This window comes from Pleurodeles waltl, chromosome 7, assembly GCF_031143425.1.
Source record: "Pleurodeles waltl isolate 20211129_DDA chromosome 7, aPleWal1.hap1.20221129, whole genome shotgun sequence".
NCBI lineage: Eukaryota > Metazoa > Chordata > Amphibia > Caudata > Salamandridae > Pleurodeles > Pleurodeles waltl.
The window spans coordinates 170,057,124-170,633,839 of record NC_090446.1 but is presented as its reverse complement, the minus strand read 5'-3'; the positions used below and the strand labels follow the sequence as shown (position 1 = coordinate 170,633,839).

At 43.2% G+C, this 576,716-nt stretch overlaps 1 protein-coding gene across 4 annotated transcripts; it reads left to right on the top strand.

The window, feature by feature from the left end:
- The first annotated feature begins 305,710 nt into the window (after window positions 1-305,710).
- EYA2 (EYA transcriptional coactivator and phosphatase 2) lies at window positions 305,711-575,988 on the top strand. Of its 4 annotated transcripts, none has more exons than XM_069243467.1 (16): window positions 305,711-306,226; window positions 427,895-428,013; window positions 439,730-439,778; window positions 442,780-442,922; window positions 453,767-453,883; window positions 494,378-494,445; window positions 495,375-495,552; window positions 498,448-498,590; window positions 502,239-502,322; window positions 531,778-531,867; window positions 548,979-549,037; window positions 553,738-553,898; window positions 556,805-556,919; window positions 558,315-558,436; window positions 567,869-567,969; window positions 575,088-575,988. In XM_069243467.1, the coding sequence occupies exons 2-16, from the start codon at window positions 427,905-427,907 to the stop codon at window positions 575,166-575,168; spliced, it is 1,620 nt and encodes a 539-aa protein (XP_069099568.1). In that variant the 5' UTR covers window positions 305,711-306,226; window positions 427,895-427,904; the 3' UTR covers window positions 575,169-575,988. The 4 variants fall into 4 exon arrangements, with proteins under 4 accessions (XP_069099568.1, XP_069099566.1, XP_069099569.1 ...); XM_069243465.1 differs by lacking the exon at window positions 305,711-306,226 and adding an exon at window positions 398,872-399,134; XM_069243468.1 differs by lacking the exon at window positions 305,711-306,226 and adding an exon at window positions 399,022-399,123 and having other exon boundaries at window positions 575,088-575,308.
- Window positions 575,989-576,716: the final 728 nt, after the last annotated feature.

Genomic DNA, 576,716 nt, shown 5'->3' with positions numbered 1-576,716 from the left:
CCTTGTAAATTTTTAAAGAAGCAACATACGGTTAGTCCAGCGTTTTCAATTGCTTTGGGGGGGCATTCCTTAGGGATGCATTAATTACGACAGCTACAGATCTATTGAATTTTCATATTTTCATCCCTTTTGAACCAAGAGTCCCGGAAAAGTAGAAGCATTTTCACCACATTTACATTTTCTATGGCGCCTCAGAACAGTCTATGGCCCAGATTTATGTTAAAGTGGCGCGGTGCTGCGCCAAATAAAGCAGTGCTGTGCTGCACCACTTTAGAAACGCAGAGGTACGCCGTATTTAGAGAAATAAGGCACACCTATTTTTCCCCCAGCGCAGGTGCTGAATTAAGCTGCCTGGCGCCAATGCAGGGATCCAGGGTGTCTGCATTGAAGGGATGGACTGTTTATGTGCAGGAAGGTGCTCCTTCCTGCACATAAACAATCTATAATGGCGATTTGGCACTTCTATGGTGCTGCAAAATGCAGCACACGTAGAAGTACCAAAGCGTCATTCAGAATGACTGTTTATGTGCAGGAAGGTGTCCTTTCCTTCACGTAACCAATCACCCATGGCATTTTGCTCCTTCTATGTGTGCTGCAGAATGCAGCACAAATAGAAAAAGTAAAATACGAGGAGGCATAAAAGCATTCCTCTTAGTTTTGCCATATTATTGCCACCCCTGGGGTGGCGTTAGTTTTTGGCGCTGCCTCAGGTTTATGACAACTTGAAAATCTGAAGAAACATCAAAAGTAATGGGTATTGTGGTGGAACGCACACAGCAGCACCCATTGCACTCCCCTCTGATGCAGAAAACTGCGTCAGAGGGGCCATATTTACAAGGAGGCATAACACCATGAAAAAGGCGCTACACCTCCTTGTAAATATGAAGCAGTGCTTTACGCCACCAGAACATCACAACAAGTGATGCTGCGGTGGCGCTAGGGGCTCTTAAAGAAGCCACTATGTTCTTATCTGTTATTGCATGAGTAGGGTGCCCCATAAAATGGTGCTATGATAAAGGTAAACACTGTCTATTTCTTAATGTTTCTTTCTGTGCAGCAATAACCTAACTAGGGGTGCTGCAACCTTAGAAGGATCCTAGGGAGTGACTCGGCATATACAACTGTGTGAGTAGTAAAGCACTGAGTAAAGTGGCATGACAAGAAAACGAATTCACCATCATGCCAGCAAAAGGTTCCTGAAAGAGAGTCCCAAAATGGACAATGCCTGAGATACCGTCCCTGGGACTACCTGGGTATATTAATGGTCTTCCTTAAGCGAAAAAAATGGCAAGGAGTGGAACTCGCTGCCCAAGAAATGCCTAGAGTACGGCAGTAGGCAAGTTTGCCCAAGGAACGACTTATGCAGGGCCTGCACCCCGGCATTATGCATTCCTTGCGCAGAGGTGGGCCTTGCCCAGGGAAAGTGTTATAATCAGGGACACTAAAATTATGCCGTTCTGCGGCCACGACATTTTCTGCATGATAATGGATTTGCTGCATTTTCCACATGATCCATCATCTACTGCATAATTTGCAGATTTTAAGAAAAAAATCTTTCCAGCGAAAACGAAACAAAAGATACTGAAAAACCCAGCGACAAGTGTTGATGCACAGTGGAAAGTCCTTTGCAAAGGTTGACTGGTCATCCTTTGGTTGCTTATTACTGTATTTTTGGTTAACTGGTTCCAATTAAGTTAAACCTTTGCCTAAGCGGAGTTAATATGTAAAAATGACAAAATAATGAAGTAATGCTACCAGCAAAATGTGCGGCATTACAACACATAAATTGCATTTTCACCTTACATAATGTATTCAGCTCTGCCACATAATGTGGTCCTCCCCTGCAACATAATTCCAGTGGCCCTGGCTATAACGACGTTTGTGGTGCGTGGAACCAATGTAAATACAAGTGGTATTCAATATTAGGGATACTGCAAAAAAAACCACTAGGCTGTGGGTATATCAGACGAAAAGTCAACAAAACCTCACCATGGTGATGGGCGTAACTCAAAGTATGGAACGGTATCGTGGAGGACAGCCCGAAGTATTTCTTCATAAGGGATATATATTCAAGCTGCCATTTACATTTACACGCACGGCCGTTCCGTTTACAAAACACACTAACTTATTCATTAAATGTACTATAACATTTTCATTTTGTACATATTTATTAAACAAAAATGATGACTGAAAAAATATCGAATTTCTGAATGATATGTATGCTGTATGACATAAAACATCCAGTGCTAACAACGCTGTTTTGGGACACTTAGCAACAATGTTTGGTCATGTTCACAGTGTCCCACCTACATTGTAAAACGTTTTCCGATAATTATGTATAATGAGTTACAAATGGCACCACTAATTATGACAGGAGTTTTCTATTCTGCATTTTGTATAAAGAATATGTGTAAATAAAAATGAAATCGAAAATTCTGTGAATAGGTTCTTTTGTGCCGAGTAAATGGAAAACTCGTGGCTGGAAATAGTAAATTGGAAACGTATGCCTGATAAATATCAGGATCGCTTTCTCTCAGAATCCCCCTCCCACTTTCTGTGCAAGTCCATTCCCCGTTGGCCTTCTTTTGTTTCATAGAAAATTACTGGGAGCTCAAAATGAGAAACAAACGTCATCTGGGTATGTTGGAATACACTGACGTCCTTCCTAAATCTAGGTAGACAGTAACAATCAGGGACACCTAAAAACAACTATTTAAATATACATACGAGCATGTGGCTAGGACCGTATGAATGGGACACTGCGAAGCATTGACACGTTCTGTGATGATGTAAGGGCGCGAGACTGAAGAGTGGATGGTTTTTAAACTTGTGGAACCTTTGGGGTGGCCTCTTAAACTAACTTTAGACTTTTGTATGTAATGTAATGCAACTCAATCACTGTTGTCACTTGTCCGCACCACCAGAAACTCACTAACCTCGTGTGTTCTTCCCCTGGCAGACTGAAATGCGTAGAGCCATGTTGTTCAGCTTAAACAAATTCTCCTGTCTTTACAGCCCCTCCAAATTCCTGGTGTCTTACTTAAACCACACACCACTGCTCTTTGGTGTTAGCCAGACTCCAAGGCCCTGATACATTAATTTCTTGGGGGTAACACCCAATGCAGAGACTGCACACAAAGTAATGCCTGTCTGTTAGCGAGAAGGAAAGAAGTATCCCCTGCAAGGACATTCCCTGCCACTGCTCCACTGATGTGTCAGACCAGGTGGTCCCCGTGGAGTGGGTCTCTGCGTACCCCAACTCCTAAAGATGCAACAGGTTGACAGGTCCGCTCTTATTCCCATCAGTCTCTAGAACACCTATTCTTGGCTTTTCTTGTTTGCATGTGAAGGACCTCATGTAAGTGCAGCACTGTCACTGTGAAAACGTGTATATATATATATATATATATACATATATATATATATACATATGCACACACACACACATACGTACATATGTTATGGACATAAACCTCACAGGACCCTTCCTCAGCTGTGACTACACAAAATGGTGGCGGGGAGCACAGCGTAATGCCAGGGGGCTTTTGTTGGTAAGCGGTTGTGAACATTCTACTCTCAGATTCTATTCCTTTAAAAAATGAATAGGAGTTGAGGGAAGAGGAAGACAAGAAAAGTTGATACTTTAAGGCCAGCATTCCAGACACCATTATATTCATCATTCATTAGTTGTTCTGTGAAATGGGTCCAGAAGATACCGCATGTTGCTCTTCGTGGAACAGTGGTAAACACCAGAGTGAGTGTAAGCTCACCCCCCATACAGAGGAAGCAAAGGTACCTCAAACTGCATAGCGCAACCGATATATCAGAAGGTTTTCTTTTTTTATGCGCTATAAATATTTCCATATGGCTTGTAATTTATGAAACGCAGATCTGCACCATAGAGCAGTGAGTATACGATGCCATGTCTTTGTTGCTGTGAGTTGTTGAAAGACAGTGATGATTTGTATTCCCATATCTGCTTTGTCCCCTGGGGTTTCCAGAGAAGGACCATGAAGCGCAGGGATTATGAAATAGCCATGCGATATGTTTCGTTTCTTTTTCATTAGGGGGGGATTCCTTCAGCAGAACATGCAAAAACCCATTTTCTGATATACTATCTGATAATCTCCTAATATAGTCTACCTTGCCTTTAATCGTCAATTATTTCACCATGAAAGGTCTCCTGCCTTTGTGTCTGAGGGTCTAGTGATCACACAGGTGATGTGCTCCAAAAGGTGGTAAATCAGCTGCTCTTTTTTCCCCTGATCAGTTTCAAACATGAAAGCTTCAACAAGGGGGAGAGAACAATAGCTCTACTTTCACAGGTACATAAATGCACTTTCATCTACCTCAGTGCCCCAGGCGCCCTAGTTTTCTAGCTAATATTTCTGAAGGAAGAGAGGAGGGAGGCCAAGTTCTGAAGAGCGTATTTTGGCATCTTATGCAAGTTTTGTCAGTGGATGAATTACTCCCCAGGGCTTGATGGGTTGTATGTGACCTGCAAACAGAAACCTAATTTCAGTAGAATGTGTGCCCATGGGCCTTATTTACTAAAAGGCTTCGGCACTTAAGAGTGGAAAGTGTTTACTAAACAGGACACTAGTGTTTAGAACAGGGAACTAATACCGAGATCATATCAAACCAAAGATTGGGTAGCCTCTGACATACACGTGGTTACGGTGAATTTAATATGTCTAACACACTTTCTCTGTCATTTACTTCAAATTTAAAAAAAGTGTCACTTGGTTTTATAATATGTCTAGCTGACAACTGAAAGAAAAAACATCTACATGTTTGTGATTTTTCTTTTCTGCTAATTCATTACACTTCATTTCTAGGCCTGAGAGAAACATCAATTAGGTTAAATTATCGGAGTTTCTCAAAATTACACATTAGGTGACTTTGAGCATATTTTGTACCCAAACGCACATCTTGGGTTAAAAAAATCTGATGAGTTACTACAAGATTGTTTCGAATGAAAATGTCTTGTCACAACACAAGAACTATGTAAGTGCCAATCAACACACGCATCGCATGATGTTATTTTAACTTCTTCAAATTTTCAATGATAAGCAGTTCATTCTATTAAAGTGGAAGTGGCAAGTCAGAATATGCGTTATTGCATGAAGAGGTGAAAAAGGGACAGCCAATAAAAACATGACATACTAGACAAGGAATTTGCAGATTAGCCAACACTTGCATTTCCATATACAGTACCTGGCGTGATGACATAGCCATCAGCCCAACAAAATAGCGTGCATTGCATGATGGAGTCCCTTGTTTGCAACTGAGGGTCTGACGCATACTCGAACTTCACACAATCAATAGTAGATTCTTTCTTACGTTACCTGAATATTGGAGGCAGTGATACCATTTGTGGCACTAATATAATTCAGAAAAATCACTAAATAAACAAATAAACAACTTTTTTTTTTAAAAACCACTTACGTCCTCCAGCATGCCACTCCTCTGTCCCTCGAGGCTCCAGGCTGCAGGCACAGGCTCCCAGCCTGCCCTGCGGCCAATCCCAACACTGCTCAGAGCAGCGACAGGATTGGCTGGGAGCGCCCAGGCAGGGCGCTCCTAGGCAGACTGGGAGCCTGTGCAGGCTCTCACCAGCCCGGCAACTGTGCCGGCCAAACACACATGCACTCTAAGGGGAGAGCTCTGTGAACTCCCCTCAAGTGCTCATCACCCCCAATGCCCTGCCCCTTTTCAAGAAGACGATAATAAACACAATTTATTAACATTTTTTAGAAAAGGTGGGGGTACGACTCTCCTACAACCTAATAGAGGAGCCAAAAAAGATGCATTTTAAGCTTTCATTCCCCCAGCTCAGAACAAAAAGGAGGTAAGACTCACACTCTCAGGTATTATTGAAACAAGCATAAAATCTAACAATACGGTATGATCTATATTATTTAGGACAGATGGCACCACAGACATATATAGCAGGTAGCGAACCCCTCTTTCTGCCTCCTGCTGACCCATTTCACTGTACAAACTACAGAACTGGCATCTATCCACTTGTGTGTTGGCACTTTGCCTAACTGACACAGGTGGGTATCACAGAGGCATATTTGTGACCTCCACTTTAACTCTAAATGTAATTCTGAATGTGCCCTCCACCAGCTTCATCAAAACAGAGAAGGATTTCTGATGCCGAAGCATTGTGCCCATTTTAAAAGGTGCACCAGCACACCTGGCAGCATATCAAACACTCCATGCTGCCATTCACAGAGTGATTGTATCCCTTAGCATGTGGTTCTGGTCCCATAAGTGGTAGTCTTGGAGTCCCTCTATGATCACCCACCCACACAGGTGCAACCAAACAATAGTTACGAGTGACAATTGACTTACTACAGGCCTTAGGCAGGAGTATTGAGGACTCTTAGAAGATCTTTGTGGGCCTAAAGAATAATTCTAACCCAGGACTATTCAGCAGCTCTTATGGAGTAGGCATGTCAAGTGTCAATGTGCACTTGACTTCACGAGTGGTTCACACAACATACTTCCGTGCTCAATAGCTCAAATGCTTAAAATGTGTACATATATGTATAGCTACAGAGATCAAGGGAGGAGCCATAAAATTAAAACACCTCCCACTTTTATCCATACCTCAAATGAGATCGGGTGCCATTGGGTGAGCAGGCCAAACAAACCCTATCCACTCTAGATGAGGTCCGTCGTCCTGAGTTCCATCTATCTCTCCATTGTTAGGACTTTCATGCATCCATCCATCTATCTTTTTATGCTTCCATAAATCAATTCATCCTTTCTCCATTCCATCGATCTATCCACCCTTTTATCATTACAGTCTTCCTTTAACCCCTTCAATTCCAGGGCTTTTCCCCTCCTGTGCCGAGCCTTTTTTTGGGGCAGTTCGCGCTTAGGCCCTCATAACTTGTTCTCCACCGAAGCTACCCATGCCAAATGTGTGTCCTTTTTTTCCAGCATCCTAGGGAATCTAGAGGTACCCAGACTTTGTGGGTTCCCCTGAAGGAGACCAAGAAATTAGCCAAAATACACCGAAAATTTAATTTAAAAAAAAAAAAATGGGAAAAAAGGCTGCAGAAGAAGGCTCGTGGTGTTTTCCTGAAAATAGCATCAGCAAAGGGTTTGTGGTGGTAAAATCACCATCTTCCCAGCTTTCAGGAACAGGCAGACTTGAATGAGAAAACCCAATTTTTCAACACAATTGTGACATTTTACTGTGACATGCCCCATTTTTACTATTTTTTGTGCTTTCCGCCTCCTTCCAGTTAGTGACAGAAATGGGTAAGAAACCAATGCTACAACCCAGAAAGCTAATTATTTCTGAAAAGTAGACGTAATTCTGTATTTAGCAAGGGGTCATTTTTGTAGATCCTACAAGTGTTTCCTACAGAAAATAACAGCTGAATTAAAAGAATATTGAAATTGAGGTGAAAAAAACAGCAATTTTTCTCCACGTTTTATTCTGTAACTTTTTCCTGCAATGTCAGATTTTTGAAAGCAATATACTGTTACATCAGCTGGACTCTTCTGGTAGCAGGGATATATAGGGCTTGCAGGTTCATCAAGAACCCTATGTACCCAGAGCCAATAAATGAGCTGCACCTTGCCATTGGTTTTCATTCTATACCAGGTATACAGCAATTCATTTGCTGAAATATAAAAATTGAAAAATAGGTATCAAGAAAACCTTTGTATTTCCAAAATGGCCACAGGATAAGGTGTTGAGAAGCAGTGGTTATTTGCACATCTCTGAATTTCGGGGTGCCCATACTAGCATGTGAATTACAGGGCATTTCTCAAATAGACGTCTTTTTTACACACTGTCTTGCATTTGGAAGGAAAAAATGTAGAGAAGGACAAGGGGCAATAACACTTGTTTTGTTATTTTGTGTTCCCCTAGTCTCCCGATAAAAGTGGTACCTCACTTGTGTGGGGAGGCCTTGTGCCCGCGGCAGGAAATGCCCCAAAACACAACGTGGACACATCACATTTTCACAAAGAAAAAAGAGCTGTTTTTGGCAAAGTGCCTAGCTGTGGATTTTGGCCTCTAGCTCAGCCGGCACCTAGGGAAACCTAGCAAACCTGTGCAGTTTTGAAAACTAGACACCTAGGGGAATCCATGATGGGGTGACTTGTGGGACTCTGACCAGGTTCTGTTACCCAGAATCCTTTGCAAACCCCAAAATTTGGCCAAAAAACACCTTTTCCTCTCATTTCGGTGACAGAAAGTTCTGGAATAAGAGAGGAGCCACAAATGTCCTTCCATCCAGGGTTCCCTTAAGTCTCCCGATAAAAATGGTACCTCACTTGTGGGGGTGGGCCTAGCGCCCGGGACAGGAAATGCCCCAAAACACAACATGGACACATCACAGTTTCACAAAGAAAACAGAGCTGTTTTTTGCAAAGTGACTAGCTGTGGATTTTGTCCTCTAGCTCAGCCGGCACCTATGGAAACCTAGCAAACCTTCACAGTTTGAAAACTAGACACTTAGGGGAATCCAAGATGGGGTGACTTGTGGGGCTCTAACCAGGTTCTGTTACCCAGAATCCTTTGCAAACCTCAACATTTGGCAAACCAAAAACTTTTTCCTTGCATTTCGGTGACACAAAGTTCTGGAATCAGAGAGGAGCCACAAATTTCCTTCCACCCAGCGTTCCCTCAAGTCCCCTGATAAAAATGGTACCTCACTTGTGGGGGTAGGCATAGCGCCCGCGGCCGGAAATGCCCCGAAACACAACGTGGATACATCATATTTTCACAAAGAAAACAGAGCTGTTTTTTGCAAAGTGCCTAGCTGTGGATTTTGGCCTCTAGCTCAGCTGGCACCTAGGAAAACCTAGCAAACCTGCACAGTTTTAGAAACTAGACACCTAGGGGAATCCAAGATGGGGTGACTTGTGGGGCTCTGACCAGGTTCTGTTACCCAGAATCCTTTGCAAACCTCAAAATGTGGCCAAAAAAACACTTTTCCTCTCATTTTGGTGACAGAAAATTCTGGAATCAGAGAGGAGCCACAAATTTCCTTCCACCTAGTGTTCCCCCAAGTCTCCCGATAAAAATGGTACCTCACTTGTGGTGGTAGGCCTAGCGCCTGGGACAGGAAATGCCCCAAAACACAACGTGGACACATCACATTTTCACAAAAAAAACAGAGCTGTTTTTTGCAAAGTGCCTAGCTGTGGATTTTGGCCTCTAGCTCAGCCGGCACCTGGGGAAACCTAGCAAACCTGTGCAGTTTTGAAAACTAGACACCTAGGGGAATCCAAGATGGGATGACTTGTGGGGCTCTGACCAGGTTCTGTTACCCAGAATCCTTTGCAAACCTCAACATTTGGCCAACCAAAAACTTTTTCCTTGCATTTCGGTGACAGAAAGTTCTGGAATCAGAGAGGAGCCACAAATTTCCTTCCACCCAGCGTTCCCTCAAGTCCCCTGATAATAATGGTACCTCACTTGTGGGGGTAGGCATAGCGCCCGCGACCGGAAATGCCCCGAAACACAACGTGGACACATCACATTTTCACAAAGAAAACAGAGCTGTTTTTTGCAAAGTGCCTAGCTGTGGATTTTGTCCTCTAGCTCAGCCGGCACCTATGGAAACCTAGCAAACCTGCACAGTTTGAAAACTAGACACTTAGGGGAATCCAAGATGGGGTGACTTGTGGGGCTCTAACCAGGTTCTGTTACCCAGAATCCTTTGCAAACCTCAACATTTGGCCAACCAAAAACTTTTTCCTTGCATTTCGGTGACACAAAGTTCTGGAATCAGAGAGGAGCCACAAATTTCCTTCCACCCAGCGTTCCCTCAAGTCCCCTGATAAAAATGGTACCTCACTTGTGGGGGTAGGCATAGCGCCCGCGACCGGAAATGCCCCGAAACACAACGTGGATACATCATATTTTCACAAAGAAAACAGAGCTGTTTTTTGCAAAGTGCCTAGCTGTGGATTTTGGCCTCTAGCTCAGCTGGCACCTAGGGAAACCTAGCAAACCTGCACAGTTTTAGAAACTAGACACCTAGGGGAATCCAAGATGGGGTGACTTGTGGGGCTCTGACCAGGTTCTGTTACCCAGAATCCTTTGCAAACCTCAAAATGTGGCCCAAAAAACACTTTTCCTCTCATTTTGGTGACAGAAAATTCTGGAATCAGAGAGGAGCCACAAATTTCCTTCCACCTAGTGTTCCCCCAAGTCTCCCGATAAAAATGGTACCTCACTTGTGGGGGTAGGCCTAGCGCCTGGGACAGGAAATGCCCCAAAACACAACATGGACACATCACATTTTCACAAAGAAAACAGAGCTGTTTTTTGCAAAGTGCCTAGCTGTGGATTTTGGCCTCTAGCTCAGCCGGCACCTGGGGAAACCTAGCAAACCTGTGCAGTTTTGAAAACTAGACACCTAGGGGAATCCATGATGGGGTGACTTGTGGGACTCTGACCAGGTTTTGTTACCCAGAATCCTTTGCAAACCCCAAAATTTGGCCAAAAAACACCTTTTCCTCTCATTTCGGTGACAGAAAGTTCTGGAATAAGAGAGGAGCCACAAATGTCCTTCCATCCAGGGTTCCCCCAAGTCTCCCGATAAAAATGGTACCTCACTTGTGGGGGTGGGCCTAGCGCCCGGGACAGGAAATGCCCCAAAACACAACATGGACACATCACATTTTCACAAAGAAAACAGAGCTGTTTTTTGCAAAGTGCCTAGCTGTGGATTTTGTCCTCTAGCTCAGCCGGCACCTATGGAAACCTAGCAAACCTGCACAGTTTGAAAACTAGACACTTAGGGGAATCCAAGATGGGGTGACTTGTGGGGCTCTAACCAGGTTCTGTTACCCAGAATCCTTTGCAAACCTCAACATTTGGCCAACCAAAAACTTTTTCCTTGCATTTCAGTGACACAAAGTTCTGGAATCAGAGAGGAGCCACAAATTTCCTTCCACCCAGCGTTCCCTCAAGTCCCCTGATAAAAATGGTACCTCACTTGTGGGGGTAGGCATAGCGCCCGCGACCGGAAATGCCCCGAAACACAACGTGGATACATCATATTTTCACAAAGAAAACAGAGCTGTTTTTTGCAAAGTGCCTAGCTGTGGATTTTGGCCTCTAGCTCAGCTGGCACCTAGGGAAACCTAGCAAACCTGCACAGTTTTAGAAACTAGACACCTAGGGGAATCCAAGATGGGGTGACTTGTGGGGCTCTGACCAGAATCCTTTGCAAACCTCAAAATGTGGCCAAAAAAACACTTTTCCTCTCATTTTGGTGACAGAAAATTCTGGAATCAGAGAGGAGCCACAAATTTCCTTCCACCTAGTGTTCCCCCAATCCTCCCGATAAAAATAGTACCTCACTTGTGGGGGTAGGCCTAGCGCCTGGGACAGGAAATGCCCCAAAACACAACGTGGACACATCACATTTTCACAAAGAAAACAGAGCTGTTTTTTGCAAAGTGCCTAGCTGTGGATTTTGGCCTCTAGCTCAGCCGGCACCTGGGGAAACCTAGCAAACCTGTGCAGTTTTGAAAACTAGACACCTAGGGGAATCCAAGATGGGATGACTTGTGGGGCTCTGACCAGTTTCTGTTACCCAGAATCCTTTGCAAACCTCAACATTTGGCCAACCAAAAACTTTTTCCTTGCATTTCGGTGACAGAAAGTTCTGGAATCAGAGAGGAGCCACAAATTTCCTTCCACCCAGCGTTCCCTCAAGTCCCCTGATAATAATGGTACCTCACTTGTGGGGGTAGGCATAGCGCCCGCGACCGGAAATGCCCCGAAACACAACGTGGACACATCACATTTTCACAAAGAAAACAGAGCTGTTTTTTGCAAAGTGCCTAGCTGTGGATTTTGGCCTCTAGCTCAGCCGGCACCTATGGAAACCTAGCAAACCTGCACAGTTTGAAAACTAGACACTTAGGGGAATCCAAGATGGGGTGACTTGTGGGGCTCTAACCAGGTTCTGTTACCCAGAATCCTTTGCAAACCTCAACATTTGGCCAACCAAAAACTTTTTCCTTGCATTTCGGTGACACAAAGTTCTGGAATCAGAGAGGAGCCACAAATTTCCTTCCACCCAGCGTTCCCTCAAGTCCCCTGATAAAAATGGTACCTCACTTGTGGGGGTAGGCATAGCGCCCGCGACCGGAAATGCCCCGAAACACAACGTGGATACATCATATTTTCACAAAGAAAACAGAGCTGTTTTTTGCAAAGTGCCTAGCTGTGGATTTTGGCCTCTAGCTCAGCTGGCACCTAGGGAAACCTAGCAAACCTGCACAGTTTTAGAAACTAGACACCTAGGGGAATCCAAGATGGGGTGACTTGTGGGGCTCTGACCAGGTTCTGTTACCCAGAATCCTTTGCAAACCTCAAAATGTGGCCAAAAAAACACTTTTCCTCTCATTTTGGTGACAGAAAATTCTGGAATCAGAGAGGAGCCACAAATTTCCTTCCACCTAGTGTTCCCCCAATCCTCCCGATAAAAATAGTACCTCACTTGTGGGGGTAGGCCTAGCGCCTGGGACAGGAAATGGCCCAAAACACAACGTGGACACATCACATTTTCACAAAGAAAACAGAGCTGTTTTTTGCAAAGTGCCTAGCTGTGGATTTTGGCCTCTAGCTCAGCCGGCACCTGGGGAAACCTAGCAAACCTGTGCAGTTTTGAAAACTAGACACCTAGGGGAATCCAAGATGGGATGACTTGTGGGGCTCTGACCAGGTTCTGTTACCCAGAATCCTTTGCAAACCTCAACATTTGGCCAACCAAAAACTTTTTCCTTGCATTTCGGTGACAGAAAGTTCTGGAATAAGAGAGGAGCCACAAATGTCTTTCCATCCAGGGTTCCCCCAAGTCTCCCGATAAAAATGGTACCTCACTTGTGGGGGTGGGCCTAGCGCCCGGGACAGGAAATGCCCCAAAACACAACATGGACACATCACATTTTCACAAAGAAAACAGAGCTGTTTTTTGCAAAGTGCCTAGCTGTGGATTTTGTCCTCTAGCTCAGCCGGCACCTATGGAAACCTAGCAAACCTGCACAGTTTGAAAACTAGACACTTAGGGGAATCCAAGATGGGGTGACTTGTGGGGCTCTAACCAGGTTCTGTTACCCAGAATCCTTTGCAAACCTCAACATTTGGCCAACCAAAAACTTTTTCCTTGCATTTCGGTGACACAAAGTTCTGGAATCAGAGAGGAGCCACAAATTTCCTTCCACCCAGCGTTCCCTCAAGTCCCCTGATAAAAATGGTACCTCACTTGTGGGGGTAGGCATAGCGCCCGCGACCGGAAATGCCCCGAAACACAACGTGGATACATCATATTTTCACAAGGAAAACAGAGCTGTTTTTTGCAAAGTGCCTAGCTGTGGATTTTGGCCTCTAGCTCAGCTGGCACCTAGGGAAACCTAGCAAACCTGCACAGTTTTAGAAACTAGACACCTAGGGGGATCCAACATGGGGTGACTTGTGGGGCTCTGACCAGGTTCTGTTACCCAGAATCCTTTGCAAACCTCAAAATGTGGCCAAAAAAACACTTTTCCTCTCATTTTGGTGACAGAAAATTCTGGAATCAGAGAGGAGCCACAAATTTCCTTCCACCTAGTGTTCCCCCAAGTCTCCCGATAAAAATAGTACCTCACTTGTGGGGGTAGGCCTAGCGCCTGGGACAGGAAATGCCCCAAAACACAACGTGGACACATCACATTTTCACAAAGAAAACAGAGCTGTTTTTTGCAAAGTGCCTAGCTGTGGATTTTGGCCTCTAGCTCAGCCGGCACCTGGGGAAACCTAGCAAACCTGTGCAGTTTTGAAAACTAGACACCTAGGGGAATCCAAGATGGGATGACTTGTGGGGCTCTGACCAGGTTCTGTTACCCAGAATCCTTTGCAAACCTCAACATTTGGCCAACCAAAAACTTTTTCCTTGCATTTCGGTGACAGAAAGTTCTGGAATCAGAGAGGAGCCACAAATTTCCTTCCACCCAGCGTTCCCTCAAGTCCCCTGATAATAATGGTACCTCACTTGTGGGGGTAGGCATAGCGCCCGCGACTGGAAATGCCCCGAAACACAACGTGGACACATCATATTTTCACAAAGAAAACAGAGCTGTTTTTTGCAAAGTGCCTAGCTGTGGATTTTGGCCTCTAGCTCAGCCGGCACCTATGGAAACCTAGCAAAACTGCACAGTTTGAAAACTAGACACTTAGTGGAATCCAAGATGGGGTGACTTGTGGGGCTCTAACCAGGTTCTGTTACCCAGAATCCTTTGCAAACCTCAACATTTGGCCAACCAAAAACTTTTTCCTTGCATTTCGGTGACACAAAGTTCTGGAATCAGAGAGGAGCCACAAATTTCCTTCCACCCAGCGTTCCCTCAAGTCCCCTGATAAAAATGGTACCTCACTTGTGGGGGTAGGCATAGCGCCCGCGACCGGAAATGCCCCGAAACACAACGTGGATACATCATATTTTCACAAAGAAAACAGAGCTGTTTTTTGCAAAGTGCCTAGCTGTGGATTTTGGCCTCTAGCTCAGCTGGCACCTAGGGAAACCTAGCAAACCTGCACTGTTTTAGAAACTAGACACCTAGGGGAATCCAAGATGGGGTGACTTGTGGGGCTCTGACCAGGTTCTGTTACCCAGAATCCTTTGCAACCCTCAAAATGTGGCCAAAAAAACACTTTTCCTCTCATTTTGGTGACAGAAAATTCTGGAATCAGAGAGGAGCCACAAATTTCCTTCCACCTAGTGTTCCCCCAAGTCTCCCGATAAAAATAGTACCTCACTTGTGGGGGTAGGCCTAGCGCCTGGGACAGGAAATGCCCCAAAACACAACGTGGACACATCACATTTTCACAAAGAAAACAGAGCTGTTTTTTGCAAAGTGCCTAGCTGTGGATTTTGGCCTCTAGCTCAGCCGGCACCTGGGGAAACCTAGCAAACCTGTGCAGTTTTGAAAACTAGACACCTAGGGGAATCCAAGATGGGATGACTTGTGGGGCTCTGACCAGGTTCTGTTACCCAGAATCCTTTGCAAACCTCAACATTTGGCCAACCAAAAACTTTTTCCTTGCATTTCGGTGACAGAAAGTTCTGGAATCAGAGAGGAGCCACAAATTTCCTTCCACCCAGCGTTCCCTCAAGTCCCCTGATAATAATGGTACCTCACTTGTGGGGGTAGGCATAGCGCCCGCGACCGGAAATGCCCCGAAACACAACGTGGACACATCATATTTTCACAAAGAAAACAGAGCTGTTTTTTGCAAAGTGCCTAGCTGTGGATTTTGGCCTCTAGCTCAGCTGGCACCTAGGGAAACCTAGCAAACCTGCACAGTTTTAGAAACTAGACACCTAGGGGAATCCAAGATGGGGTGACTTGTGGGGCTCTGACCAGGTTCTGGTACCCAGAATCCTTTGCAAACCTCAAAATGTGGCCAAAAAAACACCTTTCCTCTCATTTTGGTGACAGAAAATTCTGGAATCAGAGAGGAGCCACAAATTTCCTTCCACCTAGTGTTCCCCCAAATCTCCCAATAAAAATGGTACCTCACTTGTGGGGGTAGGCCTAGCGCCTGGGACAGGAAATGCCCCAAAACACAACGTGGACACATCACATTTTCACAAAGAAAACAGAGCTGTTTTTTGCAAAGTGCCTAGCTGTGGATTTTGGCCTCTAGCTCAGCCGGCACCTGGGGAAACCTAGCAAACCTGTGCAGTTTTGAAAACTAGACACCTAGGGGAATCCAAGATGGGATGACTTGTGGGGCTCTGACCAGGTTCTGTTACCCAGAATCCTTTGCAAACCTCAATATTTGGCCAAAAAACACTTTTTCCTCTCATTTCAGTGACAGAAACTTCTGGAATCAGAGAGGAGCCACAAATTTCCTTCCATCCCCCAAGTCTCCTGATAAAAATGGTACCTCACTTGTGTGGGTAGGCCTACTGCCCGCTAAAGGAAATGCCCCAAAACACTATCTGGACACATCAAAATTATCAAATACAAAACTAGCTGTTTTTGTGGGGGGGCCCCTGCGTTTTTGGTCCTGGGCTCAGCAGCCATCTAGGGAAACCTACCAAACCCAGACATTTCCAAAAACTAGACACCCGAGGGAGTCCAGGGTGGTGTGACTTGCATGGATCCCCCAATGTTTTCTTACCTAGAATCCTCAGCAAACCTCAAATGTAGCTAAAAAATCACATTTTTCCCACATTTCTGTGTGGGATCACCGCATTGGGACAAATTTCATCCCAACGTTCCCCTCAGTCTCCCCGTAAAAATGATACCTCATTTGTGTAGGTGGGCCAAGTGTTTGTGACAGGGAAGAGCCAAAAACATGTCAAAATTGAGGGGGAACCAAAGCAGGTCCAAAAGGGAAGTTTGAAAAAAAACATTTTTAGGCTGACAAGTGCAGCAGAATTTTTATCGGCATAGATGAGACAATGCTGGGTGGTAGGAATTTTGTGGATTCCTGCAGATTCCGGAAGGTTCTATCACAAAAATATGGGGAAAATGTGTGATTTCCAGCAAAGTTGGAGGTTAGCAGGGCATTATGGGTAAGAAAATGGTGTGGGGTGCATGTGAAACACACCACCCTGGAATCACCCAGATGTTTAGTTTTCAGATGTGTCTAGGTCTTGTGGATTTTTCTACATGGCAGCGTCCCAAAGTCCATAAAGTGCAGCCCTCACCATTTCAAGTGGGACGATTTTGAGAGTTAGCCAATCTCTCATGGCCCAAATGTAAAATCAAAACCCAAAATAATCAATTGTCTTCTTGCTTTCTGTGGGATAAGATGTTTTAGTGTGCGGGGGAGAGCTGAAAGACTGTTACCCCCTTCAGTTGGGATGGGGGCATAACCAGGCCCATACTGGTTGGTAGCCACCACCCCACTATTTTTGTTTTATTCCCTGGCACCTAGTAGACTTTCTGCCCCGGGGTGTGGAACAGGGGTAATTTGCCCCATCTTCCCACTGGTGGGCAGAACAACTTTGGCCCCATTTATTTGGGGTGGGGGTATGGCCATACCCCCACCCTCTTATTTTGGAGAAAAAAAACTTCCCTAGTCTCTGGTGGGCTTTCTGCCCCCCCTTGGGGGCAGATGGGCCTTCCAAAAATAGGCCAATCTGCCCACAAGTGGGGCAGATATGGCCAACAGTAAAATGCCCCCATGGGGAGCGACCCTTACCGAAGGAGCTGCCCCCTAAAGAAAACACACACATACACACACACCAATCCCTGGTGCCTAAGTGGTTTCTGCTCCCCCGGGGGCAGATCGGCCTAATAGAAATACGCCGATCTGCCCCCAAGGGGAGCAGAAATGGCCAAAAATAAATTCCCCCCCCAGTGGAGCGACACTTGCCCAGAGGTTTCTGCCCCCTTTGGGGGCAGATCGGCCTAATAGAAATAGGCCGATCTGCCCCCAAGGGCAAAATTTCCCCCCCCCCAGTGGAGCGACCCTTGCCTAAGGGGTTCGCTCCCCTTGTGTGAAATTGGAGGCAAAAAAAAAATCCCCGGTGCCTAGTGGTTTCTGCCCCCAGGGGGGGCAGAAATAGTCTAAATAAAATGTGCCCCCCAGGAGAGCGACCCTTGCCTAAGGGGTCGCTCCCCACCTCTAAAAAATAAAAAAAAATAAAAATGATTCCTGGCGCCTAGAGGTTTTTGCCCACCCCAGGGGCAGATTGGCCTAATAACAATAGGTCGATCTGCCACCGTGGCGGCAGAAATGGCCTAAAATAAATTCCCCTCCCCCAGGGAGCGACCTTTGCCTAAGGGGTCATTCCCCTTCCGTGAATTCGCCATAAAAAAAACCTCCCTGGTGTCTAGTGGTTTCTGCCTTCATAAAAATAGGCTGATCAGCCACCAAGAGGGGCAGAAATGGCCTATATATAATTTGCCCCCTAGGGGAGCGACCCTTGCCTAAGGGGTCGCTCCCCAACTCTGAAAAAACAAAAAAAAAATTTTTTTTTATCCCTGGCACCTAGTGGTTTCTGCCCCCCCACCCCGGGGGCAGATCGGCCTAATAACAATAGGCTGATCTGCCCCCGGGGGGGGCAAAAATGGTCTAAAATAAAATCCCCCCCCCCGGGGAGCAACCCTTGCCTAAGGAGTCGCTCCTCTTCCGTGAATTTGCCATAAAAAAACTCCTTGGTGTCTAGTGGTCTCTGCCCCCCTTGGGGGCAGACTGGCCTCATACAAATAGGCCGATCCACCCCCAAGGAGGGCAGAAATGGCCTACATATAATTTGCCCCCTGGGGGAGCGACCCTTGCCTAAGGGGTCGCTCCCCACCTCTGAAGATACAAAAAACAAAAAAAGAAAAAAAGTGATCCCTGGCGCCTAGTGGTTTCTGCCCCCCGGGGGCAGTTCGGCCTCATAACAATAGGCCGATCTTGCCCCGGGGGGCAGAAAAGGCCTTGAAAAAAATTGCCCCACTGAGGAGCGACCCTTGCCCAGTTTCTCTTGGAAAATGAATCCCTGGTGTCTAGTGGGCATTTCAGAAGCCGGATAGCTTCACGATCTGGCTTCTGAAACGCTCTGAGAGACTTCAAAGGGAAAGAAATTCCTTTCCTTCCCTTTGAAGCCTCTCAGGCCCCCATCACATGATCGGAAGAGAAATGCTGACTGTTTCTCTTCCCATCGCGCTGGAAGCTGAGCTTCCATCGCAATGGGGAAGTGGCCTCTGATGAGGTCAGTGCGCAAATGCGCGCTGATGTCATCAGACGTCACTGGGGGTTGGGGGGTTGGGGTTGGAATGGGAAGGGCTTCCCTTCCATCCCTGCCTGGGGGGGGGTGGGAGGGAAGCCCACAGAGGGAGCGCTAGCGCTCCCTCTGAGCTCACTGCCAAGGACGTAATGGCTACATCCTCGGCACAGGAGCACTGTTCCGGTGGACGTAACCATTACGTCCCCGGCACAGAAGGGGTTAATCCTTCCACTCACACTTCCAGCCATTTAAATATTGTTTTACCCAACCATCCATTCTTTATCATCCATCCACCATTTCATCCTCATTTTATCAATCCACCAATCCATCCTTTCACACATCCAGCCAGCACTTCATTCATCCAGACAACCATTCATCCAGCCTTTCACCATTCCAGCCACCTTCTTTGACATACCCATGCAAATGTTGTTTACCCTTCCATCCATCAATCCTTTGGATCTATTTTGACCTTCCTTCTTGTCACAATTCCTACTTTATTTTCATGTGTCCTTTTTTCATTCTTCCTTCCACCCCTGTCTATCTAGCTCTCTATCTGGCTTTTTCTCTTTATTTGTTTGCTGTGATTAACCCTTCACCCCTGACCTCTTTTTTTGTTTTCAATTGCTTTTGAACATTAATCTGATAAATTACCATGGCCCTCATTATGACATTGGTGGTAAAACCCATTTACTGCCATGCTGACTGCCGCCAACATACCGGCGCCGCCGCGGATGTCCGTTCACCATATTATGACACATACACATCAATTCATCAATATTCAGCCAGACACACAAATCCGCCACACCAAAGGTCAGTAAAAAACTGGCGGTATCAAAACCCACACCGTTATGCCAACAGAACAACGCCCACCACATTATGACCCACAAATCACCACAGCGGACATTCAATGGTGGTACATACCGCCGCGCTCAAAATACACACACTTGAAAAAAACAACACCACATTGGTCAATTTAAATAACACACACCTGATACCCATACATACACCACACACCCACACCACTATAAAACACACACCCACATTAGCCACATCCCTTTACAAACAAAAACCACTGGCACGAGATAGACACCACGACTACAGACAAAACCAGAGCCACACACCACCTACACCTATACACCACCCATGCACCCCATCATCACACACCCAACACATCACTCTACACACCCTCACCTACACAACTCACACAACACCCATGACACCACAAAGGCACCCAAGATTCTCAGAGGAGGAGCTAAGGGTCATGGTGGAGGAAATCATGCGGGTAGAGCCTCAGCTATTTGGAGCACAGGTTCAGAAGCTATCCATTGCTAGGAAGATGGAGGTATGGTGGAGGATTGTGGACAGGGTCTACGCCATGGGACAGCACCCAAAAACAAAGGACGACATCAGGAAGAGGTGGAACGACCTACGGGGGAAGGTACGTTCCATTGCAGCAAGACACCAACTCGCTGTACAGAGGAGTGGCGGTAGACCCCCACCTCCTCCCCCACAACTAACAACATGGGAGGAGCAAGTCTTGGCAATCATGCATCCTGAGGGCCTGGCCGGAGTAGCAGGAGGACTGGACTCCAGTAAGTCAACTCTATACTACAACACCCCCTACCTGCATGCCATCACATACTCCCACCCTCACCCTCACTCCCATCACTCCACCACCTCACACCCCCCACCATCACATCTCACTCATCTCAATGCCAAGGCCTGCATGCCATACCAATGCATGGGCACCACTCAAAGACCTGCATGGACACCCATCACTAAAGCATGCACACTAGAGAGAACTAATCATCACACCATACACAAATGTACACAAGTGAAAGATGCCAGGGCAAATACAAACAAAGAGGGCAAGCCACTGATGTACAATATGTCACAACCAGAAACAATGACACTGCATTTACATTCCCACAGGTACCCCAGCCAATGTCAGCGGCAAAGAGGTGCCAGAACTATCCAGTCCCCCCACAGAAGAGACTCACAGTGATGACAACAAATCTGGTTGCCTGTATCTGGATGACCAACCCGGCCCATCAGGGACCTCTGGACAGCCGGTCACCCAGGCCCAGTCACACACCACCACAGAGCCTCCCCCATCTGGAAACACCACCACAGCACCCACCCAGTATACCCATACCTCTCTCCCCAGGACAAGTCAATCAGCAGTGTGTCCACCACTACAGTGACCCTAGGGCACACCTCATACCCAAGACAATCAGGGACCTGGGGTCAGTGGCAGTGAGCACACGGTTCAGGAGACAGAGGAACAGGACAACAGGGAAACTGGGAGGACTGCTGTGCGCCAGGGGGAGAACAGGCCCAGGGAACTGACACTCCAGGAGGCACTTGCAGAGATCCTGGGAGCATACCACCATTCCTTGGATATGCTGGGCCAGATCCTGTACAACTGTGCAGGAGAACAGGCGGCTGCAGGAAGGACAGTACCAGGGGATCAGGGAGGTCTTGCAGGCCATCAAAACCACCCTGGCCTCCATAGCAGGGGTGCTGGCAGACATGGCCAACAGCGGGCCCCTGCCACTAGCCAGACATCTGAACTGCCTACCACCTCTGCTGCCGCTAGTGGACAGGAGGTCCCACCACAGGACCAACAGGCCACCAGCAACCCTCCCCCTGCAGAAGGTGAACCACCCAGCAAACGTTCCCTGCGATCGAGGCAGAAGCCAGAGACTATTGCCAAGACCCCTGCCAGGAAATGAGACTCTTCTCATTGTCACCCTTGTGTTCCACTCTGTCACCCTGCCTACATTGAACTGCCATTGCTCCCCTTCCTATGTCCCCTTGGACAATACACCTGTGCTACAAATAGACTGGAACAATACCCTGGACTTTCCTCCATCATCACCCCATCCCATTGCACTTGCCCCTCTTCTTCTTAGCACTAAAATAAACACACTTTGAAAAAATACAAGTATGGAGTATGTCAAATGTTTTAAGTATGTATTCGTTTAACGAGGTTCAAACATTGCATTTCGACTGTACAGTAATGTTGACATAAAGACCTGTAGTTGGTTGCAGTGATCATACCAAGAGCGATAGTGGGGCACCAACATCTGCAAAATGAGTTGCCATAGAGTACAGTGAGTGGGCATAGAAGTGGGAATTAACAGCATGCCAGTGCCATAGATAATTCAAAAAATGACAATGAAACGTGAAGTAACACTTTCTTACCTGTGTGGCATTGGAAATATTGTCGAATCACTACAGTTCTGTTGTCCTCATCCTCTGCCTCCTCATCCTAATTGTCCACAGGGTCCACTGCTGCCACACGGCCATCTCCAGCCTCCTCCTCCTGCATAAAAGGCGCATGGCGTCTCAAGGCAAGGTTGTGCAACATGTAGCATGCCACGATTGCCTGGCAGACCTTCTTGGGTGAGTAGCATAGGGAGCCACCTATTAGATGGAGGCACCGGAACCTGGACTTCAGGAGGCCAAAGGTACGTTCGATAAAGCTTCTTGTTCGCCCATGTGCCTTATTGTAACGTTCTTCTGCCCTTGTCCTGGCATTCCTCACAGGGATCAGTAGCCATGATAGGTTGGGGTAACCAGAGTCACCTGCAAATATCGAGGGTCAACATTTAGCCACACACTATCCTATATGGCCCACACCATACTCATACACCAACATCTACTGGGTGTTACCTAGGGCTCACCTAATAGCCACACCCGATGCCTCTGTAGTTGGGCCATCATATTTGGGATGCTGCTATTCCTCAGGATAAAGGCATCATGCACAGACCCTGGATACTTAGGCCCATATTTATACTTTTTTAGAGCCGTATTTGCGTCATTTTTTGATGCAATAGCGGCGCAAACTTAAAAAATACAAATATATATTGAAAGTTTGCGCTGCTTTTGCGTAAAAAAAATGACACAAATGCGGCGCTTAAAAAGTATAAATATGAGCCTTAACATTGACATGGGAGATTTACTGGTCCACTAAGTACACCATCTGCACATTCATGGAGTGAAAACTCTTTCGATTTCCGCACACCTGTTCATTTTGACGGGGGCGACAAATGCAGTATGTGTTCCATCGATTACCCCAGTGATGTTGGGGATATGTCCAATTGCATAGAAGTCAGTCTTCACTGTGGCCAAATCTTCAACCTGGGGGAAACAATGTAGCTGCACATGTGTTTAATCAGGGCAGACAACACTCTTGTCAGCACTATTGAGAACATTGGTTGTGACATTCCTGCTGCCAAGCCCAATGTCACTTGGAACGAACCAGTTACCAAGAAATGGAGCACAGATAGGACTTGCACAAGAGGGGGAGATCCCAGTGGGGGATGGATAGCAGATATCAGGTCAGGCTCTAGTTGGGCACACAGCCTCATGATTGTGGCCCTGTTAAGTCTACAGGTGAGGATAATGTGCCCGTCCTCCATTGTTGCCAAGTCTCCTATTCATCTGCAGTGGTTGTAGTCTAAGGGACAAAAGAGTGAGGTGCCGGTCACAAACTGTACATTGGAGACACAACAGTACATTGCATGATGTTAACAAGTAATGGGTAAAGTGGGATTTGTCCTATATGTCTTATTTTTTACTGTGACACGGTTAATACAAGGACCTGCCACCCCCCCCCGAAATGGCATTCACCTGTCCTGTGTGGAGGGACAGGTGGAAGTGAGGTAATTCCGCTGACATTCTGCCCTGTTGCGGGAGGCAGTCGTGAACCACCGTGCAACTCCTCATTGGATAAATATTGGGCACTATGGGGTACAGTGGCCAATGGTGATGTACGCCGGCAGTGACGGTATGCGCCGCCGCGGAGTGACCGCCATTTCCTATCTGATCACTCACTTGCTACCTAACCTTCAACAGGAGAGGACCTACACTGCATGTGCTGCTGTGACCTGTGTCTGGAACCTACCACGGCTCGTGTGACTGGGGAAAAGGCCCCTGCCTTCACCTCAGCGGAGTTGGAGCGACTGGTGAATGGGGTCCTACCCCAGTACGGACTGCTGTATGGGCCTCCAGACCAACAGGTGAGTGCACTGTGAGCACGATGCAAGTGGCATGAATGCATGGAGTGAGGTGTGTGAAGGCCTCGTGGAGGGTGGGTGGGTGGAAGGCCCCTGGGCTTGTGTGCTGGGCCCTGTGTGTGCAAATGGCAATGGGGTATGGTATGGTGGGCCATAAGTATAACAAGCAGGATGATCTGACTGATACCATTTCCTGTGTGTATTTCTCTACAGGTCAGCACCCATCAAAAGAAGGGTATATGGCATGCCATTGCACAGCAGGTGCGGACCTTGGGGGTCTATGGGAGGTGGAGCACCCACTATCGGAAACGGTGGGAGGACCTGAGACGCTGGGCACGGAAGATGGCGAAGGCCCAGCTGGGGATGGCCTCCCAACAAGGAAAGGGTGCCTGTTGAACCTTGACCCCCTGATGGCCTGCATACTGGTGGTGGCCTATCTGGATGGTCGCTTGAGGGCATCACAGCAGCCACAAGGGGTTGAGTACAGTGCCCATCATCACTACTTACACATGGTAGGGGGGACCCGGGTAGGGGATGTGTGTCAGTGGGAGCCCCAGGCCAGGCCTGACATTGCAGAGTAGGTCCCATGGTGTGCAGGGTTCTGAAATGATAATCCTGCTACCCACCTTGTAGGCATCCACAACTGGTCAGGGCTGTGTGGGTCCAAGGTGTGCTGATTTTGGTGGTATGTGCCCCTCCCCATGCCTTGTGGGCTAGCATTATCACAGGTAATGCATTGCATAGTGCGTAAGGCTGTTCCCTGTGTGTGAGGGTGGTGTGTATGCCAACGGTGGTGTTGGTGCAGCCACTGACCAAGTGTATCCTTTGTCTCTTCCCCCCCCCCCTGTTTTTGTTTTGTCATCCTGTCCTTATGTGCATTAGCATCATCTGGAGGAGGGAGCTGCATCCCACAGGACCCAGGAGGAAGAGTTGACCAACGCTGAGGGCACCAGTGGGACGGAGGGCGGTAGGAGCACCACGGCAGAGACTGGAGGGGATAGTTCGGACACAGATACCTCCTCTGATGGAAGCTCCCTGGTGGTGGCGGACACTTCTGTGCCCACCCCAGCTACAGGTACATCTGCCTCTCCCCATGCCAGCACCGCCCTCCCAGCAGCCCCTCATCGAGTTTCCCATGCCCGTTCACCCAGGAGGGTGGGCATCTCCTTTGTTCCAGGCACCTCAGGCGCTGTCTCAGTTAGCCTTGCTGCCCTGAGTGAGGAGGCTATTGACCATCTCTGTTGGGAAGTCAAGCATTCTGAATGCCATCCAGGGGCTGGTAGCCCAAATGCAACAGACAAATGCATTTCTGGAGGGCATTCACACTGGCTTGGCAGCCCAACAGAGATCAATCCAGGCTCTGGCCTCCTCTCTGATGGCAGCCATTGTCCCTGTTTCTACCGTCCCCCATCCAACTTCCTCTTCCCAATCCCATTCCCCTCAACCCCAACCTATGCCAGTATACAGGCAGACAAGCATGCACACCGGACAACGCACAAGAGTGGCACAGGCAAACATAAGCACCACACACCATCCCACAGTCACTCACACAAAACCATCCAGATACAGACATACCAACATCCACTGCCTCCACTGTGTCCCCCTCCTCCTCCTCCTCCACCTTCCTCCCAGTTGCGTCTACACTCACACCTGCATGCACTACATCCGCATCCACTACCAGCATCACCACCACACCTAGCAGAACACACACCTCACTTGCAGACACCTCTACAACAGCCATGCACACGTCCCCCATGTCCTCTCCCACTGTGTCTGTCCCCCATCATCCCAAGGTACACAAACGCAAGTACTCAGACACCCAACAGCCATTCACCTCACAACAGCATCCAGCCCATGCACCTGCAACCAAACACAGCAGACAGACACCTCCTACAACCACTCCCTCTTCCTCCACGCCCAAACCTTCTCCCTCTTCCCGCCCCAGCGTCCCTAAGAAGCTTTTCCTCTCCAACACTGACCTCTTCCCTACCCCTCCCCCCCTGTCCTTCACGTCTGGCCAGGGTGCCAAAAACCCAGGCAAGCACCTCAGCCACACAGTTCACGGGACCAGTAGTCTCCACACCCACTTGTGGTGGGAAAGGATCCAGGGCACCAGCCAGCCTCAAAGAAAGTGTGCCTGCCCAAGCTGCTGCCCGGAAGGGCAAGGCGCCAGCCCAAGGTGCTGGCCAGAAGGGCAAGGAGCCTGCCCCAGCTGCTGCCCGGAAGGGCAAGGAGCCTACCCCAAGTGCTGCCAGGGAGGGCAGGGGCCCTGCACCAGCAGTCAGGAAGGACAAGGGGACAGGTGCATTGACTCAGACAGAGCCCCCACCACCAACCATGGTTGTGCAGCTGTCCGAGGCTGCAGGGGATGGGCTGTAGCCTCCCCTTACCACCACAAGCAGCAGCACCACTACCACCACTGAGCAGCCGTCACTGCGGTGGACGGTATGTAGTCCTGCCTGCATGGGCTTCTGTGCGGCCTGCACCCTGCAAAGCCAGTGGGTATGATACCCACCTGAGAGACTGTGACCTTGCACTCCCCAGAATTAACAGCACAGGGCACGATGCCCCCTCCAGAACAAGTGGGTAAGCCACCCACCTACCCCAGCCTCCACAAGATCAAGGGTACAGGGCACAATGCCCCCTCCAGAACCAGTGGGTAGGCCACCCACCTACCCCAGCCTCCCCAGGTTCAAGAGAACAGGGCACAATGCCCCCTCCAGAACCAGTGGGTAAGCCACCCACCTACCTCTGCATCCCCAGGGTCAACAGCACAGGGCACGAAGCCCCCTCCAGAACCAGTGGGTAAGCCACCCACCTATCCCCTCCTCCCCAGTATCAAGAGCACAGGGTACGATGTCCCCTCCAGAACCAGTGGGTAAGCCACCCACCTACCCCAGCCTCCCCAGGATCAAGAGCACAGGGCACGAAGCCCCCTCCAGAACGAGTGGGTAAGCCACCCACCAACCCCAGCCTCCCCAGGATCAAGAGCACAGGGCACGATGCCCCCTCCAGAACCAGTGGGTAAGCCACCCACCTACCCCAGCATCCCCAGGATCAAGAGCACAGGGCACGATGCCCCCTCCAGAACCAGTGGGTAAAACACCCACCAACCCCAGCATCCACAGGATCAAGCATGTGGGCAAGTCACCTACTTGAGAGACTGTGGCCTTGCACTCCCCAGGACCAAGCACAGGGTATGTTGTCCCCTGAAGAACCAGTGGTTTTGTTCCATCTGCCGGCTGAGGTGCCCCCCCCTTCCCCGTCCCCCTGAGGTGCCTGCCTATTTTCCACCTGATGCCCTTGCAGTGTTCTCTCCGTGTTGGTGCAGGTGACAAGTTGGGCCTTGGACTTTGGCCTCTGGCCCTGTGGCCTACACACAATGAGGAGTGGGCAGTGTCCCTTGAATTGTACATATGTATATACTATGAGGTTGACTTTTCGTATTTCTACTGTGTTGTCATTATTACAGTCACTTTAATATATTCCTGTTCTCCTTCCATTATTCCTCAGGGGTATAGGGTAAATATGTTTTATTACTGCAGCTGAGTGTGTGTATGGTGTTGGTGGTGGGAGGGTGTGGTGCGTGTGTGTGTCACTCTCTTTTTCCTCCCCCCCTCTCTTGTGTGCTAGGTGGCTGTACTCACCGTGGTCGTCTTCACCGGCGTTGGTGTTCGTGGTGGAGCAGGAAGTACAATATCATAGGAAATATTTGAAGTTCAGGCTCCATGGCGGCGTGGTTGTTCCCTGTGTCTCCAATGGTGAGTCCTTTAACTTCTGAGCTCAGTTTCCGCCAGGCTTTTGATTTCTTTGGTACCACCCCAGGAAAGGTGGCGGATTGATGTGTCTTAATATGGTGGGCAGAACATTGACTTCCGCCTGGCTGTAGGCGGCTACCGCCGTGGTGGCTGTTGTATTCGCCCTGCCGGTCGGTGTGGGAAAGTGGCTGTCTATCTGGGTTCTCACCGCCATGGTCATAATTTGGCGGTAGTTACCGCCAGCCTGTTGACGGAATTACCATCACTTTATCACCAACCGCCAGGGTTGTAATGAGGGCCTATGTGTCAACACCACTCCTGGTTCAGCTGCGAAAGCAGGGTGGGGTTGCGTCACAACATCAATTTGAAGGATGTTTCCAGAAGAATGTTTTTCTGCAAACAAAATACATTTTCCCCTTAAGCCAGTCCTTTTGTACGTATCTCATGTGACTGGTTTAGTGTTCAATTTTTACAAGAGATATCATACATTTCTTTCATATCATTGGGCATAACTTTGCCTTATTTTCCTGAAACGGTGTGAGAAAAAACACATTTCTGCACGCCCACATTTCTATATACCTAGCTTCCATGTCTATTGTACAACTAGAAACAATAATTTGCATCCCAATAGCTCGCATTGAGATACATGCCTCAGATTCCCTGAAGGTCATTCACAAGTCTACAGCCTTTCAATTATTAGATCTGTCCCTTTCAATCCATTCACCCTCATGGGCCACCTTAATACTGAGTCAACAATATTGATAAGGCAGAATATCTAGTACTGAATATTGAAAGTAAAATACTGACAGTTACGTAAGTCTAGATTTTTTATACCTAACTCTACATTTATAGATACCTACAAGATACATATATCTTTAAGGGTCATAGTTGTGGTGTCAGGAATAATAAATGTCATTCCCTATATGTATTTACCATTTGATATTTTGGCGGTCATTCTGACCGCGGCGGTCGGCGGTCGCCGCCCGCCAAGCGGTTCCTGCCAAAAGACCGCTCCGCAGTCAAAAGACCGCGGCGGCCATTCCGGCTTTCCCGCTGGGCCGGCGGACGACCGCCAGAAGACCGGGAAAGCCCCTTCAACAATGAAGCCGGCTCCGAATGGAGCCGGCGGAGTTGAAGGGGTGCGACGGGTGCAGTGGCACCCGTCGCGATTTTCAGTGTCTGCAAAGCAGACACTGAAAATCTTTATGGGGCCCTGTTAGGGGGCCCCACGACGCCCATTCCCGCCATCCTGTTCCTGGCGGTAATTACCAGCGGGAAACCGGCGGGAAACCGGCGGGAAATCGCCGGCTCCCCTTTTCTGACCGCAGCTTTACCGCCGCGGTCAGAATTGCCCAGGAAGCACCGCCAGCCTGTTGGCGGTGCTTCCGCTGCCCTGGGTCGGAATGACCCCCTTTGTCCCTTGATATTCTCTCTTCAATGTTAGATCGTATATCACAATATTGTTGGTGTCAATATTCAGTAGTATAGTTCTTCCCACCTAACCCTCCTCCCAATATTCCAAAGATGCTCCTCAAGGGCGTCTCCATAAAACACACCTGGGGATGTAATACAAATGTGGGGCCCACTATTCCAGTTAGCGTTCCGGACGCACCATCAAATTTATCTGCCTGGTGTAAAAAGGGATAGTGTGCCCTATTGCCGATAATGTCTGCCCACAGGCAGCACAAACATGCAGCTGCCTTGAGGGCTAAAACTGTCATAATTGATTACTTGTATTGATTGGATATATGCTGTACTGTGATGCATTACACACTACATTAACCTTTACGCAGATGGATGGTCATGCAATGAACCAGAAATATATATACGTGATAATTGGTAGAAATAGCAAAATTTGGAATGCCATACATTGCGCTCTCCTCGTCATATCCCCTGTGCCTCTTTTTTAATATTTCAAATTAATTAAGTTTACAGTCAGTCACTTGATAAAAGCTTTTACATGGGACTGGGGTACAAGCACTTTGTGAACACATAAAACACCTTTATGAATTAACTACAAATCTCAAAGTAGAGAAAACAGAAACAAGAAAACAAAATAGGAAACAAAGGTGTTTGTAAACATGAAAGTAGAACTATTGTAATTACCTGTGATCATGGTCCAGGAAGGACTGAAACGCGTTGGGCATTTATTTCTGTATTCTTAAAGTTTTCATGGGTTAAAATATCGAAGGAGCTGAGCCTAGAAACACTGTGACTCCTTTTTTGATGGTTGTGAGGAGCAACGCTATGCAAACCTCTGTAGTTATAGTTAGGGTGACCAGAGATGTGGATTTTTTGGGATTTTTGTCCCTTAATAACTTTGCAAGTGGTGCACCATTAGCCCCTGAAATGCTTTCCTTTTATTCACTTTGGCTTTCATATGTAGCACAATCCTACTAAAATTAGCAAGGACGCTAAAAAATTAAACTAGACTGCATATGTAAAGTTTCAGAATTACTACATGAACAACTAAAAGATACATTTATGGTTACATGATTATGTAAACCAATAAACAAATACAAACACATACAATGGATAAAACTTCCTAGCTGTAATATTGGATTGTAGTACCCTTACATCACTCATGGTGTCACATGGGCAATGCAAAACTTAAGTTAGATTTACAAAGGAATGCAAGGCCACCATGCGTACCTATGCATTTATTGGTAAATCTGGAGAAACGCAAAGAGGCAAAATTCTCTGCTTTTGTTCCTCTGCACAGCATAATCTATAATTTTGCTAAATTTCACATACACTCATATGCCACCCCACTGTAGCCACTTCACTATATTCTATTCCACTTTATGCCTCTCCACTGTATGACTGTATTCTATGCAACTCCACTCTACGCATTACGCTGTACGCAATGCCACTGTATGCCACTCCATTCTACATCACGCCATTTTACGCCACTCAACTAGATGCTACTCCACTATAAGAGATTCCACTCTAAGCCATTCTCCTGCATGCCACTCCACTCTACTCTATTCCACTGAATGCCAAGGTCTACACCCCTCTGGTGTATAGCACTCCTCTCGGTATTTAGAAAGAATATCCCAAACACAAATCTCATGTGACAAAATATTGTGTCAAAAATGTTGAGGACAAAGAACCAGGGAAGGCAATTTTCCACAGGTAAGTAAAGTTTTACCATGTATAACTCCACATATAAGTACCTTAACTATATGTATACATTTTCAAGGTATATGGATGTGGAGTTAAGAACAGTAACTCTATAGTTGCCTATTGGCACTTATCTTCTCAATATTTTGGTCCTCCATGTTTTTGAGATGATATTCTGTCCACAAAATATTTGTGTTTTTGATATTTTGTCAATGATCCCTCCATTCTATGCCACTTCATTCTACATTGTTCGATTGGACCCCACTTCAATGTACGCCACTCCACTGTATGCTATCACACTCTACCCAATGCCAATGTAAGCCACTCCAGTCTTCACCACTCCATTATACGACACTCCACTGAATGCCACTCCACTATACACTATTACACTCTACACCACAACCACTGTGTAAAACTCCGCTCTACGCCACTTAACTCCATGCAATTAAACTGTACACAACTCCACTCTATGCCAGTTCACACTATGCTTTTATACTGTTTGCAGCTCCACTCTACACCTCTTTAGTGTAAGCCACTCCACTGTATCCTACTCCGCTATATGCTACTCCAGTATATGCTATTACACTCTACCCAATTACATGGTATGACACTCCAGTGTGTGCCACCCACTTTATGCTACTACATGCCACTCCAGTGTATGCTACTCCACTTTACCCCATTCCATTCTGCGCTATTCCATTGGATGCCACTTCAATGTTCACACCTCCACTGTATGCAACTACACTGTACCCCTTTCCAGTGTACGTAAATCCAGTATACAACACTTCAGTGTATGGCACTGCAAGGAATGCTACTCCACTGTACGCTGTTCCATTCTACGTCACTCTAGTGTACACCACTCCACTCTACACTATTCCACTACTCCACTCTAAGTAACTCCATTCTACTCTATTCCATTAGACACCACTCCTCTCTACTCCACTCCACTCTACGTCAATATACTATATGCTACTTCACTTGATCCCACTCCACTGTACACTACTCCAGTCTACCCCACTGATCTTTATGCCACTGCACTCTATGCTATTCTACTCTATGCTAATCCTGTCTACTCTAATCTATTCTATACCACTCCTCTGAACTCCACCCTACCCTATTCCACTGTACCCCACTCCATTCTAGTTTACTACACTGTATGCAACTTCAATCTTTCTCTACTGTAGGGTGTTCCACTCTACCTCACTCCACTGTACCCCACACTACTGTATGCTATGACACTCTACCCCACAATACACCACTCCAATCTAAACCACTTCACTGTACGCCACTCCACTGTATGCTACTATACTATATGTGATTACATTTTAAACCACTGCACTATACACTACTACTTTATATGCTATTACACTTTACACCGCTCCCCTGCCTGCCACTCCAGTCAATGCTTCTCCACTCTACACTATTCCACTTCATACCACTCCACGCCACTCTAGTGTACTCTCCTCCACTTTATACAGCTCCACCCTACAAAACTCTACTACACTCTATGCCACTCTACAAGACTCTACTCCACTCTGTCCTTGTACACTCCACTGCCCGAATTTGCACTCAACTCAATACCTATGCACTCTAATGTACAACACTCTACTCCACTCTACGACAGTTTCCAACACTGTATGACACAGCACTCCACTCTACTGTTTAAGATGCCATTCCAATTTATAACAGTTTCTTCGACTCTACGGTATGCCATTCTATACCACTTCACTCTTCTACACACCTCTGTACAGTATTCCATTCTATGCTACTCTACTGTATGCTACTCTCCTTAACAGTAATCCACTCTACCCACCACAGTGTAAGCCACTCCAATCTATGCTGCTCCTTTGTAAGACACTCTCCTCTGTACTATATATCTCCACTCTATAAAAGTCTGCCATACCTCATGGCATTCTATGACATTATACTCCAATTTATCTCCGTACACTCCACTGTCCAACTCTAAACTCCACTCCAAGCTTTTACACTCCAATGTACAAGACTCTATCCCACTATACAACACTTTTCTATATGACACAGCACTCCACGTTACTATATGAGATCCCACTCCAATTTATAACAGCATACGACCTATGTTACACCAGTACACTCCACTCCATGACACTCTACTGTAAGACACATTAATACACTCTATTGTACCTTACTCCGCACTCTGTTACACCACTCCACCAGACTCCACACCACTGTACAAGACTTCACCTCACTCTGCGCTACTATACAACAATCCACTCTTCACAGCTCCACTGTTTCACACACTTCTGTACTCCACTCTACAGCACTATACTACACTGTATGCCACTCTGACACTTTACGTCTGTCTATACCCCTTACTCCACTGTACAAAATTGTACTATACTGTATGCCACTGTACAATGCTACTCCACCATGCTCTCGTCCACTATACAACGCTGTATGCAACTATTTGTGTGTCATTGCAACTCATTTGACTCCACTTTACTCTGACACAATACTCCGGTCTACTCCACTACTCCTCTTTACACCACTCCACTCTTCACCAACTCAATGCCATTGTACTCTATAACACTTCATGCCAATCCACTGTACCACACTCCACATCACTGTATTGTACACTGCTCCACTCCACACAAAATATTGGACTGTATGCCGCTCTACTCTACTGTAGACTACATCACTTTCCTGTACTGTACGACACTCCACTCTACTGTACAGCACTGTACTCCAATTTATTACAATTTACTGAACTCTATGCTGCACCGCTCCACTTTACTACAATTTATGACACTATAGTCTACAACACACCACTGCATCTGACACTTTCCTGAACTCTACATTACCCTAGTCGGTGTACTCCACTCCACTATACTCTACTACATTTTAGCTCAGTCTACGCAACCGTTCCATACTCTGCTTTATGCCTTTCCACTGTTCAACACTCTACTCCACTATACTACACTCTGTGCCACTCTATGACACTCTGCTCCACTCTATGCCCATCTACTCTATCCCACTGTACTACACTATATAACACCCGATGACATGCCACACAATTTCTCTCTACAATATGCCACTCCACTATATGACACAGCACTCCACTATACAACACTCTCCTTCACTGTACTCTATGACACTGCACTTGACAATACTCTACTCAATAACACTCTACTTCATCCAATTATACTCTAAAACACTCTGCTCCACTCTATGACAGTCTACAACACCCTACTCTACTGCCCGACATGCTATTCCACTGTACAACTCGCTGCTCCCTTCTATGATACTTGACTCCACTATATGAGACAGCATGGCACTACTCCAAATTACACTTTACTACACTGTTTGATACATCACTGCACTCTGTTCTGCTCCACTCAATCCCAATTTACAATACTCCAGTATATGGCAGTTGGCTTTACAACACTCTCCTTCACTGTACCGTATGACACTCCACATAACAACTCTCTACTAGCGACACTGGACTCTACAATTTGAAACACATTTTCATTAAAAAAAAAATGAAAACCTTAGAAAGTTAAGGAAAAAAAAGGTTACAGCTTAGTTATAGTTAGGGAAATTTACTTTCCCTATACTCACCAAGTTTAAACTACACAAACTTTAAAAATTCGAAAGTTATAATTTTCATTTACAATTTATCCATCACATTTGAATTATTATATGTAGCGGATCTCATTACGCACTCTTTTCAGCTCGCTAACCACACAACACTAGCTATAACTTGCCACTCCACCATGGTGTTGGATTTCATTGCAACGTTGTTGTGAGTGAGGACATTATGGGGCTCATTCTGAGCCCGGCGGGCGGCGGGAGCCGCCCGCCTGGAGGGAGCCGCCAAATGACTGCACCGCGGTCAAAAGACCGCGGCGGCCATTCAGACATTTCCTCTGGGCCGGCGGGCGCTCTCCAAAAGAGCGCCCGCCGGCCCAGAGGAAATGCCCCTGCAACGAGGACGCCGGCTCAGAATTGAGCCGGCGTAGTTGCAGGGGTGCGACGGGTGCAGTTTGCACCCGTCGCGTATTTCAGTGTCTGCATAGCAGACACTGAAATACTTTGCGGGGCCCTCTTACGGGGGCCCCTGCATGGCCCATGCCATTGGCATGGGCACTGCAGGGGCCCCCAGGGGCCCCGCAGCACCCCCTACCGCCATCCTGTTCATGGCGGGAGACCCGCCATGAACAGGATGGCGGTAGGGGGTGTCAGAATCCCCATGGCGGCGGAGCGTGCTCCGCCGCCATGGAGGATTCACCCGAGCAGCGGGAAGTCGGCGGGAGACCGCCGACTTTCCGCTTCTGACCGCGGCTGAACCGCTGCGGTCAGAATGCTCGTGGGAGCACCGCCAGCCTGTTGGCGGTGCTCCCGTGGTCGGTGGCCCTGGTGGCCACCAGCCGCCAGGGTCAGAATGACCCCCTATATGATATTGTTTCTCATATATATATATATATATATATATATATATATATATATATATATTTATATGTTTATGTCAAAACAAATCCCTTTCAGGGGTAGAGTGACGCATAAATTATGCAAAAAAGTATAGAGAACTCTGGGTAGTTCCCAAATTTAGGTGGAGAGCAGCTCTAGTAAGGAGCGCCCTGTAACACCAGCGACACTCTAAATTTGCTCACCTCAAATGTCTGTTTATCTAGCAAAGTTTTTAAGCATAGGATCAGCACAGTGCTATCCATGCTGAGCTAAATAGGGACAAAGGCCCTCATTCCAACCCTGGCGGTCGGTGTTAAAGCGGCGGCTAACCCGCCAACAGGCTGGCGGTTAAAAAAATGGAATTCTGACCCTGGCGGAAACCGCCAACAGAGACCGCCACTTTAACACTCCGACCGCCACGGCGGGACAAACAAACAGCGCGGTGGTCACCGCCAACAGACAGGCGGGAGACAATGTACCGCCCACCCTATCACAACCCACCAATCCGCCACCTTTTCAAGGGCGGTAGCCCTGCCGATAAAAACACGGCGGAAACAGACCTTTCAAACCGAAAACGCTCACCTCCATACACCCCACGAGGAATCTGGACAGCATGGAACCCGAATTACACATCCTACCAGCTATTGTATTCCTGCTCCTCTACCAGGAGCAAGAACGCCGGCGCAGAAGACAACGTTGAGTACTGCACCTACGACACAGGGGAGGGGGGAGGAGAAAATATTACGGGGACACACATACGCGACACACCCACCCCCACCCACTACAACACACACATCAATGCATAGCAATACATCATTGTTACAATCCCCAAACCCCACCGAAAGAATGCAAAGACAAAAGGAATAGATCATAAACAGTCGAATATATTGGATTATTGCCTTATAAAAATATCACACATTTAAAACTAATATATACATAAATATTAAAAGTCCGATTATTCTAGCTGTCATTGTCCGTGGACCACTGGGCCCAAATCACATGGGCAAGGCCCACACAAGATACCTGGCCTAAACGGAGAGAACACTGCAGGGGCATCAGATAGAAAAACTACAGGCACCTCAGGGGGAAGGGAAGGGGGGGCACCTCAGCCACATGAGTACACGACGCCAGATCCACGAGGGGCCTCCATGGCCACTGTCCCATCCTGGGGAGTGCAAAGCCACAGTCTCACAAGTCTCTACAGTGGGTGGGTTGCCCACTGTTCCATCCTGGGGAGTGCAAAGCCACAGTCTCACAAGTCTCTACAGTGGGTGGATTGCCCACTGTCCAATCCTGGGGAGTGCAAAGCCACAGTCTCTCAAGTCTCTACAGTGGGTGGCTTGCCCACTGTCCAATCCTGGGGAGTGCAAAGCCACAGTCTCTCAAGTGGATAACAGTCTCCACTGGTACTGGAGGGGGACTAGTGCCCAGAGTGCTTCGTGCAGCCCTGCCCGACACAGATGCGGGCCTGCCCCTTCCGCCAATGGGCCAGCGGTGCTTGAGATGAAGGGCCCAGTTCAGCGGTGCTTGAGACGGCGGTGCCCAGTTCAGCGGTGTTTGCGACGGCGGTTCCCTGTTCAGCGGTGCTTGAGATGAAGGGCCCTGTTCAGCAGTGCTTGAGACGGCGGTGCTCAGCGGAGCGGTGCTTGAGATGAAGGGCCCAGTTCAGCGGTGCTTGAGACGGCGGTGCCCTGTTCAGTGGTGCTTGAGACGGCGGTGCCCAGTTCAGCGGTGCTTGAGATGAAGGGCCCAGTTCAGCTGGGCTTGAGACGGCGGTGCCCAGCGGAGCGGTGCTTGAGATGAAGGGCCCAATTCAGCGGTGCTTGAGATGAAGGGCCCAGTTCAGCGGTGCTTGAGACGGCGGTGCCCAGCGGAGCGGTGTTTGAGATGAAGGGCCCAGCGGAGCGGTGCTTGAGATGAAGGGCCTAATTCAGCGGTGCTTGAGACGGCGGTGCCCTGTTCAGCGGTGCTTGAGACGGCGGTGCCCTGTTCAGCGGTGCTTGAGACGGCGGTGCCCTGTTCAGCGATGCTTGAGACGGCGTTGCCCTGTTCAGCGGTGCTTGAGACGGCGGTGCCCTGTTCAGCTGTGCTTGAGACGGCGGTGCCCAGCGGAGCGGTGCTTGAGATGAAGGGCCCAGCGGAGCGGTGCTTGAGATGAAGGGCCCAATTCAGCGGTGCTTGAGACGGCGGTGCCCTGTTCAGCGGTGCTTGAGACGGCGGTGCCCAGTTCAGCGGTGTTTGAGACGGCGGTGCCCTGTTCAGCGGTGCTTGAGATGAAGGGCCCTGTTCAGCGGTGCTTGAGACGGCGGTGCCCAGCGGAGCGGTGCTTGAGATGAAGGGCCCAGTTGAGTGGTGCTTGAGACGGCGGTGCCCTGTTCAGCGGTGCTTGAGACGGCGGTGCCCAGTTCAGCGGTGCTTGAGATGAAGGGCCCAGTTCAGCGGTGCTTGAGACGGCGGTGCCCAGCGGAGCGGTGCTTGAGATGAAGGGCCCAGCGGAGCGGTGCTTGAGATGAAGGGCCCAATTCAGTGGTGCTTGAGACGGCGGTGCCCTGTTCAGCGGTGCTTGAGACGGCGGTGCCCTGTCCAGCGGTGCTTGAGACGGCGGTGCCCTGTTCAGCGGTGCTTGAGACGGCGGTGCCCTGTTCAGCGGTGCTTGAGACGGCGGTGCCCAGTGGAGCGGTGCTTGAGATGAAGGGCCCAGCGGAGCGGTGCTTGAGATGAAGGGCCAATTCAGCGGTGCTTGAGACGGCGGTGCCCTGTTCAGCAGTGCTTGAGACGGCGGTGCCCAGTTCAGCGGTGTTTGAGACGGCGGTGCCCTGTTCAGCGGTGCTTGAGATGAAGGGCCCTGTTCAGCGGTGCTTGAGGCGGCGGTGCCCAGCGAAGCGGTGCTTGAGATGAAGGGCCCAGTTCAGCGGTGCTTGAGACGGCGGTGCCCTGTTCAGCAGTGCTTGAGACGGCGGTGCCCAGTTCAGCGGTGCTTGAGACGGCGGTGCCCTGTTTAGCGGTGCTTGAGACGGCGGTGCCCAGCGGAGCGGTGCTTGAGATGAAGGGCCCCGTGGAGCGGTGCTTGAGACGGCAGTGCCCTGTTCAGCGGTGCTTGAGACGGCGGTGCCCAATTCAGTGGTGCTTGAGACGGCGGTGCCCTGTTCAGCGGTGCATGAGACGGCGGTGCCCAGTTCAGCGGTGTTTGATTGAAAGGGCCCAGTTCAGCGGTGCTTGTTTGAAAGGGCCCAGTTCAGCGGTTCCGGCCCAGGCATGGGTGTCACTCGCCACCTGGCATGTGGCTGGCAGGGCCTTCCTGCCCATCTGTTCGTTGGCTTGCGGGGCCCTCCTGGGCTGCCGTACCGGGCCTCTGGGTGTCCTCCTGCACACCTGGGAGGGGGCTGGTGGGGCACTCCTGGGCAGCTGGCCTGCTGCCGGACTTGTCGGGCGTGCTGCCCTTCCCACCCTTCCCTGGTCATCTGTGGCCCTTAGACCCCTTTGGCGGTGTGCCAGGTGGCACCCCACTTCCAGACGGAGCCAGGGTAGGGATTTTGGTCCCTGGTGTCCGTGGCCTCTCGCGCCGGGCACTGCTCACTTTTGGGTGCTTTTCCGGGGGTGGGCTGGGCGTGCCTTGGCTCCTCGCCGGAGTTGTTGCCCTTGAGGGTGGGGGACTCCACAGTCCTTGGACAACAGTCCTGATAGGTCCTGGTTTGGTGGTGGCTGAGGTGCTGATAGCAGTCTTATGAGATGGACGGGGTGGGGGAGTTGTTGGAAAGAGGTTAAGGTTGGCAAGGAAAAGCAATTTGGAAAGAGAGTGACGGGTAGGTGTGTGGGTATGGGAGTGGAGGAAGAGGATGTGGTTGTAGGAGTGTGAAGTATGGTGTCTTTGGGTGCAGGTGCTTGGGCTGGAGGCTGTCGTGAGGTGGATGGCTGTTGGGTGGGTGGCTGCTTGCGTTTGTGTGGTTTGGAAGGGAACTATAACTTGTGCCCCTCAATGCACTACTTATGAGCTCACATTTTACATCACTCATGACATGTTCTATGACATGATTTATGACATCATCCACGCTTCATTTGTATATATTGTTCTATAAAGGGGTATAGCATTAAAACTATGAAACTAAGCACAAAATAGCAAAGAGGAATATGAGGCATCATTAATGATATCACAGAAACAACTCCCTTAGGTGTAGACATCATGGGTTATCTGCCACATTGTCTCTATACCATACACTTCTTGGGTAGCATAGTTCACATTAACAATCAACCACAGATATGTGTGAAACCCTCATTACATACACTGTTTTATCTGTATATATCTATTCAATTTCCTAAAAATACTGAACATCTGTTCCAAAATGAATGCCCTGCTATGGAGAGCTTTTATCTGTATTGAACCCTGACAGTCACTGAACCTACATTGACAAATGAAGTTGACATGAGTAGAAAAGTTGGTACTGTACACAGTATTCACTCCAGGGGCGTAGCTTCGTCATTAAGATTGGGAGGCGGGGGTGAGGTTCAACTTTTCCAACAATTAGGCTGACATATAATGTTAAAATATATTATATGACAAGCAGGGTGCATGAAAGGGGTCTAAGTGGCAGTGGAAAGGGAGAGGGATTCCGATTGGTAAGGGTAATAAATGAGAGAAAACATAATATTTTGTGAAATAACCAAACAAATTTAAGTCTTTCCAAATGGAGAGAAGGAAAGAGTATGTGCATGCATTTTTGTCTATGTGTGTAAAACGTCCTGGTGAAATCTGACAGATGCCTCACCATACCGGACTGAAAACAATAGTACCCAAATATTTATCACAAAATGCATTTATTGGGAAGGGGGGTGTAACACCCCAAACACCCTGCCCTGAAGCAATGCCCCTTATGTACTCTATCAACAGAGTTTACTCTGTACCACCTTGATTACAGACAGTAAAACTCTTGTGAGAAATACACTACACAGTATTAAAAAAGTATTGACTCAGAATAGTGTAGATCCTATGCAATACTTGTTGAGGAAGACATTATTTGCTTAAAATAAGGAATGCCTTAAGGTGCTAAAGATTATACTATCTGCAACCTTTATACTGTGGTGAAAACTTTACAGATACACCATCTTCAGAATGCAAAACAAGCACATGTGCATGGCGTAATACCTGGTGAAGACAATTTTCTTTTACGCAGAAAGTGAGACGATTCTGTCTCATACCTCAAAGCTGCTTACAACACTTAGCAAGTTGCATGTAGAATCTTTGCCCAGTTGCAAACGTTATCTACAGACCCTAAAAACTTCTGTGGAACATGTTGTAGGAGGCTGGCCTGGTTTGTAGTGGGTACTTTGGGTACTTACACCTTAAACCAGGTCCAGTTATCCCTTGTTAGTGAATGTGGTAGTGTTCTAGCAGCTTAGGCTGATAGAGGAAGCTATAGCAAAGCAGCTTACGCTGAACTAGGAGACGCGCAAAGCTCATGCAATACCACTTATAGTTATACAGTACTTATACACGAGTAAATACAATACTCAGCGTTACCAAAAACTAAGGTATTTATTTGGGTGACACAGTACCAAAAATATATTAGAGACAATTCTCCTTCTGGAGGTACATTTTATACATAATACATACACTAGACACCAAAATTAGACGAGTAAATAGTCATAGAACAATGCAAACAGTAGGAAATCCTATAGCATGCAATGGGAGAAAATAGGTCTAGGGGCAACACAAACCATATACTAAGAAAGTGGAATGTGAATCACAAATTCCCCCGTAGACAAGTGTGTGTGCAGAATCACTGGGAGAGTAAGAATACAGTAAAGGTAAGTAAATTACCCCACCCTAGAGCCCAAGAAAGCTGGAGTAAAGTACTGCAAGTTTCCTTAGGACACACTACACCTCGTTTTGCGGATTTTGCAGCAGCCAACCAAGTCTACAAAGAACAACTGCTGGATTATTGGACCTGAAGATCTGCAAAGGAAGTGGACCAAGTCCAGAAGTTGAATAAAGTTCCAGGAAGGACAGGAGCCCCTGCCATCCCAGAAGAGGGTGCAAAAGAAGAGTCCACCATTAGTTGGAGACTGCAGAAATGCACCGTAGGAAGATTCCAGCGGGTTCCTGCATAATGCAAAAGATGTCCCACAGTGTGAAAATCGTTGCAGATGAGATTTCATGTTGGAAGGCACCAACAAGCCTTGGCTACGACAAAAGTGAGTTTTTTGTCAAAATAGCACTGGGTGGGCCCAGGAGGGACCTGGGGGCCTCAACTCTGTGTAAGGAGGAAGAGGGGGCTCTCAGAACTTAAGAGAGCCCTCGGGATGCCAGCCAGCACCCCCAGAAGCCACAGCATCTGTGTTCAAAGGAGTTGCATTATGCAGTTGATGCAGCCAACAAAAGAAGGTCCTACTCCGCCGGAGAACAACTCAGTGAGTTGAGCATCACAGGGAGGAGTGCTGGGGATCTGGACCAGGCTGTGCACGAAGGAATTTTGCAAAGGGTGCACAGAGGCCTCAGGAGGTGAAGAAGACACAGTACACAGGGGTACCATCGTTCTCAGGGAAGTCAAGGTCTTACCTCCTCCAAATTGCGTCAGCAGGACCTCAGGACAGTCTATGTCAAGGATGTCTACCCTCTGTGTCCTTAGAAGCATGCTCGTCATTGTGAGAGGAGTCCCAGGGTACCGGTTGTAGTCTTGGAAGGTGCCTGCTTGGAGCAGGGGAGTGACTCTGTCACTCCACTGGAGATTTCTTCAGTCCTTCAGGTGCAGGATTAAGACAGGGAGTCCCCAGAGTATGCACACCATGGGAAATTGTTGCAGTTGCTGACTTGGAGCTGAGGTTGCTGAAGAAAAGTGTCTCTTGTGGACACTTTGTTGCAGTTACAGCATTTCTTGGAGCAGGCTGCAGTTGATCCGAGGTCAGAAGAGTCTGAAGTTGTTGCAGAGGATTCCTGAAGGAAACTTGCATGCAGAATCTGAAGAGAACCCACAGGAGAGACCCTTAATAGCCCTAAAAGGGGGATTGGCTACCTTATCAGGAATGGACCTATCAGGAGGGGTCTCTGATGTCACCTGCTGGCACTGGCGACTCAGAGCCCTCCAGAGTGCCTCCACACCTTGCAAAGCAAGATGGCTGAAGTCTGGGACACACTAGAGGGGCTCTGGGCACCACCCATGGGGTGGTGATGGACAGGGGAGTGGTCACTCCCCTTTCCTTTGTCTAGTTTCCCGCCAGAGCAGGGGAGAAGGGGTCCCTGAACTGGTGTAGACTGGTTTATGCAAGGAGGGCACAATCTGTGACTTTCAAAACATTTCCAGAGGCTGGGGGAGGCTACCCTTTCCCAGCCTGTTACACCTATTTCCAAAGGGAGAGGGTGTAACACCCTGCTCTCAGAGGAAATGCTTTGTTCTGACTTCCTGGGACTGGGCTGCCCAGACCCCAGGAGGGCAGAACCCTATCTGTGAGGTGGCAGCAGTTGTAGCTGCAGTGCAAGCCTCAGAGAGCTGGTTTGGCAGTACTGTGGGTCCATGGCGGAGCCCCCAGGATGCATGGAATTGGCTCCCAAATAACAGATTTGGAATAAGGGGACAATTCCATGATCAGAGGCATGTTACATGGCCACATTCGGAGTTACCATTGTGAAGCTACATATAGGTATTGACCGATATGTAGTGCACGCGTGTAATGGTGTCCCCGCACTCACAAAGTCTGGGGAAATGGCACTGAACTATTTGGGGGCACCTTTGCTAGTGCAAGGGTGCCCTCACACTTAGTAACTTTGCACCTAACCTTCAGCAAGTGAAGGTTAGACATATAGGTGACTTATAAGTTACTTAAGTGCAGTGAAAATGGCTGTGAAATAGTGTGTGCACTATTTCACGCATGCTGCAATGGCTGTCCTGTGTAAGGGTTTGTCTGAGCTCCCTATGGGTGGCAAAAGAAATGCTGCAGCCCACATGGATCTCCTGGAACCCCAATGCCCTAGGTACCATATACTAGGGGCTTATAAGGGGGGGTCCAGTGTGCCAATTGAAATTGGTAACTGGAGTCACCGCCCTACAGTGACAAATGTAAAAGCAGAGAGAGCATAAGCACTGAGGTTCTGATTAGCAGTGCCTCAGTGACACAGTTAGGCACTACACAGGCATACACATTAGGCCATAAACTATGAGCACTGGGGTCCTGGCTAGCAGGATCCCAGTGACACAGTAAAAACACACTGGCACATACTCACGAACAGGCCAAAAGTGGTAACCATGCTAGAAAGAGGCTACTTTCTCACACATGTTGAACACAAGCTGTCAACTGTCACCTGCAAACATTTATAACATGTTCAATCCCTGAATACAACTATGATGTATAAGAAGCACACATGTTTTGTAAAATTTTACACCCATAGCTGGACAAAGGGTGTACAAAATTAGATGAGGAAGTTCTATGGTAGTTATGCACCACTATTTAAACTATAAATCAAACTAACACACTTGCTGGATGATGTCATCAGTGATGTTAGCAGTGATGTCATCAAAGATATCATTTGAGATGTCATCAGTCATGGGTCATTTCATGAATGATGTAATATGTAATGTCATAAGCAGTGCATGGCAGGTGCAAGTCATGGTTAGAGATGCTAAGTATAACTGATGGATTTCAGTTTTTTTAGTTCAAAACGAAAATGTTATCAATGACGTATTCTCCTGACTATAACGTTACTTTAATCTCTGTTTTTTCTCAGTGAATTTCTAAATATTTTTTAAACAAAAACAGATCTTTTTATCAAACCTAAATATAACATTATTTTATTCTTTGGTTTTTTTTCAGTGAATTTCTATTTTTAAATTTTTTTTTTTTTTTAGCAAAAACAGATATTTCTAACACACAACTATAACATTACTTTAACCTTTGCTTTTTTCAGTGAATTTCTAAGGCTTTTTTAAAAATAAAAACAGACCTTTTTATCACACCCAACTATAATGTTACTTTAACATTTTGTTTTGTATGGTGCATACTCTATACTACAGCTATATAGAGGACAATGAGTCTATGTCTCCAGGAGTCCTTTGTATATGTAATTTTGGCAAAATGATTGTTCCTCAATCGTCTTAATACAGAAATCAGTGATAAAATGAATCCTCATATAGAGAAGCGCACAATACTACAGACAAATAGTTGAATCTCCAAGGGTATTTCCTCTTAATTATATGAAGTAAGTGCTTCTTTGTTTGGTATATATGTCATCATATTCCTGTGCATCAATGATGTGCTGTCAAAATCAGCAGAAAATGCACTCAGGTAACTTTGGTAAGCTGAGAAGTCCATCAGCCTAGAAAATGGTGGGAACACCGTAGCATGCTACTAATGTGGAAGGGGCGGGCCAAACGGGATGAGCTTGTAAGTGTTTTTGTGCATTTCCATTCTCAGCTGTAATTAAAAGGTAGGACCAAAGACTCTGCTCTCGGACGTGAAGACAACAAGAAAGCACACTTGTCTTGGACAGTCACTACAAAATCTATTGTGCTCCAATAACTTAACAATGCATTCACCTCCATCAAGGATTTCAGATCGTTTTTCAATGGGGAGTTGTGGGGAAAAAAAACTAGATTGTTTTGGCCAAGCACAAGAATTTAGGATGCATTGTCCTTTACAGCAGTGAAGTTTCAGCTAGGGTGCCTGCTATGCTTATTTTAGTCTCTGGGAGGGAGCCGTGTGCTCCCTTTCTCATATTAAAAAAAAAACAGGCTCTGTAGGATTGGGTACCTGGACTGGATATGGCTCAGGGAGGGTGACCATGCTCCCCATCCCGACATTAAAAAAATTGGGCTCCAGGGGATGGGGTCTTCAGGGCCAAACAGGGCTTAGATCCCTCCCCTTATTTAAACAATGCTGCCCTGGGCCTCTATTTTTATTTTACAGTGATGCCACGGGCGTCACAATGGATTATGGCAAAAACTGTTTTTTTAAATAAAAACTTTTGGTCTCATGGTGGGTTCTGCTGGGTACTCCCCATGGTGTCAAACAAGCGGGGCCTACCCCCGTACATACTTATTTTCATTGAAGTTCAGGACAGGGGACTTAGCCTGAGCCCTCTATTGGCTGCCAATCAGAGTGCTTGCTGCCACAGGAGTCTGACTCCCACGGGAGAAGGTGGCCCAAGGGAAAAAAAAGTTCCTTGGGCCAATCAGAATGCTCTATTTTTTTTTATTGTGTTTGTTCCTCAAACCCAACTGTCCAGATATACAAATATTTTTTAACCTTAACATCTCAAAAACCACTGAACAGATTCACACCAAATTGCTAAAAGAAGAATCTGCACACTGAGACCTAGCTTCCTGCTAAATATGGGATAGTTCCATTCAGCTTTTTTTGTGATACCACTTCTCAAACAAATCCATGGAAAATGCATGGGGATTTTTGGTCCCTCTTTTTTTCTTAGCCCTCATTTGACGGATCAGCCTGAAATTTTCCATAGCACAAACTAGGTAAAAAAAAGAGTATGTTTTGAAAAGTTTAATGGAGATTCATCAAAAGGTGCCAAAGTTATTAGGAACACATAAAACCTAACTATAACAACATAGTGGCGACCACCACTGGGTAGTATATATATATATATATATATATATATATATATGTATATATAGATGTGTACATATATATAGATAGATATATATATATATATATATATATATATATATATATATATATATATAACCTAGTGATGGTTACAGTTAGGACCTAGGGCCTGATTTAGATCTTGACAGACAAGTTACTTTGTGACAGATATCCCGTCCGGCGAAACATACATTTCAGTAGAGGGGATATACCTCTGCATTGTAATGGAGTAACTCATCCACCAAGATCTAAATCAGGCCCCTAGTTTCCATAGGAAAATAGTTTTTTGTTTTGCCACTAAATGTGGTGCCATTTGACGAATCTTCACAAAGTTTCCAAAACTAGTACAACAGTGAATTCAGCTGCTGTGTTGAAAGTTTAGGGGTGATTCGTCATGCAGGGGCCAAGAAAAAGGGGTGCTCCCAAAATGCTTTTTGCCTATTCAATTTCCATAGGGATTTTTAGACACGACTACAGTGTGAACCGCTGGTCGGAATAACACCAAATTTGAAAGAAAAATAGCTCTCGGTCCAGAAAGAGCCCTTTTGTTATTTGGTGTAAATCCGCTCAGTCGTTTTTGAGATATTAAAGCACAAAGAAATATGTATATCTGGACAAAGCCAAAGCACAGATCTCATGGTGAGATCTGATTGACCATCAGCACTTCAACCAGGAAGTGCTAGCAGCCATCTTTGGACCAATACACATGATTGCACCCAACTGAAATGCATTGTAGTGAATGGCAGGTTTTGAGGGTCACAAAAAAGAGAACATATAAGGGGGGATAACAGATTTTAGATACAATATAAATCATTTTTGGTGGTGTGTTCTAAGGTGATTTTATCATGTGAAAAAACCTTCTGCTGGGATTTCATGAATCATGTTTGAGAGAAAAGTATTTTCCCATGATGTTCACCTTGAGGTTAAGGAAGGTGCTCCAGAAGCTAACATGAGAGCATATTTTCTGTAAATTCACACTATCTTTCTCAAACATTTGAGAATGAAGTCTGACATTCTCATTAAAATATGTACTTCCAACAGGAGCAGCCTGTCATTAGATTCCCTTGTGTTCTATTGCAGCCTTCCAGAGTGTTCTAAAGAACAACTAAAGAGCTAACAGTCTTACTTATGACAAAAGTGTGGCACACTTCAAGCCATCTTGATTGAATCAAACTAGTAAAACCTAAAATGTTCAATTTAGAAAGGCACAAAATTAGGGGTTTCATTTTGTCATAGGAATTACAGTTAATGTTGTAGAAAGAAAAATTGGGACACATTTTAAGTGATTTCTCAAATATCTTCCTTTTCTATTTCATTAAAACATTCTAACATGCAGACCGAACCATGCACTTTCAACACCAGCAGCAGACTGCCAATTAACACCCTGGTGATCAGCAGCTTTACTACAATGTTCTAATGAGCAACCAGAGTACTAACATTCTGAATTCATGCCAATAGGTTGGCACATCTGAACGCCATTTTGATGGAATCGAAGTGGAAAACTGAAAGCATTTTCAACTGAGGATACTGCAATAAATGAGAAAATTGTGGCACTTCCTAACAAATAGGTCTCCCGAGATGCCCTCCAGAGAAACAAGAGACCAAAAGTAGCACAAATATCATGCAAATTTAGCCTATGTATGGCCCTATGACAGAAGTGTGCAAAACACTTATTTTTCAGTTTTTTTTCTAGTCTTATGTAGCACAGACTTGACCTGAAGGTACTGGAATGCTTTACATAAGTATCACAAGGACACATTCATTTTGGTTTTAGGTATGGGCAGATTAAGTGATTTGCTCAGAATCACAGGATGTCAAGCTGACCCTGAAACTTAAACCTGGTGCCCGAGTTGCAAAGTCTGCAGCTCTGGTAGGAAGGCCACATCATCTCCCCTAAGTGTAACATAATCAAGTGATCAACTGGATAAAAAACATAAAGATGCCAAAAAATGTAATTAAAAAATGCTATGTTGCAATTTGCGAACTCAGAAAATATGTCCTCATTTTAGTTTTTTAGAGCACTACCATAATGTCGATGGGAATAAGACCCTCACATTTTTATAATTTCTAAAGGAAATACTTTAGGTATTAGATGACGTCATATAGAATGTTAGCAATCTAGTTGTTCATTAGAATACTGTGTGGAGGCAGAGGTCAGTGGCATGGACTCAGATACCTGAGGGCATGAAGTAGGGTACAGAGTCAACCCGGTAACCAGTCTGGGCAGGCAGGAGGGGCAGTGGCAGCACAATGGTCCATGGAGGGCAGGAGAAAGGGAGGCAGGAGCAACACACTAACCATGCAGGACAGGCAAGAGAGGCTGTGCCAATTTAACAGACGATTGAGGGCAGTAGGAAGAGGCAGTGGCTGTACAACAATACATGCCAACAGACCCAATTCAGGCAGGAAACTCCTGGTGTTTTTAAGCCCAAAAAGGCTTTATTTTATAAGTCTCCTGCCTGAAATCTCCTTTTTTCAGTGTACGTCAATAGGGAAAATCAATTTTCTTTTCAAAATCTTTCTCCTACCAAGTTCAAAATGTTGGCAAGTATGGTACATTGGTTAAAGAAGGGCGGGAGGAATGGGGTAGGGACATGGACTTGGATAACAGAGGGCAGGGGCACAAAATTGACCTTACAGGGCAGGCTTCACAGGTTACAGCAGCACAATACACCACACAGGGCAATCAAGATGGCAGTGCAGCACAACAGGCCATGGAAAGCAATAGGGTGCAGACAGCAGAGACCAGAGGGGAAAGCGGCAAGGGCAGCAAGCTGACCATACCGGACAGACAGGAGAGACAGTAGCAGCATAACAAACCATGAAGGGTAAGATGGAGGGGGAAGGGGCAGAACAATGGATCAGACAAGGCAGGAGGGAGAGGATAGGGGCCTGAACATGGAAAACAGAGGGCAGGGGCAAGGGAGCAGGGCAGGAGCAGCACAATGACCTTGTAGGGCAGGTGGGATGGGCACTGGAAGCACAACACACCATGGAGGGCAACAGTGAGACTATGATGGCATATACACACACAAAGGAAGGAAGGAGGGAGGGGTTCAGGGATAGCAAGATGATCACACAGGGTAGGTGGGAGGCAGAGAGCATTATAGCCATCATTAGCGTGCTATAATGTTACATTATGACATTCCACTGTAGCTTTTCAACAGAGTACAGCTGTAATGTGGTTTAGAAAAGCACTAAATTGGTCATTTAGAGTTTGTTACCATTCATTATTTATGTTACAGCCACCAGTAACCATGCTATAGCTAATTTAGATTTCAATGGGTAACAACATACACATGGTGGGCCTGAATCACAAAGGTAAACTTCTGATTGTTTTTACCTCCGACCGCCAAACTCGCGGGGGAGGACACAGCAGTCATACCAGCGGCCTCCAACCAGCTCATATTACTATGTTCCCACTGGGCTGACCAACAGGAACAGTGCTACAATATTGGTCTCAGCTCCCTTAAGAGAGCCGAGGCCCACCCCATAGTACCACAGCATCCTCTGCTTTGCAGACAGTGTCATTCCAAGGGTGCTGGGCAGGGGGGACCTTGCACTGCCCATCTCAATCCCTCAGCACTGTGTTTCAGCCAGCCTTTCCATGACAGGGTCCACGCCATTGGAAGGCCGCCAGAAACAGGAGTCAAGATCAGCACCGTTGCACTGAGCTCAGCGCCTCCATGGCTGACCACAAGTCTGACCACCTTCAGCCCGTCGGGAAGCTTGTTCCCAGTGGTGACGGCAGTCCCCTGGCAGACGGACCGCCAGGGTCACAATGTGGCGGTCGGACTGCCTGGAGTGAAGAGGTCCAACCGTCACTGTGAGTCTGGCAGTCCTTGGAACACCAGATTTATAACGAGGGCCTTACTCTCTTCATCCATGCGGGTGTCACCTTAGTACAGGCCTCTATGCCTTTAAGTAAAAAAGAAAGGTGTGGAATTAGGTGTATTTCTATAATGCAATAACATGATTTTAACTTCCCCTTTACAATCCATCTCACCGGCCAACTGCACACACCTTCAAAACTCTGATGAAACATTCCACAAGACCATTGGCCCTAGAATGGTAAATGGCAATTCTATAATGCTTTATTTCCTCACTTTCTAAAAATTGCTGATAATCTTTCGCCACAAATTAGAGACTGTTATTCAAATTAATCTATTCAAGACACCCCTATCGCTTAAAAATTTCTTTGTAAAAACGAATTAAATTAGACACGCTTGCTTCCTTCATGAAACCCATCTCAGGCCACCTGGAGTAATAGTCCACAAGTGATATGGTATCTTCCCATCCAAGCCTTTACAAATGAATTGCCCGCTTATGTCAATTCCCTCACTTTGTCACGCTCTCTCAGGAAATTCTGTGGACTCAATGGTGTTTCGGTGACAGTATGGGACTTATCAAGGTACGCACAAGCTATGCAATTATGCACATTCCGCTCAATCTTTCTGTCCATGCCTGGACACCAAAAATCCACACAAGCTCTTCTTTTCATGACTGACATAACGCTGTGCCCTTTATGCAAAAAGGGCATAGACTGCTGGGCACTACTAATCTAGCACGTATCTTTATTATTCCTTCCACAACAGATAACCCTGAGCACACAGTCTTGTAATCACATAACTCTGATCTGCCAACATTCAATTAACTCTAAGAGTTAGACAAATATGACATAAATTTTTGCAAAGTATCATCCCCAGCCAGAGCTCTGTCCGAAAGAGCACCTCTACAAGAATGTTCCACATGTGTCACTAACCAGTCATCATCTAATTCCACACACTCATCATCAAGTATGGATATACGAGAAAAACAGTCCTCATTCACATTTTTTAATCCAGTCATAACAGTGCTCTTGTGGTTGATTCTACCAATTGGCAAATCTTGGGGTCGCCCTTCCTGCACCCTTGCTGGAAAATCAATCAAATCAACGGCTTGTGGTCTGTGTGCAATTCAAATTCAGTACCCCACATGTAGACCTTAAAATGGTGCACTTCCACCAACATGCCAATAGCTCTTTCTCAGTTGTGAAATACGTACCCTCAGCTCCCTTCAACATTTGTGACACAAGCGCCAAAACCGTCTCCTGCCATTGTTCTTCCTCTGCATTAGCACAGCCCCAAGGCATATATATGCATCCACCACTATTATGGTTTTGTCCAAGAGATAAAATGGTTTCAAAACCACAGCCCCTATAATAGACTTTTTGATACTTTCAAATGCAGACTGGCACTCATCAGTCCACTGACATTGGGCACCCTTCTTCAAAATGTGCAAAACAGGTACACCTTCTCTGCAAAAATATCTACAAACTTGGAGTAGTATTCCATTAACCCAAGGAAATAATACAGTTCTTTGTCTACAGGTGAAGGAGCTTTTTCAATGGCTTCCACTTGTTTTACCTTGGTACTTAATTCCATCTGTAGGAATGTCCCAAATATTCCACCTCAGTTGCAGCAAACTTAAACTTCTCAATATTGACTGTCAACCCTGCACTTTTGAATGTATCCAAAATGCTGTCTAGTACTTGATCATGCTTTCCCACAGCCAAACCCCACACCAATATATTAACCTGGAAAAACAATACGTTAGCAAGTCCCTTACACATGTTTTGCTTTACCCTTTGGAAAATTGCTGTTGCACATGGCAACCCAAAAGCATTCACATACATTGAAAGGATCCTTCAGGTGTGATAAGATGTTTTGAATCAGGATGTAGCTTCACCTGATCGTACATGCTAGACTAATCCAAAGATGAAAACTATTTGGCCGCTTTTATGTTCATAAGCATCTCATTAACGCGTGGCACAGGATGACAGTCAACCCAGATGCATTCATTTTGGTCTCTTAGGTCCACACACATTCTCAGTTTTACATAAGACTCGTGGACTAAAACAGAGCAGCTAAGCCATTCTGTTGATTTCATTGGCTCAGTTATGCCAGAACTACATAACCGATCAAGCTCCTCTTTTAATTGTTCACACAAAGCCAAAGGGACATTTCTCACCTTGTGTACTATGGGGCAACACCTTTCTTTCTGAATGATCCAATGCTCAAACTTTTCCAAACATCCCAGTTGCTTAGCAGACAAACTAGGATACTTGCTGCTACACTTTTAGCACCATTTGTCTGGGTGGTTGGTATTTAAAAGTATACCTGAAGCCTTCTGGTGTCACCAACTAAGCAATATTTTTCCCTTCTCCATCACATATACTTTGCCATGTGCCGATCTACCCCAAATAGATCTGACTGTTAAGGTGTAGGTAGAGCACAAATCAGGCCACATTGAAACATCATATGCATTATTTTTTACAGATAAATTTGGGAGCGCTGTACACTTCTTTTATCTCACCAACCATACACTCTGGATTGACTATAATACTCTCGCTCATAACCAGTAACTCCACCTCACCGTTGACGGTAAGAGTGTCATCATCATTGCACATCATTCACAGCATTGCCATCTTGTTTACTTTGCCCTTCAGACGTGCACACACTTGAATATTGGCCTATCTTTTTTGCATTTTAAGCATTTAGCCTTAATGAAATGACAAGAATTGGCTTCAGCTCTATGTTTTCACTCCCTCACCAACAGAATATATATTTTTCTCTCAGAAATTAAGCCTTGGTGGATGCTGAGGAGCTATCATAACACTAACCTTCATGCCAACATTTTCATCCAACAGCCATGATGGCCTCCAAATACTCATCTCTTGTTACTTTATCAGCATCTGACACATCCTTCTCATTCTCATCTTGACTCACTGTAACTGGCCAAATCTTCAAGACTTTCCTCCCCTCAGTTCCTAGATAATGTTTTAATAAGGCTAACTTGTGCTTTGCTACAAATAAGTCTCCACCTCTGGCATCTAAATAAGTTTTGAACGACTCTCTCCAGTCTTCCCAATGCATGATAGGAAGAACTGGATTCTGCAAAAACTTGGGTTGAGCCACCACAAATTGCACATCCATTTTTCAACAATTTTAAAAGAAACACAAACGCACTAAAACATGTACACAGTCCCAACATTATGCATTTCAAAACAATTGCCTAAAATAAATAAAGTGATTGCAGGTGGTGGGTGCAAGCAATCATTTTTGGGGACCCCACTTTGACCCAAAGAAAGAGAGCAAAGGTCAATATATTTGGACAGTAGGATTAGGAGAAAAATAGACAAACTGTGACAAAAGGATAAATCAGGGGTGAAAAAAAACTTGCAATCAGAGATTTTGTAAACCCATGAGTAATATGGGCAATGGTCCAGGGCCTCAGCCTCATAAGGGGCCTAAGTAAAGGTGACCCTGTGGTGTGAAAGTTAGCAATGTGAATAAAGCTTCATAAATTCCTCACCCCGACCTCCCTCCCATAGCCGCCATCAGCAAAATGTTACTTGGAGTGAGCACATTTACATGCAATATTCTTTTTATTAAAAAACAAAACCTTATCTTTGATTTACAGCATTCTATTTACACAAAAATAAATTTGCTGTATTGCACACTAATATGATATACTTCTAAAAGTTTTTTGAGGTTGGTTTAGTTCTCAGCTGCACCGTAGAACATATGTGTTGCCTTTAAAGGCTTTTTAAAACTGTTTGGTACTGCACTGCATTCCGAATTATTATTTTTAATATGTTTTTATTGTTTTTTCATCACAACAAATGGAGGAGTATGGTATATCGTGCCCCCAACATGCACAGTTTTCTCATTAATAATTTTATTGCAATTGTTGCCGTGATATTATCAATTATGTCATAGAAGATGTCATGACTGATGTAATATGGGGAGGGGATTTAGCAGTGCATGGTTATGGCTTAAGTTATAGTTTTTTGAGATAATTATAACTGCTGAATTTCTATAGTTTTGGGTGTGTAAAATCTAAACCTAGCTATAACGTCCCTGTAACCTTTGTTTTTTCTGTGTTTTTTTTTATGTAAAGTTATATTTAATTACCATATATTAATCCAACCACCGCCATGCACAGCCTAAGGGCATGAGCTGAGGAGTGTTGGGTGCAAAGGCTTGCCTGCCCTGCTCTGTCAAATCTGTTAACAGCTAAATTTCCCGAATTTTTTAAATCTACTCGACTTTATGCAATTGAGTGCCTTAAAGTGAATGGCTAAAACATTTGATGATGGTGCTTCAGCCAAGTAAAAAAGTGATGGGTGGGATGCCTAAAGTGATCTCAACTGCTGGTAATTACTCTTGGTAGCATCCCAGTCCTTTTTTTAACCTCCATGCAACCTCAGAATGGACCGGACCATGTGCAAGTCAGGTTTTATCTAGCTTTAATAGGAACAGTCAAGCCAGAGCAGCCAATCAGGTCCTCCCTAAACCATAACACAAGCAACCAAGGACTGATTTAGCCCTAGATAGCTATACCTTGGTTCCAGTGACATATTTGGGGACCCTCCTCTGGGCATACCTTTTTGCACTGGGGGCCTGTTTCACAAAGAAAATAAATTGCACGTTGAAACACTCACGGTGCAAAATATACGTATACAGGGGCGTACTTCACAACTGGATATGTGCTTGTATTTCACCGATCAGTCCTTTGCCTCTCCCCCTTGTCCTAACATTATTGACTTGTAAGCCAGAGTACAACACATAGGCCTCACTCAGGCAGGCACATGGCGGTCGTCTTTGCAGGACTGGGGCTGTTCCCAGAAAATAGTCACATACACTCTTGGAAACAAAATTCTGAAACAGCGGTTATAAATGGAGACTTCCTGGATCGATACCATGCCACACTGTGTGATTTTATGCAAATGAGTTTTTCTACAAGTGAGTCATTCCCTCGACTTGTGTTTGAGATGTTTTGGGACTGCTCACGATTATGTTGTGCAACATACACCGCTTTTGCTTGTACTCGTCTTTTCGCCTTTAATTTAACAAGGTGACCTTTGCCGTGAACAGAAGCGGATCTGAGATGAACAGGAAAGGATGAAAAGTATATCTATTACAGGCGTGTAATTGTTCAGACATGTACGTGAAAGGCGATAGAAAAAAAGGAGGAGCCCCAGGCCCAACCATGCTCCGCATTTCTCTCCCTACTTTTAACACTAGCGTAGGATTGAAGACAGGAAGCATGTGATGTACTGTTTTTCTTTTTCATACAGATGCATTTAAACTATCAAGGATAGACCTCTGGCTTCTCCTGGAGACTGGCGTCAGCTGCTCAGACTGCTGGCTCCCTGGCTAAGCTCGCGACATGCTGTAGCTCCCCGGGTTAATGCGTCTGCCACCGTGATCTGCGTGTAACCGGCAAGTCAGAGGTTTAAATCCCAGCTGGTCAGCCCAACATTTCTTCTTTCCAGGGTCGATGAAATGAGTACTTTAGTAACATCTGTTTTTAGGCACTAAGTGCTTCGTATAAACAAACTGCCTATTCGTATTGATCCCACAGGCCGGACTCTCCAGGCTGGGTTATTGGCTCCGTGCAAAAAATAAAAGCCTCTGATTTCCTAAATGGCCTTTTGTAGCTTAAACGGGTCAGAGTGCGACGGCTGCTGTGCACAGATCATCGCACTGTTATGGTCTTCTAGGAGGTGGACACATGAGGGCATTCATCGGTTGGGCAAAATTATCAAGAATATTGGAGGTCCATAAGTAAAACGAATAAAGATTTTTGTTTAAAGCATCCACTGACGACATTCCTAAGAAAGTATTTGCAAGGCGCATAGGTCTAGCTTACATTTTGAGTCCTGACAAAAACATTAAACAAAACCTTCATTGAAAAAACAGAAAAGGACAGATACTGCATCTATGACATACCTGATTTCGAATGAGCCGGTTGATTGTGACCAGTGCGTAGATTTCTGTTTACGCAGGGGTCGGAATTACGAGTTTGGTTGTATGGAAAAAATGTGATCATTCTTGGAAGCGTTAAATACCTCAGTTACATTTCGGCAGGTCAAACCTGCAAAATGTAACAGGGGAAAAGCCTTAGGTCATTCGGTGTTTATCGCAGCGTGCAGATTTTGAAATGTGTAACACCAAAATCTTCATATTATTCCCTAATAACAGGTTTATTTATCGCAACCTATATATGATGTATCCCATGGTATCATTGTTGATCAGGTGCATAAATACCACCTTAACATATAATCAAGCCCAAAGACTTTAATCTGTGATGAATCAGTGTAACTCTGGGACATAAAACGGTACCTCATACACTGCAAAACAAACACTCGACGGGTAGAAATTATTCACCAAAAAGTCAATAGCACGAAGCGAGAAAAGAATACTCCTTTAGGTGGAGTCAAAGCCCATTCATTCCATGTACATTTAGAGCATAAATAACGGCAGGTCGTCAGACAGCTGCACAAAAAGCCAGGCCTAAAAAACTGCTTCTTTCTTAGAACTGTAAGGAATGCAGGTGCAGAATACGACGGAAAAATATCATTTACCTGTATTATCTTGATTATTTTTGCACCATTTCCTTCTTTTGCACTAAGCGATCTGGAATATTATGCAAAAACACTCTCTGCGACCATTTCTTTTTATTTTTATCTCAAATAACGTTTTGTTTTTCTCACACGTGTCATCAGGTAATAACCACAAAAAATTACTAATGGAAAAAAAATACACTTCGCATGAAGCACTTGATTGAAAAACTGTGAGAAAACGCCGTTCCCACTATTTTTTACCCTTTAGGGCATTCGCACCGAGGTAGTACATTTGTTTATGGTCTCTGACCAGGACGGGCTGGGATACTGAGAGGCCAAAGGATGCTTGAAGCTAACAGATAGGATGCTCTACAGATGTTACTTCACACTGTCAGTAGGCCCGTGCAAAATGTTCATAATGCCTGCAAAATTAGTCAAATTTGCAAAATTCACATCATTCAAAATGTGTGAATATCAGCTAACTTCATGGGTGCGTAATTTTGCACAATTTATGAGTGCGGGAGACCTTTTCTACTTGGGCCACTCCCCTTTTCTATAACTGGCATGACTTTTGGATTCAAGGCATAGAAGATGATGTGAAGAAAAATTCACAAAATTTGTTGACATTTCTCAACTGCGAAGAGGAGGTATGTGCAGGTGACTGTGAGAGGCCAGTGTTTATTTACAAAAAAACCGGAAGGGATGAGTAGAGCGAAAAAGGAGCTCTGCAAAAAATTCAGATTCAGAAACACATTAAACATTAGCAATACTGTTGGATCCAGGCCCTCACTGCAGGGTTACCCTCAGTCTTTTTGCCTTCACCTCTCCATTTTCTGGACCCTTTTTCTTGGCTTTTAGTGCTCTGTGCACTTTACCACTGCTAACCATTGCTAAAGTGTGTATGCTCTCTCCTTTAAATACAGTAGAATTGACATACACCTGATTAGCTCATTTAGTTTACTTATAAGTCCCTAGAAAAGAGATACTACATGTAGCCAGGGCTTGTAAATCAAATGATACTAGGGGGCCTGCAGCACTTATTGTGCCACTCCCTTAAGCAGCCCTTTTACACATCTTTCAGATGTGCCACTTCTGCTGTTGTGCACAGTTTTAAACTGCCATTTTGACCTGAGAAAATAAACCTCTTTGTCTGGCCTAAACCTCTCTTTTTAAAACATATAAGTCACCTCTGTGATAGGCCCTGCACAGCTCCTTTAGCAGGGTATCTTGTATTTTAAAAGTTGGAAGTGTATTTTTAAGTTTTCCATGTTCTGGTAGTGACAAACTCTCAAATTCATTTTTCACTATTGTAGAACCTCCATCCCATAGGATAACATTGGGTTACCTTATTACAATTTTTAAGTGATGTCTTTTGTTTGGGAGCAGGAATTTGTCATTTAAAACCCTCTTTAATGGTAAAGGTGGATTATGTCACAATTCTGAAACTGCTAAATTTAGAAAGTTGGCATTTTCTTGCCCTAACCATTTGGTGTGTACAGCCTATTTCCTGGTCCACATGACTAGCTGTAGTAGGCAGTCGGCCTTTGGGTATTCCTCCCTAACAAACACACAATAGAGGCGGACACCGGGAAGTTGGAAGGGTGCGGGAGCTCCCGTCATGCTCCACGCCTAGGACCTAAGGAGCAATGCAATGGCGGCAGGACGCGCTGCCGGATCAGCCTCACTGCGCTGAGAAAGAGAAAGGGAGCAGCATTGCCCTCCGCCCCCCCTCGCTGCTGCCAGACAACGCACGGAGGCTAGAGGGAATCGTGCCGAGCATTGGCAGCAAACTTAAAAAGAAAAATCGGAATCGAGCGCCCGACGAACAGCATGAAGTGGCGCTGGAGAACAGATTCCCCCCTCCACCCCCTTGATACAGGAGCCGTCGGTAGGTCCGTTTTGGGCTCTTGACACGCCAGGCCCAGCAGACGCCGGCATAAGAAAGGCAAAAAAAAAAAAGGACATAGTGGAGCAGCTAACTCCTATCAACTCGCGGCTTCTTCTGCAGCAAATTTCTTTCTCCCTACAGCCATCAAGGAGGTGGTGAGGAAGCGAAAGAAGGTGTTTTTGGCAAATACTATCTTCAGTTGATCAGCTATGTGTTAAGGGGAGGTATTGGTAGCTCAAAAAAAAAAAGATCTGCGTCAACACGTGCCATGTGCCGTGTGCCGTGGGGTTGGAGTTGGAGATGGAATGGAGTCTTATTTAATATGGGAGGCACGTTGAAAGCGGTTGATTAACTTTGGTTCTGCATTGACTTAAGGCTTAAAAATTGAAGGTAAAATCTCCAGTAACGGGGGGGGGGTTTGTAAGGGTTCACCAGTGACTTCTAGCCAACTACATCTATAATCTACCACAGAGGTGAGGAGGCAGTGGCTTATATTAAGTGGATGCAGTGGTGGTCCTCCTGTGTCCTTCTGCCCCTCTGATTCATGCTCTTCTTCCGACCTCCATCTACCCTCGCCTCTTGGCCTCGGTTCTGTGCTATCAAATTTGTCTTCACTGCGTTGGTCGCCTCTACAATGAAATGCATGATGCGAGATACAGGGTCTAAATCTCGGACAATGGGCAAATTCCAGAAAGGACTCAAATCTAAGACCCTGACCCCAGCTTCAGGAAGGCTTAGGCATAGCTCCAGCCAACAAGATCCGGCAGGCCCTTTAAGGGAATCTTCACCGACTTTGAATCATTCACCTTCCTCTTCAGGTCCCACTTTCATGCCAGAGCTCAATATTGGAGAGTTTTTGGAGCCGTCTGTTGAGTGCTTAGTACGATCCAAGGAACCAATTCTTCAATCATACTCTCAGTCCTCCTCTACCTTTCCGACAGATGCAGCCACTGAGTCTTCTTCTGCATCACTTATTTCAGCAACATCAGGCAATCTTTCTCCAAACCGTCTTTCATCTCCTCCCCAACTCAATGCAGAACAATTTGAGAAACCTGCATATCCCTTATTCGTAACCCCCAATAGTAATTTGAAAGATGTACTGATATCAAGTATGAGGGGGACAAAAGAAGGAGGGGTGGAGAGGAGAACTCTCCCAAGTGGAGGAATCCAATCAAACATTGGCAAACCCTCTGTCGTGGCTCTAAATTCTGGGCCAGAAGGACTAAGCGCAGAAGCCTCCGCAGTATCGGGAGTCAATTTCAATATAAATACTGAATCGCAACCCCTTGGCTTCTCTCCTAACACCCTATCTCTAGCCTATATGGTAAGTGGGACTAAGGATTCTTCAACGATGGAGGAGTTAATGGGACAGATCTTGGTGGAACTTCGTGCTATAAAACTCTCCCAGTAAGAGGCTCGTAGAGAGACAAAAGAACAGCTTACTCAACTGAACACTCATCTAACTCTTCTCTCCTCTCTAGCCTCACAGGTGGAACAAACGGTCTCAGAATTGGAGGATGCATGGACTCGAAGAGAATCGAAAACATCTCGGATTCAATCCAAACTGGAAGATCTTCAGTTAAAACTGGATGAAGCAGAGAACAGGTCCCGCGTTCCAATCTCAGATTCACAGGGGTCTCAGAAGGGATGGAAGCAGCCTTGTCGGTGGCTAACATTGTCTCGGAATTCATCTATAAAACTGTTTTCCCGGAGAGGGAGAAAATGGGAGGGGATCTCACTACCATGGGGGCTCACAGGGTACCCTTCACCCGTCCAGTCAATTCCAAGTACCCACACACCATTCTGATCAACTTTGGAGATTTTCGAATCAAGGAGCAAATTCTCTCACAAGCCAGGAAGGTGAGGGAGTTTAAGATAGATGATCAGTTTACGTATCATATTTTTTCAGACATGTCAGCGGCAGCTGCACGTCAGCGCCGTGAATTTGTTGGATTGATAGACAGTTTCAAAAGTCTGGGGGAGCTGGCCGGGATTGTGCAAATTGCTAAACTTAAAGTTCTACATAAGGGCCAGACGAACATTTTTCAGAATGTCCAGGAGGCAACTAACTTCTTGGAACTCTTAAAAAAGCAAGGAGGGGATATGACTAAAGAGGATGGTAACTAGGGAAGGAGGCATGAATTTACATTAGCCACATGACATTGCATACAATTGTCTTTTGTGCAAGTGGTACTGTTATGGAGAAAATTTTTTTTTTGCTGTTTGGTGGGAATATTATCTAGTAGAAGTCAATAAGCGACGTCGAGGTGATTGACTACTGTTCGGAAAAGTGCAGTCACTCTGCTCTTTTAGTAGCAGGTCTCCAAGGTGCCATGACATTGCACCCCAAAATTGGGTTCAGAGGGGCAGGTGAAGGGGTGGGAGTTGGATTATTGATCCGTGGGTTCATGACGGGTAGGACCCACCAGGGTGGGGGGGTTTGGGCAGGAGGGGGAGTCAGGACAGGGCAAGGGCACGATTGGGGAGGTTTGAGGGGGGATACGGGGTTGGGGGGTGGTGCACAGGGTGGAGTTAGATCAAAAAGAAAAGGCAAGTGGAAAAGAAACAGTTACATTTGTTTTCCGAGGTCAAGGAATAGGGGAGTCAGAACTAAAAATCCAGGTGGTGATCAACCAACTTCGATATTTATGTAAAGAGCAAACACAAGACAAAAGTTTAGTCAAATTAGCAGTACTAGTACAATGGGGCATGGCAGCGAGGGCTGGTACACTGAGAAAAGATGGGATCTAAGGTAAGAGTAGTTTCCTGTAATTTAAATGGGGCCAACAACAATGCGAAATTTTGAGCTGTACTTAATTGGCTGGAATCAGCACAGGCGCAAGTGGTCCTTTTACAAAAAACACATCTGAAGGCAAATGCTCAGATACCTAGACTTCCGGCATGTATTACTCATTCCCTTTATGCATCAGCAGATGCTGTGGTACGGGGTGGCAGTTTTGTTCTCTAGAACATTTGCAGGGAAAATAAATAATGTCGTATGCGATCCTCAGGCGAGATGGATTATAGTCACGGCCATATTGTCAGGCAAAGAGGTTCACTTTGTAAGCTACTATGGCCCAATAGAAGATGATATTAAGCCAATGCAGACACTGTATACACACCTTTCTCTTCTACAAGGCTATCTTATAATAGGAGGGGACTTTAATACTATACCAAACACCTTGTGGGACACATCATGGAAGAATAAAGTGCAGAATAAACCGAAAACCTCTCAGTTGCTCGCAAAACTGATGTTAGATCTAGCTTTAGTAGATGTATGGCGAGCCGACCACCGCTATGCTAAAGAATTTACATGTTATTCCAAAAGATTCAATATGGCATCAAGAATTGATTATATCCTAGTTTCATTCGCATTAGAATGGCAGCAGACGGGGATACTCGCAAACTCTTTTTCGGATCATTCTGTTCCTTGGGTTGAGCTTAATGATTTTAAGGACCCTTGTAACCAGCAGCATCGCTCGCAATGGCGTCTAGATAGATCACTTCTGTCAGACAAAGACTGGGTAGCTAACCTTAAAACATCAGTTACAACATTTTTAGCAATAAATAAAGGGTCTGCCCCTCTTTTTTATATTTGGGGGCCACTAAAGCCTTCATACAGGGTAGGCAATCTCCTTTCAGGCATACTTAGGTAAAACTGCCTGCGAAAGAAGTACAATACTGCAAAATGAGCTAAAACAGGCATTAAAAAGAAATCAATTATTCTCTAACCCAGAGACAGCATTAAGTTTGGCAAGGGCTCAAGCCAAATTAAGGGATTTTTTTCTGTCAAGGGAGATACTAAATAGACACACTAGTTTTCAACAACAATATGAAGAAAGCGAGCAGGCAGGTAGATTCCTTGCCTAGTCAATAAAGAAGCAATCTAGTAGTAACATGATAAAAGCTATTTTTGATGAACAGCAGGCCAGAATGGTCACACACCCCAAAGAGATCGAAAGAGTATTTCTTTCACACTATCGTAAATTATATACAGAAAAGTACAATAGATAACTCACAAATTAAACAATACTTGGATACAGTCGCTTTACCAAGATTAGACCCAGCAGCAGAGTATATTAATATCACCAAATACAATTCAAGAAGTTATAAAAATAATAAGGGGAACTCCCAATGGTAAAGCTCCAGGCGAAGACGGCCTTCCAGCAGAAATGTATAAAATTCTAGAAGAACAAATTGTTGAAATATTAGTAGACTTATTTAATGCAATACTAGGAGGAGAGGAAATTCCTTCCGAATTTTCGAGAGCAATAGTGGTTAGCTTTATCAAAAAAGAAAAGCCACCAGAGTATCCTGGTTCATATCATCCAATAAGCCTATTAAACCAGGACTATAATTTATTTACCAAAATTTTGGCAGTTCGCACAGCTCAGGTGGCGCAAGCATTGGTACATGAGGACCAGTGTGGATTCATACCAGGTAGGCTATTGTCCACTAATACAAATTTTTTAGTACAGGCAATAAACTATAACATAGTTCCCATCCAGTGGCAATCATAATGCTTAGTGCTGAAAAGGCATTCGATTCAGTTAAATGGCAAGTGTTATTCTCGGTGCTCGCAAAGTTTGGCTTTCCAGCAAAATTTATTCCAACAAAATGGATACTCCATACCGGGGCCCAAGCCAAAGTTTCAGTCAATACTCAAATAGCAGGGTCAGTACAAATTTCACGTGGTACGCAACAGGGCTGCTCCCCTTCTCCAGTGTTGTTTGCACTCTTAGAGAGCCTCTGGCTGCTCCGATTCGACAAGACTCGTACATTCAGGCGCCATTGCCTTTGGCCCCCAAAGTGAAGCTATTTGCGGATGATATGATCTTGTATCTTCGACCAGATCAGTACAATATCGATAGAATGTTCGAAAAATCAAGGCCTTTTCAGAGCTAGGGGGGTATAAAATCAACCAATCTAAATCAGAGGCCTTGTTGTATAACGTTGAGACATCGATCCTGCCGAAAGATATCCAGGTTGTATCTCCTTCGTCTCACCCCATTAGATATTTAGGTATCTACGTGTCCGCGAGCCCGGCTGATCTGTTCCAGTTGAATCATATGAGTGTTCTCAAAAAGATTCAAGGACTACTTTTTAAGTGGCAAGAAACTATGATGACCATTATAGGAAGCACTAGTTAAAATGATGATCCTGCCCCTATTACTTTTTGTGTTTTCAAGTGTAATCCTGAGAGTACCTAAAAGGTTTTTTGAGAAGTTAGATGCAATAATCAGACAATTCATATGGAATCATAACAAACCTCGCCTTCGGCTGGCTGACAGTGGAAGATGGGGGACTAGCTTTTCACAATATTACAACCTATTATGAAGCAGTTCTGTTGGATTGGGCGTCAAGAGCAGCACAAAAACCAAAACAAAATTTCTATCTTAATCAGATGATGGCAGAAACCAATATTCATCTTATACACTTCCTAAAATTCCCTCACCTACCAAAAAGGGCTAGATATAAATTACCAAGTATGATTCAGTTCGTCATATTATTACAGATATGGTCTAAGTTCCAAATTGACAAGACTTATTTGGCACTGCGAGTAAGGGACGTCTGGATTTTAGGAGTAGAAATAAGTCAGAGAAACCTTCAGCAATGGGAAGGGTTTGGCTTTAAGACTTTAGCGGATTTCTACCTAGCTGATCACTTTAAAACTTGGGTGCAGAGTGTAATGTGCGCAAGCGATATTCCAGAACTCTTAAAATTCTCATATTGCCAAATGCAGCATGCCCTACACGCAACAAGACAACCACTGAATAGCGTTAATGAAGCCATTGCTTAGGTATCGGCAAATGGTATAAACTACTTCAGGACGCAGGGTCAATTACGGCAACTTCCGAACATTTGATCTGAATAGCAAATATGACAGGATGTAAGACAGAGGTACAACACTTGAGAAAGCATAACGAGATGTCATATAAAGCACTTAGAGGGGCAAGTTCTAAGAGGATCGCTTTTTTCACTAAATGGTTGCTTTATTATACTCCCGCTAGGTTATGAGAAATGCACCCAGAGACATCAGGTCCATGTCCACGTTGTCAAACATTTCAGGGTGATTGGCTACATATGTGCTTCTCATGTCCATTTCTGGCAAATTACTGGGAGTAGATCTTCTAGAGGTTGAGCTCTTGGATTGCCTATGAAATAGCCCCTAGCCTAGTGGTGGCACTTTGGGGCATTACCAAAATCACAAATCTTCCCACTTCTTCCAGGCAAATGATATTTGTGGATACTATAATAGCTTTATCACTTATTCATCAGGTGTGGAAATCTCCAGTTTCTCCGACCTACACACTATGGGAAGCAAAAATGGAGTCTACTAGGGTTAAAGAAAAGCTGTATGCCCAACGGATAGGAGCAATGCAAAGATATCAAGGGATATGGGCAAAAATGAATATTCGTCGGTAGATCATGTGGGAAGCGGGCAGACCAGGGAGTAGGTCTGAGAATTTATTCATGAACATTGTGCTCTAAAGCTCTGTTGTAAAGTTGGATTAATTTATGCAATGTTGATACCACCAAAAAAACAAAAAAACACAATAGAGGGTCTGAGTGTTGGCAGAATGAGCCATCCTGACAGAATGAGAGGGGTGGAGGTGTCATCTGTCACATTTTCATTTCAAAGACACTGCTGCCTCAGCTCACACACAAAGGACTTCACTATTGTGCCTGCAGACAAACTGGGACCAGGGTAGGCAGGCAAGAAATTCCACACCCTTCTGCAGGAGAAAGACTACTTAAGTTTATTTCACTTCAAAGTGGGCAGAAGGTATAAAAAGGGTCCCCCAACCACACTCCTCAGTACACTCCTGGACCTGTGGATATCACAGGAGAAGGACTGCCCTGCTGCCAGAGGAATGCCATGCTGCTTGCAACCCTGCCCTGATGTCTGAGAAGAAAGACTGGACCTGCATTCTTCATCCCAGGATAAAATGACTCCAAAGGTCAGCTGACTGACCTCCTGTTCTGAGCTACAAGGACACAACAAGCTCCAGAGGTCTTCCTGCAATTGTCCAGCTGACTTGCTGCACTGCACCTGTAATTGAAACTGCTAGAGCCCTGCTCTCCTCTGCTCGAGTGAGTTCCTGATCCCCAGAATGGGCCTCTCAGTTCTTGGGCCATTGGTGTGGCTTCAGTTGTGCTGGTGCTACTCCTAGAAGAAAAGGAGAATTTATGAAGTTTTGGGTTCTTTGCAACCATGAAGACGCTGATTTGAGTAAAGATCTTACCACTCGGCCAGCCACCAATGTAAAGCTGCAGTGAACCAGACTTTTCACTCTACCGTGACCTGTGGAAAAGACCAGCAATGTAAGACCTACACTTCGCACTGCTGGATTGACAGCCCGAGGTGACTGCAAACACAAAGCTCCAACAATGACCATCTGCGACATCCAACAGCATCTTCTCGCTACAGCAACAATCATCCGCAATGCACAGCCTGCACTTTGCTCTACAGTGACTACCATCAGCAATGCTTTCCATGATCCTCGCGTCCCCCTCCACCATTAACGAAAATCTTCATGCTGGACTTTAGAAGGTAACTTTTTCAGCGGGACTAACCTGGCCCTTATGCCCTGCCCATGCCCCATCGTGGTTGTCCTGAGCTTGCAACTTTCACCCTGTCTCACATGACCAGATAACTCTGAGTGGCGCTTTGTGCTTTTAGGTGCTATACTTACCATAAAATTTTGAATTGCATATCTCCAATTCTACTGATTGGAATTTTGTTGTTTTGGGGTCAAATAATTTATTAAACTTGATTCTATTTTTTAAATTGATGTGGTATTTTTCCTATGCTGTATTCTTACTTCATTACTTTTTCTGTACTGCATAAATAGTTTAGACATTGCCCCTATGTTAAGCCTGACCTCGTTTGTGCCAAGGTACCAGAGGGCTAAGCACAGGTTAATTTAGTGATGTTTGTGGTTCACCCTGTAAGTATTGTGGCTGTTGCTTTACAAGGGCTCACATTCCCCTCTATCAACAACCCAATTTCTCAGAAACTTCTGATAGGGAACAATGGCAACAACTTCAAAGAAGAGTCCCTAAACCAGCAAAAGACTGTCCTTACACCTGCAGGAGCCTGGCGCCAAAGCCTTGAATGCAGCTAGACCATTCATCATGTGCCAGATTTAGATAATTATCTGTGTGTCTCTGAATGCAGCCTTCATGTTGGAGGAATTATTGGATAACGACAGAGGGCCCGATTTAGAGTTTGGACGATGGGTAACTTCCATCACAACTGAAACAGATAGCCTACCCACCTTATTAGAAGTACCATAATATATATTGAACATGCAATGAAGGCATTCAAGATATCATTTCGGTATTTCTGAAGGAGCAACCTGTCCACCAACATCCAAATCAGGTACTCAATCATGAATGCCATTCTGCACAGAGGAGTCAGAAGTGTGCATAACATACAAGACACATTCACATCTCTGCAAACAACATACATTTTGCCCACATGTATGAGTCATGAAAATTTGTCTGTTGGAATTTCTGTTTGTACAAGAACAAATAAGGTTGAATCAACTTAGCTGAGTTTTCTGTTATATGGGATTTCTACAGCATCCTAATGTGTTGTATGTACATTGTGATGATTGTATCTCGGAACAATGAGTTCTTCAACCACGCATGCCTGAACAACGAGGTCAGAACAACGACCTTGTTGTTATCACTAATGCCTTTACCACAAATGCCTTAACAACGTTTTTAGTTGTAAAGGCACTCCTGGTAAAGGCATTACTGATTGGCATGCATGGTTCCAGCATGCGCCCCCCTGGCCCCCCCCCTAAAAATTACTGCAATCCCCCCACCCCCACAACCACCCCAACTCCCACCCCCAAAATTACCACAACCCCAATCCCAACCCCCTCCCCTAAAACCTAAAGCACCCCAACCCCCCCACCCCACCCCTAAAACCTAAACCCTGATCCCCCTCCCCGCCAATAAACCTCCATAACCCCGAGGCCCCACCCCACCCCCAACAATCCAACCCCAGTCCCAGCCCAACTTACCTCCTCCTTGATCGCGCCGACTCACTTCTTCTGTGCCTTAAACACACATGTACGTGGTTCACACATGTGTGGTTAAGGCCCTGAACAAGGAAATCGTGGAAAACAAAAGCGTTGTTTCGCTTTCATTTTCCACAACTTTGTTGTTCAGGACTCGTTGTTCGGGATTCTTCCCCACTGTGATTTATGTGATATATGTGTTTTTGGACACTGACCTATAGACATGCAACAGAAACACAGACGATTATATGATTACAAATAAATACCAAATAAAACTGTTAGAGACCATTAGACAATAATAACCAATTTCAAGCTACCCTTGCAATTAACTGGATTTATTCAATAGAAGTACGTCAGATGTTCACATACACAAATGACAATAACTGGCCCCACTAAAAACTATCTGTAACTATTAACTTGCCCTTTTTGGGCGGGATCTACTGTAAAGGCTGATTTGCGTAGCTAACATCATATCCAAAAACAAACAAGAGATCTTTCACTGTAGATTCGGGAAGAATCTGAAATGTTTGAATATTGAAACAAAGCTTGCTTCTTTGTGGAAAAACGCATTGGAAAAGCCCATAGTTTTCGCGTTTGAGACAATTTGGCTTTGCCAATGGTTTTTAGCCATGCCGCACAGCAAAATAAAAAAAAGGTTGACGTAGACAGATTAATAATTTTGTTGGTGTCCACACCAACCACGCACGTGCCTACAAAATATTCTTGTTGGTTGGGAGCAACACGGGGATGGGATCACCAAGGTGGGGGCGTGGGTTGGGCAGAAGTAACACAGGGATCGGGACTGAAGCAACAAGGTTGGGGCGCTGGTACAGGGCTGAAGCAAATGGGAATGGGAGTTGGTGGAAACAACAAGGAAAACAATGGCGTGGGGAGCAAGAAGGTGACAGAGAGCCGTATATTTGGGTGGCGTTGAGGGCTGAAATGCTGAAACTACGTTAGAGCAACCTAGGAAGTTTTCAGGTGTATTGCTGCCTGTCAGCCTATGCTTTGTTTGGCTGACCCTTCACTCTCAACATCCTAACTGGTGGGAAGGAGAAGTGACATTGAGTAAGCATGGTGGTAGCAAATGCAAATATTTTGCCATTCTGCAGTGCACTGAAGTATGGCATTATTTTCTCGTTGGTATTACCTCTCCTCAGTAATTTACATTGGACCCAGTTTTATCTAAACCTGTTGCCATAGTTTTATGACCTTGCATTAAAGGAGATTTAGGGGGTCAATCTGACCTTGGCGGTCCATGACCGCCATGGCGGAGTGCGGCGGAAGTACCGCCAAGAGGCTGGTGGTGCTTCCTTGGCGATTCTGACCGCGGCGGTAAAGCCGCGGTCGGAAAAGGGGAGCCAGCGGTTTCCCGCCGGTTTCCCGCTGGCCCAGGGAACCCGCCATGGCGGCGCTGCTTGCAGCACCGCCATGGGGATTCCGACCCCCTTCCCGCCAGCCTGTTTCTGGCAGTGTCCACTGCCGGAACCAGGATGGCGGGAACGGGTGCCGTGGGGTCCCTGGGGGCCCCTGCACTGCCCATGCCACTGGCATGGGCAGTGCAGGGGCCCCCTAACAGGGCCCCACAAAGGTTTTCACTGTCTGCTGTGCAGACAGTGAAAACCGCGACGGGTGCCACTGCACCCGTTGCACCCCTTCAACTCCGCCGGCTCCATTCCGAGCCGGCTTCATTGTTGAAGGGGCTGTCCCGCTGGGCCGGCCGGCGGTCTTCCGGCGGTCGCCCGCCGGCCCAGCGGGAAAGCCGGAATGGCCGCCGCGGTCTTTTGACCTCGGTCTTTCGGCGGGAACCGCTTGGCGGGCGGCGACCGCCGACCGCCGCGGTCAGAATGACCGCCTTAGTTCTTTTTGAAATGGTCAGAGATTTCACAGACCTTGAACAATGATTCCACAGTCTTGGGAGTACAGTAACTCCCTTTAGAAAATTGTGTGATTAAATCATTTGACAAGCTTCAAACGTGGTTTTGCAGTTGTGGAGGACCCCATTTCTGAGTGTAGAACAAACGCACTCAAAAAGATTTCTGGATTGGGCCAGTTGCATGGGCATAATAAAACGTGAGGGTCCCCTGGCAAATATGCAAAAGCTCCCCCCCTCCACTCACATCAGTAGGGGATGAGGGGGAGCCCTCCAATACAGGTAAGCCTGGGGGGCCCCTGCACCACAGGGACTGCGTGGGCCTCTGTTGCACCTTTGGCCAGTTGTACAAACTAAAAGACACCAACAATCAGAGCCAACTGGGGAACCAAAAGCAGCCCTAGCATAAATATTCAAACTTTCCCCACACACGTTGTCTCCTCGCTCAATATCTGTCTTTCTATCCACCTTTTCTCTGACTCTCCTTCTCTCCTCTCTCGTCTGCCTCTCTGATTGTTTTCTCTCTAAGTTCCCCTTCCTCCAACTCTTTTTTGAATCCTCCTCTACCTGCAGCCTATTCAGGGGAACTGGGAAATGTGATAGAGAGACCAAGAAGGGCCCTGGGCTTTCAAAACCTGGCCTCCAAAGGTTTCAGCCCACCAGGGAAATGCCCAGTGGAACAAAAGGCCTGTCCAGACCTGCCTACACGTATTGTACAAATACATACAGAAACCAACAGAAAGAATATAAAAAGTTAAAAGTTAAAATTAGAGTGAATTTGTACTTTTAAGGCCTGAAGAAATAGCTCTATTTCACGCTATTATAAGCACAACAAGGAAAGTGGTACCATTTTGGGTTTTCTCAATGCAAGTGTTAATAGCAGTCAAAACTCGAAATCATGTGCTGCAAATTGTTAATGTAATGTTATGGAAGAAAAATATGAATTGTCAGTGGAGACAAATGAAAGCAGGAAGAATGTCTGAATATGATTGAAGTAACCCGAGGTAAAGTAGTGCATGCAATATTAATTACCTGCTCATCTCCTGGGAGCTGTCCCCTCAGAGCAGGGTTGGGTCACAAACAGCAAGGTTAGCAGAAAGCTTCTCATACTGAGATTCTGTGAAGAGTTATAAATAATATACATTTCTGCCTACGCCTGCTTCCTAATTCAATGATTTTAATTGATTGCCTCAGAAAAAACATCCATTATTTCTGCTAAAGGATCAGTGGTTTAATATCCCGAAACTGTACCACTTTTAAGCGCCCAGTAATGAACATATTGAACATGTTATGCAAAATCAGTGATATCAAGAGGAGAACTTTATACCGAAATTGAGGGCTATTTATCCCTAAATCATAAAATACAAGATAGGATGCTTTATGGAAAGTAATAGAGGAAATAAAGACAGAACGGACCAGAATCTACCATCCCTCTATGCAGTTCCCTGCAGTAACTTGCTGTGACTCTGATCAGTGATAAACTGTTTCCTACAAGAGCCTAGGCTGGTGACTGGCCATTGGTGGGGACTTCAGCTTGCTTACACCTGCATAACGGTGTTCCCATGCAAATACGACAAATCACCCATTAGCCCTTGGTACAAGTGCAGAGTTGAAGTTACAAACCTAGCTGTGACAGAGCAAGCCCCGTCTATTTTAAACCAATCGTTTGTAGGGGAGGTTTTGGGGACCCTTTTTACCCACAGTGAGGGGCCTACAGAGGGCCCTTTCCAAAGAAGGGACACCAGAAAGTTCTCCTTTATCAAGCCAGACATTCCTGCTTAGCCTTTCTGTTGAGCGCTAGAAGGAAATAGTAAGGTATTTGGGAAAATATACCTTTTCCCTACACAAACTGACGGAGAGGTGTTTTTACCCCTAAGATGACGGATTTGCAAATCACCTTGGTGGTGGTAATACTTACATAACGAGGGCTGCCTGGGATTTAAGACGCAACACACATGGGGAAAAATCTCTGGAATGTTTAAAACTAACGAAAAAGGAATTATGCATAAACAATAACATTTCAGAACTCTTTGATAGGGCTCATTCTAGTTGTTTAAACAATTATAAAAAAATAGTTGCAATGTTTGAAAACTGCTTAAAACCCTCTCTCAGTAGAACTAAGGATGCAGGGGCGTCATTCAACAAGCCGAATACTGAATAAACCTGCGTGGACGATACGCTTACTCAACTTAGAAAACCCTTCTAAGCATTTCAATAATATACTATTTTTGGAACAGCCTTAGAGCGTACTCAGCGAGTAATTGTCGAAACTGACATCCGCTTGTAAGGCGTGCCTTTGGTAGACATTCTTTGGTTGCAATACAACAAAAACCAGACGCATCGAAACAGTGGCAAGTGGTAACCCAATATGCCCCATAGCATCTCTTCAATGTCAACACGCTGCAAACCCGAAGAGTCTACTGTGGGAAAAACGTTGTAGGTGTTTTATCTTCACTCTTCTTGGAGAGTTCTAGCAAATAGTTTAAAGTGACAGCGCTTTTGCAAGGTTTTATTATGTCCTACTGCTATTCTTTCTTGCATGCCCTTTCTGGCTGATACTTTGCTGACATCTTAACCTGATTAATTTCAGAAATAGTAGAAACAGGGTTCCCTTTGAGTAACTGCACTATTTACACAGTCTTGCTCTGAAATGTTGATACTTGTTAAAAGGGATTGGCAATTTCATGGACATTGCCACCAGCAGATAAGGAACACCATGCGCACTGTTCTTGCAGATTGCATCAACACCAGCGCTAACAGCAGCAAGAAAATCTTAGCCATCATCAAAGATTTCACTGCACCTCCTTCCGCCTCCAGCAACATCACTCAATTGCGAGACCTTTGCAAGAAGCTTTCAGAATTCTGTCACAAAATTATCTCCCTATACAGCAGCTTTGACACTCAACCGAAGCCCGCCTCCATTGCACTGCAACTTCCCATCAATGTCGAAGAATGAATCCACACCTTGTGGCCACCAAATCCACCGTTTAAATCGCTGCTGCCATGAAGACCATCTACTCAGGCATCTCATCTAATTCTTTCCCCCACCACACTTTCAACAGAGGACTCCTATCGATCAGCAAAGCAATAGCCCCCATCTTCAATGCCTCCATCTACTCAGCCACATTCCCTGACACCTGGAAACTTGCCACCATCATGACCCTGCTCAAAAAATGATCCACTGACTCAAGCTTTCCAACTACAGAACCATCTCCCTCCTATGATATCTAGCAAATATCTTAGAGAAAAGAATCCAACAATGCCTCACCCACCACCTTAGCAACCACCAGCTCATCCTCAACCTCCCTCGCCACGAACACATCTCCAAAAAGTTCGTCTTCAAAATCCTAATCCACGCTCACAAAGCCCTCCATGACACCGGACCAGCCTACCTCAACGACTGACTCAACTTCCACATCCCGACATGCCAGCTCCACTCCGCCTACCTCGCCTCGCAACAGTCCCTCGCATCCAACGCACCACATCCAGAGGCAGGTCCTTCTCCCACCTTGCCGTCAAAACCTGTAGCTCCCTCCCCACCAACCTACGCAAGACCCGGGACCTCCTGTCCTTCAGAAAACACCTCAAGACATGGCACTTCGAGCAGTAGCCCTCCCCCCCGCCCCAGCGCATTGAGACCCTACCGGGTGAGTAGTGCGCTCAACAAATTTATTGATTGATTGATGCCACGCAGTTCATATTCAGGCCCAACCACAGTAAGAAACAGCACTCATCATCACAACAGATGACAGTCTCATCATCCTTGATTGATGAGATATGGCAGCCCTCATTCTTCTAGACCTCTTTGAAGCATTTGACGCTATCTCACACCCCATCCTCATCAAGCATCTGCACAAGCCTGGCATCCAAGGTCCTGCTCCCCACTGGATCTGCTCCCTCTTAACAGATAGAACACAAGCTGTCAGCCTGGCACCTTACTCTTCAGAAGCTCGCAAACTGATCTGTGAAATGCCTCAAGGTTCATTGCTCAGTCCCACTTTCTTCAACTCATACATGATCCCTCTAGCTAATGTCATCCAGGCACATAACATCAACATCTTCTCCTACACCAATGCATGGAACTCTTACTCCCCCTCAAGGACAAGTCATACAATACAAGAATCAAGTCCATCACCTGCATGACCACAGTTGCTAACTGGATGAAAGCCAGCTGTCTCAAACTCAACTTTGCCAGGACACAAGTAGTGATCTTTGGCAAGGACACCTCACAATGGGACTCCAACTGGTAGCTGGTCAAACCCAGACTCACATCCAGCATCCATGCCAGGAACTTTGGAATAATCATCACCAGGAAATTGGACATTACTGCACAATTCAACACTGTCATTGCGTCATGCTTCCACACCCTGAGGATCCTGAGGAATATTTTCAAATTGGTCCCAAGTAACACTAGAAAAACTGTCACTCATGCTCTAGTCACCAGCATGTTGGACTATGGGAACACTCTCCACGCTGGGATCACCAAGCAACTAGTAGAAGACTACAAACCATTGAGAACAGGGCAGTCAGGCTCATCCTCAACCTCCCACACAGAACTCACATCACACCTCAGAGACCTCTACTAGCTCCTTATACACAAGAGTGCTCATTTCAAATCCCTCGTGCACACATTTAAGGAACTACACAACTTAGGCCCCACCTAACTGAATGGTCGTGTCTCCTTCCGCCAACCACCCTGACACCTCCTTTCCACAGAATTACTCACACACATCCCATGCATACACAGAAGCAGATCAGGAAGTTGGGTGTTCTCTTGCATCACTTCTAAAGCATTGAATGGCCACCCACTCCACATATGAGTCTTCCTGTCCTCTCTTCTTAGATTCAGAAAGAAGCGAAAGATCTGCCTTTTAAATTAACCAGCCTACCATAGGCAGAGTTAGGCACACACACACTTGCTCAGAGCCAGCATACCCCCATGGGTGACAGTACGCTTTACAAACACTCAAAATAATAATCAACTAAAAATCTCTATGCTGGCCTATGATCCAAAAGGTTAAACAGGACCCGTTAGATTGTTTTTTTACATCCAGCAATGAAGAAATCATTTGAGAAACAACCCTTTTAGTAGGAAACATGGTTTACTCTCAATTTACATTCTCACAATAATAAAGGTTGATTTGATTTACTGCGTGTGTCGTATAAAAGTACACAATAACCGACTCACTCAGTTTTTCAGCCTAATGTTTTGTCCAACATGTCATCAGAAAATTATGTAGAAGACTTGTTTTTTTATTGGATAAATGCACTAAAATCTCTAGCCATGCAAGCTCCAGTACACTTTACTACAATATTTATTGTATATGTGTAACTCATAGCTACTAATATCTACGTAAATTTAAATTCCCTGCATTCCAGGGGATTTCAAAATTAAAATTATGCAACGTTTGTTAAGGCAGAAATATTTCCAAAATGTGTAAAGTTGTGAAGTTCACAGCATACGAAAAAACGTTATCTAAGGAGGTAAAATCTCACGCTTATAAGTTGCATATAAATATTTTCTGCAAACAAGGCCTTTTAAAAAAAAAGAATTTCCATGGGAGAAAGTATTTTGCAGATATTTCTACTCCCTAAAACACACACAATTAAAGATATCTGCTTTTAACCTTTTGCCAGGTTTGCAATGTTGGTAAAATTGTTTATTTTTTAAACACATTCTAAATGTGATAAAAAAACACTTTCACACCTTTTCAACACCTTTATGAAAGCCTTTTTCATTTAGCATATTTATTTTTACTGGAAATACAGACCCAACACGTTGTTGCAAAGCTCTGAGATGGACACTTGCAAAAAATATTAGTTCTGGTTTTAGGGCAGTGCGAATGGTGCCACTACACCGGGCGCCAAGCTCAATGGGGGCACCTTTTGGCATGCAAAGGTGAGATAAGACTAGTGTAGGATGTTGGCTCTGTATGCACTATTTCAAAGTAAGGAATAGTATGCACAGAGTCCAAGGGTTCCCCTTAGAGGTAAGATAGTGGCAAAAAGAGATAATACTAATGCTCTATTTTGTGGTAGTGTGGTCGAGCAGTAGGCTTATCCAAGGAGTAGTGTTAAGCATTTGTTGTACATACACACAGGCAATAAATGAGGAACACACACTCAGAGACAAATCCAGCCAATAGGTTTTGTTATAGAAAAATATATTTTCTTAGTTTATTTTAAGAACCACAGGTTCAAATTCTACATGTAATATATCAATTGAAAGGTATTGCAGGTAAGTACTTTAGGAACTTTGAATCATTTCATTAGCATGTATACTTTTTACATAAAACACAATAAGCTGTTTTAAAAGTGGACACAGTGCAATTTTCACAGTTCCTGGGGGAGGTAAGTTTTTGTTAGTTTTGTCAGGTAAGTAAATCACTTACAAGTCTCAGGTTTGGGTCCAAGGTAGCCCACCGTTGGGGGTTTAGAGCAACCCCAAAGTTATCACACCAGCAGCTCAGGGCCGGTCAGGTGCAAAGGTCAAAGAGGTGCCCAAAACACATAGGCTTCAATGGAGAGAAGGGGGTGCCCCGGTTCCAGTCTGCCAGCAGGTAAATACCCGCGTCTTCGGAGGGCAGACCAGGGGGGTTTTGTAGGGCACCGGGGGGGACACAAGTCAGAACAAAAAGTACACCCTCAGCAGCGTGGGGCCGGCCGGGTGCAGTGTGCAAACACGCGTCGGGTTTTCAATGAGGTTCAAAGAGAGATCAAGGGATCTCTTCAGGGTCGCAGGCAGGCAAGGGGGGGGCTCCTCGGGGTAGCCACCACCTGGGCAAGGGAGAGGGCCTCCTGGGGGTCGCTCCTGCACAGGAGTTCCGTTCCTTTAGGTGCTGGGGGCTGCGGGTGCAGGGTCTTTTCCAGCCGTCGGGAAATGGAGTTCAGACAGTCGCGGTCAGGGGGAGCCTGGGGATTCCCTCTGCAGGCGTCGCTGTGGGGGTTCAGGGGGGACAACTTTGGTTACTCACAGTCGTAGAGTCGCCGGAGGGTCCTCCCTGAAGCGTTGTTTCTCCACCAGTCGAGTCGGGGTCGCCGGGTGCAGTGTTGCAAGTCTCACACTTCTTGCGGGGAGTTGCAGGGGTCTTTAAATCTGCTACTTGAAACAAAGTTGCAGTTCTTTTGGAGCAGGGCCGCTGTCCTCTGGAGTTTCTTGTCTTTCTCGAAGTCGGGCAGTCCTCAGAGGATTCAGAGGTCGCTGGTCCCTTGGAAAGCGTCGCTGGAGCAGGTTTCTTTGGAAGGCAGGAGACAGGCCGGTAGGACTGGGGCCAAAGCAGTTGGTGTCTTCTGTTCTTCCTCTGCAAGGGTTTTTCAGCTCAGCAGTCTTCTTCTTCAGGTAAGTTGCAGGAATCTAAATTCTTAGGTTCAGGGGAGCCCTTCAATACTAAATTTATGGGCGTTTTTAGGTCTGGGGGGTTAGTAGCCAATGGCTACTAGCCCTGAGGGTGGGTACACCCTCTTTGTGCCTCCTCCCAAGGGGAGGGGGTCACATCCCTAATCCTATTGGGGGGATCCTCCATCTGCAAGATGGAGGATTTCTAAAAGTTGGAGTCACTTCAGCTCAGGACACCTTAGGGGCTGTCCTGACTGGCCAGTGACTCCTCCTTGTTTTTCTCATTATTTCTCCTGGACTTGCCGCCAAAAGTGGGGGCTGTGTCCAGGGGGCGGGCATCTCCACTAGCTGGAGTGCCCTGGGGCATTGTAACACGAAGCTTGAGCCTTTGAAGCTCACTGCTAGGTGTTACAGTTCCTGCAGGGGGGAGGTGTGAAGCACCTCCACCCAGAGCAGGCTTTGTTTCTGTCCTCAGAGAGCACAAAGGCTCTCACCGCATGAGGTCAGACACTCGTCTCTCAGCAGCAGGCTGGCACAGACCAGTCAGTCCTGTACTGAACAATTGGGTAAAATACAGGGGGTATCTCTAAGATGCCCTCTGTGTGCATTTTTTAATAAATCCAACACTGGCATCAGTGTGGGTTTATTATTCTGAGAAGTTTGATACTAAACTTCCCAGTATTCAGTGTAGCCATTATGGAGCTGTGGAGTTCGTTTTTGACAGACTCCCAGCCCATATACTCTTATGGCTACCCTGCACTTACAATGTCTAAGGTTTTGCTTAGACACTGTAGGGGCATAGTGCTCATGCACATATGCCCTCACCTGTGGTATAGTGCACCCTGCCTTAGGGCTGTAAGGCCTGCTAGAGGGGTGACTTACCTATGCCACAGGCAGTGTGAGGTTGGCATGGCACCCTGAGGAGAGTGCCATGTCGACTTAGTCATTTTCTCCCCACCAGCACACACAAGCTGGTAAGCAGTGTGTCTGTGCTGAGTGAGGGGTCCCTAGGGTGGCATAAGACATGCTGCAGCCCTTAGAGATCTTCCCTGGCATCAGGGCCCTTGGTACCAGTTACAAGGGACTTACCTAGGTGCCAGGGTTGTGCCAATTGTGGAAACAATGGTACATTTTAGGTGAAAGAACACTGGTGCTGGGGCCTGGTTAGCAGGGTCCCAGCACACTTCTCAGTCAAGTCAGCATCAGTATCAGGCAAAAAGTGGGGGGTAACTGCAACAGGGAGCCATTTCTTTACACAAGCCCCCCCCAGCCCACAGGCCAGGAGACTCAGCCAAAGCTGGGAGAGTCTTCCTAGTCTGTCAGGCGAGGAAGAGTAGAGGAAATAGGCTGGTTTGTTGCAGGGCCTACTCTGCCTTACATCCTCCTGTTCAGGTCATTCCCTCTGGGGAACTGACCCACTTCCACAGTGATAGGACCTAGTCTGAACTGCCTCTTGTCTGTGCTTTTTATGTCTTCACTCATTCTCTCTATTTTGGGGTTAGAGGTATCCACCTCTGCTAATCTTATCTTAGCCAGGGTCACCCCTAGCTTACCCAAAGAGGTTACCCAGAGCTGGAGTAACCCCACCATGACCAACAGGGTCAGGGGGCCTAACTTGCTATTTGGCATGGGGTCAGACCACCATGCCAAGGATAGTGCAGCCATAAAGGCTAACACCCAGCAGAGGCCACTGACAGCTGTCAGTGCCCAGAACCACACCTTTAGTTCTTCACCTACAAGGGAAGGGGCTAAGTTACAGGCTTCTTTGGGTTCAGGGTGCCTGTCTGCTGTATTAGAGTGGGGGGTTACCACATCTTGTAGTAAACACCCTTCTTCCACTCTTTCTTCTGTTAGCTGAGGAGCCACCCACTCAGGCTTAACAGTTGCTTGACTAGCCAGGACTTCTTGTGGGTCAGGATGGACTTTACCAGTGCCACTTTTGGAGTTCTCCCCTACTGGAGCAGAATCTCCTTGGCTTGCCGGAACCTTGGCTAAAGGTTGGCCACCCTTCCTACACTGTTTTCTTTTCTTTTTCTTCTGGGACCTACTTGCATTTACTGCAGAGGCAGGAACTCCAGAATCCTTGGGAGAGGACTGGCACTGGACCAGCTCCTCTTTTGGGCTCTGACTAACCTCTGGGTAGTCATTTCCAAGGAGACAATCAAGGGGGAGGTCTGTACTGACTACCACCCTTCTCCAGCTAAAAGTCCCACCCACTTCTATGGGCACAAAAGCCACAGGCCTATCAGTGACCCTGTCTGTGCTAACTCTTACTCTGGCAGTCTCACCTGGGATGTACTGGTTTGAGAACACCAGCCTGTCATGCACAATGGTGTGACTGGCGCAAGTGTCTCTCAGGGCAGTGGCTGGGATTCCATTCACCAGTAGGTGGTGGAAGTGTTTACTTCCCTCTGGAATCTCCAACTCACCTGTTGGGCCCTTTTTCCAGTTGAAGGCTATGAAGACCTCCTCATCTGAGGAGTCATCCCCAATGGCTACACTGGTCACCCCTGGGATTTTGCTAGGGGGGTTGTTTTTGGGACAAGAAGTGCCCTTGGTGTGGTGCCCTGTCTGTCTACAGTTATGGCACCATGCCTTAGTGGCATCCCAGTTCTTACCCTGGTACCCACCTTTGTTTTGGGTTGTGTCTCGGGGCCCACCCACCTGGTCTGGTTTTTGGGGGCCTACAGAGGACTCTTTTTCTTTGTTTCTAGTGTCACCCACTTTCTCCTGAGGAGGTTTTGTAACCCCTTTCTTTTGGTCACCCCCAGTGGAAGTTTTGGTTACCCTAGTCTTGACCCAATGGTCCGCCTTCTTTCCCAATTTTTGGGGAGAAATTGGTCCTAGGTCTACCAGATACTGATGCAACTTTTCATTGAAGCAGTTACTTAAAATGTGTTCTTTCATAAACAAATTATAAAGCCCAACATAGTCATGCACTTCATTTCCAGTTACCCAACCATCCAGTGTTTTCACTGAGTAGTCTACAAAATCAACCCAGGTCTGGCTCGAGGATTTTTGAGCCCCCCTGAATCTAATTCTATACTCCTCAGTGGAGAATCCAAAGCCCTCAATCAGGGTTCCCTTCATGAGGTCATAAGATTCTGCATCATTTCCAGAGAGTGTGAGGAGTCTATCCCTACACTTTCCAGTGAACATTTCCCAAAGGAGAGCACCCCAGTGAGATTTGCTTACTTTTCTGGTTACACAAGCCCTCTCAAAAGCTGTGAACCATTTGGTGATGTCATCACCATCTTCATATTTAGTTACAATCCCTTTAGGGATTTTCAACATGTCAGGAGAATCTCTGACCCTATTTATGTTGCTGCCACCATTGATGGGTCCTAGGCCCATCTCTTGTCTTTCCCTTTCTATGGCTAGGATCTGTCTTTCCAAAGCCAATCTTTTGGCCATCCTGGCTAACTGGATGTCCTCTTCACTGGAGTTATCCTCAGTGATTTCAGAGAGGTTGGTCCCTCCTGTGAGGGAGCCAGCATCTCTGACTATTATGCTTGGAGTCAGGGCTTGAGAGGCCCTGTCCTCCCTAGATAGGACTGGTAGGGGGGAATCACCCTCAAAGTCACTATCATCATCCTCTGAGTTGCCATCCTCAGAGGGGTTGGCTCTTTCAAACTCTGCCAAAAGCTCCTGGAGCTGTAGTTTGGAAGGTCTGGGGCCCATTACTATTTTCTTTAGTGTACAGAGTGACCTTAGCTCCCTCATCTTAAGATGGAGGTAAGGTGTGGTGTCGAGTTCCACCACATTCATCTCTGCACTAGACATTATTCTTCTAAAAGTTGGAATACTTTTAAAGAATCTAAAACTAGTTCTAGGTTCTAATTCAAACTTTTACCAAACTTTTAAACTCTAAAAGGAAATGCTAACAGGGACTAACACAAGGCCCTAGCAGGACTTTTAAGAATTTAGAAAAATTTCAAATTGCAAAAATCAATTTCTAATGACAATTTTTGGAATTTGTCGTGTGATCAGGTATTGGCTGAGTAGTCCAGCAAATGCAAAGTCTTGTACCCCACCGCTGATCCACCAAGGTAGGATGTTGGCTCTGTATGCACTATTTCAAAGTAAGGAATAGTATGCACAGAGTCCAAGGGTTCCCCTTAGAGGTAAGATAGTGGCAAAAAGAGATAATACTAATGCTCTATTTTGTGGTAGTGTGGTCGAGCAGTAGGCTTATCCAAGGAGTAGTGTTAAGCATTTGTTGTACATACACACAGGCAATAAATGAGGAACACACACTCAGAGACAAATCCAGCCAATAGGTTTTGTTATAGAAAAATATCTTTTCTTAGTTTATTTTAAGAACCACAGGTTCAAATTCTACATGTAATATCTCATTTGAAAGGTATTGCAGGTAAGTACTTTAGGAACTTTGAATCATTTCATTAGCATGTATACTTTTTACATAAAACACAATAAGCTGTTTTATAAATGGACACAGTGCAATTTTCACAGTTCCTGGGGGAGGTAAGTTTGTGTTAGTTTTGTCAGGTAAGTAAATCACTTACAAGTCTCAGGTTTGGGTCCAAGGTAGCCCACCGTTGGGGGTTTAGAGCAACCCCAAAGTTATCACACCAGCAGCTCAGGGTCGGTCAGGTGCAAAGGTCAAAGAGGTGCCCAAAACACATAGGCTTCAATGGAGAGAAGGGGGTGCCCTGGTTCCAGTCTGCCAGCAGGTAAGTACCCGCGTCTTCGGAGGGCAGACCAGGGGGGTTTTGTAGGGCACCGGGGGGGACACATGTCAGCACAAAAAGTACACCCTCAGCAGCGCGGGGGCGGCCGGGTACAGTGTGCAAACACGCGTCGGGTTTTCAATGAGGTTCAATGAGAGATCAAGGGATCTCTTCAGCGTCGCAGGCAGGCAAGGGGGGGGCTCCTCGGGGTAGCCACCACCTGGGCAAGGGAGAGGGCCTCCTGGGGGTCACTCCTGCACAGGAGTTCCGTTTCTTTAGGTGCTGGGGGCTGCGGGTGCAGAGTCTTTTCCAGCCGTCGGGAAAGGGAGTTCAGACAGTCGCGGTCAGGGGGAGACTGGGGATTCCCTCTGCAGGCATTGCTGTGGGGGCTCAGGGGGGACAACTTTGGTTACTCACAGTCGTAGAGTCGCCGGAGGGTCCTCCCTGAAGCGTTGTTTCTCCACCAGTCGAGTCGGGGTCGCCGGGTGCAGTGTTGCAAGTCTCACGCTTCTTGCGGGGAGTTGCAGGGGTCTTTAAATCTGCTACTTGAAACAAAGTTGCAGTTCTTTTGGAGCAGGGCCGCTGTCCTCGGGAGTTTCTTGTCTTTCTCGAAGTCGGGCAGTCCTCAGAGGATTCAGAGGTCGCTGCTCCCTTGGAAAGCGTCGCTGGAGCAGGTTTCTTTGGAAGGCAGGAGACAGGCCGGTAGGACTGGGGCCAAAGCAGTTGGTGTCTTCTGTTCTTCCTCTGCAGGGGTTTTTCAGCTCAGCAGTCTTCTTCTTCAGGTAAGTTGCAGGAATCTAAATTCTTAGGTTCAGGGGAGCCGTTAAATACTAAATTTAAGGGCGTGTTTAGGTCTGGGGGGTTAGTAGCCAATGGCTACTAGCCCTGAGGGTGGGTACACCCTCTTTGTGCCTCCTCCCAAGGGGAGGGGGTCACATCCCTTGTTTTTCTCATTATTTCTCCTGGACTTGCCGCCAAAAGTGGGGGCTGTGTCCAGGGGGCGGGCATCTCCACTAGCTGGAGTTCCCTGGGGCATTGTAACACAAAGCTTGAGCCTCGTCTCTCAGCAGCAGGCTGGCACAGACCAGTCAGTCCTGCACTGAACAATTGGGTAAAATACAGGGGGTATCTCTAAGATGCCCTCTGTGTGCATTTTTTAATAAATCCAACACTGGCATCAGTGTGGGTTTATTATTCTGAGAAGTTTGATACTAAACTTCCCAGTATTCAGTGTAGCCATTATGGAGCTGTGGAGTTCGTTTTTGACAGACTCCCAGTCCATATACTCTTATGGCTACCCTGCACTTACAATGTCTAAGGTTTTGCTTAGACACTGTAGGGGCATAGTGCTCATGCACCTATGCCCTCACCTGTGGTATAGTGCACCCTGCCTTAGGGCTGTAAGGCCTGCTAGAGGGGTGACTTACCTATGCCACAGGCAGTGTGAGGTTGGCATGGCACCCTGAGGGGAGTGCCATGTCGACTTAGTCATTTTCTCCCCACCAGCACACACATGCTGGTAAGCAGTGTGTCTGTGCTGAGTGAGGGGTCCCTAGGGTGGCATAAGACATGCTGCAGCCCTTAGAGATCTTCCCTGGCATCAGGGCCCTTGGTACCAGTTACAAGGGACTTACCTAGGTGCCAGGGTTGTGCCAATTGTGGAAACAATGGTACATTTTAGGTGAAAGAACACTGGTGCTGGGGCCTGGTTAGCAGGGTCCCAGCACACTTCTGAGTCAAGTCAGCATCAGTATCAGGCAAAAAGTGGGGGGTAACTGCAACAGGGAGCCATTTCTTTACAACTAGCCTGTCCCAACCTTTGCATACCCAGGATTTTCACAGGGCAACAGCAGCAACTCAATAAATCTGGTGGTTAGTGCTGTTGATGGAGAGATCTGTGCTTTGTCTAGTCACAGTTTGGGCTCATGATGAAACAGCAGAGTGTTAGTTTTCCCACTGTTAGGCACAACATGTAACACACAGGTCACATACTTGTATTTTATGAGGCTAGCTCAGTGGGTTACTTCTTTTTTCACATAGAACCTTTTGTTACTTGGAGTTCATAACTTGCAATCTTTCTAAAATTGCACAGTAAGCTGTGACCTGGCAGCATCAAGGAGCTGCATGCACCTGCAAGGCATAGACATAAAACCCTATAGTTTATTTCCTCAATCTTTTCTTATTGCAAGATTGATAAAACAAAAGGGTTCTTTGGAGTAGTAATCCATTTTTCTTAGTTTATACACACCCCAAATCATTGTGTTGTGTTTCAAATCCTGAGTTTATGAAGCAGATTTAGTGATATTTTTCAACTGGTGTGAGCAACAAAGATGAGGCAAGCCTGTTGCAAAGCTTTATTTTGGGATTCACCCTCCAGCGTAAATCGTAATTTGCATTAGAAAGTAGCCCTAAAACAATGCAATGTAGCACTATACCTCGCCTCAAGGGGGAAGTAATATGGGTGGTACATGGAAGTTCCCATGCATCCACTCATGGATTTTGATGCTAATCGCTATCTACTAATTTTGTTACAAAGGAATTTTCATCAAACAATACTCCTCCAAAAGGCATCCAAGAGCTTGCAGAAAAGATTTCTTTCCTCCGAAACCTTCACAACTTGTGTGTTCCACTCTACAGTACACATGCAAAGTGGTAAAATGTTAAACTTCGTCAAAGCATAGAATTTTGTGCTGGAAGGGTACCCTTCCAGAAGAAACCCTAAGCTTGACATCACGCACACATTGGCACGCCCCGGGTTCATTTGCCCCAGCACTAGCATAGAGAGAGCAAGAGAACCAAGCGTAGAAGACAAGGTCCTGCTGCGCTCTCTTGGTTTCACGCAGTACGGTGCAGCAACTTTGGTTACTGCACTGCATGATATCTTCCCTTTTGTTTGTCCAGGCGAAGCACTTTTAACATATAGGCCCTCATTCCAACTACCGCCGCCCGCCAGACGGGAACCGCCAATCGGCCGCCATGCGGCCAAAAGACCGCTGCCGGCATTCCGACATTCCCACTGGGCCGGCGGGAATGGGGGCCGCAACACAGGAGCCGGCTCCGAATGGAGCCGGCGGTGTTGCGGCGGTGCGACGGGTGCAGTTGCACCCGTCGCGCTTTTCACTGTCTGCTAGGCAGACAGTGAAAAGCTTCATGGGGCCCTGTTAGGGGGCCCCTGCACTGCCCATGCCACCCCTTACCGCCAGCCTCTTCCTGGCAGTGAAAACCGTCAGAAACAGGCTGGTGGTAAGGGGGTCAGAATCCCCACGGCAGCGCTGCTTGCAGCGCTGCCCTGGCGGATTCGCCCAGCCGGGGCTAAAACGGCGGGAAACTGCCGGCCCCGGTTTTCTGACTGCGGCTTTACCGCCGCGGTCAGAATGGGCTTGGAAGCACGGCCAGCCTGTTGGCGGTGCATCCGTGCCAGGGTCAGAATGACCCCCATAATGCCTTCCAGTATAGAGGACACGTGACTGCTACACCTTGTTTCCGACATTGTCTTAAGTAACATTCCCTACTTATTGATTTACACACTAGTGTGATTCATTGTCTCTGTATCATGTTTGTGATATAATGTGCACCCTACATTGGGATCAGTAGAGCTATAAAATACATAAATGTGAAAAAGGGGCTAAGGAGAGATGAGGGGTAGTAGATGAGGAGCTCCGTAAAGAAGGTGGTGATGGGGGAACCAACAAAAATTGTGGCACTGAGTGCCAGCCCTGGCAAACATGGCGGAACAATGACAGCCCCAAACATTGCTTTGTGCCTGATGTATGATCGCCATTCACAAATTGGGGAGGCACAAGTTGCACATTGACCTGTTTACGAAAGAGGATGCCTTTAGTGATACGACCTATGATACATGGTAAATGTAAATTACTTAGTCAGGTTGCTTTTAGTGACGTGAATACTGGGATGGTGGTGTGCAAGAAACAGAATATCATCCCTGCATTTCTTTCCCAAACTGAAACATTTTTCTTTTTTTTAAAACAGCCTGAGTCCATTAAAAAGAAAGGTGATGGTTAAAAAAATGTTTCCGGATTCGGAAGCCATCCGGTGGATCCAGAAGTGGTTCAATGACTTCTTCCCTGAAGCCATCTGACGCGATTTCCTGTAGGAAGTTGTCCCACGAGACAGCGTCCCTTTTGAGAATCAGTGACGAATCCCACTAATGTGGTGGTAACATTTCACTGGTTGTGACCAGAAATGAGGTTACAAACCATAGACACATTCGTTTACAACCCACAAAGAGGATGTAAACGCTTCTTTTCATGCTCCTACCTGTTTTGATTCATAAAGGGTCTCAAAGCCACTTTACAAGTTGGTAAGACTTTTCAGATCCATAAAAAGGGTTCCATATCTTGTGAAAAATGCCTCATGGTCACAAAGCCTGAATCACAGGCTCTGCAACTGCACACAAATCTTTATCACCCGAGGCCCTATAAATATCCAGAGCATAAAAATGCAAAAATGAGCAAATATATTGAAATCATTCAAAAAGACTTGGAAGGTTGAAGTACCAGGTCGTCAAGGCATACGATTAATTATTTCTACCTTGACAGGCACATATGAGTCTAAACGAATCGGCCTCTGTTGCTGCTTCTACATGATGCGCTCTATCTGGCTCCTCCCCCACCAGCTTCATGCTGCTGTGACTGAGTGACACTGGAAGGAATAACCTTTGCATGAACCCGCTGCGTGCCTGAAGCCTGGTAATAGAATTCAAACCTGAAATGTCAAGCAAGTACCACATATGTCCCAGCAATGCTCTGACCTCTGCCACCTGCTTAGTATCTCCCCCTGCTGTCTACTTCTTCCCCTTCTATGTCTGAATCCACCTATTTTACTATTATATTACCTGTGTGATTTTCTAACATACAGGTGGGTGCGGAATAAATCAAGAATTATTCAAGTACATCAGATAGGGATTAGATTAGCGAATAATCAGAGTGATAATTCTTGTAGGCATTAGTATAAAATCTATAAAGATGAGTGTACCTTGGTGCTTACGTTTTTTTCTGGTCAAACCATTACAGGGTTCACTGCATAAAATTGGGCAAAAAAATAATTGTGAGGTCGTTTATTTAACTAGTAGGGGATTCGAAAATAAAGCGTGGCATCAGTGTTGAATGTTCAATGTTGTTTTTCTCTTAATTGATTCAAGAACCAGCCATGACAGGACCACGTGGGTGTGTTTCAGGACTTTCTGAAACTGACTCTACGAGATTCCTCGCCGGGATGTTTATTGCTCGATCACTGACCTAAGAAAGGGAAATAAGAGAGGATAAAAGGCTGTACTCGTCAAATGTGGATTTAAATTGTGTTTTACTCCGTGTATTTGTAAATACAATGTTCTATAATAAGGGCTACCCGAACTATAGGGCAGGAGAGGGACAAATTATGCATCAGAGATGAGTAGACCATGCAGCAGGAAAAGGCAAATTATGCGGCATAATGCAGCGCATTTTGTAATATCATTACTTCATTATTTCAAGGTTTTTAACCTTGGTAACACTGTCTGCTCACTAGCTCATTAGTACCCGTTGAACACACAAATATAGCAATAAGCAACAGAAAAGTGACCAGTCAGCCTTTATAAAGGGCCTTCAACTTCGCACCAACACGTGTTGATGCGTTTTTAGTAACTTTTGAACTGTTTGACCTAGAAACAATTTGATTTTCTAGAAATCAGCTGATTATGGAGCAGGTAATGGAGTATGTTGCAAATGCAGTAAATCTATAATTAAGGGCCTCATTCTGACTTTGGCGATCTGACCGTTGTACAGCCAAAGCCGAGGGGTGAGGCTGCCTTCATGCTGACAGTCTCACCCCAATCGTATTACGATATTTCCACCGGGCTGACTGGCGGCAACATCATATTACGACATTTGCACTGCTCAGCCTGGCAGAAATAGAGCGACAGCGCCAAGGTCAATGAAGCAGCACATCAGCTCCCAAAGAATGTGCACTGTCTGCATAGTATACAGTGCACATTCCGAGGGTGCTGGCAGGTGGGCCCCTGCACTGCCCGTGCCATGGGCCCCCCAGTGGTCCCCAGCACTGGCTTGCTGCCAAAGGTTGGCGAAAAGTGGAGTTGTGATCAGCACGTGGTTATACGGATATGGGTCTCTTGCTCACTATGCCACTGGATTCAAACGAGCATGGCTGATGAGGGGTGATACTCTGAAACCAGTCCCACAATGCTAGTTTCAAGTCCAGGAAGGACCTGGCCTGGCAGTTCGGGCTGGACTGCTCCCATGGGGAGCGTGGATGGCATGGTGAGCAAAAGAAGGATGAATTAAACCCAGATCTGTGACAGGGGGTGAGTGTTTGAAAAGTTTCAGCACTATGTCCATCATCTTTTTGTGTTGCTGACATCTCCCTAAGTGGCCAGGGTATGCACAGACACGAGTCCCTTTCTCACTGTGCCACTAGATTCAAGATAGCCTTGCTGAACAAAAACAGTCCCAGGATACTTGTATCTGGTCCATGGAGGACCTGACCTGTCAGTTCAAGCTGGATTCCCTTGGGGAGCATGGTCAAGATTGCTGTGCATAAGATTGGGTCCAAACTGGGGTGGCATGGTAAGCAAAAGAACAATGGATTAAACCATGATCTGTGACTGGGGGGTGAGAGTTTGAAAAGTTTCAGCCCTTCGCCCATCATCCTTTTTGTGTTGCTACTCTTAGAAAGTCGGCATTTTCCTGCTCTTAGCCCTGTGTGCATGTATCATGTCTCTGATCACTTTTCTGGGGTGGGTGACAAGTGTACTTTGTGTGTTCCCCCTAGACAGTCACACACAATGTAAGCTTAGGTGTGACCTGATGGTCCCTGATGGGCCATCTGAACAGGCTGGGAGGGAGGAGCTCACCACAACCTCACACTCACACCTGAACAGGCTCTAAGTGTGAACCCCCTGCAGTTGACCTGGAGCCAAGACAGGAATCGAGTACCTCTGTGCAGTTCGAAGACTTCTTTCAAGTCTTGCCCACTTCATAGAGACCACTGAGAATAACACTGGATCTCAGACTCTACCACTTCAGTTCACTTCTGGATCTGTGTATACCCTGCAGGAAAGAAAGGCTGCTGTGTCCTACAAGGACTGCCCCTCTGCTGGACTGCTGCTCTGGAAGAACTGCTCCCTGGCTGTGCTGACCTGATGCCAACCCAAAACCCTGAGTGACTCCAAAGGCCAGCTGACTGGTCTTCTAATGTGAAGTCTCAGGGACATCAAATGTTTGCAACCAACCAACTAGGGCTATTCCAGGTGAGCCTGACCTGCAAGTAGTACCACCCCAGTTTTGGGCCCTTGGGGGTAGATCCTCAGGTGTTGCTCCAGAAGATCCACCGCACCTCCGTCGTTGCATGGAGAAAACTGGAGCATCTCTACCGTTGCATGGATAAAACTGGTGCACCGCTTTTGCAACCAGCATTGCATTTCCTTCACTGCAAGGCTCCTGCTTTCCCGTCAACGACAGCATCAATGACAAACTCAACATTGTAGCCGCTGCGCTCATCGGGATCAGTGCACTGTCTCAGTGTTGATGCAGCCAGCTCCTGCAACTAAACTGTGCCTCATCTCAGCTCTGATGTATCGCCACTGCTGTGTGGGGAACCTGAAAGCATTTCCTCAACTGCATGGAAATTCAACATCTTCTCAATGGCGTGGTTTGGAACCACTACAATGATCCCGCACTAGGATTTTTAGGTACTTTGAATCAGTGGGCTAACTAGATCCCTGTAACTAGCCTGCTCTCCATTGCGGTTGGTCTGAGCTTTTGCCTTTGTCCCAGTCCGGTGCAACCAGGTAGCCCTGGTCGGCACTTTTTGCTTCTAAGCACTTTTCTACAGTTTATTCTTTTGAAATTTATAACTGAAGTTCTACCTTTTGGAATTTTGTAATTTTGGTATTTTTCTTATTACATTCAGTTCAATTTTTTCAGCCAGGTGTGGTATATTTTTGCGTGGTGTTCTCACAGTTTCACTGTTTGAAGTGTTGCACAAATACTTTACACTTTGCCTCTTAAATTAAGGCTGACTGCTCTGTGGCAACATGCCAGACGGTGAGCAGAGGTTAATATAGGGTCTGTTTGTGTCTTCCCTGTCTAGGATTGTGGTTCATGCTTGAACAGGGTGCATGCCTCTGTCAACCAGAACTCCAATTTATAACAACTGACATTCCCTTTGAATGTAAACCCTACTATACTTATTAAAGCACCTACATGTCTGTCTGCATCAAGTCTTAGCACTTCTGGATTTCTTGACATGCCCATGGTGGTGTGTGAAGAAACGCTTCATAGAAAAGTCACTCGTTGGAACATTTAGGGGGTTATTACAACTTTGGAGGAGGTGTTAATCCGTCCCAAAAGTGACGGTAAAGTGAAGGATATACCACCAGCCGTATTACGAGTTCCATAGGATATAATGGACTCGTAATACGGCTGGTGGTATATCCGTCACTTTACCATCACTTTTGGGACGGATTAACACCTCCTCCAAAGTTGTAATAACCCCCTTAGTTTGAACTTAACAATATGTAAAATGCAATAGGAACTGAGGTGACAAAGATTTAAAAGTCACAGGTTGAGCAGAGTGGCACACTTTCACACATGGACTGGAATATCAAGTGAATGATGGACCATTGATTTTCTTCCTTCATATAAATTGTATTTTCAGTTTTTGAAGTGCAGTTGTTTAGGAATGATTTTCAACTTTTAAATGGTTTTGCGGAACCTCAATTTATTTTTTCAATGTGTGTATCTCTGTGATTTAAACTTAAGTTGGTACCTGAAAATAATTTCAAAATGCTACTTGACCATACAATTGTGATCAAAATGATAGCAGTTAAAAACAATAAGGTATCCTAGGACGGATATCGAAGGTGAGTGGCTGGGTTTTTTATATACAATATTGAAGCTTAAAACAGTGTTTATTCAAATATTTTTCTATATAATACTGTTTACAAGTATTGTATTAATGGTTTTCTTGGTTATTAATATTTATCTATATGTATATAAATGTAGTTAATGTTATAATTGTTTAAAAACTAACATTTCTAAGGTTTAATGTGAGATTGGGTGAGTAGTGTTTTATTAAAAATATATTATGCATAACGTGTACACAAACATAATATTAAATATATTTTGTAAATGTTAATTTTTTAGTTTATGGTGATTATTGAAGGATTGGATAGGTAGTGTTTTATGCTAATTAAACATTTATTTTGAAAGTAATAACTCCTTAGTAAAGTAATTAATTTCATTTGTAGTTCATATATTGGTTCAATAAAACATACATTTCTTTTCATAAAGTTTGACGTTCCTATATTAAAAGGTCACATTCCTAAAAAATAAGAAAAATGTGTTTTCATTCTATGGGCTATTGGTGGTGATGCTTATTTGTTTGATTAATAGTTTACATACATATACAGGATTTTAATTAGTAATAAATGTTTAAGGTTAGTATTGTAAATGTGCATTTATTTTATTTTATAAAAACATTTTATGATTCAGTGTTTTAGTTATATATATTGTTCAAAATGCTAAACGTTACAAATAAACTGTCATTTTTATATAAACATAAATAAAATGTGTGAAAATATTAATTAAAAATAGATAGTTCAATATACTTCAATATTTTTAATTTATAAAGAACACTATTTTTTAATTCCCATAGCAGATGGTAATTGTAAAATTTAGATGAATGTTTTGTAACTTACTACATTAAGACATTGAACAGATACACTATTGTAACTTCAGTCATACAAACATTGGGAAAACTGTATATTTTTTGGGGGAGGTTACGATTTACTCTAGTAACTCCATTTCAACAACAATTGGGGTTAGGAAATATATTTGGGGGTTCTCAATTATTATTCTAAATTATGTCTACCAAAAAGGGGGAATTAAAACTGTTAAGGGTTGGGGTGGCCCCATAGTCTACGCTTTTCCCTCTCCCACTTGGACTACCTACGTAACTGGATGCCATACAAAACCTATAGAAGTGACGCCACTAGCCCCGCCCTAGATGAAAAGGAAATCAATTGAGGAGGAGACAGATCTTGTACTTACCTTTGATGTTAATTATTATGAGGAACTAATGGTCTGCCACAGTACACCTTCAGTAAAATTGGCAGAGCAACCAAATTGCATGAGTTCACAGACTATGTCAATGCGTTAGAAGTAGAGTATGGCATTATGGAGGGGCCTCAAGAAAAAGAGGCAGGGTAAGAAGAAGCGAATGAGGGAGAACTTCTCTAAGGGGCAAATGGCAAAACGTTTTCCTGGAGGCAGACTTACCTCTCTGTTTTTTATCACCCTTGAAGAGCATGTCCTCAAGATCATGCATCCTGATCTGGTCTGTGGCCTGCCTGTTCCAAGGAAGATCAGTATAAGGTCAGGTAAGAATTCAACATCCTTCTCTGACAACGAGTTCTTGTACCAACACTTATGCCACTCTATCATTCCCCCTACCTTTACATAAATCAGACACCACCCATACATATATCTATCTAAACAACAAATTTCACTTACTAACAACACACTACATTTAAATTACTTAACTGACATCTAAACAACCAACTTGAAACACTGTTAGTAAATATTCTGTCCTCCTCTCTCTCCTCACACTTCTCCTAAGATAATTTAACCTCAAAATGAGGAGCAAAGCAAAAAAGCTGTTCATTGACATGGTGAAACATTTTTGTCTGGGTCTTGCTTTCTTATGTGAGCAGGCTGTATTTGATGGTTGATGTCCTAGTGAGTTTTCCTTGTTAATGGCTGTGGGGGTTTCGGATGTTCAGCCCCCCTCAGCTCCCCTGGCAGAAGATATCTCATAGCTAAAATCAATCTGTTTTTATTTTTTAACTTTAAAAGTGTGTCAACCACAAATATTTTGTGATTTATTTTCATTTTTTCCAGTGTGGTGATAATGGTATTGCTTGCCTTCTTTGATTTCTATGACAGTGTGTGGCAGTACCAGTCATAGGCCATGTGTAGTGGTTGATTTATTCAAAAACCTGATTGGAGTGTATGTGAGCCTGCTTTGTCAGTATTACTACTGTAGTAGATTTAGGTGCAACTTTTGTGAATAACAACTGTCTTACTCTTTTGCAAGTGTATTTTAATGTTTTCACACCCCTCCCTAAAGCCATGCTTAACAATCCATACACAGTACCAATTTAGTAGCAAATATTTACAATTTCCAGTCTTTTCCCCTTGTCCCTCCCACATTTACTACTAAAATATATACCTCCCTGTGTCAAGATCTTTGTTCTCATGCCAGATTGCTCCAAACATAAGAGAAAGTAGAGGTGGAGGTGGAAATATCAGGTTGAAGATTTGGTATGGATCATTGGATGTTCAAAGTTTTTTGCAACTGTAGTAGAGGCATTATGTTTTTTCATTTATTATAGATGGAAAAATGTGAAAGATGTTGCTTTTTTCTTAGGAAGAAGAGCTTAAAATAAGGCTAGATAACTATTTTGTTGCTTGCTGATCATGGATTTTAAATGCCAGGCTAAACGTTGTTGGGTATGATTTAAATCTACCATCCATGAGGAAAATGTATCTAGGTTAGAATGTTTTAGCTATAGAAAAAGTATTACATTTCTATCAATATTAAGATTGTCATATAGAATAAATTCTTCTTTTAGATGTTTCTCTAATGTAGGGTGGTGTGTATAGATATAGCAAGGGGTTTTATTTATATATATATATATCTATATATATATATATATATCTATATTATATATATATATATATATATATATAATATATAGATATATATAGCTATAGATATAGATAGATATAGATATAGATATATAGATATATCTATATATATACATATATATATATATATACATATATATATATATATATATATATATATATATATATATATATAAAACCCCTTGCTAGTGCCCACAATTTTTGACGTAAAAACATATTTTTATCAAAATGTAAACTGCTATACCGTATTTGCATGTATCTGCATGTGAAACTTACACAAACAAACCTCAATGCATTGTGCTACATAATTATATAAGGTAAACTGAAAATTCTCAAATGTCTCACGTGCATCATTATGAGTCATGTGAGAATTTTCAGTTTACTTTATATAATTATATATGCCCACTGGGGTGGTAGAGCAATTTGATTAGATGTTCAGATTTTTCACCCATTGATAGGATGTGGCACAGCATATTGAGGATTTTTATGTGGAAGATTCACAGACGAAAATATGTAAAACGTTATAGCAACATGTGTTTTTACGAAAATAGGGGTTTTCTATATATAAGATTGTTGTCACTATCAATGGGTTTGAAAGTGTGAAGCACATACCACACTTCAAAATAGCAGGTACAATAGCCTCAGTGTAGCATTGGTTTAGATATTTGTCTGTTGTTTGTGTTTTTTTTTGTATGGGCTTGTATCTTTCACTGTCACCGTTAATATGAACAAGGCTACGGCTGAAACGCATTGGTGTGGAAACCTGTAATCCTGTATTAAACAGTATTTTGGCAGTACCACGGAGTTTGGATTCTTCTTTACGCAAAGAGGTTTGCGTATATGTATTTTTTTAGTTGAGGTGTAGAATTACTTTCAGCTTTCCTTGTCCTGCTTTTTTAAATGTGGGAAAGAAGGTAAGTACCAAATAATTTGAGGATGCCTCATTTAAGTCTTGCCTGATATTCCTCATTTCATTTTAAGCTAGGTTGGCCCGATGGTTGTGCTCTTAAATATTTTTCACATTGTCATTTATTTTCTGGTACTACCATAGTTACAATAGAGTAACATTTTATAAACTTCCAAAGATTGTGTTACTTTGTTCTTTACTTTGTTCTGGTGTAACCCACCCATATATGGTAATAACAGGTTGCCTTTGTGGGATGTTTTGTATGTAGCTTTGTTAGACATACTGTAGAGTGATGTAAGTATAAAAATAGTTGTACATTTATCTGTTTTAAATAAATGAGAAAGAGCCATTTTTTACAGACATGCATTTCTTTTGTTTGCATCTTCTTTGCCTTGCTCAGATATGAAATGTGCATTCTTCTTAGACAGTGTTATGAAATTTTCACTGTTTCTTTACAAACGAATTGGGCTTATTTTTCTGGAGTCTGCATTGGAATTTAATAAGCGAGTGTAACTAAAGATTTAACTGTGTTTTATTAAGTTTATTGTGTGGCTTTTATTGTTGTCATGAAAATATACTTGACACTCATTTAATATATAATTCACTCACTTTTTCTGAGATGTTGATGCCTTACGTGGTTAGAGTGATGGAGCTGTGCAGCTGTCTGATTATTTTGCATCTCTTTTAATTATACCCAAGTGTCCTTTGTTGCTTTTTTTATTGGTTGTCTGTTTTACTTTTGAATGTGATTGGTCATTATTTAAGTATTTATTTTATTTTGTGGTCTGACCTCATTAGGTAGAAACTAGATTTAAGTTAATATATATTCAGATGCTTGTTGTTAATTTATATAATACATTTATAATAAAAAGGTATTTTTTTTGCAGAATCTAATAATTACTTGATAAACAATACACTGTCAATATCTTGGCAATTTGAAAATTATTTACTGTTTATCCGTTATTTTTTTAAATTCTATTTTTTGTAATTGGTGTTCTTCGCATGAAATTTTGTACGTAAATATTTTTGGAGTCAATTTCATTGTATTTCATGAAGGACGTTTAGAAAGTTTATATTTTTGCAGCTGGTGTTTTGGCAACAATATATTTGTGGCACAGTGTTTTCCTGACCAATGCAGTTACATACAAAAATAAAAGAACATTCTTGTCACATAACATTGAAGAATTTGCTGAAATGCTTTATTGTAAATGGTAATATGCCACATTGCCCAATTTATGTGACCTATTTCAAAATAATTGATTATCTTTCTCTAAGGTTTTGAATCTCATTAACAATACTGGTGGAGATGAGAAAACGAATTTGGAGTATGATTATTGATGAAAGGAAGAAAAATCAATCAGATGATGTATTAAGCAATATTAGCTACAGATATGTTATCAGCTCAAGAAGATGAAATTGGGTATGGAGTTATTGTTAGGCATCTAACACTGAGCTTGTTCTATGAACTGGTGAGGTAGCTAGATGTGAGAACTGTAGAGAAGGTACAAGGGTGTACTAGATGAAAGAGTAAATGTACAAGTCAGAGACAGCGGGGGGAAGCACCCCTTACAATGCAGGTCAAACCACGCTGTGCTTTAACATCGCGGTCCAAACCACAAATGTGTTGGTACAGTGCATTCCTTTACCACGCAAGTCATTACAACAAATTGCCTTAAGGAAAGTGTTGTTGGACTGAGGTTGGACTTGAAGTCCAACACTTTCCAAATGTTTCCAGACTGGAGTTGGAATAATAAAATACTATTTCAAAGTCCAGTGATTTCCCTGGCAAGTTGTGCATTGACTTACGTGGAAAATTAATGCATTGAAAAAACACATTTGTGGTTCAGACTGTATTGTTAAGGCATGCATGGTAAATGCATGCATAGATCCAACATAAAACTGGACAGAGCATGTGATAAGAAAAAGGTTGTGATTGGTAAAAGAAAAGTATAGTATGTACTGGAAGTTGATAGAGAAGTAGTAGCATGACATAGGAGAAAGAACACTGACAGCCAGCAGTAGATGGAATGAGGTGTTTGGGTTGTTTATGCAATGCTTTGAAGTCATAATACAAGGTCATTAGTATGCAAATTTAAGAATTAGTGCAAAGATTAAGGGCCATATGTACGAACACTTTTTCCCATAGACACAGAATGGGTAAAAACCTTTACTACATCTGGCCCCAACTGATTAGCAGCAACAGAAAACCCATCACTGGCCAACCTCCGGCTGCCCTTGGCCTTCCACCATCCACAAGTTGTTGAACTTAGGGCTTGCACTGACCCCTTGCCACAGATCATCCTCCCCATCACACACGGCCTTCAGATAGACATCAACCCTGCTCTTCTATTTTTAGTTGCTTTCTCAATTCCAAGGGACTTTCACAGGAGCAAGGATGAAACACTAATTCCTACTGGAGTCCCACAGAAGTACAAGGGCCTCTGCAGGCTCCTGCTGGATAACAGCAGCCCAAAAAGAAAAGAAAAGAAAATGTTTGTTTTAAATTGACCCTGGGAGGTTCTTCTTAGACCAACATGAAAGGTCCATTGGGTTAGGGTACCCCTAACCTTCCCCCTGATGCCTTATTTTCATTTTCATTTTCAGAATACGAGGACTGAGTCCTACAATAATGGTGGTGGCATAATTTATTGTTATGTTGCAGCCAGCCAATCAGAGGACAAGCTCCCACGGGTCTCGCTGGAGCCTCTCACTCCAGCTGGATTGAGGCAGCCAAAGAGAAAAAAAAGCACCATCAGACATTCGGAAGGCTCTATGTTTTGAAGTTGTGTTTCCACAGGACTCCCATGAGACACTTGCAGACCCAACTGTCCAGACATACATATATTTTGAGCCTTCATATTTCAAAAGCTACAGATTTGACTTACACCAAATCACAAAAGCAAGCTTTCAGTGTAAAGATCTAGATTTCTGTCAAAGTTGGTGTAATTCCATTCAGCTAATTTTGTGAACTGCTGTTTAAAAAAATCCCTATGGAAATTACATGTCGCAATTGTGTTTTAGGACTCCTCTTTTTTTGGCTGTCGCTTCTCTAATCATCATGAAACTTTTCAGGAAGGAGGTGAGGTGGATAAACTTTTTTTAAAAAGTTTCAGGGAGATTCGTCAAACAGCGGCAAAGTTATTTACAATCTAAAAAATCAATGTCCTATGATTAAGAGGTAATGGCTATAACTACACAATGGCAATATACATTCACGCTTGATGGACCTGCACAAAATGTACGATGAATGACCCAAAGTGGAAAGTTTGGTGCAGATTCATTGAATGGCAGAAGAGTTAATCAGAAAACAAAAAAATGACTTTAACATGAAAGCTCTGACATAACCATAACTATACTGGTTCTGTGTAGTAATAGTAATTGGAGTTCTTTTACAAAATGAAACAGTATAAAAACCCATATTTCATAGAGACTCATGAAAAATGGCTAATATTTCTCATGTCCCTGTGAAATATGCAGCTTTCATCACTAGATTGACAGCCGCAAACTCATCAGAGCTTTAACATTGTTAGGTCCCCATTGCATGTGGACTCCTAATACTACTGCGGGTGAAAAAATAACTTTTCTCTCAAGACACAGGAGTATATGGGTAATTGGATTACCATGTGTAGTAATGGCCAATTGATTTTCCAGGACAAATCATTCAGTTCAAACTTGGAGTACTTTTTCACCCACAAAATGTCTGGATTTACAGGTACACATGTAGAAGCAGGTTCATTATTACCCATTTCCTCATGCTATGACAGTCCAGGGACTTATTGTGAGTTTGTTTATAATCTCCCAGTAGTACTGTAACTTGGTGTTATACCTACCTCTGTATTGACAAATCACAGTGCAGTATTAGCATCCCACAAATACTGTTGGACTTTGGCCACTTGTAATGAGGGTCTTAGTATTTTTACTTATATATTTGGTTTTCGCTTTCAAATTATTAACTGTCTTTTAAAGGTAGTTCTCCGATCAGTATAAAGTTGCTAAGCTATTCTAGTTACTGGTTAGTTAGCTACGTCTAGTGACCCCACTGTGGGGATATGTGTTTGCCTTCATGGTGACAGCTGTCAATCCCAAACAGTCCACTTATCCTTTCACTATTCTGCAATCCATAAAAGAGAATTCTTTCTCAGATATCAAGTTTTAAAAAGTGTGCTACCAAAATATTTCAGCTTTATTATCAACTATCAAAATATCACAATGGTAAGTCTATAGCAGCAGGTGCAGATTTACTGTTCCTAACTCTACATCTACGTAACTTGAAGATACATATTGTTATGGTACTTATGTGATGTTAGGTACAGTTAAACCATACTTACCTACATATATCTACCCTCAGGCTATTTTAATCGTCAATTTTTAGGGTACGTTATTGTGGTTGCCAAATATTTAAATTATATTCTGATAGTAAGCCATTAAGGGAGTACCTTAAAGTTGGTAATAATTATCATTTGTTCTCTGTCAGTAGAACCAGCAGTTTTCTTCTAGGTGAACTGCCTGCTTTTAGGCGCATTCTACACAAACATTGTAAACTTCATCACCTCATTCATACAATGAGAAGCTTTCTTTCTTAACCCAATTTTTGTACCATTTATTTTTGTTTATTTATTTATGTTTCTTTTAATTAACCATTCTTTGTAGCACAACAGAGCAGCAAACCATTCTTTGTAGCACACCAGATCAGCGAACCATTCTTTGTAGCACACTAGACCAGCGAACCATTCTTTGTAACACACTAGACCAGCGTTGTCTGCATGATATACAGTTAAACATCCAATGAAGAAGATCCATTAGCTTTTCAGGACTGAAATATCTTTCTACTTAGGACTGCAAGTGAACTCTGTTTCTACTCACTGTTAACATAATCTTCCCTAAAGTCATTATCCCATAAAGGGTTTTTCTCAGCCTCAGTCTCATCTGGTACGGGAGCCTTTTGTGTGGCCTTGAGTTATGGGAAGCCGTTCATATCAAATTTACAGCTCCCTATATAGGACACCTCCTGGAATGCATAGCGTGTTGCAAAATGAATATGACACACACCAGAATTAATGTACTATGTGTCAAAATAAATATGATACCTGGCAGATTGAATCAGACTTGAACCAAAACAAATATGAAATCAGGCAAAGTGAATATGCTACTTAGTGATTATTATAAATAACTCATACTCAGAATTGAATAAGAGATATACTGAAATATATATCAATCATACTGAAATAAATATGGCCCTCACAGTAAATAATAAAGCAATCACTGAAACACATACAATATGTGTCAAAAGGAATGAGACATTTCTTGAAAGGACTGACAAATGCCAAGAGGAATATGACACACATTGGAATGTATATGACAGCTTGAAATTAATATAAGGTACTGAAATGAAAATTAATTATTCTGTATGGAATATAATGTGCAATGAACATTACATTTATAAAAAAAATTAATATGGTTTGCATTGAAAGTAATGATACACATTGACATGATTATAATATGTGGTACAATTGGTATGAGTCATGTTAAAATCAATATCATGCGTTAATATGAATGAGACATCTATTGAAAGGAATATGACACATGCTAAGATGAATATGACATGAAATTAATATGAACCCTTTTGAAATTAATTTAACATGCCTTAAACTGAATATGACCAATGCTGACATTAAAATGAAACTAGTCCAAATGAATGTTATGCTTTGAAATCAATATGATACACAGCAACATGAATATTGCATATATTGAAATGTATTTGACCTATGTTGAAATGGATATGACCCATATTAAAATTATAATGTCAGGTGTTAAGATGAATATTACATCCACTGACACAAATATGCTATTCATTTAAACAGTATGACACATGTTAAGATTTATATGAACCATTTTCAAATGAATATGATATCTGATGTAGTTGATTTGACCCATATCAAAATTAATATGACATTCATTAAAATTAATATGAGAGTTATTGAAATGGATATGAAACTATATGAGATAATTATAGCATACTTTGAAATGAATAAAGCACATATCGAAATAAACACAAGCCATGTGTAAATTAAAATGCTCACTGTTTAAATATGGCTTGCCTTGAATCGATGTTGATTTGCTTTAAAATTAACAATACATATTGAACTTAATATTACATATTCTCAAACGATATGGTATGAACACAAATTAATTAACTAAAATAAATATATGTTTTCGACTATGTGCTGCATTTAGTTTTTGCCGGCTTTTGGACCCTGAGTACTTTACCACTGCTGACCAGTGCTAAAGTGCAAGTGCTCTCTGTCTAAATTGACCTGATGATTGGTTTATCCATGATTGGCATAGTTGTTTTAACCGTAAGTCCCTAGTATAGTGCAACATGTGTGCTCAGGACCTGGTAATCAAATGCTACTATTGGCCTTGCAGCACTGATTGTGCCACCCACATGAGTAGCCCTGTCAACATGTTTCAGACCTGCTACTGCAGTGTCTGTGCCTGCAGTTGTAAACTGCTATTTCAACCTGGCAAGTGCACCCACTTGTCAGGCCCAAAGCTTCCCTTTTACTACATGTAAGGTACCCCTAAGGTAGGCCCAAGGCAGCCCCATGGGCAGGGTGCAGTGTATTTAAAAGGTAGGACATATACTGGGGTATTTTACATATCCTGATAATGAAATACTGCTGAAGGAATGTACCATCTTCCTTGGCATGTTACCCCCATTTGTACCTGTATGTCAGTATGTTTTTGCCTGTCTCACTGGGATCCTGCTGGTCAGGACCCCAGTGCTCATAGTTTATGGCCTAATGTGTGTGTCTATATAGTGCTTGACTGTGTCACTGAGGCTCTGCTAACCAGAACCTCTGTGCTTATGCTCTCTCTGCTTTTACATTTGTCACTGTAGGCTAGTGACTTCATTTACCAATTTCAATTGGCACACTGGACCCCCCTAATAAGTCCCTAGTATATAGTACCTAGATAGCCAGGGCATTGGGGTTCCAGGAGATCCATATGGGCTGAAGCATTTCTTTTGCCACCCATAGGGAGCTCAGACAAACTCTTGAACAGGCCTGCCATTCACTGCACTTAAGTAACTTATAAGTCACCAATATGTCTCACCCTCACTTGCTGAAGGTTAGGTGCAAAGTTACTAAGTGTGAGGGAACCCTTGCAATAGCAAAGATTCCCCCACATAGTTCAGGGCCATTTCCCGGGACTTTGTGAGTGCGGGGACGCCATTACACAGGTGCACTACATATAGGTCAATACCTATATGCAGCTTCACAATGGTAACTCCAAATATGGCCATGTAACATGTCTAAGATCATGGAATTGTCCCTCCATTCCAAATCTGGTATTGGGGAGCCAATTCCATGCATCCTGGGGGTTCCAGCATTGCCAAACCAGCTCTCTGAGACTTGCCCTGCAGCCACAGCTGCTGCCATCTCACAGACAGGGTTCTGCCCTCCTGGGGTCTGAGCAGCTCAGTCCCAGGAAGGCAGAACAAAGCATTTCCTCTGAGAGCATGGTTTTACACCCTCTCCCTTTTGAAATAGATGTTACAGGCTGTGGAGGGGTAGCCTCCCCAAGCCTCTGGAAAAGCCTTGAAGGGCACAGATGGTGCCCTCCTTGCATAAACCAGTCTACATCGGTTCAGGGACCCCTTGTCCCCTGCTCTGGTGCGAAACTGAACAAAGGAAAAGGAGTGACCACTACCCTGTCCATCAACACCCCAGAGCTGGTGCCCAGAGCTCCTCGAGTGTGTCCCAGACTTCAGCCATCTTGCTTTGCAAGGTGTGGGGGCACTCTGGAGGGCTCTGAGTATCCAGTGCCAGCAGGTGACATCAGAGACCCCTCCTGATACCTGATGAGGTAGTCAATCCCCCTCTAAGGGCTATTTATGGTTTCTCCTCTTGGTTCTCTTCAGATTCTGCTTGCAAGTGTTCTTCGTCAATCCTATGCAACTAGTACTGCACCCTCTGACCTCGGATCAACCGCAGCCTGCTCCAGGAACTGCTGTAACAGCAACAAAGTATCCACAAGGGATACTTTTCTTCTGCAACTTCAGCTCCAGCCAGCAACTGCAACAATTTCCACGGTGTGCACGCTCTGGGCAACTTCCTGTCTTCATCCTGCACAAGGACTGAAGAAATCTCCCGTGGGATGACAGAGTCACTCCCCTGCTCACGCAAGCACCTTCCAAGACGCCAACCGGTACTCTTGGACTCCTCTCACAGCGACGAGCGTGCTCCTAAGGACACCGAGGGTGGACCCCATCGACATAGGCTGTCCTGAGGTCCTGCTGATGCAATTTGGAGGAGGTAAGACCTTGCCTTCCCTGAGAGTGATGGTACCCCTGTGTACTGCGTCTTCCTTATCTCCTGAGGCCTCTGTGCACTATTTGCAGAATTCCTTCATGCACAGCCTGGCACAGGTCCCCAGCACTCCATCCTGTGATGCTCAACTCGCTGAGTTGTTCTCTTTGTAGGTTAGAAACATATGTTTAAAGGAGTGTTTTGTGGTACAAGTACATACCACCGAAACCTACTCTGAAGTGACATGAGTCTGCATTTGCTAGGCCACATGTCCACACATACACAGGGAAGATACTTTCCGTGCCTACCATGCCAGCCCTTTCATTGTCACTCAAGTGTGAGGGTGAAGTCTGTACTATGATAGTTGCCTGTAGGGACTGTATGCATTGAGTCAGTGTTGCAGAATGTAAATGTGTTTGTCCAGTCAGGCCTAACGAGTTTACCCTTCAGAAACCACATTGCTGTGTGGTGTTTCATTGTGGCACACATCACAGTACATGTTGCTGGGGCATCGAATACCTGATGTCTTTAGGCTTGCTTAGTCATTGTAGGCCTTGAGCAGGGTAGTGGGTTAGTCTGCAGATGAATCCAAAAGTGTGTAGTCATGTCCCTGTACTTATTGGCATGTGCTTCACACTTGGGGTGTGTTGACAAATTCCCCATTTTATGCTTGGTGTTTCTGACGTGTGTGACACAACCATTTGAGCAAAAACTTGTGTTTGTAATCGCTTGATTTGTCTCTTGCATCCATATAGGTAAACACCCATCGAAAGAAGGAGATTTGGAGAGCCATCGACCAGGATGTGCAGACCAGGCGTTTCATAGCCGGCAAAGTGCCCACTGTTGCAAGAGGTGGAAGGACTTGAGGTGCTGGGCCAGAAGATCTCAGAGATTCAGATAGGGCTGTCCTCCCAACGTGAGCGGGCACACCTCGAAGCATGATCCTCCTAGGGGCCCGCATTCTGGCATTAGCAGACCCGGGCCTTGATGGGCATTTGCAGGGAGCACAGCAACCACAATGAGTACAGGACATATTACTGCCTGTCACACAGCCAAGTTAATGTGTTAGGTTAGACATCTCCTCCTGATGACTGGGTATGGACCATGTGTGACACACAAGATGAGTAACTGTTTGTGTAGATATGTAATTTGGTGCATATTGATGTGCCTTGCCTAGTAGCCCCGGGACCTAGATCACAACTGAGTACAATCCACAAAACAATTGCTCTACAAAGACAACACATTGCTTTGTACAGTGATCAATCAAGGAAGGTTTGTTGTTGTGTGGGTCTAAATTCTACGTAACAGACCACTACTCCTCAGTGTTACAGTCCAAAGAAAAAGAAGTGATGGATCACTGTCCTCAGCCATGTGTCTGGTTAAGTGAGTAAATGGGCATATGCTCCCAAGAGGCCACTTGTTTTCAGTATGTGATGAGTACTGTGCCTCACTACTGCCTGACATGTGAAGGTGGCATCACACATGTGACAGAGCATACATTGTTCTTTGGGTATAGCTACAGATCAAAACTTCCCCTTGGTAAGTGGGGAATATCCATTGACATGATTTATGTCTCTGTTTCACTGTTGCCAAAATTCATGTTAGCATATGTCCCATTCTCTTTTGACAAAATGTGTACACTGCTGTTTCATGCTTCGTCTACCTGTGTTCACAGGAAGATTTCTGTATTCCCTCACATATAGTTGCATGCCAACGTGTCTTTGGAATTGGACATATGTAATGGGGCTACATTTTATGTGGTGCCACAGACAGGAGTGTGTCACCATTGATTGTTGCCTCCCACATACTCTCACCCGTCATTGCATGTCATTTGGCATGTACAACTTCAGTAGCAATGAGAGATCCGACATGTAGGGCTAGAGTTTTTACATACAATGCCCATTTCCATGCCATTGATGTGGCATCAAGGGACAAAGTGCACTGCACATGTTAAATGGGAAAGATGTGTTGCCTCACTGTTGGCACACATCATGGAGTGACTTACAGTTTTGTTGGAATCACATGTGGTTGGGTAGAACCATTCATCCACTGACATCTGGGTTTGCAGGACCAAAATGGAGACAGTGATGTAGCTTCCCATTGGGCAACATGTCCAGGGCCTTCTACAAGTTCTTGTAAATCCCTGGGCCTCTCCAATATGCAAAGAACGAATGGCTTCTACTGATGCAATCAAAGTTTGTCATTGCAAGGGGTGCCATATAGTAGTGGTGATTTTCTTTTCTGGGGGCTAGCTGTTTCATTGTGTTATGTATTTTAGCAACATATCTCCCTGTCAATTTGCACATTTTGACTACAGTGTACATTTCCATGCCAAATATGTAGTATATCTGATCAACATTAGTACTACCTCTATGACTCAATTAGGACAATTTACACATGGTGAAGTGTGCATTGTTGACATGTTTCCAGTGTGACGTGAGCATTTTCATGTCACCTTCTTCAGGATACTGTACTGCTGTCAGCAACATGGCAGGATTTGGAGCATCATTTCTTATTGTTGTGTTATTGAGTATGTGACAAATAGATGTTTGCATGACCTTGTGTGGGATCTGTTGGAATGAACTTGGCGATGGCCTACTATTGTAAGACAACAGGTAACAGGTATGCTCCATGAGGCCACGCATTGAAGGTGATATGGTCTTCTACTTGTTCAATGGTTATTATGATTGCACAACTTCACCAATGCAATTGGAGATCTGAGACCTGATTTTTCTGTGGGCAACTGTTGACAGTTCATATGACATACATGCATATGTATGATTCATGTAGGAGCCACCTTGAAGTAGTTTGTTGCTGGGGCCTACTTGACATCATGGTACTGTTTGTAAATCGCAGCTTTTGTTCAGGTGTGATCAGGAACATGTGGAGACCCTTTTCCTCTTTGTATTTGGAGCATCAACCCAGGCAAGTGAAGGAGACAGGGCGAAACCAAGTGGGGAAGCATCTGGCCACGGTACCTCCAGTCATGACACCACAGACACGGAGGGACCCAGTGGCCTGGAAGATGAGGGGAGTGCCAACGACGACACAGGATCAACCTCGTCATCTTTAGATTCTACCTCCAGTGGCCACTCCCTAGTGGTGGGGGACCCATCAAGACCTGTTCCTGTACCATCCTTGTCTGCTACCCCCAGTACTAGCACCACCCTTCCTCTTTGCTCCCCACCCAGTTGGCCATGCCCACTCACCTAAGAGGGTGGGGGTCTCCTTTGCCCTAGGTACCTCAGTGCCAGCCCCTGTTACTCCTGCTGCCCTGAGTGAGAAGGCTATTGACCTCCTGAGGAGTATCAGGAGGTCAATAGCCTTCTGTGGGGATGACTGCCATTGTGAATACCATCCAGGAGTTGGAAAGCCAACTTCAGACAAATGGTTTCCTCAAAGACATTCATAGCGACATGTCAATCAATCAGTCAATCAATCAGGAATTTGTAAAGCACACTACTCACCCGTGAGGGTCTCAAGGCACTGAGGAGGGGGGAGGAGAAAGGGGGAGTATTCCTACTGCTCAAACAGCCAGGTCTTGAGAAGTTTCCTGAAGGTAAGGAGGTCTTTGGTCTGGCGCAGGTGGGTTGGAAGAGTGTTCCAGGTTTTGGGCGCAAGGTGCGAGAATGATCTACCGCTGGCTGTAGTTCTGTGGATGCATGGGAGGCTGCTTTCGAGGGCGAGGTCGGCGGAGCGGAGATGCCGGGTCGGGGTGTAGAAGGAGAGCCGTCTGTTGAGGTATTCTGGTTGGCTGTTGTGCAGTGCTTTGTGAGCGTGGGTGAGAAGTTTGAAGGTGATTCTTTTGTTGACTGGGAGCCAGTGCAGGTTTCTGAGGTGGTCTGTGATGTGGCAGTGGTGGGGGATGTCCAAGATGAGGCGTGCAGAGGCGTTCTGGATGCAGTGCAGCCTCTTCTGGAGTTTGGCCGTGGTTCCTGTGTAGAGGGCATTGCCGTAGTCCAGTTTGCTGCTTATGAGGGCTTGGGTGGCTGTTCTTCTGGTTTCAGTGGGTATCCATTTGTAGATCTTTCGGAGCATGTGGAGGGTGTTGAAGCAGGAGGAGGAGATGGCATTGACTTGTTGGGTCATGGATAATGGGGAGTCCAAGATGAATCCTAGGTTGCGTGCTTTGTCGGTGGGAGTCGGAGCGGCCCCGAGAGTGGCAGGCCACCAGGAGTCATCCCATGCAGAGGGGGTGAAGCCGAAGATGAGAACTTCTGTCTTGTCGGAATTGAGTTTGAGGCATCCATTCGGCGATGGCCTTCATTCCTTCATGGAGGTTGGTCTTGGCAGAGTCTTTGGTGAGGGATAGGATCAGCTGGGTGTCGTCGGCATATGAGATGATGTTGAGGTTGTGGGATTGGATGATGTTAGCAAGCAGGGCCATGTAGATGTTGAAGAGGGTCGGGCTGAGGGACGAACCCTGGGGTACGGCGCAGATGATTTTGGTGGCCTTCGAGCGGAATGGGGGAGGCGGACTCCCTGGGTTCTGCCGGTAAGAAAGGAGGTGACCCAGTCCAGGGCTCTGTCACAGATTCCTGCATTGCTGAGGCGTGAGTGTAGGGTGTGGTGGCAGATGGTGTCGAACGCGGCAGAGAGGTCCAGGAGGATGAGGGCCGCAGTTTCACCTTTGTCCAGTATGGCTCTGATGTCGTCGGGGGTGGTGATGAGGGCGATTTCGGTACTGTGGTTGCTGCGGAATCCGGATTGGGAAGGGTCCAGGGTGCAGTTTTCCTCGAGGAAGCGGCTTAAGTTCACACATAAGCTTTATTCGGCCAACAGACCATCAAAGCAACACAATACAGTACGATATAAATATAAGTAAACATCATAATATCATAGAAAAATTTAAAAGAAGTAAAATCCATGTTTGCCCGACTAGCAACAATTTCAAATCATTGTAAATTAAAAATACGTATGCGCCATGCCATTACTAAAAACTTACTTACTGCATAAATTGTCAAATTTGAATTATGGCTTTTTAAAATCCTCAAAGCTAAAAAGCATTTCCTTAAGTTCAATTCCCGACAGATTTTGTGAATCCATTTAAACCTTGGGGTTGTGTAAGCGGGACAGAAAAACATAAAATGTTCTACTGTTTCGGAAGAAGTGCCACATACAGGACAAATATCAGAGCTTAACTTAGGTCCCCATCTGCTCGTCAAGGCCTTCAGAGGTAAGGTTCCGAATTGAAATCTGGCATACAAGCTTTTGCCTAGTAAGTCAGGTATTATATCTAAATATATTTCGAACTCTGGGTACCATTTAAAGTCAATAAACAAATTAGTTAAATGGCCATTCGATTTTTGAGAAATGTAATTATTGCGTATGTGGGACCAGTAAGCTCCTTTCAGTACTTTTACATGGGACTTCATGAGTTGCTGGGGATTCTCCCAAAAGCTCCTCAATCCCAGCGTGCAAAACCAGCCGGATACATATTTGATCCATGGGATTGACGTAGAATTAGGGCTTTTTAACAATTCTAATAGAGAAAACTTATATATGGCCAGTTCGGGAACTACCCAAAGCCTCACCCAATATACTAGAGGCCGTAAGATAATTAAATCAGCTATTCGTTTAAACCCTAGGTCTAAAAATAGGGGGGTTAATGGGGTACTAATAGGGCAAGCACACAAAGCCCGTGCAAAGCTATTCTCAGTTTTGGTTATCCTACTACTATCTGCCATGCCCCAAATCTCTGCGCCGTAAACAGCAGCACCCTGTGCCTTAGCCACATAAATCTTTACTGCTGGAGACCCAACTTTAGCGATCGTATTCCTATAGAGGCGCAATATGGATGCTGCCCGATGTTGCAAAAGCCCAGCACTCTTGCCAACTTGTTCCTCCCAAAGGAGTGAATCTGTAAGTCTCACACCCAAGTAGTCAATGGAGCTAACCTTGTCCAAAATAGCTCCATCTAACCTAATAGTACATTTCTTACGAGTGCCAGAGTGAAGCACCATCAATTTCGTTTTCTTCAAGTTCAGCTCTAAACCAAAATTCCAGCAGAATGATTTAAATCTGTCCACAAGAATTTGCAACCCCATAGGGGTTTTTGAAATCAATAGAGAGTCATCCGCAAAAAGGAGAATTGGGATTTTCTGATTTACTAGTGTGGGAGCATCATTCTGGCATGTCATTAGTTCTTCGACCACCTCGTTGATGAATAAAGAAAACAGAAGTGGTGCAAGCACACATCCCTGACGGACACCTCTTTTAATGGGAAATTTTTTAGTCAATTCACCTTGATTGCCCCATCTTACTTGCGCGTATGTGCCTTCGTGCATGCGTTTTAATAGATGGATAATATCGGGTGGTGCCCCTATTTTGTGTAACACTCCCCAAAGCTTATCTCTTGGGACCAAATCAAAAGCAGAACGTAGGTCAACAAAAATAACGTATAGAGTTTGCTTTGCCAAGACTACATATTTCCAGTGTAGCACAGTCAACCTAAAAGCCTGGTCAACCGTGCTAACTCTAGAGCGGAACCCTGCCTGGAGCGGTGAAAGGATCTGCTGCTCCGACACCCAGTTCGATAGTCTAACTAGCAACTGTTTGGCAAAGATTTTTTGTAAATTGACGATTAAACTGACCGGTCTGTAATTGATTGGAAGATTTACATTACCCTTTTGATAAATTGGGATAATTTCTGCACCCTTCCACGTCTCAGGGATCTGTCCTCCTTTTGTGATTTTATTTGACAGTAGATTAATATACCAGGTCCATATAGATGACTCTGATTTATAAAGGTCGCCTGGAATTTTATCGGGACCTGGGGCTTTACCTGACTTTAAAGAGTTGATAGCCTCTGCAGTTTCTTCTAAGGAGAAACAAATATAACTCTCAGAGTTATATGGATTCCCATCAGGTGGAGAAGTGGCAAGGTTAGCATTTTGTAAAATTAGAGGGTCTAATCCCACTTTATCACAGTCAACAGCCCCAGTGGAGATAGTTCCTTCATACAAGAGAGAGAAGTGCTCCACCCAGGTTCTGGGTTGAATGTGGTTCCTTAGATTAGACCTACCCCCTCTCTCGTGCTTCGTCAGCAGTTCCCAGAAAAGCGTATTGTTGTTTGCTTTTGTAGCATCTAACAAATCCTGCCAAATAACATCTTCCCAGGTTTTCTTTGATTGTAAAATTGTCTTTTTATACATACATCTTGCTTGTTTTTTCGCCCCCGTGAACCCAGCCTTTATGGCTTTTCTTAGCTCGGTTTTAGCCCTCATACATGCATCATTGAACCATCTACTGTTAGATGAACCCCTGTGTTTCCGGCTTACCAAGGCTGCCTTTTTGTAAAAAACACTTTGAAGTTTGACCATCATATCTTCGTGGATATCAAGAAGTGGGATAGCTTCCGGCTCAAGGTCTTCGTAAGCTGACAGATTATCTAAGAACACTTGATAAATCTTACGTAGCAGATAGGGGTTTGACATGACTTTGGGCCACCTCACCTTCGTATTAGCATTATTTAAAATAGGGGGAGGGACTATTGATGTTTGCGTATTCGAGGTTCTACCAAAGATATTCCCAGAAAGGGTAAGCAGCAGTGGGAAGTGATCACTCTCACATCTTGAATCTACCCTCATGTCAATCAACAGTGGCCAAAGACGCACATCCACCAAAAAAAATTAGAACATTGGAAGTTGCCAGCTCCATTGAAAACAATGGAGTGCTGCGGGCTTTTACTGGCCGGTAAAAGCCCGCAGCTAAAAGCCCGCAGCTGCCAACATTCCAATGGGCTTTGTTCACAGCAGCAGCTGTGAACAAAGCCTCACGGAGCCCGAGGGGATTCTAATCCCCTCGGGCTCCGTGAGCAATTTGTTTTTTTTAAGAGAACATTCTGCCCTGAGTGGCAGAATGTTCTAATAGCCTTAGAACCCGCCGTAGCGGGCTCTACCGGCTATTAAAGGCCCTTTCCCTTGTAAAATGCCCTCGCCTTCGGTTCGGGCATTTAACTCGGGAGCGGGCCTTTAATAGCCGGTAGAGCCCGCTACGGCGGGTTCTAAGGCTATAATCAATTACACTGGCCACAGAACCTCGTAGAAATCTCGGTGCAAGGTTTAAATCAGAAGGAGTTCGACCATTGCAGGCCCTTAGGCCAAACTTTAAGCATAATGTAGCGAGCTGTGCTGCGACACGAGAGTGTGGAGGATAACTATCACCGTCCAATTGTGCAATCCCCCATAATTCGTCCTCTTCCACAGTTAAGTCACTAAGAAATGCCGAGGGTTCAAAAGTGCAATTTACATCCCCTGCGATAATTAAATAGGAATTAGTTTGTATCGTGTCTAAAAAGTCAGAGAGTAGAGTTAAAATATGTGATTCTGTACCACGTGCAACAGAACGGGCATAAACATTGATAAGAGTTATGTTAAAATTTTGATGAAAAGAAATTTGTAAGCCCATCAAGTCGGGACAATCAAATTCTAAAACCTTATAGTCACATTGGAGCTTTGAATTTAAAAGAATTAAAAGTCCCCCTTTCGCTTGACCAGGTGCTTTCTCTGATGGCTGTGCAGGGATATTAAAGGAGAGAAACCCATCCATACTTGATTGGCCCTCAACCCAGGTTTCTTGGAAAAGACACACATCTTGTGACTTGATGTAGGCAACCCAGTCCACATCATCCAGTTTCCTAGCAAGGCAGCAAGATTCCAAGTCATAAGCGGCTTAGTTGTCTGTTGACAGCATTCTCTATGAATTTTGCCAGGAAGTGGAGCAGGGCGATAGGCCGGGAGTTCTTGAGGTCCTTTCGGTCCACCTTGGATTTTTTGAGGAGGGCGTTGATCTCGGCATTTTTCCAGCTCTCCGGGAAGGTGGCAGATTTGAAGGAGCTGTTGATGATCTTCCGTAGTTGGGGTGCAATGACAGGGCTTGCTTTGTTGAGGATGTGGTGAGTGCAGGGGTCATATGGAGAGCCGGAGTGGATGGTGTTCATGATTTCGATGGTGTCTGGCCTACAGAAATCTTTTCAGGCTCTGGCCTCCTCAATGATGACAGCAATCTATCCCCAATCCTCCCTCCCACATCCTCTCTCTTCCCTATCCAAATTCCCTATTCCCCTTCTTGTCCTAAGCACACAGACACATCCGCATGCACCAACCTCAACACACACAAGCAGCACACAGCAACACAAACTCTACCAGGCACACTGGCATGCAGGCACTCAGCATTCACCCACAGACACCACATCAGCTACCATTTCAACAGACACTCTCAATGACCCACACACCACATCCACCATTCCCACAGACACCACCACAACACCCAGTGACACATCCATCACACCCACCATACACCCAGACAACACCTGTGAGAAAGTAGCCTCATTGTAGCATGGTTACCCCCACTTTTGGCTTGTTTGTGAGTGTATGTCAGTGTGTTTTTACTGTCTCACTGGGATCCTACTAGCCAGGACCCCAGTGCTCATAGTTTGTGGCCTACTGTGTGTGTTGTCATTAGTGCTTAACTGTGTCACTAAAGTTCTACTAACCAGAACTTCAGTGCTTATGCTCTTTCTGCTTCCAAATTAGTCACTATAGTTTAGTGACTTCATACGCCAATTTCTATTGGCACACTGGATCCCCCCTTATAAGTCCCGAGTATATGGTACCTAGGTACCCAGGGCATTGGGGTTCCAGGAGATCCTTATGGTCAGCAGCATTTATTTTGCCACCCATAAGGAGCTCAGACAAACCATTTCACAGGACTGCCATTGCAGCCTGAATAAAATAGTGCACACGCTATTTCACAGCCATTTTCACTGCACATAAGTAATTTATCAGTCACCTATAAGTCTAACCTTCATTTACTGAAGGCTAGGTGCAAAATTACTAAGTGTGAGGGCACCCTTGCACTAGCTAAATCCCCAGACTTCGTGAGTGCGGGGCCACCATTACACACTTGCACTACATATAGGTCAATACCTATATGTAGCTTCACAATGGTAACTCTGAATATGGCCATGTAAGGTGTCTAGGATCATGGAATTGTCCCCCCATTCCAAATCTGGTATTGGTGGGCCAATCCCATGCATCCTGTGGGCTCCATCATGGACCCCCAGTACTGCCAAACCAGCTCTCTGAGACTTGCACTGCAGCTACACCTGCTGCCACCTCACAGACAGGGTTCCGCCCTCCTGGGGTCTGAGAAGCCCAGTCCCAGGAAGGCAGAACAGAGCATTTCCTTTGGGAGGAGGGTGTTACGCCCTCTTCCTTTGGAAATAGGTGTTATAAGTTTGGGAGGGGTAGCCTTACAGAGCCTCTGGAAATGCTTTACAGGGCACAGATGGTGCCCTCCTTGCATATGCCAGTCTACACCAGTTCAGGGACCCCCAGTCCCTGCTCTGGCACGAAACTGGACAATGGGAAGGGGAATGACCACTCCCCTGTCAATCACCACTCCAGGGGTGGTGCCCAGAGCTCCTGCATTGTGTCCCTTTCATTAGCCATCTTGTTTTCCAAGGTGTGGGGACACTCTGGAGATCTCTGAGTGGCCAGTGCCAACAGCTGACATCAGAGACCCCTCCTGATAGGTGCACACCGGGGTAGGTAGCCAATCCCCCTCTCAGGGCTACTTAGGGTCTCTCCTGTGGGTTCCTCTTCAGATTTCGCTTGCAAGCTTCCACCAGAAATCCTCTGCAACTCCAGCTTCATCCTCTGACCTCGGATCAACCTCAGACCGCTCCAGGAACTGCTATAACTGCAACAAAGTATCCAGAAAGGCTACTGCGACTCTACAACTTCAGCTCCAGCCAGCAACTGCAACAGTTTCCATGGTGTGCACACTCTGGGGACTCCCTGTCTTCACCCTGCACCAGAAGGACCGAAGAACTCTCCTGTGGAGTGACAGAGTCACTTCCCTGCTCCAGCAGGCACCTTCTAAGATGACAACAGGTTCTCTGGGACTCCTCTCCTGATGACGAGCATGCTCCTTAGAACACAGGTGGTGGACCCCTTCGACACAGACTGTCCTAAGGTCCAGCTGTCCAAATTTGGAGGAGGTAAGAGCTTGCCTTCCCCGTTTGTGACCGTACCCCTGTGCACCACGTCATCTTCACCTCCTGAGGCCTCTGTGCACTATTTGCAAGAATCCTTCATGCACAGCCTGGCCCAGGTCCCCAGCACTCTATCCAGTGATGCTCAACTCACTGAGTTGTTCTCCGGTGGCATGGGACCTTCTTTTGTAGTGCTGCACCAACCAGAATTTGCACCTTATTTGTCCCCATGTCCTGGGACCTCTGTGGGTGCTGCCTGGTCATCTGTGGGCTCCCTCCAGTGTTGGGAGCTCCCTCTGCCTCCTCAGTCTGAGTTGAGGCCCCCAGGTGCCTTCTGGGTCCAGGCAGCACCATTTTGACACAATCCGTGACATTGCTTGAACCAATGCTTGTTGGACTAATCCAGCGCTACAACTCACCTGCATCCAACATCTCCATGTGGGACATCCTTTGCATCATGCAGGAACCCTCAGCCATCTTCTTTGGTGCTTTTCTGCAGACTTCTTCAAACCTGAGAATCCTCTTTTGCACCATCTTCTAGGTTGGCAGGGGCTCCTGTCCTTCCTGGAATCTTCTGCGACTTCTGGACTTGGTCTCCTCTCTTTACAGGTCTTCAGGTCCAGGAATCCACCATTTGTTTCTTGCAGTCTTGCTTGGTTCCTGCAATAACTCTATTCACGTCTTTTAGTGTGTCCTAAAGAAATTTGCAGTACTTTACTCCTACTTTCCTGGGCTCTGGGGTGGGGTATTTTACCAACCTTTGAGGTTTTCTTACACTCCCAGTGCCCCTCTACACACTACACTTGCCTAGGGGGGAATTAGTGATTCGCATTCCACTTTCTTAGTATATGGTTTGTTTTGCCCCAAGGCCTATTTCTTCCTATTGCATTCTATGGTATTTTCTATTGTTTGCACTAACCTATGACTATTTACTTACCTGATGTTGGTGTCCAGTGTATAGATTGTGTATAATGCTTACCTCCAGAAGGAGTATTGCCTCTAAGATAATTTTGGTCTTGTGTCACTAAAATAAAGTACAGTTATTTTTGGTAACACTGAGTATTGTCTTTTATTGTGTATAAGTACTGTGTAACTATAAGTGGTATTGCAGGAGTTTTGCATGTCTCCTAGTTCAGCCTAAGCTGCTCTGCTATAGCTACCTCTATCAGCCTAAGCTGCTAGAACACTACTACATTTCACCAATAAGGGATAACTGGACCTGGTATAAGGTGTAAGTACCTAAGGTATCTGCTACAAGCCAGGCCAGCCTCCTACAACAGCTCACAACCCACAGCCCCACACACCTCAGTCACCATACCCCCAGACACCACCACAACACCCACAGACACATCCACCACATTTGCTGTAGTTTTTTAATATCTGACTTTATGGGAGGTGTTGGTCACCCAAGACAAGGGTAGATGTTCACTGTATGGACATGTGGGTGTTGATCCAATTGGGGTGTCATTGCATTGTGTTATGTTTGCTAGGGTAAGTATTTCATCTTGTGTTGGCCAATGTCAGCATGTATGGTGTAGATTTGTCCCTTGATATAGATTGCACTTTCGTCTCATGTGCGGGAGCTAGAGTTTTGTTTGTCCACACATGGAGGGTGTTAAATTGTGGTAGCTTCCTTTGGATTGGACTGACCATGTGTCCACTTTGATGTGTGCACCTTACAGCTACATCATCTTGATGTCTGGACCATGCTGTTGCCGTTGTATGTACTTTCTTGACTTGCACTTACACATTTGGCAGCTAGGCATATCACTTGGCTCAAATATTGTTTGTCCCTGAGATACATGAAGGGTCAGTTCCTATGCAAATGCTGTTTTAGGGGTATGTGCAAAGTGAAATGTGTCCATGAATGTTCCTGATGTCGCCATCACTATTATGTAGGTATTGTTTGCATTGTGAGCTTTGGATATTTGTTTCACAACCTATTGTGCATCCCATTGACCTTCCTTTGTGTTGCAATGTGGGTGCTGTGTGGGTCCATCGATGAGCAGCACCTGCGGCAGGACGTGTGTGTGATGGGCTCCATGGCGGCACAGGTCATGTAACACTGCCTGCAGGTGAGTTGCTTCCTTTATGCTTTCCGTTTCCACCTGCTGGGATGTGGTGGTTGGACTGCCACAGTCACGATGGCGGTAGGCAACATCATGTTTCCATCCGAAACACCAGCTTCGTCTGCCTTTTTGGCCTGCCTCGCCACCGCGGTGGTCTGCGCTGCCTGGTGGTGCTGGCAGGACTGCGACAGTCTTTCCTTATGGGACTGCCAGCATCGTAATACTGTGGTCTAACTGCCAAGCAGATGGCGGTCACACCACCGCCATGGTGGTGCACAAACCGCCAAACTCGTAATGTGACCCGTTGAGAATATGTAACATTAATTTCAATATGTAATATTAATTTTAAAGCAAATCCACATAAGTTCAGAGCAAGCCATATTCATTTAAACAGGAGTCATATTCATTTAAACATGGCTTGTGTTAATTTCAATATTTGCCTAATTAATTTCAAAGCATGTTACATTTATCTCACAGTTTCATTTTCATTTCAAAAAGTGTGATATTCATGTTACAGAATGTCATATAACTTTTGATGTGGGCCATATTAATTTTATCAGGTGTCATATTCATTTCAAAGTGGCTCATATTCATCTTAACATGTGTCATATTCCTTTCTATGAATGTCATTCATTTCAATGGATGTCATATTCACCTTAACACCTGTCATAATAATTTTAACACGGGTCATATACATTTCAACATAGGTCATATTAATTTCAAAATATGCAGTATTTAATTTGCTGTGTATCATATCAATTTCAAAGCACAACATATTCATTTTGACAGGTTTCATTTTAATTTCAGCATTGGTCATATTCAGTTTAAGACATGTTGAATTCATTTCGGTGGAGCTCATATTTGTTTCAATGCATGTCATCTTAGCATGTGTCATATTTCTTTCACTGGATGCTTCATTCATATTAACACATCTTAATTTTAACATGAATCATATCCATTGCAACATATACAGTAATCATGACATTGTATATCATATCACTTTCAATGCAAGCCATATTCATTGTGATAAATGTCATGATCATTTTAACGTTACTCGTATTAATTTTAAAACATGTCAAATTTATTTCAATGAGGGTCATATTCATTTCAACGTAGGTCATATTCATTTTAACATGTGTTATATTCTTTTCAATCAATGTTAAGTTTATTTCAATGGATGTCATATTCATATTAACACTTGTCATATTAATTTTAAGATGCAACTTATCAATTTTAACATATATCATATTAATTTGAATATGTATCATATTAGTTTGGATATGTATCATATTAATTTCAAGGCGTGCCATATTCATTTTAACAAATCTCATGTGAATTTCAGTTTCAATGTGCATTGTTTTCTTTTCAGAATATAATATATTCATTTCAATACTATATATTATTTTCAATCGGCCAAATAAATTTTAATGTATGTCATATTTCTCTTGGCATAAGTCAATCATTTCAAGAAATGCCTCATTCTTTTGGGTAAATATTGTATTCATTTCAGTAATTGCTTTATTGTTTACAGTGAGGGCCATATTAATTTCAGTATGATTTATATATATATCAGTATATTTCTTATTCAATTTGGTGTGTGTGTTATTCATATTAATCACTAAGTAGCATATTCATTCTGCCAGGTTTCATATTTGTTTTGGTTCAATTCAGATTCACTCTGCCAGGTATCATAAATATTTTGACACATAGCACATTCATTCTGGTGTGTGTCATATTCATTTTGCAGCACGCTATGCATTTCGGGAGGTGTCCAATATGGGAAGCTGTAATTTTGACATGAACGGCTTCCCATATTGAGTCTTCTCTGTGCATTCTGTGTGCTAATCTACAGTAGCTCATGATGTTCACCCTGTTGATGCTTTGGCACCGTTTCTTATCACCAATTACTTTAGCAACAGTTCGGTTTTAAGTACTACAAAGGGCACACGTGCCAAACAAGCACATTTTTATCATTCATGATAAATCGAATTGCCAGAGGTTTCCCAAAATGAGAAACGTTTTAACTCAATGTAACGCACATAATGTTTTACCTGAAGCATGACTAAAGGCGTAGTTTAGGCAGCAGAATAAAATGTAAAATGAGTAAACAGGATATTCTTCTGTAATAAAAACAACTGGAGAGCTGCTTTGTAATTTGATTGCTTACATGGTCACAGGCTTTACACATCTGTGACAATTTCCTTCAACTTTTCAGTTTATTACTTGCTCGTTAAATTCACATTGAGTCCTTAAAACAAAAATGTTTAAAACAGATGTGGTTGTTAAAATTACACTATGAATTTTATGGCCTGAGGTTTTATGACACTCAAAGAAAGTTTAACCACCAGGGTAAGAAAAAGTACTTTGAACATAGGAATAATAGAAAAGATGTAAATTATGGTTGCAGCAACTCTAGGGGAAAGTTTGTAAATAGCACGTACCTTCCAAAGAGCATTTTTTCCGTCAATTTCTTTTTCATGATTTACCGTCTCAAAGTTATCGTCAGTTTTGAAAAATTATGATTTGTAGCAGGTTCTCCTTACCATGGGGCATTTTATGTTAGAAGCATCCGACAGCATGTAAATTCCTATTTACATGCTCTGCACCCAGGTGTGCAATTATATAGTCTTCCCTGTGCAGTAGAGATCAGGCACACAGGCTATGTATGGGGAACAGACAACCCCGTCATGAACACATAGGGACTTTGGGACAGTTTCACTGTGCCAATATCATTTAGGTCAGTGGAGGAGAGTGGAGTCCCAAAACCTTTGCAATCTTGGCTTGATGGTACTTTTAGCATGTAAGATGTCATGGATCCATCCCTTACCCCTGAGAAAGTTCTCAGGTCTGCTCTTCAAAGGCTGGAGGCTGTTGTGCAAACATATATCACAACCACAGTCACATTATCATCACTTGTAGATCACTGCAACCCATGACATCTAAGCAACATATAAATTACTGATGATTGTCAGACTAGATGTTTTTTTACAATGTTTCTAAAAAAACTGAAATGTTCCCTATCAGTTAGAATGTTGCAGAGACTGGTGTCTAAAAGCTGAAGGATTCCCCAGAGTCCCAATCCTGATAACTTATTGTGAAGCACCAACAAAAAAGTTAAGCATAGTTTTAATTTAAACTCAATAAGTCAAGATCCAATTTTACTTGCTAACAGTTGGAGAGGTGTTACATTGTTTCGGAATATTGGCAACAGCTCTTGCAGTTGGGATCTGAAGCAACTGAGACCTTGGAATTAATTTGTCGGATGTGCCAGTGAACCAATATTTACAACGCCAGCACAATAAGTGGTGCATGGAATTCCTGAATTGATTCCAGCAACTCTTCTAATTACTCTGGCTCCATTTCATTCCATTGCTCCTTAGCTCGTCTGTGCTGTTACAGACAGGAACTAGCCATTCACAAGTCACTCTTAGTATTGTCTTAAAATGCTTAAAATGGAAGGGACAGTCCAAATTGGTAGGTCACTTTCCCTCTAAATAACGTTAACTTAACCCACTTAGAACCAACAAAGAATTGTATCTCTTTAGTTTTCCGTCAATAAGGGATTTATTCTAGCAGAAGCTTCATGTAATATTTGAATGTTCAATGGGTTAGAAGACCCAGGAATTGTCCAACATCTAAAACTCTCTTGGATGCCATAATCCGGCAGGCATGAAGGAGTTCACCATGCCCCCCTCATTTGGTAGACTTTACCATTCTTCAAAGCAAGCCACTGATTAAGACTTTGCTAAAGCCTACTAGATATTCCCAAAAAATAATTGCTTCTTACCTTAGCATTATGGCAACATTATTTCCCTTCCTAGCGCTCCATATCTGTTAACACAGCGACTTCCAGCACTTTACAAAAACCATACATAAAGTGATTCACAGTTGATGTCATATGTAACTTGAACTATTAAATTACAGTAACGTTTAAGCACCCATTCAGCAGTGCGGAATATTGTGCATATGTTTAATGATCAGCGATATAGAATGCACTGCACACATATCCTGGGTAAATTACATATGCCCTACCCTTTGGAATTATCTCTCCCTCAGCAGGCGACTTTATATCTCACACCTTTCGGTAGAACTGAAGACTCTCCGTTTGTGCAGTTACCCCTCTCCACCTTCTACAGGCTCATGCAGGACATGCATCTAATCTGCAAGATTATTTGGTGGTGTTAATTCTCTCAATCCTAGGCCGTCTACTATGCTACTATGACCCTGCGAGACAACTTTTCATTTTTATATGTGCGAAAATCAAGCTAGCATGTGTCACAGGTCCACCTTTGTAGGCTCAACTTGCATCAGTAGCACATAATTCTAGGTTCAAGGTCTATGCTATATAAATTCTCCAATATATTTTGATATGTTTTTGCCAAATCACTCGTGCCTACTGTCTTCTTATTTCCTCTACAACCTACTGGAGAAGTAGTAAGTGGCCTGGATGGGGGAACCTACATATGCAGCTGAGTCTGAAGATGTAGTGGACTAATCCGGCCATTACAGAGATATGTTCTTGCCCTCATCTTTAAATTTAAACAACAGAAGGTGATAAATGTAACACTTGGTAAAGTCTCAGCCACCGGCAATTGCTTAGGCTGCTTTCCAGTCCATTGTTTTCTTGTCGACTATGAACAACAGTGCGTGACTGGCCTATAGGACAATCAGGCAGTGCTTGATGAGCTGGTCTGATAGGGAAGGGCTGGTTCTTTTGGGCTGCTTTGGGGCCTTTTTCATGGTCTGGTGGGCAAACATTAACTGCAAGAAGCACAAATGCACACAGTCTCTGCTTCCTTGCAAAACACCTATACATGTGCCTTAATAATTTCAAAACTGCCCCAATTTGCATATGTTGGTCACTTTTCTAGCTATTTGATTCACTAATGGTGCCAGTTTTATTTTGGTGCTGGTCCTTTTTTTCCCCTGTCCAACTCTAACAACAATCTACTCTGCTAAAAACAACCCAAAAGGCTGATCGAGTTCCCAAATGTGATCACAAACAGCCCCAGACCTGTTTCGGCTTTCTTAGGCTCCATCACAGAAGGGCAGCTTTGCTCCTAAGACACAGTGAACATAAGATTCACATCTGAGCATACCATTCGCTTATAGGGCATTACACTTAAGAAGAAGTAATGGGATGAAAATTCCCAGTTGCTCGCAATCATTCGAGCTTTATTACAGTCTATCAAGTTCTTTGTCCACTGTTCCACTCTAGGCTTGGAGCAACCATGTGCAAATCAGTCTTGGTCCTGCTCTTGTGGGAATAGTCCACTCCGAACTGCCAGACCACATCCATTCCAATGGGAACACAGGCCCCCCAGATCTGTTTCAGCCTTGTTGACCCTCACTGTCACACTTTCAGATCCTGATGTGCCCATTCATACTTCTCGTGTCGGTAAAACAGCAATATTGAGTTAGGCAATGATTAAAAAAAAAAATACTATCATTAGTGCCAATAGTGACATTATTAAACTTTACAGATCTGCCTGTTAGGTTTGCAGGTGCATGTCAGATTTTTTTTTTTTAAATACAAAATGAGAATGTCATGATACACTTTTTAAACGTATTCTTCCTTGGTGCCTACGTGAGTAGGTTTGTTTATATAAATTATTTTTTTGACAGCACCGACGGGAAGCCAGCAGATCCCTCAGTCAACATAGATGTTGACAATGTATCTTTAGTAATGTGATTAAATATCTGCTGGTGCAAGACAGGCATATTTCACCTGAGACAACAAAGAACCTGTCACGGTCATGAATTCCAGTCACTGTCAGGGAGCACTATATTGTAAGATTTAATCCTGAAGTAATTTGTCCTATAGTCCGAGCCATTATTATTTGATGAATTTCGCACTACACAACAGCTCTGTCAAAGGTTGGTTGAAACCGGACAAGGCATGGCAAATTTAGACAAAAAGAAGCCTTTTAGCTCCACACAAGCACACGCCTGAGCAAGTTGGCATGTGCACCTTCATAATTACAAATTAAATACAACCCCTGCGATGACAATATACATAACTTTGAATTAAATGTACAAATGCAGAGTGAATAAAAGCCAAATTGCATGATCAGACATTGTGATGTGGTGCCTTGGGCAGTAATGGAGCAGACAGGCTTTTGCAATACTTTGTAAAATTGGTGATGAATGGTGAGTAGATCGCGAATGATGAATGGGTACTGATTAGAAGATGATTGGTTTACAGGAGGTGAAGGGTGAACACATGGTGAATGGGCGAGGAAGGGTGAATAAAGAGTTGAGTGGATGGATGATGGCTAGTTAATAGATAGCAAATGGTGAACAGATTGTGCATGAGTGATGAACAGTGACAGGTGGTGAATGCTGAGCAGATGATCATTGGTGTATTGATGATGAATGGCGAAAGTAGGGCAAATGAATTATGAATCAGAGGATGGTAAATAGGAAGAGAATAGTGAATGATATGTGGTGAATTAATGGTGAATGCTTAATGAAAAATGTAGAATAGTTGCTGAGTGGAGGATGAATTATGATTAATGAAAGGACTGCCAAAGCTGATTCAGTGGTGAAGAGTTTACAGAAAATAGGTATTTGTAAAAAATGGGGCTGTTGGTTGAAAGTCCCTGTCAGGGTGAACCACAAAATGTCCTAAATTAACCTTCTTAATCCTCTTAATCCTCTTCAGAGGAACCTTCTTAATCCTCTGGGAGCCTGGCACAAAAGCAGTCAGGCTTTACTTAGAGGCAATGTGCAAAGTATGGGGTACACAAACAGCAATAAAGTGAAAATATAACGCAAGAAAACTCTTGAACCAATTTAGAAAAATAGAGTAAAAGTTAATACATTATTTGACACCAACACTACAAAAATCCAATCAGTAGAACCAGAATGATGTATTTTTAAAGTTTTAATAAGATCTAGCCCCTAAAAGGTCAAAGCACCAACCACGGACAGCTAGTCGTGCGAGGCCAGGTCATAGTTGAGAAATATGGTTGACTGAGATGGAGCATGAGTCAGATACAAAAAGTGGATTTTGCTAGTCAGCACTTACCTTTGGATTTAGAAGAAATTTGGAACAAAAGGTTTTGATAAGATAAAGTTCAAGGGGGCAAGCTTCAGGTGGTGTCCGAGGAGGAGTCAATGTCAGGGAGCCACTGGACAAAGTAGCAGTGAAGATTTATAAGTTCTCTTTCTTGGAAGTCGTAAATCTTTAGTGGGATGAGCCTGGAGGCAGTAGCAGTTAAGAATTCGGGAGTCTGCATACCCCTTCACTGAGGGACCACGGAACAGGATTTTCTGCTGTGGAGAAGAATGTAGCATAGCCGACCAATAATGCACCTTGGGCAGATAGATGAGCAGGTAGGTCTCAGTCTTAACGTTGGTTCTCAGAGGAGTTTTTAGCCAAACTATTTTTAAGTACCAGGTTTAGGATTTTGGCTATCAGGGCACTTTGGCACCTCCACCAAGGGTCCAGACCTGGATGGGCATCTTTTGGGGTGGTAAGACTCATGGGCTATGGCTGGGTCCAGGTATGGGTTCAAGATGATGGATTCTTTCTGTCACTGAGGCTCTGAACTGGAGGCCAGCAAACTAGCCCTTGGAGTCACACTGGTAGTCCTGAGTTCAGGTGATGAATCAGGGCTCAAGCAGCAGGGCAGGCCTCTAAGGACTCAAGGAAGGCTCCAGGCAGCAAAACAGTCCTCCAAGTGCAGCAAAGCAGTCTTGTTGAGTACACTGCATGCCACAGCAGCATGCAGACCACATAGAGTCCATCCACAGGTTCAGTAAGTGAACTGAATAGTGGGTCTGAGGGTCCCGTTTTTACAATTGGTGTCTTCTGTGAAGTAGGAGACGTTTCTAGAGCAATCCCTCTGAAGTGCTTGAAGTTGCCTTACTCCCTTGCCCTGGCCCTGGGCTGGCTGCATGAACAATGCAGGGGTGACAAATCCTTTGGGTGAAGGAATAGCACAACCTACTCAGTTTTAAATTGGGCTGGGCCCAGCTCTGCCACCATCGTGCAAGTATATGGTTCATTCAGGCACATGTAAGCCCTCTATTGTGTGGCAACTGCACCCTGTCATGGGACCCCGAGGAGGCTACTTGCAAAATAGTTTAAGGCAGGAAAATGTAAACTTTCTAAAAACATTTTCACTATAGATGATTTTTAATTACAGTTTCTCAGACACCAAGCATGAAAAGCTTACCTGCTCTCAACCAAAAGGTGACACTTATTTAATGTAATAAGGCAAACCATTGTTATCCTATGGCACAGATAGGCCTCACAGTAGTGGGAAAGGACATATAAAACAAATGTACAAATCCCACTTTTTAATTACAATGCACCCTGCCCCGTGGGCTACCTAGGGCCTACTTTAGTGGTGGCTTATATGCAATAAAAGTGGAGATTAAGGGGGTCATTCTGACCCTGGCGGTAAAATCCGCCACGGCCAACGACCGCGGGAGCACCGCCAACAGGCTGGCGGTGCTCCCATGGGCATTCTGACCGCGGCGGTACAGCCGCGGTTAGAAATGGAAAACCGGCGGTGTACCGCCTGTTTCCCGCTGCCCTGGGGAATCCTTCATGGCGGCGCAGCTTGCTGCGCCGCCATGGGGATTCCGAACCCCATACCGCCATCCTGTTCCTGGCGGTTTTGGCCGCCGGGAACAGAATGGCAGTATGGGGTGTCGTGGGGCCCCGTAACAGGGCCCCACAAAGATTTTCAGTCTTTGACACTGAAAATCGCGACGGGTGCAACTGCACCCATCGCACCCCTTCCACTCCGCCGGCTCCATTCGGAGCCGGCATCCTCATGGAAGGGTGTTTCCCGCTGGGCTGGCGGGCGGCCGGGTCAGAATGACCCCCTAAGTATTATAATGTCAAGTCAAATTGGCCGGTTAAATGTACATTCAGGCTGAAATGGCAGTCTTGGGACAGGTTTTAGGTGGCTTCTTAAGTGGATGACACAATAAGTGCTGTTGGCCAATTCTTAATTTATGCTTACTGAGATTGGATATTGCAAATTCAAATTAAAAGTATAGTTTTTTTCAAGACCACGTTTTTTGAACTTCAGACATTGCTTTATGCCTGTGAGTGGAGTGCTGCACATATTATTATCGTGTTGGCCACTAGTAGCATTTAATTTTTGGGCTCTGGGTAGAGAGTATTCCACTCTATAAGGGACTTAAAGTAAATTAACGGTAAACATCCTTTATGCCGAATTTTTTATAACGAAGTCCTGGTTAACGAAAGCGGAACAACGCTTTCTTTAACCACGACTTCGTTATTTTGAGCCTTAACCACGCATGTCCTGAACAACGAACATGCATGATTAAGGTACAAACAAGAGAGTCGGCTGAGGAGGACGACGCAGATGACAAGGTGACGACTCAGGTAAGTGGGGGTTTTTAGGTTTTGGGGAGGGGTTGGGGGGGTTCGGCGTTTTTGGTTTAGGGGAGGGGGTCGGGGGTTTTAGGTTTTGGGGTGGGGTCGTGGGGGGGTGGGGCGTTTTTGGTTTTGGGGAGTGGGTGGGGGGGTCAGGGGGTTTTAGGTTTTAGGGTGGGGTTGGGGGGGTGGGGCGTTTTTGGTTTTGGGGAGTGGGTGGGGGGGTCAGGGGGTTTTAGGTTTTGGGGTGGGGTTGGGGGGGTGGGGCGTTTTTGGTTTTGGGGAGTGGGTGGGGGGTCAGGGGGTTTTAGGTTTTAGGGTGGGGTTGGGGGGTGTGGCGTTTTTGGTTTTGGGGAGTGGGTGGGGGGTCAGGGGGTTTTAGGTTTTGGGGTGGGGTTGGGGGGGTGGGGTGAGGGATGTCGGGTGAATGGTGCCTATTGCTAATGATTTTATCAGGAATGCCTTTACAACGAAATATCGTTGTTAAGGCATTCGTGGTAAAATCATTAGTAGTAAAGACGAGGTCGGTGTTCCGACCTCGTTGTTAAGGTTAGTAGTAGTTTAAGATTCGGTGTTCCGTCATATAACCAAATTAACTATACCGATCAGGTGTAAGCCAATTTTACCACTTTAAAGGTGCGAGCACAAGCAAATAACACTGGTTAGCAGTGGTAAAGTTCACTGAGGCCTAAGGAAAACAAAAATGAATTCAGCAAAAAATAGGAGGGGTGAAAGCAAAACATTTGGAGGCAGCCCACCCTAAGGCTCACAGCTCTAATAGTATTAAATAGTAAATTAATAGTGAAGACAAAGGGGTGGAGAATGATGGGTGGGTGGGTGGATGGCGAATGAATGCATGATGAATGATGACAGAGTGGGTAGATTGATGATGACCAGATACACGTTTCTGAGTGGGTCGATGAATGGATAAATGGATGGATAAACAGACAGAGCGATGGATGGATTTGTTCTGGGTAAAGTGGGCAAAGTGCAAACTCCTAGAAAGTGAAATTGCCTCAGACAATCTTTTAGTTGGTGAATCGGTCCAGGGAAACATGTTTTCCAGAACTACCTTCACACACCAACTATACCTTGGCCTTAATAAAGGCTAAAGCTCATTACTAACTAACACAGTTCCCCTGGATGACTCTGAGCACAGTTGATGCACAAATCTACATAGCTTATGTTTCAGAACTGTACTGCCAAGTATATGCCTCATGTTTTCTAATAAAGAAGATTTTGGCTTTGCATCTTAGTTCCAAGATTACCACTGGGAACTCTCAGGTACATACTGATCTGGCCCTTAACCGTGCCGCCATACGTAAAGTCCCACTCATAGTGAAGTTGATGATGCCTCTGTGTTTTGTGTGAAATTGAGACCTGTCTGCTAGTTCATCTGAGTACAACTGTAGCATTACTTTTAGTTATTATGGGGGCTTGATTTTAATTTTGACCTGTGAGGAGGTTTGGAGGGCATGGTTCTGTCTTTGCTTACTTTCTTTGTTTCTTTTTTAACACAGTTTCCCCCCTTTTCTATATGTGGAGTGTGAACAAGCCCAGGAACTACCACTCTTTGCTTCTAATGTCAAATCTGTACTTGGAGCAATAGTTAAACAAATAATGCACTCAGGACTGACATCTGCTGGTTATAAGTCAGAATCATAGCAGCACTGACTTTGATGTACACCTTTCCAAAGTCAACAAATTGAGTTCATTAGATCATGTAGAAGTAACACATTTTATTTACATTTCAACGAATTATTAAGTTGGCTGCAGATGCGCTATTTAAAGAACAAACTATTTATATGTCTCATAAAACAGATTCTGAAAGAATCTTCTGGATCTGAGAGTGCTTTACAAATAACTGTATTATAGCATATTTGTAGTTAATTATTAGAAGGTTTACATAGTATGACAGGGCCCCATTGGATGGCATAGTGCTTTACATAAGAACAGTTTCATACTAAGTGGTATAATATAACATGTTACATTTTCTAAAGTATTATGTTATGTTATGTGGATTTGCAGAGCGAGGCTAATCACCCGTTAGGGTATCCAGGCACTGAGGGGGGCAGACCTGAGGAGGATGAGGAGATCATGTCGGTTTTGTCTTGAAGAGCCATGTCTTGAAGTTCCTTTGGAAGTCCACGAGGGAGGGGAGGTTCTCAGGTGGTCCTGGAGGTCATTCCAACTCTTAGCTGTGAGGTATGATAAGGAGTGTCCTCCGCTTCTGGTCTTCTTGATGTGAGGGAGGTGTGCTCTTGCCTTGGATGCAGATCAAAGGTATCTGGCGGGTTGATAGAAGTTGAGGAGTTGGTTGATTTCCACAGAACTGGTGTTGTGGAGAGCTTTGTAGACGTGGGTGAGTACTTTAAGCTTACATCTTTCCTGGACTGGAAATCAGTGGAGATTGTTGAGGTGTGGAGAGATGTGGTTATTTCACAGGATGTTTAGGTTGAGTCTCGTGGCGGTGTTCTGAGTGGTTTGGAGTCGGCGTGGAACATGGGCTGGGATTCTAAAGTAGAGCGTGTTTCCATAGTCGAATCTACTTGTGAAAAGAGCCTTGGTAACTGTTCCTCTGATGTTAAGTGGGAAACACTTCAAAATCCTAAGTACCATTCACAGGATGTGGAAGCATAATGAGCCGATGGTGTTGATCTTTCTGCTGTTGGAGAGGCTGTTGCCTGAGTTTCTTGGCAGGGTCCACAGGGATAGTGGTGGGTCCAAGTTCAGAGGGCTACCAAGAGGCATCCCAGGGGGAGTGGATATTTGCCGAAGGTAAGGACTTTGGTTTTGTCTGTGTTGAGCAGTGGTGTCAGCATCCAAAATGTTGCAGGTGGAGTCGCAATGGGTGCAGAAGAAAGGTCCTTCCGTGGTGCTTGAGGATGTACAGCAGAAGCAGGTTTGGGGGTGTGTGTTGTTGTGGTTGCAGAGGGTGGTGCAGAAGTATTTGTGGCATTCGTTGGCTCCTGTGGTGGCTGCAGCATTGAGCTGGATGGTCATGGAGACAGGGTTCCTGACACTGGGTGTGGTCCATGCACAGAGAGGCTTGCCTTTGGCCTGGCCACTTCACACATCCACTGCGCATTAAGTAGGTCCTGATGTGGGCAGGGGTTCTGCTGGTGGGAAGAACGATGAGAGGGAAAGCCCAGGTGGGAAATCCAGGGCAGCAATGGAACAAGCTGAAGCTACAGGTCACAGGCAAGTGGCCGGCTGGAAAGCCAGATGCCTACTAGTGCAGTTGCTCTGCATCTGCATTAAGTATGTCCTGGGCTGGACTGGGCTTCTAATGTCAGGAAGAACAGTGAGCAGGAAAACATGAGTGGGAAAATCCAGGTGAGAAAACCCAGTCAGCAGCAGTGTCATTTGGTCAGATGGTGACAACTGGATCAGACTGGTTGGAAGAAGAAGGAACTGGAGACCACAGGCAAGTGGCAGGCACTGGATGTATGTGATTCTATGGCCACATCGCTTTCCGCAGTGCAATGGATTTATTGTTCGGGACACACAATGCATGATCTGCAGCATAAATTGCAGATTAAAAATGTGTTTTGATCTCAAACTGATCTAAAGTTACAAAACAGCACCAGATGTGGTGCTGGAAAGTTGTGGTCCCTTTACTAAGGTAGTATTAAACTAGTACTAATTGGATGTAGCATTTGCACAGAGATAGTATTAGTGTGTTTTAAAATGGCAAACAGGCATTTTAATTAATTTATATATTAGAAGGCATTGACCAAGTTAAGTGATCATCTAAGGCCAGGTCTCAAAAACTAGACCTAATCACTTCATCTTTATGAGTTGTATTATGACACATTTACTGCCATGAAGAAGTCCAAAGTCTCCTACTGATGAAACAATAAGCTTACCAAATTGTAATTATTTCCTATGGTGAAAGGAACTGTTAGGAATATCACCTTAAAAAGGACTTGAGAATAATTCAAGCTCAAATCCAAGATGTTTTTGTTTCTACAATACTGTATTATGTCACAAACTATTTGTTAGTATTGAGTGCAACCCACCTTTCTTGCAAAATAGTTTAAAGATGCTCCTCGTCTCTCTGTGGGGCACCTCCCCCTCAAAAAAAGGTAAGACATGGTTCATATTGAAGTTATTTCTGAGGTGCTTAGATGTAACATTATAGCAAATATTTTGAGGGTAGATGATATCAAATGCATGAAGGGTTACACTGTGGCATTTGTTGCTTGGATTTCTCTCAGACTCTTTTTCTGTTATTAGAGTAGGCCTGGCTGTGAGATTCTGTACCTGAGGCAGCATGAAGAAGCATGACTAGCCGAGTGCTAGGGTATTATAAATGAGAGTTTTTGGGGGGCGGATCGAAGATGGTGATGGTGTAGGTCACACTAACAAGGATCTCCTGAGACTGGCCTTAGCCAGTCAGTGATCTGGGAGAAATCTGTTACCCTGGGCATCCACATTGAAGGTGCTGTGCCAGGGGCAGACCTTGGTGCAGAAAAGGACCTGCTTTCTGACTCTAAGGATCAGCAAAAACAGAGATCGGCAGGACAAGGAGTGGCAAAGTCTAGGCCACAGAGGGAGATGTTGAGCCAGTTGGTGATCCCTTGCAAGTACAACACAGGGCTTGACGTGAGACTCCACCATTCCCTCCTCTCCCCGAGGGCAAGGTTGCGTATGCATGACATGGGGTGCTGTAGAACAGAGGCTTGGGGCTGGAGGGCAGTGAATCCTAAACTACGAATATTCATAGGAATTAGGTAGGTTGTTTCAGTGCCACGTTTATGCTAAAGGCTTGAATTTTCAATCTACATTTAATATTCCTGGTTCTTAATGAGAAAATATTGATGCTCATGGCAAAACTTTGCAACCTGAATTTAATGGAAATTCACTTTAAAAAAGTTTTAGGATGCCCTTATTGCTCCACTCTGAATTGTTTGGTTTTCAGGAATGATGGGACAGACTTAGATTGGGGTACATGTGAAATAAAAATAATTTCTGTGAAAGCAGAAGGTTAGAAGATGCTTAGCATGAGCGACATTGCACCTGTTCATCTGCATTTTTTTAACCTTTAAAAAATTAGAAAAGAAACAAATCACAACACCTACAAATAGTTAAAAGATATCAAACTATTTAATATTGAAAGTACATATATATGAAATCACATTTAGGCCTAGTGCAACAGTGCAAGCAACTAAAAGGAAAAACCCACACTAATTAAAAACATGCAAACATACACATACTAAGCTGATTAACAAGACATCACTCTCCAAGATGTATTAACTAGAGGAAATAGATTGGAATGAAACCTACCGTCATCAGAGAAAAGCAGCAAGGAACACTGAAATGTACAGATGTCGAGGCTCAAAAACAACGAAAACCAACTACAAAATAAGGTAAGCGGTAAACAAAATGGCAGAATAATGAAAATGAAAAAAATACTTTCTTACAATGCAACCTAAAAGAATAAATACATGCAAACAACCCTCTGAAAAATGTACAAATTAACAGAAAAATGTAAATACAGATAAAACTTGTGCTAAAAGTGATGTTTTAAAAATATGTTTAAAAAATACTGTCAACACTGTAAAAAACAATATTTTCTGTATTTTTAATAAATAAATTAATTTTAAAAAAACATAAATGGAAAAATGGAAAAGCTTTCTGTTAAAAAGTTTAACAAAAATTTGCATGTACATGTTTACAAAAAGAACATACAAAAATGTATATGAAAACATAACTTTTTTATTACCAACTTCAAAAACGTATTTTAAAATAAAACATGCATGAACTTCAATAAAAATACTATCTATTTATCACTAAATGGATCAAAATAATATATGTAAAAAATAAATAGGTTATATTTATACCATACAGATCTCCAATCTTTTCTGTAATAGGAGCTACTCATGGTCAATGAAAATCATTCCAAAAAACAAATACTATTGGAGGTTTAGTAATGAAAGCATCAGATAAGATAACACTAAGGGGCACCTCATGCAAGATTATCAGAAGTGATCACCTCAGTGCAAGTTTTCCAGCAGTAATGCAAAAAAGACTTTATCAATTTAGAATGCCTCTAAATGGGTAATATACAAGAGACATTTCTGCAAAGTCTCTGGCATCAAAGTATTCATTTGAGTAAAATGTTTCCGCAGCACTGCATGACTTATCACTCAAATATTGGCTTTAAATATATTTTGTAAATTCAACCATTTTTATCCGAACATCAATTTATGATTCTGAAATGGACACATTTTTATCTCCAGGGCACACGTTTCGAATTTGGTGTACATATATTAATCCAACCGAGCAAAAATGTATATATGATTAGGTTAGCAGTACACAAGAGAACTCCTTTCAGGCAGCAGAGCTGCTACCAGTAGTTCACAAGCTACTTGTTGCAAAAGCCTGGTATAACATGATAAAATGAAATAAAACTGTACTAACTCTAAACTAATCAACAAAATCAAACTAAACACTATTTAATTTACATTAAATATTTTCACTCCAAACATAATCTCATTGGACAAAATGTTGTACTTTCAGGGGTCAGATTAACTGTTCCCATTCCAAACTCTACCACATGAGGCAAAGTGCTGTGCTTTGGGGCGGGGTCAGAATTACTATTGCACCTGCACCATTAAACAGATTGAAGAAAGTGTTGAACTTTGCAGGGTTCAAATATACCAGTTCAACTCCAAATGTATCCACATTGGCGGAAGTGTTGGGGAAAGAATTACTATTACAATTCCAAACTCAACCACATTGGGGGAAGTGTTGAACTTCGGTGGGTGGGGGTCAGATTTACTACTCCCATTCGAAATGTAGCCACCTTAGGGAAAATGTTAGGGTTAGATGTACTATTCCCACATCATACTTAACCACATTGAGGTAAGTGTTGAACTTTTGCAGGGCTAGCATACACTTCTAACATAACCACAATGGAGAAAGTGGTCTATTTTTTGGAGATGGGGGGATGGCCTGATTTGCTATTCCCACTCCAAACTTAACCACAATGGAGAAAGTGTTGGACTTTGGAAGTGGTTCAGATTTATTATTCCTGTGCCAAATGTAACCACATTGAGGAAAGTGCTGAAATTTGGAGGGGAGGGTTCAGATTTATTATTTGCCCTCCAAGCCAAACGACATTTGGAAAAGTGTTGGGGTTGGGTGGGTGTCAGATTTACTATTCCTAAATCAAACATAACCAAAGTGGGAAAAGTGTTGGACTTTGAGTGGTGGGTCAGATTTACTATTCTTATTAGAAACTTAGCCATATTGTAGAAGGAGTTGGGGTCAGAAGTTATATCCTTACTTCAAACATAATAACATTTCGAAACCATTATATTTGGGGCAGGAGACAGATTTACTATTTCCACTCCAATATGAGCCTGATTGGGAAACGTGTTGAACATTGGTGGGGCTAGATTTACTATACCCACTTTATATGTAACCACATTGGGGAAACTGTTAGATTTTTTTTAGCACAGATGATGTCATTATTACCACTCCAAACTTACCCACATTGGGGAAAGTGTTTGACTTTGAAGAGGGTTGAAATTTACTAATCCCACCTCAAATGTAACAACATTGGGGAAAGATTTGGAATATGGATGGGATCAGATTTATTATGCCCTCTCCAAATATAGCCACACTGGGTTAAGTGTTGGGGTCATATGTACTATGTAATAGGAACTCTCCTTTTGTAAAGCCCTGAAAACTTGGCTGTTTAGAAACTAATACCTGTCTACCTTTCTGTGGTAATCTGGTATGCTGCACTGTCTGTTCTAGTGTTGGGAGGTCTTCGGGTAGCCATGCACTCTACAAGAACTCTAGACTAGACTAGACTTCTATTCCAACTCCAAACTTAAGCGCTTTGGGGAAAAGTGTTAGAATTTCAAGGGGCTAGCTTTACTATGCATACTCCAAATGTAACTACACTGGGGAAAGTGTTGGTGTTTGGTGGGGTCATATTTACAAATAATAAACTTTGGAGAGGTTCATATTTACTGTTCCAATGGCAAATATAAACAAAATGGGGAAAGTGTTGAACTTCAGGTGGGGTGCAGATTTACTACTGCCACTCCAAACATAGCCATATTGGGGAAAGTGATGGGGTTAGATGTACTATTCCCACTCCAAACCTAACACATTGTGGAAAGTGTGGAACTTTAGAGAGGCTAAATTTACTATTCCCACTCCAAACATAATCACAATAGATAAAGTATTGGATTTTGTGGGTAGGGCAGGGGTGGTCAAATTTACTATTCATACTCCAGCCAAAAGAGGGAAACTGGACTTTGGAAGGGGTTCAGATTTACTATTCCCACATCAAATGTAATCACACTGGAGAACATGCTGGACTCTAGTACTGGGGGGGCTCAGAGTTATTGTTCCCAATCCAAACTTAACCACACTGGGCATAGTGTTGGACTTTGGAGGGGTGTCAGATTTACCATTACCATACATAATCTAAGCACAAAAGGGAAAGTGTTAGTCTTTGGTGGGGCAGATTTACTATTCCCACTCCAAACCTAGACATATTTTGGAAAGTGTCTGGGTCAGAAGTTTATTATTCCCACTCCCAAACGTAACTACATTGTGGAAAGTGATGGAAATGGGAGTGTTGGGCAGATTTACTATTTCCACTCCCAAGTTAACCATATAGTGGTAAGTGTTGGACTTTGAGGGAGCCAAAATGTATATTCCCACTCCAAACCTAACCACATTGGTCAAACTGTTGGCAACTGTCCAATATTTTAGCAGCAGTTTAATCATAAAAGGTAAACCTAAACATTTTAATTACATCAAGGGCCCTATTACGAGTTTGACGGACCAGGAAGCCCGTCCGCCAAACTCCTGACAGGGTGGCCCAACCTCCGCGGCAACCTCCATGCCGGAGTTATTAAGACTCTCCTGCTAGGTTGGTGGGCAGAAACCTGGGTTTCTGCGCACTGGCCTAGCGGGAAACAGGCTACAGCATTGTGTCCGGCTCATAATCGAGCCTGCGGAAATGCTGTAGCCTGCAAGCTAAACCAGCACCCTCGCAATGTTCACTGGGTTGTAATGTGGTGGTCTGACTGCCACTTTTGCGGCAGTCCAGACCGCAGGTGTGGCAGTCTATAAACTGCCACGCTCGTAATCGGGCCCTGAGTGTCCTTAGTTAGCTGTTCTGTGAAGAATATCTTTCAAGCGAACTACCCCAAAATTAACATGTAATATCAAAAATACACAATACTACCCTCTCAGTCTTCAACCTTGTGGTTTATGATATCACCACTATCCCTTGATATCAATATTGGACCATGATACATGGATATCTATCTATCTATCTATCTATCTATCTATCTATCTATCTATCTATCTATCTATCTATCTATCTATCATCCCCTGGTCTGCTTAAGTGTCATTCACATGTTTCTTTTGCATACCACAAAATGAGTGCAATGGGTCAGCCCAATTCAGCCATTGGTTCAATTTGCTGTGAGTGGCATCATTTTGTCTGTGCACATATACACAGCTACCTAATAAGTAGCCCCCGTCAGATCCAGGGCAAACAGGCCAATCCATGCTTTCATCTCATGTTTTTTTTAATTTAATTTTGTGATGGGGCATTTCTTCTACTTTTTGTTTTGCATACCACCTTTAGACAACAACATTTTTACTTGTTATTGCTAGGCATGCCTGTTACACCAACTTGGGAAGTAATGGCTGTCAGCTCAATAAAAGTTGATTTATAGCCAGGGTCTTAACTTAATGATTGAATTGTTGCCACTTAAGCATTATCGAAGAAGATATTGTTGCCCGAACAGTTCTCTAAAATGTCCAAGTTCCAGCTAAACTGTACTCTGCAGCAATGTTGGGTTGTGATGAAGGACTTGTCTCTTGGTCAATGATCAGGAAAATACTTTACCTTTCAATGCCTTGTCCACTGGCTGCAGTTCTAAAACCGTACACCAGTATTGGAATTAGTATGTTATTAGTATGAGGGGGTTACAAGGTTCAATTTGAATGCTTCTCCCTAATACTCATGCACAGTAACTTGGAATTTAAAAATATGTCAAGCACACAGCAAATTACATTGAAAATCACTTCTCGTTTTCATCTGTTTGCCTAATACTGGCATTCCTTCATCATTATTTACTACAGAATCCTACCTAGGGCTCTTCATATTCCTGCACCTACATCTGGCAAGGACAGAAGCAGCTGGTGGTCATTCATTTCACACTTGTGGTGCTCCTTCCTGCTAGGTAGGTCCATATAGGAAAAAGCTTCTTTTGGACCAAACCAAAACCTTTCATCAATTGCTTACCATTTGTTGGCTTTATTGTCACTCTCATATGCTTGCTTCTTACTCAGTGTCTTGCCTCTTGCTACAAGCCTTTTTGATTTACTGAGTTGTATCCTTCCACTGCTCACATTTAGGGAACTACTTTTTTCTGCATCTTTAAGCACTCATGAGAATGTATGTTTTCCACCTATTTCCCTCATGTCCTCTCCTTACCCCCAAAATACCTACTGCCTGCTATTCCCTGTTGCTCTCCCCCCCCACCAGTTGCTCTACCCGGCATGAGCTGCTTTTCCTGTAGGATTCTCGCCCCTCCATTGCCACTTGCCAAGTATTGCCCCTTATTCACCTCACCCTTTCTTAAAGTATTTATATTTAATCTTTCATGTTTGTTGCCTTCCAGGCCCAAACCCTGTTGCTTCCTTTGACCCACTCCCAGACCTGTTCCTTGATTGCTCCACCACCCCTTACTATCCGTGAAATAGTTATTTTAAAAAAATTTGCAGGGCCCTTTAGCTCCAAAGTACTACAAGACCTTGCAGCTTTCACAAATGTGCTTTATCAAGTGAAAATAGTGAACATTATTTTTTTGTTATTTACAGCTCCACGAGACATCCACCATCTTCGATTGTTCCATAAAAAAATGTAAAAAATGATTCATGCTTAATTCAGTAAGCACACACATGTGCAGCGATGCAGGTGCACGCCTACTGAATGAGAGAGCCACATAACTACATGACATGTACTCGCTTGTGCGTGCGTCCAATCATTATGTCTTTTTCTTCTTTTTTTTGGCCCAAGATTTTCTGCAAAAAGCATGGACAAAGCCAATTGCGCACAAAGGTGAGACCTATTGGGTTTGTCAAAGCTTGTTTAACACAGCCAAAGAAGTGAGTTAAGCACCATTTGCTGACCTCTGGTGTGACTTGCAGACCACAAGTTTGAACCTCAGCAAAGCCAAGACAATGTTCCACCCTCCTGAAAACTGAAAAAAGACTGAGGTTTGCTAAATTCGGTAATATTTTCACCTATTATCCAGGAGCGGCTCGTGGCATGGAAAAGGGGTGGGATGGCACATGGCGGTGGCGGAGATATGAGGAGTTGAGGGACAACAACAAATAAAAAAAATCCCTTACCTGATCCGCTCTTCTTCCTCCACTACAGGCACAGGCTCCCAGCCTACCCTGCAGCCAATCCTAAGGCTACTTTCATGCCAGAACGCCCAGCCAGGGTGCTCCGAGACAGCATGAGAGTCTCTGGCTTGTCTCTCCAACCCGGCAACACTGCGCAGGGTTGGAGAGAGCCAAATGCGCATGTGTGTTTGGCCAGCACAAGAAGATCCGGCCAAACATACACGTGCATTGAGGGGAGTGATGTGCACTCCCTCCAGGTACCTGCCACACCCCATTGCCCCTCCCCTTTAAAAATAAAATGATAATAAACACAGTTTTATTGTTAAAGGTTTGCAGGTGCTGCCTCTCACGGGGGTGGCAATGCTCCTCCGCCATAACAGCGAGCAGCGTCTGCTAACATTTTTAATTCTTAGAAATGGTAACAGCTGTGACAATGGTATAAACAATTATTAAACAATACATTTTTGCTTTAGTTTGTTTAAGTGTTTTTATGAGCAATTATGTTAATTAGTAAAGCCTACTATGGTAATTGTTGTTATAGGTGTAATTAGGATAGAGCCATTTTTAACTTTTGGCCAAGATCTCATTTACAATGTGACTGTTTATATCACTAATCTTATTTCCATTTATGTTCATTTCTGTTAAGCAACTCACTCAGATTTTCATTAGCAGCATTAAAAGATCAGTTAACACCCTTTTCACTACTCGTCCACCAATCCTTTAAAGTGCACAAAACAAGTCTAAAACATCTATTTCAGTTTAGGTGTTCCTGTACTCAAGATCTTGGTTCTCAGCCAAAGAACATGCTTAGGAAAACAAAGCTTGCAGACAATGTTCTTAGGGTTTTTTCCAAACCACAAACACCAGTACATATTTTTCATGATTGCAAAATATTCACTTTCCTTCGCCTCGGCCTAATCTTGGACACCATCTTCAACGCAACAGTCATGTTCCTATACCCTTACTGTTAGTCAGAGAGACTCCAACCCACAGCTCAGTTCTTCCTTGGGTTTGAGGTGTATTTTTATAATCGGTCGTAGGTCTGGTGAGTTTGATTCCTAATGATGAGTCTAAACAAGTTTGCTGTAATCATACCTAATGAACTTTTACAAAAGGGTAAACAAATAAAATCTTGTACTAAGGGGCACTTAATAACTAAGCAAAACCAAGGCACAGTCCTTGCACTGCAGGGCACCTGGGCCCATGTTATAGTTTAGTTTTATTATAGTTAGGGCACAGTGCTCTGTGCGCAAGGTGCAGACCAGGATGGTGTGCCTATCACGGTGAAAGGGCTGCCTCTAGGACAGTTTTGACCTCGTGCCTGCCCAGGCAGCAGTGTATTAGTGAAAGGGGGCCATCCAATGCTATTTGAAAAGGTGGCAGAGAAGCCCTGTAAGTGGGTGCAGTGAGTGGCTGCACCTGCCTGCAGTGGGATGTCGAGGGGAGCTATGAGACGCCTTCCCCCCTTCCAAGGGGTGACCTCGGGGGCGCACTGACTGTGTGCCATCTCAATGTTGTGCACAGCCAGTGCTCCCTCTGACAACTCATTTGGCTCTACATCTTCATCTGTAATATGGTGAAGGGGCAGAGGCAGATTGTTTCTTCAATTATATGGGGCCATGCCCCCAACCAAATGGTTGAGACTGTGCCCGCTTTGGGCATCAGGCATCGACATTAAGGAGCAGTGCCTTAGAAAGGAGTTTCACAACTGCTGGTTAAAAACCTTGTAAATTAGGTATCAGAGTTCTAGCTCTCAGTAAATGTGCCTCTTGGGCCAAGGGCCACTGAAGCACAGCCTACAGAGTTAACAGGTTTCACAAAAACCTAAGAGTAACCCATTATTATTCCGGCAATATTTAGACTAGAGGTACGATTTTTGGAATTCACAAAGGTTTCCAAGAGCCCTTTCGAGAAGCTTTATGAATGTACTCTCCTCAGTTATGCACATCTATAGTTGCTCTTGAAAATAAAGCCTAGCTAAAGTCCAAAAAGCTTCCGAACCCATTTCCCCCACAAGAATAATATATTTGCCTTTTCATTGTTAATTATTACAACATCATTTCCACCTAGATTGCTGCTTGGCAAAAGTATGAAATAAATGTAACTTTGTAATAATCTGATTTAGTTTACTGCCTATTTTACATAATGATAGGTCCGGCTGGGATCAGAGAAAATCTAAAATATTTCGAAACTGTGTGGTGTTGCATTGAAGATAACCATACATTGTATACCCTGTACTATGTACAAATACTTTGTGTTTATTATCTTCACCCCACATCTCACTGACGTTGAGGCTCACTTAGAGGTTAGAGCAGCTAACACCAAACTTTCAGATCTCCCCAAGGGAGAGAGAGAATTGTTGGTTTCCGTTTAGAGCCTCTGTAAGAAGGTGGACGACTCAGAGGCAATGTCAGCGGCAGTGGAAAGCAGACTGAAGGATCTCAAGGTAAGACTGACTAGAGCAGAGACAACTACATTAAATCAACATTCACTCCCAACCCCCATAGAAATGACTCCTGTCTTAGCAAAGACAATGCCCAATGGCCATGCCCAGGGGACTTATGTCCCCTGGGCATGGTCATTGGGCATAGTGGCATGTAGGGGGGCACAAATCAGGCCCCCCTATGCCACAAAAAAAAAAAAACACTTACCTGAACTTACCTTAATGTCCCTGGGATGGGTCCCTCCAGCCTTGGGTGTCCTCCTGGGGTGGGCATGGGTGACAGGGGGTGTCCCTGGGGGCATGGGGGGGCACCTCTCGGCTCCTTCAGAGCCCACAGGTCCCTTAACGCCTGCCTTTTGCAGGCACTAAAAAACGGCGCAAAAGCGGCCGTACGTCATTTTTTTTGACCCGCCCACTCCCGGGCGTGATCTTTGCCCGGGAGTATAAATCCCACGCACATGCCTCGGAGTCGATTTTTTAGACGGGAACGCCTACCTTGCATATAATTAACGCAAAGTAGGTGTCCACGCTAAAAAATGACGCTAACTCCATGGACTTTGGCGCTAGACGCGTCTAACGCCAAAGTATAAATATGGAGTTAGTTTTGCGTCGAAATTGCGTAAAAAAAAACGACGCAATTTCGGCGCAAACGGAGTGTAAATATGCCCCTAGATGTTCAGGTAGCGGGGAGGTGGATGCCCCCAGAGTGAAGATGTTGGATGATGTGTTTTAATGTATTTCTGGGAAACAACTTCAAAGCCTTTCCTGTGAGTTTTGTGGGCTTTAGAATGGTTGATTGGAGTACAGTGTATATTTCATTAAATTGGCAACAAGGGTAATTCATATTATTGAAAGAGAAAAGTCGCTTAGAACACTTGAAAGGGAAAATTGGACATTGCCCTGTTAGAAAATTATCATGGATTGGCTGTTCATTATTTGAGATAACTTCTTGATTCATATTGTGTGGGCTTGGTAAAACTGACATTTTCCCATTTTGGCTATTATTGGTTTCTTTCAAATTTCAGCAATACAAATAATGTAATTATAAATTCTTTGGAATATATGCTTAATTTGGGGAAAATGCTAAAATAAATGAAAGATTGTTGACTTTATTTATTCCCTCAACTTTGGGGAAACCTACATATGAGGTTCCAGTTTAAAGTTATGAACACAGGCCTGATTCACAAAGATAAACTCACACTTTTTGTGTAAGTTTACTCTTTTTCAGTATTCACAAGCAAACTATTTAATAGTGAGTTTATGACTGCAGCGACTCCGCCTGATGGGGGGGAGAGGGGGATCTGTACTTAAAAAGATAGACCCAATCTATCAAACCAGAATAGTAACATTTAGGGAGCTATCAAGTTTCCTTCTATGAATACAAAAAGCACGTATCTAGGAACAAGGAAAGTGATAAGAAGATGATTGAGGAAAATGTGTTATATTAATCAATCTAGAACACACATAATTTGCAGTTAGAGTCACCTTATTATCAGAGAAGAAAATATTTACTTAAAATTAAAGACTGGGAATTGGGGGCAAACTAGTGAATTTTGGTACATGAAGATAAGCTGTTTTTTGGAATCAAATTATATTTTACACTGAAAATGATACTGGGCACAAAGGGGTGCATTTGTGGATGAGCTGATGTTTGTGTACAAAAGTGCAATATTTACTTAAATTAAAATCAGCTATTCAGAGATCAAGATAGTGAATTTGATGATATCACAACTCGATGTTTCTAGACCTGGCTTCAATAAGAAAAGAAGGTTGCACTGGCACAGTGAGTGTATTTCATGAAAATGACAACCTAGTTATGGGGAACAGAGCTGGTGATGGTGCAAAATGTTTTGAAGCATATTTGATTGTTAATGCACACTGGTTTTGAGACATTTATTGATGCTGGCATAGCAATGTTTGTTTGGTGTCATTTCGCACTTTACAGCTACTACAGTGCCTGATTGACACTCCTTGGGGTCAGATTGTAAAACTGTTGGGAAATTGTGCTGTGTAAGGCACCATTTGTGGCTCATTATTTTTCCGTATTCATTTGCCCAACCCCGTAAGGATCAGGGTAGCTCAGCTCACTTTGCACACTAATAAAAGATTATTGAATCCAAGTGATTATGCCCAACCACTTTACAAGAACGGCAGCGATACCTAATGCATACATATCCACTGCATGGAGAGCCTGACATGGTAGGGGCATGGCTTGCGGGGTGGAGATGTAAGCTGTGTCCTAGTTAACCTCCACACCTATCGCCCTGTATCCTGCCATCAATTCTGTTCTCAACCATACCATCCATGAACCAATAGTCACCCCGCTGATAGCCCATGCCGCAGCGACCCCGGAGAGCTGCCTAGGGTGACTGTGGACAGCCTGGTGCCGCTGCTGCAATCCTCACCTTGTTGGAGCAGCCTCACCCCATCGGTGAGGCCATGGTCCGCGGTCTGCCGGGCACTGCGTCAGCTACTAGCCAACACAGTTGCGGCACGCCCAGGAACAAAGGACCCTCCCCCTGATCTGAAATCACTGCTGTGGCCCTTGTGATCCAGACTATAGCCACCCGTAGAGGCCTTCTTGCTACTGGAGGCCTGTGGCCCATGAATGCAAAGTGATCGGAGGTCTCGCTTCACCTACCTACATGCTCTGCTTTGCACTACATTTGCGGGGTTGCATGCCTCTGCCTGGAAGACCAATGGGAGCAAGCAGTGAGGCAGAAGGGGGGGGGCCCTCAGAGGAGACCATCTTTTCTGCTGTGAGGATGCAGACTGACTCTTGGCAGCGGTGTGGCTTGCCCACCTAGCAGTGCTGCTGATTCCAGGACCCGTAACTCACTCCATAGGTGAGTGGCTCATTTTTCCTCCACTGGAACCATTAAGCTACCAGAGACCTCACCACTAAATAATTTCCTTCACTCTTGGGGGCACCATAATTGCTGGCACCACTCACCCCAGGCCCCGCTGGGCCACTGCAACTTTGTGGTATCCGATTTGAGTATTTGCTTTAACACCGACTGCTCACACGAGGCCATTGCCTGCACACCAACCTCACAAAACTGTGATGAGCTGTGAGGCACCTGCCATAAGAAACTGCTACATAAACTACAATTAAGCGGTGGCTCACCCACCATGTCCCAATCAATGATTCACTGCCTCAAGTTCCCCATTGTCTTTGACCCTCAACTGCAGACCAGGAGGTGTACACTGTGGGTCATACATTGCTGCCCTGTGGAATGCAACACAGTGGGGCACCCACTAGCCCTAACAAACTGCCTCAGTTGTTCATATATGGCCTTGGCAGTGCTCCATGGCTTGTTCATCAGTCACCAGATACATAGACAGAAGAATAGACTGAGCCAAAATACTGGCCAATGCAGGTATTTCCTATATTCATGTGACATAACTCACCTTTGCCATATTGAAGGTTTCCCATCTATAAACATTGCCTCTACTCACCATAAACCCTTCTGAACCACCCAGTTACTTCAGAAGCTTCGCCTGGTTCCTATCGCCCCTGAACTATAGCCTAGACTGCTCATGCTGCGCAGCGCTGCCACCTCCATTTAGCATTCATAACTCAGTCCATATCGCTGTGGACATTGTCAACTGAACATTCCTTTAATCACCTTTCATCATGGGCCGTCTGCAGTTGGGAACCCATCTGCGCCATCCAAGGGGCAACAAAACCAGACCGGGGCTCTAGTACTGCTTCCTGAGGCAGCAAATTGGTGGACATTGAAATTTCCCAGACCTCCTTCGAATAATAAATTGCCACTGTGGCTGTTCCGCACGGACCATCAAAACTTTGCAGATAAGGTCCGTTCTGCCAAACAAGCAATTCTCATGCTGCAATCCCAAGTGTGTGACACCAACAAATGCCTACAAACTTTGAAGGAACAGATTCTCATATTAGAGGAGGGGGCAGAGGATGTTGAATGCCGCTCTCGTCTGAATAATATTTGCATTGTTGACTTACCTGAAAACGTGGAAGGCTCAGACCCTGTCTCCTCTATAGAGAATTGTCTCACTCCACATTAACCACCCACACATGGCCCTCCCACAGGCTCTACCCGTCACCCCATTGTGGTTTGTCTGCTACACTATTGCGAAAGAGACACCATCCTATGGGAAACTTGTAAAATATTATATTTGTCAGTGCAAAATGCAGGTATCATGATATTACCAGACTATACTCTACGGTGCAAAGACAAAGAAACTCCTTAATAGCTGAGAAGCAATATCTGCATAAAATGGGAGTCAAATGTTCCCTGTAAAACTTCAGGTGATATATGATGGTAGGCCAAGATTTTTTCATGGACCCTTAAGATGTGTGGGATTTGAATTAATCATTGGGCATAGCCACTGTTGGCCCAGCTGACCAGAGCGGTGCACCCACCCCAAGCATGTAAGACGGGAACTGCCACTGTAGGCGTAGATGTCAGGACCGTTCACCACATCCCCGTGGCACTCCAGATGTGGAGCAGAGGATAAATGAACTCAGGAAGGCTTTGCAGGCTGCTGCTATGATCTGTGAATCATCACCTCTGTCAAACTTAGATGAGTTGCCATCTAAATCATCCAGTGACGAGAGCGCCATATCGACCTGGCCCTAGCTGCTGAATCCCACAACACTTCTACGAGTGAACCCGCAGACGGCTGACTACCTTTGTGAAAAAAATGGTTGTAAAATGTGGTAACTTTATTACTTTGACACCCAGGCAGGCTCAGATGAGTGTGAGGTTGCACCACTATGACTAGCTTGTATATCTTTGGACCCTTTTTATAATGATGGCATAAGGGAGGTTGATGCATGTTTCATTTGCAACTGGGGTGCCGAAGGCTCCATGCTTTAACGTGCATTGCATGTTCCCCACCAGTTGGCTGTGTGCCACTAGCATGCTCATGATACATTTCGGTGGATACATGTTGTTCCTCCACTTCTATAAAATTGTTAGCTTTTCATTGTTTTATTGCTTTCTTTGTTCTTATTTACCCCCTTCGTGCAGTCTGCGCCTTCTACCATCCAACACTGTGGCGATAACTACCCACTCCTGCAAGTCTTTGCCCCCCACACAGCTACTAGAATCATGGTTAACATGAACATAATAACATGGAATGTCCAGGGTGAAAACACTCAATCACGCCTCTATGCCATTTACTCCTACCAGCGCCACTCCTCAGTGCACATAGCCTTAATGATGGAATTCCACCTGATACTCACGGAGGCTGTGTGTTTGCAGCAGCAATGGCGCAGCCAAGTATTCTCATCAAATTTCTCTACGTGCGCTAGAGGAACCTTGAAATGGGTCAGGGCCAAAACTCCCTTTGTCAAGTTAAAATATCTTGCAGACCCATAAGGCTGAGGGGTATCTTGATGGCCATTACATACTTCTTGGCTCGATCTATGCACCCAACTCTGATCAGCAGGGTTTCCTCACCCATCTTTCAGGGGTGCTCTTGTAATGGAACTGGATTCCATGGCTCCTTGGAGGAGATTTTAACAGTGTGCTTGGCACACAGCTGGATTACTCCTTTCCCCATCTTCCCTGCACAGTTGCTACCACTTATGCACAGACACGGACCACTTGGCTCGCACATTAGCAGCTGTTGGATATCTGAGGAATCCGTAACGCACAATCGAGAGGTTATTCCTTTGATTCCAGCCTGCATAAACTGCATGTCTGCATAGAAACCCTTGTGGGCTCGCTGGATGTTCTCCACCACACAGCACACACCAAATACTTAGGTAGCACCCACTCAGACCACAATCCCCAACACTGTTTGTCTGAACTGAGATGCAGCCCACTATACCTACATGGGGACTACAACCAGCAGTCTTAGATGACCGCTCTTCTCAGTCCTCTCTTGTGTCTGCCTTAGGCAGTATCGTGTGGTATCGGACCCCGAAAGTCACCACAACCTTCACTCGACACAACATAAGCATGCTGTGCTTTTGGAACGCCTCCGCTGCATTAATTACACTGCGCACACGGCTAAAACGCATGCATCAGCAGACATAGCAGGTTCTTTTTGGGCATAGCCCATTCATCAGAAATACCCTAGACTACCCATACTAACACTTCACTCATCTGTGGGTACTCTCCTGTACACACAAACAATGATACATGCTGAGATGACGAGACATTACACAAAATGTATATGCAAGCCAAGGACACAGATTTACAAACCACTGACTCTTTTCCATCCAACACACCCCTACCCACCACCACTCTGGACCAGAAAACCAAGCTAGATAACACCATTTACTTATTTCAGGTATGGGAGGCTATATGTGCCCTGGCCACGGGGATGACAGTGGCATCCATATTACAGACATTTGCAGTGCTCTCTGTCAATTGGGAGAAATCCTTCCTTTACTCCTTTTCTGCTAATATTCTATACACTGCCTTCTGCCCTGGAGGCATCTGCCTCATTTTGCAACCCACCACATTTCAAAACCTGGTCATCCACATTTACTGTGACCCCACTGATCTATTCGATGGTAGCCTTACTCGCACGGAGTCCTCAATACATTCCCAATCATCATTCTGGAAGACCCTCCCACTCTGTCACTTATAGGGTGGCATTTGTTAAGATGGTCATGCTCCCCTGACTATTATATCACTTTGCCAACTTCCGTCTATACCTCCCCATATCCTTCTTCAATACACTAGACAGACATACACAAGATCTCATGTTGCACAACACAGGGTGCAATATGGCATTACATAAACTCCAACTACCAATTAAGGTGGATGTTTAGCTGTTCCTAACTTTGAACACTATTACCTGGCCTCTCAACTACTATGGATGGCTAGGTGGATGCCGGGAGATCAGCTGTCTGACACCACTACTGCCACCCCACCCTAGGATCTTTCTAATGTTTTATGCCTATTCTACTGCAGTTTTAAACATCTCACCTGCAACTCCCATGCTTTTGTGGATAGCACATCGTTGTTTTAAACCAGTTTTTCTTTATAGCTACAGCCACACAACTGAACACCTCTGCACTCCCTTTATTGGGCACCCAGAGAGGAGACTGGTTCACTTGGCATGAAGCAGATTTACATACATTGGGGGACCTCTACCCCTCTAACTGCGATCGCACTCTAATGTTGTTTGATGCTTTGCTAGCAGATGAGGGCCTCTCAGCTTGTCACTTTCTCCTTTATAACTCATTAATAGGAGCCATTGACACCGCTTTGGGTGGTATTCAGCTGGAACATCCAATACATCTTCCGATCCAGTACCTCCATGTCCAGGGAACGGGTCGCCATTTGACACACTGATTTGCTGATTTATTGTACACGCATGCTGTGGTATCCCTGTCTCCATTGCACACTTGTTGGGAAAATGATTTAGGCAACCCTTGCACAGACAAAGAATGGATAGCTATGATGGAATACCCTGCCCTTATCCCACGAAACGCCCGCTTTCGCCTTATCCAGCATCACATAATTAAACCTGCGAAAATAAATTGTTACTATCGTTGGACAGATGCTGCCTGCCCACACTGCATCCAACCTGACGCCAGCCTGGTACTCGCCTAGCACATTCCATGGAGAGGCAGGTGCCCCACACCTGGACATCCTGTTGGCTGGGTTTAATTTGTAGGGAAAAGAAACATAAAGCCACCACTCGGTTCATATACGTGGGCCTGATTCTTGTCAAACGTCTAATCACGCAGGGTTGGAGATCGCCAACCCCACCAAAGAGAAATGTCTATGCAGGCATGAGCCCGTGCTGAAGATGTGTCTTTACATAGAGAGCATACACGTGGTCTTAAAAAGTACCTGCTAGCAGACAGTTGGGACACTATTCTCAAGACTTTTCAGGCATCAATGCAGCTGGTGGCACATATCCTGTCCCGTCTATGTCACATGCCCAGGCTGCTGGTTCACCTGTCACATGATACTAACACAAGCCGCTCCTCATACTCCCTATCCCAACCAGCCTCTCATGAACCTACCAAGGAGCTCATGTCTCCATCAGCCACAAACTTTGACAGTGCTATACACTGTTCCTCTTCCTCTCCCCCCATGCACTGCAGACCCCCACTTACTTGTCAATACCCACCTATTAAGGTTGTCAATACCCACCTATTGTGGCTTACTGCCTTAGTATCCATGTTGTTCTCTCTCCCCCCTCCTTTTTGCTTCCCCTCCTCCTGAAGATTATAATCATTATATTGAATCTCTGATTTCGCATAACTTTGTACAAAGATTGATCATAAGTTGAGATATAAGAAACATTTGTGATTGAATAGCCAATGAACATTTCAACCAAATATATGGTATTTCTAATGATATGTGTGTACATGGAAAAATAATAAGAGAATGCAATAAAGAGATTCAAACAAAAAAATTGAGAGGATGACATGGTGTGCCCAATTCACAATTGTAAACCTAGACCTGAAGTGTAAGTTTAGACCTGAAGTCTAAGGGGGCATATTTATGAAGCAATCATGCAGCGCAGCATAGCAAGTCACCTTGCTCTGTGGTGTGATAGGGAAATGGCAGCAATGCGTTGTACTTAACATAATATGGCACATTCCTGTCTTTTCCCTGTGCTGGCACACCATAAGCTGCCTGGTGCCAATGCAGGAACACTTGCAGAATTAAAGGGACAGCCTCCTGCACAAAAACAATCTTCTGCAGCACACATAGCAAGAGGAAGAAACAAGGAGAAATAAAGATATTATCCTGTTTATGCCTCACCTGGGGAGGCTTAGCATTTTGATGCATTTCTAGGTCTACCAGTAATGGTAAATCTGGGAATGCACCAAAGTCCTCAGGTGGATGCATGGGAACAACCACGCTCCACCCATGGAATGCCTTCCCAGGGCTGAGTAATGCAACACAGCATTTTGCTCTGCATTGCTTTAGTCTAGATTTATCAACCGCCACATTGCGTGGTGCAAGGGCGAACCAACTCTTTAATAAGTATGCCCCCAAGTTTAGACCTGAAGCCTAAGGGCCCAATTCAGAAAGGTTAACTCAGGTCTAGGTTTACCTTGTGAATTAGGCCCGATGTTTCCACGGGTATTTTAAGACAGAAGAAAATATTTAAACCATTTCTTTTTCCTTTTCCGAAGATATAAGAAAGCACTCAGGGCCCACTTTAGGAGTCCTGAAAGAGATGTTTTCAGGGTAGAAATATTGTCTTGAAAAAATGGTAAATTATTAAAGATTTCATAACATGAAACATTTTATGAAAAGAGTTTTTGACATGTTGAAAAAACAAATCATTTAAAAACGCATCCTTTGAGACACAGATGTTGGCTTTGAAGACATAATTAAATGCTGGGTGGCTAGGTGCAGATTGATTCTACTAAGAGGGTGAGGTGTCACTAAATGTACTGACTTTATTCCTGTCTTTAAGGCATTAAGCATTAATATACCTGCGATCCATTTTCGGAGACGTTTAATACTTTTCAGTTTTGTCTACACCCGGTTTCTTCTGAAAAGTACTTATTTTTAGTTGACATGTATGCTTCGTGGAAATACCCTGAGACAGTCAGGTTTAAAAGTCTCTGTTATCATGAACGCATAAGAAAATGTGTTGAATATTTTCTGACCAAGTCGTGGGTTGCAGCACAACTAACATCTGAGTTTCAATATATATTCTCACTGACTGACATCTGTCACTGCAAAAGACTGAAGCCCATGTACTTAAGCCTTCATCTGCTCCACCGGCCTAATGTCTTCACTTCATCATGTCTTGGGTAGAGGGTAAGTGGGTGTAGTTTAACCTATCTGAAACTTACGTCAACCTACTTTCCATACAACAGTTGTGCCCTGATCTCGTATCTTTCCATTACCCAGTGTTTTGGTGAGAGACTTGCATAATCTTAATGGATTATTCCCTGTTCCAATGCCCACACATCCATTAACTGAGTTCTCCTGTAATGCAACTCTGTAGACCGGAATGTCCTTTGAGCCTGCTGTACAATGATTCACACTTCCACATCTCAAATCCAGTCCAGGGGACCGGGGACAAAGCTACTCTCAGGAGTGGTTCTAAAGATGGGCTCCTCACACCCTTAAGGGAGCAATGATCACCAGTATATTACACTTGATAGCAAATAAGACCCCCATAGGTGGAGAAGCAGATAGCAATGACAAAAAGGGAGTTGAAACAAGACAAGTTAAAAAACGAGTAAGGTGTCTTCAGGGTACAATATGGATCTATTGTCTTCATAATTCATCACCGCTCCACTGCCAGACTTCTCAAGCTAACTGCTGATCCAGAATGGTCTGATGCTGATATTCTGAATTCCCAGCTGCAATTTCAAAGAAGTGGCGATATATCAGTCTGCAGGTTGATAGGAAGCTGACACAAGGTCAAAATGTTTGAGGCAATCAAAGGGAACCACCCGAGAAGTTTTCACTGCACCATCAGTGAATGAGTAAACATGAAATGGGGTAGCTGGGGGGAAACATCAGAGAGAAAGAGGAATCATAGGCGGGGGGATGTAAGGCAGTAACTGGTACATTGCAGGTGCAAAGTCTAAGGTCCTCAATATGAGGTTGGCGGTGGCGGAGGCTGCCCGCCAAACTCTTTGGGTCCGAAGACTGCCAGTTCAGTTCTCCTCCCGCTGGCCCTATTATGAGTTTCCCGCTGGGCCAGTAGGCAGAAACAGCGTTCGTAATCGAGCCAGCGGCAATGTTCACACGTTTCACTGTCTGTTATTCAGGCAGTGAAAAGCATGACAGGGCTTCCCATGGGGGCCCCTGCACTGCCCATGCAGCTGCATGGGCAGTGCAGGGGTCCCTATGGGGCCTCTGGCACCACATCTCCGCCAGCCTTTGCATGGAAGTCATGCAAAGGCTGGCAGACCCGCAACTGGTAATCTTTAGTACTGCCCTGGCAGATTAAGACCGCTGGCACTTCCAGGCCGTCGGCCGGCGAAAAAGTGGCTTTCATAATGTGGCTGTTGGACCGCCACATTGGCGGCTGTCCAACTACCACAGCGAGCCTAGCGGTCATAGGATCACCAGACTCGTAATTAGGCCCTAAACAAAAGCAGTTTAGCAAGTCTTCTCTTGTGCACAGTAGACATTGCTTTTCTGTGGTTGTTCATTTTTATAAGACCTTCCTGGATTGTCAATTGGTGTCAGGTGTACAGGTAGCGTGTATGAGAAAGAGGGTGGGGAAGAAGCCTGGGTGAAATTTAAGTTGCACTGTTTTAGTTCACATAATTTCAGGAACGTTGTGTTATGCTTGTTATGTGAAATTCACAAAATCACTACATTTTTTATAAATATGCACCATCCTTAGCTGTAAAAATGTACCATGGTTAATGTACAGCACATGTACACGAATGACAGAATGTGAGCAGCTGTTGTTCACCGTGCTTTTATTTTGCACTTTTTTACCGCAAACTGCTTTCTAGCATCACAAATCAACATTTCACACTAAACTAGAGCACTAAGGGCCAGATGTAGGAAACTCTTTGCGACTCGCAAACGGCAAAAAATGCCGTTTGCGAGTCGCAAATGTGAGTTTCCAATGCAGAAATGCATTTTGCGAGTCGGGACCGACTCGCAAAATGCATTTCCGAATCGCAAATAGGAAGGGGTGTTCCCTTCCTATTTGTGATTCGCAGTGGTATGCAATACCATTTGCTACTGCATATGCGGTCGCAAATGGTGTCGCAGTTACCATCCACTTGAAGTGGATGGTAACCCACTCGCAAATTGGAAGGGGTCCCCACGGGACCCCTTCCCCTTTGTGAATGGACCACAAATTATTTTTTCAGGGCAGGTAGTGGTCCAAGGGACCACTACCTGCCCTGAAAAAATACCGAAACTAAAGGTTTCGGATTTTTTTTTAAGTGCAGCTCGTTTTCCTTTAAGGAAAACGGGCTACACTTAAAAAAAAAAAACTGCTTTATTTATAAGCAGTCACGAACATGGAGGTCTGCTGACTACAGCAGGCCTCCATGTTTGCGAGTGCCCATAGTCGCTATGGGGCCGCAATTTGCGACCCACCTCATTAATATTAATGAGGTGGGTCTTTGCGACCCCATACCGACTCGCAGACGGTGTCTGAGACACCGTTCTGCATACCAAATAGCGAGTTGCAATTTGCGAGTCGGAAGGACTCGCAAATTGCAACTCGCTATTTGGTTTTTTGCTACATCTGGCCCTAAATGACTGACTTGTACTTCATGTAATTACATATAATTAGTTGAACTTTTGAGAAATATTTTTCATAAGTATGCAAAAACAAGGTACACAAATATCTCACACCTCTTGTGGGATTCGCCAGAGTGACTTGCAATATAAAGCCAAAGCCTGCTCGCAAGAGCTTTAAGCTCCCTGCATGTTTCCTGTGTTTCCTGGACCCTCGACAATTGCCAGGTATCCATGGTGCCCTTCATGCAGTCTACGACGCCACATCTTTCCCCATGACAAGGATGGTGTGGAGATGGGATGATAGCAAGAGTGCAAATGTATTCAGCCCTAATAGCAGTCAGTGAAGGGCATTCAGGGTGGGTTAACATGCGAGTAAGCGCTATATAATGGGAAGCCTTTTCTTGATGTATTTCAGTGATGGGCAGACTTTCGGCTATCCCATGTCAGCTGAGTAAGTGTTGATTGTCATTTTGTTGTATCAGTAGGTCTTATAATACATGCCATATGTGGATACATTATACAATCACACAAGAAAATCAAGAGGGAAAAAGAGTGCCCACAGTACATTCTCCCAAAAATTAACATATCTAAGCCCAATAGGACAGAGCACCAAAAATTAAAACTGAAAAAGTGTGTGTTCCGTATTTAGTATCATGAGGTTGAAATACTAGATCCAGTTTTTCTGGATGAGTAGACCTCACCAACGTATTGTGACATACTTCATCATAGTCTTCCTCAGCCCACCCTGGTGAGATGGTACTACCAGGGCGGACTCTACCTCATAAGTATGAGGAAGTTCTTGATAAATTATAATTCTTTGATAATAGCAGGGGTCCAGACATAAATACCCTGGGGTACACCTACATGACTTTCCTTTATTGATAGGTACCCTAGGTGTGTCTAAAAGGGTAAAAGGGAGCTGCTTCTGGGCAATATGACCGTCACATCCATTTTCCTGCAAACATGTTTCTGCCCTTAAACTAGCCTATCATACAGTCTCGGGCATTCATCAAGGCTAATAAAGGTAGAGGTAAGTGATCTCACCTAAACTAGAATAGCGCCTCTTCACGCAGGTGAAACAAGGACTTCCCACTTACTTGCATTGAGATGACAGCCTAGAGAATGGACATCATAAGTATTTATGTCATGATTGACATAATTAATTCATAATGAAGTAGAATCAGCACACATGGTCATTATAGTGAGACTGCAAAACAAAACACATTACAAATGTGAGACCGTGGTGCTGTGCAGACAAGAAAACACATGCATTTAATCATGCATCCTGACTTACCCAACTTGGGTGCGTGCTTTACAACTTGGTCAGATGTCAGGGAGGAAGTCTCCTGTAGTCACACATTTTTAGCATAGCAGGGTTGTCAAATGGTAACTATCAGAATGAAATCCAACATGCAGGGAAAAATGTTTTTCTTTAATGGTAAGTTGGCCATGCTAGCTGAGAGAAATAAACTACTGGATTAGTCAATTAAGAGAAAAAAGAGGCTTTAAATAATTTACAGGAGTTTCTGCAGCTATTCAAATTATGCCTGTTAGTTGTCCAAATATATACTGAATACTATCATTAAAACACCCAGAATAAAAGTAAAGGTACCTTGATACTTGCATGTGCCCAACAGAGGGCTACTCGGGACACTTACGTAGTCAAGAAGCAGCGTGCGTCTGTGTACCTACACCATAGTCCCTTGGTCTGCCGAATTCTAGGCAGAGAACAAGGGCAACGCTGTTAAAGGCAAAAGCAGGCAACATATTGGGGAGTGCCTTCATCCATGTAGCTGACCAATGGCAAGCACTGGAGTCACAGGATACGCAAGGCCCATAAATTGCTGCATTTCTGAACAAGGAAATGTCCCCCCACTCTGGGTCTCATTCAAAGGCCTCTCCTCAAGAAGTGCAATTTCTCAACTACACATTGGATGGTCAACAACCTCGACTCTACATCTTTTCCCGCAAATAGATTCTAATAGCATATGTTCTGACTGCACATTTACAGTTGTAATTTGCATGGACACCCCCTAATGCGTGTGATAGGGGTGCTCCTAGAGCACTGCCATATCTTGATACTAAAGATCGTGTCATTGTGCATGCAATTTGTAGAATGTGGAGCAAAAATGTTTACAGTGTTGTAAATATCCATAGCCTAATAGGTAAAGTGCCACCAACAGTCTCCATATTTCTGTTCAGGTGCTCCATGGTATGGTAACACAGCAAAGAAAAGAAACTATACATTTTCTTACCAAAACTAAAGTATACCATAGTATTTTAATTAGATTTTATCATAAACATGAAAATAAATTCCCACCTCTATTTAAAGGCTGACAGCAAAAAGTCTTAGGGCCACATGTATGACCTTTTGCTTTGCAACTCACAGTTTGCGATCTGTTTGCGAATCGCAGAATGCAAGTTGCAAAACAAAATGTACAGCAGTGTTAACCACACTGTTTGCATTTCACAAATGGGTCGAAGGGGACATGCCTCATGAATATTCATTAGGCAGGTCGCCATTTGCGACCCATTTGGGAATGGCCGCACTCACAGGGATGGTGGCATACTGGGGTCAGCAGACCACCATGTCTGTTACTGATTTTTCAATACGGCTGTTTTTTCTGCATCCCATTTTCCTTAGAGGAAAACTGGATGCATTTAAAAAATAAAAAATGAAATGTTTTATTTTCATTTATTCAGAGTAGGCAGTAGTCTGTGGAACTCCTGCCTGCTCTGAAAAAACATTTTTGCTACCATTCACAAAGGGGAAGTGGTCCCCTGGGAACCTCTTCCCATTTGCGAATGTGTTAACACCAATGAAATTGATGTTAACTGCAAATGTTTCAAATGCTTTGCAACCACATTCACTGTCACAAAACAATCATACATCCCCTTGCAAGTCGGAATTAGAAAGGGTTGCCCTCTGGATGCCCCTTCCTAATTGCGACTCACAATTCCTATTTTGCGACTCGTTAACTGGATACTGACTCGCAAAATAGGTATGGTGCATTGCGGTTGCAAATGGCGATTTTCACCTTTTGTGACCACAAAATATTGTCGTACATCTCACCCTTAGTGAATAAAAATAGAGCCCTCATTACAAGTTTACAGAACCGTGCAAGGTATTTACCATGCCTGTTAAATAGCAATATCACAAGATGAGGTATTTAAAGACGTCCTATTTAGGGTTTTGGGTTTCAAATGTGAACAGAGGCTTAACATATGGAAAAGGTATACAGATGCATGAAGTTTCAATTCACAAAAAAAATTGCAATTGGGCATCGACTTTGAGAAAGGAAAATAATTTTGCAAAGTGACCTATGTCCTCATAAGTCAATTCACAAACTTCTAAATCGTATGGGTTGCTATCTGACCTAGTTCATCAATATTCATGAGGCGAATCACAAATTGTGCTTCATAATGATTGGATGGCTCATACAAATGGTGGCATATAGAGGACAGAAGATAAACATGTCTGTGATGGCATTTAAATAAAGTAAACTTTTTTTTTAAATGTAGTCCTTTTTCGGAAAGGAAACGGTGGTGCATTTCAATGGTAATGTGTGGGCTTCTTTTTTCCATCTATTGTCAGTGGGCTTTTTTTATGTTTAGTTTAGTTTTAAGGATTTATAAAGCACATAGTTACCCTAAGGCATCCCAGCGCTAACATAACATGACTACTGCCAGAGACAAGGAAAATCCAAAAAGTTACCTACAGAAAAGGATAGTCTTGAGTTTTTTCCTAAAAAGCTGCTCTGAGGGTTCATAACGAAGCTCAGAGGGAAGATCATTCCAAAGGCGGGCGGCCTTGGTAGAGAAGGAATTGGCTCCCCAAGCTCTCTTAAACCGAAAGATGTAAACATGACGGAAGGAGGAAGATCTCAGACTTCGGGAGGGGGCATAGATAAGGATCAGTTTTCTAAAGAACATCGGACCCTTATCATGGAGGGCCCTGTGAACAATACACAGGGCTTTAAAGTGGGTACGCTGCTTGATGGGGAGCCAGTGGAGTGTTGAAAGAGCCGGCTTTGCGGATAGATGTCTGGAAAAATCAATAAGGAGCCTGGCCGCTGCATTCTGTACTGTCTGCAACTTCTTTATCACATATGCGGGGGAACTGAGAAACAGAGAGTTCCCATAGTCAAGGCGTGAGAGAATCAGAGTTTGAACAAGGATTCTTCTAGCCGTAGAGGGTAGAAGGTTAAAAACCTTCCTAAGGACACTTAAAATACCAAAACATGTAGAGGAGACTTTTTTTGCTTGAAAATCCATAGTCAAGCGGGAATCCAACCAAAAGCCAAGGCTTTTTACCTGAGCCTTGGGTGGAGGAAGGTTGTTAAAAGCCTCGGAGTGCAATGAGAGGGGGGAGGCTGGGGAACCATTGCCCAACACAATAACTTCTGATTTCCAATCATTAAATGTAAGCTTAGATTGAATCATCCAGTCTCCAATATCCTTCATACAGCAAGAAAGATTGACCGCGGATGAATCCCCAGAACTAGATAGTGATACCACAAGCTGAGTATCGTCGGCATAGGTGACCAGGGAAAAGTTATAGGGAACAATCACTTTAGCCAGCGGGGATAGATAAACATTGAAAAGAGTCGGACTCAGGGAGGAGCCCTGAGGGACTCCACAGGTCAATGGAAAAACCTCAGAGAAAAAGGCTCGATCCAGAACTTGAAAGGATCTTCCTTTAACGAAAGCAGAAAGCCAAGACAGTGCTAAACCTCCTATCCTTAATTCAGATAGCCTGCAGCAGAGAAGATTGTGGTCCACCGTATCGAAAGCTGCACTAAGATCAAGTAAAATAACAGCTACATAAGCCCCTTGATCCAAAAGTTGACGGGCTGACTCCGTCATTGTAAGGAGAGCTGACTCCGTGCTATGGTGAGCTCTGAAGCCCATTTGAGTAGGGTGGAGGAGTTCGTGGCTCTCCAGATAGCTGGTTAATTGATAGTTGACATGCTTCTCCAGGATTTTTGTTGAGATGGGAAGAAGAGCAATAGGTCTATAATTCTCCAACAAAGAAGGATCCAACTTAGGCTTTTTTAGAAGAGGCTTAATGATGGTGTGCTTAAAAGATGAAGGGAGAGAACCTGAAGATAAGGAGTGATTCAGTATTTTTGTGAGAGGAGGAACAACAATATCTGAGACCCGCAAGAGAATGGCAGGAGGGGCAGGATCAAGGGGGGAGCCCGATTTAATTTTAAGGAGGAGGTTGGTTGTTACAGCATCTGTAAGAGGTGCGAAAGCAGTTAATCCGATTCCAGAAGAGGCGGGGTCCATCGCTTGATGTTCTAATGACTCCAGAGGGGTAGAGGAAGAGAACCCAGAATATATCTTGATGACTTTATCATGGAAGTAAGATGCCAAGCGATTACTGTATTCAACGGAGGACTCTGTGGGAGGGGCTGGCATAGGGATTATGGTCAATTCTTTAAAGATCTGAAAAATTTCCTTCTGTGAGCAGGAGTAATTTTCTATTTTTGTGCCATAGTAGGTGGACTGGGCGGCCTTAATATTTTGGTGATAGAGTCTGATGGATTGCCTATATACTTCTCTGTCGGAGGGGCTGTAATTCTTTCTCCACATTCTTTCTAACTTTTTACATTTTTTTCAGAATGTTAAGAAAGGGGATGGCGTCCCAAGGCGACCCCTTCCCTTTTGCAAATGTGTTACCACTCCAACTCAGAGTCGATTGCTTCTCAATGTTTTGCAACAGCATTTCAGTCATAGAACATTGATACTTGCATTAACCAAATGCTATTTAATAAGGACTCCTAAACACGCTCCATCCAAACAGTGATTTGTTATGCCTTTCTAAATTTAATTTTCGATTTGGTAACCTTTTAGAAATAACAAAAAAGGCCAGAGATGGGGTGCTGCCAGTTAGTCAGAGAACCCGGATTAGGGTGACAGGCGTCATGTGGTGTGGAATCATACTTAGTACCCACAATCTATGTGATCCTGTCTCCCAAATAAAGTAGCCTCATTAACATAATGAGAACCAACGCGACAGTGTCTACCACCATAAACCATAGCTGTAGAATAGATTATGTTGGCACTATGAGGTGTTAAATATGGCAGAATGTGATCAAATGAGTGCAGAGCTACATGCAATGAAAGAAGATTTTTTTTTTTACGTATGATTTATTAAAGTAGTATTCCTAGGCCCAGATTAATTAGTGGTTCTCTCTGGTCATTCCACCGCTGGGTAGGTTCAGCACCTCACGTAATAATAATCAAAATAAGTAATCATAAATTGTGAATAGTAATGATTTGCAATTTGTGATTTCTTATTTAGAATGTACTAAAATGTCTTCAGCAGGAGTGGTTGCAATTTACGCACTGATTTCTTTTGAGTGCATTGGTATTTTGCAAACCAACCTATGCATTGATTGGTTAGATAACAAAATAATTTTAGTTGGCTGCAATTCAACCTACTTCATTATTCTGCGTTAACTAGAATGCAAATTGCAACGGACTACAATTGGCCACAGTCCCAGGCATGGTGACCTGCTGGGATCAGCAGAACACCAAGTCTGTGATTGTGTTTAAGTTTTTTTTTTAAATGCAACTTGTTTTCTGAAAATGTAAATGGGGTGCATTTAAAAGAAATTAAGCATTTTAAAACATTTTCTTAAGAGCAGACAGTGGGCCAAGGGACTACTGCCTACTCCTAAAAATGATTTTTGTCCACCAAGGCCTGACTGGTAACCCAAAGCAACCCTGGCAAATTTTGTCAGACCAGCTCCCATAATGGTCATGGCGAGCGAGCCTGACAACTACAAAGGGACTTGTGGGGGTAGGGACAAGGGGTTCTCCCACCCCACCCAAGAAAATATGGGAAAAATGGCAAAACGGTGTATTCTAACACATTTTTCATTATATTCCATTACATTCATTTTTAGAGCATAGTTAATGATGCCCTCAAAGTACACCAGGATACAGCAATCTTTATTGTGGCTCTTCAATGATTCATTTACCGCCACTCTCTAACAGTGCCTCTCAAATCTCCATAGCCCCTCTCTTACATGAATGTTATTTGTTTTATAGTACATCTTTTACCAGTGTAGGGCGTTGGAGCACTTTACTTCACAAACATATACAGAGATAATGATTCATACATGAGTAAATCAGTGCATAGAAAATGCTTCATAAGACAAAGGGGAGTACAAGGTGCAGAATTCAAGTGTCATCCATACTGGTAGGATTTGTTTTAGAAGTGCTTGGCCTGGGAAAGCATAAAGTCAGGATTCGAAACGTAACAGTGGTTAGGGTTGACTTTAATTATAACCATTTATTTCTGCCCAAACTCTTTTTAGCAAAATTAGGATAATCAAAAAGTATAAAAAACATAACTTTCTAACATGTACCATTGCACGCAGCTCTTTGTTGGTGTTCATATCTCCCTCTGGTAGATTATGATTGTAACCTATGAACTGCACAGTATCAAAAGGAGGTCTGCGCCAAAACCAGTATCCCACTGAGCTATGCACATAAAAAGCTGTTTTGTAATCTGCATACTACATGTTCTTTGCAGCAGGCATGTTAACTCTCTGTGCTACATTAGAAGAATCAAAACTGCCACTAGATAAAACCCGTACCTCTCCCTGGCAAGTACACAGGTACATTAATCACCAGAGTTTTCTTGGCACTTTTTTGTTGCCCGAAAACGGGTGGGTGTACAGTGAACTCGGCAGTCTTTTTACAAATGCTGCACTGCTACAAATCTGGGCCCCAGTAACAAAAGCACCCCCTCATCTTTCCACCCTCCCGGGGAAACACCTGATGCCCGGTACAGCCAGTCCGACCTTGTTGTCCACATTCACAAAGAGAAATGGATCCATGGGAGACACCTTCCCGTTTGCAAATGGTTACGACCTTCTTGAATTGGTGGTAACATATTCATGATTCGGTCAAAAAATACTAATACATCATTTGAGGGCTGAGTATTCAGAAGGGATGCTCTTTACATGCCCACTTCCTAATATTGATTCAGGATTGCTTGCAACTACAAATTGCAATTTTGTAATATGTTTCTGAATTTCAATTTGGATTTTGTACATTTAAAAATGCTATTTTGCTCTTGCAAAGAGTCCAATTTGACCCTTGCATCCATAAAATTGCTTTGTACAGGAGGGCTTTTGTTCCTATCTCTTAAAGTGCCTCCAGCAATACAAGTGTAACAAATTCAAGGTCTGGGGAATCTTAGCCACCAGAAGAGCCATGACACAAGGTAAGTCACATGTGCCTGTATGGGTGTAAGGAAATGCCTCCTTGGCATGGTTACCCTCTGACTTTTTGCCTTTGCTGATGCTAAGTTTTGATTTGAAAATGTGCTGAGGCCTGCTAACCAGGCCCCAGCACCAGTGTTCTTTCCCTTACCTGTACTTTTGTTCCCACAATTGGCACACCCTGGCATCCAGGTAAGTCCCTTGTAACTGGTACCCCTGGTACCAAGGGCCCTGATGCCAGGGAAGGTCTCTAAGGGATGCAGCATGTCTTATGCCACCCTGGGGACCCCTCACTCAGCACAGACACACTGCTTGCCAGCTTGTGTGTGCTAGTGAGGACAAAATGAGTAAGTCGACATGGCACTCCCCTCACACTACCTATGCAGTATAGATAAGTCACCCCTCTAGCAGGCCTTACAGCCATAAGGCAGGGTGCCCTATACCATAGGTGAGGGCATAAGTGCATGAGCACTATGCCCCTACAGTGTCTAAGCAAAACCTTAGACATTGTAAGTGCAGGGTAGCCATAAGAGTATATGGTCTGGGAGTCTGTCATGCACGAACTCCACAGCACCATAATGGCTACACTGAAAACTGTGAAGTTTGGTATCAAACTTCTCAGCACAATAAATGCACACTGATGCCAGTGTACATTGTATTGTAACATACACCCCAGAGGGCACCTTATAGGTGCCCTCTGAAACCTTAACCAACTATCCGTGTAGGCTGACTAGTTCTAGCAGCCTGCCACACACCAGACATGTTGCTGGCCACATGGGGAGAGTGCCTTTGTCACTCTGTGGCTAGTAACAAAGCCTATACTGGGTGGAGGTGCTTCACACCTCCCCCTGCAGGAACTGTAATACCTGGTGGTGAGCCTCAAAGGCTCAACCCCTTTGTTACAGCACCACAGGGCACTCCAGCTAGTGGAGTTGCCCGCCCCCTCCGGCCACGGCCCCACTTTTGGCGGCAAGGCCGGAGGAGATAATGAGAAAAACAAGGAGGAGTCACTGGCCAGTCAGGACAGCCCCTAAGGTGTCCTGAGCTGAGGTGACTATGACTTTTAGAAATCCTCCATCTTGCAGATGGAGGATTCCCCCAATAGGGATAGGAATGTGCCCCCCTCCCCTCGGGAGGAGGCACAAAGAGGGTGTACCCACCCTCAGGGCTAGTAGCCATTGGCTACTAACCCCGCAGACCTAAACACGCCCTTAAATTTAGTATTTAAGGGCTCCCCAGAACCTAGGAACTCAGATTCCTGCAACCTAAGAAGAAGAGGACTGCTAAGCTGAAAAACCCCGCAGAGAAGACGGAGACACCAACTGCTTTGGCCCCAGCTCCACCGGCCTGTCTCCCCACTTCTAAAGACACTGCTCCAGCGACGCTCTCCCCAGGGACCAGCGACCTCTGAAGCCTCAGAGGACTGCCCTGCATCTAGAAGGACCAAGAACTCACGAGGACAGCGGCCCTGTTCACCAAAGACTGCAACTTTGAAACAAAGAAGCAACTTTGAAACAACTTGCGTTTCCCGCCGGAAGCGTGAGACTTGACACTCTGCACCCGACGCCCCCGGCTCGACTTGTGGAGAACAATCACTTCAGGGAGGACTCACCGGCGACTGCGAGACCGTGAGTAGCCAGAGTTGCCCCCCCCTGAGCCCCCACAGCGACGCCTGCAGAGGGAATCCAGAGGCTCCCCCTGACCGCGACTGCCTGCTTCTAAGATCCGACGCCTGGTAAAGACTCTGCACCCGCGGCCCCCAGGACCTGAAGGATCCGAACTCCAGTGCAGGAGTGACCCCCAGGTGGCCCTCTCCCTTGCCCAGGTGGTGACTACCCCGAGGAGCCCCCCCCTTGCCTGCCTGCATCGCTGAAGAGACCCCTTGGTCTCACATTGAAACCTATTGAAAACCCGACGTGTGTTTGCACACTGCACCCGGCCGCCACTGTGCTGCTGAGGGTGTACTTTCTGTGTGGACTTGTGTGTCCCCCGGTGCCCTACAAAACCCCCCTGGTCTGCCCTCCGAAGACGCGGGTACTTACCTGCTGACAGACTGGAACCGGGGCTCCCCCTTCTCCATTATTCCTGGGTGCAAATTTCTTAATTGACACTACACTGCAGTAAGAACCGAGGCTGCGTGTCCAGAAACCGACGCATCACCTCTCATGACAGTAGGGAACTGGTGCATCACCTCCCCTGGCAATAAGGAACTGACGCATTGTTTACTTTTACAGCATCTCACCTCCGTGAGTCTGTTCTTGTCTTTGATTTTTGACGCATCTAAGGTACTTTGCCCTAAATCAAACGCATACATTGTTTTCAATAGACTAAACTTGGTTAAGCTTTTAAAAGTGATATCTTGACTTGTGTATGTTGGATTTTTGTTCTGTTCTTGTTTCACTCAGATAAATATTGGCTATTTTTTTTAACTAGTGTGAATTAGTGTTTTTACTGTGTTACTCTATGTGTGTGTGTGTGTGTGTGTGTGTGTTTGTGTGTGTGTGTGTGTGTGTACAAATACTTTACACATTGCCTCTGAGATAAGCCGGACTGCTCGTGCCAAGCTACCAAGGAGGTGAGTAGGGGTTATCTTAGATGTGTGACTCCCTTACCCTGACAAGAGTGAGGGTCCCTACTGGGACAGGGTGTCAACCACTGTCAACTAGAGACCCTACTTCTAACAGTGAGCAAATCTCAAAGGGGCAGACCACTGTCATTCCAGTATGGGCAAATCAGCACAAAGGTGCAAATTTGTGGTTATTCATAAACCTCAAGCATGTAGCTTCCCAACTTAAATAGTCAGGCATTTTACTCCTTACATGAGTAGGAGTATAACCGTTTTCAGGGTGCAAGATAGGCGGGAATCCCCCCAAACTGTTTTGAGGTATAGCAGAATATATTTTCTACAAAAAACAAAAATAAATGAAACATTAATCACAATGCAATTTCAGTCTATGTGTTACATTTACAAATTCAGAAATGTAGACACATTTCTAAATTCAAAATAAATAGTCTTGGAGCAGACTAAAGATCACTTAAAATGCAAGAGGCAGAACATCAAAGGCAGGAGGGATGTAAATTATATTTAAAGCAAATGTTCCAGTAAAGAAGAATCAATAATTATGATGCCATGTTTAGTCTTGTCCTGGCTTAGCAGTTCTGGCTGAAATGTTTTTATTGGAGCAGGATCAAAATGTATTTGCATATAGCTGGGTCTACTATGAGGTGGCATCGTGCACAAAAGAATGATGGGTTAGAATGCTACCACAAGCAATTGCAGGTGGTTAGACTTATTGCAAGCATCCTCAAATCACCTTTTCTGTGTTTATGTATGACCATAAGTGGCCAAAGGTATGCCCAGGCATGAGTCCCTTGCTTACTGTGCCACTGGAACCAAGCTACACCTGAAAGAAGAGCCCCAATCAGAGTGAACCCAGTCTTAGGTTGCTTGTGTTCTGGTTCAGAGGGGACCTGGCTTGGCAGTTCAGTATGGACTGTTTAATAATTATGAGCCAGTCTTGTCCTGGCTTAGCAGTTCTGGCTGAAATGTTTTTATTGGAGCAGGATCAAAACTTATTTGCACATAACTGGGTCTACTATGAGGTGGCATCGTGCACAAAAGAATGATGGGTTAGAATGCTACCACAAGCAATTGCAGGTGGTTAGACTTATTGCAAGCATCCTCAAATCACCTTTTCTGTGTTTGATGTATGACCTTAAGTGGCCAAAGGTATGCCCAGGCATGGGTCCCTTGCTTACTGCACCACTGGAACCAAGCTACACCTGAATGAAGAGCCCCAATCAGAGTGAAACCAGTCTTAGGTTGCTTGTGTTCTGGTTCAGAGGGGACCTGGCTTGGCAGTTCAGTATGGACTGTTCCAATTGGAGCAGGGTCAAGACTGATTTACATTGATCTGAATCTAACCTGAGATGGCATGGTGAGCAAAAGAACAATGGGCTGGAATGCTACCCAGAGCAATTGCCAGTGGTTAGACATACACGAATCGTATCACCATTTGTGTGTTTGTTGTGTGCCTAGAAACATATGTATGTATTGGAAGTGGCAAACAAAACGTGCACAGTGGATAAATCATAAACAATAGTAAACCCTTGCCTCAGGGCACCTTCAGGGATGGTGCCCTGTGGCTTTTTTCCAAACATAGCAATTGCTCATTTAAGCAATACTCCACTGAATAGCTCCATAGATACAAAGTTGAGGGCTCCTAACAGCAAGAGTCCCAGATGTTTTTTCCATAAGGTGGGTTCAAAACTCCATCAACACAGTTTTGGGCTGTAATGCACCAGTGTATTAAGCTACCAGTATTTATTCATGCTGGAAGTTGCTTGATCCACATCTTTGTGCAACAAATGGCAGTCACAACTTACTATTATTTTGATTGAGATAATTTCAACAAATCTCATGATTCAGATGTACAAGACATAATGATTATATCATCACCATAAAAGAACTTTGTTTGTATGATTTAGTACTTTTGGGCTAGATACCTAAGGAGTAAATAATCCTGTTCACACAACATATATGCCCTCGCCATGCACTGCTAACTACCTCACATATTTCATCACTCATGCCATGTTCTATGACATCATTGATAACACCACTGTAACATATGAAATGATAGACTACTGCAAAGGTAACAGTGGGAACAAGATACCCGCACAATTGCCAAATTTTGTGGTCTATGTTGGGTATAGCCCACTTGGGACGGGTGCTACAACACACTACACTCCTGCTGCCACAAACTGTAAATAGGGTTATTGCTACTGCAAACCCACATTTGAAAATGCAGATTTGTCTGGAGCACACAAAATTATTGCATAGACAGTATAAATCATAATTCGATGATTGTAACATTTATTCAAATATAAAACTAAAGGCATACAGTGGGCAACAATATTATGCTTACAAATCCAATGTATTAAAATACAGCCAAATAAGCAATACAGTTAATCTAGCAACAGGGGACCAATGTTGTCTTTTATGCAAGTATGGTACAGTCAGTACAGTGATCTACGGAAGTCCTGACTATGTGTTCAGGTTTGGGACGTCAAATCTTGGTATCATTGGCATAGCAGGTAACTCCACACACAATAGATATGACAGATCTATGTAATATTATTATGTGGTCCAGACAAATCTGGATTTTAACATGTGAAATGATATCAGTCATGACAACATTGTGCGTGGCCGGGGAATGAGTTATATTTAATTGAGATAGCTATAACTGGTGAATTTCAGTGGGTTTTAAAAAAAAATTAAAACGGTATGTTTTAACTGACATGCTGACATTTTCACGCCCCTATAATGTCCCTTTAACCTTTGTGCTTTTTCAGTGATATATCGCCATGTGATTATCAGACAAGCTCAGTAGTGAAGCACCACACGCACTCATGGCTCTGCACAAAAGAATCCTTTATTGGGAAAGCCAGCACCAGTTCATGCGACGTGTTTCGGCCATTTGGCCTTGTTCACGCTAGCATGTTCGCCAAATACCCTTTAAACAATTCTTTCATCATGATAAAGAAAGTACTGCGTCATTAGCAGATTAAAGCACAACAAAGTGAAACTGAGAACCATTTTTAAAAGGTAGATGTAACAGTGAATTGTATGCACATTCTTTGCCTAAATCGAATAAGAGTTTACAAAAATGTGCTGATGGTAAATCTTTTCAGTACAATACAGTACAATTCTGCCAGTGGCTTTTTGATGAACATGACAATTCTCGTAAACGAGTCGTATATCTCAAAAAACAACATATGCATTCCATTTCATGCTTGTTACAAGACCAAAGTTTTAATACGGCAAAATGCTGTCCCATTGGGCTATTAACTTTAGGAAATGACAAGTGAGTCGTGTTTCCGGTAACAAAACATATGTGCTCAGAGTCGACTCTTACTTGTTACAAGGGACCAAAGTCCAATACCGTACAATTCTAACCTGTGCGCTATTGATGTTCTGGAAAGGACAGTGCTCGTGATTGAGTCGTATTTCTCTTAACAGATCTAATGTGTTCTGTCTCTTACTAATTATAAGACCAAAAACTATTCAGTGCATTTCAAATGAAGAAAAATTTTTATCAATGAAAAGGAAACTAATCAGTGTAAAGGAAACCACCACATTCTATTCAATATGTGTGAGGTTCACTCATAGAAATCCGTAATCACAACCTATTATCTTGAAGAAGTTAATGGAAGGATTAAAATAGTCACTATGTCCCATGAAACACACTACTCAAAATTGGCCTCCTTGCAACTAGTAATCTGTGCATAGCAAAATACTCTTTCACATAGTACTGCCCAAGTGGGAAAAAGTTATTACTTTGTTTTACAGTAAGCAAGTGTCAAAGTTACCGACCACTGTTTTACATATCACAGATATACCACAGTGAAGTTATGGTTCAGCCGCACTGTCCACTAAAAGGCTTTATTTATTTAAAACTTCTGACCTCATGGATGGATATGTATCGACTTTATCATAAGCTTTAGGTAGTCACTTAAGACTATTCATGCAGATCTGAGCAGGTGAGGGAGCGTTATGGAAGGGGTGAAAAAAAGGTATTTTCCCACTTTTCCACCAATGCGAAATTTTGCTAGGGCCTATAGCAAAACCTCTGAGCTGATTTTAGCAAAACTAGACATGAAACTTGCTTTCTGTTGGCTTAGTTTAAATCTGGCAAGCAGCTTTTGACATACAATCCCTTAAAATGTTGCCGAGAGGGAATAACTGGATTAATATAACAGTTTTGTGTATGTGCCATTTAAAATCGCAAACGAGGATTCACGACTCTTATGAATCACGTTTTCAATTTTTGATAAATGTGATTAGTTGGAGAACTGCTCTGAAAGTTTTTTTCTTCAATCTTGAAAATCACGAAACCATTTTGATTTGTTGTTCTGGTTACATCTCAGGCCATGCAGCCAAACATCAATCTGCACGGTCAAATGCCTTGAGCGGAGGGGGTTTGCATTTAAATGTATTATTGAAACTCCAATGACATTCGGTGAGATTTGTCTGTTATGATTAGCGACTCACACAACAAACTCCATGAGTCTTGCCACTCACTATGCTCAAAACATTGATTTGTCTCATAAGTGAAGCAAAGGAAATAGGTAGCCTATGAACAATATGACATTGAAGAGACTCTGTTTAAACATAACATATGGACTGCTATGGGCTCCTGCTTCAGCTCCTGCTATGCACATTTGTTTCTGAGCTGGTGGGGGAGGAGATTGTCTGGACCCAAGAGAAAGAAAAATATACAAAACATCTGCTACTGTGACATTATTTTACTCTGCAGTGACAATTTACCTGGCAATTTGCCTGACTTGAAAGGATTTATTGCATCACTGAATACTAATAGTCTGAATCTGATGTTCCGTCACACAATCTTCAATGACAAAACTGGTAGGCCTATTCACAAACTGTACATTAATACTACAGTAGTACTAATAATATATTACAAACTGCTATACACTAACTTTCATGTGAAGGTCTGCCGTCTATCCAATGATGAATATTTATGAATAAATGGGAGGGGTATATTGAAGAGTAAAGAATGGTTAATGGAGTACTAAGGAGATGTTTAGGGAGGTACATGCACTGAACCATCAAACAGTAAGCCTGTTGCTTTTCACATACTGCACTTCTATAGTTATCACAGGCAAAAAATGCCCAAAACAGCTATAAATGTACTCCAAGAACTGGTGTTGCACAACTCTCTCATATAAAAAAGAGGCAGGAATTAAGGAAATTTACAAAATTACAAGCTTTACAAATTAGGCCCCGTTGTACTGCCCAAAACAGTCTTGTGCGTTTGTCCAAATTCAGATTGGTATGTTTGAATTTTTTTGGATGCTAAAATTACAATTCTATCAATATAGACCTGCTCAAACGTGGTCTAATACATAAAGAGTACAGATGGAGTTACAAATTGGTGATGCTGAACAACTGAATAAATTGTACAAATTGAAACAAGCATGAATTGTACAATTTGAAGCAAAACAGAAATACACACTGCAAAAGGAGTTGTTTTGGACTATTAATGCTGATATTAGTTGTTGATAGTGATGTGCGTGCCAAATCTGTATTTGTACCATATTTTCTTTATTACAGTATTGATGCGTTTCAAATGAGGCAGTGAAAGAACTCATAAATTTAAAAAAAACTATTAGCAGAACCATTGATAATTTCAAGAAAATCATGGTATTAAAGGCCAATAATAATTTAACAAGTGATCAAGAAATTATCAAACCCGCTGATAAAGGAGGCAACATAGTGCGTACGGATTGGGCATTGTATCCTAAGACGTGACAGTCGAATGGCACTAACTGTTACACACAGACATCCAAACATAAGCACAGGTAGATACTTCACCAACATTATGCCAATCTGACATAATGGCAAGATCACAGATTGAATGAACCAGAAACTAGTATCCTACACACCCACTATTTACTTCTTACCCAAGGTCCATAGACCCTAGGCTGTTGATTTATACCTTATTCAAAAAGCCAATATCACACTATCAGAATCATTAGTAGATTTAATTAGTAACTCCAACAATGGTACTATTAAAATATAATCTTTGATGTCATCAATGATGTAATTTAACATGTCATGAGTGATGTGATACATGTAGTCATAAGCAGTGCATGATAGAGGCCCATGTTATAGTTAGTCTGCTACACTATAACTGGTCTATTTCAGTGTTTGCTGGATTTATTTTATGTTAGCTTGTGTTTCATTCCAACACCTAACTACTAGTCACTTTAAAAGTTGTTTTATTCAGGGGATATATATATATATATATATATATTTATTTATATATATATATATATATATATATATATATATATATATATATATATATATATATATATATATAAATATATTTAGATATGACCTACTGGTGGTCGACAGTAGGTAGTTATAGTTAGGACCTAGTTTCCATATGAAAAGGGTTTTTTGACTTGCCTATAACTTTGGTGCAATTTGATGAATCTTCACAATATTTTCCCAAAAAGTGCCATGCTGTGTCTTATTGTGCATGGTAAGTTCTGCGGTGATTCATCAAGTGGGGCCGAGGAAAAGAGGGGCTCAAAAAATGTGTTTTCCATGTTATTTCTCATAAGGATTTTGAAAACGACTACAGCCAATTTTTTTGTTACTCAATATGGTTACTACATAGTTCTGACACACATCCATGCCAACATGATCAGGGACGTTGTGATATATTAGTGTCATCCTTTACTTTCTTTCCCTGTTCTGGGATGTACTTCTGATGTCATACAAAGGTATATGTTATCAGTGCACACTGGATGTTTTAAGTTTCATACTAACATTCACAAAATGCATAAGTTATCATTTTTCTATTGTTATTCCGTTATCAGGCAGAATATATAACTCAGTTAACTTGGCAATTCAGTTTGCTGACCTGTGTGTTACGTGATAAAGTTTAGAATACTGGAGAGAAGCATTGGACAGGGAAGTCGGGCAATCTGGCAGTGCCAAGAGTTTAAAAATGCCACTGAGTAGGCCAGTTTTTTTCAGTACACTTACAGTCGAGCCCAAAAAACTGGACCACCCAATGGTACTTTTATGCCAGCCCAACAGGAAGCGCCAGAGTCACCATTAAACAAATCCAACACTTGTGGTACATATGCTTAGCTTTCCCTCTTTAGGTAGTCTATGAAATTAGTATGACTAAGCATCTGCTCCTAGAAGCAGTTCAATTTGTAGTGTGCACTATAAAGCTCTATTGCTTAATAATGAGGTAACAAAGGACTTCTGTCTCTCAATTGAATTATCCTCTGGTATTTTTGTATAGATGATTTTTCGTTTTGTTTGTTGTAAAGTGAGTACATTACTATTAAGAATGGTTCATCTCTTATTGCCCCAAGGTCAAAATGTTTTACTGAAAAGCAAGTTTGCCAAGAAAGTGTTTTGGTCGTTTGTGTATGTACATCTATCTACAGTAGGTTCACAAACAGATTAAAAAACATAACATCTAAATATTCCTTACAAATAGTATTTTAGTATCTTTTCTTGTTTGCTAAAAGTTACATTTGATATTTCGGGAAATCCCTGTAAATGATTACGATATAGTGAACAATTGTTAACTAGGATTTTCATTCCAGGAATAAAGACATATTAGACCTGCAAATATGTTTCCTGTTGGCTCTTCATATTTCCACTGGCTATCCAGTATTTTGAGAGTTTGTATTTGTTATTCAGATATATACTTACTGCAAAATCCCTCAATTATTCTCATTTTGTTTCATGGAGGGAAGGCGATGAGGATAGAGAACATTTGGCTGTACAGCTATTTTTAGAGTTATCTGTAGTTGTATCGTAGATTTATGTCAGTCTCTCAACCCCTGAAAGTAGTGTCTTCTGACACCTTCTAACGATTAGGAAAATCCATGCAGCCTGGAGAAGCAGAGTTTTGAGATTAAACTTTCAGCTGGTCAAGTGTGATCCTTGTCTTATCTTATCCAAAAATAAATTAGAAAGCAAAGTTGACAGTTTTCTTCTATGCTCAAATTAGAAATGATCATGGAAAAATGCAGAATAAAATAAACTTCTGCAAAAAAAAAATGCATTTCACAAGAGATACGGTGGGTGCTGGAGACATTAGGGATAGTACCCACTGGAGAATCTGCTGTTTTGCTCGATACATGCGGGGTTGGGAGGTGTCAAAGCGGAACACGGGCTGTGTGGATTGGGCGGGGGGCATTTAGTGCGATCCCTGGTCATCAGTGCCATGAAAAGCATTTGGGCAGGGGCCAGGGGTCAAGGTTAGACAGCGCTTGCAGCTGGAGCCTCAGGTGAATTCATCAGGCGGATTTTCCAGCCTTTGAAATCGGACACAGTATTCCCACACCTGGGACATCTGGGTGCAGAACCACAGGGTAGGTTATTATTTGGTCATGTGGTAACCCAACTGTGAATACCGCTCTGCTCTGTTTATAATCGGGGCCTTAATGAATGAAAAAAACATCGATATGGAACTTTAGACAGGCTTACTGTATGAATATTTTTTTGGTACAAAATATTAACTTAAGTGCTTAGCCAGAGAGAAAAAAGTGAAACAGGCCGGTGCCCTATGGTTGTACTACAGGCAAATCAGAGGCAGCAAGAACTGCCACCACTACTGTCAGGTCCAGCATAAGCTGTTATTGATGATTCATCTGCACTCGCCCATGTCTTCTCATCTGTTTCACCATCCCCATGTAGCACCTTCTTCGTAGTTTCCCTACACTATAGCTGACATGTTGTAACGGTGCTCATGGGTTATTTTCTGTTTCCGTGCAACCCTGCCCCTACTGCTCTTCAGCTGCCGCCTGCTCCCCGCTCCCCCTACATAGGTGATGATGTTGTGACAGCGGTGGCTGAATTTTTATTTGATCTGTGCCCCAAATTGTCACACCTATCCTTGTCTGTCCAACATAAGGGCCATCCTCCTGCTTGTGTCAGTGGTCACAGACTGACTTTGAATTATGCCTGCACCCCATCCCATCTGTTCCTCGTCAGTCCAAATCCACCCTATTGGCTGTCGCTGTCCCTTCATGTAGATTGCAGCTGCAATATGGCCGCCCATGAAGCAGGAAGCCAACAAAAGACACGGTTATGTGCATTTGCTCAAACGAAAAAGTCACACTTTTCACTGGTCACTTCAAACAGCTGTCTCTTTCAAAATCCTGCCCATGTCCCATCAGCTGCTGTTATGATAGCGAAAAATATAATTATATTCACAAAGCAGACAGTGTTCAGCATGTCTCAATCGAGTCCTAATGTCACAAATTACAAGCTGAACTACTTCGTTAGTAAGCATATGATATGTCTCCTGTCACCCAACCACTTCTCCCAAGTACACATTGCAGACAGTCATTGAGTGATGTGTCCTTTGTAACATTAACTAACCATCTCTCTCAGCATGTCAAATCTGCCTCTAACTGGCAATTATTTACGAGTAGCTGTCACCCAGGAAAGGACCGTGTGGATCTTTATTTACTGTGTAAAATTCATATATTAACATACTGTTAGACTGACAGCCCTAGGGTAGTCTTGCCCCATTTTTTTGCCTGCCTTTTCTGAATTTATTTTGCTGGTTTTAGGACTCCGCACATTACCACTGTTGACTAGCACTAAGGTGCTTGTGCTCTCTCCCCTAAACATGGTAACATTGGCTCCTACCCAATTGGCATATTTAATTTATCTATACGTCCCCAGTAAAGTGCACTAGACATGCCCAGGGCCTCTAAATTAAGTGCTACTAGTTGGCCTGCAGAACTAATTGCGCCACCCACACAAGTAGGTCCTTAACCATGTCTCAGGCCTGCCATTGCAAAGCCTGTGTGTGCAGTTTCACTACCAAATAGACTTGGCATTCGAAACTACATGCCAAGCCTTAAACTCCCCTTTTATAACATATAAGTCACCCCTAAGGTAGGCCCTAAGCAGTCCGTAGGGCAGGGCGCCATGTAAGTAAAAGGCAGCACATGTACTTGTAATTTGTACATGTCCTGGTAGTGAAAAACATCCAAAGTTATTTTTCACTATTATGAAGCCTGCTTCTCCACAGGCCAGCATTGGGCATTCCTTTGATTACCTTTAAGTGGTAATTTCTGATCTGAAAGGAGTGGCATTGTCAGGTTGGGTATGGTTGAAATGGTAGTGAGAAATCCTGCTTACTGGTGAAGTTGGATTTTAACTTTACTATTTTGGAAATGCTACTTTTAGAAAGTAGACATTTCTCTGCACTTACAGCTCTCTGTGCCTTACAGCCTGCCTCCAATCCACGCCTGGTCTGTACTGGTTGACAGCTCCCCTTGTGCATTCCACCCAGAAAGCCAAAACACAGGACTCTCAACTGCATCTGCATTCATCGGCATAATGATGGGTCTTCTTGGGCAGGACAGGTGGAGGGGATCTCACTTACACTTCAAAGGTTAGTGACCTGACCTCACACGAAGGACTGATAACCCCTCCACAGATCTCCTGACAGCCAGGACCAGGTTGAAAGGGGAACTGGTACACTTCAAAACCACTCTTTGAAGTTTCCTTCACTTTAAAGGCACATTTGGGTGTATACTGGGTCTGTGACACCATCAAATCAGAAACTTCTGGACCTACAACTGGACTCTGTCAGAAGGACTGCAGTGCTGCCCAAACGACTCATCTGAACTGCTTTTCTGGAAAGAGTGCTCTCATGCTTGTTGCTCCACTGCCTGCTTCTCTCTGACTCTGTTGGAAGGACTCTGCCTTACCCCACAAGTCATCTCCAAGGGTGTAGACTGAGCATGCATCCTGTTAAGAAGTCTCAGGGCCATTAAAAACATCACCAGAGAGAGAAAATCCACTGCATCGAAAAATTGACTCAACTCCTGGAAAATTCCACAGCTGAAGAATCGCTGCATCGCCTACTGAATCAATGCAGTGCCTGTTTCATTCTCCCAGTGCATTTTGGATTTTCCTCACATCGTCCCTGGGAGTCAAAATATCCTCGCAGCGCAGTAAGGAGCCATGGCTGTGCACTTCGAAATGGAACCATCACCTTGGCTACAAGGAAAAAATTGATGCATCACCTCCATGGTGCCAGAAAAATCGACGCATCACTTTATTTTCCAATGCATCACCTCTTCTGCGGCTCTCTGCGGTGTTAATTTTGATTCATTCCAAGTACTGTGTGCTAACAAGATAGAACTACTGGTTAATATGGATTAAGACCCACTTAATCCGTTACAAAAGTGATATATTTGGTCTTACTCTATTCAGATAAATATCTATTTGCCTAAACTGGAGTGGAGTACTTTTTGTGGTGTTTTCACTGAATTACTGTATGAGTTATTGCACAAATACTTTACACATTGAATTCTATTTTAAACCTGCCTGCTTTGTTCCAAACTACTGGAGTGTGAGCACATGATCAATTAGGTTGTGTTGTGACTAGGATTGTGGTCCCAGCTTGGACAGGGTGCATACCTTTGCCACCTTGAGAGACAATTTCTAACACATTGCCTCATGCTATTTGTTTTTCGATACTTGAGTAGTCTGTATTCGTTTCTCTCAACAACTTCAGTAATTGTGACTGCTCCTGGGAGAGATACAGCCTACCTCCAGGTCATTATGAACCCTCGAGTCCTGGGTGTGTAATACATTCTGAGTGCTTTGGTCCTGTTTTGCTTCCATCAAACTAATTAGACTCACAAACCTGAAATCAGTGATTTGTAGGTGAAAAGGCTACAAATGGAGGCAGGGTCCTTGATTATTTGGGTTGAGATCGCCAGTCCAGCTCACACTATGCACTACCCATGTAATAACACTGGGACAATGGGAGATGGTGAAATATGCAATATGACATTTGAAAAAATGTCCTGAAACCTGCTGAGCAAAAACTTTTCACATACAAGATTGATGTGTTCGTTATCAAGTTACTTCGAATTCGGTTATATTTATAGTCTCTCTTCTCCTTTTGTCATGTTTGGTGCTGCTGATGCGAGGACTGTTGCATTTTGGCATCTCTCTTGCAGCTATCAGCATTCCTCTCTCCTTCCTTCCCAGGCCGATCAGAGCCTTTTGACTTATTACTGTTCCTTCGGAGTCTGCCTTATAGGTTGCATCATTTCTGCCAGCACCGGAAGTGACACGTCCATATCACGTACCTGATTTTCCCCCTTATCACTTTCCTGAGAGAGGGGAATTACGAGGCTCTCCTTTGTCCACATGACATAGGAAGGTGGCGGGCTGCAGATAACACCCTGCAGCGGAGGGTTTCTGGGGTTTATTCTGATGCAGTACCTTCTTGGAACTTTAATACTGACTTCTCAGCACAAGAAAATGTGGATTCCTTAATGATAACTCTGACTGACAAACCCAAGTAGCTACAAATGCACCTGTATTGAGGGGTGGTTAGCTAAATCATTCCTGTGCTAATGCTTGTTTAAATGTAAAATATTCCCAGGGATTAATTTGTATCTTTTTGGACTCTGACATATGCAAACCTAATAAATGTGAATAAAATAAAGCTGTGTAAAAATGCTGCAAAAAAACGAATTGTTTGCCTAAAATGTCCTTTTCCGTGCCTCAAATGGCTTAGCACTTTTTTTGTTTAATAAAACATTATAAAATTAATATATCTAATAATGAATGTTCTATTTTTCAAATTATAGCCCAAAAGAAACGAATTTGTTTTTGTGAAAGAATGTTTTCGCAATGTTTATTGGTTGAGGACTTGATTAAATATTTAAATCTTTGTGTCGTGAATTTGGAAAAACCTCCTGATTTGTTATTATTACTTTGTTTTAGAAAAATAACACACACAAATTATTTCAGTATTGTACGTAATAAAAACTAAATTAAAGAAGAGAAGCTCCTCTATTCATTTGGAAAGTAAGTTAAACAATTAGAAATGGAGGCCTTCGTTATGACATTGGCAACAAATGCCACCTACCGCCACGGCGACGGCTGCCAAGATACCGTCGCCGTGGCTACCGACCTTCCACCTAATTATGACTCCCCCCAGAAGGCTGATGGGATTCCGTCAACGGTCATGGCGGCGGCCGGCGGTAAGGTGGCGCAGCTGCAAGCAGCAGCACCATGCCTGTAGAACGCCAGCTACCGTATCATGTCCCATGAAACGGCCTGGCAATGTTCTGCTGGCGGACGCTGCTGCTGGCAGCAGCGCTGCTTCCCGTCTCCGGCCGGAGGACCCCCTGCAAACAGGTAGTCAGGTTCTCCGACAGGAGAGAGGGATGGGGGTGCTGTGTGCGTGTGTGGGGGTGTGTGTGACTGTGTTTGAATGCGTGCAGGCATGTGTAATGCGTGTGTGCATGAGTGGGTGTGTGTGTGTACATGCATGTTGTGTCGTGTGATTGTGTGTGTACCTGGATGTATGTTCGTGAGTGTCCTGTGAGTGTGTATGAATGTATGTATGCGTGGGTGAATGTGTGTATGCGTGTATGTATGGGTGTGTGTGTATGTGCGTGTATGAGTGTATAAGGGGGAGTCGGGAGTGGGAGGGGAGGGTGAGGGAGGACTCTAGGGGAGGGCGGGAGAGACCCCTACCACTTCCAGGGAAGGAATTTCGTGGCACTGATAGTGCCTACCGACATGGTTTCCGTGGCGGTACAGAAACCACGGCAACCATGGTGGTGGGCGGGGTCAACATTCCATGGGCGGCCTAGTGACAGCCTTCGGGCTGGAGACTGTAGTTTCCAGCCCGGCGGTCAATACCTCTGTGGCGGTCAGTGTGTTAACTTGGCGGTTTGGCTTTGGCCAAACCGCCAATGTTATAATAATGGTGGTAGGTACCGCCAGCCTGTTGATGAGATCAGTGAAAGGTGAAGACACCACAACACTGATAGGCATAGTCCCAAAAAACACCCTCACTTATTCTAAATTCGTAATGGAAAGCGGTGCTGATGAGCGCTGCGCCTTAGAAGTCTATCATGTCTGGAACCTCTTACTTTAAGAGATTGGCATATAGCATGAGCCATGTTGCTACTTGCAAGTAGGAATGAAATGAGCAGCTGTTGTCTCAAGCAGATGATGTGAATATGTAGACATTTCTCTCCGGCATCATATTTAGATCATGCTCCACAGGCAAAAATGATTACATATCTGATCCCCTCTGGGCACCCCAGAGTGCGTTCAGGATTTATGACACAAGTGCGCAGAATGTGGAAACTGAGCATTGTGCATGCACCTAAGAAACCAGCTGGTCACAGGTAATGACAGGAGTGCCTAAGCTCCTTCCCTGTCTCCAGCGCAGTGCATTGTTTTGAATGTAGCACACTTGTTTTAGGAAAGGGCCTTCACCATTCTACAATGATCTCCGTGAATGTGCTGTACTGTGCTGGCAGGAGTTCTACTGGAACCTTATCAGAAACGCAGGAGAATTGACAACCTACCTATTGCTCCTTGCCCTCTTGCCTTCTCCATGTAACTTAACCAAATACTACTAAAACTACCTACACTCTATTATGTCTACCCCAACCTGCATCCTAGCAAGTTGGCTCTTAAATAAACCCAATATCTCTTCCTAGTCCCCTTTCCGATAATCCGATTCATTTTTCCTTTACCTCATGTCTTGTGCCATTGTCTTGTCCTTTTGAGTTCTTTTCCTGGTGTGTTTTGGGTTGTATTTTTTTCACTTTTTTCTGAGAAAAAAATATTCACATTTTGGAAATTCACCCAAAACTGGATTTTAGCAGCTTGAGGCAGTCAGGCTGTTGTTCTGTATTTTGGATAATCCTTCAAGTTTGTTATAGACCTATTTGCTTGTAGAGGAAGGGCAAGGAGTGAAAACTATAGAAAGTGATCCTGGTCATTAAATACCTGCTTGCTCAATGTTACTTCCATCCATTTAGTACTCCCGAGTCTAAGGGCAACGACTGACCAAGGCATCATTCACTTGAAGATCATAATTAATGGGTGAGATATCTCAGATATCCATTACACAAAAGACCTATGAACCCATGTTTGCCCCTGTTTACAAGCAGAAATACATTTAGGGCCATATGTAACAACGAATTTTCCCATAGACACAGAATGGGTAAAACTCTTTGCTACATCTGGCCCTTACTGTAGAAAAGAGAGTCGATGTCATCTCAATTCACTTGACTGCTGTGGTTTGATTGTCTAAAAGAGCTGCTGGTAACAAGAGTTTCCGGCCAAATCGAGATTACAATTGCCCCAGCAACCCCAATTATTAGGAGTTTATTTTACTGAAGAATTTCGCCTGCTGAAAACAATCAAAATGTACTGTGAAAATGTGCCGCAAAATGAAGGGTAGTATGCTTGCATCAGTACTGAAACGCCGATTTGTGCTGGTAGTTCCCCATCCCAGATGTGTGGCCCATTACAAGTATGGAAATATCAGGAGGGAGCGGACTTCTGTAACACACCTCTGATGAGCAGGTCCAATATAGCCATTTCTTATATCGCTTTAATAGCAAAGAACCCCCCGGGTACAGGAAATGTATTCTAAAAAGATAGCTCGGTGGAAAAAAATCTGTCTAATATGTTTTTGTTTGTGTATATACATTTTATATATTATAAATCGCTTTTAGCAGTTTCTGGCGTTTTGAAACCCTTGTTGCATTCGTGACAAATTATATGGAGTATATATCGTGTACAAAGCAGACATAGTTTATACATGCACACAACGATGATTTTTGAACATTTAGGGATGGAAAAATATTTTGGCATTAGTTCAAACATGAACATATTGTGGAGATCAGCCAACCATTGTGAAGAACCCAGAATATAAAGCATCAGTCACAGTTTGAAGAATGTGAGCGTAGTTTTCTGTCAAGGATTTGTTGGGGAACAGGGGCACACGGGGCACTCCAATACATCACTATGCGGACAGGGGTGTGATGTGCAGTTGTGGTTATGTTAGTTTTAGTGCACATTCAGTATTTAACCCTTCCTGTTGGGGGAATGTTAGAAAGAGTCGGTATGCTTCTAGTCTGATGATTTTAATAAAGTGCTTAATAAGCACGAGGGTTTACAGACTTCAAAAACAACTTCCCATGCCAATTTATATGCTGTGTTCCATATAAACATATGCATAGGTTTAGTCACTCCATGTCCCAGCTCTAATGCATTGTTACACCTAGACCAGGGTTCTGCAAAGTCGGTCCTGGAGAGCCGGGTCCATGCCAGATTTTTAGCATATCCACATTTAGAAAAATGTAGAATTCTGAAACATCTTGTTTCTAAATGTGGATATGCTAAAACTCTGGCATGGACCCAGCTCTCCAGGACCGGCTTTGCAGAACCCTGACCTAGACAATCAGTAGCCTATCAAGGATGCCACTGGCCCTATTGCACAGCAAAATAACCCCTTTGACTGATGTTGGGGTAAGACAATATAGCAATTATCAGGGTCCCATTGGCTCTGGGCCCCAGTGCTGCTTACCCTGCTGCACCAATGGTATCTACACCCATTTAGACAATAGGCCCATGGCTTTAGTCTATTCCTTATTGGTGGGGCCACTACTTATTTTTCATCATCAGACTTTAATCCAGAGTAAGAAAAAGGCAAAAAAAGAGAAGAAGAAGAGGAAGATGGAAAATCAGTGGCAAAGGGAAAATACAGGTTGTCAAAGAAACTGAAAGAGTAACACTAGAAAGCTGTGGTATACGTCAATGCCAGCATTTGGCAGTAAAATCAGTGAACTCCTACATCACACTTTGGCCACTGCATCAATATTAATATTCACAAATCAAACACTGATAACATTAGACTGTCTGCTGTCCCTTGCCCTATACTGTCATCTGTTGCTGCCTACTTAGCATTGTGCAAACAACCAGGGACTACTCCAAAGGCATTTTTTCCATCAAGGGCCTTAATTGAAAATAAATGCCCTAGCACCAATACTGGCCATCAAAGGTGTCAGTAAGTGCCTGCAACACAGTAAAAATTTGGTGTTACGGTACATAGAACAAGCAATGACAATGCCTATAGGTCTACATATAACTGAAAGTGCCTATCTGCTTAGGCACTAAATAAGTCATCATAAATACGCTATGTCCCTCATCCTTGCAGTCATGCATCAATTCATCCACCCACAGAATCATTCTTGCATTCACCAACTCAGTCATTCATAATGAAAGGGTACATACAAATTCAACAAGCATATGCAAGTTAAATTCAAAGAATAAAAGTAGAAAAAAGAAATAAATGTAGGTACCTAAAAGCGGCAGCCATGTGCTTACTAAATGAATTAAAATTGAACATTGAAGACGGTGTCTCTCTTGCAGAGGTAGTGTACACAGTGTATTGCTTTTTTAAAGTCCCTTCATGGTGTCACATTTACACGCAACTAGTTAACTATCTTGGATTGGTAAAACAGTGAAACAATGTGGTCAACACCATACAAAGATAGTCACCTTGGCTAGACGATGCACTGCAGATTAAACGGGGGGCAAACAAGTGACCCAATATCACTATCTGGGGAGTTGCAGTACTTTTTCAAAAAAAGTACAAAAAATTGAAAACAAAAGGGTTGTCCCACCAACCATGGCATTGAAGTGTCCTCATTTTAAGGTTTTGTAAGAATCAGACAAACTCTCCTCCACTGGAGTCAAGCCCAGCTCCAGTTCAGTATCGGAGTATGTTATCAGATGGCCACAACTTTTTTCTGAAGCTTAACAAGCTCAGCAAATAATGAGGTTCTTAACACCAAAAAGAATACTAATCGATGGAATCGGCCCAGTTAGCAAGAAATGATGGGACCCCCCTCCACAACCTTCTCTAAAGTGGTACGCAATCTGTTGATTTACTCAGAAACTTATCTCTCCCTTGAACACCAGATCTCCAAATCAGTCAGTGTTTTGTGGCTAAGCTTGTTTTAAATGTTGGTGTTTCAAGAACAAGAAACTCTTCTTCTTGAATTATGTTGTCCTATGGGCAGAGTCAACCAATTTGATAGGTAAGGGGTTGGGGCGAAGTTCAGCAGGTGAATGGCTTTGAAGTCAGGCAGCATATTTTAAATTTCTACCGCACGTCTAATGGTAACCAATTAAGTATAGGTGTTATGTCGTACAGTTTTCTCATCGATGGTACTAATATGTGTGTGGGGTGAATTACTGCTTTTAGCAGTGCAATGGCTGTTTCAGATGCTCCTGTGTAAAATGCATTGCCTGAGACTATTTATTTATGATACAGAACTCCGCAGGAGGTCCACATAAAACACACACATTAGAAAAAGCCTAGAGGAGAATAAAAAACGAAACCTTCATATACAGCTAAATAAGTTAATACAAAGATAAAAAAACATTTAAAAAAGTTAAAGATTGTAATACAAAACATTTCATTTGGGGGATTGGAGAAGGCCTGCAATAACTCCGAAGCAGTGCGTGAGGCAAAAATGCAGCAATCTATGGTTATATTGCGAGAAAGCCAGACAAATAAAAACATGATTCAAATCTTGGGCTCTATTTTGACAAAGGTTACAATTAGCTGAGGATCTGTGCCATCTGGCCCCCAATATATTAGGAGGAAGCAGCCCCTGTGGCAGAGGGAGCCAGAATCTTCTCACCCCATGAGGAAGGCTCCAGCTAAAATAAGGCTGAATTACCTTCAATTGTATGGTGTCAAAAATAAATTGTACACAAGCCTGTTTGTCCAGGCGAAGGCTCACGGACCAAGTTACTTGCCTAATTGTAGATTTGAGCAGCGCAGGAGAAAATGTAAAAATGGTTGTGGGGTCTAATTGTAAAAGATCTATGGCATATATAAAATTCCTGCCAATAGTATATTTCTTTCTGCTGCCACCCAACATTTATTTTTTTAACAATGACTGCAAAGAGTCATCACCACACGTCATCAAGCTTGTCACCCAGCGAATGACCGCAGCCAAACCTTGGACAAAAGCACTGCACAAGCCCAACTCGAGCCTTAATATAGCTGCTGAAAAGGTGGAATTTGCAGATGTACGATTCCTCAAGACAAGGCCCTCAAGTTTATCAAGAAAGACCCATTTAGAGACATCAATATGTTCTATGCCATAGAGCAAGGACGGGAGTATCTTTGCCCGATAAACCTCTAGGAGATATTTGAAATGTCTCCTACCCATTGCCCTATATAGGGCATTCAAGCCATAAGCCTGGGATAGAGCCTTGTGTTGATTATGTTCTGTATGCTCCCTATCATTAAGGTTCCCACAGACAATGTTAACCTAAAAGATGTATGAGTTTACTCTTTCAAGTTGCTGAGTTCCCAAAAACCAATGGAAACTGCTATATTTAAACCTTTTTTCCTGTGAAAACACAAGATTTTACTTTCGGAGCAGTTTACTTTAAAAAAAATGGGCTTCAGTGAATTGCCCAAGGGCTTGAAGGCTATTATTAAGCCCTTTCAGGGTCTGGTCCAATATAATTATGTCATCTGCATAAATCAGACAACATAACCGTCTTCCTCCCAATTTTGAGGCAAAACCCTCTCACCAGGTAAAATAGGTGGGTAGATCAGGAATGTACAAGGAAAACAGCAACAGGGCCAGCATACAACCTTGTTTTATGCCATTCTGAGTTGAGATTGCATAGGACAAGCTTCTTTCTCGCCCTAGCAATACCCTGCACCAGGTGAGGAATGGAGAGCATCCACCAAGTCTAAAAGGATGCCTGGCATGCCTAATCTTAGAAGATTTTTCCAATGCATAATTTGATCTACTTTATCAAATGCCGTGGAGAAGTCAATGAAGGCTGCATAAATCACCTCCCCTTTCAGGGAGAAATATTTCTCATTTAAGGACGGAGATGTTATCGATTGTACTCTGTTTTTTCCTAAAGCCTGATTGCTCTAGGGGGATAATTTTGTTCCTTTCCGCCCAATCACTAATCTGGGAAAGCAGATATTTGGCAAAAAAATGTCCAACTGCATCCAAAAGAGCGATCTGGTGATAGTTCCCAGGATAATTCTTGTGTACAATAATACTACCCTTCCAAAACGGGGGATATTCCTGGTTTTGTAGCAGCATTGAAAAACGTGTAACAAGATTTTGCAACAGGTGGATACATAGGACCAGATGTAGGAAACATTTAGCGACTCGCAAACGGCAAAAATTGCCGTTTGCGAGTCGCTAAACGCGTTTCCCAATGCAGAAATAAAAAACAGAAATAGAAACAGGTACCGACTCGCAATATGCATTTCGGAATCGCAAATAGGAAGGGGTGTTCCCTTCCTATTTGCGAGTCTGAGAGGTATGCAATACCATTTGCGACCGCGTACGCGGTCGCAAATGGTGTCGCAGTTACCATCCACTTCAAGTGGATGGTAACCCACTCGTAAATTGGAAGGGGTCCAAGGGACCACTACCTGCCCTGAAAAAAAACCGAAACTAAAGGTTTCGTTTTTTTTTTTAAGTGCAGCTCGTTTTCCTTTAAGGAAAACGGGCTACACTTAAAAAAAAAAAAACCTGCTTTATTGAAAGCAGTCACGAACATGGAGGTCTGCTGACGACAGCAGGCCTCCATGTTTGCGAGTGCCTATACTCGCTATGGGGCCGCAATTTGCGACCCACCTCATGAATATTGATGAGGTGGGTCATTGCGACCCCATAGCGAGTTGCAGTCGGTGTCTGAGACACCGTACTGCATACCAATTTGCGAGTTGCAAATTGCGAGTCGCATGGACTCGCACTTTGCAACTCGCAAATATTTTATTTGCTACATCTGGCCCATAGTGTTTTATTACCAGTATAGGGATTTCATCAGGGCCCATTGCAGCCAAACTCTGCAAGCCTCTGATTACATCCTCGATTTCTTTTAGAGTGGGGTATGTGTATAAGGAATCTGCCCCAACTTGAGGGAGCTCCACAGTATTCCCATTAGAAGCGTAAAGGCCAGATAAAGAGGTAAACCAGCTGCTTTCATTAATGGTCATTGGGAGAGATTTAGGGCCTGATTCTAACTTTGGAGGACGGTGTTAAACAGTCCCAAAAGTGGCTTGATACCACCTACCGTATTACGAGTTCCATAGGATATAATGGACTCGTAATACGGTAGGTGGTATATCCGCCACTTTTGGGACGGTTTAACACCGTCCTCCAAAGTTAGAATCAGGCCCTTAGTTCTCTGCCATCCCGTCTCCAACCAATGACTAGAAACGCGGGGTATGGTCATTAAAAGCTGCTTCCCTTACTGCAATCCAGAATCTATCCATTGTATCCTTTTTTAGACGAGCTCTTAAACGCCTCCTCTTCTTTTTAATAGGTCTATCAGAGATTGCCTTCCTAACGTGATTCCTCTACATTGCTTACGAGTGAGAGCATTAATTTCTCTGTTCAGTAGGGGGCGAGATTTTACCGTATAATTGCTCTGGGCCTTCTAGCAGGTGGTTCAGAGTTAACTGCTGCATTAACTCAGTGAATCTCTCCAAAAAGTTTCCTGCCCAGTTACCAAGGTCATCCAAGATGATCTCTAAGATACATTTGAGCCCCCCAAGCCTGACAGGGGACCAATGTTTTCTACCCATTTTCACATTAAATTGTGAATTCTGCCCCTCCAAACTCCAGGGATCAGCAGGGAACACTTTCAAATTGAGCAAAACAACCAAGGGATTAGGATCGCTGAGCACAGACTCTAACACTTTTATGTCCTTTACCATGGAGAATGCCTGATAGCTCGTTATCACGTAATCCAAAACAGCAGGACCCCTGGAGACTTGGGCGTAAAGTGAGCTGGTGAATCGGATGCAGTCATTCGTCTTCAGGTGCTCAAGGAGAAGCTTCCCAAGCTTGTCAGAGCTTATTTTATGGGGAGAATGCAGGTTGGAATCCCAAATGCTTCCTCTTTTTCCTCGTCCCAAAAAGATATCAGAACTAAGTTAGGAATTTTATAATTTAAATCACCAGCCATAATAATTCGCGCTGCTGGCTCTCTATCACAGAACTCCTTAATAAAAAGAAATATCTTAGTTAAGAGGCTATCATAGGGGACACTAGGAGGGACATAGGAATTTCTCAGCGTAAGTAAAGGTTCCTCAGACCCTTCACCAGTGCTGTGAAGAATTATGGCTAGGAACAAATTGCTGGGGTCTCTATAACATTCATACTGCCAGTGAAGCCTATTAGACAACAAACAAGCTACCCCAACCTTGGCGTGGCCTCTCTTTGAGGGGGTAGCATTACAACCAAGTGAGTAATATTTATCACACAGGAACTCCCCAGTGTACCAAGTCTCTTGGAGGCAGATTATGTCAGCATTTAGAGAATTCAAAAACTCAATTTATTCCCCCTTATTATTTACACCTGCAGCATTCCAGGATACGGTAGTAAGCTCATTGCACTGAGATGGTGCTGTTGGGCGAGGTATTGTGTAGGAACTACTTAACGCAGCCGGTAGCCAATTCCAAGAATTGGGATTAATTCTTAGATCATGGAGTGAGCATGTTGGGGGGGGTCCTTAAATGACACTTCCCAGCCATATTCCCCCAGAGAGATTTTTAAACTCTCTTGATCAGGAGGGTAGTTGTCATGATTATCTAGGGGAATATGAATAGAACTGTGTTTCCTGACACTGTTGCAGGGATGCTGTGAGGCACTACCAGCTAATGGGCTTTCCACATTGCTCAAAACAGGGACCACGTTGATGCCTTTACGTTGTAGACAATCTGAATGATTTAAGATTTTTCAGTTTTGAATGGAAAAACACTCTGGTTTTGAGAACAAAACCTAAGTCCTCCAGAATAATCATATATAAGTCACCACTTTCAATTAGACTGAGCGAGTCTATCTCCGAAAAACACTTTAATTGAGATCTATTTAGGAAAAGATTTGTGTCAAACAGAAGCATAAAATCAAGAATCAAAACATCCTCGGAGTTTCGTCTCTTTTCCCTTTTTGAAGGTGGCGACCAGACTGGCTTGAGCTTAGGCCCCAGAGGAACTCCAAAAGGTTGTACTAGAGGATTAAAAGATAGCCTAATTAATTGAGATATAGATATATTTCGGATCAGGATTGAGCCATCCATATCTGGCATGCATGGGGACGTAGAGGAATGGCCATAACTCGAGAGTCAGTGTTTACAGTATGGTGTTGTAGAACAGGAGCCTCCAGAAAATCGCACCTTTCTCTGACCTTTTTTGGTGATCCTTTGAGTTGATTTTTTAACCCTCTTAAGTTTCTTCCTTTTGCAAGTTAGTTTTTGCTCTGAAAGACAGGACTCCGATCACAGAGTTTGCCTTTGGTCGAACTTTGAAGATTGGAAACATATCCTGTCCTGAACTTTGAAGGTCAAAATCCGGGCTTTTCCCTGATGAGAAGTTGCTCAATACAAATCTAATGGAGTCTACTGAACTCTCGATGGAGAGGCTTGATTACAACTTTGGTGGAGGGGGTTCATCCGTCCCAAATGTGGTGGATATCCTGCCCAGTGTATTACGAGTTCCATAGGCTATAATGGACTCGTAATATGGCAGGCGGGATAGCCGTCTCATTTGGGACGGATTAACCCTCTCCGCCAAAGTTGTAATCAGGCCCTAAAATCTTGGGTAGGATCTCAAACTGGGGTGCACCAGCCTGGTAAGAAAACTCAGTACCGACAGGTATATTCGTACTCACAGAGGCGCAAGGCCGTGCTAGAGGTCCTTCTCATTGTGGTGTAAAGTAATTCAGAGTTAACTCCTTTACTGGTGATTAGTTCTTTTAATATGGCTATTACGGAGTCGAAGATACAGTCTGATCCCCCAACAAGTTTTTATAAGAGATTTAAAATAGAAGATAAAAGTCGCTCTAAGTTTAAAAGGGACATTTTAGTCAGGGGGATAACTTGGGGAATTAACATTTAAGCTCAAATCAGGAGTCACTGAGAGACATGAACATAATGAAGTGTGGTTGGAGGGAGTGCTACTAAAAAGCTGCAACCCCGTAGATGGTGGCAGCCAGGAAGGCCAGGGAGAATTCACTTCCTGATAGGGCCCATATCTTTGAAATAGCTCTAAGTCCAAATTGGGAAGGGTGAATTCAACCAGAGGGATTTTCTAGACCAATGCGTTGGGGAGGAGCATCATTGACAGTTCTTAGAAGCAAATCCTCCCTTACAGAGGCCGAACAGGCGGGGTCATAAGCTGAAGGGGAGATTACACCCGGGGATGGCTGGGCGACTACCTGGAAAGCAGGAACCTCAATATAGCATGCTGAGTACTTAGAGCTAGGACTAGAATAGAGAAGTTCTCCTTATGGTAAAATGACTCTGCTGTCGAGAGTTAAAGGTAGCCTTCTCTTTGTCCCATAGAGAGAAAATTTGGTTTCTGCATTTTAGACCTAGGGTGGCTCCTCCCTTATTACGAAGAGGGTTAGATTTGGTTTTAGAACAAGATCTCTGGGAGAAGACGGCCAGATCTAAATTTTTTAGCACTCATTATGTCTTTCGAAGTTATGGCAGGTGTTTTCCTTAGACCACAATAAAAAAGGTTTCAATAAGCAAGAAGCTCTTCTGGATGGCTTGGGGCACAGATGTCAGTCAAGTGAGAGAAAGACAACAAAGCTGCCGTACGAGCTAAACAGAAAGAATATAAACTGGCAGAATGACAGTACCTTGTAGCAGGGGCAAACATGAGGCACTAGGAAAGGCAGAAACAGCAGCAGAAGCGGAGCAGGCAAATTGACAGGCGGGAGAATTTCCACGCTAGCTCCAGTTGTACATCCCTACTGGGATGACCAACAAATTGCCTCCCATCACCTGGCACCGGGCCGGCGCCCAATGAGCAGAGCAGAACAAGAGAAGGCAACGCTGGTGTAGAGCGGCCAGAAGCAGCCAGAAGTATATGCATGTGTAAAGCAGCAAGGTGCCTCGCAGTCACCAGGCACCTGGTTCCCGACATCTAGTACACTGCGCTGCAGTGCACTGAAGTGGTTGTTGTGGCTGTTATAGGTGTTGTAGCTGTGGCCACTCCTGGATCCTCGCACTCCTACGACTCCACACTGCTGGGCTCAAGCCGGGCTCTGGGCTCCGACATTCAGATCCCGCACAGGATCCCGCTTGGGCTTGGACGGGTTACTCGGGCTGCTCAGGTCACACGAGGTCCACACGCAGACCAAATAACGGGAAGCCGGCAGCAGCCGACTTACGGCTAGCTCACGTCAGGTTACCACGTCGCCATGTAGGGACTCATCTCAGTGAAATACAATATGAATACTCCTCATAAAATAGTAAGTCAGTTCCCTTGCATGCTTCATGGATTAGGAAAACTTAAGACCATGAAAGTGCAATTGCATATTAATGAGGATGTCCGTCCTGTTGCTCAAAAACATGGAAGAATTGCATTTCATTTACAAGAGGCTGTTGAAAAGGAACTCAAATCATTACTTGAGCACTGAGCGTTCTATTGGTCTGACACCATGGGTTTTTCCCTTAGTGATAATGCCAAAAAAGGACAGTGAAGGAGCTGTGTGCATTGGCATGAACATGCATCAAGTGAACAAGACAATTGAAAGAAAGACATACAGGTCCACACATTGCTGATATGATAACAACTGAATGGTGGAAGTCTTTTCTCGACTTCATTTGAATAAAGGATATCATCAGTTGGAACCCGAGGAGAATTGAAGGTACATTACAACCTTTTCTACACATATTGCTTTGTTTCGATACAAAAGACTAAGGCCCTCATTATGACACTGGCCGTAACTGCCGCCTACCGCCACGGCCGCCAACATACCGCCGCTGTGGCTACCAGCCATCTACAAGTATCATGACCACCAACGGTATACCGCCAGAATGCTGGCGGCATACCGCCGACGGTCATGGCAGCGGACGGTGGTAAGGCGGTGCTGCTGTCAGCAGCACCGCCACGCCAGGAAAACACCGCCAACCATATGATGACCAATGATATGGCCTGGCAGTGTTTTGCTGGCAGACAATGCTGCTGACAGCAGTGTTGTGTACCGTCTCCAGCCGGAGGACCCCCTTCAAGCAGGTAAGTCGGGTTCTCCGACAGGAGAGGGGGGGTATTGTGTGTATGTGGGGTGTGTGTGTGTGTATGTTTTGGAATATGTGCATGCGGGTGTGAGTTGCATTGAATGCGTGTGTGGATGAGTGATTGTGAGTGTCGTGTGTTGTGAATGCATGTGTGTGACAAGGTATGTAGGTGTGTGTTGCAGTGTGTTGATATATATGTGTGCATGTGTGGGTGATGGTGGGTATGCGTGTGTGCATGTGTGTATATGGGTGCGCGTGCAGGTGTATATATGTGCGGGGGCAGGAGAGGGAGGGTGAGGGTGGGGGAGGACTCTGGGGAGGGGGTGGGGGGCAGGGGCACCCCTATCAGTGCCAAGGAAGGGATGCCCTGGCACTGATAGTGCCTACCGCCATGGTTTTCGTGGCAGTAAGTTTGGCACAAAAACCATGGCAGTAGGCCGGGTCATATTCCCGAGGGTGAGATTGTGACGGCGGCTGGGCTGGAGACCGAAGTCTCCATCCCAGCGGACACTACCACCCTGACGGTCGGTGTGTTAAAGTGGCGGTCTTTGATGGCGGTTACCACCAGGGACAAAATCCCTTTTTTTTTTACCGCCGGCCTGTTGGTCGGTATTAATGCCGCTTTAACACCGACCGCCAGGGTAGTAATGAGGGCCTAAGGCCCTCATGATGACATTGGCAGTAAGTACCGCTTACTGCTGCCAACATACCGCAGCCGCAGCGGATTACCGCCACCCATATTATGACCGACACTTAGCATTCCGTCACTATACAGTCCCACACACACAAGTCTGCTAGACCAAAGGTCAGTGATAAACTGGCGGTAGCAAAACCCACACCACCAACAGAACTACGCCCACAGCATTATGACCCATGACTCACCAGGGCGGACATTCAATGGCGCTAAACCATTAGGGGTACATACCGCTGCGCTCAAAATACACACAACCGAACAAAACTACGCCACATTGGACAATTCAAACTACACACCCCTGACACACATAAACACACTACACCCACACACCCACACCACTATAAAACACACATCCACATTACCCACAACCCTTTACCTATACAAAAAAGTGCCACAAGAGAGATAGCAAGACCACAGACAAGACCACAGACATACACCACCATCACCTATGCACCACCCACTCACCCTACATCACACACCCCAACACATCACCCCACACACCCTCACCCACACCACTTACAATGCACCTATAGCACCGCAACAACATCCCAGGTTCTCTGAGGAGGAGCTAAGGGTCATGGTGGAGGAAATCATCCGGGTAGAGCCACAGCTATTCGGATCACAGGTGCAGCAGACGTCCATTGCTAGGAAGATAGAGCTATGGTGGAGACTCATGGACAGGGTCAATGCCGTGGGACAGCACCCCCGAACAAGGGATGACATCAGGAAGAGGTGGAACGACCTATGTGGAAAGTACGTTCCACAGCAGCAAGACTCCAAACAGCTGGACAGAGGACTGGCGGACCCCCACCTCCTCCCCCACAACTAACAACATGGGAGGAGCAAGCCTTGGCAATCATGCATTCTGATGGCCTGGCAGGAGTAGGAGGAGGACTGGAATCTGGTAAGTCAAATCTCTATTACTATCACCCCCACCACCTGCATGCCATCACAAACCCCCATCCTTACCCTCACTCCCATCACTTCCGCACCTCCCACTTACCCCGCCATCACAACCCACTCATCCCAATACCAAGTCCTGCATACAACACCAATGCATGGACACCCCTCACAGACCTGCATGGACACCCATCACTGAAGCATGCACATTAGAGAGAATCACCTAGCCACAAAATCACTACTCACACAAGGCAAAGCTGCCAGGGCAATAACAACCATACAGGGCAACACACCCATGCACAAGATGACATACACAGAAACATTAACACTGCATTAACATCCCCACAGGTCCCCCACTCAACGTCACCGGAGAGGAGGTGGCAGTAACTTCCAGTCCACCCAGAGAAGAGGCCCACAGTGATGACAGCAGTCCTGGACGCCTGGATCTGGATGACCAACCTGGCCCATCAGGGATCTCCGGACAGTTGAGGTACCATCAACATCCAGGCCCCCCACAAAAGAGGCCCACAGTGATGACAGCAGCTCTGGACACCTGGATCTGGATGACCAACCTGCCCCATCAGGGATCTCCGGATAGTCGGTTACCCAGGCACAGTCCCATACCACCACGGAGCCTCCCCCGTCAAGAAACACCAGCACATTACCCACCCAAAGGGCCCATACCTCTGTCCCAGCAGATAGGTCAGGTTCTAATTGGGCACACAGCTCTCTGATTGTGGCCCTGTCCAGTCTATAGGTGAGGATAATGTGCCTGCCCTCCATTGTTGCCAAGTCCACCAGGAGCCTGTACACGGGGGATGTCTCCATCTCCTATTCATCCACAAAAGTTGCAATCTAGGAGGCAAACAGTGAGTAGCTGGTCAGTATTCTTTATTTCTAAACACTACACTGCATTACATGTTGTGACTGTAACACAATATTGTTGTATAGGCCCGAATGGTGCCTATGTGTACTGTGATTCAGTTAGGTTCCATCGCCTGCCCCCCCCCAAAATGGCATCCGCCTGTCCTGTATGGAGGGACAGGTGGAAATGAAGTAATTCCGCTAACATTGTGCGCCATTGCGGGAGGCGGTTGAAAATGTGCAAATCCTCATTGGATCCCATTGGGCCCTATGGGTTACAGTGGCCAATGGTGATGTACGCCGGCGGTGATGGTACGCACCGCCGTGGAAGTGACCGCCATTTTCTATCTGTTCACTCACTTGCTACCTGACCTTCAACAGGAGAGGACCTACACTGCAAGTGCTGCTGTGACCTGTGTCTCGAACCGACCATGGCTTGTGTCACTGGGGAAAGGGCCCCTGCCTTCACCGCTGCGGAGTTGGAGAGACTGGTGGATGGGGTCCTACCCCACTACCGAATGCTGTATGGGCCTTCAGACCAACAGGTGAGTACACTGTGAGCATGATGAATGGGGCATGAATGCATGGAGTGCTGTGTGTGAGGGCCTCGTGTGGGGGGGGTTGGGGTAAGGGCCCTGGGCAGCATGCTGCATGTATGGTGGGCAATGTCTGCGTGTAAGGGGATGTAAGGGCTATGGTGGGCCATGAGTGTAACAGGCAGGACGGTCTGACTGATACCTTTTCCTACGTGTATTTCTCTGCAGGTCAGTGCCTATCAAAAAAAGGGTATATAGCGTGCCATCGCCAAGGAGGTGCGGACCCTGGGGGTGTATGGCAGGTGGAGCACCCACTGTTGCAAACGGTGGGAGGACCTTAGACGCTGGGCATGGAAGAGTACGGAGGCCCAGCTGGGGATGGCCTCCCAACGAGGAAGGGGTGCCAGTCGAACCCTGACCCCCTGATGGCCCGCATAGTGGTGGTGGCCTATCCAGAGCTGGATGGGCGCTTGAGGGCATCACAGCAGCCACAAGGGGTTGAGTACAGTGCCCCAATATACTACTTGCGCGTGGTGGGGTGGCATCCGGGTGGGGGATGTGGGTCTGTGGGTGCCCCTAGGCGAAGCCGGCCAGTGCAGGGTAGGGCCCATGTTGAGCAGGGTTTGATGTCAACCTCCTCCAAACAAGTTAGTAGGCCTCCACTACTGCGCAGGCGTCTGTGGGTCTCAGGTATGCTGCAATTGGCGTTAGGTATCCCTGTCCATGGGCTGGTGACTAGCATTGTGACGGGTAGTGCATTGCCTAGTGCGTAGGGCTGTCCCTTGTGAGTGAGTGTGTTGTGTATGCAAACTGTGGTGTTGCTGTGCCACTGACCAAGGGTATCCTTTGTCTCATCCCCCCTTTTTGTTTTGTCACCCTGTCCTTATGTGCATTAGCATCATCTGGCGGAGGAGCAGCGGCACCGGCAACGGGGAGAGCTGCATCCCACAGGGCCCAGGAGGCTGAATCCACTGACGGTGAGGACACCAGTGGGACGGAGGGCGAGAGGAGCACCACGGCGGAGACTGGAGAGGACTGTTCTGACTGCTTTTAAATAAAGCAGGCTTTTTAAAAAAAAGAATGCAGCCCGTTTTCCTTAAAGGAAAACGGGATGCATTTAAAAAACAAAAAGGAAAAGTTTTCTTTTCATTTTTTCAGAGCAGGGAGTAGTCCCTGGGACCACTGCCTGCTCTGAAAAAGGTTTTTTGCTACCATTCACAAAGGGGAAGGGGTCCCATGGAGGCCCCTTCCCGCCTGCGAATGGGTTAGCACCAATTTGAAATCGGTGCTAACTGTGATTGTTTTGTGACCTCATTCATGGTCACAAAACAACCCTACATCGCACTGCGACTCGCAATTAGGAAGGGAACGCCCCTTCCTAATTGTGACTCGCAAACCATTTTTGCAATTCGGTAAACAGATTTCCAAAATGCAAAAAGGGGTTGGTACATCGCAAAATGCTTTTTTCTCATCGCAAACGGCCTGATTCTGCGAATCGGGCCTTTTGCAACGACAAAAAAGCTTTGTACATGTGGCCCTAAATGCTGAAAAATGTGTATTAAATAAGACAAAGCTAATTTCCTTGGCCATATCTTGGGGGCATTATACCAGAATCAGCTAAAGTACAAGTGATGTAAGTCTGCCACAAGATGTTTCCATGTTACGGTCATTCCTTGACATGGCCAGTTATTGGTCTAGATACATGCGAGACGTTGTCACTGAGTGCTCCATTGAGAGAGATGACAAAAAAGAATGTTTCATTTCACTGGTCACATGAATGCGAGCAAAGCTTTAAGAGAATCATTCCCACATGTTTCTATATGGAAAACCTTTTACGCTTGTGACAGATCATCAAGCATTGATGATGATCTTTGGCAATCCAAAGGCCAAGATGCCTCCGCACACTGAACATTGGGGTCTACGATTACAAGAGTACAACTACACAATTGTGCATCATCCAGGGAAAGATCAAAACCCAGCTGACTACTTCTTCAGAGAGCCTATACAGTGTCATGTCTAAGACAGCTGGGGCCTACATAATCTTCATTGTGAAATCAAACACACCAGCTGCCATTCAGTTGGAACAAAATCTCATGATCATGAGTCATGGTCATGAATGCGAGCAAAGCTTTAAGAGAATCATTTCCAGATTTTCCTATACGGAAAACCTTTTATGCTTGTGACAGATCATCAAGCATTACTGACCATCTTTGGCAATCTAAAGGCTAGGATGCCTCTGCACATTGATCATTGGGGTCTACTATTACAAGAGTACAACTACACAATTGTGCATCGTCCAGAGAAAGATCAAAACCAAGTCGACTACTTCCTCAGACAGCCTATAAAGTGTAATGTCTAAGACAGCTGAGGCCTACATAAACTTAATTGTGAAATCAAACACACCAACTGCTATTCGTTTGGAAAAAATTGTCATGATCATGAGTCAGGATAGTGACATGTTAAAAATGAAAGACATTATTACACTTCAGTCATGAAACCAACATACTCAATCTATTACCAGTGACAGTGAATACCAAAAGTTTAAAAATGTCGAAGATGAAATGTCCTTGACACAAGAAGGCATTATCCTGAGAAGTTTGAGAATTGACGTTCCAATGAGTCTGCGACAACAAATCATTAAAGTAGCCCATGAAGGCAATTGTGGAATTGTTGCCACACAATGAGCTCTATGAGATACAGTTTCATCTCGATGAAAGAGTTGAAAGAGAGTTGAAGGTCTGTCATTTATGCAACTGCCTGTCATCGAAAACTACTCAACACCCCTTAAATATGTCAGAGTTGCCATACCATGTATGGGAAAGAATTGATGTTGACTTTTTCGGTCCATTTGACAATGGCAAGACCTGTTAGTAATTGTCAATAAATATTCCAGCTTTCCATTAATAGAAGATCTCTCATCTATCACTCAGGAAAGAGGCATCAAGAGATCAGATGGCATCTTTGCGACATGTGGCATTCCTGCAATTTTAAAATCTGACAATGGCACACCTTTCAATAGTTGAGAATTCAGACTTTCTCAATCTGCTCAATGTGAAGGATCAGAAGAGTACACCTCTTTGGTCACAGGCTAATAGCCTTGTTAAACATTTCACCAGCACATTGAAGAAAACTGTTCAGCATGCTGCATTATAAAAGCGCGACCTCAGGACTGTCTTGAATTCTACCCTATGAGCTTACCATTAAACTCCTCACTCAACCACAGATGACAGCCTTGCACGTTGATGTTCGGGAGAGCAATGAAGACCAGATTACCTCAGTGGACTAACACAGGATCAAGAACTGATGAAGAGACCTGTACAAAAGACTTGGATCCTAAAAAGAAAATGGAGGTCTATGCTGACAAGAGACGACCTACAATGCTTTCACAAGAGGAGGCAGAGTGCTTGTCCATCAGCTAAGAAAATGTAGACATGATGCTCCAATTTAATGCCGAGCCATTCCATGTTATAACCAGCCAAGACAAATGGTGACTGCCCAGCCTCCTAAGAAATCCATCACAAGAGACTACCCACTTTTCAAACATGTGGCTCATCGCTCATCAGATACTGATGTCAAAACAGAGACTGGTTCTGAAAAGACAATTGGAAACTACATACTGTTGTTGCTCCTGCAGATTATGGACATTCTTGTTCCTGATTCCCAGTTTCCAAAGACATGATCCGGCAAGCCATCAAAGCACCAAGAAGGCTTACTCAAGAGTTATGTTTGTGCATACAGTTGAAAGATTTGTAATCTTGCATTGAACAGAGAGGGAGATGTAGTGTTGTGTAAGTGTGAATGACAGAACCCTTTCGTTCCTGAAAGACTCTGTAGAGTGATGACGTGAGTGTTAGAATGTGGTGAAGTGAATGCATGGTTAGAATGCTGAGTTCATAGCTACATGAAAATGAATAAAGAAGTGTAATACATAGCTCCATGTGTGGTGTATTCATTGGTGGGGTGGACGCTACACATATAAGATAAGGTGACAGCTGCACAGTAAAGTTATAGATACATTTGTGAAGTAGAGTAACTCACAAGGTCCGGGTTCTCAGAGAAGACAAGGAAATGAGAAGGACAATAGACACAAATAGACATGGATCAGAAGTAATTCACAGAACAACAAACCACACTCAAGTCTGAAAACAAATAGAGGGCTGAGCGATACACTATTATTTTGAGTAGTTACTTTCTATTTCTTATCAGTCCATTTGTTCTTGTGGCCCATACTGCAGCCTCTAAAGAGTGTTCCTGAAAGAGAGAACACTGCTCATATTCTTCCGATTTTTAGTTAGAGAGTTATGCAGCACTGAGTCCACGTCTGAGAAAGGCATTTCCATGGCTACCTTTGACTTGACTTTTTGTGACTCCAGAAGGAATCCTGGTCCTTAAACTTCACAATACTTTAGAGAGAGTTAATACATTTGACAGGTGTAGGGGGTTCTTCAGGCGACTGGCTTTGAATGTCAGTCAGCATTTTCAAATTTCAAAGTCACTTCTAGTGGAGACCAATGAAAGACTTTTAGTATCTGTGTTCTGTGATGAAATGTTTTCTTTCATGATAACAATATTGCTGTGAGTGATAAACTTTTAGTGATGCAATGGTTGTTTGATGTACTCCTGTAAGATTACTAGTGCCTGAGCTGCTGATTTCAGTTGATGTTGCTTAGTGTTGATTATATGATTAGTTAACATGACCAGAGAGGGATAGACTTTTGTCTAGGATCAACCACCGCAAGTTTATTTCAGGAAATAGGTTTGGTACTACTCCTGGTTTGGATCTGCGGTAACAACTTCAATCTGGTGAGAGACAGAATGCACTACATCAGCCAAACCCTTACAATAATCGAGTACCATGTCATCTGTAATATTCACATGTGCATTTGTCAGAACTGCAGGTAATCTCTTTGCTTTCCCCATAAGAACTTCATTGGATTATAAACCAGTTTTTCTGTCAGTGTACTTCATAGATTCAACAACACCAGCAGTAAAGCATCAGACCATTTCAGAAAAGTGGAAGCACAAACTTTTGATAATCTTGATTTAATCATATCTTTGAGTTACTCCACTATGCCTGAAGCTTTTGGATGATAACTGCAATAGAGCTTCTGTTCATCTTGTAATTGTCAGGGATTCCCAGGCAATGTCCTGAATAATTTGCCAACATTTCCAGGAGACATTGGTCAATCATGTGCTAATTCAACCCTAACAATAATTGATTCCTTTGCTAACTCTTGTGTTGACCAATTCTTGTTTTTAAATCAAACTGTAATGGCTGCTGTTGATTCTATTAATGCTTTTGTGAAATTATCTTGCACCAACGCTGGTTGTGTTTCGGGTCTTACAATATCCAATGCTAGTTGAATTCTTGGGCCCGTGTTTAGCCTCGTACATTGGCTGCCGCAGCTATTAACACATTGCTGGCCAACTCCCAAATTGCCTCCTGTCAGCTGAACTTCAGGCCATGTGCGCTGCAATGATCTCCCAGCCAGGGTATAAATAGCCACACACAAGGCAGAGCCTCACCTGGCCTTGTTTGGTCGCCTGCCCTGTTCCGCGGAATGGAGTGCTCAACCAGAATGTTTCATTCCCGCGCCTCCAGTCTACAAACCTCTCCAAACCTGCTTGACAGCTAAGTAGAGCACTTGCCGACAAGCCTGATTCAGGGTATTTAGCTTTCCGGACCCCTCGCTTGAGAGCTGAGTGAAGCGCTTGCTGATAAAGCCTATTGCAGCATGTTCTTTTTTTCCCGAAGTCCCAGATGTCAGAGAAGTGAAGCAAGTCTTTCGAATGAGTTGTGGCATTTGAAATTTTGCTACTGGACTACTATTTTGCGCTTTGCACTACAAAAACTATTGGGTGCTTAAATCAAGTTAAACTGGAAATCGGACTCTGAATGTGTTTGGAACACTTTGGAACATTGATGATTAGCACTAAGCACAATCCTTGTGATTATGCATAGACATTCTTATTGTGTTCAGAATGTTAAGCATCATTATGTTTAGGTTACCTTTCTGTTATGATAATGTTTAATATTTGAACGTTGTGTGATATTGGCATACTTAATGGTGGCTGTTTTCCTAAACCCTCAGACCAAGGCCAGTGAACCCTACTTGTATGAATCATTTGAAACTCTTACCTACCCTATCTGACTGAAAGCAAATCAACCCCAGTGTGAAGAAAACTAATGAGTGGATGCATAAGGAAGATCACTGTTAAGTTGTCAGGTGATTGCACCGTAAGTGTGTCACTAATACCAGTTTTGGTTCCTCGTACCAGAACCTGCAGAACATGCAGTCTGACAGAATGTAGAGAGTGACCCATTGCCCACCCAAGAACCGGATGCCCAGCTGGACCTGGTGGCAAGGCGAGCAGTCTTTCTCTCTCTTTTTTCTCCTCCAGCCTTTTAGGACACCTGCTGAGATTCCTGAGAGCTAAACTGAAATGTTGAGATGTGTCCTAGGAGGTCAGAGGGCCAATTGTCGTCCCTGCAGATGTCCTGCTCTTCAGGAGAGTATTAACTACAGAAATGCTGCACACGGTATTTTCTTAATCTCACTAGTAAAGTGAGTACCTCCATTTGATTCTAGAGAGACAGGCATGCCATAGCCATACGTTGGTGCAAACTCCCTCAAGATTAACTTTGCTACAGTAAAATTATAATTTATTTTTCTAGGATAAGCTTCTACCCACCTGGAAAATGTTTGGACAATTACCAAAACATATTTCAACCCACTGCAAATGGGTCTATGAAAGGCATTTGCATCTGGTTAAAAGGACCTTCTGACCGCACTACATGACTCAATGTAACATGTTTTCTCTGGCCTACCTTCATTTGTTGACATATCACACATCGATGGCTTAATTCTTCTGCTTGTGCTCTGAATCCTGGATTAAACCATAATTTCTTGAAGGTGCAAATCGTGGCATCTCTACCTAGGTGAGTTTGGCCATGGAAATGTCTTGTCATTGGAGATAGCAGGCTGTCTGGCAATACTGGTCTTCCATTTCCCGAAATCCAAACATTATATTTATCGATTCCACATCCTGCTCTGATCCAACCCTGCTTTTCTAGCTCTGGTGCATTTTTTAGCATTTATCTCAATTCATCCCAATTGTCAGCCATTCTCAACATCATGGTAAGTATGTTTTTTTCTGCATTTTCATTCATAAGGGAGTGTTAAATGTGCAGGCCACAGTTGCACAATGGTGTGCCACTTCATCAGTGTACCTGTTGATGACAGAGACATAACTATTGTCACTCCAGTGTGCAGCAAACTTTACAACAGCAATTTCATTGGGGATTTGTAGAGCTCACAAGAGGTTTCTGACCTTTTCCCCATTTCTAATGGGTAAAACAGAAGAGGTCCTAAACCCTCTCTGTGACCACAATTGCCTAAATTTATGGGCAACACCAAACCCACACTGAATATCTGTAAATATAGCAACTCTCACTGTTAAGCTGCAAGCTCTAGTAAGGGCAATTAGTTCTGCAACTTGCTCTGAGGAAACTCCTTGAAGTCATGAAGCTACTATTACTTCTTGAATTTTTCAGACTGCATAGACTTCTCTTAATAAACCTTCACTGGTTCTCAAGCATGAGTCATCCACAAACAGAATAAAATCTGGACTTATTAAAGGCTAATATTGTATGTCTGGTCTGGGTGTGTGCATAAGTCCATGACATAAAGGCAATCATGTTCAAAGTAATCATATTATTCTCCTTTGAGTACAGGCAACGACCTGCTAGGATTCAGTGCTTGATACCTTCTCAGCACAACATTACTTCCCACCAGAATCTGTAGCTCATAATGGGTTAGTCTTGAATTAGTAAGGTACTGTGTTTTAGGTCTAGTAAGCAATACCTTGATTGAGTGAGGGACCATGACAATTAAAGGATATCCCATCACAATGCTTTTATATTTTTCAAGGCTTACAGTCACTGCAGCTACAGCTTTAGGGCAACCAGGCAAAGTGCGGGCTATAGGATCAAGAGTTATGGAGAAGTGTGTCACAGGCTTTTTGGCATCACCATGAACTTGAGTTATCACTGAGAGAGTGCAGTCCTCCCTCTCACTGCTAAATAATATTGCATATTTTGTGTAATCTGGCTTTCCCAGTGCCTCAGCATAACAAATATGTCCCAAATACTGGCCTCCTTTTAACCGATACTTATTCTCAGCTCTAGGAATGCTTTCATGCATTCATTGTATCATCGAATCCAATCAGTTATCTCTTTGCTTGTCAACCTCAACAAAGGTTTTGCTGCCAGGGAAAAGATGAGGATCAACTGGCTTAATTAGCCAACAATTCCCAAAAACATAATAACTTATCTCTGTGTTTTAGGTAGACTCATTTTCAAGATAGTTTTGACTCTTTGTCTTGACACTTTTCTCATTCCCTTTTCAATTATATGTCCCAAATACTGGACTTCTTTTAGACAATACTGCAGTTTGTTTGGTGACACTTTTGGCCTCATTACAACTTCGGTGGTCTTTGGTAAAGATCACCGAAGCTGCGGGCGCCAGTAGTTCTGGATCCCTATTTAAACTTTTCTGCTTGGCCAGTGGATGGTAACAGTGTTACAGTCCCCTGGCCCAGCGGAAAAGTCACATCAACATGGCAGCTGGCTTGTAATATAGCCGGAGGCAATGCTGATGTGCAGCGGGTGGCACCCGTCACGCATGTCATGCACGATAGGGCTGTGCCTGGGGGCCCTTGCACTGCTCATGCCAAGTGCATGGGCAGTGCAGGGGCCCCCAGGGGCACCCCGAGTCTCCCTTACCGCCAGCCTTTCCATTGCAGTGTTTACTAACGTGGCCAGGCTGGCGGTCAGGGACTCATAATGGCCAGGGCAGCGGTGCTTGCACCACTGCCCTGTGGATTATGACCACCAGGCAGAAGCCTGGCGGTATAGTGGAGGGGCCGGTGGTATGGCGTGGCTATTGCACCACAGTCATAATAGCTGGTGGAACACAGCCAGCCTGTTGGCGATGTTAGCGCCAGCTTACCGCCAGCCGCCAGGGTCGTAATGAGGCCCTTTATGCCTATTCTCAGCCAAATGATTCAACAAGGCAATGGTGTCAACTTTGCAAAATTTATTTGTTCTTGATGCAACAGGTAAATTGTCTCTATGTTGCACCAACACTGAACTTCGGGGGAAACTCAGTGATTCCAGATTCATTTCCAAGATGTGGTTAAAAATGTAGGGACTCTCAGGATACCCTTGTGGGACATGACACCATGCTCATACCTTCTCTCGAACACAAAAGAGAACAGATACTGTCTTTGTGCAATGGATTTGAGAAGAAAGCATGGCAGGGATCAATCACAGAAAACCATTCAGCTGTGCATGGAATTTGATAAAGTATGGTGACTTGATTCAGTGCCACAGGACAACATGTCATTTACCTTTTTTAAATCCTGCACAATCCTGAATTTCACAATCCAATAACTGGTGAGTTTCATGGAGTCCCAATTATTTCCCTCAAAATGCCCTTTTCTATCATGTCATTTATCAAGGGTGTTATTCCTTCTATCACTTCAGGTATCATATGATAAGGTGGTATTCTGGGGGAAACTGCATCTGGTTTGACATTTATTTTGACTGGCTCAACTCCTTTAATCAGTCTGACATATTTTCCTGTGAAATTCCATACTTCTGGATTCACTCTCTCAATTACGTCTGCTTTTGTTGTTAACACAGGGTAGATCCCTACCATCTCTTACTGAACAATTTTGAAATCTAAAACCTCATCGTGCGTTTGATATTCTAATCCTTCTGGTGTACAACAGATTGTGCAATTTAGTTTACACAATGAATCTCACACCTACCAGGTTAACATGACTTGAATCGCACACCACAAACTGATGATTTTCTACAAAGGATCCGATCTTTACGAGTAGTTCTTTCGAAATCGGATTGGTAATCTGTCTACTTGTAACACCCACAATTTGGATATCTTTTCCCGAGAAGGGTACTTCCGCTGTTCTCACAGGTAGCTCCTGTGTCAATATGAAATTACCCCACCTTCTACAAATGGTCCACTCCAGTCTACCTGTAAGACTGTGCTAAGCACAAAATCTCCCTCCCCTCTCAGGCACTGGCATTGTAACATGCCTGAATCCAACATCTCAATGTTATCAAGCATAGGAAACTGTTGGACTGCATTTTGACTTTGAACCTGCATCACATTTTGATTCATTTTTGGCATCTGGTTCTGATTTAATCTTGCACTGTTTATATTGCGCTGTACCATAAGTGATTGTGACATAGGTGCCATTTCCGTACGATTTTGCATTAGTACTTGAATTTGACTTATAGGTACATTTGGAACCTTTATTTGATTTACTCCTTGCCTCAGATTATTCAACCACCCAATCAATCAGTATTTGCAAAGCACAGCACTGTCATCCCTAGGGGTATCTGGGCATTAAGGGTGCCAAGTTTCCATTGAACAGCAAGGTCTTGAGTTCCTTTCTGAAGTCTGCAAAGGAGGGTGCTGTTCGGAGGTGGGGGGGGTACGTCGTTCCAGGTCTTGGTGGTGATGTAGGAGAAGGAGCAGCCCCAGCAGTGGCTGCAACGAAGGTAGGGGTGCACGAGGGCAAGAGAGGAGGAGAGCAGGTGTCTTGAAGGTAGAAGGAAGTTCATTCAGTGGTTGATGTAGTACAATCATTGATTGTGTAGAGCCTTGTAGGTATGAATGAGGATCTTGAACTGGCATCTCTTCTAGATGGGGAGCCAGTGGAGGTTTCTGAGTTGGGGTGGGGGGTGATGTGGGTCTGTTCTATCTGGATTGAACCTACACGTGTGCTTCTAATGTCCCACCCTGTTGCACAGGTGGCATCTTCTTCAGCATCGCAACATCAACACCTGTACTCAGATTAATCAGTGCTCCTCTTCCTTGAGACATCATCATTCGACCCAGCAGACCCTGCATTTCTATTTGAACACTACCTACTTGCATTCCACTCACATCTTGAACTGCACCACCATTTCAAACAAACAGCTGATTCTGCAAACCTCGTTGCACAAACTTAGTCTTTTCCAACATACATTTCTCCTTAAGCTTACGCTGTTTCATCTCCTGCTCATCACTGCACTACTGAGCATATTTCAAAAGCTAATCCAAAGACTCTGGTGGTCATTCTGACCCTGGCGGTCTTTGACCGCCAGGGCGGAGGACCGCGGGAGCACCGCCGACAAAGGTGCATTTGCAACAGGATCTCTCACTAGTTCCGTGTCTGGCCACTGGACAGCAATTCTACATTCTGCCTACAAATCACTTAGAACCACAATGTCAAAGAATGTATTTAAATCTTCCCATAACACTTTCAAGATCTTGACACACCTTTCAACTTGTGTACACCACTGCATTGGGCTTTTTCTCAGTTTTGGAAAATTGTTTGTGAATGATGCAAGGTCTTTCCTACTCCAAGGGACATGTACATACCCTCCACCTGGTATTTCCCTCAAAGGAGATGATCGACGCTAGTAGGCCATTGTAAAATAAACTCATGGTCATGAGCCAATTGAAAACCCCATTCAAACTGTATATCACAAATGAAATACATTTCACTGCACAAGCCATATCAGGATGCTGGGGAAAAAAGGGCCCTGACTCAGAGTGTAACTGTGCACTTGTTTTCTTTTTCAATGTGTAGAATGCTATCCATCTAGATAGAACCCCCATGCATTGAAAATTTGCAGCTCTTAATGACCTGTGCCCTAGTTCATTAAGAAACTACCATTTGTTACTATTGAACCTACAGTTGGCTTCCTGAAAAATTATTTGCAGCAGTGCAGGTAGTAATTTCTGATTGATATACCGGAATAACGGATGGTACTAGTGTAGCACCCCTGCTAGTTTGGTTTTATTTATGCGGTGTATAATCAGCTGAGAAAGCTTGTCCAATACCATGTGGTTCTTCAAAAAACTGCTAATGTGACTAAAACTAAAGCAAAATCAAGAGCTCTGATTACCAAGTTGCTGAATTAAGCATTCTCATGTTTTCAAATTTACCCCAGTGTAAAAAGCTCCTAGTTTCTTGAACGCCACTGCTTCCCAATCCTTTAAAATTCCATTAGATAATGACAGCCCCCAAATCTTGCAATCGCGCAATGGAGTGCAAGCATGACACACCAGGACACCAAAAGATTTTTAAAAAGGCCTGAATATGAGATGAAAGACTGAGTACAGTCCTATACCTTATTTTGTTGGGAAGTCTTGTAGTATGTAAAAAGACTGGTAATCTAATTTCACTTTAAGTAATCATTAAATTCAGCAAGAAATTATTGCAAACCATGAATGCTGCTACTAATTGAACCATAGAATTGACTAATGTAGCCTGGTAACATGTCAGCAGATGTGGTAGTGCTAGACCCCCAACCCCCGGGCTGCATTGAGTTGTAACACTGATATTTTCACCCTGGACTGTTTGTTTGACAATATAAAGGTTCTGATGGCACTGTTTACTTGATCAAAATAAGCACTAGGGATTTTAATGGGAAGATTGGAAAAAAAAAAAACAATAGCGGGATAATAGACATTCATATTAATGTAATCAGGGACAGAGGTAGAAAAGTTCATCTCTCTCACAAATCTTTTTCCCTGTTGAGCATGGGCCCATAATTCAACTGAAATAGTTGAGAGAAATTATTTGTCACATGAATTCTTAAGTATCTGATGTGATGGTTTGGGATTGTCTGTCAGCAGATTCGGAGTTCGGAACAAGCTGCATTAAACAAAAGGAGCTCCGATTTTGCTTGGTTGACTTTATGTCTCCTTATGCATGTAAAACAAGTGATTCCATCAATGGCATTCTGAATGTTTACCCTGTCAGCCTTCAGATATCAAATTGCATCATCAGCGCACAATTTAAACTTTGCCATCCCATCTTTAGGAGGCAAAATCAGTGGGTTAGTGCAAATCCTGATGGCAAGGGGCGCTTTAAAAAAAAGATAAAGAGCAACGGGGACAAAGGGCATCCCTGATGTGTGCCATGCTTTATCCTTATGGACCCGGCCTCTTTCGTATTGATAATGACTTTAGTCTCTGCCCCACTATAGAGTTATATAAGCATGCTCATAATCAGGGATGGAAATTCAAATTTTCCCAGAATGAAAACATTGCTTTCCAACTAACAAGGTTGAACATCTTTTTCACGTCCATCATTAATATTGCCACAGTCTCATTCTTAAATGTGAAATAATCAATGGCCTGAATCAAAAAATGGGTATTCGCAGCCATTACTATCTTGGGAACAAACCCATTTTGGTTGCGGCGAATAATCCATTGAGCACAAGGTGCAATTTATAATCTCCTTTCAGCAATCTTATGAGGCAATAGGAACTGGAATCTGTAGGATCTTTATATTTTTTTCTGGTAGCTCACTGCCACTGATTCTTTAAAATTCTTTGGATTTGATACAGTTCCCTTTATCTGACTGAAAAGAGTTAAGAAAGAAAGAAAGAGTTAAGAGATACGAAAGGGAACGGCTCCTCCTCAAAAATATTATACACTTCAGTGGGAATGCCATCGCTCCCACTAGTTTTAGCATTAGTCATATTTTTGAGGGCAGTGAAAATTTCACCTGACTCTTTTTTCTTCAACAGTGCATTTTTTTTAGTGCTTGAGACTTGTGGTAGGAACACTGAAGTGAAATACTCAGATAGCTCATCTGCTGTGACCATCAAATTTCTTCATCAAACCGCCATTAATGGTGAAGAAATATTTCCCCTATCCTTTGGCAATCAGTCTTCATAACCCCGATGTCAGGATCTTAAATTTGGGTAATTGCCTACTCTTTTGAGCTTCGGTCACCCATGCCAAGTACTTCCCGACGTGTGGACTCTCCTCATAAAGCTTCTGGTGGAAGACTATACTTCCTGTGATCACCTGTTGCAGAAAAAAGTCCCTAAGCTCTTGCTTTGTCCTGGCAAGGTGATCGTGTGCTGAATCATGAGCTGTTGACGAATGGAAACTATCTAATGGCTAGACTGCCTCACAGCACTAGTGTAGCTTGAAGGCTCTGAATTTTATGAGCCCAGGCCCTAGTTAATTTGACTTCAAAAGATATCACCCAGTCCCCACATGCCACCTTGGATGCTCCCCATACCATAAAGATAGGTGCAGTGTTGGAATTTGCCTAAAAGAAATTCACAAATAAACTGCCTTATTTCTGTTAACCAGATTTGATCAAGGAGCATGGATTTATCGAATTGCCATCTCAATCTCTTCGCCTCTGCAGCTTCCCAAATCACCGATAGAGAGATTATTGAATGATCTGAAAAGGGGTTTGCCAGTGTGTCTATCCTCCCTCTTTTCAATAACTTTGTCAAAAGAAAAAAAATCTATTCAAGGTGCTGTGTGAACTCAGGGTATTTAGGACGCCATGGATTCACCAGTGCCAGGTCTTGCTTGATTGTATTTAGAAGCTTAACTGTCTTCGGCTTGAATTGCCTCTTAACTTTATTAATGGTGTATAAAGGCAAATCTTGTACAAAATTAAAATCACCCTGCAACACTAATGATCCCTCCCCCTGAATTGCAAGATTATACATTTGTTCCAAGGCCTCTGTTTCATCCATTATGGGACCATTAGGTGTCAAATAATTTAGGGCTTTATCAGCTAACCTGCCCTTTATCCAAATCTACCTATCCTTGCTATCCCGTAGGACCTCCTTTCTCTTCAAGTCTACACTATTTGAGAATAATGCTGCACCCCCTTTACCACCCCCCCATATTGCACCCCTGCCAATGCAAAGAATTTAAGAGAGTATTTCTTTGGGATAAGTACTTTAGGGGAGTTCTCTTGAAATGAGTTTCCTGTAAAAAAAAAAAAAAGGCCTCAGGGTCAAATGAAGCAAGCCATTTTAGCAAGGCACCACACTTTTGTTTGTTCAGAAGGCCATTCCCATTGCAAGTGATGATTTTTATAAACTGCACCATTATCGAACTAGTGGATTAGGCTTCACCACTATCGTACCCGCCCCCCCAAGGCATCGTTACTCCAACCACAGTTCTCCTTGAACACCAAGGAACACTCAACATAGCTGCCTGAGTGTGCAAAAACATTTTTACCCTTATATAAAAACATACTGGAAACATGAACACCTTTCTCACCGCTCTCATTTTTTACTGCACACATTCCTGCCCCCCCTGGTACTGCCCACCAAGGCCCCTACACCCCTACCCCTGCCCTACCCTTGAGGATGAGGATTACCCACCATCTCCCCTCAAACCCATCTTCCAAAATTGGGTGCATGACTTAGTATCAGTGCCTTAAGTGTGCCTCCTTCCCTCATTGTCTTATCCTTTACCCATCCTTAACAAAAAGGGTCTGAGTCTCTTCCACTTAAGTTAAAAAATTTAAATGGCCATCTACAAAGACCTTCAATTTAGACTTCTGTACTAAAGAAGCTTGCCCCCCAAGAAGGTTAAATTCTCTGATCAACCCATGGAAGGCCCTACGGTGTCTTGCCGTTGCAGCCTACATATCCGGAAACACCCTCTTATGCAAAATATCAGCAATAATGATGAATTTTTGATGTATAGCCGCAGCCAAAATCTGTACCTTTAGATAAAAGTCTGAAAAGTTCACCAGTTCTGTCCAAGGGTATTTTGCTTCAACTGGCTGGTGGGCAGGGACCCTTTGTGCTCTCATGATTGTCAGGTCTGAAGATAGGCCTGGTAGGAGGAACTTCTTAATCAGGGAGTTTATTAACTTTGGAACATTCTGAACATCTCCCTGAGTCTTACTGCTTTCTAGAATGCCAATGAATTAAAGATTAGAAAGTCTACAATGGTTCTCCATTTACTCAAGCTTACTCTTTAACTGACAAATCTATGTTTGGTTGGTGCAGTATTTCAATTTCCAAGGCTTGTTGAACCTTTAAGTCTTTGACCTCTCTGACCTCTGCCGATATAGTTTCCAATGACAGCTTTAAAGAAACTGGTGAGAAAGGTGAGGATTGTGTCTGCCTGAACTCGAGTCATCCGTTCTGTACCCCGTGACTCAGCGAAGTCTTGAGCCTGAGCTTATACAACAGCGTGCTCTGACCCAGTGGGAGATATGGATGGTAGGTTTACCAATCCAGTGTTGCGGTTTGTAACCAGACTGTGCTGCCCCTTCTGAGCTGGAGCTTAGGCAGAGGCTTGCTCTGACCCATCTTGAGATGTAACGGATGGATTTATAGACTTGATATCATAGTTTTCCCAGTAGTTAAAGATCGCATAATCCCCCCTGCTCATGACCCGTAGAATCATTAAAGACTTGTTCTCCAACATTTTGATTCTGAGCTGGCAGCGTTTTAGAAGACGATTTTTGAAACAAGGGATAGTTCTTGGGTCTAATCGCAGTCATCAGGGGGTTTGATCCTGCAGCCACCATTGCAGCCACCGAATAATGGATCCCTATATGCTGAAAACTGGTAGGCTGAGAAGGGCTAGAGGGCAAGCACAGAGGGGATTGTTCCCTTGGCCACTCCTGAGACTGAAGACCCTTTCTGTCTTGCCTCTGGGTTAAATATTTTGATGGTACTACTGTGGTGACACTTCTTTCTCTGCAACCTACCACATCACCTTTTCTTTGACCTCGATGCTGCAGGGGTGCAAGGTGCAGGGACTGAAAGCTTTGAACGATGCTGTTGCATAGTGTAGGGGCAGGTGCACAGCTCTCCAGGCCCCTTGGCTTGAACTCCCACCCCGCGACTCCTTGCGACTGGTGCCACCTACCTTAGGGCGATTTCTGAGCTGCCCACTTCCCTCAAGACCTTCCAGGGGCATAGACTCCTGATACGTCTCTGACACACCTCACGTTTTCCCCTGCACTTTCGAGCACTGTCAACATGCTATCTGCTTTCCTCAGGTCTCAGGCTGCCAGGTCTCCAGGTCTCAGAGGCTCAACATGGCAAACTTTAGGTGCAAGAGTGTGCAAGCCCATGCAGAGCACAAATGCTTCCAATGACCCAACACGGAGATTACAATACTGCCATCTCCCTCAGGATGAGCCACAACCAGGCGAGCAACAACGATGTGTGACATGCACAAGGGGAGGAGTCACATGTGATCACTACTGGCAAGCCATGTGGGCTCCACCTGCCAAGTCTTAAGTCTCTTGCAGGAACTTTGTTGAATCAAATGAGCTAACGTGGAACACAGAACCCGGCCAGGATCCTAGTGTTATGCCAGTCTATGTTACCACAGCCAGAAATGAAAGAGGCAACCAAAATGTTTCATAGCACACATTTGTTCCCTTGTTACGCCTGATATATCCTCTGCCTCCCAAGCATTGATAAAGTCGGAGTACATTTAATGGAATAATCATTTTGGAACAGGGTGCATTAATGTATCTACATGTCATCACGCAGCTATATCTTGGCTATCAAGAGACAATCCAGCTGCATGCCTAGGATGAGATCATGAAGGTGACTTGCATTTTGTTTTCCAATAAGTAAGCACTATCTAGGCTGTATTTATCTGCTCTAATGTTCTATTGTTTCTCTAGAATATTTAAATACAAAGAAAAATCAATAAAAAATATTGCCTTTTCATATTTTCTTTTTAAAGGACTAAGGTCCTCATTATGATGTTGGCAGGGTAGCCGTGCTGACAAAGCCCCGCCGGCCCTATAATGATGTTCCCACCGGCCCAGCGGGAAACAGGGCCTTTATATTGATGCCGGCTCCAAATGGACCACCAGATCCATAATGAGGGCCTAAGTATTGACTAACAAAATATAAAAGACCAAAACTTCCTTGCAAAATTGTTAAGTATATGGAATTTAACTAATTTAAAAAATCTTACATTCAAAAACTACTTATATAAGATATAACATGTAATTTTATAACTTACAAACATAAAATAAATGTAAAAAATAAACAGAAATAATTATGAAATAAACTTTAAAAATAAAATAAAAAAATCTTAGCAATAATTAACATTCATTAAAACACTATGACGGCTATTTACAAAGGTAACCTTACATGTGAGTAAATCTACACATTCAAGTTTACTCTTGCACTTTTGAGTAAAAATGAGACTTGTATGGGTCAATTGTACTACTCTCACTTCACTGCAACAGAAACAATAGAAAGGACAGTGTTGGACTTTGAAGGAGTCAGAATTACTATTCCCACCACAATGTAAGCAACAGTAGAAAATGTGTTTGGCTATGGTTCTGGGTCATATTTATTATTCTCACTCCACCTGAGCAACAGTACAGAATGTGTTGGAAATTAAAAAACTTAAATTTACTATTTCCTGGCCCCAAACTAAAAATAAAATTCATATTATTTTACATTACAACTGCACAAAAATAATGTCAAGTTAGATTTAATACATTAACAATTTACAATAGGACAAAAGTAAAAACTATTTACCAATTAAAAGCATTACACACTATAAATACTTAAAACACCACCCAACCTACTTCCACAAATATCCATCAGCAACATAAAATATTGAAAATAATTAAAAATACACATTAATTTAATAAATCCTAAAATATTAATTAATGTAAAAATCGCAATCAGTGAATATACAAATAAGTGAAATAAATTAAATAATTTACATAACCAATTGAAATGGCAAAAAGTAATTGCTATTATATTTAAAATATGTATTAAATAATTTAAAGTTAAAATTATTTGCATAACTAATAATCAAATTGACATAGTAAGAATGAAAAATATTTATACACATTTAAAAATAAATATTAACAAAACTTCCTACCTGTTTCCTCAACAGACACAATAGCATGCCAATAACTAAATTCAAACAATATAAAAAGCAATGCTTTAAATATATTTCCAAATTAAAAGAAATACACACACTTACCATTAAAATAATAACTAACATACTAAAAAGTAATAAAACAAAACAATTGTCGGCCCAGTACAGACAGTATCACTGGAACCAAGCAATGTCTAGATGATGAGCCCTAATCAGGACTAAACCAGTCCTAGGTTGCTTGTGTTCCGCTCCACAGAGGACCTTAACTGGCAGTTTGGGTTGGACTGTTCAAATTGGACAAGGTTCAAGACCAATTTACATATGGATGGGTCCAAACTGAGGTGGCATAGTATGTAAACTAAAGACAGACTGGGATGTGGCTCTGAGTAATTACCATTGGCTGGGATTAATTCAAGCATTTCATCAATCACTTTTTGCATGGATGAGAAATTGGGTTGTTGGTTGATAGGGTGTTAACCCTGGTCAAGCAACAACCACAATCCTGAACTCGGTCAGCTACAAAAGTCACTAAATTAACCTGCGCCTCAGGTACCTTGGCACAAAAGCAGTCAGGCTTAGTTTAGTGGAAATATGTAAAGCATTGATGAAGCACATAAACAGTAACAAAGTGAAAACACAACACAAGAAAAATCCCACACCAATTTCGAAAAATAGAGAAAATTTTTATAAATTATATGAAACCAAAAAGACATACTCCAATCAGTAGAACCGGAATTAAGAGTTTTTAAAGTTTAAGGTAAAAATTTGTACCTAAAAATCAAATCAGAAACTGCAGACATCTAGACACATGTAACCCTGTCAAAGTCGAAAAATATGGCCAATTGCAATGAAGCGTGGGTCTGATAAAAAAAAAAGAGTGGATTGGGCCTAGTCAGCGCTTACCTTTGGACATAGAAGAAATGTTGAGGAAAATGTTTTGGGAAGGAGCACAGCTGTAGGCAGAATTGGAGGAGGTAGAGCCACCATCAGGGAGCCACTGGATGAAGTACCAGTGAAGATTTCCTTGTTAAAAGCTGGAAACTCTAGCCAACGAGAATTCCATGAGGCCGGATACACCTTTGGCGAAGGACAGTTTAACAGGATTTACTGCAGCAGAGAAGAACATAGTGGGAGTTTCGCAAAGTCAGGTCAACTGGAGATGTACCCTGGGCAGATAGATGAGTAGGTAGGTCCTGGTCTTGTCTCAGTTCTCAGAGTTTTGAATACTGGCTATCTGGGCACTCTTTGCACTAACACCAGGGTGCATGAACAGTGCAGTGGTGACAGGTCCTTTTGCTTTCACACTATTCAGCTTCAAGGGAGGCTGTGCCCAACTCCACTCCCCCCCCCATCCTGCCAGTTGATGGCCCATTTAGGCACAACTAATCCCTCTACTATGAGGCTGTTTGGAAGGAATGAACAAAGTCCAACTGCCTTAGTAACAGGCTGCAGGTGCCCAGTAGTTATGGGACCAACTAGTTTTGGGAGGAAAATTCCAACTTTCTAAAAGTGACAGATTTAAATTTTTTAACTTACAATCCAACTTAACACTAAATAGAATTTTTAATCAAAATTTTTCAAATACCAAACATGATTTTCTTACCTGTTCCCAATCAAAGGTTGGCATTTATTAAATGTAATTCAAGAACCCAATGTTAATAGGAGAGGTAAGCATCACAGTGGTAAAAACATAACTTTTGGAGTTTTTCATTAACAGGACATGTAAAACCTAAAATGACATGCCTAACCTTTTAATTACAATGCACCCTTCTCTGTGGGCTACTGTAGGGCCTACTGTAGGATGGCTTCTATAAAATAAAAGGGAAGTTTAAGGCTTGGCAATAGGGTTTGAATGCTAAGTTGAAATGGCAGTTTAAAACAGCATTCAGGCCTGGGACATGTTTTAAAGTGTTGCGTAAGTGGATGGCACAATAACTGCTGCAGGCTCACTGGTAGCCTTTAATTTACATGCCCTAGTATATGGTATATCACTTTAACAGGGACTTATGGGCACGTTGATTATGCCAAACAAGTGTAAGCCAATGTTAACTTGTTTAAAGTAGAGAACACATGCACCTTAGCACTGGCGAGCTGTGGTAAAATGCAAAGAGTCCTTAAGTCAACAAAAATGAATTGAGCAAAAATAGGACGGGTGTAGGCAAAAGGTTTGGGTGTGACCCTGCAGAGAGGGCCAAGTCCAACAGTGTGCTTCGCTGTGTTACTGCAAGTGGTACATATATGCCTAGGAGTGAGTCCTGTGCACACTGTGTCACTGGAACCCAGTTATACCTGGCTGATGAGCCCTAATCAGGGCAAAACCAGTCCTAGGTTGCTTATGTTCTGGTGCTTGAAAAAATCTGCACCCAAGTAGTTGCAAAGAGAGATGGATGTCAGTGACATGTTTAACATATGCGCCTGAATCTGAGCAGGGGAGTAGCTCCAATGAAGTGGTTCATCCTCACTCATCCTCACATCTCCCCGAGCAGAGAATGCATTATGAACACTCTCCTGACAGTCACCACTTAGTAGCCCAGAAACTCACAAATGACATAATTTACTATAGTCAGTTAAATAGAATCAAGGCACTGAATGATGAGCAGAATAACTATCTACATCCATAAATACTTCAGGAAATACAAGAACCAGCACATGTGGCGAAACAGTATGTAAATTACAGTATCCAGAGGGAATCCTCAATGTGGCAGTAAATGTATTACACTTACTTTCCCGCAAGTGGACTCATTGGTTGCAATCTCCAATGAGAAAGTGTACCTGGACAGTTCATCGTCTGTTGATGGAGGACTCTGGACAACACAGAACTGATCAAAGAAAGGAGCAGCTAAATTACAAGCATTTCTTGGAATATTCCAAGCACTCCAGAAATACCAAGAGTAAGGTGGTACCTGAGGGATAAATGTGCTACTGAATGTACAAATGTATCTAATCATGATCTAAATCACAACCTAAATCCCCTTAAGGCACATTTATTTCTCTTACTTCCATTAGCTATTTAATATGTTCTAGGCTATAAAAGAGAAATAACAATGATTCTACATCCAATAAAATGACCAGAGTCATTCACAGTTAACATAATTCATAGAATTTAAGATATTCTTTATGAATTTCTTGGAAGTAATCATTAGAAACATGGCTAAACTATTATGTCTTATCAAATGCTTCATATATTGAAAAGTGCACATACAGTGTCAAGCATGCTAAACTGCCAAGACTCTAACTTGCACGAATGAAAGTAATATTGTATATCCTGAATATAGTATCTATCATTAAATACCATCCAGAAAAAATGGGGCTAAACGGGGCTAATAGTGATGGCATGACTCAAGATTCCCCAAAAATATAGGAAATGATGGTGAGAAGATCCAAGATTCCATTCCTGGAAATTGCCTTTTCTGCACACCCATACGTTTTGTCTTTTTGCCACACTTTGTGCTGAACTCTTTTCTTTTGGCCTTGGGACTCTGGGCACTTTACCACTGCTAACCAAATGCTGAAGCGCATGTGCTCATTCCCCTAAAGCATGGTAATAATTGGCAAAATTAATTTACCTATAAGTGTTATCCCAGGTCCACTGGGCCATCAGTGTAATGTTTTGCAAGCAGAAATATGATGCTGTGCCAATTCAAAATAGAACAGACTCACTCTGTTCGACACAGAGAATAATCTGCCACATATCTGGCAGTGTACTCTGTCTGCTAAACTCTAAATGATGTTCAAGTTTTGGTATAATAACTGCATACCCAACGGAATTAAAGTAAATGTATTTACCAAAGACAATTATTTCCAAAATTAGGAAATACATTTTTGTGCATTCTTTATGTTCAAGGTGGTAAGAGCATAACTGTAACAATAAAGCACTCACTAGTATTGCATGTGTTGCTAATAATACTGCTAATATATGTATTTACTGTCTTTGATTTCAGCATGCCATACATTTATATCTCTGCGCTAATATTTTTTCATTAGGGTTTGCAATAGTTCATAACCCACATGGTTTGTTGCTTCTGGAGTAAATACATGCAATTTATTATCCCATGGATGACTCTTGTGAAACAAACAAATGCTATAGATCAGTGGTTCCCAACCTGTGGTCCGGAGACCGTTGGGGGTCCGCAATGCTTTCTCAGGGGGTCCGCGACTGCCAAGAAAATTGAATAATTTTATCAGATTAGGTCCCCAGCTTTCAGTAATGACTCAGTGAGGGTCCCCGGATTCCAATAATGATTCAATGGGGTCCCCGGGTTCCAGTAATGATTAAGTGGGGGTCCACAGAAGTCAAAAGGTTGGGAACCGCTGCTATAAATAAGTGGTTCTTAGCCTGTGGTCCCTTGGAGTCCGACAAGCATACTCAGTGGGTCTGAGACTGCTTAGAAAATGAAATAACATTAACTGATTACCCAAAGTCTACATAAACATAGAAGTAAAATGTAAAATGTAAATCATTCTGTAAATATGAAGGAATTGGAAATTGGATGTCCTCAGATCAGGAGTCCGTATTAGTGCATCAAACAGAACACAGTATGGACGATGGATGGCCTCAGTTGAATTTAGAAAAGTTCAAACCGTTCCATTTAAATTATTAAAATTTTCACATTTGTTTGTGAATTAAATAAAGTATTTCATGATTGTTCATTTATTTGCTGAATACTTGTTTCTGTCTTTTTGTGTATTGTTTTGCTCCTCAAATAATCAAAAAAGCTTAGCCTGGGGTCCCTAAAGTCCAATGACTTAGTGGGTGTCCCCAGATTCCAAAGGAGATACTTTGGGGTCCCGGGTCTCAGGTGATGATGAAGCGGGTGTCAACAGAAGTCAACAAGAGTCAAAATGTTAAGAACCACGGCTATAGATTTGGCAACTCCTATGGGTTATTGGTTATTAGTTATCAAACATGAAACATGAGAAAGACATTTCTAAAGTTTAAGGGGGGGGAAAGTCAGAGTTACTACCAATTTGTTGCATCTGGAGCTCAATATCACCATATAGATGAAAAACGTAAAGCCAAAACAACAAATTAAAACAACTAAAGGTGTTCAATAACCATTAACAAACTCCACTTAATGCACAATAATTCTTAATAAATCACTGTCCAGTGTTTTTACTTTTGAAAAGATAACATACTTTAATTCACACATAGCTAAATACTAAACATCAGGTTTGGACTTTGTTAAAGGGCAATCTGTCAGTGCTGGAAGGGCTGATCTGACAGGTTAATGTGTGGGATGCTTTTTGGCTGTTTTTGGGCCTATTTTAAAATCTGATGGTCCAGTTTGTGCTGTTGATTTTTTTTATATTACCAAAAACATTGCCTGTGGCAAGCTTCAAAACATAGAATATCTCATACCTTGTAAAAAAAAAAACTATACTGCATGTCTTCACGTGTTCAAGATGTACTGCGTTTACAGAATGTGGGCCCCTTTTTAGCTATTTCATTCACTAATGTGGGCCACTTTTATTTTGATGCCCAGACCCATTGTCTGCCCTAGTCTTACTCTGCTAAACATAAAATTACAAATGTACACAATCAAATTTACACTTCTCTGAACCTGAGATCTGTCCCGGAAGGTCTCAGTGTTAAGCAACGCATAGCACCTAGCTATAGTGTTTGTCCAGGAGTACACAGCGGGACATTATTCCTCTTGTAGCTGTAACTGACTGCCAAATGTAAAACCACTTCCTCTCGGATTTGTCAAAGAGTTTACAATGTACAGCCCCTTCTTAGCGCGTTTGCCAAGGAGTTCACAGTGGCAAAACGCTGTTTCCTAATGCAGAGCAGTCAACAACTACTCAGTGTGGTAGTGTGGGCTAGAAAGTCACAACCCAGCACCATAGGATTTTAACACAATAAATCAATTTCCAGCCAGAGCTTTTCCTTTAAAAGGGAAATTACTTTAATATATAGACAACTAAATCCTGCAATCAAAATTACAATTATCTGCAAGTTTTCAGGTGGAATTACAAATTGATACTCCTCCTTAAGCATCCTCGCAGATTAGTCGGCCCACAAATCACTTACCCTAGAGAAATATCACAAGTGGCAAATAACCCTGTAAATGAGTCTTCTTCTTTCATCTGTGAGGTACCAGTGATGTTTCTGCACCAGCAGGCTCTAATGATAAAAGCAAGCAATAGTCCCATTTCGGCTATTGGAACACAACGCCTCCCCAATCCTAAACGTTAGGTCGAAAGACTTTGTCAGGACATTCACTTTTTAAACTGAGAGGCCTACTGCCTTTTTTCTCACATTAAACTATCAATAAATGGCTCTAACTTCAGCTTAAATGTGAACATGGTGTATCTGTCCAGAGAGAGACATAAAACAATTCAGACACACCCAAAACATAAATTGGCATGAACATTAGGTTTGCTGGAGACACCATGCATTTAATATGTTCACACTTAATAAGGAACATATGTATTAAGCCCATTCCTATTGCATTTGTCAGAAAATTCACAACAGAACAAATCCCTTCCTAATTCATTTGTCAGAGGGTTCATGATGTAAATCCCCTATCTATAGTGTTTGAGAAGGTGTTTACAATATGAAACCAGTTCCCGCTGCATTGTTCATAGTGTTCACAATGTAACACCACTCAGTATGGTTTTTGGCAAGCAGTTTAATGTAAAACCTCTTCCTATAGTATTTATCAGAGTTCAAAATGTGAACCTCTTGCCACTGTATTGCTTCTGCATTGGGCACAGGGTAAATGCAAAGCCTCTTCCAGTAGATTTGACCTGGAGTCTGCATTATCAATAGCCCTAGCAGTGAAATGCTTCCAGAGAAGATCAACATGTGGATGGAGCAACAGGCCCTCTGTTAGTACCACTTCTAACAGCTTCCTTCTGGTGATCACATAATCCCCTGCAGACAACTGTGCTGTCAAGCCAGGTCTAAAAACTAATGGAATTCCAAAATACTCCCAAAATGTCCAAAATGCATTTTCGAGAAGGAATAGCCAGAACACTTGCGTACCACATCATGTTGTAAGACTACATGTTAGAAAACACGTGTTTGCATGCTTCAACGTAGTGTAATAACCATTCACCCATGAGGCGCACTGACTTAAACATATCCCTTTCACTATAAAATATTCGAGTCTATTGCCTTTGTCATAACATTTTATAATAAACAGACGAAACCTATGCATCTGATATACTTTTACCAATAAACCAATCAGGCCTACAGCCTTGATTTCAAGCTTGACATATTGAGCATAATCTGTGGAATACAAGCACACGTTTTCTATGGAAGCCCACAACTTCTGCCTGATCGATTCTAGTAGGGAATAGGCTCGACAGAGGATGGAGGCAAAGCCCCTCTCTGAGAAGGGCTTCGTAAAATTATTTTTCTGTTTACCACTGTTGTGCTGTCACGCCAGACTTAAAAACTAAAATAACTTTTACAATGTAAGAAAGAATCAATTCGAGTAGCACAAGCTTTTAGGGAAAATGTATTTTATAATCGAAATGTGCTGCCTGCAAAGAATTCTGCCTCTGGCTGAACTGCCTGTGTTTAATTGCCAGAGCAGAGTGTTCCTTTATCTCTGATGCTTTCTATTAAAACTGCTTCTGATGATGGATAGGTTTTGTTCCCAGTAACTTTACAATTGCAGAGTATTCATTTTATAGACTGTAAATGGAAGAAAATACATTAAAAGCAACTTTCTTATTACCACTCCATAAATTGTAGTGTTCGTCAACAGACAAGGCGTTGGTTTTCATTCAATATCTTCTAAGACAGGACATATTCAGCCAGAGGGTACAAATTAGCTGAATGTAATTCATATGCTTCAATGCCTTCTGTAGAGTCTGTTTGAAAGATGCACTACTTATCTTGGCTCTAAAAAGATTATAGGAAAAAAAAGGTGGAATGAAAACAGTTTATGTAAAGATGAAGTCCATTCTTAAATAGATACTTAGAGCATGACATTGTGATGTTGCATATTGTCATTGAAAACCTTTAAGACCCCTGCAACACAGTTATGGTAATTGTGCAGTTCGTTTTGTGGTCAGTCATTAAGTGTACTACTTTATTCGCCTCTACATTTAAATGTGTCTAGAAATTCTATTCACACCCGCAGCAAGAGACAACTTTGACAACTTGTCTTCACTTCGGGAGGAATCGTTGAAGACTTCCATTACAATAGACTGCTATTTAAGAGGCCCTGCACAAACAAGTAGTGCAAAGAAGTTTACGTAATAGTTGACTCCACAAAAAAAATTGTGGCGAAAGAAACCCAGAGAGGACTTCAAGCCTTTACATATGCCACATATTCTGAAAACGGCCTACAGCTCTATCAGAAAACAGTAAACTTCCTACAGAGCTACAGATTTCGATCATGTGAGCAGTACTACCGCATACAATTAGAGAAATGGCTCAAGGAAAAGGATCATTGGATGTCAATGTCATAGTAACATAGAAGTGAATTCTTATAGCAATATAATAGATAATAGCAAATTATTTTCAGAAATATAGTGAAATTAGCAATAAAATAATAAAAATCATAGATAAATTGTAGAAGATCAGAAAGACCAGTAGGTTTTTTATATATATAAACCAGGGTCTAATCTGCAAGACATCTTGCCTGCCACTGACCCACAATAATGTGTAATATAAAATATGCACGCCTATTCACAAATGCATTTTGTGAGAAAAATAGTATACTTTTACATATTCTTACATGCCTTTCTGAATTAGCTTCAAATCATTTAAAATAGGAATGGAAAAGGAGCAGAGGGGGAGAAGATGTGTTGTTACGGCTAGAGCCCGTGACTTTGGAACTGAACTGATGACAAATCACTTAATTCCCTCGTGTCCACAAAAAATGAATATTACCTTGTTTAATGCAGCTGGTTCTCATGTAAACTGCTCCAACAACTTTAGGTTGAGTCTGTACTATATAAAACTTAACAAAATGTTTAGGGAATATTCATATAGAATTAGTAGACATAGAAACGATAGTGCAATTTTTCTGATAGTGAGTTGGACATTTTGTGGTAGATTCACTAAGTCATGTAAAAAGTAGTCTGGTAATGCCACTACCTATCCTCATGAATCCTTATATGAACTAGCCTAGTAGTATATTGTAAATACTTCAGATGTTATGCTGCTCTTTGAATTTATTTATTTTCTTTCTCTGGTGGATGAATGTGTAGGTTTGCATTAAGTGAACTCCTTGAGGCAGTCAGGCGTAACCCCATTACTGTGTTATCCCAGGTTGCCCTTCATCTCTGCCTTGTTGCTGGCTTTTGAATTTAATACTGCAAATGTCCTTATATCTGAATGTCCTAGTGTTGTTGTTATACAGGAGTCTACACTTGCGCCATGTCTTTGGTTGTGACCTAAAGCTTCTGAAAGGAGCTAGCATGAGCAGGACATATGGCAGTGAAACCAACGTGGCTCCACCAAAACGACAGAGACGATAGTGTCCAAGCCATGAAAGCTACATTAGCAAACTTATTGAAATTGCAAATCAATCAATTAGCATTTCAATATACCCAGAGAGTGTGGTGCCTAACGAGAGGCAATGGTGACTGATAAACTTTGAAATTGGTGAGATGTAAAAGCCCATGCCAAATTTTGCAGAACAATTAAAGAAAGCAAGTGAGCCGTACAGCTAGCTGATATTTTTGATAGAGAGAGAATGGGGGCTATATGGGAGTGATAATACAACACTATGTGGTGAATGGGCTCAATATTCCATTGCCCCATTGGCCCACATGTGACCACAATATCGCAGCAAAGGTCTTCATTATACCAAGGGTGACCCCCAAAATGCTAAGGACGTCCAACACTATTCAGGGGCAACCATAATGTAACAGAGGAATCATAAGATGTCTGGGTATCGAGTTTTAACATTTTTATTAATTTCCACATTGAAAAAACTATACATATTACACAATAACCTCTGTTACCATAAATATTCTCCGCAGACTTAAATAAGCATCTTCTTTGCTGATAGTTCCATCTACCTATTCAGAATGTGTTCAATAAAAGGTGGAGCCAAATGGGGCACAACTGAATGGACCAGAGGAAGAACTAAAACCCTCATCACATGTCTCATCATGCATCAGGGTCGCCTTCCGTGTTAGACTGACTTCCCACCACTTTGTCAAGAGTAAAACTAGACAGAGAAAATGGTACACTTGTTTTTTGAATAAGAATAGTCATATAGGCACAATAGACAAGACTTATGGTTGACCTGCAAAGAGCAACTAGTACCTATTCTGATCTTAATCATTATTCTATCCCAGTACATGGCCAGCAATGAACACTCCCACATCCTATGGAAATAGGCAACCTCATCAGTATGGCAATACTCATCAGTATGGCTACTATTATGCAACATATGTGTAAATTATTGCCGCCACGGCTGTCATTATGTCAGTGATCGATACCGCAATGTCAATGGTAACAACATTATGCAAACGCTACAGTTATGCCTTCTAGAGCTCCTCTTATGGCAAGAGAGGCCACTATTATGATGAGGGTGGTCACCATTACATCAAAGGTTGCAACAATAATCAACGGCACCAATCATTATCAGATTCACAGTTCTGGCAGGGTGGCTACCATTACGCTAAGGGTGACAACCACCAAAACAGGTGTGGCCAAACTTCATAGAAGAGTGATGCATTCCCCACACAAACATCCACACCCAGACACCTTCACTGGCAGACATAACAGACATTATCCCTAGTTTACTCACCAGCACACATGTCCAGACGCGAAAGAGAACATCTGCTCACACACACACATCACAATACGAATCAACTAATACCCCAAAATATGCTACAAAACTAAAAATAAAGCTGCATCAATGGTCCACAGCACATACAGTCCACCATATTCAGCAGTTGATGGGTAGCCTATCGAAACAGCAAGCACCATGCCCAATATTCCCACCATTTGATCCTAGTCCTTTAATCCACCTAGTTAAACAAGTATTTAAAGCAAACTGACCGGTTTCAACAATGTATTTAATTTGTTGAATAATAATCAGTACAGGCAACAAAGCAATAGAAATTCAAAATGAAACAGTTGAGGTAATGGCAACGATGATGTTTAGGAGGAGAATTCCGATGGTGGTAGATTAGCTTTTCAACATCTGCAATTCCTGCTGATTTTGCTGGACGTTTTAGGATTCTCCGAGTCTTGGGCTATTTGTTTCGTAGAAGGCACCTTGAGTTTATTGGAGTTCTAGCATTCCATTGCCCATTTTAAAACCTAAGAGGTGTGCTGGGCAATCCACAAAAAGGTGTAAATCTCCCGAGACGGAGATGTATGTGTATGGCTATATATTGTTGGTATTTGGGATGTATTATTCACAGAAGTGCAAGCACTGCTAGGAACATATTCGTATTTAAGTGGACGAATTACTTAGGTAGTGAGTTGATTTTTTTTCTCATAGCTCTGGATATTATCAGAATTCCAAGCCGACTACACAATATGTCTGTATTGTTATTTCTTGAACTGTTTTTTCTCAGTGACCTGTGCAATTGACAGTAATTGCTGGACTGCTGCTTCTGTTTTTCTCTGTTGAAGCAAATACACTGTTAACTTCAGAAATTTGAAATTGAGGTCAGATTAAGAATAGTCCCATCTGGATAGAGAATTTATTTGCCAATTTGATCATGTCATATCTGGGTAAAAAAACATGTAGTTTGTCCTAAAATCGTTTTTCTTCCAACACAATTATTGTACAGCTGTAAAATGTTCAGCATGCTGAACAATATTTCATACGCATTTGTGTACACATGTACATTTGTAATGGATTTAGGAAAAGCGTACTTAGTTAAACAGATATGAAAAGGCTAGATGTAACGAAACATGCAACACCTTATGTTACTGTAATTTATTTTTACTCCTGATTGAATTAAGAAATATTGGTCAGATTTAGATTTACAAAGGTAGGGAAAATGCATAATATATGTTACGCTTTAGTTACTACTACAACTGTATGTGTTTTAGTGTAAGTTATCTTTGGTTGTTCACATGGAAAAATCCGAGCATCTAGGGTAAGTTTAGTATTGCTTAACTTGCACCAGTGGTTTAAGTGCATTAAAAAGTATAGGAACTGTGATGCTGTGCGCAAAGAGAGGCGGTGGGAGTGAGTGTTGGTGCGGGGTCAAAGGCAAGACTGAAAAAACAAAATCGGTCTCTAACCTTCAAGTAACTACATATAAAATAAGCCACAGCTTAAGAGAAAAATAAATGCACCTTAAGTTAATCAGTGGGAAATGCACTATTATACATTATGACACCTCTATTAGTTATTGCACTGCAGATGTCTGAGTCTTTAATCAGAAAGTTACAGAATTGAATCCTGTTAGTTAGCAGTGGAAAGCAGTGACTTTTGCATGTTTGGTGCTACAAGGTCTCTGTCTGCGATAGAATGCTCTATGAATATGTCATTCTTTTAAACCTGCATTACCAATAGTATAAGATAGGCAAAAACAAAATGCGCTAAATAGTTTGATAATTAGTGGTTCCAAAAATGTAGATTATAGTTATTCCCAGGCTGCATATAGTGCAATTTCTTTAGAACTGTCCTTTAAAAGTACACAGTTCACATCTCAACAGTAGTAACTCCTTTGCAATACCACTCAAAATGAATAAATCTGTATCATCAGGCACCTTCAAGTGATTCCATCTATTAAATCCAGTACCAGCTTGCAAGCACCCTGTACATTTGAAGACTAACCAGTTGTGCACATTTACATTTATTTCAGGCAAACAGACACACCGGCAGGAAGGCTTGCTTAGCTGTCTGCTACTCAGTCAGATTCACAGCGCAGGAAGCTTCCTGTCTTATATTCCATCTGACATAAATCAGACTGTTGAGGGATAAATACAGACGCTTTGAGCCTACAGTAATATATTAATTATTATTGGACTTCTGACATTCTTGACCACATCTCTTTGTACTTATCTCATTCATTTCAAACTCTTCTAGGTAGTGAAATTAAACATGTCTTCATCAATTAATACCATTCACGTGACATGATTATGTAAACATGCAATACAAAACAAACATTGCAAGACAAATACTAAAAAACACACGGTCCTCATATCAATACTTTTCTAGATAGAAAGTTGCCATAATATAGTCTTTCTCATGGGGTCCGTCTTCAAGGTAGTTTGTCTTTTAAATCAACTTCTTAATGTCTAAATATCCCACACGTAGTGTGATTAGGCTGGTAATCTCAGTATTCTCAAATCGTTTCCCAATTGTTATGGACACCTTATAGAAAACAATGTCGATATGCTTCTGTCTCTCCACTTCCGGTCTCCTCAGGGCTGAATAAGGAGTGTGCTGTCTTCACTTCAAGTGAACAAACATAAAACAACCCTATACCATTATAGAGCCAACTAAAATGTTTTCTTATACGTAGGAGCCCTTATTTGTAGTGTAAAAGCGACACACCAAAGATTTAGTGCAAGTAGAACCAGTGGAAAAATAATAGGGTGTTACCCCATCGTGCTTGTGCATGCCTACAATGAATGGAACATAATCTTTGTGGTTTGGGAGTTCAGCCTCTTCTCTCCTTGTAGTGAGACCACAAGCTATTATAGAATCCACTCCATATATATTTTCTGTCGGTTATTTAAAGTATATCTCAAACACTAGAATTAAAAGAGTAACCCAAAAAAGTGAGTACCAGTGTTGGGGATCAAGCATGCGTAATGAAAATAAGCCTCTAAGCACTATTTACTACATATGCATGCTGTAAGTGGCAGCATGTGTAAGGAGTCAACAGAAAACTATTAACTCTCCAAACACTTAATCGGGGCTCGGGCGGGATGCTCAACCCCAACAGCCCTCGAGGAGCGTTTTCGAGGATCTCGCCAGGGTAAGTACAGCCCTCTCTGTTCAAAAAAATAAAAATCTTTGAAGTCCTCAAGTCCGTTCTGTTCACATCGGGGAGCACACTCCCTTATATTGTATGATGAGTATGGAGGGAGAGAAAGGCGGGGTGAGAAGCTAACCACAGCATTCCCACTAACTTGTGATTTCAATTAGCAGTCTGCACTAATTCTGTCTGGTGGCCTGACTCCAGCCCGAAGTGGAGGAGTGTCTTCATTACTACGGGCGTCTACACAGTCCACCTCACTCTTTAGGGTGCCTTCCCTCTCGCCTGGATTGGTGTCTCTTCCAAGAGCAAGGTGGTGTGCCTGCTATTAATGGTCTCCCTGGAAGTGACGTCTACTAAGCGCCGTACTGGAATCTGAACACCTGAACGCGCTCGTCATGCGAGGAACTAGTGAAAAGCTAATGACCTGTGGAGGCGATGACATAAATCTTCAGCATGCGGATTGGAGCAATCAATTGGTCCTCTATCCTGAACTGTATGAACACAAAAAAATTCTGTCGGCAAATCTATAGATGATGCTGGGCCCATGATGCATTTTGGTATTGTCTGAGAGGCTGGACCCCGAACCTCATGATGCTTTTTTGGTATGCAAATTACCTATGGAACGTTCATTACATATTAAAATCAACGAAAAGGGGCTCACAGAAGTTCAAGAGGACACAGCATTCATTTCAATGGCGATTCAAAAAATTAAAACACAGTCTATGGTAATTCTGTACACTTACATTATACATTTATGAGAGCACAGACCTCAGTATGTTTGTTCAACCCTTGGCTGTAAGAAATCTTACTATTACTTGGGCTTCTGTTCTCAACAATATGCTTCCATCCATTCTGCTTTTCTTGTTTTTGGTGCCACATACAGGACTGGCCATTCAGTTTCATTTTCTGTGTGTCCTGCGTCTTCAAAGTGATGAACCAAGGGGGGGCCCTGGTGTCTTATATCTCACACTCAACCTGTTTCGCAGAATTCTGTGTTTGATGGCTGGTTTGTTTGGCCGATGTAAACTTTGGTGCACGGGCACTTAATGTAGTACACTACATTATTTGTATTGCAGTTTCAAAATTTATTTTGCTGCCAAATCTGTCCATTGATCATCTCTTTACTATTTTTGGTAAAATGACATGCTGATAGCAAATAAGGGTTTTGGAATGTTAAAGTTATTGATTAATTTGAGACTCTCGACTTTATTGGCAGTTGCTGGGAAAGTCAACACATCAGTGGTGTTTCTTTGGACCTTACTTTCGGGAACAGCAAGCTATCTCTAGGAGTAAACCATGCTCACTTCAAAGCGCTCTTGACAAGTTCTTTGGGGTAACCTTTCTGTATCAATTTGTTGTACAGTATTTTTCCATTGCTGAAGTAGTCCTCTTTATGAGAGCAATTTTTGTGGATTCTTGAAAACTGCTCCTATGGTAAGTTCTCCTTAAGGGATCAGGGGTGGCTGCTTTCAAAATGGAGAAGGTTGTTCCTGTCCTCTGGTTTGGTGTATAGGTTTACTATACGTTTGTTGTTTTCTACCATAATCCAAAGGTCTAGGAAATTGAGTTTCTCTCTGCTACTAGACATAGTAAAGTGTAGATCAATGGAGCTGTCATTTAACCAGTTCCAGAAATCTGCCAAAATGATTTGATGGTCTCGTCAAACAAAGGATCTACCATCAACATAGCGATGCAAAGATATGATGTATTCCTTGTATCTATTTCTATCTCCATAATCCAAATGTCTTCAGAATATGACATGTAAATGTTGCCTATTTCTGGAGCAAAGGCATACCCCATGTCTACTCCTTTCTTTTGTTAGTAAGAGAAAAACACTCATCCTTAAACAAAAAGTCGTTTTTTTTCTCCAAATAAAGGGTCGCCAGTTCAATTACAAAATAAGTGGGTACCTGGTGTGGAAAGGTCCTTTATTTAAGATGTTCCTCATTGCTGCCAAAGCTTCATCCTGTGGGATATTGGTATACAATGAATCAATTTCCAATGACAGCAAACTTTTCTCTGTAGGATCAATGGTTTATTCTCATATTCTTTTATTTACCAATAAAATCCACATTTCAGCTGAAGCATTTTAGCTCTCTGAATAAAAGGTCCCACGACAATTATATGTTCACAAAAAGCAGGGAAATTGTTTTACTTAAATTTAAAAAGTATGGGCATGTCAAGGCCCACAGATTCTGCCTACTAAAGTTCACATGTACAATGGTGAGTCATTTATTTATTTATAACAGCTCCACATATATTGGCCATATACCACCAAGATGGTGGCAGCAGAAATGGAGTGAGAACTAGATCTTGAAGCCCTTAGCCAGAGGGCAACTGACAGCCTAATAGAGAAGTGAAGGTGAAGGCACCACCATGGGGTTGATCTAGAGTTTGGCAGACAGGGCACTTCATCCTAAAGTGACAGCCCACCCCCTCATTTAGAGATGGTGGAGCATCAGCTTTCTGATGATGAAGCAGTCTTTGTGAGTGGGAAGCTACTTCCGATGGCCCAAGGGATTTTGGGGCCATCAAAGTAAAGCTATCACACAGCCCACTCTATATAGAGTAGATCGTATTATGTTTTTTCTGCCTGTCACTTGCAGAGGGAGAGAGAAAATAAATGGCCCCATCAACCTGGGAGAAATCCCCCATTTTCTGGGGGCCATTAGTTGTTTGCCTTTCAGTTGCGTATTCCCAGTTTGGGAGTTTTGAAAAACAGAAAACATTTTAAATGTCTGGTGGACAGCTCTCAAAACCGACATCAGCCATCCACCCACCATTTTGCACCATGACAGAAATCGCCATGACAGCGCTCATAAATGAAAATTGCATTGGCCAAAAATAGAGTAAGGTTTCACTACTCCAGATTCTGAATTATATTATGTGGCATCTACAATCAAGTGGTTAAAAAGATGGGTGTAATGCGCTGTAGATTATGAACAACATATGTGCGCTACACCTGCTCAGGGTGACACACATAGCCACCTGCTCAAACCGCAGATAAGGGATATGAAATATCTACGGCTGCTGTAAATATCCAATTAGTGTTGGCTTAGACCTTTGACATGTACAAAAAAACAAATGTTTTTTGCAGCTACCTTATTGCTTTAGTCCTTGCCCATGTATCTTACATCGGCTAGATGGATGGACATGGCAGCCTAGGCCAGACTAGATTCACTTTGCGACTTATGTGATGGTGCAAAAACACATACTGTAAAGAAGTCTAAGACATGAACGCTAAATACCACTGTGGTAATTCCTGACACTCTACAAATGAATGTGTCTGTCAAAAAAGATGGGGGCACTAACCCGGGGGCTCCAGACCCTCACAGACTTGTGGCTATTCTACTAACACTGGGCAGGGTGAGAAAGCAAATAACAAAATTGTTCACAGCAAAGGCAGATATGATATAAGTAACACTGGTGGTGCTTGGAGAAATATGGGTGAGTAACCTAGTGTGGACATATCGGGGGAAGAATGGCAGAGGGCTCTGGGGGGCCCAGATTGGTATTATTGAACACAATGTTCAAATTACTCCAGCACAATATATTGCACTGTATAAATCTGACACCCAACCACTAGCATAAAATAGTCCCAACAGTACCTTAAGTATGCCCTTAGTGCCAATCTGACAACCTGGACCTCTTGCACATGTCCTGCACCTCTCTCCCATCCTGAAGGAGGAATGTACCAGGATAGGCAGAGAATCTAAGGGGTCGCAAAGTCAACTGCAGCTTCAAGACATGTCTTTAGAATTAATACAGAGAACCAAGTGAAACAAGATGGTATGGAAATTTGCGGTTCTAGCCTTGGGTCCAGTAAAAAGACACAGAACTATGGTGTGGGGGGATGACTGTAACCCCACACTCCGTTGACACAGTGGAGAAAGTTGTCCAAGTGGGCTGGGGAGGAAGACGACGCCTTGACAGGTGAAAGAGATATGGCAGGACTCACTCTCAGAGTACAAAGTAGGATACATTCCTTCTGCTACTGGCATATAAAAACAACAGCAGAACCCTTGAAGCCATGACACACATTTGCAGCCCCTTGGACTCGACCATGGAATATGTTTTGTTTTAAATTCATAGATCTAATGAGACAACAACAGCTTTTGAAACTCCTAACAAAACAAAATATCTGGTAGGATGAAAATGAATGATTAAAAAAAAAGAAAGTGTGGCTTGTTCTGGACATTGTGCTTTAATAGCAAGTTAATTCGAAACAGCCCCCCCAATTATCACGTGAGGATTTAGGGAGTGGCCCCCTTCTACTGTTTACACCATCATTTTTGCAAGCTCCTGGTTTCTAAAACAATTAGGTGTGCCCAGGTTGTACCAATGAATGTATGGTGTCTTGAGTCTTGTTTGTTATTGGAAAAATAAAAAAATACGCAAAAAAATAGTAATTGAGAAGAATCTTGCTTTTATCAGTGTCAGATATCAATCTGTTGTTGTGCAATACTTTTAATGGTCATATCAGCACAGTTGAAAATGTTTTCAGTACCTCCTAGGAATTAATCCAACCTTGCTTGTCCCAATGAATGTTGACGTCAAAGAAGGACTGTAGCTGGCTGGAGTTTGGTGTGAAAGGTGAATTAGAAATCACTAATTCGTTCTCACACATAGTCGAGTCTGGAGACAGTATGTTTAAATGAGTGGAACAGATACTGAGTCATAGAAAGCCAGCCTTGGACTTTCAACTAAAGGCTTGCAGTTTGGAAACCGGAAAGAATATGGGGATTTGTGTAGAAACAGGGCAGAAACACTGGGAAGGCAGGAATAGTTTGTTCTTGTCCGAGATTATACATATTCTCAGTGTAGAAGAGTGATAATTCTTCTTAGAAGGCAATCCAACAATACATAAGGCAGTTTTTAACCTATTTTATGGGCATTGCATACCGTAGAATTCAAGTAAATGGTTTTGGTTCACTTGATTATTATTTTTTTTTGTATGTAAAGGTCATAGACAGATTCTGTAGGGAAGTTCTTCTTGGAATGTCGGGCTTAATCAATGTGACAGACTACTTTTCAAGGAAGGATTTGTCTCTTTTAAGAGGAGCAACCTTGTTAAGAGTAGATGTAACTAAATTAGCTCAGACAAGATACTCTTTGGAAATGGGTCTGTTTGGAGAAGCGAGGTTGTCGGAAAGGACAACAGTCAGCCACTAAAAGGAAACTCTTTTCAAGATCTAGCACCAATGTAAGCTGCAAGTGAACGAAACTGAGCAGGGGGAGAAAGAATCGAAAAAAGCACTTCAGCAAGTTCGGGGCAGAAACTAAGGGCAGGCTGAGAACAGTAGATGATCTTGTCACTGTCAAAGAGCAGCAGAATGAGAGTGTGGCCTTTTTTGTGGATGGGACCAATGACCAGCAATTTCAGACCCAGTGTTGTGATAACATGGGTAAAGTTGGCAGAGCTTCAAAGTTTGGTTTAGTCTTCCCAAATAATGAAAACACCATGCATGACAAGTCTGAAATAGGTCAGAAGGAGTTGAGAAAGGGTATGTCCAAAGTTGTCATTGAAGACTCAAGATAGGCCAGCAAGAGGTAAATTATTAGTCGATCTGGAAAGGCCACAAAGCACCAGTATGCTTGTAGCCATTGTGTTAAGTGTACAGTTCATGATGTTAGTAAATATGGAGGATTTTAGGGTGATGGTATCATAGTTATCTGTCTAATGGTCTGTTTTGGGGAAGATGTTGAACCCAGGATGGATCAGTGTTAGTGATAACAGGAATTCAAGATTCAGAGAGCCAGGATTCAATCACTCCTAGGACACAAAGAGGTCCTCAACTCACATGTTTTGTATTTTGAGGACATATTTGGGAGGTGAGAGATCATTGAGCAACATGTAGTTATTGTGATGGTGGTCAAAGGAGGTGGCAGTTTATCACTTGGCAGGAAATGTAGGTAAAAGTGAGAATGCGGAAAAGGTCTGGATGAACTGCAACATCAGATGGGTACATGGAAAAGAGCTTAGAGGTACAGTACTGGAGTTTGTCAGTAGTTTGGAAGACAGTTGGTGGTTGACCATCAAGATGACAGTTTCGATCGCGGGTTGAATGCTGGGACAGAACATATTCTGTTCAAAATCATGTACTTATTCTTTAAGGTAGCTGTGCCTCTTGGTCGTGCAATTCCAAGAAGAATGAAGGGTTTGAAAATCTGAAAATCCTAAAGTATATCAAACAAATATGACACATTTGCGCACATATTGTGCATGCTTTTATAACATATGGCTTATACTTACCCCTAGGTATGATTAATATATATAAAACATTGTGAAACATATGCATTTTAGTGTGTGCTGTTTTTATTTTTTTTTAAACCGTAAGCAAACTTTTGTCCAGACAAATCATGGTAAATCACGCCTGCCTCTAAAACATTTACTACACCTCTTGTGATCCTCGGAACCAGCACCTGATCATGACAAAACTCAAAATGAGATTTCCTCTCCTAGAAAGGGAGCTTGTCTCATTTGTTTTCATAAGAATTGTGTAGCCAGGGAACGCTCACCAACTACCCTCACAAGGCACGAGATTTTATCACTCAGGCATTCCAGAACTGGAGCAATTCATCACCAAAGCAGCAGAGCTCTCCTCCCAGCTCTCACAGGAAAAGGTGAATCTCGCAGGTCAGGACTGTAGCAGAAGTTTGCTTTTGTCTACCTCAACTATGAGCTTGTGCCTTTGGGGAAATAAATAGGTCAGCAGTCCTGGCCTGTCAGTCATTTTTCAAACGGAAAACTGGCTGGGAAACTAAAATAACAAGAATGCCTTTAAAACATGACAGGGAGACAGCAACTTTTCTCACTTTAGTAATTTTATTGAGGTGAAAATGGAACGCAAAAACATATGCTGCACGGATTTTGTACTGCTATGAACTGGAAACAAAACTATTAGGGATTCTACTGCAATGCGTAATATTTTAAGTATAAATCACAATGATATCATTGCTTTACATCATTAGCAAATGTTACCTCTTTCCTGCCAAAGATTGATGAAGGTCAAACGGTTTGTTGAAAAACATTTGTTTCATAAGACACTCAAAAAACAAGATTTATGTTCATCTTTCGATTGTGCCATTACCTAATTCAAGATTCTCAGGCACTTCAGTGTAATTCTTTGCACTCTCAGAATGAATTGAAACACCAAATGTTGCCGCCTTTGTTGCATTTTCTCCCCTTCTCTTCAAAGAATCCGTTTTATATGTACCAAGCAACAATATTGCCAAAATGCATGTTTTTCTGACATAAGACTCGCCTCAGTAACAGAAAAATAGAATTATACGTTGCCTTTCTTAAATGTATGACAATTCCACATTATGATACTGTTAGTCCACAGTTAGGCTATGTATAAAACCTTAAGGGAATGTACACAGTTATGGTTCTATTATAGATGAATGTGTTTACGGTGTGTGATCTCGTCTGCCTTCTATGCATGTAACTTTGTAGAGTTCTCCCCAGTACAGGGCTGTCCCCAAATCTGCACAAGACATGACATTGGTGATAAAAATCCTAGTGTTCGTCACCAATGGGCATCCTGCAGACTCATTCTTCTCCTTTCAAATCATAGCAGACACCACATTCAAAAGGGTCTGGCTCCCAAACAATCCACACCCACTGAGACTTCATTTCAGAGCAACATGCTTTAGCCTGAATAGCTAAATAAGGTCACTGTCGACCAACACAGCGGATGGATTTGGGGCACCGGGCAAGAAATATTTTGGGAGCCCCTGTTTGTAAAACTTTAGAATTTTATTACCCATTTTTTGCTAATTCAGATCCTATATTGGCTAACAATATTGAATTGTACTTTAAAGGTTAAGATACAGAAATACTCACCTATAGAAGGCAGGGGCTCAGCGTCCATTTTGCCCATGCCTTGTCCCTCATGTCACAGTGATCATCTTTTTGATACAGTTTGTGCATTGTGTTAATCAAAGTATTAACAGTTTATTTGTAAAGTGGTGCACTGAAAAGCCAACATTAACATGCATTAATTCTAGATGACTGGTTGAATCCCAGGAGGCATAGCCTTTTAACTTTATGCCTAAAGAATTATTTTGTCTTTATATTATAATTCAAGATGTACACTAACAGTCTGCAATAAAATATTAGATTTCATGTGGAAAATGTTTTAGAAGGTAACATGCAAATGTAGAGAATGCAGAAATGCATTATAGTTACATAAAAGTGTATTGATTTTGAATTTATTGTAATTAGAGTAAGTCTAGTAGGTTATAAATAATCAATTTATGATTTAGAAGGTTAAATGTACATTAAATAGATACATTTATGTGCCATTTTAATTCACTTCCATTGTCCTAAGTGAGGCCTGCAAGACCCTACTTTGTGACTGTGAAGAACATGCTTAATCTTTCTTGCTAACGTGAGCTTTTCTTTTTTCAGATATGGTCCCCATGAGAAATCTAGCTTGGAAATAAATATTTTATTTTCTTATGTATAGAAGGCTTATGAGCTAAACCTTGAGATCTGTGTTTCGGGAAATGTGGAATACATATGAATACAAATGTTTCAAATTCTCATGGAAAACTACAGTTGGAAGCCGTTCACATGAAGATCCTGAGAATCTTCACTGATTTGCAGTCTCAATCGTATGACTGTTTGCCATAGGACAATTCTACATTTTGAGTTATGAGGAGTGATGGGTGGACAAATCATCATGTCCTATTAACTTTATTATACCATTCTTCAAATGGTTTTGCAGAATAATTACACTTTCCATTCTTCACCGCTTGCTGAACCCTGTGGAAAATGAGAGGAACACCCTCTCTACCATTTGCCCCTTTGAAATGCCTTGCTGTCACTTAGAAAGTTTTTTCCCCTGACCCCAAAGAAGACGACTCTTGCCCCAGCTTCTGAAATGCTGATGCCTTCTTTTTTTACGTACTTTTTCCTCACTTTGGTTAGTAACCTGTTAACCCCGATTTCCTTTTTCCAAATTATTTTTGTCCCTTTTCTCTTTTTGCCCACATTTGCTTGTCCCAGCACATGCCAAATGGAGTTGCTGATTCATAGGGTTTCCCCTTGTTGAAGTTATTAACAATTGCAAGTTAAAACAGCCGAATTATGAACAGGATTAGGAGGCAAGTTATTTCATTTACAGATTTTTGTATTGCTCTTGTGTGTTGCTGTAACTGAGTGTTTAGTATTTTTTATGTTAGTCAGTCTGAATTTCTTTAGAATGTTTGGGCAGCCTATTATGCTTCTGCATCTTTATAGTTTGTTTTTGAGAATTACATATGTCAGCTCTAAGCGTTAACTTGCAATAAAGAACCCTTATACTTCATATGAGCTTTGAGTATCATTTGAGTCATTTTTTAAACTTAAATGATTTTTGAAGGTATGATGCCCACTGTTTTCACAACTTGCATTTGGGGTGAAAAGATTCATCGACCCTAACCTAGCATAAATCATGCAAAGGAAAATATGCTACCACAGATCTGGTAGCAGACTAATCATTTCTCCCACGCGGGGGGAGATAATATAGTTAAGCATTGTGTTAGGAAAGGAGGATTATTGCCATGCAACCTTCCCTTTCAAAATATGGTCTGTTTGAAAAATGAGTGTAGTTCCAGCACCGTTCTTTGCAGAAGTGGATGTGTATCAATAGGGTTTGCGCTTGCATTACTCTGGCTTGAGGATTGGGCTAAAGAGTAATGTTGTGAAGTGTTTTGCAGAGTTCTGGAAGTTCTGTGGTTGTGGCGCTTGTTGCTAAAAAATGTCCACAGTTATTGTTGTTGTTGACGGGTCTGTCATGGCCTAAAATCCCAAGGTAGCACACAAGAGTAGAAGATGATCGGTTAATTTATTGTCTGCAGTGAGGTATTTGTCATGAAATGCCGCCGACAGTGCCAATAGTTTTCCTTGAATGATTGTGGGTTTGGTTAGTGTTAAGTGAATCCTGAGTGCACATGGTGGATCTGTATCAACAGGAGTGAAATTTGAGGGTGAAGTTTAATTTGCGTATAATTGTGAAAGCTATAGTCAGAAAGTGGATCTCCATACTGCTTTAATGTGTCTGATTACCCTATCCTGTAGTGAGCAGACAGGTTATTGGATTTTGCTTGCAATATTTAGCATCAGGTTTGCAGGAAGTGTGAGTGTGTGAGAAACTGAAAAGGATGGTGAGGTGCTGTGAGGAGTGAAACTAGCATCATTGTGTGCTGGACTGGGATAGGTCGGTTGATGTGAAGCTGTGTATTGGTGGACAGTGCCACTTTGCTATTGGTTGGAAACATTGAAGAAGAGGATTGTGGGATTGAAGCTAATTTCTGATGCCAACGAAAAGTTATTAGGATTTCTTGCATTTGATTAAAAATGAAGTTCTTTAAAGCACTGAAATGTGCATTGAGGGGAGTAGTATTTATTTAATTTAAAGAAGGTATTGGAACCCCACCGAAGCTACTCCAGGTCATTATGTAGCATCTGAAAAAGAGCTTTATGCATGCTTGAACAGTGATGTAAAATAAAAGAGAAAGAAGTTGCATTAGCATTTCCTTGCTACAGAACTTTTAATAAAATGATTCTTGAGAACCTGAGGCGTGTACTGTATGAGTTGAAATCACCTCCAAGACCTGCACAATTTGAAGCTCTTAACAAGAGGGAACACACAGCATGACAGAAACTGAAAGACAAAAAGGAGAATAGAATGCGGAGAGCATTAAAGACAAATGCAGGAGCAAGATGGGATAGTGAGCAGAAAGCTTGGAGAGCAGAAAGTGAGGGAACTAGATTGTATCCAGCTTTTTGCTAGTGAAGAATGAGAAAGCATTATGCCCAAGGCTAAGAGGAGGACAGGAAGAAAAAGACTGGGACATACAAGAGTGTTTCGGGTGATGAGTTTGTAAATAAGATCTTGCCGAATCGTTCATCCCCATACCATTCTGTAGAAGTAGGAATGCCAAGTGACTCTGCAAAAGATTTAACCCTTAACGTGCCGTTTGCTCTAGATACACAAACCCCAAATCAGATAGTGCCAGCTACATTTGCAAATTCAGTGACACATGTTCCTAGTATGAACTAGCCTTTTCAGAGCTCTGGCATAGTTCAGACAGTATAGAGTCCTAACGTGAATAATGTGAACCCAATTGTGCCAAACTCTAATGTGAATCAGTCAGTGCAGACACCTTCCTGTCCAAAATGTTAGTCCAAGTCAACCTGTGCAAATTTTCATTCAAAACCAGCCCATACCAAATGTTTTGCCGACTCAAACAGGACAAAGTTTCAGTACTGCATTGTCAGGACACAGCGTAGGAATGATAATTCCCCCAAATCAGACAAATTATATTGGTCCACTTGCATTACCAGTTCCTGTGACAATAGATCCAGTTGTCCCACTATACGCTCCAGGAATGTCTGGAAGTATTGCTCACTCATAAAATGTCCCAATTGTGCATGATCTTTCTGTTACATCCAATGAGATGACACCAAAAAGTGTGCAGAGATCAGTATACTCAAATGACTCAGGAATGCAGGGAATTCATTTTCTTCCAAAACTGTTAACTTGTACAAGAATTTCAGATCCAACTTCAATGACAAGCCAGACAGGATTTACTCCTGATGTGAGGTTTCCTCAGAGGCCCTCACCATATTTTGTGCCCAGATCAGAGTAGATGTCAAATGTCAATTGTAGTATCCCAGAAGGAAGAAAATCTTTTAACATGCCAGAGAACGTGCCCGTGAATCAGCAGATTCCAGTTCCATCAAGAGCAGAAGTGTTACAGAATAATTCCATAAGTTTAAGAGGTTTCACCGCACAACAATTGAATGATGGGTTAAATAATGCGAGTCCTGAAGGTGCAACATGTGTTACAAATTGCAATGCAAGAAAAGACCCCTGAGAGAGATAGATCACTGAATGTATTCTGATTGAAACTGGAATTAAATGAAATAATATTGGGAATGTTAGATGGAGCCCAATTAGAGACCTACACAGAGGATGAACTGCGGTTTGTGTGAAAAGATATATTACCCAACGTGCAGGACAGGCATTATGAAAGGTTATCTGAAGTAACTGAGAAATATGATGTGGATTTGGAGAAATCAAAGCCCTTAAACAGACATTACAGATTGGAGTTTAGTGTAAAGGACATAGCTAATTTGAGATCCCTTGGAATGAAATTGCACCTTAAAGAATTGATCAAGAACATCCATAAATGGAGTACAATAGACCAGTTGGATGGTGGGTGGGTGAAAAAAAGACATCAGAAGAAGGCAAAAACAGATGTACCTCCGACAGCAGCAAATCAAGGTGAGGCAAATGTGAAAATGCTTCCCATGAGAGATACCAGGTGGCGGTTATGTTCATGTATCTTGGTGTCGAAGTGATAAACTGTCATCACAAACAATTCCCTGAAAGTGAGACAGAAGATAGAGAAGGATGGTATAAGCAGACAGCAATTGTTTGTGAAGCTTTCAAAATGCCTGTGGGAAGATTTGAATATGCTGGTTGACATTGGGGTTGCAAGTGATTTGTGGACTGAACGCAAAGTTTTTGCTGTTTGGCCAAAAAGTGAACCTCCAAGAGATTCAGTATAGGTGCACCGTCTGAACAGGTGATGAGAAAGTATTATAAGGTAGCTGGTTTTGTGAAAGACAAGGTGTCTCCGAAAGACACTGATATGGTGAAAATTGACACAACAACTCAAAAAACGAAGGAGTCGATTCATTCTTATTATGAGAGATTGTTGCAGGTTTTCAAACACTTTAATGGTACAGACACTATAAAATCCTAAGAGAAGGATCATTTTGTTTTTGAATTTGTGCAGGGATTGAAGCCAGAAATAAGTGAAATGATTCAGCATCATTTGATTTGTTGGCAGAACAAACCAATTAACGAAATCCTGTGGTATGCAAAATACTGCAGTGATGAACTGAAATCGAAGCAGAAGACATTAAAAAACAAGGTCATGGTTATGCAACTGAAAGCTGTTTAGAATGTTAGTCTCAATCCACAGATTGTGGTGAACACTGGTGGTATGCAATGCATGCAACAGCAGGGAACTAATGTTTTCCAACCTAGAGAAAGAGAATGCGGTGTTCAGGTAGCTAAGACAGGTGTTACGGCTGTCCAGACTTTGAAAAGAACTAACCTGTATCATGCTTGCAGACATTTGTGACATTGGAAGAAGGAGTGTCTTCTTAATGTGAATTCTAATATGGTTAAAAATGGAAATGTGATCCAGTCACAAGGTCATAATCAAATTCAAACACCCATGTAACTGCGCCCAAAGGACAGTAGATGCAAGTACCACAAGCAATGATGGCTCAGCAGCAGACAAGTGTATCCTAACAGAATCTAAATCAGATTGCAAATGTAGATTCACACTTGTTGACAACACAGTACCCCCTGATAAATCTGAGTGATGAAGAACGTTTTTCAGAAAGAATTAATTTGGAATGTCCATATTATGGAGATTGAATGCTAGGTGCTTCCGTAAAAGTAGATCAGCAAGGTCCATATGTAGATACTGATGTAATGGTTAACCATGTGTCATTTCAGGTTGACACTGGGCTACACGCTCCACTGTCAGAACAGCAGAAGTACAGAATTTGCCTTTTTCAGGAAGGAGAATTCAAGCAGCAGGAGTTTCAAAAACAATTGTCCAACCCAGTAACAGAATCTGTCCTAGCAAAAAAAAATGTACTTGAGCATGAGCACCAATATATGGTCGATAATACAAGTCCTGTAACAGTGTTAGGATGAGACCTGTTGTGTAAACTAAATTGTTCTATTAGCTGCACACCCCGAGGAATTGCAATATGGACAAACAATGAGGACACACCTTCTAAAATTGTGAGTCAGTACCCGGATGTCACATTGTGTCAATGCTGACATGCAATGATTTACCCGAAGATTTAAAAGATGTAAATGAACAGGGAATTCTAAAGGAGATAATGAGAAGTCCATGCAAGCCTCATATTATGGGGCTGCTGAATCCCAATGGAAAATGCTGCATAGTCCAGGACCTTGGAAAGGTGAAGGAGAATGTCATCCCATATTGTCCAGTGGTACCGAATCGAGCAGTGATTTTATTCCAAATTCCATGTGAAGCAGAATGGTTCACTGTGATTGACCTGTGCCAAGCCTTTTTCTGATACGTTGCATGAGGAAAGCCAGTTTCTCTTTTCGTTTTGGTTTGGCAGTCGTGTTTTGGCGTGGTGCCAAGTTCCACAAAGGCATAACTAGAGTCCATCAATTTTCAGCCAATTCTTGAAAAAAGAATCTGGAGTCACTTACAATGCCCTAACTTCAGTACATAGATTACCTACTTGTAGCATCAAACACTCAAGAAGCATTTAGGAAAGACACAATTGTTCTTTTGAATCATTTAGGAGAAAATGGACATAAGGTTTCCAAAGCCAAATTACACTATTGCAAGAGAAGTTCCGTATTGTGGTCACCACGTTGAGAAAGGTGCAAGGAAGGTGTTGCAAGAAAGGATCTCAGCAAATCTTGAAAATTAATTACCCTACCATTCGGAAATAAGTAAGAATGTTTCTGACAATGGTTGGGATCTGTCAGCGGATTCCAAATATTTCCTTTTTGGCCAAGCCTTTACAGAGGCTAACACATAAAGATGCAACTGATCCAGTACCATTGGGTGATAACTAAATGTGCCTTCACAGAGCTGAGAGAAAATATCTGGGAAAGCCCAATTATAATAAATGTTTTTCTTTGCATTGTTGTTAGAGGGAGGGATGTGCGCCCTCTGTTTTGACTCAGTTGCACGGAGGCCTTTGGCCTAATTTTTTGCGACTCTTGATCCTGCGGCTTCAGCTTTGCTTTGCTGTTTAGAGGCAGCTGCAGCCTTGAGCATTGACAGTGGGAGGGCATTGTTATGGTCACCCCTTGAATGTTTTTGTGCCCCACTCCATGGAGATATTTTTAACCAGAACCAAGACCCAGTATCTCACCAGTGCATGTTTGACCCATTATGAGCAAACTGTCCTAGCTGCTTCTAATATCACATTGACGAGATGCACTGTGTTGAATACTGCCAATTTATTTCCTACCCCTGTTGAAAATGTTAATGATGGTACTGATGAGGTTGAGCATGACTGTCTTGATGTTACTGAACTGTGCACCAAGCTAAGACCTGATAGTAAGACAGTCCCCTAACTGAAAATGACTATGTCATGTTTGTTGATGGCTCCTGTTTAAGAGATAAAGATGGAACACTGTGAGCTGGTAATGCAGTTTGCACAGTCTCAGATGTGATAGAAGCTTTATGGCTCCAAGGAGTCTTTTCTGCCCACGTTGCTGAATTAGTTACTCTTAATAGACCATGATGTGTTTCTGAACAGCTGAAAGGGACAATTTTTCCTGACAGTCAGTATGGCTTTGGTGTTGTTCTTGACTTTGGCCAGTTATGGTCCCAGATGGGCTTTATGATCTCTTCTGGATCGCCAATTTCAAATGAGGACAAAGTCTATCATTTATTGAATGCTTTACAATTGCCTGAGAAAATTGCTGTTGTGAAAGGTGCTGTTCACCGGACGTGTACTGATTATGTAACACTGAGAAATACATATGAAGTGTAGAGATATAGCACCCTAAGCTGCACTTCATTTAATGAAGAGTGGAACAATGAGACAAGTCTAGGTTTCCTGTTAACTGCTGTTGATACATAGGAAGAAGTTAAAAGACTGCAGGAAGAAGTGATAGAAAAGGAACAGCAGAGTTGGGTAGAAGCTGAATGTGTTAAAAGGTTTGAGATCATATTTGTGTTTCAAATGATGGCAGAGCTGTCTTGCCAAATAGTTTGTTACCACACATGGCTAGACACCATCATGGACAGACTCATATAGGTCGAGGTGCAATGATGGGAACTTTTAGACAGACGTGGTTTACTCCCAGATTCAGATTCATTGCAGAAGCTGTGTGTCACATGCCATCAGATGAACGCAGGAAGATGCACAGTAGTCACACTGAGTCACATGTGTAGATCAGGAGGACCCTTTCACAGAATGCAGTTAGATTTTATAGGATTACCTGTAAGCAATGGACTGAGATACATTTTTGTATTTGTGTGCATTTTCTTTCATTGGGTTGAAACTTACCCCACCAGGAGCAATGATAGTCTCACAGTAGTGAGCCTGTTACTTTGACAGCAGATACTTAGGTTCAGTTTGCCGACTTCACTAGAGTCAGACCGAGGGACGCACTTCAACAGTGAAGTTCTGAGATTATTTTCTGCAGCGTTACAAGTTGCACATTGCAGTTACAGATCTGAAGCATCTGGATTGGTGGAATAAATCAATGGTACTCTGAAGCCTAGACTGGCGAAAGTATGTGCATCCACCCCTTTGAAATGGCCAGACACAATGTCTCTCATTCTGATGAGTATGCACAGTATGCCCGACAGAAAGACTTGTTTGTCGCCTCATCAGATTATCATGAGGGGCATGAAATTGCCAGCCATGCCTGTGAATGCACTTCTGAACATTACAGATGACTTGGTACTTGATTATTGCAAAGGCCTAGCAAATGTGTTTCATTCCTGTGTCTCATCAGGTTGAAGACACTACAGTACAGCTTCAGCAGGAGCTCTGCCTTGACCTAAAACCTGATGACTGGGTCATAGTCAAGAAGCACATGAAAAAATTCTGCTTGGAACCACGTTGGAAAGGGCCTCACCAGGAAGTTTTAGTTACTACCACATCTGTGAAGTGTGTTGGTCTCCCCAACTGGCTTCATGTGACCCACACTTGCAAAGTTCCAGGTCCCAAAGATAATACAGCACCTGTTCCTGAAGGGTTGGTTACAGTGAGAGAGGGATCAGGTTAATCAAGCGGTTGGGTCAGGACAAGTTTCTGGTACAGCATATGTACGGTCTGAGGGGCATCTAAACGAGTGAACAACATTGATTGGTATAGAAGGGTTGAGACAGAATCAGTTGGCACCCGAAAGCTCAGCTGGGGAGGTAGAACCAAATGCTTTATTGATAAAAGCTGTACCAGAGACAATTGACAAAGGGAACAGAGCCAGCTGTACAGGCTCCCACAATGAATGCTGAAGAAACTGAAGAGTCAAGTCAAAATGACAGTGATGCTGAGGGTGGAGTAATTCAGAGATCAAAGAGAATAAGAGTACCTAGTCAAAAATATTCAGCACCAGAATAGACATATTTTGCAGCAAATGAATGAGAGAAGGAGTTTGCAACTTTTCCCTTTAACAATTCGAATTCAGATTAATATTCTTGAGTTTGTGATTGCAGTGGAGCTGAACTTTGAAATCTCATTAACTCTTGATCAACAAAGACATTACGGTCTGAAAGTGATTATTAGTGATTACAAGCTGTGCTTTTATTAGAGACATTTGAAGCTTTATTAGAAGCCTTTTCAAACATTTGCTAGCACAGAAAGCCCTTGAACCTTCTGTAACATCAAGGTCTTTTTTTGTGAATAGTTTGAACTTTTGAAAAGACTATTTTGGTATTTGCTTTACTCACAAATAAAAAAGGACTGAAAAAAGAAGGTGCTATATTAAAGTTGCTTTGTATTTTTTCATTTGGATTTTGGTCTGAAATTAGAGAACTCATGGAGCCTACTGGAAACAAAGTAAATTTAGGTACATATGTGTGGGATTATTACTTGTGACAGTTATTATGATCGTATTACTAATGACTGGGTTGAGATTACCCACACCTAGTAGTTCAGAGAAGGTCAGATCAAAGATTGTCCCAAATCTTGTAAGCCCTACAGAAGGTAAGCAAATTTTATACAATGAGAAGAGCTTCATACAAATGGATCCAGAGGTGATGTGTCTGCAAATGTGTATTACAAGTTACTCTACAAGCATATAGAGATCATGGTGATTAGAGACTGTGATGTGTGTACACAGTTGCCATCATCAGTTAGTGAGGGAATCACTTATCACAGTATCCCAAGGACTTATTGAATTTCCTGTAGCCTGTTGACAACACTTTCATATCAGCATGAGAATTATCAATATTATAATTTCAATTATGATTTAGTTTTCTCAATTGTTATGATCTTGAAACACCTGAGCAGCATTGCAAAAGCGAGAAACATTAACACAGTGGAATGTTTCTTTGAACCTACCTTGACATTTGGAACAGTATTTGCCCACAAAAACAACCAGACTTGTGTTAATTGGACAGGTTGAACACAGAAGAAGAGTTATAAAAGCTAAAGTAGAAAAGGGAATAGTATTACTGAATTGGGAAAGAGACGGAGCTCATTCAGTAGCTGGAAAAAAAGGATTTTTAGCAATTGATTGGCAACATGTAAGGAAATTATGTGTAGGTAGACCCAAACCAAGGACTGAAACAATCTTTGTTGGGACTAGTGAGTGTTAATGTATGTTTTTATTTAAAACTGCATGGACTTTTATGATAATTGGGCAAGATCCCGCCATACCAGGGGTTTATTTCATTTGTGGGAAAAAGCTCTATTACAAGATGCCGAAAGGATGGTATGGTACATGTTATCTAGGAGTAGTCTTTCCAAAGATTTATCATGTGGAGCATTTCAATGATTCAGTTTGGGATAAGAAGTCAAACAGTAGAGTCAAAAGAGGTGCCAGAGCGTCAGATGGAGTAGGTGATATCCTGGTGCCAAAATTCCATCAGTAGGTATTATTCTGAATGATCACAAGATAAGGAAGTTATTGATTATTGTAGATAAGATTTCTGCATACACTGTAGGTGCATCTTCGCTAGTAGACACTGAAATGGTTGCCCCGAGGTCAATGACTTTACAGAATCATCTTGCGTTAGACATTCTTCTTACAAAAAAGAGGGCAGAGTTTACAAAATGTTACAAGTCCAAAAATTCTGCCCATATCCCTGATAACAGTAAGGAGTTGAGGACGTTTATTTAAAACTTGACCGAATTGAAAATGGACTTAAAGGAGTTAGAAGAGACAGGTGCCTGGGAACTGATATGTAATGCACTTTCAGCATTGGAACATGGTTTGGGATTTTAAGAAAAAGACTTATTGGAACCACCTTGAGGTCTATTTTGATTATAGATATGTGTGCCCTAGTTACAGTTTGTCACTATAAGTTGATCATGAAGCTGAAAGAAGTCAGAGCAAACACAGGAGAAAGGAAAGAGGAATTTGATATGGAGACTAGAAGATGCATATATTATAATGACATCAACCATTTTGCGGAGTCCAGAAGATCTTTCATGGAACGACCTCAGAAATTGTGAGCTGTTTCACTGAAAATTTGAGTTGAAGTTTTATCTGATGACTTGATTCGCCATCAGAGGGGGGACGGACATAGCAGAAATTGCAGTATTGTCCCTCATGTCACAGTGATCCTCTATACGCTATAGTTTATGTATTATGTTAATTAAAGTATTATTAGTTTAGTTGTAAAGTGGTGCAGTGAAAAGCCATCTTAACATGCATTAACTCTAGTCACTCAAGGTCACTAGTTGAAAACCATGTGGTACAGAATTTTAACTTATGCTAAAATAACTATTTTGCCTTTATATTATAATCCATGATAAAAACTAACAGTCTGCATTAAAACTATATTAGATTTCACATGGAAACTGTTGTAAAGGTAGCATGCAAACATAGAGAATGAAGTAATGTGTTATAGTTACATGAAAGGATAAACTGTATTTTCATTTTGAAGTTATTGTAATCACAGTAAGTCTAGTAGCTTATTAATAATGAATTTATGCTTTAGAAGGTTAAATGTATATTAAATGCATAAATGTATGTGTTGTTTTAATTCACTTGAGGTAGCCTAAGTGAGGCCTGCGAGGCCCTGCTTTGTGATTGTGCATAAAATGTTTAATCATTCTTGCTAACGTGAAGTTTTTTCCCGATATCATTGTCATGAGAAAGCTGGCCTGGAAACACGTATTTTATTGTTTTATGCACAGCAGGCTTATGAGCTAAACCTTAGGATCCGTACGTTCAGGAACTGTGGAATACAAATGTTTCAAATTCGCTTGGAAGAGTTCAGATGCACACCGTTCACATGAAGATCCTGAGAATTTTTACTGTACTGATATTGCAATCTGAATAGTAGGACTGGCTGTCACTGGACAATTCCACTTTTTGTATCATATGAAGTGATGGACTTACAAATCATCTTGCTCTATGAACTTTAAGATACAGTTCCCCAAATGGTTTTGCTTAAATAATTATTTTGCATTTATGTTAAAATTCATGATAAAAACTAATAGTCTGCATGTAAATGATATTAGATTTCATGTGGAAAATGTTTTAAAAGTTAACATGTAAACGTATAGAATGCAGAAATGCATTTTAGTTACATGAAAGTCTATTCATTTTGAATTTACTGTAATCAGAGTATGTCTAGTAGCTTATTAATAATGATTTTATGGCTTAGAAGGATAAACGTATATTAATTGCATAAATGAATGTGCTGTTTTAATTCACAAGCATTAGCCTAAGTGAGGACTGCAAGGGCCTGCTTTGTGATTGTGAAGAACATGTTCAGTCATTCCTGCTAACGTGAGCTTTACTTTTTTCAGATATCTTTCCCATGAGAAATCTTTCTTGAAAAAATATATATAATTGTTTTATGCATAGCGGTCTTATGAGCTAAACCTTGAGATCTGTACATTCAGGAACTGTGGAATACATATGAATACAAACGTTTCAAATTCTCATGAAGAATACAGATGGAAGCCGTTCACATGAAGACCCTGAGAACTTTCACTGATTTGCAGTCTCAATCGTATGAGTGTTTGCCATAGGTCAATTCTACCTTTTGCATTATAAGGAGTGATGGATGAACAAATCATCATGCCCTATTAACTTTAATATAACCATTCCCCAGATGGTTTTCCAGCAGAGTCCGACTTTTCTTCACTGCTTGCTGAACACCTTGGACTCTGAGAGGGACAACCCTCTGTACCATTTGCCCCTTTGAAATGCCTTTCTGAGACTTAGAACGATTGTTCTCCTGACCCCAAAGAAGAGACTCTTTACCGAGCTTGTGAAATGCTGATGTCTTCCTACTTACTTTTGCCCACTATAGTTAGTAACCTGTTGCCCCAGGTTTTCTTTTACCAAATTCTTTTTGCCCTTGTTGTACGTTTTGCCCAAATGTGCTTGTCCCAGCATGTGTTAAATGGATTTTCTAATTCGTAGGGTTTCCCCCAGTTTAGGTTATTAAGAATTGCAAGTTAGAACAGCTAAATAATTAAAAGGATAAGGCAGCGCGTGTCATTTCCTTTTCAATTTTTTGTATTGCTCTTCTGCGTTGCTGTCTGAGTGTTTAGTATTTTTGATGTTCGTCCATCTGAACTTCATTAGGAGGATTGGGCAGCCTTTAATGGTTCTGTATCTTTATAGTTTGGTTTTGAGAATTATCTATGTCAACTCTAAGCATTGACATGTAATAAAGCCCCTTGTATTTTATTTCAGCCTGGAATATCATTTGTGTGGCTGAATAAGTCATTTTCTAAAGGTTTTGATGCATAGTGTCTTCACACTGTTACAGGCTGTGTGAAAATATTCATTCACCCTGTTCTAGCATAAATCCTGTGGAGGAAAATATGCTACAGCACCAACAACACACCCTCCCACCACATTCCACCCAAAATCTTCAATTAGATAAAAAAAATATATACATACTGCACGTACACCTGAGTAGGGATGTCACAACCCCTCCCCACCCCATGGCTACTTTCTCACACCTGACAGTGCCAAATTAGTAACAAAGCAATACTTTTTTGCGGGACTCAGACGGACAGCAGTTTTCAAATCCAGGCATGAATTGTGAAACAGAATAATTCAGCTAATGGGCTAAATACCACCGTCACCATAAACAAATGCTCAACCAAAACGTCACCACTGGATTTCCCCAATGATTAGTTTGGCAATTAATTTTACCCCAGATTACTACCTTTAAGGCACAGCAGCCATTCAGCGCCTGTTCCGACTCTCTCCTTTTTGTCTAAAAAAAAAAAAAATAGGTAGGAAAGACAAAGGCAAAATGTACCAGAGCAGACAAAAAACAGGCAGTACTGAACACCCACCTTTATACCCACTGAACCTCAGGTCCATACATACAACTTGCTTCTGCCTGCAGTTTCCAAATTATTCAACTGTCCTCTGTACAAAAATAATTCTTTCATACCTTCACCTACCGGCACTTGAAGCGTTCCCTTTTTCTGCAACCACACATTTCCTATACTACAAAATGATTAGGGGGAAACACAACTTCTATAGTCCTCCTTCTACCACATCCACCACACCTATACATGGGTCCAGCCCAGATTAATTGGATTAGTGGTAAACATCACAGAGTAAGTTGTTATATTGATGTAGGGGGTGTTGTGGGGTAAACACATCCACCTGCCATGTTAGCAATTATAAACCTAAATACACTAGAGGGCTTCCTTTATGGTTGGCAGTTCCTCTGTTCTGGCAGATCACTCTAACTGTTGTCACGTATGAGTCCATATTTGTGCAATCATGATGCCACAGTTGTGGTGGGGCTGGACTCTGAGTTATCCTGGAACGCAACCACTGTACCTGCTTGACAATGGTCCTCTGGGCTAATCTATGGACAATATGGAAAGGTTAGGCCATGTACCACCCCACCAGCTTCTCTTAGGACATCCCCACAATATCATCAAGAAAGTACTGAGAACTGGGCAATTCCCTGGAGTATAAGGTAAGTACCCCCCCAGCCACCACACAATCTGAAGCATGGTTTGGTGTCAGACTGTCCCATGAGGTGTAGAGGGGTTCATATAAAATCGACAATGTGTCCCATTTTAATGTGTACCGGACTAAAACTGGCCATTATTGCCACTTTTCTGGGGTGCATCAAAGCTTTTTCAGATTCATGATAATTGCTGATTGATTTATCAATTTTCAGGCAGAATTGTTCAGAGGCTTTTTCCCTAATATTTTTTAAATCCTAGAGATGATACCTTTTGCGAGTATGGCTGTCAATGTTCAAACGTGTCAAATTAAGGCAAAGCCCACTGCTTTGTCTATGTGTTTGTGCAACATGAGCCGGAAATGCATTCCCTGAAGTTTATAGTGCGACTTTAGTAAGTTAAAGGACTTCGGGACAGATTATGAACATTGGATTCTCTAAAAGTGGAGGTAGTTGTGCACCACCTTTTAGAGAATAATTGTATTTTGCAAATCAACATATTGTGTTGTATTGTAATAGTATTTATATAGCGCTTACTACCCCTGATGAGGCAGTGAAGCGCTTTTCGGTGAGTAGCACGCTACTCTGGAACCCAACAAGAATTAGTGATGGATTAGTATCGGGAAATAATGAGTACAGTTTTAGTATTATTATGAGTTAATTTGAGTCGCGGATATGAAAGTTTGTTAGTTAGATTGACTGGAGTAATGGAGGGGTGGAGGAGGAAAGAAATCCAGAAGTGTTAATTGGGAGGGCATCCTTCATTTACTCAACCCAAAGGCTTGGGATGAGTAAAGGGGGATGGAGGAGGGAAGAGTATGTGGAAGGGTTAGGGAAAGCATAGTAGCAGGGTGAGATAAATGAGGGAGAATTTAGTAGGGTTGTGTGGGAAGTCACGGTAGTAGAGTGAGGTTTGGTGAGTTAGATGTGGAAGCGGAGGGAGGAGCTTAGGCAGAGTTATTTAGGAGATGAAAGTAGTAGAAAGGATTTGGGATGAGTCAGAGTGGGAATGGAGGATAGTTTGATAGAGACATGACATATGATGATGGGTAGATAAGTGTGATGAGATGAGAGCAGGAATTCATAGATATCTAGTATAACAACCCACCAAGGAGCCATGCATTGACCCGGTCAGACGCAACGAGAAGGCTTCGTTTGGCGCCTTTTGCTTTAAAACACTAGGTAGCACATTTTTTTATTTAATCTTTAAAAATTCATATCTGCGGTTCCAAACATTGGATTCCTGTTGTTTTGGTGTGATTTTAAAGATAAAAATATTTTCTATTTTTCTAAATTGGTGTTGGATTTTTATTGTGTGTTCTGTCTTTATTGACTGTTTTGTAAATATTAAGTGCTTTACAAACCTGTCTCCTAAGTTAAGCTTGACTGCTCGGGAGCCAAGCTACCAAGACTTGAGCAAGAATTAAGTTATTTAGACCTTGACTGGGCCTTATGTGTGAGTGCAGCTTTCTTACTAGCTGTAGGTACCTACCTGCACCTGCTAATAGTCCAACTTCCAACACCCAAATCGTAAGAAGGCCTTCATTTACCCAACATCTATATGTATATACCACATGCCTCACCTTCTGTGGTCCAAACAGCTCTGGATTGTTATTGACATGTCGAAGAGGTGCCAGGGCATGCTCATGGTCCTGGAACTCCACAAATGCGTAGCCCAAGGACTGACCTTTGGAATTCCCAGCAACACCTTTAAGGTCACGCATCACCCGACACTCCTTACGCACAGGCAGCCATGTACAAGGACTATGGGGGTCATTCCGACCCCTGCGGGCGGCGGGCGCTGCCCGCCGGGCGGAGACCGCCAAAAGACAGTACAGCGGTCAAATGACCGCGGCGGTCATTTTGACTTTCCCGCTGGGCAGGCGGGCGACCGCCAAAAGGCCGCCCGCCCGCCCAGCGGGAAAGCCCCAGCAACGATGAAGCCGGCTCCGAATGGAGCCGGCGGAGTTGCTGGTGTGCGACGGGTGCAGTGGCACCCGTCGCGATTTTCAGTGTCTGCTTTGCAGACACTGAAAATCCTAATGGGGCCCTGTTAGGGGGCCCCTGCAGTGCCCATGCCAGTGGCATGGGCACTGCAGGGGCCCCCAGGGGCCCCCCGACACCCGTTCCCGCCTGCCTCTTCCTGGTGGTGTAAACCGCCAGGAACAGGCTGGCGGGAAGGGGGTCGGGAATCCCCATGGCGGCGCTGCTTGCAGCGCCGCCGTGGAGGATTCCCTGGGGCAGGGGAAAACCGGCGGGAAACCGCCAGTTTCCCTTTTCTGACCGCGGCTTTACCGCCGCAGTCAGAATTGCCCCTGAAGCACCGCCAGCCTGTTGGCGGTGCTTCCTCCGTCCCCGGCCCTGGCGGTCCATGACCGCCAGGGTCGGAATGAGGCCCTATGTCTCTAACCACCCTGACAGGGTGCCACAGTTCATTCCTACAGTTACACATACAGGCAGCCACGTACAAGGACCATGCTTGTAACCACCCTGACTGGTTGCCACACAGCTCATCTCTTCAGCCAACCACAAGGCTGACACATACGTAGCTTTTTCTGCAGACACCAACTATGCATGTAGTGATGAAGCTACCAGTGCGCCCAGTCTCCCTCACCTGATATCGTTGACAGACTCCATGACATTCATCTCACACGTCAGCTGCTTGGAGTTCCAGTCTATGGCTGCCACATGTCCCCTCCGACCTCCCAGGAGCAGATGCCTGCCATGCTGTTGTGCTCTTGTGCAATGTAAAAATACTTCTTAGGAACGCCTGCCCCTCAATTTGTTATGCATTCTTACTTGCAGGTCAAGAATATAACTTCAAGAAGTGCAATTAACAGCTGTTACTGCCCAAAGGTGTGTCAATGCCACTTTTGATATGATCCATCCTTCTGAGTGTTTGGTCACTGAGACTGTTTGGTAGCTGGTCCTCAGTATGTATATTAATGCAAAACTTCATGTCTGAGATGTAAGAGTGACATTGGGGCTGGCAATAAAGTGCTGTGGATTAGTCGCTGCTGGTAATTTTTGTAAAGTTTCTTTAAGAACAGATGCTCTTATTACTAAACAGAAAGGTACTAACTGCATGAAACGAAGGGTGAAGTCGATGAGCTAATTGATGAACCTGTGACATGCATGCTGCTCACCGATTTCTGAAAGAGAGCTTTCAACCGCCTGAATTACCTATTTATGCCAGGTTAGAAAAAGATCACGTCATACCTGTTGAACTTGACAGCAAGTCCCATATCTGCAATGCAACAGGTCTCATTTCTCTTGATAAGGAAGTTTTTGCTCTTCAGGTCCCTGTGTGCAATTGTCGGCTTGCCTTGTGTGCCATAGATTTCAGTGTGGAGGTGGCAAAGGCCACAGGCTGCTGAAAAAGCCAGGTGAAGCAGAGATCTGGTGTCTAGCATGGCACACTTCAGAAAAGAGAGCCGCTTTTGTGGTAATATGTGCTGATAGGTCGGGTCACAAAATATTAAATCATATTGGGGTGCATTTTGACCTACCTCATGCATAATAATGAGGTAGGTTGCAAACCCTAATGATTCACTGCCAAAATCTGGATAGTGGCCTCCTTCGGTAAGCAGACCACCACGTCTGTGATTGCTTTTAAATAAAGCAATCTTTGAAAAAAAAAAAAATGCAACCCCATATTTAAAGAAAGAAAAGTTGTTCAAACTTTTTTGAAAGTAGGCCTCTTACAAAATGTTTTTTCAACACTAACAAAGGGGAAGGCATCCCTCAGAGTCCCCTTCCTGTGTGCAAATGGGTTACCACTACTGTTATGTAGTGGTTACAATATTAATGTTTTTCAACATGATTTTAATCATAAAACATTAATACATACCATTGAGGATCACTATCTGTAAGGGGTGCCCTACATACACCCCTTCCTATAACAGCAATTTTGTGTGTAGTTCCACCCATAACATCTCCCATTGTCAGTGCAGATGGAAAACACATATTCAAACGTTCTTCATAGATTTCTACTGGTAGTGACCTTGTGTATACTGTGATTAACAAATTATTTCAAAGATTTTCAGTACAACTGTGTTTCCATTCTCAATGACCCTATATGTTGAGGCATGAGTGAAGCAAAATGAAAGAAGTTTCAAAGTAAGAAATACAAATGAGTGACAATAGATTTAATTTGTTCACTCTCACAGGTAAATGCATTGTGTCATGATGAAGGACATCCTGGGTTAAATTTCAATTACACCTGCTTAATTTGAGTATTTTCAGGATTTGTGCAATTCTCTTGTTATGCAAAATTCCTGAAATTACAGTTCCCTTCCTCCTACTCTATTGAGCTGTCAGAGGATGGTTTCTGTCGATGGAAGCCCCCGTTAGGAGATGAGTACAAATCACACAATGCAATAGGTGCTCAGGTAATTGCACCACTAGCCTGGTTCCTTCTGGATGTTCCTATTACCATCTGATGAGTCTCATGCACCCTCCCATGAATGAGACTATGACCAAGGGTCCCATTGCAGTATACCCTCTCCAAAAATGATTTATTTATTTATTTATGCAGTTTTATATAAAAACAAACATTATCTAAATAAATAAATAATTCACATGGATTACATAGTCATAAGCACTAAGTAGCAGACAGAGCACTGGTAAAAAATGTGGAAGTTTCCAAGTAATGATGAATTAAAACAAAATCTTAAGGCAAAGCAGATCATTGTGGACATTCTCAGGTGCGTGCACACTTTCTGTTACAAACAGAGTTTTACACCTTGCCCATAGATTGCACAGTCAGAATTATTGAGTGTCAGAATGAATGTTTGCACAGTGTTAGGAGGGAGCTAAGTCATATCAGGATAGAGAGTTATTTCCCTGGGCAAGTATCATTGCAGAACATCATGCACTAAATCAGGAGGGAAGAACTGAAATTAGCTAAAATATCTTTAGGATAGAAGGGATTTCATTTCTGACTTAAAGATTGCCAATGTGAAAGGGGTGCATGGACTCAGAAGTAGAGAATTCCACACTCTTGGTGCACTCCTGGAAAGGATTGAGCCGAAGATTGTTCATTTCTTAAGGTTAGGGTCTTGAAGGAGAGCACTGGGTGATGGGCTAGACTCACCAGAAATCTTCCTTTTGGCAGGCAGGTACTGTAGAGCATATGGGTGACGGCCTTGTGTGTGATGCAGGTCAATTCAATTGGAAGCCAGTGAAGTGATAACAGTACCAGTGTGATATGGTCTTTCCTTTTGGCTCCAGAGACAAAATGTACTGCTGAATTTAAAACTGTTTTCAGTGGATTTAGATTAATTTTGAGAAGCCTGGAAAGTGGAGATTTGCAGTCATCAATTTTAAGCAGTGGCAGTAATTGAGTTAGATTTCTGAGATCTTGATCTGGGATGGTCCTCAGCAGACCCTAATATGGCGGCTAACTACCAAGTGATCTCTTTGCTGCCCTGTCAGGCCCAACCACATCACAAGACCACCCTCATTGCCGTCACAGACAGCATACGACTGATCAAGGACAGAGGAGACTACAAAGCTCTCCTCCTACTTGACTCACCTCCTGCTTTCATAGAGCCTCCCACCCTCATGCAACATCTGTGCCAAGCTGGCATATGAGGACCTGCTCTCTGTTGGTGGGTCTGCTCCGTTCTCAGGGGACACACCCAGTCAGTCAGCCTGGCACCCTGCACCTTACCCCCCACCACCAGCCTCATCTGCGGAGTAGCCCAAAGATCATCTCTCAGACCAACACAGTTAAGAGCCTGCGTGGCACCACTTGCCAACATAATCCTATCCAATAGATTCAAAACCATCTCCTATGCCAACGGCATCCACTTTATTTTTTCCATATCCGCTGAAACATCCAACCCCAGGACCTACTTCACCTCATGCATGTCCAAAGTCCCCATCTGTCTGAAGAACAGCTGACTGAAATGTAACACAAACAAAACAGAAGTGGCAGTCTTCAGCAAGAATTTCTCCCAATGCAATGCCACCTGGTGGCCAGAAGATCTCAGACCAACAGCCTGCCTGGCCAATCAAGCCAAGAGCCGGGCATACTGAGGGACAACCAACTCTTGATGACAAGCCAAGGCAGTGAAGTTGACTCATCCTGCTTCTGCAGTTTAAGAATTCTCAGAAAAATCATTAAATGGCTCTCAATCAACACACTCAGAACAAACACCAGGGACCTTATCACCAGCAAACTAGGCTACGGCAACTCAGCATCAGAACTCATATCATCAGATGACATCAGGTAATACAAAACACAGGAGCCAGACTCACACTCAGGCTCTCACCTCGGACACATCACATTGCACCTCAAAGAGCTCCACTAGTTCCCTATCCACAAATGTACATTCTTCCAGATCCTCACCTGTGTGTACAAAGCATTATATAAGCTAGGTCCCTCTTACCCCAACAGCCACATCAATTTCCATGCACTAAACAGAAACCTATGGCTGGCCTACCTGCCACATCCCCTGCATCCATTGAGCCAGAGCTGGGGACTACTCCTTCTCGTACCTCACAACAAAAGCCTGGAATTACCTCCCCCTGGACCTCAGAGTTGCTGTCTCTCTTCCAACATTCTACAAGAAACTGAAGACATGGTTCTTTATCATAGATCTCAGACTCAGCCACCCAGTCCCCTCCTTATCTAATGCCAATATAACCTCCCAGGTAAGATGTGTTCTCTACTAATAGTCATAACACAAAGGTACAGATTACCCATAGAAGACACAATTGAAAGCATGCAGCTCTGGCCATGATATTGACTTTTGATTGTAGATTTATTATTTTGTCTAGGACGACTCCAAGTGATTTGCTTTGCTGATGACAGCAGCAGGCTTGCAATTAAGGATGCTGATTGAGTATAACCATGATTGTATTACTATTGGTGATTGAGATTCAGGAAGGAGGAGGGATTCAATTTTGGTTGGGTTTAGCTTTAAATGATGGGACCTCATCCACTCTTGAACTGTGTTTAGATTGCTGGCAAGGTGGAAGCTGTCGCATGTGGAAGAGATCTTTCGGTGCACTTGGGTGTCATCAGCGCATTGATGATAGAGGGATCCTGAACTTCTTGGTGCGACAGCAAGAGGGTTGTGCCTAGGATACATCACTGAGAAACCTCTTATGTAATGGCAATATGTTTAGATAAACACACGTCTATTTTTAGCCTCAGTGATATGTCCAGTAGATATGACTTGAACCATTTGACTCTAATGCCCATCTGATTTTTGGGAGTGTCAAGAACTGCATTGTGACTAGCTGTCTTGAATGCCAACAACAGGTTGAGTAGAATCAGGAGGAATGTGTTGCCTGTGTGTAGGGTGAGAAGGGTGTTGTTGACAATTTGGAGATGTGCTGTTTGGTGCTACAGCACTGATTGAATCCTTACTTGCATTTATCTACGAAGTTGTTGCCATGGATGTGTTGGGTAAGCTGGTTTGCTACAAAGCTTTCAATTACTTTTGCAAGAAATTGAAGTTTACAAATACTGCAGGGATTGCTAATTTCTTGAAGCAGTAATACCGTGGGATTACAACTAAATCACTGACTGTCCCCTGAGAAATGTGGAACTATCAAGGGCACAGGGGTTTCCACACCTGATTTTCCCTTGTATGCAGCATGTCCATTCTCTGTTACAGATCGAATGATCTTTAATTACTTTTTGTCACTTTATAATCTCAGTATCTTCAAAGTCACTACTGCAGTACGGGCATTCATGTTCTTTATTTAGTCACTAGCTAAAAACGTGTTCCATTTGCCTTCATGAGCGGCAATTACCTCTTATGTGTAGATGAAAGCAATGTAGATCAGAGTTTCCTTTGCCAAAACATTTTTTGCTTTCTTAATAACTTAGACACAATGGGTGAATCTGCATGACATTTCCCAAAAAAAGTGCATCTAGTTTAGGTTCTTCATGGTAAGTTTCAAGCAGTATGTCAAGCGACAGCCTATAAATAGGGGGGAGTTCCAAAAATGAACTTTCTTATTTTCAGTGTCATAAGATTATTTGTTTGCAATACAGAAAAATGGCTGTATTGAGTTACCAAAAAAGAAGCACCTCTACTTGGTTTGGTGTGAATATGTTTAGTAGTTTTCATGAACTTAGCACTGGGCACGAAGAGATTAAATTGTAGAGATGTCTAGGCCACTAGTTCTCAGATCCTCCACAGGTTTGCAAATCCATGCATGATTCACAAATTCAGTTAAAAAAGTAAAAGCTTAGAGCGCTTGTTCCCCATCATGCATTGCAGATTCCAAATCCAGTTGTGGATTTGTGAATCGGTGGTCTCTGACTGTCTGGCCTCCTCAGGAAAGAATCTGTTGTGGCTGCTATTATCCAACATAGTGGACCAAGCACCATGTCGGGGGGAAAAAGAAAAAAAAGAAAAAGGTTGTAAGGGGCAAGGTGAACCTATACTAATGCTCTGTCACTTGTGGAGGCCCTCGCCCTGGTAATAAAATAATTATCAAAACGTACCCTCATGAGCCTCATGATTTACACATCCTGGATTGGATTCGCAAATTATTTTAAAAAAAGAAACTGAAAAAAGTATTTGGTGTACTACCATTGTGCTTGGTCAAACCTGGGAGAAGAGGATGGCTGCAGTCCAAACTCTGCAGCCAACGCCCTGCTGTGCGCCCGAGGTTGGCATCCCATGGAGGGTTGAGTAATGGACCTGGTATGAGGCCACAGACTAAAGGCCACAGGCCATTCACAGGGGGCTTAACCATGCATGGAGTTTTTGGGCACAGAGAATTGGTCAACCTCATTGCTCATGGCCAAAGGCGGTGCACTGCCTGTACTGTCTGTACACAGAGGGTTTTGTATAGGGCTTGGAATAAGGCCACACTTGCCTGCCACTGCTTACAGCCAAAGGCCATCCACAACGTTGGTTGTCCTCCAAACCTCCCTCTACAGAAACAGTGTTGGATGCATATCCTGGTAGGAGGTCAGGCACTGCTGCAAACCACCCACTGTGCATGGCTGAAGGTTGTGTGTAGCTGGGGTTTGGCTGTCTGTAAAGGATTGGGCACATGGCCTGGCTCATTGCTGTCTCTGTCATTGCTCCTCTGGGCTGAAGGCCATTTGCAGTGGTTAGTTGGCTGTCTGCAGAAAGTTAGATGTAGCATATGACCAAAAAAACAAAAATTCTCTTTAGAAAGCCAAAGGTTAAAGTGAAGTTGTAGTTAGTTTTAGTTATGATGATCACAGAAAGCATTCCCTAATTTACTCCTATTTATTCCAACAGTCCGACAATTGCCATACTAAAGAATTTCCAACCTGCCTGTGCAATGACACAAATTGGATAGGATAATACTGATTCCAACATTGACAAGAAATAGTCCTAAAGTGCACTGTTTTATTCGTCACCACCTGGGTGGCCTCATTTTACGTAGATCAGTACTCCAGTATATAAGTCAAGTCATGGGTATTCATCCCTTGATCCTCATTAGAACCAATGAACCACAAGTTGTTGAAATAATATATTTGAAATGGATTCTAGCTATCATAATGGATGAATCCCTCTCTCCAATACACTCCCATTGTTTCATCATATCACCAATGCATTTCGGGCATCAAAATGGTCCTTCATCAGGTGAAATTCGCCACAAGATATAGATCAATCAAACCTGTCAACATTTATTAAGCCAATAAAGTGCATACCATTCATAGACTTGGATTATTGTGCAACAGCATGTGTATTAATATGACATAAAACATTAAAAGGAGCCAATGTCAGTTCTACATGTATAGTGATGTATCGTGCACCCGTCCTGTGGTACTAAGGGGCGTAGCTTGGTCTGTATGGCTGTGGGGTTGTGAGCTTCAGATTTCCCAATAATCACATCTTGCTGAAACACATAAGATGCAGGACATGAAGGGGACCGAAGGTGTAGTGGAAAAAGAGAGGAGTTCAGATTGTAATGGGTACCTACAACGCAATGTTTTTCAAACAAATAAACATTTTAAGGCCTTTAAAACAAACCAGAGGGAGCATGTGTTTTTGTCAGTGTGGACGTGTGAAACTCTCTGGTGAAATCCGACAGACGCTTTACATGACCCAACTAAAAGCACGTGTACCTCCCTGTTTATGACAGAGCACACTCGGCCTGTATCAGACAAATACATGTCTTATAAGCTGGATGTTCTGCACTCCAACCAGTGAGTTGTATAGTGCTGTACCCTCACAATTACATGTTGCCTGTGCAAGGGCTCTGAGATGACTGTCAAAAAAACTGCAAGTTACGAATGAAAACGCCGTCTTCACTGATAACAGACAATGCCACCGAACATAGGGCCGTATGTACAAACACTTTTTCCCATAAACACAGAATGGGGAAAAACCTTTGCTACATCTGGCCCATAATGATTTAACCTAACAAACTCGAAAAAAAGAAGGAAAAAAACGCCCTAAACTGTGAGAAAATTAATAAACAGAGCAGTTTGCCCGGCCACTGTGATATGGGGCTTCTAGCTAGCTTGCAACAGTTTGATATCACAGGTCTGTCATACAGGCTGCGTGTGCATATGCACATCGGGAAATAACTCAGTGACAGCTGTATTTTTAGTGTAAAAGGTCATTTATTAGGACAGGGTTGCATAAGCAAAATAACCTTAACTTTTATAACGTAAACCGTAACTTTATTAACTCCCTCCCTTTAACATCTGCCTCGCTCATCCTTCCCCTTCAAACCCTTATTTCGTTTCCATTCCCCTACGCACTCCCCTTTTCCTTTCATGCCCCATTTGGTTCGTGCGTACCCCCACTCAGAGGCTTCACCTGCTTGTTTATTCCCTGGAAGGGTGGCCAAGCCCGCATCTGGCTCACCACCCTCCCCCATCTACTGCTCGCTCTCTGCTGCAACCTGCCCTAACTGACAAGTAAACCTCCCCCCTATTTTGCCCTACCTCTAACTTCCATCCCTCAAAATTCTTCTTCCAATTGCCGGGTGGGTGGGAGGCCAAACTAACCGCGCGATGGGTCAGCGCGGAAAGAGGCCGGTCCCTCCACCCCCAACCCCTTTTATTCCCACCCCTAAGACCCACCCCCACTTACCTTTCTCCCAATCCCCTGTCCCGCCGTCACTTCCTTCCCCGAACCGGCCCGCGGGGAAGACTAGAGCGTTGCTCTATGCCTCCCGCGGGCCCCCTCATCTAGTTCATGTGACTGAGAATAACAACTCTGGCCGACGTTGGACAACCCCTAAAAACGGGTTGTTTGAAAGAACCCCACAAGTGGATATCTGCGGCGGTCTTAACTGCCTTCTGATTTAACAACCCCTAGAATATGGTGTCCAACACACGTGGACGTCAGCTCGTTCCAACGAGTCAGACATATTGGAAGCATATATACACGCTAATCAGAATTACCCTTATATCAACATTTTCTACAAAAAGTAAAATGTTTAAAATGATCATAAACAAACAATGGGATATTCTACGAAATGAAAAATGTATGGTAATCTAGCAAAGAACTTCAGTTGTTTGCTTTTCAACCTTCTTACAAGGTAAGTGAGATCCTTTCAAAAATCAAGTGGAAAAAAACACGAGATGGGATGAAATGCAGAAATTGTGTACATTGTAACAATCTGATTACTGCCAACATAGTTTCCCATTAGAATGAGAGATATAAGATTCTTTTGAAACATCCCTCCACATGTGAAGGCGTAAACTGTATTTATATGCTTAAATGTCCGTGTGGAATACTATGCATTGGAAAAATTGAAAAAAAGTTCAAAACTCGGATAACAGATCACAAAAGCAATAAATGTAATGTGAAAAAAATAGAGTATGGCCACACATTGATATGAACAGAAACAAAAATGTCAACTGCACCTTCGAATACTAGAAGTGGTATGACAAAGAAGAAATGATGGTGGCCCCAAGAGACTCTTATAGAGAGAAACACTTTGGATCAAGTTATTAAATATCCTACAACCAATGGGGATGAGCAATCGCCTGGAACTGTCAAGTTTTCTCAAATGCTTCATGAACTTGGTGCATTTGTTTAATGTAGTCATGATATTGAGTGTGTTAAATGGGATTTCTCAGGTAAACTCTGATATGCAGAGGTGCATTTGAACTAATACACAGAAACAAGCGCCTTGATACCCGCACAGGTGAGTAGCGCGCTTCATAAATGTTAATGATTTGATTTGATTTGATACAACAGAGTGCTTGATGCTAGACTGCTTTGCAACTTTGCGCTTGTTTTCCAACACAATTTTCTTCAATCGTGTCACAAGAGGATAGTGAAATTAACCTGCCGCATGCAGTGCTGATTCTCTTGCACAACTGTGACGCAGTTGTGTTATAACTGTCATACATCAGATCAGGCTTTTCCAACGAGTAGCTCGCAAGCTACTGGTAGCGCTCCAGCCACCTGTCAGTAACTCTCCTGAGTCCATCCCAGTCTCCTAAATTAGAAGCTTTTACTTATCCGAATTAATAATATATGTATACCTGAAAACTGTGCATTCAAGACAAAAATGTATTTTCAGTACTCATAAGGTGATGTGTGGAGAAAAATTATTGAATTCCCAAAATATATATAAATCTTACTAATAGTATTACTTTAGGGACAGAATATTCAAGCTATACCAATAATGTGTTACTTAAGAAAAGGCATTGCAAACTGGCAAACCTTTTTTTACATTAGCACTGGCTATCTTGCCCGAATAATGGAGGTGACCACGGTTACTAATCTGCTAATGCAACGGGGCCTGCTAATGCAATCTTGTCTAATGTGGTCACCATTACAATACTAATAATATTAGTAGCTTTCGATGATTTTCATTGATGATAAGTAGCTCCTATTACAAAAAAGATTGGAAACCCCTGCTCATACACATTTTTAACTGATTTCCATATATTTTTCAATAATGGTCTTTAACATTTTTTACACTATTACTTAAGTGACAACAGTGCTTGTGCAGGACATAGGAACGGATACTATGCACACCCGACATCTTTGCAACTCATTTCGGAGAGGATCAGGAAGAACGTTGGACTATTTAATTTTTTACCACCTTTTGTTTACAATGGACACGGAAGCATCTAGGTCCATTAAAATAGGATTTCCACAGGCCTGGTTTCAAGATTAAGGTTGGCAGGTACATATGCTCTCAACATGACCGATTTATTGACACAAGTTTCAGTACTATCCACGTGAGAACTTTCATAAACGATGGCCGCACTTCTGGGACACAGTCCTAAACAGTATGCAGCACCAACATCTTTACAAACGACTTCATAGAGTCTTAGGATGCTCGGAGAATTATATACATTGCCTGCTATAATTATTCACAACAGATTTGGAAGGTATTTTCTCTTTTAGTTCCCCTAAAACCTAGTACCCACAGTGACTGTGTTACAGGATTGTGAGTAGCATGTATTTGCTTCCAGTATGGCTAACCCGTTGATATAAGCTGGCGTCCATGTGGGTTGGATGCCATACTCTATGCTTTGTTAAATCAGAAGGCAGGTAAGAGCGCCACCAATATCTACTTGTGAGGTTGTTTCATGTCACCTATTTCTTAGTGTTTGTCCAATACTAGTTAGAGTTGTGTGTATTATTCTGTCATGCAAACTAGGTGTGTGTGCGCGCACATGCTGCCTGTATGACTGACACATAATACCAAGCTGACACATTTACTAACGGAAAGCCTGGCCATGCGCCCTATAGCCCACAGCGCACTCCCTTAACCATGTGTGGGATTGAGCACATGGCCTGGCCTGTGCCCAGGACCTGCACCGAACCCCAAAAAGGCATTCATGGCTCCCTATATGATGTTACAAACTAAACTGTGTCATTTTAAGCAAGGGTCAAAATCCAACAAAATATAATAGGTGGGCCTATTGGATTTATTAAGGGTCAGCATATATAAAGCGGACCTATTGTCTTGGTCAAAGAGTCACCAATAATCAAATATATTTTAGACAGTCACACATTGCAATGTTTAAAAGATGTGACTGTCACAGTTTGTTTTTAATAAAGCCTTATTAAAAAAAAATCAACAGGTCTGTTGGACCTGGTATCTTTAGGGTAGTCCTAACCCACACTTTTGCCTTTCATCTCCTATTTTTGCTGTGTCTTTTTGTTTGCCTTAGGACTCTAAGCACTTTACCACAGCTAACCAGTGCAAAAGTGCATGTGCTACTCCCTAAACAAGGTAACATTGGTGTATCCGTAATTGGCATATTTAATGTATTTGTAAGTCCCTTGTAAAGTGGTATACCGTATACCCATGGCCTGTAAATTAAATGCTACTAGTGGGCAATGTACTCTCTAATTTATATGGGCAAGCGCAAAGCGCTCCATCCCATGCTGTAATCTCTCTTTGAGATTCTAACCACGCGTATGTCACGTCAGTCACTTTCATTGGTTCGTGGTCTTGCCTTTTAAAATCTGCTTGCTTTCATTTGGAAAGGCATGCATACGTCATGCCTTTTCAGGTGATTAGCCCACCTATACAGCACCGGTAAACTACTGAAACCATTTGAGGCTCGATATTTCAGCATGATTTCCGGACTACTTTATCTTTATATTTTCCATGCAGTTCAATCGCACTGGGGTTTACATAGCGCAATCGCACTCTGTTTTTCCATTTTCAATTTCAGTGCGATCGTGCTGCATTTTACATAGCGCGATCGCGCTGTGTTTATTTCCTAATTTGTTTGGCAAGAAAAGTCTGGTTAGGAGTTTACAACGCTAATAGCTCTAACTCGAGCAAATGCGAGACCTGTTGCATTACAAATGCTTGTTTTCTTTTATGTGCGGCAATAAAGATGCTTCATGCACTACAGTCAAGGCGGCATGCACTGAAGAAAGCAACAATTTAATAGGCATGTATGTACTGTGTGCAAGCTACCAAATTCAGTGGCACAGCAAAGGTATCATCACCCTTAACTTAAACCAGAAAAAATTGACCTCCCCTCACCTTTGGCTTGGTATTAAAAGAGGCCCATTACAGGGTTGCAGTGAGCTCCTTGCAACTCTAAGCACCGGTGATACTGAACCTTGCGACCCTATTCATTCTACATACCATTCCTGTCACTCTGCTATTCTGGTGAATCTCATCTCCTCCTCGCACCTTTTCTTATCTCTGTTCACTTCCAGTCTATCTCTCACGCTTGTCCTTGCCTTGTTCCTTTCTTTTTCTAACGTTTTTGTCTTGTCTCCTTGCACCTTAACTTCCCCACTTTCCTTTCTCCCATTCCATTCTGCTCTACTTCTTCCCCATCCTGCCTCCTCTTTCTTCAATCTACATCCTACTATTCACTCTTCCCCAAACTCTCTCTAATCTCCTTGTCCTCTCTCTGTCCTTCTACACTTTCTCTATCAAATCAATATCTTTTTTTGAAACTCAAGTTTTCAATTTGTTACATTTGAAGTACACAACTACAAAACAACCCCGCTGCCCCAGGTGACAGCGCTTAGGCAGCAATCATGTGCAAAACCACTGAACTACTGTACTAATGATTTTCGTTCCCTAGGAGATTAGCCTATTGAACTAGTGCACTGATGTTGCCCTGATAGTCTTCTAATTGTCCCTTTCAATCCTTTTGCCTCCCCTCTGGTTACCGATCACCTTTTGTTTGTTCTTATTGTTCTTCCTTCCTTTTTTCTCTTCTTTTTATGTTTCACACCCCTTACTTTCTTTTCCTCAGCGTTTCTTGCTTATTTACATCTTCCATTTTACTATATCACTTCCATAGGTCATCCTCTCCATACATGCCACCTTTTCTCATTATATTCAAATTCCACTTTTCCTCATCCTCTCCTCCCAATTTTCTTCCCTCTCCATCTTTCTATTAAATCTGTCTTTCCTATTATTCTGCTTTCCTCTCCTGCACCTTTTCTTTCTTTCCAGTCCCTGTTTTTATCTTTTCTCCTTTTCTCTACTCTCCCATCTTTATCATAATTCTGGCTTTCCCACATGCTTTGTCCATTTTCAAACGCTGGGACTCTCCTGACTTTATTCTCTGTACTTCATATCCCATTCTCACTGTACCCTTCTGTGCCCCTTCTTATTTCCTTCATCAATATCACTCCTTCATAGTTGCCCACTCCTCCTACCAAATTCTATCCAGAACTTCTGTGTTCCAACCGTCTGCTTTCCATTGCCTTTTCATCTTATCTATCAACTTCCACCCAGTTCTCTTGCCCTATTTCTTTTCTACCTCATGACAAGCTCCTCCACAACCCCGGTGAATTAATGTTTGGACTGTGCACTCGAAATGAGAACACTCATCGCTGATGACCTCCCCTGTTCTGAGTAGCCTTTGGCTCTTATGCAACATGACCCAAACTCTTGCCCCTCCTGACCTCAGGTTGCCGGCTTCCAACCATTGTAGGTATATGGGGCCTAGGTTGCAAGACAACTCCCATTGGCCATAATGCATCTGGGGGTACCCACAACCTGTGCCAGGCCTCAGAAGTCCCCTCTATCCAAGTAAAACTCACTGTGCACACATGCATGCCCTGCATTTCACCAGATGGAACATGTAAAGAGTAGTGTGTAGGAGTGCAAATCTGCCTTCAGGACCCATGTGCTGAGTCCCCCTCTTCACAGAGCTCTAACTCTATCCATTTGCGCTAAGGTTCCTTCACTGAGCCCTCCATAGCCCAGTGCTGACATCCCCACTCACTCTGAGTTCTCCACAGTACTGACATGCTTCTTCTTTGCGATCCTTGCAAGCCAGTCAATAAATAACTTTATTTCGGCTGAAAGCCATATAAGTATCCAATAAATAACAGACAGTACCATACAATAAGATTACAAATGGTAAAAAAGTAGGAAGTCCAGAAAGACATTAAAAAAGAGAACCAAATAATTATGCTGAGTTAAAATTTAAAAACTCGTTAGTTAAAACAATATAGAACAGCTATCTCATTTTATAGACTTGGAGACCTGCCTAAAATTAATTCCATAAAATAGTCTATTTCTTCCTACAATAGATTGTGCAAAAAGTGAGCTGTTGATACACATAGTTATAGCAACAGTGCAAAACTAAGGCCAAGTTTCCTTTTTCTTTGACAACCAAGCCTTCGTACTTTCAAGCCCATGATAGTCAACTGCAGCCTAGGGTAATTATAGCTAATCCAATCGGTCAGCGGTATATTCTCTAATTCTTATGGTCCAAGCATTATGTAGATACTTAGCAATGGCAAAGACCACCTCGTCTCTTGTGTCACTAGTAAGAATTCGCAAGGATATATTATATTTCCTTATCCCCATTGATCTACATAGTTGGATTATCCATTTCTTCCTGGGCGCCAAATATCTAGGACAAAAAAACATAAAATGAGCCAGTGTCTCAGATTGCTCAGGACAGAAATGGCAGAATCTTGATTTTTGGACCTCCTTGCACCATCTTACAGTAAATGTGTTAAGAGGCAATACCCCTAATTTGAATTTAATAAATAACGATTTGGCATAGGGGGGGAGCCAGTCTACAGGTCCTTCAAACCCCTGCCCCTGTGCTGACATGCCCTCTCTGAGCCTCGGCCTTCCAAACTCTACCTCCAGTGCTGAATCCTGCCCTCTAGTGAGAGCAGACTGATTCTCCGAGCTCTTTTTCATGTGGGTAAGGATTATTGCATGCCTGGCTATTCATTCTCATTTGCACAGAAGCCTACAGCCAAACGTTATACCTTGAGGAACTTTTATCCAAATCATTGGTGCTCAGTCTATCAACCTCAGATGAAAGACGTACTTTACATCCCAAGCCCCAAATTCTCCTTAATGCAGCTCACTTTTGCAAGAACAGAGCTCACCCCAACCTGCCCCTACGGGTCTGGTACTACCACAAGACACTAAAACTCTTTCCAAGACCACACACATGTGCCATCCTCTTGCCGCCTCCTCTATGATGACCTTACGTATGATGGACTCTGAGGAGTGGAGGGAAGATAGTGCATGAGTGAGATGCTGCGGGCAGTGGGAGAAAAGAGGTAACAGGGTGAGGTGGGTTGAGTAAAAGGCACCGTCAGGAGAGAGGCTGGGACCGAAGCCTCATCAGTGGTTTAGACATAACTGAGATGATCTAAGCAGGGCCTGCCTACTCAAATACTGCCTTGTGCCCTTAAATACTGAACAGCTGTCTTTATTTGAACTTCAGTGATATCATCGCTAAAAAGCAGGACTAGGGCAGGAATCTGGAGTATTAGACTGACTTGGTCTAGACTCCTGTTCTTCTGGGAGACTTGTTTGGGAAACATAATTCATTTTTCAGGCAAAATCCTTTTTTTTTTTTTTTGTTGCATTGGCTGATCACACCTCCCAGCCCCTTCCCAAGAGGCACACAGCACAAACAGATCTTGGGGCTGTGCTCTTCCAGCTCTAGCTGTGGCTGCTGGCAGACATGCAGGGCCCAGCCCACATCAATGCCAAGAACAATGATAATTCTATATTAAGACAAAAACAGTTTTTCAATTTTAAATAAAAACTTTATATATTTTGTTTCAAAAATCATATATGCAAATTATGAATTCACACATCAATTGATGGGGCACTATTAAACCCTTTGTAAATTGTTCACATTTTGTTTACAAAATAAAAGCAAGTGCCAACTGACTTAATGGGAATGAGATAAGTACAAATCTCTAAATGCAGCACTATCAAACATTGAGCTCATGGTATATATGGTATGTTTCCCTGATGATCAACACACTATTTCCATAGCGCCTGTGATGGCTCACGCGCAACAATCTTTTTTGGTGACCCCCCCCCAATGTCCTCCTTCTTCATGGAGTCGCTCACTACCACCCTCCAACAGTATCCTTCATCTCCTGAATGCCCATGTCTCACACACCTTCATTTGCTGTATAGCACTACTCGCACCAGTGAAGAGTGTTAGAGCACTTTACGTCACACACACACTTTACAGAGACAATGAATCATACATGTGTAAATCAGTCTACAGAAAATGTGGATTAAAAGGTTTGTGAATCACGTGTCATCCATACTAGTAGGCAGGATATTTTAAGTGTGTTTGGTCTGGAGAAGCACAAGCTCAGGACGACATAAAATATACCACAGTGGTGGGGATTGGCCCAGTAGTTGTGGTTAGCTTTATTAATAAGAGTCCATTTCCACCAAAAACCCTTTTTAGCAACATTAGGATAATGAAAAACTGGGAAAAAACTAAGTTTTAACCTAGACCATGCAGTTTGCAAGCAGCTTTGATAATTCATAGGTCACTGTGCTATATTTAGATTGTAATTTAGGAATTGCAAGTAACAAAATAATCTCTGTAACAAAAGCAGTAACTCACTGAGCTATCCATATAAATAAAGCTCTGTTGCATGGTGCAGTTCTTTGCAGCAGGCACATTAACCCACAGCGCTATCTTAGAGGAGTCAAAACTACCAATAAACAAAACTTCATCTCTCTCCAGCAGGTACATTAATCACCAGAGTAATCTTGACATTTTTACTGTTGCCTGGAAATTGTTGAGCACACTGCTAACCCTAAAACTAGCCCTGCTTCATAGTCATCTTGACTTCACATATTTGAAGGACCTCTGATATGATAATAAACTAAAAAGAGACTCTGTAAAAAAAAGTATTTGCTAAGTCTTTAAACTAAATAATCAAGTTCAAGGTGTTTATTTAACACTGCCCCTGATCGGCCTCCTGAATTGCTCCATTCTTGAATTAAAGGAAGGAGCAGCCTCTTTGTCTTTGGTGTATGTCCTTGACCTCCTGCAGCACAGCCTGCCACACACAAAAGAGCATTTTTCACGCAGCCTAAAGGGAACTTAGCCAGTGGGCCTGCAGCACTGATTGTGCCCCCCACTCAAGTAGCCCTGTAAATATGTCTCAGGCCTGCCATTGCACAGCATGTGTTGGCAGTTTCACTGTAACTTCAACTTCACATTTAATGCCTCTTGCCAAGCCTTAAAGTTCCTTTTTATTACAACAGGCCAACCCTAAGGTAGACCATAGGTAGCCACAGGGTAGGGTGCTATGTAAGTAAAAGGCAGGACATGTACTTTTAAGTTTTACATGCCCTGGTAATGAAAACACCCAAAGTCATGTTTCATTACTGTGAGGCCTACTTCTCTCATAGGCCAGCATTTGGAATTCCTTAATATAATTTTTAAGCTTTAATTCCTGATCAGAAAGGAGTAGTTACATCAAGTTTTATATCACTTGAATGGTAATGATAAATCCTCCCTACTGGTGAAGACAGATTTATTATTAATAATTTTATTAATGCCACTTTTACAAAATGGGCATTTGCCTGCTGTCACTACTGTGTGCCTCACAGCCTGTCTCCAATACATGTCTGGACTGGGTTGGATGACTGCACTATTTATGCATTCCCTTCAGACAGTCACAACACAGGACACTCAACTGCATTTGCATTCATCTGCATATTAATGGGTCTTCCTAGGCAGGGAGGTTAGGACAGGCTCACATTTACACTTCGAAGAGTAGTGGTCTGAAACTCACACAAAGGGCTATGAACCCTCAACTGATAGTCTGGAGCCAGGACTGGGATGAGAGGGGGACCTGGGCAGTCCAATGAGCTGCTCTGAAGTTACCCCCACTTCAAAGTCAATTCTGAGTATAAGTACTGGGACTCTGACCTCCTGATATCAAATAACTAGTGGGCTTGGGAAGACCTCTGCCGAAATAAAGACTACTGTGTTGCATGAATTGCCACTTTGCCTGGACTAACTGTTCCAAGGAACTGCTTCTCTGCTTTGCTGAGCTGCCCTGCTGCATGCTGATCTCTGCCCTGCTGAGGACAAGGATGGAACCAATCCTGCTGAACCAGAGTGACCCCAAAGGATTACTGCCTTGCCTCCTTTTCTCCTGCAGTCTCAGGGACGTCAAATACTGACTGCAACTCTCCTGGTGCTGAGGAACTCTGCCATCTGTGAGTCCTGCCCTTGCCTGATGTGTCCCTCTCCAATCCTGGGCCTCAAAAATGAGTTCTGTAGCTGATTCCTGCAATAACCGACCTATCGCCTTGACTATGTGTAAAATTTTGCTGAATCGTCGTTAGACGCTGCAACATCAGTTCCATAGCCTGTGCGGCACGAGGACTACACTCATCGTGGCTCGACACCTATGAATTGCATTGACTTCAACGGAGCTCGATAACAACATGAGACCCCAATTCAGCAGCTCGGCGGCAACTCAGTAGATTCTTGGCGTCAACCAAAACTCCAACCCAATTGACCTGTCTCGGTGCTGCAGCTAGCCTACCCTCCAGCGCAGTTGGCCTGGGTTTTGGATTTGCACCGGTACCTCGTGACCTCAAGTAACCATTTGACTGCTTGTGACTTCTAAGCACTATTTTACATTTAGGGCCTCATTACGAGTTTTGCGGTCCCAGGACCCCCATGTTGGCGTTGTGGTTGCACTGCCAATAGGCTGGTGGAGAAGACCACCATATTATGGCCATCGCAGTTTTCCCAATAGAGCACAGCCAAAGCACTGCCGGCTCCCCCAGTGCGGTCTAGCCACCACAGATGACGGTAGATACCTGCAGGTCAGCATTGACCATGTTTCCACCGGACAGATTCTGAGGTTGCACACCCCTGCAGTTGCACTCAGGCGGAAACACACTGTATAAAAGGAGACACTCACCTTCAGGACCCAGACTCGTCGGGAACTGCCACGGAACCAGAACTGCACGTCTTCCCGCTGCTCCTGCTCACCCAGAGGCACCAGAATAAATGCCAAAGATGACGACAGCAACCGTGAGTACATACACTGAACTGTTGTAGGAAAGTGCCACTGTTGGCATGGTTATGCCCCACTTTTTGCCTAGTGTTGATGCTAACTTTGATTGAAAGTGTGCTGGAATCCTGCTAACCAGGCCCCAGCACAGTGTTCTTTCCCAAAATATGTACCTTTGTTTCCACAATTGCCACACCCCTGGCACACAGTTAAGTCCCTGGTAAAATGTACCCAGGGTACCAAGGGCCCTGTGGCCAGGGAAGGTCCCCAAGGGCTGCAGCATGTATTATGCCATCCTTTGGGTCCCCTCACCAAGCACATGTACACCGCCTTTGCAGCTTGTGTGTGCTGGTGGGGAGAAAAAGGCAAAGTCGACATGGCACCCCTCTCAGGGTGCAATGCCCACAAACAACTGCCTGTGGCATAGGTAAGACACCCCTCTAGCAGGCTTTACAGCCCTAAGGCAGGATGCACTATACCACAGATGAGGGCATAGCTGCATGAGCACTTTACCCCTAGAGTTTCTGCGTCCCTTCTTAGACATTGTAAGTGCAGTGTAGCCATATTGAGTATATAGTCTGAGAGTTTGTCATTCTGAACTCCACAGGTCCATAATGGCTTCACTGAATACTGGAAAGTTTGATATCAAACTTATCAGCACAATAAATTCCCACTGATGCCAGTGTGGGAATTATTGAAAAATGCACACAGAGGGCATCTTAGAGATGCCCCCTGCATGTTAGCCAAACTGCTAGTGTAGGACTGACTGGTCTGTGCCAGCCTGCCACTTTCAGACAAGTTTCTGACCACATGGGGTGGGAGCCTTTGTGCTCTCGGTGGTCAGAAACAAAGCCTGTCCTGATTGGAGGTGCTTCACACCTCTCCCTACAGGAACTGTAACACCTGGCGGTGAGCCTCAAAGGCTCAAGCCTCTGGTTGCAGTGCCCCAGGGCACTTCAACTAGTGGAGTTGCCCACCCCCTGGACAAAGCCCCACTTATGGCAGCAAGTCCGACAGGAAAATTAGGGAAAACAGGGAGGAGTAACCACTCCAGCCAGGACCACCCCTAAGGTGTCCAGAGCTGAGGTGACCCCCTCCCTGCAGAATCCTCCATCTCGGTGTTGAAGACAGGGACCAATAGGATTAGGGTTGTGCCCCCCTGCCAAAAGGGAGTGGGCACATGGAGGTTATAGCCACCCTCAGGGACAGTAGCCATTGCCTACTGCCCTCTGACCCCTGTAACGCCCCTAAATCCAGGATTTAAGGGCCTCCCTGAACCCAGCTGACCAGATTCCTGGCAACCTGACAAGAAGAAGAAGGACTGCATAACTGAAACCCCCAGCAGACAAGAAGGAAGATGACAACTGATTTTGCCCCAGGCCTACCGGCCTGTCTCCTGCTTCAAAGAACCTGTGAAAGAACAGCAACATATCCAGCAGGAGCAGTGACCTCTGCCAAGCTCCAGAGGACTGCCCTGCACTCGAAAGGACCAATAACTCCAGTGGGAGGCAGCCCTGTCCAAGAAGAAACAACAACTAAGGACTCCAGCCTCACTCCGAATGCGTGAGTCATGACAACTCTGCACTAGATGCCCAGGGCTATGTCCAGGTGGCCCAACCATCTAGAGAGGATCCAAAATGATTCCGAGCAAGTGCCCACCCTGGCTTGACCTCTCCATGACGACGCTTGCACAGGGAATCCCAAGAACCCCTGAACGTGAAACTCCAGACAAAGATATCCAATGCCTAAAGGCACACTGCACCAGCAGACCCCAGGCCTTGGAGAACCCGACCTCTGGTGCAGCAACGTTCAGCAGGCGGCACTCCTCCCTGTCCAGCCTGTGGTTTGCCTGAGACGACCTCCTGGACCTCGCCTGCAACCTCTGAGTGATCCCCGGGGTCCCCTCTTAGAGAATCATTGGAGATCCGACATCTTGTTTGCACCCTGCACCGCAGCGCCACTGAGGGTGTATGTTTGGTGCCTACCTGTGCCCCCCCCAGTGCTCCTCTAAATGCCCCAGGTCTGCCCTCATAAGACGCGGGTACTTACCTGCCCGCAGATCTGAAACTGAGTGCCCCAGTCTCCATAGGAGCCCATGTTAATTTTGCCTACACTTTGATCTCTGCACCCGGCAGGCCCATGTTGCTGGTGGTTGGTGTTCGGGGTTAACATGAACTCCAACCTGTGGACTTCCTAACCCCCGGATGCTGGAACTGTGAGTGTTTTACTTACCCGCAAATCGATCTAACTTTTCTTCCCCCCAGGAACTCTTTCTGAAAATTGCATTGTCAAATTTTAAAACAGATAATTGCCAATATTTCAAAAACTATAACTTATCTTTTTCAAACAAAGTACTGTTGATACATGTGTGAAACACGACTCTATTGAAGTACTTACCTGCAACTTGAATCTTGTGGTTCTAAAAATAAATTAAGAAAATATATTTTTGCTATATAAAAACAAGTGAGTTAAGTCATTGAATGTGTGCTTCTTCTATTGTCTGTATGTGTACAACAAATGCTTTGCACTGCCCTCTGATAAGCCTATCTGCTCGACCACACTACCACAAAAACGAGCATTAGTATTATCTACTTTAGCCTCTGTTAAGCCCCTTTAGGGAACCCCTGGACCATGTGCACACTGTATCTCACTTTGATATAGTATATACAAAGTGTCAGAGTCACCAGATCCTCGGGGTCTGAGCACGTTCCCAACATGGATACCACAAGACAGCTCCAATACTCTGATTAGAATGTCACAGAGTCTAAGAGAGTCCAAGTGGGGAAAAGGGGATTAGAAAGGGAACAGCTGGGAAGGAGACCTGTAGGAAACAAAAAAGGTTAAACAACACAACATCAGAATCAAGCCACATTTAGATTCATAAAAACTCTCTGCTGAAGCTAGGTTTCAATGATACTTGGAACATGAAATAACACTCTATTGAGTCTAGAGTTCTGTGATACTCGGAACATAAAATAACACTCTGTTGAGTCTAGAGTTCAGTGATACTCGGAACATGAAATAACACTCTGTTGAGTCTAGAGTTCTGTGATACACGGAACATGAAATAACACTCTGTTGAGCCTCAAGATGTCTGGTTACCTGTGAAGGAATCAAGAAGGATTAATACAACTGTTCGATGAAACTCTCAATGAAATGTTACACATGAATTGGAAACATCAGAACCTTCTAGAATTACGTTTTCAAATTCAAACATAGGCCCTCATTACAACCCTGGCGGTCCAAGACCGCCAGGGCTGTTTTGGCTGAAGCACCACCAACAGGCTGACGGTGCTTCAGAGGGGATCACGACCACGGCGGTAGCGCCGCGGTGGCACCACCGGGGCCGCACCGCCGGGGCCGGTGGTTTACCGCCAAATTTGCCCCGGCAGTGATAATCCGCCAGGGCAGCGCTGCTTGCAGCGCTGCCCAGGGGATTATGAGTCCCCGTACCGCCAGTCTTTTCCTGGCGGTTTGAACCGCCAGGAAAAGGCTGGCAGTATGGGGAGTCGCGGGGCCCCTGGGGGCCCCATGCAGCTTTTCACTGTCTGCTATGCAGACATTGAAAAGCGTGACGAGTGCAACTGCACCCTTCGCACGGCCGCAACTGCCGGCTCCATTTGGAGCCGGCTCCTATGTTGCGGCCGAGATCCCCGCTGGGCAGGCGGGCGGAAACCAGGTTTCCACCCGCTGTCCCAGCGGGGATCTTTTGCATGAGGATCAGGAAATAATCTGAATGATTTCTATAACACCATATGAATTTTACTTGAGGGAATTATTATGCACATACAATATAACATCTAGAATTCTAACACTATAGTTCTTCTTAAAATACAGGAACATGAATTGGTCATGTTGCGGATTTTCACAAGAGTTTGTAAATGCCATGAAATTGTTGCGCACAATGAATAACATGAGTTAGGCACAAGAAATGAATTGCATGTCTTGCCGATTCGAATACCACCATGTAAATGCACGAAATGATAGCGCACAAGAAGTTACATGAATTTAGCACAAGAAATGAATTGCGCGTCTTGCAGATTCAAATGTCACCATGTAAATGCCATGAAATGGTAACACACAATGAATATCATGATTTAGGCACAAGAAATGAATCGCGCGTTTTGCCGGTTCGAATGCCACCATGGGAATGCCATGAAATAGTAGCGCACAATGAATAACACGAATTAAGCACAAGAAATGAATCGCGCGTCTTGCCGATTGGAATGCCACCGTGTGAATGCCATGAAATGGTAGCGCACAATGAATATCAAGAGTTGCACATGAGCAAAGAATTGCACGTCTTGCCGATTCGAGTGTCAGCATATAAATGCCATGAAACACCAAGCGCACATTCACACGCACAAGAGCGAAATTGAATTAGCGTGCAAATTTAGGCCCAAGAACTCGAAAACTTTCGAGAACGGGATCGGGGGCCCAGCCCGACCTCCGTCTTACCGCCCTGATCAAGAATCACCAAACAAAGTGAAAGGGCAAGGCCTGGAAGATCAAAGCAGGCCGCCGAAACAGGAGCTCAGGAAGTTGCAGTTGCTCTGCACAGGGACCTCTGAATAGTGAGCACGTGGAGCTGGACTGGCTCCCTTATATAGAATCTTGGCCCAGCCCACAAACCACACCCAGTCATGCTGCAGAGGAAGTTTCTAGAAGGCCCTGGAAAGGGACCACACCCTGACACACTCTGAAAGTCTGCAGCAATACATTGCAAATGAACATTATTTACAAGCACTTTGAATATAAGCCTTCAGGAACTCTGCAATGCAAAAAGTTAGACAACAGCATATCAACACAATGCATGAATTACGTCATCTTGAAAGTGCTGAGTTTTTGCATTCCAGTCACCCGTAGAGCGCGCACTGCCCAGATGTTGACACAAAGCCAGCTTTCTACACAGTGTTGTAAATTGTCAAGTAAGTACAGGCACACAACATACCAATCAGGAACGGGTGGTGAGGGCAATACACACATGTAACCTGACACTGACACACACACTCACAGACAGCCACATACATACCTGCACATACACAGTACACACACTACGGCCATTTCACACACACATACGTTAAAAACACACATGCACTCCCAGAAACACAGCACTGGCACAGTCATGCACAACAACACACAACACCAGCAAACGACACTACAACCCCACAACCGCAAAACCATCAAAGCATTGGCAAGCACCCACAATACACATTATCCATTGACAAATCACACATACAACGCAACGTACCACCACCAGGGAACAAACACACACTATCACACAACCATACAACGCAGCATTCAACATACCCAGCAAACACACATCACAGTGTATCTGACATACCTTCACCACACAGGCACACACAGACAGTCAAACCATACAAAGCACACAACACTGCAACAACCACATGAACACAAACACCACTCAATACCATGACAACATTTCCCCAACATACATATGCCCATCACACAACACACACCCATCACTGGGGGACAAACGCGCTGCACACAACCTCACATGCTGCCCAGACAAAACAGGTAGCACAAGCACCACTTAAACAAAAACACTCACACACAAACAATGCCAGCAATTTTTTTTAAATGCCACAAGAAAATAAATCCAGGACATATATGTAACGTCAAAACCAACAACTGGTTGGTCCGATGATGTAATATAAATTAGAATAAATATTAAAAAGCTCAAGGCCATAGGCCAGTCCAAATATGAATTGTGCAACATGCACTTCACGCACATATTGGTGCCCAGAACGTGACTCGTGGTTGTCATGTAACCTCCACAGGTAGGGGCATCCAGGGGGCTGGCAGGCACCTCAGGGATTGGGGGGCTTAGACTTGGGAGGGGGTCCTTTGGGATTGGACTTGTCAGGGGGGTTTGGTCTAGGCTTAGGGGATGGTTGGGTTCTCTTGGGACGGGTAGACTTCTTGGCGGGGTAGGGGCATGGGTACTTGCAGGAGGGTAGGGGAGGCCTTGGAGGTGGAAGGGATGGGCCAGGTGAGGGAAACTGAGCATTTAGGGCTCTCACGGGGAGGAGAGGGTTAGGGAAAAGGTCAGAATATGAAAGGAACACTTTCTTAGACACACAGGGATGGTCATCAGAAGGGGGTTTGGGAGTGGTAGTCTGACATGTTGGTGTGCTTGTTATGGGTGCGTGTGTGTGAGAGTTTATGCTTGTGGGTGGTGGTTGTCTGTTGGGTGGGTGAGTGAGGGCGTTTATGTTTGCGGGACCGAGGGGAGGTGGAGGTGCTGGGGGATGCCGTGGCAGGTAGTTCACTGTTGGGATGGTGACTGCAGCTATGGTGGTTGTGCTGCATGTAGGAATGTCAGTGGTTGTGATGTCTGTGGGTCTGGTGATTCGGGTGGATGTCTGTGGGTCTGCTGTGGTGCTATACGTGGGTAAGATAGGTGTAGTGGCTGGATCTGTGAATGTTGGTGTGGTGTCTGCAGGTGTGTCCGGTGTTGTGTATGTGATGACGGGGATTGTGGGGGTGTCAGGGCAGTTAGTGACTTTTGATGTGTGTGCAGGTGTATGTTATGTTATGTTATGTTATGTTATAATGGTTTATATAGTGCCTAACTGCCCAACGGCCTCGTAACGCTTATGTTGCTTCTGTGCATGCCAGTGAGGTGTCTTGTGGTGCTTGTGTTTGACTGAGCTACCCATGGATGTTGAAGTGGATGCATGCTTGTCTGTCTGTGTGCTTTGGCTGGGTCAGGGAAGAAAGGTTTGGGATTGGGAAGAGGAAGGTGGAGGGGGGACGGAAGACAAAGGGTGACTGACTGCCATCAGTGTGGAGGCCAGAGTCTGAAATCATCCCTGCAGGCCAGCCAGTGCACTATGAATGCCCTCCAGGAATGCATTACTCTGTTGGATTTCAGTTGTCAGTCCCTGAATGGCATTCACAATGGTCAACTGACCCACAGAGTTGGACCTCAGGAGGTCAATAGCCTTCTCGATGAGGGCATCAGGGCTGACGGGGCAGGGGCAGAGGTGCCTGTGGCAAAGGAGATGCCCATGCTTTTGGGTCTGTGGGCACGGCCAACTGGGTGGGGAGCTACAGGGAGTGCAATAGTAGTAAGGGGGGGCAGACAGACATGGTGCAGGGGTGGTCCCAGATGGGTCTGCCACTACCAGGGAGTGCCTACTGGAGAAGTATTCCGATAAAGAAGATGTGGATCCTGTCTCCCCCTTGGCACTACCCTCGCCCTCGGGCCGCTGGGTACCTCGGTGTCAGTGGTCTCAGCACTCCGGGTCCCGTGGCTAGCAGTTTCCCCACTCGGCTGTGCCCCGTCTTCTTTGCCGCCGATGTTGATGCACAGAAAGAGACAGAGAGAGAGAGCGAGCATCATCACATTCTTCACACATACATACATTGCAACATGCACATCTGTTACAAAACATCTCTTTCTAATAAAGACCCAGTCAGAAATCATTCAGAGTCTATATCATGTCACAACAAGATACTTCCAACTTTCCCATATGACAACGGTCTCACCCACAACATAAGCCAACCATCTGACCACTACTTCACCATCCCATCAAATCAGCTGTAACTCGAAAACAGCACAATGAAGATGGATTGGCTACATCAAAAATCTATCCCCATACAGATCATCACTGTCCATCATCAAAGCAATCTTAGGAAATGCAGTTGACTGATAACACAATATCATGCCTACTCCTACTCAACATCTGCCCACTCCATCACCAAAACTAATGTTCCATGAAAGTAAACTCATTTCACTTCACTTACGACACAGCATGTTGCTTTCCAATCACAAGGCAGAGCTTGCACAATGGCAAAACCCTCAGATAAGTACACTACATGTGGCATTCCCATATAGTGTGCATCACAAAATGACATTGAAACATCTATCTAAATACTAGGAAAAGATTCATTAGGTGTTTTGGCAGCCACTAATCTGATACATTGTCACATAGACAACAGTACTATGTACTGCAGTAGGGACTTACCTAGCACACAAAATACATCTGCAGACAATCACAGGGAGCATTGTTACACCAGCAAACCAATGGACACCAAACAATGTCCATGAAGGGCTCATAGCACTCCACCATACATGCTGAATGCAAACCTCTACATGACAAAATATGAACACCTACATCACTAACAACTGTCCAGACATGATTCGCACTACCTAATTCCAGAGCAAAAACTTGCACATCTGATTAATGCTGTACCCATTATTGACACATACACCTAGAGTCAGCCCAATTGAGTTACAACATATCTCACAACACCAGCATGTTTATGTGAAATAGAACACCTGCTACACCATTAAGTCAGGCAGAAATCAGCAGAGCCATAACCAAAACTGTCCAAACAGGCTCAGATTTGCAAGAATATATCTGGGGAAGAAGAGGCTACTATATCAGATCAGGCACGAAGTATCAATTGAGGCATGATGTAGGCACTAAATACCATATGTTGCACTCACATAGTTATGGGATTGGCCTATGTACCATGGACAATACACATGGGCTAATGGTTCAGCAGCCTAGCCACTTACCTTCTCTACAATAAATTGATTAGGACAAAAGGTATTTGTACATGTGTCACTGTCATACCATGAAATGTCAATGTCATGTTGTCACCATAAGGTCCTCATCGTAGGATGTCCAAACTTAGTAAACTTCACATTTCCCAATGTATGAATCTGACATGACATTGGGGACACCTCCTCAGACCTCATGGGGAGTGTTGTAAGTTGTCCATAACGAAAGCCTGATTTGGATGACAGCCTCACATGAAGTGTCTATTTCAGGGCAGGATTACTTGGCCCTGATACTCATCTGTCAGACCCAATGTAGCACATAGAGCAGATCCTGTGGAATAGGAGTGGTCAGACACCAAACAACTATACAACTCACCATTTGGGTAAATAGACTTGTGGACACTAGGTGGGAAGGATGACAGCAGGTTACAGATACGTATGGCTGAGTGGAGTCACACATATGACCCAGTCACATGTGCATCTCCACAAGCAGTCATACTATTTGGTAGACAAAGCTGATTAACATGTTCCCTTGCACAATACAATAGCCACATCTGTGTATGTATGTTGGAAACTGTAGTACAATGTCTTCCTAGTAGTCACCATAACTGTAGCACATACCACATCGTCACAGCTGCAATACTCATACATCATACACTAAACTATCAGAGACACGTACATGGGTCTTTCTGCCCCCTTGTGGCTGCTGTGCTGCCCTCAAACGCCCATCCACCTCAGGGTAGGCCACTGCCAAAATGCGAGCCATGGGGGGGGGGGGGCAAGGTCCGATGGGCACCTCTCCCTCATTTGGAGGACATCCCCAGCTGGGCCTCTGTGGTCTTATGGATTCTCCCACCGCTTCCTACAGTGGGTGCTCCGCTGGCTGTGGACCCCCAGAATCCACACTTGCTTGGCGATGGAATGCCAAATTCCCCTCTTCTGATGGGTGTTGACCTGCATGGATGACACAAACATAAGGAAATGTCCACCTGCACCATACCAATAGTAGTGGGCAGTACACAGCAGTGACAGCAAGTAGGCAAACATTCCCATCCTTTCAACTCACACTCATTTACAGATTATCATCTGCATGTATCAACACCTTCACAATGTAAGCATTCAGTTACACCATCATTCACCACACCTATCACACATAGGTATTGCATTAGACTCACCTGCTCCTCTGGTGCACCATATAACTGTCCATACAGAGGCAGGACCTCTTCCACAAGCTTCTCTAGCTCCTCGGGGGTGAAGGCTGGGGCCCTATCACCTGCAGATCGTGGCATGATAGCTCCCAAAGGCAGCACACAGCAGCTCAGGTAGTGGAGGTCTGCTGGCAGCAATGTCAGGAGTCAAGTGAGCAATACTGCAGAAGATGCCAGTCACGTCTGCCACATACAGGTCCGTCACCGCCAGCGGACATCGCCATTGGCCCAAGTCCACCAAAGGCAGCAATGTCTTCTAATGCCAACTTCCACCACGGTGGTGACTGTCAGGAGGCTGCCATTTTCAGCACATTACATTACAGAGCTTTATCATCTGCATCATTCACTATACCCCATTTCATGCAGTACAACTGTAAGTACTACCTTTATGTTTAGTTGTCAATATTTGCATCTGTGCAGTTAATACTGTGTTACAGGAGGGCATGTGGTGTTAGCAATGTACTGGTACTCGGATGTTCCTATGACTTTTAGAAAACGTAGATGATGTGCAACAATCAATGTAAGACAGGTCATATCAGTTGGAGTGACAACCAGGTACAGTAACTGGTTAATCTGTATGTGTAGTACAATAGTTAAGTGGGGGAATGTGCCCCAAAGAGAGTGTCATCAGGTTAATACCTAGGTTCTGTAATGTAGATATCTGAGTTTGTAACTGACCTCGACAGCAGATATATATTAGTTGTGTTACGGACTTTACAAGATGTCTGCATGCTGCATGTCACATGCAATATTTTAATTTCTTCACATAGTTTTCCTGGTATGAGGAGAGGACGTCAACCACCAGTGTACCATCCCCTAGTAGACCTGTACACTATGGAGGAGAGACACTGTATCTAGACCAATCAGCTGAATCATCATACTATCAAGAAACTTTGTGATCAATTGGTCCAGATCTGATGTCTGCCATTCGCAATCCCTATAGCATACCTTTCATCGTTCAAGTCTCATCAGTGCTACACGTTCTGGCCACTGGGTCCTTTCAGAATACAGTGGCCTTAACTGCAGGATTGTCTCAGTCCATGTTCAGTCTGGTGTTGAGGGATGTTCTGTGGGCCTTGTTGAAACACCTAGACAGCTATATCAAGTTTCCCCAATGTGCGGATTTGACCCATTTGAAGGCAGAGTTTTATGCTACAGGACGCATTCCACATGTGGTTGGAGCCAAGGATGGCACCCATGTATCCTTGGTTCCCCCCCCCATGCCAATGAACAGGTGTACAGGAACAGGAAAAATTACCACTCAATCAACATTCAGGTGGTGTGCCTGGCACACATTTCACAAGTCAGTGCCAAGTATCCTGGATCAGTCCATGATTCCTTCATCATGCGGAACAGCAATGTCCCACTGCTGATGACATGACTCCACAAAGAGAGTGCATGGCTGGTTGGTAAGTTACAACTGAAATGTCCATTTGCAATGTATGTCTCCAGCCATCATAAGTCTCACATATATGTGTGTGTTGTTCTACCTATTTGTTCACAGGTGACTTTGGCTATCCAAACCGTCCTTGGTTGTTGACACTAGTGAGGTACTCAACCACACCAGAGGAAGTCCGCCACAATGAGGCACACGGGAGGACAAGGTGAGTAGTTGAGCAGACTCCTGGGCTCCTTAAGGTAAGATTTATGTGCTTGGACAGATTAGGAGGAGCCCTCCTCCACTCACCCAAAAAGGTATGTCAAATAAGAGTTTACTGCTGCATGCTCCACATTCTTGCCCTGAGACGACAGATACCACAGCAGTACCTGTGGGTGTTAATGCAGAATTGCCAAGTGATGAAGAGCCAGAGGAAGATGAAGCAGGAGACTCTAGGACAGGTCTCATCAATCAGTAAAAGGTATGTGAAGTAGACGTAATGTTGTGGTTAAAATTTGCAACCTGAAGTAGATGAGTAGCATGTCACCTCCTTCATTGCATCATCCGTGGGGTTGTAGATGAATATGTGACAGAACAACTAGGTCCTAAACAACTATAGCCTAAACCACTTCTACTAAACAACAACAAAGTCTCAACAACTAAGTACTGAACAACTACTGTCTAAACAACAAGTGTGCCTGAATACCAATTGCCTTAACAACTAATTTTAAGGAAAGGTTTTCTTTTTAGTTTTTAAACAACTTATATATATTTTATATATATATATATATATATATATATATATATATATATATATATATATATATATATAAATTCTAAGCAACTAATAAACTATAATTAGTTGTTCAGGCAATTGTTATTCAGGCACAATTGTTGTTTAGACAGTAGTTGTTCAGTACTTAGTTGTAGAGACTTTTTACTTGTTTAGCAGTAGTGGTTCAGGCAAGTAGTGGTTTAGATCTCGTTTTTCAGGATATTTCCCATTGTAGATACATCTAATGCCTATGGATGAGTTGTACTTACAAACTGTAATTTGTATTGTGTACAGACTACAGTGGTCTTCATTATCATGTATTGTTATAGCAGATGCAAAGTTACACATCTGGACGTGACTTCCCTGAACTCAGGAGTGTATACTGCTGTGACCCATCCCTCTTTTTTTTTACAAAACACATATTTCCCTAGATCCTGTTTGGCTGATCAACCTTAGCAATGGAAAACAGTGTCAGAAGCAGATGGGAATTGCAGACAGACATAAAAAGTGGACATGGCTGATACCAGGTATTATTGTGTGTTGATTCTGTGGAGTGTGACTGGCATTGTTAGACTGTTAGGACACTGGGGTGGCAAAGTGTTTTCCCATCAAGGTCACCTGTAGGGTACATGAGGTTGTCTAATGCTGTCATTTGTGTCTGCATATGTGTCTGGCTCATGCGTAAATGTGGGACCATAGCCTCTCCATGCACAATGGTAACGGTTTTATGTATTCTACATTGAATGTAGCTGTCAGTGTGTTTCTATTTTGCAGCCCAATGTACATGTCACTGTGAACTGACATAGGTGAGTTACAAGCCTACATGTATGTGCCCAATGTAAGTGAAAAATTCTAGGTATGGGTAGATCAGTAATGATCTCTGTCTGTACCATGGGATGGGTATATATGGAAGCTATGGTATGGGTTTGTGATAAGGCTTTGCCAGGTGACACAAAGTACAAATCTGTGTGTCTCCTGCCTTGTTGGTAAAGTGACATGTCCCCATCTTCTGTATAGGGTAGTTTAGCATTGTGTTACACCTTAGCAGACATCCTGATGCTACTCTCAGTCATGCTCTTTGTGCTGTTAGCATGTCTGAATGTGTGTAGTTGTAGTTTACAACCTATTTAGTATCTGTCCAGTTAAATTCCTATTATAATGAGTCTCCTGCTGATGGAGTCTACGTATGGGGTCCATAACAATGGGTGTACAATACAGTGGGACATGTTCAGACTACAGTTGGCATGCATAGCAATTGTACATGGTTGATAAATGAGACAAACATAGGACCTGGTTTTAAGTGTGATTTATTGTGTAGAAACAAAACATGAAGGTAGCTGCTACACTATTTGGGGACACAGGTCCAGTGTTATTGCACCACAGGAAAATTGAGATTGGTTACAGAACAGTTAATAGAGTGTATTTGTGGCACACAAGGGAAACAGTTCAGGAGAGGTTTACTTCCTGGCAGTGGGTTTAGTCTTGGCATCTGCTCCTGCAGAATATCTGGGTGGACGCCCACGTTTGCAGGGGAGTTCTTCAGCCACAGAGGGTGGGGTGTGTGAGGCATGTCCTTCACGTGGCAGGGTTTCCATTCCACTAGAAGCCACATATGTAGAAGGGCCTGATGTGCCATTGCTAGTGGAAGGGGCTAGATGTTGGGTACAAGACCTACTCTATGTGTTATTCAAGTCTCTCAGCACCCCTGCAATGGAAGCCAAATTGGCATTTTGTGCCAGCCACTGCTGGTGGTTGTCCATCTGCACCTTTTGGATGACTCTCAACATGGTGATAGCTTGTCCCACCAAGCCTTCTGAACTTTGGTAGGCTCTCAAGACTTAGGAGATGGTATCCTGGACAGTAGTGTCCATTTGAGACCCCATCTTCTGGTCCACAGCATTCCTCCCATACACCCTGCCCCCACATGCCTCTGCCCCTGGCACAGTGTGGCCACTCCCAGTGGTGGCAAGTCCATCATTGTCAGAGGTGGCAAGGTGAGACTCAGGTACCTGTACTGTGGGGCACACAATGGAAGACATTGTCCTTGGGACACAGGCTAGGGGACAAATGGTTCCCTGTGATGTAGATGCTACAGGGCTGGGTGGAGTTGCTGTGGGCAGGGTGAGGCTAGCAGTTGTGGACTGACCAGGTGTCCCAGATGGGCCAGGTTCTTTGTCAGTGTCCAGACATCCAGGGATGTTGTCCTTACTGGGGCCTTCATCCAGAGGGGAGCCGGCAGTCTCTGGTATCCTCTCCATACTGACAATGACAAGGTTACCTGTGGAGGGAGTGGAACAAAGAGTTCAGGTTACAGTGGGGATTTTGAAACGGTTGTTAAAATTGCAGACAGTGCCTTGACATGATCCTCAGCAATGACATTGACAGCTGATGCACAATGTAACTTGGATACAACATGAAACTCTGTACCTTCAATTCCACATACCATGTTTTATGCTGGTAAACCATGATGTAATGATTGCTCAGCTGATGGCATCTGGTATTGTCAGATAATTGACACGTCTGTTCACCTCTGTTACCTAGTCAACTGTCTGGCATGATAGCTGGCACAAATGACAGCTGTGGAATGCATATTGGTGTCCTTGTAAGAAAGCAGTATATGAGTTTACAATGGACATTGACCTGTATCTAGATATACTGCATGTGCATCCAGTCAGCCATCTGACTTTCCAAACCAGGTTAGTGTGCTTCTAGCTTGAGATCTTTGATCTGTGGCCATTATATATGGGCACTCAGCTATAGCTGTGTTTTGATTGGGATATTAGTGTTAGTGAGCCATTGCGTTGCTCTCATTGCCATGTGCTGTTCCACACAATCAAGATGGGTTAGATCGGATATTGCTTTGACATGCATTACAAGTAATATTTGGTGCAGTGTACTGGTGTTGGCAATGTTGGGATCTAGCATTCTGGGAGCTTTAGTGGTATGATCAGCCAGTGCTTAACGTGCAATTTCCAAGGGCTGTGGGGCCAGATGTGTTTAGTGGGTACGTGGTATGCCAGTGAGGGCTATGAGGTGATTAGGAGAAAGTTGTAATGGGTGAAATGTAATTGGGGGGGGGGTTATAGGTGGTGAGGGAGTAAGCAAGACAAGACAATTGTGTGACATGAATGTTGTTGGTACTTACCAGACTCCACTCCCCCAGGTACCCTGTCAGGGTGCAGTATGTCCAAGACCTTCCCCTCCCAAGATGTAAAAGTAGGAGGAGGATGTGGGGGCCCACCGCCAGGCTTCTGTATCGTGAGCTGGTGCCTGGATGCCAGGGAACAGACCTTCCCCCTGAGGTTTTTCCACCTCTTTTTGATGTACTCCCTTATGCGTGGATAACTGCCTACAGAATTTACCCTGTCGACTATTCTTTGACACAACTCCATTTCCTGGCAATACAGGTTTGTTGTACTTGTGCTCCGAACAGCTGTGGCTGTACCCTGACAATTTCATCCACCATGATCCTCAACTCCTCATCAGTGAAACGTGGGTGTTTTTGTGGGGACATGGTAGTGGTTGTGTAGACGGTGCGGTTGTGTTCGAAGTGAAAGGATGCAGACTTAGGTAAATGGTGAGGTGTAGGTGCTGTGATGTGAGTGCGTGACGGGTACTGTGGATTGTCCATGGTTCTACTATGTGTGTTTTGTATGTTGTACAGGTGTGTGATGTGTGTATTGTGAAGTGTAAACAGGTACCTATCCTTGCTAATTTTGACTCTCTGGGATGTTGGTTGTCTGTGGCTGTGTGTGGCATTTTGATTGCAAAGAATTGTGGGTTGTGTAGGTGTGTGTTACATGGTGCAGTGAGTAGGTGTGCCGGATGTGTGGATGTGTATCAGGTGTGGGGTATTTAAACTATCCAATGGGGTGTGGTGTTCTGACAGAAGTGAGTTGAGACCTCTGCGGTTCGCACCGTCAATGGTTTTCTGCCATGGAAGAACCGCTGTTGTGATTTGTGGATCGCAATATGATGGGAAGATTTTTGTCAGAGTGGCGGTGGTGGTGGTGGTGGTGGGACTGCCTCTTTTCCGTCCTCCACTGCCCTGGCGGTTTTGTGAATTTGGCTGTTTTTTGCCGGTCTGCACAGTGTGACCCTTGATACGGTGATCTGATTACCACAAACCTGGCGGTCTTTTGACGTCTGACACCGCGGCGGTCTTGTCAAAAGACCGCCAATGTCGTAATGAGGCCCTTAATATTTAAAAATTCATATCTCAACTCCTACTGACTGGATTTTTGTGGTATTGGTCTTGTTTCACTCAGATATTCTCTATTTTTTCTAAACCTATGTAGAGTCTTTTTGTGGTGTTTTTATTGTGTCACTGTGGGTGTGTGTTGCATAAATACCTTCCACATTTCCTCCTAAGTTAAGCCTGACTGCTCTGTGCCAAGCTACAAGAGGTCAAATTAAAGTGTGTATTACCAGGGTAAGTGTGACTTAGCCTGACTAGGATTGTTGTCCCAACTAGGACAAAGTGCATACCTGTTCCACCTAAAGACACATTTTCCAATACTGTCTGGGTCTTTCTTTTAACATTTTTCAGGCCACAAGTGTAGACACAGAACCAACCACAGGATGCCCCAACACTCCTGCTGCAGTGCATACAGCTCCAGCTTGGAGTGCTTTAAAAATATACAGTAAGCTTTCCTAAGACCATGGATTCAATGAACCATGAGACTATTGTTTTTTTTAACTGTGATGAGGGGCTGCTGCACCACTGTAGGCTTCAGCTGGAACTTAAAGATGATGCATTTGATGTAAAGTGACATTCACCAGCTTTATCATTTTGCATTGAGAGCCAGAAAAATAGCCATGTCCCTATGTAAAAGCTTTGACCAGGGTGACTCACTTGGTCTACCCGACTCCTGCTCCATTGCTGTGGGCCTGAAATTACACCTAGATGTCGATCCAACAGTGACTTTCAATTCTTGCTTTGCCTTTTCTTGATGTGTTTTGCATTAACATTTTAAGACTTCATATCTTCAGTTCCCTTTTATCGGATGGCAAATATTTTCGCCTGTTTTGGGTCTTTCCAAATTTCTTAATTTTATTAAACTGTTTTAGGGGAAAAGAAAACTATTCTACAGTAGACGCCTTGCTGTCCTGCTGTCACTGCCACCTACTATATATATATATATATATATATATATATATATATATATATATATATGTATTTCCACATAAGGTAGCCACGCCAAATTTGCGTCCTTCTTTCCAACATCCAGGGGATGGTAAAGGTACACAGGGTTTGTGGATTCCCCTGGGGGAGACTGAAAAAATAGGCAAAAGTTTGAGCTTGTTTTAGGAAAATAGGAAAAAAAAGTCACCCACAAATGGATTGCTGTACTAAAGTTACTATCTTCCCAGCTTTCAAGAATATGCAAAGCTGAATCCAGAAACCTCATTTTGTACCACAGTTTTGTTATTTTTCTAAGAGGTTGCCTATTGTCCCTATTTTGGGGCTCTCAATCTACTTCCAGTTTGTGGTAGAAATCATTGTGAAACCCATGGGTGATCCATCCAGAAAAGCTATATATTTCTGAAAAGAAGACCAAATTCTGATTGCAGCAAGGGATCATATGTGTGGATCCCTCAAGGTTTTGCGAAGGGAAAATAATTGTTGAAATAAAGAAATATTGATAATGAGTAGGAAAAAACTGACATTTGTGGCAACATTTTCACCTGTAACTATTTGTCACAATGGCCGATTGACAGAAGCAAAATACCATTATATCAGCTAGACCATTCAGATTGCAGGGATTGAGTTTAGGATCAGTGGTCATCTCTACATCTCTGAATGTGTGGGTCCCCATATTAGTGTGTGATTTGAAGGGTATGTTTCAAAATGTCATCTTTCTTATACACTGGCTTACATTTAAAAGGCACAAATGCAGCAAAAATCCAACAGGTATTAACAAATGTTCTGGTCTTCTATTCTATGCTCCCACAACTCTCGTGATAAAAATGCTACCTCACTTGTGTGGGTAGGCCTAGTGCCCACAGCAGGAAATTGACAAAAACAGAACATGGACGCATCACATTATTCCAATGAAAACTGGTCATTTTTTCCAATGTGGGTGGCTTGAGATTTTGGACCATGGCTGAGGGACACCTAGCCAACTGTACATTTTTTTAAGCTAGCCACCTAGAGGCATCTAGGATGGGTTGACTTGCATGGCTCACACCACAATTTGTTACCAAGAATCCCTTGCAAACCTCAAACTTTAACTAAAAAAACACATTTTCCTCACATTTCTTTGATGAGAAGTTCTGGAATCTGCAGGTAGTAACAAATTTCCTACCACCTGGTATTCCCCAGGTTTTCCGATAAAAATGGCACCTCACTCTTTGGGTGGGCCAAGTGTCTACGTCAGGGAGGGGTCCAAAACATATGGTGGTGATTATTATACCAATGGTGAGTGTACTCATTAGCCCTGGGATCGGTGATAGATAATTCTGATGTTCCACCATATGTTTTGGGTTCTTCCTTGTTGCGGGCCCTTGGCCTGCCCACACAAGTGAGGCATTGTTTTTTTTTTCACTAACCCCATTTTGTGCGTAAGGCCCAAAAATATCTTCAGTTCTTCCAGCAAAGTGGGCGTCCACTGGCATGCCCTAAAACAGGGCCCAAGAGTGCCTATGTGCTCCCTCAGAAATTGCTCGGCACGCAAATTTGTTTGCTACACAATTTACTCAAGAAGTCAACATCCAAACAGAGAAGGATGCAGTCAATTGACAAAAAGTTGGCCCTATCAACTTTACATTTAGCGTTGCCAGTGAAAGGCAGAATTTGTGGCTGAACTAAATTGAGGGGCTGCCAAGAGAGCACTCTATCTGTGCTTGTGCCGCACATGCCTGCTCTCTGGGTTGGTCTAACCTGCTACTGGTGTCCACTGCACAGAATGTGCTTTTGAAGGGACGGCACGACTGTCATCATCATCTCCATCGGAATTGCTGGAAGTGGAGTCATCGGATGGGAAAAATCACTTCCAGATTCTGCTCCATTGTCCTCTCCCTCAGATGCTCTCTCAGTATCTGCCGTCTTCGGTCTCTGATCCTGTCTCAGAGATGTCCTCCACAACCTGAGTTAGGGCTTGAGCAGCAGTCATCCTACAAGACGCCTTATCTGCTACTGGCTAAAACCACCTCTCTAAAACACTATCATACATAGAAGGCAGATATATTTTTCGCAAACTGTTGGTGTGTGTGTGTGTGAGAGGTGTGTGCAAAAGTACATAACGTTGGTCACCTTACCTTGTTTTCTTCCCTCGACCAACAGGTTCTCCAAAAACACTAAACCCCCACCCCCAAAAAAGACACAGTTCACTCCACCTTGCAACATACCCATCGTCACAGCCTTCAGCACTGGTGGTGCCCAGTGGGAGAATAAATTTTGGCACCCCCGCATGACCACCTCCCCGGATTTCCTCACTACCAGCAAAAGTGCCCTAGCCTAGCCATAGCCCCTATCTCATATATATAGCATTTGCTTTAAAGTGCTAGTAATGACTGGCTTTACTAATCCACTCAGCTATCCACACAAAATACAGATCTATTCTTTGCAGCAGGCACATTAACCCTCTGTGCTACTTTATGCCGTCAAATCTGCCGCTAGACAAATGTCTGATCCATCTCTACCAGGAACACAAGAACATAATAACAAGAGTTATCTTGGCATTTTTATTGCAAACTAAAAGCTTTATGTATGTGTGTGTGTGTATATATATATATATATATACATATATATATATATATATATATACACACACACACACAAATATTTAGCTCTCTCTCTCTCTCTCTATACATATATACATATATATATATATATATATATATATATATATATATATATACATATGGAGAGAGTCTCTCTTTCTCTCTCCATATGTATATGTAAAGAGATCACTTTCATGTATATGTGTGTGTGGTTTCCCTGGTAGCCGGTGGCGGCCCCCAGGGAAACCACACATGCATATATATGATAGAGATTTCTCTCTCACTATATATAGAAAGTCTCTCTCTCTCTCTCATATATATATATATATATATATATATATATATATATATATATAAATATATATATTCAGAACAAATGGTGCATTTTAAATCGCACACCAAGGGCTGCACATCATCCTAAATATATATATATGAGAGAGACAGATCGCATTTTTTGTTTTAGATGTGTGGTTTCCCTGGGGGCTGATCGTGGCTCCCAGGGAAACTACTCATCTATAAAAAAACAAAAAGAAATAGACTCCACAGGGGATCAGCCCTGCTCATGGACGAACCCCTGTCAATTTCTTTTTATAATGTTTTTTTATTTTAACCCCTGGGGGAGGGGGGGCGTCTACCCCCAGGGTAAAAATAAATAAATATATACATTTTACACACACGCTCCCGGGAAGGGGGGGCAGCCCACTTCCACAAGTATCAACCCATCCAAATGAAATCCCTGGGATCTAGTGGGGTTTCCTAACCGTGGATCGCAGCACAGTGGTCTGACAGCTGAGGAAGCCCTTTTGGGCCTGTTTGCCCCACTGGAGCATAGACGGGGTCAAAGGCCAATTATCGGCTCAACACGGGTCTTCCTCAGGACTGACCGACAGGGGACACCTACAGGGGACACCTACAGTCAACCAAATGAAACAAGCCGGTAATTGGCCTAAGAGCGTGAGGGGGTCGAAACGTCAACAGTGATGCTCTAGCCTGGATTTGGTTTACTGTTGAAGAGGACCAAGTTTGGCATATAATTCTGTTTATGAAATAATATTATGATTCAATGTGGTTGAAGGAGTGACCAACAGGCTGTTTTATGATATCTTTTTTTAATGTATTGTTTTGAATTGTTTAATGGGAAGTCTATCATTTCCTATTCTTTCTGAAACACGAGCACTTGATCTTAATTGCACTTGGTTCTGTCCTGTCTCTTTTTTTGTGGTGATATGATGAGGGACTATACAAATTGTATTTATATGAAGTAAATATATATGTGGTACTTGTAATAAATAATGTTCATTGGAATGATTGAATTGTAATGTTGCATGTGTCTGTATGAGGGGTTAGGTGACTGCAGTCACATTTTGTTCCCAGGGGTTCATGTTGTTTTTGTAATAAAGTTCTACCCAGACCCTTTTGGTTTTCCTGGGTTACCCTCTGTGGTTGGTAAAATACAGATATAGGAAAGTCAAAAATGCTTTTCCTATGGAAACTAGGTCTTAACTATAACAACCTATTGGTGACCACCAGTAGGTACTATATAGTCACTAAAAAAGAAAAAAAAGGCTAAAGGGACATTATAATTAGGTGAATATGTCAGTTAAATAATGCCATTTTAAATTACAAAACTACTGAAATTCACCAGTTATAGCATCTCAAGTACCTATAATTCATGCTCAAGGTAACTGTTAGACCTGACAGCCTTAGGGTGGTCACCCCTAACTTTTTGCCTGCCTCACTCCACTTTTTGGACTCTGTTTTTGCTGGCTTTTAGACTCTGCACACTTTACCACTGCTAACCAGTGCTAAAGTGCATATGCTCTCTCGCTTTAAACATGGTAACTTTGGATCATACCCAATTGGACTATTTCATTTACTTATAAGTCCCTAGTAATGTGCACTGTATGTGCCTAGGGCCTGTAGATTAAATGCTAATAGTGGGCCTGCAGCACTGGTTGTGCCACCCACTCAAGTAGCCCCTTTACCTTGTCTCAGGCCTGCCATTGCAAGGCCTGTGTGTCCAGTTTCACTGCCAATTCGACTTGGCATTTAAAAGTACTTGCCAAGCCTAAAACTCCCCTTTTTCTATACATAAGTCACCTCTACTGTGTGCCCTAGGCAACCCCTAGAGCAGGGTCCTGTGTGGGTAAAAGGCAGGACATGTACCTGTGTAGTTTACATGTCCTGGTAGTGTAAGACTCCTAAATTCGTTTTTAAACTACTGTGAGGCCTGCTCCCTTCATAGGCAAACATTGGGGCTGCCCTCATACATTATTGAAGTGGTAGCTACTGATGTGTAGGGTGTCAGAAGGTCATATTTAGTATGGCCAGAATGGTAATACAAAATCCTGCTGACTGGTGAAGTTGGATTTAATATTACTATTCTTGAAATGCCACTTTTAGAAAGTGAGCGTTTCTGTGCACTTAAATCTTTCTGTGCCTTACAATCCACGTCTGGCTGGGTTTAGTTGACAGCTCCTTGTGCATTCACTTAGAAACACCCCAAACACAGGGTACTCAGCCTCACATGCCTACATCTGCATTTTGAATGGGTCTTCCTGGGCTGGGAGGGTGGAGGGCCTGCTCTCACACAGAGGACTGCCACACCCCCTACTGGGACCCTGGCAGACAGGATTGAACTGAAAGGGGACCTGGTGCATTTCTAAGCCACTCTTTCAAGTCTCCCCCACTTCAAAGGCATATTTGGATATAAAACAGGGACTCTGCCCTACCACCTGAGACACTTACTGGAGAAGAAACCTGAACCAGAACCTGCATCCTGCCAAGAAGAACTGCCTGGCTGCTCAAAGGACTCACCTGACTGCTTTCTACAAAGGACTGCTGCCTTGCTGTTGGCCTGCTGCCTTGCTGAACTCTTGCCTTGCTGCAGAAGTGCTCTCCAAGGGCTTGGATAGAGCTTGCCTCCTGTTCCCTGAAGTCTCAGGACCAAAAAGACTTCCATCTTTCAACTGAACTCCTTGTGCGCTGAAAAATTCGATGCACAGCTTGCTCCGCGGTGAAAAATTCACTGCACGCCGATCCGGAAAGACGCTGCTCGACCCCGCAAGGAAAAGATCGACGCAACGCCTGCAGTGCGACCGGAACTTCGACGCACGGCCCGCCTGGACAATGCCGCCCGACTTCCAGAGAGGAAATCGACGCGACGCCTGCTGTGAGGGAGAAAATTCCACGCACAGCCCACCGGAATGACGCGCAGTCAGATGACAAGCCCAGGATTCCACGCACAGACCCCGGGACATCTGGGAATCCCGCAACCCACAGAGGAGACCTGTCCGCGCGCCAGAAAACAACGCACGTCTTCCCCGCGTGAAAAATAATGACGCAAGTCCGTGTGTGAAGGGGCGAAACCGACACACACACCATTTTTCAATGCATCTCCTCCTCTGCGGCCCTTTGCGGAGATTTTCCACTCCAACCCAGGTACTTTGTGCTTCAAAGAGACTTTGTTTGCTTTTTAAAGACTTAAGATACTTTATATTACTTTTCAGTGATATCTCTACAATTTCATATTGCATCTTTTATCATTTTGACCTGCAAATATCCAGATAAATATTATATATTTTTCTAAACACTGTGTGGTGTAAATTTTTGTTGTGCTATATTCTGTTATTGTATGATTCATTGCACAAATACTTTACACATTGCCTTCTAAGTTAAGCCTGACTTCTCAGTGCCAAGCTACCAGAGGGTGGGCACAGGATAATTTGGGTTGTGTGTGACTTACCATGACTAGAGTGAGGGTCCTTGCTTCGACAGGGGTTAACCTGACTGCCAACCAAAGACCCCATTTCTAACAGTAACTAACTTTTGTCCCACCATGCACGGTCTTGTCATCAATGATGTCTTTTCAGATGTGAAGTCAAGTTATCAATGTCATAGAACATGTCATGTATGATGTAATATGTGGGGTACTTAGCAGTGTGTGGCGGGGCACACACAGTTCTAGTATTGATTGGGGACATAGAGGAAGCCCCAGGGCCCACACAGTGCCCCTACAGCACCAGCCAGCTCCTCTTTTGGGAGCCAGCTTTTATTTTATTTGGAAGTGGATGCACCAGTGCCACCGAAGGCACCCGCGCTTCGGGCTCCGCTTAGGGCCGTGAGGGCAGCCTCAGGGTGTCGGGAAAAATATATATTCACATGTATGTACCTATAGATATGATACTTTAGTTCCAATTCTTTCCTCCTTTATCTGAATCCCAGTAAGACTTCCCTACTGACCTCTCTGACACCTATGCCAGTTGTACAAACAAACCTCTCCAAGCCACGTTGTTAAGTTTAGCTCGGTCTCGCACTTTTAGTTCAGCCAGTCAGCAACCCAGCCCCTTTCCTTTAGGGACCACCTGTTGTCTGTTCACGTGTTCATGCTCACACTGCATTATGTATATTTTACACTATGGACTTTAAATTGTGTGTATGCAGCATTTCTTTTGTGCCCATGTTTGGACTGTGTCCCCTTTTGGGGTTGTGCTGTGACAGCACTTATTAACATATATAAGTGCCTGTCTTATATGCTTCAGGGCAGAAGATGCCAGCTTGTAAGATGTAACACTGGGATGTGCATCTGCCTTCTGCCTTGGCATGCCAATAAACCTTGGTACCTCAAGACACATTTAATCTGTTCCGGAGCCTTGCCTGGTGTTTGTGTTTTCTTTGCGCCACTCTGGGAGGGTTGAAAAATAGTTTCCTAACACAGGGTGCCGGCGCCCCACTCGGCCCACCAACCAGCACCATACTATGTGCTAGCCGGGGCCGGCATTTTCCCTTTGCTCCATCTCAGTGAGAGCAACATTTTTTGCAGAGGCTCCTTCGACTCGGGCAGCCTCCTGTATGGCAGAGGGATGGCCCCACTTCAGGAGTCGCGGTGCAGAAATGCAATGAGGCCATCAGGGATGGATTGGCCAGCAGGGCGCGACCACTAGAAGCACTAAAGTGCTTCCAGGGTCTCAGCCAAAGAGGAAGGTCAGCCCCATCCCTCAAGAGGCACAGAGCATGCCTCTTTGGTTCCTGCTGCGCCGCCCGAGATGTCCTCCTTGACACCCACCCCGCGCACAGAAGAATGTGCCCAGGATTTGTTTTTGCCCTGATTCCGGCATGCTTCTCACGTGCTGCAGCAGCTCTGCCCTACGGACCTTGCGAGAGTCCCGAGGACATCCCTGGGAGCTGCACAGGCTCAAGTTTGGTTTTTCACCTGACCCAAGTTTTTTTATTGATTGGCGACAGCACTGATGGGGCCTTGAGGGCCATAGCAAGGCCGTAAGGTAAGGGTGCTCGGGGTTTTCATTTAAGGCACACCCCTTTTTTCTGTGCTGCACTGTAGGTGATTCTTTTAGCTTAGGAGAAGTGCTTTACAATTGTTTTTGTTGATTAGCTGCTTTCTATTGAAGGATTGTATGGTTGTAGGCAGTCTGTTTTTAGACTGCATATGAAGAGTGGCACTCGGAGGCTGAGCAGAAGCCTTTTTTCTTGGTGTGTCTTTCTTTTGTCAGGCGCTCCATTTTAAGGATTTTTTTGCCAATTTAGAGGCCGTTTATTTATCCCTTGGCACAATTAGCAGCAGTAGGAAAGCTGTGCTGGGGGCTGAGTGGGGGTCTTTTTGATGCTTTTTTCCTGGGTTGCTTAGTGGAGCCTTTGTTTGTGGTGGCCTGTCACTATAGTACCCGGCCTAGCTTTACCGGCGTAGGCTGTTTGTGCTACAGGCAGGAGCCTATGTTTTGTATTTTGCAGAGGTTATTAGTTAGCAAGGGATAGGCCACTGGCATTATTATTTTCAGTGCTTTTGCTTGGTCATCCCTGCTTGCTCCCCATTCCAAGGAGGTGAGTGAGTGATTTGTTATTAGCTGTTTTTGCAGTGCCACGTGGCAGGGTACATTCAAACTTTGATTTGAATATTTGGTGCATAATCAGGATGGCCGGTGCTGAGAAGAGGGGCTCCAAGCGTACTCGCAATGGGGTGAATTTGGAGGCATTGATGAGTAGGATGGACAAGATGTTGGCCTTGCTGGGCCCCCCCAGACCCCTCAGGAAGGGCAGCCTAGGGAATCTGTGGTACCCGCTGGGAGGCTGAGGAGACCAAGGCTGGCACCCCGGGTGGCATTTTCCCCAGTGAAGAAGCAGGGACCTAGGAAGGGTGAGGGGTCCAACCTCAGTGGCTGCTTCGGAGGCCTCACCTGGAAGCGGTATAGGAGAAAGGGTGGTGCAGGGTAGGGTTTCTGCATCAAGTAATAATATTGTACAGATTGGCAACAGTTGGATGGTGATTTGGGTCAAGCCTGCGGGGGGAGGGTCTGGGCAGCATGATTTGGTCTCATATTTAGCTAGTGTTTTGCCATGGCTTTCCAAGGTAGATGTGTTGTCTGCACCTCTGATGGGGAGCACTTTAGCTTCAGTAGCTGAAGGTGGCAATGTGGAAAGGGCCAGGAGCCTGGTGGCCCACCTTGAAGGTGTAAGGAGGAAGAGTGGTCAAGTGCAGGCTGTGGGGCATGCATGGGGGACAGTATCAGCTGGGCAAGGGACACAGGGTTCAGAATTGGTAGTTCGCAGCACACAAGCAGTGTTAAGCAAATGGTTCCAGCGTGAGCGGAGGCTACACCCCCTTCTCGGGAGACAGCGCCAACAGGTACGATTACATCATTGTCTAGCATCAGGTTGGGAGACGTGCATTCCAAGTACGGCAGGCACGTGCCTATAGAGGTGAAAGAAAAGATTTGAAAGGGTAGTTACATTGAAATGTGAGAAATGATTGTGGGTAAACCCGAGCAGGAGGAGAGCAAGTGGTGAGTGCTCCGATTCTAGGGATTGTGGCCACTAGCCATACAAAAAGAGGGAAGAGGAGACATTGTTGAATTGGGTCATGTGTTTTTTCCAGACAATCATGGCACAGTTGGCATGCTAGCAAAATAGGTTTCTATGTGCTCACAACAAGTTCTGAGGCACAGTCTGGTAAGATCATGACAAGGGATTTAGGAGGGTTAAGGCCAGTAGGCCCACACTGGCATAGGACCAGACTGATGTTCGCACCTGGCTGCTATTTATGAAGCAGCAAAAGCTGGATGCTACTCTTAGTCATCCCTTTCGGGCGGGGACAGGGGTGAGTAGTAGTCAGGGAAGGGGGTAAAAAAGGGGTCCTAAAGGGATTTCAATAAAAGATCCTGTTCCAGAGCCCCAGGAACATGCAAGTTCAAACATTGTTGTTTTTCTGTGGGCCCTCTTCCCACCCAGAGCTCAAGTGTTTTTAAAAAGAAAATGAATGCAGGCTCAAAAAACCAGGAATGATGACTCCCTTCTGGTATTAACAGTTAACTGGCAGGCAATAGTGTCATGCTTTAACGTGTATAGCAATTCAGCGGTGGCACAGTCCGTGTATGAGGGTTTTAGAGATGGCTGTAGGATACCAGCAATGGGATGCGTGGGGGTGCCATTCTGCAAAAACCAACAGTCCCTTAAGGCTAACCATAGCATTACCAGGGCTAGGAAACCGACAGAGAGGAATTTGGGGAGGGTGCCGGGTCCTTTTGAGTCAGTGCAGCTTGAGAATTGGGACAGTTCCTCAAGCAGGGTGGCCCCAAGAAGTACCCAGGTGAATACTGTTTGATCCACAACCTATCGGCACCTAGGAGTAAATCAGTTAACAAAGCTATTGATGGAGCACTGTGCTCAGTTAAATATGCCTCACCAGATCAGGTTATCAGGACGCTGCAGGAATTGGGACTGGGAACGTTGCTAGCGAAGGCGGAGATAGAATCCACTTTTAGGTTGCTATCTGTGCACCCTGAAGATTTCCTGGGATTCCAATATTAGGGGTCATTCTACTTTGACGAGTGTCTATCCATGGGTTGTTTTGTCTCCTGTGCTTATTTTGAGAAGTTCAGCAGCTACCTGGAGGTGGTATTCAGACAGAGGTCAGGGTACCAGTGAGTGTTGCACTATTTGGACTACTTCCTTTTTCTGAGAGTCCCCAGTACAGCTGAGTGTGTTGGGTTGTTGTATTCTTTCCTTTATTTTTTGAGTACCCCTGTTGTGCATCAAGACTTATGGCCCAGCTACGACTATTAGGTTCTTGGGAATTGAATTTTAATCCCTTGCAGGCATCTGTAGGGTCCTCCAAGAGAAGTCAAGGCTTTTTCGCAGGTGTTGGAGGACCGTCTGGCATCCAGGAAGGTAACACTGCATCAGTTGCAGGTGTTAGTGGGGCAGTTGTATTTTCTCTCTGTATCTTTCCAATGGAACACCCGTTTTCCTAATCAATTGCATAGGCCATGACAGGGCTGAAGCAGAGGCACTACCATAGTAGGTTATTGAGTGAGGTCCGCAAGGACATGAGAATCTGGGAGGCGTTTCTGAGGTATTTCAGTGGTACAGTGGTGTGGCCAAACTTGGCCAAGACTAACAGGGAGATAGGCCTGTTTACAGACTCTGCAGGCACTGTGGATGTCTGCACTATTCTGGGTACTTCCTGGTGTGCTATGCCTTGCCACAGGAGTGGGGTGGGTTGGAGTCTGGTTTGGGCGAAACATCAGTTTCCTTGACATCTTTCCCTTGCTGGCAGCCCTCACGATTTGGCCTGCCCAGTTCAGCAATCAGTCTGTAGTATTCTGGTTGGATAGCGTGACTGTGGTTGAATATATTAACCAACAAGAATCTAAGTGCAAGATGATCCTGAGGCTACTAAATGAGATTGTGCTTCTGTGTTTGAGACTGATTTCATTTTTAAAGCCAAGCATGTGCCAGGTGTATTGAGCAATCTAGCAGATGATTTGTCTCTTTCTAGTTTCAGGCTTTCCGGTTCTAGTATCCAGAAGCAGCAGAGATCCTGATGTCGTCCCCATAGCATCTGTGGCTGCTTGGTGCCCCAGTTTACCAGACCTTGTGGAAGCCAGTATAGCGCCCCGGAAAAAAAGCGTGCCTATGAGACGGCATGAGGCACATATTGCAAGTTTCATGAGTGTGCTGGAGTCGGTGGTTTTCTCCCCTGTAAGTGATAGCGTTTCTGGGGTCCTTGAGGGAGGAAGGGCAAGCGGTATCCTATGGCAACCACCATATTGTGGCAGTATCCTTCTTTGCTAAGGTGCTCAGTTACACAGATGGTACCAAAAATTTCCTGGTGCAAAGGGCGCTAAAGGATTGGCAGCGTTTAGAGGGGAGCAGGTAAGACTCCATGCACCCTCTAGATGTAGGAAAGGTGCCTCTCATCATGGCAATTTGGATGTCATTTGTAGGTCACAAGATGAGGTTAGACTGTTCCTGGCAGCATTTTCCTTGGCATTTTATATGGCATTACCGGGTTTGGGGGATCTAGTGGCCAAGAACTAGGGGGACAAGAATGGGGGTATCCAGCGGGCAGATATTTAGTGGCGTAATGGCTTTGAAGCAGTCACAATTTCTCATTCAAAGACTGACCAGTGGGGTAGGGATTACCATGTATTATTCCATGGGCCCCATGCCACCATCATAATCGTGCATCAGGCTGAACTTGGAAGGAAGGACTTATTTGAACTAGTTATTTCAGAGACTGGTTGGCTCGCCAAAATGTTTCCTTAGACCATGATCGCATGGTCCAACATAGTACCCATATTGAACTGGAGGGGTAGTGAGTCTGTCAGAGCCCTTGACGGCCTGGTTGAGCATTTGAACGGGGAAACTTGCAAGCTGATCAAGTCAGCTTGGTTTTCATCTATACTGCACGGTGGATCAAAGAAGAACATTCATTCTTGCAGGATGGGGTCTACTTGTCTAAAGAAGTTAATGCAATGTTTCTCAAGAATTTGTTTCTGTGGTTAGTCCAGCATCCACAGTATGGCTGGAGGGGGTGGCCCAGATAGCAGGTGAACTATGCTGGCCTGTAGCGACTGAGGTCATGATTGGTGGGGACATTTAGGGTCCATGGACAGCCCCTTTTTTGACCAAAGTTAACAGTGGTGTCACAGAACCATGCAATGGGTGCTGGCAGCAAGTCAAAAGGAGGTTACAGGGGTGCACGGGTTTGGGGCAGTTGCTGACATGCAGTCCTTACCTGGCAACCATCTATGCAGTTGGCACAAGTGGGCACAGCCCCTTGGGGACAAGGAATGTGGGTGTAGGGGGGGCCAAGGTAGGTATGTGAAGGGCAACTGGACCTTTGCACAGGAACTCCCAGTATTGGAGGGTGGTCAATGGCGTCCTCCCTTTGAGAGGGACCTATCTATTGTTCCTGGATATAAGACGAAGGGTCCATAAACCAGTCATGATATCACTGAGAATGCTTATGTTTCTATTGGTTGCACAGGAAATAACTTAGTTATGGTTTGGTAACTCCTGTGTACTATCATCTCTGTTAACCTCTACGGTGCCTGGGATGAGCTGGTCTCCACGGTTACCGTGTGCCAGGGACGAGACCAGCTCGTTCTGCACAGGGTCCACGGGGAGCACTAGCGCTCCCCCGTGGGCCTAACACCCACCCCCTCATCAGGCATGGAAGGGGAATCGCTTCCCCTTCCATCCCCGACCCCCCGATCCCACCCCAGTGGCGTCTGATGACGTCAGCACGTGATTGCGTGCTGATCTCATCAGAGGTCACCTCACATGCTTCTAGCGCAGTGCGGAAGAGAAATGCTAAGCATTTCTCTTCCGTTAGGAGGGAGGGGTCAGGCAGAGACATCGAAAGAAAGGAAAGGCTTTTCCTTTCTTTCGATGTCATTCTGAGCATTTCTGCCGCCCGATCGGGCAGCAGAAATGCCCACTAGACACCAGGGAGTTATTTTTTATTTTATTTACATATACAGGGGAGCGACCCCTTGGGCAGAGGTTGCTCCCTTGGGGGACATTCAATTATTAGGCCTTTTCTGCTCCCATGGGGGCAGATCGGCCTAAATTGATTAGGCCACAGAAGGCACTAGAGACCACTGATTGTTTTTTTTTTTTTGTTGTTTCGCAAGGGGTGCGACCCCTTAGGCAAGGGTCGCTCCCCACGGGGCAATAATTTTATTAGGCCTATTCTGCCCCACCAGGGGCAGATTGACCTACATTGATTAGGCTCATCTGCACCCAGGGGGGCAGAAGCCACTAGACACCAGGGATTTTGTTTATGAAACTGGCATAAGGGGAGCGACCTCTTTGGTAAAGGACACTCCCCAGGGGGGCGATTTTTTTATTACGTCTTTTCGGCCTCCCCTGGGGACAGATCGGCCTATATTGATTAGGCCGATCTGCCCCAGGGGGGCAGAAGCCATTAGACACCAGGATTTTTGTTTTTTTATGAAATTGGCATAAGGGGAGTGACCTCTTTGGCAAGGGACACTTACCAGGGGGCAATTTTTTTGTTAGGCCTTTTTTGCCCCCCTTGGGGGAAGATCGGCCTATTTTTGTAAGGCTCATCTGCCCCCCCAGGGGGGCAGAAGCCCCACCAGACACTTGGGAAGATTTTTTTCCAAAAAAGAGGGTGGGGGTATGGCCATACCCCACCCAAATAAAGGGGGACAACGTTGGGCAGATGGGGCAATTACCCCCGATCCACCACCTGGGGGGGCAGAAAGCCTACTAGATGCCAGGGATTTTTTTTTTAAGTGGGCCCGTGGCTACCAACCAGTATGGGCATGGTTATGCCCCCATCCCAACTGAAGGGGGTAACAGTTTTTCAGCTCTCCCATGCGCACTAAAACATGTTACCCCAGTCCAGGGTGGTGTGCTTTACATGCACCCTGCACCATTTTCTTACCCACAATGCCCTGTAAACCTCCCATTTTTCTGGAAATCACACATTTTCCCCACATTTTTGTGATGAGACCTTCCGGAATCTGCAGAAAATTACAAACTTTTTACCAACCAGCATTGTCGCATCTATACCGATTAAAATTCTGCCCCACTTGTCAGCCTAAAAATATATTTTTTCAAACTGGCCTTTTAGACCCGCTTTGGTTCCCCCTTAATTTAGACATGTGTTTAGCTCTTTCCTGTCACAGGCACTTGACCCACCTACACAAGTGAGGTATCATTTTAATAGGGAGACAGAGGAGAACGTTGGGTGGTAGAAAATTTGTCCCGGTGCGGTGATCCCACACAGAAATGTGGGTAAAATATGATTTTATTTTGCTAAATTTGAGCTTTCCTGAGGATTCTGGGTAAGAAAACACTGGGTGATCCACGCAAGTCACACCTCCCTGGACTCCCTCGGGTGTCGAGTTTTCAGAAATGTTTGGGTTTGGTAGGTTTCCCTAAATGACTGCTGAGCCCAGGACCAAAAACTCAGGTGCCCCCACCCCACGCAAAAACAGGTAATTTTGTATTTGATAATTTTGATGTGTCCAGATAGTGTTTTGGGGCATTTCCTTTTGTGGACGCTAGGCCTATCCACACAAGTGAGATACCATTTTTATCAAGAGACTTGGGGGAACGCTGGGTGGAAGGAAATTTGTGGCTCCTCTCAGATTCCAGAACTTTTCTGTCACCGAAATGTGAAGAAAAAGTGTTTTTTTGGGCTAATTTTGAGGTTTGCAAAGGAGTCTGGGTAACAGAACCTTGTGAGAGCCCCACAAGTCACCCCATCTTGGATTCCCCTAGGTCCCTAGTTTTCCAAAATGTATAGGTTTGGTAGGGTTCCCTAGGTGCCGGCTGAGCTAGAGGCCAAAATCCACATGTAGGCACTTTGCAAAAAACAGCTCTGTTTTCATTGGGAAAATGTGATGTGCCCATGTTGTGTTTTGGGGCACTTCCTGTCGCGGGCACTAGGCCTACCCACACAAGTGAGGTACAATTTTTATCGGGAGACTTGGGGGAATGCTGGATGGAAGGAAACTTGTGGCTCCTCTCAGATTCCAGAACTTTCTGTCACCGAAATGTGAGGAAAAAGTGTTTTTTGACCCAAGTTTGAGGTTTGCAAAGGGTTCTGGGTAGCAGAACCTGGTGAGAGCCCCACAAATCACCCCATATTGGATTCCCCTAGGTGTCTACTTTAAAAAAATGCACGGGTTTGATAGGTTTCCTTAGGTGCCGGCTGAGCTAGAGGCCATAATCCACAGCTAGGCACTTTGCAAAAAACAACTCTGTCTTCTTTGTGGAAATGTGATGTGTCCACATTGTGTTTTGGGGCATTTCCTGTCGCGGGCACTAGGCCTACCCACACAAGGTAGGTACCATTTTTATCAGGAGACTTGAGGGACTTCTGGGTGGAAGGAAATTTGTGGCACCTCTCAGATTCCAGAATTTTCTGTCACTGAAATGTGAGGAAAGGGTGTTCTTTTGGCCAACATTTGAAGTTTGCAAAGGATTCTGGGTAACAGACCCTGGTGAGAGTCCCACAAGTCACCCCATCCTGGATTCCCATAGGTGTCTAGTTTTAAAAAATGCACAGGTTTGGTAGGTTTTCCTGGTGCCGGCTTAGCTAGAGATCAAAATCCACAGCTAGTCACTTTCCCAAAAATATGTCAGTTTTCAATGTAAAAATGTGATGTGTCCATGTTGCGTTTCCTGTCCTGGGCATTTGGCCTACCCACACAAGTGAGGTACCATTTTTATCGGGAGACTTGGGGAAACACAGAATAGCAAAACAAGTGTTACTGCACCTTGTCTTTCTTTAATTTTTTTCCTTCCAAATGTAAGACAGTGTGTGAAAATGACGTCTATTTGAGGAATGCCCTGTAATTCACATGCTAGTCTGGGCTCCTCAGAATTCAGAGGTGTGCAAATAACCACTGCTTCTCAACACCTTAACTCGTGCCCATTTAGGAAATATAAAGGTTTCCTTGATACCTATTTTTCACTCTTTAAATTTCAGCAAATTAATTGCTGTATACCCGGTATACAATGAAAACCCATTGCAAGGTGCAGGTCATTTATTGGCTCTGGGGACCTAGGGTTCTTGATGAACCTACGAGCCCTATATATTCACGCAACCATGAGCGTCCAGCAGATGTAACGGTATATTGCTTTAAAAAAATCTGACATCACAGGAAAAAATTACAGAGTAAAACGTGGAGAAAAATGGCTGGGTTTTTTTCACCTCAATTTCAATATTTTTTTATTTCAGCTGTTATTTTCTGTAAAAAAAACCTTGTAGGATCTACACAAATGACCCCTTGGTGAATTCAGAATGTTGTCTACTTTTTAGAAATGTTTTGCTTTCCGGGATCCTGCATGGGTTTCACACCCATTTTTGTCACTAACTAGAAGGAGGCTAAAAGCACAAAATATAGTGAAAATGGGGTATGTCCCAGTAAAATTACAACATTGTGTTGAAAAATTGGGTTTTCTGATTCAAGTCTGCCTGTTCCTGAAAGCTGGGAAGATGCTGATTGTAGCACCACAAACGCTTTGTTGGTGCCATTTTCAGGGGAAAAACCACAAGCCTTCTTCTGCAGCCCTTTTTTCCCATTTTCTTTTTTTTTAAATGACATTTTTGCTGCATTTTGGCTAATTTCTTGATCTCCTTCAGGGGAACCAACAAACTCTGGGTACTTCTAGATCTAGAATCCCTAGGATGTTTGAACAAAAAGGACACAAATTTGGCATGGATAGGGTATGTGAACAAAAATTTATGAGGGCCTAAGTGCGAATTGCCCCAAATAGCCAAAAAAAAGGCCTGGCACCTAAGGGGGAAAAGGCCTGGCAGCGAAGGGGTTAAGGCTAGGTTTTCAATTCTGTAAACAGGAACGTAATTAATATGGGTTACTGTGCAATAGTATTTGAAAATGTTTTGTTTATATGTTTAATAGATATGGCCGCGGGTCTCATGATCCCTATCTCAAAAGAGAGCTGGACTGGGCCCTTGTCACTCAAGTGGATACGTTGGGGCAGGAAGGGTCTTTGGGGATCCTAGGGGACATGGGCAACTAACTGCCATATTTACTGCTCCCGCCAGGCAGGAGAAAAGTTGAGGGAAACACTGTACATTATTTCACCCCAGGGGTTGGGGTCCCCAGCAGCTATTGGACCGGGTACCTGGAGCACAGTTCCCATCTATATAAAACGAAAAAAAGGAAAAAAATGGCCCTTAGTAATGGCGTCCGTTGGGCCCTATTGAGGCTCGAAAAGGGGAGATGCACACCATCCCTACCTTTTATTTTCCATATTGCCCTGTGGGATAGGGTCATTGGCGACTTACCAGTCTCTAGGAAAGGGGTTGCAAGCCCCCTCCGCTATATGGTCCTAGGGAATGGAATTTCCCTGGGCTTTTTCATGCTTGGTGAGGGAGGATTCACACCCACTTCTTTATTATAATATCGGCTTTAAGAGATGGTGCGAAAATAGTTGCATAGATTTGATTAAAATTGGGCATGAATATGGATTATGGTGCATTGATTATCCTTTTGAATATTACAGCTAAGTAGTTTTTTTTACCTATAAGGTATTTTAACTTATTGATATCTGTTGTAGCTGTAATTTTGGGGTAATTTGCAATAGGCCTTCAGTACCTATCAATCACAAAGCATTATTTGATTGATTAATGATTGCCTTTAAAAATGTTAAAGGCAGCCATATTGTTTTTAAGAACACTTTACCTGTGTTCTGAGATAGGGAATAGATATTGGGAAGTATAAGGTTTGATAATTTTCTTCTACCTATTATCATTTAATTAAAGTGGTAAAAGGTAAAGAAAAATGATATAAAGTTTCTACATATTTTTTTTAAATGTCATAGAATACTGCACTATTTCTAAGGAGGGATCGCAGCATTTAAATAAGAATTTAAAAATACTATATGTAAACATTTAAAAATAAACAATGGACTACCCAATATTTCACATATATAATGTATTGTAATGTTTTTTTAATTTGTTTACATACTTAGGCCCATATTTATACTTTTTGACGCAAACCTGCGCCTGTGCAGGTTTGCATCAAAATGTTTAACGCTGGCTACCACCATTCCCACGCGCCAGCCGGGCGTCATATTTAAAGAATGACGGTCGCCGGCGCTGCGGCCTGGTTAGCGTCAAAATAAATGACTCTAACCGGGCAGCGGAGGCGTAGGGGAGACTGGGGGTTGTGCATCAAGGAATGGAGCAAGTCAGGTTAGAGTACAAAAAAATGACTCTAACCTGACTAGCGTACTTTGTTGACGCACAACCCCATGGAAATGACTCCTGTCTTAGCAAAGACAGGAGTCATGCCCCCCTGCCCAATGACCATGCCCAGGGGACTTCTGTCCCCTGGGCATGGCCTTTGGGCACAGTAGCATGTAGGCCCCCCTATGCCACCCAAAAAAAAAATGTACTTACCTCTACTTACCTCTACCTACCGTAGATGGGTCCCCCATCCATGGGTGTCCTCCAGGGGTGGACGAGGGTGGCAGAGGGTGTCCCTGGGTGCAGAGAAGGGCACCTGTGGACCGCTTCCATGGTCGGAGACCATGAAAATGAGCCCACAGGTCCCTTAACGCCTGCCCTGACCCAGGTGTTAAAAAACGGCGCAAATCCGGCTGGGCGCCATTTTTTAAGGCCCGCCTGCTCCTGTGCGTCAAAATGACGCAGGAGAATAAATAAGGCGCACATGTCTTAAAGTCATTTTTTGCACGGGAACGCCTACCTTACATGTCATTAGCGCAAGGTTGGTTTTGGCGTCCAAAAAATTACTCAAACTCCATAACTTTGGCGCTGGACGGCAGGCTACCACAGAAATACTGAAAAGTACAACCCATCTTAAAAACAATTAAAAAAGGTACATTTCTATGACATAAAATGGTACTTCTGAAGTACGAGTGCGCTAGTCTATAACCTTTTTATAATATATGGAAAAATAGAAATTAATTTATTTTAAACTGTTAGTTCTGGGAATAAACAGATGCTGTTTCTAAATGTTTTACACTTCTTTTCGCAAGTATTTCTAACTTGGGATAAGGAGCTATTTGTTATGTTGCAAAATGGTGTAGTTCTCTCTAGGATGCAATTTATGTACACCTTTTTTTATGCTAAAGGTGGGGCTAACATCCATCCTATGAGCGATGTGATTCTGGCACTAAACCAAGTTTTTTCACCAGGACTTAAACATTGTCCCGTTTTTGCGCAAATGGTGGTGCCATTGGTTTATGTCAAAGTCAGGTCAAGGCGCAGTTGTGGTGGACTGGATCGTGCCAATAAGACTGGGACAAGTAAACTAATGGCAAGATTACTTTATTGTGACAAGTATGTATTTATTTATTTAATTGTTATTAGCCTATCCGGCCTTAACAATAATCACACAATAGATATCAATCCCTCGAACTCAATAAAAATCACATTAAATAAAACATCTCAATAAAAGGAACTATGCTTGAATTTGATTTAACATGTGCCAAAATGTATCCAATTTACCATGCATTATCGTAAAACCTGATTTGACCATAATTTACATAAAAACTTAACTTATTCTAGAAAAACATAATGAGTCTAATATTTAAAATGTCTTATTATGGGACGAGTCATTTGGGGCCTTGCGTTGCCTTCCAGCCATTTAATAAAAGCCCGAGGCCTAACCCAGTTTACACTACCCTGCACCGATTTCCCAAGCTAAATAGGTACGGGATAACATAGGCTATTGTGCCTGTGCCAACTGTAGGTGCATTGATAGACGTAATTTCCATGCTTCCAAGATATAGGTTGAGACCTTTGTCACAATGTATTTCTCATCTGAACGCATACATAGCGCTTCCGCCTCCTTGCACTTCCTAACTCCGGAAGTTCTGAAAAGTGGGCGAAGGTACAATTTACGGAGTCTGAGCGTAAAGTGGCATAGTAAAAGGAAGTGGGAAAGTGTTTCCGGACCACCATGAAGGCATGGACAACATTCTAAACTACTCGGAGGAGCGGATTGCCATCTGTTGACCACCGCTGTCACTGGTAGTGTGCCCATACGGAATTTAAAGTAGAGAGCCCTTTTTTCCTCCGGATAAATACTGTCTATGAATGATGCTGGTTTAAGCTCTTGATTAAACAAAATATACCGCTTGAATAAAGGGCTAAATGACTTGCACATAATCTCTGTCTTTCGCTCCCAATATGCCTTTTTTATGACAGCTAGACTAGGCCTTCCGATTTTTTCTGGATGGAGCCAAAAGTCATCCTGGCCGATAGCAGCCAGGATAGTTGAGATTTGTTTGAACCAGGGCAGTTTCCGATGGTTTTGCAGCTTCATGATATCCTTAAGTACATCTCTGAATGGTTTAAGAGCCTCTTTTGTCCAAATACGGATCCAGTATCTTACTGGAGCCAGAGCGATGTAGTCCTCAACCTTTCTCATCTGTAGATCAATTCTTATTGCGTTCATTGGTGTAGCATTACCTAGACAAAGTAATTGGCGTAAAAATTTGTTCTCGGTTACTTGTATTGATGGAATCTTTCTGAATCCCCAGATCTCTGCGCTGTAAAGTGCTGCGGCTCTTGCTTTTGTTTTTTGTATGCAAGCAGTGCAGAGCTCACGGAGTGATTGCCTGTAGCCTTGGCAAATCTGAGTACTGCTCCGGCTTGTTGGGCCAAGGAAGTTCTGCTTTTGTAGATTTGTGGTTTCCATGTCTGTTTTTCATCTAATCTGCAGCCCAGGTAATCATAGGTGGCCACTCGGGCCAGAGGCTTATTATTTACCCTAAAAGTCGATTGCAACGTCTTTACCCTAAAAGTCGATTGCAACGTTACTTTATTTAAGATCAGCTGTTTTTAATTTTCATATCAACACAAAATGAGGAGCCCACTCAACATAAATCCCAGAGTTCGTGTGCCTTTGAAGTGTGTTGCTGTTCAACAGGTTAAAGAAGTGATTTGTTTTGATATCAGTTGATGATAAGCATATTAAATAGGCATAGGGCTATTTTAATTGCACAATTCTGCAGCTGCGTCTGTAAAGAGGTGTAAAACTGATATTAACGTGATGAACCTTTACCTAAGAGGTGTTAATATGTACAACAAAAATGAAAAAATTGTGAAGTAATACTGCTTCAAAATGTGCTGTACAATTTGCCTTTTTCTTGCTGCACAAATTAGATACTGCCGCATAACTCGGCCCTCCCCTGCCGCATAATTCCAGTGGCTGCACTTTTATTGTGGAGCATGAATCGGGGCTGGGAAATACTTTAATCCCACCACCTGGTTCTGTCCCGCTCTAGGGGCCCAGAGCTGCTTAAAGTGAGTCTTGATACTAAATCCTGGCACCCTTTGATCTCCCATAGATGCTTTTGTATCCACTGCCACTTGTTAGCTTCAAATATCGTTTAATTAATCACTTTCTATTCCGGGCCAATCCACGTGCAAGAAAGTGACGTCAGAACGGGAGGGTGGAAGTGCAAGGCGCGGACAGTGGAATGTCACTTTCCCAGTGCCAGAAAGACTCCCGGGTCCTTCCTAGTATCTGTGGGCTCCCCCGGCGCAGCAAGGGTTAACCGGCTAGCGTTGGGTCAGGTTCCGCGAGTCCTGCTGCGGAGTCAATCTTCATCGCCTTCCTCCCCCTCAGCAGCAGGAGTCCCGGCTCTTCCCCTGCTCGGAGCACGGACGGCAGACACCCACAAACACCTGAAAAACGGGCTGACGAAGAACCCCCCTTCCTCCCCGTCATCTAACCCCCTTCCATTTACTATCTACATTCGTGGGGTGAACAAAAACCCAAAACAAAGAGCATAAGTGCTGCTTTTTCTCCCAGCCTAAGGCGCTATGTAACCCTCTCCGGCGCTCTGTGTGGAGGAAGACTGCCCAGTCTGTGGTTTGAGACTTTTGTGTTTAGTGCCAGTTTTCCCGGTGACCTGGGCAGCGGCGAAGGCAGACAACGTGGAGCGCTTCCCTCAAGGCAGTGGTGAGTACAGGTTTATAGCGCGTGGTGCAACATTTCACGATTCACATACGTGTACACTGCCTGTTTTGTTTTTCAACTGAAAGTGAGTAAAAACAGTTTTAAAGGACACACTAGTGAAGGGATGAATGTATGAGGTTTATGGCAGGTATGTTTTGTTTTAGTTTTTTGTCTCTGTGCGTTTGAGTTCCCTGCTTGCGCGGTAGTCCGGCTGTGAGCGGTCCTTTCGACTGTTTACAAATACGGCTTTTTTTCCCTAAATGGCACGCGGAGGCACCATCTGTTTTGAATGTTGGGCTGTGGTGACCCTGTGTTCCTGTTGGCTGCTAAACCCACACCCCACGCTTTTTTCCCGGAGACACGAAGTGAACGGCATCACTTTTAATAAAACCACCCTTTAGTGCTCGGGGTCCATGCTCCAAACACTGGCTGCGCACGTGAATTAGCGATATATCGACGTTGCAGGTATTTGTGACAGGAGAGAAACATGTCTGTCTATTGGGTTTTTGCCTTTACTAATTAGTAGTTTTGCAGGCTTGAGGATTATTTAATGTTCAGGTTACACCTGGGAGGCACTACTGGGGAAGTTCACTAGTATTTAGGTGGCAAAGTGTGCTTCAGGTGTTATTGTTAAATGCAGGTGCACGATAGTGGATCTGTGGGGTGCGCTTCAGACTTCGCCCAGCACCCATGATGGTCTTCCCAAAAAACTGGGTGTGAAAGTCAATTGTTCAAAACTGTATGTCTGCACGAGGCTGTAATAAAAAATAGCAATCAATGTAATGATCATTACACTACTTGGCATACAGTGCTCATTGATGGCAACATCACAGACCGCCACCAAACATACACTTCCGAACATACACAAAAGTGTAGAAGGAAACTAGTTAAGCAGGACACGTAATTTCGTGCAACAATTCAGAGATCAAAGGACTGCGTGTTTTGGTAAAATTATCTGTAAAAACGATGAATGCAGTAACAGTTCCAATTATCTCATCTTTTACCAAAGGCACCATTTTACAGACTGGCCCAACAAAAGCCAGTTAGGCATTTTGTTCCCTTTAGTGATGGCTTCATTCACAAAAGCTGGTAATTTATAGATAAACGCAAGTAGTGTACAGACAGGGGTGGGGAGGCAGGTTGCTCGCGGCTCTGCTCGGTCTCACGTATTGTTTTTATTGCTTTCGGCTAGAATGTACACGCGTTGTATTACAATTGTTTGTTATCTCCAACAGCCAATGAGTGCAGTGCATTCAACTCGGCTCCAGGTATATGTGATTGGCTCAGCTCGGGTTTCTACCGAAAACCGATAAAGCCGAACACCTCAAAATGTGTGTTCAGTGAAAGAGGGGCGAGGGGGCTGGCAGGTTGATTTGCACGTGATTGCTTCTAGTGATTGGTAACGTAAAGTACGCCCACAGCATCGGCACAAGTACACACGAGACCGATTGTGCGCCTATTTGTAAATTACATTTATGACTCCGTTAATTCGCATTCAATTAATAACCGGAATGCCTTTTTAGAGTGTTATATGTGTTGCAGGGTTTCGGTAAAGCGCCACGGGCTGCTTCCAGTCGCCTCGGGGCGCTTTGCGAGGGGGCAGGTGCAAAGATTATTACACTGACTTGACAGCGAGTCCGTGTTGGTTGTGTGAGCCAGTCTGCATCACGGAGACACGTCAACCTTTCTGAAATGCTGACTTTAGGTAGCCAATGAACAGTCCATTTACAATTTGATAACGTTCTATTTACGTATGGATATCTACGTATGGTTTAATAAAAGAGCCCTATTCTTTGCTACTGGGCAGGGAGACAGTGCTATCACCATCATCATCTGCATTACAATGTGTTCTATTTAGTGTTAAAAGTCATTGACGTTTAATGATGCCATCACAATATGGACAGCGTCGGAAAACACGTCAATATACTTGTAAAGAGCAGATGTCCGCCATAATGGTGTGATTACCAGAGAAATAAACACGTTTATAGAGATTAAATGAGCTCTGCAAGTGGTATTAAAATGTTTGTACCAAAGATTGGACAGTTAAATTAGATGGGAAGAATGTGCAGCTGTGTGGAACGGAGGGGGTGGGGAGGTGGGGGTTGGTGCTTATTTGGGTGAACACAAGTGCAGTCTCGGTTTAGAGCACGTTTGCTTCCGGGAAGTGTCGGGGCTGTTCCTTTAAATACATTAAAGCAGTGCTGAGAAGTGCAGGTGCTTTCACTTTGAAATCAAGAACAGTGCAGGTACTCAGTAGTACTTCATTCAAAGCACTGGGAGGGGGCTGGTCCAAGAATACCTGTTTAGCACGGGACTAGACTACAACTCGTGCATGGGTGCTGCAAACTGCAGTCGACGTAAAATACATTAGTGAATGTTTATGTCTGTAGATGATCATGTGGATTTTTCAGATTTCTTACACGACTTTGTGACAATGGACCCTTACCCCAAAACATTTAACAAAGGGCATGTGAATTGCAGCAGAAGGATAAAAAAACGAAGAGCTGGTCATTATTTGGGTAAGACTTGCCCGTTGAGCCCCGACGGCAGAAAGGAGCCTCGGTAGGAACAGTCGACTCCTTAGCACACACACATTCACAATTTAAGGCTGAGGCAAAAAAATAATTTGCCTACAATCTCAGGCCTGATGCTTACGTGCCAAAGCGGGACTGAAACGCGTGGTTTCGAATCCCAAAGCTGAAGTTTAAACAGTAGGCCCGGTCGTGCAAATGAGTATGTTTGACACCGCTATTGTCAGTGGGGTAACGAGGATTGGGGGGGGAGGTCCTGTAGAGAACATGGAGCCCCCCATACTCACTCAGGAGCTCTCAGGCCAGGATGCTGTACTGAAGGCCCCCTGGAGCTCGCCCCCCCCCACCCCTACAACTTACCGCGGGGGCCTTTGTTACGCCACTGTCTTATACCAAACCGTACAAATCGCAGACTTTCGTTATAAACACACCTGCCTCATCAGTTCAAGCACAGTGGTTTACGGTGTACACAGTGGTCTGAAAAACAATGTGACAAGCAATATTTGAGTTGGGCCAGCTGTAATCATCGGACATTAGGTGTGTGTACCGGAAAGCGCTGTGGTGTCATATTAATGACAGACTGTGTGCTATAGAGGCGCCAATTACTAATATCACACTCCGTTTAGCTTCTTTTTGTTTTATAATTTTGGGGGGCTGCACATTAAAGCGTTTGTTACCATGAAGACTAAATATTCTCCGTCCTTAAATGCGGAATATACACACCTTTTACCCGAATACAGCCAAATTATAATACAATTAGTACGTTCCCCAGTAAACCCCACACAGTTAACACATTTATAATGTTTTTGCTACTTTCTAACGCCCTCATATCTACTTTACCCACAAATCTAATAACAAGTAAAGCAGCTCATCTGTAGTGCTTGCCGTGCATAAAGCGCCTTATTCTTTCCATTCTAAGGTCCCTCCCTTGCTTCACTGCTTGTTGAGCCAGCGCCTGGTTAAACGCTGAGTGCGTGCACGGAGCGTGCGTACGTTTAAAGCGCGTGCGTAGACCTGGGCATGCGCATGCATAGGCCTGTTTATTTAGTTCAGAAATACTGCGAGCAACTGCGACTCTTTTCAGCGCGCTCCAGGTAGAGCAGTAATAATTCTGACTAATAGTATTTTTCTTAACTCTTTTAAGTGCAACTCGTGACAGCTCCACAGGCCTTAACTCAAATGGGGAAAACCCTGCGCTGAAAATCATTGTACATGAAATAAAATTAAAAATCAACTTTTAAACTCGTTAATTCCAATGTATTTTTTTGTTAACAACAGTACTAGAAATTCTAGGTTCTGATTTATTTTCCGTATAACATACTACATACATTTAAATGTTCTTCTGTTGAAGCAAGTGGCAATGCCTGCCAAACGCTGCTTCGCGCAATTTCAAAGCAATTAGATTTTAGTTAAACAAACTACATAATTTTCAACCTGGAAGCAAGTGTTCCCAGGGTGTGTTAATAAGGAAGTAGATATAAAATTGCTATACACCCTATTAACACATAGTATGGTTACTGTAAAACGTCAGTTATATATAAAGTATTTAGTAACTGGGGAATAGACAGTTAGGAAGGGAACGTTGGAGAATTAAAAGGATCTGCTTCAAATTTTCCTGTCAAATCATTTAACGACTGCGCGCCAAATGCTGTCATCTATTACCCTGGAGTCACTATAGCGCTCTCTTTTTAAATATAAAATGTAATTTTTAATTCATGGTGTACTTTGTCGTCGCAGGTTTCTAGGGCAACAAATACGCCGGCTAAAGAACAGCAAATGAGTCGAATGTGATTTGTTTCTGAGAAAAAAAACTTCTAAGCCTCTGTGTTGTCAAACTTAAATTGGCGGGTTTTGTAAAACAAACTTATCCGCGCTTAACCCGAAGAAGAGTTTTCCTGGGAGCTTAGCAAACACCGCACTGTTGACAAAGGGAGACCCCTGCCCCAAACAGAGCTGGCATCTCTTTGTGCGCTGCAGTGCGGGCTGCAGGCCCCAATTAAAAGTCAATTGAGGGGCTGTGGGTCCTTCAGCACAGACAATGCCTTCTGGCTTTGTTTGCAGATCTTAACTCGTCAGAAGGTGTTTAACCAGCTCCATGTTTTAATCAGGTGAAGATAAACCCTAATTAGGTGTGGCATAATTGCATTGGCATTGTAGCGAGAATGCCGTGCCACCAAGACTTGGAGGGAGGTGCTGACACCTACTGAAGGGATTATTACCAATCTACAGGCTGACCTGCCTTTCTGTATGAAGTTTTAGCTACCTATTGCGCAGTTGGAGGAATATAAAAAACACATTAGGTGGCAGTGTCTGATTGGCTGTTGGGGGAGGGGTCTTTATTTTTTGAAAGTTTGCAAAATCTGACAACACAAAGTAGTCTGTGCTCGGATGTTGGGAAGGAAAACATTTTGTAAAACTACTTTTCAAATCCAAATAGCTTGTCCTTTTGAGGAATGATTTTGTGCACTACTTTATAGCATGGAGGGACACCACTGAGTGTCAAGAGGTCCACCATCAGAGTAAGACCGATTGTTCACTTTAAGTTCAGAGAGCAAAAAAGTGTCATTCATCTTTTACTTTTCTTTGTTAACCCTCCAGTTTGATCCCCCCCCCCCCCCCCCCCCCCCCTCCGGTGCAAATTGCGATTGAATCCATCTGTATTTTGGAACTGGTTTCTGAATTTGATAGTTGTATTTTTAGGGAGTGTTGGTTTCAGCTTTTATCAACTAATAAGTACAATTCACCATGTGTTTTCCCCCTGGTTATATGTGGTCAACTTCAATGAATAGATGTCCAGGCGACCAGATGCCACAAATGGATCAAATCAACGTCTTTTCATAATTGTTCAACTGGAATCCCCATGCAAAATAAACACATTAATGTGAAAAAGTATAGTGGATGTGAAAAAGAACACCAACACAAACAAATGTATGTGATTTATTAAATTTGCTTTTCTCTAGCATTCATTTACCTAGCTGTTGCACGATATTGTACGCAGTATATAGCCCCAAAACAGCAATTGTTTGTCAAAATGTTGACAACAGCCAAAACATTTCCAAAATATTGTGGCGCAAGTATCGAGGACTAAAATATCGAGGTTAGTGCATACTGGTAAAAAAAAGTATCAATTGGCTAGTCTTAATTCCACATTTATTTGCCTAGAGGAGATTTATGTATCATCAAGGTAAATATAAATGGAGTTAAGCAAGGTGTAAAGTAAACCAATACTTACCTACATGCAGGTACCTTCGCAATATTTTGGTTCTCAATATTTTAGCCTCGATATTCTGGTAGCATGGTGTTCTGGAGTCCCCAGCCATATGAGCAGCCACTAACAATGCCAAGCTCAGAAAAGCTGCAGGACTGATTGGAAACTGAGCACGGGCATTGGAAGATTGAAAGTAACGAACCCCTTGCCAGGGATGGCTTGTATTCCACAAGGCTTGGCTCTTGACGAGAATCAGCTCCATTAATGTCACAACTTGTATGGAAAATGTACTCAGCTTGGAGACAGCAACACTGAGAGAAAATTCATCAGAATGCAGAGTCCAAAGCATGTGGATGTTACTGCCTACAAGGTGGTCGTTACCCACATCTCGTGTGGCACATCCATCTAGACCCAGCTTTTGAGCAGATTGTTACTGCCTTATTTGGATTTATAAGTTTTTCATGCTGGTTGTGACATTAAAAGGACAGTAGGTTTTGGATATGATCAACCATTTGTCAGCTGGGACAATATTATTCCTCAAGCTCTACTGGCCTTTCAGCTAACCATCAGAGATGTCCATAAGTGATCTGATTTTACACAATCAAACTCTACTTTCCAATTAATACTACTTTGCATTCAGGGTCACGTAGATTTGATTTCCCCCTGATAAGCTTACTGCTGGCTGAAAAGTAAAGCCACCTGAAGGTCCCTGATACAACAGGGGCACGTGGCCAGGCTGAAAGAAGGAAGACATCACGTCCACAAGCAATTTGAGGTCATCTAGTTAATTCTCATAACTACTGCAAAAAACATGTCGACATAAGGTCCAAGTCGCCTCATGTTAGGGGTGACACACCACCAAGCACAGCCAGCATTTCACAACTACATTACACGCCAGCAGGTACTTATAAACATGCTGTTATCTAATTTGGAAACTGTCATTGTTTAACGAAATTGAATACATGGAGCTCTGGGGTCATAATACACAAACTTTATACTGGTGCGTAAACCAAGACAAATTGGTGTCAAACTATTTTGCACCTGTGTACAGCAGAAAGGAGCAAACAAAAATCGTCTCAGTCCATAAAGCTATGTTTTGTATAGCAAAATAAAAATGGTTTGTGAAACCTTTTCTTAACACATGTAACAGACCGTTGCAAAGAAATATCAGTCCATTCATAAAGTCATTAAATAAACAAACCGGGCATAGTGATCTTGCACAATGTTGCTGTTTATTAAAAATGACTAACCAAATGAGTCACATTTTTGACGTTTGTAAAGTGGAGATTTGTTTTGTTATTTATTGCTATCAAAATACACCACACATAGCGTGGAACGTGCGAGGCCTGCATTTGACCTTGGAACACATACTGTTTGGGCCAGTGTGTGTGCGTGTAGAAGCAGCAAACTTGTACAAAAGGTTGCACCGGCTCTTTTAATCCTTCGTGCAGAGTTTGTGCCATATGACAAGTATTCACTCTGACCGCACCTGCCTGCTTCTGAGAGGTGCGGGCACAGAAAACGAAAGTGTTGTGACCTTGCTAAACGGTGGCCTGGTTCTTGTTTGGGACATCGTGAAGCAACCAGAGACCTCTCAATTAATGCACTGCAATCATGGAAATCGAAAAAACCCTGCTTTTGTGGATGCGTCTTTTTTTTAGGCTGCCACGTTGACCTCTTGAATTCCTGAATTATCTGAATGGTTAATAAACATACACTTACTTCAGTCATGTACTTTATTTGGCTGTACAAAAACGAAGTAGACAAAATACTCCTGGGAGCCTGTTGACACCTTAAAATACCATTATTTGTTAACGTTTTGCACGAGCGTTCACGGGCCACAACTTAGCGCAACGCAATTCAAAACGCAGAGTTAATCTGGTAGCAGTTGTAAAGGACCACGTTGCAGCACTAAATTGTGTTGCATCAGACCAACACCCGTCCAGACGTTGATAAATACGGGGCAGTGAGGGCAATAGATCGTATGTGTAGCGGATGAGTGAAGCACTCGAACAGGCAGGGCCGCCTCGCCCTCCTTGTCAGTGCTGTCTATAGCTTTGAAATCCTTCGGTTTTCTGGCTCTGATTTTGCTCTAACACCAACAACACATGCTTCACCTTCTCTGTCCAGGTTTTTAAAATTCCGATGGCCTGTTTGCTTTCACTCTTCTATTTTCCCTCAACTTTTTTTTTTTTTTTAACAATTCTTCTCTCATTATCCTTTTTTTAGGACCAAAGAAACGTCACGGTAGTTTCGCCGATAACAGTAATTTTCCTTCAGGTAATAGCCGCCCCTCCATCTGACAGTAGTAATGTTCCACAGTTGATGAGGAGGAACCATACTGTAAGACAGAGTATCCATGTACAGGACACTACCACTGAAGGTTATGTACCTCGGAAGGATGAAGGGCTGAGGTTACATCCATCATTTTGGGAAACCTGTTATCTAAGTGCAGAACTTCAGTCTCAGCAGTGTGCGCTTAACCCGTTGACCTATCTCATGTGTGTTTGATAATAGACGCAATAAAATGAATGGGTAGACACTAGAAAAAGAAAAAAAAACAGGATGTGGCAGGGACCACATGTAAACACATGTTTAAAGTGTTATGTTATAGGTTATTATCTTGTGCTGTGGCGTGTTATGTTAAATTGATTATATGTTTAGCATGTTATGCCACCACAAGGTCACCTCAAAGGGCTGGCGTAGGAAGAAGAAATGTGAAATAACTTTTGTGATTGGCCTTATACGCCAGTACATTGATAGGCCATTTCACGCAGGCTGTGAATGCATAAATGTGACCCTTGACTATTAGTTGCATAGCTATTGGTGGTGAAACTGCCCCATCAAATGGGTCCAGTGTTCCTTTTTGCCCTCACTATACATGTCTTTTGGTACATAAGGATTGTGTCTGAATACGCATAAATGCAGTACCTAGGATTATTTATCTGATTATCACGCTTTTATGCATAATGCTCTCTGTTTCTAACAACCATCTGTATTTTCAGAATTTTCCAGTTGTGCAGTGACTTTCTATTCACTTACATTATTTTAAAGCACACTCAAACAGCCAGTAGTATGAGTGTGCTGCAGTAAACATGCTCTGTGCGCAGACTCATTTGTGAGGTAGCTCCAGTCGCATGGTTCCCTTAGTGGGTTGCTCACCAGTCAATCGGGTCCCTTTGTTACCTGCGCAGGTCAGTCCTCCCGTACTGTAAACAAACCCACTTATAAATGGTTTTAGCTGTCAGATCAGTATTCAATGTCTAGTGAAATGTAAACAGCTGTCAGGTGTCAGAACCTACTGGTGAAAGACATGTTTGAAAACTGAAACTTCAAAAAAAGGAAAACCATCTTCTTCCATCCACTGGCAAAGTTCACGATTAGGCAACAACGTGTTATTTATTCGCTACTTTCAACTAATTAGTACTTATAGCAGGCTAATAATTATAACTCTGTGTTTGGTACAAAACACACGATTTTAATTACATGCAAAATCAAATTTAAACCACACTCTATACCAACACCAACACATAAATAACATGTTGATTTAAACTGTGAGTCTACAGGAGAAATAAGGTTCCTGGTGACACTGACACCTTCGGGTTGAGGGCACTTTAAAAGAATGTGTAGGTGTATTAATGAGTTAGTTAATTAACTGTTGGACGTGGCCACATGGGTTTTATCTCACCAGGACAGTAAGCAGAATTGTGAGATTGTATTCTGTAGTAGCCTGTTAAGGGTTCTAAGTGTTCTGTGCAGTGTGACAGCTGTGAATTACAGGACCATTAACCAGTGCGACGTATGACTCATCCGTGTAGACACATGCAGATCGATCTATCTATCTATCTATCTATCTATCTATCTATCTATCTATCTATCTATCTATCTATCTATCTATCTATATCACACACACATACATACACACACACACACACACGCATATATATATATATATATATATATACATATATATATATACAGAGAGAGAGGTGTGGATATAGATCTGTGTATATAGATATTGATAGGTATATAGATACGCACATAAAAAATGCGCATAGTTGGGCAACGTAACGTCCACCCACTTTGTGAAAGAGTGATTGTAAAATTCAACTATAGTGTATTTTGCTACAAAAAAGGTTAAAAAAAACTTAAGCAAGAATTTGCTGTAAAAATCTTTGTGCCATAACTTTTACCCCTCAGTGCCCAGAGATGTATAAAAAGCACCAACTTCACATAAATTTGCCACAGGATTATAAACTTTCCTCATCCATAGAAGTACCTGTAGACAGAATATGTAATTTAGATATTATGTGCATAGTTGCTTTACTTTGATATAAATCACTCTGAATCATGGTGTGCTTAGTTCGCTCTATGCATAACTGCTTAAACTCTTAAACATATACACACACACACACACACACACACATATATATATATATATATATATATATATATATATATATATATATATATATATACAGAGAGAGAGAGAGCAGTTTTGTTACATATTGCTAATTTGCAGGGAAAAACTGAGACCATTTTATTGTTTACTGACAATACATCTAAAACTGGGAATCCTTACACTCATTCACACAAGGCACATGCTATATTTTAGAGTTATAGTGATGGCCATTTTTCTTTCAAATGCTTCCAACATTAATTTTTGTTGCAAGGAGTAGACTAGAACTGTACCTCTCAACCATTCCAGGCTCCAAGACCGGTGAGTAGTGGATTTGCAGGGTGCGTCACCTGGACTCGTATGCAATGAAATTTGTTTGGAGGTTGTGAGGAAGGTTTAGAAAAGGCATCTCCAGCAAGTAGCTCGTGAGCTACTGGTAGCTCTCCAGCTACCTGCCCGTAGCTCTCCTGTGTGCGGCAAAGCCAACTAAATTAGAAGTTTTCATTTGGTTGAATTAATATATCTATACCAATATTAGAATGTGTGCTTTTTAAACTGAAATGTGTATATGTTCAGAACTCACAAACTGAGATTTTTTAAAAGATAATGTTGAATTACCAAAATATATTTAAAGCTGATATTGGAGATATAAATCATGCAGCCTTGGGAAGACTTACTACTGAGAGTATTACTTTAGTGCCAGCAGTGCTGAAGCTATGGCTTTAGGTATTACACATGTAGAGCCATTCCACACTAACATAGTTTTTTTAACATTACTGCTGGGAACTACGCCTGAGGTGATCACTGCTGGTGATTCTTGCATATGGTAGTCACTAATGTAATTTGTGTGATCAGCTGTCTGATACCGATCGCTGGTCACTATTACAGCACTAATAATATTAACAGTAGCCGACGAGGAGTTTCTCATAAGTAGCTCTTAGTATAGAAAAGGTTGAAGACCCCTGCTCTGGTGTCTTCAGTTCTTTCCTAAACCGGAGCAGCGCTGGGATGGTCCTGATGGGTGTGTGGATGTTGGGAGGTATTTTGCATGTTTGAAGGGTGAAGAGGAGCCCCGGAGGGTGACCGCCTCCAGATGAGGGTGAGTTGAGATGTATGGTGGATGGATGGGTTGGATAATCACCAGAGATAGCCAGCTCTTCCCGACTCTGAAAACCTACTCATTGAGATCCCGAGGGAAACTGCACAATGTGTTTCACTGTTACAAAATGTGTGCACCACTCCTCACAGCTAAACACACACTCACTTTAGGTGGGAGGCGAGCCCCCAGCCCCCCATATTTTGTTGAAATAAAATTAAAACCAGCTCGAGAGTGTTCACCCCCTCCACCTCACATGGCTGGCGGCCTCTGTCACTCAGAGAATGTCAACAACCCATCGTGGCAGGGGAGCAGCAGAGGGCCGGGGGCAAGAGGGCAGAGGCTGAGGGAAGCGATAACATTTGTTTTTTGCTTCACGTCTAGCATTTTCAATCAGAATTTCAACAAATAGCAGAGGCCCGCGCCCCCTACCCAGTGCCTTCTATCCACGCGCATGCTCAGCTCCAGTACTCTTCGAAAGCACGCTTCACCTTCCAAACTCGACAGGAGTAATTCTCGGAATGTTCCATGAGTTGTGGGGGGGGTTCTGAAGATGAACACATTGTTTGTCTCGTCTGCTACCTTTCGGATATTAAAACCATGAAACTGTGCATCTGCGCATATTTGTTCTTTAAAAAGCGTGAGACATCTGTGTCATACAAACCGCGGTATGGGCGGGCTCTTGGTCGATGCCTCTCAGCAATACCTAGATCCCCTTGGTACTCCGTCTCTCTCTGTCTCTGTCTCTCTCCCCTCCCCGTCTCTTCCGCAGCGTTCTCTCTCTATCTCCCCCCTCTCCTTCCCTCTCTTTCGCTGTCTCTGTCGCACATCTCTTTCCTTTGTGGCTCTCTTTTTTTCTCTGTCACGTTTTCTCTTATCTCTCTCTTCTAGGTTCTCCTCTCTTTCATTTTGTATTATCTTCCCTTTCTTCCTTTTCTTCCCTTTCTCCACATCTTCATCAGCTTCTCTCTCTCTTTTCGCTTTCTTATGTCTGACTTTGTTTTTGCTGTATTTTTGTCTCCACGCCCTAAAACTCTTTTACTTTCACCCCCTAATTTTTTCTCTCTTTCATCCTCTAACACCTCTCTTCCTCTAGCTCCTTCTGCATAATTTCTTTCTTTCATTTTCTCTTTATTGCTCCACATCTTTCTCTCTTTTCTATTTCACTTTCACTGTATTTTTTATCTTTCAGTCGGTTGCAATTCTCTCTTCTATCTTCTTTTCCTGTCTTTCATTTGATGATCCTCTCCGTTTCAGATTCCACACCTTCACTTTATCTATCTATCTATCTATCTATCTATCTATCTATCTATCTATCTATCTATCTATCTATCTAAAACTTTTGTCATTCGATCAATGTATTTTGCCATAGTGCACATCTAAGTGGAGTACAATGTCCTTTCTTTGTTTCTTGTCAAAATACCTTGTAGTGTCTTAGTTCTCTCTTTGAAACTCGTCGTTTTATTAGAAAGTATGTACGATCTAACTAGTTTTTAGCCATCAGATCACTCTAAATATTATTTTGGCTATTCATTTGTAGTTCTGCCAATATTTTTGCTGCCTATCTATGGATGTCTTGTCCCTCCCTGGAATCATTTTCTAACTTTTGGGTAAAATGAATTAGTTTACCAGAGTGCATTGGCCAATCTGTTGAAGGAACTTACAGGAATATATATATTTAGGAGCCAAATACGTTTCTATAGAAAGTACGTTTTTTTGTTTTGCTGATAACTTTGGTGCTGTTTGATGAATCGTCTTGGAATTTCCAAAAAGATAGCATTCACTTCAGCTTCTGTCTGGAAACCTTTGGGATGACTAGTCAAGCAGCAGCCGAGAAAAAGGGGTGGTCCCAAAACACTTTTTCGCCAGGCATTTTTTCATAGCGATTTTGAACCGGAATAGCGCATAAACCACTGAACGAAATTACACCAAATTTGGCAGAAAGTTAGCTCTTGGTCCAGAAAGAGACTTTTTTGTTATTTTGTGTAAATCCATTCAGTAGTTTTTGAGAAATTGAGGAAAAAACTAATTTGTATACATGGGGCCTCACAAAAAAGATTAAGAAAGAAAAATGGCCAGTGTAAGAACACCCTGACCCCTTAGCTCTGGTGGCGGGCTCTCAGAGGGATCCCACGGGAGTAAAAAAGCATTTTTTAAAGTTTTCACGGGGAGTCACAGCGGATCCAACAAAAAAAAACAAGTGCGGTCCTTCGCGCTTGTTTAAATGAAGTCTCTGAGTGAACCAAGTCTCTGGGGCATGTACAAAATAAAAATTATTGAAGCCCCACGGACCACCACCTCCCCAGGTCAATTGTTTCATTGCATTCGGGGTGAGTTGCGTGGCCCCAGTCCCTGTGGTCAACCCCACCACGCACGGCCAAAGGTGGTGTGCGGTGCAATGTTGACTGGTCATAGGGAGTTGGCCACAGGTCGTGCGTGGCAGTAGTTGGATTAACGTGTAGTAATGAAAATAATTTTTATGTTAAAAAGCATAGAAAGTCACTGAAAAAAAGAAAGATTACCGGAACATTATAGTTAGGAAATAGAATTAAAAAAACATAGAAATTCACTTAAAAAACAAAGGTTGCAGGGATGTTTTAGTCAGGCTCACATTTTAAACTGCTCTGCATTTGTTCCTACCACTCCTGCTCTGCTCGGCTCTGCAAGGTTCCTTCAGTTTGGCAAATGGCTAAAAATGTTTGCCCCATAGTGCATCAGGGAGGTTTCTGCTGGCCTGAAATACTTAAAAAAGATTTTTTTGGGAGGGGGTAGGGTTAGTAAGAAATACAAATTCTGCACATCCCTCTCTCAAATGATTTGCCCTAAATAACGGACAACAAACATTCAGCTTCTTGCCTTAATTCTACATTCTACCAATTGTTTTCATAAGATTTATAATGTAATTAAAGGCAGTAAAACACTGTGTTTATGACTTAAATTAAGCACAGATGTTCTCGTTCTGGAAGGGACATGGTATGTGTGGTCTTCTGTATCATCGGAGATCTTTGGTTTTAGCGGGAAATTTGCCTGTCCTTTTTATGTGAAAACTGTATTAAACTAAAATGGAATTTTTGAGATGAAGTAACTGGTCTGTAAGAAACTGTAAAAAGATTTAGGACCTGATTACAAGTACAGCAGACCTGAGACTGCTGTACACAAGGTGACATTTCGACCACTGCAATCTTAGCGGTCCCACCACCAGATTATGAGCCTGGCGGTCACCGTCAGGATCATGGATCCCAATGGGCTGGCGGCAGTGGAAGTCATAGTCAAGCACAGCGGTGCCTACATTGCTGATCACGACTTGACTTTCTGCCAGCCTTTTCATGGCCGGGACATCGCCATGAAAAAGCCGCAGGAAGGCAGGAATGAGGCCAAAAGAGGGGGCCCCTGCAATGCCCAACACCATGTTGTGGGCAGTGCAGCCCCCCCTTGCCATCACAATCCGAGTGCGTACTGTCTGCAATGGCAGACAATGCGCATTTCGAGTGTGCCAGCCCAGCAGGGAAGTCATAATATGGTGGTGGGAAGGCTGCCGGCGCGGCAGCTGCCTCCCTACAGAAGTACTGGTGGTCCGACGGTCAGACCGGCAAAGGTGTAATAAAGCCCTATATCTTAATGCCACCATTGATGCTACCATGTATATTTCCCCCCAACATTTAGAACACTGGTAAAATGCTCATTGCCTACTGTTAGACTGACAGCCTAAGGGTGGTCACCCTCAACTTTTTGCCTGCCTCCCTCCACTTTTTGATGCTGTTTTTGCTGGTTTTAGGTCTCTGTGCACTTTACCACTACTAACCAGTGCTAAAGTGCATCTGCTCTCTCACTTTAAACATGGTGACATTGGCTCATACCCAATTGGCTTATTTAATTTACTTATAAGTCCCTAGTGAAAGTGCACTACATGTGCCCAGGGCCTGTAAGTTAAATGCTACTAGTCGGCCTGCAGCACTGATTGTGCCACTCACATAAGTAGCCCCCTAACCATGTCTCAGGCCTTCCATTGCAAGGCCTCTGTGTGCAGTTTCACTGCCAATTCAACTTGGCATTTAGAAGTACTTGCCAAGCCTTAAACTCTCCCTTTTCTACATATAAGTCACACCTAGGGTAGGACCCAGGTAACCCATAGTGCAGGGTACTATGTAGGGAAATGGCAGGACATGTACCCGTGTAGGTTACCTGTCCTGGTAGTGTAAAACTCCTATACTTGTTTTTCAATGGTGTGAGGCCTGCCCCTTTCATAGGCTAACATTAGGGCTACCCTCATATACTGTTTGAGTGGTAGATTCTGATCTGAAAGGAGCAACAAGGTCATATTTAGTATGGCCAGAATGGTAATACAAAATCCTGCTGACTGGTGAATTTGGATTTAATATTACTATTTTAGAAATGCCACTTTTGGAAATTGAGTATTTCTCTGCACTTAAATCCTTCTCTGCCTTACAATCCACATCTGGCTGGGTTAGTTCACTGCTCCCTTGTGCATTTCACTCAGACAACCCCAAACACAGGATGCTCAGTCACACCTGCACACATCTGCATACTAAATGGGTCTTCCTGTGCTGGGAGGGTGGGAGCCTGACACTTTCATGTCAAAGGACAGTGGCCTCCCCTCACACAATGGATTGCCAAACCCCCTACTGGGGCCCTGGCAGACAGAATGGAACTGAAAGGGGACCATGTGCACTTCTAAGTCACTCTTTGAAGTCTCCCCCACTTCAAAGGCACACTTGGGCTCCTGACCCTACCAACTCAAACACTTCTTGTCAAGATACCTACTGGGAAAGAAACTCTGAACCAGAACCTACAACCTGCTAAGCGGAGCTGCCTGGCTGCCCAAATGATTCACCTGACTGCTTTTCTGCAAAGGACTGCTGCCCTGCCGTTGCCCTGCTGCCTTTCTGCCCTATGGCTGGCTCTGCTGAGAAGTGCTCTCCAAGGGCTTGGATTGAGCTTGCCTCCTCTTTCCTGAAGTCTCAGGGCCAAAAATACATCATCTCTGAAAATAACTCCCTGTGCAGCTAAAATCGAAGCACAACCTGCCACAATTGACGCACAGCCACCCTGCGGTGAGATAATCACTGCACGCCGAATAGGAACGACGCAGCCTGGCTCCCCGAGTGAATATCCACACAGCACCAGCGTTGCAACCGGAACTTCGAGTCACGGCCCACTGGATTGATGTATTGCTGACCCAGAATGACGCAGCCTGACTTCCTGTGAGAAGAATCGAAGCAGCGCCTGGCGTGCAACAGAAATGTCCCCGCATTGCCCACCGGATCGACGCAGTTCCTGTGACTTTATTCTGCATGCCCGGTATTTCTCTGCATCATCCTCGGGGCGTCCACATACCCCGCAACCCGAAGAGGATCCAAGCCTGCGTGCCGGAAATCGATGCAAAGCCCTTGCTGCATGAAAAAACATTGACGCATCGCCTGTGTGTGTTCCGGGGAAACCAACGCACACCTCCCGGTTTTCCACGCATCTCCTCCTCTCCGGTCCTGTGTGGATAATTTAGATGCAAACCAGTTACTTTGGGCTTGCAAGAGACACTTATTGCTTTTTAAGAACTAAAGACTTTATTGATAATTTTAAAAGTGATATTTCAACTTGTAATTATCAAATCTTGATAGTTTTAACCTTAATCTACTCAGATAAATATTCTATATTTTTTTTAACCTGTGTGGTGTATTTTTGTGGTGTGTATACTGTGTTATTGCATGATTTATTGCACACATACTTTACACATTGCTTTCTAAGTTAAGCCTGACTGCTCATTGCCAAGCTACCAAAGGGTGGGCACAGGATAATTTGGATTGTGTGTGAGTTACCCGGACTAGAGTGAGGGTCCTTGCTTGGACAGGGGGTAACCTGACTGCCAAACAAAGACCCCATTTCTAACACCCACCACAAACTACCAACTACCGTCTTCTGCATTGTTGTGCATCTACACACTTTTAAAAGATATATCCAAGACGTTTACTTATTTTTATATTAATGTACTGTAATCGGTTGATAAAGGTGTTGAAATAATTAATCTGATATTTTAGTAAAGATGATCCCTTAATTATTAGGTGTACCAGATAACATGTCACACAATGCAACCTTTCCTGTGGAGAACCTTTTTATTTACTAGTTAGTGTTTTCAGGTGTTTTTTCTAGATTTGTTTAATTGTTCCAAACTGAGGCTACAAGTACCAGAATGCTCCTGGGACTTGAACCATAGTGCCTCTTTTGATGGAGTCATCTGGTGACCCTATTCTTTAAGCTAGCAAATGGTCTTGGAAGTGGCTTCAAGGTTTAGAAAGGACCCTTACCTGAGAACAAAGATATTTTGTGGCCGCTTAATTGTGAGGATTGTGACAGCAAAAAGGCAAACTGCAATGTATTAAGGGTACACTCTGAGTCGGAGATGGCTTTCAGGCGTACATTGTGCACATTTAGACTCATAATTCACACAAAAAAGGACGCATGAAAGAGGCGTGAAAGAGACGTCATCTATTAGTGAATCGTTCTGATGTGCATCAGTGCTTTGTGACTGCGGTCTGTCATTGATTTGCTACCACTCTGTCAAACAAGTGGTAGAAATTCTTTAAGCGGCAGATATCTATGGTGGAGAGCTTCCACTAATCTCAGGGGTGTAAGGTCAAGGACAGGCAGCACCCCACCTGTCCATTTAAAGTTTGCCACATTATGTTTGGACAGGGCAGCTACAGCCCTTAAAGGGACGGTGCTACCATGCAGTAGGACAATGTGAATGCAGAAATGGAGGTTTGTGTCTCTCATAGGCCCAATGCCTGCAGTTGCAGAGGGATTTGCAAATGAGAACCCCTGCATCATTTTTTGCAGGGATTCTCTGAACCCATCAAATGGATATTTGTCCTACTGCAGAATAATACACTTGTTGCCATGCAAGAAAAACTCAAGTGGCATTGCACATTGTGAACAAAATTGCATCAGTGATGCAAACTGAGGCCCGTATTTATACTTTTTTTAGCGCCGCATTTGCGCCGCTTTTTGACGCAAAACGGCGCAAACCTACAAAATACAATGGTATTTTGCAAGTTTGCGCCGTTTTTGCGCAAAAAACTACGCAAATGCAGCGCAAAAAAAGTATAAATACGGGCCTGAGATTCAAACATCAGGTCCCCGGTGCCGTTTGTGGGTCTCCATTGGATGTTCAGGAGAGTACCCCTGATTATGTAAAATTATTCTCTGTAAATGTATTTTAGGTAAAGGTATGTTTTGTGTATATTTTGGAAATCTGGCACGGCTCATTCCCTAATGGATGGTCTGTGGTCAGCTACTGGGTAACAAGCATATATTGAGTTAACTGTTCTAGTGATGAACCATTATGTCAGTGGGATGCTGATTTCTGTCCATAAACTATTAGTTATTTGAAGGGTATTTGGTGGATAACAAATTACAAACTGAGATTAACGTGAGTGAATACCTCTAAACTATGAACAAAAATGTGTATTATCTATTTTAAATATGTGCAATATTACTAAACATCTCTTTCTGAACTGGATTACATCATCATCATAGATTAACCCAAATCCTCGAAACTAGCGCTTGAAGCTTTTTTATGTTTTCTTTTACCGTGTTGTTTATTAAAAAGGTTGATATGATTATTTTGTAAAGTTTCTTTAAAACAGAAGGGAAATGTAACAACATTCGAAAGTAGAGTATGGAGGAATCATTTCATTGAGTATGTAGATATTTTGAAAATAGCCACTGACTCTCATAAATCATACACAGTTGGGTAAAGGGGCACAGATCAACTTTAAAATGGAACATCACTTTCCCCTTTTAGCTACAACGAGCCAGATAATTGGCTTTGGAAATATATTCAGGCCCAAGCAGGACAAAGAAAGGAAGAGGAGCAAAGCCATATTTATAACAGGCAGATAAATCACAGTGAGTTTTCCCAGGATAGGCTTAATACGGGTCTGTGTTAATCCATGATCTGTAAGTAACAGGAGTAACCAAGGGAAGCTCTGAAGTAAAATTGCTATATGTGATATTTCACATCGAATCTCCATCTGCGTTTAGATCCTTGGTATTTCACCCGGAGACCTCACCTGCTTTCAGGAGATCACTCCAAGTGAGACATTTAGGATCTACTGATTTAGCTATTGTGTAATCCAGATTCACCTTGTAATACTTATTATCGACTGAATTGGCAGCCCAACGTACTGCAAAGCACGGCTGTAAGGAGAATTGGTTGCCCCTTGTCTTGATCAATGTGCAGACTGCAACTCACATTTGTGGACCTATTTTGAAGAAAAATATCTTTACTCAAGTACTTGTCTTGACTTGAAATTTAACAGAAATCTTAAAATAGAAATACCGATGTTGCTTGTAACTTTGAACTAAAAGATAAGAATGCCTGTTTGCAATGTTCTTGATATACTATACCTTCTCTTGTTTCATTCAGCTGTGCATTGGAACTAAATCTTTTCAGATCAGCAATATGAGTTTTTTTCTTAAATATGTTTTCTAAGGTAGGTAAACTAAATGATGTGCCCCTTAATATTTACTGTACTATTGCATTGATGCAGGAAGAGAAGGTATGTCTTTAATTATGTGTCATAAGCATTGACCAAGGTTTAAAAGCAACAATAACACTCCTTACTGTGTAGAAGACTGTTTCCCAAAGCCAGCTGTGTTGCCCATGGGGCAGCAAGTGTGAAAAATAATCTGCATGCAGTGGTGCTAAAGCCATTTTATATGTGTGTAATCTTGAAATTGTTTGGGGTGATTTACAGACAAATCTGTTTCCTTATTTGTGTAGGTTTGATTTAAGGTTATAGGTTTAAGGTTATATGTTCAAATGAGGAGAATAGAAATTGCCCCACGAATTTAGAATCAAACTCTTACTCATGACACTAGTGCTTCATTATTTCATCATAATCATTGATTTACTCATGAGTGAAGCCATCACCACTATTTCAAAAAGATACTCCGACTATGTACATAGTACCCCTCCATTGCTCATGTCCATATAGTTGTAGCACACTATGGAGCTAAAGTTATGCTATGCTTTTCTTCCCTTCTTAATAAATAAGAGGCTTATATAAATTGATCGAAAATAGCCAAATACCACAGTTGTAGGATGTGTCGGTAACAAGGAATCTGAGACCTGTATGACTGCGTTTCTAATTGGCTCATGTAACGATGATGTAGATTTCCCACTGCTTTGCCATAGATTTGGGAGTATTTGGTTGAGTCCAGTCTTGAGTTAGAATGGTGAGTTAAACCAGCAGACAACGTGCTCAAACAGTTGCTCCATCTGGTGTCAATTTAGTGGTCTATGTGTTTGTGTATAAGGGGATAATCCCAAAACGTCCCATTGATTCGCAATATTATTCTGCAAACATATCAATATTCCCAGTATTGGAAAAATCATTGTGACATTTGATTTATTCTGCACTGCATTTGCATGTAGAATATTAATATCAGATAGCTAGAAAATAACAGTGCAACAAAGCTCTTAACATGTTAAGACCTCTTAATGAGAAGCACATTTCCAAATAATTTTAATTAGACATTTGAACTTATAACATGATTTGTACTTAATCAACTCTGTGAAGTCTGTCTAAGAATACGAAATAATGATCGTACAAATGTATGCTTAGTTTAAATGAACAAATGTTGTATTTTAGTTAAGCTGACAATAAGGCGTTTGCCTGTTAATGCAGATCAACCTTTATTAAAGGAGGGTAGAGTGATTGATGGGCTAGCACACCAAACCTGGTGTCTGCCTTGCACACATCTCTCCACCTGCTGCCATTGGAGGCTAAAGTAATGCTTGATTCTTGTGAACAAAGCCCTGGATGCCTTGCATTGTATCTTAAATTGATGGATCTCTTAATGACACGGTATTCCTGGTAGTGGAGAGCACATGGCCCTTAGCCTCAATTGCTATAATGTTTTTTCCCGATTTCCCAGAATTGTAGGTTGAAGATTTAAGCCTTCTTAAGACTTCCTTCAGAGTATATGACAAAATCCAGACCGCAAAATGCAGTAATAATGAACAATTCAGTATTCCAGTCACTCAAGGAATTTGTTGTTGGAATGCAACAGGATTTAGAAATGTGAAAACATTAAGTAACATAATTACCACACAATTTTGCATATTTTTGTTTTTGTTTTCCTACACCACTACCAAATAGGGGTAGCAGTAGAACAGGAGGCAAATGTTGAAACAAATGTCCGTGTATACAGTTTAGTGCAAAAATATTTGAAAATCCCACTTCTGTACACTTTGCCCTAAAATTACTATACTGCATCACCGGACAGAGACCAAGATTTAGAGGTGTTATCTTTTGTACATATAATTATTATGTACAATTTCTGAGCACCTGTTCTGCACAAGGTATTCATTACATGCTTAAAGCCCGAATGTACCACTTAACTGTAGCCAAAAATGTCCTCATCCTTCTTTAATTAGCAAGTGCCACCTTCCAATGCGAAATTAATTTAAGTAGATAGAAATCTAAATTTCACCATGTACATCCAGCCACGAAAATATTCATCTTAAATTAGAACAGAATAGCTTGAGGAACTAACACATTTCAAATTGTGTATGTTTGTGAAAATCTGGTTTTGAGTAGTGGTGCTTAATTGCTTTATTTTGTTGATCCTAGCAGTCATTGCTGCTTGTAGAAATGCATTGCTTTCTCTTCCAGATTATTACTAAAGTGAACTTAATAGCTTACGCTAATAGCATTTTTTAAACAATCATACCACGTATGCTATTATTGGTCATGTCCATATGAGAGCGTTATATCTTCACATTTTGCTGCTAAGTGTGTTTTTAACACAGATATGTGAAACATTTTCACAACATGCCACATATTGTTGTAAGTACCAAGAAAAGTGGATGAAAGTAGTATCCGCCGTCATTAACTTCAAACTCTAGTTGCTCAGCCCGTCGTGCACCAAAATGGAGAAAAGCCAACGCACTAACCAACCTGTAGATGGTCCAGTGATCCTTCAGGGAAAAGGGGAAAAGGGTGGAGGATGGTAAAAAAAACGTGTAAATACAAAGAACTGATTGTAGGTAAGAACCATTAGTCACATCAAGCCCACACATTTCTGTGCAGTTTGTAGCTCGCCGACCTCATGGTCTCCAGTGGCCCTGGTACATGCTCATGACTGCTTCTGTGAAATGCCCTTTTGAAATCGATTTCTGTTCACCAGCCATGAACCTCTGCTGTGTGATTGAATGCATTTACTGCACTTTATGAAAAGACCAGAAATTCGTAAACAATTGAATTTGAACTCCATCCCAACCTAAAAGGAGCAAGCTCCCTCCACCATCCACTCATAGAAGAAACCAACAATCCATGTCTTCAAACAACACCTTGTTCATTGGCAACCATTCTCGATTTTCAGTTTCCTAATAAAAAGAGCTCTCCCGCACCTCTAAAACTCGCTTTCATCTGCACCCCTCTTGTAAATCACACCCATAACCATTCCCCTCTATCTTTTTGTTACATGTAATTTCCTTCTTCTGTGCCCTTCTCCATTACTACATAGCATTGTATTGCAATACTCTACACCCATGAATAGGTGCATCCACAAAATTGGGGTGACATAGTTAGAGCATTATCTCCCGTAGATGCATAACACCAAAATACTTTCCACATACAGTTGTCCACAAAGACCTCACCAACTGACCATCCATCTGCACACTAGCAGTTAATGCGTTGGCGTCCTATACCACACCCCCTGTCATCCCTGGTTACCACACAGGTAAAACAAAAAAGCTCATGGGGGGCTGTTAATAAAGACGTTTTGGAGTATGCAAAGTAGTACTCCTGTGGCACACTTTTAAGTACTGTTACACACATGTATGAATTGGCACAACATCTAGAATGGGAAAAAGTGGGAATATTCAGGAATATTCATATACACTTGGTACAATCAGAAACCACTGTGCCCTCTTTGATCTTTTACTATTAAGAAGTAGGAAATATTTGGGCCGATTCACGAAGGCATGTAAGAATATTCAAAAAAGTACTCATTTAGATTTACATGCTCCTATATGCTTTTGTTAATTGGCCCTAAAAAGCACACAGCTATGGTCACCACACACATTTTCATGCACATGTAGTCCAAAAAAGAGACACACAGTCTTAAATCTATGACACTCTCATGGCATGGTGCCCATCTGTAAATGCACCTCGGTGCCTCATTAGTGGTATCAAGCTCAATATGAATATAATTACAATAAAGTGCAATCACACATAACATTGTGAACCATGACAAAATATTGGAATGATTGAGAGAATGGAAGGGTTGTCAAGATCCACTTTCAAGTGGATTCAGTCCATCCTTTCCATCGCCAGCCAGCAAGAACAGATTGGGTCAAAGGAGAAATCAAACATGATGGCATGCAGCGAACCACAGAGGTCTGTGATCCATCTCCTCTCACTCATTTACCATTGACTAAAGCCCCCAGCACATCCTTTTGGGACAGTGCCAGGGGAATGTAAGTTACATTGAGAAGGCAATCAAATCAATTTCCATAGTGGAAACAAGCCACACTGCATACCTACACCACGTGCTCTACTGGATGAGAGATTTTGCTCTTCATTGTTGTTAAGACTGAGTTTCTGGGTGTGGACGAGCTAAACCAGATTAGCTGCTTTTTGAGCGGTCTCTGAGCCTATGAATAATTCTATCCACCGCATAGAAAATAAGGGATCTGGCTGTTCCTTTTGACCCAGAACTTTTGATCATTCCCTCGAAGTCAATACAGCAGTCAAGGGCATCAACAACCTGATCTTCATATTTCAGTAAACCCACCCACCGCACTTACTTACACAGACCTATTAGTGGATGAGACAATAGTGTTGATTTTGCTCAAACTAGAGTTACGTAACATTTTTTACACTGGGCTACTGAAAAAAAGAATCGACTTGCCGCACAAAGGACAAAATCCGTCACCAGAAGCTCCTTAATCCCCAAAAGCATGTCTAAACGAAGCCAGCTCTAAAAGCACGCCACTGACTATGAATGAATGCATGGTTCGAGTTCAAGTCTTCGACAATATGCAAAAAGCCTTTGGGGGCAAAAATTCTTGATATCTCCACCAGGTATGTACTAGGAATTTGTGATCAATGACTTCACATTGATCAGTCACTGGGTCCATCAATTTCTGAAGCAGCATGGCATAGCCCTAGGGTTCTACGGCTCCAAGTTTTGGAATTTACTGAACCATGAATTGAGAGCACAAATTGACTTTCTGCAATTCAATAAATTTGTGAAAGTCAAACTTGTCAGACTTGTCTTCGATTCTCCTCCATGTATAATAGTCATTATGATTTAATAATATTGGTCAAGGGTTCCAGCCCACATGTAAATGAAGTCTAAACCATCCATCCAAGGTTCATTCAGGCAGTTTTCTGTGAAGTGACTAAAGGTTTATGACTCAAGTATAGCACTCAGGAAAACTTAGAGTAAAAAACATGGCAAAAATGTACAACGAATCAAAGAAGCATGTCCGTCTACTGAAACTGTTAATAGACGTAATTAGCTTTGCAGATGCTCAGTTCCAGTAAAGTACCTCCTAAAATATGTTCCTGACACATTGCATTCCTCCTTTTGGCACAAACGTTTCAGAAAACTGAAATCGTGAAGCTATCTGGAAAGGGTTTCTCACTCACCAACAAAGTGGTGATAGACACCTTCTGACATTAAAAGAGAATGGATATACAATCTGCTCTGGCTTAGAGTCAGGGACCATTCCTGGAGTTCAACCTGCAAGAGTTTGGCTGAGATGCACAGCATGGAACGGGGCAGCCTATCATTTACAGCATCTTGAAGAGTACAATCCCAGCAGAAAGGAAACAGCTGAAGTGAATTAAATCATCGAGTCACAAATGACATGACATCCCGGTCAAGACTAAGCACCACTAAGCGAAACGTACTGGGAACTATGTGAGCTTTTCTGATAAACAGGGTACATTATCTTTGGCAAACTGTGCTGACATAAGGAAGAGAACCGAACTCTGGAGTTTTACATTGCTGGAAGTTTTGAATTAATTCAGAAATACTTAGTGAGTCATTAGCCTTTTTTGAGACCCAAAATGATTTGCAAACTGAGCACTTGAGAAATAACACACATTTTTGTATCAGTATTTATTGTGAAATTAGCATCAGGATTGGGCAGAACTTGGAATTACCCCCTCATCGTACAAATACAAACTTTAAATGGGTAGATATTAATAATGGGGTTGTTTTTCGCTGAGGGGAGTCAAGTGGCTTCAAATGGATAATGGGAGCAGGGCCTGATTATTCTATGATGTCATGTGGAAGCTGAGGTTGAAATCACTGCCTTATTGATCAATACCCATCTAAAACTTTATAATATGTAACCCACTTCCCCTGTTCAGCTGACCGTATTTATCCTTAGGATCAGCTACACAGAGGAAGAGGGCTCGTGGGGTGGCCATGCACTGCATAATTTCACCTCCCTCAGACCTCCTGGCCCAACTGAGCCCTATATGTGACATATACCTTCAACGACTTTCCACACTTGTTAGTGTCCACCACTCTCTCAAATAAACAGCACGTGCCTGGAATTCTGCAGTCCTTCCGCACCAATCTCATTGATAACCCCCACTCTTCCAAATATACCAAATTTACCTGGTGTTGCACTATCTTCTCAGAACTCCCTCAACCATCTCAATATTTAAAAAAACACAACATATAACATAACCCTCTACCCTCCACCTTGATTATCTTCTTCTTGCTCCATTCTAATAATTAAACAATACAATGGATTTTGTCCTGCTACCACCCACATCACCTCTGCAAATTCCACCTGTGCGTATTCAATCTCTCAACCCACCAAAGACACCCTGGGCTCTAAAATGGACAACAGAGAGCATGTGCCCTGCTGACAACTTACGATCCCCTGTCAGCAGAGGCCCACTCCATGAGGCTGTCAGGAGGTGATAGTTGGAGTTCCCTCGCCCTCAAGTCTACCGAGACAATATAAAGGCTGTGGAGATAGTACGTCTTGTGATGCCGTTACACCACCTTTATCAGGTCTCTTGAGAACCAGGAGAGGTGGTGGATTACTATTATAACCAGCAGCGAATTCTGTGTCCAGCTATTTATTGTTCTAATGTCAGGGTAGTGAAAAGGTAGAACTCGGTTTTCCAGTCCTCTTACGTCAGAGCAACCAATATCTGGGTTTCCAACCCAGGTATTTCATGATTAGCAGAACAAAGAAAAACAATGTTCAGGCCTTGGAGGTACCACATCTCTGACAAGCCAAATTCGCATGTTTCTCTTCGAAAAGACATATATGGAAAACGAAAACAAATTAGATAAATGTCCCTTTTGATTCAGGATTGTCTATATATTTAGGTAGCGCTGGCACTTTGATCTGGCAGCACCTTCCTTCTCTCACAGTGTGAAGCGCTGCTACAGTGCACCAAGCGGCGCCCCTCCTTTCACGGATAGGCCTGATAGGTCGTGTTAATGGAACTAAAGTCAGGCATCAGAAGTCCCGGCGCGTCTCTTTTGGGAGTGCATTGCTTGTGATTCTTTTCTATCCTCGTTGTTCAAAGGTGATAGTCTCTTTATTGATCAAGTATCATTGCATTACCCTTCAAAGCACAATCAATAACTGCATTAGGGCACCTCCTTAGCTTTAAGCTTATCAGAAGTCATTCTCCTGCCTTCTCCCACCCCAACAGAATGGCACTGGAGCTGAAATAAGTGGGATGGGGAGCCATGTAAATCTTCTACTTATACAGAAATTTGCACTGGGTGTATTGTCTCATGTCGTGGAGTTAGATTGAAAGAAACCTGAGGTGGCTTTCTGCTAGTATATGGCACTGTACAGGGTATATTTACTCAAAATAATGTTTCATGTAATTGGATCATAAACGCCTAGAGCTCAATTCACAAAGGATCCCTTTTAAAAGACAGAGGGGCATATTTATACTCCGTTTGCGCCGAATTTGCGTCGTTTTTTTCGACACAAATTCGACGCAAAACTAACTCCATATTTATACTTTGGCGTTAGACGCGTCTAGCGCCAAAGTTCATGGAGTTAGCGTCATTTTTTTGCGTGAACACCTTCCTTGCGTTAATGATATGCAAGGTAGGCGTTCCCGTCTAAAAAAATGACTCCGATGCTATTGCGTCGTATTTATACTCCCGGGCAAAAATGACGCCCGGGAGTGGGCGGGACTAAAACACCCGCATTTGCGCCGGATTTTAGCGCCTGGGTCAGGGCAGGCGTTAAGGGACCTGTGGGCTCAGAATGAGCCCAGAGGTGCCCTCCCAAGCCCCCAGGGACACCCCCTGCCACCCTTGCCCACCCCAGGAGGACACCCAAGGATGGAGGGACCCACCCCAGGGAATAAAAGGTAAGTTGTGGTAAGTATTTTTTTTTCATTTTTTTTTGGCATAGGGGGGTCTGATTTGTGCCCCCCTACATGCCACTATGCCCAATGACCATGCCCAGGGGACATAAGTCCCCTGGGCATGGCCATTGGGCAAGGGGTCATGACTCCTGTCTTTGCTAAGACAGGAGTCATGTTAATGGGGATTGGGCACCAAAAAAAAATGGCGCAAATCGGGTTAAGAAGTTTTTTTTGCCTCAGCCTGACTTGCCCCATTTTAGGACGCCCAAACGCCATTTATCCCTACGCCGGCGCTGCCTGGTGTACGTGGTTTTTTTTCACGCACACCAGGCAGCGCCGGTCGGCTAACGCCGGCTAACGCCATTCAATAAATACGGCGCCCGCATGGCGCTTCAGAATGGCGTTAGCCGGCGCTAATTTTTTGGGCGCAAAACTGCGTTAGCGCAGTTTTGCGTCAAAAAGTATAAATATGGCCCAGAGTATTCTTCTAAACTCCTACATAACCTTTACAAATAAGGAAATGTACAGGAGTACTTTTCTACATTTTTCAGATGAGCGGGGGAGATGAAAATAAGCGGAATTGTTAAATATGGCGTTAAAAAGAATAAAATAATTTTTAAAATTACAAAAATAGAACCTGTCAAATTCGTAATATCAAAAAGTGAAAAGTAGTTTTTTTTAGTTTTCTATCCAGCCATTGATGTGCCCAGGAGAAAAGTGATCGATTGTGTAGGCGACACCTTCAGCTAATGTTGAATTTATAGCAGGTAAAATGACTTGTTCTTGGCCTGGTAGCTTTGATAGTTTGTACAGGTATTTAAATGCCACCATGCAAAATACTGCTGGTCAAAGACTTGATTGGTTGAAGGTGTTATAAATGACCCTGTTTAATATTTTAATAGAAGTACTACATCACTCCTTCACAGTTTGACACAGCTCTAGATGTCACTCTGCCAACAGAGGCTCACCAAGGGGGTATAGTCCTGAATCTACCTTAGGCCTTTTATATCCACTACCAGACACCCTGATCCCTGTTAACTCATTCTTGCAGCTTTCTGCTTTCTATTCCTGTTTGTTTCCATTTTGTGTGTTTTTCCTTCTCTTGCTCCTGAGAAATGTTTGATGAAGAAAAACAAGTGCGGGTCCCTAAAAATAAGTGCCAGTGGCCCCCACTGGCATCCACCCGCTCACATTAAGTGCGGTTGAGAATAGACAGAGAACGCTAAAACAATCTTTTACTTATGAGGGCTCATGCTATGAAGCCAGCAACCAAAGTTCTCACTAGCCACATAACACAGGTCTGAGCCTTATTCTTTGTTCCTAAAATAGGTTCTTTTTAAGATGACAAAGTTTTGCATTCCTAAAAAAAAAAAGATATATTGGCAGAAAATCATAAGTCCTGGTGTGGTCAGTGTGCAATACTGGTTTCCGTGTCCTTACCTAAGAGGGGCCTCCAATACCTGACAATGGTCTGGTCGAAATCTAACCCGAAGAAACATAGCACGTGTATCTGTAATGCACAGATTCAAATCCTGCACTGAATATCAGATGTTTAATATTACTGAACACAATGGTAATCCAACTCCAGAAGGTGAAAGGCCGAGTGGCAGGGACATAGCTTTGGGGTGGGGGAAGGGTGTTACTCCCCTCACCCCACCCCCCAGTAAATGTATCTTCCAGTAAATAGTGGGATACAGATGCATTCAGTCAGATATGGTGAGGTGTCTGTCGGATTTCACCAGAAAAGTTTACATGCACGGAACTAAGGGCCAGATGTACTAAGCAGTTTGCACGTCGCAAACAGCTGTTTGCGACATGCAAAATGCACTTTGTAATGCACAGACCTCGTTTTGCGATTCGGTAACCTGGTTACCGAATCGCGAAACGGGTTTGCGAGTCGCAATTAGGAAGGGGTGTTCCCTTCCTAATTGCGAGTCGCAGTGCAATGCAGGATTGCTTTGTGACCACGAACGAGGTCGCAAACCAATCACTGTTTGCACCCTTTTGTAATGGGTGGTAACCCATTCGCAAAAGGGAAGGGGTCCCCATGGGGCCCCTTCCCCATTGTGAATGGCTATGCAAAAAAAAATTCAGAGCAGGCAGTGGTCCTATGAACCACTGCCTGCTCTGAAAAAATGAAACAAAAACGTTTCATTTTTAGTTTTTGCAATGCATCTCGTTTTCCTTTAAGGAAAACGGGCTGCATTACAAAAAAAAAACTGCTTTATTAAAAAGCAGTCACAGAGATGGTGGTCTGCTGTCCGCAGCAGGCCACCATCCCTGTGAGGGCCACCATTCGCAAGGGAGTCGCATATTGCGACCCACCTCATGAATATTCATGAGGGGGGCCTTTGCGACCCCCTGCGAATCGCAATTGGACGCAATTCAGAATGTACCTCCATCTGGCCCTAAAATACAAACACTCTCTCTCCCTTTCTGTGTTATGAAAGTCTTCAAAACTTAAGTACAATACAAAATATTGTGTTTTCCCCCAGTTAGTACTCCTCTCTTGTTCCACTGCCCCTTAAGACCCTCTCATATGCCCTGCTTCTCATATAAGGTATTTTAACATTATGCTCCAGCGTGATTGTCTGGAAAATTGAAGATCACACCCCCTCAATCTTACTGTCTAATCTACGCCCTCCTTCGCTCAGTGGACCCACCAGGACTTCAATCTGTGACCATGAGGTCAAACACAAATTCTTGACAGGTATGCATTAGTTCACTGAGCGAACGGCCCCAGCATCTAGTACCTATTTTAATGGATTCTTGTTCATAAATGCTACCGATAGAATCCACGTTTGTAAATCTGCGCCACGTCCACTGCACGACTCTTTTTATTGACTAATCATAGTAATCAAACAGCGCCTGCCTATGTTATTCGTGGACCCATCTTTCCCTTTCCAATGTAACTATTGCAAGTCCACGTTTTATTGCCCCCCAGGTGTTCTTTCAATCAAGCCACCCCACTCAATAAATGTGCTAGTTGTACTCGTAGTCTGCTGCCCCCTGCTGGCGGAGCACCGCCCCCGTCTGTTATACTATAGACTCGACTCATTTAATCCTGTTTTTCGCCTTTTGCTGGTAAAGCTTCACCAAGACACTCAGCATTGGGCAACATGGCGTCCTTCCTGTTTAGGAGCAAATCTCTTCTATAAATGAAAACTGCAGAGAAGAAGAGCTGTTTTTTCATCACCCAAATTCCGGTGTCTGTTCTCATGCTTTGCTGCTGACAGGCCTATGTGGTCTGATTTGCAATACGCCAACATATTCTTGTTACAGTTTGAACATACTGTATTACTCGCGTTCAGCCGCCCTTGTGCGAGGCTTGGAAATGATTTGCAGTTCCATTCACAAAAGCTGGGCTCACAGACCAGAGCTACTCTGTTCCGGAAACAATAATGTCTGAGCAAAGGTGAAAAGGCCAGACAGGGGCAAAGTCCAAAGTCATTTTAAGCGTTTCAGCAAAGTACTGAAGACTAATGGGAATCCGTTTTAATTTATTATTGTCATCCCCTGTGAATATAAAGACAACATTTGTCTTCAGCAGGCTGATTGCAAAGCAGTAAACCCCAGTGTCCAAAAAATCACAGCACTATAGGCGGTGCAGATCAAATGTCTGTAAGATCTTTCATGTGCATTGGAGAAGAGATTGGGGAGGGGGACTCTGAGGGAAAGAACAGCGTGAAAGAGTGATATATTCGTTCATGTGTTGAGAAACTCTTGCCTGAAGAGGTTTCTCCATTTTTATGAACTGACCACCATGGCAAACATGTGTTAATCACATTCAAGTTTTTGTGATTCCTTCTGCTTTGTGCACTCATTTGGCAGGATTTCTGAGATCCATTCATCAGCTGGAGAAGGCAACTAGTGAGGAATTCATAACTTACTGCAGCATCTATTTCATTAGCTCTCTATCTGGAGTATTTTCATTTTTGGAGCTGCAGGAGTGGCTTGCATTCTCCTTTGCATGCAGTCACAGGGTCTGTGGGCACCTGAGCACCGAAGGTCAGAGCCTATGAGAAAGTCACTGGGGCCGCTCTGATCTCATACTCAATTTTATTGACACTTAAACTTTTAAATAGAGCATAGGTACCTTTGACACTATTAGAGTGTGTTACCTCTACTTTGATACCGTAAAACTATAATACTATGAAACTTTACTCCTACTGTGATACAAGGAAATTAATCAAAAGACTTCTCTACACAGCTCATCTAACTAATATTTTCCAGTGTCTTTCAGTAACAACAATTGTCCTTTTGTTTTATTGGCTTATAGTCTCATGAGGCGAACCAAATTAAAAACATCAATTATTAGTTGCTTTTAATAATCGAGACCCCCCCATCTTGAAAATTGTAATCTTCTCTAGTCCCAAACATATCCTGGGATCTTACATGTCTGATATTACAGACATCTAGTGCTCAAGTGAAACCTAAACTGCGAAATAAAGTACATATATTGTCCCAATGATTTTTGTTTGCATACTCTTTTCTGTTGGTTAAGTTAAGGCCTATATGAGACCCCAGCAAACCAATGTGCTTTTTGCAAAGCTCACATATTTCAGTTCAGGGAGGTAAAATTAAGTTTTCCACACTCCAAAGTTGAGGCATAATAGAGTGCCACTGAGGTGCCACTGAGGTGCGTAACGAGTATTTTTATGTCAAACAATAAATAACAATGAGTTATGTAGTAGTAACAGCCATTCTTTTTCTTCAAAAAGGCACAATTTGATTGGTACTGTCGGCTACAGCTCAGTGCCCCCTGGAACTGATCAAGTGACTAATCCAGTCTTAGACAATCATGACACCAGTGGCTTTCCATGTCTTCATCAATCAAAGTCACATAGGCAAAGTCACACTAGTTATCAAAATCACCAGGGCACGTTACTGTGCCAACTTAGAGGAAGACTAGAACAAATCACTGTCCAATCCGTAGAGCATTCCACAGAAATACTTGGCAACAAGAATCCTGAAAAGCTCTATTTTATCAATGTCAAAGGTAGGGTCATTGTTACTGATTGTTTCAAATCACTGATATCAACGATTCTGATTGTAAATTTCTACACCTCTTCACACCTAAACACTATGGGGGTCATTATGACCCTGGCAGTCTCCTGACCGCCAGGGCAAAGGTGGCGGTTTCACCGCCAACAGTCTGGCGGTGAAAACCGCCACATTATGAGTGTGGCGGGTTGGCCTCTGCCAATCTGCCACATCTCCACTCATACTGCCATGCCGGTTGGACCCGCTGAGCCAGAGATGTGCCTCTCCGACCCAGCGGTCCACAGAAGACTGCCAGCGGTATTAGGAGCCGCCTTTCCACCAGGGTATCCACAGCGGTAGCACCGCCACAAAAACCCTAGCAGAAAGGCTACCAGTGAAAGGGAATTTTTTCCTTTTCACCAGTAGACGACCCCCCCCCAGCAAGCTCTAAACCCCTCCACCTCCCAAGACACAGCACCCTCCACCCTCTCCAGTCACAGCACCCCCCTCGCCCAAACCCCCACCTCCCTCCAGGCACAGCACCCACTTCCCCTAATACATGCATATGCACACAGACACCCACACGCACCACACATACACTCATTCACCTACACTTACATACACGCATTCACTCACACTCATCCATACTCACATTCACCTCAGCGCTCATGCACGCATTCAACTACGCATACTCACACCCATCTAAACATGCATACTCACACGCAAACTTGCACACAGACAAACATGCATACTCACAAGCAGACAAACATGCATTCACCACAACACTCATACTCACATACACACATGCATACACACGTACATGCATACACGCACTCATTTCTACATTCAGACACGCATACAACCACGCATACACACATTCATGCACACACGCAGACAACACACACGCACACACAACACCTGGCAGCCTCCCACCCCACTCCCCCATCAGACCAGCAACTTACCTGGTCTGGGGAGGAGGTCGTCTGGCAGGGAACAGGAAGGGGCGGTATCACCTTCGCCAGTGCCCCGCCAGCAGGACACCACCAGGCTGTATTATTGCACATAAGTGTGGCGAAAATCCAGCAGTACCCGTAATATGGTGGGTGTAAGACCGGCAGCACTGGCAGTCTTCTGCCGCCTGTGGCTTTGGCGGTCTTCCTAGCAGACCGCCAAAGTCAGAATGCCCACCTTTATTCGGCTTTAATAATTTGCCTGGATAACTTCAATCTGTTTACAGAAGCAAAATGATCTTTTCCCTAGAGTTGAGCTCCACCATTGGAGAAGGTGGAGTGGCAATCGTCACCTTCAATGTTGAGTGAATTCTCGGTGACTAGCAAAAGTGAAGGTCTTGTCACTTTCATTGAAAAGTTATTGCTCTGTATTGACCCAACATCAGACCAAAATAGTGTAAAATGACACATTCCAAATCCTATATTAATTACATTATTTCACATTACATTAAATGTGAACTAAGTCCAACCATAGGACCTATGGATCTCACTTTAATTAATTACTTTAGCAATTTCTTGCTCAATCATATGGAATTTTGTTAAATCACATATGGAGCATTGCAGTTGTGAGGAGGGGAAATTTAGAATTCATTCAGATTAGAATGTGCCCTGTGTCACCATTCTTCAGTCACAAGTTCAACAGCCATTTACAGGGACTCCGGTTGTAGGTTAGCTGTAAGAGCTCAATTTATTGGCTTTAACATATAGCTTAGTTCTGCCTTTAGGCTTTGAACCAGATCATTTCCCAGCCTCTGGCTTAGGATCCATCCGTTTTGAAACTTTTTTGAGTCATCAGGTGAGCAGGCACTAATTGTAAGATTGTGTTAGATTGATATTGTTTGCCTCTGTTGTCCTGTTTGCTCCAATAGGCCTTGTATGTACCATTGAGTTGGGTAACAATAAATATCTGTTATTCAGCGCCAAGAGGCCTATGGGTGAACGTGCGCTTTACAAATACACGTTATGTTATGTTATGTACAAAGAACTATGAGTATAACCCAACAGTTTACCAGGATCAGCCGAACACTGTCAAGATTTATTTTATGCAGTGAGCTTTCTGCAGCTTCAGAAATATGTTGTCCCTGGGTTTTGTAGCTATTGCAGTTAATCAATTAGTTTTTAGCAGCCCAAACTACTTTAATGTAACCATACCATTACAGCAATTCCAAACAGCTCCTCCCAGTGGTTGGTTGAGTGGGCAAATGCTCCTGATTACCACATCATCTGGGGAAGTAAAGGGGGCTTCAGAGATGTACCAGATTTGTTACAGTGACTTATATTAGTAAGTTTATCAAAGGGTAAAAGGTCATTTTATTCTCCTCCCCTCATGGTAGCCTTGATCTTGCTCACGTCATGTGCAGGAATTTCCCATTTATCCAAAGGCAACTGGGACCAGAAACATGGAGCTTCTTACCTAGTTCATTTCCATTTTTCATCTTGGAAGTTGATTGGATTATTTGTAACAAGCTTCCAGAGGTTCATAACCTGTGTAATAAATGTATTGGATCATGTCATCTAGCTTTTAGGGTAGCAACGCAGTTGGGGCCCTATTGTACTAAGAGACAGGTCACCAGTGGCGTAATGCAAAATTATGTGTGCCTGTACAAATGTGAAGGAGGGTCTCTGAGCCTCGCATATATTTATAGTTGGTTGTTGTATAATGTTATAGACCTTCCGCATGGCCTCGGGCAGTGGGGGTTACTCAGGAAATGTTTCCCGTAAGAATGATTTATACTATATAGTGAAATCTGTTTATTGATTCTACATAACCAACTACTCTAATATAAAAAAACTTTAAGAAACTTTAAGAAAGAATGGCCCTACTTTAGTAATAATTACGATATTTATGTGCTTTGTTTGATATTTGTCTTGAGAAATAAACAGTAAAATGTAGAACAAAAGATTGAAATGTTTTCAGATAAATGCAGAAAAGTAATTATAGGCGTTGTCACATGTACAAAGTATTTCAAATTCCTTTTTGAAAATGTCCCAAAAGCAACAGATTTATGGTCTAGTGTCCTGAGGAGGACAGAGAAGAATCTGATTTTAAGCAGCTGCCTAGTCACACTTGAAAAGATTTTGAAGACCTAGCCTTTTCTAAGACCACCTAAAAGCATGTCGTTTGTTACAATTCATTGTTAGGCTTCTGTCTAATGCATTCATATATGGAGTGCCAGGTATTGGACTTCATATATCTGGTGCTGCACTCATGAGGCTGTGTTGATCCTAATTCCACAGCCCAATCCTCATCACCATCTAATGGTTTCTACAGAACTAGCCTTGTTTTATATAGTAACCTTGGAAATACACTTTGCTGCATCACACTCCATAAAACTTCCTCCTGGAAATGAACAACTCATTGTCAGCGAAATGAAAATCTGGATTTGAGGTTTTAATTATATAACAATTTGGGTATTCTATCAGAATATCATGTTTTAAATATTGTACTACAAAATATCCGGGCCCTAATTTTGACTGCCACAAAATTGTGTAGGTAAGTATATGCAACTAATTCTACATTTACTGTTTTTACCCCACCCCATATATATTTATACCTGGACGACATATATATCTTATGCAAGTAGATGTAGAGTTAAGAATAGTAAATCGATACTTACGTGTACATACTTTACTTCACAATATAGTCTTAGTCAATATTCTGGCAACCACATTTGTGTAGGGTGATATTTGATATTTTTGTATACGGTATTCTGACTTGCATCCAACGTTTGACGCTTAAACATTATTGATAGCTTGTGAGATTTCATAGCACATGCACTGTGATATTCTTGACAAGGCAAACTGCTTTCAGAGAACTGGGAAAAGGCTTCCAGGACCAGCCCTCATCTAATGACTTACATGAATGAGTCACTAGACAGAAAATGCACAATGTTAAAACCAAAACCTTCCTGCTAGTTACCTGTTCACTTACCGAGTTACAGTTCTCTACTGTTTGCAACTCTGCAGTCTGGCTCCTGCGGCTTAATGCATAATACCGCCCACCCTGCAGGATGTGATCAGGAACCCACTGGATTCTCGTATATTACATATATTCGTTGGCCTTGAGGTGATTGGGGGCCACCTAAAGGACTGAGGGGCCCTCCTGCCCAGTCGGAGCTGCAGTGGCTTTGATATGCCTCTGTTTGGCTCTAGGAAAGTGGCAGGATGCTGACAACAGGTGGGCAACGAAGATCACAGTTGTGAACTGTATAATTTCCTAAGTAACCAGTTTGCACCTACCAGTTTTAAAAGCTTTCATTTGATATATGTCCAAAACGTTTGCCAAATACAGACCTTTTTAAACGATCTCCCACTTAAAGACTTCTTTACACAGTATCCGATGGGCGGATGTAATTGAAGGGTGAGCAGGGATCATAAGTGGTTGCTCTCACATTGAGCCACAGAAGAGGCGAGGAAAGAACCCCTAACCCTCAATGGACAGAGCTGGCTTGGTGAGATACTTAAGGGTTATTCACCCATCTGACAGCTCTAGCACAAGGATTTTCAGAGTCATGGCCATTTTCCCTGTTGCTACCTGCACCCTTCAGTGCCCCTCACAACAATAATTGTGTCTATTTGTTGCAGTCAGGCACCTCCTTGTTGTTTCTTGTCATTGTGCTGTAGAACATATATCTACAGCTGCTATAATGTAGCTTAGTACTTCAATCAACAGCACTGTGTGTGCTATCCTTATTAAAGGGGAAACATCTGATGCCACGTGCATTACCCCCATTAGCTCACTTCTAGCACCCTCATGTACCAACTGTTGAATCTGATGCAACCAGGAAAGAAGAACCCCTCTTTCTGTCTCTGCAAATTAACCTGATCTGTATCTGACAAAAAGTCAGAGGTCGTGTAGAATTATACAGGGACGGCTCCTCCGCTAGGGCGGAGCACCATCACCCCCCCCGCCAACAGCAGGAGCTGCAAAACTTATATAGTAAAAACATAATAGACTTTGGAGCGGCCCAGCGTAGGAAAAAGGTATGTTTTCTTTTTATAATTATTAATTTTGTTTTGGTTCCCCCTTCCACCATGTGTCGCGCCGCCCCACCTGCTTTCCCTCTCGCGAGCTGCACCTGTAATTATATTAGCATTTGTTACTGGCAGCCACACTGCATTCTGTCTTCTTTATAGCACTAGATTATTGCCTCACAAGTGAAGTGCAGACAAATTCAAGTTAAAACTGTTCATGTAAAAAAGCTCATGATCTTTAGTTTTAAAGGAGATTGTATTAATTTTGGTGTTTGAAGAAACATTTTGCCTGTCTGTTCTGAAATGCTTTGGTCTTTTTCTTTATAACTCTTAGACTTTTTCCAGGTTATTGGTGCTCTCCGGAACCTCTTGATTCTATATTTCACCCTGTGGGTGTCCCTTTGACATTCATTGTTGTGCTGCAGTTTAAGTCTGTTTTTTAGATTTATATTTCCAGGGGCAATACCCCTGCAACTCCTTTATCTACCCCTCTGTGGTAAAACTAACCATGCCCCCTTCCTTCTTTAATCAATCTGGTTCAGCTCCTGGGCTACCTACCCATTCTTGCTTCCTTAGTGTTGTGTCTGCAGTCTATCATGGTCCGGAGTTTGTTGTGCCCTTATCACTGTTTATGGTACCACCCCTATGTCTCTCAAAACACGCTGCCATCTTGACTTTTTCTATCTTGTGCTTAGCTGTACATTTTTGTTCCGTTTCTATGTCAATACAAGACTTTATGAATTCTTCAAATTTTTTTCTATACATTTTTAATTACAACCTTTGTCTATACTTATTTTTAGTAACATGAAGTTTTTGTTACAGGGTCTTTAGACACTAAGGCCTGATTTATAGTGCAATGGAAAGGATAATCCATCACAAAGGTGGGGAAGTATCTTTTTCCCCGTACTTAAGGTTTGCCCTCCTCAGCCGCTGACATACTCCTCTGATGACCCGCCTGCAGTAAGGGCTGTAATAGGTTTCCCATGTGTCTCTTTGCCCTATTTAGAGTGGCCAAACAAATGGCAACTTTTTACTTTCAATGGCTGCCACCCAAAACATGGTGGTAAGTGAAAGTAAAACAATTTCAATGTTTTCCATGCCAAGGCTGAAAACCCTCAGGATGTGGGGGTCATTACTTGTTTTATTCTCAAAAAGAAAATCCTGCTTCGAGATTTTCTTTCTGAAAATAAAAAAAATAAAGTGAAAGTGTCATGCTGACCGAGCCACATGGCACATTTCAATGCACTGACATGAACCGTCATGGCGGTTCCTACCAATGTAAGAGAAGACCACTGCGGCAGCAGACATTACTACATTTGGAGCATATTTACTCTGGCAAATCAATGGATTATCATACTCTGTGGCCCTGACGAAGTGATCACCTTCTAAATCAGGCCCTAAAACTCTTTTACACATCTTTTTCACTGCAAACCCTTTGAGAGCTAATGTAAGCAATCATATTTAGTAGTGTAGTGTTAATGACTTTTCCAAATGCAAGTCATTTTCTTAGTTTCACTAGTCACTTCAATTGATCAGTTTAGGGCTTTAGGCATGAAATTCTCCAAGATCGCGTAACAATAACGCGAGTTATCTGGTGCAAGGACATAAACAGACATTTTAGGTAAATAAGTCATGTCTTCATGTGGCGGCAGTGCAGCCACCCATGTGTAGACCCCTTGAGTGGCAATAGGGGGTACATATCTGACGTTATATATATAAAACACACATATATATGTTTATGTGTGTGTTGTGGACTGTAGTTTAATTTCATCAGAATTAGGCACCAAGCAAATCTGGAAACATTGTAAAAGATGTATGTGCCATATCATGAAAGAATCAGACCCGGTGTGTGTCATTGTATGGCGTATGTTTGTAAAGGCAGATCCACAATTTTAATTGACAGGAATCCATCTTCTGCCATATGCTTGAAGGGAAAGGTGCGGGATTGGTGTTATTGTACTTAACATTTAAAAAGCACAGTGTTGTGGGTTGGGAGGGTGACCTCTTAATGCTCAACGTTGTCTGTTTTTGTTGGGGGCTGACACATGTAGACATGGTTGAAAATGCGAGTGAATACAGACGGGGAGAGAAGAGTTTGCTGTCATACCTTATGTTTGGAGGGGTGCCCTGGATCATGTATTTTTGAGTTACTCTCAGGTGTGCATATGGTTTGGAGAATGTGAAGAAAGAGTAGTACAGTTATGCGTACCATAATGTTGAGCGTTACTTTGGGCCTCCAGGTGGTCTTATGAAAGGTACCATTATCTTTACTCAAACTATTTCTTTGAACATAGGGCTACATCTACAAGAATCTGAAGAATTGCCATTGATGCGTCAGATTCCTTGCGCTTCCTGCACATCCCCTCACGATGCCCTGGATGCGCTGTATTTACAATACAGAGCTCCATTGTGCACGTTTTCACAGATGCATCAGAATTTTTGATGCATCCGGTGGCGAAAAACTCAAGCATTGCTGGAGTAGCATTGTTAAACTGATGCAACACCAGCAATGCAAGGAGTCTCCCATAGGAAAAAGTCCTGCATCAATTTTACACCTGCTCTGCACAGTGGAGTTGCAGAATGATGGAGTGAAATGTTATAAATTTCCCTGCATCAGTTCTGCGTGACTTTTCCCTTGGGAACGTCTACCTTGCATACATTATACCTGGCACAGGTATAATGTAACGCAGGACTTTAGAAAATGACGCATTTGGCTCAATGTGTCAGTTTGTAATTATGTAGCAGTGTAGTGCACTGCTAGCACCACTGCAGTGTCAAAACAAATTACGCAGCAGTGGCGCAAAGGGCTTCAAAATGAGGCCCACAGTTTTGTCTACGGTGCATCTACATTGGGTTTTAGATTTGGTTACACAGAATAGCAATATCCAGCTTATGTAAGAACAAGCAAAGCAAATACACAGTAATAGCCAAAATGTTTTACTTGAGTGTAGCCCCCTTACCCAATCCCACAGAAACAAAAAATAAAATAAAGCAAAGCTGTAGGGGAGAAAAATGTAGACATCTATGTACATCTCTGTGACGGCTGCTACTTATGTTCAGTTTGTCGTGAAATTGCCTCAAATCTTATGTGTGGATTTCAACTGTGACGCATCAGCAAGAAAGTTCCAGAGGAAAATATAATGTATGTATTCGTCCACACCAGGAATCATATTAATAAAAAAAACACTTGCAACACCAATATCAGACCTTAGCAAACCTACAATATTACTCTTTTTTTTTTTTTTTTTTTCAAGCGTGGGCAATATGGATTAAAATTGCAAATGTAATCTAAAGTAAGAAATGTGTCGAAATGTTATGAAAATATATTTGCAGACAAGTATAAAATGACCACTCACACATCCAAAGCTCTCTTCTGGCGAAACCTAAAAAGCTGTGTGTTAGAAGATCATTGGACCTCCAAAAAAAGAAGAAAGTCATTGTCTGGAGTTCTACTTTAACAAATAAATACCATACTGTGACTCCACCCACGTGCATGTTTTTGCACATTTTGCCAGTTTTTCATCAGACAGGTTTCTTGGCATAGATTAAATTGCACAATAGTCTTCCTAGGTGGACCCGCGGCCACGCTAGACTGGATGACTACCCCCAATATCCCTGATCACTTGATTGCAACCTTCAGGAACAATGATCCCCGTTGAGCCAAAAATAAAGGTCTGGAATCAGGAGGTCAGACTTTCTCATTTGCGAGACTTCGTCTCGGGAGCTTGCTTCCAGCTCATGTTCGCCGTTTGCCAAGGCCCGAGTCTACTCCCCGCGGTACAAAGACGATGCTTCTGAAATCTGCTTTTAATTAAGGTTTACAAAAGCTGAAATTGCCAGACTTACACAGTTTATTCTCGAGTTCCACGCCGTGTCCAGAGTGCCATAAAGCGACATCGTGACGTTTTACAAAGCTTCAAATGTTATCAATAAACACATTATGGAGTTACCTCTGAACATTTCCTACAATAAAACGTTGAAATTACAGCGTACAATGAGAACAGTGTATGAAATGGACATCAGAAGCATTGAGGTGTCTGGATAGATATCACTTGTAAACGTGGAAGCAGTCTAGTTGTGCAGTGGTAAATCACAACATAATTTACAAACACAATTAAGCACCAAACTAATCAAAAATTTGATTTTTAAAGTAGAAGACAAAAAAGGTGCCCAAGGGAGATGTGGTAACTTATTGCTACTTGAGAACGCGATACTCAAAGCCATTTCTCTCCTGTACTCACAATAGTTGCACTAATTGTTTGATTTGTGGGCACCACGCCATGTTTGGTATTCCCAAAGCCTGGGCTTAGATTAGTAAACATTTTACTCATACCTGCTTGATCTTGTGAGTAAATCTTAACTCATCGATGCCGAGAACCTTCCTTGGGATAATTTCCATTGAAAGCTGATTCACATGAACAAACTAACATGCGCATTGATCCACATTTTATTCCATAGCCCATATGCCAGACCCCACCCAAACACCTGGGGGGGAGCGGGCAGGCGGTGTAGAGGGGACACTACTTATATCGTGGAGAAGCCGAGAAATTATTCTAAAGTACAGGTGCATCACAGTGTCACATTTACGCATACTTGCTGATACAAAAATAATTCTCCATGATCATCTATGGAATTAACAAAATAATTCACTGAATACCATTTGTAAGCAGTGACTTTTGCAATTTTTGTGGATTCCAAAAACCCAGAATTTGTTTCATCCTAGGACCTACTGGTGTTCATTTTTGGTTCTTTGGGAACCGTGCCCTTTGATTTCAGACAGTCTACGGCATCATTTCTATTATTGTTCAAATGTTCATAATTGACTGTTCCCCCAGTGGGTGACAACTTCTGACAACATAAATAGCATCCCTTTCTGTCCCTGGGCAAAAGCTTTGTCTAAGAGAAAAGGTTTGCAGTCTCGAAGGCATAATTGTAATTACTTACAATGCCATTGACTCATATCCCTTGCCAAATGTGTGGGCAATGTGCCAGGGTGCCCATCATTCTCATAAACAGATTACGCATAGATTTTCATGGCTTTACCACATGTGGGCATAGCGGCCAGGATGTAACATTCTTGCTCTACAGTTTCACATTGTCGGGCTATTTTTAATGTAAAGTTGTCTCCTGCCATACTTAGAGCCAAGCCACCTGTCAAGTAAAGCAGTCGCTTTCCATGCCATAAATGAAAGTGCAATACTGTGGGGTCTAGCGACAGAGGCATTTTGGAGTACATAAACTAGTACCCACGTTGTACTTCTCACGTACATGCTTTTGTGAATTGGCCACAAAACACCTTAATGGGAATTGCAATAAGAATAATGGGGAATATTCATTTTCAGTCAGCACAAATCAGAAGGGCTGTTTGCTTTTTTCCCATTTTTACGAATAGCGAGTTGGAGGTTGGCCATAAGGCATTCACAAATATGTGAAAGAGTACTCCTGTACTCAAAAATACTTTTGTGAATGACCCAAATGTTTTCTCACTGACACATATTCGGTTTATATACGTGGACCTATGTAACTCAGACATTAAGTTAGATTGTTCACTTTTTTGACTCCCATTTCAATAAAGACTTTTCTAAGTGAATTTCTGATCAGACGTGTTCGTGTTGGGCCAGAGACTGGTCTGATTGCCACTGGGTAAGTTGGCATTATGCTTGAGTGGGCCTTGTTGACAGGTATGACTGCAAAGGACGCTGAGAGGATTTACATTATAAAGTACTTTGTTGAAAGCGGATAGCAGGTCTCCCAGGGAAACCAGTGCAGTGCTTGTTAAAAAAGCTGCAGCGGGGAATGTAAACTGAGCTTTAAAATGACTGTGGGTGTAGCTAAAGCTAATCTGGTCTAGGCTATACCATCAGACCGCTATGATAAAATATCACAGATTATGCAAACCAAAAAAATGGAAAATAGAACATCGTAGCGCAACACTTCCAGAAGATACAAGTCTTCTGCACACTAAATAAATGCATGATCTGTGAACATCCCAGAGCTACAATACGACCAGTATTTTGGGAAATTATTATATGTGTCTATTCAGGTGCAGAAAATATGGTTGTAGAGTCTCAGAGCTAACTAAAGGAAACATAAAGTACTGAACTGTTTTCCTGTTTGTGGAAAATATATGTGTTTTTAAACCTTGCTCCCCAGTAAGGGAGAGTGGCTCCTAAAATAATGTTTAATTAAATTATATCTTCAACTACTTTCTGAAACCAAGTTGAAGACTCTGAGGTTACAGTGCTTTTGTTAAAGGCGCTGCACAGTTCTGTCTTTTTTAAATGTTCATTTGTTTCCCAGCTAAATTTTGTACTTTCAAATTTTCGCCTCCATCAAACGTTCCTGGTTTATCTTTACCTTTGACAGAGGAGACTTTTTCCTTGCATTGCAAGACAACATTCACCTCTTTGCGAGATAATTTAGACTCTAATTGTACCCAGCCAAAAGGGTGTATGTTTGCAGAATATTTTGTGTGGCTTTGCCTTTTATAAAGCTTTTCTGTGTACAAGCGACCAAGTAAAAATGTTTGCAACCTTTGCTACAAATTCAAATGTTTAGATTAATAAATGGAACCTGTACCATTTTCAGTAAAATTGCTATTTAATTTTACATCTTTGAAAAAGCTGGGATTACACTCTGTGCCTCAGTGTCACTGTTTTTTTATTTTTCTAAAACAAACTCTCACTTGGGTAGTTTGTTTTTTGAAAAACAAAAACTGCTGAGTGACTGCATTAACCCTTGTTTTCCGCACAGCAATGTCACCATAATGGCTCCTTTGAAGGCACATAGAATCCTAGAAGGCTGGTAGAAAGCTCTAAATATGGTGAGCAGTCATCTGCCATAGGTGGAAAAGGTTATGACCTTTGCATTACTGATTGGACAGTGGGACACCAGCCAAACTATAAATACGGCCATTAGTTAATCTAGTGGAGGCCTATTCAAGTCTAAAGCATGATAGAAAAGTTAAAACACATTTTGGTGCCTTGTAACCAGATTGTGGTTAATGGGTTAATCAGATCCAAAGTGGGTAAGGTGGCTGAAAATGGGGATCAACCCTATGAAAAAAATATTACGACCAAGAATAAATTCCAGAGATAAAATCGTATAAACAGATGTTTTTCATATTTGATAGCTGCAATTGGTTGTATGCCGTTGGAATGGCTTAACAATCATCTTTGGGAATGCCAGCTTTTGATTTTTGATGAATTGGACAACTTCTCCTTGAAGAGTTCAAAATTGAAGTTGAAGAAATGAGGTGGAAAAGCGTTTCAGGTCAAGGAACTCTGCTTTAGAACTCTATACCATTGTCAATCCATAGAAGTCCATATCACTTACAATTTCTTTAGAAGGTGAAAACTTGGTTGTTTTCAATTTAAATTTGCTTTAATTTTACTTTAATTTTGTGGCAAATCTTTGTCTCTTTTGCATTCGCTCCATATTGCCAAGAGATCCCTGCAAGATTTGTGTTGTCTTTCAAAATCATCCTTGAATGAATAAACAAGAAAACAAAGTCAAACCTCCCTGGAATCCCTCAGGTGTCTAGTTTTCAGAAATGTCTGAGTTTGGTAGGTTTCTCTAGATGGCTGCTGAGTTTTGGGGCATTACCTGTTGCGGGCACTAGGCCTACCCACACAAGTGGGGTATCATTTTTATCTGGAGATTTGGGGGAATGCTGGGTGGAAGGAAATTTGTGGCTCCTCTCAGATTCCAGAACTTCATATCACCAAAATTTGAGGAAAAAGTGTTTTTTGCCAGATTTTGAGCTTTGCAGAGGATTCTGGGTAATAGAACGTGGTAAGAGCCCCACAAGTCACCCCATCCTGGATTCCCCGAGGTGTCTAGTTTAAAAAAATGCACAGGTTTGGTAGGTAGCCCCTGGTGCCAGATGAGCTAGATGTCAAAATCCACAGCTAGGCACTTTCCAAAAAATAACTCAGATTTCGTAGCAAAATTGTGATGTGTCCATGTTTAGTTTCCTGTCGTGGGCATTAGGCCTACCAGACAAGTGAGGTACCATTTTTATCTGGATCCTTGGGGGAACACAGAATAGAAGAACACGTGTTATTGCCCCTTGTCTTTCTCTATAGTTTTTGCTTTCAAATGTAAGACAGTGTGCCTAAAAAGGATGTCTATTAGAGAAATGCCCTGTAATTCACATGCTAGTATTGGGACCCCAGAATTCAGAGATGTGCAAATAACCACTGCTTCTCAACACCTTATCTTGTGCCCATTTTGGAAATACAAAGGTTTCCTTGATATTTATTGTTGACTCTTTATATTTTACCAGGTGAATTACTATACACCGGTATACAATGAAAACCCATTGCAAGGTGCAACTCTTTTATTGGCTCTGGGTACCTAGGGTTCTTGATGAACCTACAACCACTATATATCACTGCAACCAGAAGAGCCAAGCAGATGTAACAGTATATTGTTTTAAAAACTGTGCCATAGGTGGAAAAGGTTAGAGAAGAAAACATGGACAGAAATTGCTCTTTTTTCACCTCAATTTCAATTTGTTTTGTTTATTTTAGCTGTTACTTTCTGTTGAAAAGCCTTGAAGAATCTATGCTTGCTGAATTCAGAATTGTATCTACTTTTTAGAAATGTTTAGCTACCATGGATCCAACATTGGTTTCACACCCATTTCTGTCACTAACTTGAAGGAGGCTGAAAGCACAAACATTTTTAAAATGGGGTATGTCCCAGTAAAATGCCAAAATTGTGTTGAAAAATGTGGTTTTCTGATTCGAGTCTGCCGGTTCCTGAAAGCTGGGACGATGGTGATTTTAGCACCATAAACCCTTTGTTGATGCCATTTCCAGGGAAAAAACACAAGCTTTCTTTTGCAGCCCTTTTTTAAAAACAAAACAAAATGTTAGCTGTATTTTGGCTAATTTCTTGGTCTTCTCCAGGGGAACCCAAAAACTCTGGGTACCTCTAGAATCCCTAGGATGTTGTGAAAAAAGGACACAAACTTGGCATGGGTAGCTTATGTGGACAAAATGTTATGAGGGCCTAAGGGCAAACTGCCCCTAATAGCAAAAAAAAGGCTCGGCACAGGAGGGGAAAAGGCCTGGCAGGGAAGGGGTTACTGTAACTCAGTCTGAGCCTATGAATTTGTAGGCAAATGCTGATAGGTTCTATTTGTCCAATAAACACTCTGTGTGCAAAAAATAAACATACTGAATGCATATCCCCTTTCTGCTCATCATTGTTTCTTTTAGGTAAATTAGGAAAAGGAAAAGCAACTTGCTGTTTTCTTAGTTTAAACTGTAGTTGTAATTATGCTCCATGATCTGGCCTTCACCATGGCTGCTGACTGTGACAGCATGCCTTATGGCGTCAGAACTCAAATGTATAATGTATTACATTTGAGCAGATGCGTCATTTATTTGATTACCAGTGAACTAGAAATCAGAAGTTGCCTGTACTAAGGAAATTAGAGACAGGTTTTTATACGGGGCTTGTAGGCACCCATGTGTTTTTGTGAATATAGAGGGAACCTCAGAGTTCCATGCCCATATAAAGGCATTATAGCAGTTAATTTAAGCCTCCTCATTTCCCTCCCTTAACAATGCCCACCTCCACAACCTCTAAAACAACGGCTAGATGAAGAAAAAAATGGACCGTCCCACCTTATATTCTTAACTTAACATTTCCTTCTCCACCACTGGTTGATATCTGTCTTTGAAAATATTATCCCATTCAATACCTCCATAACTTCCAATCAATGTCTGAAAGCTGAATGAAACAGAGCTAAAACGTCTTACATCCAACAAATGATATTTGAAAGGCAATTAAAATAACCATAATGAAAACTCCAAAAGCTGTGTTAGAAAGAGTTCTGCAATAATATCTTAATTCTAGAACCAGAGCGGACTTGCAAATCAACTGAAACAATACCTTGATTTCTCAGTCTACTACACAGAATACCTTTTTCATTGTTAATTTGTAGAACATTCTCCCAAAAAAAACCTGCAGTCCAACAGGTGCTACAGTATATCATGAACAAAAGTCAAGGACATCTGTGTAACACCAATTCTGGTCAGAGCCATCATTATTACCACTCCCTGGAATCTAAAGTCAAACCTGCTTACAAGAAACATTCAAAAAATAACTGGAAGTTTCCCAATGACCCCTTTGATCTATCACTGGTATGTAATGAACCCTTCTATAATGTGTCTCTACACAATTATCTCTCGTTAGGGGTCTAACATCGAAGAACTAGTCTGCACAGGCCAGAGAATGGAATTTGTTCTGACTGCTTTTAGAGCGACGTCAATAATATGGTGGATTCAAATCAGGAGCAATAATTTATGTTATTGGACCATCCCACTGCATTTTACTGTCCATCATCTTTCATTGCCTCAAATACCTGATACTATTGGAATGGAATGTATTGTACTTCCTTGGATTGCCTCATTCCCCCATAAGAGATACCTCATACCATTACCCACTTTTCTTTCCTGTTTTTCTCGGCTAGAGCTCCTTAGTATCCACCATTGTCCACTGGCCTTTAATATCTTCTGCAACTCTCTACCAGATTTCATCTCTTCCTTCAATTTTAATTAGTACAGTTAGGCAAATGACATCCAAAATGTACCAACACCTGTGAACCCTTCTGATCTTAATGATTTCTCCATTTCTTTCTCCATTTGCCAGTGCCCCCTAGCTGTGAGTTAGATGCTAATAAATCACCGCAAGTTAAACACATCAAACACTGAGATACTACTTAGGTGAAAGGTACAACTGGCATTAAGAGGTTGGCCCATCTTCAACTGCTTCTCAGCAAAGATTTTGTAAGTCAATATGGATGCAACCTTGCCGAGGTGGACACCCTCTGCTACAAGGAGGTGCAACTCCTGTGAAAATGCCACCTTTCCTCCCAGTGAGCCTCCATGCTAACACAATTCCAACAGAAAGTGAGCAAGAGCGGAGCAACAATAGTCTCCTCCAATGACACCACACACCCCACAAATCCAAGACACTTGGCACTACTTTCAGAGGATCCAACCTCAGCACCCCCATGCAGCCTCTTCTTATTTGTCCCTGTGCATACACTGCCAACTTAAATATCTAATCGCTCATACTAGCCACAATATTAACAGTTCCATACATATGCATTTGCTCATCCTCTGCCCACCCACTCACCTTAAACCCCTGGTACCCTCTGTTTCCCCTACTATATTGACAAGGCATCACATGGCCATTTCAAACCAGAGCATACCACGGTCACTAAAACTCTTGGACAAGTTACAATCACAGCTGCTTTTATACTCCAAATACAGGGACTCACTGAAACTGTCTGCAAGATCTTGCCTTATTGACTTATGGCAAATGTTATTTAACCTAATTGTTATCTGAATACTAAAATCTAATACAAATATTTTTTTTGTCTTGTTCCCCAAGTGAATCAAGAGGATCATTTGCATGAAAAAATGCATACCTGTGGTGTCAATGTTTCCCTTGTTTAGGTTTCCCTCAAAGGGCCTAAACCTATTGGGGGTTTGTGTGTGTGTGTGTCTATATATAGCCTTAACAGGAGTCAGCTGCAACAGAGAATCCAGAATGCAACTGCAAGGCAACTTCTTAAATGTAATATCTGGGTTTGAATTTCGCCTACCCTTAAGTCCCTACACTGGCCGCCTATGAGTATCACTTTCAAACCACTGCACATAGCTTATTGTGCTATCCTCAGCTCTGGTCTTCTCTTCCTTCAACACAAACTTCATTCCTACCATCAGACTAGACCTTTCCAAATTAGTCTGGCTCCAGGTCCCACCGTCTGTTCCTTCAAACAAATGTAAACTGTTATAAATTACTTCTCAGTTTAAATGCGAAGGCCAGAAATATGTCCATTCTGAAATAAGAATAATTAGAACTTTGGAGTGTTGGGAGCTCCATTGAAGACAATGGAGTTCTCAAGGCTTCTAATGGCTGGTAAAAGCCCAGAGCTCCAGCATTCCAATGTTTATTTCACAGCAACACCTGTGAACAAAGGCCTCACGGTGCCCTAGGGGATTTCCACACACGCGGACCCTCTTAGGCCTTTGTTTTATTAGAACATTTTGCCCTCTAGTGGTGGAATGTTCTAATAGCCTTATAGTCAGCCAAAGCTGGGCTATGCCTTGTTAAACACTTTAACACTGTAGCGGGCATTTAATGGCTGGTATAGCCCGCTATGGTGGGCTACAAGGCTTTATTAAAAGTCATTTGAAATTCCAAAGAGTTTTAGAAAAACATCTCTTTCCATGCCTATAAGGTTTATTAACATCTAAATAATGTATGGCTGTCTTTCTCAACATCCCTCAACACATTGGCCCTCATTATGACTCTGGCGGACGGCAGTATTTTGGAGAAGAGTACTGCCAACAGGCTGGTGGAACTGTTCCCCAAAATATTACATTGCTGGTGTGGCTCAAGCCAAAACGCCAATGTACCACCTCGTCCGCCAGGGCGGTAACAGCCGCCGGGCTGTAGACTTCAGTCTCCAGCCAGGCAGCCGTCACTCTCCCACTCACTGGATTATGGCCCCGCCTACCTCCATGGTTTTCATGGCTTCCTACTGCCACGAAAACCATGGCAGTGGGCACTATCAGTGACAGGGAATTCCTTCCCTGTCACTGATAGATGTCTCCTTCGCCCCCTCCCCATCCCCAGAGTCCTCCTCCACCCTCCCCTTCCCACTCCAGACCACCCCACGACATACACGCACATTCACACACCATCATACACATGCATACACACACTCATACCCACATTCACTCTTGCATGCATACATCCATTCACACACACATCCACACATACTGACATACATACACGCACCCACACATTCGCACAACATACACGCACACTCACAACCATGCATACACACACGCATTCCACACGCCACACACTCTGCATGCACGCACAAACATACACCCACAACCCCACACACAACACCGCCCTCCCCTGTCGGAGCACCCAACTTGCCTTTTGTGAGGGGGTCCTCTGGCAGGAGACTGGACGGGGCACTGCTGCCAGCAGCAGCGCCCGCCAGCAGAACACCGCCAGACCGTATCATGTATCATGATACGGTCTGCGGCGGTCTACTGGTGTGGAGCCACCTTACCGCCGTCCGCATGCATGGCCGCAGCCGGAACACCGCCATCCTTCTGGCAGAATTCTGACTACAGTCATAATATGGCGGACGGTAGGTAGCCGCGGCGACAGTGTAATAAGGGCCATAATGTTTATACGCAGTGACGTCACCACACCATCGTTCGAGTGCATAACCAAACTTCATGCACCACAGTCACCAATATATAACTACCATCCTTTTCAACCCATGACCCTGAAAATGTACCCAAGAACTCAAGCCAAATTGAACAGTTTTGCGACCTAGCCACAAAGTGCTTCATTTGTGAAAGAATAAGTGCCGTACCCCAAAGTTTTGTGAAGAAACTCATGGCTGGCCTTATAGAAGATCAGGACACTGAATACTAAAGCTGCAATGTCTTCCACCTCATGCCTCTTTAATGCTCCAACAGACACTACTTTCCCCTTTAACTCACTCTTGCAGTTTCTTTTTCATCCCTACTTTATATCTTTGTCACTATTTTTCCATCTTTCCCTTCCTCTGTATTTGCCTCCATTATGTTTTTCTATGTCTTGCTCTGGATCAAAGTCTGATAGGGAAAAATAAGTGTGTGTGGGACCCACATGCAACCACCAGCTCAAATTAAGCACTGCTGCCAAGCAAAAGTAATGAAGTGCTATATGAATGTTACAATATAGGTGGAAGTTATTGTTGTTTTTAATATGTACGAATAGCTTTAGGTAAGAGCTGACACATTCCATATCGGTTGTATCTTAGGCTTACTTTTCTTAACACTATATTTGAGTGGGAACAAAATGTAAAATATGCCTCTTTCTGAAATGTTTAGGAAAGATAATGAAAAATTAAATAAAGGCCTGTTGAAATTATATCTTAAGAAAACTGCATTGAGATTGGTGATAGATAAGGGAATGCGCTTTCCTGGTTGCATTTCAGCCAGTTGCACAATAAGTCTAACCCTGTAGTTTAGCATACGTGCCAACATTTAAGAAGAGGGAAGTAGGAGATTTTTTTTTAAATTAGAGAATGAATTTCCCCATTTACTTCCATTGAAGAAAGGCAATTTCATGCGGGAAATAGCCAAAAATAAAGCAATTCTAGCTTAGAAAATCATGAGTCTCCTCCCTGAACAGGGTCTACTGGCATGTATGCGATAGCTTCAATATTTATGTAGTGCTTGCTGAATACAGTAAAGGACGTTGTCACCGCCACCCTGCCACTGGATTGTCAACAACTTGCAGTTTTACAGAACACACAATAGGTTTACAGTACATAAAGCCTTTTCACACGTCTTTCTTCCCACGTGGCTGTCGCTGTTCCGGTCCGGCGCAGGTGCTCCTGTTACGTCACCCGCATTCGACAGCCGTGCTCATTCACTTGGAACCATTTCCTCTTGCATTTTTTCGTCTTCAGTTGTAGGCAGATGCTGGCACTCAACACACAGTGGGAGCTGCACTTCCTGATCTGTAGAACAATAACACTAGGCGACACCTCCGTTTAGACAACGCTCTTCTGCTCGTTAATCACTTGTTCGGCTATCTGCAGTGTAATCCCGAATAGTGTTCTTAACTATCTTTAATCTGCCTTTGAAAAAAGGTTTGCATTGGAGCTTTGCTGTTACCAATTTCCGTCAATTCATTTTTATAAAAAAAAAAAAAAAAACTTTTGCAGCTTTTTCGAATAAAAATAAATACAACTTTCAACACACCACCCATTACCCACATGAGCAGGGACATAGCTTGGGGGGGGTTGGCAGTACCCCTCTGCCCCCCTAATAAATGCATTTTCTGGCAAGGGCTCGAGTTATAGTTCCACTGGGGCTCGAGTTATAACTCCAACTATAACTGCTGAATTTCTAAGGTTTTGTGTGGGTCAATTCAAAATCTAACTATAAGGTCCCTGTAACCTTTGTTTTTTTTCTGTGAATATATATACACATATATATTAATGTTTGTATATTAATGTTATTTATGTTATGAATATATATATATATATATATGTATTAATGTATATATATATATATTTGTAATGGCACAGATACAAAAACAATTACATTGAAAACTATATATATATATATATATATACACTTTTGGGACTGGTCACCTCTAGTTGTGTAAAAAGAGTTACGCGGCTCAAAAATCGCACGTTTTCAGACCTAATTCAGTCAATCACATTGTCTTACAATTTGAAAATGTGATTGACAGTATTGATTAGTGTGAGGTTAAATGGCAGAGTTACACAAAAGTGTTAACACTTGAAGCTCACAAGGCACATTTTTAAACACTAACATCTCACAAATTAGTGAAAGGAATTACTCCTAGTCAAAAAAGCATACTTTATGAGTAAACTTTAATTTCATGCCACATTTAGTGTTAATCTGTTTCAGCTGTAAATGAGAGTAAAATTTCTTATGCGGGTTAAAAAGGGGAAATCACTCCGTTTACACTCCTTTCAGTTTTGTTTTTGCCAAGGGGTGTTTCAAAAGTTATGGTCAAATCAAAAAATACCTTTTCAATTGAAAATGTGAATCAAACATACCTACTCAGTAGCCATTACCACTGTGTAATGTTTTGTTTTATACTATAACTTCACTTTAACTGTGTTTTTTAACCTCTTAGCTGCTGGGCCTTTTCCCCCCCCAGTGCTGAGCCCTTTTTTGGCTATTTGGGGTAGTTCGCGCTTAGGCCTTCATAACTTTTTGTCTACATAAGCTATCCACGCCAAATTTGCGTCCTTTTTTTCCAACATCCTAGGGATTCTAATGGTAGCCGGAGTTTGTGGTTTCCCCTGGAGGAGACCAAGAAAATAGCCAAAATACAATGAAAATTTCGTTTTTTCCAAAAAAATTGGAAAAAAGGGCTGCCAAAGAAGGCTTGTGGTTTTTTCCCTGAAAATGCCATCAACAAAGGGTTTCTGGTGCTGAAATCAACATCTTCCCACCTTTCAGGAACGGGCAGACTTGATTCAGAAAACCACATTTTCCAACACAAATTTGGCATTTTACTGGGAAATACCCTATTTTTACTATTTTTGGTGCTTTCAACCTCCTTCCAGTTAGTGACAGGAATGGGTGTGAAACCAATGCTGGATCCCAGAAAGCTAAACATTTCTTAAAACTAGACAAAATTCTGAATTCAGCAAGGGGTCATTTGTGTAGATCCTACAAGGTTTTCCTACAGAAAATAACAGCTGAAATAAAAAAATATTGAAATTTGAGCTGAAAACAACAGCCATTTTTCTTTATGTTTTACTCTGTAACTTTTTCCTGCGATGTCAGATTTCTGAAAGCAATATACCTTTTTGTCTGCTGGACTCTTCTGGTTGCGGGGATATAAAGGGCTTGTAGGTTCATCAAGAACCCTAGGTACCCAGAGCCAATAAATGAGCTGCACCCTGCAGTTGGTTTTCATCCTATACTGGGTATACAGCAATTCATTTGCTGAAATATGAAGAGTGAAAAAGAGGTATCAAGAAAACCTTTGCATTTCCAAAATGGGATAAAGATAAGGTTTTGAGGAGCAGTGGTTATTTGCACATCTCTGAATTCCGAGGTGCCCAGACTAGCATGTGAATTGCAGGGCATTTCTCAAATAGACATCTTTTTTACACATTCTCTTATATTTGGAAGGAAAAAATGTAGAAAAAGATAAGGGGCAATAACACTTGTTTTGCTATTCTATGTTCCCCCAAGTCTCCCGATAAAAATGATACCTCACTTGTGTGGGTAGGCCTAGTGCCCGCGACAGGAAATGCCCCAAAACACAACATGGACACATCCCATTTTTTGATAGAAAACACAGCTGTTTTTTCCAAAGTGCCTACCTGTAGATTTTGGCCTCTAGCTCAGCCGGCACATAGGGAAACCTACCAAACCTGTGCATTTTTGAAAACTAGAGACCTAGGGGAATCCAAGATGGAGTGACTCGTGGGGCTCTGACCAGGTTCTGTTACCCAGAATCCTTTGCAAACCTCAAAAAGTGGCTAAAAAAACAAGTTTTCCTCACATTTCGGTGACAGAAAGTTCTGGAATCTGAGAGGAGCCACAAATTTCCTTCCACCCAGCGTTCCCCCAAGTCTCCCGATAAAAATGATACCTCACTTGTGTGGGTAGGCATAGCGCCCGCGACAGGAAATGCCCCAAAACACAACGTGGACACATCCTATTTTTTGACAAAATACAGAGCTGTTTTTTGCAAAGTGCCTACCTGTAGATTTTGGCCTCTAGCTCAGCCGGCACATAGGGAAACCTACCAAACCTGTGCATTTTTGAAAACTAGAGACCTAGGGGAATCCAAGATGGGGTGACTCGTGGGGCTCTGTCCAGGTTCTGTTACCCAGAATCCTTTGCAAACCTCAAAAAGTGGCTAAAAAAAACAAGTTTTCCTCACATTTCGGTGACAGAAAGTTCTGGAATCTGAGAGGAGCCACAAATTTCCTTCCACCCAGCGTTCCCCCAAGTCTCCCGATAAAAATGATACCTCACTTGTGTGGTTAGGCCTGGTGCCCGCGACAGGAATAGATCACACAATGGTCAATGTTGGTCCTTACGTGTGGCAGCTGTTGACCCTGGGGTGATCCATTCCTGACACAGGCACTAGGTGTAGGCACTCAAGTGGGGTAGTGTTTTTATCAGGACAGGTGAGGAGTCACTGGGTGGTAGGAATGTTGTGGATACCAGCATATTCCTGTAGTTTGTGTGACAGAAATGCGAGAAAAATTGAGTTTTTTTTCAACATTTCAGCTTTGCAGGGTATTCTGGGTAAGAAAACTTTGGGGAATCCACACAAGTCACACCTCTGTGGACTCCCCCGAATGTCTAGTTTCCAGAAATGTTTGGGTTTAGTGTGTTTCTCTATATGGCCGCAGAATCCAGGACCAAAAACACAGGTGCCTGCCTTACAAAACCAGTTTGTTTTGCCATAGATAATTTTGATGTCTCCACAGTATGATTTGGGTGGTGGAATTTGGGGCTGAACTAAATTGGGGAGTTCCCAAGAGAGCACTCTCTCTCTCTCTCTCTCTCTCTCTCTCTCTCTCTCTCTCTCTCTCTCTCTCTCTCTCTGCTTGCCGCCGCATTCACCTGCTCTCTGGGTTGGCCTAACCCACTATTACCCAGTCGCACGAACAGCTTGCGAAGGGACAGCAGGACTGTCCTCATCACCTCCCTCATAATGTACTGGAAGAGGAGTTATCGAATGGGACTCCTCTGACTGAAAAATCACTCCCAGAGTCTGCGCCATTGTCCTATCCCTCAGATGCTGTCTCAGTATCTGATGTCTCAGTCTCTGATCCTATGTCAGAGCGGTCCTCTATAACCCGAGTGCAGGCAGCAGTCATCCATCAAGATGCCATCTCTGCTATTGGCTAAACTGTTGCTCTAAAACACTAGCCTACGTAGACAGTCACAAAATCGATGGTGTGTGTGAGATACGTGCAACAGTAGAGGCCACCTTACCTGCGCTTCTTCCCTCAATCAGCACGTACTTTCAAGACACTCAAAAAACACCTTGTCACATACCATTCGTCACAGTCTTTAGCACCTCCTGCGCCCAGTCCTCCAATCATTATTGGTGCTCCCACTCCCTCCTCCTCGGATTCCCTCATTACCACCCAGCAAAAGTGCCCTTCATCTCTCCATAGCGCAGGTAATGGCTGACTTTACATTAGAGCTATTTACATAAAATACAGATTTGCTCTTTGCAGTAGGCATATAAACCTTCTGCTCTTCTTTATGGCACTAAAGCTGCCACTAGACAAGTCGGACCCTTTTCCCCCCAGGGAAACCACACACATATGGACAAAAGTGATATATATATGACAGCCAACCACCTGAAACTCAACTCAAGCAAAACCGAAATAATCCTCTTTGGCCAACACAAAAACACCTGGGACCCCTCATGGTGGCCCACCACGCTAGGCCCTGCACCCACCCCCGCCAACCACGCACGCAACCTCAGCATCATCCTAGACTCCTCCCTCTCGATGACCCAACAAATCAACGCTCTCACCTCCTCATGCTTCAACACACTCCGTATACTGAAAAACATTCAAATGGATCCCCACAGAGACCAGAAAAACTGTCACTCACGCACTCATCAGCAGCAGGCTTGATTACGGAAACGCCCTCTACGCCGGCACCACTCTAAAACTCAAGCGCAAACTACACGCATCCAGAACTCAGCAGCACGACTCATCCTCGACCTCCCCCGACACAAACACATCTCTCCACACCTCAAATCCCTCCACTGGCTCCCCATTGACAAAAGGATCACCTTCAAGATCCTCATCCTCGCACACAAATCACTCCACTACCTCAACGAGAGTCACCTTCTACACCTCCACAGGAAACGTCCGCTCAGCTGACCTCTCTCTCGCCTCTGTCCCCCGCATCAAACACACCACCACCGGGGGTAGATCCTTCTCCTACCTTGCACCCAAAACCTGGAACGCCCTCACAACCCACCTTCGCAAGACCCAAAACCTACTTCTTTTCAGGAAGGGCCTCAAAACCTGGCTTTTCGAACAGTGAACCTCCCAGCCCCTTTCCCTCCCCCCGTCCCCCCCCCCCCAGTGCCTTGAGACCCTCACGGGTGAGTAGCGCACTTTATAAATCTCTTTGATTGATATATATAGATCTACCTCTATATATATATATATCTATCTACATAGATATATCTATAGATATATCCATGTACATAGATATATCTATCTACATAGATATATATATAGATATATATATTTTTTAGTTGTTGTATGGTTTCCTTGGGGGCCAAAATGGCCCCCAGGGAAACCCTACAACATCTATAAAAAAAATATTGCCCCCTCAGGGGGTCACCCTGCCCACGGGTGACCCCCTGTCATTTTATTTGATTTTTTTATTTTATTTTTTGGGGAAAAAAAAAATTTCCCCTGGGGGGGCGCGAGTGCGCCCCCCCCCCCCCCCCCCCAAGGGGCACCTACCTTTTTTTTTTTATAAAAAATATGCCCCGGGGGGAGGGTGGCCCGTTTTCCAAGGGGGCCGCCCCCCCAAGTGAAATCCCTGGCGTCTAGTGGTGTTTCCTGGCCCCCGATCGCAGCTGTGCTGCGATCGGGGGCCAGGAAACACTTTCAGAAGGCCTCGTAAGAAAGGGGAGACTCTCCCCTTTCTTACGAGGCCTTCTGAAACTGTTGGGCCAGGAAACAGTTTCAGAAGGCCTCGTTAGAAAGGGGAGAGTCTCCCCTTTCTTACGAGGCCTTTTGAAAGTGTTTCCTGGCCCCCCGATCGCAGCACAGCTGCGATCGGGGGGCCAGGAAACCTGAAAGTGTTTCCTGGCCCCCGATCGCAGCACAGCTGCGATCGGGGGCCAGGAAACACTTTCAGGAAGGCCTCGTAAGAAAGGGGAGACTCTCCCCTTTCTTACGAGGCCTTCCCGAACGTGGGGAAGGCCGTTTTCCCCATCGAAGCAGGAAGCGGCCGCAAGGCGGCTTCCTGCTTCGATGGGGAAAACAACTTTGTAACGTCAGCGCGCAAAGGGGCGGGTGGGGGGTGGGGGGGGGACACGGAAGCTTCCGTGTCTCCTGGGAAAAGAAAAAAATAAAATAAAATCCTCGGGTGCAACGCACCCGAGGATTTATTAACACCCTCCCTGGTGTCGGCCACTGGTCGTGACCCGCACCAGGGAGGTAGTGCGGGCGTCGGCCAGTGGCCGTCGCCCGCATTTAAGGGGTTAAAGTAAATTTCAGATTATTTTTTTAAACATACTTTAAGGTTATAACGAGTCGTAATCATACCTCCACATCAACTGTAGTTTTTCAGTGATTGTCTCTTTTTTATGATAAACTACATCCAACTTCTTTAAAATGATTCCCTTCCCTGCTGCACACAGCATAAAGAAAGCTTGCCGAATTTACAACGCTAATAGCTCTAATTCGAGAAAACGCGAGACCCATCGCATTGCAAATGCTTGTTTGTTTTGTGAACTGTCCTGGAACACAGGTTTAAGGAAGGTTTGCAAAACAATGGTCCAAATATGTCCAACTTTTTAAACCTTTCAAGCTCAACTATCATGTTCTTGTACTGCCAATTTCGTGAAAATCACTGAAAGATTAGCACCAAACCAAGCAAAGGCAGATCCTTGAGTGAAGTTCTCCTTTCATACCAATAATGTCATAACTCCATTCAGATGATAGAGTAAAGAGTTAAAATTCGAAAAGGCAGTTTTTGAAGTCCCTCTTCATTTTTAGTCTCCTCAATGGATCTGCCCAGGTTGTCTGTATTTTGGATTCAGTATTTTTGTAGAATTATATAAATAACTTTAAAATATGGTAGGACACCCATTAGGCTAACTTGCAGCACCACAACTGGAGCATGCCTGCTGTTCTCTATTGGTGAGGTTGGTGAGTGCCATTGTGTTGTGTAAATGGAAAGCTGAGAAGACAAGCACGAGCCAAGAGCTACCTGTTGGGGCTGTATTACGGAAAGTGGCAGGAGGTGCGACGGGGTGTGCACCTGCTTTTTACATCCCTGTGGCATTGTGCTGTTAAAGAACAGGTGGGGGACCATATCAATACCTTTCAATCAAACAGCCAAATAGTTAACACTGGTTCCCATATGTGATCCTCTCACCTGGAGGAGCGTACTTAATTTTTACAGTAAACAAAGTAGACTGAAAACTTTTCTTGTGATAGAGAATATAACAATTCTCAGGTCGTATTTATTCACAACCATATAAACATGACATAAAAAACATCATCACATTTTTTGTATTTTTCTTTCATCGTTAATTTTCAATATTTATTTACAATATGCATCTCAAATCATAGTTTCGGTTCTTTAAAAGGAGTCATAGTTGTCCACCCACCAGGACCTGTGGCATCGACTGTAGACTGGGGGCTGTGTTCTCCCCAAACAAATTACTCTTCACAAGGCGAGACTCACTTGCCCCCTCAAGATAGAGGGGGCGCGGGCCGGCATGAAAACTGTCCCCCAATCCAACCATTCCAGAGCCAACCTTAAGCAAAGGATCCCCCCGGCACCCGATGTGGATGGTCCTGGGCAACCTGGCCATACATTGGTCCCCTGGCACAGTCTCCATCCCTCCAAGTTCAAAATTCCAGGGCTATGTAATGGAGTACCGTGGGGGGAGCTATGGACATTCGTGGTAGCGGTCGTCCTGATCCCCTTTCCTACACCCACAGCACCGCGACCCTGGTTTGAGCCAAAAGGCTTCTGATACCGTCTTGAGTTTGCCTGCACTGGTATTCATTATGCCAAGGTTATCTACCTGCTTTGTGCCCAAACATGACTCCTTCCCTCCTAAGGACTTCCTACTCCTGCTATTCCTTTTGGGGATGGGAGGGCAGGAAAGAATTTCTCCAGTCCTCTGGAGGTGTGCACTTGATCGATTGTCAGGGGCAGCCAGGGTCAAGTAAACAACCTGACCCTCCAGGGAGTCCCCTTTTAACCTGTTCTGGCTGTCCCTGCTGGTCACCCCAGGAGCCCCCCACCACACCCCCATCAACCAATCGGCTCACCCCCTGGGGGGAGCGCGATTTTCAAATTTTGCACGGCACCCACCATTAGGCCACTGCCCAGATCTGGTCTGATCCAGCTCGCACCTGCCCTAGGGGCGCGCTATGTCTTGGTGCGCGTCCCCTGCCCAGGAGCCGCATACACTTGTATAGCTCCTTCTGTAATACAAGTCATGACAGCGCTAAATGTGCGTGTGCGCAATCTCAAGGGGGTTTTCTGTTATTTGCATAGAGGTGTGGCACATACAAATGAGAGAATGCTTGAGGGAAGCATTAGAACTGATGCCAGCGCAGAGGCAAAGAGGTCATCAGTGGGTACACTGATTTTATGTCACATGGGGTTGGCACACAGCGCACCCACTGAGGATGCCTCATGGAATGGCAGTAAAAGAGTGCTAGGGACCCTCCAGACATCCCCTTGCAAGAGGGCACAATCACTCACTGCACCGACCTGCAAGGGATTCTCTGCCTTCCTATCAAATGCAGTCCAAGTTGCCACCTGCAGATTGAAAAATAGTCTACCAGATTCAAACAGCCTTTCTCTAATACTGTATTCCCACTGCAGGCGCATTTGTACCTGCACTGGGAACAGCACATTCGCTGTGATAGGACGCACTGACACGGTCTGCGCCCAGAGCACAAATTTAAATGTGCGCCATGGTGCAGAGTGGGATAATGGCCATATCTGTGATGCAGTCCCTGGAAAGCAAAAGTTTAGTAATGGTCAAAAAATAACAAAACACTGGAAATCTTACTATGCGACTATAAAGCAAATTTACGTTCAGATGCCAGAATAAAATTAAAAGAACGTTGGTGCGTGTTTCTGACTAATGTCTGAAAAAACCTGACAGTCACTTCTAAAATCTATCCAAATAAACATGGTGCAGAACATAGGATTCAGGAAAAACTGCCCCATCCCTCGTTCAATTAGTTCAGCCACTGAATGAGAAAAACTCTGAAAAAATCCCTCTTCCAGTAACTCCGCCTCTTATTAACATGCTCCATTAGCGATTACTCACTGCCCAGTAACCGCAAGTTATGACTAAGTAATACTGCACTTCAGTGGGAAACCCACAACAAGAAAATGGTTGGGCACCCTATTCACTAGACCAGCAGCTAGAATCACATGCTTTTGGAAATCATTATCTTTGTTCACTTTCTTGCGTAAGACAGGAACAGGTCCAAATGTTCTGCGTATGACGAGGGAAGCCAAGAGGATCAGCCTTGTGTCATTCAATCCAGCAAAACATATTTAGCTATAGTAGCTTGACATCTTTATCCCCACGAATCCTTCCTAGCTTCCAAAGACACAATTTAAACTTTCTTCAGATATGCTGAAGGGACTTACTTGAAGTTCATGAACAATCTTCATGCTCCTTTAACACCAGAAACCAGATCACAAATGGGCCATAAAAGTCTGATCCCTGCCTAAGTCCCTGGTTGGCCATGGATCATCATGTAGAGTAATGTGAGTTTACTGCATCCAATAGTTATTAGATGTAATAAACCCTGCACCCCTGTAACTCTCCCCAGGTCCATTTTAGCAACCTACAATCCTGCCAAAATGTACTGGGAAAAAATGTCCAATAATTACCGTGATATTCCGGTTTCAAAATAGTAGGCATAGAATTTCACGTTATGCCTTCCTCTTAAATTAATTGTCGTGGCATTAGTTAACCTGTACATTTTGCAGAGGGAGGCAGCCAATCAAATTCCATTACCAGAAGTTATTCTCAGCACCCTATGGGCATGCACTCTGAGGTGGCATTTGAGCAGAATGTAGCGCATCAATACAGCTAGTACACAAAAATATTCACATTATTAGCCATGATTGAGATATAAGAGCTTGCTACTAATACACATGTGATGCAGAGAAAGCCTCTCAAATGTTTCAGACTGATGGGATGTCAAGTGAATGTTCTCAAACATTCAACTTCCAGGAGACCCAAGGAGGTGTGCTAAACTCCCGTTACCCACATACCACAAGGCAGGGTGGTAGACCTCAGTTTACACTGCTTATGATACAAGGAACCCATGACAGAAAGTAAATCCGGGGATTCTGTTACAGTTGTTGCTTTGCTTTGTATTGTGTCACCTTACATTTTTATAGAACTCTCATATTACTCATAGTGTGATATTTTGGTTTTTCGTACAATTACTAGAAAATGGCATTGACAAGATGGAGTTAACCTAGTAGTGTGGTAATATTTGAATAGACTTTCCCCTGATAAAACATTTACAATGTCATGTAACTGAGGATCGCCTCTGTTTCCTTTCATGAAAACAAACATCATTGTTAGGCTTTCGCTTACATGCATTGCCAATACTATGCCAGGTATAGACGTCTGCAGAATAGCACTGATACCCATTAGACATACACCCCTGAATAAAGTGATTACAAGGACGTAACATAATAACAAACACAAGAAAAATAAATGAGACAACACCAGTTTCTGGTTAAAGACAATTATATTGCAGTTTTATTAGTCAAGGCAATGAGATAACTTGCAGACGATTCAAGTGCATCCAACATTGATAAAGTCTAACATTGCTACCTGCTTGATAAATGTATCCAGACTACACAACTTCTGGAGCTGAACATTTAAAGTTAACCCACATTGGACCTTCATAGTCCAGGAAAAGGACCTTGCGTGAAGAGTAGAGGCATACTAGATAAGCCCCTAGTTGCTCAGGTTTACAAATATATATAGGAATATAGGGACAACGTAGATAATGGCTCCTGGAGTGGGAGGTAAGAAGGAATCCTTTGAGCTCTTGTGGTTGCCTTGGACACCCAAACCCTTTGGATTGTCCTTTAACTACACCTGCAATGCAGAAACAGAACGAAAGATATCAAAGTAGTTGCAGATCGGAAGAAAGCACAAACATGTTAATAAGGGTAAGAGTGGGAGGAGGAATTTTTGCTATGAGGAATTATCTTAAGTGGGTCCCCTGGTTAGCACTGGGTATTAAAAAGAACCTGTCTCAGGAAGTTACCTAACTGGAAAGTGAGACACTCCACTTATGCAGATATGCTGACTTCCCGCCAGCCCTAAGGAGGATGAGAAGAAGGGTGTTTAGGCTGGCAGGAGAATGCACCAATAAGCTCTAGCTTACCAAATTGTTGTGGGCAGCTACATTCTCTGGAAGTCTTAGACACAGAGTTCAAGCAAATTAATTGTATATAATCAAGTTTAAATTTCTCTGGTAAGGTTATATTGTTTATATCCCTGCACTTCGTCATTCACTCTTCTCTTTGCCCATTGACATTTCCCCTTCAAATTCCTACACTGCTCTTTAGCAAATATCGTTTATCATTGATATCTGTACAGGTTGATGTCTGAGCAACATGGTGACATCCTTCAGCAGGACTGGAGTTCTATACTCTGGAGATGAAACACCACCATTGTGGTCCAACAAATGCACTTTCAATGAACATAGCTTGTAATTTTTGCCATGGCTTCACACGTAGAAAAAGTACCCAAAGTGCACTCTTTTAGTTCTAGATTAGTTAAAAATCATCTGATTTCTGATTGAAGTGCCAAGCAAAGGAAGACCCCTTCAGCACAGTGTCCTCCACCATGCGATCTGTATGGAGGAGGAAGAATTTCCAGTGGTGAATTCTCCTATGGATTTAGCCAGCAGCTTCTCCATTGGGGCAGAGGAGCGTCGCCCCCTCCCCGCCAGCAGCAGAAGCTGCAAAACCTTTGACAATGAAAGGATAAAAAACTGTGTTTATTTATCCTTTTGTTGTGAAAGCGGTGGGCATTGGGAGTGACGAGCAGGAAGAGGAGTGCCCTGTGCACTCCCCTCTGAGCACTTGTAATTGTAAATTGTAATTGTAATCGTATTTATATAGCGCTTACTACCCCTGACGAGGCGTCGAAGCGCTTTTCGATGAGTAGCACGCTACTCCGGTACCCAACAAGAATTAGTGATGGATTAGTATAATTTAATAAGGAGTACAGTTTTAGTATTATTATGAGTTAATTTGAGTTGCGGATATGAGAGTTTGTTAGTTAGATTGACTGGAGTAATGGAGGGGTGGAGGAGGAAAGAAATCCAGAAGTGTTAATTGGGAGTTTATCCTTCATTTGCTCAATCCAAAGGCTTGAGATGAAGAAAAGGGGGGCGGAGGGGAAAGAGGATGTGGAAGGGTTAGGGAGAGCATAGTAGCAGGGTGAGATGAATGCAGGAGAATTTAGTAGGGTTGTGTGGGAGGTCACAGAGGTAGAGTGAGGTTTGGTGAGTTAGATGTGGGGGTGGAGGGATGAGCTTAGGCAGAGATATTTAGGAGATGGAAGTGGTCGAAGGGATTTGGGATGAGTCCGAGTGAGAATGGAGGATAGTTTGATAGAGACATGACATAAGAGCGATGAGTAGATAAGTGTGATAAAAAGAGAGCAGAAATTCATAGAAACATGCCAGGCACAGAAACAACATATACACATATATATATATATTTATACACACACACACACATGACTATACACACACATCTGCACATACAATACATAATTAGAAACATGGGTAAAAAATACTTAGTCGTCCATCCATCATCCTGGTAAAAAGGCGGGAACTCCCCCACCTACCTCGAGGGTGGACGGGGCGTGGCCCAGCGGGCGGAGCCCACAGGTGCTCCACAAAGGGAGAAACCCTCCACTCTGTGTCTCCAGCAGAGGAAGACAGAAACCGCGCGTCCCAGTCAGACACAGACCACGCTCCAGCACATCATCAGCTCACCTCCAGGAAGGATTCCAGATCCCCTCCGCCATGGGATCTCTGAGCGCACAGCCCCGCCCCGCCCCATCCCTGCTAAGCCCAAGAGCCAGGGTGGGCCGTCCTTTCCAGAAGGTGAGCTTCAACCGCGGCATCTGCCGCGTCCATATTGTACACTAGGGTACGTGATGGGCCACGGGGGCAAAACGTCTTCAGCAACCTTGTGTGCCCCCGGCAATGTCATTGCCACTAGTGCGTCCCCGCGGAGATGTCCTCGCGCCCCTGCGCATCAACAACGCACCACGCGAGTCGGCGGCAAACGCAGTGGGGTCGCCTTGGAAAGCTGTCCATCATTCTGGCAAGAGGCGGGAATTCCCCTACCTACTTCGAGGGTTGACTCAGCGGGCGGAGCTTACAGGTGCTTCATAAAGGGAGAACCTTCTACTCTGTGTCTCCAGGAGAGGAAGATAGAAACCGCGCGTCACAGTCAGATACAGATTACGCTCCAGTACATCATCAGTTCACCTCCAGGAAGGATTCTGGATCTTCCTCTGCTATGGGATCTCTGAGCGCACAGCCTTGCTTTATCTTTGCCAAGCCCGAGAGTTAGGGTGGCTTGTCCTTTCCAGAAGCTGAGCTTCGACTGCGGCACCTGCTACGTTTATATTGGTAAATGCTTCCTTTGAGGTTTAGTTTCTGTAAAATGAGCATCGTGGCCTACACAACCGGAGTATTTTCTACGAGTATGTCAGTAAGCGTTACCTAGCATGTTTTATATACCCTGTTTATATTGTACACTAGGGGTACGTGATGGGCCACGGGGTAAAACGTCTCCAGCAACCTTGTGTGCCTTTGGCAATGTTATTGTTACTAGTGCGTCTTTGTGGAGGTGTCCTCGTGCTTCTGCGCATCAACAACACACCATCGGAATCGGCGGTAAACGCAGTGGGGTCGTTTTGGAAAGCTGTCCATCATCCTGGCAAGAGGCGGGAATTCCCCTACCTACTTCGAGGGTGGACGGGGCGTGGCTCAGCGGGCGGAGCTTACAGGTGCTTCATAAAGGGAGAACCTTCTACTCTGTGTCTCCAGGAGAGGAAGATAGAACCCGCGCGTCACAGTCAGACACAGACCACGCTCCAGCACACCATCAGTTCACCTCCAGGAAGGACTCCAGATCTTCCTCTGCTATGGGATCTCTGAGCGCACAGCCGTGCTTCATCCTTGCCAAGCCCAAGAGCCAGGGTGGCTTGTCCTTTCCAGAGGCTGAGCTTCGACTGCGGCACCTGCTACGTTTATATTGGTAAGTGCTTCCTGTTGAGGTTTAGTTTCTGTAAATGAGCATCGTGGCCTACACAACCGGAGTATTTTCTACGAGTATGTCAGTAAGCGTTACCTAGCATGTTTTACACACCCTGTTTATATTGTACACTAGGGGTACGTGATGGGCCACGGGGTAAACGTCTCCAGCAACCTTGTGTGCCTTCGGCAATGTGATTGTTACTAGTGCGTCTTTGTGGATAAGTGCTTCTGCGCATCAACAACGCACCACCGGAAACGGCGGTAAACGCAGTGGGGTCGTTTTGGAAAGCTGTCCATCATCCTGGTAAGAGGCGGGAATTCCTTTACCTACTTCGAGGGTGGACGGGCGTGGCTCAGCGGGCGGAGCTTACAGGTGCTTTATAAAGGGGGATCTTTCTACTCTGTGTCTCCAGGAGAGGAAGATAGAACCCGCGCGTCACAGTCAGACACAGACCACGCTCCAGCACACCATCAGTTCACCTCCAGGAAGGACTCCAGATCTTCCTCTGCTATGGGGTCTCTGAGCGCACAGCCGTGCTACATCCTTGCCAAGCCCAAGAGCCAGGGTGGCTTGTCCTTTCCAGAAGCTGAGCTTCGACTGCGGCACCTGCTACGTTTATATTGGTAAGTGCTTCCTTTGAGGTTTAGTTTCTGTAAAATGAGCATCGTGGCCTAACCAACCGGAGTATTTTCTACGAGTATGTCAGTAAGCGTTACCTAGCATGTTTTATATACCCTGTTTATATTGTACACTAGGGGTACGTGATGGGCCACGGGGTAAACGTCTCCAGCAACCTTGTGTGCCTTTGGCAATGTTATTGTTACTAGTGCGTCTTTGTGGAGATGTCCTCGTGCTTCTGCGCATCAACAACACACCACCGGAATCGGCGGTAAACGCAGTGGGGTCGTTTTGGAAAGCTGTCCGTCATCCTGGCAAGAGGCGGGAATTCCCTACCTACTTCGAGGGTGGACGGGGCGTGGCTCAGCGGGCGGAGCTTACAGGTGCTTCATAAAGGGAGAACCTTCTACTCTGTGCCTCCAGGAGAGGAAGATAGAACCCGCGCGTCACAGTCAGATACAGATTACGCTCTAGTACATCATCAGTTCACCTCCAGGAAGGATTCTGGATCTTTTTTTGCTATGGGATCTCTGAGCGCACAGCCTTGCTTTATCTTTGCCAAGCCCGAGAGTTAGGGTGGCTTGTCCTTTCCAGAAGCTGAGCTTCAACTGGGGCACCTGCTACGTTTATATTGGTAAGTGTTTCCTGTTGAGGTTTAGTTTCTGTAAAAATGAGCATCGTGACCGAACCAACTGGAGTATTTTCTACGAGTATGTCAGTAAGCGTTACCTAGCATGTTTTATACGCCCCGTTTATATTGTACACTAGGGGTACCTGATGGGCCACGGGGTAAACGTCTCCAGCAACCTTGTGTGCCTTTGGCAATGTTATTGTTACTAGTGTGTTTCTGTGGAGATGTCCTCGTGCTTCTGCGCATCAACAACGCACCACCGGAATCGGCGGTAAACGCAGTGGGGTCGTTTTGGAAAGCTGTCCATCATCCTGGCAAGAGGCGGGAATTCCCCTACCTACTTCGAGGGTGGACGGGGCGTGGCTCAGCGGGCGGAGCTTACAGGTGCTTCATAAAGGGAGAACCTTCTACTCTGTGTCTCCAGGAGAGGAAGATAGAACCCGCGCGTCACAGTCAGACACAGACCACGCTCCAGCACACCATCAGTTCACCTCCAGGAAGGACTCCAGATCTTCCTCTGCTATGGGATCTCTGAGCGCACAGCCGTGCTTCATCCTTGCCAAGCCCAAGAGCCAGGGTGGCTTGTCCTTTCCAGAGGCTGAGCTTCGACTGCGGCACCTGCTACGTTTATATTGGTAAGTGCTTCCTGTTGAGGTTTAGTTTCTGTAAAATGAGCATCGTGGCCTACACAACCGGAGTATTTTCTACGAGTATGTCAGTAAGCATTACCTAGCATGTTTTATACACCCTGTTTATATTGTACACTAGGGGTACGTGATGGGCCACGGGGTAAACGTCTCCAGCAACCTTGTGTGCCTTTGGCAATGTTATTGTTACTAGTGCGTCTTTGTGGAGATGTCCTCGTGCTTCTGCGCATCAACAAACGCACCACCGGAAACGGCGGTAAACGCAGTGGGGTCGTTTTGGAAAGCTGTCCATCATCCTGGTAAAAGGCGGGAATTCCTTTACCTACTTCGAGGGTGGACGGGGCGTGGCTCAGCGGGCAGAGCTTACAGGTGCTTCATAAAGGGAGAACCTTCTACTCTGTGCCTCCAGGAGAGGAAGATAGAACCCGCGCGTCACAGTCAGATACAGATTACGCTCTAGTACATCATCAGTTCACCTCCAGGAAGGATTCTAGATCTTTTTTTGCTATGGGATCTCTGAGCGCACAGCCTTGCTTTATCTTTGCCAAGCCCGAGAGTTAGGGTGGCTTGTCCTTTCCAGAAGCTGAGCTTCAACTGGGGCACCTGCTACGTTTATATTGGTAAGTGTTTCCTGTTGACGTTTAGTTTCTGTAAAAATGAGCATCGTGACCGAACCAACCGGAGTATTTTCTACGAGTATGTCAGTAAGCGTTACCTAGCATGTTTTATACGCCCCGTTTATATTGTACACTAGGGGTACCTGATGGGCCACGGGGTAAACGTCTCCAGCAACCTTGTGTGCCTTTGGCAATGTTATTGTTACTAGTGTGTCTCTGTGGAGATGTCCTCGTGCTTCTGTGCATCAACAACGCACCACCGGAATCGGCGGTAAACGCAGTGGGGTCGTTTTGGAAAGCTGTCCATCATCCTGGTAAAAGGCGGGAATTCCTTTACCTACTTCGATGGTGGACGGGCGTGGCTCAGCGGGCGGAGCTTACAGGTGCTTCATAAAGGGAGAACCTTCTACTCTGTGCCTCTAGGGGAGGAAGATAGAACCCGCGCGTCACAGTCAGATACTGATTACGCTCCAGTACATCATCAGTTCACCTCCAGGAAGGATTCTAGATCTTTTCTGCTATGGGATCTCTGAGCGCAGAGCCTTCCTTTATCTTTGCCCAGCCCAAGAGTTACAGTGGCTTGTCCTTTCCAGAAGCTGAGCTTCAACTGCGGCACCTGCTACGTTTATATTTGGAAGTGCTTCTTTTGAGGTTTAGTTTCTGTAAAAAATGCGCATCGTCGCCTACCCAACCGGGGTATTTTCTACGAGTATGTCAGTAAGCGTTACCTAGCATGTTTTATACGCCCCGTTTATATTGTACACTAAGGTTACGTGATGGGCCACGGGGTAAACATCTCCAGCAATCTTGTGTGCCTTTGGCAATGTGATTGTTACTAGTGCGTCTTTGTGGAGATGTCCTCGTGCTTCTGCGCATCTACAACGCACCACCGGAATCGGCGGTAAACGCAGTGAGGTCGTTTTGGGAAAGCTGTCCATCATCCTGGTAAGAGGCGGGAATTCCTTTACCTACTTCGAGGGTGGACGGGGCGTGGCTCTGCGGGCGGATATTATAGGTGCTTTATGAAGGGAGAACCTTCTACTCTGTGTCTCCAGGAGAGGAAGATAGAACCCGCGCGTCACAGTCAGATACTGATTACGCTCCAGTACATCATCAGTTCACCTCCAGGAAGGATTCTAGATCATTTCTGTTATGGGATCTCTGAGCGCACAGCCGTGCTTTATCTTTGCCAAGCCCAAGAGTTAGGGTGGCTTGTCCTTTCCTGAAGCTGAGCTTCAACTGCGGCACCTGCTACGATTATAATTGCAAGTGCTTCCTTTGAGGTTTAGCCTCTGTAAAAAGAGCATTGTGGCCTACCCAACCAGAGTATTTTCTACGAGTATGTTAGTAAGCGTAACCTAGCATGTTTTATACGCCCAGTTTATATTGTACACTAAGGGTACGTGATGGGCCACGGGGAAAAACGTCTCCATCAACCTTGTGTTCCTTTGGCAATGTGATTGTTACTAGTGCGTCTTTGTGGAGATGTCCTCGTGCTTCTGAGCATTAACAACGCACCACCGGAAACGGCGGTAAACGCATTGGGGTCGTTTTGGAAAGCTGTCCATCATCCTGGTAAAAGGCGGGAAATTCCTTTACCTACTTCGAGGGTGGATGGGCGTGGCTCAGCGGGCGGAGCTTACAGGTGCTTTATAAAGGGAGAACCTTCTACTCTGTGTCTCCAGGAGAGGGAGATAGAACCTGCGCGTCACAGTCAGATACAGATTACGCTCCAGTACATCATCAGTTCACCTCCAGGAAGGATTCTAGATCTTTTTCTGCTATGGGATCTCTGGGTGCACAGCCTTGCTTTAGTTTCCAAAGAAACTATAAATCAATAGAAATATACATATAATCTGAAAAAAATAATTATCCCCATAGGCATATGCAGTTCATAGTTGTTTGAAAAAGGTGGTTATGAAGGAAAGAGCCAACTCTTGAGTAGTTTCCTGAAAACAAGAAAGTTATCTGTGGCTCTTATAGTTGGGGGTAATGAATTCCATAGTTTGGCTGCTTGGACGGAGAAGGATGTACCACCTACAGTCTTTTTCTTGTATGGTGGTGTTCTAAGGCGGGGTGCCAGTCTTGAGCGGAGGGTTCTTTGTTGGATGTATTTGGTAATTTTCTTTCTGATGAAAAGCGGTCCTGTTCCATGTATAGCTTTGTGGGTGATACAAAGCAGCTTGAAAGTGCATCTTCTGGCAACGGGTAGCCAGTGTAGTGCTCTCAAGGCAGGGGAGATGTGGGCTTGCGGCTTTATATGTAATAGTAGCCTGGCTGAGGAATTCTGGATACGTTGTAGTTTTTTCATAACAGATAGAGATGATCCATGGTAGAGGCTATTGGCATAATCCAGTTTGGATAATACAAGTGAGATAGTAGCTTGCACCTTGTGTGGAAATCCGAGGTGAGGGAAAATGCGTCGTAAAGTCTTTAAGGTGATGAAGCTTGTGCGTGCTAATTTGTCTACTTGGGCATTCATAGTTAGTTTGGAATCCATGGTGATTCCTAGGTTTTTCACTTCCTTGGATAATTGAGGAGGTGGTCCGAGATCGTCAGGCCAGCTTGTGGGCCGGCCAAACACACATGCGCAGTGTGCTCTCTACAGCCCAGCACTGTGCTGCCGGCCTGGAGTGACAAGGCACAGGTTCCCACTCTGCCAAGGAGCGCCTTGGCTGGATGCTCCCAGCCAGCCCTGGAGCTGCTCTGAACAGCATCAAGATTAGCTGCAGGGCAGGCTGGGAGCCTGCAGCGACGGGAGAAAGAGGAGTGGCGGATCAGGTACGTTTTTTTATTTTTTTAAATTAAACTGTACCCCCGCACCTCCATGTGCTGCACCTGGCCCACCACTTGTGAGCACAGTGAACCGCCAATGGATTTAGCGCCACTTCTAGAAACTGTGGTATTTTCCATTACCACTCAATATAATCAGGCCTTTACGACCCAAGCACAGCCATGATCATTTTATTTCAGTGATTTTTGCCACTGTGAGCCACTGAGTCACAGTGCTCGTTTACACTGATTTACTTTGATTCCTTACATGGGCATGTCTGCGCCAATTTCAGGGTAAAGACACAGTATTCAATTTCCAAAAGCCATATTGTTGATGTAGCGTCAAAATATCATGGTATAAATATCGTCTCATAAAAATATTGTGTCCAAATTATCATTTTCAGTGTCTAATTTGAGTTCAACATATAAAAAGTAAACCGAGCTGGGGCGATATTTTATAGCCTACATTTGCATACCGCATGTATGTCAGACAATATTTTGGTTAACAATATTTCTTTCCATTGTACAGAGCTATAGAAGGGAAGTGCCCAGTACTAAGGGCTGTGAGATCTACAGCCCAAGAGCCGGACTCAGCATGTGCCAACAGTCTTGGCTCGCTTCAAGCGCTCGATTGGATTAAAGAGCTGGCCCTCACGTGCTGCTTACATAGGCAGTCTCTAAGAAACATGGCGTGCCCCGCTACTCCCCGAAGCGCCCCTCTTAATGTTTTCCTTAAAGGTTTTATGTCCCGTTTGATAAATTTGCAAAGTCGAAAATAATAAATGGCTTGCCCTTTTGTCGGCTTGGCTTTTTCCCCCGAATTTGGGCCGACATCCAATGATGTTGCTGTCACATTACAAGTAATTAATGGGTCATTTCTCTGGCCAGTTCTTGTTCGTAACTCACATGCCAGCGAATTCTGTGTTTTATGGTCGTCTCTTTCTTTTTTGTAACGCAGCCTTACAAGAGCTCACAAGCCATTAGGGGTGTGGGCTAAGGGGGTTTTAAAAACCTGGATACACTTTCAACTTCACGCAGGCCACATGGGAACTTAATATTTATGAAAGCAAACTTTTTTCCGGTACTTGTATGTAAAGCGTGCAAAAAATGTTCCTAAGCAATGAAGGTACCCCTTCAAATCTAAATGGTGAGTTCGCCCTACTTCCTCGCGAGTGTTCCCTTCAGTAGGGCCTCGATCTCCTCCCTGAGGTGAAATATTCTGACACTTCACTTCCTGACTACGGCTTCCTGAAATGTTTCATTTTGGCACACATTTCCAGCCTGAGCCCTTCCCCAGAATAACACGCTCTTTATTCTGCGTCAAGGGAGGAAAACTTTGAGCCTTTGATCCCGTCTCATCGAAAGCGTTGAAGGCTTTGGCTGAGCACAAGAAAAGGCCATGGTTGAAAAGAATTGGAATGCCAGTGTCCTGCCCTGTGTGTACAGAAAGGATCCTATAACAGTGCTCAATTTGTAAATAAAAACGTGCCGGTTCCCAAACTGCCTTTACATGTGCGATCAAGGAATACTGATGGCATGGCAGCTTAAGCCATCTCGGGCCTCTTTAGTTCATGTACAGCCACTCCCTGCCCCTTCAGCTCACTCTTGCAGCTTTTTGCTTTCTCCCTTTGTGTCACTTTTTCGTTTTTCTCTCCCTCCATCTTTCCCATATCTGTCTTTTGCTCGCAGTAAATGCATGAGGCAGAAACATAAGTGCCTGCCCTAATAAATAAGTACCGGTGCCCCGCACCGGAAACTACCGGATCAAATTAAGCAATGTCCTATAGGCGGAAGCTTAAGGGCTGAAGAAGCAATCTAGTACAGGACCTACCCTGGAGCCCTGTGGGTCACTCCTTCATTTGCATTTTAGGAAAAATATATGTATTTTGTCCCCCTAACTCATTGTAACTGTGGCCCTTAGTGCTCACCATCTGGATTTTAAATGTGCTGTGTTCTTCAAGGAGCCAAGGCCAGTTAATGCCGCACATCTGATGTTGATTTAGTCGATACTGGAAAATGAAGAATAAATTGTTTTACCAGGCACGTAATAGTTGCTTTCTCTCATACATAAGGGATAGTGTGAGAGCTACAGCACTGTCCTGCACTAGAGATGCTCGGATGGTTAACCTCCCTTGGCTTAGCCGGTTAACGCGTTCTCCACCATTCAAGTTCTTAACCATGAAAAGTGCACCATGTTAACTGTTAGATTAACCAATCTGATCACAACTATTGATTGAGCTGTGAAGCAGTTCTGTATTCTCTATTTCCAATGCCAGGACATCATGACGCAAAAACACAATTAAATAAATGTTATTGTAGAAATCCTGCTTGGCAAATGTCTAAATAATTTTAAAAAATCGAGACACTCTACTACATGGGTAGTAGGATCCTGTGTTCCAATGTAGATTCCTTTTGTTCTGGAAGAATCACTCAATTCAGATTAAACATGGGGCTCGAACCTTTGGGGCTTTGGACTGTGAAGCTCAGGGACGAATTTAATGCCTTTCTGAAAAGGCTTGAAACCAAAACGGTCTAAATCACCAACCACTGACCTTCATACACCTGAGGTTCACAGCTGAAGAACCACTCAACACCGATTGACAGTGCTTAATTTGTGATGGTGATTTTAGGTGGTAGGCACTGATAACACCTTTTAGGGGCCAGAACTTATAGTTCTTAATTATACTTTGACCCAGAAGAAGAGAATGAGAGAAAGGCAGAACAAGAAAGAAAAAAGGAGGAAGAAAAAGATTGGAAAACAGTGACAAAAGGAGAAAGCAGGATTGAATAGGAGTCTGAAAGAGTTAGTTGAAGAAACAAGAAGGTTATGGCGGTGGAACAAAAAGGCACAAGATGAAGTCAAAACTAGGTAGCCTTAGAGTTAGGCAAATGTAGCATTCTGCAACACTGAGGATGTTCTCTTGAGAAACACTTTGGATCCCTTCAATTGCTTTTATTTTTTCCACATATAAGCACTGTCGATTCGATTCAAAAGATGGCAGCACTCGGTAAAACCTCTGAATACATTTTTCACTTCACAATGTGCATGTGATCCTTGATGAAAGGCTACTCCTTTCTAAGCTGACTGCTGCTGAGGAAGGCAAGTCAGCCGGTATCTAAGGTGGATAACCCTACTGCATGGACATTGACATGCCTCAAGCCGCATCCTTCAGAGCCTGATCCAGTGTGGCATGCCTGCAGTTTCTGCGGTAAACATCAGCTTGGACCTGTCAAAATAAAATTGGTCCCATGAGGAGTAGTCTCTGATCCAGCCAGTATGGAGTGAAAGATGCTCACTTGATCAGAGCAATTTCTCTGGATTGAAAGTGCTTATCTCTGGAATGATACCTGCATTGCTGCAAGCACATATCGTTGAAAAAGAAAGTGATCATAGTTGTTTTGATGCCATTCCATGAAACAAATCCAGCTTGATGATGAGAACCTTATACCCTAATTGTAATTGTAACTGTAATTGCAAATTGTAATTGTAATAGTATTTATATCGCTTACTAACCCTGACAAAGCACTGACGCACTTGGTGGCGACTTGAATAAAATGACATTCTATCATGATACGACAAATTATGCGAGAACCTTTATGATAAATACTGGTAAGAAAGTTGCTATATATAAAATGTGTATGGATCTGACATTTATCAATGCAGTGTATTTTAAGGAGCACCTGTGTTTCTGGGTTTTCTGTGTACTATGAGTGGTCTCACTAACTCTGAGTGACCCCACGAGTATGGTGATCATGTAGCTTGGCATGCTGCCTCTTTGACATATCACAGCATGTCAAACAGAAAAAGAATGGAGCCAGCATGAGTCGCCCTACGTGACTATTATAGGTGTAATACAATAAATGGCAAGGCCAGCCGCTGTCTCTATTGCACGTTCACTCCTGATCTATTCATTTTGACCATCATAGACTGCCTCTCAACTACTTAGAGAACATCTGCAATAATGTATTATATTGCAATATAGTAACTCAATAATGAGTTTGGTTGGAAAATAAGTTTTTCAGGTTTAAAATATTTGGTCTAAAAACATGGCCATGATGTGGCCTGAATGGAAGATGGAGGCCTTTCTAGTTTTATTTTTTCTATAAACCAGTTGAAGCATTTCCTGAAATAACCTCAGCATTTGTACCCTGAAGCAGTGTGAGAAGACAGGTTTAACACTGAGGGGGTCATTCTGACCCCGGCGGTCATGGACCGCCGGGGCTAGGGTCGGCGGTGCCCCGCAGGGCATTCTGACCGCGGCGGTTCGGCCGCGGTCAGACAAGGAAAACCGGCGGTCTCCCGCCGGTTTTCCGCTGCCCTGTTGAATCCTCCATGGCGGCGGAGCGCGCTCCGCCGCCATGGGGATTCAGACACCCCCTACCGCCATCCTGTTCATGGCGGGAAACCCGCCATGAACAGGATGGCGGTAGGGGGTGCCGCGGGGCCCCTGGGGGCCCCTGCAGTGCCCATGCCAATGGCATGGGCACTGCAGGGGCCCCCGTAAGAGGGCCCCGCAAAGTATTTCAGTGTCTGCTGTACAGACACTGAAATACGCGACGGGTGCCACTGCACCCGTCGCACCTTCCCACTACGCCGGCTCCATTCGGAGCCGGCGTCCTCGTGGGAAGGTTGGTTTGCCCTGGGCTGGCGGGCGGCCTTTTGGCGGCCGCCCGCCAGCCCAGGGCAAACCTCAAAATACCGTCAGCGGTCTTTGGACCGCGGAGCGGTATTTTGACGGGGGAACTTCGGCGGGCGGCCTCCGCCGCCCGCCGAAGTCAGAATCACCCCCTGAATTGGGTTAGAAAAAATTAGGGAGTCTTGTGCACCAGATCGGTGATTGGCTGCTGATAGATGCCTGGTGGTCAGAACAAACCGGGCATTATAGCGCCCATTGTGAGTGAGCCACCTGTTCTCTCCCTGTGTTGCTGACTACTGGTGCCTAATGCTGCTTCGCTGATGAAGGATACCAGGTGGATAACGTAAGAGTCTTAGTGAGGTAGGCAATGTTTCCTAGCAAAAAAATGTAAGTCAACTGTCTATCTAGACATAGGTTTAATTTTTTGAAACATAATTAATGTATATATTCCATATTATTGGAAAACCCCGTGTGACTGTACTCCTCCCTCGTGTAGTCGTGCACATTTCTGGATAGAGAACATTAATGAATTAAATAGATGTCTTCGTTTTTTTTCTTACAAATTTGGAGGGTGCAATACATCCCTAAGGGCTCAAGTTACTAGCTTTCTTGTTATTTTAGCATGTGTGCATAATTTCTAATGTTGTTCTTCTTTTTTTCTCTCTATACTAGCCTTTTTGGATTTTTGATATACTTATATTTCACATGATTGTGAATTAAAGAATCATTTATTTTTATTTTTGTAATAATGTTATTATTTTTATGTCTCATTTTTATACTGGCAATCACTTGAGAATGCAGTTTAGTACTGAATAGTTGCATATTTTGAATGGTTGAATTAATCCGTACTAGAGGTGGTCTAGCAAAAGTATTGATTGTGGGAGCACGGGAAGTTCGTGAATGAGCCAGACATGAGTGACTGTTTCCGTCATGCAAAGTCAGCTATTTTTGGGGGGGTGAAATGCATTCTTGCACCAAAAATGAAAGCTAGGACTCATTTCAGTGGAAAAAATAGTGCAAAATGCTACCCCCCGTAGTTTGCGTAATTTTGCATAATTCTTTGGTATCTCCGTGCGTTTTACAAAGAAAGTTCACAAATTTCAACCAGGCCTAGCAATAGTGTGTTTAATAAATGCCTGCCTCAAATAACTCTCTTGGAAATTAATAAATATGAAATACATTCTGTAGTACAAAAACATAAGGAATTTGATACCCATTATTAATCCAGGGAGCGCCTTTATCAGCGAGGCCCATCCTCTGCCTGGTTATGCTGCTTATGAAAGGCTGCTCAGTCACCAGTTCCTGCAAAAGTTGTCCTTCCTCCACAACGCTGCCTCTCCACTGCCTATCTCCACTGATGGTGGCATGGCTGTCAGAAGATTTAGAAACGATTGCATGTTAGAGGTAGGGTCAGGAAAGTGGCTGCAACTGGTTATCCTAGTGCCCACCTTAGACCCCCACACTCACACCTGCAGTAATACCTACAGTGCTGCGGACCTGGCTTCGCCAGAATCTATACAGCGAGGATATCTCTACCTGATAACTACCTGGGACAATTGATGAGTAAAATGAGACTTTGTTTTGCCTAGAAGCATAGTGGCTTAGAAAATGTCCTAATTCCGGCAGTAATAGTGTCTGCTAGTGGCTTTAAAATAAAGACCCATTAATATTCGCTTACAGTAATCCAGTTGTGCATGGTAATTTCGCCTTGTGTTTATATCATAGATTCAGCTAATAAATGTATCAATTTATAAAATAAGGACACATGTCAGCACCAGTCATTTTACTATTTATGTCATGATGTTACTTATAGTTGTTTACTGCTTGGCGAAGCAGATCTGCCCTTCTCTATATAATGCCAAGGGAAATGAAAACGGTTGTATGTTACAGTAGATTGGACAATAATATCAGACTGCACATATATTAACTCCTCAGTATCGACTACCAACATATCATAAAGGTAAGCACATATATGGATGCATACATTTCTTATTCTTAACTCCATATCTACATACACTGGGAATATGTTAGTATTCAATACTGTTCAGGTTGACATTAAATCTTCAATATTCCTGAAGAGCACCTGTCACATCACAATTCCAACAGAACAATCTCTCAAACAGAGGAGAGACACCTTCTTCCTCCTAAATTGTACTAATTGGAGACAGGACTCTGCCATTTCTGGCCTCTGATGCTGGTCCTGTTTCACAAAGTGCTTCCTCCGTCTCGGCGGAGGCCCCGCAGTCGTGGTGGGGGTCCCACACCCGTGGCTTGACCTCCGCGGTATGAAACTGCAGTATGGATGCCCCACCACGACTGCAGGACCCCCACCACGACTGCGGGGCCTCTGCCACAACTGCAGAGGCACTTTGTGAATCAGGCCCAGCAACGTTTTAAGCAACATCCCATTACACCCGTATACTTTGGTCGGCCACCACTTCTTTCATCCTCCAAAGAACCTTCAAGCAGCAAAAAATTGGTGCAGGGCATTGGGTTGAACCCCAGATCAAAAGCAAAATCAATCTTCCCTGCAGGAAGCTCATGAAAATGTTATTAGTCTGGCTGCCCTTGGATAAAGAGGCTGAGGAAGCAAGGGCAGAATCTAAGGTCTACAGAGAGTAGGTTAAACTGGGGATACTCAAAGTACGATCCGCAGGTCTCATGAAATCTCCATGACATTTACTTTTGGCCACAGGACAAGAGGAGCACTGGGCATCTGTTTACTCGACTCAACACTAACAATCAAAAATTAAAAAGACAGGCAATCATTTATTTCAAGCTTAATTGGTGTTAAAGAATGAAATAACTAGGGACTCCAGCTCTAAACTTTAGAAACACCTTCATTTTTAAAGACATCTGGTAGCACAAGTGTTAAAGTATTGACAGACTGTTCATAATTAAAAAAGTGTTAACATGCAGAACTTTTTCACCTTAGTACAATTTATTAAACCTGTGCATTGAGAAGTATTCATTCAAACATAAATTTAGAAACATTTATTTTCCCCCTACCCCTAAAACAATGCCAATAGAAAATTAAAGAAGCACGTCAGCTGTTATGTGCACTTTTTGGGTGACCTGGGTTCCTATTATGCATGAACAACATTATAGTTTATTAAATCAAACACAGGAGCAGGTTTTGTACAGCACACACCATGAAATCACGTATTTCGAGATCAAACAATGAAGGAAAAGGAGGGAAAGTGAAATTAAACAATTGCCTAGGATTACACAATTTGGAAAAGTGGGAAAGCCAGGATTATTACCAGATTTTCTGGTTTCACATTGTGCAATTTAGCCACTAGAAGTCTATGCTTTGCTTCACCCACACCCCCCTGACTGCCAATCTTCCCAGTTCCCTTGCCTGACCGCCACACCCCAGGAATGAATGAGGTCCTCGGGCACATCACAGACCAAACTTTTTGGTCCCTGGGAAAATGTTTGTGAGTACCCCTGGCTTAAAGCATCACATCCAGCTGGATTTTGAAATGCTCTATTCTTGATTCACAGCACAGGGTGCTGGATTACTCACTACTCTAGTGGTTGCTTGGCACCGCTGGACCATTGTAAGATCCCTCAACGAAGAAATAAATATAAAATCGAATTGCAGCTAAATAAGGAGATGAACGGTAGTTAAAAAAGAAGCAATTGCAATGGTAATCCAGACATAAAAGAACCAAGCCAAAAACGCAGCCCACGCACAAAGTAAAGAAATGTGAGCTAACAACTCCATCCTGCTTCCAAAAAGGATTACAAACAAACCATATGGAAAAGTAAGAGTCACATGAAATTCAGAAAAAAAACAAGCACACTCTCAAAAAGATTCCAAAAATAAGGTAAACAACATGCTCAAATACTGACTAAAATGAAGCAAAAACCACAACTGGACATTTGTAACCCATCCCAAGCTCTTGAAACATAGACAACCAGCAAGACATTTCTAGACGTCAATTATTTCAAGTTTGTCCAGAAGTAGCTGCAGTGCTATTATGAATAACATTGATTCTTATGCTCAACTTGCCAAAACGTCTAGACCACAAGTGAATGTAATTAAAGCTCTACATTTTCCGGTTTTCACTGTTTTACATGGATAACCATAGACAGAAACCAATGTGTTCCCCTGGCCGTTATTGACTTTTAAAAACAGTAAAATATTGAAAGTAGGTCTTCTTGTGAGTAACTCCGGGTGCTGTCATTCATGACTTCCGGGTCACTGTGTGTGTAGGTAGATTCACAGGATGGGGCGTTAGAAAGTCAAGATGTTTCCTTTAATAGCTACTGATGTGCTCATTTCTTACCGGAGCAATCTTTTTCACACAAATGTTTCTTCTAGCACACTTTTTGTGTTTGTGCAGTTTAGGGTGTTTGTTCTAACGAAGCACATTATGTATTTTATTGGTCTCTTTTATGTAATGATATTTTGTACACAAGTGTATATTATACACAATAAAGAATTTCATACATACAAATTAGTGTATTTTTATAGATTGAGTTTATAGTGGTAAAACCAAGCCACCATCCATGTTTGATTGTACACTTAATGATTAGGTAAACCTGGCAATATTCTAGTTGCAATGTCACTTTATAAAGCACAAACTAAATATAGATGAATTCTGATAGGATGAGCTAAAATAAATCTGGATAAATACAGAGGGAAGTGTTGAAAAGTAAATACCACGAAACCTAAAGTCATAAGTGTAATTATGCTGTAGGGTTTTGTAGGTGGGTGGATGATTCAGAGAAGTATCTGGACGCCTATCCTGTGTATCTCAGATTTCATGTATTCATCGTCTCCTTCCTGGCGTCTGATCCCCGTAAATACCTATTGGCCGTATGGAGGCGTTTGCTTATTAATCAGCTGTTAATGTTTCTGTTCTAGAGAAGATGCTCATCATATTACTACAAGGAGGAGGTGTCAGGTAGTCTCTAATTCCTGAACTGCTGAACGGAGGAACCTAGAGACCTAAATTGTAAGCCTTGAGCAAAATGTGTGATCCTGTGCAAATCTTTCAATTTCCTTGCAACTCTGTTATCTTATCTGCTAACAGTGTGACCTCCTTCGAAATGCAATAAGCAGGAGGTATTGCACACCGTATAAAACAGAGTTAATCACTGTTGCTCTCTTCGCATATTTCCATCACCCTAATTCACAAAATCAGCAAGGCGGAGCTTCTGTAAATCTATAATATTTTTCTGTTATGTTCTAATTAATTTTATAAGAGAGACACATGTTGTGGTGACTGCTTGTATTTTGTCAGGAAAATAATACCACCCAAAAATGTAGCACTATAGTCCGCTATCATGAGCTATATTTGTTGTTTTAAGCCCAAGGTACCTGAGCAGCTAGGAGAGATAAGGAGGAAGAGGGCTTTTAACAAGTGCTATAATCCAAGGCAGTAGGGCTATAGTGGTATTAGAGCGTCCTATCCCTCCCCCCCTCCGCCCCCGAGGGGGCTGTAGAATGTTCTCTGTTAAAAAGGGAGGAAGAGAAAGCCGAACTTTGGAGTCTTTGAGCTGAAGGTCAATAAAAGTCATTATTGGCCCTGAGCCACTCAGTTGTCTGGATACCCACTCAGGTGACAAGACGCACTTTACAAAGACTGCTTGTATTGATTGTTTCCAGTGAACCTCCCAACATTTCAATGTTCTAAATGGAACCCGAAACCTCATGCCACTACATAGTGTCTTAAGGATGATCCTGCTTTTTCAAGGGACTTTAAACAGCCAGAAATGTAGATATTGAGGCAGTGCCCCTACTCAGGCCCCATACTTTGTATCCAGTTCTACTTTTGAGCATATTCTATGATTGCAGACAGCATCTGATACCAATGTGGTCAAAGGTCCTACCACTGTATACAAATGTCCTACCACTGTGTACAAAGGTCCTACCAATGTGTACAAAGGGCCTACCAATGTGTACAAAGGGCCTACCAATGTGCACAAAGGTCCTACCACTGTGTACAAAGGGCCTACCAATGTGCACACAGGTCTTACCAATGTGTACAAACGGCCTACCACTGTACAAAGTTCGTACCACTGTGTTCAAAGGTCCGACCAATGTGTACAAAGGGCCTACCACTGTGTACAAAGGTCCTACCACTGTGTACAAAGGGCCCACCAATGTGTACAAAGAGCCTACAACTGTGTTTAAAGGTCCTACCAATGTGTACAAAGGTACTACCACTGTGTTCAAAGGTCCTACCACTGTGTACAAAGGTCCTACCACTGTGTTCATAGGTCCTACCAATGTGTGCAAAGGTCCTACCACTGTGTTCAAAGGTCCTACCACTGTGTACAAAGGTCCTACCAATGTGTACAAAGGGCCTACCACTGTGTACAAAGGGCCTACCACTGTGTTTAAAGGGCCTACCAATGTGTACAAAGGTCCTACCACTGTGTTCAAAGGTCCTACCACTGTGCACAAAGGGCCTACCACTGTGTTCATAGGTCCTACCAATGTGTACAAAGGTCCTACCACTATGTTCTAAGGTCCTACCACTGTGTTCTAAGGTCCTACCACTGTGTACAAAGGGCCTACCAATGTGTACAAAGGGCCTACCACTGTCTACAAAGGGCCTACCACTGTCTACAAAGGGCCTACCAATGTGTACAAAGGTCCTACCAATGTGTACAAAGGGCGTACCACTGTGTTTAAAGGTCCTACCAATGTGTACAAAGGTCCTACCACTGTGTTCAAAGGTCCTACCAATGTGTACAATGGTCCTACCAATGTGTACAAAGGGCCTACCACTGTCTACAAAGGGCCTACCACTGTCTACAAAGGGCCTACCAATGTGTACAAAGGTCCTACCAATGTGTACAAAGGGCGTACCACTGTGTTTAAAGGTCCTACCAATGTGTACAAAGGTCCTACCACGGTGTACAAAGGGCCTACCACTGTGTGCAAAGGTCCCACCAATGTGTACAAAGGGCCTACCACTGTGTACAAAGGGCCTACCAATGTGTACAAAGGGCCTACCAATGTGTACAAAAGGGCCTATCACTGTGTGCAAAGGGCCTACCACTCTGTGGCATCATTTTTCGTAACTTTTCATATTTTTAATGGTCTAATAATTTGTTCCTGAAATCTGAAAAGTATGCAGCACAGCAGATGTTCATTTATGTGGCAAGTGCTGCAGACACATAATTATGCAGAATATGCGGTGGCCGCAGAATTGATCATTCCAGTGGCCCTAATTATAGAGGTGCAGTGAGGGATAGCCGTGCTCCTTGTTTTATAATAGTGCAATGCACGATAGACGCCTGAATGTATTATTACAGCAGTCTATTATCAGATAACAGTGCTACCTTTAGTATTAAGCAGTATATTGTGCGGTAGCAGTGCAGCCTCTATTATAACAGTATATCGTGAGATAAAAGTGCAACCTGTGTTATGGTAGTGCATTGCGAGGTAGCAATGGGATCTGTATTACGTCAGTGCATCGCGAGATAGGCATAGCAGCGCTTTTTGTATTAAATGACAGTATCATGAGCTAGCGCTGCATTATGAGGTAGCAGTGCGATCTGTATCATAACTATCTATCGCAAAACAGTAGTTTGCCCTGCATTAATGCAGTTTGTTGTGAGGTAGTATTGTAAGGTAGCAGTGTGACTGCATTAATGCAGTGTATTGTGAGGTAGCAGTGTGACTATATTACTGCAGTGTATTGTGAGGCAGTAGTGTGACTACATTAATGCAGTGTATTGAGAGGCAGTAGTGTGACTATATTAATGCAGTGTATTGTGAGGTAGCAGTGTGATTATATTAATGCAGTGTATTGTGAGGTAGCAGTGTGACTATATTACTGCAGTGTATTGTGAGGTAGCAGTGTGACTATATTACTGCAGTGTATTGTGAGGTAGCAGTGTGACCTGTATTGTAACAATTGCCAGACTGAAGCATGACCTGCATTATAGCAGTGTTTTCTGAGGCAGCACTGGTGGCTGTATGACAGCGGTGTAATATGAGGTAGCAGAGTGACCTGTATTATAACCAGGACCATTAGAATTCTGTGATTGTGCAGCCACAGCGGTTTTCTCATAATTGTAGATTTGCCACATAATCCATCTGCTGTCACATAATCTGTAGATTTATACAAAAACAGTGTTAGTAGCTGAAACGATTCAAAAGTTAGTAAAAACGCAGCAACCCTTGTTGCCACGCAGTGGAAGGTCCTTTACAAAGTTTGACTGGCCATCTGTCTGTAGCCTATTGCTATTTTTGGGCGTTAAACTGGTACTAATGAGGTACAAATAAAGCCCAGACAGTTTTAACAAGTTAAAAAATTAGAAAATAATGAAGTACTAATGTTACAGATTGTGCTGCATATATCTGCATAATTTGCCTTTTGTTGCGTCATAATTCACTCAACCCTGCCACATAATTTGACCGCCTCCTGATGCATAATTCCAGTGGCCCTGATTATACAAGTGTATTGTAAGGTAGCCTTGTCATCTGCACTCTAGAAGTGTAACGAGATTTAGTAGTGTGACCTGTATTATAACAGTGTAACATGAGGTAGCAGTATTACCTGCATTAAATCAGTGTTGTGTGTGGCAGAACTGTGGACTCTATTATAGCAGTGTATTGTGAGGAAGCAGTGTGACATATTTTAACACTGCATTTCTCAGGTAGCAGTGCGACCTTTGTTGTAACAGTGTATTGTGAGGTAGCAGTGTGACCTGCATTCTAACAGTGTATTGTGAGGTAGCGGTGTGACATGCACTGTAACAGTGAATTGTGAGGTAGCGGGGTGACCTGTATTATAATAGTGTATTGTGAGGTAGTGGTGTGACATGTATTATAACAGTGTCTTGTGAGGTAGGGTGTGACCTGTATTATAACAGTGTATTGTGAGGTAGCAGTGTGACATGTATTATCACAGTGTATTGTGAGCTAGCGGTGTGACATGTATTATCACAGTGTATTGTGAGCTAGCGGTGTGACATGCAGTATATTGTGAGGTAGCGGTGTGACATGTATTATCACAGTGTATTGTGAGCTAGCGGTGTGACATGCATTATAACAGTGTATTATGAGGGAGCGGTGTGACATGTAATATAACAGTATACTGTGAGGTAGCGGTGTGACCTCTATTGTAATAGTGTATTGTGAGGTAGCGGTGTGACCTGCATTATAATCAGTGTATTGTGAGGTAGCGGTGTGACCTGTATTATAACAGTGTATTGTGAGGTAGGAGTGTGACATGCATTATAACAGTGTATTTTGAGGTAGCGGTGTGACCTGTATTATAACAGGGGAATGTGAGGTAGGAGTGTGACCTGCATTATAACAATGTATTGTGAGGTAGCGGTGTGACATGCATTATAACAGTGTATTGTGAGGTAGCAGTGTGACATACATTATAACAGTGTATTGTGAGGTAGCAGTGTGACATGTGTTATAACAGTGTATTGTGAGGTAGCGGTGTGACGTGTTATAACAGTGTATTGTGAGGTAGCGGTGTGACCTGTATTATAACAGTGTATTGTGAGGTAGGAGTGTGACCTGCATTATAACAGTGTATTGTGCGGTAGGCGTGTGACCTGTATTATAACAGTGTATTGTGAGGTAGGAGTGTGACATGCATTATAACAATATATTGTGAGGTAGCGGTGTGACCTGAATTATAACAGTGCACTGGGAGGTAGCAGTGTGACCTGTGTTATAACAGTGTATTGTGAGGTAGGAGCTTGACATGCATTATAACAATGTATTGTGAGGTAGCGGTGTGACATGCGTTATAACAGTGTATTGTGAGGTAGCGGTGTGACATGCATTATAACAGTGTATTGTGAGGTAGCGGTGTGACATGCTGTAAAGAAATGGCTCCCTGTTGCAGTTACCCCCCACTTTTTGCCTGATACTGATGCTGACTTGACTGAGAAGTGTGCTGGGACCCTGCTAACCAGGCCCCAGCACCAGTGTTCCTTCACCTAAAAAGTACCATTGTATCCACAATTGGCACACCCTGGCATTCAGATAAGTCCCTTGTAACTGGTACTTCTAGTACCAAGGGCCCTGATGCCAAGAAAGGTCTCTAAGGGCTGCAGCATGTCTTATGCCACCCTAGAGACCCCTCACTCAGCACAGACACACTGCTTACAAGCCTGTGTGTGCTAGTGAGAACAAAATGAGTAAGTCGACATGGCACTCCCCTCAGGGTGCCATGCCAGCCTCTCACTGCCTATGCAGTATAGGTAAGACACCCCTCTAGCAGGCCTTACAGCCCTAAGGCAGGGTGCACTATACCATAGGTGAGGGTACCAGTGCATGAGCACTGTGCCCCTACAGTGTCTAAACAAAACCTTAGACATTGTAAGTGCAGGGTAGCCATAAGAGTATATGGTCTGGGAGTCTGTTTTACACGAACTCCACAGCACCATAATGGCTACACTGAAAACTGGGAAGTTTGGTATCAAACTTCTCAGCACAATAAATGCACACTGATGCCAGTGTACATTTTATTGCAAAACACACCCCAGAGGGCACCTTAGAGATGCCCCCTGAAACTTAACCGACTGTCTGTGTAGGCTGACTAGTTCCAGCAGCCTGCCACACCAGAGACATGTTGCTGGCCCCATGGGGAGAGTGCCTTTGTCACTCTGAGGCCAGTAACAAAGCCTGCACTGGGTGGAGATGCTAACACCTCCCCCAGGCAGGAGCTGTGACACCTGGCGGTGAGCCTCAAAGGCTCACCCCTTTGTCACAGCCCAGCAGGGCACTCCAGCTTAGTGGAGTTGCCCGCCCCCTCCGGCCACGGCCCCCACTTTTGGCGGCAAGGCTGGAGGGAACAAAGAAAGCAACAAGGAGGAGTCACTGGCCAGTCAGGACAGCCCCTAAGGTGTCCTGAGCTGAAGTGACTCTAACTTTTAGAAATCCTCCATCTTGCAGATGGAGGATTCCCCCAATAGGGTTAGGATTGTGACCCCCTCCCCTTGGGAGGAGGCACAAAGAGGGTGTACCCACCCTCAGGGCTAGTAGCCATTGGCTACTAACCCCCCAGACCTAAACACGCCCTTAAATTTAGTATTTAAGGGCTACCCTGGACCCTAGAAAATTAGATTCCTGCAACTACAAGAAGAAGGACTGCCCAGCTGAAAACCCCTGCAGCGGAAGACCAGAAGACGACAACTGCCTTGGCTCCAGAAACTCACCGGCCTGTCTCCTGCCTTCCAAAGATCCTGCTCCAGCGACGCCTTCCAAAGGGACCAGCGACCTCGACATCCTCTGAGGACTGCCCCTGCTTCGAAAAGACAAGAAACTCCCGAGGACAGCGGACCTGCTCCAAGAAAAGCTGCAACTTTGTTTCCAGCAGCTTTAAAGAACCCTGCAAGCTCCCCGCAAGAAGCGTGAGACTTGCAACACTGCACCCGGCGACCCCGACTCGGCTGGTGGAGATCCGACACCTCAGGAGGGACCCCAGGACTACTCTGATACTGTGAGTACCAAAACCTGTCCCCCCTGAGCCCCCACAGCGCCGCCTGCAGAGGGAATCCCGAGGCTTCCCCTGACCGCGACTCTTTGAACCTAAAGTCCCGACGCCTGGGAGAGACCCTGCACCCGCAGCCCCCAGGACCTGAAGGACCGGACTTTCACTGAAGAAGTGACCCCCAGGAGTCCCTCTCCCTTGCCCAAGTGGAGGTTTCCCCGAGGAATCCCCCCCTTGCCTGCCTGCAGCGCTGAAGAGATCCCGAGATCTCTCATAGACTAACATTGCGAACCCGACGCTTGTTTCTACACTGCACCCGGCCGCCCCCGCGCCGCTGAGGGTGAAATTTCTGTGTGGGCTTGTGTCCCCCCCGGTGCCCTACAAAACCCCCCTGGTCTGCCCTCCGAAGACGCGGGTACTTACCTACAAGCAGACCGGAACCGGGGCACCCCCTTCTCTCCATTCTAGCCTATGTGTTTTGGGCACCACTTTGAACTCTGCACCTGACCGGCCCTGAGCTGCTGGTGTGGTGACTTTGGGGTTGCTCTGAACCCCCAACGGTGGGCTACCTTGGACCAAGAACTAAGCCCTGTAAGTGTCTTACTTACCTGGTTAACCTAACAAATACTTACCTCCCCTAGGAACTGTGAAAATTGCACTGTGTCCACTTTTAAAACAGCTATTTGTGAATAACTTGAAAAGTATACATGCAATTTTGATGATTTGAAGTTCCTAAAGTACTTACCTGCAATACCTTTCGAATGAGATATTACATGTAGAATTTGAACCTGTGGTTCTTAAAATAAACTAAGAAAAGATATTTTTCTATACAAAAACCTATTGGCTGGATTTGTCTCTGAGTGTGTGTACCTCATTTATTGCCTGTGTGTATGTACAACAAATGCTTAACACTACTCCTTGGATAAGCCTACTGCTCGACCACACTACCACAAAATAGAGCATTAGTTTTATCTATTTTTACCACTATTTTACCTCTAAGGGGAACCCTTGGACTCTGTGCATGCTATTCCTTACTTTGAAATAGCACATACAGAGCCAACTTCCTACACATGCATTATAAAAGTGTATTGTGAGGTAGCGGTGTTACATGTATTATAACAGTGTATTGTGAGGTAGCGGTGTGACATGCATTATAACAGTGTATTGTACGGTAGCGGTGTGACATGAATTATAACAGTGTATTGTGAGGTAGCAGTGTGACATGCGTTATAACAGTGTATTGTGAGGTAGCGGTGTGACATGTGTTATAACAGTGTATTGTGAGGTAGCGGTGTGACCTGTATTATAACCGTGTATTGTGAGGTAGCGGTGTGACATGTGTTATAACAGTGTATTGTGAGGTAGCGGTGTGACCTGTATTATAATCGTGTATTGTGAGGTAGCGGTGTGACATTCATTATAACAGTGTATTGTGAGGTAGCGGTGTGACATGCATTATAACAGTGTATTATGAGGTAGCTGTGTGACCTGTATTATAACAGTGTATTGTGAGGTAGCGGTGTGACTTGTATTATAACAGTGTATTGTGAGGTAGCAGTGTGACATGCATTAAAACAGTGTATTGTGAGGTAGCAGTGTGACATGTATTACAACATTATATTGTGGGGTAGCGGTGTGACCTGTATTATAACAGTGTATTGTGAGGTAGCAGTGTGACATGCATTATAACAGTGTATTGCGCGGTAGCGGTGTGACCTGCATTATAACATTGTATTGTGAGGCAGTGGTGTGACCTGTATTATAACAGTGTATTGTGAGGTAGCGGTGTGACCCGTATTATAACAGTGTATTGTGAGGTAGCAGTGTGACATGCATTATAACAGTGTATTGTGAGGTAGCGGTGTGACATGCAGTATAACAGTGTATTGTGAGGTAGCAGTGTGACCTGTATTATAACAGTGTATTGTGAGGTAGCGGTGTGACATGCATTATAAAAGTGTATTGTGAGGTAGCGGTGTTACATGTATTATAACAGTGTATTGTGATGTAGCGGTGTGACGTGTATTATAACATTGTATTGTGAGGCAGCAGTATGACCCGTATTATAACAGTATATTGTGAGGTAACGGTGTGACCGGCATCGTAACAGTGTATTGTGAGGTAGCGGTGTGACATGCACTGTAACAGTGAATTGTGAGGTAGCGGTGTGACATGCATTATAACAGTGTATTGTGAGGTAGCGGTGAGACATGCATTATAACAGTATATTGTGAGGTAGTGGTGTGACATGCATTATAACAGTGTTTTGTGAGGTAGCGGTGTGACATGCATGAGGTAGCAGTGTGACCTGCATTATAACAGTGTATTGTGAGGTAGCAGTGTGACCTGCATTATAACAGTGTATTGTGAGGTAGCGGTGTGGTGAAACGCCTTTAAGGCCAACTCCGGAACAATAAAGTCCTGGTTAACGAAAGGGGAACAACGCTTTCCTTAACCACGACTTTGTTGTTTTGTGCCTTAACCACGCATGTGCTGAACAACGCATATGCGTGGTTAAGGCACAAACAAGGGAGTCGGCTGAGGAGGACGAGGCGACGACTCAGGTAAGTGGGGCGGGGTGTTGGGGTTTAAGTTTTAGGGGTGGGGTGGGGGTCGGGGTATTTTCTGTTTTAATGGTGGGGGGCAGGGGTGGGGGTCGGGGTATTTTCTGTTTTAGGGGCGGGGTGGGGGGGTCGGGTTTTAGTTTTAGGGGTGGGGGGTCGGGGTATTTTCTGTTTTAGGGGTGGGGTGGGGTGTCGGGGTTTTAGTTTTAGGGGCGGGGGTTGGGGAATTTTCAGTTTTAGGGGTGGGGCGGGGTTAGGGGGTCGGGTTTTAGTTTTAAGGGCGGGTGGGGGTCGAGGTATTTTCAGGTTTAGGGACGGAGGTGGGGGGGTCGGGTTTTAGTTTTAGGGGCGGGGTGGGGGGAGGGTATTTTCAGTTTTTTGGGCGGGGTGAGGGGTTGGGGTTTTAGTTTTAGGGGTGGGGTGGGGGGTCGGGGTATTTTAAGGGTGGGGTGGGGGGTTGGGGATTTAGGTTTAGGGTCAGGGTGGGGGGCTTGGAGTAGTTTTAGGGGCAGGGGTGGGGTTCAGGGTTTTAGGTTTTAGGGGTGAGTTGGGGGGTCGGGTAATTTTAGGGGCAGGGTGGGGGTTGGGGGGGTTTACGTTTAGGGGCAGGGTGGGGGGCTCGGAGTAGTTTTAGGGGTGGGGGTTGGGGTCCTTTAGGTTTCAGGGATGGGGTGGGGGTTGGGTTTTGTTTTAGGTTTTGGGGCTAGGGTGGGGGTCAGTTTTAGGGGCGGGTGGGGGGTTGGGGTTTTAGGTTTTAGGGGTGGGTTGGGGGTCGGGTAATTTTAGGGGCGGGTGGGGGTTGGAGGGGTTAGGTTTAGGAGCAGGGTGGGGGGCTCGGAGTAGTTTTAGGGGTGGGGGTTGGGCTGCTTTAGGTTTCAGGGATGGGGTGGGGGTTGGGGTTGTTTTAGGTTTTGGGGCTAGGGTGGGGGTCGCGGTAATTTTAGGGAGGAGGTGGGGGGTTGAGGTAATTTTAGAGGCAAGGGTGGGGGGTTGGTGTGGTTTTAGGTGGGGTGTCGTGGGGGGGGTCACGGTAATTTTTAGGGGTGGGGGCAGGGGCGACGCATGCAGGAACAATGGATGCCTATCACTAATGCTTTTACCTGGAATGCCTTTACAACGAAAAATCGTTGTTAAGGCATTTGTGGTAAAGGCATTAGTGGTAACAACGAGGTTGTTCTTCCAACCTCGTTGTTCTGGTAGGCGTTGTTCCGACATACATTCAGCGGTGTGACATGTATTATAATAATGTATTGTGAGGTAGCGGTGTGACCTGTATTATAACAGTGTATTGTGAGGTAGCGGTGTGGCATGCATTGTAACAACGTATTGTGAGGTAGCGGTGTGACATGCATTATAACAGTGTACTGTGAGGTAGCGGTGTGACCTGTATTATAACAGTGTATTGTGAGGTAGCGGTGTGACCTGTATTATAACAGTGTATTGTGAGGTAGCGGTGTGACATGCATTGTAACTGTGTATTGTGAGGCAGCGGTGTGACCTGTATTGTAAAAGTGCATTGTGAGGTAGTGGTGTGACCTGTATTATAACAGTGTATTGTGAGGTAGCGGTGTGACCTGTATTATAACAGTGTATTGTGCGGTAGCGGTGTGACATGCATTGTAACAGTGTATTGTGAGGTAGCAATGTGACCTGCATTCTAACAGTGTATTGTGAGGCAGCGGTGTGACCGGCATTGCAACAGTGTATTGTGAGGCAGCGGTGTGACCTGTATTATAACAGTGTTTTGTGAGGTAGCGATGTGACGTGTAGTATAACAGTGTATTGTGAGGTAGCGGTGTAACCTGTATTATAACAGTGTATTGTGAGGTAGCGGTGTGACATGTATTATAACAGTGTATTGTGCGGTAGCGGTGTGACATGCATTGCAACAGTGTATTGTGAGGTAGGAGTGTGACCTGTATTATTACAGTGAGTTGTAAGGTAGGAGTGTGACATGCATTATAACAGTGTATTGTGAGGTAGCGGTGTGACATGCATTATAACAGTGTATCGTGAGGTAGCAGTGTGACCTGTAATAAAGCAGAGTTTTGTGAGCTTTTATAGGTAATGCTTTCGCTATTTAAACAACCCATATTTCCAAATAGATGTTGTTTTCACGGTCTTTTTCCGCTAAAGCGCCTCACTGAGAACCCTTGTATGATCACATTGTACTAGGAGCTGGACACGGGCACCGGTGTAATTAGCCCCGGAAGGATGAAAGCCTGGGCAGTGGCGGCCGGGGCACGCTCCCGAGGGCCGCAGATCTCAGCAGCCACATGTCGTCCCGCTGCTTATCTTCTGCCGGCGATGAATGGGACCTTGATGGAAAAGGAATCAGTGGGGCTTCCTAATACCCAAGGCTACCTTGAAAAGTGATCGGGCAGAGGCCGGGCCAGTGGAACAAAGCGTCCCCTCGCGGTGCCCGGCCACCCCCTGCCTATCTCGCTCGCATCTCCCTGCCTGATAATTGCAGGAAGTTTGGGGAGGTCCGCCTCCCAGCTGTTGCCTCCCATAATGAATGACCTCCAGTCCCAGGGCCGCGCTCCGGGCCCGGGGAGCGCGCGTCTGGGGAGGGGGCGGCGGCGCGGAGAGACGGGCCGCCCGCCGGGGAGAGGGGAAGAAGGGCCCTTCAGTTCCCGAGAAACCGGACACCGAGCAGGCGGCTGGAGATCTCCTGAGCAGCGAGCGAGGCAGGCGAGCTTCCAGGGCAGCGCTGCGAAGCCGGGGAGAGGAGCGTTTATCCGAGTCCCACGAGGTGCGCACAAGGTGAGGCAAACAGCCTGTTCCCTCATGTGTTTACCTTTCAGCTCATTCACTCTCCGGCGTATTTACCTTTCGGCTAAAGCTCACCTCCGGCTCCGTGCGCATCACAGTTCAATGCTTCGCGTGTCGAGCGCGTTGTTTTAGGGGAGCGCGGAGCTGTTATCTGCAAACGTACTAAATCCTAAGAAAACTGTAAATGAGTGTGTGTTTTCACAGTTTTCTTCCTTCAGGGGATTTTTTTTAGATTGCATACTAATATTGTGAATGGAACTAACCTTTATCTGAATACAAACTATGTTTAGTTGTTGCCGTTGGCAGTTCATATTCTACTAGAAGCCGAAGGGAGGAAATGTAATGTTGCTTGTTTACGTTATTTCACCCACACCTTTCATTGAACATTTTGATTTTTTTTTTGGTATTTGTAATTATCCGTGTATGTGTTGCCTAGATTTCGGGACTGGTTCTACAAGCTACGGAAAAACTATAAATATAGTTTTTGATTTACACTAGCGGTGCTTTGTTTTCACATTGTACCGAAAGTAAAAATTATATAACCATTTTCTAGCTTTAAAATCAGTGCTGTGGTGGCTATTTAAATGTTTGTATTTTAAAAAAATATTATCAATTTAATATTTTTTTATGCTTGCATTTTAAAATAAGTACTAATTTTATCAAAAATACAAATACATTTTGCTCGTGTTCCACTCCAGGATTACCCGCAATTTAGTATCTTTCGCATTTATTTTTTAATCTGCTTTGATGTGCCTTCTAATTATATTGCAATCACATTAGCAGGGTTCGTGTTTTTTCCCACACACACAATAGGCCAGTCTCGCCGTGTACCTGGTGGGGGCTTCGCTGTAACTTGATTAAATTAGGTAATCGTGCTGAATGAAGTGGATCGCTATTTTATGGCTGCTTGAGCAGCACCTGAACTGGCTCGGCTGCCCACACACGGTGATGGGGGCAGTACCGGGGGCAGGGGTTGTGAGGAGGGAAGAGGCGAGCCTTGGTACTTCGACTGCTCAGACATACCTGACAGAGGTTGCCGTGGCAGGGGCGCTCGACACACCGGAGTGAGTATGGGTAAATCATTTCGACATTTGTTGTTAAGGTACTGGGTGATAGTGGAGCTCAGCGCTGGTCGTTTGGCCTCTTGGCACTATATGCAGACGACACTTATGTAATACTTTATACAGCCAGAGTTACTGGTGTACAGCCAGAGATCTCCCATTGATCCTTGTATGGTGTGAGTAATTTGCTTTCTGTGCATTTATTTAGACATTTGATGTTATGCTGAAATAGTGCGTGGAAGCGCACAGCGCTTTAGAGACTACTTTTTATTAATTAAATAAGAGCTATTTTTTAAATATGAGTTGATGTAACAACACATTAGTGTGGTGTGAGTTTAATTCGGACAGGTTTTTTTTTTATGGACTGGTAAATATAAAAACGCTTGTACGACTTTTACGTGACACCTTTTGCAGTCTGAGGTCCAGGAAGATAAAATGATTTGAGCAGCGTAAACCGATTTTTTTAAACCAATTGACGACAACCAAGGTGCGCAGGTTCTAACGTCAACAACTCGGGTGCATTCTGGGAGTTGTAGTCGTTTTTCTATTATAAATCACAGAAGGAGAATGATTCTGGGGGGTAAACTCTGTGTGCATGTAATATGAAAAAGACTGAGCTCTCTGGTTTATTCCGCCTCCAATGACCCCATGTTTTGGCAGATTACGAATCTGGAGCACAGGGCGCTGAAGTTGTTCCATGTATGTGTCAGATGTCCCCCATGGCTGATCATTGCTTTAACACGTCGTAAAGTTCTTGCAGGCGTGGATTAATGATGAGAAAAGGATACCCCCATGCCTTCGGTGCAAGGTGATGTGATATTAAAGAGGCGAGGTCCACGGGGCGTCTCGCACTTGGCAATGGAGCAGTATGAGCCCTCCAGGTGCAAATCGTATGCCGAGGATCACCCAATGTATTTAAGTGCAGTTTGCGGGATGAGAATCTTGGTAACCAGGTTACACATGAACTAATCTTACTACTAATCATGTTTTACCATATATTGTCCAGAGAGGATAATTATGTCTACAAACTACTTAATTCCAGTAGGTCCCATCATTTGGAGTCCAGTCGCTTCCCCAGGGTCGCGTGTTATCAGACACCGCCGTTATCATCCTGGGTGGCACTCTGGAGATGGATTCATTGGTACTCTGCAACCAGGGCAAAGCCGACCACCCTCCCCAGTGCAGTCAGCAGTAACTTTAGTGGGATATATTTCTGAGAATGCAGAATGGTTGTGGTGTAACAACCACACTCCCGTCCCCCCACTTGTGAGAATTATATGGTAAGGTTTACGTTCATGGGAAGGTTGAAATGTTCCCAGGTCAGCCAGGAAGGTGACCGAGGCAGACTTTGATTTCAAGTGTGTATATATATATATATATGTATATATATATATATATTATTATTAAACCACATGCATCCAAAAACAAGGCAGAGCACATTATTATAATGTTCAACAGCATTTATGCAAACTGTGATATCATTAGTTCACTTTTTTAAATCTTTAATTCATATATATTAAGGTTTTTACCATTGGAATACTGGAGCCCTAGCCTGGTTTGGTTGCACTGTGTCAGCTACATCACTAGTAGCAAGTTAGGCTGTTTTACAGGTTTCGACCAACCTTGTTTTGTGTTACCTGCTGGGATTCTGTGATGTGTGCAACGCCTGCATGTTTTTGTGGTTTTATGTAAGGTGTAGCGCTTTTTTGCCCCAACAAGGTCACCTCAAAATACTGCGAGGCGATGAGGAAAGATAAGAAAATGGAAACCAGGATGGTCAGACAGCAAGGTCGCATCTTTTGAAAACTAGGCCTAAATTTATGTTTAAAAACAATTACACAGCACACAGTCTTACGTTTCAAATGAAGTGAATGCAGCCGACGTGATGATTGTTTCATCGAAAATGTCCTTTTCAACCTTGCTGGAGGGATTCATTAACATGTATCTGATCTCAGGGCTGTTTTACCTAAAATGTTGGGTTTCGTGGGTGTTTCTAAATAGAAGGTACTGTAAAAACGTTGTTTTGGATGCCAGAGGGTCTTAAATCTAAAGGTTATTTATCCAGGAAAAGGTAAGGTCACGTGAGGCCGCTTTTGAAGTAAATGTTGTGATCTCACACCCAAGAAATATAGGCAGGGCCGGCTTTAGGCGGTGCGATCGGTGCGGCCGCACCGGGTGCTGAGCTGGATGTGGGGGCGCTGACCTCAGGCAGGTGTTGTGTTTAACAATAACTTACGAAAATGGGGATTTAAAAGCACCTGCAGGAAAGTTCCTTGTGCGTCCAGCCTTCAGGAAACAATTACAATTTCAAGACAACTCTTTGTTGGAGTTGGTCATTGGGTGGGGGTGCCAAAATAAATTGCTGCACCGGGCGCCACCACCGCTAAAGCCGGCCCTGAATAAGGGGATAATATGATGACTTCACATAATTCTGCACTTTTTCATTTTATAGGGCAACCTTACTCGTACTAATAGTTAAGACCACATATGTATGTATTACGTGTGTAGTGAGTTTCTTAGTTGCACGCAACAAATGGATGTACCTTCGGTTTGTGTCTCGGAAGAAGCAGGAAAGTGGGCAGTGTATGTCCTTTTGGAACTTTTTGGGGTTTCAACATAAGACAAGAACCAAATCTCAGGTTGCAACCCTTGGGCACCTCATTGGGCCAGTCCGCGTTTGCTCTCAGCTGAGCTTTCAATGGGAACTGAACTGAGCGAGCTAATTGGCAAAGCTAGCTCCGCCCCATTTTGAAAACACAGATGTGTGTTGTCAGCATTGGCGGTGGGTCAGAAGAGACCATTCGTCGCTTGGAGGCACACGTTGAAAGGGAGAGTTGGTAGAGGTCTGCTTTGAGGTATTCAACGTGTAGTAGAGAAATGTAAGTCGTTGGTGGTCCTAGCTTCACCTACCTGGTTTGGTGCATCAATTCAAAACAGAGATGCACAGAGACGGCAGCTTTTTAAGGAGTCGTCATTAGACTAGGGGCATGGCCATTTAATTGAGCATTGGCCATGAAATAACAGTGAGACAAAGTTTTGTATTATACTATTGTTCTACTTTGCTTACCACAATTGGACATGTTGACAAACTCTCTGGTTGCTGACTCTCTACGGAGAGTAGGGATTTATAATATAAGATTAAGCACATTTGGGTCGATTGAGAGCATGTGGGTTGCAGCAAGCAGGGGGATGGGTAATCTAAATGGTCACTACCACCTTCCTACAATATCTATATCTATGTACCTGTATTTTAAACAAAGGTACAGTCCTCAGTTCTCCCCATCTCCAAGCTCGCTCGAGGAGACATGCATTCTGCAGATGTAACTTCATGACAGGGCACAGGGACATTTACTGGCTTCTCACATGATGTGATTTAAAACATCTTAGAAGCATCTACTGTGAAGTTGTCATGCTCATTACTGCTGGAAATTGGGAATGCCAAGTGAATTTGTAATAGCGACTCGTCTGGGTGCTTTTCCTGACTCCCCTCCATGTTGCACTTGCCATTCCGCGCTTCCCCTGTTGCTCTTTCACCAATGCGCATCTCCCCACGTGCGCCATGTTGCTCTCTTGCCCACTGCTTCCCCTCCCTCCCTCCGCGCTCGAATGTTGCTTTCACTCTCTCACCCGTTGCTTCTCCCCCACACACCCATACCTTCCCGTTGCCTGCTCGCCCACCTGCTTCCTGACTGCCCACTCCATGTTCCTCTCTTACCCCTTGCTGTTTCTACTCCCACACATGCACTCTGTGTTTCTTCTGTCCTCCAGCAGCGTGCTGTGTTGCTTCCACCTGTGTTGCTTCTGACCCCTGTGTTGCTTCCATCCATCCGCATTTTAAAAAAAAAATGCTTTCAATTTTTTTGTTGTTGTTACTGATCCATCTCGGATCGGTCACTTAACTGAAAAAAAAACACCTGTGTCATTTTGTAGGTACATCCCGAGTGGTGCGAGTGACTACAAAATGACACAAGCGTCAATGTCAGAGGCTTTTTAAAATTATTCTCTATATATGCTGCACAGCATAGCAAATGTGAGGCCAAGGCTTGTTAAAGGTAAGGTTTTCATCATGATGAGGCCTATTGATTATGTCTGAACATTACCCGTGGCCTAAAGAAATAAAAAGAAAATGTCCCTGTTGGGACACTCGAGGCAAGAGAGAATATTAATGGCTAGATTTCTTTCAGAGAATGCATTTGTAATAGGTTGATGAAACAAACATCTTTAACACATGTTTAGGACTATCAGCTGTTTTGGACCACCAAAAGTGATAAGATTGTCAACTGTGTTTAGACCTGCAACAATGTTGGACCATGAAATTGTTTTGGATTATCAACAATTTTAGACAGTTAACTTTTTTGGACAATCAAGAGTTTTTTTGGATTACTAGGAGTTTCAGACCGATAAACATTTTTGACTATCAACAATTCTGAAAAATTAACATATTTTTGATTGTGAGCTGTTATGGGCCATTAACTGCTTTTATGGGGCATTACCTGCTCACTATCATGCATGTAAGATGAATTATTTTAGTTAAAATCTTGTATGCCAAATTTATAGCTAAATTGCTACAAAAGCAAAATACTGGTCTCCGTTGCGACCTTTGTGAAATGTATATATTTTTGGTTAATATTTTTTTACATATTTTTTTTATTATTTTGACTGAGTAGTTATATCTTACACAATGTGAGATATGGTTTTGCCACTATGCCAGGACGTTTTCAATAATAAGTCGTTAGTTATCTGAAGACGTGTTCTACATACTTTAAAGAATTGTGAAGTATTCTGAAAAATTTAAATTAAGAAATAATAATAAGATAATGAAAAAACCTATGCACACTCTCTCTCTGGGCAGGACTTATACCTGAATCATTCTCTGATAGGTATGCGAATATGTTTCGGAAATATATTTCACAGATGTTGTGAACACGCACAGACTTAAAATTGTGTGAAAATCACATCATATTTGAGGTGGTTCCCCGATCATTGCTCTGGCACTGTCTTGGGAATGCCAATTTTCCACTGCCAAGAGTAATTTCCAGATGCAGAAGTTGTGCATGCTGTGCGTAGTTTGCATACATAATGGGGAATTGGCGAAGGGACACCTTCCTGCACAAAAACAACCCTGAGAGGCATTCTCCTCTTTCCACGTGTGAAGCAGCACACCTGGAAAGAGGAAAAAATGAGAAATGAAAACATTTCTCCTTGTTACTCCTGTTCTGGAGAGGCGTAAGGTTTTGGCACTTCCCCAGGTTTACAAGATTAAGTAAATCTGGGGCAGCGTCAAAATCCATGGATGTTGCTTGGGAAAACCCACTGCAGCCTCCATGGAACGCCTCCCTGGCGCAGCGTAAGGCAACACTGTGACTTGCGCTGCTTTGTCTCACTCCATGTCTGTGAGGCCATTCAGAGCCATGTAAAGTGGTTTTATGTGGCCTGATAGGGATGGTTGAGAGGCTTGCGCTGCGGGAGCATCACAAAAAGGAAAGCTGCGCAAGCCTCTCATAAATATGTCCCTTAGATCACACCTCCATATGTGCACCTTAAATGCTTCTCATTTTTTCAGCTACTAAGAAGTTAAACATGCATGACTTGCTACGCTTTCCATGAGTAAATCACTCTTACTCATTAACTGGACAACATTGCCTTGCAATGTTCAATGCATTTTTTGTTTATTTGGGCATTTCTTCCATTAATTTGGTAGTAATTGCATGTCCCAGGATCAGTGCTGGAATTAGAAAGATTACTTGGAAAACCTAAAAATTGGGGGTCTACGTGTGGAAGACAAAGGGGTGTAGTCACAAGGGGCGGAGCTTGAAAGGCTACTGATTGACACAGATCATCTTGTTGCTTCCACATCATAAGTTGCAGTCCTTCTTATATCACAAGGGTGCTCTATTTACCGGCATGGGCAGGGCCACTGGAATTATGCAGCAAACTAGCACCAAATTATGCCCCTCGGTTGACTAAATTATGCTGCAATAAAAGGAAAATTAGGCGGCATAATGAGGCACATTTTTGCTATTATTACTTCATTATTTTTATCTTTTATGCATGGCAATACTGTCTGGGCAAATATTTCACATCATTTGTACCAATTAAACAACCAAATACATAAATAAGCAACTGAAAGATGGCCAATTACCCTTTGTGAAGGGTCTTCCAATGCATGTGAACACATATCGCCACGTCTTTAGTAACTTTTGATCCATTTGAGACAGAATTTTTTTTGTTAAATTCTGGATTATGCTGCAAATGATGGGTAATGTGACAAACACACCAAATCCTTAAGTATGGCCAAAGCAGCAGAATCTCAGAATTCCTGTGACCCTGGTCATAGGTTTAAATCCTTATTGTATCTCAATCTGTTGTTGTTATAAGACTGCAAAGAATGGTTCCTGTGGGGATTAATAAAGTTTTGTTAGTATAGACAAGCACAATAACTGTCCTACTTTCTATATCCTGACTTTGTGTTTCTCCCAACTGTTGACCCTTAACATGTAATGTCAACAAGTATGGACGGTATGGGACTCCTTTACCTTATAACCTCCATTGTCTAAAGTTACATTTCCTTACGTTGATTTACACACATATGATTTATTGTGCCTCTGTGTGTGATGTAAGGTACTCTGATACCCTACCCTTCGTTACTTATTGCTATAACATAAATAATGTAAACAAATAAGTGCCTTCAAATCATTATTTGTGTAATTACTCATACATACAGATAAACCTTGCATTCTTACAGTGCAGGCAAATGTCTTACAAAGAGGGTTGAACAAAGTCAAAAACCGGCCTGCATGAGATAGTCTCTCTAAAGTTTCTGTGAAGTGATAAGTTGTGTGGCTTTGTTTCCCTGGCATCTAGGTGTTAGGCTCCTAGCCAAGATGATAGTTGAACAATAGAGGGAATGATGATCCTTTAAACCAGACCTTTGTTTTAGGCCCGGATGAAAGTAAAAATAAAGTTTCCTCACTGCCTGCAGGTAGGTGCTTTGAGCAGAATGCAGGCAGTGTGCATACCCTGATAATTTATGTCCCAGTGTCTGAAAAAGACAGAAGGACAAATTCAGAATGTGTCCACGAGGATCCGGCCCAGAAATAGGAGCTAGAGCCCGGGTCTGGCGTTCTTGTTTTGTCAACATGAAACTCCAACGTTGTTATGCTGATGCACAACAGTTACTGAACTGCAGTTAATATGGTTTTGTTAAAATTTCCCCCGTGTGCTAATATACAAGCGTTGCAGTACTAGGCATTTTGGAACCTATATTGACTGCAAGGCTGAGGCATATATGCTCAAGTAGAAAATCTTCTCACCTGTAACACATTTGCAGTGAAAGACAACAAAAAGACTACAGTACATGACCTTGGTTCACCGAGCAGTTTTTCTTGAACATCTGCCTATGAGAGTAAAATGCCATTAGTGGGCATTTGAAGGAATCCAGTTTCTATCCCAGACATAATATAAGTATTACTTTACAGTTCCATGTCACTTACACTGTTTTATGGTCTGGGCTCTCTAATTATAGAAGGCTGAATAGATTCAGGAATGACAAGCCCACAGACAATGTTGCCATGTCAGTTATTCTCCAGTGGCTGCTCGCCGGAGGTAAAAAGGGCGTGCGGCGCATGGCAGTGGGGTATGGGGTTGCGACAAAATAAAAAATACAAGAATAAAAAAAAAACATACCTGTCTCGCTGTGCTGCACTGCACCGCACTGCGCCGCTCTGCTGTCCTCACTGCAGACTCAGGCTCCCAGCCTGCCCTGCATCCAATCCTACCGCGGCTTTCATGCTGTGGCAGCATGAAAGCAACGGTACGATTGGACGGAGTACCCAGCCAGGGCACTCAGTGGCAGAGTGGGAGCCTCTTACTGCTCTTTTCAATCTGGCAATGCAGTGCCGGGTTGAAGAAAGCCTTGCGCGCATGTGTTTGGCGGGCCCGAGCCGGCCGGCCAAACATGCATGCGCATTGAGGAGGAGTGCTGTGCACTCCCTCTCTGTCTCTGTCATGCCATGGCCCCGCCCCTTTTACGATAAAACCATAATAAACCCAGCTTTGTCGTAAAGGTTTTGCAGAAGGGCGACAACATAGTGGAGGAGCCATTCCTGTTATTCTCCCTTTTAGCCAACCCTCTTTATCCACTGGGCTGTTATGACATTCCCATTTTTCTTCTGCCAACTGTAGTATGCTTTTTGGTGGAAAGAGACAGCCAGCTTCAGCCATTAGCTAACTTCACTATGAGTGACGCCATTTTACCCTTTCGAAAGGAGAAGATCCACACACAAAGTAGTTCTTTCAAGTGCCAGAGACTACTGCAACAGCAATGTGTTCTTTTTGAGACCAAAAGATATTTTTGATTCTAGCCATCAAAATAAATGAAGAAGGCAAAAGATTTTCTCATGAGTCCCTCAACTTTTGGCAGTTTCGAGTGTGCGGTTTGCCAAATGCCAAGGCAGCCTGTTCTGACCCATTCCATGCCTCTTTACTCTTCCGCTCCACACTTCCTTCTTCTTTATCTTACGCTTGAAGGTGTTTTTTTTACCTCCACTATCCCCATTTGTCACTGTTTTCTTATCTTTCTCTACCTCCTTTCACCAATTTCCTGTTACTTCCTCTTGTTCTGGGTCAAAGTCTAATGATGAAAAGTAAGTCACAGCTTTTACCCGCAGCCTAAACCACAGGCACACTTTGTCAGGATGGATGACAGTGTTTTAACATCCCTACTCGGGTGTCACAGAAGGCCTCAAACAAAGAATCAATTGAAAGCAAACTCAAAAACGTGTAATATAACGTTATTATTATTATTGTTGTTATTGTTGTTATCACAATAATATACAATAACCATAATAATAGCCAGAGTCTATTCTAGCTTTAGAAATACCAGATGTTACTAATGGTGAAGGTATGTAATGCAGTCATGGCCTTACAGTGATGAAAACCTGTGGCCTATCTTTTGTGCACACTTGTTTGTAGCAGATGCCTTCATCTGCCAAGCTCTCCTGGCTGTGACTTTTCATAACTTTGCAAAGCAGGACATAGTACACAACACATATGGCATCCAAGGCACTAATTCCTCAGGTGGGTGGACTGAACTACAAGGCTATGCCCTCTGGGATGCATTTCTGCTTCACCTTTAAGTTGAACCTAACCGTACAACGCTCAGAGGTCATTGAAGATCCTCCTGTTCATGGTCTCCCTGCAGATCTTGAGCATCTGAACGACTCATTGGGTAATCCTAGCTTAGCCCCTCTTTCACTCATCCCTCCCTCGTCCTCATTGTTTAAAATTGGCTGGCTATCCAGAAGTACAAGTACTCCATAAATAATAACCATTGGCAAAGCCTATGGGTCTAGCATGCAGTTTTAGACTTGGCTAAAACATAAAAAAAACCTGCTCCAGGAAAAAATAACAATCAAAACAAGCACTGGCTATGACAATAGGTCTTTCCTAGTGGGTCTATTACCTTTGCTGATGAGGATTGCTGATGCCTTGCAGCATGGACAAAACAAGAGGCAGGGTGAGTTGGCTTCTGGCTGTATCATTTCATTGGTGCAGGAATGCATCACCACTGATGTAGGCTCCTAGGAAATTAAACTTATGTCTGTTCTTCTACCGACTTGAGGTAGACTGTTAAATTTGAAAAAAAATTATTTTCACTAGTGCAAAGAGCTATTTCAAGGTAGAGGAGCTGACAGCAATTTGTTGCGTGGCCAACCCCAAAAATAAAAATGTGAAAAAGGGACTGACGGATGAAGGGACAGTGGAGGAGCTGAACTGGGAGAAACACGGGAGTGGAGTTGGAAAATAAAATTAAAATAAATCTGAGAGGAGAGGAGGGGAAAAGCAGCAGATGAGGGAAAAACATGCTGGTGGGGGAACGTACACAAGAGAGAGTGGAACAGGGAGTGCTGGACAGGAGACTTTGGCACACGAGAAACACACGAAAGAGCAAGAAAGCAGCTCACGATAGAGAGTAACAGAGCACAGGGGTGGATATTTGGCAGGACGGACTAGCACACGATGAATACAGCTGGAAACAACACACACTCTCATGAAATGCCTTACCGAAGGGAAAAAAAGTTCCCTAAAAGTGCACAGTGCAACTAGTCAGATCATCAAAAGGATGATAAAGAGGTTAGGCTCTGGGACATGAGAAGAGGAAAGCAAGCCACTGAATAAGCAGCAAGCAAATTGGGTTGACAATAAAGCCAACCAATGGCACGGTGGGCTGTAAATATGCTGCAAATGTTTGGTAAACCCACAAAAAAAGACCTAAAAATAATTACTCTCTGTGTACAAATAATCTATAAAATAACACTTTTAAAATAGGATTATTCAGTTCACCTTTTAGACATAAAATAGTCCCTCCTGCGTTACAATGCTGGCCAATAGCATGAGGTTAAAGACCAGTTACTCCTCCTGGTGGAGCCAAATTGTACTTCTCATATCTTTTCATTATTGGTACGATAGTTGTTGAGGAAGAACGCTGTCAAGCTAGACCTAAAAAGAAATATCATTTAAAAATGAGGTAAAATAGGGTAAGGGAAGTAAAAGTTATTTACCATAAAATTACATGATATGCAATGCACTTTTCTTTGCGTCAATCACATCGTTCTATATACATTATTTTTCACAAACATTTTGATCACACTCTTGGGCGCCGAGGTCATGCCCTTATGCTGAATGTACCCCGGAGTCCACCACCTACGACTTGTGTACAATAAACAAAAATGGATTTTAATCTTATTATTTTGCTCTGTAATTCCTTCCAACATTCAGCAATCAGGAACCCCTTCCTTGAAGCGACCATGAAGTGCGCTTGGAGTGCATCTCAGAAGTGCTTGAGGGGGTTTCCCTGGCCTCATAGTATCTTAGCAGCAGGACCTAAACAAAACAGAGAAAGCGAGTGAGAGCATAATGAACCGATGACAAAGAAGGGCCAACAGGAAGGCTTGATGGTCTCAAAATTAGAAAACTCAATAATGTGTGTGTAATAAAGCACAATCAATCAAAGCAGAGCTAATGACACCCCAGAGCTATGATGCAATTAGAGTGCATTGAAAAAGGTTCCTTTTTAGCATCTGCTCACCTTTGGTGAAAGAAAGCGAAGGGGTGGACATCCCTGGAAGGATGGGGACAGGACACCCCCGGATCCGTAGAACGGCTCACCGTGGGCGCAGGCGGGTTGCAATGGTGGGGCGGGCTGTGCCCGTGGCTGCAGGTGGTGGGCACCAGCACTCATTTTTGGTTCATACACATCATCAGGGTTTGACCAAGAGCAAGACCGAAAAAGTGAGAAAGGAGGAAAAGAGAAAGATAGGAAAGGCAGGGATGAAGACAACCTTCAAGGGAAGACTAGACAGGAAGTGGGGAGTAGTGGAACAAAGAGGCAAGAGGTGAGGTCAAGACTAGTCAACCTTGGCACTCGGCGCCAGTGGGGCCTCCGCAACAAGCACTCGCTCCTCACTCGATGGCTGCAGTCGCCCTGGTATTAGAGAACCCCAGGTCTTGCTCGGAGATTTATAGAGGGTTGCAACATCTGCCAAACATACATCCATATATGGTGTGTTTTGTGTTCATTTACTGTAAACCATACACTCTTAAGTAATTCACTTTTTTGCTGCCCCAAAGGAAATCCCTGACATATTTCCCTTACCCTTCACATTAAGCCTCGACTACTTCCCTATGGCCTGCACAGCACACACGCAGAATTCTAGACTCTGTGGTATCTGCATGTTTGAGCAGTTTTGAACGTGGCCGCTTGTAGTCCCCGGAAGTCATGGAGGTAGGGTTGGTGTCAAAGGGTCTGAAGGGAAAGTGTAGTGGGACAATACCTAACCAGAGGTGCCCTTCTCCAGCCGCTGGTATTTCTGGCTCCCACCTCTGGCTGTAGCATGGCACAATGCTTTGTCAAATGGAAGTTATTTTGCATTGAAAGCAGTTCAGGTGTTAAACTCCACAGGCCACCAGGCCCAGTATATAAGTGGACCATTTAGCTATATGGGCTAATGTACGTGTTTTCCGGATTCTGTTGTAATCTGAGGAGTTCTCATAACAACTGAGGGTGAGTGCTGTAGGTATGAAACCAGATTGTCTTTGACATTAGAAGAGTTTATTTACAAATGGCACTGGAATTCAAAACAACACTGTGCAGAATTATTTACATTATAATTAAAAACATTTCATGCAAAGCAAATTTCAATCTGACAATAAATCATGATAACCCCCACAAAACCAAGGATCCTCCCGCATTTTCGAACTCTGTTGGACCACACAGGTGAACCGTACCTCACCTGTATCAATGGGGGGGTGGTTCCCAACACCTCACCGTCCCTTCTCCTCGTGCTCAGGGTTCCGCCCCTCACAAACACCAATCTGCTGTGTGGGTGGAATGGGGTGGCCAGGAGCGGGAGTTCCGTGCCCACTCCAGCGCTCTGGGCATTCTAACCCCCCAAGCTGGTGTGTACACCCTCCGGTTGGTTCAGGACTGCAGGATCCTACCTTTGGTGTTATCCAGGAGACCCTGCATTGGGGACACCTTTGTTGCTTAGAGTGAATTTAGTATCTCATCTCACGCCTCATCTCACAATCTCATATCCAAGGGATAGGAAGGTGGGTAATGCCGATCGAGGCTCCATACTGCCAACACCGCATCCACGAAAAGTCCGGGGCCTGATTTGGGAGGGTACTTAAATACCCCCCAATGGATGCAGTGCCGGTGGCTGGAAGTGATGTGCCCCTGCGCGCCTCCCACCTTCCTTCCGCCCTCTCGCCTCGTCAGGCGAGAGAGCAGAAGTGCTTGGGCTGGTCAGTGCTAGTCCGGCGCACAGGGCCCGGGCTACGGAGGCCACGGGTCCTAAGCGCCGTGCCACCCCGACTGTGGCAGCACTTTGCCATTAGCGCTGGCTTGGCTATGGGTTACTTTGAAAAGGTAATCAGATGTCTGTTTTTTTTTTGACACCCAATGCAAGCTAAATCACTCTGCTTATTGACCTGGCACTTTCTTCTATTTACTTTCATCAGTACTAGTCCAATTTGTGCCCCCTTTAGGGAGGAGGTTCCAATTACCATGCCTCAGGGAGCAGCGAGAGCTATACTGTCCAAGCAAAGGAAGGGCAATGGAGGATGTTGCCCTGCCACCAGATAACAGAGAGTGTTGGTTATGTATGGACAGTGCTTGATTTGTAAAATGTAGAGTGCTGGTGCCCAAATATTTTTCTAAGAAGCCCACAGCTGGTGCTGATGGATTCCAGGATTGTTGAACAGCAACCAGCGTAGTCTTGACTCCATCACCATACAATCCCTGCCTCTTTATTTCACTCTTACATGTTCTTTTTAATCCCTGCCCTCTCTCTTTACCAATATTTTTCCCATCTCTCTCTACTTCCCCTTTCCTTCTTTTGTGTCTTTCTCTCTCTTGCTCTGGGTCAGACTGATGATGGAACGTGAGTGCCAGTCCCCAAAAATGAGTGACGATGAGCCCCAGCTGGACCCACCTGCTCAAATTAAGCAACTTGATAAGGGGGCAGGTGCCTTCCTGTGACTTCCTCCAGTTTCTGAAAGAGAGTGCATGCAGTGTCACAACTTTATATTCTCACTGGTAAATGTGGTCATTCAGCATCCAGTAAGAATTCAGCATTCCGATACCAGATACCACAGCTGTTTATAATCACTTGTAATGTAATTGCGGTAACACATAGCTGGACGTTAAGAGAGGTGAGGACAATACAAGGCACACGTGGTTAAGAAGAACCCTTGGTTTGGATCTCTGGTGTTGAGTGTTGATATCAATGTGAGTCCTTTGCTCTCTGAAATGCTAATTTGCAGCATAACACTGTCAAATACCATGATGCTCTCTTGATATTTATAAAAGGTAACAGTATATTAACAGAGTTTACTTCTGTATTTGGATTGAGAATATATCTCGATCTAGTCCACACTCGGACTTTCTAGGAAACACAGCGCATCACGCATATCCTTGCTTACATAACTATCGACTCTGAGCAATCAAGCACTTTAAACAATAATAAGCATGACATGAAAGCTTCTACGCCATTGGTGCCCCAGAAATCAGGGTGTTACTGGGCGTGTCTTCAGTTCCACACGACACCGGCCACCATCAGTGGTGATCACGCCCGTCCAAGCGTTTGATATATGTAGCTACAGGAACAATGAGGGCCCTGGACCGAAACCTCTCTCCACCAAGGAAGATGATCATGATAAATCAGGTGTCAATACCAGGATCTCACGATCCTGACACTTAATGGTTTGGATAGAAGATATAAGTAGGTGTAAATGTATGAAGCTTTGGGAACGCTCTACTGTCTCATACCCCAAAAGGTATGGATCTACAGACAGTCGTTTAGAAAAGTTCACAGGTATCCATGTGACTACTAGACAACTCATAAGATTTACAGAGAGAAAGAGCCTAGTATTGTAACTTGAGTGAGAGAGAACACGAGAAAGAGACAATGAAATAACAAAACACCCTTTTGGCTAAAAGAGCTAACTTTTGCTCTGAAGGACAGTCTTCACATATATGGCAGTCTGCTCCTGAGATCAAGAGGAAGCTAATATTTTAATCTTGGTGTAATCAGATCAGATACTGGACACGGTATTCAAAGTCGTGCTCTGGGAGGCTAGGCCTGAACGTGCTGTGAAGTGAGAGATGGTGCCAGGCTATGGAGGTATCCTTAGAGTACATGTGCTGCCCCCTTTCCCTATTCCGTCTCCCCTATTCCGTCCTTGCTTCATGCTGTCAAGTGATCCCCTGCAGTGATTTCAAACTCCATACAGGGACATAAGCACCAAAGAGGCAGCCAAGGTCACACCAAGACATGATGGAACAGTCAGGTATAATTGAATGCTACTTATCCAAGACAAATAACAAACAAGCAGTGTGTCACTCTGAGATTATTTTTGCAGCCACAAAATCAAGAAAAAAACAAAAATGTTTGTTTCAGTGTGTTTTACCAAGTTAAATAGCATATTCCATAACAGAGTTAATTTCTATCTGGTTTATTATTTTTAGGTCTGGCTTTTTGCAACAGATGTCTGAAGACCTATTTGTACTAATTCTTTAAAATATACGTAGTGCGGGCTTTGGCTGCTCCCGAAAGAGTATTTATGTCTCCCACCTCATTGTGTTTGCTGTTTGTTGTATCATTCCGCTTCAGACAGAGTCCTTGCATGAGGGTCTTTTTTTACGTTCAAAAGTACACCGAGTCATCATCCATTATTATGTTTGTTAAAGATGAGTTGTATGTAGAAAACAGTCTTTATTGTTGTTTCAAAGCAGCACTGTTTTAAAAAATATTTAATTCAAAACTCAGTGCTTGTTCTAATAAAGCAATTTGAGAATCTCTTCATATTGCCCAAGGCCGCACCTATCAAGGTTAAAAAGACCAATAACAGAATCCCGGATGTTGTGTAAGTGTCCTGTGCCTCACATGAAAACTCTAGATGGCTTGTTATTCCTCTTCTACGATTCTGATCTAGCAATTTCTTTCTTTCAGTGAAGCAAAATACCAGGTTTATGCTTCACATGGACATTTTTGCTGTAATAAGGGAATGTCCTTAAAATATTTGTTCAGTGAATGATACAAATTCATGCTTTCACCTTCAGTCACAGTATTGGGTACAAATAAAATGTGCTCTGTTTTTGACCTCTAACATCAGATGTGCAGCTGTTGATGGTCGCAGCAAGAGGAGCAAATTCTGATTTGAACAAAGATCGACAGTACCAATATGTGTGATTCTAACTTCATATGTTGCATAAGCATGGTTTGTACCATGAGACCATGATTGTCAATTCACCAAATGGCCAGAGGTGGTGTAAGTGACATCACACTCCATTTGACCCGTATGTTCACTCACACACATGCTTACACATACACACACTCACACATGCATACACTCTCTCACGTAAACACGTTTACACCTGCGCGCATACACACAACATACATTTAAAAGCAGTTTTTACTTACCTCAGGGACGGTCAAATAAATTTTTTAGGCTGAGCATAGCAGCGCTCATGCTCTGCTTTTGCTGATGTGTTGGTGTGTATCTGGGCTTTTAGCAACGCCCACCTCACGCCCATCACTATCAACTCGTTCATGGGCTTGCCCATCAAAAATCCTGTGATGACATTGATAAATGGTTTACGTTTGTCCCTCTTTGGGGAGGTTTTGTTACCGCCATGGCCATCTCCCCTGTTACAAGGCTAATTGCACTTTTGCCGATAAATTTGACTGCGAGCAAACTTCTTTTTCCTTTTTTGTCTCTCCTTATCGCTGATGCTAATGGCAGCCAGGACGCTGTGAACCATGCTCGCTTATGTGAAACTGTTTTACTTTTAATTTTCAAGTTATGTGGCAAGAAAAGTCCGGTTAGGAGTTTATAACGCTAATAGCTCTAACTCGAGCAAATGCAGGACCCATTGCATTGCAAATGCTTGTTTATTATACTAATAGTAAATAATATATTGTTCTTTACGACTAGTGTAATAAGAACATTTGACAAAATCAAGGAGAGAGAGACCTAAACGACGCCCATAAGGAAGAGTTGCCCTTGTTTTGGCTACTGCTGAGGTAAGGGGCCGCAAATGCAGTGCCAGAGGTTGCAAAGGGGAAGCCAGGGATTGTGGGTGTGACCCCCAAATGACATCCATGCATTAGATCAGTGGAGCCACATACCCATACATATGATAGAGTGCTAAGGGCTTGACTTACAAGTGCCCGGTAGGGGCAGTTGGAACTTAATACATCCTAGACCCTGGGGTTTTGAATTTGTTGCATGTGATTAATTGCAGCTATTCTGATGTTTTTAGAGGAATAATAAGTAGGTTTAAATACTTAATCTTAATATAAATCTGCATGTCTCTGTGAATACCTGTCATTTTTCACCCTGCTAAATTCCAACAGCTCTAACTAAGCAAAATTAAACTTATGGTGCAAACTTTTCACACCCACTAATCACTGGGTTCAGTAAACATTGCACCACTTAGGAATTGTGATTTGTACAGGAACCACAATATTAATGGCCAGTTGTAATTAGGCCTTAATTTTGTTGTGTTCCTAGTAGAGGCAAATACACAGAGGAATACGAATTGCTACATGATGTCCTGTTAGTGAAAACCTGGCCTTTATTAAAATGATTGAAACGCCTGGTGTGTAATGAAGAGCCCTACCAATGAGCTCATTTCATATTGTCCCACCCAAGCCTTTTTTTTTTTATAAATCCATGGATCCATTTTTGCCCACTTAAAGCTTGGAGTGTAAAATGTGTTTATTTTTAGCAGGAAACCATTTGAAGTATATCTCAGAAAGGATAGATGTTATAATTCTTACAGATGTGTGAGGGATAACATTTTTGCTTTGTGTCCTAAAAAAAAAAATTGAGTCACAGTTGAAATTACATTGAAGTTGTTCTTTTATAGGGCAGGTTGATTCCTTGAAAGTTGTAGACAAACATTAGGTGGTCTTGTGATCAGGGCGCATTATTATTGCCCTGCAAACCAGGGCAGGGGAATTTATCACTGCAGCAGTGTTCTGATAGGCAGTAATTTTGTACACCATACCTCACATTTGCACACATACGCATGTATTCATATTTTGATTACGGGCTGAGTGGCCTTGGTACGCGGCGAGTGGTCAAGAGAGCACAGGCGATGGAGGCGGAGATGTTTCTCCTCTAGGGAACATCGCTTTGCGTGTTGTAGCCCTTTTTGTTTTCTGCTGATATTGAAAGTGATTGCCACAGCTTGTTGAAAAGTGTCACTGCAGGGCCGTAACAATATTGGCATGATTTTCTAAATGACGAATAACCTATGGAAATTTAAAAAAATGACAAATAACCGATGAAAATAGAAACAGTATAACTGAGATCTTAATTTGTCACAGGCCAGGTGTAGGAATTTCTTTCATCTCTCTTTTTTTGCATTTTGATTGACAGTTTGGGCTTCAAGAAGGAGGTGCCGGAATGAAACGCTAAACTAAGCACCACCAGTGCTACACACACCTCGTCTGGATCAACATGGATCCACCTAAGATCTCTGCTCTGATGCTGCAAGAGAGCTTAGCAAGTTAAACATTTGATACTTCTATTTTAGAAGAGTCGTGGATTTCCATCCCCAGTGGCGTATATAATGCCATTTCCTATGAAGTATCCACTAGCTCGTGAAGTTATGGACTATAAATTGGATTTTCTATGGGCCTTGGCAGTGGGTAAAGAATGAAAACTCACAATGCACAGGTTGCCCGGCCTCTTTATGTGTGCTTTAGTCTGCAGGTTGGTGTGTCTACCACCTCACCCATCATCTTTAGGGCCAACCTGTTGTTTCCAGTACATAACATGCACTTAGAGAGAGCTTTGGGTCAGCTCTTCTTTATGATTGGATGGCTTTATTGTCAGCTTTTGATTGGATGGCTTTCCACCCTATTGTGTTTGTTGAGCCTGGGAGCATTTCGGTGTCAGCGTGTACTGACCGGATGAGTTGTATTGTTTCACTGCGTAATTGAAGAGTTTGGTAGGGCGTTTTTTATTTACTAACCCTTTTGAAATGAAAAAAATATACAATACTTGGCTCAAAAAGTATTTTCTGGTTTGTTGACCTAGCCAAGCCTACCATAAGGCAGTATGCCATCATTCAGTTGTGCAGCAGAGTAGAGTTGTTCCTATTGTACACTTCTAGTTCGTGGGAAAGATCACTTTTGTCTAGGTTTAGAGCTGGCACTATTCGACAGCTTTAGTGTTTTGCATTAGGGCAATATTGGGATGAGTCAATTTGTTTACACCCATGAGAAGAGGTATCTGAAAAATCATTATGCCATTTTATATTTTTTGGAAATGTTTCTGCTTTTTTTAGAAAAAGTTGTAATTCCTGTTAATCAAATATACACTTTTAAGAGATGTAGACCAGCATTATATTTTCTGTAGATGTTGTCCGGAGAAAACACATGTCTTGCAGTTTGATTATTTTTAACTTGATAGTGCACCTCCACAACTCTTATGCTTTTTTTAACTCATACGTGAGTTATTTTTGTATTTTGATTTTCATGATTATATTTTATAACAGATTAAAATATGTCTTGCCTATACTTCTACCCAGGTGTCAGTGGTCAATAATCCAGTCTTCCACTGCATGTGTAATCCGTGCACTGTGCCACTTTTTCTCCTCCCCTCTGAGTGGGCATTGCCCTGAACCCAGCAGGAAGTGCGCCATTAGTTGAGTTGTGCCCATGGCACACATAAGTCTTTATCCTTATAATAAGGAATGTAGCAAGATTTGCATCTGCTTCAGTATTTGCAGCACCACCAAGTGCACATTTGACTCTTGGCATTTGTGGGTTACACACCCACAGCCGAGTTTACAGATGTGCAGATTAAATGTGGGCTCACGTTGGCAGAGCACTTTCCCCGTTTGGGCTCGTGCACTTAATGCTCGTTTCCCCCACGTTCAAGTTTTGAGAATTTGGCAATGAGTTTTTAATTCAGATTATGCGCTGGGAAGATGATGCGAGCTGGCACCTGTTATTAATTACGAATAACAAATACAACTCTCCTCTTAAGAACAGTATGAGAATAACCTATCATAGACTTTACCCACCGAGACCAGGCACAGGTTCTAGGATGAATTCTAAGCCTGCCTTAAATGTTGAACTCCTACCGCAGACTTATGACTCGTGATCCCAAAATATTAGATTCAACACTTGGGGTCATTCTGGACTGAGCAGCAACTTTAACAAAAAAATATTTATTCTCAGTTGTAAACATAGCTGGTCATTCTTTCGGGTCTGAATACAGCAGATACTAGATTGGTACTCGGGGTGTTTTCCATATTTTAAAACTGGCAGGTCAATCAATAACTACATTGGTATTCAAGTGTGTGGATGCAGAATATTGTTTTGAGTTTGAAACTGTGTTTAACCTTTCTCTGCTGCAAGGGCATACTAGTCTACACTCACTGCGGGGCACGTGATCGCCATCTGCTACCTTTGTGCTGTGTGGACGGGCAGATCGCTTATCGCTATTGAATGGTCCATCGCCGGCCTAGCAGAACAATGTGCCTGGTGGTAGACAGAAAGGTGGGCAGCAGACCCTAGCCCAGGGGCCACGCCATATGCTTTTGATCCATTCACAGACTTCGAAGTCCCTCGAGCCCCCCCATGCCCGCCACTCCCCAGCTGCCATCGCCCGGGTTCCGCTCTCGGACGCCATGTTGGAACGGGTCTCTGAAGGCAGTGCCGTGGGTTTTCCTAATTGCTGCAGCCCCAGGGGAGATTTGAGTGACGACAAGCCTAACAACCGGAGCAAGCTGCTTCACTGGGTTGTAGAGAAAATTACTTTTGTGCATTTGTCTTTTCGTATTCGCCTTGAAATAGAACCACCTTTTTAACAACCCATATGCCAGGACCAAAGCCCGTCTACTTGTATGGAGCACGGTTAGGTCGGGCCTGGTTGTTTCCAAATGTCAAGTTTTTGTGCAGTCGGTCCGCCTGCATGCTGTCTTTTACAGGCATTATTTCATATGGGACCCGACTTGATTTCAAATGAAGATTCTTTGTTGGCCTAGCTGTACTGCTATTAATGACCTCTATTTATTTTATTAGAGATGGTATAAAGTGCTAGGTGTTGCCTTCAGAGCACTCAGAGTACAGACAAAAATAGACTTCAGAGGGTGAATGGAAATTATGAGGCCAGTCAGGTGGGTGACTATCTGTGTCTGATATGCTCTAGTCGTATCCTCTGTTATGACCGGAGTTCAATCGAAATCAACTCAAAATAATTCGGTTTTCACTAGTTTCCCGAAGCGCTTGTGGCAGTGGTCCTACCTGTAGTTATTGTAAAGGGCGGTCCACTGTCTGGCATTGAACTCCCAGGGATTTGCCCGAACGTTTCATGCTCTTAAAAGTCACTGGGTGAAGAGATGATCTACATTAGCGGCTTTTTGATGTGAATTTCAGAAGGGGATTATATATCGGACACTGGAGATCCATCTTTTCTCATACCGACCTGCTGCAAAGGGAATCTGCAATTGTTAGCATGTGAGCTACATCCAGTTGATGCGCTCAGCATGGCACACGTGTCCAAATCAAGAAAGTCAAGAATTGACAAGTGCAAAAGGGTTTTGGTTCCTGATCAGTACTTCATCTATTTACACCTTCATCACACTGGTTCTAAATCAGGGCAATCCTAGGCGGCTGCATTGACCCTAGAAGTAGAGTGCTTCTAAAACATCAAATGTGGGCATTATGGAAGGAGCGAGGCAGAAAAATGTCACTTTGCCTGTGGGGACAGATGTCCTTGGGATATCTCTGCACCACTTTATTTAGAAAAGCAGTTTTGGGCACAATAAAATTTCAAAAACTTGTGTCAGGCAACTCACTTTTAAAGTGTGGCCTTAGAGCCTCCACATAGATTTGTCTTAAACCGAACATGTTTATATGCAGTGGTATTGATGTTTTGTAGACATTACAACAAATAATCCCCAGGGGTGAACATGAACCAAGCATAAGTGGCAATCTAATTAGACAAAATGATGAAAAATATAAACATATCATATCTATAACAATTGTTAGCAAAGACAAAAGGGCTGGCCTTGGCATGATGGCGAAAACATATTTTTATTGCAAAGGTGCCACAAAAGAAAAAGAAGAAAAGGAAAACATGCCACCGCCTAAATGTGACGGCCATATGCTTGCAATACAAATTTTACATGTAAAAAGTACCAATTGCACATCATTTTAATTGAAAATTACAGGTGCTTACCAGCAGGCTGGGGTATGTCCAACAAATATAGAATGCTTTAAAAATCTTAATGCACATCACATAAAAGCATGAATCTTACTGGTGCAAAGGAAGGCCACTGTTGGATTTGAAATACTGTAACCTGAAGACAAGTATAAAGACAAGGATGACTGAAAACAAGGCATTGGTAAAGTAGTTGTCCACAGGCCCTAGCACTGCTACTGAGTTTTTTCAAATGAATGGGCACATGTGATCAGGCAAAATACCATCACTCACAGTGTATGAGAGCCCATGTCTGAAGTGGACTGATCGATTGCCCCATGCTGTATACTGTGATAGATGAGATAAAAAAATGAATGACACTTAAGTAGACCAATGGATGAAGAGGGTTTGCCCAAAGTCCCTCTATGTACGTGATTATGTGTATATATTTTTTTATTCATTTTGTGGATTACGTGACTGAGAAAGACAGCTGAAGCTGTCTTCAGGCCCTACCCAAACATTATAGTTCACAATCAGTAATTACATTATTACTGGAAGCCGGAGATTTGTATAAGGCACCCTTTGCAAAACACACAGACATTGAAACAAAACTACCAGGGTACCAGCCTAGCTGAGAAAATGGAGCCCTGTGTTGGGATTCTTTCTTGCTCCAAAAGCCCAATTCATTTAGGTAAAAAAATACTTCTCTATAGTCACCTCAAAATCTGCGATGAACGCCTAGCAGAATGTCATCCATTCTGCCACCTTTGAGGACATATTTTAAGCTATTTTTAAGATTTTATGATTGCAGTAAAAGTTATTTGGCTGTCTGTACCATGCACACACCACCATGCAAAGGAGGGAACACCCTCTGAAGATAGTGCTGGTCCTATATGATTGCCATCAGTATAACATCAGGGTTGGCACAATTACCTGTGACTCGTTGTCTAATATCATTGTGCCCCAGGAGTGCACAAAGCGGGTGCATATGCCTGTTGCTCTTCCAGCATACAATGTATAATACAGCCCCAGGTGTAGTCCTGGGGAGTTTTATGAATCCATGGAAGTTATATGAGTAAGTGTGAATCATAGATTTATTCATTTTTTACAAATCAGACACACTTTGTGAGAACATGGTGGCCCCGCTCAGCTGTTACGCAAGTTTATTATGGCTATAATAAGCAGACCTCTGTGCCCTTCTTACTGAGAAGTGCGCATTCAGCATTTTGTTCAGTCTTATTGTAGCTTTATCGGCTGGTTTATACAGGATTATAACATTTGAATCAACTGGATGACAATACGGGGGGGACTCAATTCAAAATCAATTACTAAAAGATTTGAAATAGCCATTTCTCCATTACAAGCCCTACCACCCCAAAGATTGGGGGGAATTTATATCTTACATGCTTCTTTACTGAGTTGTTTCTTTTGCTTTACCTTTCACCCTCCACATTAAAAGCAGCACCCTGGATTAACAAACACACGAGTTGATGATCATAATGCTTGCGATTTGTCTAGCCACTGGCAGTCGCTCAGTGTACCATTCCAACCCATAGTTCTTTTGCCCACCATGTCACATCGGTTTCGACCCAGCCATATGCAAGTAATTCTTGACCATGCTCCAATAGAAACAGTCCAGCCTAAACTGTCAGGCCAGCTCCTTCCAGAACCTGAACACAAGCATCCCAAGAGCCATTTTGCCCTGATTGGGTTTCATAAGTTGGATGTAGCTTGGTTCCAGTGGCACAGTGTGTACAGACCCACCTGACTGGCATACCCTTGACATGCACAGGCTCACTTGCTCGCTTTTGTGATCTGAGTCTCTGTTGGCCATTTAGTCTCCAGTCCCATACACCGGAACTATCCTGTTGATTTAATGGAACATGGACATTTAAGCACATTTTACTACTGATGTGCTAGGCCTAGATTTCCTGAATACTGGAGCCAGCGTATCCTACCTTTGTCCTTAGGTCTGGCTTAACAGCACCCCTATATGCACATGTATTGTTGCCATTTCTTTATAGTTTACATAGAGTGGGCTGTACCTCCGCTCAGATGAGTAGCACTCTGTCACCTCATGGTATTGGCTGTTTGGTGTATCATTCTATTTACCAGGACATGCTTCCTTTGAAAATTAGTAAGGGACTACTTTACATCTGAAAAGTACACTCATTCATCACTCTCTTTGTCACATTCAGTTATCTCCTTTATGCAGTCTATAAGGAAAACAATCTTTTTTTGCTTCTTTTTTCCCCGCAGTAGAGAAGCTAATTGGGCAGGCTCACATGTTATTAGCAAAATTCGTGCATGCAACATAGGTAAACAACATTTGTAAATGCTTGTGTTTACATCTGTTGAGGCATTAAAACCGGACCTATGGCTCTGCCAATGCTTTTTTATTGCTTCCAGGGAAATCCCATGTTTCTCTTTTTAGTGATATCAAGAGAACGTAGTGGGAGCAAGGCAACATTTTAGCTACAAAGGAAATGCAGAAAGCTGTAGAGGATATCAGGCCGTCCATTTTGCACTGATGGCTAACTTGCAGATACAACTGGAGAATATTTTCAGCTTTATGGAGGTAAAGTTGGAGAAAGTCTGTGAAGTGAGAGCGCACCTCAACATGGATTTTCAACAGACATATGCAGTGCACTTTTTAAAAATGTTTTTGATACATTTTATTTTGCAGTGAAAGGAAAGCATTGTTCAAAGTATCACATTATAGCATTACAGCTTCCAGGTCAGGTCCCACCAACATGCATACCTGCAAATATGTGATAACCATGTACAAAGGATAGACCCTCTTCTGTCACACACCAATAACACAATGGCCCACCACCTCAAACCACGGTTTCAATCAATTAAGGGGGCTGATGGTGCTCACATCTAGTCCATACTTGGTCCTCCTCAATCCCCACAACTCTTCTAATTTCAGGGACCACACATTTTTTTCAAATATTAGATGTTCCATAGCTTTGCATTGAGCCACCCTACTCTTCCACCTTGCCCGGGTTGGACAAGGTTGACTTCCCCACTCTAATACAATTTCACATTGGGCAATCATGAGCACAAAGGAGGAAACTATGGCCCTCATTTCGATCTCAGCAGTCTTTTTGAAAGACCGCCGATGTACCACTGTGCTGAAGCCCGCCAGTGCAGGCGGTTTTCCGCACAGCGTATTATGACTGCTGGCAGCCCTCCATCCTTTTCCGGATGGAGAGCCGCCAGCAGCCATACTGGCGGTCAGTGGGGAAGTGGAGGCTGCTCCACCGCCCCGTCATCAGGACACCACCCACCGAATCATGTCCCATGATTCGGTGTGGCGGTGTTCTGGTGATGGGGTGCTGGTGGCAGAGCAGCCCCAATGGATCCCGTCCCCTCCCGGAGGATCACCGGAACAGGTAAGGTGATCGTCCGTTAGGGGAGGGGGATGGAGAGGTGTTGTGTGGTGTGTGCGTGCATGGGGGTGTGCGTGTGAGTGTGTAGAGGGGGTGTGTGAGTGCTTGTATGCATGCGGGGGTGTTGTGTGTTTGGAAATGTGTGCGTGTCTGTCTGTATGTTTGACTGTGAGTATGTGTGCGTGTATGTCTGTATGTATGTGTGCGTGTATGACTGTGTGTGTCTGCTGGAATGTTTCTTAGTATGTGTGCATGTATGTGTGGTGGTGGTGTCTGTGTGCGTGAAGGGTGGTGTGTGTCGATGTAGGGGGGGTGTGGGGAATGGGGTACTACCACCTTTGGGGGATAGTAGGAGGGTCAGGGGTATGGGGGAGGCAATGGGCGGGGAGAGGGGTGGGGGAGGCCCCTATCAGTGCCAGGGAAGGAATTCCCTGGCACTGATAGTGCCTACGGCCATGGATTTCGTGGCAGCTCCAAACCACACGAAATCCATGGCGGTATGCAGGGTCATGATACCGCCGCCGGGCTGGAAACTGAAGTCTCTAGCCCAGCGGTCGGAGTGGAGAAGTGGCATATGACCATGGCGGTAGCCGCCACGGTCATAATTCCATTTTTTTTTTACGCCAGCCTGTTGGCGGTATTACCGCCACTTCTCCCCCGTCCGCCAGGGTCATATGAGGGCCTATGAGTTTATTCCTAGGTAGGTGGACTTCATATTGATGTAGACTTGATTTCTGGCTCCAATTTAATTATGTTTTTATATGAGGAGCTGTTGCTTACTTCTAAAGCATGTGTAATTTACCCCCAAATTTCCCAAACTGGATTCTAAAGCGTTCCATTGTTCTGTATTAATTTGGTGAGTTGGTGGAGAACTGGAGATAATTAGAATATATTGTTACACTAGAGAAATACGACCTAATGTGAGGCTTTCTTTTTATTTTACACATATATTCCAGTGGCAGTGTGTTGCTATATATAAGTCTTAAGAGGAAGCTAAATAGAAATGTGGGTTACAGGACAGAATTCTGTTATTGAATGACAGCACATATAATGTACATAGCCCGAGCCCTGTACGCTAGTCTTACGTTTTCTGGCCTTGGCACTTCCGGAGGCCGCACGTGTAACTTCCGGCCGCCTGCGCCGCCCCCTCCATTGGGGGGTATTAAAGTGCCCCCCAGATCAGGCCTCAGCCTTTTTAGTGGAGACGGCGTGGGCGGCACGGCCAGTGAACGGCGTTACCCACCCTCCCATCCCTTTAGACATGAGATTTAGGGTAAGGTGTGAGGGGGAATAGTAGGTGGGAAATGAGATAATACATTCACCCTAAGCAACAGAGGGGTACCCAAGGCAGGGTACCCTGGATAACACCGAAGGTAGGATCCTGCAGTCCTGAATCAACCGGTGGATGTACACACCAGCTTGGGGGTTAGGGTGCCCAGATCGCTGGGGTGGGCACGGGGCTCCTGCTCCTGGCCACCCTGTTGCACCCCCACGGCAGCTTGGTGTTGGGGTGGGGGCGGAACCCGGAGCACGAGGACAAGGGACGTTGAGGTGTTGGGAACCGCCCCCCCAAGGATACAGGTGAAGTACGGTTCACCTGTGTGGTCCAACGGTGTTCGGGACGCAGGAGGATCCTTGAATGTGTCGTTATCGTGATTTATGACAGGATTGAATTTTGATTTACAGGAAATGTTTTTTATGATTTGTGATTCTAAGTACTTGTCATTTGTAAATAAAATTATTCTAATGCCAAAAACAATCAGACTCTGTCGGTCTTCGTTTGGCGGGTGTCGGGGCGGGGGCCTACTGGAGGCATCCGGGTACTATGTCCTAAATTCCTCTTTTAAGTACGGTTTCATGGGGAGATGTGGCTGAGTGGCAAGAGCTATTGACTTGGAACCGTGGGACCTTGGTTCGAATCCTAACCTTGGCTCAACATTGTCTGATTCAGGGAAGATCGCTTACTCTTCTTGTGCCTAAATGCATTTATATAATTTACACATGTACATAGTCTTGTAGGCCTTCTCCCAACCGCCTGTGTAATGCACAGGACTCTTTCTATGTTTGTGTTCTATAAGTAAAGACATATATGCCTTTATGAATTGCCCCTCAAGTTGAAATAAAATAGAAGTATTCAGGGGACACTCATGTACAAATTGAAGTCTTTTCGAATCAACAGTTTTACTAATAGGGAGTTGGGCATGTAGTAGTATGTAAACCAGTATTCATATATACCTGTAGTATTCATATTTCCTTCAGAATAGGTACTGTGAATGTGCTGCATGTTGGTATGGCAGTCACAAGGCATTGAAGTTTAATCATCTAAAGGCAAAAACACAAATTGAAAACTTCAGTCAAACCGATGTACTCTCCAAGGAACTCTGAGCTTCATTTGTATTCAAAGGTTTGCCAACATCAAAACTTTAGCACGTTGGGTAATGTTGAATCCACAGGAAGACTGTGTTTAGGTAATCCGTTTTAATATTTATATTCACAGAAACAATGCAGCGATTAGTAATCATGCATAATGGCTGAATACATTATCTGTTTGTTGTGTTTCCTTCAGGTGTAAGGAAATGCTAGATCTAGTGATACCGCACAGCCTGTCTGCTACCAGCGAGTGCCCGGGGAGTCCGACGCGTCACCTTTCCGAAAGCCACTCAGCATCTTCCGATGACCTAGAAGGTATGTACCCTGCTGAGATTTTCATTTTAGCGGACTTGGGATGCCATCATAGTGCCTGCAAAACGACCCGCTGACCCCAATGGACATTGATTTCAAAAGTTGTCAAATATTTATGAAGCGATGTGGACTAGTTCCTAACAGGGATTGCAGTTCTATAACTCTTTTAGTATTATTTATTATTATTAGCGTTATATTGCTATTAGTTTGTCAAAGTTCGGGTACCGTCACGCTTTGGTCTCCGAACAACATAGTCTTGGTCAGGTTGTTTGAGTTGGATCATCAGTGAGTGATATGTTGCTGTACATATGTCTGGTTGTATGTGTTTTTTAAATGTAATTGGTGGTTCTTTTGGGTGGTTTAGGAGTGACCGCAACGTGTTGTTTGTTACATGAAACATAGCCATTGTGGAGAACATCAGGCAAGGGCAAAACCATTAAAGTCAGGATTTTTTTATTTATTTATTTTATTGTATGTATTTATAAAGTGCAAATCTACTCCTAAAGCCGGTGAAGTGTAGTAAATATCAACACGATACTTAGCCAGTGTGTGAGAATTCAGAACTATGCAAACCCAGCAAAAGGCAATGATAACAGTGAGATAAAACCTAACATTGGAAATCAAACCTCTGGTTGTTTTCTGCTCTGATCGAGGTGGCACTAGTGTTTGTGCATTTTGATGCTCAAAAGACATAGGAAGCTAAGTGGACGCCATCTTGAGAATGACAATGTTTAAACTCATGCCGCCTTCCAAATAGCCTGTTACTACAGCACAGAACATACCAGCAGCTGTTTTTGGCAGCGCAGCAGGTGGCTAAGCTTGCTTGTGTCCACCTTCAGAGTCCCAGACCTTCACTGTCTCACCTTTCAGAGTCTCAGACCTCCAGTGCCTCACCTTTTAGAGTCCCAGACTTCCAGTGCCTCAGTGTCTCACCTTTCAGAGTCTCAGACCTTCACTGTCTCACCTTTCAGAGTCTCAGACCTCCAGTGTCCACCTTCAGTGTCCCAGACCTTCAGTGCCTCACCTTTCAGAGTCTGACCTCCAGTGCCTCTCCTTTTAGAGTCCCAGACTTCCAGTGCCTCAGTGTCTCACCTTTCAGAGTCTCAGACCTCCAGTGCCTCAGTGCCTCACCTTTCAGAGTCCCAGACCTCCAGTGCCTCACCTTTCAGAGTCCCAGACCTCCAGTGTCCACCTTCTGAGTTCCAGATCTCCAGTGTCTCACCTTTCAGAGTCCCAGACCTCCAGTGTCCACCTTCAGAGTCCCAGACCTCCAGTGCCTCACCTATCAGAGTCCCAGACCTCCAGTGCCTCACCTATCAGAGTCGCAGACCTCCAGTGCCTCACCTATCAGAGTCGCAGACCTCCAGTGCCTCACCTTTCAGAGTCCCAGACCTCCAGTGTCCACCTTCAGAGTTCCAGACCTCCAGTGTCTCACCTTTCAGAGTCCCAGACCTCCAGTGTCCACCTTCTGAGTTCCAGATCTCCAGTGTCTCACCTTTCAGAGTCTCAGACCTCCAGTGTCCACCTTCAGAGTCCCAGACCTCCAGTGCCTCACCTATCAGAGTCCCAGACCTCCAGTGCCTCACCTATCAGAGTCGCAGACCTCCAGTGCCTCACCTATCAGAGTCGCAGACCTCCAGTGCCTCACCTTTCAGAGTCCCAGACCTCCAGTGTCCACCTTCAGAGTTCCAGACCTCCAGTGTCTCACCTTTCAGAGTCCCAGACCTCCAGTGCCTCCACATAGTAGGCAGTTGAACCGCCGCTCTCCCAAAGAGTGAAAAATCCACTCTGCGGTCGGAAGTTACATACTTGGCAGGGTTACGCAGGGTGCATTCCTCGCAAAGTTGATGCGATGCAGGAAAATCGTCAGGTTTTTGAAACTGCTCAAGTGATGGAAGCAGAGGAATGTTAAGTCTGTTTAAAAAATTACTGGCAAGAGCAGCAGCTGAGCTGGTCTCCACAAGCACAATTCCAGGCATTGTTTTCTGTGGTTGGGGTTTGTGTGCCTTCTTGTTGCAGGAGAGCTGCATAAACCCATTAGGCTGTTTAAGCCATCATGTTCCCCTGTTTATTTTCCTAGCACCCTCTGTTTGATTTTTGCATGCATGCCTTCATAATTTGTGTTTAAATAGCACATGGGTTTGTGTGACAACTAAATAAATGGTTATCCTGTGCGGGGGAGGGGAGCAAAATGCAAACAACTGAAAAGAAAATATTTGAGCCACTGTATGAGAGGAGAGGATTCTGTCTGGGAAATGGGAACTCGTATTTTTTTATTAGAGAAGGGGCGAGTACAGTGTGTCTGGGAGCAGGTTCGTGTTGAGTTTATCGCACACATTACCGCGGCTTTAGAAGTGTAGGGACAGATACCCTCTGCTGATGGAGAGCTGGTTAAACCTGGAGGGCCTAGTGCTTTCGGGGCTCAGGTGCTCACCGTCGGCGCTCGTTTTTAAGGACTGGGACTTAATTCTCATCATCAGACTCTGATGCACAGCAAGAGACAGAAAGGGAGGAGGGTGAAAGAGGGAGCTAAAACAAAAGGAAAACAGTGGTGATGGGCGACAAAGAAACTGCAGGAGTGACATAAAGAGCCAAGAAGCGCACAGCAGTGGAAGGAAGCGGCGGGAGGTGGATTCAGAACCAGGCAGCCTTCACATTCGGCAGCCCTGGAGGCCAGCTGCTCAGAACAGCTTCAGCCCCCTGCCGTGACATGTTTTGTATAACTTAGGCAAAAATGTTGAGTCTCAACTATACATTAAAAAAATTAATGTGGCCATGCTATTGATTGGGGCTATTTTGCTGCTTACCTAGACCAGTTTGTATACATTTGAAACCAAAACTAACTGCTCAGTGTTCACCTGTGTTGAAAGTTGTATAGTGCCTTCTCCTTCTAACAAGTCCTCAAAGTGCTGCAGTTGTCATCTGGTTGCCTTGTTGGAGTGCTTGGTTCGAAGGGTTGTTGGCTGCTCTTAGACCTGCATATGAGGTTGTGAGTGAGCTCCATGAGGTTTCACTATGTGCTATAAACGTGGGGCTGCAGCATTCCTGCATAGGGTATCCCTTGTCAACTTGCCCAGCATCAAGCCTCCAACCTAGACAGTGATGTGTAATGGAAGTGACAGGGATTTGTGCTTCTTTAGACTTCCAGGGAAGGACAAAACAACTCAATATGTAATGCAGCTAAAGCATGTGTCAGGCATGCATGGGTATTTCCAAGTCAATAACTATTTTTTCAAATATGACACCCTGGACTTATAGGTCACAAATCCAAGTATGACGAGGTAAATGGCAACGTTCTGCAGCCCAGTCACTCAAAACACAAGGAGCAAAAACTCAACGCAAGTTCAGACAGAACATCATTGACCACTGCACTCAACAGACCCATTACTGTACAGACCAACCTAAAAAGATACTTAACCAGTGTGACTCGGGTCCTTCCAGTGTGACTCGGGTCCTTCCAGTGTGACTCGGGTCCTTCCGTGACTCGGGTCCTTCCAGTGTGACTCGGGTCCTTCCAGTGTGACTCGGGTCCTTCCAGTGTGACTCAGGTCCTTCCAGTGTGACTCGGGTCCTTCCAGTGTGACTCAGGTCCTTCCAGTGTGACTCGGGTCCTTCCAGTGTGACTCGGGTCCTTCCAGTGTGACTCAGGTCCGTTTCTTAGCCAGACTGTAGCTTGTTTAGCAACACGGATTTAACTTGATTCTGCCTTGAAAGTATAAGTCCACGGAAAGGTTTGTGAAATACCCTAGTTCTGTATTTGTAAATAGCCTCCTTATGTTCACGTTCTACTGTTTGAACCAGATGTACATGTATCCTGTTGTGTTTTCAAAAAACCAAATCACTTAGGGCCTCTTTCCGAGTGCCCCACTATCACACTCTGCAACTCTGCCCTCTGGAGTTGGAGATTCCAGGGGTTCCCGTAACCCCTGGGGTGGTGGGGGTTATAGAAGGATCACAAGTCCCCTTAAAATTGAGACATACTAGAGAAAATCAGTAAGTCTGGGTCCAGGTCCTCAGGTAGTTCCTCATTTTTCCCTGGAATTGCACCAGAGATTTCAGCTGTTTTCCGCAGCCAGAATTTCTAGTTGGAAAAAAAATCTGTTATTTTCCAGCTGATCTGGCAATTCCAGTGAGCCAATAACAACTTGATCATAATTAAGCGGGACACCATAATCGAGTCTTTAGTGGTACCGATCATTCTCGCGATTCTGAAAAATAATAATAACAGTGTCTAACACCTGTTACTGACAATGATTCAATGCAAAGGAAGACGTGTACCTTTCATCAGGATGCGAGATTCTCAAGCACCAACAGTTTGACCTTCTTGAGACTTATTTTAGAATCTGGTCGCTAATTAAAGCGATTGTACTACAGAATATTGAGGCTAGAAATATCGACATACAAGCATACCTGGGACAAAATATCAAAAACCAAAATTTCAAAAGGTAAGTGCATTTAGAGTAAATATAGATTTACTATTCCTAATTCCACATCTATGTACTTTGAACATATATATCGTCAAGGTACATAGGCGCGGAGTTAGATGTAGGAAATCTATACTTAGTTATACTTCAATATTTTGGGTTCATTTTTGTCCTTGATATTTGTGTACCTCGATATTTTGGCTTCAATGTTTAGGGGCCATACCATTAAGCAGAATGGCAAGCCATTGTAGAGTTGAAATTGGATGGATTGAACTTAATTCCATGCCCTCCCACTCCAGAGCCCCACTTCCCCCTTTTACAGACTAGGGAATTATATATGGGAAAAGCACAGGCAGCTGTATTTGGCAGAGCCTTGGAAAGCATAATAGTAAAACATCTCCGCTACTTGAGGTGCAGCCAACTGTAGGAAAGGTGGAATATTTATTCAGTAAAACGGTGTGGAAATTAGTCGCAGCACAGAAGTCCCTTACTCAGTGTGGCATTTAATTTTACAAGCTGTGAAATCTTTTGTTGGACCACAAGCACGGATATGGTCTCATGCATTAGTTTTCAGGACCAGTTACTGCTTTCTTTGGCTGTAATAATGAGCTTTCACGGATGGGACATGTGTGGTCCCGAAAATGAATTCACCGCGCCAGGCTTGCACTTCCGCTTGTTGTTTGTTGATGTACAGTGTGTGCATCATAAGCCGAAATCCTTTAACTAACACACCTATGAAAAGCGTTTCTGTCTTTCTAGTTTTTAAACATTGTATTCAGCTGACAAAATGGGCCAGTGGGTTAAAAGGGTGCATTTGACATTTTCACTGACTTGGAAGCCATGAGTTTGTATTGCAACAAGAACAGCTCAGCCTTCTATCCTTCTGAGGTCGGTAAATTGGGTACTGTTGAATTGGACAATAATAATCAGCCCTACGTACAGTGCACAAAACCACGGTGTTGACTGCTATATAAAGGCAGACTACAATTAATTAACTGAACTTAGCAGACGTGTTTTACCATCCCAATAACGGTAAAAATGTATTTTCTTCCTTTGTGTAGTTTCCAATGGGAAATGACATGAACCAGAACGGAATTATTTTGAAATGTCAAAAGATTCACAAAATTATAATTTAGCTTTACTTACGCCGTTAGCTTCTAAAAATCGGTATCTGAGAGGAGGAGAAAACCTGGGAAAAGAATGCATTGAAACCAAGCCCTATTTCAATAGCAGGTAATATGTCTCTGTGATAAATAAACAGGAGGGAGAGGTGTGCTCCCACACATTGCGTAAAAATATATGTTTTCAGTGCTGAAAGCCCACTGCCAAACTTTAGCGACTTCAAGCAGAAGCCCAGAATAGTAGGAATGCCCTTATTCAATGTATGCTTAAAAAAACAAGCTGAATTGTACAATGGACGCGGACATTTTTATTTTCCAGATAAGTAATGACAGGTCACAGGCAGGAAAACGTGACTTCCTCACATGAAAATCAGTGCAGGAAATAGAGAGATCGCACCATTTTCTGATGTACAACATTGTTGTGTTGTTTTTATATTCCAACTTTGAAGATGCGCTGGGTTTGGCTCCTGAAAACATATTGTGAATCTCTTAAAAATACATCCGTTTGTGGTGTAGATAAAAGGCCTTCGCGTTGTGTTTTTCCCTCGCCACATGCCCAGCTCCTGCATCATGAAAAATGCAGGAGTTGGGCTCCTTCGCCCACCTCAGGGGTGGAAGGCATCTGTGCCCCGGAGGAGCTTTTCTTAGCTTAACCCGCAAAGTGGGCGACTTTCCGGTAATTGCAGCTCCTGTTGGCGCGCAAGGCTCCCAGAAGGGACCGCGTACCTGCCCGGCAACTTTCACTTCACCTCTGTGTAGAGTGAGATGGCATGCACAGTTTCAGCCAACCGAATTACTTGCTAAGAAGACCGTCTTACTCGGTTCCTCGCTGCTTCTGCATTAGGGGTCTTATTTTTATTAGTAATCACCTTGCCACCTAGGGAACTTACCAGTCGCACAAAGCAACTGGAAATTGGATTGGGAACTGGCGACAACAAATATTGATAAGACATACCAAAGTTTGATTTTTGTATTTCAGGGGCAACTTAGTGACAGTGTTTTTAGGATGACAAAAAATCACTACATATTTTTACTCATTTCCATATAATTTCAATAATTTTAGATTTAAGTGCTCTGATGCAAAAGTAGCATTTGTGGCTGGAATTCAGATTTTCTAGAAGTACAGACATTCCAGACTGCATACCTCATTGAGAGGGTTGGAAGTACATGATCTCAGTTTTTCGAGGCAGAGACATTGCACAGTGTGGTATCGTTAGCTAGTGTATACTCACCACTGGTGTGGCCGTGTGTGGTATTATGTGGTTGGGACAGTATTCTCTTTCCCTGCTTTCACAGTTCACTCTTACTTTTGCTTCCGTTGATATTGATGTCATCTGTTGTGGTGCAATGTATCACACAGCTACAGAGTGTATATATGTGCAATCTTTCCTGTAAATTAAAGGACTGAGAACATATGTCTGGAAACTGTCATCTGGCATACGCAGTACACACATAGCAGAATTGGTGTGAGTACTACTCTGCTTTCATTTGACAGTGAGAGTAACACACATTCATTAATTTACTTAGAGTTGCGTGGTTGTGCGTGTGGCGCTGCGCGGTTTATCACTACAGGCACACGCTTTTTAATGGTAAGTAGATCAGCACAATATTTTGTGTCACTTGGAAATACTTTGTGCCTTCACAGAAAATTAGTAAATAAACCGATCTGTGTCTACACCTTTCCCACTCACGCTTCTTTGGTTAGACTGTTGGAATGTTATCAGTGTCCCGTTTGGGAGCACACCTTTGAAGATGTTGGGCATCAGTGCACTGGAAACTCCATAGAGACCACCAGTTGCATTTACCCACAGTGATTTATTTTTTGCTATAGAAAAAAAGAAAGAACAATTCTATAAAACACTTCCCCAACACTTACTCTTGCAAATTATCTGCAGATGTTTGAAGGAGAGGAGGGTACCCTTGGACAGTTGCAACCGGCGTAGCTTTCTATGCACTTTCTGTTAATTGTTGTGAATTGTTGTGAATCCTCAGGAAGGCAGCAGTAAAAGCAAACTGTATATCTTATGTATGATTCAAAGATTTCAGATGCAATTACAGTAAATACAATTAGTGAATCAACCACATTGTTCCTAATATGCAAATGTGATTTTCTTAGTGCTTTATATAGGAACATTCTGTGTGCTCGCTCGGCTTTCAGTTGTTACCCTATGGGGACGACACCCAAATCATCGTGTCCGTATCAGATAATCTGCCACCGGTATCAGATAAATTCAAACTCTGTATGAATGGCATTAGCATTTGGATGAAGGATAATTGCTTAAAATTAAATGTCGAAAAGACAGAGATCTTAGTTTTTGGGGCACAGCAGCTTGTGTGGTCAGAACTCTGGTGGTCCTTTACCTTCACCAATTGAATCTACTAAAAATGTAGGGGTTATTTTTGACAGCATCCTCACCTTTGACATTCGGGCTGCAGGACTGTGGGCTCCTGTTTCTTTATTATCTGAACCCTAAAAAATCCTTTGCACTTATTCCTGCTGAACTCAGAGCGGCAGTGGTCATCACCTGAGTTACATCGCACATAGATTAATGTAACGCTTTATACCTGAACATCAGTAAGTCCTCGCTTAGTAGACTGCAGGTCATTCAGAATGCGGCAGCCCATCTGGTATTGAATGTACCTAAACACCTTTCAGTGAGAGAAAGCATTGGCTCCCACCATTGGCTGCCAGTAAGGTAGCGAGTGATCGCTAAAGCACTCTGCAGGGTCCATTTGGCTCTCCACCATTGAGGGCCTGCGCCTCTGAGAACAGAATTCCATTATATACTCCTATAAAACGGCTCAGATTATCATCTTTTAGGAAGGTGATTATCCCTAGATTATGCAAAGGCAGGTGGGTTAGCCACACATTCTCAGTTGCAGCAGCAAAATTATGGAACACCTTGCCGGTGCACAGTGTAAAACTGGACTCCTTTGTGGTGTTCCGCAAGCAACTGAAAAACCTGGCTTTTTCCTATTTCGTGATTGCAGCTCTCTCGTCCCTGCAGGCCCTTTCCTTACTGGTCTTAGTGCTTTGTCTCCTTCAGGCTTAGTGCGCTCTACAAATCCTATTCCATTCTTTTTCCATTCTATTCCAGTCTTAGTTGAACAGCTACCCAGTTTACTGACCCGGGAATATTAAAGGGCTGAATCAAAGCTGGGATGTAATCAGTGCACGTGGACTAGCATGACGTTCATAGCAAGGCAGATGACACAGAACCATCCTCCCAGTTTGAATGGGCTTCAGCTCAGCTTGCAATCAGCCTTCACCATTTCCCGGGTTTGGGGGGGGGTGAATATAGTTTTATAATAATAAAGGAAAATGGGGAGCATGTGGCCCGCCTCCCCAGGCTGATTACAACCCCGGGGCCTGGTCCAAAGTGAAAACAGGGAGGAGTCCCCCCTATGGACCAATTTTGTCCCATGGAACCACATCTCTGGTGCCAGGCCAAAATTCGGGGACAGGGCCACGTGGCCCACTTCCACAGGCCGCCTTCGACCCTGTGGACCCCATCCCTTCAGCGTGCAATCCAAAGGGAGCACGCCATGCAGCCCACCTCCTGGAGCCAATAATGGCTCGGAGGACCCCTTTCCCCAGGACCGGACTCCTGTTATGTCCCAGGATGTCTAACCCTGGGACAATGCAGTTTCCCTGCCGAGACTGGTGCAGGCAGGGAAACCTGTGTTTGCTCTCACTTGGTGGGTGCAATTTTAAAGCTCCTTCCAAGTGAGAAGAAACACTAAGGGCCTCATTTAGATTTCGGTGGATGGGTTACTCCATCACAACGGTGACAAATATCCCATCTGTCAAAATATAAATCCCATATGAAATATGTCGGATGGGATATGCATCACCGTAATGACAGAGTATTCACCCGTCAAAATATAAATCAGGCCCTAAATCCACTCCCAGCAGGCGGAAGCATCAGATATGCTCCCACCTGCTTGGAGAAGGCTATTCATCTGTTTCTCTGCCCGCAGTGAAGTGGGCAGGGAAACCGCTGAAGAAATAGGTCCTACATGCAGAAAGCAGTATTTTTTGCTGCTCCCTGGGTGCGGGAGCAATGTGGCTCCCACTGGCAGTGGGGAGCCAGATGGGACAGCAGGGGCATTTGAGCTCCACCTGCAGACCCTAGCAAACAGATACTGAGTGTCCTGGGTGGGGCCAGGGCACCCACCATTGACTGTCCGGGCCCCAGGGGATGGGGTCTCCGGAGCTGAAACCGGCCCTGGGAGAGGGGCCCAACCATCCATTTTTAATTGGACAGGGCTGAGGGGATGAGGTCCCCGGGGCCAATATTGGCAAAGGGAGGGAGGCTGTGTGTCTCCTCCCTATTAAAATAAAGTACAGTGCACCAGAGTATGGGGTCTCTGGGGCCAAATTGACCTGGGGGGGCAACATGTCCCCTCCCCTTCATTTTTGACGGCCAGGCCCCCGTAGATGTGATCTCTGGGGCCAAAATCGGCCCAGGGAGGGGACGTTCATGCCCCCCTCCTATTTAGAATATGGCTGGGCCCGATGTAATGGGGTTCTTGGTGCTGAAACTAGCTCAGGAAGGGGTGTGGCTACATGCCACCCTACCCAGGTTGCCTGCATGTGTGGGTAGTTGGCCACACACTGTGGCCAGGCTCTTTGGCCATGCACGTCGGGGGTTGGATTAACATTAGGTAATAAAATATTACCTAAAGTTGATTAAAAAACCCTAGATAATTAACTGAAAAAACAAGGGTTACACAGACGTTATGGTTAGGAAATAGTGTTAAAAAAACTTTGAAATTCACTAAAAAAACAAAGGTTACAGTTAGCTTCAGATTTTATACGCACAAAACCAAACCATAGAGATGCAGCAGTTATAGTTATACTTAACTGAATAAATTATAACTCATAACGTAAAATAACTTTAGGCCACAAGATATAGGGCTACATGTACCAATGTTTGGTTTTGCGACTTGCAAATTGCGAGTCAGAGCGACTTGCAATTTGCGAGTCGCAAAACCTTATGTTGTATAGTGTCAATGACACTATTTGCTATTCGCAAGGGGTCGCAAATGCCCACCTCATGATTATTCATGAGGTAGGTCGCAGTTTGCGACCCCCTTGGGAATGGCGGTCCTCACAGGGATGGTGGCCTGCTGGAGACAGCAGACCACCATGTCTGTGACTGCTTTTAAAGAAAGCAGGTTTGTTTTTTGCAGCCTGTTTTCCTTTTAGGAAAACAAGATGCATTTCAAAAACAAAAAATGAGGCCTGCTCTGAAAAAATGTTTTTACTGACATTCACAAAGGGGACCCCTTCCCATTTGTGAATGAGTTAACCTGTGATTGTTGTGCAACCGCATTCGCGGTCACAAAACTATTGTACATGGGACTGCGAGTCGCAATTATGAAGTAAACACCCATTCCTAATTGCGAGTCGCAATCCCTTTTTGCGATTCTGTAAATAGTTTACCGAATCGCAAAAATGGTTTGCTACATCGGAAAGTGCATTTTGCATGTCGCAAATGGCCCGATTTGCCGTTTGCGACGTGCAAAAGGCAACATACATGTGGCCCATAGTTTCTTAACATAAGTATAACTGCTGAATTTGTATAGTTTTACACGTGTAAAATCTGAACCTAACGGTATTGTCCCTGTAACCTTTGATTTTTTTTTGTCAATTTCTTATAATATATATATATATATTTTTACTGAACTCCTTTCCTTACTGCACAGAGATAAGGCATAAGGTAAAGTATAAAGATAAAAAAAATATATATACATTTCAAGCGCTAATAATGAACAATGATACGGGATTACGGGATTTGAGCATTCTTTTATGGATTTACAGGTCTTTAAAGTACAAAATGAGATCCAGTTAATGAAAAGGCACTCCAGGTATGAAGCTGTTGAGAGAAGTGAGGCAAAAAAGGGCTCTGAAGTTATCAATGGAGAGCACTTACTATGGTTGGGAAAGTTTTGCTGTATTACATGGTATAATATATTACAATCATTTGCGGAATAATGCTGCACAAAGTAACTGCAGAAGTCAATAATATACTACTTCTGCTAATTGAATCTTTGGTGCATATTTTTTCTTTTGTAACAAATGTGCATAATCGTTATTTAGCATTTTTTTAATTGAACGTTTTACAATCTTTAAAAAGTGAAACAGTCTTATAATTCCCTTTTTTTCAGGCAGCGACAAGGAACCACGACAGTTCACTCCTTTGCTGAATTACTCGAAGTAGGTTTTTCCAACTATCTTACATTTTATTTGCAAATGAAAATGACACGTCTGGCTCTTAAGAACGATAACATCAGCTCTGTAATTTATGGCGTAGCTTCAGGGTGTAATCATCTCTGTGCAGCCCTTACTGCTCATTTAGCAGCCGCATGTTGGAAAATCACCCCAGTTAAATGTCAACAGGGTTGATAAATGCCAACTTTGGTCATTATCCACCCAGCCACTATTTATTGTCAGCAAAGTGCGACAACCCACAAATTAGCCCCCATTATATCACAAAACTTTCTTTTTTTACCCACAGCGAGAAAAGAGTCGCTTTTTTTCCCGAAACGTTACCTTTGGGTGCCTGGCAGCCATCACGCTCTGCCAGTTCCCAGTTACCGAATGTTTCACCCTGTGCACAGTTGATTTTTAGAGCATATGCTTGATGCACAGATGAGAACTGGCTCTTCATAGTCAGGGAAGGGTGTTTGCCACTAACCAGGGCACTCGGGTAGACATGTTTTCCAACCAGAAGGTGCTGAAGTTTTGGGGCATGCGATCATTGCATTCTGCCTTCTTATTAGTCGCTCACAATGTATAATGAATGAATGGAAGCTAACTTGCAACAGTACTGTTACCTGGAAGACAACTTGGGCACATTACATTTCACCGACTAGGTGCACAAGGCAGATTTCAACCGTTAAAAAAACAGATTTTCATTTTTTCCTGAAAAGATTTGGTTCGGAGAGTCCCAGATATGTTAGGGAAGTGGGATCCATAATTTAACTGATAACTAAAAACAAAAGTCTCTGATGGAGCCAGTTCAGGTGCCACATGGGGGGTGACGAGGAGTGAGTGCACACCACTCCCCCTCTGAGCGCATGTGTGTGTGGCCGGCTGTCTAGGTCTGGCCAAACACGCAAGCCCAGTAGGCTCTCTCCAGCCCAGCAACACAGTTGACGGGTTGGAGAGAGCCTGCTCAAGCTCCCAGTTTGCCTGTGAGCGCCCTGACTGGGCGCTCCCAATCAATCCTGACGCTGTTCTGAGCAGGGCAGGGCAGGCTGGGAGCCTGTGCCTGCCTGCAGTGACGGAGGAGAGGAGCAGCGCGACAGAGGAGGTAAGTGTTTGTTTATTATTATTTTTTGTATGTAATTTTTATTCTTACCGGACCTCCTCCACTTCCCGCGGCACTGCCCCACCCCACCCATTTTGCATGGTGCGAGCCGCAACTGGAAATAACCAGTGTAGTTTGGCATCCCAGTTCCTCTGGCAGTCATTGTGGTCTCCAAGCTAGTGATTGTTTGCCAAAAACAAAAACCTCGGTTTTGTCACCGTTAAGTTTTACACATTTTTGACTCTTCCAGTTGGCCCCTGATGACCTACCCTGTTGGCATTTAAGTTAGGTGGAGTCATGATTATCTGATATGGACACAACTATTTTGTGTGTCATCTGTGTAGAGTACCTAATCGGAACCTAAAGATCCAACTAGACACGATAATAATAATAATAATTATTATTATTAATAATAATAATACTATAATAACTAATCGTGTTAAACAATAGCATAATAATAGATATTATGTGGTGCTGGGCTCTCAATCTCTGTGTAAGTCATTGTATTGAATGAAAACACACAGATCATCCAAAAAAATGCCCATATATCTCACAATACCTCCAGCTAATGATGCAGTTGTTTGGACTTTTGCAAAGACTAGCATCTGGTTAGACTGAGGCTGCATCACTTTGTGCATCACTAGCACCACTGCATCACTTGTGCACCACTGCATCACTTTGTGCATCACTAGCACCACTGCATCACTTGTGCACCTGTGCATCACTAGCACCACTGCATCACTTGTGCACCACCGCATCACTTTGTGCATCACTTGTGCACCACTGCATCACTTTGTGCATCACTAGCACCACTGCATCACTTGTGCACCACTGCATCACTTTGTGCATCACTAGCACCACTGCATCACTTTGTGCATCACTAGCACCACTGCATCACTTGTCACCACTGCATCACTTTGTGCATCACTAGCACCACTGCATCACTTTGTGCATCACTAGCACCACTCTTCACTAGGAAACTCAAAGGATTTGGATCAGGTTCATATTTTTTACCATTGAACACAAAAGTAACAATATCTGAAGTTAAAAAATGAAGAACTGGACTTTGAGTCTACCATTAGATTTATTTTATAAATACCAGCACCAAGGGTGGGAGAAAGAGATAGGGGCGTTCGTGAACAACATTTCAAATTAAACAGGCCTAGCCTCTTTTTTCCCTTTGGTTAGTGTTTGAATACACAGGAGAGTGAACCCCACATTCCACACACGCCCACAATCCTTGCCAGCACAAATGTACTAACTGAAATAAAATCAGACTGATTAGGGCTTGCAAGTATTAGAATAGTTGCTTTCTTCTGCCATATCACTGCAACATGCATGGTGTGAGACAATAACGTGTTTTCTCTTGTCAATCACAGTGGATTGTCCTAATAAAATAGAATTTGCCCTTCCCACTCTTGTAATGATGCTCTTAATTCACAGCATGTTAAAATGGCCATTAAACGGCATTGCAAATGTTTCAGTTAATCGCTTTCCTTTAAATCTGCGTATTTAAATTACTGTGATATTATATGGAACAGTAGGGTTCCTGATAATGCATATATCAGAATGGTTTCAGATTCTGCACTTATATTTGCTGTTGATGTTTTGCTAGTGTATGTTTTATCAGTTTAATTTGAAACAGACTCGCTGCCCTTTAAGTTAATTTTCACTCTCAGTCAATACAACAAAATGATAATTTCAAAATAAGGTATTTTCTATGGAAGTTGGGTGTTATCACCCAAAATAAATCCCATATTCAACACCTTCGCTCTAAGAGATTATTTTATTGTGTACACATTATATTTGTTACATGAATATCAACTTCAATAAACTCTATCACCTTTCTTTTTTTATTTTCCAAGAGGAACTCTAAAGTGTTTTCTCTCTCTCTGGTACCTCCAGGCACTATCCTCACATTGTGTCAGCCACATCATACCCAGCAATGGCAGCCTATGGACAAACACAGTACAGTACAGGAATCCAGCAGGCGGCAGCCTACAGCCCGTACCCTCCCCCGGGACAGGCCTATGGAATACCTTCATACAGTGAGTAACAGCACTATTAGTTAAATAACATTAAGGTACTGCTTAGTGCCTGTTGTTGTGTATGTATATTGTTTGTATATTTAGCAATATTTTATACACCGTCAATTCTCCACATATTCTGTGTCACTAACAGGGCTTCTAAAATAATTTAGCAAAGGAGGACGAAATTATGTGACAGGATTGACTAAATTATACAGTACGAAATGATAAACTATGTGGCATAATGCAAGATATTCTGTTGTAGTATAATTTTTAAATATTGTCATTGTAACTCTCAATAACATTGTCTGGGTAAAGGTTTCACCTCTTTAGTACTTTAAAAAATGAATAGAGCAACTAAGTTGACCAGTTCATCTTGGCCAATTGCCTGCCACTATACGAAAATATTTGTGGCACTTTTGTCTATGGAACAATGGATCAGTTTGAGCTACATACATTTTTTGTTAAATTCTGAGAATTATAGAGCAGAGAGTGCATTATGTGGTAATGTAGCAGATAGTGAAATATGCAGAAAATTAGGTCATCTGTAATTATGCAGAAAATGCCATGGCTTCAGAATCACGTAATTCCAGTTGCCTTTGTTCAATCGAAGAACAGCAGAAGATGTAGCCTATTTAATTATATTGTAATGCGTGTGTCAGTAAAGAGCCCTTAAAGGCGCAAGTAATATGCCCCGTAAAGGCTATATATCCACTAGGTATTAAAAGGATCACAGGATAACTTTGGCATAATTTGATGAATTTTCAAAAATAATTCCAAAACAAAAGTTCGTCCACTTCAGCTCCTTCCTGGAATAGTTTGGGTGATCTGTCAAATGGGAGCGGAGAATGCATTTTTCTCATTCATTTATGCATAAGAAAATTGAACACCGCTATCGTCCAAACGGGTGAATGGAATTACACCAAATTTGGCATAAAGCGATATCTGGGTCCAGAAAGCCTTTTTTTTGTGATTTGGTGTAATTCCATTCATTTTCAGAGGAATTAAGGTTAAAACATTATAGATATTTCAGGCATATGAGGATTCACAGAGCTGACAGATTTCTAGTTAAGATCTGATTGCCTGCCACTACATCAACAAAGAAGCAACGACAACCATTTTTGGAATTGGGCCTCAGTCCACTGTCCTATAACAAAGTTAAAAAACATATGGGGCAGAGTAGGGATACCCTACACCCTAGGCCTGCTTGGGTGGTTCTCAGAAGTCTCCCACCTTATTTTTATAAGCCCCCCAGGGTGGGTCAGGGGGTGGTGGGATGATGCAGTGTTCTTTATTAGAATGGGGAAATGCACCTCGAGCCTTCATGAGGCCCCAGGGATCTCATACCCTGGGGTGATATGTTAAAAATGGGAAGGGGCACACAGCCCACTCCTCGAACCTCAATGAGGCCACAGGGACCCCAGTATTATGAAAATCAGGATGGGGTTCCTGGCCCTGTCTTGAAGCCTCAATTATCCACAGCCTCGTGGTCTGCTCAATGACGGTGTCCCAGGGACCCCATCCATGATGCTACCATCTTTTCCCCGCCCAAGAGCACGGGCAGGGAAGTCTTCCTGTACTCCCATCCAGTGGGAGTAGAAAGCTGCTCCACCCAGGTGGGAGCACATAATTTCTCCATGCCTTCCTTCTCAGGCAGGGAAACATAGAATCGCTACCGTCTGATCGGAGCAAAAGAAAAGCTGCTCCTGCCAGGTGGGAGCAATGCCGGCTCCCACTAACACCTGGGATGGGTGCCCCATAATGCCTTATATGGGATAATGTACATATATTTTGTGCCTCGTAGTGCCCCTGATATGGGCAGGGGCACCACCAGCATTTTTTTTAAGTGTTGTTTTGGGGCTGCAGACAGTATAGCCGCCCTCTACAAATACTTCAAAAATTAACCCTATGTTCCCTCTTTTGAATTGGGTCTCGCTTAGAAATGAGAAACTGGGTAAGGTTGCAACTTGATTCATCTGTGTTGAAGGCAAGCTGTCAGTTCCAGGGGCTCTTGAATTTTTGTATTGGTCATGATGATAGAAGTTATAGTGGCTCCCACAGATGTGGCCCCTGTGAAAGGGTGGGCATTTAATAGTGTCACCTGCAAAGCATATCATGATGCATGACAAAGAAATGCTGACTATGTATTGCACATTAACCAGGAAATCAACAAAACCTTAAATTAAAAGGAGGTCACAGGTGCCATGCCAATTAACAAAGAGTTTCTGTATGTCTGGAAACTCCCACAGCACGCAGTTGCCACCTTTGTAATGGGGTGTGGCACTCCAGCAGGTGATCTGATATTCTGAGAAAAATTCCTTTTAAGAGTATTGTTCTTTCAAACAATACTGTCTAGGTATCATAGCACATACTTTCACTGAGGGCCACCTTCACTGTACCTTCCAATCTGTAAACAAAATGTTCAAGTTTGTCTATGAACCTACCTGAACTACATTTACATTTTTTGTAAGTTAGGTTGTGATGTCCCTTTTTGTTACATAAAACCCCCAGTGGCAAAATTCTTTAAAATGAAGGAAAACAAGGAACACAATCTACAGGAAAAACATGATTCTGTCAATGGCCTGAAGGGTAATAAATCACATAGAAACCTGTGTGTTTTCTTTATAAACACAGTACCCATTAGGATATTTTTGCACCAATATACTCAACACTAAGGAAATTGCCATGTATCCTTATCATTTGCCAGTTTCTGAGGTGTGCCAAAGAGCCTTGAGATTTGGGGCTGGTATATACTTTAACTAAATGTATATACTTCACTAAGGCCCTCACTTTAAAGGCCACTTGAATCACCAATTAGATGTGAACACGAATTTGCTTCCAAATTAGGATTCCAGCCTGTGCAGGAGTTGCCACACCCTCTGATTTCTCACCACATACTTTACACCAGGTAAAAACTTGTGAGAATAATGTGCAAAAGAACCATAACATTCTACGTTTCACACCTTCTAATGTGATAAATGTGATATATCTGTACTGTTCCCCAGACGGTGGACCAGAACTAATAATAGGGTCAATAATTGTCCATCAGCTTCACGCCTTGTGGCTCTTGTTTTATGCCTTCTAAAAGCACAGGCTTTGTCACAGGTTTTCAAAATATTAGTTGCTTGAGTCATTGAAGAAGAGAGCAGACAAAGTCGAGGTTAGTCATTCACAAGGAGAATTGCCTGATTTTATGTATGTCCACCAAACTTTAGCTCATGATAGGCGTGACATATCTCCTTCACCAATCTCCTTTTCTCAAAATTTATTGGTAATGGTATGTCTGTTTTATTAGTTGAGATGCAAGTAACACATACTCAGCATGCCTATGCATTTCTCCTTTCTGACTCCCAGAGAACCCTTCTAAAGTTTACAACATTTAGACACAAGGGGTGAGCTTTCAATGAGCGATCGCAAGCAAATTACTTTTTGGCAGAATCCTGCTATCTTGCCTGCGTACCACTACTTTGTGTGTGTTCTGGACATAAATGCAGCTCACTTTCCAGCGTGGTCAATTGGGAGCCTTTGGTGATCTCATTTAAAACATTGCTAGATCTGTTCCATCTGTTCTGGACTCACACAATTTAAAGAAAATTGCCAGCATGTTGGAAGAATTCATTCTACAGCCTCAAAATTCTCAACATGTGAGGGTTGGTCGTGCCTCTAAGATGTAGCTTATGCTGCGAGAAAAGGCTTATTGTTCCAAGCTGAGTCAAATGTCTGTTTTGAATAAAACATGTTCTCACAAATTTTCAAGCAGTAGTCAAATGTTTAGTTTCCCCACTTGTGTTGGTCTGACATAGTGAGAAGGCCTGTCATGTGCACATAATGAAATTGTGTGTATGTTATGTTATATAAAATTGCATTACATTATATTACTTAATATGGTCTTAGTGCAGTATCACAAATGTTGGAATTCATTTTAAGCAACATAATCATGGGCCCACTCTTCTTAAAGAAGGTTCTCTGGCATCAGAAAATGGGCAATCATATTTGAAATTTCCAATTTCTTTCTGTGTAATTTATTTAAAATTGTGCCCTGCATATCTGTTTGACTTTCCTCATAGGGGTTATTAATAATTAAGACGTATGATATATGCAACTCCTAAATTGTGCTGGACTTTCATGCACTGTCTTACTCTGGAGGGGCCAGATTTGTTAAAAATATTGTTGCAAAAATTGGTTGCAACTTGCGTACTGACTTTTTACAACTAGTAAATTATTCTGCAAACCGGCTTATATAGCAATATGTAGGAATAGAAATGAGAATAGGTCACAATCCAGCCCACCTCATTAAAATTCATGAAGTAGGTTGCAAATTGCAACTCACTCTGATTGGTGGCCATCACAGGTATGGTAGGTACCATGCCAAGATCAGCAGACCACCATGTCTGTGATTGCCTTTAAATAAAGTACACTTCTTTTTATTAATGCAACAAGGTTTCCTTGCTTGCTTTCTAGTTTTAGGAACGTTTTTTTTTTCCTTTTTGTTTTAATTCACAAATGAGAAGGGTTCTCAAAATGACCCCATTCATTTTGTGAATGGGTCACCAACACAACTCAGGTGTCAATAACTTTTCACTGTTTTGTGACTGGATTACGGTTACAAAACATTAATAAATAGAATATCAAATTGGTACTGGAAAGAGGCACGCAAAACAGGCCCACTCCAAACACTGATTCGGCATCTGTTTCCCAACAAATTGAGCGATTAAGGAAACGTTTTCTGAATCACTATTTGTACATAAGATAAAAGGGCAGATTTAAGGAATGTGGCGCTGCACCCAGAGCAGAGCCACTTTCCTTGTACCCCTTAGCGTCCCCCCTACTGCCACCATGTGTGTGCAGCATTTAAAATACGACGCACCATGGCACATGGTAAGAGGTAATAGCGTCATTTTTTGTGACACTATTGATGTACTCTGGAGGAGTAGCGCCAAAATGTTGGCACTACTCCTGCAGAGTACATAGGGGCCCATTATAAATAATGAAAGCCCCCTTTTACCACCTGCTCTGAGCAGGCATTAAAAGTGCCGAAAAAAGTGCCGAAGAAATGGCGCAAGGAAATCTCTTTTTTCAGCCCTCCTAACATACATTAGCGTAGGCATAATGTGGCGCAAGGGTTTGCAAAGTGGTGCAATACAAGCATTGCACCACATTGTAAATATGGCGTGTGGGAAATGCCACCCTAACACCACATTTGTGTCAAAATAGATGCCGCAAATGTGGCGAATGGTGGCACTAGGGGCGTATAAATAATCCCCAAAGTGTTTTAGAGTGTGCAAACCTTCTTGCAGACTATAACACCCTTTGTACGCCTGTCTCGAGATCCTTCTTAACTGTAGCATGCGTGCCATATGCTGATCTTTATGCCTCGGCTCATGTGCTATAATTGTATATCAAAGGTATGATGAATCCAAGTAACCAAAACTCCTGTTAGCGAAATTGTGAACCCTTTAAAAATGTTCTACAGATGCATTTATAATCTGCCAGTTCCTCTGTGGCCTGAATAAAAGTTAGTTTTTTATCTTAACATGTTATATATTATGAAATAGCTCCGTTGTAACACCTGGAAGCTAAATAATAATATACTGGATTTTTCATTCTGCAAAAGAACAGAGAACAGCAGTTCACAGAATTGTGAAGGTTTAGTCAACCTGGTTTACATTTTAACACATTTCTAAATTTCCATATATCTAATGTGTGTTACCCTGTACTTCCCTGTCTCTCCATTACAGTATCTTAATACACATCTCATGCTATTTGCTTATAGTTTACTAATTTTGTAACATTTGGCATTAAGAAACCTCTAGTGTAGTCGCTATGACTCTGAGTGAACACAATGTTTACGTCATTGCAATGCCAAACATATGTACTGAGGCAGACCTTCTAACTTTTAAAAACATTTGACGGTGTGAGGAGGGGTTAGGGCCTCGGAGGGGCGGGGCTTCAAGCTGAGCGCTGCCAGACAAGCACTTTCGCCTCATGTCACCCACTCCTTAAAAAAAAAACACAAAGCTTGCTGAGGCTGCTTCCATGTCCTGGGGGGCTTTCACACCCATTAATACGTAGCAGCTGTATAGAGCCTCCAAAGACGAGCTTGAACCCCACTCATTGCCGAGGTTTTCAGCACACCTACCCTACACCGTGTGATAGCTGTTCTTCACAGGGTGACTGTGTGAAGAAAGCTGATATTGTGTGACTGCTGTGTGAGTTGGCACATCTGCTGTGGGGGGAATAAATATAGCATCAGATATGGATCCATGGAAAACTATGCAACTCAAGCCAATAGTTGGAAGATTAAAAGTAATGTTCTCAAATTCTTGTGAATAGCTTCCACTGAATTATCTGCTACATTTATATTCGTCTTTTTTCAGAGTCAAATATGACCCTACTGTACACTACCCTGTCTGACCTTCCGCACTTTTCTTGTAGGTTAGTGGGGTCAGTAGAAGCTGTGTCATTTTGATTACAGCCTAACGATGCTTCCTGTTGTGACCTAGCTTGCTAAAAATCTAGGTCTTTCTCTGCCATCAAAGCCTACAAATCAGGAATGTGTTTTATTGAGATTTCTTTTTTGCCAACCAGCCTACTTGGGGGCACATTAGGAGTAGACAGGAGAATTGTCCTGATTTCCCCCCCTCCTGGATTTACCAATACCGGGGTACGAGTAACTCCAGCCCCCTCAGAATCAAGAAGCCTCTTCTAATGGGGACCTTAGTAGGGTGAACTATTTCCAGCATTGATATCTTCTATCAAATTGTATTAAGCAAGTGGACACCCATGACCTGCATATATATCGATGCATTATTTCGCCTGGAATTCTTTCTAACCTGGAGAAAACCTGTCAGAGTAAATTTCTGACATTTCCACATGTTATTCTGTGACTCCGGCCGTAGTGTGTGTCTTTATTTGTGTACACACTGGCCGCTTTCATTGCATGGTGCTTTGCTAGTGCAGTTGCACTTAGTTTGTGACATCGAGGCTTCCCTTTTTCTTTGTAATAACCTATTCCTCCCAGTGTGTGCCCTGGTCTCTTTTTTAAATCATAAAAAGCATTTAATGCAGCATTGTTATTAGCTCTGCTTGTCAATGCATCTATTTTAAAAGACTTCACACACACAGCCAGATTTTGTGGTGGGCACATGGTTTCTCATACTCGAAAACTGTGTGTTTCCTCAAATGGGGCCCCTTCTTAAAATGTGCAAACTTCAGCAAAAGGTATACTTTTAATAATAAATAGGAAGAGAAACTTACTTGTTCTGAGGTATTCATCTAGCAACAGCCACGCTTTGTGGACGTAGAGTTCCGTTTATGTTAGCTGGAATGGCTCCAAGCCCATTTCTCAGCAGTTGTTTCACGAAAAACAGGTGAAAATATGGCATTTGCTTCCGCGCCGTGTCTTGGGGGCACACATATGTCAGCCCCATATGCTGCTTATAAATCCTGCAGATTCCCTAGTCAAATCTGTTTTTCGTGAAACGAGCTTGACACTTTTATATGAAAAAAAACCCACCTGACTGGCCACCTTGAACAATGCACCGTTATTGTTCGTACTGTAGTCATCAGCCAAGCGCCGGGTGAATTTTCAGACAAAACTTGTCATTGTGCGGAAACATGCTTAGTGCGGAGTTACTCAGCTGATGAGAGCAACTCTCACACTTCTTTCAAATCTGCTGGCTGGAAATGAGTTTTGAATTGTCCAAAATAGATGAGGTGTTGCTGTCAACAGCACAGAGTTCCCACTGCAATAACAATTTAATGTTACTTAAAAATCTGATTTTTAAGGTTCTATACGCCAATTGTAGGCCATTCATGTCATGGATGAAAAGATTAGCAGCAATAAAAGGCACATAGGACCCAAAATAATATATATATTTTAAACGATACATCAACATAATTATTATGATCATATGAGGGGTGTCCAAAGTAGTTCTAGGTGGGTCTATGCTACATTTTCAGGCTAACCACCGTGTAAATGAATTCTGCTTCGATTTACTGAATAAAAATGTATCAAAATGTGTCTCATGTGGATATGCTGAGACCTTGGCATGGATCCAGCCATCCTAGCCTTACATTGGACACCTCTGGTTAAAGAGCTTGTCTTGGCATGATTTACATTAGTGTGGTGCCAGGATACATTGAATTGGACATCTGAAGTCTGCCATCAGAGCACTGACCTTTGTGTAACCAGAGAGAATCCATCCTGGGCAGATGCCTGGACCAAAACTTCAGTGATTCATAAAGATATATCATCGTTATATTTGTATTTTGTGCAAAGATACAAAGGCATGACACCACCAGGAATACATTTGTTTCGCTAAGTGGCGTCAACATTAATTAATTATTAATGAATGTATTATCCAATAACTGTTTGCAAAGACGGCACATTGTGACACAACAACTCCTGTTAATAGTATGCTGGATATACCATACAACGGTAAGGAGCAGAATGCACGTGACATATGTTATCTAATTGGCATTTGCTTTGCATATGATGATATTAAAGAAATTACTAAAGTGATCCAAGAATTAAGTTCAAAACCTGACGAAATTGGTAACAATCACTCATTAATTGCTTATCTGGTGGCAGCTAATCCTTGAGTAGTCCAGCTATTTATACACAGAGTTTACATTTAATGGTTTGAACAGTGGGATGGAGAGTGATAGAGAGGTGCTGTGGGGGATCGAGGGGAGGGCAACTGGCGAAGTCTCTATCTTCAAAGTAACTCTTTCAAAAGCCTATGGATAACACATATCAGATGCATTTTAATACACTTTCATATGGTGATCGTGTTTCTCTTTAATAATTTCACTAATCCCTTCTCCCGTTTTTGGACAGCAATCAAGTCATACAAAATGTACTCTTTGTTGAAATGGATCATTCTTTGTAAGGACCACACTGTTTCCACATTCCATTAAAATATAAGGACTTAAATACCTGCACTTGAGGAATTAAAAAGTAGTAACATAAACTTATTTTTTATTCTGGAAAATTAGTACGGTTGTCCCTGGTGACCACTATATATATCATGAATTTAAAAATTGTATAAATATTTATTTAAAAAAATCTTCTCTTTGAACTCCACTTTCAAAGGATGAATACTCCTCTCACTGGCTTACTCGTAAGGTATTTGAGAGTTTTTAGACATACTTTCCTTGCTGTACAGCATATAAAAATATGTGTGATTGATTGATGAACATAAGCTCAAGAGGTCAATGTTTCTTCATGACTTTCAACACCTTCATCATATCTTAGCGAGCAGCCCAACCACAATTGTCTTAGCCCTTGTGAATATATTGATAAATTGGATTACAAATGGGTTATAAGCAGAAATAACAGCTGGCAAATGTTCTCCCTTATTCATTAAACAAATTCTACACAAACATCAACATATAATAACATTGTGACTTCATTGACGTCATCCTCAAAATAAATTATTATATGTACGCCATAAATGTTAATGTTGGCTAACAGGCTTGCAAATATACGAAGTATATACTGAAATGTTATGGTGTTATATGAATGGAGGTTTCAATAGCCATACAATACGAGTCTTAGCATGTGGACTATACGGGATATTACCAGAAAAATGTTCTTTCATTGCTGAGCAAGTTTAATTCTTGGCATCGGGCAGAATGTTGTATACTGGGCCTTATGTTAACACTTAGTTGGCATCTGTTTTATGTAGGAATTTATCTATCAGGATATTTTGAAAAATGTTGTTATAGTTTGCTTTTCTAATTTTGAATATGTGATCATATTGCGAATGGCTGTTTGGGTCGACCATTCATTTAAAGGCTGGTATGCATTTAAAGAGAATTTGATAAATGGAAATCAGGGATGTAGAAAGTAAGGTAATTAAACCAGTGTATTTGTATTTGAATTGAAATTCTAGAAAGAGAAATATGATTTTAGGCTCTGTCTTGGGTGGTTTTTAATATATCCTAGTTTTGGTTCATTTGGCCATTATTACCTATAACTGAACATGGCTTCCCTTCTTAGAATTGTAAGAAACAAATATGGGAATAAATAGCAAAGAATACGTTTTTTTTATATAAGTTTGAAAAGGAACACATCACTCACACTTTTTTACAGTTTTGAAATTCAGCATCTGAGTGCACTTCCATGTACATTGTATATGTTTTGATGGGAATGTTAGAGGGACTACCAGTCCAAGTCTATGGGGACTTAAGTGCAAACTCCATTAGTATTTGTTACTTTCAGTGGAAAGAGTACCTTTCACTATTAAATATTGGTATTGAATACATTGATTTGTGGAAGTTAAAGTCTCATTTTCTACCCGATCAGTGAGTGGGAGTACCCACGGTGTGTGCCATGAGTTAATATTTAAACCACATGTCAATAGATTTCCAGGCAGTAAATCTATGGTTCAGCATCATAGTAATGGTCCAGTTCATTCTGCATTGCTGAGGAGCACTGCTCTTCGTCTGCTTTCTGTTTGCTTTCATGCCTCAGTCATGGTGTAGGCATGGGGCCACACCTAAATGGTTTTACGCTGACATCCTTCACCAACAAGATAGTGTGTGTACATGTGTGTGTTTGTATGTTCGAGTATGTGTGTATGTGTCTGTGCTCCATATGACTTACCGCAGATGGCTCTGGAAAAATGCAGAAAGTATTTGGACCTGCACGTCACACATCTGCTCTCAAAATGTAAGAATCGGGGTAGTTTCAAAGAAACTGGAGAACATTTGTGAATATTTCATGCACTCTGAAGAAAGTGTGGAACAAAAAAATGTAAAATCTTCCTGTTCACTTTAACTGGTAAACAGGTATTTTGTACCTCCCCCATCATACTCAAGATACATAGTACTAACCTTTTGCCTTTTGCTGTCCACAGGTATCAAGACGGAAGACAGCCTGGGCCACTCTCCTGGACAGAGTGGATTTCTTAGTTATGGCTCCAGTTTCAGCACTTCTCCACCAGGACAGGCCCCATACTCCTATCCAATGCATGGTTCGTATCCCATGTTTTGCGTCTCCCATGTTTTTTCTGTTACAAAAGCAATGTCAGACACACAGGTGTGCATTTAGTAAATATGTATATATGTGAAGAGCTCGACGTGAGCCTTTATTCACCAAAATACCGGGGACAGTGGAAATGATGTCATGCACCATTTGACACCCCCAAAACATCCAGCGTTGTCATTTTGTCCCACTCTGAATCTGTCAGCATTCTCCATCTTGCTGCTGATGGTCTAGGGGGAGGTCTGGGGTGGAAATTACAGAAAAAATAGCTTTTATATCCCAGTTTCTTTTCTGTGCTTGCAAACTCCTTTAGACCCTCCTGAAACGTGGACAGCTCACATAGTTCCAGGGGTGTCATTCCAAAGAGCAAGCCAGAGGTAACATCCGCTACACTGGAACCTCCTTGGTGGTGTTTGCAGAAGTCGGGTACAGAAGGGAGGGTGGGGTGACAGAAGAAAGACGACAGGGTCAAAGATGCCCAAACTCGGGATACACAGCTATACAGAAGGGTTCATAGGAAATGCATGATCCAAGAAAGGGCCTTCAAAGGCAATGCTCGCCTATTGCAAAACTTAAAAACCCTCAGATTTGCACATCTTCATAATAAATGCAACCATCCAGGTTTGTGAGGAAGAGGCACACACTCCCATTACTTTTATTCAAACCACTGCAAGTAAATATTGTGTATAAATGCAGCTCTTAGGTACGTACAATCCTCGCCCAGCCTTACACTTGCTGAAGAACGTGCACTTGAACCGACCAGAATGAAAACACGTGGAATTAAATGCCTGGTAAAGGTATTTTCCCACAAGAGCCATAATAGACGTAGCAGCTGACAGCCCGCAGCTGGGGGGTTTTAAGCCTCTAACATGCCATAGATGGATCAATGTGCATTAAAGCCTGAGCAGTTTCACTGGGTCATATACCAACCTTCTGGGGTCAACATTCCAATCCATTAGTTTACAAGACTTAAATCATAATATGCAGCCTGTTTAATAGAAATTATGCTGGACAGGTTTTATGGAATATACTTTGAGACCCTATATTGACTAATGAGTTATTGCCTTTACGACAACCCCTAAAGGATTGTATTCGAAGTTTCACCATTTTGTTGCCTCCATCATTGGTAAATTTAAAATAATGTTTTAAATGAGGGGAATAGGGGTTTTGCCCCTTTAGTCACTTAACGTGGGAAAGCTCCCTGTGATGAGAACACGCAAGTACAGATAGTTCAGAATCTTTGCCTATATTTTCTAATACAATTTTGTAACGCTGTTACATTTCCTGTGTCCTCTGTTAGCTATCTGATAAAGAACTCTGCCCCTGCGAATGTATTTTCAACCTCCTGGGGTTGTCTCGAATGAAAGATCCCTCAAAGCAGAATGGTGCCTTCAGTGCATGTAATTGCACATGTGTTTTTGGTCAGGGGTCACTCAATCACATGGAAGTACGACCCATTGTATGTAAAGGTACTCCAAAGTGCTCTCCATGAGGGGGTAGTGCGGTATTCAGTAATAACAAAATGGAGACACACAAAGCCCAATTCCAGTTGACTAGAGCACTTTATGTGGCATGGTCCTTGTCTTCACACTGATACCATCACCCTGACCACTGATACCATCACCTTGACCTCAGGAGAGGCAATCATAGACTGCTCCACCGATAGTTACCTAGTTGCGATTTTTAGGCAGGTGCCTTCGACAAGGAATTAGTAGGGTTTAACTAACTCCGGATGCCCCTCTCGTGGTGGATGAAAATATGTATGTTTGCATGGTATGTATGCATGACTACCCATGTGTATGTGTACACACACACATGCACACAGGGGCAGACATATAGCACTTGCTACAATTTCATGTGCAAACAATGAAATTATCACACAGTATTAAAAGGATGAAGGAACTCCCCCAATCCTCTAGTGGAGCATTTGGACAGACAAACACTGGCACTCAAATTTGAATCTAGTTATTCTGGTGGTTGAGGTTTTACATATATGGATTCACATAGATGGACAAACAAGGGCTGAACACACCCTGGCTGGGTTTATAGTGCTGCAGTGGAACTCTCCTGAAGTTTGCAGATGAGACTACAACTTTGAAAGTGTGCAGCTCGCACAGCAGAGGCCCAACAGGTACAAACACAGTGTATGCGAGGTCTCTTGCATGGGTGTGCATTATGTAACAGGATGCCCGTCCATCCTTGTGCCGGACACAGGCTATTTACCTTGCACCCTGCAAAATAGAGTACCTCAGCTTCTTAATATTCTGTGGTACAAGATCATCAATTTTCATACTTGTTAGGATCTCAGATTGTATCTCTCGCCAACTTATGAGAAAAAATGTTTTCTTTCCGGTGGTATGGGCAGGCACGGCTCCACCGTATGAGCGGAGGAGCGTCCCCCTCTCCCCCACCCCCAGCCAGCAGCAACCACTGCAAATCCTTTTAGATGGAAAGGATAATAAACTCTGTTTATTATCCTTTCCATGGAAAAGGGGCGGAGCATTGGGGGTGGCGAGCTGAGGGGAGTGTACTGTGCTCAGAGCGCATGTCTCGGGCCGGCCAAACACACATGCGCACACGGCTTTCTCCAGCCCAGCAACAAGATTACTGGCCTGAAAAGAGCCTGCACAGGCTCTCAGTGTGCCTGGGAGCACCCTGGCTGGGCCCTCCCAGCCAATCCTGACGTTGCTCTGAGCAGCGTCAGGATTGGCGCAGGGCGGGCTGGGAGCCTTTGCCTGCAGCAGCGACGGGATAGGAGCGTGGCACAGAAGCAAAGCAGGTACTTTTTTTGTATTATTATTTTTTGATTATTTTTTTCCTGCGCCCTCCGCACCCTCCAAATCCCCCCACCCACAAACCCACCCCGCCCATCCCCAGCCACGCGAGCCACTCCAGGGTATGGGATTAGGATTCCATTTTGTTTTTTTTACCTGTCATACATGGCAGATTTAGACCCTAATTTATGTATTTTTTCCAAAACAATTTACTATTGCGATCCCTTTGTTACTGACATCTTGCAAAATTAATTTGTAGTTCATTGTGTTTTTTTAAATGAAAACTGCTAAAGTGCACGTCAGTAGTAAAATTGAAGTTTTGAGCATCTCTGGATTGTTATTCATATACCTGTAGGTGCATAGAAAATTCAGAGGAAAAAATATATTATATTGCATTAAGACAGAAGAGTATGTACAGTGCATCGGTTCACCCAGAGTGTGTCTGTGGTGTACAAAGCACCAGAGAACAGTGCATAAATTGTACTCTAATTGCCCTGTTTCATGCTTGTGACTGGCCCGCCTCCAAAATGGGCAGCTGGGCTGCAAGTAACAACCCTTTGAGTGTCCGGCGGTCTGTACAAAAGGTTTTAAAGATGCTGCACCATTGAACATACACAGTGTGCTCAGGATCGGACTGGCCTGGAGGGCAACCTGGCAGTGCCAGAAGGTCTGGTGTGACAGGTCAGAGTGTGGGCTGATTTTGTGGCTGTTTGTGCGCCTGTTTACAGCCTTGTGGGCCGGTTATTACTGTTGATTTGTCTGAAATTAACACAAGCATTGCCTGCAGCAAGCACAGAGGCATGCAATACCCCATACCTTTGCTAAACACATTCTAACTTTTCTCTTTACATTTTCAGTTCCTGCCCAGATTTGCAAATGTGGACCACTTTTATGACTATGTGTGGAATACAACATTCACTGTCATTAAGGCCCATATTTATACTTTTTGACGCAAACCAGCGCTGGCGCTGGTTTACGGCAAAACTTTTACTGCCGGCTAACGCCATTCCTACGCGCCATGTGGGCGCCTTATTTAAGGAATGACGTTAGCCGGCGCTGCTGACTAGTCAGAGTAAAAAAAAATGACTCAAACCAGCAGCGCCGGCGTAGGGGAAAATGGGGGTTGTGCGTCAAAAAATGGTGCAAGTCAGGTTTAAGGCAAAAATCATGCCTCAAACCGGACTTGCGCCATATTTTGACGCACAACCCCCATTGAAATGACTCCTGTCTTAGAAAAGACAGGAGTCATGCCCCCTTGCCCAGTGGCCATGCCCAGGGGACTTCTGTCCCCTGGGCATGGCAATTGGGCACAGAGGCATGTAGGGAGGCCCAAATTAGCCCCCCCATGCCACTTTAAAAAAATTAAAAAAAATACTTACCTCAACTTACCTGTACTTACCTGGGATGGGTCCCCCCCATCCATGGGTGTCCTCCATGGGTGGGCGAGTTTGGCAGGGGGTGTCCCTTGGGGCAGGGAAGGGCCCCTCTGGACCCCTTCCATGGTCAGAGACCATGGAAGTGAGCCCACAGGTCCCTTAACGCCTGCCCTCACCCAGGCATTAAAAAAAGGCACACATCAAGCTGTGCGCCGTTCTTTAAGGCCCGCCCCTCCTGTGCGTCAAAATGATGCAGGAGTATAAATAAGGCGCACAGGCCTTAAAGTCATTTTTTGGGCGGGAACGCCTAACTTGCATGTCATTAACGCAAGGCAGTTTCCCGCATCCAAAAAATGACGCACACGGAGGAATTTTGATATCCGCGGGCTCGATCATCAAAGTTTAAATATGGTGCACGGTTTGCGCCGAATGTGCGTCAAAATTTTTGACGAACATTCGGCGCAAACAAAGTATAAATATGTCCCCTAAGTGTTTGTAGTCTGTACCAAGATTAAACAACATAATCTGTGTTTCAATGATTTTCATGAAGGTTGGTGTTTGAATGTGGTGTTACTAAAGACTGAATATGGAATATTCAGCCAGGCAATCGATTCTACTGCTTTATAATCGCAGGTTATATACACTTGGGGAAAGCCAAACATATGTCTATAAAATGGAATATTTAACCAAAATGTAACAAATATGAAAATGATGAGTGCTAATACACTGGAGTCCTATTCAAGGTACAAATTGCACCTAATTTACAAGAAGAATGTGTATTCTGTCCAAGGAAATTTTCCTCTTGGTATTGAATGAAAATGCATTGGGCCTTTTTAAATTGATTGCAGGAAGTAGAGAAATGATGGCTGCCAGCGGGTGGAGGTGCTAGTTAAAAGTGAATGGATATTTGGCTAGAAAGGAATATCTAGAGCAACATAAAGGAAATCACTTCCATACAGGAATCACTTGTTGAGTAAAATAGAATGCTTTGTGCAGTCTCAGTACCACAAAAACCATTCTAATGTATGCAACGAAAGACGAAAAGATCAAATACAACATTGTTGGTCCATTTCCTGTGCTTGGTGATCTCTTCAAGAAAAAAAGAAATACTGCAATATAAATCTGGAGGAGGGATTTGACGGCTCTGTGAAGTGGTTCATGGAGAGGATGTGTTTTGGAAATAAGAAGCACTTTTCATCAAACCAACACTTAATGGACTGTGTGAAATAATTTACTGGTCTCTAAAAACAATTCCCGGTTGGCTGATGTCCACACATTATAAAAAACAGCCCTAGCACTAAAATATTGTTTCCTTCTGCACCCTGGACTAGTTTGCGCTCTTGGCAGTGTTAGTAAAGTTAAGAATCTGACTGGAACTTGAACTGTTTTCCAAATATAAATCAGCTCTACCAAACTAAGCGGTACAGTGAAATGGAGTAGTTACCCTGAAAAAATGTAGGCATTAATTTTAATGAATGTAGGGAGTTGCTAATTGCAGATATGTTGAAATCTATTTAGACACTGGCCCTACTGAAAGAAAAAAATGTACCATTTGTAATAATTGCAACCATTTTCCGCTACAGCCCCTGTAGACTGTTTTGCAGTACTGGGATCTTTAAAAAGATTGGCACTGTTAGTGCTTGTTTTTTGTTTTTGTTTTTGTTTTTTTTGCAAATCCTCATTGTTGGAGAACCTGCTTAGCCCACATCGATCTAAAAAAAAGCGTTAGCTAAAAGGAAAAATATTTTTTGTTCTCAAAGGGTCAGATGTATCATCAAACCATTTTGCGATTCTCTAATAGCGATTTTTAAGAAATCGCTATTTCAGAAATGCAAAATGGTATCTATCATTTTTGCGATTCGGTAATAGCGATTTCTTACAAATCGCAAATGCTATTACCGAATCGCAAATTGCGATTCCAACCCCATTCGCACCTATGGGCCTGTAGGCCCATATTTGTGAATTTTTTGCATTTCCCAAATTGCGAATTCTTAACTGGAATTCGCAATGTGGAAAATGCAAGCCCCAGGGTGCTGGGGGGCCTAAGGCCCCCTCTGCTGCACCCCTAAAAATTATTTTAGGACATGTAAGGCGCACACATTCCAAAGGGGCATGTGTGCGTTGTTACATGTCCATTTTAAAAATGCATTTTTAATGCATTTTTACAATTTTCACATGTTTACGACCAAATTGAATTTGGTGGTAATAGTGATTCCTTAATGCCCAATTTGTATTAAGGAAAAGCTTGTTACATGTTCCTAAGAAATCGCAAATAAGGAGTTCTTATTTGCGATTTCTTATTTAGAGAATCGTTATTCGCGATTCTCTAAACGGGGTTGCAATTTTAAGGAATCGCTATTTTTGCGATTCCTTAAAATTGCATAGCGAATGCCTTTCATACATACTGAAAGGCATTTTTGCATTCGCAAACTGCTGTTCACACCGTTTGCGAATGCAAAAAGCTTTGGTACATCTGGCCCAAAAAGTGTACATTACCATATTAGTCTCTGTAACTTAAAGAAACTTCTTTGTGTGTTGATGTGCTCCTTGTGAGAGTGCAGAATGGTGTCACTCACAGTAAAATTTGCCAACCCCTCTAGTGGGCTGCCTCAAGGACCCATGCTTTGTGCTGTTGACAGCAGAAAAAAACAGTGGATGACAGAATAACATGAACAATCAAGGAAGAGGTCTAGCTTACAACCTTTAAGTATATTAGACTTATAATTTTAGTAAAAAACTAAGGCCCATATTTATACTTTTTGACGCAAACCAGAGCCGGGGCTGGTTTGTGTCAAAAATTTACCGCCGGCTCACGCCATTCCTACGCACCATGCGGGTGCCTTATTTAAGGAATTACGTTAGCCGGCACTGCGGACTGGTCATAGTTTTTTTTTTAAATGGCTCAAACCAGGCAGCGCCAGCATAGGGGAAAATGGGGTTTGTGCGCCAAAAAATGGTGCAAGTCAGGTTTGAGGCAAAAATCATGCCTCAAACCGGACTTGCGCCATTGTTTGACGCACAAACCCCATTGAAATGATTCCTGTCTTAGCAAAGACAGGAGTCATGCCCCCTTGCCCAATGGCCATGCCCGGGGGACTTCTGTCCCCTGGGCATGGCCATTGGGCACCGTGGCATGTAGGGAGGCCCAAATAGGCCCCCCTATGCCACTTTAAAAAAATAAAAAATATATACTTACCTCAACTTACCTGTACTTACCTGGGATGGGTCCCCCCATCCATGGGTGTCCTCCACGGGTGGGCAAGGGTGGCAGGAGGTGTCCCTGGGGTCAGGGAAGGGCACCTCTGGACTCCTTCCATGGTCAGAGACCATGGAAGTGAGCCCACAGATCCCTTAACGCCTGCCCTGACCCAGGCGTTAAAAAACGGCGCACATCAGGCTGTGCGCTGTTTTTTAAGGCCCGCCCTCTCCTGTGCGTCAAAATGACGCGGGAGTATAAACAAGGCGCACAGGACTTAAAGTCATTTTTTGGGCGGGAACGCCTACCTTGCGCCATTTTTTGACGCACAAACGCCATTGAAATGACTCCTGTCTTAGCAAAGACAGGAGTCAAGCCCCCTTGCCCAATGGCCATGCCCAGGGGACTTCTGTCCCCTGGGCATGGTCAATGGGCACAGGGGCATGTAGGGGGGCCCAAAATAGGTCCCCCTATGCCACTTGAATTTGTTTTTTTTTAAATATACTTACATCAACTTACCTGTACTTACCTGGGATGGGTCCCCCATCCATGGGTGTCCTCCAGGGGTGGGCGAGGGTGGCAGGGGGTGTCCCTGGGGTCAGGGAAGGGCACCTCTGGACTCCTTCCATGGTCAGAGACCGTGGAAGTGAGCCCACAGATCCCTTAACGCCTGCCCTGACCCAGGCGATAAAAAACGGCGCACATCAGGCTGTGCGCCGTTTTTTAAGGCCCGCCCTCTCCTGTGCATCAAAATGACGCAGGAGTATAAATAAGGCACACAGGCCTTGAAGTAATTTTTTGGGCGGGAACGCCTACCTTGCATGTCATTAACGCAAGGCAGTTTCCTGCATCCAAAAAATTACTCGCACAGAGGAATTGTGACGTCCACTGGCGTCAAAGTTTAAATATGGGTCAAGGTTTGCGCCGAATGTGCGTCAAAGATTTTGACGCACATTCGGTGCAAACAGAGTACAAATATGCCCCTTAAGGTCTTAGCTAATACCAGACCTAAAGAGTAGATATGTTGCTATATCTTGAAAATGAGAAGCTGCCTCTTTGTGCCTTTTATCAAGCATGGTCTATCAATACACAGCAACCTTGACTTCTCCTGACAGAATAGTTAGGAGAATCACAATGGCCCCTCACCAAAGTCAAGGGTAGTGAGATGTCACAGACTGGTATTTCACCAGCGGTCAAATACCATGTGATGTCACCTCCACTTCCACTGTCATTTTATAGAAAGTAGCCTCCTGCAGGCACTTTGTAAAATACCAAATATTTATATAAAATGTGACAGCAATATGAGAAAACTATGTGTCCAATATTTGGATATAAAATCACAGTTCTTCTGTTTTAAGTGGATGGATTGAGTAGAAGGCATCGTTCTCTGTCAAAAAGCGATTTCCACCAGAGCTGTTACACTTTGAAAAAAAGTGTGGCCCTTATTCGTCTTAAAATGTCAACAGATGTGCTTGCACAGCTTGGATGATCTGTTCCAGTGACATCAGTGTTTGCAAACATACAGCCTATCAGAAAGATGTACAGCAGCATAAACTGCATGAATAGTAAGGTTTAAGGTTTGTTTTGATAAGGTAACATTCTTGCTTCACACACAACACATATTGTCAAAATACTTTAAATTGTGTTTGTTTTGTTATGTTCTGTTATGCTATGTTATGTTCTGTTGTTCTATGTTGTTCACACTTATATAGCAGCAGTACAATTTCCATGGCACCATAGCGCATCCTCAAATCTGGCACCCTTTTGTGCAGAACTGAGAAGACTGTGTATGATATTCAAATACAATTGTTTCGTATATATGTAGTTACATAGGGCCTGATTTAGAACTCGACGGACGAGTTACTCCGTCAGATCCCATCCACTAAATTCTTAATCTCACAATATGCTATGGGATATCGTTTTCGGCGGATGGGATATCCGTTACCGTTGTGACGGAGTAACCTGTCCACCAAGTTCTAAGTCAGGTCCTTAGTCGCCTAAAAGAGACTGGACTTTTCTAAGAAGCTTTCTGCTCCTTAATCAAACTTAACAAGCTGTTGCTTGAGAGTCTACTATAGTCACAAGATTAGTTGATTCTGCTCCACCCGGTACGTTCAGGACAAGTACTCTCTGGGTTGTCTGTCAGCCTGTCCATATTTAATCTGAGCTAGCATCAAACAACGAAGTAAGGATGTGTTGATAAATCAGAAATAGTGTGGCATCATCTTACTGTTTGGTTTTACTAGCTTCCAAGTAAACAAGTGCCTTTGTCCAGGGATTTGTGTACAGTGCTGGCATGTCACCTTCCAGGCACCAGACAGAGACAATTAGTAGACAGTGGTTCTTCTACAAATAAGTTCACTAGTCTCTGCTTCAAAGATATGCCTTAGAGAAATGAGGATGTGGGAGCATTAGGGATGGGGGCGTAAGATGGAGAGGTCTAATTGAGGGGCTGTAGTGGGAGGAGGCCCTCCAACATGTGGACAGCTAGAGTCCAGCCTAAATTTGAGATAGAGGCTTGCTTTGGACATCATTGATGGCTGTGTGTTCTGGTTCCACCAGGGCACGAGTCGGGGTAGACACAGGTGGTCAGAGTCTCCAACTATTTTTACAGCGGGAATCCCGTTCCCCTCACACAAGGTTGAGGGCGGTCACCTTGTGCCCGACGCTGGATCGGCTTGCATTTATGAACTGTGATGTGTGTAACCTAGTGATTGTTGTGTTTACCTCCCTTGCTAAATAAACTTTATTTGTGAGAGAGGGCCCTTAGGGTGGGGAAGGGGGTCCTTGAATTTCTTATATGAGAAGTAAAAGAGAACTTTACACCAATACGCGTTCTGTAGCCCAATGCATTACAGATGTGCAGGCTTTTGTGCTTTGAAGCTGGATAAAGAATACCAGCAGAGAACAATCATACATTAACTGGAAGTTTTACTGTTAAAAAAATAAACTGATAACATTTTCTTAACACTCTAAATGTAATGTAAAGATGCTTATACCAGGTTCTAAATGCCTGGTCCCTTTCTGTCACTGCTGAGCTCAGTTAAACACTGATAAGTGGAATTCCTACGCCTGATCTATAAAAATGAAAACAAACCATCTGTTTTAAGTGATGAATATTATAAGGTTATGACATTAATTATTGTATCCTCCCTTCCTGTGACGTCACTGTGAATTACATATACTAAGTAGTACCTCTACTATTTTTTGTAGTATTTTGGTTTCCATCTATTGGAAAGACTGGAAGGACATGTACTGAACCTACAAATCAGACTAACCATCTTTTGAGCGCCTTTCTGACTGATGGCAGCCTAACCATTGGCAAACCATGTGCCTTGTCAAAGATATAACCCACCACAGTAATTACATTAAGATAGCTTTCGCAAGGGTCACGTAATATTAATGCATCGAAGCCCAAAGACTGGTTCTCTGTGAACATTTGTTGTCTAGTTATGAGAATTTTAAGAAGCACTTTATTTCCTACATTTGGAAATGTGTTGATATATGGGACTCATTATGTTAGCCTGCATCATGCTCTGAGGCACAACCTTTGTTATATCTAATGCATTTTGGTTTCTCATACTAGAGTCATGGCTCAGAAATGGATGCATTCTTCAACCAGCTTGACAAATGCCCGAAGTAGAACCGGTCCTCTGCATGTAGAGCTGAAAACATGATAGATCAGCTTTGCAAAACAAATCCCCCTTTGAAGTGTGATCCTCTCCAGTAGATCCTGCTTTGCCAGTGGTTGTACGGTTTTCGGTAGGCTGTAAATGTAAATGTTGTGTTCTACTATGTTAGACGAGCTGAGTGAGTCAGACCAGCTTTGATGAAGCAGATCCCAATCAAACAATGGTGGCAGAGACTGCCAAACGAATCTGTGTTTTCCCTGAAGCAAAGCAAGCGCACTTGTCTAGTTTTTATGAATGGGTGATTGTTTTATAAGATGCAAGCCTTGCCCTGCAGGGACTCAAGGTGGCATACAATACATAAAAGAAGAAGAAATGTGTACTGTAGGTTTCAAACTGAGGGGTATATTCAAACAGCTGATAAAACATATTATAAACAATGACCACCCAACCAAGCTAGGCTATAATTTAAAACCAGTAAATGTGGAGGGTTTTCTTCTAGATTGAGAGGGTTGTGGTTTGAATTTCAATATAAATAGCTTTTATGTAAGTTTTTGCTTTGTGCGGTGGGGGATGTCTCCTTGCAGTCTCTCAAGAGTGCCCATGTGATGATGCTGTCACGTGTAGATGCCGGATGTTACATGTTGTTTCGACTAGTACCCACAAGATCAACTCACAAAGATGTTACCATTTTGGACAATGTTTATGCTGCCATCCATATCAGTCCTTTATGTATGACTGACAGGACTGATGTACCATCAGATTCAGGAGTCCAGCAACCCTTTCTTGGGATAGCAGGCAAGCCCCCCACAGTAGTTCAGAGCTGAAGACTTGTCTAAAACAAGTTTCTGTAGACAGTTCCTGAAGGTGAGGCTCTTTTGTTGGGATCTTAGTGAGAGGTTGACAGGATTCCAGAGCCTGTGGCCTTGCACCTAGACAAACTTTCCTCCTTTCTGATATGTCTGCATCTATCCCAGGTGATGGAGAAATAATGTCTACGTCTCTACTGCAAGAACTGGTGATAATGCTAGAAAGACAGGATTCTTGGTAACAGAAGGTACAAGAAAACGATGTCCCTAAACATAAACAAAAATGTTTTAAGAAAGGTTCAAAACACAGAGTTACACACAATAATGAAATATTACCCAGAAACACCAAAACACTTTTTTTTGCCAGAAAAGAAAATCTACACTGGACATTCCTGAGCCCTCCCGGAAATCCCATTCAAACCCTGGGGCTTTAAAACAAGATTTAAAGTGGAACTGCAGTCCCAAGTACAGTAGACGTACAGGGACAGCTGTTCCTCGGATCGGGCGCCGATGCCCTCCCTTAAAGAACAGTTGACCCTTGGACTGTCTGTTTAGGCATTTAAATGTGGACCTACCTAGTCCGAGCTAAATGAATTTGAAATGGGGAGCAGTCCCCTGGGAACTTTAAGAGAAACCGAGGAGAGTTTTTACTCGAGCGCTCCTTGGGATTACACTTAAAATGTGTGTGTTTAATTATATTTATAAACTAAATGAAACTAGAGCCGGTTGGAAATGGACACCAAGGGAGATTTTTTTTTTAGATCTTAGATTCTAAGTGAACTCCATCAAAATATTTTTTAATTATTCCATAACTACTGGATCTCTCCACGCAAAACTAGCAGAAAGCCTGTCTGTCAGAGTAGCAATGGCATAAAATAAAATAGTAGGTCTAGCTTGCAAAACTTGGTGAGAACTCTGAAAATGTCACTTTGGCCCCCATTTCATGTACTCCTGAGCTATATGTCTGGAGGGCTACTTTCTGGACAACTCTAGTGGTCCAGTGTTTCCAGACACGAAATTATTGGGTCAGGAAACAGTGAAAATCATTCTCAATGCCACCCTGTGTTCTCAATCATTCCTACCTACTCGACTGTTCATAAGGATTCCAGCTTAGCATACTACAGAGACTTTCCTGGTTATCTCACTGGATGAGCTGTGTTTTATTCTAGACCAGGACCTCCCTGTCAAACTGCTGTTGCTTGACCTGTCGGCCTCCTATGACAAGATTGACCATTCCATCTTGCCGGAGTAGGACTGCCTGGAACAGTGCTAAAGTGGTTTGAATCTTTCCTGACAGGCCAGATCTAAATTGTGTGGTAGCCTTTTTGGACAAGTGCATTCCACATTAAAAGAGGGGTCCGCAGGGATCTGCACTATCACAGTCGTTCTTATTATTTACGTCCAACTTCTGGGAGAGATAATTTGCAGCTTACGATCGAAGGTTTTGTCCTATGGCATGACACTCAAGAGCGGCTAAATTTCGATCCTGCTGCTCAATATCTGAGCATCAGATTAATGGAATGTCTATTTGTAGTGCACACATGGATGTCAGATAACTTTCTTCAGCCGAATAGGAGCAAAACTGAAATTTTCCTGTTAAGTAATGAACATTCAGTCTAGTCTGAAAGGCATTGTCAAACCTCGCAAGCCTAATTGACCTTCCCGAAGTCTCATGTAAAAAATCAACACGTCTGGTTTTATATTTTATATTTTTCCATCCAAATTCAGAAATTCCCTTTTTCCTGCTTTTTCCTTCACACTTTTTGGAAAATTCTTCTTTTCTTCCCTGGGGAAAAAAGGGCATCAGTTGTGTGACTACTGAGACAACGCCGATTGGACTACAGCAACTCAGAGGATTATCCAGTTATTGAAAATACAGTTGTATGCTTGGTTACTGATCTCTGAAACTATGGCCACATCTTGAAGGTCCACATACCATCATAGGGGCTACCAAAAAAGAAGAGGCGCCAGCACATGGTGCCCTGTCTCAAAGAACGAGTGATCTTTCGGACTGATCCTACATTTCTCTTATCTTATTTTATTTCATGAGCCACTTCTAAGGAAGGTCTGTTTGGGTTGAGTATATCTTTCAGAACAACATGCCCTTCTCGGGAATGCTCTATCCAGGGACCTGCATGCTACCACAAACTACATTTCTTTTAGAAAAGCACTGAAAACCACCTCTGCCCGTGCTGACTCGCTTTCTCTTTGCCTTGTCTTTGATGTTGTGGTTTGTCTCATCTCACTCAGCACAATTGTCTTTGGAGACTCTGCGCTCTAGAAATTAATAGAATAAATAACACATTTGCAAACGATCCTGGTTACCCAGGGTCTGGCAAGGTATTTCCCATTCAGGGGAGTTTAACGTGAGACCCCCGGTAACTCATGGGAGGTAAGGGCCAGGCTCGTTACCTTCTGCCACGGTATCTGTCCTCGGAGTTCCCGAAGGAGAGCCTTAGTCTGGCTGTTGCACATGCTAGGGCTATTAGGGTCCCGTGAGGGGCGCAGGGGCTCTCTATTTGGCCTGTGTTACTCCCCTGACGAAATGGAAAGATGGTATCTTCCTTCCGAGGGCAGTTTGTATTTATTTGCCTCCCTCGCACCTCTTCTTCCTACAGGTACTTCAACAGTGTGTTTCTGAATAAACCTGGGGATTGTAAAGGTCAAAAAACAACACAAAAATTCTTTCACTGGAATGTGAAACTTGTACGTTCCCACGCTCCTGCAAGTGTGCCCCACAACCCTGCTCGAGGGGGTACCATTTTCTCCTGGGGTGAAAAAGGAACGGCCTTCATGCTTAGTATGAGCCAAAGGCAGCCCCTCCCCTCCCCCAAGACAGAGCAGCCGGGTCCCCTGCTCGCCCAGGCCCCGCCCACGATACATCCCAGACTGACAGCTCCCAACAGCTGAAAGTCGTTGTTCTTGCAGGGCAGATGCTCGGGGGACTCTTAAAAGTCAGACTTTTAACCCCTGTGGCAAGGACAAACCATTTAGTGCAACGTTTCAAAAGAAGACAGAAAGTGCTTTTAAAACATTAACTCACGAGTGAGGTCAGTCTATGAACCAGCCGAGACTGCCTCACTGATGGTCACTGCTCCATTTGGATTTGTGGACATGACTGTTCTTATAAATTGGGAGACAGATGTTTGGTTTTCATTCAAGATGACGAGTTTTTACTCTTAAATAAAAGTGCTAATGCTGAAAGCCATTTTGTGAACAGTGGTACTAGATCACTAATAATCAGAAGTTACGCATTTCCCAGTTCGAATTAGAAATGTTACCAACAGGTTACACATATAACTGCTCGTTTTCACAATCTCAAATGTCAAGCTGTGTTATAATTAGTTTAAAGGCAGCCTGTCTGTTTCTCTTTGCATTTTTCAAATTATACCTTTCTCATTAAAAGTTATCAGTGATTTAAACACCCCCACACACCCATGTCCCGTCGATTACTGGGAGGTTTTTCCCAGAAACACTGCTCTGATTTTGATCCAGACTAGGAATTGCCTTTCAGATGCCTTTGTGCCATAGGTGGCCGCTGCCAAGTTCTGTTTTTGTATTATTGTTGTTCACGTGTTTGAGCCTAGCAGGGTGGTGCAGCCCTCCACCCAGGAAATGAGACCACATACTAAATCAGCAAGAAACAAGACTAGTGTACCGCGCACCTTGCGGGCACGAAGCTGCCAGTCGTGAGTTGCAATCTAGACAAAAACAACTCATCTTTCCAGGGACTGAAACTTGAGCATCATTAAACTGATTGATGCTAGTGGCGACTGTTGGTCCTAGCGTTAAGAAACTGCAGAAGTATTATATAAGTGTCCTCCTACATAGGTTTGTTGAATACATGCTTGGCAAGTTTGCTCAGGGACTGGGCATAGCTTGCAAAATGCGTGGGGTGCCCTGGACTAGCTGTGGGATTGCTCCGAATTTGAAAAAGTGAACAATGACTGTAAAATAGTGCAAGTGCATGCCTTCCCTGGGGCCCAGGCTATTGCTTTACAAAACTGATTTAACATATTAAAACTAGGTTGTAAAACTCACACAGAAAAGCTCACACACTCTAGGACCACACAGTAGTCTTCCCCTTAAACCACCAGATACTATTAGTAGACACTGCACAGAACAGACCAGACCAAATTAAGCCTGGCCATCACAGTTCTGGTAATTGTGGAAAAACTGGGCCAAAATGCACCTAGTGGATTGCCAGCAGCACTATACAGCTTTACAAATGGCAGAATAGCAGTGCATAAATCCTTATACCATAACCTAAAAATGTAAACTTTGCACTTGTATAGCGCACTACTCACCTGTTAGGGTCTCGAGGTGCTGTACACATACCGCTGTGGAATGCCTCCTCACTTTTCCATGTGAGGCACCCACTGCTGGGCAACCCCAGGAATCTAAGCGCTGTCAGAGACATTGTGGAGATTAAGCAAGCTATTGCCCAGAGTTACAGAGTGGGACCCATTAATTAGATTAGGCAGGAGGCAAGAATTATCTGGTCTAAGGGAATTGAGCCCAAGACCCAGCAAGGGGGGAATTGAACCCTGGTTCCAGGTCAGATCTCTGCATCAGGGTCTGCTGCTCTAACCATTGTGCCACACTTCTCCACTCTAACCTAGTGCTCCTTAGAGCCATCACTAAGAATTTTAATCAGAGACCGTGCTACACTAAGCCAGCTGTAGAAGGCTGCCTTGTGGTGCCACTGCAAAAAGCCACAAGAGGGCATCAGAGTTAAAAAAAAAAAAAAGATCCAGAAATGTTCTTGTTGCTAAAGGAAGAGGCGGGCCCAGTTGGCAAACTGTTATTCTGCCTGGGTTCTGAAAATTCATGCACCAGAGCTGATGTTGATGAAACAGCTTCAGAGTGCTTCACTTACCTAATTCTTTCCTATGGTTTGTACCACCTGGCTCTGTTCAAGTGTTTGCAAATCACCATTACTGTTGTTTCTTCATAAGGGGTGGTTTAACAGGAAGTCAAAATTAATGTGGGGATGTAAACATCTAAAATGGCAGTGAATGGCTTTTAAAAGGTGTACCTTTCTCACAAAAGAATTATGAGGAGCAGCTGTTTACAATCTGCATTTTGTAAAAAAATAATTAATACTTCTGAAAATATTCAGAAAGGACGTGTGGTGAAAGAATGAGTATTGTTTATGTGAAGGCCACCAGGGCCCTACAAGCTCACATATTTAAAGACTGCAGCAGTTTGTCAGTTACTATTATGAGGCATACCTCGGGCCCTCTTGGGCGGAAATTGTTCCAGTGACAGCCCTCTGTAGGATTACCTCTCTAACATGAGTTAGTGTTGCCTTGCCTTCAGCCCTGTGATGGGAGTTCAGATCACTTCTCTTGCCCAGTTCCGCTCATGTAAAATAGAATTATGTCCACTGAATTTTACAGTCTATGGGGACGAATACAGAAATCCGCCAAAATATGTTAGTGTCTGCTGCTGCAACTAAATTCTGAGTGCATATGTTACTGCTTTGAAAATTTGCAAACTAAGTTTCAGCCTGGACTTTTCCACATCTCACCACACGTGTGGGAAGCGACTACTAATAGTGTTTGTTTGAGATCAGGGGTGTCCAATGTATGTCTAGATCCATATGCAAGATCCATGCCTGATCTTCAAAAAAAGACCTGAAGGCGTAAGTGGGCCTCCCTTAGAGTCAGTGAATGCAACTTCATATCCTGACAATGTTGCATGGATCTGGTCGCCCTTCACTTACCCTGGCCACCCCTGGTTAAAATGGACGTAAAGCCACGCATACGGCTGGGTAACACAGATCGAGACGCAGCTTTGACACTGTGAATGTAGTCTTCGAGGCATGAAATGAGACGGGGAAGGGGTGGCGGGACGGGATCACTGGTCAAATCGGAAGATGGTTTTGCAAGTCATACTTATCCGCGAGGTCAGGCGATTTGGATATTTGTGACATTGAAAACCGTGTCTTATTCACGTGCTCGGCCAACGTTTTGAGGTGTAGGAAAACAGGAATCATGCATTTTTCCTGCCTACACTCTTCCAGGTTTTACCTGCACAAAATGTGTGCGGGGCAACTCAGATGTGAGATTATAATTACAACACTCGTATTCCTGAGAGAGGACGCTCAAGCCGGGCAGACTGCGGGCATTGGAATGAGGCCAATGTGAGCACCTCGGGATGTTCGCCCTGACAGGCCGCCCCACCTCCTGCCTAGTTACAACCATGCATAGTAAAAAAAAAAAAAAACATGTATTTAACTCTGACTTACAATCGTCTGCGACGCTGTTCATATTTCTAATACTACAGGAAAAAAATAAAAAACGCAAATTTACGGGTTTAGGGTTTATCGGCATGGGATGACGTTAGTATTTTTAGTTGCAGACTTCAATTTAGCCGTGTTTTTTAAACTATCATCTGGGTCGACGTGCGAAGTGCTACGATTTATGACATAACGTTTACTTTCCGTACATTATAAAAGTGCGCCAGACAGAGAAAAGCACGGCAGATTGGACACGGTTGCCTAACAGTGGGTCTGATTGGCCCAAGGGCCCGGACTAATTTGTATATAAATCACTGACGTGGTAATTTTGTGGGGCGACCCACTGACAATGGAGGGGTGGCAGAGACAATACGCCTCGAGCCCGGGAGCAACAGGCCCTTATGTTCAGTAATGGGAAGCATAATGAAGGAGCCGGTGAAAATGTCGCCTCTGGGCTTCGGCCATTCTGTTGGCGAGCTTGCCTGACCTGTAACCACACATTAGCCATTGATTTTGCCCAGGGCGTTCTGACTTTCGGGCCTAGAAAATAGCATTTTCTAACATGGATTGCGTTTATAATTTCCGCCAGTGGGCAATTGCTAATCCGAAGGAAAAAAGTAAAGGTCGTGCATCTGTTGAAAATAGTGTTTCCCGGTAAAGGCACGCTTCCCCCCCAAAGGGTTAGTCGTGTGCAAGGATTATTGGCGCCACAGAGGGAAAAAGACAGTTTCGCCGGTGGCACCGCACAAATACCCAGAAAAATATGCCGCTGTCTGTTGCCCCCTGCTGGTGGAGTTGTATGTACGCGCCCACCTTGTCTTTGGGAATTTACAAACCCCACCAGAAGGAGATCAGGAAATCTATGAAAAAAACAGCTTGTCAGGCATAAACCTGCAAAACCCAATCCGACCATAGACACCAAACGCAATGCTGGAAATAAATTTATAGATGGATATATTCCCCTTGTTTTTTTTTGTTTATTTACCTCAGAAAATATCGGATGGTTGCAGAAAGTTCACAAATCTTAATGTACATTTGCTGTCATTTTAATTGGTGTGCTTGAACATTTAGCGTGTGGGAATCTTTTGACACTATTTGGCATTCACATCATCCTCCTGGGAGCTCCATTTTCCCACCCCTGAATTTGTGACTGCAGAAAATCCAGCCACCTGGTGGATTTCAACAGTTGTAAGACGTCCCATCAGTATGAGTTGAATACCTGCAGATCCTGATTCAACGAATCAGAATCTATCCTTTGCACTTAAGTGCAATTTAAAAGCAGAGGTGGAAAACTTTGTGCGGATCTTTGCATGAACTTTTCTCAAGAAGAACATTTAATGTATGGTCACTCATGATTATGGCTCTTAGACTGTAGGGACATAAAGGCGGACAGTCGAGGGGCCGGTTAAAAACCTGTGGAAAGCGCTAAAATAAATATAATTCAGGCACGATGTTGTATTCTGAACTGAAAGCAAACTCTGCTAAACAAATAGAATTGTAACCTTTATTGGCAATGTCAAGATTTTGGGAATGCCTGATATGTAGTTGAGGAGGTTGCAAAGATGTACTCCTTCCCCTTTTGGCTGTCGGTCACCTTCAAAGCACCTGTAAAGTTTAGGGTTCGCTGATACCTTAGTTTTTTGACATAGCTCCTTCGATGGAGACTCCCAGTACTCCCAGGATGCAGGGAGTCATTTCTTAGGCCCTCCTCCTATGTAGCTGTTGAGCAAGCCCTTGTCCAAGTGCATTAATGCATTTTATATGCATTTAGTCATAATAAAACAGCCCTTTATTCTGTAACTTCACAGGGATTGCTTTTATTTATTGTGTTTAACCATCCGTTTTGATATTTTGTTCTCAATAGTGATTACAATACAATCCACAAAGAAGGAACCAGCCGAGGGGAAACCGAGGTTTGATTTAATCCAATGGCTCTATTGGGGCACCGGTTGTTCTTCCTCCAAGCTGCCTCTGTCCTTTCTACCCCCTGTCCTACCAGACTTGCTGCAGGTGGCCTCAGGGAGAGTGGGAACAGGGAAAGGCTCCTAGGCAGGGAGCAGCCACAGTTCGGAGTCACCAGGTGACGCCATGGAACCCGCTGCCCCAGTTAGTAGTGACTGCAGCACTCTGCAAGAGGCCTGGTGCCTGAGATCACAATAGCAGGGCAGGCCTCAGTGGTGTTATGTAGAATGATGGGCGCCCACCGCAGATTGTGAGGAGGCTCCCCTGAGACCTCCAGGTCTCACAGATATTCATTCGCCTTGGGTTGAAAATCTGTCAGCACCCCTGTACCAGAGCGGTTTGCATTATGCCCATTACCGTTAACTCAGTCTCCAGGTGTGAAACATTACCAGGGTTTACTGATCAGTGAAGATTCACGAGAACAATAATTATGTCCCTGAAAACCAATTTTCCTCACCCTTAACTCCTCCCCCAGAGGCTACACTGCTTTCACCTGCTATAGTCCCCACAGCAGTATTTCCAGGTTCTGTGGTTTTACTGCGAATCTTGGAATTCCAGTGGCCACAGCAACATTTCGTAGCTCCACTGTACAAACCGGTATGAAACTGAATGTTGTTAAGCAGTGGCATAAATAACAAGGGTGCCCATGGGCGCGGGTGCAAACAAGGCAAGTGGGCCCCTGTGACTGCTTGTCAGTAGTAAAATACAACAATAAGCAGGATTCACTAGGCCCCTAAGGCCTCGGGACCCCGGTGCCACTGCACCTGCTGCACCAGGGACAGCAGCGTTCCTGTTTATAAATGAACCTAGCGGTATGTGAAGCAGACAGTCAAGATCACATCACATAACACAGCTCTGATGTGTAACCATACAAGATTCTCGGCCTCGCTGATCGGGCTGATAAGTGGAGTTAGCAGCTGCTATCATCATTTTAAGAGACTACACCGAAATACAGCACAATGTTACGTGAAGTAAAGCGTCACTGAACTCCGGCCCTGACGTAAATTCTTTGGCGGAGAGAAGGCAGCGTTCTGCCCGCACCTCGCTCCTCGGTTGGTTTTCTCTAAATAAAATAAAGCAATAAAAAGTGCGCGTCGGCCTCGCGAGCTCCCGGCTCCACAGATGGTTTGCATTAGTCGCAGTCTAAGACCATGGCGGCAGCCCCTGCACTCAGCGCCGCGGCAAGCCCAGGGAGGGCCCCCCTTCCCGGGGTTCACGTCTCACTTTTTACATTATAATGAAAGGTTCCTTCCCACACAGCAGCAGCACAACATCTATTCAGATTATTTACAGAAGACGTCATGGCCGCATGCCGCCATTACAACCCGGGCCCATGTTTGTATTTACACATATAAATATCTAATGGGAGAGCGGCCGGGGAGTACGTACCACACACGGCTGAGGGGGCGGCATTTCTGTCTTGTGAGATAATCAGATAATCCCCCTTCGAATATTAAACGAGGGTCTGCGCGAGCCCCTGTCATGGCCCGGAACAAAGAGGGCAGATTGTTCCGATCTTTCAGTGCAGGTCAACCTTCTAAACGGGAGGAGGTTGTGCACCACACACAAATCCCGAATTATGGGCAATTATAACGAGCGATGGATTCCCAGGGCTCAGGTCCCGCTGGGCCGAGTGCTTGGAAATTTAACACCACGCAAGAAGAGCCACCTACCTTTAGAAAACTACTTGGAACATTCCGGCTGGTAACACTGCCATGCTGAGTTGGGCGAGCCAACACATTGGTAGGGAGGGTCGAGCCAGAAACGAGCCATGGTTCTGACTTGGATCTAAGGTCCCGTGCAGGGGTCAGAACATGAAAATGTTTTGCATAGATCTCATGCTGCAAACATCATGTAAAATGCGATAAAGTCTCTATAAAATTCAAATAAGGTTCTAATTGTTTAATATGCAGAAGCGTTTCACTTTAGTTCAGCGGATTATAGATTTGCATAGAAAGAAATTAGTAGTGATTTTTTAAACATTATTATAGAAGCAATCATTTTCTCTGCCCCTCCCTAATGACAATGCCTTTAGTGAACTTAGTTGTCAAGTGCACCCTACATGTGGCACCTCAGAGGTTTTTTTTGCCATCAGTGGATGATGTTACCACTGCAGTTGTGCCCCCTGCCAAACCAGGGAGCAGTGTCTGCTTAGAAAATAAAATAATATTAACAGATTAGGTAACCAGCTTTTAGTAATGACTCAGTGGGGGGTCCCCGGATTCCAATAATGATTCAGTGGGGGTCCTCAGGTTCCAGTAATGATACAGTGGGAGGTCCACAGAAGACAAAAGGTTGGAAACCACTGTTATAGTCTATTAAACACAAGAGGTTAATGTACAGCTCAGGTGCAGAACGCACATAAGGGAAGGTGCTGTCGTTTGATAATGAAGGAAAAGAAGGCTTGGTGATTTTTTTTTTGCCAAGTATCACACAATTTGGTCAGACCCAAGATTGATAGCAGGTTTTCTTGTTTCATATTTGTGCAATTCAGCCACTTAATGGCTGTCTTTTTCTCTTACCCATTTCCATGTAAAGAACATGCAAAATCAGAGATGGGATGTGATCGCTTATAATGTGTTGTATCTGCGCAAAAATACAAGTGGGTACAAACACGAGGGCACGAAGAAGGTAGAGCACTGTAAACTACCTTCCTCCATCTTTAAAATCTTAATGATAAAATGAGTGCCCTCGGATGGGCAGTGCAAATGAGGGAACCCTACCACTTAGGAGACCAGAACACAAGTAGTTCACACAACAAGGAGCACTTTTAGTAACGAACGAACTTCAGATAATGGAAAAATTAGAAACAGTTCGCTAGCATGCAGTACAAGTTTGCAACTGGGCATCTTTCAGTCTTGTATGTTGCGTCTTCCACAAATGAAATATCTTTTTGTAGTAAGTCGGAGCCTTCTGATGTAACTACAGGGTGGGAGAGGAAATGATGTGAGATGATGAGAATAAAGAGGGGCTCATGGCAGCCTGCATGGCAAAACAGTTAAAAAAAAAGGGCGTGCAAGATAGTTGCACATCTTATCTATCTTTTGTGAGTTCACCATTGCCTGCAAATATACATTCACTTCCCCAGAGTACCTGTTTCAACTCAGAAGTGCTGAAACTCTCCCAATAAAAGTATTGCACAAGTGCTGTGAAGTTTCGGTACTCTTCATTTCAAATTAAAGAAGTCCAGCTACACAGCACCTGCCAGACCCGCCTACCTAAAACAATGGAGATCAGGGAATTAATAAGTAATCATAAGAATGGACAAAACACTGAAGATTTCTGTTTCAGTTGGTTGGATATGAGAATCATCTCATTTTCAAGGAACCACCAGGCGATATCTTTGTCCCAGTGCCACCAGCCGTTCTGCCCCATGTCGCTTTGTGTCTTCTAACACTGGTAATGCAGAGAGATTTGGTTTAAAACATTAATGTTCAAAGATGGAAGGGAAAAAAGAAAGGATGTATCAATGAAAGACAAAAGGAACAAAAAATAAGGATCTAAAACAGGAAAACGTTCATTTTTAAAATAGTACAATCCTTGTTTCTAATTCTAATGTACATTTTAAGATATACCACGTCACACAGGTATTTTGTGGTGATATAGAGGCCCAAGGCAACAGGTGGAACAGCTTTGTGAGTTCATGAAACTCCAGGGTGTCGAGAAGTAACCTTTTTAGTTCTCAATTGTGTGTATATTGTTTATTATAATAAGAGGACTGTGCCCCAGCCATGCTCACTTACAAAATCGTATTAGTTTCCAAAGCAATGTGTGGAAAGTGCATCATTTTCTGTTTTATTCTTTGGAATCTTGGGTTTGGAGCTTGTTTCTCAAAGTAAAAATCAGGATTACAAATCCAAGAGTGGAAACCAAGCAGCTTGCCTTGATACACTAGTCGCACCATTCAAATCCCTATCCTCATATTATTTAATGAAGGCGTGCTTACCACATTCATTGGTGCTGCAGAACTGTGAGGCACGAGTTGGAAGCGACAAAGAGTGAAGGCCTCGAACCGATGAAAGATGGCAAGCCCACAAAAACAAGTATAGGAACAAGTGTTGACTTTGATGGCCCCAGCCTGTTGACGATGTCCTTTGAGTGGGATTGGCGTCGGATGAGGCAGCAAGACAGCAGAAGGAGGTAAGGCAATAATCCATAAGCTTGCCAAACATCCTAGCTTGAGAGCGGTAAGGTCTGGGATGGTATCAAGATGGGTTGCGCTGGACAGTACTAAGCTGAGAACCTGTTTTTATGCCCCTGAAGTGTATAGAGTGCATGCATTTCACACAGTATTTCTCAGACTTACAGCCTGAGTTTCAGACATTCAGCCCAGAAACAATTGGGTTACAATTTTTCAATTTACTCCATGATGCAGCTACTATTGTAACCAGAAGGTCATTCCACAGGTGAGATTACACAAGGAAAGAGAAAGGACGACACACACACTCAGCAGCACCACACTTGTGTCCGTACTAGCCTTTAATAACTGATTACATGCTAGTAGTGACATAATATTCTTATTAGGGCAACATTCTAATGTCAGACTATGCTTGTAACAATCAGGAGTTTATAGAAGAATTAATTAATATCATTTGTACTTATTTCGTATGAGTGCTAATTGTTTTTTATTGCTGCTTGTGTTTCTAGTTAAAGAATGGTAATGCATACTATTAGTGTTAAGGGCTAATTTAATTAAAACGAGTTTCATTTATTTGAATTCTTTTTTAATAAAAATATAAAATAATGTGTTGTGATTTATTTCGCTTTTGAATTACTTACCCCAAGGCCAGCATATTTAATCTAGGGAAGGTTAAAGTAATATTACCTTATAGAGCCTGATCACAGCCTTCGGTGCTTTTACGCAAATGCTGCTCTGCCCCCTGCATGTGAATTATGAGAAATTATCTCGTAAGGAAAAGAGTCCCAAGAGAGGGAATTTGCAAAAAAGCAAAAATGTCATAACTGGAAAGGAATTTTAGTGTCTCTGCCAGAAGCATCATAAAATGTCACATTAAACAATTGCGTGCCCCGCATTATCTCCCCTGAGCACACCGAATACCACTGAGGTTGAGATATGTTTGTTTTGTTAAGTTTTAAGGAACTCATACATTGACATCTTGCTGCTCTCCTTGTGATATTTCTCTCTCTAACTTCCATGGTTTACACAAGAAAGGTCTTATCGCAAAGAACCAAAATCGTGTCAAATGTGTTTAAGGGCCTGATTAAGATCTCGGTGGAGGGGTTACTCCGTCACAATGGTGACGAATATCCATTTGTCGAAATATAAATCGCATCGGACACATTGGTACTTAGATTTAGGTGGGTGGGATATCTGTCACCGTTGCGACGGAGTAACCCCTCCGCCAAGATCTAAATCAGTCCCTAAATTTAAAGCAATAAACTCAGGCCCTGATTTACATCCATTTCTCCTCATTACGCCCATCTTGAGGCATTGGGTTATGGCACAAATCCCTGTCTACAGTTCTTTTTAGATTTGGATTTGCATCAAAACCCATAGGTCAGTGCATAGAATCGCCCATGCACAACCCATGGACATCCTCTTGACACAAAATAATGCAAGGTAGCGCTTTGATTGTACACCTTTGTATTACTTTGGGTTACGGTGCTACACAGATCCAAATTTGTGTTGGATTGTAAATTCCATAACAACTCGTTGCTTCAGGTCTACGTTAAAAAAAGTAGCGCAGATACAACACAAAGGGGGTGATTACGAGTGTGGTGGTCTATAGACCACCACTATACAACCCTGGTGGTCTGGAGGTGGTTCTAATTCACCAGGGCAGTGCTGCTCGCAGCGCTGCCCTGGGGATTACGACCCCCTTCTCCGCCAGAGGTTTCGTGGCAGTACCACTGCCATGAAAATGCTAGCAGAGAACAGGTGCAGGGACCCCTCCACTGCCCATGCACTTGGCATAAGCAGTGCAGGGGCCCTCTGGTCAGCACCATTGCAATGTTCACTGTCTGCTTTGTCCTCCCCGTTGGAAGTTCAGCGGATGGTAAAAACCATCGACCGAACTCGTAATGACCCCCGAAGTGTTTGTAAATCCAGGCCTCACTGCTGAATGATCTTAAAGGTACATGGCACTATAGAGATGATAAAGGAAGAAAACAAGGTGGGATTTCAGGAATAGAGCTCACCTAAAGAGACTCCTTACCATATCAAATATGTTGCCATCAAGAATCTCAGTATTCGCTCTTGCCTTTTACGACTGTGTCAAAATCCTGCTGAATCTATGCTGTTTTTTCAGGATAACCATGTACTACGCAAATATTTCTATTTAGATTAATCCAACGTAAATTTATCTTATGTTGATCTCCCGAAAATCTGACATGCCTTCGGTCCTCAAGGGCTAGCACTGGAAACCTTGCGTTAAGGAATTATACTAACATGGACAGTTGAAATACAGAATTTCCCGTTGAGTTATATTTGAAAGGTATACGTACAATCAAACAAAGAAGACTTAAAGTACTGAGATGCTCAAAGGCAGAATCAGAAAGCTCATCAAAGAAAGACGGCAAATTTGATGACAGTCAGCTGTCACAGCAGTGGTCACTGCTCGACTTTTCAAGCCCAATTATTCGGCATTTGAAAAGATAAGATGACTAAAATAATGAAAAAATATGAGCGAAATAAAGTCAAATGGAAAGGTGCTCATGTTTGTGAATTAAAAGATTGGAATGTTCGTGTTAAACCAATTTGCTAGGGTAAAATTAATCCACCATGATATTATCACAGCTGTGGCTTAATTCCGCCCAGTCCAGCTGCAAGTTTAACATAACCATTTAAATGAATAGTGATATCAAATGGCATAGCCCTTGGTTAAAGTGCGGCTCTTTTATATCTGATTGTACTGCATTTGACTCAGAGCAAAACTCAAAATATTGAGACTTCATTTTGAAAGTCTCCTGTATCCGAATCAATGGGCCGCACCATATAATTAAGATCATGGACCTGGCTTTCGCGGCATGGCGTGTTTGATTGGCTTCATTACTTTTGAGATTGCATAAAAGCTTTTATTGCCCGATATTTTCATTCTAATTTTTCAGTGTACAATTTACATTAAAATCAGTTGAGGGCTTAAAGAATTGTTTCAGACTATTTCTAAATGCCTGTCTTTTCTCTTTTAGACTAAAATACCATGTACTAGTTTGGCCCGCCTGCAGTGCACAGCATTTGAATTTGGAAAAGTCTCTAGCTGCAGAACTGTTGTGGCAGGCATACTGTGCAGGAAAGCGCGGTTCCTAAAAGAGTCCCACTCCAGAATAGAAATGGAGCATGGGACGTCCATTGCACTCAGCCGCGAGAGCACGGGACTGCGGGCCGAGGGTCTGTCCTTCTCCAGGGGGTCAGGTATTGCTTGAACAGTACTTCAGTTGTCAGCCATGTCAGAGTTTATGAGCGTCCTTGCCTAATAAACACTGGTAATGCAGGCAGCTGTCCTGCGTTGTGGACCTTGACAAGGCACCAGGGATTTGCAGGCAGGGGGGATATTTTGTTGAGCACTTGACCTCTAGATCTGAAAAAGTATCAGGAGAAGACTGCATTTACTGCAGGAAACATTAGCTCACGGGAGAGTTGAAAGTGTTTGAAGAGGCCTCTTGCATACGTTTAAAATAAAAAAAACAGATGCATTTATTTAATGTTAGCCACCGGAGGCCTACAAACTCACAGATGAGAGTGCCAAGTGCCATACATTAGAAACATTAGGCAACATTTAGAAAATGTTCTATTATGTGTCCACAGTAGTCTGTAAAATCAATTCGGATTACACAAATGTTAAACTATTTGTGTTATCAATATAAAGGTTGTATTGGGTGGCAACATGATGTGAGAATGCTCTTCAGGGCATTAGCACAGGGCCAAGTAAATACATTAAAACTAATATTAGATTACTATTTTAATTCAGTTCAACTTTTTTTCGAGTACCATAGTCACACATAAAAAGTAGAAACCGTATAACACAAAGCAAACATAAACACAGTTAAAATAATTACTATTTATAAAAGAGCACACGCACAAGCTGCAGTAATTACCCCCTGGCAAAGACAGGAGGATACAAGGATAAACAGGCGAGCAAGCATACCCCGAGGCAATAAACCCCGCAATATGCACGGGGCAAGTCATATACCTGAATAATTAAATGAAGTACATGAAAGGGGGAGGCAATCGGGGGTCGTGATAGGCTGGACTTTCTTAACACTAGTAACACAGTGGGTCACATTCAAAAAGTCAACTTACACTTTTGAGTGATTGACACTCTGTAGTAAGTTAAGTACCTTTTTGCCTATTCCCAAAATCAAAGTGTAAATTTACCCTAGAAGTGTAATTTAAATTCTCTATCACACTGAAGGGCCCGAGGGCTATATACTTTTGAGTAATTTACACTGTTGATGAAGTTTTTTTCTTCTTTTTGGTCATCACAAACTCCTAGTGTAAGTTACACTTTTGGAGTGAATTATTCCTTTGGACAGTAAATTTACACTGAGATTTTGTGAATAGCCAAAAAATAGTTTACCTAATAAAGTGTATTTTACTCAAATGTGTAAGTAACCTTTGTGAATCAACCCCAAAGTATATTAGGCTGCTGTAGTGTACCCATGTTTAGATGATGAAGCAATGAGGTGAAAGGTGCCAACGGAGAAACGCAAAAAGTGTGGAAGATTTACAAAAAAGTAAAAATGTGCATGTAAAAGGGAACTGAGGATTTGAAGAGTTTGAATAGAAACCCTGAGCACAGTACTGTTCATCAGTTGGCAGGACATTGCTGATAGGCTGTGGAAAGTAAAGAAATCGTAACAAAGTCCGCAAATAAGTCAAAGCATGGTCTCATTACTGGTGTGTTAATGGGCCATGACGACGCTAAACTCTGGTCACAACAAGACCTGACAAGAAATACCTGATGTATGCAGATGTTTAGATTTGTTATTATTTCATTAACTGTAGTGTCCCAGACTCCTCTAAAAAGTTCATAGATGTGCCTAGACTAATGCAGGAAAGCCGCCCATCATGTATAATTATGAGAAATCATCATGTATAAAAAGTATAAGGGTAAGGTAGCACATATAAAATATTGACACCTTCCACACTAGGCTTACTTGGAAGTATATCTTACCCATAGACAGACATACTTAATATGATGGATCACTTGTGTTGACAAGTCTGGAAGATGGAAAATTCCCATCCGTATTGTTTTCAGGTTTGCAAGAGCTGTTTTGTCTGCTGTGACCATTGTAAGCAATTTGCCTCCAAGCGTTTGGGTTGTACCTCCCTCCACCCTCTATTCATTGGAGGCTGCTTTGGAAATCTGACCTGCTTCATTTAAGATATCAATTAGGGACAAAAGAACCTTTGCAAGATGGATTTCTTTTCCATTTCCAAGTACGCAGGTGAATTTTTAGTAAGAGATCATGACACTAAGTACTAAAAAAGAAATCCTTCCAATTCAGCAAAGGTCTTGCTTTTAGTCAAGGTAACCTTGTTGAGTGTATTCATCTGAATTGAGACAATTGAAAATCTGTGCCATCGAGTGTTATAAAGGATGAAGAAGAACAGAAAGGACTGAGTGAAAGGACAATTTTCTGTTTTACAAATTAAATGGCACCTTTATAGTTTAGTTAAAACTTAGAGGACATGAAACAATCAGGAATGCGAGCACTACTAACCCCATGAGATCATCCAACCTTGTCCAGAGAAGAAGAGTCCATTCTCGATGCATAGTCCCTTTTCGACCCTCTGAGGTTGTCAGTTTGTAAGGATGGAGTCATACCAAGTTACGTAGTCATATAATTTTAAATAGTGTTTTTAACCTATTTATCAGTTTGCCTAATTTTGCCAGATATCCACTTCATCAAATTTCCTTCTAGTTCGATTTAGATCTGTGAAATAAAATGACATGTTTTCAAATACAAGGCAAAAGAATCTCCAGTGTGCACCATGAATATCAAATCCAGAATATCCAGCATGCAAATAATGAATTAACGAAAGGTAAGTATATATTTTCTATGCCTATCTTAACACATATGTACCTTGGTGATATATACATATCTTCAAGGTACATAGATATGAACTTAGTAATAGTAAATCTATACTTCCTTTTTTGCACCTACCTTTCAATATTTTGGCCGTTGATATTCTGTTCACAGTATTCTTGTATTTCGATATTATCGGGCTTGATTATCAGCAGTACAACCAAAATCTCCATTTGGTGTTTCTTTTTATTACAACCAGACTATTCAAGCTTCCAAAGTGCATGTATGTCTGGTGATATCACCAGAACATGCACAGGCAGAGAAAGAGGCACAGAAATGCCCTTTGGTTGCAATCAGGCTAAACGATTACTACATTACATTATGTCACATTTTCATCAGCCATTTACTTCTCCGCATACTATACTGCAGTATTGAGCTCTTTTATTGTGTTGTAGGATGCATCAGCAACACTCGTTAACACGTAGTACGCAGTGGTAGCAGTTGCTTCTACTGGTTGGCTGTTTGGTACCCATGCTGCTGTCTCCTCTGGTCTAAACAGTCACAAAAAACAGAGGCAGTAACTAAAAAAAACATATTCACCAGAGACATGTTTCCACTCCTCAAGCTCCCTCTATTTTCTCAGCAGCGTAGGAGTCTGTTGATGGAATATGGGTGGGAATCGTGTTAAAATCGGTTATGTGGTCAGTTGCCAAAGGGTATTTTTCCTATTCTAAGTGTTTTTGTTTAATTGATATCTGCAGTTCAGGTTCAAAGTTTTTGACATTTCATGTGTTCGTATTCTGCTTATGGAGCAGGATAATACCACATGATACTTCTTCAACAATTTATTTACAACAATGTTGAGTGGTCACAAACAGCACAGGGATGATGGATTAATATAGAGCTTGATTTCTTGGCAGGCTGGCCCTATTGATGTTCCGCTACTACTATAACATTCCTCACTTGGTATGGGCAGTGCTTTTCTGTTCAAAGTATGCAGACAGTAGATTAACACTAAACGGTCCTGTGGAAAATGTAACTGGAAATTAAAAGGCAAGAAAGTATTATTCTTGAGAACCTGTGAATCACTATGTTTGAAAGAGCAGAGAAGCATCAATGTTTTATATCATGTCAAAGTGTTCAGAGACTCAGTTAGGTGGTATAAATGGAATTACTTGAGAGTTCATTGATTCCAACTGCTTGGACTCTTATTGTGCATTAATCTTAAATATATCAACAAGACAAATGGGTGTTATGTTTAAAGTAAAATCAAATCATAGACTTTCCTTGAACTTCAGTGTGCTATTGCAAATTGATGTTTCATTGAACACCTTTCATCAAACCCAAAATAAGAGTGCACCTTTACTTTCAATTGCCTGCCAATCACATTCTTGGTAATTGTACTTGGGTATAAACTTTATGTCCAGTGAGAATGGATATGCAAATTCTATTCAAGTTGCTTATAATTTGACAAACGATTATGGATGTCAGTCCTGTATAAGTGGATGACCAGTATTCCTGAACTGCAGGACAAGTCTCGAATATACAATGTCTGTTGTGAGCTAGCAGGCCAGCACACAGATAGCATTCCCCCCAAGAAAATGTATTTTATTTCCCTATTTGGATGGAGCTCAAATCAAAGAGTGTGTGGTAATCTTGAGAATTAAAGGGGTTTGGTGGCATAAGTGAATGCAAGTCTTGAAGCACCTCTGTAAATTATATTAGATAATGTGGGATACCCAACACATTTTACCAATTTCTATCTCCAATTAAGGAAGTTGTTGTGTTTCATCTCTACAACTGGTATACAATTCTGCAATCATTGCATAATTTTTCTTTAGCATGAAATTAATACAGGAGGTTTTCTATAGATAGTCATGAACTTGTGGGTGTTGCGTAAAGTAATCTAGCATCAATACATTTTACAAATCAAGGTTTGAAGGTCTATTTTTAAACATTTGAATGAGAAAGTTAGATCCCAAGACAAACACCACCAATGTTCTAGATATTCTGTTTCTTGTACAGTATGCAGTATGAATCATCACAGATTTCAGGACGTTGAGGCTGATCCCATGACATAGTGGTTGTGTGAACAGTGGAAGTTTGAGATACTTTTTATTTCAGTCCAGCCCTTAGAAAAAGTAAGATTGATTTAAATGCAATTTCCTTCAATGATATAGGCTCACTGAATTTAAAGGCTACACGACCACTGCTAGTTCATAGAAATTTCCACAGGAGCTATATATATGAGCTATATTAAGTTATTTCCAAGCATGGCTCAGTCGTACAACATCTAGTATAGAAGGACCGAGCTCTCACAAAGGCAGGTGTAGTAGTCTATAATCACAAAAGGCTTATTTCCCAAATCTTGTATTTCTTAAAGAAGCCCTTCGGTCCTAGTAGAAGGAGTGATCAAAATAGCAAAGACATTTACATAAAACTATCATTTTAATCATATCAGTTCGACATGGCAAAGGTATTGATAGGCTGCCCCACTCCTGAGAAAAGTTCTGAACATGTAGGTGATATTGTAATTAAATGTAAAATTTGTGAGCATTGCATTGAGGCATTTCACAGATAAAGAAACCTGTAGGTCTTCTAATTGCATTATCTCAGGTATTCAAATCAGGGGTATAGAATGATTCAACATGTAACCCTTCAAATGGCCACACTTGTTTACACTTTCATTAACAATAGTCAGAATTTTAGCCAGGTGCGTAGTGTACAGAGCAATGTCCAGGCATATGTGTAACAATGACAGAACACTTTGCGCATACAACTGTTAAGATATTCTCCACCATTTGTCCGAATATTGGCTCCCTAGAAATTGCATAAGACGTAGTGAGAGAAGGCACCAAGGGTGACTCTTTGGAATGAGGGGACACCATTAACCAACATGCGAGCTGCCGGCTAATTTAAATGCAGAATTGATTTTCATTTTTCCCATAAAATTCCATAGAAACCCCCACAAGACCCAGAAAAATGTTGTTAATACAATGTCTATGTGTGGCCAATAAGCCTAATGACCAGGTTTGTCTGGGGAGCTGGTTCCTTTCCTGGGACATATGCATTTTTGAGTTGACGACCCCAAATGCCTAAAACAGCAGCAATTCACAGGAAAACATTTTGAGATCAACATTATGCAGGTACAAGAGTCGAACGACTTGCAATTTAAGAGGTTTACCTTTTTAAATGAACCTCTAATGGTAGCTTTCTGCCATGTTTCCCAGAACGTACTACTAGAAATGACACTATTCAAAAGTCAAAACGATTTCGATTCCGATTTAATTGAATACCCCAGAAGGTGTGAGGTCTGGACCTATCACTTTTTCCATAGTTAGGCCATTCGCATGCGCTTATGCCTTATTACTCGGTCATAGATTAGCGCTTTATTGATTACAACATTTCTGAATCAGGTGGCAGTGGTATTGTATCAGTGCTTGCAATTTTTGACACCAGTTAAATTCAATAATGTTAAAAGTTTTTCCACAGGAGAATGATTGTTATCCCCGTGTAAAATCTCTTAAAATCTTCCATACTACAAAGGCAGTAGTAGACCGAGTATTAACATCAATATATTCCTTAATTTGGGACCTAAATAACTAATAAAATCTTCCCAGATAAAAAAGCTTGAGGACATTTTATTGAGATTGATTTTTGACCCTTTCTGTATGCTTTGTCTGAAGACATACTGGTGATTTGTCATCATCAATCTTTGTGATAGAGACCACAACAGATTTTGTGAGAATATTGATGGTGGGGAGAGGAGTAAAACCTATCACTTCTAGCTTGTGAATTAACTGTTCTCCACACATCAACCAAGCCTAGCATCTCAGTTAACTGGGGAATAGTGGTTCTTATATTTCTCATCGTGCCAAACTAGTCTGTGTTAAATGCACTTACTTGCATGTCTAAAATGCAAATAAGTCCCTATATAAAATTAATGAGTATGGCCATTCTGTAAATCCACATTGGGAGTATATATTTTATACAATCCACAAGTGGAAGTAGGTGAAGTAATACAATGCCACCTGGAATTTGAGTAGTGCATATGCCATTTCCATGCACATACAACAATAAAATATTTATCTGCAATCAGTTTTCAATGTAAGAATGAGCATCTCGCATTACACGCATCCCATCCTACATTCAAACATTCGTTCTGAGCCTTTTTCCTTCTCAGAGAAGAAAAGAGATTCCCTACCTTCCAAAATGTTGAGATGCTGCTTGGGAGATACTACTTTTGACGCCTCTTATTATGGCAATATGTACAACCATGATCTAGTATGCATTTTTGAGTCAAGTCAGCTGTCTTATAAATGCCACAATGATCAGACAGAGGATTTTACCATCTGTAACATACACTTCCCTTTTCAGCTTTCACTTTTTTTGACTGAGATAGAGAGATGTTTATTGCCGGTCACTAACACAGTCCATATCCTGGATCCACATCTTAAGCTTTTGCATGCCTGTCTAACAGACCAGTAGGAACTAAGGGCCAGATGTACAAACTTTTTTCTTTGCAACAAGAAAAAAGCAAAAAGCATTTCCTAATGTGCAAACTCAATTTTGCAATTCAGTAATCTATTTACAGAATTGTAAAAAGGGTTTGCGAGTCGCAACTAGGAAGGGGCGTTCCAAGGGTGTCCCTTTCTAACTGCGAGTCACAGTGGTATGTTTGATTGTTCTGTGCAGTCGCAAAACAATTGCAGCTAACACCAATTTCAAATTGGTCTTAACCCATTGTAAACGGGAAGGGGGACCCCAAGGGAGCCCTTCTCTTTGTGAATGGAAGCAAAAAAAAAATTTCAGAGCTGTTAGTGGGCTCACAGACCACTGCCTACTCTGCAAAAATGAAAAGAAAAAAACGTTCACGTTTTTTGTTTGAAATGCATCCCACTTTCCTTTAGGGAAAACGGGCTGCATTTAAAACAAAACTGCTTTATTTAAAAAGCAGTCACAAACATGGTGGCCTGCTGTCCCTATAGGCCACCATCCCTGTGAATGCGGCCATTCTCAAGGGGGTCTCAAATTGGGACCTTCCTCATGAATATTGATGAGATAAGTAATTTGCTACGCCACTGGAAAACACAAGCAGTGTACTTAACAATGTTGGACATTTTGTTTTGCGACTTGAAATTTGCGATTCCCAAACAGATCTCAAAATTGCGAGTCGCAAAACAAAAGGTCGTACATCTGGTCCTAGGTGTTAAAATATTGTTTTTACACTGTCTTCAGCAGTAACAGCTGACATGTTTATTTTATATACATATAAAGCTAATACCAAAACCAATGTCACATATAGAACAACAAATGTAATGAGATGGTTTTAGAGGTCACGCCAATGTTATTAAAAAGAAAATACACGGAGAATCTAAACTAAAACTATAGTTTGGTTGTTGTTTAGTCATGCTAGAGATGCAGCACTACTGGAGCTGGACAAATATGAGCTTCTGAGTTGAAGTAAATGTGTCCTCTTGCCAGGCTATGCGATAGTAACATTTACTCCAAGCCTTTTGGCAGTTCTGCTTAGTGTTCCAGAACAGCTGATTCTCATGGCACATATTTCGACCTATATACTATACGCTTGTATCAGCATGAATGCCAGGAGCATATAAATACATACAAGTATTTTCCAACCATCCATTGACTATCCACCGCTCACAAATGCAGCATAACATATTTACAGCGTTATTTATTAATCTCCATCCACAGATGGCATCATAAATCACAATCATAGTTCTTTAAATAGCAGCTAAGGTGGGAAACTGGATTATGTGTCAGAGTTCAACATTCCAAGGAAGTCTGCATTAAAATAGATTGTTTGCTACCCTCCCTGCACAGTATGCACAAGGCTACATGTGGGGGCCAATTAGTAAGAGGACCATAGCCCAGTCTTGTTTCTTTTTGGCACAAGGTTTATTTCTCACTGCAAACGCTTTGTGACTCCACTTGGCGTAATGGGGTTTGTTCAGCTGTCCATTCCATAGTTAATCCAGGGTCTTAAAATAAAAACAAATAACTGGATCTTTGGAGAAAGGGCTACAAGGGAAGACTCTGGGAGTCATTTATTTCTTGCTTTTGAATGGAACGCAGAAGATCTAATCACTAAAACAAGAGAAATAGAGCTTCCCATGCCTCATAGACAGGAGTCAAATTTTAAGGAAATAATTTCGACCATCATGAATTTGAAAAGTATGGGTTCTTGGCATGGAGAATCAAGTACAGAGTCAGAGCCCTCCTCTTAAGTGTCACTAAAGTGGTCGATGCTGTAATGTAAACGAAGGGGCAGTGTCATCATTTTGCCTAAAAGGGTTCGTTTTGCCTCCTGAATTGACCTCTAAAGGATTACCTGTACTAATGTTCTGGTGATTTACATTCTTTACATTGTTGGGGGGAACAGAGTAGCCTCCATCACAGAAACTCGCTTTGGGAAACAAATGTTTTCACACGTCTGTCAAAGTAGACTTTTCATACTGATAAGAGTTTCATGGGTGTTGCAAGTTTTTATCAAGGTCGCACGTACTTGTGTTATGCACAGATCAATAACAGGTGTAGTCAATACTAGAGGGTTAACCTTAAAAAATTCTAGTTTTAGCAGGAGTGTTATATGCATATCATGCACACATGAAGTTAATGTTTTAGCACAGTGGATAGAAGAAGATGTTATTCGTGTCTGCGAATAACATCTGATTTAACTGTGGCCTCTGTTCCAATCGTATCCTCTTTACTGCCTAGTACCTGCACAAAGCAGGCGCGAACATTGCCAAATCTATCTAAACGTGTATTATGTTGAACATAAAAGCAAGAAAAAATTATTGTCAATAATAAATGTAAAAAGTCTTCTTAGTACATATGCCTAAAAATACTTTAATTCTTCCTAATATCCAGAGATTTAGGTATCCACAGCAGATGTTGTAGTGTTGGCTTTTCAGTGGGTCCAGGTACTTTACTTATTCTCACGAACTGTCAAAGCAATGGAACCAATATTCCTATTTCACATAACATTTCATTTTTCAATATATAATTACAATGGTGATTCTGTTAAAACTTGTTGTAATTTACTTTACACGTGATAACAGAAGGTTTGGTTTATGATTCAGTCACATTGATCTTTTTACAGCTCCCCACAGAAAATCTTCAGAACTCTATCAAGAAAATTAAAATCCTTTTCCAGTTGTTTTTATGGCTTATTTTCCATAGATTGCTCATAGTAGTATATTAATTTTGCCTCAGAGAGTAAAATCTTAAACTGCTACGTGGTCACAGTCTTCTTTGATCCCCTCTACTATTTCTTTAGAGGTTTTAGTTATTGATTTTAAATTATCTTCATATAATTTAATTCTGTGATATTCAATCTGATTTTTGGATTATTTGAAGCTCACCATAAATGCGGTTGTTTGATTTGTTCAAAGAAGACCAGCAATAGATTCTGTTAAAGCCCCCATTCCAAGATGGCTGGTAGGTGGTAGTACTGAGCCCTCAGAAACTGATTCCAGCCAGTATCTCCACTGGATTTACCAGCTATCAATGGGTCTTGGGCCTGGAATAGGGAATAACATAAGGGGCGTCAGCTCTAATTCCCAATCCCCAATGTAATTTTCCACTTTGAGGCCCCTTTCCACCCTCTTCCATGTTTTCAGCTTTTGGAAAATGTGGGTTGATAAGGATTTGGATTGACCCTGTGCCCTCTTGTTCCGTATAAATCTCATAATCCTGTGGGTGGTATTCTCTGTTTAGAGACCACTCCACACAACATGTGATCAGGGCCTATGTTCGGTAAGTAAAGTTCTACAGTCTACTGAACCCTGATTCCCGACGACCTTGTGAAAGACATTGCTTATGGAACACCTAGCACACCTCTCACACCAACTCATAAATGTCAGATAAGAAGAGCTGCCACAAATAGATTGCCCTTTAATAGAAACACACATTTAATCGTGTTTTTCATCTGAAAAGCTTTGCCCCGTTCATAAGTGATAAGGAAGGGTAGACTGACTGACTACCTTTAATTATACGTGTAGAATGAGCAATCCAAACAAATAATAGTCCTGGAAGTAAGTTCATGTACAGCTGGAATGTGACAAGTGCATGTTTGAGTTTATATCAAATTACGTGCTCTGTTTAGAGAAGAGAGCCTGATCACGCTTAGGATAAACCCTAACTGGCTCCATGTAGTCCCGTTTCCTTCCCCGCTCTGCTGTGCTATGTGCTGCTAATCTATAGATTTGGGGCTGGCTTTTAGTGACTCAGTTATTTGGACCTGCCAAAGAGCTTCTCTTGGCTGTTGACTGTAAGGTGGACCTCGGCCCAGGCAGGGCAGGCGATTTCCCGAAGTGTTGTGTTACCACAGGCAATTTCTCGCTACCCTTCCACAATGTGGAGCTGATTTGCTGCTGCCATAGAACAACTCTCATGGGTAAAGGCCAGACCCATAAATAAAATGCATCACTGGGTCCCTTATCTCGAAACCTTTGGTTATGGGACGAACGGGAATCCCCGAGCACTGATGCAGAGGTTCGGACCTATCCACGCACTTGCCTTCTGCAGTATTGGACTGTTGTTACAACATGTCCCATGGCAGATTGTGGTTGCCAGCCTACTAATGCTATTCACAGACATATTCTTCATCCGTAGTTTCGACGAACAATCATTCCACAGGCGTTGGGAAGCAGACAAATAATTGCAGTTATTGACAACCAGCCAAGTTTCACATTAGCTTCGCACTTGACAGCATCCCAACGCAAATGCTAATATTAATTAACTTTATGTGCTACCGAATGTCAATATGCGTAGGCAGGCATTTAGATTGTAAGTTGCATTTCTACAAGGTTCTTATTTTTCCTTGATTTGCCCTTGCTGCAGAGGTTTTTTAATGGGTGACAACATTTTTAACATGACATTCATGACTAGTGACAACAGAGGTTTGTCATCTTATAGCAACATAACTAATGTACAATAAAATACCTTTTGCCAGACTATCATTTAAAATGCCGTACATCGTCTGAAAACCAGGCCCACCATGGTTGGTCGAATAATGCCAAGATCCACTGATTTTGAAGATGATTGACGATCTGGGGCAATCCAGACATTACTTGACATGCCAGTCGTATTTGTACAAGTGATAATATACAATTATAGATGGTTGAGAACCAGGAGCAGGGGAAGCAGGCAGTAAAGGAAGAAGGTTATCACCTAGATGACTTAGCTGTGTAGGATTTAAAGAACAGAGAGGTGCACGTGCACTGTAGATGCAAATACGGAAATGGTGGGTTCGTTTGCAGGTTCACTAGGAAGAGTGTTCTTGGGAAGCGAGACTAGTATCTCAAAAGAGAGAAATTTTGATGGGCTTTGCAGTAAGCTGGAGACTGACGGTGATTGACTTGTACTTGGTAAATAACAGCAAAAGATATGACTGGTAAAGGAGGCACCATGGATTAACTTCAAACAACTGTAAAACAACTATAAGGGGTATATAGAGTAACCTGTGATTTGGGAGTAGCCATTCAAGCTAGTGCCAGCTCTGAGTATTGTGGGTGCATCTAGAGAGGTTGAAGTGTGTACTGCTAGTACATTTAGTGAATTTGATAATCTTGTCAACAAGAAAATGTGTATTGTGGACAAATGTTTAGGAAGTAATTGCAGTAGTAAAGTTTGTTTATGCCCAATGTCGTAGGTTTTGAAGTGTAGAAGAATGACAGTGAGCGAAGCATGTGGCTGTTGGCAGTAGTAGAGAGGGAAGTGCTAAACGACTCCAGAAACATGCTGTTGCCATCTTTTGTGTCAAAAGTGCTAACAGGGCGAGAGGTTGTAGTGCGGCAGGAGAGAAGGATGTTACGTTAGTCATAGAAGTTAGCAGAGGATAACAGGATGCAGATTATCCTCTTTGCTGGAGTTAAGCTAGAGGCAAGTAAGCGCCCTGCCGGAAGTCTGTGGGGAGAGATGACGAAAGGTGTGAAGAATATTTATGTGGTTTCAGAAAAGAGAAGACACAAGAATCTGGAGAATGAGATGCTGTTACTACGAAAGGCAGAGTAGATGGAAAAGAGGAGGGGAGTGTTGATGGGGCCATAGAGGTGCTCATCAGTAGGTGAATCAGAAACTAATGCAAGGAGCATCAAGACACTGAGAGAACATGGCCTAAGAGGTACAAACACTACCAGTCAGTAAGCAGTAGAGGGACACTGTGATATCTATGCTTTGAAGGCAGCAGCCTTTTATAGGCATGACACGATTTTATTTTAGAGTACTATGTGAGTCAACATAATTTCACCTCGAGATATCTAGCCCTGTGTCTTCCAATATTACAATTGGAATGCTAGCTCCTCATGATTTAAGAGAATCTCTACTTTTTATCAGTATCTTTAGCTTCTTTAAATACATAAAATGTGAACAAGTGATGCACCACACAGTAAGCATGCATGTATGTCCACAGAATTTGACTGGATTTTTTTGTTTAATTTCCAGAAAATAACATATATGAAATGTATGTTGGTTTTTTAGGTACAACAGGACTGTATCAAGGATCCAACGGTCTAACCAGTTCGCCTGGATTTAGCACTGTGCATCAGGTAAGCGCTGTCAAATTGTTCTCCTAAACACTGTTGCCAATTACAGTTCTTTAAAGGTAAATTAGTATATTGTGAGTGAGCGAGTTAATGAGTGAGGAAGTGACAGGATTCATTTGTTTAGTGCGCTACACTTTTATAAACACCCCTAGGCACACATATTTTATACACATCAGGTGTATATGTGGTGTTAGAATATTACATTTCATTCTTTGCATTCATACTTTAAGGTTTAATAAATTTCTGTGGCGCCACCTTCCTTAGGCTCCTGAATCTCCTAATGTTTCAGTTCAGTCTGAAACAAACTTATGAAGGGATCATCATCAAGCATGTGTTAGTTCCTCTGGAATATTAGTGTCCACTGGATTTGGTAAATATTGTCTTGCAGTTAAGACACTTGTACGGCTGCCACTGTTTAGCTGGCCTCATTCCATTGATGGAACACATTATTTTCATATTTTCAGAAAGATACATTTAGAAAAGAGGAGTTTTTTCCTGAGATTGTGGTTATAGAACTTGTAATATTGAAATCCCTGCCCACAGTTGATATTCAATTTTAAAGTATTCAATTTCCTCCCAGTTGATGATTGTAAGTGTAGCTCTGCCAAAGGATTGCATGATATTAAGGCTTTAGAACTACTTAACCACAGGAGAGATTTAAATGAGAAATGTGATTAGTCCACCGGACTTACTAACTAGTGGATATTAGAGGAACTCTGTGGTGTCTCCCACCCTCTGATTCCTGGATTCTTCCCTCATCATGTATATTAAAGGAATTTCATGAGTAATGAAACACATGCTCAATTTAGAAGTATATCGGTTATCTACAGTTTCATGAAATATTTCACAGGTCATACCAAAATCATTTAGTTTTCACATTTAGGGATTTCCAGTGTTGATATGAGAATGTTTTGTCTTTTCTCTTTATCCAGGAATACCCATCCTATGCAGGATTCACTCAAAGTCAGTACTCCCAGTTTTACAACCCTTCTTACAACTCTCCGTATATATCGAACAATAGCATCAGTCCATCAGCGATCTCAACAGCTTCCTACTCAGTCCAAGAGCTGTCGCACAACATCACTAATCAGAGCCCTGAGTCAGTCCCTGGTAAGTTGACTTTTTAACAATCATAGAGGTAGCCTTCTAAAAAAATCAGGAAAGTAAGTTCTTCGACTCTCAGTGTTTTCGCAATAATTTTTTATAGTTTTGGTCAGGGTGGGCAGCTCATTCGTGGATGGATGATATAAACTCAAGCTATTTTAAGCTGATAAGATAGCAATTTCAGCCAATCAGCGAAGAGCTCAGTAGCTTTGCAGGGAGTATGTATGTCATACAATGACACTCCTTTTTGAAAGCATGAGCCAGAATGAATTAATATCAGAACCCTACTAGGTGATAAGTACACTCCCTGAGAAAGTATGATTTTGAAAAAAAATAAGATTTTATTGCTTATGATTGTAGACGTGAGTTAGTTTGGAGGAATCAGACGTAATTCTAATGTACGATTATGAATTCAAATTAAGAACTGCTGTAAGAGGGGGACAGCAGGCAACTAAACATGCTTTTCTTTTCTGCTGATGTTCGCCCCTCAAGCACTCGCAATATTTTCTAAAGTTGTAATTGGCACCATAGATGAGACATAAATAACGAGTAACAGGGTAGTGTAGGGATGAATAGCTCAAGAACACCACTAATAAATGAAGTTGTCAGAAAATGTGACTTTTTATTTAATACTACTCTTTCTGTTTCTCAGAGTAGGATAAAATGTTAATGGCAAACCAGCAAATCTATCAGTATAAGTTAGGCTAACTTGGGTTTCAATTACTGATTCTTATTGTTTGAAGCGGCCAGTTAGGCAGTTTGCATGTCACTTGTTTAACCACAAATAGTTCAATAGACAAAACAAGATGCCATCTTCTAAAGCTTGAGAAAAAGAGATTTAATGCTAATAATAGAGAGTCATCTCATGCATTGTAAAAAGATCCATTAGGAAACAGGCTTCACAGGTGCCATTTGCAGACTCCATCGATGTTTTTAAGTTCAGATTGGAATGATCTTAACACTTAATGACACCGGTAGTACTCCACTTTGCAAGATATTTTAGGAAGGGTTGATAATATGATATTTGAGAACAGAATAGCATGCTGTTTTTTTCAGAAGGAGAATGCAAAGGAGAAGCGAGGATTTTTATCTTCTAATCGACCATGTTTTATTTATTGTAAAGTGCACTGTTGCTGGGAATACAATTATTCCTTCAACAGGGTCACTGTTATGTGGCAATGGAGGAACAAATTATGTAGCAGGTTTACTAACTTAGGCCCCAAGAAAATGTAAATGACATGGCGTAATGTAGCACCTTCTGTTGCAGTAACACTTCACTAATCTGGCATTTTAACATACATTAAAACTGTTTGGGCAAAGGTTACACTTCAGTAGTACGAAGCTGACACTTTTGCAACAGCAGCCAGCATGTGAACGGTAGACACTTAAACTTTGCAAAGTCTTTGCAGCTGCGACGAACCATGGATGGAATCTTTTTTTCCACTTATGATCCACTAGAGACATTTGTTTGTTGAAAAGTGCAGATTATTCCCCAGATAATGGGTTATGTGACAACTGCTGTTAATCCATTACTATGTGGAACCATCTAGGGCAATGCATTCCTATAATTCCACTAGCCCTGACCATAAACAATTCACAGAATGCCCATAGCGAAAGTCATACATTCAGATTTTTCTTCAAGTTCTGCCATCTGGAGGATTATTGAATTCAGTGCAATTCTGCTATGATTTTCTAAGTAATTCACGTTGCGTCTTGTGATATATTTCTGATTTAGTGATGGTCGCCCATCTTAGCTAGATTATACTGACAGCTGGTCCAGGATTACCACCATTTGAGCCAGTTGAGCCCAGCTGATGCAATAACCGTGGTTCCCCCACGTCTACATGGGTCAGTGGGACCATGATCTTTGCAAGGGAGGAACAGTGCCACTGGTTATTCACCTAATTCCCCAGTGGCTAAATGACCACCTTCCTTTAGTGTTGGATTCAGTTGAAGACCTTGGTTGCTTAGTGCAGAGCCGAGCGCCTGTTTTTTGTGCCTGCAGTGTGAAAAGTTGATTAATTTAACCCAACATTTCCCCGAGGTAGAGCTATATTTTCAGGTAGTGCAGCTCGAAAATAGTGAGCATGGTTTACCTCTTTCTGTTTCTGAGCTGTACTGTTTAGAATAATGTATAAAGTTGAAGAAATATTGACTTAAATACATTGAATTTACACACTTCAAGCCGCCCATAAAAAGAGACCCTTAGCTCTGTGCTGAGCCATAGCTACCCTTTCTGATACAGATCCAGGAAGCCAACCTAGCTATTGTAGACCTAGAGACAAAGGCCCAGATTTAAGAGGGCCTGGCGGCATCTAACGACCCATTAGCTTAATTTTTATATGCTATTTTGGCGTTAGGTGGCCAAAATGCCATACCAGATTTACAAAGTGGCGGCATAATGTATGCAAGGGGGTCGTTCCCCCTTTAGGGGGGCCACAAAAAGGTACAAAGAAATCTAAGAGATTTCTTTGCATTCTTTTTTCCAGCATTTTTTACACCTGCTCAGAGCAGGTATTAAAAGGGGAAACATCATTGGTTACAATGGGCCCCTATGTACTGTTCAGGGTTAGCGTCAACATTTTTGCGCTAACCCTAAACACTACATCAATAGCATCAAAAATGCTGACGTTATTGCCCCTAACCTGCACCATGATCGGCCATATTTTAAATACAGCGCTCACATGATGGCGGTAGAGGGGTGCTAAAGGGGGCACGGGAAGTCCCACTGCACTGGGTGCAGCGCCACTTTTCTTAAATATGCCCCAAGTTGTCTACGCTTGTCCACCACCATCTTATTCATATATCACTAGTGCAGTAGGGCTTAAAACTAAGCATATATTCAATTGTAGACAACATCCTTATGTATACAAAGGCATACATGTAATATTTTTGTTATAGGTGAATGCAATACCCACATTGGTCCATCAACACCAGTCAAAGAGGGGGAAAATGATCGACATCATCGTGGATCTGATGGAAAATTACGTGGAAGATCAAAAAGAAGCAACGATCCCTCCCCTTCTGTAGATAATGAGATTGAGGTAAGTATAGGTCTGCTACGGATTAAGCTAGCAGCTAAAGAGAGTCTGCTGGTCACCTAGGGCCAGATGTAGGAAAAAAGCAATTTGCGACTTGCAAATTGCGAGTCCCTGCGACTCGCAATTTGCAAGTCGCAAATTGCTATGCAGTACGGTGTCTCAGACACCGACTGCAACTCGCAATGGGGTCCCAATGACCCACCTCATGAATATTCATGAGGTGGGTCGCAAATTGCGGCCCCATTGCGAGTATAGGCACTCGCTAACATGGAGGCCTGCTGACGTCAGCAGACCTCCATGTTAGCGACCTGCTTTTAAATAAAGCAGTTTGTTTTTTTTGAAGTGTAGCCCGTTTTCCCTAAGGGAAAACGAGCTGCACTTCAAAAAAAACCGAAACCTTTAGTTTCGGTTTTTTTTCAGGGCAGGGAGTGGTCCCTTGGACAACTCCCTGCCCTGAAAAAATATTTTGGGCTCCAGTCACAAACTGGAAGGGGTCCCATGGGGACCCCTTCCAATTTGCGATTGGGTTACCATCCACTTGAAGTGGATGGTAACTGCGATGCCATTTGCGACCGCATATGCGGTCGCAAATGGTATTGCATCCCAATGCGACTCGCAAATAGGAAGGGAACACCCCTTCCTATTTGCGAGTCTGAAATGCATTTTGCGAGTCGGTAACGACTCGCAAAATGCATTTCTGCATTGGGATACGCGTTTTGCGACTCGCAAACAGCAAATTTTGCCGTTTGCGAGTCGCAAAACGTTTGCTACATCTGGCCCCTAGTTTCTTATTCAAAGTTATGACTAAATCAGAGGCTGTATTATAAAGATTGAACAAATGCATGTTTTGATGCACATTTCTTAATGTTGTCAGACACAGCTGTATCAAGTACACTTTATAATGGATAGGAAGTACATGGCCGTTGTTCACAGGACGCTGTCAGATGTAACAATCAGTCAACCTCATAAATAAAAATGTTAGTTTGCAACTTTGACTTTTGATTTCTTTTCAATCATGCCCAGCCCATGAGCATGACAAGTCGGTGCATCAGACAACCTATCTATAAAAGTCACAGACTAGATCCAGGCTTTATAAGTTGCACTTTTTCATAAGTATTGAATATAATGATTCCTACTTCAGCTTAAAGCACAAGAGCTGCCAGAGGACGAGAACACACATAATTATTCTCAACGTCAAAGAAAAGTTCAGTTTCATTTAAATATAGAGCTATGTTCCTCTAGAATGCTTGTATTCAAAAAAAGACTTTTCACATAATCGCACCGGTTTAGGAGTCATGTTTTGAAGAAAAATCAATGTAATTCTTCAGACATCTTATGTGTGTGGTGTGTGTTGTGTGTGTCCATGCATGCATACTGATGTGAGAGTTGTGTGTGCGCGTATGCATGTGTGTGTGCAAGGCAACCCACCACCCATGCAGAATTCAGTGGGAAGCCCATAAACCTATATCACCGTCGGTTCCCAGGCAATTTTTATTTTGAGGGGATCGCTGGGTAGCTTGATGCCACATTGACATCATGTAGATAGTCCTATCCTCGTACAGTTGCTTTATTCAGTTGTTTCAACCTGTTTTACTGATGATTTTGCAGTCTGTCTGTGTTTTCAAGATCATAAAATGTATACAGAGATCGTCAAAGATTTCTGAGTAATGCAGTGGTAGCTGTGGGTTCTACAACACCACATGCTAACGCCTGGCAGCCCTGGAGCACTTAGTGAAAGAGGCAAAGGTTAAGGCTTGAGTGAGCCAACAGATGTAATGATGGTGGGGAGCGAGGGAGGGGGGCTGTGTAGGTCTGATGGGGTCAGTAGAAAAGGGTTTATGGCCTAGAGTAGCTCAGAGCCCCCTCATCCCCCCACCCCAGGACACACTCGTGTTGTACACATGTTAATTTGCTCAAGCCAGGCCATTGTTCTGAAGGCAAAGAAAGTCTGAGAGGAAGGCATTCTTGAAACATTCATTCTCAACAGTACTACTGAAGGTGTAGGGGTTAAGAACAAAGACGATACATTCCACAAAACTGTCATTTGATGACCACAGATGTCTCTCGTGGAGAAGTTTCTTTAAATGGAAAGAGAAGAATGTAATTTGCATATTGAGGGCCAGTGTTAGAGAGGAAATATATTTAAAACTGAAAAATGTAGGCCTATACTTTTTTCAAAATGTCCAGGGCAGTGCTCCAGCACAAAAAGGACTTAGTCCCATGTTTTTGTACTGTGTTTTTCTTACCTGCGGTGTTTCAGAACTACCTACGCCCATAGGCTTCTTAGCGCTCTGTATAAGAGCAGAGGCTCAACAGAAGAGTAGTGAAGATAAAGCTCTGGTTTTATACGTCTCCAGGACAAGAGATGGCCAGATTGTCCACATATTCGCTCTTGTAAAGAATTATTGTGGTAGCCAGGTTTGAGCGCCTCCTCGTTGGGCGTTGTTATTTTTAGGAAAAAAACAAAGCATTGGTCTTGACAAGCAAAGTCTTTGACCAGGTTGATACCAGCTTAATTTTGCAGTCAGTCAGACAGTGCCTTTTTTACATTTGTAAAGGCCAGCATTACAATACTCCATACTTTAGTGACATATCTCGCTCTCTGAATTCCTTTTTCAAATGGACCAATATTTGGGTGGCAATCAAAAATCCTACAAGTTCTAGCAATGGTAAACAGTCCAGAGGAGAATACCCCAGTGGAATTTCCCCAATTTACTCCCTCAATGGTACAGGAAATCACACTGGAGGAGTCTCCTTCAGAAATCGCTTGATTTTATTTATCAGACCTTTGACATAGCATTTTCGTCTGCTCTGAGGCCTATTTAAACTATTAAAGACCTCTACCTAGGCCTGTAAAGAACTAAAGTGTCTTAAAAAGGGCCCAAAACAAATATATTTCCTTCTTTGTTCTGCATCACTAACAATATAATCTACAACAATACACATTCTGAAATGTTCCTTTTTTAGTAATGTCTGTTTTGGTTTTGAGCCCATTTAACAACTGGTACAGCCCAAGGCAGAACGTCTATAATGCTACTGGAACATGTAGCCTACTAAGGGTATATGTTTTGGAAATGAAACAGAGTGGGAGCTCAATTAGAAAAGGCACAGGGATCAATGGAGTGGAATGGGTGGAGTGGTTTCTATCACTCAAGTGTTCAGGTGTTAGGCTGCTCATACTCCCTCACAGCGCTCCACATTTCCCCCCGTTGCAGATGTTGGGCGCTGACTATCCTCGGAATGTTAACATTTGGGGCCTTTGAGCATTCTGATTGGCTGGCCGGCTCCCAACGTTCCCAATGCGCTAACCTTTTTCCTCCTGCATCTATTCTTTAGCTATCATTCACATCCCATGTGTAGTAGCTACACACACCCCTAATGAAATGTTTGACCCAGCAGTGAGTATTGCAGTATCCACATATCAGCACGTGGGTTGGAAGAGTGAGGCGAAAGCTCTAATTTCATGGTATCCCCAGTGATCCAAGGCTTCAATGTCTTGAAAAAGGTTGATAAATGGGCGCCTGAAGTGGCTACACAGCCTTAAATAAACATAGGAGGAAAGAAATATACACTAAGCTTGAGCTGAACTGTTGGCTGCAGACTTCTTGCTCATGAATACATTTGTCTCCCTTGTTTCCTCTTTCATCGCAGAGGGTGTTTGTGTGGGATTTGGATGAAACCATCATTATTTTTCACTCCTTACTCACGGGAACCTTCGCGACCAGATATGGAAAGGTAAATTCGCTCAATCTTTATTTTTCTATAAGGCATGAATGTTTCTGCAACAGTTTTGTGTTGGGAATTGCGGGGGTAGTCCCAAGAGCGGATGTTCAAACAGACGCAGGCTGCTTACTTCATATACACTGTGTCTAGGTTAGTCAAATGGTATGTCTGCAAGAAAAATGAACATTTAATTAGCTCCTCTTCCCGCAGTGCAGTGTGGGCTGCCTGCAAGAGACTTCAGGAACATTTCCAATGAATGTGATTTTATTATAATGATGTAAAATTACTTTTAGAACTTTTTTAAAGTTCTGTTACTTTTCTTATTGCTCATGCCCATCTCCCTCGAGTTCTGCTTCCTCCCTGGACCCGCCCATTCCCCTTTGCTGTTCCTTCCCCACCTCCCGCACCCTGTTGCATCGTCTCCCATTTCCTCCTCCTGCCCACTCCCTCAACCGCAGTCTTTTTTTTTAAATGTCATTTATTTATGGGTAGAATCTGGCTGCAAATTGATGCTAGGTGCTCCACCTAAAAATCTCGTTAGTGCTACTATTTTTTAAAATTTTACTATCCATTTCGGATCAGTATTTTTTTTTTTTTTTTAAAGTGGCATTCATGTCTTTTTGGAGGCATGCTTGCTTAAAAGAGCATGCTTATGCCTAAAAAATGACACCGCCGTACCCGCAGCTCTATCATGCTTTTTGTTTCGCTTTTCATCATTCTGCACAGCATCTTACTAATGCTGTACAGCCTGGCTAAAAGATATTGGCAACGCTGTTGGCTTTAATAATGCTTGGTTCTATTGTATTTATACTGTATAGTAGTTTATTGCAGGTTTTGAACCTGAGTGCAAAACACCCCATCACAAATAATTTTGTGATGCATATTGGTGTATTTTCGCTCTCTATTTACCCTTGAGCTTCAAAAATGCAAACTAACCCTCACAGATGTTTTTCGTTGTTGCTGCCTATTTGTTTGTAGTTTGCCAAGGGTTTTTAGCCATGCTGTACAGTATCCCCAAATCTGTATGGCACAGCTAAAAATAAATAAAGCCAATAGGTTACAAAGGCGAGGCCTATTGGCTTTCCCCATGCTTGCTGGACATTCTGCTACAACAACCTAAAAAAACATTGATTCAACTGTAGTCTGTGAGTAAAGTTCTCATAGTTTTTTTTTCTGCTGGGCCCTAATGCCCAAGCCCGTATACATTGCAGTAATCTATTTTTTGGCACAGGTGAGTGGGCACAAAGGCCAACTAGAACATTTTCTTACCCACCTGGGCAATTCTGCTTGGAAGACTGTTGACTTGCTGAGTTGAAATATCCTGGCTGGACAGAGTATGTCCATGTGGTGTCACCCCCTATGCCGGTGGTTATCAGTGATCTCACTCAGTGCCTGTTACATACACGTCCTAAGATAATACTAGCTCATGTCTCGCTTCACTTTGAGCCATGTACACTCCGCTACAGCAGTAATTGGCATATAAAGTTGCAAGCATAAAACCCTGTGTAAATTATGACTTATACAGTCACATGCAGGCTGATGATGATAAATAGGGGGGTCCAACCAGTGGGGTAGTTCCAACAGCAGAGTTCCCATCCATTGCCACGTTCCATTCTCCAGTGGGTTGTAGATTGTGTGCAGTGCTGGCTCTCATCAGGGAGCAGAAGGTGCCATTCATTACTGTAAGAGACATATAGAATTGGTGAAATGGCCTGCAAAAGTTACCTCCTGCATACTCAGAGTATTAGCACTGCGACTCTTGATTATCATGAGTTTTGATTGTAATTTTGTGATATTCATAAAACAAAGGAATTGTAAATCAGGCGACACTCCATTAAGTACTATATGGCTAACACAACCGGAAATCTCTCTCTAAGAACGTGGATAATTTTCTGAACGCATGCTTGTCTTACAAGTGTCTGATTCCCATTATAAGGGCCTTGTGTGATGTGCAAGAAGCACTCATTGGTAGTACCGATTTAGTATGCCTTTTGTAATATCAAATGTGTCAGTGAGACTCATGCAATGGTTCATTCACTGGAGGATTTAACTTTTCGGTCATGAAATGGGTTCATTATGGACCATGCACTAGGACAACAAACCACCATAAATGAGTACAGAAATTTGCCTCTAAGGCGGCTTTAATTTGTGACTTCCTTCCTCCCTCCACACGATCCCTCCTGAACAGAAAGAATATTATGACCCTTTCAGCCCTATCCTTCCTTTCGGGAGAAAGTCTGCACCCTTTCCATCCTTTCCACCTGAGCTGACCTGAGCCGGACTGGAAATCAACATGAGCCTAGTCAAAAATGTTCAAATGAGCCTCACATTGCAGGAGACCACAGTCACAGAAGATCCATGGGTGCATGGTTGGATCATGGTAGCCCATCCAGCTCTGAATATGTCCCCAGGTCTCCAACTCACAGTGAATGCCAGAGTGACAGAATTACCAGACCGGCCATGGGGGTGACACTGCTGTAGTTGGGCTGCCTAGCACTTTGCCAGGAGTCTGATTGGAGTCTACTTCTAAATGAAGGCATCAAAACAGGGAGAAAGCGGTAATATCCAAAGGCTATGCTATCCTGAAGTGGCTACTGTTTTAGTTGGACTAAGTCATAACCAAGAGGGGGCCAGTACCCCTATGGCCCACAAATACAATTCTACAAATGTGGGTTAGACAGTTGGAGAGAATGGTGGTCAGTCTCTTGTCAGTGACATAGTTATAGTGTGAAAGGTTGAAATATAATAAGCATGCCAACACGTTTTGCCCCTATGTGGCTCATTGGCATGGGGCTTTTTCAAGGCGAATGCATAATACAGTTTAGGCAACTTTCATCAACTTTCAATTCACATGATTAATGTCAGGTAAACAGTCCAACCGAGATCCTTTATGACATGCAGGCATATGTTGAGTAATGGCCATCTCGCTAAGAGAAGCTGTGAATTAGTTCTCTGTGATCCGAAATTGGAAGAGAACTTGCTGTTGCGGCAGAATAAGGGCTCCGACGTCAGGAGCATGTAAGGGAACTTTTCCGCACAAAAGGGCATGCACTATTCTAGTGGGACTGTGCAGCTTCAGAGTCAGAAAGGACTTCAGACACACCACAAGAGAATTTCTGGGAGAGATCACTGCTTTCCCATGAATGGGTCATCATGACCTCTGAGAAGTATTAGAAGAAACCACAGTGCTCAGAACTGGGACTAAAACTCTTGTAGGTGGGTAACTGAAGTTAAGTTTGTCTATGAAAGAACCTTAAACTTCGTTAAAACAGTTTTTTTTAAGCTGGCTTTTCCATCCTAGGACTTTCAGTTTCTGTGGTGTTGCAGTTTTTATTTGCATGGTTTTTCCCTGTCCATTTTATCTTTTTTCTCATTCTTAGTCAGCATATGACTATGACTAGCATATGACAGAATAAACTTAGAGAATTTGTAATGATGGGAAGAAATGTGCCGCTTCTCAAGCTCACATAATAAGTTTTTTAAACTCCGCAAAGTTTTGAAGTATACAAAAGAAAGCCAATTTAGAGGCCCTTCTTGGTAGTGGCAAATAACTCCTGAGGTATCTCAGGATTGTGAGAGGTAGTGGTTGAACTGCCACTGCTCTCTGTTGTGCATCCTTTTGCTCCACTGTCAAAGTTCTTCTCTCTGAATGGTAGGGCTCCTGGTGGCAGAAGGTCACTGATTTACCACTGTCAAGCAGTACTTGTGCGTACCACCTACTACTGAGGACTTGTGCGTCTTTCATTAGTGTTGGGCGAATTTCCATTAATCAGAGCTAATGTTGCCCACGCAGTTTGCCGCTATATCCTCCAGGATCATCCAAATGGTCCCCTATACCCTGATGTCATACCATTCATGGGCAGGATATTTGTCTATAAGAAATAGTGACCTGTGGTGACTGGGGCAGACAAAACTCTGGCTCAGGAAGTCAGACGAATTCGGGATACTTCTACAGGTGTTCATCCAAATGGTTTCCGTAGCTGGATGTCACCCCATTTATAAGCACGATATCTGCCAGTAGGAAATGGGAACTTGTGGTGGGTGGAGCAGCCTCCACTTTGGCTCAGGCAGTCAAAAGAACTCGGGATTCTTCGTCCTTTGTGATTTTCCCTGAGGATGTTTCACCCGTCCCTAATTAATAGTGCTTTTGAGGATAATAGCAACTGAAACAACATATATGGGATAAAGTGTGCATCGCATAGATAGGTCCTGGGAGGTACATTCCGATTTTTTGAAAGTTTTGTAAATGTTACATCAAGAACGCAATACTCACTTTCCTAAAAATTACAAGTAATTTCCAATACTATACCGGTGGGTATTTCAGTAGAAACGTCCTAAAAATTCATAGCTTGAATTATTGCTGCAGAAATTCACATGGAAAGAAATTGTTAGGGGCAGATTTAACTGTTAAATCCTTTTGGGAAATGTCCCCAGTATTCCTGCAGAACTCTGGAAAATGCCACCGTCCTTTCAAACTCCCCCATAAAGAAAAGCCCTTCTTGAGAAATTCCTAAATTAATGGCTGTGACTCTGCACATTGTTGCCATGGAAGATCTTGTTAGTTTCAGGATTTTCAAGTGAGATCTGAAGGTGAGGTTTGAGTGGCACCGCTGTCAATCTATATTTCTTGCATGGCACATGCCATAAGTTTGCCCTCATGCTCTATCATTTATGCCTCACTTGCCTATCATTAGGTCATCCTGCCTCTTCACTTTGCTGCATAGGCTGCTTCTCTCATAAACCAACAAACTGCGAAGTTTTATTCTGCCATCTTTTGTGTTAAGCAGCAACCAATTGCTGCCCAACGTCAATACATATTAAACTAACACTGTGGATTCACACTTCATGCAACGGCTGCATCTGCCATTTAAGGCTTTACGAACAGAAAATACATTTAACCCACTTGTAAGATTCTGAAGTGACAGCGTAGCTGAGATGTTCACCCAAAAGGTTTCTCCACTTCTGTCATCTTTTATTCCACATAGGGCCACGCGTTCTTCTTTTTTTCTTTTCTTTGAGATGCGGTCCTACCTTGCCTCAATTGTCTGACATCTAAGAGCCTGCCAGCCGTTTGACAAACACGAGCCAAAGTGCTTAGGGACATCTGTTTATTTTATTTCTCTAACGAGAAAACCTTCCAGATTCTTCATGGCTCAGCTGTGTTTATTTACATTGTGTTAGTCATGCGCGCTGTGCACCTTGGGACATTAAAGGCCCGCCGAGGCCTGTTGAGAGGCCTACTCGAAGTTACCCCTGACTGGAAATCAGAAGAAGCCCTTCCGAAGGGAAACAGGACCCCTGCAACTCGAGAAAATAGATTTTCAAAATAAATACAGCTTAATTCACTCAGTTGATCGCGGATTAAACCAAGATGAATGTAATTTGTGGCAGCTTTGCCAATAAAATTGTAGTCGACTTGGACAGGGGTCACAAAAACATGCATTCAGGTCACTATTTACCAAAATGTCGCCTGGGCGCCTGCACCATGCAACATAATGCAAAGCGCGACGACAATCTTCTAACCACTTGAAACTGCGCTGGCCTGCAGAGCTGTAGTAAACACGGACCTTAGTGTTACTTTGCAGGTTACAGTGTTTACTCAGTTGCAGAGCAGATCAAAACGGTGCGTGAAGCAGAAACACACGGGGTACTTTGCAATGCACCACAAATGTGGCGCCTTTTTACTAACCATATAGAGGGACACAAGTGCAGAATGAAGTTGCATTGTGCCACCTAGGCTCCAGTGTATGTGGTAACAGCCCCGTCCCATGGACCTGGGCAGTGGGGCAGGCGGTACCTCGTCCGAATGTATGCTCATGAGATTGTACAAGGTGTGGTTGTCTCTGCAGCACTGGATACACCCTATTGCAAAGGTGAGTATGGCTGACATCCGATTAATTAGGATTCAATTGCTATCAGCACAAATCTGTACAGTGGTGAAATGGTGTTGGGGGGCCTGGTTGCAGGGTCGGACCAGCCTTTTGACCAGGAAGGCTGGGTCCAGTAGGCTGGTCTGATAGGTAACTATGTGGACCGATTTTTTAGCTGTTTGTGGGCCTGTTTTATTGTCTGCTGGGCCGGTTTTTCCTGTTGATTTTTTTTTATTAAAAAAACATTGCCAGCCGCAAGCTTATATCCATATAGTCTTCCATGCCTTGCAAAAAACGTATATGGCTTGTCTTTACCAGTTCAAAATGTATCCAGTTTGTGAACATGGGCCACTTTTGTGCCCCATTCCGACCCTGTATAGTGGAGTTAAGCCGTTGTTATGGAATTTTCAAATAATTAATTGTGAATTTGATATCTTCCATGATTCACATGTTGGACATGCACCATTCTAATGAAAAAAAATGTTTCAATAATAAAATTAAAAAAAATGCATGAGATAGAAGGTGAAAACAATTAAATACACTGAAAACTGGAATGGACGCTACCCCTGTTTGATTCACTTCCAATTGTTTAGTTGCTAGTTTTCTGGGTGCACTAGAATCAGCTCCTGTGACAGGTCTCTACTGTCTTTGCTCCTAAAATTCTATCCTGAAGAGTTAGATCTGCTGATCCAACCAAGGTCTGCGACAGAGCATTGGATTCCTACTGGCATTGTAGCTGATGTACATATAGATTATGCATCCATCCAGTGTAAGCGTAATTTGGGACCTGGCTGTATGAAGGTGCAACTGTAAAAACATTTTGTAAACTGCAGTTTATTCCATGGTGCCAACTTTGTTATGGGTGTGGGCAAATACCACCTGACAGGAGACATATTAAAACCACATTGACTGTGAAGTGCCTCATGGTGGTATATGCTTCCGCTGATTGTAGTAAAGCTCCAGCATTCCCTTAGGAATGACAGAGGAAGAACCCATGTGAATAGAGATTGGTCAAATGGTAGTATACGCTCTAGGGGTTCGGCAAAGAAGAGACAGCCAGGCAACTTAAGTGAATGGGTATTATGCCACCAGTCATACTACATCCTCTGTGGTATGTGCGCAGATGTGAAGTTCAACTAGTCGTGACTGGCGACTTGAAAAAGTGGCAGGGCGGGGGGGGGGGAATAAAACAAAAATAAACAATTAAAAAAAAAAAAAACTTACCTGAACGTCGCTCTTCATCATTTATTATCCTTTTATTTTTAAAAGTTTGCAGCTGCTGCTGTTGCTGGTGGGGCGACGCTCCTTCGCCCAAGCAGAGGAGCCACCCCTGAGTTCAACCAATATGAACGGGATTATGCCACAAACAATATCATTTTCTCTGTGGGTTGGCCCAGGGATGGGGGGGGAGGCACAGTGGGAATGGGCATTGCAAGTTCAGACACAGCATATGCCCCTACATTGATCCTGGAAAGGCCCAGGAAGAACCTCTTTATATGCTCTGGTGTGTTTCCACGGGCTGTTGCCAGTGCCATACAGGTTACCCTTCATTCCATTTGTATAGTTCACTCCAAGCCCAGGTATTCAGACATTGAAAGAAAAAGAGTTAGAGCAATATCATGTAAAACTGCGGAGCAAGCACTCACAAAACAGCCTGCACATCACCTCTGCACGTGATGCCTGTTCGCAAACACGAGTACCAGATAAAAATACTCTGGCACAACTTAGGCTGACCTTGGCAGGCGGTAAGCGTTTTCCAAAGAACTGACATCACCACCTTTCTTGCTCACATGTTGTTCATGGAATCGGACGTCTTTGGTTTGAAGCCTTCCAAGAAATGCTGATAAGGGCGAAGTTCAGATCCCAGCTATATTATAATTATAGTCCGATTCTCTCAGCTTTCCAAGCCTTCACAATGCGCGCCTGACGTGCTGGCAGGCCCCGGCCATTTTGTTGAAGTACCTTTCAATTAAACCTGCCTGGCCCTCGCAGATTAATGCAGGTGATTTAAAGCCCCTGAGAAATCGCAAACTAAATTGCCCATTTGACAGAGCTCAGAGCTCCTTTGTCCTATAAGTGAAGGGGTGGATGTGAAAGCGTCCACCAGAGCCTCTCGCATGCCTTCCTAATTGAATAATTTCCCTTTGCGCGTAAACACCATGTTGGTAAAGACCGGTCGCTCCGCGCTTTTCGCTGCAGTCATTTGGGGAACAATAGGCCGACTGGTGACGAACGGGCGGTGCTTTTGGTTCCCAGGACGCCGTCTCTGCCCGGTCACACGTTGCACATTTGTGACAGGAGATACATATTTTGGACTGGTAAAGACTGACACGCCAAATGTTCCACTGCCTCAGGCGCTTCCTGTTCACCGGGTGAACTCCTCTCTAATTGTAATGTAAACTCGAGTAGCTTCAAGGAGTTTCGTGGAATGTTCTCGACGGGTCAGGGACAGGTAAATGGAAATTATAATACTTTAAAAAAAAAAACACTGTACTTCAGCGCTCTCAATTGGCACCATGTAATGAGGAGGCGTGTCAAAAGTTTTTGCTGGGCCCGGGTCAAGACAGAGAAGCGGGTCCCTCTGAGGATGAGGGTCTATTTTAGAGTTTAATAGACATGTCCTGTAGTTAGAGCACAGGACAGGGCCAGAACCTGGAACCATCTGGAGATATTAGCCATTTTAACTGCATTGTAATGAACAAATAGGGAAGCTTTGATGTAAAATCCCCAACAGGTTTATGGGATCCGTTATGAGCCTTGTGTGAAAACCAGTGCAGTAATACTGTACCTAGAATTATGACTATTGTAAGGTATGCTAATTAGCAGATTCAGTATTGCCGCACAATTGTACCTTTTGGTTATCGGAAGAGGGTGTTACCTCAGAAATCTGCATTTGTGCACCAGTTGCCACACATCTTCTCCAATTCTGAGGACTTTAACCTGGATATATTCCACCTGCTTTTCAATCAAACCCTAAGGTGGGCTTTCCCCACAAAACAATTGTGAGGAGTATCATGAACATCTCCAGGATCCCGTGTATGTGTAACAGTTTCTGAAGCCATACGTTAGTCTGTAATAAGCAACTGTAGATCTGAAAAATTGGATCTTTCTGCTGTGCTGTTAGAACATTGTTCTGGACTGCAGCCATCTTTGAAGCATACATTGCAGGGCACATTAAAAAAGTTATCACTGATGCCCCTCTTCTGTGTCTTAGCTGTACATGAACTTACAGTAAAGTGAACCTCTCCTGAAGGTTTCTGTTGGTATCTGTTGGCATCCTTGTTTCAGTACTGGCAGGTTCACTAAATGTGATAATGCGTCAGAGAAGTGGTTTTTAAAGGTGCTTCAGATAGGTGGAAGACAAGTGTAGCACAAGTAATTCTAGTGCTCTCTGGGCCTCGTGCTGGCCAATTTGAAAGAGGGTTCTCTTGTCCAAACCACAGTGTGAAGCGAAAGGTAATGGCCAGTATGCTGTGACTGCTGGGCGTAAAGGGTAGCCATAAAGCGAGTATGTCCCACGTGGGACTCATTATAGTAATTGCAGGCCGGTCCGACCAAGGAAATATAGCTCATGGTGAGACACCCTATTCGATTGGCTTTGGATTTTGACTGGATGAACTAGCCAACTTCAGTAGCGGCCGGTAATTTTAGGAGGGAGGGGGCGGGCGGGACGCACATACACACTCACACTCATTCATTCAGTCACACTCCAGCGCACATCCATTCACAACACTCATTATCAAACATTCAAACATATACGCATGCACCATTAATTTAAAAACACAAACATACTTACCTTCAGCTCAGCCTCTGAGGTCCCAGGAGGGTTGGGACTGCTGCCTTCCCTCATTGGCTGACCCTTGGTCAGCCAATGAGGGAAGGCAACAGTCCCAACTTCGTCACAGAGTGGGATGCGGTCAGTGAGACTGCTGACCCCACCCCACTCTGTGACAAGGTGTCACTGATTGACTCTCGCCCTGGGCGCTTCAGGGCTTAAACCTGAAGTGCCCAGGTCAGAGTCAATGGGTGATGCTTCCCTTGTCACCGAGGGGGAGGGCCTCGAGGCAACTTTGCTGAGCTGAGGAGGTCATGCCCATAGGAGCTGTGACCTCTTCAGCCCAGCAAAGGTCAGCTCAGGCAGCCAGGAGCCTACACAAATCCCCCATGTCTAGCTCCTGGCTACCTGCTCGGAAAATGAAGAGTGTCTGTCAGGCTGACCTTTGCTCAGCCTAACAGTCACTCTTCATGTGGGGCAAAAGGTGAGGGGGCGTGGCCCCTCAGCCGCAAAGGACGGGCCGCGGCTGTCCAACTTGAAGACCGTCACTGTTGCCTTACTCATGGACCACCAAGGCCTCATTTCCACAAATTCTTTTGTTTTGGAGAATAATTTTCATTCTTTCTTTACAAAAGATAGCAAATGTTCATGAAGGGCTGACCACAGTTTGGACTAGTCTGTTTCTTGTGGCAGGTTTCAGATTGTCTTGCCTTGTCTTTTTGCTATTTATATATTTATTTCAGCAGGATTTACATAGTGTAACATGCTGCCTTGTTGCTTCACATGGTACGCCGATAGACATATTTAATCATATTTGTTATTGTGAATAGAGGCATTATAAAACATGGGTGAAGTGGGCAATTGCCCAGGGCCCCTACTGTCCAAAGACCCATGGGAAAGTAAACTTCCCCTCTTTAACCTCTGTCTATTCTGTTTCTCTATTTAAACTTCTCATGTGCTATGCCTATGTCTACCTCTCTTTTTCTCTAACCTGTGAGGTCTTATGGATTTCTGGGGTCCTGGATAAGGCATATTTCAACTGGTTTTGTGTGACTCTTTTAAAATTGAACTTATAAGTTAGTATTGTTTGGCATCATGTGGCTTGAGGTAGCAGGAATTGGAACAAAACATTCAAAATATGTTCCTTAAGGGACCCCCCCAAAATATGTGTTGCCTCTCTCCTCCAAGTCTTTAAGATGACACTGATTGTGTACGGTTTAAAGTCATGGGTGTTAATTCACCAAAATTCCAGGGAAAACTAGAGTGACTTCATGCACCCTTTGACCACCGCAGACATCAGAGTATTAACCCCTCATCTAACCTTGAGCTCCCTACAATATCCTATTTGTTGCTGAAAATAGTTTAGGGCTTTAAGCTATCTGGTCGCGCAAGACTTATTGTGGACCATACCAAAAACTTACAGTGGGCTTAAACCCTGCCCATTGCTTACCATTGTCTGGCTTTATTGTCACTCTCATTTGCTTGCATCTCATTGGATGGCTTGCCTTGATCTTCTTGTGTTCATCTCTGCCCAGGAGCATAGCCTCTTTACTTGTGTTCTTCCACTGTTCACATTCAGAGAATTATTTTTTCTCATTCAGCACTACATAAGAGTGCATGTGCTTTCTAGGTCTCTCACTTGTGTGCTACTTCCCCACTAAACACCTGTCCCTGCACTCCAAGTGTTTTCTCCCCAACTCTCCCAGTTTGTCTGTAACAGCACAGTGATGGAGATGACCATTTTTTGTGCATTATTCCCCCAGATCTTTGCCTTCCTGCGCTGAACCCGTTTTTGCTGGGCCTAGGACCAGAGGTAAGGTGCTTGTGCTCCCCCTTTTAAATATAGTTAAATTGGCACATGCCTAATTGGCAATTTTAATTTACTTACAAGTCCCTAATATATGGTACTACATTTACCAAGGGCCAGTAAATTAAATGCTGCTAGTGAGCTGCAGCATTCATTGTGCCGCCCACTGAAATAGCCCTGTAAAACACATCTCCAGGTCTGCACCATATGTGTGCAGTTTTACACTGCCATCTCAATCTGGCAAAATAAACATTTTGCAAGGCTTAAACTTTCCTTTTTAGTGCTTATAAGTCATCCCTATTGTAGGCCCTAAATAACGATAGGGCACGGTGCATGGTATTTAAAAAGTAAGACATTTATATTTAAAGTTTTGCTTGTCCTGGCAGTGAAAAAGTCATTTTTCACTATATCAACGCTGTGACTTCCATGGAAAAACACTGAGTTACAGTATAACACCTTCTAATTTGTAAGTTCAGTTTCGGTCTAGCTAGCAAAAATTTTGATTCAAGGACTCATTGGAATAGGAACTTAGAATCCAGCCTGATGATCAAGTAGGATGTTAAATGTCTATTTTGAAACTGCCGCTGTTAGCAAATTGTAATTTTCCCCCCTGAGGCAAATGTGCCTTTTTCCCCGATTTCCAAGGTCACCTGTTAATTGTTCTCCTCTGGTGCAGTGTGATGTGTATTCCTCCCAGATAGTGGATGAAGGGCCTCAGTGTGCAGACATGAGGGTCTCCATGACAGTATGGCAGAGCTTCGCCCCTGCCCTGATTGCACTTAACAGGGTAGCCTACACAGTGTACCCATACCTTCCTGACTTCAGAAGAAGCCTACCCTCTCAATGACAGATGTAGTTCACACCTGGATCTGCATGCCCATTGTTTTACTAGCCAGTATAGAGCCAAACCCAGGGCAAATGGAAGAAATTACCAGAACCAGTTTTCAGACTAGGCAAAGATGTGTCTCCAACCCACAGGCTGTCACTGGCCATAAAAGCGGCATCCCCAGAACCTGAAATCAGAACACTCTGGGACCAGTGAAGATCAGATGAAGGACTGCCCTACTGTTTGAATCCTGAAGTAAGACTGGGTTTGCATGCCTTGACGGTACCCAGAAGTGACTTCAAGAGTCAGTTGGATGACTTCCTGTGTGAACTACAGGGACACAACAAGGTTCCAGAGGCCTTTCCGGTTTCCCAGCTGACCAGACAACTGGAACTGACCTGGTCCCTTCTGCTGACCTCTGTGAAAGTGAGTTCTGACCCCAGGTGCGGTCCTCAAGGTTCTTAAGCCTTGGCTTGAGTCAGAGTGCACCAGATCCAACAACAAGCAATGCAGAGTACTGCAGAGCCGCGCAGCTCTTGACTTGAAGCCTCATCGGAATCACTGCAGTGCGACACAGAACTGGCAAAGCTGCACCAGCGAGCTCCACACCGAAAGCTTCAACAGCTTCAGCACAGAGCCACACAGAGCCCCTAAGAGATGCAGAGCTCCAGACTGAAAACCTCATCGGAACAAATACACTGTGGCTCAGGATGATGCAGAGCTCCGCAGAGGTACACAGCATCATCTTCACAGCAAAGTCAAAAAGCAAAATACGAACCTTGTCCTGCCATTACTCTTTCACAGTCAGCCTGAATTTGTGACATACTGCCTCATTATGAGTTTGGCGATCCCAATGCGGGACCGCCAAACTTGCGGGGAGGATACTCCCCCGCCCTATTACAATGTTCCCATTGGTCTGACCAGCTGGGACATTGTCATAGAGCGTTCCCGCCAGACTGATGGGTTCAGTCCTACGAGATAGCACTCGGCCCCCATAAAGGAGCCAAGTGCTATCTAGTAGCACAGAGGTGGCCGACCAGCACCCCTGGAATGAACACTGTCAGCAAAGCAGACAGTGCATATTCAGAGGGTGCTGGGCAGGGGGGCCCCTGCACTGCCCATGCCCCTGTGGCCCATGCACACCCTCACTGCCAGCCTTTCTATGCTGGTGAAACCACCATGGAAAGGCTGGCAGTGAGGGGAGTTATAATCAGGCAAGCAGTGCTGAGTTCTGCGCCGCCATAGCTCTATACAGCTCAGCCTGACGTCATCACGTTGGGAACCGCGTTCCCAGTGGAGGCGGTGGGCCCCTGGCAGGTCCACCCGCCAAGGTTGTATTGGGCAGTCAGACCACCTGGAGTGCAGCGGTCTGACCGTCAACACGACTGTGGAAGTCCTCGGACCACCACATTTGTAATGAGGCCCTTTGTTCCAGTCCAGCATGACCAGATACCCTCAAGTTGGCACTTCCCGTCTTCTGGTGTTATTCTTACCTCAAACTTTAAAAATTCATAACTGCAGTTCTACTGATTGGAATTTACTTGACTTGGTGTCATTGTATTCATTAACGTTTTGTCTATTTTTCTAAATAGATTTGGAATTTTCATTGTGTTGTGTTTTCACTTTATTACTGTTTGAGTATTGCATAAATTCTTTCTACCCTGTCTCAAAGATAAGCGTGACTGCTTTTGTTGGAAACTACTAGTTTTTTTTAGTGACAAGGATTGTGATTATTGTTTGAAGTGGGTTCTCGCACCTTTTTCAACAAATAATTCGATTTCTTACTTACAGCAACAAGTATATCTTTTTTAGGGTGTGATTAAAGAGCAGACTTTAAGGGTTGTTTTTGTTTTATCTCCTGCATTCCACATATTGGATTAAAGTGCAGGTGATGGCTCTTAAAGGCTTTCATGGTGCTGGAAAAAGACCCATCTGGTGCACTGGCCCAGATGACGGTGGAGGCAGATGTTCTTATCATGGCTGAAAGAGAGATTTCCCTTCTTGTGAAGGCCCACAATCCTGCTCCCTGAGTTACTGCAGGGGACCAAATGGCTTGTGTATTACTTTTAGGTCCGAGTCCTGCTGAAAGTAAAGTTATGTTTTGGGAAACATTTTCCTTTAAATTCTGGCACTCCTTATTCTTTTTATATCCTGTTCAGCTTTTCATAATTGACAAGTATTTGAAAAATAATCTTTAAAGACTGAAATATTGAATTCAATGTACAGGTATGAGATACCTTCAGATTTGAGTTTTTTTTTTTATTGTACTTTGTTTTATAGATATTTTACTTTAAAAAATGCTGTACAAACAAGCATTGACAAAGAATGGACCAATTGGAGTTACCAAAGCTGTTTCCTTCTTGGCCTGGATAGCAAGGACTATGACAGGGGTTCCAGAGGGATAGCAAGAGGGTAAAAAACTGCTGCTCCTGTCTACCACTAAATGATGTCTTGGAACAGAATCCAGGGAGGTGGTAGGACTTTTCAGTGTCATCAATGAAGGCAAGGAGAATAGACAGAAAAACCATGATCTGATGGACTCAGCTGGGGAATCTTTGGCACCACTTTAATAGGGATGGCAGTGCTAGTCTTCGTTACGTGATGGGCTGTTTAGGATGATGTGTCATAGGTTTAGAACTATAGATATCTAGTGGGTTATGGGATGTGTGTGGTAGACTGTCCATGTGGAAATAGCTTGATGGGTGGGCACTTCTCTGTTCATAGAAGAGCAGTATATCCTGTTGTATCCTGTGTGTCTTTACGTGTGTCTATATACTCACCTTCACGATATTGTGGTAGACAATGCTCCAATATTTTTATACACAACATTCTGACACACAACCGTTGACATTGTGTAGTTCAGGTTTGGTCACTTGTGTGATAGACTTCGTTAAAAAGTTCATACTTGTTCAAACACACACAGGTACTCGTGATTGTCCCTGACCCACGTCTGCCGCTCTTTTCGTAACACCCATCCACGCTTTGCAAGACGCTAACGCGAGGGGCAGGAGAACCTTGGCACCATGTCAAACACAGTCAATCTGAAAGCAGTTTTTTCAGCTTTCTTCTTGCATTGGTTCCAAGCTTCTGTCTCAACACTAAACTGTTCAGACTTGCAGCACTTTGGCAAAGACCTGAGCTTAATGCTTTGAGACTACGCAACACGCCAAAGGTGCTTGTTGTTTGAGTCTGGCTGTATTTACCTATGTGCCAATTATTCTGACAGGCAGAATGGGAGGACAATGCCTCGCTAAGCCGGTAGCTTGGATCCATGGAATACGCATATTCAGCCTGATTAGGACGTTTTAAACTCCTGCCAAGGACTTGTTTACTGGGTGAACAAATGATGACTTCGCCACAAGGAAGAACATATTAATTAAGTGTATTCATTAAATCAGTCTGCTGTTCTGTTGGGTTTGTCTTCAGGAAGAGTCAGCCAGAGGTTAGAGAGGGATTAGTGCACAATCGAAAGCTTCTCTGTTTTTTCCCTCAGTTGAAGCCGCCATCTCGCGGTTAGCTGTTAATAACAACGTTGTCACTGAAAGAAAAATGTGATTTCTTCAATTGGGTGTAATTACCTGGAAACTCCTGGAAAACAGACCAGCTCCTTTGGTTGCGAAAAGCAGAAAGAAATTTAGTGGTCTGTTTATTGGAGTAGGCTGAGCTGTATGTCAAGGCTGAACAAAATAATTAGGCTTTACAAGATTTTCAAAATAGTCAGTAAATAAGCGTTCATTTTTTATGGAGCCTTTATTGTAAGAAATAATATGCTGGTAAACAAATTACAGAGATATCACTTTAAATATATTTTATGACTCAACAAACTAGATTCATGAGATGGCAAAATGGCTCGGTGGTGGCACCCGATGTCATCTGGGGGTCAAAAGCTTGAATCCCGATAAAGGTAAACTCATCCTTTCATCCTTAGCACAATTGATACATTTAGTACTATTACCTTAGGTAATGATAACACATAAACTTACAGCAGTTAGAGCAGAGTACAACATAAAATCAGGTTGTTATTATTGGTTTCACATCAAATATACCAGTGTTCAGATAAGACAGTGTATATGCTTGACATCTGTATTCCACATTAATTTTCAGGTCTGACATTCACGCATATTTAGATGTTTATCCAGCCTCTGTTTTCGAATAAAAAGTCATTAAACACGCATACTTTTATACATATATAGATGGTCTTTCTGACATCCATCTTTTCCCATTGATTTGTTCAAGTGTCATTTAAATTTAGCCCACCACAGGATATAGCATCCATGCCCTGTCTGCTCACGAGATCGGTGCTCTTTTGGTCCGGATGATATATGTCCCGGACGGTTTTTGTGGTCTTCTAAAGGAGGTGCGGCCTGTTGCTGGATTAAGTTCGAACTTGTATCAGATATGATGAACGCTGATGGTTGCTATATACCAGGAGATTAGGAGATTGATCTTTATAGCGTATTGTGAGTGCTTCCTATTGTATCTCTTTGGTCCTGATGATGACCCAGTGCAATTGACTTACCCTTAGGATCGAAATGTTGACAGTACTTTACTGTGGACTGTACTTTGAAAAAAGTTGTTAATTTAAGACATGCAAATCATGGATGCTATATTATTTTAAATACTGAATGAATTATCAGCCACAGTTCGATGTGTATATATTTGTAAATATTCACGGATGCACTTTTTCATCTATTCACTTTTGCACTGCGCCATCACCTTGTAGAAGCACCTCAGTTTAGGAATGCCATATTTATCTTGGACAATATCAGTGGAATCTGTTCTTAATGTGTACTTTTGCTATTAAGAAAGGATTCATATATATCCCCAAAAAATAATAACAACTTTTAAAGGAAAATAACAGAGAAATTGAAGACAAAATGTGTTTAGAAAAGTACTTTGTAGGTGCTCTACCTTTTGGGTAGCTGAATTTTGCTGTGGAAGTCAAGGCTGACACTTCCCCTTGCAGGGACCTTTTGTCTGTTTTTGATTAGATGTTTAGCCAGCCTTTGTTTTCGAATAAAAATTATAATGAACAGGCATACTTTTATACATATATAGAGGGACTTTCTGTCAACCATCTTTTTCCATTGATTTGTTCAAGTGACATTTAAATTTTAGCCCACCACAGCATATAGCATGGGGCAGTGGGTGTGCCAACCTCAGCCATTGGCTCCCGTACAATGTGAGTGACAGTATTTCCCCCCTCACGTGTGCATATCTGCCTAAAAATTAAACCGATTTTTACTTACTTATCTTTGTAAACATATGATCGTCACATTTTGATTGCAGGATTTGTTCCTTTTTTTCTTTTAAACATTTGATTTCCATTGCATATATATGCTTGCCACAACAAATAAATGAAAACATCCAAAACTGGACCAGTAGGCTTCGCCAGTGCTTGTTTATGAGTTCTCATAAACAGTTGAGAAAAGTTAGTGATTTGATCCTGTAAAATGTGTTGTGATCTATGTTCCCACACCATATGCAGATCTTGTTAATTTTTCTTACGTTATTTTAAGCTTTTGTTAATTCATTCATTCCACAAACCACTGCCTAATAATCTCATTCGGAGCAATATTTTTTTTTAAATAGTGATTTAAAAATCCGGATTTGAAAATGGCTGAAGTATTGTATGTGAAAAAGCAGTGGAACGGGGTCACAATAGTGAAAGACTATAAAAGCACATATTTTCGCAGGCTTCTCTTTAACTGAATATTTCCAGAAATCCTGTATCAGAGGGAAATCTCTAAAACAGCTGTTTCGATCAGTTGTCAAGTAGTTTATTAAAATGCTTCAGGAAAGCAGGAATGTTCCTTAGCGCTCACCAGCCAAATAAAATAGACATCATTTGCTTTAAGATCGTTTTAAAGCGTATGACACATACTTGTGAACAGGCCCGAGCTCAGACGTATCCTTGAAAGATAAACTTCCATGTGCGTAAAGAGCATAACTTATTCTTAGCGGTTCGCATCTTGATGAAAAATACCTTTTTTTTCTTTGTATTGATGTGCTAGCAATATCTTTCGCTAGGACGGGGAATAATAAGAAACTGTTGAGTGCCAAGGTGCAAACGGGGTTGATGCGGTGTGAGCAGTGTGTCATTAATGCACCTGGCGCCGTAGCATTCATTGCACCATACATCGTAATGCTTGCAGAGAGTAGGCCTGCCCAGTGGGGACCAGAGACCCCGCATCGTGGGGGTGGGACCAATGGAGACCACCAATCCGGACCAGTTTTGCAATGTGGCGAGCCCAATGGGGCATGGCTAAGATGCAACACACACAGCCTTTGGGCAGGAGGAGGTGAGGCAGTGTCACATTGATCATCTCAAGCCTGGCTCGCCTTTCCTCGTACCACCCCACCACTGATGGGTCGCAGGTTACTGTTGGTTGTAACTAGCAGAAGCATCCTAAAGCCAGTGCCGGTAGTAACTATTAACTTTGAAATAGTCACAGAGGTTATAATTCGTAATGATAACCAATCCTGAATCCCGATCAAATATCTTCTCACATCATAAAACGCTCCCAGTGCCATTCACCTATAGATATTGAGGGAGACTGACTGTAATTGAAGTTCTTCTTTCTGTCTTTCTACTAATATTCTTTGTATAATGACATATTTGAGCATGCATGCCCAGTAGTAAAAACATCCAGTGATTGCATCAGTGATTTAACAACAGCTGGAGAGGGGAAGGCATTGGGAGTGTGACCGTAGCAGATGCACAAGAGGAGGACCCTGTCTTCACCCCGTTGAGGTTCACTCCCCTCTACTTCATGCAGCCCATTCATGGGGTCCAGGCTCCTGGCTGTGCAAGTGAAGTTATTGTCCAGTCCATGCACTGTAACCTAGAGTTTATCTATTGTCTTTGTAGGAATGAAAATACAGGACTTGGGGCCATATGTACGAACATATTTTCACATCGACACAGAATGGAAAAAACCCTTTGCTACCTCTGGCTCCTGCTTAGGACCATGCAACGGAGCTTAACGATATTGAAGAGGATACGGAACTGGTGATTTTTTTTTAGGATTTGGCTAGTTTAATATGAAATTAGTAGAGCTGGAGTTGCTTAAAAGGTAGATGAACTATTTCAGAGCAAGGCCAGCTGCACTGGTGTTTCTGATCGGGTGTGACTGCTATGTTGTATCGCATGTTACCGTGTGCAAGCATTGATTACTTGTCAACAGCTGTTTTGTGGTTTTTGCCCTTGTATTTAAAAGATTGGCCAGAGTGGATTCTGGGGCTCTGTGTGTCCTTTCTCACTTTTAAAAGCAGCCGGTACAGTCCATGGGTCCAGAGGACTAGAAAAGCCATTCACGCTACTGTTCCTATTTGTTGAGCATCATTATAAGTCTAGCAGTCTGTAGGTCAGACACCAACCTTTTCCACTTCGAGCACATAGCACGAAAAGACTTGTAATTGACAAGAATTACTTTTTTTTCCTAAAAAGGAGTCTTTCCACTGCTGCATGCTGAGTACATTCACATCTGTGCTTTCATTATCAGATTGCATGCTGGAACTTGTTCCTGACCTACTGCCAGCTTTTGTTAGAATTTTCTTCCCTATTTTTCATATTTGAATGTATTGTTTTTAGCCAGGAGTGAACACAACAATCCACAAAGCTCTTGTCCTCTTTCACTCGTGACCCCTCTCTTTGGTTCATCTTCCTTATAATATGGATCTCTTCTTCCAGATAACATATCGTAAAACAACTAATGTTGCATGTTGTGGGGCACCGAGTTTTCAAATAATGCTCTTTTCATGAGGTTTTCCGTTTGTCACTTTGGGTCCCTCGCATTGTATGATTTCATAGAAATGTTAATTTTCCTACCTCCTGGTGCTGTGGCAAAGTGTCTCAGTGCACCTAATTTATTTAACCCTGGGAAGGAGTTCCCAATCACCTATTAATTCATTTTCACAGGGCAATGAATTGTGCAACCGTACCTCTTTCTTTCCATCGGGAATAAAAGATCACTTTTGTAATTTATTGTTCCCTAAATCGTTAGCATGCACTCTTACACACCTGATCTGCATTAGAGTGGTCGAGTTGACGTTGTATAATGGCATTACTTACCCTTCCACAACATTAAAAGTGAATTGTTGTCAGTGGTACTCTAAACACAACACATGGAGCAATCACCACTTTTTGGCAGATGTCTTGCTCCACCAAACTCTAAGTGAAGCCCTAGATGTAAGAACACAGTATTATCAACAGTATCTTTCTTGGTTGTGCGGTGCCCCTTTCTTTGTGCTTAGCCCATTATTGTGTAGAAAGTTATGTCTTTTGAAGACTTTAACATCCCAGTAGTGTTGGAGACAGGAAGTACTCAAAAATACTACCGTACAAGCAATAAGTCCATTAATGTTGGCTCTGCTACAGCTTCTAGTTACCACTGGGGAAAAGATCTTTTGGTGCCAGGGCTACTACATGGCACCCTTCCCCTGATGGAAGACCTCTTCGACCAAGGTAAGTCGGGCTTCCGACAGGGGAGGGAGGCGGGTGGGGGGAGGTGTTGATTGTGAGTCTGAGTGCGTGTGTGAATGCATCTGTGTGTGATGTGTAGTTTGTGTGTTTGTATCCGTGTGAGGGAATGCGTGTAAAAATGGTGAAGTGAGTGTATGTCTGAATGTCAGTGTGATTGTGTAAGAATGTGTGTCAGTATGTCTGTAAGTATACATGTATGAATGTGTGTATTCTGTGTGTGTATGAATGCGTGTATGGCAGTGTTAGTGAATGGGTGTATGTGTGGTGCGTGTGAGTGTCTGTGTGCATGTATGCGGGCATGGGGCGCTGTGAATGATGGGGTAGGGGGTGATGTGTGCATGTTTGGCAGTGGGGTCAGTTGTGTGGTGTGTGCATGTCTGCGGCTGTGTGTGTGTGTATGGGGGTGGAGAGGTGTTTGTTGATTGGAGGGGGTGCGGGATGTTGATCAGAGGGGGAGGGGGGCGTGTGTTGATTGGAGGGGTTGGTGGGAGTTTGGATGGAGGAGGGGTGGGAGGCGCCTGGTGAGTGTTGGTGGGGGAGCCACCTACCGTTGACAGGGAAGGAATTCACTGTCGCTAGTAGGTCCTACCACCATGGTTTTCGTGGCATTGCCAATGCCACGAAAACCATGGTGGTAGGCAGGCTCATAATGCTGGTGGTGGTACTGTGCCGGCAGCCGTACTGGAAGTTGACATCTCCGTCCCGGCGACTAATACAGCCATGGAGGTATGAGTGGAGAAGTGGAGGGTTGGCTGCAGCCATCCCGCGATTCACATAATGTGACGGTATGTACCGCCAGCCTGTTGTCGATACTACTGCCACATTAACACTCACCGCCACGGTCATAATGACCCCCATAGTGTTATTCAATGTGCAGTGTTAGTAAAGTTGTAATGGATATTCATTATTAAAAGTAAGACAAACTAGTTGCTCTATGCATTTATTTTTTCTTTGAATTTGTATTCATTTGTTTTCTTCGTAAGACTTCAATATGTTGTCTTGCTTCACTTCATAATGACGGGATGTCAAATGTGCGCATATCGAACTCACCACAGCTTAGTATACAAATACTTGACCACCATTACACTGAAAAAGCTTAACTTTACATATAAGGCCTAAAATATCTAAAAACATTTACATAGGAATAGTGGACAATGTGTCTCGCTAGGAAAATCAGCAGACCTGTCTGTAAACAAGGAAGGAAACATTGCTAGTCAATTCACATTTCATATGTGTATATGTAGGTCTTGGTGCATAATTATGCTAATTATGCTCAAATTCATATTTTAGTCACCCACTGAAGTGTTCCTGGGTACAACATAATAGACGTTAATTACTACTTAGCTAAATAGTACTAATTTTTATCAACCTCTGAATAATGGAAGATTGAGTTGGACCTGCAGGTATTTAAACATATACCCTGACAGTTACATGCAGTTGTTTGTAAGAGGTGCACATGCTTTTTGTCAGGAGTCGAACCTAAAACCTCAGGGCTACAGTGACTGCTGTGCCACAAGCCAACTAACCCTCTGAACATCTGTGATTAGTACAGTCTGTGATTACAAACCGGTATCCAGAAGTGACATCAAGAGTCAGTGGGATGACTTCCTGTGTGAACTACAGGGACTAAACAAGGTTCCAGAGGTAGGGAGCCTGAACCCACTTATCTAACCATTCAATGCAATGAACCAGCAAATAAAACCAATAACCAGTAATATATCTGGCGTGCTGCAGTTACTTTTAGCATGAGCATCAATGAAATGGGTAATTATAGCACTTAATTATTTCTAGTGCTATGAAGCTGAAAGAATATAGCAAGAAGCACCATGTAAAAACTTATATTTGCATGCTTATGTATATACATGTATCGTGCATAAAATGAGTGATGCAAATGGGTATGTCATTTTTTTACATGAGGGTGAAAGTTCATTTCAAACGAGAGCAGCCATGGTTTCTCATGGAAGCTGTGGAGCATTACAAATGTACTAATATGTGTGATTTCACTTACATATTGCCAGGGATTCCTAGAGCCAGACTTCTTGTTCCTATAGTTTTGATGCCACTTTCCATATTACACAATTATATTCCGGGATCAGGCTGGCAGTTATTTTTTAAAGCAGGAAATATATATTGATCACCAAACAATCGGAGTGTCTAGAAATAAAACAATGTGAATATTTAATTTACATTGCGGGCATAGTCGTCTCTGGGTTCATCTCACTGTGAGCCATTTGAGACATGGCTGTGGTCAATGCCCACCAGAAAACAAAATGAAGAAAAACAAAATACTATTCCAAATCCATCCATTGGATGGAAGGATTGAACTTAACATGTGAATGTATAATATAAACAAGTTGCAAAGCTACTGTTACAGATAGATAAGTAGCTTTTTATTTTATCTTTAGGTTTACCTGGCCCCTGGTTTGCGTTTGTGGCCTCTTCAATACAATATGAAAGGATGTGAAGATACATCATCTGTCCATTGAGTTACTAATGACAGAAATATTACATGGTCTCATAAATACAGAGGAAAGCCAGATAGTCACTGTACGTGACTACTTCAAATTCTACTGCCCGTATAAAGATCTGCGCAGCCCAGTAGTCTTGTCTGGCCATTTAATGAAGTGGTGCTCCTGCCAGTGATGAGTTTATGAAAAATTAGGGCATACAAGCAAGGCCCTTCATTTAAAAATTCACCAGTTAGTCTTCCTTTATGCATCATGGCTTCCAGTGGCGGCTCTGCCGCTATGGCGGAGGAGCGTGGCCCCTCCGTCAGCAGCAGAAGCTGCAAAGCTTTCACAATGAAGGGATAATAATCTATGCTTACTATCCCTTTGTTGTGAAAGGGGCGGGGCCAGGGAGTTAGGAGCACTGATGGGAGTGCACTGTGTTTGGCCGGCTGTCTCGAGCCGGCCAAACACATGCCCAGTGTGCTCTCTCCAGCGGGCTGGTGAGAGCCTGCACAGGCTCACAGTCTGCCTTGGCGCTCCCAGACAGTCCTGATGCTGCTCTGAGCAGCGTCAGGATTGGCCACAGGGCAGGCTGGGAGCCTGTGCCCGCACTGCAAGACTGAGGAGCGGCAGGGTGGGAGAAGCGAAGTGGAGGTACGTTTTTTTATTTTTTTATTTTTTTTAAAGTTTATTAAAATCCCCTCCCCCTCCCGCTCCCTGTAACCCCAGCCAGCAGCGACTGCGTGCGTCAGTGCTATGCTGGAAACTGCAACCATGCTTTTCTAGTTAAAGAGTCCTACATTAGGAATGTGTTATAATGAGGTTAGATGGCCGTACACTCACCATGTCAACAGTCGCTGCCACAAAGCTTGATTGAAGCGCGCAGTCTGTCCTCTGCAGACTGCACTCTGAAAGGTCTAATGGTTTACTGACCTCATGCTGCAGTCACACCGCCTCTAAGGAAGCTGTTGAAAATTAGAGTAAAGGCTACATAATTCTTAATCTTATTGAACCTTCTTTTTTAGAAACAAACCACCCACATACAGATTTTAAAAAACCAAGAAGTTCATTGCAGCGTCCTTGTGGGTGGCATTCCAAGCCGATGAATAATACTTTGGCATTATTTGCTCATGTGCACTATGCTTTATTTATTTTTTATTTTTTTAACTTCTACTTACTTGATGTTTGATTTCAGATGACAGCCGACGCAGGCTTGCACTCAGCACCATATTATCTCATGTCATGCTTTGAAAACAGTAGGCCGCAACACTTCACCAGCTTTTTAAATTGTCGTCTATAAAAGTTGGTGGTGGAGTTTTTTTTTGGTGGTGGTGTTTTAATTTGTCAAAAGTGAATCTTGCGTTCGGTGTTGGTACCACATTGTGTCACAGGATGTATTTCTGCCTGTCAGTGTTACTCCAGTAACGAAAATTTCGTGCAAAAGGTTGAACAACTCTACCAATTTTACTACCAACAATTACTACTCACACAGATCTGTTACCTTATGTGACTAGCACCACTGTCCTCTACCGCAACTGACCCGAACCTGCCATGTGACAGGGCCCATATCTCGTTCTCTTCCATTTCCTTTCTTTGGCTCTTACAAAATAGCTGAAGGACAGTCTAGAGATTTATCAGAGCCCCTCGTTTATTAGCTGAATTCCTCTCAGCTGCACCTGAAGCTCTTTGAACATTTTAGGATGTCCGGGCTCCATCTGATTGCTTGAGCTGATGTCACCAGGCTGCCTTTGCAAAGGTAGGTTGAGAGCAACTGCAGCAAGCACTTGGAATAGAATGGACACAATGGTCCACACACTGAAATATAAATAATGAGATTTTTCTGAAATTGTGTGCTACAATATGGTGGCACAACAGTAGAACAGTGATATATCAAATAGAGGTACAGTACTAGCGGTGCAAAGCAGTACTAGCGGTCCAGAAATTACAATATTGAACCGTTTTGTGCGAAGAAAGGGAGCTACAACTACGAGGACTGGAAAAAGCTCTTAAAAGGCTTTGCTTGCAAAATTTGGGCCTAAGAGAACCCTAATGAAGCTGCGCCTAAATTCAAGTGTGGACATCAAACTGAGAATTGTTGTGTATCCTTTCGGGCCGGGGCCTGCAAAGGACCAGGAGGATCATGCATAGAGTGCAGTTAGTAGCTCTCCAGTGAGTAATGTAGTTAGATAGAGCCAAACAGGAATAGAACCAAGATGTCTCCAGAATGTCTCCAGAACAGTGTTCCACAATAAGGGACGAGACAAAGTGACAAGAAAGAGGACAACAAGAAAACAAAGGCTCACTTCTTTGTAAAACATCCATCAGTGGCTTGTTGAAAAACATGAACTACGCCATGGTACTCTCGAGGAGAACAGAGGAAGAGTTTGCTTCTGATTCCTAGTCAAACTTGTCAGGCAGAATTCACCACGCTCTTTTTGAGACGCGTGTGTTGTGGGTGCAGATCATTGCTGTCAGCTACTGCATTTTGAGTAGAAAAATATGTGACGACATTTCCAAATTTCAGACATGCTAAAATGTGGCATTTCGAAAGAGCTACCCAAGAACAAAGAATCAGTTTGGAATTTAAATAATAAAAAAATAAAGGAATCTGAAATAGGGTCTGAGTGAGAGAATTCAAGGGATACTCGTTGCCCCAGTATTGGCCAGTGGTATTAACGACATGAGCTTTTCTTTTAACTGAACTACCATGTTTAAGGCAGGTGTCCATGTCATTTAATAGTGACGCCTGTATCAAGCAGTCATTTATGTCAATATATTTTTAATTTCGTACAACAAAACATGTTATTCAATGCTCCATTTTTCTTTGGGCCGTTGTGTGCCTTATGTCACTGCAGCCCCTCCTCACAGCTCAATGCCTGTTATGTGAAATAGGATAAGGCTGGTGAATGATCGGCCATTTGGTCCCAACCCTATGTAGGCCTCGATTACGAGTGCTTTGTCAATTCTGATAAACATTGTAACTCATGTTACCCCACATATAAGAATTATGCATTTTAGTGCAAACACTGCACCACTGCAATGTTCATTACTTACATTTAGGCACATCAAACCCACTGATATTTACTAGGGGATTACCCTGTTGTAGCTATTTCCTATTATTGGGATAAAATTTGTAATTAGCATTATTTATCACATCCAATAAATAGCGATTGCGAGGGTATTGTTATTTCTGGAATGCGATAAATAACGCACGAAAACCAGATCACTCATAATAGAGGCCTAGTTTCAAAAAGTGGACTTATTTGCTTCCAAAAATATCCTTCTCAAATGTTCCTTCTTAAAGACTGGGTATCGCTGACAAGGAACCCTTGGAAAACGAGGTAACTTTCCGCTCCCTCCCTAGCAGCACAGTGTTTTCAGCCAGCCATTTTAAAGTGCTATGGACCATTTATGACACTGGTGCTAACGCTACAAATACATGTTTCTACTGGCATCTTTTTCACCACTACTCCAGTACCAGCCCCCAGTATGAAACCGATTGAACACAGTTCCAAGCATAAACTGGTTAGTCCACACTACCAGTGACTGCCTCACTCACAACTGGTCAGGCAAAAGACAAGACAATTAGATGCCCAATCCAGGGCCATCCAAAAAGGAGGAACCGTGGCTATTTGTCTTAGGCTCTGCTCTTTAAAGGGCCTTGCCCCTCCTAGACATATTTATATATTCATTATGAGGCAGGTAACATCCGCCACCACTCTGTAGTGCGTTATGCTCGAGCTTCCTGAGAATGTTTCCCAGGACATGTTTTTTTTTTAATAACATGTTCTTGCACCACAGATGAGCTCACAATGACATTAGTGATCCTGCCATACAAACACGTCTGATAGGCCTGGCTAAGTCACAGATGGCCTTGGACCCTGGCCAAAGATAGCCATTTCCCCCCTTCTTTTCCCCACGCTGGCTACCAACAATCACCAGGGAAGAGAAGACGAAGAAGCAGCTGTTCGTGCAGCTGCTTCAAATACATTTTAATAACAAACACGTGACAGTTTTTATGACAAAAAGACACATTTTTTAACCATGTCAAGGGATGTTTTGCAAGGAGTGGCATTATGGGCTCCAAGTGAATGACTTGTGGACAAAGTATGTGAATGTTAGGCTATGCACCTAAGAGTGTGGTATATTTATCTCAAAACTGAAAGCATTCACAGGACAATCTACCTAAATCCATGGGAAGCACTACTGCCTAAGCAGAGGTAGGGTTACTGTCATTGAAGCATATTTATAAACCATTTCTGACTGCTTTCATTTTCTATACATATATATTTCACAGACTTTATAAATATCCTGTAATGGATAATTGCTAAGCTCCTGTGGCTGACTCCCTGCTCATAACACCTTTAGCTGTGCTGTCGAAAGGCATGGAAAATATACTTTAACAATGATTTGGCATTCTGGTTTGCCGGTGCTCATAGAAATAGGGGGCATATACATTATGATCTCCGTTTCACATCTTTTTAACTGTTGGAATCTTTATTGAGAAGGCCTCACACTGATGATTTTTGTCAATGTGACAAAAATGTTGAGCATTGTTTTCCTCTCATCTTAATTTCGAGGACACTCGATCCCTTTCAAATCCAATTTCATAATGCACAGAGAATATCTTAACGTCCTTGGTACAGATTTCAGGAACCTATTAGGTCAAATTCAAGGTACATGAAAACAGCCCTTTGGTATGATGTTCCTACATCAGTCACTCAATTCATTACATTTTTTCTACTTTCAGGGACTTCTACAGAAGGCTTTGCCTAGAGATGGTGGGGGTCATAGTGTGTCTGTAACAACCAAGTACCATAGAACTGAATTCTCCACCATTTCCTATATACCTTTCATTCCATCGCTCTCATGTCCCTAACCACATTACATTGTCATGTCCCCTACAACCTACACTCCCCTCCTTTCATGTTCCACCTCACCTTTTTGAAGAACCATTCCCATAGGCAACCAACGTGGCTTTGCACATATTCTAGTGACCACCTTCACACGAACACATTTTCAAACTGCCGGATATACATTCTTATTTTGTTCTGGTTCCATAGCTGTTTCCTGTGGTGGTTGCTAATTTCACAACAATGGCATGAATATCAGGTGGTCAGGGAAAAAGGGTTTGTGGTGGAAACCGCGGCAGTGAGTGACATAAAAATATCAGAATATGGTGCATGTTGTAACTTTCTATCACGGACACCATCAAAAACAGCTTTATGACAACTCCATAGAGCAGTGAGGCTTGCCGAGCCTGAGTGAGCAGGTGAGGATGGACATGCTGAGGTGTCATTGGCTGGTGCACCTGACAAGGATATCTTGACCATTGCCGGATTTGAGGCAACTGAAGGTCAGCTTTGGAGTCTATAACCGAAACAGCCAATCAGTGGTCAGAAATAAGGAGGAAATGCAGAAGATGGGAAATTGGTGGGGGGTGGTTGTGAAAAGATTGTCAGTTCAGAAAGTATTTTCTAGAATTAACTATATGCCCCTCACAGGATTGAGAGGCTTGTGAGGCCAAGCTGCTGTTATAAATCCTATGTTTTCACAAGTTGTGACCAAAACACTCAATAACATGAGGTAACGAGCTCTGGAAGTCTGCTTGCTAGGAGATCATAGCACAACTTTGTCCAAATCAGATGAGTGCAACAGAATCATGAGAATGGCAGAAAAGGAGGATTAAGCACTTACATGGGAAACATGGGCAAAGCAAGGTATAATAATAGTGTCAGTTTTCCTTGAGTGATCTAAGGTTCTTTGAGATTTGATTGGCTTCTTAAGATTTTTCAGGGTTGGAAGGGGTTGATTGCCCCCTGTTACCCAAGCAGCTTAATATACTTTGGCTCACTGCTTCTTTCATGGCATATTTAACATCAGGGGCAGTGGCTTCCATTCGTGCAGAAGGTACAGTGGCACGGAGCCCAGAGGCCTGAGGGTCCAGCAGAACGCTCATATTTGCTTTATTCACAGTTCAAACTGCGGCCAGGGGTCCAATTTCCTTCTTTGCACTGCAGCTGATGACACGCCACTGTTTAATGTGCAAGCATTACGTCAGCCATCTTGACTAAGGATAGTTCACCTCTTATCATTTATGAAAAATCAGTGGATTCTCTTGTTTTCTTTAAAGTTTGTTAATAACTAGTGGGAAACATATGGATATTTTTGCTGCTTGCATTGAAAATAATTACCAGGAAGATGGAAAAGAGATCACGATGTCTCACATTTACACTTATTTTCATTCATAACAGGATACCACTACATCTGTGCGTGTCGGCCTTATGATGGAAGAAATGATCTTCAACTTGGCAGACTCGCATCTGTTCTTTAATGACCTGGAGGTATGTAGCTGCTTATTTGGGTTACAATCTTATTACTTAATCACCTGCATCTGGTTTGGAGGCTATGCTTTTTTCGTATTCTACCTACCATGAAACATTTGCTGCTGAACACAAGAAGTCATTAACAATGACCAGCGATGGTTTATTAAAAGCAGACCATACCGTGATTATCTTCTGTACTCCCCAGCTCACACAAGGCCCTTTAAAGTCAAATTGATGTCATCTTGCAATTCCACTAATCTAATAAGGAGAACATCATGTCCTCCTTTCTAAATTTGCTATTTAATTAGTTTATTAAGTTAAGTTATCTGGGACTCTCAGAGGTCTGCTATGATCATGAACGATCAGTAGGGTGGGCTGAATGTGGTTGTGAGGTCATCTGGCACTTACCACAAAAAAACTTATTTTTAGGGTCGAGCCTGCGAGAGCACATGCTAGCGAATGTGTCTCGCTTGCAAGACTCTGTAGTTAACTAAAAAGGACTAGGAGACCGCCCATTGCTTACCATTTGTTGGCTTGAATGGCATACTTCTGTAAAGCACCATTTCCGTTCATGTCTGTGGAGCAAGGACCAAGCACTGATTGATTCAACTTAACCAGTGCCTGTCCGCTACTCCTGATGTGGGTAAGGTACTTCTTGTTAACTTCTAGTGCCCTGCAAACAGAAGGCGTGTGACTGGAAAAAACGTGCCCAGCAGGACAAACAAAATAGCAAAATTGTATTTTTTATAGTTAACTCTTTTCTTTTATTTTGCCAATTCTTCTTTTCTCGCTTTGCACTCACATTTTGTTTTTGCTTTTGGGTGCTGTTCTCATAAAATGACAATTATATTGTTCTAAATATTGTAAGCAACATTGTTTCTTTTGTTACGAGTAGTTTTCCAAAATTATACTTTAACACATAACTGTGCAGTATACCCTAAACTACCCCACTCCAATACATAGCGCACCACTCCAGTCCACCCAACCTCACCCCACACCAATCTACCCCACTCAATCTAATCCATCCCACTCCTTTCAGTTGACTACAGGCAAATCCAATCCACCCCACTCCAAACCAAATCACTCACCCCAGACCACTCCTATCCCGCCACTCGAACCCTCACAATTCACCCCACTCCAATCCAAAACAAGCTGCTCCACTCCAATAAAAAACAATCTTCCCAACTCGAGTCCCAAACATGTTGTCCAACTTAAATCCCAAACAATCTGGCCCATCTCCAATCTATCTGCCCCACTCCATTCCAAAACAATCTGCCCCACTACAGTCCAAAACAATCTGCCTCACTCTTATTCAAAACAGTCTGCCCCTCTCGAATCTGCCCCCAATCCAAAACAATCTGCCCCAATCAAATCTGTCCCCCTCCAATCCAAAGCAGTCTGCCCCCCTCCAATCCAAAACAATCTGCCCCACTCAGTCTGCCCCTGTCTAATTCAAAACAATCTGCCCCACTCCAATCCAAAACAATCTGCCCCACTCCAATCCAAAACAATGTCCCACTCCAATCTGCCCCACTCCATTCCAAAACAATCTGTCCTCCCCAATACACAATAATCTGTCCCACTCCAATCCAAAAGATTCACCCCACTCCAATTAAACAATAATCTACCCCACTTCAATCCCAAACAATCTTCCCCACTCCAATTCAAAACAATCTGCCCCACTACAATCCATAACAATCTGCCCCACCCAATATTCTCCCTCTGATCCAAAACAATCTGCCCCACTCAAATCTGTCTCCCTCCAATCCAAAACAATTTGACCCCATCACTGATCCAAGACAATCTGCCCCACTCCAATCCACCACTCCAATCTGCCATTCTCCATATTCCCCCACTGATCTAAAACAATCTGGCCCACTCTATTCCAAAACAACCTGCCCCTCCAAAACAATATGCCTCACTGCAATCTCCCCCAATCCAATACAAAATAATCTGCCCACTCCAGTCCAAAACAATCTGCCCTCAATCTGCCTCAGTCCAATCCAAAACAATATGCCGCACTCCAATCCACAACAATCTGCCCCACTCTAATCCAAAGCCGTCTGCCCCACTTGAATCTGCCCCCTCAAATCCAAAACAATCTGCCCCCTCCAACAAAAAACAATCTCCACCTCAATCCAAAACAAGTGCCCCCTCAATCAGCCCCACTCCAATCTGCTGCACTCTAATTAAAACAATCTGCCCCAACCCAATCCAAAACGATCTGTTCCACTTCAATCTGCCCGACTCGAAAACTCCAAAACAATGTCCCACACCAATCTACCCCAACCCATTCCAAAACAATATGCCCCACCCCAATACACAACAATCTGCCCCACTGCAACTGCTCAATTCCAATCCAAATCATTCAGCCCACACTTATCCAAAACAATCTGCCTCTTTCTAATCCACATCAATCTGCCCCACTCGAATCCAAAGTAATCTTCCCACTCCAATCTGCTCCCTTCCAATCCAAAACAATCTTCACCACTCCAATTTGTTCCCCTCCAATCCAAACAAATCTGCCCCATCACAGTCCAAATCCACCCACTCCAATCCACCCTTCCAATCTAAAACAATCTGCTACTCTCCAAATTCACCCTCTCCAATCCAAAACAATCTGCCCCCTCCAATCAAAAACAATCTGTCCCACTCAATCAGCCCCACTCCAATCTGCTCCACTCTACTCCAAAACAATCTACCTCACTCCAGTCCAAAACGTTCTGCCCAGCCTCAATCCAAAACAATGTCCCACTCCAGTCTGCCCCACTCCATTCCAAAACAATCTGCCAAACCCAATAAAGAACAATCTGCCCCACTCCAATCCAAATCATTCAGCCACACTGTAATCCAAAACAATCTCCCCCTCCAGTCCACAACGGTTTGCCCCACTCCAATCCAAAGTAATCTTCCCCACTCCAATCTGTTCCCCTCCAATCCAAAAAAATCTGCCCCATCACCAGTCCAAAAGAATCTGCCCACTCTAATCCACCCCTCCAGTACAAAACAATCTGCCCCACTCCAATTTAAAACAATCTGCCCCACTCCAACCTGCCCCCTTCCAATCCAAACAGTCTGCCCCACTCAAACCAAATCTCTCCAATCCAAAACAATCTACCTCTCATCACCAGTCTCAAACAATCTTCGCCACTCCAATCTGCCACTCCAATCCAAAACAATCCACCACTCTCTAAATTCCCCCACTCCAATCCAAAAGTATCCGCCCCACTCCAATCCAAAACAATCTGCGCCACTCCAATTAAAAACAATCTGCCCCACTGCAATCTGCCCAATCCAATCCAAAATAATAAACCCCACTCCAATCTGTCCCATTCCAAACAATCTGCCCCACTCAACTCCAGAACAATCTGCCCCACTGTAATCCAAAACAATCTGCCCCACTTTAATCTGCCCCCTCGAATCCAAAACAAACTGCCCCACCCAAATCTGCCCCTCTCAAATCCAAAACAATCTGCCCCTTCAATCCAAAACAATCAGCCCCCTCCAATCTGCTCCTCTAATCCAAAACAATCTGCCCCACTCAAATCTGTCCTTCTCAAATCCAAAACATTCTACCTCTTCTAATCCAAAACAATCTGGCACCCTCCAAGCTGCCCCTCCAATCCAAAACAATCTGCCCACTCAATCTGCCCCACTCCAATCTTCCCCACTCTAATCCAAAACAATCTGCCTCACTACAATCTGCCCCACTCAAATCTGTCATCCTCCAATTCAAAACAATCTGCCCCACTCTAATCCAAAACAATTTGCCCCACTCAAATCCAGAACAATCTGCCCCACCCAACTCCAAAACAATCTGCCCCACTCTAATCCAAAAGAGTCTGACTCATTTGAATCTGCCCCCTCCAATCAGAAACACACTGCCCCACTCAAATCTGTCCCCCCTCCGATCCAAACCAATCTGCCCCTCCAATCCAAACAATCTACCCCCTCTAATCTACTCCTGCAATCCAAAAGAATCTGACACCCTCCAATCTGCCCCTCTCAAATCTGTCCTCCTCAAATCCAAAACAATATGCCCCCTCCAATCCAAAATAATCTGCCCCCCTCCATTCAGCCACTCCAATCCAAAACAATCTGCCCCTCTCCAATCCAAAACAGTCTGCCCCACCAAAATGCCCCTCCAATCCAAAACAGTCTGCCCCACTCTAATCCATAGCAATCTGCCCCTCTCCAATCCAAAACAATCTGTCCCACTCCAATCCACCCCACTCTAATCTGCTCCACTCTAATTCATCCCACTCAAATCAAGTCCACCTCACACCAATCCAGTCCATCTCACTCAATCCCATTTCACCCCACTCCAGTCCACCACAATCCACCTCACTCCAATCCACCCCACACCAATCCAATACAGCCCAATCTACCCTACTCTAATCCAATCCACCTCACACAAGTCCACTCCACACCACCCCAATCCTCATCACTCCGATCCAGTCCACCAAATTCCACCCACTACAATCCAATCCAACCCACTCCAGTCCAATGCACCCCTCTGCAATCCAATCCAACCCACTCAAGTCCAATGCACCCCTCTGCAATCCAATCCAACCCACTCAAGTCCCACACACCCCATTCTAATCCAGTCACCCCATTCCAATCCAACCCACTCCAATCCAGTATATTCCAACCCACCCACTCAAATTCAGTCAACCCCATTCCAATCCAATCCAGTCCACCCCACTGCAATCCAATCCATCACAACCATAAGGCCTTAATTCCCTCCACCCACCCCATTCCAAACCATCCTACTCCAAATCAGTTCACCTTAATTCACCCCACTCAGTCCAATCCAGTCCACTTTAATCCACCACATCCAATCCACCCTACTCCAAACCACCTTAATCCACATCACCCACACCAATCCAATTCACTCGACTCCAAATCACCCCACTCCAGTCCGCCCCACTCAAATCCAGTCCAATCCACGCCACTCCAATCCACTCCACCCTACTCCAGCCCCCCACCCAAATCCAATCCACCCACCCCATCCCATTTCAATCCACCCCACCTCCACACAATCTAGTCCACCCCATCCATTCCACTCCATTCCAATCCACACACCCCACTCATTCCATTCTACCCCACACCAGTCCACCCGTTCCACTCCGATCTACCTCACTCCACTCTACTCCAAATCACCCCACTCTACCCCAATCCAGTCCACCCCATCCAATCCAATCCATCAACCCACCCCAATCCAATTCAATCCACTCCACTCCAATCCAATCCACCCCACTCTAGCCCAGTCCACCACACTCTAGTCCAATCCACCCCTTTCTAGTCCAGTCCCACCTTAATCCGATGAATCCAATCTACCACACTCCAGTCCAATCCAATCCACCATAATCCAGTTCAATCTAATGCACCCCACTTCAGTCCTATCTAATCCACCCCAATAAACTCCATCCCAGTCCCCTCCCCCATTCTAATTCACCCCACTCCAGATCACCCCATTCCAATCAAATCCACCGCACCCCAGTCCTATCACTCCAATTCAATCCACACACCCCAGTCTAATCCATTCAAAATCCACTCCAGCACTCCAGTCCTCCCCACTCAATTCAAACTAAAAGATTACTCTAACTAGCCTAGCTTCATTTTCTGACGCAAAACCATCCATACCACATGACTCCTGTCTTACATAAATTCAGGAGTCATGCCCAGCACAGGGGAACAGTGTCCCCTGGGCATGGCCATTGCATCCTGAGGAATGAAGGGGGTCCCAAGTTGGGCCCCAATGGCACTTTAATTTTTTTTTTTATTACTTGCCTATACTTACCCTACTTACCTGGGATGGTGTTCCCCATCCTCCGGTGTCCCACTGGTTTGGGTAGGGGTGTTCCTGGGGCTTGAGAGGGGCACCTGTGGACCCATTCCATGGTGTTTAACCTTGGAAATGGGTCCACAGGTCCCTTAACGCCTGGTCTGACCCAGTCATTAAATAATGGTGCAAAGCAAGCTTTGCTGCTTTGCACCATTATTTAGACCTACCTCCCACCCGTGTGCCTTTTTAGCATAGGGGGATAAATATGGGGCAATGGGGTTCGCACAATTTTTTTAGATGGGAACGCCTACCTTGCATCTCATTGACGCAAGGTAGGTTTATGCATCTAAAAAATGGTGCAAACTCCAATATTTTGACATTAGACGTGTCTAACCTCAAAATATAAATATGGAGTTTGTTTTGCAATGAATTTGCGTTAAAAAAGATGACGCAAATTTGGCACAAATGGGTTATAAATATGCCCCCTAGTGCCTTTGCCAATGTTTGTTTCATACTGGGAGACTCGCTGTCTAGTTGTGTTTTCTAGTCTAAATGGATTGTCTCATTAAACTGTAAGCGGCAATGTGAGGCAATGATTAAGACAGATATTTATTTATTCAGGTGTTTATTTATTGCAGAGGTGTGTAACAGGCAGCATAAGCTCTAGTAGTCGTCTCATTGCGCAAAGAGCACCTATCATGGATGGATGAGAAAGGTGGAACCAGTCGCTCGATTTTTAGGTCGGGCCTAGAGTCCCCTTTAGCTGCCAACCCGCTTACTATAATCAGACAAGTTAATAAATAAAAAACACATAGATACATAGTGGGTCCTTGGGTCAGCCATCTTCATTATTCGGTTTGTTAAACTGTTACTCACTTTGCTTCTATTCACCACAGCATACAGCGTGTGGCATTTGAGTCCGTCCACTTCAGCCTTTAGATCTTTTCCACTAGCATTTAGCCTGATGACACATGTACATCCGCATAGTAAGAAGTGCACTTCCATGGCAAGGATAGTGGGGTAATACTAGACCATAGTTTTTTCCTTTTCTATTGTTTATCCAATTTCAGCCATGTTTGTGTGTTTAAACTATGTGTTCAGGCCACGGTAATGCAAAGAAAATAGCACCTTTTTCCACCAACGAGTCACATTTTTCTGCACTAAAACCAAAAAGGATTTCTGTACTAGTAGTAAGTACCTGTCTGGAAGGATGAACCCACACTGTTCTATTAAAATTAAATGCAATTGTTATTTTTTTTATTAAAACTGTTTTTGTGCAGTAAATTGCCACCAAGTATAGGCTCCATGTTTTTTTTCTTTTTAGTTTAGTTGCATACGCTTGCAATGAAAAAATAATAAAGTTAGCCATCACACTAGCTTTTCAAGGTCAAATGTATAGGCTTTGGCAATGATTGTTGTCATTGTTGCAATGTCTCACTGCACTGTACCTTCGGTTGGTTTAATATACTTATCTCTCAGCATGTGTAGCTGAACGAGTGTGTCTATTGTGGCCTTTTGGGCGTGAGTGTAGGAGGTTGGAGTAACTGCAGGATCAAAGGCAGACCAGTCACGTCCTATGTTGACATCTTAGGGTAGTGGCTAGTACGTTGATCTTTTATGGAAAGTACATAATACCAGGCGGATTCTTTTGCAGAAAGACCTAGTTCTGAGTTGCATTCCTTGAAAGTCACTTAGAATGGATGGGGTGGTAATTCACATGAATTTTACTTTAGAGCTGATAGTACTTAAGAATCATGTAAAAGTGTGAGACAGGCTTCTCTTCTGGTGTAACTGATTGGTTTGCTGTTGATGTGTAAGGGAAAGTAGTGTGGACATTCTACATCCAGGGTCTCTGCCCGCCCTCCACCTGCTCGACCGGCTTCAATATGTCCCATTACTTACCAAACAACGTATTTTACGTGGGCCACTAAAGAGTGTTGCAAGGGCGGCCAAAAGTGTCGAATTGTAGCAGGAAATACCCGTATGACAACACAAAATGCCTTCAAATTGTTAATGTGCATGTAGAAATAAAATAAAATTTACTATCCTACTGCAAACAACAGTGTAAACATTTGTTTAGCATCAGTTTCCCAACCTCGGATTCAGCGTGAAGCTCACAAACCTCAGGATGAGAGACTTTTGGTGAAAACACCCAGAAATAGCAATCCGGGTAAATTTATGTTTTTTGTTAGTCCGAATGAAAATGCAAAACACATCAAAGACAACTTCGAACACATAGTTAAAAAATGAGAAAATGCATTTAGTGGCAAGAGAAGCCACAAAGAGAACTTCTTCTTGGCATGGGTAGTAATTGGAAAAAGCTGGCAGTAAAAATTCGACATTTATTTAAACCACACCATTGATAATTTGGACCACATTGTACGAGAGATAGGAAAATACAGGCTATTTGCTGTCAAGACAAGAGACAGTTTGTCTCTTAACCAAAGCATGCAACTAAATTCTATTTTAAGTGTGCCAATAAAGCAGTGTATGTGCACCGGTGAGCTGAAGGATAATGCGGCGCGGACAGGAGGCCGAGTGTAAATAGTGCCATTCCTGCGAAATCAGCCAACTTTGTCCTTCTTGGTGATTTCGACATTCGAAGTCAGCCTTTTCATCGAATTTCACTTGAGATTTACACAGTTTGCAAATTATAAGTGCCTTTATACATTTTGGAAGTCCCTATCTATATTTAAAAAATTTCAAACAAAAGATATATATTATTATTATCTAATCTCATAATTGTGCCTTGCTGATCTCATTTAAACATTGCATTTGTTTTGCAGAAAACAAAATATGAAGAGGTTGACCATACAAAAATATTTGACAAGACAGTTTGAATCCTTTGAGTCTATAATAATTCATTATTCTCTTCCTTTTTGTCACTGAACAAGGCTTACAGGCTAATTCCAAATACATCTTGAATGAAACACAAACTCTATTTGTTCCTAATTTCTAATTTCGCCTCGAGCTCAATTTGGCACATACTCCGGATTTTCCCTGTGCAAATCTCTCTCAGTGTAACATGGATGAATCTGCAAGGGAAATCAGGACAAAAAAGGGCAATGTATTTTATCAGATGTTAAAACCTAAACCACGTGTTATTCCCCAGGCCAAAATGTGACTATAAGGCAGTTAAATCATCTCGAATAATATTGTGATCATGCATTAACTTTATTTCCCCAAAAGTTTCTACCACCCAGTATTCCCAGCCAACTCAAAACAATTATGAAAGTGACTTTGAATAGAGACAAAAGGGTATTAAAAAATAAGAAAAATATAATCACATATTGAAATGAAGGAATTGCCTATTTCACGTGGGATATCAATCAAATGCAAATTGATTTACTGGAACTGTATTTTCAAAGTAGTGTGTAGCAAAATGTTTCGACTTAGTTCATTGAGGCTCAGCTGATATATATACAAGAAGACAATAACAATGGAGACTTCCTTAGGCAGTTAATAAATTAGAAATGATGTTCCCCTTAGTTCCCCAAAGCTTCCAGACAAATGTACTTATATTGGGCCTCATTATGAGTATGGCGGTTCGAGGACAACCACACTCGCATTGATGGTTGGACTGCCACACGCCAGGCGGTCCGACTTCCCAATCACAACCCGGGTGGGTGGACCCACTAGGGAACCGCTGTCCCCGCTGGGAACATGTTTACCAATGACATGACGGCGATCTGAGTTGTATTCATCCAGGGCGGCGCTGAACTCCGCACCTCCTGGCTGACTACAAATTTCCTCACCGCTAGTCTTTCCATGGTGGTCTAACCGGCATGAAAAGGCTGGCGGTGAGGGTGAGCTGGGTGCCAAAGGTGGGCCCCGGCACTGCCCACGGCCAAATGATTACATTTTGATGTGGCATTTTCTTGCTCACAGAGCAATGTGCATTGACACGAAGGTGATAGTAAATACGTTATAACTGGTGCTGCAGCATGTTCCAGAGAAGATGAAGCTGACTTTACAGGAGGGTGACCCATGGCCAGTGTGTCTCCAGAGGCAGAGGTGCACTCCAGCACCACCCAGGCAGCTAATCATTACTGTGTGGACACTTGCATGTTGTATGGGTATCTCTGTGGAAACTGACTCTCAAACTTAAAGTGGCCTACAAAATAATGGCTTCTTTCAAGAACAATACCATGCATGAAATCCTATCACTTTTATAGGTCTGGTTTAGCAATAAATATTTCCTTATCCTTATCTTTTTTCATTACTTTTTTTTTTTATAAACCCTTCCTCTCTTTCCATATAATCATGAACAGTTCATTTTACGGTTTATTCCATTTCTGTTGTAGAGCCCTCACTGGTTAAAGCTAGAACAACATGAACCGTACCTCTGGGGTGTTAGTTTTCATGAGCACCCAGAGTACACGTTGTTAGTTGGCAAGCCAATCAGAATAGTTCCTTTGGTGGCTATATTTACATTACAGACCCAGTAAGGAAGCTTTCTGTTTCTGACCATTTACCAATGACCATCCTGCAGGCAGATAGTGAGCTCTGCCGAAGCGTGAGCAGCCTCTCACCATATTGGGTGAAAATGAACACATCCATTCTCCTGCAGTACTCCATCAGCCCCTTCTCAAGCACTTCCGGTTCACGGACAGTGATGTGGGCTCTCCCCCTTGCATTTGGTAAAGGAAAACCCAAATTAGCTAAAAAAAATAATAGAAAAACGTATCTAGTCTTAGCAAAGGCAAGAGGCAGAGTCCGTCGGGTATCTCAGAATAGGTGGTACTGCAGAAGAGGGTGAGTGAGTGACCAACCCTTCGGGTAAGCGGTGGCTCGTGCTGCTACAGTGCTCACTATTTTGGGGGAAGGGTGTTATCAGTCACGGCTCGCCGGTGTTAAAGGGGGCAGGGCGGCGAGTGGGGGCGGGAGCAGGGGAGTCGCTGCGGGGGAAATATTAATAACATCTAAAAAATAAAAAATAAACACACCTGCACGGAGCAGACTGGGAGCCTGTGCAGGCTCTCTGGGCTGGAGAGAGCCTACAGTGCATGTGTGTTTGGCCGGCCCAAGATGGCCGGCCAAACACACATGCTCCCTGCTCATCACCCCTGTGGCCCGCACCTTTAAAAGAAAACAATAATAAACTAAGTTTATTATCGTTTTTTTTTTTTTTAAAGGTTTTTCAGCTGCTGGGGGGGGGACGCTCCTTCGCCCTAACGGAGGACCCGCCCCTGGTTATTATCTCTATTGCCCTTAACTGCGGGGCAATAATAGCTGTTCATTTACGATTCACCCAATTATTATGCGCCTTCTACTGGAGGGGTATTTAACAGCCGTCCCTGCCCACAGGGGTGGGCGGTATCACCTAAATATCTCAAATACCCCTAGTCCGTTTCTTTCTTTACTTTCCCTTACAAAACAGTTTCTGAACAGACTTAGAAAACAGCTTTTGACGGCCCTGATGATTACAAGTAGTACAGAATGCAAAAACACACTAATCAAATCCAGAGTTGTCCCGCTAACTCTAAAGGCCTCCTTCCTTTTAGCAGATGGTAGTTCAGAAATCAGCCGGACTGAGAGTTTACAAATGCGTTAGATTCAAATGTTATAAATAAAAAGAAGAAGCATCTGAAAAATATCAGGAAACGTAGGCTTGCGATTGGAACTACGCGCCATTGGCGTTCAGATTTACTATTAGAATGGAACCACATTGACATGCAGTACATCACTGTGATGCACATAGGCGAAGGAAGCCAAAAAAGAGCGAATTTGTGATGTTAAAGGATGGAATACATTAAAGAAACAACCCAGACAGCTGCCCCACAGACGCGCCGCCACGCCAAGTACCTGTGCACCGAACAGGGGAAGCTGCGCAGACAAATGTGTGGGCTGATGTTGCTGAAACTCTGGAAATCGGATTTCCAGCAGCAAATGATGTGGGCCAATGAAAAGAAAAAAAAGCGTGAGAATGTTGAGCAAGTGTTCTGTGCATTAACAGCTGTGCAACATCAACATAGAACCGCCATAATGCTGCCCTGGCTACGGGACAGCATTTCATGCGCGTATGACTAATGTGGCCGGTATCACATGACCCTGATCCAGTTCTGCAAGGGACACTCGTTGGTTTCTTATTTAATATGAATACCAATGGTAAAGCCAACATATTAATACTGTGCGTGAATGATGGCAGAGGGGTTGCTCAATGAATGGTGTGGTTAGTAATATACATACATCCACACATACATACACATACCTACAATTTGTATGATCGCATTTTTAGACCTGTACTGCAACTGATGAACACAATATGTGGACATATATTACACCACGAAATCACTGTAACTGTATCCTTAAATTGTCTATTTTATTTGTTAGCCACTGTAGAGCATAATATTTACCAGTAGTTTTTGTATGTAGGTATGAACATTAAGGAGCACACTTACGGAAATATCTTGTAATTTTCAGTTTTGCAAAACTGTCCATAACTACAAGCTTTCACGTAACTACAAATTGAGGAAAACGTCTTTCTTTAGGCCTTGGGCAGTCTTTGAGTTAACGGTGTGTGGCTGTAGTCACCCAGTAGAACACCTTTTCATACTCTCTGATGTTTTGAGCTGATGTCCTGTGGACACCTGCAGGTTTCTGAGATTTGTAGGCCTGGATTTAGTAAGCACAGCTGTGAATTGTGTCAACCAAGCCATCAAACAGGGCTTTTACTTACAATATACATCAAGTGGGCTCTGAATTCATCCCTTTCCAGCACTCACTTTCTTTGACCTGACATTTTCAACCATTGGCTTGAGGTTTCCTTGCTCATGCCTTGCCTCCTCCCAGTGGAGTAGAATCTCTCAGCTAATGCTATTGGATATTTAGATGTACCCTTCCACCTCCACTGGAGGGCTGGCACTGAACTACTTTAAAGCTCTTTTGCCACTTCTACCAGCTCCTTCATGTGTATATCATTTCAGTGTGCTCACACTGCATGTGTTGCCATGTAAAGTTCAGTCCTATTGGTTTGCCCATGCTTGTTTCAGTAACATATGCAATTAGTTCTATAATATTACTTTCTAGTGATTAGAGTCACTAGCAGCGACCAATTTCAGCACAACACTCTACTCAGGAATGGCTGCAACAAGTTGTGTGCCGGTGGTTTACACGAAATGCTGTTTATCCTGTTCCTTAAACCCTTTGTCCTGTGGGGCAGAGGGAGGGATTACCCAGGTGACAGAGTCTTAACTGAACAGATGGCACTGGCTGCACAATAATAGCCGTCTATGCGCTCTATACCAGTCAGGTCATAAGGAAGGGTGCTGGCTCAACAGAGCCAAAACATGTGTGGATGGAATCAGTGCCGGGGGGAGGGGGGGGGGGGGGGGGGGGGGCAGTCAGACACTTTTAAATTTAGGAGGTTTTGAGAGACTAAACATTAACTTTGAAACTTATAAACTGAGCTCAAGGTTTGCTAAACATTGTGTGCCAGTGCACACAATACGCTAAGCGGCACAAACAGCAGCAGAGATTAACTTTTGTTTTCAAAAGAATTTACTGCCCAGAAAAATGATGCAAGCGCAGCTCTAAATGGCTCTCCATCATATGGCGCCAAACACCATAAAATTCCTGCAAAGTGGGCAGAAAGGGGCAGAAACAGCACATCCTAAGCAAGAAGCGAATGGTTATGGCTAAACATTTATCATAAAGTGGTCAGCAGATGCCTTACAGGCACATTCACTTGGTTGTGATGACTCCTGAAAGATAAAGAACTATCTACTTTTGAAAAGATGCTACCCTGTGAAAACAAACATTTGCACAGCCTATAGGGCTGTATTGTGTGCCAGCCTTTTGGCTTTGTCAATTCCTGTTATGTCATGTTTTTTTGCAACAGATTATTGTTGGGGAAGCTCTTGTGCCCACCTCAGTCTAAAAAAAAAAAGCAAAACAGTGGCTAAAAGCAAAAACTATTTATGGTCTCAAAAAGCATACATCGCTGTATTGGGCCCCAGGAACTGAAGGGATCTCCCTTGCGTGTGATGTAGTACATGTAAGAGAGAAGAAGGCTTAGCCAAGCAGGCTGACCCATTGTCCACTGTATGCTGCAGTGGGTGAAAGAAAAACTTTAAGGGTACAATAACAGGTCAATGGATAAAAAGGGCTGCCTGAAAGCCCCTTCAATTAAGCATATTATTCATATGTAAAATCAGAAGGTGTTCCTACTTCATACTGTAATTTTAATGTGAGTATTTGCTTGCAATCTCTGGAGAGAAAAAATGTACGTTTCTCAAGATGAATTTGAATACTGGCACTGGGAAAGCCGGGGGGGGGGGGGAGTTTGCTCTGGAATCTCGGTACAATCATTAGTTTTTTTTTTTTTTTGCAAGTTTTATGACACAAAAGGAAAAACATAAAGAGGCATACCACTTAAACATGGCAGCGATATGCTTTGCAATAAAAAATCTTAACTAAAAAAAAAATCAATATGGTTTTAGTAGAACAGTACAAGTGCGCCCTATAAGGCAAGTGTACTTAACAGGTACAGAAACACTTTTTTTTTTTTCATGCGCATCATCGAAAAATATGGATCTTATTGGCACAAAAGAGGTAGAGTCCGCGCTGAATCACTGTAACCTGAAGACATAGTTGAAAGACAAAGGCTGAATAAAAATGTTTTAAAAGGAAAAAGAATGGGAAGGAAAAACATTTTTGAAGTATTGGCCCACAAGTCCAAGTACTGACGTGCTGTCCCTTTCAGGTGAAAGTTCATGTGGCCTGGCACGTGCCACTGGCAGCATAAGGGAACCAGTGGCTGCTGTGGACAGACTCATTGACCCTTGTTATATGCTGTGGAGGGCAGAAGCAAAATGGGAATGATATTTGAACAGACAAGAGGGCTAATCCAAAGCCCCTCTATGTATGAATGTATTTTGTATTTATGTTTTTTTATTACTTATGGTTGCGAAGTAGTCTGCAGCTAAGGCAGACCTAAGAAATAGCCCTAACCTCTAGAAGTAAAACATGGCTTCCACCCCTGCTCTGCAGAGGACAACATTTCAGTAAACCGCTCGGGTTGGGGGTGATGTGGTTGCGTCTGGACCGGTTCTCGTGTCTTTGGTTAGAGGCTGGAATGATGTACTCTCTCACCCCGCGTCACGCCGTTTTATGAAATCAGAAACGCGATAGCTACTGTTGTCACACTTCAGGGCTGCGAACAATTCTTTCGCAAACGAGAAGAGCAGACCTCCCCCTCACATGCCATTCTCCTGACATAAGGAGCTCGGAGCACAATGCAAGCCAAATGGAGTGGGCTGTAACAATCTCATTCCTCCGGGGCTCTTTATGGCTTTCCTGTGGCTATGGCGAGTGTTTTCTTAATCGCCGACGAGAGGCGAGAGCAGTCTGGCGCTGATTTGGGGCCGGTAGGCCCGGGCTTGTGAGGTTGATGTTTATTTGCGGATGTAATGAGGGCGGAATCAGGGATAGAGACTGGATTTCATTTGGTGCCTAATGGCTCTTGGGGCGAGCGCATCTCTTGTGTGGCTGAAGTGGCTTTCTGTTTTCTATTGCAAGCCTGTGCTCAGCACAGAACCCCATGTCTTGGTGGCAGCGTTAAGAACTGAGGCAGGAGAGGCAGCCACTTGGAGTTTCCTTGTGGTGTTTCTGATAAGTGATGTTGGACAACCTCGGGTTACCAGCATTTGTACGTAACAAACCAACACATACATGCGAGGCCCAAGCAGAATGCATCTGCACAGTGAGCTGTAATTTGTTCTATCGTCTTTATCATATGAGTGAAAGAGATTCTAATGATTGGCTTCTTCGCATAACGCACCCGGATGTGGTTTTTTGAGCATCCTGAATAGCAAGGGCTGGCAGTGCTCCATTCATCGACCTTGAAAGTATGCGGCTGAAATGAGCTCCCCTCGAATTTCAGCGAGTCTTAGTAAAACTGAAATGTAAATCTTCCCCACATCGGATGGTGTAACCGGGGACTACAGTGCTTTGAAAGCTGTCTGAAGGTTAGGCCCACTAGCCTACAGTCATCTGGATTGTAAATAGGATTAGACGGAAGAATACAGTACTCTTTCCACTATAAAGCTGGAAGGACTTTACATGTAATATATGGTGTTTATAGCCCCACGCTGCCTGCTATAAAACTGCTATAGGTAAAGGCAGAACAGTTGTAATACTTTTGGAACATTCTATTGACTAAGGGTACAATGTTCTAAATTAATAGGGAGAAATAGGAAGACAAACATTGGAATGTTGGTGCAGAAGGTCAGTATTAGGAATTATTGATCCTCTGACACTCTGTTGCCTTCAGTGGAGCTCCCAACATTTGCATGTCCTCATACAGAGGAGGAGCCTGGGTAAATGTTCATATGTATTTTACAGAGCAAACATAACAGGGGACTGAACTATATAATGCAAGCTGAAGTGTACATCAATAGCAATGTGTCAAGAACGCATAGTTATTATCTGATTATGTGTGATCAATAATCACCTTAGACGTTTGCACTGAATGTTACTCTTTTTACTATTTTTTTCATTCATGATTATGAACAGAGCACCCCGCCTGCAGAGGGGCATGGTTATATAGTTCTGAAATGCATATATACAATACTGTTGCTGTATCAATATACATAAAATAAAAAAAATAAAAACAAATATTTGGAAAAAATAAGAAAAATACTAAGAAACGTAGCAAATTTTTGTGTGCACTTCAAACCGTTCAATGTACGATAGTGCATATGATGGCCTCAATGATGTGTAATAAAATTCAGCAGAATTGAATATGTTTCGTATTTAATTTTGCAAGCAGTTGTATGCACATTAGAGGTATGTTTTGAAAATATAATGGGGCCAATTCAAAGAAGCATCAGTGCATACACAAAGTAGTAGTACTGTAGCACTTCTTCCCATAATCTTAGAGACCTTTCTGAGTTGGTCCCAAAACCTCTAAGATAGGAATATTCAGGAATATTTGAAGAATATACTCATATACAGTTAGTATATATAGAAATGACTGTCCTCACTTAAAATAAAAGTGTTTTTTTACATTTGGAGGTCAATTCACAAAGGCATTGAGTATGTGAAGTGTACTCCGGGATTTGACTCAGTGTGCTTCCAAAACATTTTGAACTCATTGCTAGTACGACCTTGGCCACCCTTGCTTCAGGGAATTCTGTTCATGTGCTTGCCAAAGCAGTTGTTCCCCTTCTTAGTAAGATCATTAGTTAATTTGCCAGAATGTGCTTGAGAACATTGGCAGAGACGGGGATCTCACTTAGGTTTCTCTGCGCAGTATCTGCCTCCAAGCGATCCTTGGTATCTGAGACCCTGTTCTACAGCTTCGAACCAAACTCCTCATTGTTGTTCTTGCATTTTTCAGGAGTGCGACCAGATACACATAGATGATGTGTCTTCCGACGACAATGGGCAAGATTTGAGGTGAGGAATTTTCCGGAAACCTAATCTTCAATCTAATTATTTCACATACTCACAGGGACAGCTGGAGGCTAATTAATGGTGTGAATAACATTGTTGGTCATGCTGTTTCCTTCTGAACATGTTATACAATTTATGAACACGCAAGGGTATTAATTCTGTCTGCCTTTCAGCTGCGGAAGCGGTTGAGCTGCCCCTTATATTTTGAAGCAAAATATAAAGAGTGTGCAGCAACCTCCTTGAAACTGTGGTTACACCAGCAAGTCACAGAATAAAAGAGATATTTGGTTACGTTTCATAGGTTTTGGTTTAAACTAGGTCAGTCTCTCACTCATTGTCAGAGAGCAATAGTATATTGAGGGCAAAGTCATTGGAGTCTCTTTGTGGTTTGTAGGTCTTTCTGTCTGTATTTTTTCCTAGGGTGTTTACTAAAGAGATTTGGGTTCTGAAATCGATTGGTCAAGAACAGAGATTAACTAATGGATGTATATTACAGCATATCTTGCAAATTGGCCATCTTGTTTCTCATCCAGTGGTCTAAATCTGTAATCTGATCAAACAATTAAAAAACAATACATGAGAATGAAGATGGCAGGGCCATCAAACAATACCTGGGGTTTTTGTGGAGTCATTAAGCAATAACAATTCTAGACCTTTTTTTATAGATTTAATACTCTCTTGGAGCTATTTTATTCTGTGTACTATTGAATTCCCAGGCCCTTATCTCCTCATTTTTACTCCTTCTGGCTTATCTTCCCTCAACCTTTGTCCTACTGACCCATTTCACGTATGCTACTTTTTTCTGCAGCCTGTTTCCCACCCCGTACCATATGGCTCATCTTTTATGGAATCGCCTTTCTGCGCGACTGTCATTTCTTTACCTCTGGGCCCAACGTGTTTCCATACATTGTTTTTGTAAGATCACAGCCTGCTAACCATACATTTGCCTTCTAGTATCCATAAAGTTCATTCTTGCCTTATCATATTTACAGGGACATCATTAAATGAGCCTCTGTTTTAACATGCCTACTCTCACTACAGACCATACCACTGCATATCCCTCCTGTCCAGAGGGGTCCTAGTTATAGCAGTTATCGAGTCAGGACTCAGCTTCTTGCCTTGAGTTCCTGATTGAGGGACTACACTTGTTTCTATACTGTTCCCTACAAATTACTCTCCCTACTCTGCTCTTACTGTTTAGAAACAAGATCAGTTTGAGGCATTTTCCTATTGCTGCTCCCTCGTGCACAGTCTGTGCTGGTAGTGTAATCAGCTATTCGGCTATTCATATCTGTCAACATAGCCATGTTGTCAAACCTGCCCAATATGGTTTATCTGTTTGTCAGCATTATTGCTGGCTCCAAAGGTAAAACTAAGCACAACGTGGCTACTATGTAAATCTGAATACAATTCCATCCAAAAGAATTGCACAACCTAAAATTGTATGGGACCAGCCCCCCTGCCCCCCCCCCACCCAAAAAAAAAACACCCTGGTTAGCCTCAGCAGTTTTACACAATACATAGATATAGTTATTCCACATTACAGGCGATGCTGCTTCTAGGTGTTCCACTCCACTCCTTAGGGTGGGCACCGCACCTCAAAACAACCACCCAGACGTCAGAATTTTCAAACAAACTTTTTTTCTGAGTTAGAGGCTATTTCTCCATATCGCAGCTACTCAGTTAACAACATCACTGACAAGTGTGACGCCGAGAATAATAAAAAAACATTTAAGTTCACTTAACAAAACCAAACCATAATGTTCATAAAACAACCCATGGCTGACACAGAGAAGAGGGTCTTTATTCATTTAAAAACATATTGGATATGTGTTCCAAGGACAATCATATTTAGCTTTATGCCTTCATAAGTGAAGTAATATGTATGGCTGCATGCAATCATTGCATTGTAACATTGGTTAGCCTCCACACTGCACTCTTAGTTACCTTCGAGCTGTGCCAGCACTCATAGAGAAGTCTGTCAAAAGTATTTTTCTGCTCTATAATCCTTGGCAGAGACCTGACTCTATATCATCCCAAATACCAGCAGGGTGCCAAAATATCTCAAAGTTTTGTATCAGCCTTGGCTTCTTCTGGTTTGAGCTTTGTCTACTTTTAGTAACATCATTAACTTCTGTACTTTGATGGAAACCTCTAAGTTGACAATTGTGAATGCCTAGTTCTTCACAGATTTCACTCACTGTCCTTCCTAGTTAAGAGAACTTAGTACTCTGATCTGAACTCTTCAACCTCACATAAACATTCTGTAAAATGTTAAAACCTTTTGTTTAAATTAAGTCCTATGCATTAAACGAAGGCTTTGTATTGTTGAAATCCTAGCTTCTCTTTCTATTGCTTCTTCCAATTTACCTCATAAGATTTTGTACCACATGCGTGAATGAATCAATGATTTGTCTTGAAGTTAATTTCCATTAGACAGGGAATGTCCTTGGCAATTTCTTTTTTTACAGATAGCAAATAGCTAAACCTAGCATATAATGTGTGTATGCAGTCCAGATATAATATGTGTTTACATCACTGCAGAAGTTGTTTCGTTGTTTTCTGGTTACAAATAATAGTACATATGGTTAGATTTGCCTTTCTATGAATAAGTATGAAAACAAAGGCAACACAGGATTTCTACAGTACTCAATATCACCCCTGTGCAGGGGTGGCAGAGTTACCGGTAGTATAGGGGGTTCCCCTCAGCCCCTGCTGGTATGAGTGTGAGGGTCCCTTCAGCACATCTTGCAGGGGCCCCACTTCATGTTTTGTTACACCACTGTCGCAATATAGTTCCCCCCCCCCCTAAAATTATGGTATGTCCTCCCAGTTTAGAAGCAGGTGGTCTGTGGCTTGACAACTGTGAAGACTACTCCGTCTCCACCGTGGTCAAACATCTCCAGTGGCCCGATGGAATAAGGGTCATCAAGGGTTTGGCTAGATGGCCGCTCACCTAATTTAGACAGATGGAAATACAGCCATTTTTCAATGCCCTCAGACCTGCAAAAACAAAGCGGTAAGAGGCATTGAAAGTCTTCATAGCCCCCCTTGTTCCCTTGTTATGGTGAGAACTTCCCGTGACGAAGGAGGTAACGAAGGAGGTAATGTTTTTTTTTTCTTCAAAATAGAAAATCCTGTTTTGGGATTCTCTTTAAAAAAAAAAAAAAAACTTTGTAAGTTTATCATACACCTCATCATGTTAATGGAGCTAGCTGTACGGCAAACTTACTGTTACAATGTACTGGCCTGGCAAGCAGAGATTTCTACATTTGGATGGCCACATTTGGATGGCAGCACATCTGCCAGAGCAACGGAGTAATTTACTCCATCGTCCTGGTGGAGAGCAGGCCTCTGCCAAATAACAAACCAGGCCCTGAGTCATAAACATTCCTGCAGTATTATTAGATATCAGCCAGAGAAGCAATGGTTTCTTCCGATATTGGGTCAGTTTCTGAATGGTTGGGGACATTTAAAAGTGGGTCTTTCTGTAGCTTTGCCGTCAACACCACTTGCACCAGCATTTGGGAGGCTTTTGGCAATTCGTACCTTATCCCAAGAGGTCAGCACTCTTCAGAAATACATTGATTACTTTTAAGTATGGTATCCGAACATGATGGGACAGAAGTGACTAAAGTAATAGGTAAATCCTATGTTCTGTTCACATCTGAGGTGTAATCTTGGAGAGCAAGAACCATGACAAATCCACAAACCTATTCAGATCCAGCTGCAGTTTAAATTAGGCATAATTTTTTTAATTCAAACCAACTTGTTGGACGTTCCAGATCATCAAAGAAAATAGTAGCTAGCAGGATTGTAGAGTTACTTGAGTTCCAACCCCACATCGCTGGGTCTCACAAAAAACTAAATTTTATTCTATCTGGAAACTAAATCCAATGTTTTTTTGTGCAGAAAGATCCTCCCTTTTTTATGTTACTGGTTGAATTATAAGTTTTTCTGAGTGATATACAAAACTATTTTGTGATTTCTATTTGTACTGTATCTTGCCTCAGGGATACCACATCCATCATCAGTATTTCCAGTATTCAAAATTGTTATTGAATGTAATGATTAGTGTCTCACTCTTGATCATTACTGATAGACATTCATCACGTAGTGGTTCCTTCAAAACCCATTATTTAAATATCTCTTGATATGTAATCTCACATTTCCCCTAAAAAAGGTCCTTAAAGTACATGTTTTCTGTTTTCCACCATGAGTATCACCACCATGCATCTTTTACAAGAGCACTAATTAATGAACAGTGTCTGTATCAATGGTGTTCCACAGCATCATTTTGAAAGAATGAAAATTTATAAAATTGAAAATATGTGCATGTGTCTGTGTGCACACCAGTGAGAGCACGAGATTGTTGACCATATCTAAAGAAGAAGAAAATAATTTTAAGGGAAAATGCATCTATAGCAAATTTAAGTCGGATATTTGCCGGCCTGTTTTAAAAACCTGGGACAAATGTGTTGCAGAGGGCACTCTTTCTTACAATGAACTGAAAAGAAAATCATTGCTTAATGGCTAACTATATATTATTCACTTGGGTACTATCCTTTTTCTATGTTTCCAAGTTTGTCCTCAAAGGCTGTGGCTTTAGCGGTTATGTCTTCTTTTCTGTGTAATTGTTTCCACAACCTCCCATGACCTCCTACCTAGTTGCACTCAGGCTTTACCTTCTTCCTCTCCCACAGCACATATAACTTCTCAGCAGATGGCTTCCACAGTTCAGCTGCTGGTGCAAATCTCTGTCTGGGCTCTGGAGTGCACGGGGGAGTTGACTGGATGAGGAAATTAGCATTCCGCTACCGAAGAGTGAAGGAGATGTACAACACCTACAAAAACAATGTCGGAGGTGAGTTGTCACCCATGAACGTAGCTCCTTTCATCTCCCTGAAACCACCGTTTTGCCCTAAACATTTCTGGCAGGGAATCCGCAGACCAATGCAACGTGTAATAAACAGGGATTACGGGTTTGTGGTGGTTGCCTTTGAGGAAACTGAAGGCTTTCTTTCCCCCACAAGGTGATTGCAAAATGAAGAATACACAGATTTGACCAGCGTGCTTTAAGTTGATTGCCTGTTGCCGTGTGCTATGTTTATCATTGTGACCACTGCGTAGAATAAAAAAACTATAGTCAGGGCCAGTCGAATTATGCAGCAAAGGAGGACCATATTATGAGGTAAGGTTGACTATGTTATGCAGCAAAAAAGACCAAATTATGAAGGGTAATGTGCACATTTTGTGAACGTATTATTTAATTTTGTTATTTTTTACTCACTCTGGCCCATATTTATACTTTTAGCCGCAGAACTGCGCAAACACAGTTTTGCAGCAAAAAGTATAGCGCCGGCTTGTTCCATTCCACAGCACCAGCCGTGCACCATATTTATGGAATGGCGCAAGCAGGCGCCTAACTTGGGCTATTGTCTTAGAAGAAGACGCTAGCCAGGTGTGGGTGGCAGTAGGGAAGGAGGGGATTGTGTGCCAGGAAACGGCGCTAGCCTGGTTTGAGGCCAAGAAAAGGAATGCCTCTAACAAGACTAGCACCATGTCCTGGTGCACAACAACCAAAAACATGACTCCTGTCTTATAAAAGACAGGAGTCATGCCCACCACCCCAATGGCCAGCACAGGGGCAAGTGTCCCCTGGGCATGGCCATTGCACCTTGTGCCATGCAGGGAGCCCCCAAGTTAGGGCCCCCCCGATGGCACTTTCAAAGAAAATTAAAAAATACCTACTAATACTTAACCTACTTACCTGGTATGGGGTCCTCCATCCTCTGGTGTCCCTCTGGTGGGGGTGTTGCTGGGGATTGAGGAGGGCAACTGTGAACCCATTCCATGGTGCCTGACAATGGAAACGTGTCCACAGGTCCCCTAACGCCTGGTCTGACCCAGGAGTTAAATAATGGTGCAAAGCAAGCTTTGTGCCATTATTTAGCCCCTCCTCTCACCCGTGCATCATTTTAGCACAGGAGGATAAATATCGGGCTATGGGGAAAGCACAATTTTTTTTGGGTGGGAACGCCTACCTTGCATCTCATTAACACAAGATAGGTTCACGCATATAAAAAATGGTGCAAACTCCAATATTTTGACGCTAGACATGTCTAACATCAAAATATAAATATGGAGTTAGTTTTGCACTGAACTTGCATAACAAACATGTCACAAATTCGGCATAAATGTTCATGTTTCTTAAACTTGCCAAATATCCATCCTGGCTATAATGAATGTAAACTGTTGTCACGTGGTGCCACTTCGAGGTCCTGTTTTGTAATGCTCAGCTATATTTAGAGGCTAATTGACTTAAAAACTATTGTTGTTGATACGCATTTCCATTAGACAAACTTTGACTACTATGGTTACTAAGGTTACCCTCGCTGAACAATTTCCTCCATGTTTACGCTCACACAACTGGCTATCATTCTGTTCCATGTCCTTTCATTTCCTTGACTTGCCACTCTCTGACTCAATCTGCACTTATCAACTCCAAACGTTTGCATTTCTTCCCTTTGTGGTAGCACCCTGCCACTTAACGACTCATTAAGTGTGCCACGTATCTTGCCCCGGTAATGCCACCCCCTTGAGTTACCACTATCTGGGTCACTGTAACTTTGGGGTCGTTAGAGTTACCAGGTATTACATGTCGGACCGTGAGTGTACCTTCAGTAATGTGTTATTACTGAAGAATTTGTCATTTTGGCCCCAATTCTCCTGGTTATTCTTCATTAGCCCAAAAAAGCCCTCCTGGGTCCTTAACTTTCAGACTCCGGGTGAAAGATCTGTGGAGTTACAAAGGATCTCATAATTCTATTACAGTCATAAATTCCTGTAATCATTCATATCTGTGTTATTGCCAACCTAAAAATGAGGGTCATTGTGCCTATCACCGTGTGACAATCCATCCCAAAGTTCCATGTCCTCTTATCCGCGTCACAGCCCTGTCTCATATACACTGGCCTGCCCCTCTTTTTTTACGGAGCACCCATATCCCTGAGTGTTTCTTCCCTGGGATAGTTCACCCAAACAGCATCAAAATGTGTCCGTGAAATCAAACCCTTCCCTGAATCCTGCACAGATTTAGGCCTGCAATTTTATCTCTGAGGCAGAACAACTCACTTGGCCCACACAAACCCAAGAAAGTGTTAGCGCCTTGTCTTCCACAGGACATGAAGGTCTGAAGAAAATATATTTCGGATTCCAAGCAAACATATATTCCCATTAGAAGCCAGGCTGGTTTAGCTGCGAAACATCTGGATATGACCTTCCAAACACAACCTCTTTTAGGAAGCCAAATCTATTTGAATGTTAAGGCACTTATTCATTAATGCCATTAAACTCACTCATTGAGATACTACCAATGCTTATGTTGTGCTGGTGTTTGCTGGTGCTCTCCAACACCAGCCCTCTTTTCTGACAGTTCACCCTAGGGTGGTGCTTTCTGTCAATTTCTGAGCAGAGCACGTCCCCCCTAAATATTTTAACATTCAATGTGCATTAAATTACGATAATAAATCTTGTCCAGCTTTGGGTTGCAGGGAATTGTCAAATAATTTCCCCAATTGTTGGAATGTAATTGCATTATGCAGCACTGTCAGGGGTCTTGAGTGATGAAAGCTGCTGTGGCCGCTTATGAAATACCTTAGTCCCTGGTACTTATAAATTAAGCACTGGCCACTCCACCGCCATTACTGGTAAGAACCCAGACATGCACTTCACACTGTACTTATGTGGCTTTGTCACTTCACATTACAGGTTTAATAGGTGCACCTAAAAGGGAAGCATGGCTGCAGCTTCGAGCAGAGATGGAAGCCCTGACTGACCTCTGGCTGACACATGCACTGAAGGCACTGAATTTAATAAATTCCAGGCAAGTACAAAGTATGCCTGAGTAGCACATTTTGAAGTACCTGTGGTCAGGGTTAGTAGGATCAGGCTATTAAGAATTAGTTAGAGTTAAATTCAATGAATAACTGGAACTGGATAAAAATGGTACTTATGCATTACCAGGCCATGGGGTCAGAACACAACAAATAGTTCTTGCTCGTTTACCACTAGATTCTCCAATTCCCTGTTCCACTCCAATTCGAAATTGGCTCCCTTCTTCTTCTTGCCCTCGACAATCCTCATGTTAAAACCCCAGAAGGAGTTTTAACATGAATAATTGTCTTGTCAATCCAAATTATCTTGCTTCTGGTGAAGAGCTCAGCTGCAGTTGTTATATTGTTTCCTTCCACATGGCAGAAATGGAAACAAAGCATCGAATATTACAGCTTATTCCAGTTTATAAGTCACCAATACTGTTTTTGGTTTTTCATACTGCATCTGAGTTTTTAGGTTATGGTCACTAGACATCTTAAATTCTAAGGGGCATATTTATGGGATTAGTTTACACATTGGATAACTAGTATACAGACCAAAGTCCAAAGCTTTAATTTGACAACCCGCATCAATAGGTCACCTTAGCCCTTGAATGGTTGTGTTCGGAAGAACCTTTCATATACAAAACAGGGGACGCCGGAGGTCTCGTACATGCCCCATCCAGGCACACAACCAAGTAGAATCAGGGCAAACTAAACAGATGAACTCAATTGGTTTGCAGCATGAATCTGGTATAGAATCACATGTTGTCTATTTCTAGTATTTGTTTTTAAAAACATTCTGAAGTGTTTCTCTTTGAAAATAGTTTATGTTCAGGCTACTGACCAAAACTCCTGTTACCGACTAGTTGTTAATTCTCCAACATTAATGGTTTACAACAGTGGTTCCCAACCTGTGGTCCGGGGACCCTTGGGAGTCCTCAAAGCCTCCTCAGGGTGTCCATGACTGCTTAGAAAATTAAATAATTTTAACAGGTTAGGCCCCAGCTTTCAGTAATGACTCAGTGGGGGGTCCTCAGATTCCAATAATGATTCAGTGGGGGTCCTCGGGTTCCAGTAATTATAAAGTGGGGGTCCACAGAAGTCAAAAGGCTGGGAACCACTGGTTTACAATATTTAAGATGGATGCATATTTATCTTGTATGCTGTGGAATATGCGCCTGTGTCAGTCTTAATTGTTTAGATTTAATAGCTCTGTGTTCAGTTACACAATTCTCTGTGTAGATTACATATGTCTTAGTCACTCCCATTACTTTTAAAAGCAGAAACGTTGGTGTGCTCAACTTCCTTTATTCTCTTCGTTCTTAAGTTTTATAATAGAATAATGCTGGGGAGTTTGAAACACATTATTTATCTGTATTAATTGATATTCCTTCTTTCTTTAGACCAAACTGTGTTAATGTATTAGTCACTACCACTCAGCTTATACCAGCCCTGGCTAAAGTATTGCTGTATGGATTAGGCACCGTCTTTCCTATCGAAAACATTTATAGCGCAACAAAGACAGGTAAGAGGTATTCTCTCTCACACAGCTGTTAATATGAACAAATTGCTTTAAACTAAACATGTGTCCTGACGTTTGTTTTCTGTAAATGTGAACAAATAAAAAATGCCTTAAAAGTAAGAGGCAAAATAGTGTCCTTATGCCCACTCAGCTGTGAAATCATTTAACAAGCTGGATATTAAAAGAGTGAGATTGAGACAGAGTCAGCCTTTGATTTTCTGTCCATAAGCCTTTCAATGGGCAACCTCTCGCCACATAAAATATTGTCTTGGGGAAATTCAGAAAAGGATTGTAAGCAACTAGAAGTTTATTTTGATTTTTAAATTCTGCTATTCTTTTTGTACAGCATACTGTTTGCAGTTGTCAGTGCATAGATGTAAGATTGTCTTATAGCCCTTCACCAGGACTGAAAGCTCCAGTGGTAAAAAAAAAAAAAAAAAAAAAAACTCCCTGTGGCACATTGCTGCAGATACCCCTGAATAACAACCTAGCCTCAAAGCATCATGGATGGCAGAAAGGGCAGAGCTCCCATTATCCATTTATACCACCTTTTATTGTGTAGAACTAAGCCCTTTTGTAGTTAATGAACCACACAGCATTCTTCTTTAAAAAATCAGGCCATAGTTTGTTTCAGGGGCTAGTCCAATTACTGCGCAAAACATTTCAGAAGTTTAGGTTTTATTGGCTGGCAGGAAGATTAGTGGAATGGATGCTTCGTGCACACATTAAAATTTCTGGTTTCATTGTGTCAGCAAGTACTTACTCAATGACTGTGCCGTTACTTAGTTATGAAGTGTAAGAGTGATCTAATGAAACATCCTGGCATGGCAGGTTTTCTGTGTGCATCTGCACCTCTAGTGTTATGGTCCTATTAACACCATACGCGTACATAGGAACTGACACGGCCAAACCACCATGCCTTTCTTCATATTCATTTTTTGTGTTGGCTGATCCTATGCAGCATTACAAAAAGCATTTTGCTTATTCGATGGCATGTGTGGCTGTAGATACACATGCTTTGCATTATTCTGCCATCTAGTGTTGGATCCAGAGTGTTTTTGAAGTTGCTATTCTTTGAAGAAGATGTTTTTTTTTCTTCGAGTTACAGGATCGAGTGACTCCTCCCGCTCGGCTATTGCGCATGGGCATCGAGTCCTTTATTAGATTGCTTTCTCTCTGCCGTCGGGTTCAGACATGTAATTCTTCGCTTCATCTTTGACCATTTCTCACATGTCAGTTCCAGTTTTTTCGATCGTACGCCCTTTGGGCCGGAGGCCCATCAGGCTATTAGGCCTTAAAACCTTCGGTACCGGAGAGAATGTTAGCCTGGTGGAACAGACACCATTTCAGTTCTGCCCTCGGTGCCACTCTAAGTACCCTTACACCAATCATCATTGGGTGTGGAACTTCTGCCTCTCGCTTGACCATCAAGATGCTACCTGTGAGGCATGTCAGTTGTTCCGGTCAAAGAAAATGCTCCGAGACCGACGAGCTCATAGGCTAGAGATGGTCCACAGATCTCCAGATGGCACCCCAGATATTTTCGGGGCAGAACATGCGCAGGAGGAGCCCCACCAGGAAGCCGTCTCCATGCAAGATTCGGATTCAGACATCCAATCCAACGTCGAGAGTCAAGAACTGACTTTGATGCAAACCGTGAGTACTGTGGCCTCTTACCACAAAACCTCCAAATAGACCACCTCTGTATTCAAGCCATGGTCGGTCTCAGAAGGTAATTTTGGATGCCCTGTCCATCGGCATGGCACTGAAAACCATGAAGAATGCAGCAGAATCTTTGGCTCCTACCTCATCAACTTCGGTCCAACCTTCCACCACCAAGCACTCAGCACCAACTTCACCGGTTACAAGCCGACAATCTTCAGATCTCAGTTCGGCACTGAAAAAGAGTAGACCGAAAAATGTTTGCTCAGAAAACAAAGGAATATGTTCCTTCAGAGCATTTGGACTCAAGCCACTCCTCCACCACGCCTTCGCCTATTCAACCCATATTAGAGACAATGGATGCTAGACAGCGCAAAATATATATTCAAGAAGGTACAGGCCAAACTGTAGCCTTCCCTACAGTTACATTTAAAAGGAAGTTAACCTTCCAGGAGGCACTGGACACCTCACCAGCTTAAAAACTCCCTAGGGAAAAAGACTGGTTCCACAGAGGAGCTTGTTCGTCCTCTTCCTCCTCCTCCTGTTCCTCACCTACTTCTCCACCTTATTCTCCCACTTCTCCAACTGAAGGAGAATATACTTCACAAGATTCACCATTATTTGAGAAACACTATTTAGAGGAGATACCATTAGATCAAGGTCCCTGGGATTCTTATAATCCAGATGCAGTTATTAATTCTGATTCTGACTTGTATCGTGCTAGACCTTCCCCTCCAGAGGTTACTACCAGCTACCAACAAGTCATTGCTAGGGCAGCTGCATACCATAATGTACCTTTACATAAGGATTCTATTGAACAGGATTTTCTATTTGACATACTTACCACCGCACACAGGGACATGCTAACAGCATTTTCCAAGAGCCTGTCCGTTCAATAATAATAATAATGCCAACAGTAGGTAAAAAATACAAACCAGCTCCTTCTCACCATTTATTTATCAGATAGTAAGTGCCGCTAGACTCTATAGTGGCTACTACCCCCGGAAAAGAGCTAACAGCCAGGCCACTGGAGACTCTCCCCCACCTGACAAAGAGTTAAAGACTGATGCGGCAGGGAAGAGAGTAGCTGCACAAGCCGCTAATCATTGGCGGATAGCCAATTCCCAAGCCCTACTCTCTAGATAAGAGAGATCTCACTGAGATGTCCTCCAATTTCTCCCACAGTAGCATTGCAAACATGGCCAGTAGTGTCAGAGGGGCACACTATTACTGATAACTCCATTAGATGTACGCTGGAGGCTGCAGATACCATAGTATGAGGCATAAACAAAAGTGTCCTAGTTAGACGACATGCATGGCTTAGGTGTGCTGGGTTTAAACCAGAGGTGCAGCAAGCAGTTTTAGATATGCCCTTTGATAAAGAACACCTCTCTAGTCCACAAGTTGATTCCACTTTTGAAAAACTAAAAAAGGACACAGATATGGTAACAGCCATGAGTGCTCTTCAGTCACAAACACAAAGAGGATTTTTTCATCACCCACTCTATAGAGGGTGTTACAAACCAACAGCTTTATCAGAGCCTTCCACCTCACAAAAACAAACATGCCTCAGGTTCCTATGCCAGAGGGGCATTCAGAGGTCATAATTTCATAGGCAGGGCAAAAACAACTACTCTCAGGGCTCAGGTTCCACAACTAAACACTACTACCTCAACAGGCACAGACCCCATATAACACCAGTTGGAGGATGTCTTCACAACTTCCATACTCAATAGACACAAATAACATCGGCTGAATGAGTTCTCTCCATTACCCAACAAAGTTATTGCATGGAGCTCAGAACCACACCTCCCAATATCCCTCTTCGCACACACAGGTTATCTCAAGAACACCTCACTCTCCTCAAAGAAAAGGTACAAGCTTTCCTCTCAAAAGAAGCTACAGACCCATTTCCACCCAAATATCAAGGAACAGGAGTATATTTGCTATATTTCCTCATTCCAAGAAAGGACGGGTCATTCAGACCCATCTTTGGTCCCAGGCCCCTAAATCAATTTTTTCAGAACATTTTCACATGGTCACTCTTCAGGATGTTAGGACAGCTCTAGAAGTCAAAGATGCATACTTCCACATTCCCATCCATCCGGCTCATCGCAGATATTTAAGATTTGTGGTTGCTGGAAACCATTATCAGTTCAAAGTTGTACCTTTTGGGATAAAGCTGCTCCCAGGGTATTTACCAAATGCCTAGCAGTGGTTGTAGCACATCTCAGATGACAAAAGATTCATGTCTTCCCATTTCTGGATGACTGGCTTATCAAACCAGCATGTTGCAACAGTGTCAGTCCCACACACAAATTACAGTGAACCTTCTTCACAAATTAGTGCTCACAATCATCCTTGTAAAATGTCATCTACAACCTCTCCAGATTCAACCATATCGAGGGGCCATTCTTAACACTCAACTAGGTTTAGCATGCCCCAATGCAGTTTGGATACAAAGCTTCCAGCATCTGCTTCCTCAGTTTCAACAGAATCACACTCCTGCAGTCAAAATTGTAATGTCTCTTTTAGGGATGATGGCATCTTGCATTGTCATTGTACCTCACGCCAGACTCTACATGCGTCAGCTACAGCAGTGTCTGTCTCGTCAGTGGTCTCAGTCACAGGGTCGATTTCAGGATCTAATGTTGATTGACTACCAAACTTACCACTCTCTGCAATGGTGGAACTTCACCAATCTCTCAAGTTTGCACCATTTTTGCATCAAAAAGCGGCGCAAATGCGGCGCTAAAAAAGTATAAATATGGGCCAAAATGTCTAACCTTCGCGACCAGGTACCCTCACCCTCTCTCCAGGGGCAATGCTCTATGGATGAACTGTTCAGGGATATTTGCTTATGCTTTTCCACCTCTCCCACTCATTCCATTTCTGTTCGCTAGCTCAAACAGACGTCACTAACTATGATACTGGTAGTGCCCACATGGGAATGTCACCCTTGGTTCACAACACTTCTAGACCTCTCGAAGTTCCTCACAAGAAGCTCCCCAACAGGCTGGATCTTCTCACACGGAACCATGGACAGATCAGGCATCCAGACCCCAAATCACTCAACCTAGCGATATGGTTCCTGAAGTCATAGAATTTGGTTATCTTAATTTGCCTCCTGAATAAATGGAACTCTTGAAGGAGGCGCGCAGACGACAACTAGAGCATGTTATGTAGCAAAATAGAAGAGTTTTGTTTGCGACTGCCAGTCCAAACATATTGATCCAATTAAGGCATCTGTCCAAAAAATTATTTGCTTCTTTTGCAGCAAATTAAATTGGCTTACATTGCAATCAGATTACATCTTGCAGCGACAGCTGCATACTTACAAAACAGAGAACATATTTCATTGTTTAGAATCCCTGTTATTAAAACTTTTATGTAAGGACTTAAGAGGGTAATTCCACCTGTTCCACTGTGGAATCTTAACATTCTACTCACTAAGCTCATGTGTCCTCCATTTGAGCCACTTCACTCATGTCCTATTCAGTCCCTTTCATGGAAGGTATCTGTTCTGGTTGCAATCACATCACTTAGATGTGTCAGTGAGCTCCAGGCATTAACTCTAATCCTTTCTTTCAAATTCATAAGGATAAGGTGGTCCGTCGCACAATTCCAAGATTCCTACCAAAAGCGGTGTCTAAAGTTCCTATCAATCAGACCATTGATTTGCCAGTTTTTTCCCACAACCTGATTCAGTAGCAGAGAGGGCACTCCTTACTTTAGACATAAGGAGGCACTCGTGTACTATATTGACAAAACAACTTTTTGTGCCTTTCACTTTGCCATTCAAGGGCAATCCAATTTCAAAGAATGACATAGCTAGATGGATTGTTAAATGTGCACAAACATGTTATTGTAAGGCAAAAAGACAATTGCCATAAACTCCGAGGACACGTTCCACTAGGAAAAAAGGTCTACTATGACATTTTTGGGAAATGTTCCTTTAGCTGACATATGCAGAGCGTCTACTTGGTCTACAGTACACACATTCACACACATTCACAAAGCATTATTGTGTGGATGTACAAGCACAACAGCAAGCAAATGTAGGGCAAGCTGTCCTAAGAACACTTTTAGCCACTGCATTTTGGAGGGACTGCTTTACAGTCCATACAAAATGTGTATTTAGAGCCACGCATGCCACCGAACGGAAAATGTTACTTACCCAGTAGACATCTGTCCGTGGCACATACAGTGGCGTAGCGTGTGGGGTGCAGGGGGGCCGGCCGCACCGGGCGCAACATCTGAGGGGGGGCGCGCTCGCACTCGCGAGTGCTAAAATCCACGGGTTAGGGGGTGCAAATTACTTGCCTTGCCCCGGGTGCTGTCAACCCACGCTACGCCACTGGGCACATAGTGCTGTAGATTCACATGTGCCCACACTCCTCCCCGGATGCCTATGGCCGTTGCAGTTACTGTGTATTTTTGTAAATATTTGTACATATGTAGATGCACTTGCGTGGACATCTCTTTTTCTACACTTCCTTCTCATTCTTCTTTCCCACCTGCCTGCGGGAAAACAGTCCAACAAAGGACTTAATGCCCATGCGCAGTATCACCGAGAGGGAGGAGTCACTCAATTCTGTGACTCAAAAAAACATCTTCTTCGAAGAAAAACAACTTTTAACACTCTTGGACCCAACACTAGATGGCAGGATAATGCAAAGCATGTGAATCTACAGCACTACATGCCACAAACAGATGTCTACTGGGTAAGTAATATTTTCCTTTTTGCTGATGCTTCACAGCACCGGCAGAAACATTGGTTAATGAGGTGAGCTTTAATGGCTTTACCAATGCTTATTTGTAGTTAAACATTACATAGCCATTTTATGCTATCATTAGTCCGCTCAGAGAAAATATTACAAAAACACTTCCCGGCTGTTGAAGCATGTTTCCCATGCAATAAATGGGAACTATGCAGGCATCAGCTGCTAGTGGGATGTACTTCATCATTCCTTTCGCAACAAAGTATGTGCCAGTTGTCGTGCACATTCACATAGTGTCCAAATTCAGACTAACATTGCAACCATTCTCGTAATATTACAGAGTCAGCGTGGTTCCTACATGCCTCCTTAATCAGTTTTCTTCTCAAAACTGAATATCTAGTTATTTATATGGTCACAGAGGCAGTTAGCCAGTTTCCTTGCGACCTATTTGTTAATTGATTAAATAACTTGACTAGGGCGAACTAATTTAATGAAGTGGGGAATAATTATTGGAACTCTAGAATTCTGGACCTGCAGTCAAAACATAATCACTAGGTAACATACTTACCCTTCAAGCATTGTATTATATTGTTTTGTGTTGTACTAGAGGTAGGGGAGTCAACAAATTAAGTGGGAGTGGAGCCAGAGCTGAGCCGTGCCATGGATCAGCTCCAGCTCTAAGAGCTGAGCCCTGAAAATTGTTGCCATGTAAATCAGGAAAAGGGAACACAGAGGGGCATATTAATACTCTGTTAGCGTTGAATGTGCGTCAAAAATTTTGACGCACAATCGGCGCAAACCCTGCCCCATATTTATACTTTGACGTCCGACCCCGCGGGCATCAAAATTCAACCATGTGCGTCATTTTTTTGGAAGGGGGAACCAGCCTTGCGTTAATTATATGCAAGGTAGGCGTTCCCTTCCAAAAAATGACTTTAAGGCCTGTGACCCATATTTATACTCTGATGTCATTTTGACGCACAGGAGGGGGTGGGCCTTAAAAAACGACGCACAGCCTGATGGGCGCCGTTTTTTAACGCCTGTGTCAGGGCAGGCGTTAAGGGACCTGTGGGCTCGGAAGGAGCCCAGAGGTGCCCTCCCCTGCCACCCTTGCCCACCCCAGGAGGACACCCAAGGATGGAGGGACCCATCCCAGGGCAGGAAAGGTAAGTTCGGGTAAGTATTTTTTTCAGATTTTTTTTGTGACATAGGGGGGCCTGATTTGGGCCCCCCTACATGCCACTATGCCCAATGGCCATGCCCAGGGGACATATGTCCCCTGGGCATGGCCATTGGGCAAGGGGGCATGACTCCTGTCTTTGCTAAGACAGGAGTCATGTCAATGGAGGTTGGGCGTAAAACAAAATGGCGCAAATCCGGTTTGAGGCCTGAATTTTGCCTTAGACCTGACCTGACCCATTTTCCCATACGCCGGCGCTGCCTGGTGTGTCATTTTTTTTGACGCACACCAGTCCGCAACGCCGTCTAACGTCATTCCATAAATAAGGCACCCGCATGGCGCGTTGGAATGGCGTTTGCCGGCGGTAAATTTTATGGTGCACAACTGCGTTGGCGCAGTTGTGCGTCAAAAAGTATAAATATGGGCCTGAGTATTTTAAGTGTCTTCAAAATGAAAGAAAGTGAATTTCTTTAACTCGCAGAAGTGATTCGCTGTAGTACATCAGATTATTGGTGAAGTCTTTTTTCAAAGTGAGCGTTTGAATAGGAAAACATTCCTGTCCCCACCTTGATGACTGAACCAAGACGCAAGACAGGGGTCATGTGTTCCCGGCCTGGATTGACATTATAGATGGAGCAACATTAAAAGCTATTAAATCAAACACAAGACAGGCTTTTTGTACAACTCACACCCTGACCTCACGTATTTTAAGGTCGTCTCATGGGATAAAGAAAGAAAAGAAGGCCCAGTAAAATAAACTATTTGCACGATTTGGTCAAGCAATGAAGCTGTAATTGATCCCAGGTATTGCAGCTTCCCACCGTGCAACGCAACCTCTAGGTGGGCTTTCTTCTAACATCAAAGGTTAATGTTTTGTCCTAAGTCACTGGAGGTTGACAATAAAGTGTGCGTAGCAGGCAGAATCTTAATGGGCAGTTTTACATAGAATGAACATTGTCCAAGTGAATAAGAGCAGTTCACAAAATGACACAGACTACATTACACATTCTGATGTCATCACAGGTAGACTTGGTGGGATTCAAAGGATGGTAAAGGGAGGCTGGGATTCAAACCCAGTTCCTGAAGATACATGGTTGGCAGCCCTAGATGCAATACTACATCATCTCCCATGCAAGCTCATCTCGTTTTGGGGTATAGGTTGCAAGAGGACCTCAAGATGAGCTAGAGCCCAGCATAACGGTTGAACCACGCTCAAGCTTTAAGTGGCTCACCCACCTCTTTGTTGTACTGTTGAATTTTTTATTGAAGTTTCATACCACAGACAATATCGTAATGTATTGCAAGACTTCCAAAATCAATTTCAGTTGCTGAAGACAACTTATTTTCAAACCTCCCAAAATTCTTATATTATACCATGCATTAGGTCATCGGTCACAACTTACTCACTCAACATTGCGTCAACTCAAACAAGTCATTTATTTTGTGATTTACCTTGTGGGGACTGTCTCAATGTATGATTTACATCACTTGCCTAAGCCTGGGTTGTTTTTAGATCTGATCCCACAGATATTGTCAGTACTGTGAAGTAGGGTCTACTGCTTATGTGGACCACGAAGACCCCTGTGGATTTTGGATAAAAAATATTACTATTAAGAGCATTATGTAGATGTGCACAAAGCCACCTCTCATATAGGCTACTAGTATAACATAAATTAAATTGCATTGTATTTTAATTACACTATGCAGTGTGTCTGTGTGCCAGTGTTTGCATGTGCACAAGCGTTTATGTGTGCATTTATGTGTTCATGCATGCTTACACCTAGAGATTTGCAATGGATGTTAATTTTTTAGAAATTTTCTCTAACGAAGCATTGTAGAAATACTAATGCTTTGTGTTTTTCTATGATTCAGGGAAAGAGAACTGTTTCGAAAGAATAATGCAGAGGTTTGGAAGAAAAGCAGTTTATGTCGTGATAGGTGATGGTGTTGAGGAAGAACAAGGGGCAAAAAAGGTAATATACATTTTGCTTCTTAAGTTTATTTACATTTCTCCTTTATTAGAATAATGAACGTGGCCTAACCCAGAACTGGTTTAAATTAGGTTAACTGTATATTTCCACATTTTTACAAAATCACCAGCATCTTGAACAATTTCCTAGGGTAAATCCTTTCTCATTATAGAGAGTTTTACTCACCATTTATTAGTCCCACCAGGCCTCTCACGTATTTGTTCTATAAAATAATCCCTTAATATGAAAGTTATTAAATGAAAGGAAGTGGGTTGTTATGATTTTCGTTAAGATATTTTTTCAAGTTTGTGTTTCTAATCTCCCACTTCCCAAATGCTCCTGGGGCAACATTTCTGCGGCACTGAATATTCCTCAGAGTGCTAAGGTGGGGGGCCACTCTGAGGTTTTGGCACCTGGGCCATTGTCTACACTGTCATACAAATTGCCGCACAAGGCCTTTGGGCCACCGGAGGACCTCTGTTCCCATTCTCTAAGAATGGCGCGGAGGCAGTGGTTGCCAACCCATTCTGCAAACCAAGACTGCGCCTAAAAATGAAGAGTGGTGTGGGAAGATGCAGGGTACAAATGTTTTGATTCAAAAGGGAAGCATGACTCACTGGTAGAAAAGATAAATAAAAAAATTAGATGGGGAAATTAAGTTTGAATGAAAACTGTGTCATTCTCAAGTTTCCATTCAAACATATCAGCTAATGCAATCATTTGTTTATTCATCAATGGTGAGGGAATCTGGAAATTAAGGCATAACTAGAGAGCTGCACAGGATGCCACCACAAGTGAGGGACAGTGCCAGTAGCGGGTCAGTCAGAATGTCAGTTTACTTTGGGCACCATAAATCCTTGAACTGACCACAGTAGGGATATGGCATGATGCACCTTTCCCCAGACTTCCCTGCTTCTTCCGAAACCATATACTGGATTTTGTGGTAGTCCGGAATTGCCTGGCAAATTATAGCATCCCTTTTAAACTAAAACTTTGACCCTGCAGCAGTTTTCTGGGTTTTTACCAGAAATTAATATGAATACAACACTAAGAAAAATACCCACTTGCGATAATATTATATTTCTGGCCTGTATTACCTCCAGGTATTACGCAGCACCTTGGAAAGAGGACCTTGGAAAACCCCAAGGCTACATCCTTTTCTTGCCTTAAGCACCAGCCATTCAGATCCTAATGTTTTGTTCTCTTGTTCTATAGCTCTGGAGAAACTACCAAGTATAGATGTACACACATCTCGGTGCCGGGACATACAAAGCCACTTCATGCTACCCACCACACATAGAGCTGGGCGAGCCACTGAAAGCTCGACCCTGAAGCCTGGCTCAGCTGGAGGTCCTGCTGCATCCTTAAGCACGCAACGAGCCAAGCTCTCATATGGCTTCGGTGTGCCACTCTCCCTCTAAACCACATGTGGCGTTGCGGCCAGAGTTGCCAACTGAGAAACTCAGGAACCAGGTCTGATTCATGGCATCAACTCCCGATCCTGAGGTGCTGGGCAAATCACTTAATCTCCTTACTGCCTACAAACAATGCATGTTCACTTGTATAACTGGTGCTCATATAAAGTGCTCCACTACCGTCAGGGTGAATTTGCGCTGTATTTTAAAAACGTCACAAGAATGGAGTAAGAGTTAAAAGCAAAGCCTTAACAGGAAAGACAAATAAATGCTCCACTTACTTACCTGTAATTGCATTACTCTGAGCCCTCTTCTGTCGCTTCTGTTCATTGCAACATTGAGGCAGGATTACCTCACTGTCGTAATGAAGGAAAACGAGGCAAGGGGCGATGAGGTAATACCCTTTTACTGGCTGGTTTGCACAGAAAAAGCAGAAAAATTAGATAAATCGTGTGACCTTAATCAAATATTTTATTTCACCAAAACTCTTTTTTTTCTACGTGTTGTACAAAACTATCACTTTTAATAACCACTTCTCATTGTTATAATGTGCCCTATTACACTGAAAGCTTCCACATTTTTTTAATTCAGTATTGAAGGCACTTAATCATATTTTACGTAACTCAATGTATGATTTACATCATGCATGGGCTCTAAGAACCGAACCAGGCCCTAGGCTGGGCTCTGGCTCAGCTCTCCCTGTTAATTTGTTGGCTCGCCTACTTCTAGCCACTCACAGAAATCCAACAGCCTGGATTGCTTCGTCGAATAACCTGCCTTACAAATCTCCATTTTACATGAAGTCAGGACTTCGTGAAGTCTGGCACAGGTGCCTGGATAACTCACTGCAGTGACCTTCCCACCACAGAATGCGAAAGTCAGCCAGTGGGGGATGTAGGAACCCGTGAGGAGGGTTCCTGCTGGACTGGTAGGAGTGAAGTGATGGAAGACGAATGTTTCCGACAGCCCCGCGCAGCTCACTTCAAAGTCAGTGAATCGGCGTAAAGAGCATCATCAGAGACCTCACGCTGGCGCGAGCTATGAGACGTCGCCAGGGTTCAGCGCTCTTGCGCAGACAGGTTTAAGAGGCCTGCAGCCGGTGTCTCCACGCTCAGGGTCTTCGCCCATTAGCAGGAGCATTCTTCCCCAGGCCTGTCACGGATGTGATGGATGAAAATCATTAGGAGAGACTTCAAAACACCTGAGCTGTATAAAATATGGCACACGGAGACATTCCCGGGTTTGCCTGTGGCACTCGGATTTAGGGAGACGTTTTAATTCACCTGTCAACCGGTGATAAATTTAAACACAGCAAGAACACTTAGCTGTGCACAGCCTTGTGTTTGTTCAAAATAAGAAAGTAAAAGTCGTTTCAAAGCCAGGAAACCCACCTCGAGGACCAAACAGATGAAAGCAGTGTACTAATGGCCACTTGTTCTCTCTGTGTGGCTAGTGAAAGTCCTGAAATTGCATTTTCAGCCCTCCATGCTCGAGTCCTGGGAAGAGCCAACATCTGAAGCATGGGGACGATTCAGCAGAGACACAATGCTATTTGAGATCAGAGTGAGCCGCATAGCGGGGTTTTTATCAGTTTCTGTTATGAACTACAAGTCATGATCATTTTATACAAGACCAGCTTACGAAATACAACACATCTAAAGGTTCCATTATCCAAATACTGGTTACCAGTTACAAATTATTTTTCTGCGTTCCAGTACAGACAGTCGAAAGAATATCTTCCAACTCTTCTCTCTCTGCTGCTTATCAGGGCAATCGGGCACTCCCAACTGATGGTACCCTTGGTGGCAGGCTAGCGTAGGTTTGCCCATGATGCAGGCCTTGTCCATTCAAGAAAACTAGTGTTGTACTTATAAGTTTTACAACTGGCATAGCCACTTGTGCCTCCTACCTCTCTGTTGTAACAGCAAATAATTTATCTTTCAAACACCTTTTGTGTTTTCTTTCATAGAAACCACTAGGTGTGCTAACTGTTTCTTACATGAAAAATTGCCAAACATCTATGGAAACATAGGCCACCATTTTCTGAAACTCTTTAAGTATTCCTTGTACCACTAATAAGCTACAGATGCCCATGGTTTGCATATAGGCAGCAATGTACCCTTACAGTATTTAATTAACAGTCATAGCTAGTGTCAGAAAATAAACAAAGCCCACCAGGGTCACCACAAATGCACCATCATACAAGAGTGCAGTGGCCTCAAATTTGCCAAAGAGCAATATCCAGGCTGTGATGAAATTCAAATTTCCCTTTTCATTGTTTACATGCACACTCTTACATTACTCTTCAGAATTGTTGACTTGTAGAATTGGAAATATCTGTGAGTCAGTATTTCAAAATGTCAATAAAAAAATATAGTTACAAATAGAACTAACGAGGCATGCTCGTCTGGACTCAGTCCTACTCTGCCATTATCCCTGATGGAGTGTTCTTCTCTGCTCAAGACTATGTCCCATAATGCACTGCTTCCTGCTCATCTTGTGGATCAGCATAACTGTAACCCACAATCAAATCCTGCCTATAATGAACGTATGTTACGATATCCCCTCCCAAATATCGGCTTACAGATATACTATGAACAAACTACTGACAGCCAAAATATCATCAAGGTAAGTAACAATTTATTATTATCTACTCCATAAGATATTTCAGGCAACAATATAGATAACTTGTTATTTCGATCACAATGTTGTGGTATAACACCCCTATAAGTAATGATTGTTCATACACACAGACACACACCTACCCCTCTTTGCTACATTCAAAGCTACGTCCATAGTTGTGGTGAAATATGTGCAGTATGACATGAAGAAACAGGAATATTAAGAAATACTAGAAGATCTTGTGTTATGACGAATGCAGATTTTTACTGGAATGTTGGAAAACTTGACCGGTTCAAGTGTTGGTTGTCATTGACAAATCTAGAATTCATTATCAGGGTTCACTAAGACTTTTTGCCTTTTGTACAAATATGCATATCATTTCCACTGAAAAGTATTTACTGTGTACTCACCCGTGCATATTAATTGTGGGTAGTCTAAACACCTGGTGTAGTTGTTCCTTTGGTGGGTCGAGGAATTGAGCCCAACCTTTTGCAAGTAATAAGTCACATTTCCCAAAAAACGGATTCAGTTATCCTCACACTAAAACACGGATGAATATCTTACAATCAGTAATTTTATTTCCCCAATGCATGAAACAGCAAATACTTCCACTACCCCCATATGCATGTAGTTAAAACACAAAGCAGCTAACAAAACTGTTTAATGTGTATTAGTTAAAGTGATGGCCATCAAAGGGATTTAATGTAGTTTCCACGTAGTGCAAGGAAACTCATGGTTTGCATTTCAAAATCTAAGGTAATGTTTTAAAAACACAAGGCACTTTCGTAGGCTGATGCTTCCAAATAAGGAAAACAGCAATCATAAAAAATAACAAGGACAGTTGTAACCCAATTTATAATGGCTATGTAAATAGTTTAAATTGTAGGTGTTATTTAAGAGCTAATATAGCGTATACGTTTTGTCGTGTAAATTACTGTTTTTCTAACTGTAATTGACTGAAGAACGAAAAATACAAGAAAATATTTGTCGGTACATAAAGTAAAAACATCAGCTTAATAGTATGTATCTTTTGATATTTTTCACATAATAAATACGATTAAAGCGACAATAAAAATTTCAGTATGAATTTAAGTGGTTATGTCAGCTGATTACCAAGAATTACAGGTTAAATTAGTATCAGAGGCTTTTACATGCACAATGTTCCCAATCACGGCACATGGGTGTTGGTATTAGGGGATTCTAATGTTGCTACACACCGGGTGACTATGGAGCAAAGCTTTTTTAATTATGGCATTAACCAAGACATTTTGGGGACTATTCACAAAGGTAAATTTACAAATGAGTAGACCAATGTGCAAATTTACTCCTTTTGACAATTTACAAGCATGCATTTACTACAAAAGGTAAACTTTCATGTTTCTACCAGGGGGGTGGAGACAAATATATGTGTGTGAAGTTGCTACTAGTAACCTTTCTCATGTAGGCGGCAATCTCCCCATGCTAAAGTATGGGGGAAAGTAAAAAAATAGTATTAAACTTTACAAACAAATCAGAAAATATAATTGTATGTAAAATTTTGATTTAAATTAATTTTATATATTTATTTTAAATGTAGAACACATTTAAAAATAATGCTATAAATTAATGATTTAATAATGATTTATTTTATTAAAAATATATTAACTTATACTAAATTAACTCAAATAATGTTGCCATATATTTATGAAATAATCAAATTCCCACAAAAAATGTATTAATTTGATATGTATTTAAAATGGTTATGTGTAGAATTAATTTAAATTAACATATATTTTTTGGAAAATGATTTTTATTTTTAATGATAAATTAAAGAAATTATGTATAATAAAATAAAATATATATGTACACATTAAATTAAATTTATAGATATTCTTAAAAGGTTAAAGTAAAATAATGCTTTAACATTATTTCCTAAGGGTGGGTTTTTAAGTCACTGCTTCCATTATTTTCTATGTGAGATTTGTTGCATTACAAGTGGTTGCCCAGTGATTGGCCATGTCCGGTGCTGAACCTACTCCAGTTCTGAGCTGGAGATTATATTAACTGCCGTGGTTCCATTTTGGATTTAGTGGCTATAGAAATGCAGATTTTGAATAAGAATTAACCTACTGTATGTGTATATACCTCTTTAAATTCCTCATTGGCCCTTCCTCACTCCTACATAGGAATTTGCCGTCCATTTCCCCTGTTCTCAACATGTTTACTATTCAAACAAAGGCATACTTGTACAGAGATCTCCACCTTTGTGGAGAAGATCTCTGTACACAAAAGAGAGGAGAGGCAGAGGTGTAGACCTTCACTCGTAGGTTAGTGAATAGCATTTTGTCGTGCATGAGCAGTAGTATCGCGGTACTGCTAATAGTGCTACCAAATGCATTTTGTGAATGGGTACATTTCTTTTTAATAAAATATGTATGCTATACAAAATCACTTTGAGGGATTTTCAGTAAGCCTTCTTCATCCATTGGTCCGATGTAGTGTCACTCGCATTTTGCTAACAGCCACCAAGGTATAAAGCATGTGACACATGGTCAGCACACTTCAGCCTTTGGCTTAGTAAAATGTGAGTAACAGCACAAACACACAGTAAGTAGCCCCATCAATGCCAGGTACAACTCGTCTAATGTGTGCTTTTTTATACAGTGTATATATATATATATGTATATATATATATGTATATATATATATGTGTGTGTGTGTGTAGACAGTGCTTGTTTTTAGACAGTCTGTCCCTTCATAAAAAAAAGCTTTCACAAATAAAATAAAAATTGTCAGCCAATCCCAGACCTATTGGCTTTGCCAAAGCTTGTTTACTTTACAGTGAGTCTTAGAGTGCTGGTGCAACTGTATTTGAAATGCTCAACTTTCGAGTGTTCCGATCCCTGCTAGCAGCAGCAACAGTACAAAAACATATATTCTGGAATGAGGTTTTTGCTGAGTAAGTGCAAAGTATGTGTGGACCTTTCTCTGCATTTCATTTTCTACATGTAATCACGATAAAACAGTTATTTTCAATGTTGTACTCAGTGGTATTTCTGGATGTTTTACACACCATTAAAAACTCATTTTCAACTTCCATTGCAGCACAACATGCCTTTCTGGAGAATTACCTGCCACACTGACCTGGAGGCTCTCAGACATGCTCTGGAACTGGAATACTTGTAGCAGATGGGAAGGTCTTCACAATGGGCTTTGCCACACACCAGGAATCTAGCTGAACCTACTCTGCAATGCTCCAAAGTCAAAAACAGTGTGCAGACTTTTATCAGAGGCACTGTCCGATCCTTGAACCACTGTCTCATGGAAATACAGCTTTGTACTCCAAGAAAACAGGCCTTCAGGTGGATCTATCATAATTTCATTTCAGGACGCATTGGAGCAAAATGGCTTCCCCCGGTGGATCACCCAGTTATGACGTTTAACTGACAGCTTATAGCTGGGATAGGACTTGACCACGAGGGCATTGGCCACATTGACTCTTTATAAGCAGAGAAAGGCCATACTTTCTGGGTCGACCTTTTAGCTTTTTTGCTTTTGGATGGGGAAAGGGCATGCTAGATGTTGAACTCTTGGGTACGCTCACTGGACAATGCATTACCATATGCAGGACTCATTGGAAATAAGAGTGGAATATTGATTTTCTTTTGTATTTTTTAATTTATGAACTATTCTCATTACTCTGGTATTAAGCTCTTGTACCTGTGTTTTTAACTATTGGGGGTTATTACGTTCTAATTTAATAGTTCTTTCCTCCCAAGACAAACTCTGGGGACAATCATGTTATGTACATTAGTAAGGACGTCACTTGGGCTGTTGGTAAAACTTATAGTTGTTTTTTTAACCATTGAACAGATGGTAAGTGGACTGTGCATGTGTCTACACTGTGCCTTATGCTGCCATCTTGATTTATTAAAAAATAAATGCGGTATGTTGTCATGAATGAAAGGCATTAAATAAAACTAAGTTTACATTTTTGGGGAACTAATACCTGTCACCTATTCTCTGCTGATTTCAAAACAGTATATTCAATTTTTCTTAATGCATTAAGTATTACAAATTAATGCTATTGTGTTAACTGTGGACATTATTCTATGTAAATTAATTGATTTAAATACCTGCTACTTTCCATTAGGATACTCACAGTATTTCTGTGCTCATCATAGTGAAAACTCATCATTTTCAAATACCTCAAATGAACAAAACATGAGTGCAGCAGACATTCTTAATCACAAGGGGGAATCTTCTTTGACATCACTTAATCTGCAACACAGTCTTTGTTTGCTCACTTCTATTCCAACCAAACTGGCTGTGAGTGGGCTTGGTCTAGGCTAGAGCTTCAATTGGGAGGAAGTGGCTGGGCCAATCACTATTGATGACCTACCGCGAAGCCTGGCCCTGCCCCGTGTCCAACATGTGACGGAAAAACCTCAATGCTAATAGATTTGACTACTACCTACACTCTTCTATCCCTGCATCAGAGATGTAGATTTGCTACATTACGACAGAGTGAGGAACATTGCATCTACTGAATGAATGGTACATGTGTAAACCTACATGGACTAAATGATTAACACTTTAATTCTAGAGCCTAGGTTTAGGGCTAGAAGTTAGAAATGCTCAGTTTGCAAAACGTATATTCACTATCTATAGCTCCACGAGGAAATTAACAACATGCTTGCAAGGGCAGCAAACAATTGATAGTTGGTTATGGTT

What these genes read in the sequence shown, in the direction of transcription:
- EYA2 (XM_069243465.1), top strand. Translation starts at nt 398,887, where the DNA reads ATGACCTCCAGTCCCAGGGCCGCGCTCCGGGCCCGGGGAGCGCGCGTC. An exon ending in CTGTAGATAATGAGATTGAG is followed by an intron (nt 498,591 to 502,238) that starts GTAAGTATAGGT and finishes CTTTCATCGCAG; the next exon opens with AGGGTGTTTGTGTGGGATTT. An exon ending in TTATAGCGCAACAAAGACAG is followed by an intron (nt 558,437 to 567,868) that starts GTAAGAGGTATT and finishes TCTATGATTCAG; the next exon opens with GGAAAGAGAACTGTTTCGAA.